This window comes from Chiloscyllium plagiosum, unplaced genomic scaffold (genome assembly GCF_037043375.1).
Source record: "Chiloscyllium plagiosum isolate Xiang-an unplaced genomic scaffold, Cpla_swu_hap1 HiC_scaffold_9, whole genome shotgun sequence".
Taxonomy (NCBI): Eukaryota; Metazoa; Chordata; class Chondrichthyes; order Orectolobiformes; family Hemiscylliidae; genus Chiloscyllium; species Chiloscyllium plagiosum.
The window spans coordinates 107072551-107649266 of record NW_028270147.1 but is presented as its reverse complement, the minus strand read 5'-3'; the positions used below and the strand labels follow the sequence as shown (position 1 = coordinate 107649266).

Below are 576716 nucleotides of genomic sequence, written 5' to 3'. Positions count from 1 at the left end.
CAGCCAGACATACTTCCCACTGTACAGTAATCGCCACGGCCCAACATACCTCCCACTGTACAGTAACCATCACAGCCCAACATACCTTCCACTGTACAGTAACCATCACGACCGGACGTACGTCCCACGGTACAGTTACCATCACGGCCCGACATACCTCCCACTGTACAGTAACCGTCACGGCTCGACATACCTCCCACTGTACAGTAGCCATCAAGAGCTCAGTGCTTAGCACTGCTGTCTCACAGCACTAAAGTCCCAGGTTCATTCCCTGCCTTGGGTGACTGGCTGCGTGGAGTTTGCACGGTCTCCCCGTGTCTGCGTGGGTTTCCTCCGGGTCCTCCGGTTTCTTCCCACAGTCCAAAGATGTGCAGGTCAGATGAATTGGTCATACTAAATTGACCATATTGTTAGGTGCATTAGTCAGGGTTAATTATAGTGCAGAGGAATGGGTCTGGGTGGGTTACTCTTCTGAGGGTTGGTATGGACTGGTTGGGCTGAAGGGCCTGTTTCCACACTGTAGGGAATCTAATCTAACCTCCAAGGTTCAATTCGGGAATATAATGGAATAATCACTTGTCTGAATGAGTGCAGCTCCAACAGTACTCTGGTATGGACTTACTAGCAACAGGCAACACAGTTGTGTGGGGAAGATCATATCTCACAAACTTGATTGATTATTTTGAGGAAGTGAGAAAATTTATTGATGAGGGCATGGGGCTGGATGTTGGCCAATTGGACCTTAGCAAGGCCTTTGATATGGGGTTCCTTATGGCAGGCTCATACAGAAGGTGAAGTGAAATGGGATCAGCGGTTAGTTAGATGGATAGAGAACTGCTTGGCCATAGAAGACAGAGTAGTGATGGAACAGTGTTTTTGTGACTGGAGATCTGTAACTAGATTGGCGGAGTTGCAGAGTGTGAGGATGATTGCCAGAGAATACAGCAGGATATAGGTCAGCTGCAGACCTGGACAGAGAAAACACAGATTTAACTTTATTTGGACAACTCTGACGTGATGTGTTTTAGAAGGTATACAGTAGATGGAAAAACTACTGGCCGCAACATCATCCGAAGGGATATAGGTGTATAGCTCCACAGTTCCCGGAAAATGACAACACGGGTGAATAGGGTGATCAAGAAGATTGATGGCAAACTTGCAGACATGCATCGGAGCATGCAGTATGAAAATTAGCCGGTCATATTGCAGCTGTAGAGAAGCTTAGTTCGGGCACATTTAGAATATCGTGTACAGTACTGGTTGCTACACCATTAGAACGATGTTGAAGTGTTGGAGAGGTATGGAAAAGTTTTACCAGGACGTTGCCTGGTTTGGAGGGTATTAGCCAGAAGGAGAAATTAAACAAACCTGATTTGTTTCCAACTGGGCATCATTGGCTGTGGAGCTACCTGATAAATATTTACACAATTATCAGAGGCATAGATAGAAATACAGTTAGAGGCTTTTTCCCAGAGGAAAAATATCAATTACTCAGGACCGTAGGTTTTAGGTAAAAGGGAGAAAGTTTAGGAGATTTGATAGGCAAATGTTTTGTTTTTGCTTTTCCAGACAGAATGTGCAAGTGCCAGGAATGCACTGATAGAGGAGAAGAAGCCAATATAGTAAGGTTTGAGAGGGACTTTGGCACAAATATGAGTAAGTAGGGAATAGAATGACATAGAGGGTGTCGGAGCAAAAACTTTCTTTTTAACTTTAGAACGGCATCATGTGTCAGTCTGGGCTTGCTGGGATGAAGGGCCTGTTCCTATGCTGGACTGCTCTTTAAAACAAGATTTGAGTGCAGGAGTGGCAAGATGTTGACTGAATGATTACTGATGATCAACAGCCACATTCAGCGGATCTCTCCTCAACAACTTGCAGTTTCATACCCTCCCTTCCACTGTGGGAAATATGGAGAATTGGACGTGAAAGTCCGAGCTGGTAACTGGTGATTCCATCTCGCCCCACGCTCCTACAGCCTTCTGTGTTGGACATAAACATCTCGGGGGACACTGCACAGACTGATGCTGCATGTACTCCACATCCTCCAATGATGGCATCTGTCACATGCCAGCCTCACCATGCCATCCCATCACATCTCCGACCCACTGACAGTACGCTTCTGTACTTCAATGCTGCAGCTCAGGGTGCACTGCCAACTCTCATTGCAATGCTGCTGCAAGGGCACTGTGCTCAGCAACACACACCCAGCTCATGGCCTGTCCCTCTGGGCTGCTCACTCCGTGTTTGTACACACCCAATGCTGCTGCAAGGACACTGTGCTCAGGCACACGCCCAGCTCATGGACTGTCCCTCTGGGCTGCTCACTCCGTGTTTGTAATCACTCAATGCTGCTGCAAGGACACGGTGCTCAGGGACACGAACCCAGCTCATTGGCTGTCCCTCTGGGCTGCTCACTCCGTGTTTGTACACACTCACTTTGAGCTGACTGCAATGCTGACAGAATTATTGCCTTGCTTTACCCTGCCTTTAGCAGTGTTACCCCTCAGTCAGAGATACCAGGCTTACCCGCCTGCTGTATTGTCTTGGTGTTTAGCACAGACACAAAAGCAGGAAGCTTGATATCATTGTTCACAGTCAGCCACGGTGCCCAGCACAGTGAGTCAAGGGGAGTCTCAGACCCCAATCCGGGAGCTTGGACACGGTCAGTCAGCCTCTCATCATTGTTCGGGTCAGGATCCTTCCCTGTGAGGGGGTGAGGAGCTGAATGTGAGGGAGACCCATGCCTCTCTTGGCTATTTCTCTAAGATTGTGGTATGGTTCCTTTCGAAATGTGAAAATAAACAAGTGGTATTAAGGGAGCTACAGCTGTTAGTGCTGGGACAGCTGGGGGAAAGGTGGCGAGGTGTCCTAAGTGAGTGAGTAGGCAGCACAGACACCAGGCAGAATTGGGCAGAGGGACAGAGAAGTGGTTAGAGAAAGACTAAGAGAAGGTGCTGTAATTAGTGAGAGTAGGAGAATATGAGCCTTGGTGAGAGGTGGGTGCAGTAACAGAGATAGAGTGAGGGTGAGCTCACAAAGTGCAGATGGTGGCACTTACCCTGGTGGAGTGGAGAAGGTCACTGACCTCCTTCCTACACTGCTGGACATTCACTCAGAAGGCTGGCACCTCACTGACCCCAGGGATCAGCCTCCGACCAAGCTGGCAGGGTCTGGTGCCATGGCCTCCCCTGCCAGTCCTGGAGGAAAATAATGTCACTCTCCCACACCATGTCATTCATCAGAATCTCAGGGGCTTGTCCACAAAGTGAAGCTCCAGTTTTACCCCCTCTGCTATCTCTTGGGCAGTTTTGGATTGACAATCTTAGAGTGTAATGACTTTTTACTAATGGCACCTGGAACAGGGAGGCCGGTGCATTCTGGGATATCCAGGCAGTAGGCAGTTGTTATGACGAAGGGGAAAATCATCGTGTTCATATCAGTTGAGAAGATAACCACGTGTGCAGGGAGGGTGGTTAATGAGGCAGATTGGGGATGGTATCATGAGAAAATGCACTTCACCTTGTGGAGAGAAACCCTCCATAAAACCTGACTAAAATGAGACTTGACCAAATCATATGATGGTTTAGGCCTCTGTCTGTCTGAATAGGGAATGCAGTGTGAAATATTGGGAGCAACAAACTTGGAGCAGAGAATTACAAAGGAGATTCACATCCTTAAAAAGGGGTAATACAATATTCCAGACTGTTAAATGGAGCAGGGGAAAATCCCCTGCTTTACAGTTACCTACATTATCCAATCCCCCCGGATGCAGGGTTAGTGCTGGAGGCCTGGAGAATGGCTAACACTGCAGCTTTGTTTAATGTGGAGCAAGGGACTGACTGAATAGGTCGTGGCTGGAATTCTGAGACAGTGGATAAACGGTCACTGAGGAAGTCCCTGGGACTCCAGGACAGTTGGTCTGGATTTGTTCAAGGAAGATCGTGTCTAATTCATCTTCCTGTCAGTTTGAGGCAGTAACTTGTAACTGTATGTGACTTACTTGGATTTGACAAGAGATCCCATGGCAGACTGTTTAAAAACAGAAACTATAGGATCCAGGTGAATGGAGCAAACAACCCAGAGAAGTGCAAGGCAAGGCAGTTGGGGACATCAACAACAGAGAGGAATGCACAGTAAATGAGAGTATGGTCAGTGTGGGCAGATAAATGAAGGAAGCTGGACATATCAATAATCTTGTTAATGGAGCAAATGGCATCATTTCCTTTATCAGCCAAAGTGCAGAATATCAGAACAGGAAGCTTATGCTGGAACTGCATAAATAATGAGTTCAGTCACAGCTTGGGGATGGTGTGCAGTTCTGGTCACCCCATCACATGGAAGAATGGAATTGGACTGGAGAGAGTACAGAGGAGATTCGTTACCCTGTGACGGTGGAAGTGCAGTTCTGAGGAAAGATAGGAATGGAGGATGCTGAGAGGAGATTTGATTGGGGTGCACATGCTGTCAGGGGCCTGGGTAGAGAGGGAAATAACATCTTGTTCCTGTTGGTAAACTGCTTTACCAGTGGTGAATATTTAATATAATTGGCTGAAATATCAGAAAAATGGTGAGGAAAGTTGTTATTTCCCCCAGAGTATGGTCGGGATTTGGGAGGCACACAGGGAAGCGGAGGAGAGGCAGAAACTCTCAAACCATTTTAAAAAGGTGCCGGGATCTGCAGTTGAAGTCCTATAGTGTCCGGGGAGACAGAACTAGGACTTTGAAAAACAAAGCTACATCTTGTCCAATGCAGACAGTGGACAGAGTGATCTTCTCTATACTGCTATTTTCTGAAATATCCAACGGTTACCAATATCTGATAGGATCAATACGCAGAGGTGAGGGGTGAGGGCAGGGAGGAGCAGTGTGTAAATTGATTAGCAACACAATAACACAATAACACAATAATCCTTTATACACAATGCTACTTCACTGGTTGGCCTATTTATCCTTCCTGTAGAAATGGGGAAAACCTTTAATTATCCAGTTCCCAGTCGTGGTCACACTGCAGCCCCATCTCCATAATCCCAGCTCAATCTCTCCTGGTTCACACTATTTAAAGCTACCTTTTCACTGGCCTCGTTGAAAGTTGCCCAGCTTCATTCTTGCCCTATTGAAGGCTGCTCCTAGGCAACTAATGTTTCTCACTCTCAATTGTTGCACATCATGCTCTACCATCATCTTGAACGTTACAATAAAATGATTGCTGTGCCCCAAAACATTCCCCTACTGACATTGGATCCACTTGCCCCATCTCTTTCCCAAGGACCAGGTCCAACAGTACATACTCTCTTGGGCTGGACACATACTCCTGAAGTGAGCTCTCCTCCATGTAATCCAGGGATACTGGCCCCTCATGACCCTGCACCACCAGTAACCCAGTCAATATCTGGATAAATTAAGTTTCTCAGTATAACTAATCTGTAGTAGTTATCTCTCTCAAATGACCCTGCATATTTATTCACTCCCCCCCTTTCCAATGGTTGCTGGCTGACAGACTGTAACTCACAGTGTAATTATATACTTTTTGCTCTGTAGCTCCAGCCAAATTCATTCTGTGCTTGGACGGATCCTCTTTCTCTTGGACTCCTTAACTAACGCTAATCTCAACCAATACTTCAACTTCATCCTTTCCCTTCCCTTCTATCATTATGGAATCCTTTATATCCAGCAGTATTTAACACCAAGGCCTGCCATTCCCTGAACCAGCTCTCGGTGATCGGTACACCAGATTTCCACACACCAATCTGCAGTTGGAAAACCCCAGACTCTGAATATTCACATCCATGCAGAGTACCTCAGATTAAGGCTTTCTTTCTTACTCCATCTTCCACTGATAAACTTGTTGTTGTAAGTTAGTACGAACTGTATCTCACAGTACTTTGAGAATCCTGGTAGTCTCCTCTACTATTCCTTTTTGTGTCTGAATCACACACCAAGTTATTTTCATTCCCTCCCAAACACCCCGTAAGAAATTCAGTCCCAGCTCTGTCGCGTTAGCCCATACAGCTGCCTTCCCCAGAACCAGTCCCAATGTCCCAGGAATCTGAAGCCCTTCCTGCTGCGCCATCGTTCCAGTCACACACTTATCTAATAAAAACTCCGAGTTCTGTTCTCACTTGGACACGGCACTGAGAGTATTCCAGGGATTGCTACATTTGAGTTCCCGCTTGCTAACCATCCACCGAGCTCCCTAAATTCTGATTCCCAGACCACTTCACCCTTCCTACCCAGGTCATTCCTACCAACATGGACATGACCTTTGACTGCTCACTGCCCCCAGACGAATGTCCTGCAGACACGGTAACATTCTTAACCCCACTATCCTGGAATTACAGAAACACTGACATCTTCTTCAATTTTCTGACTCTCCTGTGACTATTGATCCTCCTTCCTTCTCCCTCCCCTCCTGTATAGACAGGCTGCTTGTGGCACCACAGACATGGCTCCAACTGCACTCCCCTGAGTAGCCCGCAACTTCATCAGCTTCCGAACTGGGAAAATGAATTGGGAGGGAGACACTAGGATATTCTTGTATTCCCTGACTGTTTCTCTTAAATTGTCTAGTCCCCCATTCCCTTCATTCGTCCAGGCCATCATGTCTGCAGGGTGATCGGTTCTGTGTGTGTGCTATCCACCGAACTCTCAGCATCACAGATGTCCCATAGAGTCTCTAGTCCCTGTCTGAGCTCCAAGACCCCATGTTCATCTTGGACACGAGCAGGGGCTATGACTTCCCAATGTAACAGAACACATTTTCCATCTGATAAACATGTCTTGCCCTGTCGTGAAATGCAACATGTCTCGAGTAACTTAATTAATTATTAAGAATGAAGTTAACATCAGGGAAATCACAATATGGTTAAGTCCCTTATTCCAATGTGGCTTACTGAGGTTTATTGATTGTTTTGGCTCAGAATTTCACTTCTCCCTCTTATTTCTGAGTTCAACCCTTATTTCAGAAGTTCAAAAAATAAATTTGCTAACTTATAGCAATTAACTGACAGTCGCTAATAACGGTGTATTTATCAGACAATGAATTTACAGCTTTTTCTGTGATGGCTCTTGCACTTCTTTCAAACTCAGTGCAGGCAGGTCCCAACAGTAGAAAGTTAACTCCATGACTCCCAGATACGTGTAATCCTCCAGCTCCCACTGCACTCTGATCCCTCACAGGGTCACCGTCTCTGCGACTCCCAGGTACGTGTAATCCTCCAGCTCCCACTCCATTCTGATCCCTCACAGGGTCACCGTCTCTGCGACTCCCAGATATGTGTAATCCTCCAGCTCCCACTCCACTCTGCTCCCTCACAGTGTCACCGTCTCTGTGACTCCCAGGTATGACTAGGCCTCGGTCCTCAGTGCTGATTTATATCCTCCCACTTTGCTGCCTCTGTAACTCCCAGGTATGTAAGCCTCATGCTCCTGCTCCAAGTTGCTCCCTCACATGGTTACTCCCTCTGTGACTCGGGGCTGGTTTCGAGCCTCCAGATCTGCTTTTTCTCCAACTCCAAGTCCCAATCAGCCTCGATCCTCGCTACTGATTTATGTTCTCCCGCTCTGTGCTGATCTCTCTCATTTTCTCTGCCCTTGTGACTCCCAGGTAATGGTAGGCCTCAAGCCTCAGCTGAGATTTATAACATCCCATTCCGCACTGCTCTCTTACAGAATCACTGTTGTGCCTGGAAAACAGTGAAAAAGAGGAGGATTAGACAGAGCAGAGGGTGTTACAGTGATTGAGCGAGCTGTATGGGATGGAACAGGTTATCTGGGGAGCTAGGCAGACCTGCAGCAACTGAAGAAGTTTACTGGAAGATACAGCGAGAGTTGCAGACACTGAAGAAGGCAAAGGAAATAGAGAGATAGTGGCTTGTTCATGACGGAGCTTTGTAGAGTCTAAAGGGCTTTTTTCTGAGCTGCTTACAGAGATGTGTGGACTGCAACAAATGCACATTGGCAGCCAGCAAATGTCGTGTGGTACTGGAGACTGTTGGATGTTACAGAGTTAGAAGTCTTGCAGTAACAGGGGGGAATATAAACTTTTGGAGCACTGGTGATGTTCAAGGACCCTCAGGACGTGTGGAGGAGCAGAGAATAGGAACATTCCAAATATTGGGATTGTAGGGGCTGAAAGCCCTGAGATGTATAAGGAGGAAGAAAATTGCCAATTTAGCACACGCAACGATTGCAATTACAGAGATTTAGGAAGGAACGTGTGCTATCATTGATTACAGTTATATGAAGAGTTACAGAAGCTGAAGGGGTTACGCATTTTAAAAAAGGAGAGATTGTATGTGATCAGAAGTTTAAACAAGAATAAATAAATTTCAGTGATCTCTAGCACAGATGGGAATGGAGGAGGTGAGATATTGTGAGGAACTGTCAGATTTATATGGCGGGGACGATGTCAGATATGAAAGGGAGAGCTGCATTGTCTGTACGCAGTTACAGACATGAGGAGTGTTGTAGCGCCTGCTGGAGGGGACACAGATAACAACAGTTCCAACGGCTGCTGCAGTGGCTCAGGAAGGCAACTCACTACCACCTTCTCAAGGACAACTCCAATCACTAATAAATGCTGGCTCAACCAACAAAGCTCATGTTCAGGAATGAATGAAGGAATAAAAGATCTACAAGTAGCATTGTAGCAGGCCCTTTCAACAGCCCTTCATAAACCCGGAACCACTATTCCCTGGAAGGATGGAGCTCCAGGTGCACGGGAACACCAACATTTCCAAGGTGTCCTCCAAGCCACGCTCCATCCTCCCAGCACTTTGTCTGTCCCTACACCCAAAGGACTGCAATGGGTCAGGAAGGCAGCTCACCACCACCTTCTCCAGGGAATTTCAGATGGGAAGGAAATGGTGAAACTCTGCTGTTTACAGCCAGACAGAAAAATAAATCCAGCAGTGGGTGTGAAATAAAATTTCCGTTTCAGAACAACATGCTGAGCATGGATAGAGGATTTGTCTGATTGGCACAAGGCAGAGAGTGTGAAGAAAGGGGTCTTTTTCATGATGGGAACTAGTGATGGGGGGAGCTCCGCAGGGGTCAGGGTTGGGATGACACTCTACATGTTATACATTAAGAGTCTGGACAAAGGATGTGAACGGGTACGAGAAATGGGTTTCCAAGAACGATCCCAGGGATGAAATGCCTGTCCATATGAGGAGTAAGTGAAGTCTCTGGGTCTGCACTTGGCGAAGTTTAGGCGGCGGCGGCCGCAGAATCTCATTCAAACTTACAGAATACTGAGGGCTCTGGATGGTGTGGACTGGGGCAAGATGTTTCCACGAGCAGGAGAGACGAGGGGCCAAGGGAATAGCTTCAGAGTGATGGGACGGCCCTTCTGAATGGAGATGTGGAGGAATTTATTCAGCCAGAGGGTGATGGATCAGTGGAACTCACTGCATCATGGGGCTGTGGATGCTAAGTAATTCAATGTACCTAAGTCAGAGATAGCTAGATTCTTGATGAATAAGGAGATCAAGGGTTACACGGAGTAAATGAGAGATTGTGGTTGAGAAACAATTCAGCCATAATCAAATAGTGGAATAGACCCAATGGACCGAATGGTCTAATTCTGCCCCTATACATGATGGTCTTTCGGACTGCACTTTTTCCATATGTTTCCAAGTGTGCAGTTATCATTTCTGGCATATTGTTTACCATACATTCCACCACTTTCCTGATTATTGCTGTTACCTCTTGGTTTCAGATCAACTGCAGAAAGCTACATCACAGAGTAACTTGAGAATCATTGTGTATAAATCTCAGAAAGGTGGCATATAGTGTCAGCAGGTCATAAAGAAGGCAAAAGGAATGCTAGCATTGATTTCAAACGGAATGGAGAATAAAAAAAGGGGAAGGCTTGTAACAACTATAGAGGACTCCAGTCTGCCCACACTGAGAATACTGTAAACAGGTTTGGTGCCCTATCTGGAGGGAAAATGTCCTTGCATTGGAGGCAGCCCAGAGAAGGCTCACCAGGCTGATCTTCAAAATGGAGGGATATTGATGAGAAGAGGTAGAGAGGTTGACCTTGCAGTTGGTAAAATTTAGAAAATGAGGCAAATTTATTGATACACCTAAGATTCTTGTGTTCTTCCAGATTCGGTACTGAGACATTGTTTCCCTGAGCAAGGATATGTAACCGGAGATAAAGGGGAACACAGACACCAGAGAAGCCAACAGAGAAAAGCTGGGTTGTAGAGACTGGAGGATGTTACAGACTTCGGGTGGTTTGAGATCACTGTTGGTGGTTAGAGATCAGATAGATTGTCAGGCTGAAAGATGTCAAGGAGATTTAAAGGGTTATCAGTCCTAAAGGAGTTACAGCGATAGGGAGGAATATAGGGACTAGAGATTACACGTTGGAGCTTCAGGAGATACAGAGACTGGGAGGATTGTTGGGACAGGAGATTACACAGATATTGGTGGTAGTAAGAGCTACAGAAGTTTTAGGAGAAAGGGAGGATTGTAGGCACTGATATTAGACAGGTGGGATGGTAGTTGGATCTGTAGGAGTTTATAGAGACCAGGAGGATTGTTGGTGCTGGGAGTTACACTGACATGGCCAAAAGTTGGAGCTGCAGGAGAGAGTGAGATAGGGAGGGTTGAAGGGACTGGATCAGTTCACACAGCCAGGGAGAAGTGTAGGGATTGGAGGAGCCAGAGATGCTGAATGTTGTAGGGCTGCAGGTGCTCAGAGAGCTAGTGAGGACTGTGAAGGTAGGTTTGCAGCATTCCCATCAGTTACACCGAGATGTGGAGTGCTGTTCTGGGTGAGGTTACAGAAATCAACAGGGTTGCAGATACTGGAATATATTACAAAGACAGTGAGCTGTAGTACTGGAGGAGGTTACAGGGACAGGATGCACCGAGGAGTTGGAGGATGCTATGGATATTAAACATGCTGCAAGGGATCAATAACCTTACATCGATCGGGGGATTGGAAGCTCTGGAGATAAAGAATGAGAAATGCAGCAACTGAAGAATATCACAGAGATAGGGAGCAACATATGAGTTAGAGGAGTTATAACATGAGATGAGCTGTATTCAATGGAGTCAGGAAAGATACAGGGAGATCTGAAGAGACTACAGGTGATCAAAAGGACAGTGAGGCTTCTCAGTGTAGGATTGGGTTAGTTTACCAGACAGGGAGTATTTTACGGAATTGTGATATTTACAGAGATTAAGAGAGTTGTATAGAATTGAGGGACGAACAGAGATATTTAAGGCTGTAGCTAATGAAGACATTTGTTGATTTTGGATGCTGAGGTTCTGGAAATTATATGGACCAGAAAGCTGAACAATCTGTCAGAGCTTACAGAGACAGGAACAGCAATAGAGCCTGGAGACACTAACATAGGTAGGGAGCATTGCACATACTGGAGGAGGTTTCTGCTTTAGGGATGGTTGTAGGGGATTGTAAGGTTTACACAGATAGGGGTGTAAGAGCTGGAGAAGGTTATGGAGATAATTCGATTGGTGGGGATACTGGAGGGGTTTACATTGACAGGGCTGGTGATAACGACGGGAGAATGTTACATAGATAGTAAGTCTTGTAGAAACTGATCAAGAGAGTCACAAGCATTGGGGTTGGTTCCACAGATCAGGGGTGTTGCAGGGACCTGAGAGGATTACGCAGATAGGGAGGATTGTAGGATATTCACATTTTCAGTGTGTTTCAGGACTGGAAATGTTTACACATTTAATGAGGGATGTTGGAGCTGTGGGAGTTCACAGAGACTTGGAGGTTTGAAGGGTTTGGGGCTGTTTATGGGTAGAGGGATATATTTAGGGACAGTAATATGGAACGCAGAGGGAGAGTTTAGATTAGATTCCCTACAGCATGGGAACAGGTACTTCGGCCCAACAAGTCCACCCTGGCCCACTTCTCTCTGACAATGCATCTAACACTATGGGCAATTTAGATGGCCAATTCACCTGACCTGCACATCTTTGGACTGTGGGAGGAATCCGGAGCACCCAGAGGAAACCCACATAGACAATGGGAGAATGTGCAAACTCCACACAGACAGTCACCCAACGCTGGAATCGAACCTGGGTTCCCTGGCGCTGTGAGACACAATTGCTCACCACTGTGCCACCGTGCTGCCCCAAATTGCAGAATTACTCAAAGAGAGAATGTTTGAGGTGCAGGGAGGGATGTGCGCAGTGGAGGAGCAAACAGAGATGTGGAGTGCTGTTGTGGGTTGAAAAGGGTCTGGAGGTATTTATACAGATAAGGAGCTTGGTAGGGATGGGAGAAGGTTACTGAGGTTGTGTGGTGCTGTAGGCCAGGAGGCAGGAGTGTTATCGGGCCTGCAGAAGGTTCCAGTGATATCACGTTCTCCTGGGGTTTGAGGAAGATACACAGGTGGGTATCTTGGTCCAGGCTGGATGATGTTACAGAGACGGGGGCACTGTAAGCATTCAAGACTGGCACAAATGAGTTGAACCGAAAGGTATGTCTCCTTGCTGTATGACTCTATCACACAACAAGAGACAGTGTGAGAGGGGGAATATAGAACAGAAAGATCCCAGGTTTCAATGCCATCTCATTGGGGTAGGCCTGCTTTCCCCTCTGTTGTACTGATCCTCATCAAGACAGCACAGGCCTGGATTGATAACTGTCAACTTCCTATATTGACATAGGAAGGCTCAGTACAGCAGAAATCAAAGTAAACAAGAGGGTGGAGTTTGAGCCTGGGACCATCATGCTCTATGTTCGTGTTTCAATACTGTATCAATGTCATGTCTTCTGGACCAAAGTTTGATCCCTTAAATACACTCTTCTCTGTTCACTGTGAGTGATCTTACCTATCTGCAGGATTTACTGCAAGCTGCAGATCTCACACTCCATTTCTCTGGCTGACTAACTGTCTTCAGTGTGGTGATAAATGAAACAGGAATTGGGAATTCTGCTGAGACAGAAATATCCTGATTACCTACAGGAGACAGAGAAATGAACAGAATGGGAAATTAGACTGATGCAGGGAAGGTTACAAATGGAGAACGGCACAGTGTCCCACAGAGATCTGGAAAATCCCAGTCTCCATCACTGGCCTGTGCTGCTGCGTGTCTCTGGAGTGGACACGAGGCTTAGGATCTCGGGTAGCTGCAAAAGGTGCAATCACTGGCATCAATTAAACCCTCACAGTGACAGATACCACATAGAGAGATACTGAGTGATATCATCAGAGTGCAGGAAGGCATCACGATCAAACCACGCTCACGAAGAAGGTGCACTGGGATCAGTACTCAGGGTTGAGGGAGCTATCAGTGGGCCAGGCAATGGCCTCGTGTTACTCTCACTCGACTGTTAATATAGAATTTAATGCCAGTAGCAGGGATACCCATCTGACTACTTAATACCCTTTAAGTAAGGAAATCTCGTATAGGCTGCCGGTCTGGCCTACATATGAATCCAGACCCAGAGCAATGGGATTGACTCTCAAATGTTCTCTGAAATAGTCTGGCAAGCCACTCAGTTCTAGGGTTGATCAGGGTGGGCCTGAGATGCTGGTCGGCCAGAGACAGCAACATCCCATGATTGCATTGAAACCAACCGTGCTGGGAGCAGTGTCCTGGACAGTCATGTCTGTAGGTTTATGGACAGGGCTTTAAAATGACAGAGAAGATGCAGGGACAGGGTTCAGGTGAAAGGAGCTTTCCAAATCCAAAGAGAAAAGGTGAAGCATCAGAACAGCATGGGAATGTGGCTGAAGACAAGCAGAAAGGAAGAGGAAGAGACAGAGTTTAACTAAAACTGTACATCAGTGAATAGAATTGTGACAGGAGATTGTGGGAAAATGTAAATTGTAATGTTGTTGTTTTTTTGCAATGGACAAAGTATCTGCAATAAGGTGACTTGGGACACAGTGAAAAATGAGATTTGGTCAGCAGACAGACGTCATTACAGGGTGAACAAAAGGTGGAACATAAATATTCAACTGTAAACAACCTTACAGGATCTCAGGCAGAATGGAAAAGCAAGATGGGAACCCTGACACTAATGGACATCAAAGGTATTACAGAGAAATCATTTGGCCTCAGATTATGCAGCTGAATCAGCCTGAATGCCAATTCTGGGTCAAAAACAAAAGCAAGAGAATAGTTTTTAAGCTGCCTAGCAGTACTTTGTTACTCATCCCTGCATTAAACAGGAATTCATTGCACTTTGTAACAAAGGTGGTGTGATAATTTTGGGAAACTTCAATCTTTGTATAATCTGGGACAGACACATTGGCAAGAGTGATATTATCTGAGATCCTCCTTGAATGTTTTAGTCAGTGTTTCTTTGAATACCACATTGTGCAACTGGCTGGGGATGTAACTATCTCAGATCGACCGTTGGGTGATGAAGCTGAGTGAATGAGTAATATTGCACTGAGATCCTCCAAGATATTATACAGGAATTCAAAGAGATTATGATATTTTAAAGTGACCATAACGCACACCCGAGCATCAGTAACAAAGCCAATTACATGATTTTGAAGGAGAACTGACCAAGGTAAACAGGGTAAACAGATGGAAATGTCAGGCTGTAAATGAACAGTGGGAAACATTTAGAGCCAGAGTCCTAGAGATGTACTGCACATAAATGGACCCTTCGGTCCAACTCATCCACGCCACCCAGATATCCTTTCCTAATCTCGTCCCATCTGCCAGCACTTGGCCCATATCCCACTAAACCCTTTTTATTCATGTACCAATCCAGGTGCCTTTTGAATGCTGCAAATATACCAGCCTCCACAACTTCCTCTGGCAGTGCATTCCATACTTAACCACACTCTGAGTGAAAACGTTGCCCCTTAGGTCCCTTTTAAATCTTCATCTCTCACCCTAAACCTATGCCCTATAGCTCTGGTCTCCACCAACCCAGGGAAAAGACCTTGTCTGTTTATCCTTTCCATGCTCCTCATGATTTTATAAACCTCAAGAATGTCACCCCTCAGCCTCTGACGCTCCAGGGAAAACAGTCCCAGTCATTTCAACCTCTCCCAATAGCTCAAATCCTCCAACCATGGCAACATCCTTGTAAATCTTTTCTGAACACTTTCAAGTTTCACAACATCTTTCCAATTGGAAGGAGACCAGAACTGTACGCAATATTCCAAAAGTGTCCTAACCAGTGTGCTGTACAGCCGCAACATGACCTCCAAACTCCGATACTCAATGATCTGACCAATAAAGGAAAGTATACCAAATACCTTCTTCATTATCCTCTTACCTGCGACTCTACTTCCAAGGAGCTATGAACTCCAAGGTCTCTTTGTTCAGCAGTACTCCCTAGAACCTTCCCATTAAGTGTATTAGTCCTGCTCAGATGTGCTTTCCCAAAATGCAGCACCTCACATTTATCTGAATTAAACTCCATCTATCACTCCTCAGCCCATTTGCCCATCTGATCCAGATCCCGTTATATTCTCAGGCAACCTTCTTCACTGTCCACTATATCTCAAATTTTGGTGCGATCTGCAAACTTATTAACTGTACCTCCTACATTCACGTCCAAATTATTTATATAATAACGAAAGGTAATGGGCCCAGCACCGATCTTTGTGGCGCACTATCGGCCTCCAGTGTGAAAAGCAAGCCTCAGCCACCACCTTCTATCTTCTACCCTTGAGCCAGTTCTCTATCCAAACAGATAGTTCTCCCTGTATTCCATGAGATCTAACCTTGCTAACCAATCTTCCACAAGGAACATTTCGAACACCTCACTGAAGTCCATATAGATCACATCCAATGATCAGCCCTCATCAATCCTTTTTGTTACTTCTTCAAAAAACACAATCAATTTCTTGAGACATGATTTCCCACACACAAAGCCATGCCGACTATCCCTAGTCACTCCTTGCCTTTCTTCGTACATGTAAATCCTATGTCACAGGATTCCCTTCAACAATTTACCCACTACTGATGTCGGGCTCACTGGTCTATAGCTCCCTAGCTTTCCCTTACCACCTTTCTTAAATGTTGGCACCATGTTAGCCAACCTCCAAATTTGCAGCACCTCACCTGTGATGATCGATGATACAAATGTCTCAGCGAGGAGCCCATCAATCACTTCCCTAGCTTCCCACAGAGTTCCAAGGTACACCTGATCAGATCCTGGGGATTTATCGGCTTTTATGCGTTTCAGGACACCCATCACCACCTCCTCTTTAATATGGACGTTTTTCAAGATGTCACCATCTATTTCCGCACATTCTATATCTTCCATTTACTTTGCCAGAGCAATCACTGAAGCAAAACAGTTGTTTAGTATCGCCGCCATCTCCTGCGGCTGCACAAAAAGGCTGACTTGCTGATCTTTGAGGGGCCCTATTTTCTTGCTACTTTCCTTCTTGCCCTTTATGTATTTAGAAAAACCCTTTGGATTTTCCTTAACCCTATTTGCCAAAGCTATTTCATGTCCCCTTTTTACATTACTGATTTCCCTCTTAAATATACGCCTCCTACCTTTATAGGCTGAGGATTCACTTGATTTCTCGTGTCTTTCCCTGACAAATGTTCCTTATTTTTCTTCACCAAACCTTAGTTCTCTAGTCATCCAGCATTCCCTACACCCACCAGTATTTCCTTCCACCCTAACAGGAATACTGTACACTGTCTCTGGAAATCTCATTTTGGAAAGCTTCCCATCTTCCAATGGTAAAGGATTCATTCTCTCAAAATGGAATCTCCCCTGCATCTCACAAAACTACCAATTGAAAATAATGAAATAATAAAACACATTCGAAAGGAAGGCTTTGATGAGGTGAGCTCTGGTCGGTCATGTAGATCTAGAGATCACCAGATGCATAGAGAGTGCTCCCTGTCAGAGCAGCACCAGTTCAGTATCAGGCACATAGACAGAATGAGCAAATAAATTCACATCTGAACGTTTATCTCCCAGCCTGGGAACCTGAAGTTGTGCACAGCCATTCTGGGAAGCATCTCCAAAATTAGGTCATTAAGATCGGCCCAATAGTCTAATCAAAATCAAATCAGTCATTGAGACTAAAACATCCTTCAGATTCCACAACCTATTCTCGGTACCATCCTGCAGGTTCTATGAATCCCGCTACCTCTAACCTCCTGCAGGATCCCCATCCCTTCCTACATTTGTACCATCCTCCATGTTCTGCAGTCCTTCCTACCTCTGTAAAATGGGACAGACTCTACAGCTATTCCTTCCTCTGCAATGTTGCCCAGAAGGGCACTGGAGGATCGTGGGGGTTACAGAGTTAGGGAGGGATATCAGGATTGGAGGATTTTGCAATTATTAGTAATCTTGAAGTGGCTAAAATTGGCTTTGGTAATTTTGAGGGTTCATGCCAATAAAGGAGGTTACAGAACTAAGGAGGATTGTCGGGGCTAGAAGACATTTCACAGTTTCAGAGTTTTGTGGGGACTAGAGGAAGGTACCAAAATAGGGAGGGTTTAAGCTTGAAGGATTCTGCAGAAAACCTTTACTGGGTTAAAGGCAGGATACTTGGTAGTGTGGAGTGACAGAAGAATCTTGGGGTCCACTTCCATAGATCCTTCAAAGTTGCCAGCCGAGTTGACAGGGGTGTTAAGAAGGCGTGTGATGCGTTAGCTTTCATTAGCTGGGGGATTGAGTTTAAGACCTGTGAGGTTATGCTGCAGCTCCATACAGCCCTGGTTGGTCCACTCTTGGAATATTGTGTTATGTTCTGGTCGCCTCATTATTGGAAAAATGTGGAAGCTTTGGAGAAGGTGCAGAAGAGATTTATCAGGTTGATTTCTGGATTGGAGGGCAGGTCTAATGAATAAATCTTGAGTAAGCCAGGGCTTTTCTCATTGGTATGAAAAAGGATGAAAGCTGACTTGATTGAGGTGTACAAGATGATGAGAGGTGTACCAGATGATGAGAGGCATACATAAAGTGGGTGGCCCGAGAATGTTCCCATTGTGAAAATGGCTATAACAGTGGGGCATAATTTTAAGGTAATTGGAGGAAGGTTTATGGGAGATGTCAGAGGTAGGTTCGTTACACAGAGAGTGGTGGGTGTGTGGAATGCACAATCAGCGTTGATGGTAGAGAGAGATACATTAGTGTTATTTAATTAACTTTTGGATACGCAAAATGAATGTAAAATGAATTTCTCAAAATGTGGACCTGTGCCCTGTGGTGTTCCACGAGGATCCGTGCTGGGTCCACTGTTGTTTGTGATATACATAAATGATTTGGAGGAAGGTATCAGTTGCCTGATTAGCAAGTTTGCAGATGACCCTAAGATTGGTGGAGTAGCAGATAGTGATGGGGACAGTCAGGGAATACAGCAGTGTATAGATCGATTGGAGAGATGGGCAGAGAAATGGCAGATGGGGAGTTCAATCCACGCAAATGCGAGGTGATGCATTTCAGAATATGCAATTCAATAGCAAACTAAATGGAAAAATCCTGGGGAAAATTGACATACAGAGAGATCTGGGTATTCAGGCCCATTGTTCCATGAAGATGGCAACGCAGGTCAGTAAAGTGGTTAAGGCGGCATACAGCATGCTTTCCTTCACTGGACGGGCTATAGAGTAAAAGAGTTGGCAGGTCATGTTACAGTTGTATTGGACTTTAGTTCGACCACATTTGGAATATTACATACAGTTCTGATCACCACATTACCAAAAGGATGTGGATGCTTTGGAGAGGGTGCAGAGATGGTTCACCCAGATGTTGTCTGGTATGGAAGGGGCTAGCTATAAAGAGAGGTTGAATAAATTCAGATTAATTTTATTGGAAAGACAAAGGTTGACTGGGGACCTGATTGATGTCTACAAATTCATGAAATGTGTAGACAGGGTGGATAGCAAGAATTTTTTTCCCCAGAGTACGGAACGCAGTTACTGGGGGACACAAGCTCAAAGTGAGAGGGGAAAGGTTTAGGGCAGATAAACGTGGAATGTTCTTTATGCAGAGGGTGGTGGGGGCCTGGAACACGTTGCCAGCGGAGGTGGTAGAGGCGGGAAGGATAACGCCATTTAAGATGTATCTAGACAGATGCATGAATGTACAGTGAGCAAAAGGATACAGATCCTTAGAAAATAGGCAGCAGGTTTAGACAGAGGACCTGGATCAGCACAGGCGTGGAGGGCCGAAGGGCCTGTTCCTGTGCTGAAATTTTCTTTGTTCTTTTCTTCTTTGAATGGTCTGCAGGTTGGTTTGATCTAAGAGTAGGATAAAAGATCGGCACATTATCAAGGACTGAAGGGCCTGTACTGTGCTGTACTGTTCAGTGTTCTAAATAGGGAGGGTCACAATGGCAGGAAGGTGTTTCGGGAGGCTGGAGAGGATGGGATCTGAATGAATTGATACAATTAGGAAGGTTTGCTCGGAGTGCCAGAGGTAGCAGAGACACCAATGGCCTGATCTGGAACAGATGACCCAGACTGGGAGGGTTGTGGGGACGGAGGTGTTTCACAGGGAATGAGGACCATAGAGCCACGGGGTGTTACAGAAATGTGGAGAGATGTAGGGCCTGCAGGAGGTCATGGAGATGGGGAGGTTGGGAGGGATGGAACAGTTTACACAGATAAGGATGTTGGTAGGATGGAGTGGTTTACACAGACAGGAGTGCTTTAGGTGAATGGAGACGTTTAGAGAGAAAGTGGGTTGTATAGACTGGAGGACCAAACAGTGATATGGGGGGTTGTCATGGATGATGTTTATAGATACAGGAAGGTTTAGATTCTGCAGATTAGTTAGATACGGAGGGTGTGGAGTCTGACAGATTTTCCAGAAAGGCAGTAATTTTGGTTGGAGACCGTTTCACAGATAAGGGAGCCTGAGTAACCTCCTCCAGAATGGTAAAAGTAGGAAGGGTTGTCGGGGATGGTGGCATTTACACAGATAGAGATGTAAGTGCTGGAGAAGGTTATGGAGATGAGTAGTGGATGGAGAGACTGGAGGAGATTACATTAATAGTGGGGTGCTAGTGATGGGAGGATGTTACACAGATAGTGAGTCTTATAGGAACTGAAAGTCACATGATTTGGGGTGGATTCTACAGGTTGGGAGTGCTGCAGGGACCTGAGAGGCCTTTTGGGTCTCCCAGATTGATTGTGTCTTTAGGACTGTAAGAAGTTACATAGATACAGAAACATTAAAGACAATGTGTGCCTTCCTCTTTTTCCTGAACAGAGTGACGACACCTCTCATCGGCCAGGGATTCCTAAACCTGTTAGCTATTCCCTTCATCCAAACAGGGACATACTGGATGCTTGAGATCACACTTTTAAAAGCCTCCCATTTGCCCGTCATTCCTTTTCATTCAAACAGACTGACCCAATCGATTTCAGTCATGGTTTGGACGTGCCGGTGTTGGACTGGGTTGGGCAAAGTTAAGAATCACATAACACCAGGTTATAGTCCAGCAGGTTTATTTGTAAGCACTAGCTTTCGAAGCACTGCTTCTTCAACAGGTGGATGTGGAGCACAATCCTAAACCACCAAATTTATAGCAACAGGAATGCAGTGCCATGCAATGAAATATTAAACAAGCTTAGATTAAGTCTTTCATCTTTTAGAATGATCACCAGCGCTTGCAAATCTAGCGCTTTCAAATGCAGAGGGACCTCGATTATCCAAATATCAATTAACCCTATATCAGATTATCCAAAGGAGATCTTGACGTCCCGATAAAAACATTACATCAACGAGCTGTTTCAAACCTGATTGTGTTTTTTTTTGTTTACACTGATTAAAACCGATCCCGGCTGACTGAAATGCTGCGGAGAACAGTCCCGAACATTGAGCCCAGGTACCATCTCCAAATGACTGACCTCCCGCCCTCTCTCCCTCTCCCCACACTTCCCTTGGAGGTATATATAAGGGTGAATCCTAAAACCCCCTTCCCCAGATATTCTCTCGAACATTGTCCTGTGCAGGGCAGAGGTGGAACTTCTCGAAATGTTGCAATAATATATTGTGTGTGGGTCTCTGAGCATGTGTGTGCATGTGCATGTGCACTATTTGGAGACATATCCACTCCAGCTGCCCAGAAGAGGGAGGGGATGATGGGGGCAGGGGGGCCGGGGGCACGGGCATGGACATGGATTGGACGGTGGGTGTGGTGGGCGGGGGACGGTGTTGGACAGGTTTGGGGACAGGCTGAGGGTGATGTCGAACGTGTTTGGGAAGTGGGGACAGGCGGCGGGTGGAGGGTGGTTTCGGACAATTTTGCGGGCAGGGGTTGCTGTTGAGGAGGTTTGGGGCAGGTGGGAGAAGCGACGTTGAGGGGCGGATCGGGCGATTTTGGATGGATTTGGAGGCGAGCGGGGTGTTTGGGGTCTGGCAGGACGTGGGGCCTCGCTCGTGGCTTGCTGCTGCCGAGTCATCTGAACAGGGAGCGGACTGGACTGAAAACTCCGAGCCCCAGAGGAAAGGCAGTGAATCGATTAACCGAATAATCAATTATCCGAACAAAATAGTGCCCGCCCATCTCCTTCAGATAATCGAGGTTCCTCTGTAAACCATCTGGACTATAGCCTGATGTTGTGTGATTTTACCTTCACCCAATCAACCCCTGCTCAATCCTGCTGAATGGCCCCAGTATTGGCCCAATTCCAGTTTAAGACCTAAATCTGTCAACCTGTCTGATCTTTTTCCACAACTATGTTAAAACAAAGACAGTTGTGGTCACTGGACGCAATGTGCTCTCCGACTGATACTTCAGTCACTTGCCTGACCTCGTTTTCTGAGGAGAGGTCTCGTGTTGCATCCGCCTGCGTAGCATAGAGCCCTCTACGTCTTGATTTAGGAAACTTTCTTGGACACATTTCACAAATTCCACCCAGTATGGGCCTTTTACACTGTGGGTGACCCATTCAATCCAGGGGAAGTTAAAATCTCCAACCAATACTACTCTATTATTTTTATAGGTGCCTGCAAACTCACTACACATTTGCTCCTCTCATACACGCTGGCTATTTGAGGGTCTAGAACATGATCCCAGCAGACTGACCATCCAATTTTTGTTCCTAACTTTTAAATATATGTCCTCATTTGATGACTGCTTAACAGTATTGTCTCAAAGCACTGTTGTTATGTCCTTCCTAATCGAAAGGACAACTCCCCCTCCTCACTTACTTGTCCTTCTGTCACGCCTGTAGTTTCTGTATCCTGGACCACTGAGCTGCCAGTCCTGGCCTTCTCTCAGCCATGTTTCTGTTATGGCTATAATATCCCAGTCCCCAGAGCTAATCCATGTTCTGAGCTCGTCTGCCTTACCAGTCAGGCCTCGTGTGTTGAAATGAATGCCCTTTAAACCAGACGTCTTTTCCCTCCCTTGACTGTGCCCCTGGATATCCTGAATAGGAAACTTGCTCTTGATGGCTGATGAATTTTCCCTGACTTTTCGATGGTCCCTCTCTCACTCAGAATCTCAACTCCCTGCCAAACTAGTTTAAATCCTCCTAGGTAATACTAGCAAATCTCCTCCCTGGGATACTGGTGCCCCTCTGCTTCAAGTGCAAACCATCCCCTTTGTACAGGTCACCTTGACACCAGAAGAGATCCCAATGACCCAAGAACTGAAAACCCTGCCCGCTATATCAGCTCCTCAGCCATACATCCATCTGGCCTATCTTGCTATTTCTATCCTCACTGGCACGTGGCACTGGGAGTAACATGGAGACCATTAACCTCAATACCCTGTTTGTTTAACTTCTTATCTAACTCCCTATACTCATTTCACAGGACCCCATCCCTTTGTCTACCTCTGTCATATGGACCGATGTGCACAATGACCTCTGGCTGTTCCCACTCCCCTTCAGAATGTTCAGTAACATCCTTGACCCTGGCACCCGGGAGGCAGCACACCATCCTTGGGTCTCATCTGCAGCCACACAGTCTCCTGTCAATCTCCCTCACAACTGAGTCTCCTATCAGTATCACTATCAATAGAGAGACAGCGAGGAACTACCTGCAGTTGGGTCCACATTAGGAAAGTGGAGTATTTTAAAGTGATGCAGTGAGAACGCAGGGCCAGTGTGCTCCTTGAAGGAATGAATAGTAAAGGCAGCAAGTCCAGGGAATACTGATCAAGTAATAATGTGAGTTTGATAAAGAAAATACAATGCAATAAAATCAGGTGAAGCCCTTCACAAGTATAGAGAGTGCAAGGGGATTGTGGAAAATGTGGGACAAACAATGGTCATGAAATATATTTGGCAGATACGATTGCGGAAAAGCCACAGGTATTTTATCAGCATCGTGAGAGTAAGAGGATTCCCAGCGAAAGAGGGAGGCCTGTGAGAAACCAAAAGGACAATCTGTGCATGGAGCCAGAGAAAGAAGGTGAGGTCTTCAATGAATACTTCCTATCTGTATTCACCCAGGAGAAAGGCATTGTAGCCTGGGATTTCAGTTGGGATGGTGAGGTTCGAGAACATGTTAAGATCAATAAGGAGGTATTAAATATTTTCACAGGCATGAAGGTAGAGAAACAACCAGTGCCCAATGAAATATATCCCAGGCTGCTATGGGAGGTAAGGGAGGAGATTGCTGGGGCTCTGGTGGATACAATTAATACTTTGCTGGTCACAGGTGAAGTGGCGAATGACTGGAGGATCGCTAATGTGGTTCCTTTATTCAAGAAGGGTAGCAGGGTTATGCCAGGAAATTACAGAGCAGATAGTCTGACAGCAGTGGGAGGGTAATTGGGAACAATTCTGAGGGACAGGTTGAATCAATAACTGGAAAGGCAGGGATCAATTAGTAATAGTCAGCATGGATTTGGAAGAGGAAGATAATGTCTGATGATATCAGCTGACATTTCTTTGAAATTACGATTGAAGATATTGATAAGGGCAGTGCAGATGATGTGGTTTACATGGAATTCATTAAGACTTTTGACAAGGTCCCACGTGGAAGGCTGGTCCAAAAGTGAAGAGACCATGGCATCAAAGGCAAGTTGGCAAGTTGGATCCAAAATTGTTGGAGGGTTGGTTTTGTGATTGAAAGCTTTTGCCCAGTGGGTGTACCACAGGGATCTGTGCAGAAACCATCGCTGTTTATGATGTACATTAATGAGTTGGATGTGAAAGCAGAAGGTATCATTAGTAGGTTTGCAGATGACATGAAAGGTGAGGGTGTTGTCCACAGTGAGGGGGATGGTCTCAGGCTGCAGTCTGAAGATTGAGGCTGGGACAGAATTTCAAGAGAGTCATTTCAATCGATAAGCCAGGCAAGAGCACAGCAGGCAATAAGGTAAAACTGATCAATGAAGCTGCATTTACTTTGATATAAAAGGCCTAATAAGTCATACAGATGAACACATGGCATGGATGGCAGCATGGGACAGGGATATCACAGGAATTACAGAAACACAGCTGAGGGAGGGGCAGGACAGGCAGCTCAATGTTCCCGGGACAGATGCTACAGGAAGGATAGAAGGGGAGGCAAGAGAAGAGGGGGATTGGTGTTTTGATCAGTGAAAACATCATTGCAGCGCTAAGAGAGGAATTCCTGGGGATCGCCCAGTGAAGCTGTGTTAGTAGAACTGAGAAGTACGGCTGGATGATCAGTTTGATATGACGCAGTAGTTAGCTGGAAGTTGAGCAGCAAATACGTCGGAGATCTCAGATATCTGTAAGAATGATAGGGTTGTCATGGTCGGGGATTTTAACTTTCTAAACCTAGACTGGAACTGCCATAATGTTCACAGCTGAGATGGGAGGAATTTGTTCAGTGTGTTCAAGAAAACTGTCTCAGCCAGTATGTAACTGGTCCGACTGGAGAAAGGAATGAAACCTTACCTCCCTTCAGGAAACAAGGAAGAGAAAGGGGCTGAAGTGGCAAAGTCACCACAATTCTATTAGTTTGAAAATAGCGATGGAAAAGGACAGGCCTGGTCCACAAGTTAAAGATCAAAACTGGCCTTGCCCCAGACCAGAAGGTATTAGGCAAGACTGTCCAAAAGTTGATTTGTAGAGGCTATTTGAAATTAAAGGGATGCCGGGCAAGTGGAATTCTTTCAAAAGAGAGATAAATTAAGATTTCTGGGCCAGCATAGTCCTGTTAGTGTGAAGCACAATGCTGACACAAGTGGGAAATACTGGATGACTGGGGAGATTGAGGTTCTGGTAAAGACAAAAGGGGGCACATGTCATATACAGCCAGCTGGATTAAGTCAATCACTTGAAGAACATTGTGGGTGTAGTAATACTCTTAAGAGTGAAACCGTGAGGACCTAAAGGGGAACTGACAGAGCATTGGCAGAGAAGGTTCAAGAAAATCCAGGGAGATTCTACAAGTATATTAACAATAGAAGATTAACTCGAGACAGAATGTGACCTCCTAAAGATTAATGAAGCCATCCGTGTGGGAACCCACAGGAAATGGATGAGATCCGAAACAAAAATTTCAAGTCAGAACTTACTGTGGAAAAAAAACACTGGGGAAGCAGGGAAATAAACAAAAATGTATTCAAAAGAGTCCACATTGGAGAACAGGCGGTGCTGAAGGTTTCAAAACGCATTAAAATTAGACAACTCCCTGGGAACTAATCAAGTACATCCCAGGACATTGGGGTAAATTAGGGAAGAAACTTAAAAAGAAATTTCTATCACTGACAGCTACGGGTGGTGAGCTGGGAGCCTGGAGGGTGGCTAATGTTGTGCCAGTATTTAGGAAAGGCTGCGAGGGAAAGCCAGGGATATAAACACCAATTAGCTTGATGTTAGTGGTGCGAATGTTGTTGGAAGCGATTCAGCGGGACAGGGGGTACATGCATTTGGAAAGGCAACGATTGATTAGGGATAGTTAGCACCACTTTGTGCATACAAAGGAGTGTCTCTCAAACTTGATAGAGTTTGTTGAAGAGGTGACCAAGGAGATGGATGCAGGCAGAGCGGTAGATTTTGTCTATCCTGACTTCAGCAAGGCCTTAGGCAGGGTTTAGCGTGGTGCACTGGTTAGTAAGGTTAGATCACATGGGATCAGGGAGAGAAAGCCAAGCAAACACAAAATGGGCTTGACAGTAGGAGACAGAGGATGGTGGTAGAGGGTTGTTGTGCAGACTGGGGGCCTCTGGCCAGCAGTGTGCCATCAGGATCGGTGCAGGATCCACACATTTGCATTATTGACATAAACGAGAATATATGAATTATTGCTTGTAAGTTTGTGGATAGTAAAATACATGTTACAGTTGGCAGTGAATACAGTTATCAAAGGTGATCTTAATCAACTGAGCCAGTGGGTCAAGAAATGAAAGATGGGAGTTGAATTCAGGTGTTGGGTTTTGTTAAGATAAACCAGGGAGGACTAACACAGTTAATGGTTGGGCTCTGGACAGTGTTGTCTAACAGAGAGAGACCAAGTGGTGCAGTTACATTGTTCCTTGGAAGTGGCATCACAGGTGGACAGGATGGGGAAAGCAGATTAGGCACACTTGCCCTCATGGGTCAGAGCATTGAGTACCTGAGTTGGTACATCATGATACGGCTGTACAAGACATTGCTGGGTCTCCCGTTGGAGTACTGTGTAGAATTTTGATCCTCCTGCTTCAAGAAGCATTTTCCGAAACTGCAAATGGAGCAAAGATTGACGAAGATGTTACTGATACTGGAGGGTTTGACAGAAACAGACAGGCTGGATAAGCAGGAAAGCAACATGGGGGGAATGAGATAGAGTTGGCAGATAAGGTTAAGGAGAATCCACACAAGTACAAAAATGCTACTAGAGAGACAATAGAGCCCCTCAAAGATCAATATGGCCATCCATGCCTGGAACCACAGGAAATGGGCGTGACCCGAAATGAATATTTCATGTTAGAACGTACTGTGGACAAAGACTAGGAAACCAAGGAAAGAAACAGTGATGTCTTGAAAAGAGTCCCCATTACAAAAGAAGTGGTGCTGGAGGTCTTAGAATACAAAGATAGGGAAAGCCCTAGGTCCTGAACAAGTGTATCCCAGAGCATTGTGGCAATGTCGCAGTGGGGACCGTGGCAGAGATATTTTTATCATTGTCCTTCATACTTCCATTGGGTGTAGGTGGCTGAGGGGTGACCTTATAAAGGTTTATAAAACATGAGGGCTATACGTAGGATGAATAGTGAAGGTCTCTTCCCCAGGGTAGGGGAATCCATAACTAGAGGGCATACATATGAGATGGGAGAGGAAATACTTAAAAGCGACCAGAGGAGAATATTTCCACACAGAGAATGGTGCACATAATGAATGAGCTGTGCTGAAGCGGTAGAGAAAAGTAAAATTACATCATGGAAAAGACATTTGGGCAGATACAAGGAGAGGAGGTTTGACGGGATATGGGCCAAACGCAGGTGAATGCGACTCATTCAGGAACCATGGTCAGCATGGATTAGTTGGATTGAAGGAACTGTTTCTGTTCTGCATGGCTCTTTCTCCAGTTATTGGAGACTCCTAAGATAAGGCATGCTGTAGGCACTGAAGTAAGTTACAGCGACAGGGATGGCAGTCTGGAATGCAATATATTTCAAATCTGTGGCGGGACTAAAAGGAAGGGAGGAGGTTACAGGGACAGGAACTGTTATAGGAGTTAAAAATTATTGAAGACACTGGTCCACGAGACATGGTATATGAACAGTGTTGGAGGGGGAACACAGAACAGGCAGCATTCCCAAACATTCACGGGAAGCCTGCTTTCCCCTCTGTTATATTGATGTTCACTAAGACATTACAAGCCTGGATTGATAACGTGAAACTCCGAATGCCATCTCAGTACAACAAAACTTACAGTAGAGGTGGTGATTGACCTGGGGTGTGTCTGTACTGTGCTCTCCCTCCAGCACTGTATCTGTGTCATGTCTTGTTAGCCGATGTTTGGAGCCCTCTCATTGCTCTCTGCTCCGTGTACTGTGAGTGATCTTACCTCACTGCAGGATTTATTGAAGGCTCCAGATCTCCTTGACCTTTGTCTCTCTGGCTGAACAACCATCTTCAATGAGGTGATGGACGTGACACCCAGCAGTTGGGAAGTCAATTGAGTCAGGAACTTCCTGGGTACCTACAGGCGACAGAGAAATGGACAGAATGGGAAATTAGACTGATGCAGTGAAGGTTATACATGCAGATTGGTCCTCACTATCACAGAGATATGGGAAATACCAGTGTCCATCCCTGGCCTGTGCGGCCTCGTCTGTCTGGAGTAGAGAATTCTGCTGTCTCAGGATCTGGATTAGCTGCAAGAGTGAGAGACGTTAAGAGATGCAGCAATTAGAACCTCACAGTGATGGATACCACATGGAGAGATACTGAGTTATATCACGAGAGTGCAGGAAGGTAACAGGATCAAACAATCATGAAGGACAAACAGGGTTAGCTTCATGATACATTGGTATCAGTGCTCAGGTATGAGCACCCTGTGAGCAGGCGAAGTGATGGCCTCGTGGTATTATTGCTAGAGCATGTATCGAACACCTCAGCTAATGTTCAAGGGAGGCAGGTTTGAACCCCATCAGCGGAAATGGTGGAATTTGAAGTAAATTATTTTGAAAATAATAATTGACAATCCATAAATACCATGACTAATGTACAATAGATCCAAACACTTCTCTTTTCGAGATGGACATCTGCCCATCCTCACGTGGTCTGCAGGTCGTACACACAGCAAAGTGTTTGCCTCTCAATTACTCTTTGAAATGGCCGAGAAAGTTACTCAGCTCAAGGGCAGCTAGGGCTGGGCAAGAAAGGCTGGTCAGTCAGAGACACCCACATCCCATACCTGATTTATAAAAATAATCCATTAGGATGGGCCCACTGGTACACTGCTGGGACCAGTGTCCTGGCCAGTCATGCCGGTAGGTTCATGGGCTGGGCTTTAAACTGACAGAGAGGATGGAGGGTCAGGGTTCAGGTGAAAGGAGCTTTCCAAATCCAAATAGAAAAGGTGACGCATTGGAACAGCATAGGAATGCGGCTAAAAGCAGAAAGGACCAGGAAGGGACAGAGATTAACTAAAACTGTACATCAGTGAATAGGTTTGTGACAGGAGATTTTGGGAAAGAGTAAATGATGTCTTTTATTGGAATGGACATATTGTCTGCGATAAGGTAGACTGATTTGTGACACAGAGATTTAGATACCAGGGAGACGTAGTTACAGGGCGAACAAAAGTTGTAACATAAGTATTCAATCGTTCACAAGCTTGCGGAGACTCAGTCAAAATGGGTAACGCTAACAATAAGGGATAACAAAGGCATTACAGAGAAAGCATTTGGTCTCAGATCATGAAGTAGAGTCGGTCTGTACGTAATTCTGGCTACTACTTGCCAAGGCCACAAGCAGCAGGGAGTTTTAGCCACCGAACAGCATTTCATTGTTCATCACTGCATTAAACAGGAACTCATCGGAATTTTTAATAAAGGCATTGTGATAATTTAGTGCAACTTCAATATTCATGTAATCTTGACAATCACACTGACAAGAATGAGATTCGAAGAAGAAGTTGTAGAATTTTTTTCAGTGTTTCTTTGAATTACACATTGTGTAACTGGTTAGGGACGTAACTACCTCAGAATGACCGTTATGTCATGAAACTTAGTGAATGAGTAATGTCACCTGGAGAGATCCTCAGGGAAATTTTGATAATGTGCAGTTTAAAGAAATATAAAGTTTTAAAGTGAATCACAAATAGGACAAGTTACAACTAGAAACAAAAACAGCCAATTACATGAGTTTGAGAGGAGAAGTAACCAAGGTAAACAGGCTAAACAGACTGAAATATTTGCCTATACATGAACAGTGGAAAACATTTGAAGGAACACTGTAAAACACTCAACAAAAGGGCATCCCATTGAAACAGAAAATCCTCAGCAAGAAATTCCCACCAGTTCCTCACTCAGGACAAAATGGGTCATAGTAGATGATGAGGCTGAGAAGATCACCACAAAGTACTTAAAATCCTGAAATGAGAGAGAGTTTAACCAGTAAGTGTTAAAGGTATTGCAAAGGGTCTGCTAGCAGGAGGAGAGCAGTGGGAAGGGTAATCATTGTCAGGAGTTAATGACACGATAGGAACAGGGAGAAATGAAGGTGCTGGAGGTGGTAAGAGTGTTACAGAGAGTGGTCAGGGCCTGAACGGTGTTACAAAGCCAGTACGGATTGCTGTCCTGGAGGTGTTTGCAGACGTAGTGAGGGGCATATGTAGTTTTGTTTATTTATTCATGGGATGAGGGTGTCACTGATTGGACCAGCATTCTTTGCCCCACAGCTAATTGTCCAGAGGGCAGTTAAGAGGCAGCCATTTGCTGTGGACTGGATGCACATGTCAGTCAGACCAGGTTAGAATGTCAGATGTCCTTCCCTCAAGGAGGTAAGTGAACAAGGTGAGTTTTTCAGACTGATCTACACAGCTTTTATAGTAGCCTCACCAATGTCTTGTACAGCAACAACATGACATCCCAACTCCTACTCTCAATGCTCTGCCCAGTCAAGGTAACCACCCCAAAGGCCTGCTTCACCAACCTGTCTATCTGTGACACTACTTTCAAAGAACTGTGTACCTGCATCCCTGGGTATCTGACTGACAACACTCCCCAGGGCCCAAACAATAACTGTACAAGTACCACCCTGGTTTGTTTCACCAAAATGGAACACCTCACAGATATCTAATTAAACTCCATCTGCTATTCTTCAGCTCACTATCACAGCAGTACTGTACATCCTGTTCAACCACAGACAACCTTCTTCACTGTCCACTTTACCACCAATTTCAGTATCACCCAAAAAACTTACCAGGAAACCAATATCCCATCCAAACCATTTTTTCAAATGACAACAACTCTGGAGCCACTACACCGCTGGTCACATGCCTCCAGTCAGAAAAACACCACCTTCTACCTCCTACCATCAAGCCAATTTTGTATGCAGTTGTCTAGCTCCTCCTGAATGCCATATCCTTTTACATTAATCTGAGCTTATTACTTAGTTTACTATACAGAACGTAGAACACAGAACAGTACAGCACAAGACCCCTAAGCCATGATGCCATGCCAACTTTCAATCGACTGTAAGATCAAACTAACCTGCATACCTTTCATTTTACTGCCATCCATGTGTCTATCCAAGATTGTATTAAATGTCCTGAATGTATCTGACTCCCCTTCCACTGCTGTCAGTGCGTTCCACCCACCTAACAGCCTTTGTGTAAAGAACCTCTCTATCCTTAACCATCCATCAATCACCTTAAAATTATGCCCACTCATAATAGCCATTTATGCTATGGTATAAAGAAGTGTCACCCTATTCACTCTCTCTGTGCCTCACATCATGTTGTTTACCTCTACCAAGTCGCCCCTCACCCTTCTTCACTCCAATGAGAAAAGCCTTACGTCCCTCAAACTTTCTTCCTAAGACATGCCCTCCAGCACAGGCAGCATCCTGGTAAATCTTCAATTTACCCTCCCTAAAGCTTCCATTGCCTTCCTGTAATGAGGGGACCAGAACTGAACACAAAATCCCAAATGGGGTCAAACCAGGGCTCTATAGATCTGCAGCTTAACTCACAGCTTTAAAAACTCAATCCCCCAGCTAATGAAAGCCAACATAACATATTCCTTCTGAACAACCCTATACAATTTGGTGGCAACTATGAGGCATCGATAGACGTGGAACCCAAGATCCCTCTGTTCCACAACACTACCAATTATTCTGTATTTAACTCATTCAAGTTTGACCTTCCACAACGCATGATTTTACACTTTTCCAGATTGAACTCCATCTGCCAAATCTCAGCCCAGCTCTGCATCCTGTCAATATCCTGCTGCAACCAACAACGGCCCTCCACATTATCCACCACTCCACCAACCTTCAGGTCATCAGCAAAATTACTAACCCACTCTTCAACATCCACATCCACATCCAAGTCATTCATAAAAAAAAAATCACAAAGAGCACAGGTCCTGGAACCGATCCCTGCAGAATACCACTGGTCACCGAGCGCCAGGCTGAATGCTTCCCATCTATCATCACCCTCTGTCTTCTATGAGCCAGGAATTTTGTATCCAGACAGACAGGTTTCCCTGCATCCCATGCCTCTGTACTTTCTGAATGAGCCATAAATGTGTTTTATCACATTCTCAAAGGATTTAATAAGATTTGTGAGGCATGATCTGGCCCTACCAAAGCCATGCTGACTGTCTCTTATCAAACTATGGTTTTCCAAGGAGTCATAAATCCTGTTCCTCACAGTCCTCTCCAATAATCTGCACACGATAGACATAGGAACATGATGTCTGTAATTCCTAGGAGCATTCCTATTCCCTTTCTTGAACAAGGGAGTAACATGTGCCACCCTCCAATCATCTGGAACGAGTCCAGTGGACAGTGAGGGTGCAAAGGTCATTGCCAAAGGAGCAGCAATCCCTTCCCTCGATTTGTGCAGTAACTTTGGGTACATCCCGTCTGGTCCAACAGACTTACCTATCCTTATGTTTACAAAATACTCAGCACATCCTCCTTCTTAATATCGACCTGTTCACATATATCAGTCCTTTTCACGCTGTCCTTACAAATGACAAGGCCCCTCTCAGTCGTGAATACTGAAGCACAGTATGCATTAAAGAAATCCCCTACCTCCTGTGACTCCAGGCACAAGTTCTCTCCACTATCCCTGACTGGCCCTACCCCTACTCTTGCCATCCTCTTGTTCCTCACATAAGTGAGGAATGCCTTACGGTTTTCCTTAATCCTTGCCAACAATGCTTTTTCATGCCCCCTTCTAGTTGCCCTAAATCAATTCCTCAGTTCCTTCCTGGTATCTTCAGAGAGTCCCTACAGTGTGGAAACAGGCCATTTGGCCCAACACCTCCATACCAACCCTCCAAACAGTATCCAACGCAGCCCCATTCCCCCACCCTATTACTCTCCATTTGCCCTGACTAATGCGCCAAACTTACATATCCCTGAACACTATGGGTAATTTAGCATGGTTGAGTCACCTAATCTGCACATCTTTGGGCTGTTTGGGGAAACTGGAGTGCCTGGAGAAAACCCACGCAGACACGGGGAGAATGCGCAAAATCCCCACAGACAGTCGCCTGAGGCTGGAATCGAAATGGAGTCCGTGATACTATGAGGTAGCAGTGCTAATCACTAAGACACTGTGCCACCCAATATAACTCTCTGGCGCTCTGTCTGACCCTTGCTTCCTCAACCTTAGGTAAGCTTCCTTCTCCCTCTTGACTAGATGCTAAAGTCCACGTGGACAACGTTGCCTGCTCTGCTTTCATCTATCTTTGGCCACCTCCTCGAAGAGTCAATCCGGTTTGTGAAACACGGTTTTCCACTCACAAAGCCATCTCTAATCAGCCCGTGCCTTTCCAAATATACGTAGCTCCTTTCTCTCAGAATCTCCTCCAACAACTTCCCCATCACTGGGCTCACTCTGCTGTAATTTCCTGGCTTTTCCCTGCAGCCCTTAAGCGATGAAACAGCATTAGCCGCCCTCCAGTTTTCAACATCTCACTGTGTCTGTTGATAAAATGAATATCTCTGTTAGGGACACTGCAATCTCTTCCCAGCTTCCCACAATATTCTAGGATCGACCTAATGAGCTACTGAAGACTGATCTACCTTTATTTGTTTTAATATTCCAGCACTTTCTCTTCGCAGTTGAGGATTCTTTCCACAACATCACTACTTATTTCCCCAAGTTCCCGAGCTTCCATGTCTTTCGCCACAGTAAATACTGACAAGACTATTTTGTCGAATATCTCACCCATCTCCTCTGGTTCCACACATAGGTGACCTTATTCATCTTTAAGGGGCCCTATTCTCTACCAAGTTACTCTTTAGCCTTTATTGAAACTTGTGAAAAGGTTTCTGATAATTCACCATATCCCCTATACCACTACACCCCTCCTATACCCTTACAATTCTGCCATTTATATTCATACCAACAAATTAAATTCAACAGGCTCAAAAACAAATTCTCTTTTATCAAATGTGTTTCTAAATGGCCAGTTATTGTATATTGACATATCCTTTCTAACAATTGCAGTATGCTCCCGACTTACTGTCAGGCTAACAATATTTGGTTTCAGACTGACAGCAGAAAGGTTTGAGGGAGTTCTTGTTTATCAATCTGAAAAAAGGTAGCTTACACGGTCAGCAGGTAATAGAGAAGGCAAAGCAAATGCTGGCATTTATTACAGAGGGAATGGAGTCTAAAAATAGGCAGGTCCAGCTAAAACGATGCATGGTACAAGTCAGACCACACCTCGAATATTATGAATAGTGTGAGTGCCCGAAGGAAAGATATTGTCGTATTGGAGGCAGTCCAGAGAAGGTTCACTCGGCTGATCCTGGGAATGGAGGGATTTTCTAATGAGAAGAGGTGGAGTAGGTTGAGGTTGAACCCATTCAAGTTTAGATAATGAGAGAGAAATGGAATGATACATCCAAGATTCTGAGGGGCTCTGAAGGGGCAGATGCTGGGAAGTTAGAAAATAGAACAGTGGAGCACAGCAACAGGCCCTTTGGCCCACCACGTCTATGTTGTCCAAGATACTATTCTAACTCATACCATCTGCCTGCACATGGTCCATATCCCTCTATTCTATGCCTGTTCATGTTTCTGTCTAAATCCCACTTCAAAACTTTACTCACATTTCTGCTTCTAACACCTTCCTCAGTAACATCCACTCTATGTAAAAAAACACTTGCCCCACACATCTCATTTAAACTTCCTCTTTCTCACCTTAAACCTATGCGCTCTAGTATTTGAAACTTACACATTGGAAAATAGATTCTGACTATCTACATTATCTATCCCTGTCCTAACATTATATTCCTGTACCTAGTTGCCTGTCAGCCTCTGATACTCTCACAAAACAATCCAACTTTGTTTAATTTCCTCTTACACCTAACACACCCTTAAAAACCCTAACACAGGCAACGTGCTGATAAACCCCTTTTGCAACCTCTCCAAAGCCTCCACATCCTTCCTGCTGTGTGGAGATGAGACCTGCACACAATACTCCAAATGTGGCCAAACAAACGTTTTATACAATCACAGCATCAGATGCAAACCACTATACCCAACGTTGTGACCGATGAAGGCTAGTGTTCCATTTGCTTTCTTTCCCAATCTGAAACACTTCTGTTGCCATTTTCTGGGAGTTACTGACTTTTACCAAGATCCTTCTGTATATTAATATCCCTCAGTATGCTAACGTTCTTATTGAATTTGACATCATCTCACACTTGTCCAGATTAAACTCAATTTGCCATTTCTGTCTATCTCTCCAACTGTTCTGTAACCTCCTGCAGATTTTAATGAATCAGGAAAACAAGGGTATTGTGGAAAAGGCAGGAAAGTAGAGTTGAACAGTATCAGATCAGCCATGATCTGATTGAAAGACAGAGCATCCTCAATGGACCAAATTACCTCATTCCCCTCCTACATCTCATGCTCTGAGCACAAACTCAATATGTCCTGTATAATATTATGGGTCTCTGCTCACAAAACTCCTTTATAATGGGATCATTGGATATTTACTAGTATACAGTTTTTGATCTACAAATATGATATCGTGTTATAGAAAATCATCCCACATACAATCCAGGATTCTATCCATTACAGCACTGATACTCATTGCTGTATCAGTCGGGATGGAGACCACTGTCACACACAGTTACTGTACTGCCCTTGCCATAAGTACATTCAGTGTCCTGACTTTAACCATATTGACATTCCCATCGCTGGTTGGTGCCGAAAAAGAATTCCTGCTAACAGTTCCTGCTGCTTGCTTATTGTCAGCTCCACTTTTCAAATTCAGATTCACATGACTGTCTCATTAATACATTAACCTCATCCTTCCTTCACAACTTCTTGTTTTTTTGTCTAGTCTGCCTATTGGGACTAAATTGGGTTGGGATTTCTGCTCAGCATGAATGGGTTGGACCGAAGGGTCGGTTTCCATGCTGTACATCTCTCTGACTCTATGACTCTATCCCAACAACCCTTCAGTATTCACTTCCCAGCGATGATCATTCTGCAGCTAAATCTCCAGAAAGACAGTTCGACCATATCTGTTCACTGTCATTCCATCTGCCTTATGGTGAATACAGGGAGTCATTCCTCAGTAGTGGGGGGTTGAACAGATGTATAGAGGTTACAGAGATAGGGTGGCTTACAGGGCCTCGAGGATGTTAGAGTTAAACAGACTTACATCTGGTTAAGAATGCCAGTGGGACAAAAGGTTTGGGGATTGGAGGAATTTACAGAGATAGAGGGAGCTTGATTAGATTCTGGAGATAGGAATAAGGATGGAGAAAGGAAGAGGTAGGCAGACTGAGAGGCACAGACAGGGGGGCTGTTTAATCCAGAAGAGTATTTTGTATACTAACAGAGATGTGGAAAGTTGTCGTGACTGAAGACGTTTACAGATATAAGACGGCTTCTAGACTCTGGAGGCTACATTGATAGGAAGGCAATGGAGAATGCCAGGTTGCTGGGTTGGAGACAGTTACACAAATGGGGAGGGTTGCACAAACTGAAAGAGGTTCCTGTGGTCGCGAAGAGTATGGTGTCGGGAATGAGTGTGAAATTTAACAAGATAAAGATCAAAGAATTGGAGAAGGATAAGAAGATTACAATTTTTTCACAGCTAAGGAAGGGATCCTTGAGCTGGAGAAGAATACATAGGTAGGGACCGATGGAGAGGTTAAAGACAAATACATTGACGTGGAAGGTGGTATTGGTGGGAGGAGCGTACAGGGATAGACAGAACTTTCAGGGTTTACATGGATGAAGGAATTTAGCATCTACTGAAGAATTTTAGGAATTAGTGTCTTAGGGACTGGAGAACCTGACAGAGACAGAGACAGAGAGAATGGTGTGGACTAGAGGAGATTCCAAACAGAGGAAGGACTATCGGGACAGGAGGATATGACAGAGATCACAAAGGTAGCATGGGCCAGGATTGATGCCTGTGATCCCCTGTGCTGTCGCATTGAGGACCAGTACAGCAGAGGTGAAAGCAGGACCCTCACAAGACGGTGGGAATGAAGCCTAGAATGTTGCTGTTCATTGCCCAGCTCTGTATCTATGCCCTGACTTCTAGATCTGAAAATAGAAGTCTGCTACCTCCATCCTGTGCTGTTTACTGTGAGTGATCTTCCCGGCTGCAGGATTGACTGAAGGCTCCAGATCTCCCTCTCCATCTCTCTCTGGCTGACCAACTAGCTTCAATGAGGTGATGGATGAGACAGGAGTTAAGAACATCCTGATTACCTGCATGAGAAAGAAATAGACAGAATGGGAAATTAGACTGATGCAATGAGGATAATTCATGCAGAGTGGCACTGAGTCCAGCAGAGATCTCGAAAATCCCAGTCTCCATCCCTTGCCTGTGCTGCTGCGTCTCTCTGGAGTGGACAATTCTGTTGACTCAGGATCTAAGAGGGAGAAATGCTGACAGAGGCAGCAAATAGACCATCACAGCGAGGGATACCACATGGAGAGATATTGAGTTATATCACATTATTAGACATTGCATTAACAGGGAATTGTTTGAATTTGTAACAAAGGCACTGGGATAATTGTGAGGGGATTCAACCTTCCTATCTCATCATCTCATTGGCGGTGGGTCGCAGACGAGGCTTACTCTCTCTCACTCTCGGGGGTGGGGTCTCTAGTTGGCTGTACAGACCGATGTGGCCTTCCACAGACTCTGTTACACTTGGGGCAGAAGGTGGACATGGAAAGGGGGTGGGTGGGGCATTGGTGTGACAGCACGCTCCTTGTGCTGTTTTCTCCTGGATTCCCATTTTTCCCACAGCAAGTCTCGAGGTGCTCAACACCTTCCCAATGCTCCTTCCCCACTTGGCCCAGGACTCAACAGATTTGATTAAGAGATGAAAAAAAAACGATCAATTTTGAAAAAGCCAACCTTTAGAAATGTGGACACATTTGTTAAAGAGATCGCTTGGGATTCTCCTAGCAGGACTGCAGTAGGAAGAGGAAACATTGTCAGCGTTTAATCAGATGATCGGAACAGGGAGAATTGAAGGTGCTGGAGGTGATGAGAGTGTTACAGAGACAGACAAGGGACTGAACAATGTTACAAAGCTAGTACGGATTGCTGCAGCTAGAGCTGTTTGCAAAGGTAGGGATGGACATATGTATTTTCATTGATTCATTCATGGCCTGAGGATGTCACTGGTTGGACCAGCATACATTGCCCTCCTGCTAATTGGCCAGAGGCAGCTCAGAGTCAGCCATATTGCTGTGGAACTGGAGTCACATGTGAGCCAGACCAGGTAAGAATGTCAGGTGTCCCTCCCTAAACGACATATGTGAACAAGTTGATTTTTTTCCAGATAATCAACAATGCTTATATGGCTGCCTCACTAATGTTCTGTACAGATATACCATGACATCCCAACTCCTACTCTCAATGCTCTGTCCAATGAAGAGTAACCATCCCAAACGCCTGCTTCATCAGCCTGTCTACTCATGACGCTACTTTCAAAAAACTGTGTACCTGCGTCCCTGGGTCACTGATTGACAACACGACCCAGGGCCCGAACATTTACTGTACAAGTCCAGCCTGGTCTGCTTTACCACAATACAACATCTTGCATTTCTCGACCTGTTATTCCTAACCTCACTGGTCCAGCAGTACTGTTGATTCCATTGTACTCTTCGATAACCCTCTTCACTGTCCACTTTATCACCAATTTCAGTCTCACTCATAAACTTGCTAACCATGAATCCTGTATTATCATCCAAACTGTTTATATAAATGATGCACAACAGTGACCCAGCACCGAACCCCATGGCACACCGTTGGTAACAGGCCTGCAGTTTGAGCAGCAACCCTCTATGAATATGCTCTGTCTCCTACCGTCAATCCTGTTTTGTATCCAGTTAGTGAGCGCTCCCTGGTTATGCGTGATCTAAACTTACTAACCAGTCTGCCATGCAGAACCTTGTCAAAGGCCTTGCTAAAGTCATGTGGACATCGTGTACTGTTCTGCTTTGATCTGTCACTTGTCTACCTCCACACTCAGGTTTGAGGCATGATTTCCCATGCACAAAGCCATGCTGATGATCATTAATCTGTCCTTACCTTTCCAAAAGCATGATGATCGTTTCTCTCAGAATCTCCTCCAACATCTTACCACTCCTGCCATCAGTCTCACTGGTCTGTAGTGGCTGTCGATGATACAAATATCTCTGGGAGGATCCCTGCAATTTCCTCCCTTGCTTCTCACAAGGCGCTAGGATACATCTGATCATGTCCCAAGGTTTTATCGAACGTTTTGCATTTTAAGACATTCAGCACCTCCTGTTCTCCAATGTGTACTCTTTTCAAGACATCACTACATATTTTCCCAAGTTCCCGAGCTTCCATGTCTTTCTCCACAGTCAATCCTAATGCAAAATATTTGTTCAGTATCTCACCCATCAACAGTGACTCCACACAGATAGCCTCATTGACCCTTCAGGGGCTCTATACTCTCCCAAGCTAATTTTTAGCTCTTGTTGAAAATGCTTCTGAAATTTCAAATATCCCTCTACCGCAACTAGCCTCCCCCACCCTTATCTATTCTGCCATTTATGGTCACAGCAAAATATAGAATCCAACAGATCTAAAAATATTCCCCTTTTATGAAATCGTGCATCCCCCATTGTTTCTAAGCATCCAGTTATCATTTTCTTGTCATATCCTTTATAACACATTCCAGCACGTTCCCGACTTACTGTCAGGCTAACACCGTTTGCTTTCAGACTGACTGCACAAAGGCTTTTGGGAATCCTTGTGGATAAGACTGAAAAAGGTAGCTTACAGGATCAGCAGGTAATAGAGAAGGCAAATCAAATGCTGCCATTTATTACAAAGAGAATGGAGTCTAAAAATAGGGAGGTCTTGCTAAAACGATGCAAGGCACAAGTCAGACCACACCTAGATTATAATGAACAGTATGCGTGCCCTAAGGAAAGACATTCTTTTATTGGATGTAGGCCAGGGAAGGTTCACTCGGCTGATAATGGAGATGGCAGGATTTTCCAATGAGAGGAGGTGGAGTAGATTGACCTTGAATCCATTGGGATTTTGGAGAATGGGAGGGAAACTGAATGAAACATCCAGGATTCTAAGGGGCTTTGACAGGGTAGATGCAGTGAAGTTAGAAAATAGAACAGTACAGCACAGTATTAGGCCATTTGGCCCACCATGGCTGTGCTGACCATGATGCTATTCTAAACTAATCCCATCTGCCTGCACATGGGCGATATCCCTCTATTCTCTGCCAGTTCATGGTTCTGTCCAAATGCTACTTCAAAACTTTGCTCTCATTGCCATCTCTCCCACCTCCCGAGCAGCTTCGACCCTCACGGTTAAGAAAACTGGCCCCATTCATCTCAATTAAAACTTCTCACTCTCACCTTAAACCGAGGCGCCTTAGTATTTGATATTTCTACATTGGAAGAAGGATTCCAACTATCCACACTATTCACGCCTCTCCTAATGCTATATACCTGTACCTGGTCACCCCTCAGTCTCTGATATTCTTGCAAAACAATCCAACTGCGTCCAACCTCCTTAGAGTAAACACATTCTCATTCAGGCAAAATTCTGCCAACCTTCTGTTGCAACCTCCCCAAAGCCTCCACATCCTTCCTTTAGTGTGATGATGGGAATGACACGCAACATTCCAAACATGGCGAAATGAAGTTTTATTCAGTCACAACATGACATGCAAACGTCTGTACTCAATACTGTGAACAATGAAGGTAAGCATACCATACTCCTCCTTTACCACCACATCCTACTGTGTTGTTACTTTGAGGGAACTACGGATTTGCATCCAAGGTCATCTGTTTATCAATGTTTCCAATTAGTCAATTAGTGCACTTCTCTCTTCCATTTGACTTCATAAATGCATCATTTCACACTTGTCCTGATGAAATTCGATTTGCGATTTCTCTGCACAGCATTCCAGCTGATCTACACAGTGCTGCAACCTTTAACACTCTTCCTCACTATCCACAATTCCCCTAACTATCCCTAATCATTACATGCCTTTCCAAAGGTGGTCTGCAAAATACTAATCAAACTGCTGACCTTTTCATCTGAATCACAGATATAAATTACATACAGACATCGCAGCACTGATCCTTGTGAAACAGCAATGGCTACAGACGGCCAATTAGAAATTGACCACTCCACATGCCTCTGTCTAATATCACCAAGAAAATATTGCATCCAACTTAACAACAAGCATGGATTGTGATTTGATCTTCCAGATCCCCCTTACTATTTGGAAGCTGTCTATTCAAAATGACTCTATATTTTGATTCCCAGATTAAATTGGCTGTCTCACTAATGCACTGACTGCATTCTTTCTTCACAACAAAACGGGACCTTGTTTGGTTTTTTGCTGATCCTGCCTAAATCCCTACAACCCCTCAATAATCACATTGCTGTCATGATCATTCTGAAGTCACTCCTCCACAATAACAATTCGATCATATCTGTTCTCTTCAGTTAATGCTGTCATTCCATCTGCCTTGTTGCAAATGCATGGCACGTGTCACCGAGAGAGGACCTTTGAGGGATGGATAGAGGTCACAGAGTGGGAGAGATGTTTAGGGGCGTAACAATGTTGCAGGGTTAAACATAGTTACAGTTGCTAAAGAATGTTCTCAGGAGAAAACATTTTATTGTTTGGAGGAAGTTAGAGAGATAAAGCGTCTTTGATTTGACTTCAGAGATAGGGATGTATGTAGGGTAGTGGATCGTTACATGGTCTATGCTGATCAGGGTGTAGAAACATTCGCATGATTCCAGGATGTCGTACATTTAACAACGGTTGTGGGATCTGAGAATATCACAGTGATAGGGAGGATGGTATGGACTGGAGAATATTACAGGGAAAGGGAGGGAGACTGGAGAATGTTGCAAACACATGGAAGATGATATAGACTGGAGAATTATGCACGGATACGGAGGAAGTTGTAGACTGGATAAAATTAGAAGAAGAGATGATTTTATGCACTGGACGGTATGTCAGAAAGAGTGAGTGGTGTGCATGCTGCAATATACGACAGGGATAGGGAAGCTTGTAGAGACTGGAGGAGAGAGTCGTAGAGAGGCTTGTGAGAGATCAGGTTCACTTATGAGCATAAGATGTGCTACAGTAAGCAGAGCCATTTGCAGATATAATCAAGGATGCAATGGCCACAAAGCAGTCACACCTATACATAGGTATATTGGAACTGAAGGAATTGAAGAGATTACACAGACTTGGAGTGTTGTATGCAGTGGAGTAGATTAAACTAATATGGATGGTTTTAGAGACTCAACAACGTTAGGAAATAATGGGCGTTGCAATGCTGAGAGCGGGTTTCAGCAAGGTGGAGGATATAGACCTGAAGGAGCTTTCACAGATAGCGATGGCTTTTGGGTCTGGTGGGTGCTGCATAGTACAGGGAATTGTAGTGGCTCGAGGCATTTACACAGATAGGTAGAGTATTAGTGGTCAGCAGAATTCACAAAAACGGGTCTGCAGGACACAACAGAAATCAGAAGGGTTGCATCAACTTGATGGTGCACACAGGCAGGAAAGGTTATGGGGATTGGAGCAGCTCACCATGACAGAGAGACGCATGGAGACTGGAGATGTTGCAGAAAGATTACTATCTTTAATTGTATAGAACTCCACATAAGTCTGTCCTGGTTCTTTCTTTATGTTTCTGAACCGCTGATGATAAGCTTCATAAGCACTAATCCATAAGCACTTAAAATAGTCTGTTTGACATGTGCATAATCTCTTGACCACTCATGAGACAGCGCTGCAAATACCTCACTGGCTCTGCCTAACAGCTTAAACTGAACTAGCTTTACCCACAAGACCTCAGGCCACTCCATCTGTCTATCCAATTTTTCGAATGAAGTACAGAGGTCCTTGAAAGTAGAGTCACAGGTCGATAGGATAGCAAAGAAGGCACTTGGTATACATTCTTTTATTGTTCAGAGCATTGAGTACAAGAGTTGGGAGGTCATGTTGGGGCTGTACAGCACATTGGTATGGCAGTTTTGGAATACTGTGTGCAATTCTGGTCTCCTTCCTATCGGAAGGATGTTGTGAAACTTGAAGGGTTCAGAAATTACTTACAAGGATGTTGCCAAAGTTGGAGGATTTGATTTATAGGGAGAGGCTGAACAGGCTGGGGCTGTTTTCCCTGGAGCGTCGGAGGCTGAAGGGACACCTTATAAAGGTTTACAAAATTATGAGGGGCATGGATAGGATAAATAGACAAAGTCTTTTCCCTGGGGACAGTGAGTCCAGAACGATAGGGCATAGGTTTAGGGTGAGAGGGGAAATATATAAAAGAGAGCTCAGGGATAATTATTTCACACAGAGGGTGGTACGCATTTGGAATGAGCTGCCAGAGGAAGTGGAGGAGACTGGGACAATTGCAACAGTTGAAAGGTATCTGGATGGGTATATGAATAGGAGGGGTTTAAAGGGAGATGGGCCAGGTGCTGATTGGTGCGACTGTATTGGCATGGACAAGTTGGACTGAAGAGTCTTTTTCCATGCTGTACATCTCTATGATTCTCTGACTCTAATTGCCGAAGTTTCAAATCACTGCAGGCAGTCAGTGATCGAGATAGAATTGTAAGAGCTTTTGGGGGTTACACAGTTCGGGAGGACTGCAGGGACTTGATGATGTTGTATATCGAAGTAGGATTGTGGTTACAAAGGTGGGAACAGAAATAGAGAGAACCACAGGGAATTACAGAGATCTGGAGGCTCGTGGTCTCTGGTGGAATTACCACGTAGAGGGATGTTTTGTGGAACTGCAGGACATTGGAGAGATAGGCAGATTTGAAGGGGTTGGAGGGGTTTACAGATGCTTGGAGAAATTTAGTGACTGGAGCATACAGAGATGGTGAGGGCTGTAGGAGATGCAATAATTTAGAAGGACTGTAGAAGCTGGAAGGGTTCACATGACAAGGAGGATTGTACGATTGTGAGGAGTTTACAGAGGTAGGGAGGTTGGAGCATTCTCAGTAATTAGTGGTTTGGAGCACTGTCCAGACTGGGGAAGGTTTCAGAATGAGGGAGGGGTCGAGCAAAAGGAAGCAGTTGCAGAAAATCGAGGAACATAGTCATGTCACTTCGGTGCTGTGCCACTGACGGTCATCAAGAGGACAGTTGTCCTCATTAAAATGTACAGATCCTCATGGGAATGGACAGGGTGGATGCTGAAAGGATGGTTCTTTCCACTTATGGGCGAGACACAAAAATGTAGACTCTGTTTGACAAAGGTGGAGAATGGGGAGTTGTCTTTTTTCTTCCAATGGCGCAAACCTACTTCAGGTTTGTTCCCACACAGCTCAAAGGAATGCAATGCGATAACATTGGTCATTTAGAATTGCAGGAAATACGAGACCAAGGCCAGGTTGGAAGGGCTGGAGGGAATGAGAGAGAAGGGAGATGTTCAACAGCTGGAAGGTTGACAGGGAGTGGACACTGTCAGGACTGGAGAACATTACACGCTCACTCATGAGAGGGAGATAACGATATGGCACAAGGTCAAACACAGCAGGAGGATCCCAAGCTCCATATCTGTCATTTACTCAGGGAGCTGCTCTCACCCAATCTATTGCGAAGCCCCACATACAAACAGAGTCTAGATTAGAGGGGTGCTGGAAAATCACAGCAGGTCAGGCAGCATCTGAGGAGCGGGAACATCGACATCAGGCAAAACGTCGATTTTCCTGCTCCTCGGAAGCTGCCTGACCTGCTGTGCTTTCCAACACCACTCGAATCGAGACTCTGATCTCCAGCATCTACAATTCTAACTTTTGCCACATACAATCAGCATGAGGTTTCCCAGTTCCTGTTGCTCAAGGCCCAGTGCACTCACCCCTGAACCAGTCGGTGAGGTATTTGCACAGTTATATATTCTCCAGAAACACTGTGTCTTAGCTGACATAAACTGGTAAATTGACACTCTACCAAGCAAAGACCATCTGCACTCAGATTACCTGGTGATACAATCCTCTGAGTGATAGTCTGCAGAGAACAACAGAATCCATGAATCCCCATTGCATGGGTCAGGGTCAATGATAAAAGTTTCATTCTTTCAAAAATGACAACTCCTCAATTCCTGCATCTCACAAAACTACCATTTAAAAATATTAAAATAAAGAAAATTCTAAACGAAGGTTTTGATGAGGTGAGCTGTGGTCAGTATCTAGATCTGGATGTTACCAGATGCACAGAGAGAGCTTTATACCAGAGCAGCACCAGGTCAGATTCAGGCACACAGACTGAATGGACAAATAGATGCACATCTGAATTCACAACTCCCAGCCTGGGAATCTGAAGCTGTGCTCACGCATTCCGGTAAAGATCTCTAGAAACAGGACATCAGAGCCAGAAGACTGGAGGTTGTCTATCGAGTTGCTACTATTTAAGGAAGGTAGTAAGGAAAAGCCAGGGAATGAAAGAACAGTGAACCTAACATCAGTGGGCAAGTTGTTGGAGGGAATCCTGAGGGACAGAATGTACACGTATTTGGAAAGGCAAGGACTGATTAGGGATAGTCAACATTGTTTTGTGAGTGGGAAATCATGTCTCAAAAACTTGATTGAGTTTTTTGAAGAAGTAACAGAGAGGATTGATGAGGCAGAGCGGTGGATGTGATCTATGTGGACTTCAGTAAGGTGTTCAGTAAGGTTCCCCATGAGAGACTGGTTAGCAAGGTTAGATCTCACGGAATACAGGGAGAATTAGCCAATTGGTACAGAATTGGCTCGAAGATAGAAGACAAAGGGTGATGGTGGAGGGTTGGTTTTCAAACTGGAGGCCTGTGACCAGTGCTGAGTCCAATATTTTGCATTGTTTACATAAATGATATGGATGTGAGCATAAGAGCTATAGTTAGTAAGGTTGCAGATGACAACAAACTTGGAGTTGTAGTGGTCAGCAAAAGAGGTTACTTCCAATTACAATGGAATCTTGATCTGATGGGCCAATGGGCTGAGAAGTGGCAGATGGAGATTAATTCAGATGTATGCGAGGTGCTGCATTTTGCAAAAGCAAATCTTTGCTGGACTTATATACTTAATGGTAAGGTCTGACAGAGTGTTGCTGAACATAGAGATATTGGAGTGTAGGTTCATAGCTCCTTGAAAACAGAGTTGCAAGTAGGTAGGATAGTGAAGAAGGCATTTGGTATGCTTTCCTTTTTTGGTCAAAGTACTAAGTACAGCAGTTGGGAGGTCATGTTGTGGCTGTAGAGGACATTGGTTAGGTCACTTTTGGAATATTGTGTGTAAATCTAGTCACCTTGCTATTGGAAGGATGTTGTGAAACTTGGAAGGGTTCAGAAATGATTTACAAGGATGTTGCCAGGATTGGAGGGTTTGAGCTATGGAGAGAGATTGAATCGGCTGGGGCTGTTTTCCCTGGAGCATCGCAGGCTGAGGGGTGACCTTACAGAGGTTTATAAAATCATTAGGGGTGACCTTACAGAGGTTTATAAAATCATGAGGGGCATGGAGAGGCTAAAGAGACAAAGTCTTTACTCTCAGGTGTGGGAGTCCAGAACTGGAGGACATAGGTTTATGGTTAGAGGGGAAAGATATAAAAGAGACTTAAGGGGCAATTTGTTTCATGCAGAGGGTGGTACATGTATGGAATGCGCTGCCAGAGGAAGTGGTGGAGGCTGATACAAAGACATCTGGATTGTTATATGAATAGGAAGGGTTTGCAAGAATATGGGCCAGATGCTGGTAGGTGGGACTAGATTGGGTTGGAATATCTGGTCGGCATGGACGGGTTGGACCGAAGGGTCTGTTTCCATGCTGTACATCTCTTTGACTCTAAGATCGGCTGAATGGTCCAATCAAAAATGATCTGTGGTTCAAATCGTAACATCCTTCAGCTTCCACAACCCATTCTTGGTCCCATCCTGCAGGTTCTATGAGTCCCATTCCCTCTAAACGCCTGTAGGTCCCACTTCCCTTTCTACATTAGTACCATCCTCCAGGTTCTGCACCCCTTCCTACCTGTGTAACATGGCCCAGTCTCTACAACTCTTACTTCCTCTGCAATGTTCCCCAGAAAGGCACTGATGGCCGGTGGCATTTACAGAGTTAAAGAGGGATATCGGGACTGGAGGATTTTGCATTAGGAATATAGAGACTTGAGGAGTTTTCACAGTTTATGAGCGTTGTAGGGACTGTAGGAAGTTACAAAGCTAGGGATAGTTTCAGATTTGAGGATTCTGTATTAATACTTTACAAGGTTAAAGGCAGGATTCTTAGCAGTGTGCACGAACAGAAGGATCCTGTGTCCCTGAAGTTACCACCTAAGTTGAGAGGGTGTTAAGAAGGCATATGGTGTGTTGGCTTTCATTAGCAGATATGGCTAAGAACCTGAACAAATTTTTCACTCCAGAACTTACTGTGGATAAAGACTGGGGCACTCACAGAACAAGAGTAATACGTTAGACCACAATTGGAGTACTCTGCAATTCTCGTCTCCCTGCTGTAAGAAGGATGTTGTGAAACTTGAAAGTGCTCAGAAAATATTTACAAGATGTTGCCAGGGTTGTTGCTGAATAAGCTGGAGCTATTTTCCCTGGAGCATCAGAGGCTGAGGGGTGACCTTCCAGAGATTTATAAAACCACGAGGGGTATGGATTGGGTAAACATTCAAGGTCTTTTCCCAGGGGCTGGGAAGTCCAAAACTGGAGGGCATAGGTTTAAGGTTAGGGGGGAAAGGTTTAAAAAGGGACCGAAGGGACAGCTTTTTCATGCACATGGTGATGGGTGCATGGAATGAGCTGAGAGGGAAAGTAATTGAGACTGATACTATGACAACATGTAAAAGGTATCTGGATGGGTAAATGGATAGTAAGGATTTAGAGATACACGGGCCAAATGCTGGTAAATGGGATGGATTTATTTAGATCTTCTAGTCAGCATGGATGATTTGGACCGAAGGGTCTGTTTCCATGCTGTACATCTGTATGACTTGAAAAGAGTGCATGTTATAGAAGAGGTGGTGCTGGTGGTTTTAAAACAAAGGTATGAAAAACCCCAGGAATTGATTAAGTGCATCACAGGATATTGTGGGATGCTAGTGAATACATTGTAGAGCTACTAGCAAGGGTATTTGTACCATTGACAGCCATGTGTGATCGGCTAGAAGGCTGGAGGGTGGCATAGTGGACAGTGAAGGAGGATTTCTAAGATTACAAAGGGATTTTGATGAAATGGGTGAATGGGCCGAAAAATTGCAGATGGAATTCAATCTGAATAAACGCTAGGTAATGCATTTGGTAAAACAAACAAGGGTAGAGCTTATACAATTAATGTTAGGGCCTCGGTTAGTGTTTTAGAGCAGAGGGACCTTCAGGTTCAGGTACATGATTCTTGAAGTATGCATCACAGGATGGATAAGACAATGCTTGGCATGCCTGACTATTGCTCAGTCCACTGAATATAGGATTTGGGACGTCATTATGATATTGTACGGACATTGGTGAGGCCTCTTCTGCAATACTCTGTCCAGTCCTGGTCGCCCAGTTATAGGGAGGATATTATTAATCTGAATGATGTTCAGAAGAGATTTACCAAGACGTTGCCGTGTATGAAATGCTTGAGTTCTGAAAAATGGCTGGATATGCAGAGTCTTTTTTTCGCTGGAGCCTGGAGGTTGAGAGGTGACCTTACAGAAGTTTAAGAAAAATAATTGGGACATAGATAGAGTTAATGGTCATTGCCTTTTCCTTCGGATGAGGGAGTTTCAAGTGGAGGGGCCTCATTTTTCAGGTTAGAAGATAGAGATGTTAAAAAAAAGATATAAGCGGCAAATTGTTACACAGAGGTGGTTTGGGTATGGAATGAACTTCCTGAGGTGGTTGTGGGTACAGTTACAACATTTAAAAGACATTTAGTTAAGTTCGTGGATAGGAAAGGGTTGGAGGGATATGGGCCAGCAACAGGCAGCCGGGATGAGTTTAGTTTGAGATTATGGTTGGTATCAACTGAAGGGTCATTTTCCATGCTGTACAGCTCTGACAACAATATGGTTTTGTTCCATTATTTAAGAAAGGCTGCGATGGAAAGCCAGGGAACTAAAGACCAATTAGCCCAATGTCAGAGGTGGGTAAGTTGTCAAACTGATTCTGCCAGACAGGAGTTACATGCATTAGGAAAGGCAAGGATTGATGACAGATGGTCAGCATGGCTTTGTGCGTACAAAGTCAGGTCTCACTAACTTGATTGTTTTTGTTGAAGTGGTGACCGTACATTGTCTACACTACCGTCAACAACACCTTTGACAGGACTTGGCATGATATACTGGTTGGTAAGATTAGATCACATGGGATCAAGGAGAGCTAGTCAACTGGATACAAAATTGGCTTGTCAGTAGGAGACAGAGGATGGTGGGAGAGAGTTGTTGTTCAGAATGAAAGCCTGTGACCAGAAGTGTGCTATAAGGTTCAGTTCTGGGTCTACTGATGTGCATCATCTACATAAACAATTCGGTTGAGAATATCGGAGTCAGTGTTAGTAATTTTGTGGATGATCAAATTAATGGTGTAGTGGGCAGTGAATACGGTTATCAAAGGGGATCTCGACCAACTGGGCCAGTGGACCAAGGCATGAAAGATGGATTTTAATTCAGTTATTGAGTTTTGGACTAACACAGCTAATTTTACAGCCCTGGCCAGTGTTGTCGAACAGAGACAGACCAAGGGGTGCAGTTACATTGTTCTTTGAAAGTGGCATCACAGGTGGACAGGGTGGTGAAAGGGACCTTTGGCACATTTGCTGTCATTGGGCAACACTTTGATATATGAGTTGGAGATATTTGTAACATTGTCTACAATATTTCCCTTGGACAGAGGAGGCTTATAAGGGGTGACTTTATGAAGGTTTATAAAACCATGCGGGGAGTAAGAATAGTGAATAGCAAAGGGTAAGTGAGTCCAAAACTAGAGAGTATAAATGTGAGGTGAGAGAGAAAAGATTTAAAGTGGGAGCTGAGGGGCAACATTATCCACAGAGGATAGTGCATTGACTGAACAAACTGCCAGGGGCACATGGGAGAAACAAGAACAATTACTACATGGAAACGAAATTTAGGCAGGTACATGGAGAGGGGAAGGTTTGAAGGGATATGGGCCAAACACAGGCAAATGCAGTTCGTTCAATTTTGGAAAACTGGTCAGCATTGATGACTTGGACTGAAGGTTCTGTAGACACTGAAGCAAGCTATAGTCATAGGGATGGTAGTCTGGAATGCGGTACGTTTTAAATATGTGGAGGGCCTATATGGAAAGAAGGAGGTTACAGAGGACTGTAATAGCAGTTAAAAATTATTGAAGACACTGATCCACAAGACATATAATAGCTACAGTGTTGGATAGGAAACATGGAACAGAAAGATCCCAGGCAGCATTCCCACCCTCTCGTGGGAGGCCTGCTTTCCCCCCTGTTGTACCGATGCTCACTAAGAAAGCACAGGCCTGGATTGATAACTGTGAACTCTCTATGCTGTCTCAGTACAATGCAAGTTAAGATAGGGGTGGTGATTGAGCCAGGGCTGTGTCCGTACTGTGCATCCCCCTCCCGCATTGTATCTATGTCATGTCTTGTTAGCTGATGTTTGAAGCCCTATCCGTACTGTCTGGTCTGTGCACTGTGAGTGATCTTACCTCACTGCAGGATTTATTGAAGGCTCCAGATCTCCCTGCCCTTTGTCTCTCTGGCTGACCAACTCTCTTCAATGAGGTTATGGACGAGACACCCAGCAGTTGGGAAGTCAATTGAGTCAGGACCTTCCTGATTACCTACAGGAGACAGAGAAATAGACAGGATGGGAAATTATACTGATGCAATGAGGATTACACATGAAGAATGGCACTGAGTCCCACAGAGATCTGGAAGATCCCTGTGTCCATCCCTGGCCTGTGCTATTGCATCTCTCTGGAGTGGAGAATTCTGTTAGCTCAGGATCTGGAGTAGCTGCAAGAGTGAGAGATGCTGACAGAGGCAGCAATTAGACCCACACAGTGAGGGATACCACATGGAGAAGGACTAAGTGATATCACCAGAGTGCAGGAAGGTGTCAGGATCAAACAATTGTGACAGAAGACTAGGTTTACCTTCATGATGCACTGGTATAACTGGTTAGGAATGACAACCTGTGAGCAGGCTAAGTGATGGCCCAGTATATTATTGCTGCAGCATGTATCCAAAACCTCAGCTAATGTTCAGGGGAAACAGGTTTGAATCCCACCGTCTGAAATGGTGGAATTGGAAATCAATAAATTCTAATATTATAATTAACAATCCATAAATATGGAAGAGACCCTTGCTGATGTACAAAAAACCCATACACTTGTCCATCTGCCCATCTGCCCATCCTCACGTGGTCTGCACGACATACCCACAGCAAAGTGTTTTCCAAATCCAAATAGAAAAGGTGACGCATCGGAACAACATGGGACAAGCAGAGAGGAACAGGATGGGATAAGGTTTAACTGCACATAAGCGAATTGGTTTGTGATAGGAAATTGTGGAAAAAAGTACAGAACTTTTTATCCCACATCGACAAAGTCTCTTCAATAAGGTAGCTGGATTTGTGATACAGAGATGAAAAAGATTAAGACACCTGAGAGATGTGGTTACAGGGTGAACAAAAGGTGGAACGTAAATATTTGAATGGTTCACAACATTGTGTAAACTCAGGCAAAATGGGTAACGCTAACAATAATGGGTAACACAGTCATTAGATAGAAAGCGGGGGGGGGGGATTGTTTCTTAAAAAGGAATGGGCAAACAATGGTCACAAAATATCCTTAGCAGATAATCTTAAGGAAAAGCCATACGGTATTTAATAAGTAGTTAGAGTAAGAGGATCCCCAACTAATCAGTGGGGCCTGTTAGAAACCAAAGGGATAATCAGTGCATGGAGCCAGAAGAAGTAGGTGAGGTCTTCAATGAATGCTTCCCATCTGTATTCACACAGGAGAAAGGCATTGTAGTCAGGGATTTCAGTTGGGATGCTGAGGTTCTGGAACATATTAAGATCAATGAGAAGGAGGGGTTAAATGTATTCACAGGGAAAAAGATGGAGAAATTCCCAGTAAAAATAAAATATATCCCAAGCTGCTATGGGAGCTAAGGTAGCAGATTGCTGGGGCCCTGGTGGATATATTTAATACTTTGCTAGCCACAGGTGAAGTGCTGAATGACTGGAGGATAGCTAATGTGGTTCCTTTGTTCAAGAGCAGCAGGATAGGCCAAGTAATTACAGAGCAGATAGTCTGACAGCAGGGGGAGGAAAATCATTGGAAACAAATCTGAGGGACACGATGAATCAACATTCGAAAGGATAGGATACATTAGGAATTGTCTGTATGGATTTGGTAGATGACTGTCCTCTGATATTGATGAGGGTAGTGCAGATGATGTGGTTTACATGAGGTTTATTAAAGTCTTTGACAAGGTCCCACATGGAAGGCTGGTCCAAAAGGAAAGAACCCCTGGGATCCAAGGCAAGTTGGCAAATTGGATCCACAAGTGTTGGAGATTGTGTTTCTCATGATTGGAAGCCTTTGCACAGCGGATGTACCACAGGGATCTGTACAGAAATCATTGCTAGTTATTATGTACATTAATATCTTGCATGTGAAAGCAGAAGGTATCATTAGTAGGTTTGCAGATGACATGAAAGGTGAGGATGTTGTCCACAGTGAGGAGAATGGTCTCAGGCTGTAGTCTGATATCGATCAGATGATAAACTGAGCAGAGTAATGGCAGATGGAGTTTACTTCTGATCACTGTGAGGTAATGTACTGTGGGATGTCTCAAAGTGAACAATATACATTATGAATGGTAGGTCCTCCTGGAGTACTGAGGAACACAGGACCCTGGTGGACAAGTCCCTGGATGTCTGAAAGTGTCAGCACAGGGAGACAGGGTGGGGGAGACTCCTGAACTGGGAGCAGGAGGGGAACCCATATCTTGGTTGGGAGAGCTGCTGGAGCTGCTCAAGAGGATTTAAACTCATCTGGCAGGGGTGTGGGATCCCAAACAGTCGTAAGGCCAGAAGGAAGTTTGAGGCTGGTACAGATGGTCAAGAGAGCAAAATAAATAGACAAGGCAGGCAAGAACATAGCAGGCAATGAGGGAAAACTGGTGGATTACACTGCATTTATTTCAATGCAAAGGGCCGGACAGATAAGGCAGATGAACCCAGAGCATGGAAGGGAACATGGGACTGGGATACCATAAGTATTACAGAAACACAGCTAAGGGAGGGACAGGACTGGGAGCTCAATGTTCCAGGGGACAGATGCTACTTGAAGGATAGAACAGGAGTCAAAACAGGAGGAGAGCTGGTGGTTTTGATTGGAGGAAACATCACAGCAGCACCTAGAGAGAGTATTCATGCAGGATCGCCCAGTTAAGCGATATTGATGGAACTGAGAAATAAAAATTGGTCATCAGTTTGCTCCATTGTACTACAGCGATAGGCAATGGGAGATGGAGGAGCAAATATGTCAGGAGATCTCAGATACCTGTTAGAATAATAGGGTTGTAATGGTAGGTGATTTTAACCTTTCCAAACCTGGATTAGGATTGTTACTGTGCTAAGCATGTGGATGGAAGGAATTTGTTAAGTCTGTTTCTGAAACTCCCAGTCATTATGTAAGTGGCCCAATTGGAGAATAGGGCTAAACCTGGCCTCCCCTTGGGAAACAAGGTAGGGAACGGGACTGAGGTGTTAGTGGGGGAGGACTTTGGAAAGTTATCACAACTGTATTAGATTGAAAATAGCGAAGGAAAAGGAAAGGCCTGGTCCACAAGCTCAAGTTATACAATCGAGCAAGATAGTATTAGACAGGAATGTTTAAAGTAGATCTGGGGAGGCTATTTTCAGGTAAAGGGAAGACTGGCAAGTAAGAATATCTCAAAACCGAGATAAAATGAGCATTCAGCACCAGCATATTCCTGTTCGTGTGCAGCTCAATGCTGACAGAATTAAGTAACACTGGCTGAGTTTCGAGGCTCTGGTCAAGAAATAAGTGGGCACGTGTCAGATATACCTGGCTGACTCAAGTGAATGCCTTCAGAGGATCAGGGCTGTAGACATACACTTTGGATGGAACATGAGATAGCTTTGGCAGAGAAAATTAAGGAGAATCCAGAGTGTATTAAGTGTATTATGAGCAAAAGGAGAGCTAGGGACAAAAACAGTATCCTGAGCCATCAATGAAGCCAACGATGTGTGAAATTACAAGATCCAAAACAAATATTTCACTTTGGAACTTACTGTGGATAAAGACTGGGGTGCTCAGGGGACTAAACATTGTTTGGCCTGACTACTATTGGAATACTGTGTGCAATTCTGGTCTCAATGCCATCGGATAAATGTTGTGGAACATGAAAGGTTTAGAAGAAATGAACAAGGATGCTGTCAGGGTTGGAGGGTTTGCTCTTCAGGGAAAAGCCTGAATAAGCTGGCTGTTTTCACTTGAACATGGGAGGCTGTGGAGTTACCTGATAAAGGTGTTTAAAATAATGATGGTCATCGATAGGGTCAATAGAAAAGGTCTTTTCCCAAGGGTTGGGGGATTACAAACCAACAGCACATAGCTATAAATTGCGAGGGGGACTATTCAAAGGGAGCTAAAGGACAACTGATTCCAGCAGAGTGCATGGAATAAGGTGCCAGAGGAAATAGTGAAGGCTGATAGAAATACATTTAAAAGGCATGAGGATGGGTGTATGAATAAGAAGGGTTTAGAGGGATATTAGCAAAGTTCTGGCAAATGTGACTAGATACGTTGTGCAGGAGTTGGTCTGAAGGATCTGTTTCCAAACTATAGATTTCTATGACTCAATGTCTTGAAATGAGTCCACATTATCGAAGAGGTTGTGCTGGATGTTTTAAAACACAAATTTGGATAACTGGGGTTCTTTCTGGGGAAGGTGGGACCTCTATAAACAGGATGGTCTGCACCTGAACCGGAGGGGCACCAGTATCCTTGGTGGGAGGTTTGCTAGTGCTCTTGGGGGGGGGTTTAAACTAACTCTGCAGGGGCATGGGAACCCAGACTGTAGCTTTAGGGTGCAGGACCTGGAGTGTAAGGAGGTTAGGAACATGGCATCATTTTCAAAGGAGGGTGCCTGTAAACAGGGAAGTGGCTTGAAGTGTGTATACTTCAATGCAAGAAGTATACGAAATAAGGTAGGTGAACTTGCAGCGTGGGTTGGTACCTGGGACTTCGATGTTGTGGCTATTACGGAGACATGGGTAGAACAGGGACAGGATTGGCTGTTGCAAGTTCCAGGGTTTAAATGTTTTAGTAAGGTCAGAGGTGGGGGCAAAAGAGGGGGAGGTGTGGCATTGCTTGTCAAAGATAGTATTACAGCTGTGGAAAGTACGATGGATGAAGACTCGCCATCAGAGGTAGTTTGGGCTGAGGTTAGGAATAGGAAAGGTGAGGTCACCCTGTTAGAAGTTTTTTACAGGCCTCCTAATAGTCCTAGAAATGTAGAAGAAAGGATTGCGAGGATGATTCAAGAGAAGAGTGAAAGTAATAGGGTGGTTGTTTTGGGGGACTTTAACTTTCCTGATATTGATTGGGAAAGCTATAGCTCAAGTTCGTTAGATGGGTCAGTGTTTGTCCAATGTGTGCAGGAGGGTTTCCTGACACAATATGTAGATAGGCCAACAAGAAGTGAGGCCATACTGGATTTGGTTCTGGGTAATGAACCAGGCCAGGTGTTAGAATTAGAGGTAGGTGAGCACTTTGGGGACAGTGACCACAATTCGGTGACTTTTACTCTAGTGATGGAGAGGGATAAGAGTGCACTACAGGGCAAGAGTTATAGCTGGGGGCAGGGAAATGATGATGCGGTGAGGCATGACTTAGGATGTGTGGTCTGGAAAAGTAAGCTTCAAGGCAAGGGTGTAATTGATAAGTGGAGCTTGTTCAAGGAGCAACTATTGAGTGTCCTTGATAAGTATGTACCCGTCAGGCAGGGAGGAAAGGGTCGTGTGAGGGCGCCGTGGTTTTATAAGGAATTGGAATCCCTTGTTAAATGGAAGAGGGCGGCCTATGTAAAGATGAGGCGTGAAGGTTCAATTGGGGCAATTGAGAGTTATAAGGTAGCCAGGAAGGACCTGAAGAGAGAGCTAAGAGCAGCAAGGAGGGGACATGAAAGGTCCTTAGTTGGTAGGATTAGGGAAAACCCTAAGGCTTTCTATTGGTATGTCAGGAATAAAAGAATGACTAGGGTAGGAATAGGTCCAGTCAAGGATAGTAGTGGGAAGTTGCGTGTGGAGGCTGAAGAGATTGGGGAGACACTGAATGAATACTTTTCGTCAGTATTCACTCAGGAACAGGACATTGTTGTCAATGTGAGTACCGAGTCACAATTAAGTAGAATGGATGGCTTTGAGGTATGTAGAGAAGAGGTGTTGGAAATCCTGGAAAGGGTGAAAATAGATAAGTCCCCTGGGCCTGAAGGCATTTATCCTAGGATTCTCTGGGAAGCAAGGGAGGAGATTGCAGAGCCATTGGCCTTGATTTTTATGTCCTCGTTGTCTACAGGAGTAGTGCCAGAAGATTGGAGGCTAGCAAATGTGGTTCCCTTGTTTAAGAAGGGGAGTAGGGATAACCCTAGTAACTATAGGCCGGTGAGTCTCACTTCTGTTGTGGGTAAAATCTTAGAGAGAATTGTAAGGGATAAGATTTATGAACATCTGGATAGGAATAATGTGATCAAGGATAGTCAGCATGGTTTTGTGAAGGGCAGGTCGTGCCTCACAAACCTTATTGAATTCTTTGAGAAGGTGACTAAGGAGGTGGACGAGGGGAAAGCAGTAGATGTGGTGTATATGGATTTTAGTAAGGCGTTTGATAAGGTTCCCCATGGTAGACTACTGCAAAAAATACGGAGGTCTGGCATTGAGGGTGAGTTGGAGGTTTGGATTAGGAGTTGGCTGGCTGGAAGAAGACAGAGGGTAGTAGTTGATGGCAAAGGTTCATCTTGGAGTGCTGTCACTAGCGGTGTTCCGCAAGGATCTGTTTTGGGACCATTGCTGTTTGTCATTTTTATAAATGGCCTGGAGGAGGGGTTAGAATGTTGGGTGAGCAAGTTTGCGGATGATACGAAAGTCGGAGGAGTGGTAGACAGTGAGGAAGGATGTGGCAGGTTACAGCGGGATATTGATAAGCTGCAGAACTGGGCAGAAAGGTGGCAAATGGAGTTCAATGTAGCTAAGTGTGAGGTGATTCATTTTGGTAAGAGTAATAAAAAGATGGTACTGGGCTAACGGTCGGATACTTGGTAGTGTGGATGAGCAGAAAGATCTTGGTGTCCATGTACACAAATCTTTGAAAGTTGCCACTCAGGTAAATAGTGCGGTGAAGAAGGCATATGGTGTACTGGCTTTTATTGGTAGAGGAATTGAGTTCCGGAGTACTGAGGTAATGTTGCAGTTGTATAAGATTCTGGTGCGGCCGCATCTGGAGTATTGTGTGCAGTTTTGGTCCCCATACTATAGGAAGGATGTGGAGGCACTGGAACGGGTGCAGAGGAGGTTTACCAGGATGTTGCCTGGTATGGTAGGAAGATCGTATGAGGAAAGGCTGAGGCACTTGGGGCTGTTTTCATTGGAGAAAAGAAGGTTTAGGGGTGACTTGATAGAGGTGTACAAGATGATTAGGGGTTTAGATAGGGTCGACAGTGAGAATCTTTTTCCACGTATGGAGTCAGCTATTACAAGGGGGCATAGCTTTAAATTAAGGGGGGGGGGGGGGGGGGGGTAGGTATAGGACAGATGTTAGGGGTAGATTCTTTACTCAGCGAGTCGTGAGTTCATGGAATGCCCTGCCAGTAGCAGTGGTGGACTCTCCTTCATTATGGCATTTAAACGTGCATTGGATAGGCATATGGAGGATAGTGGGCTAGTATAGGTTAGGTGGGCTTGGATCGGCGCAACATCGAGGGCCGAAGGGCCTGTACTGTGCTGTATTCTTCTATGTTCTATGTTCTAAATCCCCAGGCCCTGATCAAATGTATCTCAGGACACTGTGGGAAGCTGGTGAAGAAATTGTAGGGCCCCTCGCCGAGACACTTCTATCATAGAGAGCTATGTGTGATAGGCTGGTAGACTGGAGGGTGGCATTGTGGACAGTGCAGAAGGTGCTCTAAGATTACAAAGGGATCCTGATGAAATGCATGAATGGCTGAAAAACTGTAGATGAAGTTCAATCTGAATAAATGCGAGGTAATGCATCTGGTACAACAAACCCGGGCAGGGCTTATATAATTAATGGTAGTGGTGTAGACCAGAGGGACCTCGGGGTTCAGGTACATAATTCTTTGAAGTTTGCAACATGGAGAGACAGGATGGTTAAAACAACTTGCTTGCCATACTTGCTATCATTGCTCAATCCTTTGGATTTAGGAGTGGGGAAGTCGCATTGAGATTATACAGGCCATTGGTGAATCGTCTTCTGGAATACTGTGTCCAGTTCTGGTCGCCCAGTTATAAGAAGGATATTATTAAGCTGGCGAGGGTTCAGATGAGATTTACTGCGATGTGGCTGGGTATGGAAGGATTCAGTTATAAAGAAAGGCTGGATAGTTATTTTTTCATTGAACCCTAAATGTTGTCAGATGACCTTACAGAAGTTTATAAAATCATGAGAGGGATAATAGAGTTAATGGGAGTTGTCTTTTCCCATGGACAGGGGAGTTTCAAGATAAAGCACTACATTTTTAAATTTAAGAGGACAGACATTTAAAGAAAAGATCTGAGGGGCACATTGTTACACAGAGAGTGGGTTGTGTGTGGAATGAACCTCCCAAGGAAGGGGTGAATGTGGGGACAATTACAACTTGAAAAGACATTTAGATAGGAATGGTTTGAAGGATATGATACAGAAACAGGCAGGTGGGACGAAATCAGTTTTAGAGTATGGTTCGCGTTAACCAAACAGAGCTGTATGACTCTCTGACCATGATTATAATGTTGTGTCATTAATTAAGGAAGGTTGCAAGAGAAAGTCAGGGAACTACAGACTGATGAGACAGACATCAGGGTGGGTCAGTTGTTGGAGGTCATTCTGAGAGGTAGGACTTACATGCTTTTGGAAAGACAAGGACTGATTACGGACAGCCAGCGTGGCTTTACGCATGGGAAAACATGTATCACAAACTTGACTGGAGTTCGTTCAAGATGTGACTAAGAAGATAGACGAAGGCAGAGCAACAGACGTTGTTTCTGTCTTCAGCAAACCCTTGGTCAGGGTGTAGCATGATACACTGGTTAGTAACGGTAGATCACAAGGAATCAGGGAGAGCTAGCCAACTGGATACGAAATGGGATGACAGTGGGAGACAGAGGGTGGTGGGAGAGGGTTGTTGTTCAGACTGGAGGCCTCTGACCACAAGTGTGCTTTCAGGATTGGTGCTGGGACCACTATTGTGCACCATTTACATAAACGATGTGAGTGAAAATATAGGAGTCCCTGTTATTATGTTTGTGGATACCAAGATTAATGGAAGAGTGGGCAGGGAATATAGTTATCGAAGGGGATGATAATCAACTGGGCCAGTGGACCAAGGAATGAAAGATGGAATTTAATTCAGGTGTTAGATTTAGTTAAGACAAACCAGAGAGGACTAATACAGTTAATGGTCAGGCCCTGGGTAGCGTTGTTGAACAGAGAGAGACCAAGGGGTGCAGTTACATTGTTCCTTGGAAAGGCATCACTGGGGGACAGAGTGGGGAAAGCAGCATTTGGCACATATGTCTTCATTGGTCAGAGCACTGAGTACATGAGTTGGAGATATTTGTAACATTGTCCCCAATGTTTCTCCTGGGCAGAGAAAGCCACGGGGTGACCTTACAAAGGCTTATGAAACCATGTAGGGCCTAAGTAATTGTGAATAGCCAAGGGTAGGTGAGTCCAAAGCTAGAGGCATAAATGTGAGGTGACAGAGCAAGGATTTAAAGAGGGGGCTGAGGGGCAACATTTTCCACGGAGGATGGTGCATAGATGGAATGGACTACCAGAGGAAATGGTAAAAACAAGTACAATTACAACATGGAAACGACACTTTGGGCAGGTACATGGAGAGGAGAAGATTTGAAGGGGTATGGGCCAAATTTAAGAAACCTTGGTCAAAGAGTCATGCAGCACAGAAACAGACCCTATATCTCCAGTTGTTGGAGGAGGAGACTATTGAGACAAGGCATGTTGCAGAGACTGAAGCAAGTTACAGTGATATGGATGATCATCTGGACTGGAGGTTTCAAATATGTGAAGTAATTGGTGAGACGGGAGGAGATGATAGAGATAGGAACTGTTATAGGATTTAGAATGATTGAAGACACTGGTCCACAAGACAAGCCATCGATACAGTATTGGAGAGGGAATAGGGAAGAGAACAATCCCAGGCAGCATAACCACCATCTAGTTGGAGGCCTCCTTCCCCCTCAGTTGTCCTGATGCTCACTAAGACAGCACACACCTGGATTGAAAACGGGAACTCCCGACGCTGTCTCAGTTCAACAAAATTTAATGTAGGGGTGGTGATTGAGCCTGAGGTGTGTCTGTACTGCGCTCCCCCTCCAACACTATATCTATGTCATGTCCTGTTAGCTGATGTTTGGAGCCCTCTCATTGCTCTCTGCTTTGTGCACTGTGAGTGATCTTACCTGGCGGCAGGATTTATTGAAGGCTCCCAACCTCCCTGACCTTTGTCTCTCTCGCTGACCAATCATCTTCCCAACCAGCAGTTGGCAAGTCTATTAAGTCAGGAACTCCCTGAGTACTTGTAGAAAACACAGAAATAGGCAGAATAGGAAATTATCGAGGAGAAGAAGGGCTCATGCTCGAAACATCGATTCTCCAGCTCCATGGATGCTGTCTGACCTGCTACGCTTTTCCAGCAACACATTTTCAGAATGGGAAATTAGACTGATACTGTGAGAGTTACACATGTAGAATGACACTGAGCCCCACAGAGATCTGGAAAATCCCAGTCTCAATTCCTGGCCTGTGCTGCCTCATCTCTCCGGAGTGGAGAATTCTGTTGGCCCAGGATCTGGAGTAGCTGCAAGTGTGAGAGACGCTGACAGAGGCAGCTATTAGACCCACACAGTGAGGAATACCACATGGAGAGAGATTGAGTGATATCACCAGACTGCAAGATCAAACAATTGTGCAGGAAGGAAGGGTTATGATTCATATCATTTAGCATTCATTAGCAGAGGGATTGAATTCAAGAGTCGTGAAGTGGTGTTGCAGCTGTACAGGACCTTGGTTAGGCCACATTTGGAGTACTGTGTGCAGTTCTGGTCGCCTCACTTTAGGAAAGATGTGGAAGCTTTGGAGAGGGTGCAGAGAAGATTTACCAGGATGTTGCCTGGAATGGAGAATAGGTCGTACGAGGATAGGTTGAGAGTGCTAGGCCTTTTCTCATTGGAACGGCGAAGGATGAGGGGTGACTTGATAGAGGTTTATAAGATGATCAAAGGAATAGATAAAGTAGACAGTCAGAAACTTTTTCCCCGGGTACAACAGAGTGTTACAAAGGGACATAAATTTAAGGTGAAGGGTGGAAGGTATAGGGGAGATGTCAGGGGTAGGTTCTTTATCCAGAGAGTGGTGGGGGCATGGAATGCGCTGCCTTTGGGAGTGGCAGAGTCAGAATCATTGATGACCTTTAAGCGGCAATTGGATAGGTACATGGGTGGGTGCTTAAGCTAGGACAAATGTTCGGCACAACATCGTGGGCCGAAGGGCCTGTTCTGTGCTGTATTGTTCTATGTTATATGTTGCACTAGGATGCACAACTTGTGAGCTGGCAAAGTGATGGCCTAGTGGCATTATTGTGAGACATTTTATCCAGAAACTCAGCAAATATTCTCTGAACACAGGTTCAAATCCCATCATTGCAAATGATTGAATATGAATTAAATACTTCAAAAAAAGATTTAATTAAAAAACTGTAAGTGAGTATTAAACAATTGCTGATGTTAAGAAAAATCCATCGGGTGCATTCATGTCTTTAGTGAAGTAATCTAAGATGGGACTGGGATATCACAGTTATTACAGAAACACAGCTGAGGGAGGGACAGGACAGGCAGCTCAATGTTCCAGGAGGGAGATGCTGTAGGAAGGACAGAAGGGGAGCTGAAAGAGGTTGAGAGCTGCTGGTTCTGATGGTGAAACATCACAGCAGGACTGAGAGAGGATATTCCTGCGGAATCGCCCAGTGAAGCTGAGTTCGTGGAATTAATCAATAACAATGGGTCTTCCCTTTCCTCTGATTGTTCTATAGACCCCGATAGTTGAAACTTTATTGCTGGAACAGCACAGCAGGTCAGGCAGCATCCAGGGAACAGGAGATTCGACGTTTCGGGCACAGGCCCTTCTTCAGGAATGAGCAGAGAGTGTTCAGCAGGAGAAGATAAAAGGTAGGGAGGAGGGACTTGGAGGAGGGGAGTTGGAAATGTGATAGGTGGAAAGAGGTCAAGGTGAGGGTGATAGGTCGGAGTAGGGTGGAGGCGGAGAGGTCAAGAAGAAGACTGCTGGTCAGGAAGGCGGTGCCGGGCTGGAAGGATCCGGCTGAGACAAGGTGGGGGGAGGGGGGATGAAGAAACTGGTGAAGTCCAAGTTCATCCCCTGCGGTTGGAGGGTTCCCAGTCGGAAGATAAGACGCTCCTCCTCCGACCGTCGGGTTGTTGTGGTTTGGCGGTGGATGAGTCCAATGACCTGCATATCCTCGGTGGAGTGGGAGGGGGAGTTGAAATGCTGTGCCACAGGTTGGTTGGGTTGGTTCGTCCGGGTGGCCCAGAGGTGCTCCCTGAATCGCTCCGCAAGTAGGCGGCCTGTCTCCCCAATATAGAGGAGGCCACACCGGCTGCAGCGGATGCAGTAGATGATGTGGGTGGAGGTGCAGGTGAATCTGTGGCGGATATGGAAGTTTCCCTTGGGGCCTTGGAGAGAAGTGAGGGGGGAGGTGTGGGCGCAAGTGTTGCACCTCCTGCGGTTGCAAGGGAAGGTGCCGGGAGTGGTGGTTGGGTCGGTGGGGGGTGTGGATCTGACAAGGGAGTCGCGGAGGGAGTGGTCTCTACGGAAAGCTGATAGGGGAGGGAAATATATCCTTGGTGCTGGGGTCTGTTTGGAGGTGGCGGAAGTGACGGCGGATGATGCGCTGTACATGGAGATTGGTGGGGTGGCCCGCCCTCCTGCACCTTGACCTTCTCAACATGGCGGCCCACGCTCCCTCTTCCCTCAAACAAATGGCGGCCGTGACCCTGGAGCGCTTCCCTGATCAGAGACCGCCACCATCTTTCCAGGACCTGGAGGGTCTTTTTCGGGGTTTTTAACCTTTATTCCGGACTTGTGAATTTTCTCCGCTCCTTTCTCACAGCGAGGCTTCCTCACACCGGCCCTGAGCGCCACTCTCTGAAACCGATCGCAGCCGCTGCCAGAGAAAGCAGCTCCATGTCTATGTCCTGACCAATGTGACACTGCGCATGCCTCACATAGAAAGCAAACTGCGCGTGCGTCTAAGGTTATCGGCGAGTTTATAGAGAATATTCATATCTGCACAGAATCATGGGGGAAATATTAGTCATTAACAATTGCGCTGTCGCGTTACAGACATGGCGATGTCTAGCATGCAAATAGACTGTTTGTTCCAATTTAACCATACCGGCCAGGTATGTAAATTACCAATCGTTCTGGGAGTTTGAAAAGAGCTTTCTTACTCGAGTTATGCAAATCGATTGGAAATATATACATTATCAGAATTACCTCTCAACTATTTGTTAAAATTTCACATAGATTTATGAGAGAGGTTTAATGCTCCACTATGTTAATAAGAATGATCAATCCTGCAAAACAGTTTGCCTTCTGACCAATCTGAAGCGTTCACTCCCCGAGAATGCTTTGGCCTCGCTCCTCACTCACTCTGGTTGGAGGACCGGCCGCTGCTCGGTCATCTAGTTCCGCCCCTTCCTCCCAATTGCAGAGTTCATTCAGGCGTGACTCAGCAGGCTAAGTACAAGAAACACTAAGGGACAAGGAAAGTTACAGTCGATGTCTTCTGATATGGTGAAAATATTCTAAATCTTGGACCGAGAGGCTTGAGTTCAATTCACAGCTGGTCAGGTGTGTGTAATAACAACTTTGAACAGGTTCATTAGGAAAAACAAGGGAAGTCAGGAACAGTGGAAAAATATAGAAAATACATACAATGTGGTGGGGCTCTCAATGCTCAGAAGATTTCAGTTTTTACCAAGTGTTTCAGGGTCCCAGTACAGATTGTTGCATTCCTCCTTGTGCACAGCCGGATACCACGATTGTGGAGCAAAGTGTTGTGCTGGGGTATGAAGGTGCTTTTCTAGATCTCCCTAGGTTTTGGAGGTGAAAATATGTGAGAAGGTGTAGGGTTTTGTATGGAATTACCTATTCCTGTCATGTTGTAGCATTTTATTATTGCTCTGACTCTACCTCATACATTTTTGGCAGAGATCACTGACATTTTGTAAGCCCACAATACAAGATCTGTCACCCTCTTTAAGATAGTGGAAATCTCTTGTTGCACTATAGTCATAGAACGATACAGCATAGAACAGGCCCTTCGGCCCTTGATGTTGCGTCGACCTGTGAACTCAGCTTGACCCCTACAATATCCAAAAATCACCCATGTGTTTTCTAAAGGGTTCTTTAAATTTCCCTAATGTGGCTGAGTTAACTACATTAGCAGGTAGTGCATTCCACGCTCTAACCACTCTCTGAGTAAATACCCTGCCTCTGATATCTATTTAAATCTATAACCCCTCAATTTATAGTTATAGCCCCCATACATGCTGACATCATCATCCTAGGAAAAAGGCTTTCACTGTCTACCCTATCTAACCCTCTGATCATCTTGTAAGTCTCTATCAAATCCCCTCTTAGTCGCTTCTTGCCAAAGAGAACAGGCTCAAGTCTCTCAACTTTTCCTCGTAAGATCTTCCATCCAGACCAGGCAACATCCTGACAAATCTCCTCTGCACCTTTTCCAACGCTTCTACATCTTTCCCGAAATATTGGCACCAGAACTGCACACAATATTCCAAGTATGGCCGCACCAGCATTTTGTTTAGTTGCAGCATGATATTGCAGCTCCGGAACTCAATCCCTCTACGAATGAAACTTACCACACTGTATGCTGCCTTAACAGTACTATCCACCTGGATGGCAACTTTGAGGCATCTATGTACATGGACTCCAACATCCTTCTGCACACCCACACAACCAAGAATCTTTACATTAACCCAGTACTCTGCCTTCCTGTTATTCTTCCCAACGTGCATCACCTCACATTAAACTGCATTTAACTCCATTTGCCACCTCTCAGCGCAATTCTGCAGTTTATCCAAGTCCCCCTGCAACATTCTTGCACACTGTCCACTACTCCCACCGACTTTAGTGTCGTCTGCAAATTTACCACCTATGCCTGCGTCTAAGTCATTTATAAAAATGACAAACAGCAGTGGTGCCAAAACAGATCCTTGTGGCACACCACTACTAACGGGACTCCAGGCTGAATATTTTCCATCAACCACCACTCGCCGCCTTCTTTTGGAAAGCCAGTTTCGAATCCAAACTGCTAAATCACTCAATTTCATGTCTCTGCATTTTCTCCAACAGCCTACCATGTGGAACCTTATCAAAGGCTTTACTGAAGTCCATGTATACCATGTCAACTGCCCTACACTCATCTACATGCTTGGTCACCTTCTCAAAAAGCTCAGAGTTTTGTGAGACATGACCTGCCCTTGACGAAACCATGTTGACTATCTGAAGTCAAATTGGTGTTTGCTCGTTGATTATAAATCTTATATCTTATAATCCTTTCCAAAACCTTTCCTAAAACAGAAGTAAGGTTCACTGCCCTTCTTGATCAAGGTCACAATATTTGCAATCCTCTAGTACCAAACCTGTAGACAATGATGACTCAAATATCAAAGCCAAAGGCTCTGCTATCTCCTCCCTAGCTTCCCAGAGAACCCTCGGATAAATCCCCCAGCCCAGGGGACTTGTCTACTTTCTGGAATTGATAACTCCTGTTCATAACTAATCTCGATCCTTTCTAATCTAATATCTTGTACCTCATTCTTCTCCTCTATAATATTCTCCTTTTCCTGAGTGAAAACTGATGAGAAATGTTCGTTTAGCACCTCTCCAATCTCCACACGGTCCACACTGAACTTCTCACTTCTGTGTTTGACTGGCCATATTCCTACCCTATGCTTTTGTTCCTCACATACCTATAGAAAGCTTTAGGGTTCTCCTTCATTCTATTCGCTAAAGACTACTCGTGTCCCCTCTTTGCGCTTCTTAACTCTCTTTAAATTTTTCCTAGCTGATCTGTAAATCTCCATTGCCTCATCTGTACCATCTTGCCTCATCAACACATAAGCCGTCTTCTTCTTAACAAGAGCTGCAATTTCTGTAATAAACCACGGTTCCCTTACCTTATCACTTCCTCCCTGCCTGACAGGGACATACCTATCAAGGACACACAATATCTGTTCCTTAAACCAGCTCCACATTTCAATAGTCTGCATCCCCTGCATTTTGCTACCGCATTCTATGCATCCTAATTTTTGCTGAATCGCATTATAGTTGCCCCGCCCCATCGATAAGATGGAGGTTAATTAGGTTGATTCCGGAGTTGAGGGGATTGACTTAACAGTGTAAGAAATGGGAAAGTGTTGTTTTTCAAGGGAGTGTAAGCAAGTATTAGGGAAATGGATCTTTACTTTTAATGCATAAATTGTGATTAAAAGTACTAACTTTAAGATAGAATTATTAAAGAAAATAATTCCTTTTATCATAGTGTTTAAAACAACAGTTTCAACAAAAAGCTAAGAATACTGAAAGAAAGAAGTGAGGCATTAAAAGATACATAAAAGCGAGGCATTAAACTGTGTAATAGTTTGAATAATCATTACTTCAATTGCTTTCTGCAATTGGAGTCCTTTCTTGCAAGATCATAGAATAAATTCTCTTGTTTCCAGCTTTGGTGGTCTTGTCTAAATTTTATTGAATTTTGTTTTTAACAACAGTAGATTGGGATTATATTCACTGGAATTCAGAAGAATGGAAACATATAAAATAATGAATGGAATGGATAAAATAGAAGTAGAGAGGATGTTTCCACTGGCAGGTGAAGCTAGGACAAGAGGGCATCAACTCAAAATTAGAAGCAACAAATTTAGGACTGAATTGAGAAGGAACTTCTTGACCTCTATGGAATTCATTGCCCAGGGAAGTAGTTGATGCTAGTTCAGTAAACGTTTTTAAAGCTAAGGTAGATTTTTTTAAAAAGAAATAATTAATTAAGGGATACGGTGAGAACGTGATTAAATGGTTCTGCGTCCCCGAAATGATCAGCCTTGACCTTATCGAATGGCAGAGCAGGCTCAAAGGGCAGGCCGGCCTTCTCCTGTTCCAAGATCTTTTGTAATGTTATGCATTTCTCCCTCACTCGACTTGGAGGTGATCGTGTTGGATTATGATGGACAAATTTTAAGTTCACAGAAACCAGGTTATAGACCAACAGGTTTATTTGGAAGCATTAGTTTTGCTGCTGCTTTATCAGGTGGTTGTGTGATTTTTAACTTTGTCCCGCACTCTCGTAACTGATAAACAGCAACAAAAGCCATGAAGCAGTGCGCATGCTCCAGCTAACAATGGGCCCCAGTGATTGATGTCAGCAACGGACCAATGGAAAGACAGGGGCAGAGGTGAAACACCTGGAGGGGCAGTTGGTCCTCCGACCAATCAGAGGGGCGGGACTAGACTATCTCACGTGATCATCCTCTTCGGGACGTGCGAGCAGAGAGCTGTTGGTAAGGAAAGAAATAAGCAGCAGCAAGCAGGAGGGAAATGGTGTTGGTATGGGGTGAGAGGTTTTACAAACCGAAAAACACATCGAAAAACACAAATTTGAAACTTCCAGTCCCGTTTTTGCAGCAAACGGGAAAATGCCTCATCGAGTGATCGGGCTGAGTAAGCGCCGCAATCTTCATTCGGGGCAACGATTCACTGGACACGTGCGCGGCCGCCAGCTTTGTAGGGGGCAAAGTAGGGGTGTATGTGCAGCTCTCCCTGGTATAGAGTCATGGGGCAAGATTTACACAGAGCACATTCAAACCCAGAGAAATGGATTTTTTTCGAATAGAGGCGGTACAGTTAGTAAGTTTGCAGGTGACACCAAAATTGAAAGTATTGTGAACAGTGAAAAAGGTGATATTGCTCAGATTGGCCACTGGACTGAGGAGTGGCAGAGAGGGTTTAATTTAGATAAATGTGAGGTGCTGCGTTTTAGAAAATCAAATCAGTGCAGCACTCGTATTCTGAATGGTAAGGCCTCCCAGCCCTCTGTCTTTGCCTCTCCAGGCCTCCCAGCCCTCTGTTTTGGCCTCGCCAGGCCTCCCAGCCCTCTGTTTTGGCCTCGCCAGGCCTCCCAGCCCTCTGTTTTGGCCTCGCCAGGCCTCCCAGCCCTCTGTTTTGGCCTCGCCAGGCCTCCCAGCCCTCTGTTTTGGCCTCGCCAGGCCTCCCAGCCCTCTGTTTTGGCCTCGCCAGGCCTCCCAGCCCTCTGTTTTGGCCTCGCCAGGCCTCCCAGCCCTCTGTTTTGGCCTCGCCAGGCCTCCCAGCCCTCTGTTTTGGCCTCGCCAGGCCTCCCAGCCCTCTGTTTTGGCCTCGCCAGGCCTCCCAGCCCTCTGTTTTGGCCTCGCCAGGCCTCCCAGCCCTCTGTTTTGGCCTCGCCAGGCCTCCCAGCCCTCTGTTTTGGCCTCGCCAGGCCTCCCAGCCCTCTGTTTTGGCCTCGCCAGGCCTCCCAGCCCTCTGTTTTGGCCTCGCCAGGCCTCCCAGCCCTCTGTTTTGGCCTCGCCAGGCCTCCCAGCCCTCTGTTTTGGCCTCGCCAGGCCTCCCAGCCCTCTGTTTTGGCCTCGCCAGGCCTCCCAGCCCTCTGTTTTGGCCTCGCCAGGCCTCCCAGCCCTCTGTTTTGGCCTCGCCAGGCCTCCCAGCCCTCTGTTTTGGCCTCGCCAGGCCTCCCAGCCCTCTGTTTTGGCCTCGCCAGGCCTCCCAGCCCTCTGTTTTGGCCTCGCCAGGCCTCCCAGCCCTCTGTTTTGGCCTCGCCAGGCCTCCCAGCCCTCTGTTTTGGCCTCGCCAGGCCTCCCAGCCCTCTGTTTTGGCCTCGCCAGGCCTCCCAGCCCTCTGTTTTGGCCTCGCCAGGCCTCCCAGCCCTCTGTGTTTTCGCCGAGAAAGTGAGGTCTGCAGATGCTGGAGATCAAAGTTGAAACTTTATTGCTAGAACAGCACAGCAGGTCAGGCAGCATCCAGGGAACAGGAGATTCGACGTTTCGGGCCAGGCCCTTCTTCAGGAATGATTCCTGAAGAAGGGCCTGTGCCCGAAACGTCAAATCTCCTGTTCCCTGGATGCTGCCTGACCTGCTGTGCTGTTCCAGCAATAAAGTTTCAACTCTGTGTTTTCCCCTCCAGGCCCTCTGTGTTTTCCCCTCCAGGCCCTCTGTGTTTTCCCCTCCAGGCCCTCTGTGTTTTCCCCTCCAGGCCCTCTGTGTTTTCCCCTCCAGACGTCCCCAACAGTACCCTTCCATCGACACTCTCATTCGTTTGGCCGAACTGGTCTCACTCTTAACAATTTCTCCTTTGAATCCTCCCACTTTCTCCAGACCAAAGGGGTATCCATGGGCACACGTATGGGCCCCAGCTATGCCTGTCTCTTTGTTGGCTACGTAGAGCAGTTGATCTTCCATAATTACACCGGCACCACTCCCCACCTCTTCCTTCGCTCCATTGATGACTGCATTGGCGCCACCTCGTGCTCCCGTGAGGAGGTTGAGCAATTCATCAACTTCACCAACACATTCCACCCTGACCTTAAATTTACCTGGACCATCTCTGACACCTCCCTCCCCTTCCTGGACCTCTCCATCTCCATTAATGATGACCGACTTGACACTGACATTTTTTTTACAAACCCACCGTCTCCCATAGCTACCTGGATTACACCTCTTCCCACCCTACCTCTTGCAAAAATGCCATCCCGTATTCCCAATTCCGCTGTCTCCGCCGGATCTACTCCCAGGAGGACTAGTTCCACCACAGAACACACCAGATGGCCTCCGTCTTTAGAGATCTCAATTTCCCTTCCTACATGGTTAAAGATGCCCTCCAACGCATCTCGTCTACATCCCGCACCTCCGCCCTCAGACTCCACCCCTCCAACCGTAACAAGGACAGAACGCCCCTGGTGCTCACCTTCCACCCTACCAACCTTCGCATAAACCAAATCATCCGCTGACATTTCCACCACCTCCAAACAGACCCCACCACCAGAGATATATTTTCCTCCCCACCCCTTTCCGCCTTCCGCAAAGACCGTGCCCTCCATGACTACCTGGTCAGGTCCACACCCCCCTACAACCCACCCTCCCATCGTGGCACTTTCCCCTGCCACCGCAGGAACTGTAAAACCTGCACCCACACCTCCTCCCTCACCTCTATCCAAGGCTCTAAAGGAGCCTTCCACATCCATCGAAGTTTTACTTGCACATCCACTAATATCATTTATTGTATCCTTTGCTCCCGATGCGGTCTCCTCTACATTGGGGAGACTGGGCACCTCCTAGCAGATCGCTTTAGTGAACATCTCCGGGACACCTGCACCAATCAACCACACCGCCCCGTGGCCCAACATTTCAACTCCCCTCCTACTCTGCCGAGGACATGGAGGTCCTGGGCCTCCTTCACCGCCGCTCCCTCACCACCAGACGCCTGGAGGAAGAATGCCTTATCTTCCGCCTCGGAGCACTTCAACCCTAGGGTATCAATGTGGACTTCAACAGTTTCCTCATTTCCCCTTGCCCCACCTCACCCTAGTTCTAAACGTCCAGCTCAGCACTGTCCCCATGACTTGTCCTACCTGCCTATCTCCTTTTCCACCTATCCACTCCAGCCTCTCCTCTCTGACCTATCACCTTCATCCCCTCCGCACTCACCCATTGTACTCTATGCTACTTTCTCCCCATCCCCACCCTCCTCTAGCTTGTCTCTCCACGTTTCAGGCTCACTGCCTTTATTCCTGATGAAGGGCTTTTGCCCGAAACATTGATTTCGAAGCTTCCTGGATGCTGCCTGAACGGCTGTGCTCTTACAGCACCACTAATCCAGATATTGGAGAGTCTTGCTGACAAAATGACCTTGGAGTGCAGGTTCAGAGTTCATTGAAAGTAGAGTCACAGGTAGATAGAATTATTTTTTATTTCAAAAATATACTTTATTCATATATATTTAATCTATACAATTGGACATGTCATCATTCTGTAAACATTCCATTTCTTTGCATATCGAAACAGGGTAATCATTCCTATTCACAGGTTGGTGCGATTACATTGAGCTGAGGCGCCAGCGGAGCCCAAATGACTGCGTGGGCCCCCTGTTCTTCTTAGGCAGGCAGATGTTACACAGTGGTCTTTCCCCACCGCGCCTTGGCGGCAGCTGCCCCAAGTTCAGCGCGTCCCTCAACACGTAGTCCTGGACCTTGGAATGTGCCAGTCTGCAACACTCAGTCGGGGTCAACTCCTTCAGCTGGAAGATCAACAGGTTTCGACCACCCAGAGAGCGTCCTTCACCGAGTTGATGATCCTCCAGGCACAGTTGATGTTCGTCTCGGTGTGCGTCCCGGGGAACAGGCCGGAGAGCACGGAGTCCCGCGTCACGGCGCTGCTCGGGACGAACCTCGACAAATACCACTGCATTCCTCTCCAGACTTCCTCTGCATAGGCACATTCCAGAAGGAGGTGTGTGACAGTCCCGTGTCTTCCCCCCCCCCCCCCCGTAGGCGCTTCGAGAGCAGCGTGCGGTGCGGCAGAGAGTCCGGGCATGCATAAATGATCTCACAGGCAGAGCCCTTCTCACCACCAGCCAAGCCATGTCTTGGTGCTTGTTGGAAAGTTCTGGCGATGAGGCATTCTGCCAAATGGCTTTGACAGTCTGCTCAGGTACCGCTCGACAGGATCTGCCCTCTCCTTTTCCCGAAGGGTCCCAAGGACACTACGTGTTGACCACTTCCTGATGGACTTGTGGTCAAAGGTGTTTTTCTTCATAAATTTCTCCACGAAGGACAGATGGTACGGAACAGTCCAACTACTCGGAGCGTTCCGCGGCAGCGAGGCCAGGCCCATCCTTCGCAACACTGGGGACAAGTAGAACCTCAGTACGTAGTGACACTTGGTGTTTGGCATCCACCCTCAGGGTTACCTTGACCTGTCGTTTGCTGGTCCAGATCCCGAAAGGGTCAACCACATCGGTGCTTTGACTCTCAACCTGCACATATCTTCCCAGGAACGTCAGGACATCAGTTGCTGGCACGTAGGGGTTGTACATGTAGATTGTAACAACCCGGCTCCTCTGTGCAGGAAGCACACCCAACGGGACCGCCGACAAGATGGAGAACAGCGGCTCCCTTTCCTTCTCTTTGAAGACCTTCAGGAGCTGCTCACATTGCTTCACGCTCCTGAAGGTGACATCGAAGTAGCCTGCCCCAGGGAAATCCTGCAGGCAGTACACGTCTGCTGCGGCGAATCCACAGCACTCGAACAACACCTTCTTGACGAACACCGTCCGATCGACTGGTGTACGCTCCTCCACCTTCTTAACAGACACCCGGACAGTGTTTCGAACCCCCTGCCCAGGGCTGCGCGCAGCTGTTGAGGCCATAGCTCTGAGGTTGACTGGTCCCTGAATTGGCGTTAGGCCGAAGCCAGCATGAAGATCCACCAATAGCAGGTCAGCAAAACCAAACGATCCTCCAACGTCCAATCACGATCCAGCGATGATCTCCACTAGCTCTGATGACTCGCAACTCGACCCCTGTCCTGATAAGAACAGACACTTGATCTTAGCCAAAAGGCCGAGAAGTGATCATTTCCCAGGACATATGTCACAACAAGAAAGTAGGGAACACATACTTTCTGTCCCCTGTCTTTCGGGAGCGTCGCTTTTCCTGTCCCACCTCTGTCTGTGGGGTACCATTTCTATCATTTCTGTCTGAGAATATTACTGTTCCTGTCCCCACTATCTTAGGGAGAGTTTGGGGGTGTCACATCCACCCATTTTGTTAGTTCCATTTACTCTCATGAAATGGGTAATCCCTGCTTCACTGTGTGTGTAAGCCACGTGTGAAAGCCCAGCACAGCTCACCCTTCATCTCAATCAGAACACAGCATTGGTCAGTACTGTCTGGACCCAGAACAATAACACTGACTAACTGGAGACAACTCAGATCAAGTCCCAATGAGACTGCTATTGACCTTCACCCTCAAAGCCCACTGAGGAGGTGGTCATTAATCCCAGTGTTGTCACAGAGTAAGTTCTCCCAGAGATTCATGATTCATTCTAGATTTTACACAAGTCTGTGATGTTGTTAGGAGACAGGTGGGAAAGCATAGAGATAAAATATAAAAGGAGAGAGAATTATATTTTTGTTATACCATCCTTGAACTTGAGATGTTCGAAAATATTTTACAGCCAATGGAATGCTTCCAAAAACCAGACATTATTGTGATGTGGGAACTGTAACAGCCTGGGCAATGCAGATCTTTTGGTAGCACCACCCAGAGACTGGAGGCTGCTACTGCAGGCAGGCTACAAACCGGCTTTGCTGTGAGGGAGGGACACTGGGGCACGTAAGGACATGGGAAATAGGAGTTGGAAGAAGACTCCAACGGCTGTCCATCCTTTCCTAAATACAGAGACCAAAATTGCACACAATACCCCAGATGCAGCCTCACTAACACCCTGTACAGTTTTAACAAGACTTCTCTACTTCGAAATTCCAACCCCCAGCAAGAAAGGTGAAAATTCCATTCCCCTTCTCGATTACTTGCTGTACCTGCACTAACTTTGTGTTTCATGCACAATACTACCCAGATCACTCTGTACTGCACTTTGTTGGAATCTCTCACTATTTAATTAATAGTCGGCCTTTAGATTATTCTGACCCAAGTGCATGGTCTCACACTTTCTGACATTAAATTCCATCCACTGTGTATTAGTGTTTCTTTTCCAGTTTGGTCTTCTCTCTTTGATTGACTGTCTCAATGCATCTATCTGTAGCATGCCCCATTCCCATATTTTTGTGAGCCTGACCCTTGATTGTCTAACCCTTTCCTGCTGGTTCCATTCAATGACAGGCAGGAGGCTGGAAGAACACAGCAAGTCAGGCAGCATCAGGCGGTGGAGAAGCTGATGTTTTGGGTGTAACCCTTCTTCAGGAATGAGGGTGGGTGTTAGGGGGAGCTGCAGGTAAAGGTGGCGTGGGACAGAATGATGAAGTGGGGATAGGTGATGACAGGTGGAGGGTATGACCTGGTTGGTCAATGGGAGGAATGAATCTGGTAGGTGTAAGGGAGTAGTGGAAGGGAGGGAGAGGTGCTGGGAAAGGAGTCAGGGGATGGGAAGGGAGTTTATTTGAAATTGGAGAACTCAATGTTGAGTCATCTGGGCTGTATGCTGCCAGAAGGAAGATGAGATGTTGTTCCTCCATTTTGTGGTTTGGTTCATTGTGGCAATGGAGGAGACCGATGATGGTCATGTCAAAAATGGAGTGGGAAGGGGAATTAAAATGGGTGAAGACTGGTAGGACTGCCCGGCCCCTGCGGGTCCGGCTGAGATGTTCGGTGAAATGTTCCTCACTTTACGTTTGCTCTTCCCAATGTAGAGAAGACCACATGGGGAACACCTGATACAGTAATCTAGGTTGGAGGAGAAGCAGGTGAACCTCTGTCTCACCTGGAAGGACTGTTTGGGGCCCTGGATGGAGGGGAGGGGTTGATGTACCAGCAGGTTTTGCATGTTTTCAGGTTCCAGGGGAAGGTACCGAGGGGTTCGGGATGGTTGCAGTGCGAGTAGCACAGATCAAGAATTATCGAAGGGAATGGTCCTTGTGGAAGGCAGCCAGGGGTGGGGAGAGGAAGATGTATTTGGTGGTGTGGTCTCGTTAGAGTTGATGGAAGTGTTTAAGAATGATGCGTTGGATTCAGAGATTGGTGGGGTGATGGGTGACGACAATAGGGACTCTGCCTTTATTGTATTTAGAGGGGGGTGGGTTTAGAGCAGTGAAACAGGAAATAGATGTGGTGCAGTGGATGGCAGAAGGAGGAAAAGCACATTGTTCGTAACAGTTGGACATATGTGATCAGTGGAATATCTCCTCATCCAAGCAGATGAAGCAGATGGGGCAGAGGAATTGGAAGAATGAGATGGAGTTCTCACAGGATACCGTGTGGGAGGAGGTGTAGTCCAGTTAGATATGGGAGTCTGTGGGTTTGTAGTAAATGTCTGTCTGTAGATTATCACCAGAATTGGAAATGGAGAGGTCAAAAAAGGGGAGGGAGGTGTCCGAGATGGACCAAGGGAATTTGAGGACGGGGTGGAAGTTGTGGGCAAAGCCGATGAGCTGCTCCAGTTCAGCCTGGGTGCAGGTCACTGCACTGATGCAGTCATTGATGTAATGGCGGAAGAGTTGGGGCACAGTGCCTGTGTAGATACTGAAGAGGGACTGTACAACATAGTCGATAAAGAAGCAGGCGTAGCTGGGGCCCAGCTGGGTGCCCATGGCCACCCCCTGGATTTGGAGGAAATGGGAGGAGTTAAAGTAAACATTTTTGAGGGTGAGGACTAGTTCAGTAAGGCGGAGGAGGGTATTGGTGGAGGGGGACTGGATAGGTCTGTTTCAGAGGAAAAGGTGGAGGGCCTGGAGGCCATCCTTAATGGGTATGGATGTATATATATAAGGACTGCACATCCATCGTGGAGATAAAGCACTCAGGGCTGGGGATCTGGACGTTACTGAAGAGATGGAGGGTGTGGTTGGTGTAGTGGATGTAGGTGGGAAGTACCTGAACGAAGGAGGAGAGGATGGAGTTGAGGTAGGATGAGAGGAATTCGGTGGAACAGGAGCATGCTGAGACAATGGGTCAGCTGGGGTAGTTGGACTTGTGGATCTTGAGGAGCAGATAGAACTGGGCATTGTGTGGCTGGGGGACTATGAGTTTGGAGGCAATGGAGGGGAGATCACTGGAGGCAATGAGGGCACTGATAGTGCAAGTGATTTTAGCCAGATGGGTCACCGCGGGGTCATGGGCAAGGGAGAAGTAGGGCATGGAGTCGGAGAATTGGCGTTCGGCCTCTGTGACATTTAGGTCTGTTCTCCAGACTACCACCACCCCATCTTTGTCAGTGGCTTTGATAGTGAACCAGGAGTTGGTGCAGAGAGAGTGGAGCTCTCAATCAGAAGGGAGGTGGTTGGAGAGGTTGACGGGGGTGGGGGGGGCGGGAGGTGGAGAAATTGAGGTGGCTGATGTCACTTCAGTGGTCAGCATTGAAGAGGTCTAGGATGTGTACACAGCTGGTGGTGGGGGATGGGGGGGTGTGACCAAAAGGAGGAGGAAGGTTGGAGGTGGGAGGAGGGGTCCTCAGAAGAAGACACGGAGGTCGAGGCGGCGGAAGAAGAGCTTCGCGTCATGGTTGGTGCGGGTTTCGTTTGAGGTGGGGTTGGGTGGGAATGACTGTGAGCCCTTTCCTGAGGATGGACCTTTTGGCCTCAGAGAGTTCGAGGTCGGGGGGCAGGGGGGAATAGTAAATATGGGCAAGGCTCGGGCGTGAGGTTTTTGGGGAAGGCCCAAGGTGGCTGAAGAAGAGGAGGGGGAAGGGTGATGACATGTGGTGGGTGAGGGTTGATTGTGATCTAGCATGGGGGAATAGGTGTGGGAGAGAAAGGAGATTGGGGCGGAGGTGGATTGTGGAGTGAGGTGGGGGAGTGGGAAGGTGGGGATGAGGTGAAGAGGGAGAAGTGGAGGGATAGGGTGCACTCTGGGGATGTATGGGTGAGGAGGGAGAGTGAGTGTGCTGGATGGCTGCAGATAGGCAGTTGGACTCAGGGGACTCTGGGAAATGTAGTCGGAGTCTGGGTTGCAGAGTGGGTAGGGCCAGAGGTGGATGCAAAAGCTGGAGCGAAGTCAAGGCCGGTCCAAATGTTTTGACCTGGGTTCGATTCCAGCCTCAGGCAACTGTCTGTGTGGAGTTTGCACATTCTCCAAGTGTTTGCGTAGGTTTCCTCTGGTGCTCTGGTTTCCTCCCACAATCAGGTTAGGTGAATTGGCTGTGCTAAATTGCCCAGAGTGATCAGGGATGTGTAGGTTAGGTTCATTAGTCAGGGGAAAAGTAGAGTAATGGGATAGGGGATTGGGTCTTGGGTTGGTTACTCTTCCAAGGATCAGTGTGGACTTGTTGGGCCAAATGGCCCGTTTCTCACAGTAGGGATTCTATGACAGTCCATTCCAGATTCCCACCACCCGCTGAGTGAAAAAGTTCTTCACCAAATCTCATTTGCGGTGTTCATAATGAAACCTTTCAAACCATTCATTTTGTCTAGTGCCATTTAGCTCTTGAGATCCTTATTCAATAAATGTTTTATTCTTTTATATATAATGAGTTCCCTGACAGGGACAGTTAACCTTGTCCAATCAGGGAGTCCTGGTTGACAGATGAAAAGGGGACTGTCAAACGGCGGTGCTCGGACCCGACGTCGTGCACCAGTTGGAGGACGCTCAGGTGTGCGGTGGGATCCCGTCCGCGCTCACCCCAGCCCGGACGGAATTTCAAATTGGCCCCAAGGTCCCGTACTTCCCGCGGGAGCCTGTGCCCCACAACCTGAGCCGCCTCCGAAATTTTAACTTTGTTTCGTTTAGGGAGGTGGAGAGAAAGGCCCTGTATCGACTGCTGCTGCACACCGTCCACCTCTTCTCCCTCATCCACCGTCCGGACACGCCTTGGCGTGCCCATTTGCCACCGGGCGGTGGGGATCCCCAGTGGAGGGCTCTCTACGCGGGAGTCCTCCCCCTTTCTCTCGGGGATCTGGGGTGGAGGGTGCTGCACGCAGCAGTCCCCTGCAACCGCAGATTGCGGTGGTTCACGGACTCCCAGCCCAACTGCTTGTTCTGTGGCGCTGTGGAGTCCGTGGACCACGTGTATATTGGGTGTGGGCGTTTGCACTCCCTTTTTGATTTTCTGAAAAACCTTCTCCTCTGTTTTTGGCTGCACTTCAGTCCCACGCTCCTGATCTTTGGGCACCCGGTACGGAGGAAGGAGGGCAGGTCTGAAGACCTCCTCGTGGGTCTGCTCCTGGGCCTGGCCAAACTGGCCATCAACAGGTCCAGGCAGCGGGCCGTGGAGGGGGTCGTTAGGGCCGACTGCCTGCCCCTCTTCCGCGGTTACGTTAGAGCCCGGGTGTCCTTGGAGAAGGAGCACGCGGCGTCGACCAACACCCTGGAGTTGTTCAGGGAGAGGTGGGCGCCGCAGGGAGTGGAGTGCATCATTTCTCCCTCCAATTCTATTTTGATTTAGTCCCTACCCTCCCCTTCACTGTTTTGATCACACAGCACTGTCCTTTGATGTGAAGGGCAGTGTTTGTCACTGGCCACCCGGGTGTTTTCCTGTCTTCCTGGTGGTGGAAACTGAATAAAGATTCGTGCACTTTGTGTCTTTCACAGTGTCTTACACCTGCACACACACACCATGGGTGCTGGGGAAAAAATAAGCACTACCGCACTTAGGTGGTAGTGTGTGGGTTAAAGGGGGGAAAAAAAAAAAAAAAAAAAAAAAGAAAAAAAAAAAATGAAAAGGGGACTGTCAAACGGCGGTGCTCGGACCCGACGTCGTGCACCAGTTGGAGGACGCTCAGGTGTGCGGTGGGATCCCGTCCGCGCTCACCCCAGCCCGGACGGAATTTCAAATTGGCCCCAAGGTCCCGTACTTCCCGCGGGAGCCTGTGCCCCACAACCTGAGCCGCCTCCGAAATTTTAACTTTGTTTCGTTTAGGGAGGTGGAGAGAAAGGCCCTGTATCGACTGCTGCTGCACACCATCCACCTCTTCTCCCTCATCCACCGTCCGGACACGCCTTGGCGTGCCCATTTGCCACCGGGCGGTGGGGATCCCCACTGGAGGGCTCTCTACGCGGGAGTCCTCCCCCTTTCTCTCGGGGATCTGGGGTGGAGGGTGCTGCACGCAGCAGTCCCCTGCAACCGCAGATTGCGGTGGTTCACGGACTCCCAGCCCAACTGCTTGTTCCGTGGCGCTGTGGAGTCCGTGGACCATGTATATATTGGGTGTGGGCGTTTGCACTCCCTTTTTGATTTCCTGAAAAACCTTCTCCTCTGTTTTTGGCTGCACTTCAGTCCCACGCTCCTGATCTTTGGGCACCCGGTACGGAGGAAGGAGGGCAGGTCTGAAGACCTCCTCGTGGGTCTGCTCCTGGGCCTGGCCAAACTGGCCATCAACAGGTCCAGGCAGCGGGCCGTGGAGGGGGTCGTTAGGGCCGACTGCCTGCCCCTCTTCCGCGGTTACGTTAGAGCCCGGGTGTCCTTGGAGAAGGAGCACGCGGTGTCCACCAACACCCTGGAGTTGTTCAGGGAGAGGTGGGCGCCGCAGGGAGTGGAGTGCATCATTTCTCCCTCCAATTCTATTTTGATTTAGTCCCTACCCTCCCCTTCACTGTTTTGATCACACAGCACTGCCCTTTGATGTGAGGGGCAGTGCTTGTCACTGGCCACCCGGGTGTTTTCCTATCTTCCTGGTGGTGGAAATTGAATAAAGATTGGTGCACTTTGTGTCTTTCACTGTGTCTCACACCTGCACACACACACCATGGGTGCTGGGGATAAAAAAAAAAGAAAAAAAGAAAAAAAAAAGGAAAAAAAAAAGAAAAAGAAAAAAACGAAAAGGGGACTGTCAAACGGCGGTGCTCGGACCCGACGTCGTGCACCAGTTGGAGGACGCTCAGGTGTGCGGTGGGATCCCGTCCGCGCTCACCCCAGCCCGGACGGAATTTCACATTGGCCCCAAGGTCCCGTACTTCCCGCGGGAGCCTGTGCCCCACAACCTGAGCCGCCTCCGAAATTTTAACTTTGTTTCGTTTAGGGAGGTGGAGAGAAAGGCCCTGTACCGACTGCTGCTGCACACCATCCACCTCTTCTCCCTCATCCACCGTCCGGACACGCCTTGGCGTGCCCATTTGCCACCGGGCGGTGGGGATCCCCAGTGGAGGGCTCTCTACGCGGGAGTCCTCCCCCTTTCTCTCGGGGATCTGGGGTGGAGGGTGCTGCACGCAGCAGTCCCCTGCAACCGCAGATTGCGGTGGTTCACGGACTCCCAGCCCAACTGCTTGTTCTGTGGCGCTGTGGAGTCCGTGGACCATGTATATATTGGGTGTGGGCGTTTGCACTCCCTTTTTGATTTCCTTAAAAACCTTCTCCTCTGTTTTTGGCTGCACTTCAGTCCCACGCTCCTGATCTTTGGGCACACGGTACGGAGGAAGGAGGGCAGGTCTGAAGACCTCCTCGTGGGTCTGCTCCTGGGCCTGGCCAAGCTGGCCATCAACAGGTCCAGGCAGCGGGCCGTGGAGGGGGTCGTTAGGGCCGACTGCCTGCCCCTCTTCCGCGGTTATGTTAGAGCCCGGGTGTCCTTGGAGAAGGAGCACGCGGTGTCCACCAACACCCTGGAGTTGTTCAGGGAGAGGTGGGCGCCGCAGGGAGTGGAGTGCATCATTTCTCCCTCCAACTCTATTTTGATTTAGTCCCTACCCACCCCTTCACTGTTTTGATCACACAGCACTACCCTTTGATGCGAAGGGCAGTGTTTGTCACTGGCCACCCGGGTGTTTTCCTATCTTCCTGGTGGTGGAAATTGAATAAAAGATTGGTGCACTTTGTGTCTTTCACTGTGTCTCACACCTGCACACACACACCATGGGTGCTGGGGATAAAATAAGCACTACCGCACTTAGGTGGTAGTGTGGGGGTAAAATAAAAAAAAAAAATAGAAAAAAAAAGATAAACAGGAGTGCTTGTTTTCCTATCTTCCTGGTGGAAAAAAAAAGAAAAGGGGACTGTCAAACGGCGGTGCTCGGACCCGACGTCGTGCACCAGTTGGAGGACGCTCAGGTGTGCGGTGGGATCCCGTCCGCGCTCACCCCAGCCCGGACGGAATTTCACATTGGCCCCAAGGTCCCGTACTTCCCGCGGGAGCCTGTGCCCCACAACCTGAGCCGCCTCCGAAATTTTAACTTTGTTTCGTTTAGGGAGGTGGAGAGAAAGGCCCTGTACCGACTGCTGCTGCACACCATCCACCTCTTCTCCCTCATCCACCGTCCGGACACGCCTTGGCGTGCCCATTTGCCACCGGGCGGTGGGGATCCCCAGTGGAGGGCTCTCTACGCGGGAGTCCTCCCCCTTTCTCTCGGGGATCTGGGGTGGAGGGTGCTGCACGCAGCAGTCCCCTGCAACCGCAGATTGCGGTGGTTCACGGACTCCCAGCCCAACTGCTTGTTCTGTGGCGCTGTGGAGTCCGTGGACCATGTATATATTGGGTGTGGGCGTTTGCACTCCCTTTTTGATTTCCTTAAAAACCTTCTCCTCTGTTTTTGGCTGCACTTCAGTCCCACGCTCCTGATCTTTGGGCACACGGTACGGAGGAAGGAGGGCAGGTCTGAAGACCTCCTCGTGGGTCTGCTCCTGGGCCTGGCCAAGCTGGCCATCAACAGGTCCAGGCAGCGGGCCGTGGAGGGGGTCGTTAGGGCCGACTGCCTGCCCCTCTTCCGCGGTTATGTTAGAGCCCGGGTGTCCTTGGAGAAGGAGCACGCGGTGTCCACCAACACCCTGGAGTTGTTCAGGGAGAGGTGGGCGCCGCAGGGAGTGGAGTGCATCATTTCTCCCTCCAACTCTATTTTGATTTAGTCCCTACCCACCCCTTCACTGTTTTGATCACACAGCACTACCCTTTGATGCGAAGGGCAGTGTTTGTCACTGGCCACCCGGGTGTTTTCCTATCTTCCTGGTGGTGGAAATTGAATAAAAGATTGGTGCACTTTGTGTCTTTCACTGTGTCTCACACCTGCACACACACACCATGGGTGCTGGGGATAAAATAAGCACTACCGCACTTAGGTGGTAGTGTGGGGGTAAAATAAAAAAAAAAAATAGAAAAAAAAAGATAAACAGGAGTGCTTGTTTTCCTATCTTCCTGGTGGAAAAAAAAAGAAAAGGGGACTGTCAAACGGCGGTGCTCGGACCCGACGTCGTGCACCAGTTGGAGGACGCTCAGGTGTGCGGTGGGATCCCGTCCGCGCTCACCCCAGCCCGGACGGAATTTCACATTGGCCCCAAGGTCCCGTACTGCCCGCGGGAGCCTGTGCCCCACAACCTGAGCCGCCTCCGAAATTTTAACTTTGTTTCGTTTAGGGAGGTGGAGAGAAAGGCCCTGTATCGACTGCTGCTGCACACCATCCACCTCTTCTCCCTCATCCACCGTCCGGACACGCCTTGGCGTGCCCATTTGCCACCGGGCGGTGGGGATCCCCAGTGGAGGGCTCTCTACGCGGGAGTCCTCCCCCTTTCTCTCGGGGATCTGGGGTGGAGGGTGCTGCATGCAGCAGTCCCCTGCAACCGCAGATTGCGGTGGTTCACGGACTCCCAGCCCAACTGCTTGTTCTGTGGCGCTGTGGAGTCCGTGGACCATGTATATATTGGGTGTGGGCGTTTGCACTCCCTTTTTGATTTCCTTAAAAACCTTCTCCTCTGTTTTTGGCTGCACTTCAGTCCCATGCTCCTGATCTTTGGGCACCCGGTACGGAGGAAGGAGGGCAGGTCTGAAGACCTCCTCGTGGGTCTGCTCCTGGGCCTGGCCAAACTGGCCATAAACAGGTCCAGGCAGCGGGCCATGGAGGGGGTCGTTAAGGCCGACTGCCTGCCCCTCTTCCGCGGTTACGTTAGAGCCCGGGTGTCCTTGGAGAAGGAGCACGCGGTGTCCACCAACACCCTGGAGTTGTTCAGGGAGAGGTGGGCGCCGCAGGGAGTGGAGTGCATCATTTCTCCCTCCAATTCTATTTTGATTTAGTCCCTCCCCTCCCCTTCACTGTTTTGATCACACAGCACTGTCCCTTGATGTGAAGGGCAGTGCTTGTCACTGGCCACCCGGGTGTTTTCCTATCTTCCTGGTGGTGGAAATTGAATAAAAGATTGGTGCACTTTGTGTCTTTCACTGTGTCTCACACCTGCACACACACACCATGGGTGCTGGGGATAAAATAAGCACTACCGCACTTAGGTGGTAGTGTGGGGGTAAAATAAAAAAAAAAAATAGAAAAAAAAAGATAAACAGGAGTGCTTGTTTTCCTATCTTCCTGGTGGAAAAAAAAAGAAAAGGGGACTGTCAAACGGCGGTGCTCGGACCCGACGTCGTGCACCAGTTGGAGGACGCTCAGGTGTGCGGTGGGATCCCGTCCGCGCTCACCCCAGCCCGGACGGAATTTCACATTGGCCCCAAGGTCCCGTACTGCCCGCGGGAGCCTGTGCCCCACAACCTGAGCCGCCTCCGAAATTTTAACTTTGTTTCGTTTAGGGAGGTGGAGAGAAAGGCCCTGTATCGACTGCTGCTGCACACCATCCACCTCTTCTCCCTCATCCACCGTCCGGACACGCCTTGGCGTGCCCATTTGCCACCGGGCGGTGGGGATCCCCAGTGGAGGGCTCTCTACGCGGGAGTCCTCCCCCTTTCTCTCGGGGATCTGGGGTGGAGGGTGCTGCATGCAGCAGTCCCCTGCAACCGCAGATTGCGGTGGTTCACGGACTCCCAGCCCAACTGCTTGTTCTGTGGCGCTGTGGAGTCCGTGGACCATGTATATATTGGGTGTGGGCGTTTGCACTCCCTTTTTGATTTCCTTAAAAACCTTCTCCTCTGTTTTTGGCTGCACTTCAGTCCCACGCTCCTGATCTTTGGGCACCCGGTACGGAGGAAGGAGGGCAGGTCTGAAGACCTCCTCGTGGGTCTGCTCCTGGGCCTGGCCAAACTGGCCATAAACAGGTCCAGGCAGCGGGCCATGGAGGGGGTCGTTAAGGCCGACTGCCTGCCCCTCTTCCGCGGTTACGTTAGAGCCCGGGTGTCCTTGGAGAAGGAGCACGCGGTGTCCACCAACACCCTGGAGTTGTTCAGGGAGAGGTGGGCGCCGCAGGGAGTGGAGTGCATCATTTCTCCCTCCAATTCTATTTTGATTTAGTCCCTCCCCTCCCCTTCACTGTTTTGATCACACAGCACTGTCCCTTGATGTGAAGGGCAGTGCTTGTCACTGGCCACCCGGGTGTTTTCCTATCTCTCTGGTGGTGGAATTTGAATAAAGATTGGTGCACTTTGTGTCTTTCACTGTGTCTCCCACCTGCACACACACACAGAAAAAAATAAATAAATAAATACATAAATAAATAAATGGGGGAAGCACTACCGCACTTAGGTGGTAAAAAAAAAAACAGGAAAGAAAAAAAAAGAAAAGAAATAAAAAAAAAAAAAATAAACAGGAGGGTCAGAGGTTCTGTTCAAAAAAAAAAAAGAAAAGGGGACTGTCAAACGGCGGTGCTCGGACCCGACGTCGTGCACCAGTTGGAGGACGCTCAGGTGTGCGGTGGGATCCCGTCCGCGCTCACCCCAGCCCGGACGGAATTTCACATTGGCCCCAAGGTCCCGTACTTCCCGCGGGAGCCTGTGCCCCACAACCTGAGCCGCCTCCGAAATTTTAACTTTGTTTCGTTTAGGGAGGTGGAGAGAAAGGCCCTGTATCGACTGCTGCTGCACACCATCCACCTCTTCTCCCTCATCCACCGTCCGGACACGCCTTGGCGTGCCCATTTGCCACCGGGCGGTGGGGATCCCCACTGGAGGGCTCTCTACGCGGGAGTCCTCCCCCTTTCTCTCGGGGATCTGGGGTGGAGGGTGCTGCACGCAGCAGTCCCCTGCAACCGCAGATTGCGGTGGTTCACGGACTCCCAGCCCAACTGCTTGTTCTGTGGCGCTGTGGAGTCCGTGGACCACGTGTATATTGGGTGTGGGCGTTTGCACTCCCTTTTTGATTTCCTTAAAAACCTTCTCCTCTGTTTTTGGCTGCACTTCAGTCCCACGCTCCTGATCTTTGGGCACCCGGTACGGAGGAAGGAGGGCAGGTCTGAAGACCTCCTCGTGGGTCTGCTCCTGGGCCTGGCCAAGCTGGCCATCAACAGGTCCAGGCAGCGGGCCGTGGAGGGGGTCGTTAGGGCCGACTGCCTGCCCCTCTTCCGCGGTTATGTTAGAGCCCGGGTGTCCTTGGAGAAGGAGCACGCGGTGTCCACCAACACCCTGGAGTTGTTCAGGGAGAGGTGGGCGCCGCAGGGAGTGGAGTGCATCATTTCTCCCTCCAATTCTATTTTGATTTAGTCCCTACCCTCCCTTTCACTGTTTTGATCACACAGCACTGTCCCTTGATGTGAAGGGCAGTGTTTGTCACTGGCCACCCGGGTGTTTTCCTATCTTCCTGGTGGTGGAAATTGAATAAAGATTGGTGCACTTTGTGTCTTTCACTGTCTCTCACACCTGCACACACACACCATGGGTGCTGGGGATAAAATAAGCACTACCGCATTTAGGTGGTAGTGTGGGGATTAAATAAGAAAAAAAAAAATAGGGGTTCACACAGCATTAAAAAAAAAGAAAAGAAAAAAAAAAAAAAGAAAAGGGGACTGTCAAACGGCGGTGCTCGGACCCGACGTCGTGCACCAGTTGGAGGATGCTCAGGTGTGCGGTGGGATCCCGTCCGCGCTCACCCCAGCCCGGACGGAATTTCACATTGGCCCCAAGGTCCCGTACTTCCCGCGGGAGCCTGTGCCCCACAACCTGAGCCGCCTCCGAAATTTTAACTTTGTTTCGTTTAGGGAGGTGGAGAGAAAGGCCCTGTATCGATTGCTGCTGCACACCATCCACCTCTTCTCCCTCATCCACCGTCCGGACACGCCTTGGCGTGCCCATTTGCCACCGGGCGGTGGGGATCCCCAGTGGAGGGCTCTCTACGCGGGAGTCCTCCCCCTTTCTCTCGGGGATCTGGGGTGGAGGGTGCTGCACGCAGCAGTCCCCTGCAACCGCAGATTGCGGTGGTTCACGGACTCCCAGCCCAACTGCTTGTTCTGTGGCGCTGTGGAGTCCGTGGACCACGTGTATATTGGGTGTGGGCGTTTGCACTCCCTTTTTGATTTCCTGAAAAACCTTCTCCTCTGTTTTTGGCTGCACTTCAGTCCCACGCTCCTGATCTTTGGGCACCCGGTACGGAGGAAGGAGGGCAGGTCTGAAGACCTCCTCCTGGGTCTGCTCCTGGGCCTGGCCAAACTGGCCATCAACAGGTCCAGGCAGCGGGCCGTGGAGGGGGTCGTTAGGGCCGACTGCCTGCCCCTCTTCCGCGGTTACGTTAGAGCCCGGGTGTCCTTGGAGAAGGAGCACGCGGTGTCCACCAACACCCTGGAGTTGTTCAGGGAGAGGTGGGCGCCGCAGGGAGTGGAGTGCATCATTTCTCCCTCCAACTCTATTTTGATTTAGTCCCTACCCACCCCTTCACTGTTTTGATCACACAGCACTGCCCTTTGATGTGAAGGGCAGTGCTTGTCACTGGCCACCCGGGTGTTTTCCTATCTTCCTGGTGGTGGAAATTGAATAAAGATTGGTGCACTTTGTGTCTTTCACTGTGTCTCACACCTGCACACACACACCATGGGTGCTGAGGAAAAAATAAGCACTACCGCACTTAGGTGGTAGTGTGGGGGTTAAAATAAATAAATAAAAAAAAGGAAAAAAAAAATAATAATAATAATAAGAAGAAAAAAATAAAAAAGAAAAAAAAATGAAAAAAAAAGAAAAGGGGACTGTCAAACGGCGGTGCTCGGACCCGACGTCGTGCACCAGTTGGAGGACGCTCAGGTGTGCGGTGGGATCTCGTCCGCGCTCACCCCAGCCCGGACGGAATTTCACATTGGCCCCAAGGTCCCGTATCTCCCGCGGGAGCCTGTTCCCACAACCTGAGCCGCCTCCGGAATTTTAATTTTGTCCCTTTTAAGGATGTAAAAAGGCTAGCCCTGTATCTGCTGCTGCACACCGTCCACCTCTTCTCCCTCATCCACTGTCCGGACACGCCTTGGCGTGCCCATTTGCCACCGGGCGGTGGGGATCCCCAGTGGAGGGCTCTCTATGTGGGAGTCCTCCCCCTTTCTCTTGGGGATCTGGGGTGGAGGGTGCTGTGCATAGCGGTCCCCTGCAACCGCAGATTGCAGTGGTTCATGGACTCCCAGCCCAACTGCTTGTTCTGTGGTACTGTGGAGGCCGTGGACCATGTATTTGTTGCGGGTGAGCGTTTGCACTCCCTTTTTGATTTTCTTAAAAACCTTCTCCTCTGCTTTCGGTTCCACTTCAGTCCCATGCTCCTGATCTTCGGGCACCCTCATGGCTCTGCTCCTGGGCCTGGCCATAAACAGGTCCAGGCAGCGGGCCGTGGAAGGGGTCGTTAGGGCCGACTGCCTGCCCCTCTTCCATGGTTACGTTAGAGCCCGGGTGTCCTTGGAGAAGGAGCACGTGGTCTCCACCAACACCCTTGAGTTGTTCAGGGAGAGGTGGGTGCCACAGGGAGTGGAGTGCATTATCTCCCCCTCCAACTCTATTTTGATTTAATCCCTGCCCTCCCCTTCACTGTTTGATCACACAGCATTGCCCTTTGATGCGAAGGGCACTGCTTGTCACAGGCCACTCGGGTGTTTTCTTTCTTCCTGGTGGTGGAAACTGAATAAAGATTCGTACACCTTGTGTCTCTCACTGTGTCTCACACCTGCACACACACATACCATGGGTGCTGGGGATAAAAAAACACTACTGCAGTTAGGCAGTAGTGTGGATATAGTAGAAAGAAAAATAAACAGGAATGTCAGAGGTTCTAAAAAAAACGAAAAGGGGAGTGTCAGAGGGATTGATACCCTGGGACCTGACTCTGAATAACAACCTGCCAACCAACCCCCTCCTTCTGTCACCCTCAATCTCCCCATGCTTACTCTTGTTTCCCCTTCGATCCAGCTTGTGTTGCCTATGGGAGAGGCTGATCTTCCCTCCCTACCTCACCCAGGAACATAGTCACCATCCTAAAGGAGCACAGTCACGTTTTTAACCTGAGGGGCATCACAGCTGGGACAGGAGGAGAGAACTTAGCACCTTCATGGTGGTCATACCTGTCATTAATCCACTGCAACCTCTCTTGGGGCTGCAAGAATTTAACCTCCCTCCCTCAGACAGCTCCCCTCCCTGGAAGGTAATATTGCTGCTCCTAATTTCAGGCTAATTGACATCTGAAATACAACTATGGTTAGCCAGCATTGGCTGGGCAGGCAGTTACTACTTCTCTGAACCTGTATCCAGAAAATCCCCTTGTAATTGTGCAACACATTGGGGAGCACAATGCCCACTGCCTCTGAAATCCCTCCCTTACCGAGAATACACTCTCAGCTGCCATCTGAATTTACTATAAATTCTGTGTCCTCTCATACTGCCCCTGCAGCTACCTGATGAAGGAACAGCGCACCGAGTACTTCTTCTTCCAAATAAACCTGTTTGATTCAAACCTGATATTGTGTGATTTTTAACTTTGGCAATCTGAACTGCCTCTCAGACTGAATCAGCTGAACTGTTTTTCATTCATGATTTGAGAAGATTAAAGCCTCATCTTCAATCCCCAGCACAAAGCCCATTCTCAATCCATCGCTCAGAGACATAGACCTCAGAGACACCTACAGACAGCACAGAGTAACACACTCTCACTGAGAGAGACACCAACAGGTTGCACTAAGTAACACACGCACTCTGAGAGACAGGCAGCACTGAGTAACATGGTCACACTCCATGCTGCCTGCAGGTGTCTCTCTGAGTAACACTGAGAGAGACACCTACAGGCAGCATAAAGTAAAACACTCACACTCACACTGTGAGAGACGCAGCCAGCAATGTCTGTGAATGGCTGAAGATTGTTTCAGGGGCTACCCAACATGCCGCATAGATTGTACAGTGCATTCCCATCAGCTGGGCCTGGAGGGAATGCGTCAGATTGTACTTATTGAGTCCTAACAACTTTCAGTTTCTGTTCTTTTTTGGAATCTTGTAACCTGCATAAATTCCTGACCAAAGGGATCATTTGAAAATGATTAACGAATGATGATTGTAATTGATTGACAGGCCAAGCAACCAATTGTGACGATGACCTGCTGAAATGCAGCCAATCAACTGGGGGGGAGGGGTAGTGGAGGTCATCTATTTCCAAAGTAGACAGAGACTGAATCTTCATCTTTTTTCCCTTTTTCAGATTGACACTGACAGAAAAAAACTGCAATTAACAGCCCAGACAGAGAAAGCTGCTCAAAATCACAGCCACAATGGAGCTTACGGAAAACACTTGTGGAGATTTGCCCAATAACATGAGAATTCTGTCCCTTTAAACAGTGACAAACCCTTAAATTGGAACTGACAGCTAAGCAGGAAGAAGATTAGATTACTTACAGTGTGGAAGCAGGCCCTTCGGCCCAACAAGTCCACACCGACCCGCCGAAGCGCACCCACCCAGACCCATTCCCCTACAGGCAATTTAGCGTGGCCAATTCACCTAAGCTGCACATTTTTGGACTGTAGGAGGAAACTAGAGCAACTGGAGGAAACCCACGCAGACACGGGGAGAATGTGCAAACTCCACACAGTCAGTTGCCTGAGGCAGGAATTGAACCCGGGTCTCTGGCGCTGGGAGGCAGCAGTGCTAACCACTGTGTCACTGTGCCGCCCAAAAGGTCTGGTTTACTGAAGCAGAGACTTCTGAGGGTCACATTGTTTTGTACAACTGACAGTCTTCAGCAACTTCAAGAGATTTTACTCGGCATACAGTCAACACTTCCCCATCAAACACTCCCCGGACAAGGACAGCATGAGGTTTGACATAGCGTAAAGTCTCTCGACATTGTCGCAGTGACCTACTTCAACATCCAAACCTCAGAAGTATCTCTGAGCAGTCCTTAGAAGGAAGAGAGTTTAAATTCAGTGCTAACAATGACCTTTGTCATGCCAGCTCAGCCCTGTTCTAAGTAAAGTTGTGTCTCATCTGTGGACTGTCTCAAACACTCTACACACATTCTGATCTCCTGATGCTCTTTCTGAGGGAGACGGGAGGGTCACATGCGTGAGGGCACAGGAGAAGCGAGCGTTGGACTCCCAGTCAGACCCAGAGAGGGTCAGCAGGCTGCTGACACTGTAGGTGCTGTCCGGAGCTCGCAGGTAGTTGCTGGTCTGAACCCCGTCCGAAATGACTGCACCATCCTTCTTCCACTGTACCTCCAGCTCATCGGGATAGAAGTGATTGGCAAGGCACACCAGGGTGGCAGTGCCCTTGGCATTGACCTGCTCTGGGGAGGGGGGCAGCAGGGTCAGCTTGGGCTGAGAGTTTTCACGGCCTGGAAGACAAGAGAAACAATTTTAATCCCTGCCAAACAAATGGATTTTGACTCTCAGTATATTCACTGGCAATACAATCTTATTGAACATTTGTAGTCAATACAGAATAAACCCCGACAAAAGAACAGGTATTGTTTAAATTGCTTCTTGGGATATGAGAGTCACTGCCAGGTCCAGCATTCATTGCCCCTTCCTAATTACTGACTGAGAGGGTGATGGTGAAAGAGAAGGGACAGTTTTGGTCCATTGTTTATGGAATGAATATGGGCAGCTGGAAGGGCTATCAATGGGGGAGCATTTCAGTGACAGTGATCAGAACTCAGTGAGATTGAGAGGAGGGATGGAAATGGAGAACAATGGAGCAAGTGTAAAAAATTTCATTTGGGAATGAAATATTTTACTGAACTGTGCAGTGATTTAGCAAAAGTGGACTGAAACCAAGTACATGATGGAAAATCAGGGTCAGGGCAGTGGGAGGCCTCGAAGGATGAGACAGAGATTGTTCAGAATCTTTTCCCACAATGAGTATGTGTGGGACTCCCAGATATAGACTCTCAGCCTGGGATGTCAAAAGGCAGCAGAGTAGGGAAGACTAAACAGGGAAGGTGATGTTGGTTATCTGGAGATCAAACCTGCAGAAAGCTGAGAGGAGGATAGAAAATGCAGGGGTGACATTGAACAGGACCTGAGGAAAGCAAAGATCTGACAGGATGAAATATTTTCAACTGAATCAGGGAAATCCCAACGAACAAGAGGATTGGGGGTCATGTACTAACATGGATTGGGAACTGGTTGGCAGGACAGACACAACAAGTCTTTTTCTGAATGGCAGGTAGTTACCAATTGTCATACTACAGGGGTCAGTCCTTGGTACCCAGTTATTCATAATATACAATCATAGAATCATAGAGACCCAAAAGGTCCATCAGCCCATTGTGTCCATACTGGTCAAAAAACAACAACACAATACTTCTCATCCATTTTTCCAGCATGAGGGAATTAGATGTGGTATGTGTTCAAGAAGGAATTAGATATTGTTCTTAGGATTAAAGGGATCAAAGAATGTGGGGAGAAAGCAGGAACAGGGGATTGTGTTGGATGATCAGCCATGATCATATTGAATGGTGGAGCATTCGAGGTGTGTAAAATGATGAAGGCCCTGGACAGAGTGGGTAGGAAGGACTGATTTCCATCAGCAGAGGAGCAATAGCCATGGGGAGAGATTGAAATGAATTGGGATAGGGTTTGAGGGGAGTTGAGGAGTAACTGTTTCCACCCAGAGGCTGGTGAGATCTGGGACTCACTGACTGAAAGGGTGGGAGAGGCCAAAACCATCATCACATTGAAAAAACACTTGGATATTCAATTGAAACAGCGAAACCTCCAGAGCTATGGAGCAAAAGCTGGAAAGTGGGATGGAGCGCAATACATCTTTAACAAACCTGCTATCACCCACAGATCAGGAGAACTTTATCCGCGAACATTGGAGCAGACTTGGATCCACACACTTCATTGGGTGTCCATGTGGAAGGTTCTAGATTACATTTCAAACCTTGCTGCACACCAATGGGCTGAGGTCAAGGGTGAGGCTACAAAGAGTCTCACTGCCCCAGGGTCAGCCAAGATCACTTCTCCTAATGACTCAATGACCCCTGGAAGGTGAGAGTGCACGGACAATGGGTGAGGGTCAGGATCAGGAAGCTCCAACCTTAAAGAAAGACTTGAATTTGTGTAGCACCTGTCCCCAACTCAGGATGCCCCAATGGCTCTTTCCAGCAGTATGTGTACAGTAAGATCCCAAATACATTATGATAATTAGCAGGGAAATAGATTTTTATTGATTTTGATTGGGGTATAAGTATTGACCAGGGCCCGGGGGGGGGGGGGGGCAGGGACTGCCTGCTCTTCCTCCAACGGTGACATGGAATGGCATCTTTCACAACTGAAGGATTCCCAGTTCATCCAAAAAAAAGTATAGTTCCTTCAAAGTGTAGTTGCAGGTCGATAGTGTGGTGAAGATGTTGCTCGGTATGCTTTCCTTTATTGGGCAGTGCATTGAGTATTGGAGTTGGGAGCTGTTGCGGCTGTACAGCCCATTGGTGAGGGCACTTTTGGAATACTGTGTGGAATTGTGGTCTCCCTGCTATAGGAAAAATGTTGTGAATCTTAAAATGCTTCAGAAAAGATTTACAACGATGTTGCCAGGGCTGGAGGGTTTGAGCTATCTGGAGAGGCTGAATCGGCTGGGGCTATTTTCTCTGCAACTTTGGAGGCTGAGGGGTGACAATGTAGTGGTTCATAAAATCATGAGGGGCATAGACAGGGTGAATAGAGAAGATCTTTTCTCCAGAGTGGGGCAGTTGAAAACTAGAAGGCATAGGTTGAAGGTGACAGGGGAAAGATTTGAAAGGGACCTAAAGGTCAACGTTTTCATGCGGAGGGTGGTACATGTATGGAATGAGCTGCCAGAGGAAGTGGTGGAGGCTGGTAGAATTACAGCATTTAAAAGGCATCTGGATGGGTATATGAATAGGAAGAGTTCAGAGGGATGTGGGCTAAATGCTGGCAAAGGGGACTAGAATCATTTTGGATATCTGGTCAGCATTGATGAGTTGGATTGAAGGGTTGGTTTCCGTGCTGTACAAATCTCTGACTCGAACTGAAGTTCAATTGAACCCTTAACACCTCAGGCTCTCCCAAAGACATTTATAGACAGTTTTGTTTGAAAACCAGTCACTGTTACAATGTCGGGAAAGTGGCAGCCAGTTTCTACTCAGCAAGATCCCATGAAAAGCAATGAGGTCAAAGACCACTGTTAATGATGCTGGTTCAAAGATAAATATTGTCCTGAACTCAACCCAAAGACCCAATAATTGGGTTCAGTTGGATGGAAAATGAGGAAATGGAGTGGAAAAGAGCAGGTAGGGATTCTATGACAGCCCATTCCAGATTCCCACCACCCTCTGAGTGAAAGAAGTTCTTTCCCAAATCTCATTTGCGATGTTTATAAAGAAATCTTTCAAACCATTCATATTGTTCAGTGTCCTTTAGCTCTTGCGCTCCTTGTTCGATAAGTGTTTATTTTTTTCTGATAAAATATGAGTTCCCTGATGGGGTTTAACCTTGCCCAATCAGGGATCCCTGGCTGACAGAAAAAAAGGGGAGTGTCAGAAGTACTGATACTCTGGTACCTGACTCTGAATAACAACCTGCCAACCAACCCCCTCCTTCTGTCACCCTCAATCTCTCCATGCTTACTCTTGATGCCCCTTCAATCCAGCTTGTGCTGCCTTTGGGAGAGGTTGACCTTCCCTCCATCACCCAGGAACATGGTCATCATCCCTGCTAGCACTGCTGCCTCACAGCACCAGGTTCCCAGGTTCGATTCCAGCCTCGGGTGAATGTCTGTGTGGAGTTTGCACATTCTCCCTGTGTCTGCCTGGGTTTCCTCTGGGGGCTCTGGTTTCCTCCCACAGACCAAAGATGTGCAAATCAGGTGAATTGGTCATGCTAAATTGCCCATAGTGTATTAGTGCATTAGTCAGAGGGAAATGGGTCGGGTGGGTTTCTCTTTGGTGGGTCGGTGTGGATTGGTTGAGCCGAAAGTCCTGATGTAGGTAATCTAATCTAATCTAATCCCAGAGGAGCATTGTCTCACTCGCTCATTAGTGACAGAGCCAAATGGTGGTGAGTTTAATCCAAGCGTCACTACAGCTGAGGCGGGGGAGAGAAGGTGGCACCTTCATGTTGGTAGTGCCCTTCATTAATCCACTGCAACCCCCCTTGGGGTTGCAAGAATTCAACCACCCTCGTTCAGACAGCTCCCCTCTCTGTAAGGTAATATTACTGCACCTAGTTTAGAGCTAATTGACCATTGAAATATGACTATGGGTAGTCAGCACTGGCTGGGCAGGCAGCTACAACTGCAATTACCCTGGATACAGAAAATCCCCTTGTAATCAGGCAACACATTAGGGAGCACAGTGCCCACTGCCTCTGAAATCCCTCCCTTACTGCGAACACACTCTCAATATTCACCTTTCTCAGTTGCCATCTCAATTTCACTGTAAATTCTGTGAACTATGATCCTGCCCGACGAGCTGCCTGATGAAGGAGCAGTGCTCTGAAAGTGGATACTTCCAAAGAAACCTGTTGGACTATAACCAGGTGTTGTGCGATTTTTAACTTTGGCCATCTCACTGAGGTGCCATTTCAGACTGAAGTGTATTTCATTCATGATTTGATAAGATTAAAGCCAAATCTTCAATTCCCATCACAAAGCCCATTCTCTATCCATCACTCAGAGACAAATACCTCAGAGACACCTACAGGCAGCACAGAGTAACACATTCACACTCAATGAGATACTGACAGGGAGTACAGAATAACACATACACTCAGAGAGATATCTACAGGCACACACCCAGAGTGCCAGGCAGCACTGAGTAACAAGGCAAAAGTGAGGACTGCAGATGCTGGAGCTTAGAGTCGAGAGTGTGGTACTGGAAAAGCACAGCAGGTCAGGCAGCATCTGAGCGGCAGCAAAATCAACGCTTTGGACATCCTGATAAAGGAATTTTACTGATGAAGGCATTGATTCTCCTGCTCCTCGGATGTTGCCTGACCTGCTATGCTTTTCCACCACCACACCCTCTGAGCACTGAGTAACATGCTCACAGTCCATGCTGCCTGGAGGTGTCTCTCTGAGTGTGAACATGTTACTCAGTGCTGCATGTCAGTGTCTCTGAATAACACACCCACACTCACAGTGACACCTCAGGCAGCATTATGTAATACATACACACTCACACTCACACTCAGAGAGACACACAGCCTCCATTCTCAGTGACTAGCCTAAGAACATTACAGCTACTATCCAGCATGCAGCAGAGAGCGCACAGTACTATCCCAGCAACTCTGCCTGGATCAAAAGAGTTAAGGCGAATGCCTCAGATTGTAATTACAGAGTCCCAACAGCTTTCAGTTTCTGTCCTGTTTGGAAACTTGTAACCTCCACAGTTTCCAGATCAAAGGGATCATTTGAAAATGATTGATAATTGGCCGTCAGTCCATACTACAACGAAAGTCTTACTGATTGACAGACCAAACAGCTAATTGTGACAATGCTATTCTGAAATGCATCCAATCAGCTGAAGGGAGTGGTCCATTTCCAAAGCACACAGAAACAGAGACTGAATCTTCTTCAACTTTAATCTGTTTTGATTGACTTTGGGAGAATAAACACTAAAATTAACAGCTCAGACAGCGGAAGCTGCTCAAATTCACAGCCACAGTGATGCTTGAGGAAAACACTTGTGGAGGTTTTCTCAGTAACATGCGAATCCTGTCCCTTTAAACAGTGATAAAAATCTTAAATTGGAACTGGCGGCTGAGCAGGAAGAAGATCTGGTTTACTGAAGCAGAGACTTCTGAGGTTCACATTGTTTTGTACAGCTGACAGTTTTCAGCATCTTCAAGAGATTTTACTTAACATCACAAGTCAACCCTGACCTGTAAAACACTCCCAGGACAAGGACAGTGTGAGGTTTTACATAGGATAAAGCTCTCTCTACGCTGTCCCAATGAACTGCCTTAACTCCTGAACCTCAGAAGTGTCCCCATAGCCAGTCCTGAGAAGGAGGAGTGTTGAAATTCAGTGCTGACAATGACCTTTGTCCTGCCAGCTCAGCCCTGTTCTATTTAAAGTTGTGTCTCCTCTGTGGACTGTCTTGAACACTCTACACACATTCTGATCTCCTGATGCTCTTGCTGAGGGGAGAGGGGAGGGTCACATGGGTGAGGGCACAGGAGAAGTGAGCATTGGACTCCCAGTCAGACCCAGAGAGGGTCAGCAGGCTGCTGACACTGTAGGTGCTGTCCAAAGCTCTCAGGTAGTTACGGGTCTGAACCCCACCCGAAATGACTGCACCGTCCTTCTTCCACTGCACCTCCAGCTCATCAGGTAGAAGTGATTGGCAAGGCACACCAGGGTGGCAGTGCCCTTGGCATTGACCTGCTCCGGGGAGGGGGGCAGCAGGGTCAGCTTGGGCTGAGAGTTCTCACGGCCTAAAAGACAAAAGAAACAATTTTAATCCCTGCCATTTGAAGAAACTTCAACTCTCATAACATTCACTGGTAAAATGTTTGAACATTTGTATCCAATACCTAACAAACCCGACAAAAAAACAGCTACTGTTTAAATTGCTTCTTGGAAGTGAGTGACACTAGCAGGGCCTGCATTTATTTCTCATCCCTAATTACCCTGAGAAGTGATGGGGAAAGACAAGGAACAGTTTTGGACTCTTGATAAGGGAATGAATATGGGCAGCTGGAAGTGCTCTCAATGGGGGAGTAGTTTAATGACAGTGATCAGAACTCAGTGAGATTGAGAGTAGGGATGGAAATGGAGAACCATGCAGCAAGTGTTAAAGTTTTCACTTGGGAATGAACTATTTTACTAAACTGTGCGATGATTTAATAAAAGTGGACTGGAACCAACGATATGATGGGAAATCAGTGTCAGGGCAGTGGAATCCCTCAAAAGAAAAGACAGCGATTGTTCAGAATCTGTTCCCACAAGGAGTAAGGGGGGACTCCCAAATCTAGACTCTCAGCCTGGGATGTCAAAAGGCAGCCAGTGTAGGGAAGACCAAACAGGAAGGTGATGTTGGTTATCTGGAGTTCAAACCTGCAGAAAACCCAGAGGAGAATCGAAAATGCAGGGGTAACATTGAACAGGATGAAGTATGTCCAACTGAATCAAAGAAATCCCAACAAAGAAGAGGATTGAGTGTCATGTACTGACATGGATTGAGAACTGGTTGGCAGACAGGACAGGAAGAACGAGTCTTTTTTTCTGAATGGCAGATATTTACCAGTTGGGGTACCACAGGGATCAGTCCTTGGAACCCAGTTATTCATAATATATAATAATAGAGTCAGAGTCAGAGAGACCCAGAAGGCCCAACGGATCATTGTATCAAAAACAACTCAATAATTCTCATCAATTTACCAGCATGAGGGAATTAGATGCGGTATGTGTTCAAGAAGGAATTAGATACAGTTCTTAAGATTCAAGGGATCAAAGAACAAGGGGAGAAAGCAGGAACAGGGGACAATGTTGAATGATCGGCCATGATCATATTGAATGGTGGAGAAGGCTTGAGGGGCCGAATGGCCTACTGCTGCTCCTGAGTTTGATGTTTCTGTCCATTTCGCAGATAATGAAGGAATGTCTCTCGTCAGCTTGGGGTTGGAAGTTACATGTGTGTGGAGGTGGAAGATGTGGCCATGGTGATTAATGAATGCAGGTCAGTAAGGTGGTTAAGAAGACACATGGGATAAACTGTTTTTCTATTTCCCTTGATGGAATGAGGGCATTGCTGGATCAGCAACATTTATTGCCCATCCCTAATCCCCAGAGGGCATTTTAGAGTCAACGATTGTTGTGGGTCTGGTGTCACATGGGAAGGATGGCAGTTTCCTTCCCTAAAGGACATTAGGGAATCAGACGGCTTTTTCCTGACAATCAACAATGGTTTCATGGTCATCATTAGGCTCTTAATTCCATTTTTTTAAATTGAATTCAAATGCCACCATCTGCTGTGGCAGGAATCTAACCCTGGTCCCCAGAACATTAATCTGGATCTGTGGATTAACAGTTCAGCAATAATACCATTAGACTATCACCTCCCTCATCTCATTTTTGGTTGAGAGTGAAAGCAAGAAATTTGTTTATTCTGGAACTGTATAAAACCCCAGTTAGAGCACAGTGAGAGAACAGTGTACAGTTCTGGTCACCACATTACAGGAAGGATATGATCCTCCTAGTGATGGGGACAGTGGAGGATTTTATCAGGAATTGGGAGTTTTAGTTTTGAGGAATGCTTAGTTTGGCTGGGACTGTATTCTTTGGCACAGAGAAGGCTGAGGGGAGATTTGATCAAGGCGTGTAAAATGATGAGGGCCGAGATAGAATTGGTAGGAAGGGCTGATTTCCATCAGCAGAGAGGGCAATAACCATGGGGAGAGATTGAAATGAATTGGGAACAGGGTTCGAGGGGAATTGAGGAGTAATTGTTTTCACCCAGAGGCTGATGGGATCTGGGACTCATTGTCTGAAATAGTGGGAGAGGCAGAAACCCTCATCACATTGAAAAAACACTTGGATATTCACTTGGAACAGCGAAACCTCCAGAGCTATGGAGCAAGAGCTGGAAAGTGGGATGGAGCTCGATCCCTCTTTAACAAACCTCCGATTACCCACAGATGAGGAGAACTTTATCCGAGAACATTGGAGCAGACCTGGATCCAAATATTTCAGGAAGGAGTCACATTGGGGTGTCTGTTTAGAATGTTCCAGATTACATTTCAAACCTTGCTGCACACCACTGGGCTGAGATCAAGGGTGAGGCTGCAAAGAGTCTCAGTATCCTGGGATCAGACAGGGTCACTGCTCCTAATGACCCCATGACCCCTGGAAGGTGAGAGTGCGCAGACAATGGTGAGGTTCAGGATCAGGAGACTCCAACCTGAAAGAAAGACCTGCATTTGTGTAGCACCTGTCCCCAACTCAGGGTGTCCCAATGGCTCTTTCCAGCAGACTTTGCACAGTGAGATCCCAAACACAGTATGATAATTAGCAGAGAAATAGATTTTTAGTGATTTTTATTGGGGCATAAATATTGACCAGGACACCAGAGGGAACTGCCTGCTCTTCATCCAACAGTGCCATGGAATAGCACCTTTCACAACTGAAAGACTCCCAGTTCAACCAAAAAAAAGTTCATTGAAAGTGGAGTTGCAGGTAGATAGGGGAGTGACGAAGTAATTTGGTATCGTTTCCTTTATTGGGCAGTGCATTCAGTATTGGAGTTGGGAGCTGTTGTGGTTGTGCCAGACATTGGTTAGGTCACTTTTGGAATACGGTGTGTTATTCTGGTCGCTCTGCTGTAGGAAAAATATTGTGAACCTTAAAATGCTTCAGAAAAGTTTTATAAGCGTGTTGCCAAGGTTGGAGAGTTTGAGCTATCGGAGGAAGCTGAATAGACTGAGACTATTTTCCCTGGATTGTTGGAGGCTGAGGGGTGACCAAACAGAGGTTTTTAAAATCATGAGGGGTATAGATACGGTGAATAGAGAAGATCTTTTCTTCAGAGTTGGTGAGTCCAGAACTAGAGGGCTGAACGTGACAGAAGAAAGATTTAAAAGGGACCTAAGGTGTGACGTTTTCATGCAGAGGGTGGTACATTTTTGGAATGAGCTGCCAGAGGAAGTGGTGGAGGCTGGTATGATTACAATATTTAAAAAGCCATCTGGATGGGTATATGAATAGGAAGGGTTGAGAGCGACATGGGCCTGATGCTGGCAAATGGGACTAGATTAATTTAGGGTATCTGGTCAGGATGGATGACTTGGACTGAAGGGTCTGTTTCTGTGCTGTACATCTCCATAACTGTAATTGTATTTCAATCGAGCCCCTAACATCTCAGGCTCTTCCAAAGACATTTACAATTTGTTTGAAAACCAGTCACTTTTGCAATTTCAGGAATGGGGCAGCCAATTTCTACACAGCAAGATCCCACTAGAAGCAATGAGATCAAAGAGCATTCTTCATGATTTTGGTTCAAGGATAAATATTGTCCTGAACTCAACCCAAAGAGAAAATAATTTGGTTCAGTTGGATGTAAAATGAGAAAATGGAAGGTAAAGGAGAAGATAGGATTGCTGGTTAGTGATGGGATTGATTGATACCAGAAGATAAAAGGAAGGGAAAGAATTTTTGAATATTAACGGAACCATAAAAGTGCAGGGAAAATCAATAATAGAACAAACTTAAAGGGTTTGTATCTAAATGCACAAAGCATTCCGAGTAAGGTAGACAAAGTGATGCCATAAATCGAGGTAAATTGAATGTCCAAGGAATTTAAACGAGTTAAAGTGGAGGAGGGCTCAGGAGAGGTTATTCAAGTTTCTAGAAGACGTACGAGGACAGAGAGTGTGGAAAGGAACAAGAGTCGAACATCAAGCACAGCAGATAAGTGGATAATGATGAGAAGGAGGGCAGTCAATGCAGGACTGAGAGTGTTGTACTTAAATACACACAGTATACACAATGAGCTTGTAGTGCAGATTGAAACTGGCAGGTACGATGTTGTGGGTATCACAGAGACATGGCTGTAATGGGATCCGGGCTGGGAACTAAATATCCAAGGATACATGTCCTATCAAAAGGACAGGTAGATGGGCAGAGGGACAAGAGTTGCCTTGTTAGTATGAAATGAAATTAAATCAAAGCAAGAAGTGATATAGAGTCAGAAGGTGTAGAATGTGTGTGGGTAGAGTTGAGGAACCGCAAGAAATAAAGAATCTGATGCACGTTATGTCCAGGTCTCCAAGCAGTAATTAGGGTGTGGGGAAGGAAATCAATCAGGAGACAGAAAAGCCGCATACAAAATGTCAGGGTAGGCCTCAATGGATAGGTGGACTGGGTAGCCCGTCTCAAGAAAAGGATTTCATGGATGTCTACGAGATGGTTTTTGAAACAGCTTGTGGTTGAGCCATTATGGAACAGGCAGTTCTGGATTCAGTGAAGTGTAATGAGGCAAACTTGATCAATGAGCTGAAGGTGAAAGTATCCCTGTGGATAAGTGACCATAATATGATAGAGTTCCCCCTGTAGTTTGAGAGGGAGAAGCTGCAATCAGATGGAACAGTATTTCAGTTGAGTAAAGGTAACGATAAAGACATGAGGAAGGAGCTGGCTAGAGTTGATTGTAAGGGGAGCCGAGCAGGTAAAATGGTGGGGCAGCAAACAGCAGAGTTTCTGGGCGTAATTCAGGAAGCAGAGTAGGAACTCATCCCAAAAAAGAAGAAACACACTAAGGGGAGGACAAGGTAACCATGGCTGATGAGGGAAGTCACGGACAGCATAAAAGCAAAAGAAAACAAACGCACAATGTGGTCGGGAAAAGTGGGAAGCCAGAGGGTTAGGAAGCCTTTAAAAACCCGGAGAGGATAAATAAAAAAAACATTAAAGGTGGAGAAGGGGGAATGTGGGGGTAAGTTAGCCGGTAATACTTAAGAAGAATGCACGAGTTTTATCAGATGTATAAAAAGGAAGTGGAAGGCAAAAATATACATTGGATCGCTGGAAAATGAGGCTGGAGAAAGAATTATAGGAAGTGAAGAAATTGCAGAGGAATTGAATCGAAGCTGAAAGGTCTGAATATGGATAACTCACCCAGACTAGATGAACTACATGAGTGTGTTCGGAAGGAGACCACTGAGGAAATTATGGAGGTATTGGAGATGATCTTTCAGGAATCAATGGAGTCAGGGTATGACAGTGTGGTGGGGAGGGATTTGATGGGGGCAAGGGACTTGAAAGTGGCTCACATAACAGCCCTGATTAAGAAGGGAGGGAGGGAGGGAGGGAGAAGATGGGAAATTATAGGCCAGTTAGCCTGGACTCAGTTGTTGGTAATGTTTTAGACTTCCTTCGAATATGGGTGTAGAGGATGAAATTGTAGAGGACTTGGAGGTGTAATTGTAAACTAGGGCTGAGTCAACACGGCTTCATCACGGGGAGGTCATGCCTGCAAATCTGTTAGAATTCTTTAAGGAGGCAATGAGCCAGTCAGACAAAGGAGAGTCCAAGGAAGTAATGTATTTGGATTTCTAAAAGGCCTTTGACATAAGATAAAAGCCTACAGTGTGAGGGCCGAGGTACTGGCATGGACTGAGGACTGGCAGGTTGGCATAAAGCAGAGAGTGAGGAAAAATGGCAGTTGGTGACTGGTAGAGTCCTGTAGGTGTCAATGTTGGGACCTTAACTATTCACATTATACATTAACAATCTGGATGAAGGAAGTGAAGACATTGTTGCTAAGTTTGCAGATGACATGAGATAGGTGGAGGGACAGGTAGTGTTGAGGAAGTGGGAAGGCTGTAAAAGGTCCTGGATAGGCTGGGAGAGTGGACAAAGAATTGGCAGATAGAATACAATGTGTTACAGTGTGAGGTTATGCACTTTGGTGGGAAGAAGAGATGCAAAGACTGTTTTCTAAATAAGGAAAGCTTTTGGAAATCTAAAGCACAAACCTCATTCAGGTTTCTCTTCAGGTGAACAGACAGGTCCAGTTTGTGCTTGGGAAGGCAAATGAAATGCAAGCATCCATTTCAATAGGGCCAGAATACAAGAGCAGAGATGTAGTGCTGAGGCTGTGTAAGGCTCTGGTCAGACTGCATTTGGAATATTGTGAGCAGGTTTGGGACCCATGTTCGAAGAAACGATGTGCTGGCATTGGAGGGGTTTACACGAATGATCCTGGGGATGAAGGGCTTGTCATATGAGGTGCGGTTGAGGACTCTGGGTCTGTACTCGATGGAGTTTAAAAGGATGAGGAGGGATCTTATTTAAATTTGCTGAATACTGATCAACCTGGATAGAGTGGTTGTGGAAAAGATGTTTCCAAAAACAGGAGAGACTCGGTAACCAAGGCACAGCCTCAGAATGAAGGGCCGACCCTTTAGAGCTGAGATGAGGAGGAATTTCTTCAGCCAGAGGGTGGTGAATCTGTGGAACTTATTGCTACAGAGGGAAGTGGAGGCCAAGTCACTGAGTGTATTTAAGACAAAGATAGATAGGTTCGTGATAGTTAAGGGGATCGAACGTTCCTGTGGAGTAGGCAGAAGAATGGGGTTGAGAAGCATTTCTGCCAAGATCAAATGGCAGAGCAGATTCCATGGGCTGAATGGCTGATTTCTGCCCCTATTTCTTAAAATCTTCTGGAGAGTTTCCCCAAAACCCTGGAACACTGAACCCACAGGACTGTGAGCCCTGCTGTAACTGTTTGTCATCAGAACTTTGCCAAGAGATGACCAAAGGGTGAAGAGAGTGTGCATTTAGGTGGGAACTTCAGAATGCTTCTTAGCTCTTGGAATATCATGAGCACAGGAAGTGTGGTCAGTGACAGCAGTTGGAGCTCCGGGTTCCGGAGCTTGAGCAGCAGCTGGTGTCAGTGCGGAGCATCTGTGAGGCTGAGAGCTGCGTGGAGAGCACGTTTCTAGATGTGGTCACTCTGCAGTTGCAGAGTATGCAGGGAGAGAGGGAATGGGGGAGCAGCAGACAGTCCAAAAGGACCAGGTAGCTAGTAGAGGAATCCCCTGAGTGCATCCCATTCTCCAACCGGGATTCAGTTCAGAATCCTGATGAGAATGATGGTTCATCTCTGAAGTGCAGCCAGAGCCAAGTCCCTGGCACCAAGGTGGAGGGTTCAGCTGTACAGGGGGGCACAAGTAAGACTGGAAGAGGGATAGTGAGAGGAGATTCGAGAGTGAGAGCAATCGATAGATGTTTCTGCAGTTGCAGATGGGAATCCAGGATGGTGTGTTGTCTCCCTGGTGTCAGGGTCAAGGATGTCTCTGAGCGGCTGCAGAGCACCCTGAGGGGAGAAGGGGAACAGTCAGCAGTCATGGTCCACATCAATCCCAGTGACAGAGGGAGAAAAGGGATGTGGTCCTGCAGTCAGAATTTAGGGGGCTCTGGAGGGAATTAGCACTGGGAGCTCAACAGTAAGAATCTCCGGATTGCTCCCAGTGCCCCACCCAAGTGAGAATAGGAACAGGAGGGTAACACAGGTGAATGTGAAGCTGGAAAGAGGATCCAGTGGGAGGGCTTTAGATTCTTGGGCATTGGGAGTGGGTCTGGGGGAGATGAGACCTGGACAGACCAGACAGCGTTGTTCCTGAACTGAGCTGGGACTGAGTTCTTTTGGGATGATTTACTAGTGCTGTTGGAGAGGGTTTAAACTAACTTGGCTGGGCTGTGGGAGCCAGGGGGGATAATCAGTGAGGAACACCAAGGACCACAGAATCCTCAGAGCAGTCAATAAGTCAGCACCCAGTGGGAAGGATGCAGAGGAATACAAATGCAAGTAATTACAGATACCTGCAAACGTGATAGAGTCATTATAAATGGCTCTTTAATTTTTGAATATAGACTGGGTAGTAGCAGTTTAACAGGCAGGGAGGGGCCAGAGTTGTGAGAGTCTGTTCAGATGAATTTTCAGGTGGCATTGTGTCCAGTGAAGAAGGCTGTCCAAGAGTACAATGGGAACTTGACCAACTGGGCCAGTGGGCTGAGGAATAGCAGATGGAGTTTAATTCAGATAAATGTGAGTGCTGTACTTTGCAAAGCCAAACCATGGCAGGACTTTTACGGTTAATGGTAGGGCCCTGTGGAGATTTGCTGAACAAATAGACCGAGGGGTGAAGGTGCAGGTGCAGGTGCATTATTCCTTGACAGTGGAGTCACAGGTAGACAGGGAGATGAAGAAGGTGTTAGGTATGCTTGCTTTTCTTGGTCACTGCATTGAGTATAGGAGTTGGGACATCATTTTGCAGTTGTACAGCAGGTGGTGAGGTCACTTTGGGAATAATGTGAACAATTCTGATCATCCTGAGATAGGAAGGATGTTGTTAAACTTAAAAGACAGCGGAAAAGATTTACAAGGATATGGCCAGGAATTGGAGGGTTTCAGCTGTCGGGAGAGGCTGAAGAAATGGGCCTATTTTCCCTGCAGCATCTAAGGCCTCGGGGTGACCTTATAGATGTGCATAAAATCATGAGGGACATGGACAGGGTGTATATCCATGGTCTTTTCCTTGGTAAGGGGAGTCCAAAACAAGATGACATAGGTTTAAGGTGAGAGACAAAAGAGTCAAAAGGGACCCGAGCGGTAACTTGTCACGCAGAGGGTGGCGTGTGTCTGGATCGAGCTGCCAGAGAAAGTGTGGGAGGCGGATAAAATTATAACATTTAAAACACATTGGGATGGGAACATGGATAGGAAGGGTTTAGAGGGATGGACGCCAAATGCTGGCAAATGGGATGAGGTCAATTTAGGATATCTGGTTAACACGGGCAAGTTGGACTGAAATGTCTGTTTCCACGCTGTATGACTCCATGAATATGAGCAGCTGGAAAAGCTGAGACTTTTTTCCCCTGAAGTGAAAGAGTCTGAGGAGTGACAACATAGAGGTTTATAAAATCATGAGGGACATAGATAATATGAATCATTCAGAAAGCAGGTGAAATTTTGTAGAAATGGCAAAAAATATTCCCAAAGATCATTCCAGGGATGAGGAATATCAGTTATGAAGATAGTTTGGAGAATTTGGGACTGTCTTCTTTGGAGAAGGCTGAGAGGAGATTTGTTCGAGGAATTAAAATCAGGAGGGGCCTAGATACAGTAAATAGGGAGAAAATATTCCCAATTGAGAAAGGATTGAGACTGAAAGACCACAGATTGAAAGTAATAGGGAAAAGTAACAAAAGTGAGATGGGGAACAACATTTTTGGCCAGCAAGTGGTTAAGATCTGGAATGCACTGCCTGAGAGTGTGGTGGAGGCAGCTTCAATTGAAACATTCCAAAGGGAATGAGACTGTTATTTGAAAAGGAACAATGTGCACAGTGACAGGGAGAAGGCAGGAGAATGACACTCAGTGAATTGCTCATTCGGAGAGCCAGTACAGACAGGATAGACAGAATGGCCTCCTTGTGCACTGTAACAATTCTGTGATTGTGTGATTGAGCAGAGTTAAAGCTGGGGGAGGTGGGAGCTCGGTGTCTCACTGTGCTGCTGCTGCTGCTGCTGCTGCTGCTGCTGAGGTCAGTGAGATCAGAAACTGGGACAGGGAGCCAGAGCTCACATCAAACTCTGCCCATGTCCGTCACACTGAGACTGGCAGGATGCTACTCACTGATTTCATTCCATGCTGCAGGAATGGGACCACAGGCTGCAAATGGACAGAGCTCCTCCACATGGTGAGTAAAACTGACTGACTTATATCTTGCTTTTTAACGGGGTTATAGGACTACAGAAATACAGGTGTACACCGTATGGGACGCGGTGTTCCTCAATAAAATATTTCCTTCACTGCAACACTTCAACAATTCAGTATTTGTGTTTTATAAATTGTGGTTAGAGATTGAACGGGTTAATAATGGATGATTGAGGTTTGCTTACTCAGTCTGAGCTTGGTTCCTTTACAGAACGTACGCCATAGTAAGAGCTCCCAGTGCAGAGGCTGGACAAAAACTTCTGCTCTCTGCTTCCCTCCCTCACTCTCAACCTCTCCCTGTCTCTCTGTCTCTTACTCAGTCTCACCCTCTCCCTGCCCTCCCTCTGTCTCTTTGGGTTGTGTCCAGCTGGGCTTGTGCAGTTTGTGAACTTTATTTTTCGATGTTAAATCTTGCAGCTGCTCTTCATGTGTGGCCATGGAGTGTAAGAGGGAAACGTGAGGCCTTCAGTGAGCAGTGGACACCACAAGGACTGGAGTGTGGCGTGTACAGTGACAATCCTGGTATGGGGTAATTTGTTCAATTTCATTTACATATAACTGTGGATGTGTCAGTGCAGGAGGTGGGACTGTGTGTATGTCACAAAAATGTGGAATGTGTCAGTACAGGTGGTGGTGCTGTGCACATTGAGGTTTTTGTACGGCTCTGTATCACCGTGAAGGCCAGCTGTAACGTTGCTGACAGTAATAGTCAGCGCCATCCTCATTCTGAACGTTGCCGATTCTCAAGGTGAAACTGGTCCTGATCCACTGCCGGTGAATTGCTCGGAGACTCCTGTGAATCGAGTTGTGCACTGTAGATCAGGAGAGAGGGTTTCTGACCTTCTCGCTGCTGGTACCAAGCAAGGTAGTTGGTACTGCTTTGACTGGTCGTACAGGTGATGGTTGCTGTCTGGCCCAGTCCCACTGACAACACCCGGGATAGACTGGGTCATGATGATGTCCCCACTGATACCTGAGGGGTCAGAGAGGAGCACAGTGAACTTTCACAGAAAGAGCCTGTCAAATGAGAGATTGTCGGAGACACTGAGCTTTCCTCTGGTTTCAGCATTTTCCCTTCAATCACAAGTCAGTGGAATTGGAGTGAAATGGAGAGCAGCTAAAGATTCAAGGTGGAAGGAGAGAGATTTGTACCTGCGACACAGAATGCCAGGGGCCAGATCAGCTGGATGTGTGAAATCATGGTGTGTGCTCCTGTCCCTGTGCCTGGTTCCTGATAAACTCTCCCTTCACTGGGCTCTGCTTTATAAAGCTGCAGCCTGTGAGAGTCTGACTGGGTGTTCCTCAGTATGTAAATGGCATCAGGCAGAGAGAACCACATAGCGCCTCACACTTCGTCTTCTCTCTCTCTCTCTCTCTCTATCTCAGAGAGTCATTGATGTGAACAGCACTGAATGAGGCCATTTGGCCCATTGTGACTGTACTGTTAAACAAAGATCTGATGACACTAATCCCATCCTCCAGCTCTTGGCCCATTACCCTGGAGGCTGCAGCAACACAAGGGAATATCTAAATACTGCTCCAATGTCACGAGAGTTTGTGACTCAACCAGCCTTTCAGGCAGTGAGTTCCAGACTCCCACCACCCTCTGGGTGAAAACATTCCTCCTCAACTCTCCTCTCACTCTCCAACTCGATTGGGCTTGGACTCAGAAGGATAAGAGAGGATCTGATTGAAATGTATAATATTCTAACAGGGCTGGGCAGGGAGGAGGTTTCCCCTGGTTGGGGAGTCTGGAACCGGGTGGACAGTCTCAGAGGGATACGGGGTAGACCATTTCAGACTGAGATGAGGAAACATTTCATCACTCAGAGGATGGTCGATCTGTAGAATTATCTTCCACTGAAGGCTATGGAGGACAAGGAACTGAATATATTCAAGAGAAAGAGAGAGAGATATTTGTTTTGCATTTGAACAGCATGAAGAGAATGGGGAGAAAGTAGGAAGGTGACTTCAAGAGAGAGGATCAGCCATGATCATACTGAATGACAGAGCAGTCTCAAAGGGCCGAATCGTCTACTCCTGCAGCAGTTTCTATGTGTCCATGTCTGTTTTTCCTTCAATCTCTGTCCCAGGTTATTGAGTCCTTGACTCATGTAAAAAGTGCCTTCCTACTCACCCTATCACTGCTCTGAATAATCTTATCCCCCTCTATCAGGTCCCCTCTGAACCTTGACTGCTGCAAGGAAAACACCCCAACCTTTCCAATCTTTCCTCACAGCTGACCCTCCGTCCCAGGCAGCATCCTGGTAAACCTCTGCACCCTCTCAAGTACAATTACATCCTTCCCAGAATGTGGTGAACAGGACCTGTCCCTCTGTCTCTCTCTTTCTCTCTCACTCTGTCTCAAAGCCACTCTCTCCAACTTACACTTCCTTACTCTGTCTCATAATCTCTATTTCTGCATCTTTCTCTCTCACTGTCACTCGCTACATTGCTCGCTTCAATTGAAAGCCTCCAAATGTTAATTACCCCTCTCTATTCCTCTCTCTGTCTCTTCCTCCCTCTCTGCATCCCAATCTACAGTCTCTCTCCTCCATCTCTGTCATTCTGTCTCTTACCATACTCATGTCTCTCTCTCTCTCTCTCTCTCTCTCACACACACACTCAAACCTACCCACTCTCTCTTGATTCCCTTCACTCTTGGTATCACACCCATCCTATCTCTTTCTCTATATCCATCCCTATCAGTCACATCTTGTTTCTCTCTCTCCCTATCCCTCAACCACACCACTTCTACCTCCCTCTACCTCTCTCAGTCCCTGCACATATCTCACACTGTCTCAGATGCCCCTCCCTCTATCGCTCGATCACACACACAATTTGCCTCGACCTCTCTCTTTGTCTCGCTTCTCTCTCTTTCTCACAATGTCCCAGGTGGTGACAGTTGAATTCAGGATAAATCTCCCTCTGCTCTGCCCCACTAATGGATGTTAACCCTTGACCCAGAAGCATGTTTTTTCCTGGATTAACTCCCCATTTCTCACATTGACCAGGGTTTGACCTTGTTCAGGAAGAGGGACAGATTATTGTCAAATGAAAGGCAGTTCTGTTCTGTTGGCCTATTCTCACTGGGGACTGGTTTGGACACAAACCTCATTCCATGAAGGCTCCGCAGAGAGAGGAGATCCTTAGGCCATCAGTGTGAGCTGAAGGGACAGGACAGGCTCTGACCCACTGACCCAGCCTGTCCATCCACAACATGCTCCAATCCTTTTCCCTTTCCTTCCCCTTCCATGATCAGTCTCTGAATCAGGCTGTTTGACTGGGATGAGGGCTGGATCATCACACAGTTACAACAGAAAGGAACTGACCCCACACCCACCAGGTGTTCATGACGCACTGGACTCTCCAACAGAGTCCACTAAACATGGAATTCAGTTCACAGGGCTGCTCGATAGAGAGACATGGGCCTCCTTCCCACAGAAGTTCCCAGAAGAGACCAGTAAACATGGGCTCCTTCCTGCTGGAACCTCCAAGAAAGACCAGTAAACATGGGCCTCCTATTCATTGGACTTTCTGATTCAGACAAGTAGATGATTGAGTTTTTGAAGAAGTAATCACGAAGATAGATAAAGGTAGAGCAGTACAATCTGTCTACTTGGACTTTAGCAAGGCCTTAGACAAGGTTCCTCATGGTAGACTGCTCAGTAAGATTATGTCACATAGGATCCAAGGAGAGCGAACCAATTAGATATAAAATTGGCCTGATGATAGGAGGCAGAGGCTGGTGAGAGACGGTTGTTCTTCAGACGGGAGGCCAGTGACTAGCCGTCTGCCACAAGAATCGATCCTGGATCTACTGTTGTTCATCATTTATATGAACAATTTGGAGAGAAAATAGCAAGAACGGTCAGTAAGTTTGTGGCTGACATTAAAATTGTTGGCATCGTGGACAGGGAAGAAGGTTATCCAAGAGTGCAATGTCATCTTGATCAACTGGGCCAGTGGGTCAACAAATCCAGATGGAAATTTTGATAAATGCAAGGAGTTACATTTTGGTAAGACAAACCAGGGCAGGAATCACACGATTAATGGTAGAGCCATGGGGAGTGTTGTTGAACAGAGAGACCAAGGGGTACAGGTACATAGTTCCTTGAAAATGGTGTCACAGGTAGACAGGGTGATGAAGAAGGTATTTGGCACGCTCACCTTCACTGGTCAAAGCAGGGAGTACAGGAGCTGGGGCATCATGTTACAGCTGCACAAGGCATTGGGAAGGCCACATTTGGTCACTGTGTACATTTCTGCTCACCCTGCTATAGGAAGGAAGTTATTACACTGGTTTGGATAAAAGAAAGATTAACAGGGATGTTATCAAGATTGGAGGGCTTGAATTATAAGGCGAGGATGGATATGCAAAGATGTTTTTCCAGGGAATGCAGGAGATTGAGGGGTGACCTTATAGAGGTTTATAGAATCATGAGGGTCATAGATAAGGTGAATAGACAAAGTGTTTTCCCCCAGCGTAGGAGAGTCCAGTACTAGAAGGAATAGGTTTAAGTTGAGGGGGGAAAGAATTAGAAGGGACCTGAGAGGCAACCTTTTCACACAAAGGTTGGTGTGTATGTGTAATAAGCTGCCAGAGGAAGTGGTAGAGGGGAGTACAGTTACTACATTTCAAGGAGGTTTTTACAGCAACATGGATAGGAAGGATTTAGAGAGGATTGGGCCAAACACAGGCAAATGGGACTAGTTCAGTTTTGGAAACTTGGTCAGTATGGATGAGTTGAGCTGAAGGGCCTTATGCCATGCTGTAAACCTCTATGACTCTATGATGATGTATACATGGGCCACCTTCCCACAAGACCAGTAAACATAGACCTCCTTCCCACGGGAACCTCCAATAGACACCAATAAACATAGACCTCCTCCTCACTGGATGCTTCAGGAGAGACCAGTAAACATGGGCCTCCTTCCCACTGGACTGTCCAGTACTTGAGCTGCAAACCCCACATCCTCTCCATCATGAAGGTCTCTTATTTCAACCTCTACAACACTGTCTGTCTCTGCACGACTTCAGTCCCCTGGCCACAGAAACCCCAATTCCTGTTTGTCCCACCTCCTAACTATTGATTCCAATGTCCTCTCCCAGCTTTCTGAAGGCACATTCCATAAACCCCAACTTGTCTGATATGGAGTGGTCCCTTCCTTGTCTGACATCTGAAGTCGTTCAAGAATGGCCCCCGAACTCACTGCCAGCCAATTGCCTCCATGGCCTCCCTCCTCCCTCACTCTGTGTCCTGCTGCAGACTCACATTCCCTCCCTCCCCCTTCCACCTTCTGTCTCTGGTCTCCTGCCCATTGATGCTTCCTCCATCCCACCATTGACAGCAGAGCCTTCAGGCCCCTACAGCGTGCTCTCTGACCTCCTGCCCTTCATCCCTCCTCCTCTCAATTGTTGTGCTATTGAATATATTGTTCAGTCTCATTGCTTTTGGTTTACTGTTCCCTTGTCATTGATTTGCTGACTTATTCTAGTAAATCTAGTCTGGCCTGTTCCCTGAGTTGGTTCAAGAGTGTTTGAGAAAGCATTCTTCTGTAAACTGGGTTGTCTGTTTCTCCCAGTCTTTGTGTAAAGGTAAGACTAAGTGGGTGTAAGTTCTTATACAGCACAGACAAAGGTCATTGGGCCTATAGTGACTCTTAGTCAAATGAGTCCAATGAGTCCCATTTACCCAGCCCTTCCTGTCTTACCCTGCAATTGTTTCCTTTTCAGCTATTTCTCCAAATGCCCTTTTGAAAGTTGCTGTTGAATCCACTTCCACTCACCTTGCAGACAGTCATCATGAACTCGCTGGATAAAAATGTTCCTATCTTCTCTCTTGTTCTTTAGACTCTTTCTGAAAATTATGCCCTCTGTTTACTGACCCTCCTGCCTGGAGAAACAATTTGTCCTGTATTTACTGCATCCAAACTCTCTAATTGTGAACCCCTCATTGAGTGAGACCTATTTCCAGCACAGGGGGAGAACATTCAGCCTGTCAGGTAAATGCTGTCATTTCATGGAGCAATCCAGTCAGTCCCATCCCCTCCCCTGCTCGACCCCCAGGGCCTTGCAGGTTTATTTCCATCAAGAGCCCATCCAATCTGCCATTGCAATAACTGAGTGTCTTCACCTGCCTCACCTGAATGGGCACTAATTTCCACGTCATTACCAATTGCTGCTAAAAACAAAGTTCTTCCTGACACCCCATATCTCTTGACCAACAAAATGTAAGGTAACTTAAATGTGAAGATAGGATTTTGTCTCCACACGGACTGTGCTGTGGTTACTCTTACTGATACTGTCATGGACAGATACACCAGCAGCAGGCAGATTGGTGAGGGTGATAGTGAGTATGTTTTTCCCTCTTGTTGGTTCCCTCACCACCTGCCCCAGGTCCAGTCTAGCAGCTGAATCAGGTGGAACCTGACCAGCTTGCTCAGTAGTGATGCTTCTGAGCAGCTCTTGATAGTGGACTTTGAAGTCCCTTACTCAGGGTATATCTGCATCCTTCCCACCCTCAGTGCTCCCTCCAAGTGTTGTTAAACATGGAAGAGGACTGACTGCTCAGTTGAGGTTGGAGGGGAGGGCGGTGCTATGTGGTAATCAGCAGTAGGTTTCCTTCCCCATGTTTGACCTGCTGTCATGAGACTTCATGGGTTCCATAGTTAATGGTGAGGACTCACAGGGCAACTCCCTTCTGACTGTACACACCACTGTGTTGCCTCCCCTGCTTGGTCTATCCTGCCAGTTATAAACTGAATGAGGGAACAATTTTGTTTAGGTTTCACAGCTTGGAGACAGAGCTGCTGTTTGATTCTGTTTCTGATCTCCAAGTGCAAGCCTGTGTGTTTGTGAGAGATTGACTGACACATTTTCCATCACTGTGCTGTTTCTGCAAAAATTAAATCCCAGAACTAGCCTCCTGTGCTGTCAGATTCCAGGGAGTGCAGACAGTTCACAGTTTTCTCCCGTCTCAGTAACAAACGTCCAGCTGCTCTGAGCTCCTTCTTTCACTTCCTCTTTTGGTGAAGTTTCAACTTTGCGGTCTGACAGTCGTTGTAGTTATTTTTTACACTGGGGCTTTCTGCTGTGGTCAGAATCTCTAATAATAAATGTTCAATCAGTGACAATCACAGCAGCTAAGAACAGTCAGGACTGAGGAGCCTGGACTCACTGTGAAACATATTGGGAAGATCAAAGCCATCCTTTTCATCTCCTGGTACAAACTCCATCTCTCTCCCTGGGAGTCTGCTGCACAACCAGACACTTTACAAATGTGGCCACATCTCTGAGAATGATCTGAGCTCGATATCCTCCATATTAAACAGACCAGCCGCTGAAAATCTCAGTCATGCCGGTGGGACTCCAAACATGACCATTCCAATGTTGTTTTGGCACACATCACAGCAATCACCCTCCATAAACTTCAGTTCATCCCAAATTCTGATGTCTGTATCCAAACTTGCATCAAGTCCTGTTCCCCCAACCCCCGCACCCTGTGTCTACATTGGCTCCTGGTCCAGCAACATCTTGATTTTCAAGTTCTCATCCTTGTTCGCAAATCCCTCTCTGCCCTTCACCGTCCCTATCTCTGTAACCTCCTCCAAGCTGCCTCAGTTAGTGTGATCAGCAATCCTGGACGTATGGCTCTCTGTTTCTTCATCGAAGTCATTGCGAAATATCATAAAAAGCTGAAATAGTGAAACAGAGAGATCTTGGAGTTCAGGTACACGGTTCTCTGGAAGTTGAGTCACAGTTCGAAAGGGCAGTGAGGAAGGCTTTTGACACACTGGCCTTCATCAGTCAGGGCATTGAGTATAGAAGTTGAGAAGTTATGTTACAATTGTACAGAACGTTGGTGAGGTCGCACTTGGAGTATTTGGTCACCTTGTTATAGGATGGACATTATTTAACTGGAACGAGTTCAGAGGAAATGTACAAGCATGTTGCCAGGACTCGACAATCTGAGTTTTTGTGAGAGGTTGGACAAGCTAGGACTTTTTTCTGAGAGTGTAGGAGACTGAGGGGTTTTTTTTAGAAGTGTATAAGACCTTGAGAGACATGGATAGGGTGAATGCACTCAGTCTCTTTCCCAGGGTTGGGGAATTGAGGATGAGAGAGCATCAGTTTTAGGTTAGAGGGGAAAGAATAAAATGGAACCTGAGGGGCAACTTGTTTATACAGAGGGTGGCATGCATATGGAATGAGCTGTCAGTGGAAGTGATTAAGGCAGGTATATTAACAACTTTTAAAATGGCATTTGGACAAATACATGGATAGGAAAAGCTCTGAAGGATATGGGCCAAGTGCAGGGAAATGGGGTTAGCATGGATGGACATTTTGGTTAGCACGGACCAGTGTGGACCAAAACGCCTGTCTCTGTGCTGCAGGACTCGATGACTCTTTGACTCTATAATGCCATATGTTTTCCATGTTTATGGACAGTCACTCAAACACAGAAACAAAGGAACTAGGAGCAGGAGGAGGCCATTCAGCCCTTCGAGTGGGCTCTGCCATTCAATATGATCATGGCTGATCATTCAACTTAGTCCCTGTTCCCACTTTTTCCCCAGAACCTTAATCCCTTTAGTCCTAAGTCCCTTTAGACCTATCTCCTTCTTGAAAACGTTTAATGTTTTGGTCTCAACCGCATTCTGTGATAGAATATTCCACGAGCTTCCCACTCTCTGGCTAAAGAAATGTCTCCTCATCTCCGTCTGATATAACCTGAAATTCCCTTTTCTTTAAACTGTAATTCCTGGTTCTGGATTCTCCAATGATCAGGAACATACTTCCTGTGTTTTTCCGGTCTTTTCCTGTTAGGATTTTAAAGGTTCCAATGTGATTCCTCTCAATCTTCTAAACTCCAGTGAACATAGTCCTAACTGATCCAGTTTCTCATCAGACATAAGTGCTGTCATCCCAGAAATCAGTCTGGTAAACCTTCGCTGTCTTCCCTCCACAGCCAGAATATCCTTCATCAGATAAGGATACCAAAACTGCACACAATACCGTCATAAAATCACACAGTACAGAACAGGCCCTTCAGCCTATTAACTGTGTACCAGCCAAACGACACTAAACCTACACCAATTCCACTTTCCAACATGAGGCCCATAGGTAGAATGTTATGACATTTCAACTGCTCACCCAAGTACTTTTTAAAGTTTGTGAGGTTTCCCATGTCAACTACCTTCCCACGCTGTGCGTTCCAGACCCCCACCACACTCTCTGGGTAAAAAACATTTTCCTCAAAACATCTTGAAACTTCCTATCTTTCAGATTGAATGTAAACCAACTTGTTATTGACCCTCCCATGAAGGAGAACAGCTGCTTTCTCTCCTCCCTGTCCATTCCCCTCATTACCTTATACACCTGTATCAGGTCCCCCCCTCCACCTTCTCAGCTCTGAAGAAAACAACCCGAGCTGATCCAATTTCTCTTCATCACTGAAAGGTTCCATCCCACACAACATCCTGGTGATTCTCCTCTGTACCCAATCCAGTGCAATCACATCCTTCCTATGGTGTGGTGACCTGAACTGCACACAGTACTCCAGCTGTGGCCTAACAAATGTTCTGCTTAACTGCAGCATATCCTCCTGCTTTTATAGCCAATACCTGAAATGACCAAGGCAAGTGTCCCCTGTGCCTCATAACTGATCTGTTAACCTGTCTTGGCACATTCAGGGATCAGTGGACAAGTACCCCAAGATCACTCTGTTCCTTTGAGCTTTCTCAGGTCAAAGAACAAGGGACAAAGAAAATTACAAAACAGGAACAGGCCCTTCGGCCCTCCAAGCCTGCACTGATCCATAGCTTCTATCTAGACCTATCATCAATTTTCCAAGGATCTGTATCCCTCTGCTCCCTGCCCATTCATGCATCTATCTCGATACATCTTTAATGATGCTATCATGCCCGCCTCTACCACTTCCGCTGGCAACGTGTTCCAGGTACCAACCCCTCTCTGCGTAAAGAACTTTCCATGCATATCTCCCTTAAACATTTCTCTTCTCACCTTGAACCCATGGTCCCTCGTAATTGAGCCCCTCACTCTGGGAACAATCTTCTTGCGATCCACCCTGTTTATAGCTCTCATGATTTTGTAGACCTCTCGAAGATCCTCCCTTAATCTTCAACTTTCTATTGAAAATAATGCTAATCTACTCAACCTCTCTTCATAGCTCACACCCTCCATATGAGACAATCCTGGTTAACCTCCTCTGCACCCTGTCCAAATTATCCACATCCTTCTGGTAATGTGGCGACCAGAACTGTTTGCAGTATTCCAAATGTGGCTAAGCCAAATTCCGATACAATTCTAACATGACCTGCCTACTCTTGTACCCCAACCGATGAAGGAAAGCATGCCATCTGCCTTCTTGACCACTCTATCAACCTGCATTACCACCTTCAGTGTACAATGGACCCGAACATCCAAATCTCTCTGTGCATCAATTTTCCCCCGGGCTTTCCATTCATCACATCGTTTATCCAGAATTGGATCTTCCAAAATTCATCAGATCACATTTGCCCAGATTGAATTCCATCTGTCCGTTTCTCTGTCCAGCTTTCCAATCTATCTATATTCTGCTGCATTCTCTGATAGTCCCCTGCTACTACACCAATCTTAGTGTCATCTGCAAACTTGTTAATCAGAACACCTATACCTTCTTCCAGATATATATCAATCATATACAAGAGTGGTCTCAGCACGGATTCCTGTTCTCCATTTTGAGAAACTCCCTTCCACTACTACTCTCTGTCTCCTGTTGCCCACCCTGTTCTCTATCCATCTAGCTAGTACACCCTGGACCCCATGCGACTTTAATTTCTCCATCAGGCTACATGGGAATGTTATCAAACACCTCACTGAAGTCCATGTGTATGACATCTACAGCTCTTCCCTAATCTATCAACTATGTCACTTCTTCAAAGAATTCTATAAAGTAGGTAAGACATGACATTCCCTGCACAAAATCATGCTGCCTATCACTGATACATCCATTTTCTTCCAAATCAGTATCTGCTTCAGCAGCTTCCCTTCCACTGACGTCAGGCTCACCGCTTGATAATTACCTGGATTATCCTTTCTACTCTTCTTATACAAGGGGACAACATTAGTTATTCTCCAGTCCTCTGTGACCTCACCCATGTTCAAGATTGCTACTAAGATATCTCTTCAGGCCCCAGCTATCTCTTCTCTTGCTTCCCACAGTTCCTGGGGATAGATTCCATCCTGACCTGGGGACTTGTCCACATTAATGCCTTTTAGAATACTCAACACTTTCTCCCTCCTTGAACCAACTTGACCAAGAGTAATCAAACATCTATCCCCAACTTCAACGTTCATTTTTTCCCTCTCCTTGGTGAGTACCAAAACAAACCACTCATTAAGAATCTCTCCCATTTTCCCTGACTCCATACATAACTTTCCTCTGTCCTTGAGTGGGCCAACCCTTTCTCTAGTCACCCCCTTGCTCCTTATATATCAATAAAAGGCTTTGGGATTTTCTTTAACCCATTTTGCTAATGATGTTTTGTGACACCTTTTAGTCCTTTTAATTCCTCATTTCAGATCAGTCCTAGTTTCCCAATATTCTTCCAAAGCTTTGCCTGTTGTCAGCCACCTAGACCTTATGTATGCATCCTTTTTCCTCTTAGCTAGTCTCACAATTTCACCTGCCATCCAGGGTACTCTAATCTTGCCATTTCAATCCCTCATTTTCACAGGGACATGTCTGTCCTGCATTCTAATCAACCTCTCTTTAATAGCCTCCCACATATCAAATTTGGATTTAATCTCAAACAGCTGCTCCCAATCCACATTCTCCAGCTTTTGCCGAATTTTGCTATAGTTGGCCTTCCCCCAGTTTAGAACTCTTCCTTTTGGACCACTCTCGTCTTTGTCCATTAGCATTCTAAAAGCTTACGAAATTGTGATCACTGTTCCCAAAGTAATCCCCGACTGAGATTTCAACCACCTGGCTAGGCTCATTCTCCAACACCAGGTCCAGTATGGCCCCTTCCTGAGTTGAACTATTTACGTACTATATAAAATCCTCCTGGGTGCTCCTTACAAATTCTGCTCTGTCTAAACCTGTAACTTTAAGTGAATCCCCGTCAATGTTGAGAAAATTAAAATCTCCACCACCCTGTTGCTCCTACATCTTCCATAATCTGTTTACATATTTGACCACTATCTCGCGCTTGCTGTTGGGAGGACTGTAGTACAGCTCTAGCATTGTTACTGTACCCTTCCTGAGTCTGAGGTCTGCCCAAATTGCCCTTCTTCTCAAGTCCTCCATAGTGACTTCCTTCAGCACAGCTGTGATATCCTCTCTGACCAGTATTGCCACTCCTCTACCCCTTTTACCTCCCTCTCGAACCCATCTGATACATCTGTATCCTGGGATATTTAGTTGCCAATCTTGCCTTTCCCTCAACCAAGTCTCAGTAATAGCAATAACATCATACTACCAGGTACAAATTCAAGCCCTGAATTCCTCTGCCTTACCTACTACACTTTTTGCATTAAAACAAATGCATCTCAGACCATCTGTCCCTTTGCGTTCATCGTCTGCCTATTCTTATCCTTAGTCACGCTGGTTTCATTACCTAGTTCTTTACAGGCTTTAGTTACTCCCTCCTTATTGCCCACTAACCTCCTCATTTGGTTCCCATCCCTCTGCTACACTATTTTCAACCCTCCCCAAGAACGTGAGCAAAAGTAGCCCAGGGGACATTGGTTCCAGTCCTGCCCAGGTGCAGGCTGTCTGATTTGTAATAGTCCCACCTCCCCCAGAACCAGTCCCAATGTCCCAAAAATCTGAACCCCCCCTACTGCGCCATCTCTCAAGCCACTCGTTCATCCTGCCTATTCTTCCATGTCTATTCTGACTAGTACGCGGCACTGGTTGCAATCCTGAGATTACTACCTCTGAGGTCCTTATTTTTAATGTTTTTCCTAACTCCCTAAATTCTGCATGTTGGACCTCATCCAGTTTATTAGTATATCGTTGCGGCCTACATACACCATCATAGCTAGCTGTTCACCCTCCCCCTTCAGAGCTATTCGGGAGTCTCTTTTTTGACCACAGAACCACCTATCTATTCCCCTTACGAAGTCCAAATAAACCACATCCGCTGGCTCCCCCTTATCAAATCCACTCACTACATCCTCAAACAAGTCCAGTCGATTTGTTAAGCATGATTTTTCTTTTGACAATCCATGCTGACTCTGTCCAATTCTGTCACTGTTTTCTCAGTGCTAAGCTATAAAATATTTTACAATGTATTTGGATTTTTCTCCACTGCTGATGTCCGACTAATTGGTCTAAAATTCCCTAAAGTTAATGCTCAATGTTTCCCTTCATGGGAGAGTAAGGGCTACACAGAAAACCACTGAGTGACCACTAGAACAGGATCCAGAACACAGGAGGATCAGAAAGCTGAACTGTATCGATTTTAATGTAAGGAGCTTGATCAGTAATGTGGTTGAACTGAGAGCATTGAACAGCACTTGGGAATATAGAGTCATCGAGACACAGAGATGTACAGCATGGAAACAAACCTTTTGGTCCAACCTGTCCATGCCGACCAGATATCCCAACCCAATCTAGTCCCACCTGCCAGCACACAGCCCACATCCCTCCAAACCCTTCCTATTCATATGTCTATCCAAATGCCTTTTAAATGTTGCTATTGTACCAGCCTCCATCACTTCCTCTGGCAGCTCATTCCATATACGTACCACCCTTTGCATGAAAAAGTTGCCCCTTACGTCTCTTTTATATCTTTCCCCTCTCATCCTAAACCTATGCCATCTAGTTCTGGACTCCCCGACCCCAGGGAAAAGACTTTATCTATTTATCCTATCTAATGCCCCTCATAATTTTGTAAACCTCTATAAGGTCACCCTCAGCCTCCGCCGCTCCAGGGAAAACAGCCCCAGCCTTTTCAGCCTCTCCCTTTAGCTCAAATCCTCCAACCCTGGCAACATCCTAGTAAATCTTTTTTGAACACTTTCATCTTTCTGATAGGAAGGAGACCAGAATATTTCAACAGTGGCCTAACCAATGTCATTTACAACCGCAACATGACCTCCCAACTCCTGTACTCGATACTCTGACCAATAAAGGAAAGCATAGCAAACACCTTCTTCACTATCCTATCTACCTGTGACTCCACTTTCAAGGAGCTATGAACCTGCACTCCAAGGTCTCTTTGTTCAGCAACACTCTTTAGGACCTTACCATTTAGTGTATAAGTCCTGCTAACGTTTGCTTTCCCAAAATGTAGCACCTCGCATTTATCTGAATTAAACTCCATCTGCCACTTCTCAGCCCATTGGCCCATCTGATCAAGATCCTGTTGTAATCTGAGGTAACCTTCTTTGCTTAAAATAAATCCCTGAAGAAGGGCTTATACCCGAAACGTCGATTCTCCTGCTCCTTTGATGCTGCCTGACTTACTGCGCTTTTCCAGCAACACATTTTTAAGCTCTGATCTCCAGCATCTGCAGTCCTCACTTTCTCCTAACCTTCTTTGCTGTCCACTACACCTACAATTTTGGTGCCATCTGCAAACTTACTAACCATACCTCTTATGCTATTTCATTTGTTGTTGCATTGTCTTTTTGGAATATCATATTGTTGCAATTGCTGAGACATGATTGAACAAAGATAGGACTGGCAGCTCAACATTCCAGGGTAGACAAGTCTCAGGTGGGATAGACAGGGTGCAAGAGAGGTGGTTGTGTTGCATTATTGATAAAAGAAACCATGACTGCAGTGTTGCTACTGAAGGAGTATTTCTTGGAAGGGTCTTCAAATGACGCCGTCTGGGTAGAGCTAGTCAAAAGGACAATCACTTTGCTGGGATTATTCTACAGGCTCCCCAATAGTCAGATGGAGAGAGAGGAGCAGATATGTCGTCAAATCACTGAGAGGCGTGAGAGGAATAGGGTTATATTAGCAAGGAATTTCAACTTCTTTAACATGAACTTTATGTTTGACTTCATGTGAATGGAATTTTTAAAGTCCATCCAGGAGAGCTTTTGATGCCAGTATGTAGATAGTCCCATAGACATGGGCAGTGCTGGGCTCCATCCGAGTAATGTCAAATTGTTGAAGAGTCAATGGGTGAGCATTTTGGAGATAGTGAACATAACTCCGTACATTTCCTAGTTATTATGGAAAGGAATCAGGGTAGTGCAGAAGTTAAGTGTCTAAAGTGAGGCAAGGCCAATTTCAATGTAATTAGACAGGATCTGGCAAATACAGACTGGGAGCAGTTACTTGGAGGTCAGTCTACATTTGGAAAGTGGGGATCTTTTTAATGTAGTTCAGGGCCAGCTCAGAAAGAAAGGCAAAGACAGCAGCTCCTGGGATCCTGGATGTCAAAGGATATGGATAGTTTGAGAAAGAAAAAGGAATAAGCATATGCCAAGTGCAGAGCATCAAAAAGAGGGGAGGCCCTTCAGGAGGAGAGAAAGTGTGGGGAGGTGCTTAAAAAATAGGAGGACAAAGAGGAACCAGAAAATATCTTTGGCAGCCTGAGCCCCTCACCCCAGAATACTTGGGAAAGTGGCATTAGAAAGTATAGATGCACTCGTCGTCATCTTTCAGAATTCTAGACTCAGGACCAGTTCCTAACATAACCCCACTATTTAAGAAGGGAGACAGAGAGAACACAGTGGTTTTTGTAGACCGGTTAGCTTGACATCAGTAGTGGGAGAAATACTGGAGTCCATTATAAAAGATGTGCAGCAAATTTTGTTGTAACCTGTACATTATGAACCGGCACTCTTGACAAGCCGGCAAAAGTTATATTCCTCAAATGCTGCAAAGTTTAATTTATCATTCTGTCCAATTATTATGCATTTATAATTTATTAACTTCAGTGTAAATATACTTGTTTTTCAATTGAATGGCCACATGAAATACCAACAGTTGATTCATTTTCGAGTCAATTTCTCCTCAAACACGGCAAGCTGCTGCGATGCCTGGGTAATCAGTTGAGAGTGTGAGTGAGAAGGATATGGGGAGAAAGTGGGCTATTCTAGATACAAAGCATTGCTGACCACAATCATCATCCAGTGGCCTGCTGGGTGTAGCTTGTCAGGAGCTGAACAAGAAAGAAAGATTCATTAAGCTGAACAAGAAAGTTTGCAATTAAAGATGCCGAAGTTAAGTTCATAAGTCACATACTGAGAGCAAAAGGATTTGCCTGGATTCTGGAAAGGTAAGAGCGGTAGCAGTGATGTGGTGACTGACAGATGTGAAAACAGTGTAAGGGTTTGTTGGATTCATCAAATATGAAGTGCCAATTTCTAATTAGAGTAACAATCATGATGTTAGCCAACTATTCCCATCCCAACTGCTGGTATTATTGGACAACACATATCTCAGACTGAAACAAACCCAAAAACTGCTGAAGAAATGCAGTTGGTCTGCAGAATCTGTAGAGCATAAGTACGCAATGCTGATGATTTATATTGAATAATAAGACCTCAGTGCACAAAAGAAATGAAGATAAAATAAAAAATACGGACAGAAAACACAATTTCAAAAGATTTCAAAACACGGCAAAATAAAATCCTTTCTATTCTAACATTATTGCTTTATTGTACTTAAATAACAGGGAGAAGGGGTTCATTTCTCTATCACACCTTTAGGTTTAACTTAACTGTAGTTTTCATTTCATTGTCTTGAAAGTTTGATTGCATTTCCCTTGATTAATACTTCGCTGGCCACAGGTGAGGTGCCAGATTGGAGGATTGTCAATGTGGTTCCTTTGTTCAAGAAAGGCAGCAGGGATAGGCCAGGCAATTCCAGACCAGTTAGTCTGATGTCAGTGTGAGGGAAATTATTAGAAAGAAATCCTGAAGTACAGGATTAAGCAATACTTGGAGAGGTAGGGATGCCAGTATTGATTTGTTTGACAAAGGCCCCACATGGAAGGCTAGTCCAGATGGTCAGAGCCCATGGGATCAAAGGCAAGTTGACAAGTTGATGGTGAAGGGTTGTCTTAGTAATTGGAAGCCTTTGACCAGTGGTGTATGACAGGTATTGGGCTGCGCCCTTTCTGTTTGTAATGTACCTTAATGAATTGACTGCGATTGTATAATTAGAAAGTTTGCAGATGCCACGTAAATTGGTGGTGTTGTTGATAATGGTTTTATTTTATTTTATTGTTACATAGACTCAAGCACTAAAGTATTGGAGTACAGTGAAAAGTATGTGATGTCACCTTGGAAGGAGCCATCTTAGGTACAAGGACCAAAGTACAGAATCTTAAGAGCAAGGTATAAAGAAAGAATAAATTTAAAAGTTACACCTTACAGACTTCTTGACCTTTTTAGTTTTAAGAAGAAAATAAAGAAATAAATCTAGAAGTTCAATCATTACAGTCTTTCTTAAGCACTTAGCTACAGTGCAATCATACTTTGAGTCATCACTTCGAGACCAGAAGGCAAGCTGAGGCTGTGCTGGGCCGAAAGACCACCTTATACAGCAAAAGACCACCCTGTGGGCCGAGAGACAACCATGCTGGGCCATTGAGAGATTGCAATGATAGGCCAAGAGTCCATCACGCTGGAGTGACAGTCGAGCATTCTGAGCCGAGAGGCCACCACATTTAACTGAGAGGCCAACACATCAGACCGAGAGTCTGCCTAACTGAGCTGGGAGGTCTCTCTGCCAGGTCAGGACTCTGCCACACCAAAGTCAAGAGGTCGCAACACTGGGTCTGCACTGGTCAGAGGCCTGGTGAGTGAGGCTGGGAGTCCGTGGCTGGGAGAGAAAAGAAGAGAGAACGACAAAAGAAAAACACAAAAGAAAATAAAAACCAGTGGAAGATAAAGCAGGAAAGGAAACAGACGGAGCAGATAAACTTGGTCTGAAGAGTCCTACTCTTCTGCCATCTTGGATTACTGGGTCTAGGGCTACAGTCTGATATTGATCAGCTGGTAATTGGGCAGATCAATGGCAGATGGAATTTAATGCTGACAAGTGTCAGGTGATCCAATTTGGGAGGTCTAATAAGGGAAGGATATACCCAATGAAAGGTATGTGCCTTGGGTGTCCTTGTGCATGAATCACAGAGGGTTGGTCTGCAGGTACAACAAGCAATTCGAAAGGCAAATGCAATTTTGTCCTTCATTGCTAAAGGGATTGAGTTTAAAAAGCAGAGAGGTTATGTTGCAGCTGTACAGGGTGCTGGTGAGGCCACACCTGGAGTACGTTGTGCAGTTTTGGCATCCTTACTTGAGAAAAGATGTATTGGCACTAGAAGGGGTGCAGAGAAGGTTGATTCAAGGGTTGAGGGAGTTGGCTTATGAGGAGAGACTGAGTAGACTGGGATATATTCATTGGAACTTAGAAGAATGAGGGGGATCATACAGAAACATATAAAATTATGAAGAGAATAGATAAGACAGAAGGAGAGAGAATATTTCCACTGGCGGTGAAACTTGCACAAGAGGGCATCGCCTCAAAATTAAGGGGAGCAGATTTAGGATTGAATTGAGAAGGAACTTCTTCACCCAGAGGGTCGTACATCTATGAAATCCATTGCCCAGTGAGTAGTTGATACAACTTCAGTAAACATTTTTAGAGCTCAGATTTTTTTTTGAAAAATAAAGGAATTAAGAGATAAGATGAGAGCGCAGGTAAGTGGAGTTGAGTCCAGGAAAAGATCAGCCACGATTTTATTGCACAGTGGAGCAGGCTCGAAGGGCCAGACGGCCTACTCCTGCTCCTAGTTCTTATGTTCTTATGTGCCTTGGGAGTAGTGAGGAACAAAGGGACCTTGGTGTACAACTCCATCAATCCCGGAAGGTATCAGCACAGCTAGACAGAGTGGTGAATAAGGCATATGGGATGCTTTCCATCATTAGCCAGGGTGTAGAATATAGGAGTAAGGAAGTCTCGTTGTTAATTGACAGAGCATTGGTTCGGCCATATCTGGAACACTGTGTACAGTTCTGGTCATGACACTGTTGGAAGAACATGATTGGACTGGAGAGGGTGTAGAGGAGATTCACCAGGATGTTGGTTGGGATGGAAATTGTTAATTATGAGGAGAGAGACTGGATCAACTGGGTTTGTTTCCTGTGGCGCAGAGGAAGCATAGGGGATGGGGGTGGGGGCGTGGTGGAAGGGGGTGGTGAATCTGATTAAGGTATATAAAATTCTGAGAGACATAAACAAAGTCAATGCGATCATCTTTTCCCTATGGCAGACATGTCTATGACCGGAGGGAATAAGCTTAATGTGATGAAAAGGTGGTTTAAAGGGGAATTGAGGATGGTTTCTTTTCCCCAGAGGGTCATAGAAATATGGAATGTGCTGCTTGAGAAGGTGATGGAGGCAGCTCCTCTCACAACATTTAAGACATATCCAGATGAGCACATAAAATGCCAGGGAATGGAAGGCTATGGACCAAGTGCAGGTAAATGTGATTAGTGCAGTTTGGTGTTTACTGATCAGCATCAACATGGTGGGCAGAAGGGCCTGTTTGTTTGCTGTATGACTCTATAACTCTATGAAGAGAAGGACTTGGAGGCATTTTTGATGTCTTTTGAGAAGATATTTAAACAAGTGAGGCGAGGAAAAACAATGGAGCTTGCCCATACAAAATGAACTTGGGAAGCACAAGAAGTTTCTATATCCCTGCCAGAGGAAAATTCTCAGGATCATGAGGAAGTTAAAAGGTGAAAAGCACATATGCATTGATCCCAGAAACATACAGACAGATGTTTCAGAACTTACAGAAACAGCCTCCATGAACTTCTACTGAGTTTGAGAGAGTTCAACAAAATAATGTTTACAGGTGGATAAGAACAATAAAGGCTGAGAATACTTACAATGCTGTCAGAGAAATTATTCTTTGAGAAGGATTTAAAACTTCCTTCCGTTCTCGAATCAGAATTCATGTAGAAGACTGAAGGGGAACAACAGTAAGGCAAGCAGCTAGAATGGCTAATGATTATAGACTTCATTAAAGCCAAAACCCTGCAGATGCTGGAATCCAAAGCAGACAAACAGGAGGCTGGAAGATCACAACAAGCCAAGCAGCATCAGGAGGTGGAGAAATCACCGGATGAGAGTCTGATCCAGAAACCTTTTTCCCATCAGTCCTAGAAATGGGAGAAAAATAAAAATTGGGAGAATGTAAGGAAGGCAGGGAGCCAGGGGAGAGAATGTACACCAGGGAAAAGCCCGAGAACTCCTCCTCAGACTAACGAAGAAATTGCTGAGGGTGGAAGAGATGCTCAGACACTGAAATGTTTCTCTGGGAATAAGGTGGGCCATGTGTGTATGGAATGTTGAAAGCTGTGAGGTAGACCCAGGGGATTTATGGGAGTTAATAAAAATGAGTCAGAGAAGGGAACACAAACAGATAATCCCACAGAGCAGGTTGTAGCTGTAACTATAACAAAAAGGCTGGAGGTGAATTCTGGCATTAGTAAAGGAAGTTAAAAGGAAGATGAGAGGTAGATAGGAGTTTTATTAAAAAGAGTGGTGACTCCTTTCTTTTCAGCTAAACCCAGAACCAAACTGAGAGATACAGGGGCAACACAGTCACTTTTACTGGAGAAAGAATTGATTTTCCCTCCAGAGAGCTCGATGGGAGCTAAGGTATTAATCAATGGGATTGGTGGGGAATATATTCCACTTCAATTGTATAAAGTGCAACTGGAATGTGATTTGTTATCAGGAGAAGTAATTGTCGGAGTGGGGAAAACATTCCCTGTTGAGGGAGTCGATTTCCTTCTGGGGAATGATTTGTCAGGACTAAAGGCAGTAGCTTCCCCGATAATTACAGAATGTCCAAAGAAGGGCCAAGAAACAGAACAATGACAGGGACAGGTTCCTGGCCTCTCTCCTTCGTGTGAGGTAACCAGGGCAATGGTTAAACAAAATCCATCAATAAGGTGTGATGTGACACCACAGCAAGCGAAAGGATCGCTGAAACTTTCCGAAAGGGTGAAGATAATCCAGGTGGCATGTTTGGTATGATGTCCCTAATTACAGCAGATGCGAAAAGCAGATCCTGAGTGAAATAAATGAGCACAGTCAGCTCATACTGAGGTCGAGGCTGGAGGGGTTTCAGAGTGTTATTACCTGGAGCGCTGATGAGGAAGTGGAGATGCCACCTCCACCCCCCCCCCCCTCCCCCTCACCATGGACCCCCAGATGAAGAATGGTCGGTTAGACATTGGCTGGTGGTACCATCCAGCTATCATAAGGAGATATTGTGAGGAGCACATCAGAGTTCCATGACAGGACCATAGGGATTTGGAAAACACGGGCATCCAGAATCAGGTGTTTTATTGAGCCAAAATTATATAAAGATGTGGTGCAGTTTTATAAATGTATCATACTTGAACTCATCTTTACCAATCTGCCAGCTGCAGATGCATCTGTCCGTGACAGTATCAGTAAGAGTGACCACCGCACAGTCCTTGTGAAGACCAACACCCACCTTCACATTGAGAATAGCCTCCATCGTGTTGTGTGGCACTATCACTGTGCTAACTGGGACAGACTTACAACCGGTCTCACAACTCATGACTGGGCTTCTATGAGGCACTGTGGGCATCAACAGCAGCAGAATTGTGCGCCAGCCCCGACTCAACCATTATCATCAAACCAGGGGATCAACACTGGTTCAATGGAGAATTCAGGAAGGCCTACCAGGAGGAGCACCAGTCATTCATCAAGATGAGGTATTTACCTGGTGAAGCCACCAAACAGGACTACTTGCATGCCAAGCAGCACAAGCAGCAAGTGACAGACAGTATTAGACAACCCACAACTAATGGACCAGGTCTAAGCTCTGCAGTCCTGTCACGTCCAGTCATGAGTGCTGGTGGATGATTAAACATCTCACTGGATGAGCGGGCTCCACAAATATCCCCATCCTCAATGATGGAAGATTCGAACACATCTGGGAAAAAGATAAGGCTGAAGCTTTTGCAGAAATCTTCAGCCAGAAGTTCTGAGTGGATGATCCATCTTGGCCTCCTCCAGTGGTCCTCAGCATTAACGATAACCATCTTCAGTCAATTCGATTCACTCCACGTGTTATCAAGAAATGGGTGGAGGCACTGGGTACTGCAACGGCTATGTGCCCTGACAACATTCTGGTAATAGTACTGAAGAGTTGTGCTCCAGAACTTGCCACTTCCCTAGCCAAGCTATTCCAGGAAAGCTATAAACACTGGCATCTGCCCAACAATTTGGAAAATTGACCAACTATGTCCTGTACATAAAAAAGCAGGACAAATCCAAGCCAGCCAGTTACCGCCCCATCAGTCTCCTCTCGATCATCAGGAAAGTGATGGAATGTGTCATCAACAGTGCTATCAATCAACACCTGCTCAGCAATAACCTTCTTCGTGATGCCCAGTTTGGGTTCCACCAGGGTCACTCAGCTCCTGGCTTCATTACAGATTGGTTCAAACATGGACAAAAGAGTTGAACTAGGGATGAGCAATAAATGCTGGCCTTGGGCAATTGGGGATAAGCAACAAATGCTGGACAACCAGTGATGCTCACATTACACAAAATGAATAATTTTTTAAAAACTTGTCAAGTTATAGGTAAACCTCAACATGTGATTGAACCAGCATCCTTAATTCTTCACCCAGTTTTTGAGGAACCATTCAGTCGTGTACAGGTGTGTCAAGTAGTGAGTATAATGGAGGAGGGGATGAGAAAAACTGTGAGAGCCAAAGAAAATTGGACAATTTCCAAAGTGAACTTCCTCCTATGAGGTGAACAAATTCAGAGATATGAGAGAATTCAGACACTGTATTTTTGTATCTGGAAGAAGATCAACAGAAGGACAGAGGGAGATTGCTCAGAGAATACAAAGAGGTTTGTGTGAGGAGTGGTTGGGGCCTGTATTCGGTCTGTACTCAATGGAGTTTGGAAGGATGAGGGGGAATCTCAGTGAAACATACAGTATACTGAGAGGCCTAGAGTAGACATGGAGAAGATGATTCCACTTGGCAGAGAGACTGAGGGCACAGCCTCAGAGTGAAGGGACCATCCTTTGGAACTGAGATGAGGAGGAGTTTTTTCATCCAGAGGGTGGTTAATCTGTGGATTAATCATTGCCGCAGAATGCTGTGGAGGCCAAGTCATTGAGTGTATTTAAGACAGGGATAGATGGATTCTTGATTGGTAAAGGGATCAAGAGTAATGGAGAGAAGGCAGGAGAATAGGGTTGACAAACAAATCAACTATGATCGAATGGCAGAGCAGACTTGATGGGCCGAATGGCCTAACTCTGCACTGATACATGGTCTTTAAAAGATACACTTAGGTGTCCTAGATTAATTGAACATGATGTGGATGTAGGTTATTCGGACCTAATAAAACAAAATTCATTTTGTTAAAACCAGAGAAACAAGCCAAAGTAACAAATGAAGCTCTATATTTGTTTGAGAATCAATTGATTGAATGGTCAGAGTAATTGGAGTTCTTTTGTGGAGGATTGAGCAAAAGTCACTATCACTAGTGGGCGGCACGGTGGCACAGTGGTTAGCACTGCTGCCTCACAGCGCCAGAGACCCGGGTTCAATTCCTGCCTCAGGCGACTGACTGTGTGGAGTTTGCACGTTCTCCCTGTGTCTGCGTGGGTTTCCTCCGGGTGCTCTGGTTTCCTCCCACAGTCACAAAGATGTGCAGGTCAGGTGAACTGGCCATGCTAAATTGCCCGTAGTGTTAGGTAAGGGGTAAATGTAGGAGTATGGGTGGGTTGCGCTTCGGCGGGTCGGTGTGGGCTTGTTGGGCCGAAGGGCCTGTTTCCACATTGTAATGTAATGTAATCTAATCTAATCTCAAACCCTGGATTTTTTTTTAAAATGGCTGCATGGAACTAATGTTCTGCCTGGAATTCCAGTTCACACCTCAACTCTGAAAGGGACACCAACCAGACCACATTCTCTTGGCTGAAACTAACTTTTACAACCTCAGACTATGAACACACACGACCTACAAGCAGCTTTAGAACCAAGAACCACAGAGGCCGAACAGAGAAGCTGCATCCAGAAACCAAACCAAGAGCATCATCGCAACAAAGGACACCCGAGAGCAGGAACACCAACCAAACGCGATCTGAACAAGAGCTTCCAGACGCAGACCTGTTCTGAGCCAAGAGAACCGCCGGTGAGAACCTAAGCAACAGGACCCACAAGGGGATGGTGGGCGGTGACAGTGCATTCGGACCCCAAGGGTAGGAAGCCTGATTAAAGTTTCTGTGAATAAAACTGTTTCACTTGTAATTGTAGAAAGTGAAGACTGCATATGCTGGAGATTAGAGTTGGAAAGTGTGGCACTGGAAAAGCACAGCAGGTCCGAGAAACAGGAGAAATGACGTTTTGGGCATCAGCCCTTCATCAGGAATGTAGTGAGGGGGACAGTGGAGGACACACAGAATGTTTCAGAGAACGTCTCTGGGACACACGCACTAAATAACCCCACTGCCCTGTGACCGGCCACTTCAACTCCCACTCTCACTCTGCCAAAGACATGCAAAGACATGCTGGAGCTCCTCCACTGCCAAATCGAAGCTATCCAATGATTGGAGGAAGAATGACTTATGTTTTGCCTTGGGACCCTCTCATCACATGGCATCAACATCGACCTCACCAGTCTCCTCATCTCACCTTCCTCCACCTCAACCCACATCCAACCTCCAATCAGCCTTCCCACCTACCCACTCCAGCCTCCCCTCCACTCTATCGCTATCACCTCTCACCTGTATCTGCCTATCGCCTTCCAAGCTGCCTTCCATCCACCCCGACCCCCACCCTCCTATTTGTCTCTCTGCCCCCTTTCCACAGCCTCAACATTCCTGATGAAGAGCACATGCCCAAAACATCAATTCTCATTTTCCTCAAATGCTGCCTGACCTGCTGTGCTTTTCCAGCACCACACTTTTTGATTCAAACTTCTAACAGTGTTTAACCAGTGTTTAATTTTATTCTGTATTTAATTACCATCCTGTATATAAATTAGTAACACTTCTACAAGTGTTTACTTTGACAGTGTATTTCATTATTGTCTTCTGTATAATTGATAGTGTTAATTTCACTGTTTATTACATTTGCATTTGTTCTTGTATTATACTTACCTTTTGTATTGAATAAACACAGAGATTCTTTTGCCCTGAACCTGTCTACTGCCTTCTTTATTTCACATTTTAAATAAGCCCATTTGCAGAACCAGGGATCTGGGGATGATTCAAACCACCTAAAAATCAGCAATTACTGATCACAAACGAGAGAGGGTCCCCTGATTGAACTGTAAGAGTAATTGGAGTTCTCTTGTTTGGTTCCTCAGCCAGATGTTTCATTTAGATTCTGTGTACACTATAGGAAAGTGAATGTAGTCAGAAAGATGGATTTGTATCCAATTCCCAGGTCAGAAGATTGCATTGAAATGGTGGGTAGTGCGTCTCCTATCGAAAATTGATTTGATGAAAGTATATTGACAAGTACCGCTGACAAGAGCCAAGGAAATTTCTGCCTTTGCTGCATTCTGGATCTTTGTACACAATGGAAAACTCCAATAGATTCGAAACTTGTTGGGACGACAGGGTATAGACTGAGAGCAGAACTGAAGAAAATAAGTTTTATTCGGGAAATGATTTGGAAAATTTGGAAAATTATTGGATTAATGTTTGATAAATCCGCAGGGACCAATAACCTACATTTCAGATTACTTCAGGAATTGCCCAAAAAGTTTGAAAACATTGGTGTTCAAGATTATATAGATTCTGGAACAGTTCCCAGTGACTGGAGAGTTGCGAATATGACATCACTATTTAAAATGGGAGGGAGAGAGAAAACTGGGCATCTTAGACCAGTCAGCCTGACGTTGGTATTGGGGAAAATACTGAAGTCCGTTGTGAAAGATTTAATCACTGAGCACGTGGAAGACAGTGACAGGATTAGACAGAGTCAGCATGGTTTGTGAAGGGGAAATCATGCTTGACAAATTGACTGGAATTGTTCGAGGCTGTAATGAGCGGATTTGACAAGGGGGAGCCAATGGATGTGGTTTATCTGGAACATTCAGAAGGTTTTATTAAGTCCCACAGTAGAAATTAGCATATGAAAGTAAGACTTATGGGACTGGGGGCAGTGTACTGACATAGATAGAGAACTGGTTGGCAGGCAAGAAACAAAGAGTAAAAGAAAAACAGGCTTTTTTCTGAAAGGTTACCACAGGCCTGGACGCAGCTATTCACATATTTGTTCATGGTTTAGATGAAGGAACTTAAGAGTAATATCTCCAAGTTTGCAGATGACACAAAGCTGGGTGGGAGGGGGAGCTGTGAGGAGGATGCAGAGCTGCCTGTGTCCATGTACACCAGTCACTGAAAGTCAGCGTGCAGGTGCATCAGGCAGTGCAGAAGGTAACTGATATGTTACCTTTATAGTGAGAGGATTTGAGTACAGGAACAGGGATATCTTGCTGTAATTGTGTGGGCCTTAGTAAGTCCACACCTGAAATATTCAAACCAAAACTGGTTCAGTGACAGAAGACAGTGGGTGGAGGCAGAAAGCTGTTTGCGTGACTGGGCCCAGTGTGCAGTGGGATACCACAGAGATCAGTGCTGGGTCCCTTATTGTTCAGGATATATGAAACAATGAAGATGAGAATGTGAGAGGTGAGGGGTGGGGGTGAGTGGATGGTGACTGAGTTTGTAGATGACATGAGATTTGGCAGATGGTTTGCAGTGAGAAAGAAGGTCTTAGGTTACAGGAGGATCTAACTGGATTGGTCAGATGGGCAGATCAGAGTCAGATGGAACTTACCCCTGATAAATGTAACAGGTAAATAAAGTATTTACGAAGGTAGACAGAACACTTGCCTATATCATTTCAGGTACAGATGAGAAGACCAGGTAAGATATGCTAGAGCTGTACAGAACTTTAGTTAGGCCACAGCTGGGGTACTGTGTGCAGTTCTGGTCACCACGCGATCAGAAGGATGGGATTGTACTGGAGGGAATGCAGAGGGTATTCACCAGGATGTTGCTTGGGATGAAGCATTTCAGCGATGAAGAGAGGCTGGATAAGCTCGAGTTGTTTTCTTTGAAGTTGAGATGGTTGAGGGGGACCTGATAGAGGTATGAGGGGAATGGACAGAATGAATAGAAAGCAGTTATTCCCCTTACTCAGAGTTGGCACACATTCAATGTGAAAGACAGGAGCTTCAGAGGGGATTTGAAGAGCAGGTTTTCACCCAGAAGGTGATGGGGGTCTGGATTGCATTGTCTGGGATGGTAGTTGAGGTGACCTTTAAAAAGTACTTGGATTAGCCCTTGAAATATCATAACATTTAAAGCTATGGCCCTTGTGTTGGAAAGTTGGATGATTGCAGGTTTAGTGTGGTTTGACTGGTACACGTACAATGGGCCGAAGGGCCTCTTCTGTACTGTGTGATTTTATGATTGTATTGTGTGCAGTTTTGGTTTCCTTATCCGAGGGAGGATGTTCTGGCTGTGGAGGGAGGGCAGTGAAGGTTTACCAGACTGATTCCTGCGATGACAGCACTTAGATCTGATGAGAAACTGGATCGGTTAGGATTATATTCACGGGAGGTTAGAAGATTGAGGGGAGTCACACTGAAAACTCGAAAATTGTAACAGGACAAGGCAGGATGTTCCTGATGACTGGGGAATCCAGAACCAAGGAATATAATTTAAGGATACGGGAAAGGGCATTTAGGGCTGAGATGGAGAGAAATGTTTTCATTCAGTGAGTGGGAAGCCTGTAGAAGTTTCTGTCACTGAAAGAAGTTCAGCTCAAACCACTGAATGTTTTCCAGAAAGGGCACAATATAGTTCTTAGAATGAAAGGGATCAAAGGTTATGGGGAGGAAGCAAGAACAGGCAACTGAGTTGGTTGATCAGCCATGATCATATTGAATGGCAGAACAGGCTCGAAGGGCTGAATGGCCTACTCCTGCTCCGAGTTTCGCTGTTTGAGAGACTGTTCATCAATGTGGAAACATATTGAATTAGAGAAAAACATTTGCCTTGGGTTAGGAATTAGTTTGGAGATAGGAGGCAGAGTGGGGGAATAATGTGTGTGTCCTCCAATGAGCAAGAGGTGAATAGTGGAGTGCCCAGGGATCCATCCTGGGACTTTAGCATTTCACAATATTTCTCAATGACTTGGATGAAGGAATAGAGAGCCATATATCCAAGATTGCTGGCCACACTGAGTTAGGCAGCTCGGAGAAGGTTACAGAGATGGGGAGGGTGGATGGACAAGGAGGGAGTTTAGAACAAGGGCGAGAATTTGAAAATCGAGGTGTTGTTGGACCGAGAGCCAATGTAGATCAGTGAGGACAGTGGGGGATGGGGATGGGAGTTGTTGCGAATTCGGTTACGAGCAGCAGAGTTTGGGATGAGCTGAAGTTTACAGAGGGCAGTGGCTGTGATGTGGCCCAGGACAACATTAGAATGATCACGTTTGGAGTCCCAAAGAAATGACTGAGATTTTCAGTGAGTGATCTCTGTAATGTAGAGGATTTGGGGCTCAGATCAGCCTCAAAGATGAGGCCAAGATTGTAAGGAATCTGGTACTAAATAAAAGCTGAAAAAGCTGCAGATGCTGCAAATGAGGAACAAAAACAGAAATTGCAGGAAAAGCTCAGCAGGTCTGGCACCATCTGTGGAGAGAAAACAGAGTTAACATTTTGGGACAAGTGAATCTTCTCAGAACTGTTCTGAAGAAGGGTCATTTGACCCAAAAGGTTAACTCTGATTTCTTACCCCAGATGCGACCAGACCTGCTAAGGTATTCTGTTTTTGTAAAGCGTCTGGTTGAACAGCAGGCAGTGCTCAGGGTGAGGGATGAAGCTTGTACCGGGAACTGAAAAGGATGGTTTTGATCTTCCCAATATGTTTCCCATTGAGCCTGGCCCCTCAGTCCTGACTGCTCTTAGCTGCTGTGATTGTCACTGATTGGACACTTATTATTAGAGATTCTGACCACAGCAGAAAGCCCCAGTGTAAAAAATAACCACAAAGGCTGACAGGTCATGAGGTTAAAACTTCACCAAGAGAGGAAGTGAAAGAAGGAGCTCGGAGCAGCTGGACATTTGTTACTGAGACGGGAGAAAACTGTGAACCGTCTGCACTCTCTGGAATCTGACAGCACATATGAACATCAAAACTAGGAGCAGGAGCAGGCTATCTGGCCTCTCGGGCCGCTCCGCCATTCAGTAAGATCATGGCTGATCTTTTCATGGCCTCAGCTCCCCCTACCCACCTTTTCACCAAAACCCTTGATTCATTACTGTTCAAAAAATTACCTGCCTTAGCTTGAAAAACGTTTACTGAGGAAACCTCAACGACTTCGCTGGGCAGGGAATTCCATAGATTCACAACCCTCTGGGTGAAGAAGTTCCTTCTCTATTCAGTCCTAAATCTGCTCCCCGTCACACACGAGGAGGCCATTCAGCCCATCATGTCTATGAGTGATCCAATTAGTCCCACTGCCCCCCTCTCTCCCCATAACCTAGCAAATCTTTTCTTTTCAGCTCGATCTCCAGCTGCCTCTTATAGACCTAGGTCCACAGCAGAAACTGCCCCTAACCTGGGCTCCAAATTGGCACCTCATTCATTCATTAGGAGGCAAACTGCCTGGGCTGGGAAATGGAACTCAGGACCCTGAACATTCCCTCTCCCTTTCTGAGGGACACTTGATGCTGAGGTTTAGTTCTGTGGAGCTGTACAATATATTACTACCATACACACTTCAGTCTGTGTGTAAAAAGCTGGAGCCTGCCAGCAGGATATTCAACCGCAGGAGCCATCATCAATTTGACCAATTCTGACCACACCCACTCTCCATAACCTTTCAACTAATATCAAATCTGTCCATCTCCTCCTTGGTGTGAGACAGGGAAGGGGCCACTCCATTTCAGACATTTTGGAATTTATGGAGCACAGATGGAGTAAGTTGAGAGAGGACATCAGAATGGTGGAGTTTGGAGGTGGGATGAGCAGGAATAAGAGTTTCTGTGGTCAAGGGGCTGATGTAGAGCAGAGAAGGACAATGTTGTGGAGTTTGAAATAAGAGACCCATGTGATGGAGAGGATGTGGGGTTTGAAGCTCCAATACTGAAGGGTCCAGTGGGAAAGAGGCCCAGGCTTATTGATGTCCATTGGACATTCCAGTGGGATGGAGGCCCATGTTTACTGATGTCTGTTGGAGGTTCCAATTGAGTCCCATGGAATTGGAATGTTGGCATTTCTTGCAGCAATTGGAATCTTGGTATTTATTATAAAAGGACTGGATTACAGAAATAAAGAAATATTGTTACAATTCTGTGAGGCATTGGTGAGACCACATCTGAAGCATTGTGTCCAGTTGTCGTCTCCTTCCTTGGTGAAGGATATGATGGCACTGGATGCAGTTCAGAGGGTGTTCACCAGACTGATTCCTGGGATGGAAGGGCTGTTATATGAGGAATGGTTGAATAGCTAGTTTTTGTACTCACTGGAATTCAGTCGTATGAAGGGAGAATCTGAGTAAAGTATATAAGATGCTAAAGGGGATTGATAGGGCAGGCATGGGACAGATGTTCCCTCTTGTGGGCCAGTCTTGAACAATAGGTGATAGATATAGAGTGAGAGGAGGTATGTTTAAAACTGAGATGAGGAGAAACTACAGGTGGCACAGTCGTGCAGTGATGAGCACTGCTGCCTCACAGTGCCAGGTGCACATTCTCCCCCTGTCTGTGTGAGTTTCATCTATGTGCTCCGATTTCCTCCCACAGTCTAATGATGTACACATTCGGAGGATTGGCCATGCTAATTTAGCCATAGTGTCCAGGAAAGTGTAGGTTAGATTCATTAGTCATGGGAAATGTAGGGTTACAGGGAATGGGTTCAGGAATGGCTCTGGGTGGAATGCTCTTTGAAGGTTCGGTATGGACTTGTTGGGTTGAATGGCCTGATTCGATACTGTATGGAATCTGTCCCATTCCAACTACTTCTCTCAGAGGGTTGCGAATCTGTAGAAGTCAGTGCGCAACACACCCACCCACCCCCTCCCCACTACCCCCGTTTCCTCAAGCACAGTGGAGGCAGAATCAATCAACAGATTCAAGAAAGAAACAGATATTGTTCTGATGAAAAGCAGGATAGAGGGCAATTGGTAGCAGTCTGGAAAGTGGAGAGGAGGTTAAGATCAGTCATGATCATGTTAAATAGCAAACGGACTTGAAGTGCTGAATTACCTATTCCTGCTCCGCATTCCGAAGTTCAATCTTGCTAAGGCAATGAGATCTTTGTTTACTGGTCTGTATTGGAGGATCCAGTCACAAAGAATCACATGCTTACTGGTCTGCATTGGAGGGTCCTATTTGAAGCTGATCCATTTTAATGGTCTGTACTGGAGAGTTCAAAGAAATGGAGGCCTTTCTCTCCTGGTTTCTATTGGAGAGCGCAGCAGGAATAAGGTCTATGTTAACTAGTCTCTGCTGGAGTATTTTTACTGGTCTCCATTGGAGGCTCCAGTGGCAAAGAGGCCTATGTTTAATGGTCTCTACTGGAGAGTTCAGTGGGAATAAATTCCACGCTTACTGGTCTCCACTGGACAGTCCAGTGGGACATGAATACCGTAGTGAGTGTGGGGCCCATTTCCTTTCTGTAGTAACTGTGCGATAGTCCAATCCTCATACCAGTAAAACTGGAGCTTGAACATGGAAGGGGAAGGTGAGGGGAAAGGATTAGAATATGTTGTGAATGGACAGGATGGGTCAATGGGTCAGATCCTGTCCTATCCCTCCAGCTCACACTGATGGCCTGAGGATCTCCTCTCTCTGCTGGGCTTTCATGGAATGAGGTTTGTGTCCAAACCAGTCCCCAGTAAGAATAGGCCAACAGCACAGAATTGCCCTTCATTTGACAAGAATCTGACCGTCTTCCTGAGAGAGGCCAAACCCTGGTCAATGTGGGAAATGGGGCTTTATTCCAGGAGTAGACATACTCCTGGTGTCAAGGGTTAACATCCATTAGTGGGGTCGATTTGGAGGAGATTTGACCTGTATTTAACTTTTACCACTTGGGACATTGTTGGAAAGAGGGAGAGAGAGAGTGAGTGAGAGAGAGAGAGAGAGAGACAGAGAGAGAGAGAGAGAGAGAGAGACTGTTGACGAGAGAGACATAGAAGGACAGGGTGTGAAAGTGAGAGAGAGCGGGATAAAGAGTCTCAGGCAGTGTAAGATGAGTAAAAGGGGGAGAGAGAGAGTTAGAGAGAGGCAGAGATGGTGGGGTTGAAGAATAGAGATAGAGAGAGATAGAGTATGAGACAGTGTGACTGAGAGAGAGGTGTCAGAGAGAGAGAGAGACAGAGTAGGTGTGAGACAAAGAGTAAAGGCAATCCAGTGAAAGAGAGAGACAGACATGCAGACAGGTTCTGGTCACCGCATTATGAGAAGGATATGACTGTACTCGAGAGGGTGCAAAGATTTCCCAGGAGGTGTGAGCTATGAGGAAGGATTGGAAAGGCCGGGATTGTTTTTCTTGGAGCAGTGAAAGTTGAGAGGGAACCTGCTAAAAGGCAAAAATATTATGATGGGCAGGGATAGAGTGGACAGGAAGGCAACTTTTTCCATGAATAGAGGGATCAATATCCAGGGGCAGAGATTAGAGATTACACAGACATACACAGATAGAAACAGAGAGCAGGAGTAGGGTTAGGGTTAGGGTTAGGGTCAGGGTTAGGGTTAGGGATTGGCCCTGTGAGCCTGTTCTGTCATTCAATATGACCATGGCTGATCCTCTCCCTCAATGCCAGGCTGGGATTGATGTTGCTCGATCATTGATGACCAGTACAGACTTATTAAATGCTGTTCATGTCATTGAACTTCTGATTGAGAGAGACACAGAAGACACACACAGACAGACAGAGAGAGCAAGTGTACATTGTGAGATTGAGTGAGAGAGGCCGAGGCATTTAATTGCTGCCCCAGGACTCACTGTTCCAATGTCCTGGAATAATGCCTTCTAGAGAGTGATTGGAGGGAGGGAGACAGACAAAGAGAGAGTGAGGCAGTTAGAGATTGAGGGTATAAGGAGAGAATGAGTGAGGAATTAGGTAGTAATATAAGTGAAGGAGAAGAATGAATGATAAGAAAGAGAGAGAGGGAGAGAGATCAACCAACACAGAAGGAAAGGGAGATAAACAGAGTGTCAAACATACATGGAAAAAGGGAAAGATATAAATGGTTATATAATTGGGAGAGGACAGAGTCGGAGACGGAAATAGAAAAAGAGGAAGAAAGTCAACGAATAACAGGAATATATACAAGAGAAAGGTAGAAAGAGAAAAAAGGGAAAAGGGAGGGAGGAAGTATGAAAAGGAAGGACAAGAGAGAGAGAAGAGGAAGTGTGAGGGGCTGACGTGGCTCTCTCTGCCTGATGCCATTTACATACTGAGGAACACCCAGTCAGACTCTCACAGACTGCAGCTTTATAAAGCAGAGCCCAGTGAAGGGAGAGTTTATCAGGAACCAGGCACAGGGACAGGAGCACACACCATGATTTCACACATCCAGCTGTTCTGGCCCCTGGCATTCTGTGTCGCAGGTACAAAACTCTCTCCTTATACTTGAATCTTTAGCTGCTCTCCATTTCACTCCAATTCCACTGACTTGTGAATGAAGGGAAAATGTTGAAACCAGAGGAATGCTCAGTGTCTCCGACAATCTCTCATTTGACAGGCTCTTTCTGTGACAGTTCAGACTTCACTGTGTTTCTCTCTGACCCCTCAGGTATCAGTGGGGACATCACCATGACCCAGTCTCCCCCGGTGCTGTCAGTGGGACTGGGCCAGACCGCAACCATCACCTGTACGGCCAGTCAAAGCATTAGCAGCTACCTGAGTTGGTACCAGCAGCGAGAAGGTCAGAAACCATCTCTCCTGATCTACTATGCAACATCTCGATACACAGGAGTCTCCGACCGATTCACCGGCAGTGGATCAGGGACCAGTTACACCCTGAAAATCAATAACGTTCAGAATGAGGATGTCGCTGACTATTATTGTCAGAACAACTTGTATAGCAGCTCCGCTCTACACTGTGATACAGAGCCATACAAAAACCTCAAGACACACAGCACCACCTTGTACACTGACACATTAATCAGTTATATAAAATGTATAATAATGGACACAGTCCCACAGCCTGAACTGACACATCCACAATTAGATACAAATGAAACTGAACAAATTACCCCATGCTGGGAATGTCACGGTCCACTACACACTCCAGTCCCTGTGGTGTCCACCACTCACTTGAAGGCCTCAAGTTTCCCTGTTACACTCCATGGCCAGCGTGAAGAACAGCTGCAAGATTTAATATCGAAAACTAAATTTCACAAAGCTCCTAAGCCCAGCTGGACACAGAGAGAGACAGAGACAGAAAGACATATGAATGAGGGAGACAGAGAGGGGCAGAAAGACGTGAACAAGAGATTTGGATACAGGGAGAGGTTGAGAGTGACGGGGGGAAGCAAGAGCAGAGGTTTTTGTACAGCCTCTGCACTGGGAGCTCTCACTGTGTCTTACATTCGGTAAAGGAACCAAGCTCAGACTGAGTAAGTAAACCTCAATCCTCCGTTATTAACCCTGTTAATACTGAAATACACTTTCTAAAATACAGTTGCTGAATTGTTGAAGGTGTTAGTGGGGAGCTGCAGTGAACGAAATGGTTGATTAAGGAGCACAGTTGTCCAGCCGTACCTCTTTAGTTCCATTGCCCCCTTTAAGTAGCAAGATATAAGTCAGTAAGTTTTACTCACTGTGTGGAGGAGCTCTGTCCATTTGCAGCCTGTGGTCCCATTCCTGCAGCATGGAATGAAATCAGTGAGTAGCCTCCTGCCAGTCTCAGTGTGACGGATACGGGCAGAGTTTGATGTGAGCTCTGGCTCCCTGTCCCAGTCTCTGATCTCACTGACTTCAGCAGCAGCAGCAGCAGCAGCAGCAGCAGCAGCAGCACAGTGAGACACCGAGCTCCCACCTCCCCCAGGTTTAACTCTGCCCAATCACACAATCACAGAATTGTTACAGTGCACAAGGACGCCATTCCACCCATCCTGTCGGTACTGGTTCTCTGAAAGAGCAATTCACTGAGTGTCATTCTCCTGCCTTCTCCCTGTCACCCTGCACATTGTTCCTTTTCAAATAACAGTCTCATTCCCTTCGGAATGTTTCAATTGAAGCTGCCTCCACCACACTCTCAGGCAGTGCATTCCACACCTTAACCACTCGCTGGCCGAAAATGTTGTTCCCCATCTCACTTTTGTTACTTTTACTAATTACTTTCAATCTGTCATCTCTCAGTCTCAATCCTTTCTCAATTGGGAACATTTTCTCCCTATTTACTCTGTCCAGGCCCCTCCTGGTTTTAATTCCTCAAACAAATCTCCTCTCAGCCTTCTCCAAAGAAGACAGTCCCAAATTCTCCAATCAATCTGTATAACTGATGTTCCTCGTCCCTGGAATGATCTTCAGGAATATTTTTTGCCATTTCTACAAAACTTCACCTCCTTCCTGAATTATTCACATTTTCTATGACCCTCATGATTTTATAAACATCTATAAGGTCACTTCTCAGACTCTTATGCGTCAGAATAAAAAGTCTCAGCTTTTCCAGCCTCTCATAGTCATGGAGTTATACAGCATGGAAACAGACCTTTCAGTTCAACACTTGTCCATGCTAACCAGATATCCTAAACTGACCTCATCCCATTTGCCAGCATTTGGCTTACATCCCTCAAAACTCTTCCTATCCATGTACCCATTCCAATGTGTTTTAAATGCTGTTATAGTATCTGTCTCCAATACTTTCTCTGGCAGCTCGATCCATACACATGCCACCCTCTGTGTGACAAGTTACCCCTCAGGTCCCTTTTGAATCTTTTGCCTCTCACCTTAAACCTATGCCATCTTGTTTTGGACTCCCTTTCCTAAGGAAAAGGCCTTGGATATGCACCCTGTCCATGCCCCTCATGATTGTATAAACATCTATAAGGGCACCCCGAAGCCTTAGATGCTGCAGGAAAAATAGACCCAGTTTCTTCAGCCTTTCCCTATAGCTCAAACCCTCCAATTCCTGGCCATGTCCATGTAAATCTTTTGTGCAACTTTTTAAGTTTAACAGAATCCTTACTATTGCGAGGTGATCAGGATTGTTCACATTATTCCCAAAGTGGCCTCACTAATCTCCCGTACAGCTGCAACATGATGTCCCAACTCCTGTACTCAATGCAGTGACCAATAAAGGCAAGTGTACCCAACACCTTCTTCATCAACTTGTCTCCCTGTGACCCCACTTTCAAGGAATAATGCACCTGCATCTTCACCCCTAGGTCTCTTTGCTCAGCAACAGTCCACAGGGCCCTACCACTGTATAAGTCCTGCCCTGGGTTGCCTTTCCAAAATGCAACATCTCACAGTTATCTAAACTGAACTCCATTTGCCACACCTCTGCCCATTGCCCCATGATCAAGGTCCCACTGTACCCTGAGATGAATTTCTTTGCTATCCACTGTCCCACCAATTTTGATGTCATCTACAAACTTACTGTAACTCCTATATTCACATCCAAATCATTTCTTTAAATGACAAAAGTAGTGAACACAGCACCAATGTTAGTGGCACACAGCTATTCACAGATCTCCAGTCTGAAAAGCAACCTTTTACCACCACTCTCTGTCTCCTATCGTCAATCCAATTTTTTTTATCCCAATGGCTCACTCCCCCTGGATCTCATGTGGTCTAACCTTACTAACAGTCTATCATGTGGAAACTTGTCAAAAACTTTACTGAAGTCCATATAGACAATGTTTACTGTTCTGTCTTCATCAATCTTCTTTGTCACCTCCTCAATCAAATTCAGGAGACATGAATTCCTTTGCATAAAACCACATTGATTATCCAAAGAATGTAATTCATATCCCACAGAATCAACTCCAACATCTTACCCAGCACTGACATCAGGCTCACTGGTCTATAGTTCCCTGGCTTTTCCTTATAGTCTTTCTTAAATAATGGCATAACATTAGCCAACCTCTCTGGTTCTCCAGCACATTACCCATGGTTGTCAGTGATACACATTTCTCAGCAAGGGGCCCAGCAATCTCTTTCCTAGTTTCCCACAATGTTCTGGGATACACATGATCAGGTCCTAGGGCTTATCTACTACCTTTATGTGTTTTCAGATCTTGAGCGTCTTCTCATTTGTGTGTGATCTCTTTTCAAGACATCACTATTTTTCCAAATTCCCTAGCTTTCTTCACAATAAATACTGACCTATATTTTGTTTGGGATCTCACCCATCTCTTGTGTCTTACCAAAATACAGCACTCACATTTATCTGAATTAAACTCCATCTGCCATTCCTCAGCCCACTGGCCCAGTTGCTCAAGATTCCATTGTATTCTTAGACAGCCTTCTTCACTGCCAACGATTAGATTAGAGTCTCTACAGTGTGGAAACAGGCCCTTCGGCCCAACAAGTCCACACCGATCCTCCAAAGAGTAACCCACCCAGACTCATTTCCCTCTCAGTAATGCATCTAACACTATGGGCAATTTGGCATGGCCAATTCACCTGACCTGTACATCTTTGGACCATGGGAGGAAACCAGAACACCCGAAGGAAACCCACGCAGACACAGGGAGAATGTGCAAACTCCACACAGACAGTCATCCAAGGCTGGATTTGAACCTGTGACCCTAGAACTGTGAGGCTGCAGTACTAACCACTGAGCCACCGTGCTGCCCCACCTGAGCCACCACTGAGCCACTGATGCCACCTGAAAAATCACCTGAACACACTCTCACAACTCTGGGCCCTCCCTGCCCATTACACTGCTGCTATCCCAGTCTATATTTCGAAACTAAAGACCCCCCCACCCTTTTATAACAACTCTGTCACATTTGCAGGTCTCTGTAAATTCATGCATTTGTATTCCTCCACATCCTTCCCACTGGGAGGTGACTTATTGACTGCACTGAGGATTCTATGTTCCTTGGTGTTCCTCTTTGATATTCCCTCCTGGCTCCCACAGCCCTGCCAAGTTAGTTTAAACCCTGTCTAACAGCACTAGTAAATCACCTCACAAGAAGCTCATGCCCTCCCTCATGGATCCTCTTTTCAGCCCTGCAGTCACCTGTATTCACCTCTTGATTCTTTCTTACCTGCGTGCGGCACTGGGAGTAATCCAGAGATTCCTACTTTTGAGTTCCTGCTGCTAATTCCCTCCAGAGCTCCCGAACTTCTGACTGCAGGACCACTTTCCTTTTTCTCCATCCATCATTGGGACCGATGTGGACTACAACTGCTGCGTGTTCCCCCTCTCCCCTCAGGGTGCTCTGCAGCCACTCAGTGATATCCTTGACCTTGGCACCAGGGAGATAACACACCATCCTGGATTCCCATCTGCAGCTGCAGAAACACCTATCGATTGTCCTCACTCTCGAATATCCTCTCACTATCGCTCTTCCAGTCTTCATTGTGCCCCCTCTGTACTCCCCAGATGAACCATCATTCTCATCAGGATTTTGAACTAAATCCTAGCTGGAGAGTGGGAGGCACTCAGGGGATTTCTGTACTAGCTGCCTGGTCCTTTTAGACTGTCTGCTGCTCCCCCATTCCCTCTCTCCCAGCATAATCTGAAGCTTCAGAGTGACCACGTCTAGAAACGTGCTCTCCACAGAGCTCTCAGCCTCACGGACTCTCCACACTGACACGAGCTGCTGCTCAAGCTCCAGAACCCGGAGCTCCAACTGCTGCCACTGACCACACTTCCTGCTCTCATGGTATTCCAGGAGCTGGGAAGCATTCTGAAGTTCTCACCTAAATGCACACTCTTTCCACTCTTTGGTTATCTGTTGACAATGTTCAGATGATAAACAGCTACAGCAGGGCTCACAGTCCAGTGGGTTCAGTATTCCAGGGTTTTGGGGAAACTCTCCAGAAGACTTTAAGAAATAGGAGCAGAAATCAGCCATTCAGCCCATTGAATCTACTCTGCCATTTGATCTTGGCAGATATGCTTCTCAACCCCATTCTCCTGCTGACACCATAGGAACGTTCGATCCCCTTAACTATCACGAACCTATCCATATCTGTCTTAAATACACTCAATGAGTTGGCCTCCACTGCCCTCTGTAGCAATGAGTTCCCCAGATTCACCACCCTCTGGCTGAAGAAATTCCTCCTCATCTCAACTCTAAAGGGTCGGCCCTTCATTCTGAGGCTGTGCCCTGGTTACCGAGTCTCTCCTGCTTTTGGAAACATCTTCTCTGCATCCACTCTATCCAGGCCTGTCAGTATTCTGTAAATTTCAATAAGATCCCTCCTCATCCTTCTAAACTCCACTGAGTCCAGACCCAGAGTCCTCAAGCACACCTCATATGACAAGTCCTTCATCCCCAGGATCATTCTTGTAAACCCCTCCAATGCCATCACATGGTTTCTTAATATATGGGTCCCAAAACTGCCCAGAATATTCCAAATGCAGTTTGACCAGAACCTTACACAGCTTCAGTAGTACATCTCTGCTCTTGTACTCTAGCCATATTGAAATGAATGCTAACATTTCCTTCACCTTCCCAAGCACAAACTGGACCTGCCTGTTAACCTTCAGAGAAACCTGAATGAGGTTTGTGCTTTAGATTTTCAAAGGCTTTCCTCATGTAGCAAGCTGTCTTTGCATTTCTTCTTGTATTCTATCTGCCACTTCTTTGCCCACTCTCCGAGCCTATCCAGGACCTTTTGCAGCCTTCCCACTTCCTCAACACTACCTGTCCGTCCAACTATCTCAAGTCATCTGCAAACTTAGCAACAATGTCTTCACTTCCTTCATCCAGATTGTTAATGTATAACGTGAATAGTTATGGTCCCAACATTGATGCCTGCAGAACTCTACCAGTCACCAGCTGCCATCTTTCCTCACTCTCTGCTTTATGCCAACCTGCCAGTCCCAGTCCTCAGTCCATGCCAGTACATTGCCCCTAACACTATGGGTGCTTATCTTACGTGAAATACCCTCTGGGAATCCAAATACATTACTTCCTCGGACTCTCCTTTGTCTGACTGGCTCATTGCCTTCTCAAAGAATTCTAACAGATTTGCCAGGCATGACCTCCCCTTGATGAAACCGTGTTGACTCAACCCTATTTTACCATTGCACTTCCAAGTCCTCTGCAATTTCATCCCTAAATTGAAGTCTAAAATCTTACCAACAACTGGTCCAGGCTAACTGGCCTATAATGTCCCATCTTCTACCTCCCTCCCTTCTTAAACAGGGTTGGTATGTGAGCCATTTTCCTATTCCTTACCCCCACCAAATCTCCATCTCCACACCCTGACTCCATTGATTCCTGAAAGACCATCACCAATGTCCCCACAATATTCTCAGCGATCTCCTTCAGAACACAATGGTATAGTTCATCCAGTCTGGGTGAGTTATCCGCATTCAGACCTTCCCCAGTACCTCCTCCTTAGTGATGGACACTACACTCCTCTCTGAGCTCTGACAGTCTTGAAGTACTAGTATGCTGCAGGTGTTTTTCATGGTGCAGACTGATGCAAAGTATCAATTCAATTCCTCGGCTATTCCTTCATTTCGTATTATTCTTTCTCCAGCCTCATTTTCCAGTGATCCAATGTCTATGTTTGCCTCCCTCTTCCTTTCTATATATCTGATAAAGCTCTTGCAATCTTCTTTTATATTACTGACTAGATAACTCCCACATTTCACCTTCTCCACCCTTAATGCTTTTTTAGTTATCCTCTGTAGGTTTTAAAAGACTTCCTAATTCTCTGACTTCCCAGTATTCTCCACCACATTGGATGCCTTTTCTTTTGCTTTTATGCTGTCCTTGACCTCCATCATCAGCCATGGTTGCCTTGTTCTGCCCTTAGTATGTTTTTTTTTTCTTTTTTGGGATGAATTCCTACTCTACTTTCTGAATTACCCCCAGAAACTCTGCTGTTTGCTGTCCCACCATCTTATCTGCTCAGCTCCCCTTCCAATCAACTCTGGCCAGATCCTTCCTCATGTCTTTGTAGTTACCTTTAGTCAATTGAAATACAGTTCCATCTGATTGTAGCTTCTCCCTCTCAAACTACAGAGGGAATTCCATCATATTATAGTCCATTATCCACAGGGCTACTTTCACCTTAAACTCACTAATCAAGTTTGCCTCATTACACATCACTGAATCCAAACCTGTCTGTTCCATAATGGCTCAATCACAAGCTGCTCCAAAAACCATCTCGTAGACATTCCTTGAAATCCTTTTCTTTAGACGCACTACCCAGTCCACCTATCCATTGAGGTCTACCCTGACATTTAGTTTATGCCTTTTCTGTCTCCTGAGTGATTTTATTCCCCACATCCTGATTACTGCTTGGAGACCTGGACATAACCTGCATCAGATTCTTTATTGCGGTTCCTCAACTCTACCCACACAGATTCTACACCTTCTGACTGGATATCACTTCTTGCTATTGATTGAATTTTATTTCACACTAACAAGGCAACTCTTGCCCCTCTGCCCACCTGCCAGTCCTTTTGATAGGATATGTATTCTTGGATATTTAGTTGCCAGCCCGGATCCCCTTACAGCCATGTCTCTGTGATACCCACAACATTGTACCTGCCAGTTTCAATCTGCACTACAAGCTCATTGTGTATACTGTGTGTATTAAAGTACAACACTCTCAGTCTTGCATTGACTGCTCTCATTCCTATCATTGTCCTCTTATCTGCTGTGCTTGATGTTCAACTCTTGTTCCTTTCTGTACTCTCTGTCCTAGTATGTCTTCTAGAAACATGAATAACCTCTCCTGAGCCCTCCTCCACTTTAACTAGTTTAAACTCCTTGGACACTCAATTTACCTTGATTTATGGCATCACTTTGTCTACCTTATTCGGAATGCTTTGTGCATTTAGTTACAAACACTTTAAGTTTGTTCCATTATTAATTTTCCCAGCACTTCTTTAGTTCCTTTGATATTCAAAAATTCCGTCCCTATCTTTTATTTTCTGGTAACAATCAATCCCATCGCTAACCAGCAATCGTACCTTCTCCTTCACCTTCTGTTTTCTCATTTTCCATCCAACTGAACCAAATTACTTTCTCTTTGGGTTGACTTCAGGCATGGTGGCTCAGTGGTTAGCACTGCTACCTCACAGCACCAAGGACCCGGGTTAAATTTCTGCCTTGGGAAGCTGTCTGTGTGGTGTTTGCACATTCTTCCTGTGTCTGTGTGGGTTTCCCCCAGGTGCTCTGGTTTACTCCCATTGTCCAAAGATGTGCAGGTCAGGTCAATTGGCCGTTCTAAATTGCCTGTAATGTTAGGTGAAATAGTCAGGAGTAAATGTAGGGAAGGTTCCTCATTGGGCTGCTCTTCGGAGAGTTGGTGTGGACTTGTCAGACTGAACTGCCTGTTTCCACACTGTAGGGAATCTAATCAGGCCAATATTTATCATTAATCCAACATCCATTATTGCTCTTTGATTTCATTGCTTCTACTTGGATCTTGCTGTGTAGAAATTGGCTGCCACGTTCCTGACATTGCAACAGTGACTGCTTGTCAAACAAAACTGTCTAAATGTTTTTGGAAGAGCCTGAAATGTTAAGAGCTGGATTTATGCCCATATCCCTCTAAACTCTTCCTATTTACATATCCATGCCTTGTAAATGTTGTAATTGTACCAGCCTTCACCACTCCTTCTGGCAGCTCATTTCATACATTTAACACCCTCTGAATGAAAACATTGTCCCTTAGGTCCCTTTAAAATCTTTCCCCCGTCACATTCAACCTATGCCCTCCAGTTCTGGACTCCCCCACTCTGGAGAAAAGATCTTCTCTATTCACCTTATCTATGCCGCTCATGATTTTATAAACCTCTATATGGTCACTCATCAACCTGTAATGATCCAGGGAAAATAGCCTCAGCCTATTCAGCCTCTCCCGATAGCTCAAACCCTCCAACCTTGGCAACGTCATTGTAAATCTTTTCTGAACCATTTTAAGGTTCACAACATTTTTCCTGTAGCAGGGAGACCAGAATTGCACACAGTATTCCAAAAATGGCCGAACCAATGTCCTGTACAGCCGCAACAGCTCCCAACTCCAATACTCAATGCACTGACCAATAAAAGAAAGCAAACCAAATGACTTCGTCTCCCCCGTTCCTACCTGCAACTTCACTTTCAGTGAACTATTCTTTTTTTTGGATGAACTGGGAGTCTTTCAGTTGTGAAAGATGCCATTCCATGGCACTGTTGAATGAAGAGCGGCAGTTTCCCCTGGTGTCCCTGGGCGGCACGGTGGCACAGTGGTTAGCACTGCTGCCTCACAGCGCCTGAGAACCGGGTTCAATTCCCGCCTCAGGCGACTGACTGTGTGGAGTTTGCACGTTCTCCCCGTGTCTGCGTGGGTTTCCTCCGGGTGCTCCGGTTTCCTCCCACAGTCCAAAAAGATGTGCAGGGTCAGGTGAATTGGCCATGCTAAATTGCCCGTAGTGTTAGGTAAGGGGTAAATGTAGGGGTATGGGTGGGTTTCGCTTCGGCGGGTCGGTGTGGACTTGTTGGGCCGAAGGGCCTGTTTCTACACTGTAATGTAATCTAATCTAATCTAACATTTATCCCCAAATCAAAATCACTAAAAATCAATTTCTCTATTTATTATACTGTGTTTGGGATCTCGCTGCGCACAGTCTGCAGGAAAGAGCCATTGGGACATTCTGAGTTGTTGACAGGTGCTACGCAAATGCAAGTCTTTCTTTAAGGTTGAAGTCTCCTGATCCTGACATTCACCTATTGTCTGTGCACTCTCACCTTCCGGGGGCATGAGGTCATTAGGAGCAGTGACCCAAAGGACACTGAGACTCTTTGCAGCCTCACCCTTGACCTCAGCCCAGCAGTGTGCAGCAAGGTTTGAAATGTAATCTAGAACCTTCTACACAGACACCCCAATGTGACTCTTTCCCGAAGTGTGTGATTAGATTACTTACAGTGTGGAAACAGGCCCTTCGGCCCAACAAGTCCACACCGACCCGCCGAAGCGTAACCCACCCATACCCCTACATTTACCCCTTTACCTAACACTACAGACAATTTAGCATGGCCAATTCACCTGACTTGCACATCTTTGGACTGTGGGAGGAAACCGGAGCCCCCGGAGGAAACCCACGCAGACACGGGGAGAACGTGCAAACTCCACACAGTCAGTCGCCTGAGTCGGGAATTGAACCCGGGTCTCTGGCGCTGCGAGGCAGCAGTGCTAACCACTGTGCCACCGTGCCGCCCATTGGAGTCTGCTCCAATGTTCTCGAATAAATTTCTCCTGATCTGTGGCTGATTGGAGGTTTGTTAAAGAGGTATCAAGATCCATCCCACTTTCCAGCTCTCGCTCCATAGCTCTGGAGGTTTCGCTGTTTGAAGTGAATACCCAAGTGTATTTTCAATGTGATGAGGGTTTCTGCCTCTCCCACCCTTTCAGACAGTGAGTCCCACATCCCAGCCTCTGGGTGAAAACAAATACCCTCAACTCCACTCTAACCCTGCCGCCAACTGATTTCAATCTCTCCCCATGGTTATTGCTCTTTGTGCTGGTGGAAATCAGTCCTTCCTACCCACTCTGTCCAGGCCCCTCATCATTTTACACACCACCATCAAATCTCCCCTCAGCCACCTGTGTTCCAAAGGAAACACTCCCAGCCAAACCAATCATTCCTCACAGCTCAAAGTCCCCATTCCAGACAAACTCCTCCTCTGTCCCCGTCTCTAATGGAATCACATCCTTCCTATGATGTGGTGACCAGAACCGTACACAGTTCTCTCACTGTGCTCTAACTGGTGTTTTATACAGTTCCAGAATAAACAAACTCCTTGCTTTCACTGTCAACCAAAAATGAGATAAGGGAGGTGATGGTCTAATGGTATTATTGCTGACCTGTTAATCCAAAGATCCAGATAATGTCTGGGGACCAGGGTTAGAATCCAGCAGGTGGTGGCATTCAAATTCAAACAAAAAAAAAATCTGTAATTAAGACTCTAATGTCGATCATGAAACTATCGTTGATTGTGAGGAAAAAGCCATCTGATTCCCTAATGTCCTTTCGGAAAATAAACTGCCATCCGTATCATGTGACCCCAGACCCACAGCAATGCGGTTGACTCTAAACTGCCCTCTGGGTGATTAGGGATGGGTAATAAATGCTGCTGATCCAGCAATTGCCCTCATTCCATCAAGGGGAAAAAAAAAACAGTTTATCACATGTGTCTTCTTACCACCTTACTGACCTGCATTAATCACCATAGCCATATCTTCCACCTCCACAAACATTTGACTTCCAGCTTCAAATTGACAAGAGACATTCCTTCATTATCTGAGAAACAGATAGAAACATCCAAACTACGAGCAGCAGTAGGTGATTCGGCCCCTCAGGCCTGCTCCACCATTCAATATGATCATGGCTGATCATCCAACACTGTCCCCTGTTCCTGCTTTCTCCCCACATTCTTTTATCCCTTTAATCCGAAGAACTATATCTAATTCTTTATTGAACACATACTGCATCTAATTCCCTCAGGCTGGTAAAATGGATGAGAATTATTAGGTTGTTGTTTTTTGACCAATATGTACACAATGGGCTGATGGGCCTTTTGGGTCTCTCTGACTCGATGATTCTATTATTATACTTTATGAATAACTGAGTACCAAGGACTGACCGCTGTGGCACCCTAAGTTGTAACTACCTGCCATTCAGAAAAAGACTCGTTCTTTCTGTCCTGTCTGCCAACCAGTTCACAATCCATGTCAGTACATGACTCCCAATCCTCTTGTTCATTTAGTCTAGATCTGGAAGTCCCACTCTTACTCTTTGTGGGAACAGATTCTGAACGATCTCTGTCTCATCCTTCGAGGGCTCCCATTGTCTTGACATTGATTTCCCATCATGCTGCTTGTTCCGATCCACTTTTACCAAAACACCACACAGTTGAGTAAAATGAAAACTTTTACACTTGCTCCATATTTCTCCATTTTCATCTCTACTCTCAATCTCACTGAGTTCTGATCACTGTCACGAAAATGCTCCCCCATTGACAGCCCTTCCAGCTGCCCACATTCATTTTATAAACAATGGTCCAAAACTGTCTCTTCTCTCTCTGCTGCTTCACCATCACCTTCTCAGGAGCAATTAGGAATGGGTGATAAATGCTGGCTCTCACATCCCAAGAAGCAATTTGAATAATGCCTAGTCGTTTGTTGAGTTTATTCTGTATTGACGACAAATGTTCAAAAATATTGTATGGCCAGATTATGGTTGAATTCCCTTCCAGTGGCAGGAATTAAAATTGTTTCTCTTGTCTTTCAGGCCGTGAGAACTCTCAGCCCAAGCTGACCCTGCTGCCCCCTTCCCCGGAGCAGGTCAATGCCAAGGGCACTGCCACCCTGGTGTGCCTTGCCAATCACTTCTATCCCGATGAGCTGGAGGTGCAGTGGAAGAAGGACGGTGCAGTCATTTCGGACGGGGTTCAGACCAGCAACTACCTGCGAGCTTCGGACAGCACTTACAGTGTCAGCAGCCTGCTGACCCTCTCTGGGTCTGACTGGGAGTCCAACGCTCGCTTCTCCTGTGCCCTCACCCACGTGACCCTCCCCTCTCCCCTCAGCAAGAGCATCAGGAGATCAGAATGTGTGTAGAGTTTTGAGACAGTCCACAGAGGAGACACAACTTTAAATAGAACAGGGCTGAGCTGGCAGGACAAAGGTCATTGTCAGCACTGAATTTCAACTCTCTTCCTTCTCAGGATTGCTCAGAGAAACTTCTGAGGTTTGGATGTTAAAGCAGGTCATTGGGATAGCGGCAAGAGAGCTTTACACTGTGTCAAACCTCACACTGTCCTTGTCCTGGGAGTGTTTGGTAGGGACAGGATTGACTTGTGATGTCAGCTGTACAAACCAATGTGAACCTTAGAAGTCTCTGCTTCAGTAAACCAGATCTCCTTCCTGCTCAGCTGCCAGTTCCAATTTAAGGTTTTATCACTGATTTAAGGGACAGGATTCTCATGTTATTGAGAAAATCTCTCCAAGTGTTTTCCTCAAGCTCCATTGTGGCTGTGAATTTGAGCAGCTTCCTCTGTCTGGGCTGTTAATTGCAGTTGCTTTTTTCTGTCAATGTGAATGTGGAAAAGGGAATAAAGGTGAAGATTCAGTCTCTGTCTCTGTGTGCTTTGGAAATAGACGACCTCCACCCCCCACCTCAGTTGATTGGCTGAATTTCAGCAAGTCATTATCACAGTTACTTGGCCTGTCAATCAATTTCAATCATCAATAATTTTCAAATGATCCCTTTAATCAGGAATTTATGTAGATTCCAAAAAGAACAGAAACTGAAAATTGTTAGGACTCAATAAGTACAATCTGATGTATTCCCTCTTCACTTTGTTGGTCCATGCCCAACTGATGGGATCGAACTGTGCAATCTCTGCTGCATGTCGGTTCGCCCCTGAAATAATCTTCGACCAATCACAGACAGTGTTGGCTGAGTGCCTCGATGAGTGTGAGCGTTTAACTTAATACTGCCTGTAGGTGTCTCTCTGAGTGTGGGAATGTTATTCAGAGAGACACCTACAGGCAGCGCTCAGTAACGCACCCACATTCGGAGAGACCTGCAGGCAGCATGGAGTGTGACCATGTTACTCAGTGCTGCCTATTTCTCAGAGTGCATGTGTTACTTAGTGCTGCCTGTAGGTATCTCTTTCAGTGCGTATGTGTTACTCTGTGCTGTCTGGAGGTGTCTCTCTGAGGTATGTGTCTCCGAGCGATGGATTGAGAACGGGCTTTGTGCTGGGGGTTGAAGATTAGGCTTTAATCTTCTCAAATCATGAATGAAAAACGGTTCATCTGATTCAGTCTGAGATGGCAGCTCATTCAGATGGCCAAAGTTAAAAATCACACAACACCAGGTTATAGTCAAAAAGGTTTATTTGGAAGTGGAAGCTTATGGAGCGCTGTTCCTTCATCAGGTAGCTGGAGGGCAGGATTATTGGACACAGAATTTATAGTAAGTTGAGATGACAGCTGAAAAAGGTGAATACTGAGAGTGTAGTCTCGGTAAGTGAGGGATTTCAGAGGCAGTGGGCACTGTGCTCCCGAATGTGTTGATAAATTCCGAAGAGATTTTCTGAATCCAAGGTCAGAGCAGTCGTGGTTGCCTGCCCAGCCAATGCTGGCTCCTCACAGTCATATTTCAATGGTTAATTAACTCAAAACTAGGTGCAGCAATATTACCTTCCAGGGAGGGGAGCTGTCTGAGTGAGGGAGGTTGAATTCTTGCAGCCCCAAGAGAGGTTGCAGTGGATTAATGACAGGTATGACCACCATGAAGGTGCCACTTTCTCTCCCCCTGCCTCAGCTGTGATGACCCTCAAGTTAAAAGTGCGATTGCTCTGGGATGATGGCCACGTTCCTGGGTGATGGAGGGAAGGTCAACTTCGCCCAAAGGCAGCACAGGCTGGATCGAAGGGGCCACAAGAGTAAGCATGGGGAGATTGAGGGTGACAGAAGGAGGGGGATGGTTAGCAGGTTGTTATTCAGAGTCAGGTACCAGAGTATCAGTCCTTCTGACACTCCTCTTTTTTTCTCCTTTTTTTATTTTCTTTTTTTTTCTTTTTTTCTTACTTACATGTGGAGAGTTATATACACTGATCTAGCTCCTCAGAGCCAGCTCTCAGAATGATCAGAACCCCTGACACGTCTGTTTTTTTCACCCCCACACTACCGCCTAACTGCAGTAGTGCTTATTCTTCCCCAGCACCCATGTTGTGTGTGTGTGTGCAGGTGTGAGACACAGTGAGAGATGCAAGGTGCACGAATCTTTATTCAATTTCCACCACTAGGAAGAAAGGAAAACACCCGAGTGACCAGTGACAAGCAGTGCCCTTCACATCAAAGGGCAATGCTGTGTGATCAAACAGTGAAGGGGAGGGCAGGGATTAAGACACTCCTCTTTTTTTTCTTCTTTTTGTGGGTCAGCTGGTCCAGGGACAGTCCCCTTCCTCTCAGACCCCTTCAAGGAGGAGAGTCCTTGCACGTGCACTCACACACTCACACTGATCCATCTCTCAAAAGGAAAACACCCGAGTGGCCAGTGACAAGCAGTGCCCTTCACATCAAAGGGCAAATCTGTGTGATAATTCCCTGTTTACTTTTTTTTTGTTTTTCCCCCACACTACCACCAAACTGCGGTGTGCTAATTATTTTTTTCCCCAGCACCCATGGTGTGTGTATGCAAGTGTGAGACACAGTGAGAGACACAAGGTGTATGAATCTTTATTCGATTTCCACCACCAGGAAGATAGGAAAACACCCGGGTGGCCAGTGACAAGCAGTGCCCTTCACCTCAAAGGGCAATGCTGTGCGATCAAACAGTGAAGGGGAGGGTAGGGATTAAGACACTCCTCTTTTTATCTGTCAGCCAGGACTCCCTGACTGGACAAAGTTAACTGTCCCTGTCAGGGAACTCATATTTTATCAAAAAAGAATAAAACATTTATTGAACAAGGAGCTCAAGAGCTAAATGGCACTAGACAAAATGAATGGTTTGAACGATTTCATCATGGACACCGCAAATAAGATTTGGGGAAGACTGTTTTCACTCAGCGGGTGGTGGGAATCTGGAATGGACTGTCATAAAATCCCTACTGTGAGGATACAGGCCATTTGGCCCAACAAGTCCACACTGACCCTTGGAAGAGTAACCCACCCAAGACCCAATCCCCTATCCCATTACTCTACTTTTGCCCTGACTAATGAACCTAATCTACACATCCCTGATCCCTATGGGCAACTTAGCACAGCCAATTCACCTAACTCGCACCACTTTAGATTGTGGGACGAAACTAGAGCATCCAGAGGAAACCTGTGCAGACAATTGGAGAATGTGCAAACTCCACACAGACAGTTGCTTGAGGCTGGAATTGAACCCGGGACAAAACACTCGGGCCGGCCTTGACTTCGCTCCAGCCTCTGCCTCCACCTCTGGCCCCACCCACTCTGCAACCAAGACTCAGACTGCATTTCCCTGAGTCACCCTGAGTCCAACTGCCCAACTGCAGCCAGCCAGCACATTCGCTCTCCCTCCTCACACATCCACCCCCACAGTGCACCCTATCCCTCCACTTCTCCCTCTTCACCTCATCCCCATCTTCCCACTCCCCCACCTCACTCCACAACCCACCTCCGTCCCAATCTCCTTTCTCTCCCACACCCATTCCCCTGTGCTACACCACAACCAACCCTCACCCACCACATGCCATCACCCTTCCCCCCTCCCCTCCTTCAGCCAACTTGGTCCCCCTCAAAAACCTCACCCCTGAGCCTTGCCCCATATTTACTATACCCCCGACCTCGAACTCTCTGAGGCCAAAAGGTCCATCCTCAGGAAAGGGCTCACAGTCATTCCCGCCCAACCCCATCTCAACAAAATCCACACTCACCATGACACAGAGCTCTTGTTCCACCACCTCGACTTCCATGTCTTCTTCTTTAACAAAAACTCCCAAATTCCCTTTGAGGACCCCTTCTCCCACCTCCAACCTTCCTCCTCCATTTGGTCACCACCCACCCCCACCACCAGCTGTTTATACATTCGAGACCTCATCATTGTTGACTGTTGATGTGCCATCAGCCGCCTCAATTTCTCCCCTCACCCACTCCAACCACACCCCCTCCGATCGAGCACTCTACTCTCTCTGTGTCAACCCCTGGTTCACCAACAAACCCGCTGACAAATGTGGGGTGGTGTTAGTCTGGAGAACAGACCTAAATGTCACAGAGGCCAAACCCCAACTCTCAGACACCATGTCCTACTTCCCCCTTGCCCATAACCCCACCGTGACCCATCAGGCTAAAATCACTCGCACTGTCAATGCCCCAATTGCCTCCAGGGATCTCCCCTCCACTGTCTCTCATAGTCCCCCAGCCCTGCATTGCCCAGTTCTACCTGCTCCGCAAAATCCACAAGCCCAACTACCCGGCTGACCCATCGTCTCAGCATGCCCCTGCCCCACCGATCTCCTCTCATCCTACCTCAACTCTCCTCCTTGGTTCAGGCACTGCCCACCTACATCCGCTACACCAACCATGCCCTCCACCTCTTCAGTAACCTCCAGTTCCCCAGCCCTAAGTGCTTTATCTCTATTATGGATGTATGTTATATATGTTCATACCCCACAAGGATGGCCTCCAGGCCCAACACCTTTTTCTCTGCAACAAACCCATCCAGTCCCCCTCCACCAATACCCTCCTCCGCCTTGCCAAACTGGTCCAGGGGTGGTCATGGGCACCCGGTTGAGCTATGTCGACCAGTCCCTCTTCAGTGACTATACAGGCACTGTGTCCCAATTCTTCTGCCATTACATTAGTGACTACATCAGTGCAGCATCCTGCAGCCAGGCTGAACTGAAGCAGTTCATTGACTTTCCCCACAACTTCCACCCTGTCCTCAAATTCACCTTCATCCATCTCAGACACCTCCCTGCCCTTTCTTCACCTCTCTATTTCCAATTTTGACGATAATCCTCAAACAGGCATTTACTACAAACCCACAGACTCCCATTACTACCTGGACAACACCTCCTCCCAACCAGTATCCTGCAAGAACTCCATCCCATTCTCCCAATTCCTCTGCTTCCACTCTATCTACTCGGATGAGGAGACGTTTCGTTGATCACAAATGTCCACCTCTTATGAACAACATGCTTTTCCTCCTTCTGATCCTTCTGTCATCCACTGCACCACCTCCATTTCACGTTCCATTGCTCTAAACCCACCCCCCTCCAAACACAATAAAGTCAGAGTCCACATTGTCCTCAACTATTACCAATCCCTGTACCAATTAACGCATCATCCTTAAACACTTCCACCAACTCCAACTAGACCACACCACCAAGAACATCGTTGTCTCCCCACCCTTGGCTGCCTTCCTCAAGGACAGTTCCCTTTGACAATTCTTGGTTTGTGCCACTTGCCCTCCTACCCTCCCAAACCCCCAGGAACCTTCCCCTGCAACACCAAAAGATGAAAAGCCTGCTGGTTCACCAATCCCTCCCCTCCATCCAGGGCCCCAAACAGTCCTTCCAGGTGAGACAGAGGTTCACCTGCCTCTCCTCCAACCTCGTTCACTGCATCAGATGTCCCCGATGTGGTCTTCTCTACATTGGGAAGACCAACTATAAACTTAGGGAATGTTTCACCGAGCATCTCAGCCAGGCCTGCAGGGGCCAACCAGACCTCTCAGTCACTGCCCATTTCAATTCCTCTTCCCATTCCCTTTCCGGCATGACCATCATCAGCCTCCTCCACTGCCACAATGAACAAAACCACATATTGGAGGAACAATACCTCATCTCCGTCTGGCAGCCTAGAGCCCAGGTAACTTAACATTAAGTTCTCCAATTTCAAATAACCACACTTCTCTTCCCCCTACTCCCTTCCCAACTCCTCTCCCTCCCTTCCACTCCTCCCTGCCACCTAACAGATTTATTCCTCCCATTGACCAACCAAGTTGTACCATCTACCTGTCATCACCAATCCCCACTTCATCATCCTGTCCCTACTATCCCCTTTATCTGCAGCTTCCTCTACACCTAACCCCATTCCTGAAGAAGGGTTACACCCAAAACATCAACTTCTCCACCACCTGATGCTGCCTGACTTGCTGTGTTCTTCCAGCCTCCTGCCTGTCATTGAATGGAACCAGCAGGAAAGGGTTAGATCATCAAGTGTCAGGGCCATCAACAAATGGGAATGGGGCATGCTACAGACAGATGCATTGAGACAGTCAATCACAAAGAGAAGACCAAACTGGAAATGAAACACTAATACACAGTGGATGGAATTTAATGTCAGAAAGTGTGAGACCATGAACTTGGGTCGGAATAATCTAAAGGCTGACTATTATTTAAAGACTGAGAGATTCCAACAAAGTGCAGTACAGAGTGATCTAGGTAGTTTTGTGCATGAAACACAGAAAGTTAGTGCAGGAGCAGCAGGTAATCGAGAAGGCGAATGGAATTTTCACCTTTATTGCTGGGGGTTGGAATTTTAAAGTAGAGAAATCCTGTTAAAACTATTGAGGGTGTTAGTGAGCCTGCATTTGGAGTATTGTGTGCAATCTTGGTCCCTATATTTAAGAAAGGATGGACAGCAAGTGGAGGCTTTCTCCTGCTCCTATTTCCCATGTCCTTGTGTGCTTCAGTGTCCTTCCCTCACAGCAGAGCTGCCTCCAGTCTCTGGGTGGTGCTGCCAAATGATGTGCCTTGCCCAGGCTGTACCAGTTCCCACATCACAACAATGTCTGGACTTTGGAAGTATTTCATTTACTGTAAAACATTTCCAAACATCCTAAGTTCAAGAAACATATAGCATAAATATAATTCTCTCTGCTTTTATATTTTTATCTCCATGTCTTCCCAGCTGTCACCTGACAACATCACACACTTGTGCTAAATCTAGAATGAATCATGAATCTCTGGGAGAACTTAATCTTTGACAACACTGGGATTAATGACCACCTCCTCAGTAGGCTTTGAGGGTGAAGGTCAACAGCAGTCTCATTGGGATTTGATTTGTGTTATCTTGATCGTGATCCAGTCAGTCAGTGTTTTTGTCTGGGTCCAGATAGTACAGACCAAACTCAGACCCTGTGATCTGATTGAAGTGAAGCGTTAGCTGTGCAGGGCTTTCACACATGGCTCACACACATAGTTAAGCAGGGATTACACATTTCATGAGAGTAAATGGAATGAACAATCTGTTTGGGTGTGACATCCCCAACCTGTCCCCAAGAGAGTGGGGACAGGAACAGTAGTATTCTCAGACAGAAAGGATGGTAAAAATGATATCCCACAAAGAGAGCGGAGACAGGAAAAGCGACGCTCCCCAGAGACAGGCGAACAGTAGCTGTCTGCTCCCCACTTTCTTGTTGTGACATATGTCCTTGGGAAATGGATTTGGTTTATATTTTCTCAATTGTATTTAGGTTTGACCAGGTGATTCGGGAACAAGGATTCCAATTCCATATTTTGTGTAGCAGCAGATCTACTAAAGGTCATGCTTTCATTTGGAGTTTGCCCAGGGGATTCTGTCCAGGCTGATACAGCATGATCTACCAGGGCTGCTCCTATTGGGCTAAACCATCACACACCAGGGAATCTGACCGACACTTTCTCTTTGTGCTGGCAAAGGGAGAGATTTGTTTTTACTGCAATGGCGGCCAAAGAAATGAGTCAATGGATGTTGTTCCAGCTGAATATAATGTTCTGATGTTCATGTTGGGATTAACCTTGACAGTTCCCACTTGCCTTTACACCGACAGTGGAACAGGAAGTCACCACGCAGTGGTCTCCTGGCTCACACTGAGAAACCAAGTTGATGGTATAACTGCAGAGAGCAAGACAATGGCTTGGACTCATCGAACAACCAGAGGCTTCAGCCAACAACTGGGTCACAGGCAAATGGAGGGTTGTGTAAACTCTTAGTATCTCAGGGAACAAACACAACTACTGAGCTACAAAACCGAAAAGAATATTTTTATGACAAATTGGCATTCCAAAAATAAAATAAAAACACAATATACATAAAACCTGAGTACAATCTAATTTCAGAGAGTACAGCATTTTATTTGAAAGCTGGATGATAATGAGATAAGAATTCAAACAGCCACCCACTCCGTCAAATGGTGTTGAAGTTGCATTGTCCTCACCATAACACATTTGCAAGCTTCTTAATAACACGAAAGGGGAGAGAAATATTGCAAACTGTATCACCACGAGTCAGGATCCATTAAAAACAAGGACCATGATGTTAAATGCTCCCAGCCAGACGCAACACTGATGCATTCACATCATTGGAATGTTAAATGATGTTAAAAAGTCTGCCAACCACTTTCATGAAGACAGAGTATTTTAAATCTCAAGAGGCATTGATGATTTTTTTTCAGTACCATCGCAAGGAAGCAGCAGCTGACATATGAACTCCAACAAACTAATGATAACAGGCACTGAATACAGAGCAGGTTCCTGAGAGAAAAAAAACAAAGCAGAGATCTGTCCAGTGCTGGGAATATTTTAGACAAGACACCTTGTTGCCAGCAAGTTACTGCAACTTGAAAATTCCAGTACGATCAGAAAGAGAAAAAGGACACTATGCAAATTGTTGTACAGGCCCCTACACCTGGGCCTGAGGCAGGAGCCCAAGCTCCAACACACTGGCCTCACTTCACACCAACCTTCACACAGTGCGGGGTCATGAACTCCGGCCATCAATTCCTCTGGGATCGGGATGGAGTGAGGGAACAGGGGCAATTGTAGAAGAGTCAATAAGGAGTAAAGCAAGATTGAGAGGGTGTGTTGGAAAGGGGCTAGAGGAGAAAACATACTTTGTGTCACTCAGTACTGACATTGTCTATGTGTATCACAGAATGAACAAAACAGCACATTGTGAAGACAAACAAATGTCAGATCAAAGTACTTTTCTTATCACACGGGACATTTTCATTGTGGTCCTTCTGAAGCTGTGCTCTCTCTCTATGGGTGTCTACAGATTGAGTCGGTTAGCTCCAAGCAGGGCCCCAGTTTATGTTTTACTGATCAGGGACAATGAAGCAGCTGCCCTCTAGTGGCGAGAGAGCGCTTGCCCTGCTGCAGAGGATTATGGGTAAAGTCCCCTTCCATTCGCGCCCACACAAACCTGCAGCCACTTCAGCTGCTTTATTGAAAACCACAAGCTTTCAAGGCGCTGATCCTTCAACGGTGGAACTAGCCACATGGTCAAATGAATTAGGGGCAGATGAAGGAGATTCATCCTCTTGAGCTTGTTCCCCATGGCTGACTTGATTATTCCACATTCTTGCCTAACTCCGATAGATTCTTGATAAGCAATGGCTATCTACTTCTTCACTACAAACATTCAGAGATTTCATTTCTATGTTTGAAGAAGAGTTCCAAAGCCCTATGACCTTATGCAAGAAAAAAAACCCTGCTTTTCTCGGTCTTCAATGAGGGAACTTATTTTAGTTTTATATTCTCCTTGAAAAGGAAGCATTCTTTTCATATCCACGCTGTATTCTAGGCTCATGTTGATATGGCATCTGCTTTTAATCAGCTGCTCTCTCATCAGAACGCTACCTATCCCGCCATCTTCAGTGACTGATGCACAATTGCATCCATGTCCTACTGCCCCTCCACCTACCCATACTTGTACCCTTTAGTTTGTTTGTCTCTCCACGTTTTCCTTCCAAAATGATTCAATGACATCTCTTTCCATTAAATTGTATCTGCAAACATCTACTCATTCCATTAACTTGCCTACATGCTTTTTGAAGTTCGACACTATCTTCTTCATCAGCCGTAATACATCCAAGTTTCATACCATCAGCAAATTTTCAAATTATGCCTTGTGCATTCAGGTTAACATATATTTAACTATTTTAAATATTTTTTTTAAATAAACAATTTTATAATCTATTTTAAATCAAGCCTAAAATGTATTGCCTATCTCTAATTGCTCGGACTGAGTTCTGAGCCAGATCATGGGGCCGAGACTAATGAATCATGTCACTGTGGGACTGGAGTCACAGACCGGGTGATGACTGGATTCCCTTGTCCAAACTACATTCATGAGCATGACATTGAGTTTCATGGGTTTTTTTTGTTCAGATCCCAGCGCCTTCCTTCCCAGATATTACATGGCTCACCACCGCCCTCTCCAGGACAATTAGGGAAGGGCAACAAATAGCAGCCAAGTTTGTGCCCGCCCATCCCAGGAGAAATCCAAATAAATGAGATACATAGAACATAGAACATAGAAGAATACAGCGCAGTACAGGCCCTTTGGCCCTCGATGTTGCGCCGATCCAAGCCCACCTAACCTATACTAACCCACTATCCTCCATATACCTATCCAATGCCCGCTTAAATGCCCATAAAGAGGGAGAGTCCACCACTGCTACTGGCAGGGCATTCCATGAACTTACGACTCGCTGAGTGAAGAACCTACCCCTAACTTCAGTCCTATATCTAACCCCCCTTAATTTAAAGCTATGCCCCCTTGTAATACCCGACTCCATACGCAGGAAAAGGTTCACACTGTCAACCCTATCTAACCCCCTAATTATCTTGTACACCTCAATCAAGTCACCCCTAAACCTTCTTTTCTCTAATGAAAACAGCCCCAAGTGTCTCAGTCTTTCCTCATACGATCTTCCTTCCATACCAGGCAACATCCTGGTAAACCTCCTCTGCACCCGTTCCAGTGCCTCCACATCCTTCCTATAGTATGGCGACCAAAACTGCACACAATATTCCAGATGCGGCCGCACCAGAGTCTTATACAACTGCATCATGACCTCAGGACTCCGGAACTCAATTCCTCTACCAATAAAAGCCAGTACGCCATATGCCTTCCTCACCGCACTATTTACCTGGGTGGCAACTTTCAGAGATCTGTGTACATGGACACCAAGATCCCTCTGCTCATCCACACTACCAAGTATCCGACCATTAGCCCAGTACCCCATCTTTTTGTTATTCTTCCCAAAGTGAATCACCTCACACTTAGCTACATTGAATTCCATTTGCCACCTTTCTGCCCAGCTCTGCAGCTTCTCTATATCCTGCTGTAACCTGCCACATCCTTCCTCACTGTCAACAACTCCTCCGACTTTCGTATCATCCGCAAACTTGCTCACCCAACCTTCTAACCCCTCTTCCAGGTCATTTATAAAAATGACAAACAGCAATGGTCCCAAAACAGATCCTTGCGGAACACCGCTAGTGACGGCACTCCATGAAGAAACTTTGCCATCAACTACTACCCTCTGTCTTCTTCCATACACTTCAAATGATCAAACTGGTGAGGCTTGAATTCATCCCTCTGAAAAACTGGAGCCTAGGCTAGAAGCAGAGCCATGACATGCGTGAACCTGGTTTGTCAGATTGAAAGGTGGAGTGTCCTTCAGATTCTTACTGGGACCAGGCACAAAATTAATTACACTCAAAGACTGAACAAACGGCTATCAAACAGCAGAGAACAGTAATTTATCTAGGGGAACTCAACAGACATCAGTGGGTATAAGAGCATTAGGCAGGCAAGTGTCAGATATTGTTGAATACACCAGAAACACAGTCACACATTAAGAGAAGCTTTTGGCATAGAGCAGGGAAACGGGAATAATTGAAATCTCTGCTGAGAGCTGGAAGGGGTTTTCTCGGTTGTAACGCCTCTGAGAAGGATAAAGCTTGAAGGGCCGTTTATATGATAAACAACATTGCAGCGCGGTGAATTGCTGCCTTCCTGAACCTGCTGCAGCCATGTGCTGTAGGTAGATCCAGAATGCCCTGATTTTAACCCAGTGATAGTGAAGGAACAGGGATATATTTCTAAGTCAGGATGATGAATGGTTTGGGGAAAATCTTGCAGATGGAAGTGTTCCCATGTGTGTACTATGTTAAAAGGGGTTTAATAACCTGAAAAAGAGAAATAATAAAGGGAAAGTAATGCTAGAAAGCATTTGCCTGGATGTTAATGGATTAATTATTGCAGTGACGTTTTGGGCAGAGTTGGCTGTTCTTGTCCAGCAGCAACATTCTCCATGGTAACGCTTCATTGCATTCCAAAAGAACATGTTTAAACCTCAAAACTCTGACCTTACACAAAGGCAGTGCTAATTATTGACAGATTTTATGTCATTAAATCAGGATAGATTCAGGAATTTAGAGGTCAATTGGCTCCTCAATCTTGTTGATATCATCTGATGGTGGCTGGGAATTTCAGTTCACTACTTCTGTCCCGATATTCACAGAGAGAAATTTTAGCTGCAATTGGGGATATTGAAATGGGCTACTTGAGTGATTAAATGTGTCTGGAGTCATGTTTCCAACTGTATTAAATCTAGCTCAAAGCATAAACATCAAACCTGATGTTTCATTTGCAAAACTGAGAGAAGATGTGCAGGTTAGGTGGTTGGCTGTGCTAAATTACTCATTATGTGCTGATGTGTGCAAGACAGAATCTTTGACAAAATGTCAATTTTTTTCAGCAATGCTCAAATTCAGATCAGTTTGGAGAGAAATCAGGGCCATGAAAACATCTTTCCCTGCAGGGAGGGAGGGAGCGTGTGTGGAATCTCCCATGGGCAGGGCTCTCCTGGCTGCCACCACATCAGGAAGGCTGAAGCTTGATGATCGAGCTGAATGGACAGGGCTCATTCTCACAGTCCTCAGGGCCATGGAGCCTCTTGTGATGGGAGCATCTGCTTGGTATTGGGCAAACAATGATGTTGCAATGGGTTTGGAAATGGTGCAATTCGACCCTGGATGCTGCACAATGGCTGCACTGACTCTTCCTCTCTGCCTGGTCCCTTCAGGAGTGAACGTGGATGTAGAGAATGGACACCTTGATTATTGAAGAAGGCATGTGCAATGGATCATTGTTCTCCAGCTGACACTCACCAGCTTGGTGCTGGAAAAGGGTCCTTTATCCATTGAGCTGAGAGCGTTGCTCCTGACCCAGCAGATTGGTGTTGAGTGGAGTTTCAGGAGATAAAGAGAGGCTGAGAAGGGAGTGAATGAGCAAGTGAGTAAATCTGCTTCTCAAATCTCCCAGCAACATTGACAGCTCAGGGTTAAGACACAAAGGAGGAAGGATAAAGAGTTGAAGAAATCTTTCACACAGACAGTATGCATGAGTGGGTACAGAGAAAAAAAATGTAATTGTTTTGAACTTACAAAATCATAGGGTGAATTAGGCCATTCAATCCTTCAAGACTTCTCCACCAATCAATAGGACTATGGCTGATGTGATTTTGCTTCCAATGCCACATTCCCATCCATCACACCTCCCTGATGTGTCACCATTTTTTTCAACTCAGTCTCCAATCCAAACACCCTAAGTGGGAATTGTTGTAGTTTCATGCATTCACTACAGATGTATTTACACTGAATCACTTAACTTTAATAAAGAAATATAGATCCCGCCTACAAACAAATTACATCCATTCCTTAATGATACCAGTAATTGCCTTCAGCATCTGAATTAAAGTTTTTGTGCTTTCCATTTATTGGCCTTCCCGAATTGGGGTGTCCTGAAGCAGTACAAGACGACATGAGGATTTAGACAGGCTGGGAGGGTCAGATCAGTAACAAGTGGAATTCATTCCGATAAGCGTGAGTCAGTGGACTGAGCTCTCCCTGACCATGCGAGTGAGGTGAGGGCAGAGTGACAGCACTTGACATCAAGGCCTCTTTGATGGTGTGTGGCATCAAGGAGCCCGAGAAATGCAGCAGCTTTTCACCTGCTGTTCCAGGGAAGAGATCAACATCTGGATCCCTCCAAGCAACTCCTGGGAGTTCTGTCATCCCAAAGGGACAAGTCCTCCTCCTCAGTTCCCACAAACCGCAGCAAGTCAGCCACACACTGTCCAAACTGTTTGGGGGAGCTGAACTAAACTCTCACAGCCCTGTGCCATGCTCTGCTGGAAGATGGAGGGACTATTGGGAAACCCTTGGGCAAGAGAGCTCCATCAATATTCTTGGTCTTTAAACGTGAAGGTGAACTTGTTCTGGTCCTCAGCCCTCCCTGACCCGATACGGACCAGGGCACATTCGAAATGACCAATTGTGTAAAGACCTATTGCCAGTCTGTCTGCAATGATCCAATCTGTTCTGAACACTCCCTGAGTGAGCTCACTCCATTACACTGCCATTGAGTGCCCAGAGTGCCCACCCTTACACTCCAGGGTTTTGATAGCCCTCCCATTACAGAGTCCCACCGTGAACTCCTTCATTTCGTTCTCCACTGGAGGGGCTGATGCCAGTGGTTTTGATGGATGCATCTGTGTGTGAGATATAATGATATATACATATATATTTATATATATATATAACTCAATATGTTCCCTGTTCCCCATCCACATATGTATGGACACAAGCACTTCTCCATTCATCGTACACCATCAGATACAGGTATTCAGGATGGGTACTGCACCTTCAGAGCACCACCATGGTGGATGGTGGGTTATGGAGTGAAAGGTATCATCCCCACTCTGGGTTTTGACATTCCCCATCTACAATCTGAGTTCAGCTTACTCTCAGCATCATTCTTCAATCTTTCTGAAATCCTACATACGTTCCTTCTTTTCCCCATTTATTGGGGATGATTTTCTCAGGGCCCTGCGTTCTTGCTGAAAGTGCCCCATTTGACCCTAACTGTAGTATTGCCCTCCTGCTCCTGAGACCCCATTGCCCTCTCTATTCTCCCCCTCGTGTTCCGTGCCTTGAGGGTGGAGGTTAACACTTCACACACCCTTTCCCTGAGGCTTCAGCGCGGGCCATTTCCAAAGCACACACGAGACAGAGACTGAATCATCTTCATCTTTATTCCCTTTTCCAGATTGACATTGACAGGAAACAGACTGCAATTAACAGCCCAGACAGAGGAAGCTGCACAAATTCACATCTACAATGGAGCTTGAGGAAAACATTTGTGGAGATTTTCTGAATAACCTGAGAATCCCGTCCCTATAAACAATGACAAAACCTTAAATTGGAACTGGTGGCTGAGCAGGAAGGAGATCTGGTTTACTGAAGCAGAGACTTCTGAGGTTCACATTGTTTTTATACAGCTGACAGTTTTCAATATCTTTGAAAGGCTATGCTTACTATCGCAAGTCAACACTGTCCCCAACAAACAGTCTCCTGGACAGGGATAGAATAGGGTTAGATACAGAGTAAAGCTCTTTCTGTACTGTTCCCACCAAAGACACCCAGGACAGGGACAGGATAAGAAATAGAATAAAGCTGTCTCCACACTGTCCTTGTCAAACACTCCCAGGAAAAGGACAGCACTGGTTGGGAACAGAGTGAAGCTCTCTCTACAGTGTCACAGTAACCTGCCTTAACCCCTGAACCTCAGAGTCTCCCAGTCTCAAGAAGGAAGGGAGTTGAAATTCAGTGCTGACAATGACCTTTGTCCTGCCAGCTCAGCCCTGTTCTATTTAAAGTTGTGTCTCCTCTGTGGACTGTCTCAAACACTCGACACACATTCTGATCTCCTGATGCTCTAGCTGAGGGGAGAGGGGAGGGTCACGTGGATGAGGGCTCAGGAGAAGTGAGCGTTGGACTGGCAGAAGTATCAGTTTGAATATTTGTATCGAATACCTAACAAACCCGAAGTTTTTTAAATTCCTTTTTGATTGTGGACATTGAAGCCGCCCACCCAGAGTACATTCTGTGCCCTCACTACCCTCAGAGCTTCCGCCAAGTGCTGTTCAACATGAAGGAGAGACTGACTCATCAGCCGAGGGCGGACAGAACATGGTCAACAGCCAGAAGTTTCACAGAATCAGAGAATCATACAGTGTGGAAGAGGTCCCTCATCTGATCATGTCTGTCCCACCAAGGCAAAACTAAATCTACTCACCATTCACTTTCCAGAACTGGGCCCAAAGCATTGAATGTTCAGATATTTCAGGTGCCCATCCGGGTATTTTTTAAAAGGTATATTTGTTAAATATTGACCAGGACACCATGGGGATCTGCTCTGCTCTTCTAATAGTGTCATGGCATCTTCTACTGCCCCCTGAGAGGGCAAACATCAGAACATCCCATCTGAAAGATATTCCCTGAGCACTGAGCAGTGTTGCACTCCCTCAGTATTGATACACCAGCATTGCAGCACTCTCACGGCATTGACTTACTGACAGTGCGGCATTTCCTCAGTACGAACCCTCTGACGGTGTGGCACTGTCTCAGTACTGACCTTCTGACAGTGCAGCACTCCCTCAGTACTCAACCTCTGACAGTACTGCACTCCCTCAGTACTGACCCTCTGACAGTACTGCACTCCCTCAGTACTGACCCATTAGTGCAACACTCCCTCAGTACTGACCCTCCAATAGTGTGGCACTCCCTCAGTACTGTCCTTCTGACAGTGCTGCATTCCCTCAGTACTGACCCTCTGACAGTGCTGCACTCCCTCAGCGCTGAGGGGGGAGGGGGGCTTGGGCACTCTCAGCCTGGATAATTTGCTTCGGTGATAAAATCATGTTAGGATGGAATCTGTACAATGTTGAAGCAGGCCATTCACTCCAATGAGTTCACACCAATCCTCCGAACAGCATCCCACCCAGATCCAAACCACTGCACTATCCCTGTAACCCTGCATTTCCCAATGTCTCATCCACCCAGTTTGCAACATTGTGAGTGTGAGGGGAGAGTGCTCACCACTGAGACCAGGCTGACACCTTCCGGTCCAATAGCCTGCCTTGCTTCCAATCTCAGCCCACACTTGGAGGAATGAGGCCACCTGGGGAGGCTCGAGATGTTTCCCAGCCAGAGATAGTGCCTTCAGGAGAGAGATGGAGAGCAGATGATAGGGGCAGGGGGCAGTGGGCAGTGGGGTCTGTTGTCTTGAGATGGGATGTAGGATACATTGAAGCAGGTGATGGCAGGTGCTGAACCCTTTCCCCGGAAGGAGTTTGTAAGTTGATGGGTGAAAGTGGGAGTGGCACTAGAGTAAATCCTTTGTTGCTGCTGAAACACTTGCTCCCTGCTCAGTCACGTCTGAGAGACAGACAGACACATCAGACACACAGGAGGCAGCTTTCTGTGGATGTTCTCCTGGGGCAGGCCTCATCAACATGGAGCTATGGTCAGTAACAGTGTAAGCTGTGCAGCCCTAAAAGCCTGAGTCTGCAACTCAGCTCAGAAGGACATCTGATCATTCGACAGAACTGGTTCTGCCCATCTGCAGCCTAGCCGGACTGCTTGTGCCTTTTCACCACTCCCAGGTTTTCCCTTGTGCCACAGCTCATTCTCCTGAGGGACAGCTGTACTCAGGCCCAACACATGATCTTGTCACTCTGTCAGATCCTCTTTAAGAAACTCATGGCTAACCATCACCCTCTCCAGGATAGTTAGGGAAGGGCAATAAATAGCAGACATGCTCTCCCCATCCCAGGAGTAAACAACATAACTGATGGACAATTCAAACAATCAAACTGGTGGAAGGTGGTTAAATCATTCCAGTGATTAAACTTCACCTGATAATTCCTGTATTAAGTTCAAGGTGAAACTATCCTGGTCTCTGCTGAATTTAGATCAATTTTAATTGTTAACTTAATACATTTACATGTTCACTCTTTCTCTCCAAACTGATCCTAATTTGAATGTTGCTGAAAAACAAAACATTTTGTTGAAGCTTTTTGTCTTGCATGCATCAGGACAATTTACAAGAAATGCCACAGCAAAGGAAAACAATATTTAAACTGGCGTGTTCATAGTGACAACACCGCAACCGATCAGCACTTTCCTCATATGCAATGTAAATGTCATCTTTTTCCCCTTTGATTGGTACTTTTACAATTATCCTGATGAGGGCAAAATTAAAAGCTTCCAAACACTGGGCATTTTTCAGGCCAGTTCAATAATCTCAAATGACTATTTGATCCTAATTTGCTCTTTTGCTTCAGACCTGTTCAAATTCCAAGAAGTAATTCTGTCCCATTTTGAATGGAGGACACAATTTACCAGCACTTACTAAATTCCAATCTCTGCGTCAAAATATTTTCCTGATCTCCTTCCTGTCCCTGGTGTATGACCAGAGAATGTGTTGTTTTCTTTCTGTTTGTCAGTATTGACAGTAAATCTACATTTACTGTGTCAATTTCATAATGAAGTTTTGTTATCAGAATACCCTCCCTCCCCCCTCAAGATCCTGTTCTGGCGTTTCCTTGTAACCTAGATCCGCTATCTCTGGACCATTCTGCATTGCCCCTCAATGAAGCGCCTAACTGTACACCATGTTCCAGATGTGACCTAACCATTCTTCAGTACAGCTGTCCTGGCCACTCTCCCCTCCATCTCCTCACTCTCAATATTCATTCCAAAATCTCATTGGCTTTTCCCGTTTCTTTTTTCCGATTTTCTTTCCCAATTTTAAGCATTTATGTTGCCCAACATCCTTTCTTGCCCACTGCATTACATTGTTTACAATATGAGCTACACTTTATCCTTTAACGTTCTGAGTCATTACAACCAGGAAAGCTGTCAATAGAAAAATTCAGTTAATCCCATTTCCCTGCTCTATCCCCACAGCTTCACTGTATTTATGGTGCATTCAATGACATCTGACACTCGTCTGTCTTACCTTCTTACACACACTAATGGCTTTCTCTTGAGTTCTTTCTGACAAATTGCTGTTTATTACAGTTTGGTGACACACTTTGGTAGCAGTTTGTTCGGGCTTTGAGTGTAATTCATTTTGTGGCCTGATCCGTAGGCGACTCCACCCTGCAATTTAAAAATGCAGGTTAACCCATGTCATGGCCAAGGCTCTAGTCTTTCAAAGAGATTAACTTAAGCCTCACCAGTTTAATCATTTGAATTGTACGCCATTTATTTTGATTTCTCCTGGGATGGGGCAAGCTTTGATTTGACTGCTATTTGTTGTCCTTCCCTAATTGTCCTAGAGAGGGCGGTGGTGAGCAATGTCATATCTGGAACATAAAACATTACAACGCAGTACAGGCCCTTTAACCCTCGATGTTGCGCCGATCTGTGGAACCATTCTGAAGCCCATCTATCCTACACTATTCCATTTTCATCCATATGTTTATCCTGTGACCATTTAAATGCCCTTAGTGTTGGTGAGTCTGCTACTGTTGCAGGCTGGTGCATTCCATGCCCCTACTAGTCTCTGAGTAAAGAAACTACTTTTGACATCTCTCCTATATCTATCACCCCTCAATTAAACCCACGTCCCCTCAGCATCTGAGGAAAAAGGCTCTCACTGTCCACCCTATCTAACCTTGTGATTATCTTAGTATGTCTCAACCTTCTTCTTTCTAATGAAAACAGCAACAAGTCCCTTATCCTTTCCTCATAAGGCCTTCCCTCCATGCCAGGCAACATCCTAGTATATTTCCTCTGAACCCTTAAGTTCCCACATCCTTGTTTTAATGCGGTGACCACAACTGTATGCAATACTCCAATTGCGGCCAAACCAGAGTTTTGTACAGCTGCAGCATGACCTCATGAATCCTAAACCCAATCTCTCTACCAATAAAAGCTAACCCACCATAAGCCTTCTTAACCACCCTATCAAACTGGATGGCACCTTTCAAGGATCTGTGTACATGAATACCGAGATCTCTCTGCTCATCTCCACTACTAAGCACCTTACCATTAGCCCAGTGCTCTTTATTCCTATTGCTCCTTCCAAAATGAATCACCACACACTTTTCTGCATTAAACTCTGCATTTGCCACCTCCCAGCCCAGCTCTGCAGCTTATCCATGTCCCTGTGTAATCTGCAATATCATTCAGCACTATCCACAACTTCACAAACTTCAGTGTCATCCGCAAATTTACGAAGTCATCCTTCTATGCCCTCATTCTGGTCATTTATAAAAGTGGCAAACAGCAGTGGCCCCAAAAGAGATGCTTGCATTACACCACTAGTAACTGAACTCCAGGATGAATATTATCCATCAACAACCACCCTCTGTCTTCTTTCAGCTAGCCAACTTCTGATCCAAACCGCTAAATCACCCTCAATCCTATGACTCCATATTTTGTGCAATAGTCTATTGTGAGGAACTTTATCAAATGCCTTACTGAAGTGCATATGCACCACATCAACCCCTTTACAGTCATGCACCTGTTTGGTCACCTTCTCAAAGAACTCAATAAGGTTTGTGAGGCCCTATCTACCGTGTTGACTATCCCTAATCAACTTATTCCCTTCTAGATGATTATAAATCCTATATCTTCTAACCTTTTCCAACACTTTATCCACAACCAAAGTAAGGCTCACTGGTCTATAATTACCAGGGTTGTCTCTACTCCCCTTCTTAAACAAGGGGACAACATTTGCTGTCGTCCATTCTTCTGGCACTGTTCCTATAGACAATGACAACATAAAGATCAAAGGTAAAGTCTCTGTAATCTCCTGACTTCCCAGAGAATCCCAGGACAAATCCCATCCGGCCCAGGGAATTTATCTATTTTCACACTTTCCAGAATTGCTAACACCTCCTCCTTGTGAATGTCAATCCTGTCAGTCTAGTAGCCTGGACCTCAGTATTGTACTTGGCTGTACCTCAGTTGTCTTTTTCCAGTGTGAATACTGAGGAAAAATATTCATTAGCACTTCCCCATCTCTTTGGACTCCACATACAACTTTCTACTACTCTCTTTGATTGGCTCTCATCTTTCCCTAGTCATTCTTTTATTCCTGATATACCTATACAAAGCTTTTGGATTATCCTTAATCCTATCCACCAACAACATCTCATGTCCCCTCCTGGCTGTTCCTAGCTCTCTCTTTCCTGGCTAACTTGTAACTTGCCTTAACTGAGCCTTAAGGTCTTATCCTAACATAGCCTCCTTCTTCCTCTTGACAAAAGTTTCAACTTCTTTAGTAAACCACAGCTCCCTCGCTCGACCACTTGCTCTCTGCCTGGCAGATACACACTTATCAAGAACATGCAGTAGCTGTTCCTTGAATAAGGTCCACATTTCAGTTGTGCCCATCCTCTGCAGTTTCCTTCCCCCATCCTATTCATCCTAAATCTTGCCTAATCACATCATAGTAGCCTTTCCTCCACCAATAACCTTTGTCCTGCAGTATATATCTATCTCTTTCCATTGCTCAAGTAAACAAAACCAAATTGTGGTCACTTTCATCAAAGTGCTCACCTACCTCCGAATCTAACAGCAGGCAAGTTTCATTACCCAGCACCAAACCCAATGTGGCCTTCCCACTCTGGGAAGGAATGTGCTGGGATGGGTACAAACAAAAACCATGAAACTCAATGTCATGTTCACAAATGTTCTTTAGGCAAGGGATCCCAATCATCACCCAGTCTGACACCAGTCCCACAGTGACATGATTCATTCTTAAAAGCCCCATGAACTCCCTCAGCAAAGAACTCAGTCCGAGCAGCTGGAGATGGCAATAAATATGAGGCTTGTCAATGACATCAATGCCCCGAGAAGGAATAGTGCAGCTCTTTGCTGTCTGTCTTTGAGCCTCTGGTCCACCACACTATCGCTGTTATGGGTCTCTAATCCTCTCACATTAATTCATTAGATGATGGCAATATGTGAAGTGTTTTTATTTTGAACTGTCAGGTCTCTTTTCCCATGCCTCTCTCCTCTCCACCTCCCTCCAAGCCTTTCACCAGATGTTTCCTGTGACAGCCTTGCTGTGCAGAGTGAAATCTCTCTGTGTTCTCTGAGGCCTCGCTCTGTCTTGTGTCTGTCTCCTCTCCAACGTAACGCAAAACACATGTTTCTAAAATCCTGTTGAGATGAAAAGAGAGCTGAGAAAACAACAGCAACCATAATTGACTTGGTCTTGTTAAAGAAAATAATGTTTGTTTTGAAATTATATTTCTGTCAGTGAGTGACAAAGGAAAGATGGGGGTCCAGGATTGCTGCAGCCTCTGCCAGAACATAGGACCCAGGAGCAGGAGCAGGCCTTTTGGAGCTGCTGTGCCAATGAAGAAGATCACTGCTCATTGGTTGACTTCCATGTCAGCCATGGCCTGATTGACTGACTGGGGAACAAGGCAGAAACAATCGATAACTCATTCCCACTGGAATCCATTGGAATGGCTGCTGTTTCATTCAGATGCTCATGGCATGGGATTTGACGCTTGGTTCTCAGCAGCGGTAACAGCACTCTATAGTCACTAGAGGGCAGCTGTTTCACTGTCCCTGAACAGAACAAATGAACTTGGGCCCTGCTCAGATCTAACCGTTTCAATCTAGAAATGTGGAGAGAGGGAGAGAACAGCTTTCGAACCAAGATACTTATCACACCGCAGCGGAAATGTCCCCTGGGATATGATTGTCTTCACAGTGTGCTGTTTTGTTCATTCTGTGATACATGTAGACAATGTCAGTATTGAGTGACACAAAGTATATTTCCACCTCTAATCCTTTCCAAAACACCCTCTCCATCTTGCTTTACTCCTTATTGACTCTTCTATAATTGTCTCCGTTCCCTCACTCCGTCCCGGTCCCAGAGGAATTGATGGCCGGAGTTCATGACCCCGCACTGTGTGAAGGTTGGTGTGAAGTGAGGCCAGTGTGTTGGAGCTTGGGCTCCTGCCTCAGGCCCAGGTGTAGGGGCCTGTTCAACAATCTGCACTACTTTTTCTGATCACAGACTTTATAATATTGTTTAACAAACTAATGATGTGAATACATCAGTGTTGTTTACAGCTGGGAGTATTAACAGCATGGTCCTAGTTTTTAATGGATGCTAACTCGGGATAATACAGTTTTCAATGTTTCTCTCCCCTTATGTGTTACAAAGAGCTTTGAAAACATGATTTGATGAGGGCAGTGCATCTTCAACACCATGTGATGGACTGGGTGGTTGTATGAATTTTCGTTCCACTATGTCCAGCTTTCAAGGAAAACTACCTCCACTGACTCATAAATTTGGTTGCCATTGCAGTGAAAGCAAATCTCTCCCTTTGCCAGCACAAAGAGAAAGTGCCTTCAGATTCCCTCATGTGTGATGGTTTAGCCCAATAGGAGCAGCACTGGTAGATCATGCTGTATCAGCCTGGACAGAAACCTGGGCAACCTCCAAATGAAAGGATGACCTTCAGTGGATCTGCTGCTACAGGAAATGTAGAATTGGAATACTTATTATTGAATCAACTCATCAATCCCAAATACAACTGAGAAAATATAAACCAAACCAATTTCCCAGGACATACGTCACAACACAGGAAGAAAGTCGGGAACAGACAGTTACTGTTCGCCTGTCTCTGGGGAGTGTCATTGTAACTGTCCTCTCTCTCTCAGGGGAGGGTAACTGTTCCTGTCCCCCTCCTCTTTGAAGCCATACCATTTTGAGCATCCTTTCTGTCTGAGGATGTTACTGTTCCTGTCCCCTCCCCCACACACACCTCTCTCGGTGTCAGTGTGGGAGTGTCACATCCACCCAGTTTAATCGTTCAATTTAGTCTTTTGTGAAATGGGTAATCCCTGCTTCACTACACTGACCCGTGTGTTAATACCCGGCACTGCTCACCCTTCATCTCAATCAGATCACAGGGTCTAAGGTTGGTCAGTTCTATCTGGCCCCAGAACAATAACACTGACTGACTGGAGACAACCCAGATCAAGTCCCAGTGAGAGTGTTATTGACCTTCACACTCAAAGCCCACTGAGAAGGTGGTCGTTAGTCTCAAATGCTGCCACAGGGTAGGTACTCCCAGAGATTCATAATTCATTCTGGATTTTAAACAAGGGAGGGATGTTGTGAGGAGACAGATGGGAAGCCATGGAGAGGAAACAAAATGGAGAGAGAATTGCACTTCTGTTACATCATTCATGAGCTGAGGATATTTAACAATGTTTGACAGACAGTGGAATATTTTCAACATCTAGACATGGTTGTAATGTGGGAACTGTGAGAGCTCATTTACTCTCAGCAGGCTCCCACAATAACAGCGAGCTATTGTCCAGGATATCGTGGGATAGGAAAATGAAATCCAAGTATCCAGTAAGGCCTGATTATTGGGCTGGGTGGGAGGGAGAGGCCAAAGCAAAGGGGCTTCTTAAAATTCTTTCATGGTATGTGGGGGTCACTGGCTGGGCCAGAATTTATTACCTGTCACTTGTTGCCGTGGTGAAGTTGGTGGTGAGCTGGCTTCTTGAACCGCTGCAATCCATGTGCTGCAGGCCACCCCACAATATCGTAAGGGAGGGAATTCCAGAATTTTGACCCAGTGACAGTGAAGGAGCTGCGATATATTTCCAAGTCAGGATGGGGAGTGGCCTGGAGGGACAGTTGCAGAGAATAGTGTTCCCATTTTTCTGCTGCCCTTGTCCATCCAGATGGAAGTATTGGTGGTTTTGGAAGTAATATCTTAAAAAAGCTTGGTGAGTTGGTAGTGGTGGTACAGCTGGTAGTGTGGTACAGTTGGTAGTGGTAGTACGGCAGGTAGTGGTGGTACAGCTAGTGGTGGTGGTACAGCGGGTAGTGGTGGTACAGCTGGTGGCAGTGGTACAGCGGGTAGTGGTGGTACAGCTGGTGGTGGTGGTACAGCGGGTAGTGGTGGTACAGTTGGTAGTTTGTGGAAGACCTGGTAGTGGTGGTACAGTTGGCTGAAAATGATCATCTCTCCATAGCCAGGGGTCATTCCCTTTCCTTTTATATCAGTGAAATCTGTCAATAAATAACTCCTGCTCAATAATAGCAACAACAACAACAACTTGCATTGATATAGCATCTTTAATGTAGTAACCATCCAAAAGGTGAGCTCGTACAGTGTTTGGATTGATGACCAAAACGAGACAAAGAGCTCGTTCTAAGAAGTGAGAGGGTTTGTGGAGGAAATTCCCGTGCTGAGGGCCTGGGCGGCTGAAGGCACAGCTGCCAGTCATGAGGGGGTAGGCCAGGTTGGAGAGTTTGGGAGATGGGGGAGGGATTGAGGATAACCGAGTGGTCCATTGTATCGCCTCCTCCACCTGCTGCAGCAGGAGACTGGGGAGAGGAATCGGGAGGCTGGGCAAGGCACCACCCAGAGGCTGGAAGCTGTTACTGCAGGCAGTCTCCAAACCAGTTCTGCTGTGAGGGAATGACACTGGAGCACACAAGAACATGGGAAATAGGAGCAGGACTCCAACACCAGTACATCCTTTCATAAATACAGGGACCAAAACTACACAGTACTGCACGTGCAGACTCACTGACACCCTGTACAATTATAACAAGGTTTCTCTACTTTAACATTCCAACTCCCAGCAATAAAGGCTCCAATTCCATTCACCTTCTCAATGACTTGCTGCACCTGCACTAACTTTTTGTGTTTCATACACAAGAATACCCAGATCCCTCTGCACTGCACTCTGTTGGAATCTCTCTCCATTTAAACAATAACCTGCTGTTTGATTATTCCGACCAAAGTGCATGTCCTTACACTTTCTGACATTAAACTCCATCTGCTGTGTATTAGTGTCTCATTTCTAGTTTGGTCTTCTCTGTGTGATTGTCTGTCTCTGTGTATCTGCCTGTACCATGTCCCATTCCTATTTGCCTAGGGGTCAGAGACTTGGTTGTCCAGCCCTTTCCTGCTGGTTCCATTCAATATTGAACAGCTTCCTCGAGACAACATAGCCCAGCATGTCATCCCCTCTTTCAATCGGGATTTTACTTGCTGTCTTGTGATGGCACATTCGAGGCTCAGAGAGTTACTTCATGACTCGCTTCCAGACTCTGTGACAGGGGAAGTGGGTGGGAACAGAGGGAGATCCAGGCTCCGTGACTGGGGAGTGAGGGGGAGACCCAGGGCTCAGGCTCCATGACTGGGGAGTGAGGGGGAGACCCAGGCCCAGGCTCCATGACTGGGGAGTGAAGGGGGAGACCCAGACCCAGGTTCCGTGACTGGGGAGTGAAGGGGGAGACCCAGGCCCAGGCTCTGTGACTGGGGAGTGAGGGGGAGACCCAGGCCCAGGCTCCATGACTGGGGAGTGAAGGGGGAGACCCAGACCCAGGTTCCGTGACTGGGGAGTGAAGGGGGAGACCCAGACCCAGGTTCCGTGACTGGGGAGTGAGGGGGAGACCCGGGCCCAGGCTCCATGACTGGGGAGTGAGGGGGAGACCCAGGCACAAGTTTGGAGGGAATCCTCTGCTCGGTCCCTCACACTGTGTCCATCTTGTCCACTCAGGTTGAAGACAAGGCTGATGTCGTCAACAAAGAGCTCCTCCAACCCAAACAGAGGCTGGTGGAGACTGAAGATTGGAAAAGGAAACAGGAGGAGGAGGAGTCAGTGCAGGGACTGAGAGGGCAGGGAGAGAAGGGAAGGGAGGGGTTGGTGCGGAGGGAGACCCTGACCCGGGGGGTAGAGGCCTCGTCCGTGTGGTTATTGTTTGATGCTGATTGAGCCTCTCGTTCTGATCTTTGCTTTCCCACTGTTGCAGATTAAGGAGGTTTCTCACAGGGAGTTAGAGAAAGCTGAATGTGAAGTCCAGAGAACAAGTGCCATCATTTTGGAACATGGACAGGTACAGACACCATGACCTGCTGCCTATTTCCTGGGAGATGGAAACTGAGCAGATTGGGTTGAACCGAATGGTGCATCGGGTGGCTGGGTGTTTCAGGGTCTGAGTGTGGGGTTTGTCTCTCATTCCTTTCTTAATGTCAGTGGGTGACCATCCTAGAGCAGCTGCACCCTGCTGGGGCCCAGCTTCCCGGTTTCCTTTCACTGATGACAAACTCTGAGGTTTCATCTTCAGTCTCATATTCAGGTGATACTTTTGTAGCTTTGAGACATTCGAGTTGAACATTCCCAGTCTGCCTTAGCTGCTGTGAGCACAGTACCTGCTGACTGCTCTCTGCTCAATGCAGTTTCTGAGCAAAAACATTTTCCTGTCTCTTCTTCTTGAGGCCTGTACCTATTCCTGCATTTTCACAGCGCAAATCCTTCACTTACCACAACCACCTGTTGATTTGTAATGCACTGGAAACTGCTTTCTCCTGACTTTCTCTCCCAGCAAGAGCTCCCTCTAGTAAGTGATCTCTTGTCAAGTCCTAACCCCTGACCAGGACAAAACAAGCATTTTATTTTTATCCCATTTCTACAGGCAGGCACAGAGGGATCTGGGGGTCCTGAGACATGAACCACAAAGTTCGCACACAGCGTCAGCAAAAGATGAGGAAGGTCATAGATCATAGAATCCCTACAGTTTGGAAGAAGGCTATTTGGCCCATCAGGTCCACACTGACCCTCTGAAGAGCATCCCACTGAGACCCTCCCCATTCCTGCAATCCTACATTTCCCAAGCCTAACCCACCTAGCCTGCACACCCCGAACACGATGAACAATTTGCAATGACCAATCCACATAACTTGCACATCTTTAGATTTGGGGAAAAAACTGGAGCACCCGGAGGAAACCCACGCAGACACAGGTCAATGCTCAAATCTCTTTCACAAAATCACCTCACAGTGGAATTGAACCCAGGTCCCTGGCACTGTGAGGAAGCGGTGCTAACCACTGAGTCACCATGCTGCCCAGAGCCAGATTGCTGCACAGGCACAGGAGATGGATTGTTGGTGTTTAATACAACGTCCTGTGGATGAGGCCTCATCTGGGAAGGTGTTTATAGTTCGGGTCTCATTAAGAACGGACATCAAGTGTTGTAGGAAATGAAAGTAAAATGGAGTTGAAGATGATCAGATTAGCCGTAATCTCATTGAATTGTAGAGTAGACTTGATGGGCTGAATGGTCTCTTTCAGCTGCTGCATCTAACGATATAATTGTGTCAGAGACAGTTCAGAGACAGTTTGTTCAACTCATTCCTGGGAATGAGGGGGTTATGCTTTGGGAAAAGGATAGACACACTGTACACATTGGAGAACGAGAGGGGATCCCTATGAAAGAGTTAGGATCCTTGGGGATAAAATCAAGATACTATGATGCTGGAAATCTGAACCAAAAATTAGGGAATGTTGGAGAAACTCAGTAAGTCTGACAGCATCTAAGGAGAGAGAAAAACAGAGTTAAGGTTCCTGAAGAAGTCATGCCAGACTCAAAACACAAACTTTGTTTCCCACCATAGACCCTGCTGAACGAACTGAGGCCCTGAGGGGACTTAACAGATGGATACCAAGAGGATGTTTCCTCTTGTTGAGGTATCCAGAAGTAAGGCCATAGTTTAAGGAGACAGGTTACTTTGAAACAGCTTAAGGACTTGATTTGAATGATGTACAAATAACTAATAATTTGTCCTGTTCTTTAATTTCAGGCCGGTTCAATGTTCAATGTCGTTAATATTTGGGAAAATTTTGTGCTTACCTTGCAGCAACTTGTTGTCCCAGTGAACAGGTCAATTTTGACTGTATTAGGCAAGAACTTTCAAAGGTTGGTTGAGGGCTGATGATCGCAGGTAAACGACGGTTGGAAAATGCGAAACCTTCAAAAATGAGATAATGAGAGTCCAGGGACAGCATGTTCTTGTTCGGGTGAAAGGCAAGGCTGGTAGGTGTAGGGAATGCTGGATGACCAGAGAAATTGAGGTTTTGGTCAGGAAAAAGAAGAAAACATATGTCAGGTGTAGACAGCAGAGATTGAGAAAATCCTTAGAAGAGTGTACATAGATCACAGAACATTACAACGCAGTCCAGGCCCTTCGGCCCTCCAAGTTGCGCGACCTGTGGAACCAATCTGAAGCCGATCTATCCTACACTATTCCATTTTCATCAGTATGTTTATCCAATGACTATTTAAATACCCGTAAAGTTGTCAAGTCTATTACTGTAATAGACAATGTGTTCCACACCCAACTACTCTCTGAGTAAAGAAACTGTCTCTGTTATCTGTCCTATATCTATCAGCCCTCAATTTAAAGCTACGTCCCTCATGCTAGCCATCACCATTTGAGGAAAAATGCTCACTATCCACTCAATCTAATCCTCTGATTATCTTATGTGTCTCAATTAAGTTATCTCTCAACCTTCTTCTCTCTAACAAAAACAGCCTCAACTTCCTCTGCCTTTCCTCAGAAGACCTTTCCTCCATACAAGGCAACATCCTAGTAAATCTCCTCTGAACCCTTTCCAACGCTTCCACAGCCTTCGCATAGTGCGGTGGCCAGAACAGTGCGCAATACTCCAAGTGCGGCTGCGCCAGAGATTTGTACAGCTGTAATGTGACCTTGGCTCTGAAACACAACCCATCCACAAATAAAAGCTAACATACCGTATGCATGCTAAACAATCCTGCCAACCTGGGTGGCAACTTACATGGACACCGAGATCTCTCTGCTCATCTATATTGCCAAGAATCTTACAATTAGCCCAACACTATTTATTCCTTTGCTCCTTCCAGAGTGAACCACCTCACACTTTTCTGCATTAAACTCCATTTGCCACCTCTTAGCCCAGCTCTGCAGCTGATTTATGTCTCTCTGTAACCTGCAACATTATTCGACACTATCCACAACTCCACTGACCTTCGTGTCATCCGTACATTTACTCGGTGAAAGTGAGTACTGCAGATGCTGTGTTTTTTTTTGAAGATGCAAATTTACTAACCCATCCTTCTATGCCCTCATTCAGGTCATTTATAAAAATGGCAAACAGCAGTGACCCGAAAACCGATCCTTGTGGTACACCAATAGTAATCCAGGATGACGTTTCCTATCAACCACCACATTCTGTCTTCTTTCAGCTAGCCAATTTCTGATCCAAACCACTAAATTATGCTCAATGCCATATCTTGTGCAATAGCCTATTGTGGGGAACTTTATCAAATGTCTTACTGAGATCCATATGCACCACATCAACTGCTTTACCCTCATCCAAATGTTCGGTCAGATTCTCAAAGAACCCAATGAGGTTTGTGAGGCATGGACTACCCTTCACAAAACAATGTTGACTATCCCTAATCAACTTAGTCCTTTCTAGATGATTATAAATCGCATCTCTTGTAACCTTTTTCTACACTTTACCCACAACCGAAGTAAGGCGCACTGGTATATAATTACCAGGACTGTCTCTACTCCCCTTCTTGAACAAGGGGACTACATTTGCTATCATCCAGATGGCATAAAGATCAAAGCCAAAGGCACTGCTCTCTCCTCTCTGGCTTTCCAGAGAATCCTTGGATAAATCCCATCAGGCTCAGGGGACTTATCTATTTTCACAAATTCAAGAATTGCTAACTCCTCCCAGTTAAGAGGGAAATAAGGATGGCAAAAAGGGAACATTATATAGCTTTGCTTAATAGGGCTAAGGAGAATCCAAATGGATTTTATAAATGCATTAAGGACTAAAGAATAATAAAGGACAGAATAGGACCTCTCAAAAATCAGCAAAGCAGCCTATGTGTGGAACTTCAGGAGATCGGGGAGATACTAAACAAGTATTTTGCATCAGTGTTTACTGTGGAGAAAGACAGGGAAGATAAATGGTGACATCTTGAAAAAAGTCCATATTATGGAGGAGGAAGTGCACTTTGTCTTAAAACGCATAAAAGTAGATAAATCCCCACGACCTAATCAGGTGCACTCCAGAACCCTGTTGGAAGCTAGGGAAGTGATTGCTGGGCCACTTGCTGAAATATGTACATCATCGATGGTCACAGGTGAGGTGCTGGAAGACTGGAATTTGGCTAACGTGGTAAGGAAATGCCAGGGAACTATAGTCTGGTAAAAAAAAAACTGGATAAAAGCAAATTACTGCGGATGCTGGAAGCTGAGACCAAAAAAGAGAAAATGCGGGAAAATCTCAGCAATGACAAAGGGTCAGTTAGACTCGAAACGTCAGCTCTTTTCTCTCCTTACAGATGCTGCCAGACTTGCTGAGATTTTCCAGCATTTTCTCTTTTTTGGTTATAGTCTGGTGAGCCTGATATAGTTGGTGGGAAAATTATTGGAGGGAATCCTGAAGGACAGGATTTACATATATTTGGAAAGAGTGTTGGAGGGATTCATGAAGAAGGGCTCATGCCCGCAACATCGATTCTCTTGACCTTTGGATGCTGCCTGACCTGCTGTGCTTTTCCAGCAACACATTTTTTAGCTCTGATCTCCAGCATCTGCAGTCCTCACTTTCTCCTATATATTTGGAAAGACAAGAACTGATTCAAGATAGTCAACACGGCATTGTGTCTGGGAAATCATGACTCACTAACCTGACTGAGTTTTTTGAAGAAGTAACAAAGACAATTGATGATGTCAGAGCAATGGGCATGATCTATATGGACTTCAGTGAGGCATTAACAAGTTTCCTTACGGTAAATTGGTTTGCAATGTTAGATCTCATGGAATACAGCGAGAACTAAGTATTTGGATACAGAACTGGCTTGAAGGTAGAAGACAGAGACTGCTGGTGGAGGGTTGCTTTTCAGACTGGAGGCCTGTGATCAGTGGTGTGCCACAGGATCAGTGCTGGGTCCACTGCTTTTTGTCATTGACATAATGATTTGGATGTGAACATAGGAGGTATAGTTAGTAAGTTTGCAGATAACACCAAATTGGAGATGTAGTGCGCAGTGAAGAAAATTACAGCAGAACACAATGGACCAATGAGTGGCAGATGGAGTTTAATTTAGATAAATGTGAGGAGCTGTATTTTGGAAAGTCAAATCAGGCCAGGATTTGGATGCTTAATCATGGAATTCCTACAGTATGGAAACAGGTCATTTGGCCCAACAAATCCACACTGACCCTCTGAAGAGTAACCCATCCAGACCCATACCCCTACCTGTTCCTCTACATTTAACCCTGACTAATGAACCTAAAGTACATATGCCTGAACTTTGAACAATTTAGCATGGCCAATTCACCTAACCTGCACATCTTTAGACTATGGGAGGTAACCCATGCAGACACGTGGAAAATGTGCAAAATTCCATATGGACAGTCATCCGAGGCTGGAACTGAACCAGGGCTCTGGCACTGTGAGGCAACAGTGTTAACCACTGAGCCACCGTGCAACCCCTTAATAGTAAGGTACGAGCGAGTGTTGCTGAACAAAAAGACCTTGGAGTGCAGGTTCATAGTTCCTTGAAATTGGAGTCACAGGTCAAAATGATAGTGAGTAAGGCATTTTGGTATGCTTTCTACTCTCAGTCAGAGTATTGAATACAAGAGTTGGGAGGTCATGTTGTGGCTGTACAGGACATTGGCTAGGTCACTTTTGGAATGTTGTGTGTAAATCTGGTCTCCCTCTTATCGGAAAGAAGCTGTGAATCTTGAAAGGGATCAGAAAAGATTTATAAGAATGTTACCAGGGTTGTTGGGTTTTATTTTAGTAATGGGGTGAGGCTGAACAGGCTGGGCTGTTTTCCCTGGAGTGTCAGAGGCTGAGGGGTGACCTTATAGAGGTTTATAAATCATGAGTGGCACGGATAGAGTAAATGGACAAGGCATTTTCCCTGGGGTGGGGGAGTCCAGAACTAGGTTTAGGGTGAGAAGGGAAAGATTTGAAAGGGACCTGAGGGGAAACCTGAGTGTGGTTTACACATGGAATGAACTGCCAGAGGAAGTGTTGCAGGTTGGTACAATTACAACATTGGAAGGAAATTTGGATGAGTATATGAATAGGAAGGATTTACAGAGATATGGGCCAAGTGCTGGCAAATGGGACTAGATTAGTTTAGTATATCTGGTCGATATGGATGAGTTGGACCAAAGGGTTTGTTTCTGTGCTGTCCATCTCTATGATTGTGAGACTCTATGAAATGCAGCAAAGCTGAGACACACATCTACAGACATTACTGGGTAACAGTCACATCCACACTCAGAGACACGCACCTACCGACAGTACTGGGTAACAGTCACACCCACACCGGGTCATGTATGCTGTGAGATACTGACTGATCCTCTCTCAGAACGAAGACCTCACTCAGTTCAGTTTTGAGCTGTCACTGAGTAACAGGCTAAGGTGGGACAAATGAATATAATACCTGGAGCCTCCAGTGTCTGTGATTGGCCACAGCTCATTTCAAATGTTACCCAGCATCAGCAGAGAAGGCACAGTGCGATCCCACCAGCTGGGTCTGGACAGAGTGAAGAGGGAATGCCTCAGATTGGAATAATTGAGTCCCAGCAGCTTTCAGTTTCTGGTCTGTTTAAAATCTTGCAAACTTGACAGATTCCAGATCGAAGGGATCATTTGAAAGTGATTGATGATTGGCTCCCAATGTGTTATTGATTGACCATCCAAGGGCTCATGCCCGAAACGTCGATTCTCCTGTTCCTTGGATGCTCCCTGACCTGCTGCGCTTTTCCAGCAACACATTTTCAGCTCTGATCTCCAGCATCTGCAGCCCTCACTTTCTCCTGACCATCCAATCAGCCAATCAGGACCACCATTTGCTGAAACATAGCCAATCAACTGAGACTGAGGCAGTCTATCGCGAAAGCAAACACGAGACAGAGACTGAATCTTCTTCATCTTTATTCCCTTTTCCAGATTGACATGAACAGAAAACAGACTGCAATTAACAGCATTACAGAGAAAGCTGCTCGAATTCACAGCCACAATGGAGCTTGAGGAAAACACTTGTGGAGATTTTCTCAAAAAAAAAGAGAATCCTGTCCCTTTAAATAGTGACAGAACCTTAAATTGGAACTAGCGGCTGAGCAGGAAGGAGATCCGATTTACTGAAGCAGAGACTTCTGAGGTTCACATTGTTTTTGTACAGCTGACAGTCTTCAGTATCGAAGAGTTTTAATTGACATCACAAGTCAACACTATCCCCAACAAACACTCCCAGAACAGAGGCAGCACAGGGTCAGATACAAATTAAATCTCCTTTAAATTGCCCCAATGATCTGCCTTAACCCCTGAACCTCAGACGTATCTCTGAGCCAATCCCAAGAAGGAAGAGAGTTGAAATTCAGTGCTGACAATGACCTATGTCTTGCCAACCCAGCCCTGTTCTATTTAAAGTTGTGTCTCCTCTGTGGACTTTCTCAAACACTCTACACACATTCTGATCTCCTGATGCACTTGCTGAGGAGAGAGGGGAGGGTCACATGGGTGAGGGCACAGGAGAAGCGAGCATTGGACTCCCAGTCAGACCCAGAGAGGGCCAGCAGGCTGCTGGCACTGTAGTTGCTGGTCTGAACACCATCCAAAATGACTACACCATCCTTCTTCCACTGCACTCCAGTTCATCGGGATAGAAGTGATTGGCAAGGCACACCAGGGTGGCAGTGCCCTTGGCATTGACCTGCTCTGGGGAAGGGGGCAGCAGGGGCAGCTTGAGCTGGGAGTTCTCACGGCCTGAAAGACAAGAGAAACAATTTTAATCCCTGCCATTTGAAGGGAATTCAATTCACAGAACATTCACTGGTAAAATGTTTGAACATTTGTATCCAATCCTGACAAAATAATTTAACTGTTTAAGTTGCTTCTTGGGACGTGAGTGTCACTGGCAGGGCCAGCATTTATTGCCCCTGTGAGGGTGATGGTGAAAGAGAAGGGACAGTTGCCTGCTCCTCGGATCCTGCCTGAACTGCTGTGCTCTTCCAGCACCACTAATCCAGAATCTGATTTCCAGCATCTGCAGTCATTGTTTTTAACCTAGTTTTAACCATCGTTTAGGGAATGAATGTAGGCAGCTGGAAGGGCTATCAATGGGGGAGCATTTCAGTGACAGAGATCAGAACACAGTGCAAAAGAGAGTCTGGATGGAAATGGAGAACTATTTTACTAAACTGTGTAGTGATTTAGTTAAAGTAGACTGGAACCAGTGACATGATGGGAAATCAGTGTCAGGGCAGTGGGAGGCTTCCAAGGACGAGACAGAGATCGGTCAGAATCTGTTCCCACAAAGAGTAAGGGTGGGACTTTCAAATCTAGACTCTCAGCCTGGGATGTCAAAAGGCAGTTAGAGTAGAGCAGACCAAACAGGGAAGCTGATGTTGGTTATCTGGAGTTCAAACCTGCAGAAAGCTGAGAGGAGGCTAGAAAATGCAGGAGTGAAATTGAACAGGACCTGAGGAAAGCAACAGGACCTGACAGGATGAAATGGAATAATCGAATTTTCAGTACTGAAAGAGGCTATTCAACCCATCATGTCTGTGCTGTCTCTAGAAAGAGCTATCCAGCTAGTCCCACTCTCCAGTCCAATTTCTGTTGTCCTCTAACTTCATCAATTTTAAAAATACATGTTGAAACCTCTGATAGATACCCCCTCAACCATTGTGTCAGGCAGCCTGTTCCAAATCCTAACAACTCTTTTAGTAAAGACATTCCTCCTCATCTCACTCCTAGCCGTCTTGCTGACAATCTTGAAATTGTTATCCATAGTTACAGACATACCAACTCATGGAAACAGAATATCCTCCTTAACCCTGTCAAAAATTGTTCAAAAGAGTGAACAACTCTATAAGATCACCTCTTAATCTTCTCTGCTCTGAGGGAAATAAGCCCAATCTCTCTCAGCTTTCCTTTATATTTAAAATCCTTCATTCCTGGTATAATTTCAATAAAACTCCTTTGAACTCTCTCCAGGGTTTTAATATTATTCTTTAAATAAGATGCGCAGAACTGAACACAATCCTCCAAATCTGGTCTGATCAGTGATCTGTAGAGGTATAGCATCACTTCCTTGCTTTTGTACTCTGTGCTGTACTTTAAAACCCAAGGATCCTGTAAGCTTATAACTAAAAATGCAATAAGGGGTTAGAAGATGAAATATGAGGATCAGCCAGCCAATAATATAAAAGAAGACTGCAAGACTTTTTTTTGTAGAAATATAAAAGAGGAAGGCAAGACTGGATGTTGGACTGCTAGAAAATGAGGCTGGAGAAGTACTAATGGGGAACAAAGAAATGGCAGAGGATCTGATTAGAGACTTTACATCAGTCTTCATGGTGGAAGACACCAGTAGTATACCAGAACTTAAAGAGATTCAGGGGCAGAGATGAGAGCAATGGTTATCACTGAGGAGAAGGTGCTGGAGTAGCTGAAAGTTTTGAGATGGATAAATCAACCGGACTGGATAGACTACACCCCAGAGTTTGAAGGAGATAGCTGAGCAGATTGTGGAAGCATTGGTGGTAATCTTTCAGGAATCACTGGAGTCAGGGAGAGTCCAAGAGGACTGTAAAATGGCTAATGTAACGCCCCTGTTTAAGAAAGGAGGGAGGCAGAAGATGGGAAATTATAGGCTGGTTAGTCTGACCTCAGTCTTTAGTAAGATCGTAGACTTCAGTTTAAGGATGAGATTGCAGGGGATTTGGAAGTGTATGGTCAAGTCGGGCTGTGTCAGCATGGCTTCATCAAGGGGAGGCCTGACAAATCTGTTCGAATTCTTTGTGGAAGGAATGAACAAGTTAGATAAAGGAGAGTCAATGGATGTGATCTATTTGGATTTATAGACAGCCTTAGACAATGTGCTGTGCAGAAGGCTACTAAAGAAGAGAAGAGCCCATGGTGTTAGGGACAAGGTCCTGGCATGGATAGAAGGTTGGCCGCCTGGCAGAAGGCAGAGAGTGGGACAAAAGGATCTTTTTCAGGATGGCAACCGGTGATTAGTGTGGTTCTGCAAAGGTCCGTGCTGGGACTACAGCTATTCACCAAAAATGAATGATCCATTAATGATCTGGATGAAGGATCTGAGGACATTGTTGCTCAATCTGCAGGTAACCCAAAGATAAGTGGAGGGACAGTTTGTGTTGAGGAAGTGGAGAAGCTGAAGAAGGAGTTGATCAGGCTCAGAGAGTGGACAAAGAAGTGGCAGATGGAATACAGTGTGGGAAAGTATGAGCTTATGCACTTTAGTAAGAAGGATAAAGGCATAGACTGTTTTTTAAATGGGGAAAGGATTCACAAATCTGAATCACAAAGGGACTAAGGAGTCATAATCAGGTTTTTCTTATCATTACCCTGTAGGTTCAGTTGGCAGTTAGGAGCACAAATGCAATGTCAGCATTCATTTCAAAAAGGCTAGAACATCTGGCACGGTAGCTCAGTGGTTAGCACTGCTGCCTCATAGCACCAGGGACCCGGGTTCAATTCCTATCTCCGGCAACTGTCTGTGTGGAGTTTGCACATTCTCCCCGTGTCTGCGTGGGTTTCCTCCGGGTGCTCCGGTTTCCTCCCACAGTCCAAAGATGTGCAGGTTTGGTGAATTGGCCATGCTAAATTGCCTGTAGTGCTAGGTGCATTAGTCAGGGATAAACACAAAGGAATGGGTCTGGATGGGTTGCTCTTCGGAGTGTTGGAGTGGATTTGTTGGGCTGAAAGGCCTGTTTCCATACTGTAGGAAATCTAATCACAAGAAAAGAAATGTACTGCTGAAGCTGTATAAGGCTCTGGTCAGAACACAATTCATGTATTGTGAGCAGTTTTGGGCCCTGTATATCAGGAAGAATGTGCAGGCAATGGAGGGTGTACAGAAAGGTTTTACAAGAATGATCGAGGGGATGAAGGATTTACCATATGAGAAACACTTGAGGACTCGATGGAGTTTAAAAGGATGAAGGGAATTTCACTGAAACTTACAGAATACTGAGGGACCTGTCTCGAGTGGATATGGAGAAGATGTTTCCAACAGGTGAAGAGACCAGGACAGACACGACGGCACAGCCTCAGAGTGAAGGGAAAACTCTTTTGAAATGAGACAAGGAGGAATTCCGTCCGCCATAGGGTTGTGAATCTGTGGAACTCACTGCTGCAGAAGGCTGTGGAGGCCATGTCATTGAGTGTACTTCATACAGAGATAGCTGGGTTCTGAATGGTTCCCACGATGAGAGCAGATCAGTAACAGCAGTTGCAGCTCCGGGTTTCGGAGCTAAAGCAGCAGCTGGTGTCAGTGTGGAGTGTCCGTGAGGCTGAGAGCTCCAGGGAAAGCACGTTTCTGAATGTGGTCACTCTGCAGCTTCAGAGTATGCAGGGAGAGAGGGAATGCGGGAGTAGCAGACAGTCCAAAAGGACCAGGAAGCTCGTACAGGAATATTCTGAGTGCATCTCACTGTCCAACGAGGATTCAGTTTGGAATCCTAATGAGAATGATGGTTCATCTAGGGAGTGCAACCACAGCCAAGTCCATGACACCAAGGTGGCGGGAGGGGGGGGGGGGGGGAAGCAGCTGTATGGGGAGAGGGGGCGGGCACCAAAAAGACTGGAAGAGCGATAGTGAGAGGAGATTCGAGATTAAGTGCAATCGATAGGTGTTTCTGCAGCTGCAGATGGGAATCTAGGATGGTGTGTTGCCTCCCTGGTGCCAGGGTCAAGGATGTCACTGAGCAGCTGCAGAGCACCCTGGGGGGAGAGGGGGAACAGGCAGCAGTGGTGGTCCACATCGGTCCAAGTGACTGAGGAGGAAAGGGATGGGCTCCTGCAGTCAGAATTTAGGGAGCTCGGGAGGGACTTAGCAGCAGGAACTAAAATGTAGGAATCTCCGGATTGCTCCCAGTGCCCCATGCAAGTGAGAAGAGGAACGGGAGGGTAACACAGGAAAGACGATCCAAGAGGGAGGGCTTCAGATTCTTGGGACATTGGGAGTGAGTCTGGGGGAGATGGGTCCTGGACAAACTAGACAGTGTTGCTCCTGAACAGAGCTGGGACTGAGTTCCTTTGGGGTGATTTACTAGTGCTGTTGGAGAGGGTTTAAACTAACTTGGCAGGGCAGTGGGAGCCAGGGGGGAATATCAGAGAGGAACACCAAGGTCCACAGAATCCTCAGTGCAGTCAATAAGTCGCCTCCCAGTGGGAAGGATGTGGAGGAATACAAATGCAAGGAATTTACAGAGACCTGAAAGTGTGATAGAGTCATAATAATGTGGGGGGAGGATGGGATTTAATTTTTGAATATAGACTGGGGTAGTAGCAGTATAACGGGCAGAGAGAGGCCAGAGTTGTGAGAGTGTGTTCAGGTGAAGTTTCAGGTGGCATCGTGGACAGTGAAGAAGGCTGTGTAAGAGTACAATGGGATCTTGACCAACTGGGCCAGTGGGCTGAGGAATGGCAGATGGAGTTTAATTCAGATAAACATGAGTGCTGTATTTTGGTAAGACACAGGAGATGGGCAAGATCCTAAACAAATATTTCAGGTCAGTATTTATTGTGGATAAGGACATGAAAGCTCAGGATTTTCGAAAAAATAGTGATGTCTTGAAAAGAGTCCACAATACAAATGAGGAGATGCTAAAGGTCTTAAGACATACAAAGGTAGATAAATCCCGAGGACCTGATTAGGTGTATCCCAGAACATTGTGGGAAATGAGGGAAGAGTTTATTGAGCCCCTTGCTGAGATACTTTCATCATCGACAACCATGGGTAAGGTGCTGGAGAAACAGAGACATTGGCTAGTGTTATGCCATTATTTCAGAACGTCTGTAAGGAAAAGCCAGGAAACTATAGACCAAACAGCCTGATGTCAGTGCTGGGTAAGATGTTGGAGTGAATTCTGAGGGACAGGATTTACATCCATTTGGATAATCAGTGTGGTTTTGTGCATGGAAAATTATGTCTCCCTAATTTGATTGAGGATTTGACAAAGATCGAGGAAGGCAGAACAGTAGACATTTGTCAATATGGACTTCAGTAGAGTGTTTGACAAGGTTCCATATGATAGATTAGTTTGTAAGATTAGACCACATAGGATCCAGGGGGAGCTAGCCATTTGAGTAAAATATTGGCTTGAAGATAGGAAACAGAGAGAGGTGGTATAGGGTTGCTTTTCAGACTGGATAGAAAGATAGGTAGAACAATACAGCGCAGAACAAGCCCTTCGGCCCTCGATGTTGCGCCAACCTATGAATCAATCTAAGCTCATCCTCTACGCTATCCCATCATCATCCATATACTTATCCAAGGATTGTTTAAATCTCCATAATGTGGTTGAGTTAACTACATTGGCAGGCTGGACATTCCATGCCCTTACTACTGTTTGAGTAAAGAACCTGCCTCTGACATTTGTCTTAAATCTATCATCCCTCAATTTGTAGTTATGCCTCCTCCTACAAGCTGACATCATCATCTGAGGAAAAGGACTTCACTGTCTCCCCTATCTCATCCTCTGATCATCTTGTATGTCTCTATCAAATTTTCTCTTAGCCTTCTTCTTTCCAATGAGAACAGACCCAAGTCTCTCAGCCTTTTCTCATAAGACCTTAACTCCAGATCAGGCAACATCCTGGTAAATCTCCTCTGCACCTTTTCCAATGCTTCCACATCCTTCCTGTAATGAGGTGACCAGAACTGTACACAGTATTCCAAGTGCGGCTGCACTAATGTTTTGTATAGTTGTAGCATGACACTGTGGCTCCGGAACTCAATCCCTCTACCAATAAAACTTAACACACACTCTGCCTTCTTAATACCACTATCAACCTGGGCGGCAACTTTCAGGGATCGATGTAAATGGACTTCAAGATTCCTGGATACATCCACACTACCAAGAATCTTTCCATTGACCCAGTCCTCTGCCTTCCTGTTATTCTTCCTAAAATGAATCACCTCACATTTTGCTGCACTGAACTCCATTTGCCACCTCTCAGCCCAATTTTGCAGTTTATCCAAGACCCCCTGCAACATGCAACATTCTTCCACAATGTCCACCACTCCACCGACTTTAGTGTCATCTGCAAATTTACTAATCTATCCACCTGAGTCTGCGTCCAAGTCATTTATAAAGATGACAAACAGCAGTGGTCCCAAAATAGATCCTTGTGGCACACCACTCGTAATCAGACTCCAGGTTGAATATTTTCCATCAACCACCACTCACTGCCTTCTTTCAGAAAGCCAGTTTCTAATCCAAACTGCTCAATCACCCTCAATCCCAAGCCTCTGCATTTTCTCCAACAGCCTACCATGTGGAACCTTATCAAAGGCTTTACTGAAGTCCAGGTACACCACGATAACTGCTCTACCCTTGTTTGGTCACCTTCTCAAAAACCTCAATGAGGTTTCTGACATGACCTGCACTTGACAAAACCATGTTGAATATCTGAAATCAACTTGTTGCTTGCTAGATGATTATAAATCCTATCTCTTATAATGCTTTCCAAAACTTTTCCTACAATAGATGTAAGGCTCTCTGGTCTATAATTACCTGGGTCATCTCTGCTGCCCTTCTTGAACAAGGGCACGACATTTGTTATCCTCCAGTCCTCTGGTACTAAACCTGTAGACAATGATGATTCAAAGATCAAAGCCAAAGACTCCGCAATCTCCTCCTTAGCTTGCCAGAGAATCCTCGGATAAATCCCACCTGGCCCAGGGGACTTGTTTACTTTCATTCCATCTAGAATAGGTAACACCTCTTCCCTACTCACCTTGATAATTTCTAGTCTAATATTTGGCATCACTTTCTTCTCCTCTACAATATTCTCCTTTCCCTGAGTGATAACCAATGAGAAATATTCAGTTAACACCTCTCTGACCTCCACAGGATCCATACACAACTTCCCACTTCTGTCTTTGACTGGCCCTATTCCTACCCTAGTTATCTTTTTATTCCTCACATACCTATTAAAAGCTTTAGGATTCTCCTTTATTCTACCTGCTGAAGACTGCTCATGTCTTCTCTTTGCTCTTCTTAACTCTCTCTTTAAATCCTTCCTAGCTAATCTGCTAATCTCCATCACCTCACCCGAACCATCTTGTCTCATTGTCACAGAAGCCTCTTTCTTCTGCTTAACAAGAGATGCAATTTCTATAGTAAACCACAGTTCCTTTACCTTATCACTTCCTCCCTGCCTGACAGGGACATGCCTATCAAGGACATGCAATGTCTTCCTGAAGCCAGCTCCACACTTTGATTGGCCCCATCCCCTGCATTTTGCTCCCCCATTCTATGCATCCTAAATCTTGCCTAATCACTTTATAATTGCCCTTGCCCCATCAATAACTCTTGCCCTATGGCATGTATCTATCCCTTTCCATGGCTAAACTAAGTGTAACTGAATTATGGTCACTCTCTCCAAAGTGCTCACCAACAACTAAATCAAACACCTGACCTGGTTCATTGCCAGGCACCCGTCCAGTGTGGCCTCTCCTCTTGTCAGCCCTTCAACATACTGTGTCAGGAAACCCTCCTGCACACATTGGACAAAAACTGATCCATCCGACGTACTAGAGTTTTAGCATTTCCAGTCAATGTTGGGGAAGTTAAAGTCCCCTATAATGACCTTCCCGCCCTGTTCCTTTCACTCCTAGCCAGAATCATATTGTCAATCCTCTCCTCCACCTCCCTGGAACTCTGTGGAGGGCAATAAAAAACTCTCAGCAGTGTGACCTCTTCTGTGCCTGTTTCTAACCTCAGCCCATACTACCTCAGTAGACAAGTCCTCGACAAAAGTTCTTTCAACCACCGTTATATTGTCCTTGACTAACAAAGCCACACCTCCCCCTCTTTTACCATTTGCCTGTTCTGAATGAAAGATCTAAAGCCTGGAACTTGCCATATTCCTGACCCTGTTCTATCTATGTCTCTGAAATGGCCACAACATCGAAATCCCAGGTACCTATCCATGCTGCAAGCTCACCTAACTTATTTTGGATACATCTGGCGTTGAAATCGACACACTTCAAACCAGCTTGCTCTCTGTCAGCACATTCCTGTGACCGTGAAATCCTGTCCATGCCCTCCCTACTCTCATCCTCCTGTGCTGTGGAACGACACCTCAGGTTCCCATCCCTCTGCTGTGCTGGTTTAAACCCACCCAAATAGTACCAGCAAATTTCCCAGCCAGGATATTAGTGCCCCTCTGGTTCAAGTGATGACCGTCCTGTTTGTAGAGGTCCCACCTTCCTCAGAATGAGCCCCAATTGTCCAAGTACCTGAAACCCTCCCTCCTGCACCATCCCTGCAGTCATGTGTTCAACTGATATCTCTCCCTATTCCTTGCCTCACTATCACGTGGCCCGGGCAACAAACCAGAGAAAACAACTGTGTTTGGTTTAACTCTCAGCTTCCACCCAAGCTCCCTGAAATCCTGCCTTACATTCCTGTCCCTCTTTCTACCTATGTTGTTGGTACCTACAGAAGCATGACGTGGGGCTGGGCACCCTCTCCCTTCAGGACCCCAAAGATCCCAAAGACACGATCCAAGATATCACGGTCCCTGGCACTTGGGAGGCAAAACACTAACCGTGAGTCTCGTTCTCAGTGAAGATCTGTGATTAGCTGTGTGCCACAAGAATTGGTGCTTTGTCCATTGCTTTTCATCATTTAAGTAAATGGTTTGGATGTGAACATAGGAGTAATGTTAAGTTTGTAAATGACACCAAAACTGGTGGGACAGTGGATAGTGAAGAAGATGATCTCAGGGTACAGCGGGATTTTGATCACATGGGCAATGGGCACAAGAGTGGCATATGGAGTTCAATTTAGATAAATGTGAGATGTTGCATTTTGGAAAGGCAAACCAGGGCAGGAGTTATACAGTTAATGGTAGGGCCCTGTGGGGTGTTGCTGAAAAAAAGAGACCTCGAGGTGTAGGTGGACGGGCAGGGGCAGGGGCAGGGGCAGGTGCAGGGGCAGGGGCAGGGGCAGGTGCATTATTCCTTGACAGTGGAGTCTCAGGGAGACAGGGTAATGAAGAAGGTGTTGAGTACACTTGCCTTTATTGGTCATTGCACTAAGTATCAGAGTTGGGGTATCATGTTGCAGCTGTACAGAAGATTGGTGAGGCCACTTTGGGAATAATGTGAACAATTCCTCATCCTGCGAAAGGAAGGATATCGTTAAACTTAAAAACCTGAGGAAAAGATTTATCAGGACATGACCAGGAACTGGAGGGTTTGAGCTCTCGGGAGAGGCTGAATAGACTGGGGCTATTTTCCCTGTAGCATCTAAGGCCGAGGTGTGAACTTACAGATGTTTATAAAATAATGAGGAGCATGGACAGGGTGTATATCCAAGGTATTTTCCTTGGAAAGGAGAGTCCAAAACAAGAGGGCATCGGTTTAAGGTGAGAGGTAAAAGATTCAAACGGGACCTGAGGGGTAACTTGTCATGCAGAGGGTGATATGTGTATGGATCGAGCTGCCAGAGAAAGTGTTGGAGGCAGATAAAGTTACAGCATTTCAAACACATTGGGTTGGGTACATGAATAAGAAGGGTTTAGAGGGATGTAAGCCAAATGCTGGCAAATGAGAAGAGGTCAGTTTAGGATATCTGGTTAGCATGGACAAGTTGAACCGAAAGGTCTGTTTCCACGCTGTATGACTCCATGACTATGAGAGGCTGGAAAAGCTGAGACTTCTTACCCTGAAGCAGAAGGTTCTGAGGAGTGACCTTACAGAGGTTTAGAAGTGCTTCTTTAGTGGGCGGCACGGTGGCACAGTGGTTAGCAATGCTGCCTCACAGCGCCAGAGACCCGGGTTCAATTCCTGCCTCAGGCGACTGACTGTGTGGAGTTTGCACATCCTCCCCGTGTCTGCGTGGGTTTCCTCCGGGTGCTCCGGTTTCCTCCCACAGTCCAAAGATGTGCATGCTAAATTTAGCCATGCTAAATTGTCCGTAGTGTTAGGTAAGGGGTAAATGTAGGGGTATGGGTGGGTTGCGCTTCGGCGGGTCGGTGTGGACTTGTTGGGCCGAAGGGCCTGTTTCCACACTGTAAGTAATCTAATCTAATCTAAAAAATAATGAGGTACATAGATAATGTGAAGAATTCTGGAAGGAGGCGAATGTTTTGTAGCGATGGGAAAATTTGTTCCCAAAGATCATTCCAGGGATGAGGAAACTCAGTTATGAAGTTTGTTAAGAGGATTTGGGATTGTCTTCTTTGGAGAAGACTGAGAGGAGATTTGTTCGAAGAATTCAAAATCAGGAAGGGACTGGACAGAGTAAATAGGGAGAAAATGTTCCCAATTGAGAAAGGATTCAGACCGAGAGACCACAGATTGAAAGTAATTGGGAAAAGTAACAAAAGTGAAATGAGGAACAACATTTTCAGCCAGTGAGTGGTTAAGGTGTGGAATGCACTGCCTGAGAGTGTGGTGGAGGCAGCTTCAATTGAAACATTCCGAAGGGAATGAGACTGTTATTTGAAAAGGAACAATGTGCAGGGTGACAGGGAGAAGGCAGGAGAATGACACTCAGTGAATTGCTCATTCAGAGAGCCAGTACAGACAGGATGGACAGAATGGCCTCCGTGTGCACTGTAACATCTCTGTGATTGTGTGATTGAGCAGAGTTAAAGCTGGGGGAGGTGGGAGCTCGGTGTCTCACTGTGCCGCTGCTGCTGCTGAGGTCAGTGAGATCAGAGACTGGGACAGGGAGCCAGAGCTCACATCAAATTCTACCCGTGTCCGTCGCACTGAGACTGGCAGGAGGCTACTCACTGATTTCACTCCATGCTGCAGGAATGGGACCACAGACTGCAAATGGACAGAGCTCCTCCACACGGTGAGTAAAACTGATTGACTTATATCTTGCTGCTTAAAGGGGCAATGAAACTAAAGAAAGACAGCTGGACATGCTGTTGGACACAGTGCTCCTCAATCAACCATTTCATTCACTGCAGGTCCCCACTAACAACTTCAACAATTCAGCATGTGTGGTTTAGAAAGTGTATTTCAGTATTGACAGGTTAATAACGGACGATTGAGGTTTACTTACTCAGTCTGAGCTTGGTTCCTTTACCGAATGTAAGCCACAGTGAGAGCTCCCAGTGCAGAGGCTGTACAAAAACCTCTAATCTCTGCTTCCCCCTGTCACTCTCAACCTCTCCCTGTCTCTCTCTGTCTCTGTCTCTTCTTAGTCAATCTCTTCCACTCCCTGCCCCTCTCTGTCTCTCCCTCATTCATGTGTCTTTCTCTCTCTGTCTCCCTGGGTTGTGTCCACCTACTCTCGGGGGTTTGTGAAATATATTTATCGATGTTAAATCTTGTAGCTGCTCTTCACATGTGGCCATGGTGTGTCAGAGGGAAACTTGAGGCCTTCAGTGAGCAGTGGACACCACAGGGACTGGAGTGTGTAGTGGACAGTGACAATCCCAGCATGGGGTAATTTGTTCAGTTTACTTTATATATAACTGTCGGAAATGTCAGTGATGAAGGTGGGACTGTGTGTACATTACTATACATTTTATATAACTACAGATTGTGTCAGTACAGGAGGTCGTGTTGTGTGTTTTGAGGTTTTTGTATGGCTCTGTAACACTGTGTCAAGGGTTGCTGTAATTCTGCATACAGTAATAGTCAGCGACATCCTCATTCTGAGCGTTGCTGATTGTCAGGGTGAAACCGGTCCCTGATCCACTGCCGGTGAATCGATCGGAGACTCCTGTGAATCGAGTTGCTGCATTGTAGATCAGGAGAGAGGGTTTCTGACCTTCTCGCTGCTGGTACCAAGCAAGGTAGCTGTTAATGCTCTGACTGGCCGTACAGGTGATGGTTTCAGTCTGGCCCAATCCCACTGACAGCACCGGGGGAGACTGGGTCATGATGATGTCCCCACTGATACCTGAGGGGTCAGAGAGAAACACAGTGAAGTCAGAACTGTCTCAGAAAGAGCCTGTCAAATGAGAGATTGTTGGAGACACTGAGCATTCCTCTGGTTTCAGCATTTTCCCTTCAATCACAAGTCAGTGGAATTGGAGTGAATGGAGAGCAGCTAAAGATTCAAGGTGGAAGGAGAGAGATTTGTACCTGCGACACAGAATGCCAGGGTCCAGATCAGCTGGATGTGTGAAATCATGGTGTGTATTCCTGTCCCTGAGCCTGGTTCCTGATAATCTCTCCCTTCACTGGGCTCTGCTTTATAAAGCTGCAGCCTGTGAGAGTCTGAGTGGGTGTTCCTCAGTATGTAAATGGCATCAGGCAGAGAGAGCCACGTCAGCCCCTCACACTTCCTCTTCTCTCTCTCCCCCTCATTGTCTCTCTGTCTGTCTCAGAGAGTCATTGATGTGAACAGCACTGAATGAGGCCATTTGGCCCATTGTGTCTGTACTGGTAAACAGTGATCTGATGACACTAATCCCGTCCTCCAGCTCTTGGCCCATTACCCTGGAGGTTACAGCAACACAAGGGAATATCTAAACACTGCTCCAATGTCACGAGAGTTTCTGACTCAACCAGCCTTTCAGGCAGTGAGTTCCAGACTCCCACCACCCTCTGGGTGAAAACATTTCTCCTCAACTCTCCTCTCTCTCTCTAATTTGACTGGGCCTGGGCTCACTCGAGTTCAGAAGGATGAGAGAGGATCTGATTGAAATGTATAAAATTCTAACAGAGTTGGGCAGGGAGGAGGTTTCCCCAGGTTGGGGAGTCTGGAACCAAGGGACCCAGTCTCAGTGGGATAGGGGGTTGACCATTTAGGGCTGAGATGAGGAAACATTTCTTCACTCGAAGAGTAGGACAGCTGTGGAACCCAAGGAACTGAATAAATTCAAGAAAAAGAGAGAGATAATTGTTTTGCATGTGAACAGCATGAAGGGAATGGGGAGAAAGCAGGAATATGGTTTTGAGATGGAGGGTCAGCCATGATCATACTGAATGATAGAGCAGACTCAAAGGGCTGAATGGCCTGCTCCAGCTCCGAGTTTCTATGTGTCCATGTCTGTGTTACCTTCAATCTCTGTCCCAGGTTATTGAGTCCTTTACTGATGTCTAAAGTCCCTTCCTACCCACCCTATCACTGCTCCAAATAATCTTATCCCCCTCTATCATGTCCCCTCTCAGCCTTCACTGCTCCAAGGAAAACAACCCCAACCTTTCCAAGATTTCCTCACAGCTGACCCTCCATCCCAGACAGCATCCTGGGAAATCTCTGCACTCTCTCAAGTACAATCACATCCTTCCCAGAATGTGATGACCAGGACCTGTCCCTCTCTCTCTATCTCACAACTGCCACTTCTTTCTCTCCACTCCTCTCTCTCCTACTGTTAATCTCTTTCATGTTCTCTCTCTCTCTCACTCTGTCTCATAGCCACTCTCTCCAACTCACTCATACTTTCTCACTCCATCTCATAATCTCTATTTCTCCATCTCTCACTGTCTCCATCACTCACTCCCTCTCTCACTTCAATTTAACGCCTCTGTTATCTCTCCTCTCTCTACCTCCCTCTGTCTTTCTACCTCCCTCTCTGTTTTCCCAATCTACAGTCGCACTCCCTCCGTCTCTGTCATTCTGTCTCTAATCATACTCATATCTCTCACTTTCTCTCTCTCTCTCACAAGCACACACACAAACATGTACAGACACTCGCCCTCTGTCTCTGTCTCACTTCTGTCTCTTTCTCACAGTGTCTCAGGTAGTGGCAGTTGAATGCAGGATAAACCTCCGTCTACTCTGCCCCACTCATGGATGTTAGCCTCTGACCCCAGAAGCATGTCTTCTCCTGGAGTAAGGCCCAATTTTCCACATTGGCCTGGGTTTGGCCTCTCTCAGAAAGATGGCTAGATTCTTGTCAAATGAAGGGCAGTTCTATGCTGTTGGCCTGTTCTCACTGGGGACTGATTTGGACACAAAGCTCATTTCATAAAGGCTCAGCAGAAAGAGGAGACCCTCAAGCCACCAGTGTGAGCTGGAGGGACAGGACAGGCTCTGACCCACTGACCCAGCCTGTCCATTCACAACATTTTTCAATCCCTTCCCCTCTCCTACCCCTTTCCTTCCCTTTCCATTGTCAGTCTCTGAGTCAGGGTGTTTTACTGGGATGTGGGTTGAACCATCACACAGTTACAACAGAAAGGAACTGAACCCCATACCCACTATGGCGTCCACAATGCACTGGACTCTCCAACAGAGTCCAGTAAACATGGAATTCAGTTCATGGGGCTGCCTGATGGAGAGACATAGGCCTCCTTCCCACCGAACCTACCATCAGAGACCATTAAACATGGGCCTCCTTCCTGCAGGAGCCTCCACTAGAGACCCGTAAACATTACGTAAAAGCAATGACTGCAGATGTTGGAAACCAAATTCTGGATTAGTGGTGCTGGAAGAGCACAGCAGTTCAGGCAGCATCCGAGGAGCAGTAAAATCGACATTTCGGGTAAAAGCCCTTCATCAGGAATACAAGAATACATTGGTCTCCTTTTGACTGGACTCTCCAAAGGAGACGAGTAAACATGGACCTCCTTCCTGCTGGAACCTCCAATACAGACCAGTAAACATGGATCTCCTTCTGACTGGATCCTTCAAGACAGACCAGTAAATATGGACCTCCTATTCACTGGAACTTCCAATGGAGATGAGTAGATGGTTGAATTTTTGAAGGAGTAAGCAAGAAGATAGGTAATGGTAGAGTAGAACACTCTGGCTACATGGAGTTAAGCAAGGCCTGATACAAGGTTCCCCATGGTAGACTGCTTAATAAGATTAGATCACATAGATTCCAGGGAGAGCTTGCCAATTGGATATAAAATTGGCCTGATGATAGGAGGCTGAGGCTGGTGAGAGAGGGTTGTTCTTCAGACTGGAGGCCAGTGACCAGCCGTCTGCCACAAGAATCGATCCTGGATCCACTGTTGTTCATCATTGAAACGAACAATTTGGATGAGAAAATACCAGGAACGGTCAGTAAGTTTGTGGCTGACATTAAATTTGTTGGCATCGTGGACAGGGAAGAAGGTTATCCAAGAGTGCAATGTCATCTTGATCAACTGGGCCAGTGGGTCAACAAATCCAGATGGAGTTTAATTTTGATAAATGGAAGGAGTTGTATTTTGGTAAGACAAACCAGGGCAGGAATTACACAATTAATGGTAGAGCCATGGGGTGTGTTGTTGAACAGAGAAACCAAGTGTATAGGTACATAGCTTCTTGGAAGTGGTGTCACAGATAGACAGGGTGGTGAAGAGGGTATTTGACATGCTCACCTTCACTGGTCAAAGCAGGGAGTACAGGAGTTGGGAGATCATGTTACAGCTGTACAAGGCATTGGTAAGGCCACATTTAGACTCTGTGCGCATATTTGCTCATCCTGATATAGGAACCAAGTTATTACACTGGTTTGAATAAAAGAAAGATTAACAGGGATGTTATCAAGATTGGAGGGTTTGAATTACAAGACGAGGCTGGATTAGCCGAGATGTTTTTCCAGGGAATGCAGGAGATTGAGGGGTGACCTTATAGAGGTTTATAGAATCATGGGGGTCATAGATAAGGTGAATAGCCAAAGTCTTTTCCCCAGGGTAGGAGAGTACTAGAAGGAATAGGTTTAAGTTGAGAGGGGAAAGAATTAGAAGGGATCCGAGAGGCAACCTTTTCAAACAAAGGTTGGTATGTATGTTTAATGAGCTGCCAGAGGAAGTCGTAGAGGCGAGTACAATTACTACATTTCAAGGACATTTTTACAGGAACATGGATAGGAAGGATTTAGAGAGGATTGGGCCAAACACAGGCAAATGGGACTAGTTCAGTTTTTGGAAACTTGGTCAGCATGAATGAGTTGAGCCGAAGGGCCTGATGCCATGCTGTCAACCTCCATGACTCTATGATGATGTCTACATGGGCCACCTTCCCATAGGACCAAAAAACACGGACCTCTTTCCACTGGAACCTCCAATAGACACCAATAAACATGGACCTCCTTCCCACTGGTTGCTCCAGAAGAGACCAGTAAACATGGTCCTCCTTCCCTCAGGACTGTCCAGCACCTGAGCTGCAAACCCCACATCCTCTCCATCAGGTATGCCTCTTACATCAATCTCAACAACATTGTCTATCTCTGCACTACCTCAGCCCCTTGACAACAGAAACCCTAATTCCTGCTTGTCCTGCCTCCTAACTCTATGCTTCCAATGTCCTCTCCGAGCTTCCTAAAGCCATATTCCATAAACTCCAACTTGTCTGATATGGAATGGGCCCTTCCCTGTCTTACCCATATGTCATTCCAGAATGATCCCCGACCTCACTGCAAGCTAATTGCCTCCATGGCCTCCCACCTCCCTCACTCTGTGTCCTGCTGCAGACTCACATTTCCTCCCTCCCCTTCCATCTTCTGTCTCTGGTCTCCAATCCATTGCTGCTTCCTCCATCTCACCAATGACAGCCGAGCCTTCAGACCCCGACAGCATGCTCTCTGACCTCCTGCCCTTCATCCCTTCCCCACTCGATGGTTGTGCTATGAAATATATTGTTCAGTGCCATTACTTTTGGTTCACTGTTCCATTGCCATTGATTTGCTGAATAATTCCTCATCAGTAAATCTAGTCTGGCCTGTTCCCTGAGTTACTTCAAGACCGTTTTGCTTGAGAAAACACTCTTCTGTAAACTGTGTTGTCTGTTTCTCCAAGTCTTTGTATAAAGGTGAGAATAAGTGTGTGTAATTTAACTAACCGTCACAATCGGCCCAATGACCACACAGACAGAGGTCACTGGGCCGATTGTGACTGTTAGTTAAATGAGTCCAATGAGTCCCATATATCCAGCCCTTCCTGTATAACCCTGCAATTGTTTCCTTTTCAGCTATTTCTCCAAATGCCCTTTTGAAAGTTGCTGTTGAATCCACTTCCACTCACCTTGCAGACAGTCATCATGAACTCACTGGATAAAAATGTTCCTATCTTCTCTCTTGTTCTTTAGACACATTCTGAAATATGTGCCCTCTGGTTACTGATCCTCCGGCTGTAGAAACAATTTGTCCTGTATTTACTGCGTCCAAACTCGCTAATTGTGAACCCCTCATTGAGTGAGACCTACTTCCAGCACTGGGGGAGAACATTCAGCCTGTCAGGTAAATGCTGTCATTTCATGGAGCAATCCAGTCAGTCCCACCCCCTCCCCTACTCACCCCCAAAGCCTTGCAGGTTTATTTCCATCAAGAGCCCATCCAATCTGCCATTGCAATCACTGAGTGTCTTCACCTGCCTCACCTGAATTGGCACTAATTTCCAAGTCATTACCAATTGCTGCGAAACAAAGTTCTTCCTGACATCCCCTATCCCTTGCCCAACAAACTCCAAGGTAATCTCAATGTGAAGATGGGATTTTGTCTCCACACGGACTTTGTGGTGGTCACTCTTACTGATACTGTCATGGACAGATGCACCAGCAGCAGGCAGATTGGTGAGGTTGATAGTGAGTATGTTTTTCCCTCTTGTTGGTTCCCTCACCACCTGCCCCAGGTCCAGTCTAGCAGCTGAATCAGGTGGAATGTGACCACCTTGCTCAGTAGTGATGCTTCTGAGCAGCTCTTGATGGTGGACTTTGAAGTCCCTTACTCAGGGTATATCCTGCATCCTTCCCACCCTCTGTGCTCCCTCCAAGTGTTGTTCAACATTGAGGAGGACTGACTGCTCAGTTGAGGTTGGAGGGGTGGGCGGTGCTATGTGGCAATCAGCAGGAGGTCGCCTTCCCCATGTTTGACCTGCTGTCATGAGATTTCATGGGTTCCATAATTAATGGTGAGGACTCCCAGGGCAACTCCCTTCCGACTGTACACACCACTGTATTGCCTCCCCTGCTTGGTCTATCCTCCCGGTTGTAAACTAATGAGGGAACAATTCTGTGCAGGTTTCACAGCTTGGAGATAGAGCTGGGAGCATTGGGATATTTTTCACTCCCTACCCCATCCAGTTTCCACAAAGACCATTCCCTCCATGACTACCTAGTCAAGTCCACGCCCTCCAATGACCCACACTCCCCTCCTGGCACCTTCCTCTGCCATCACAAGAATTGTAAAACTTGCGCCCACACACCCCCACCTCTGCCCACTGCCCCAAAGAAGCCTTCCACATTCATCAAAGATTCACCTGCACTTCCACACATGCCATTTATTGCATCCGTTGCTCCCGATGCAGCTTCCTCTATAGTGGGGCCACCAGACACCTTCTCGCAGAGCGCTTCAGAGAACATCTCCAGGACACCGGCAACAATTAACCCCAATGCCCCGTGACCGAACACTTCAACTCCCCCCGCCACTCTACCGAGGACATGCAGGTCTTGTGCCTCCTCCACCGCCACTCCCTCACCACCCGATGCCTAGAGGAAGAACGTCTCATCTTCTGCCTCATGACACTTAACCCCATGGCATCAATGTGGATTTCACCAAGTTCCTCATTTCCCCTCACCTCCCACCTTATCCTAGTTCCATCCTTCCAGCTTGGCACCGTCCTACTGACCTGTCCCACCTGTCTATCTTCCTTCCTACCTATCCACTCCAATTTCTTCTCCGAACTAACACTCTTATCCTCACCTCCATCCACCTATTGCTGTCTCAGCTAAATTCTCCCAAACCCCACCCCACCCATTTATCTCCCCAACCTCGAGGCTCCAAGCCTTATTCCTGATGAAGGCCTTTTGTCATTTTTTTTTGTCTGCAACTCGGATGCTGCCTGACCTGCTGTGCTTCTTCAGCACCACTCAACTCTTGATTCTGATCTCCAGCATCTACAGTACGACTCCCGTCCAACTGATTCCCCTGTCCATTGATCTTCAGCGATCATGAATGTCCACTCCAAGATCTCTTTGTCTGTCTACACTACACAGAATACTCATTGATATTGTTTCTTCTCCCCCAATTTCGTTAACACTCATTGGTCTGAATTCAATGCAATTCACCATTTTTTTTTCCATCTCATTGATACATCCCTGCAGTCTCTGACATTCTTTGTCATAGTCAACTACACGACCAATTGTTGAATCATCAGCAAACCTGTGAAACATGGCTCCTACAACTAACTCTAAATCGTTGGTCTACATAAAAAAACCATGGAACTCCACTGGAAACACTCATACAAACATGGTTCATTGATGGTTGGGATTAACAGCTGCGAAAACAGCAGAATCGAACTCCTGCTGTCATTTGTAAACTTGCTGTTCAATCTGTCAGGACAGGGGTCGAGTTGCGATTATCAGAGCTAGTAGAGATCATCGCTGGATCGTGATTGGACGTTGGAGGATCGTTTGGTTGTGCTGACCTGCTATTGGTGGATCTTCATGCTGGCTTCGGCCTAACGCCAATTCAGGGACCAGCCAACCTCAGAGCTATGGCCTCAACAGCTGCCCGCAGCCCTAGGCAGGGGGTTCGAAACACCATCCGGGTGTCTGTCAAGAAGGTGGAAGAGCGTACACCAGTCAATCGGACGGTGTTCATCAAGAAGGTGTTGTTCGACTGCTGTGGATTCGCCGCAGCAGACGTGTACTGCCTGCAGGATTTCCCTGGGGCAGGCTACTTCGACGTCACCTTCAGGAGCGTGAAGCAATGTGAGCAGCTCCTGAAGGTCTTCAAGGAAAAGGAAGGGGAGCTGCTGTTCTCCATCTTGTCGGCAGTCCCGTTGAGTGTGCTTCCTGCACAGAGGAGCCGGGTTGTTACAATCCACATGTACAACCCCTACGTGCCAGCAACTGATGTCCTGACGTTCCTGGGAAGATATGTGCAGGTTGAGAGTCAAAGCACCGATGTGGTTGACCCTTTCGGGATCTGGACCAGCAAACGACAGGTCAAGGTAACCCTGAGGGTGGATGCCAGCGGGAATATCCTCCACCCACCCTCCAGCTTTGCTATCGGATGGAGCAGAGGGTACCTGACTTATGCAGGGCAGCCGAAAGTGTGCCGAACCTGTGGGAGGTCAGGCCACATGGCGGCGGACTGCAAGGTCACGATCTGTCGGAATTGCAAGAAGGAGGGCCACCCGACCAAAGAGTGCAAGGAGGAAAAGAACTGCAATCTGTGCGGGGAGGCGGGCCACGTGTACAGGGCCTGCCCAAGACAAGGGGCCGCCACCTACGCGCAGATGGCCGGAGGAGGGCCACAAAAGGACAGCAAGGCACTGCAAACCGGCAAGGGAATGGTGTCTGGGGGCACGCAACAGGAAGGACAGGCCGGAGCAGAGCAGATGACAGTTACCGGAGAGGTACAGCTGCCGAGCGAAGCTCCGACAGGACAGGAGGAGGAGGCGGAGAAGGGAAAGGAGGCAGAGGAATGGACCATGGTGCAAAACAGGAAGAGAAAAACCCACCCGGTCACCAAGACCTCCCAGAAAAAGGGGAAAAGGCAGCTGCAGGTGAAAGACATGGACAGCTCTTCGGAGGGTGAGGACGGACGTAAGAAGGTTCGTCACCAAAAGAAGAGGCAGAGCGCTGCGAGGAGAAAGGAGAGCAGCAACTGCCAACCAAGGGACGAACCTCCTGAGGAAATGGGAAACCACCACCCCCTACCAGGTGAAAGCCAGGAGGGCCCCACCGCCACACAGCTCCAGGTCACTGGGAGCCGCAACCCTCTGACAGCCCCGCTGTCAGATATAGAAACAGACAGCGTGGACCCTGGTCTCGGCCCGATGACACCGAAGCGGGCAAATGGGCCGAGTGAGGAACTGGACAGCTACCTCAGCCCTGCGAGGGTCCAGCAGTTTGCGTGCTGCATGGGATTAAGACAGCTACCCCAGAGGGGCAGGACCAGCAACAATCGGACATGGGTAACCTTACAACCTGTTAACAAAATGGGGTTTAAAATTGCAACTATCAATGTGCACAGCATAAAATCTGCTGCGCGATGTGTTTCAACACTGGCCTTCCTGGCCAACGTGAAAGCCGATGTCCTGTTTCTGGAGGAGTGTGGGATACCGCACCTCAGCAGTTACAGGAGATGGTCGAGCTTGTGGGCCCATGGGCCGTCAGTGTGGTCGGGGGGTAACGATAACCGCTCCTCGGGCCTGGGTATTCTGTTACGGGGAGGCAACTTCACCATCTCCGAGGTTAAGGAGGTGGTGGGCGGGCGCCTCCTTGTCGCTGATGTTACATACAGAAACGCTCCCGTGAGACTAATTAATGTGTACGCCCCAGTGGGTAAGAGTGAACGGTTGGCCGTCCTGCAGCAGCTTCCACTGTTGCTGGCTACGTCCAGGCCGGTCATTCTGGCCGGAGACTTCAACTGTATCATCGATGCAGATGGACGATCCGGCGGGGGGGGGACAGTAAACTGGACACCACGTCCAGAGCCCTGATGGACACGGTCAAAGACGCCAAGCTGCACGACGTCTTCAGCACCCCTGCAGACGGAGCGCAGCGTAGATACACCTGGTCACGGGCAGATGGGTCTATCCGCTCAAGGATAGATTACCTGTTTGTGTCCTGAACGCTCTCGGTCAGATCCACCGACGTCAAGCCGGTGTTCTTCTCTGACCACTGCCTCCTGCTGGCCGACTGTCACCTACAGGACGAGCAGCGGGCTGGTAAGGGAACATGGAAACTGAACACCAAGCTGTTGACCCCGGGAAACATCGAGGAGCTCAAGACGGACTACGCAGGTTGGAGAACCGTGAAGCCCCTCTTTGAGTCTCCAGCGGACTGGTGGGAAACAGTAAAAGGGAACATCAAGAGGTTCTTCATCCTCAAAGGTGTTCAGGAGACGAGAGAGAGGCGGGGAAAACTGTCCCAGTTCCAGGAAAGTATGCTGAACCTGCTCCTGCTGCAGACGTTGGGGGTCGATGTCACGGAGGACCTCAAGGAGGTGAAGGGCCAGCAAGCCTCGCTCTTTGCCTCGGAGGCCTCCAAGATAATCTTCCGGTCCAGGGTCCGCTCGGTGGAGCAGGACGAGACGTGCTCACGTTTCTTCTTCCAGAAGGTGCACCAAGAGAGCTCCGTGCTCAGCAGCCTGAAGGAAGAAGATGGCTCGGTAACGTCATCTCAGGCTGACGTCATGAGGATCAGCAAATCCTTCTATGCCAGTCTGTATGACTCGAAGCCGACCGACAGCGCGGCCTCCAAGTCGTTCCTGTCCTCTATCACGGAGGTCCTAGACGACGGAACACGAGAGAGGCTGGACCAGCCGCTATCTCTGGATGAGCTGACCAAGGCCTTCGAGTCCTTCGAAAAGAATAAAACCCCCGGAAGCGACGGCTTACCGGTCGAGCTCTATTCCGCTCTTTGGGACTTGATTGGTCAGGACCTGCTGGAGGTGTATGTCAGTATGCTTTGGGCAGGTACCATGAGTGAATCCATGGGGAAAGGCATCATCACCCTCATCTACAAGCAGAAGGGGGAGAGGGAAGAAATTAGAAATTGGAGACCGATCTCACTGTTAAACACAGACTACAAAATCTTGTCAAAGGTCATCGCCAACCGAGTCAGGTCTGCTCTGGGGTCGGTGATTCACCCTGACCAAACCTGTGCTGTGCCGGGCAGGAGGATCGCTGAGAGTCTCGCACTCCTCAGAGATACGATCGCCTACGTGCAGGACAGGGGGGTGGACACCTGCCTGATCAGCCTGGACCAGGAGAAAGCCTTTGACAGGATATCGCATACATACATGAGGGATGTCCTCTCCAAAATGGGCTTCGGGGTGGGAATCGCTAATTGGATCAGACTGCTCTACCCCAACATTGTCAGTGCAGTCTCAATCAATGGGTGGGAATCAGATAGCTTCCCAGTCAGATGTGGAGTCAGGCAGGGCTGCCCTCTCTCTCCTGCCTTGTTTGTGTGTTGCATAGAGCCATTTGCCGAGTCCATCAGGAAGGATGCGAGCCTGAGAGGGGTGACTATTCCTGGCAGCGGGAGTCTGCAGGTTAAGGCCTCCCTGAACATATATGACGTCGGCGTTTTCTGCTCGGATCCGCTGTCCGTGCACAGACTCATGTGCATCTGTGACCAGTTCGAACAGGCCTCGGGGGCCAAGGTAAACCGAGGCAAGAGCGAAGCCATGCTCTTCGGGAACTGGGCCGACCAATCCTCTATCCCCTTCACCGTCAGGACTGACCACCTGAAGGTGCTGGGTATTTGGTTCGGGGGGGCTGGGGCGTGCGCCAAGACCTGGGAGGAGCGGATAAGGAAGGTGAGACAGAAACTGGGCAGATGGGAGCAACGGTCGCTCTCCATCGCGGGAAAAAACCTGGTCATCAGGTGTGAGGTACTCTCAGTATTGTTATATGTGGCACAGGTCTGGCCTATCCCCAGAACCTGTGCCGCCGCAGTCACCCGGGCCATCTTCCACTTCGTGTGGAGATCAAAGATGGACCGGGTCCGAAGAGATGTAATGTACAAAGACCGGTGCAATGGGGGAAAAAACACACCCAATGCAACCCTCACCCTGATGGCCACCTTTGTGTGTGGCTGCATCAAGCTGTGCGTGGATCCCCGGTACGCAAACACCAAGTGTCACTACGTACTGAGGTTCTACCTGTCCCCGGTGTTGCGAAGGATGGGCCTGGCCTCGCTGCCGCGGAACGCTCCGAGTAGTTGGACCGTTCCGTACCACCTGTCCTTCATGGAGAAATTTATCAAGAAAAACACCTTTGACCACAAGTCCATCAGGAAGTGGTCAGCACGTAGTGTCCTTGAGATCCTTCGGGAAAAGGAGAGGGCGCATCCTGTCGAGCGGTTCCCTGAGCAGACTGTCAAAGCCATTTGGCAGAATGCCTCATCGCCAGAACTTTCCAACAAGCACCAAGACATGGCTTGGCTGGTGGTGAGAATGGCTCTGCCTGTGAGATCCTTTATGCACGCCCGGACTCTCAGCCGCACCGCACACTGCCCTCGAAGCAGCTGCGGGGGGGACGAGACTGTCACACACCTCCTTCTGGAATGTGCCTATGCAGAGGAAGTCTGGAGAGGAATGCAGTGGTGTTTGTCGAGGTTCGTCCCGAGCAGCGCCGTGATGCGGGACTCCGTGCTCTACGGCCTGTTCCCCGGGATGCACACCGAGACGAACATCAACTGTGCCTGGAGGATCATCACCTCGGTGAAGGACGCTCTCTGGGTGGTCCGAAACCTGTTGATCTTCCAGCTGAAGGAGTTGACCCCAACTGAGTGTTGCAGACTGGCACATTCCAAGGTCCAGGACTACGTGTTGAGGGACGCGCTGAAGCTTGGGGCAGCTGCCGCCAAGGCGCAGTAGGGAAAGACCACCGTCTAACATCTGCCTGCCTAAGAAGAACAGGGGGCCCACGCAGTCATTTGGGCTCCACTGGCATCTCAGCTCAATGTAATCGCACCAACCTGTGAATAGGAATGATTACCCTGTTTCGATACGCAAAGAAATGGAATGTTCACAGAATGATGACATGTCCAATTGTATAGATTAACTATATATGAATAAAGTATATTTTTGAAATAAAAAAAAATCTACAGGCAGCATTATGTAGTACACTCGCACTCAGAGAGACACAGCCTGCAGTGACAGCGATTGGACTAAGATCATTTCAGATACTATCCAGCATGAAGCAGAGAGTGCACAGTGCAATCCCAGCAACTGGGCCTGGACCAACAGAGTGAAGGGGAATGCCTTAGATTGTAACCATTGAGTCCCAACAGATTTCAGTTTCTGTTCTGTTTGGAATCTTGTAACCTCCACAGATTCCATATCGAAGAGATCATTTGAAAGTGATTGATGATTGGCTGTCAGTCTATACAAGAACAGATATCTTATTGATTGACAGGCCAAGCAGCCAATTGTGACAACGTCATGCTGAAATGCAGCCAATCAGCTGAACGGAGTGGTCCATTTCCAAAGCACACAGAGACAGAGACTGAATCTTCTTCATCTTTATTCCCTTTTCCAGATTGGCATTGACAGAAAACAGACTGCAATTAACAGCCCAGACAGAGGAAGCTGCTCAAATTCACAACCACAATGGAGCTTGAGGAAAACACTTGTGGAGATTTTCTCAATAACATGAGAATCTTGTCCCTTTAAACAGTGATAAAAACCTTAAAATGGAGCTGGTGGCTGAGCAGGAAGGAGATCTGGTTTACTGAAGCAGAAACTTCTGAGGTTCACATTGTTTTGTACAGCTGGCAATCTTCAGCAACTTGTAGAGATTTTACTTGGCATCACAAATCACCCCTGTTCCCATCAAACACTCACAGGACAAGGACAGCATGAGATTTGACACACTGTAAAGCTCTCTCTACACTGTCCCAATGACCTGCCTGAACTCCTGAACCTCAGAAATGCCTCTGAGGTGTTCTGAGAAGGAAGAGAATTGAAATTTAATGCTCACAATGATCTTTGTCCTGCCAGCTCAACCCTGTCCTATTTAACGTTGTGTAGACTGTCTCAAACATTCTACACACATTCTGATCTCCTGATGCTCTTGCTGAGGGGAGAGGGGAGGGTCACGTGGGTGAGGGCACAGGAGAAACGAGCGTTGGACACCCAGTCAGACCCAGAGAGAGTCAGCAGACTGCTGACACTGTAGGTGCTGTCCGAAGCTCGCAGGTAGTTGCTGGTCTGAACCCCGTCCGAAATGACTGCACCGTCCTTCTTCCACTGCACCTCCAGCTCATTGGGATAGAAGTGATTGGCAAGGCACACCAGGGTGGCAGTGCCCTTGGCATTGACCTGCTCCAGGGAGGGGTGCAGCAGGGTCAGCTTGGGCTGAGAGTTCTCACGGCCTGAAAGACAAGAGAAACAATTTTAATCCCTGCCAGTTTCAACTTTCAGAATATTCACTGGGAAAATGTTTGAACATTTGTAGCCAATACCTAACAAACCCGATGAAGGAACAGGCATTGTTTAAATTGCTTCTTGGGATGTGAGTGTCACTGGCAGGGCCAGCATTTATTGCCCATTCCTAATTGCCCCTGAGAAGGTGATGGTGAAAGAGAAGGGACAGTTTTGGGCCATAATTTAGGAAATGAATATGGGCAGCTGGAAGGGCGATCAATGGGGGAGCATTTCAGTGACAGGGATCAGAACTCAGTGAGATTGAGAATAGGGATAGAAATGGAGAACCATGGAGCAAGTGTAAAAGTTTTCATTTGGGAGTGAAAATGCAGGAGTGACATTGAACAGGACCTGAGCAAAGCAAAGAGCTGACAGGATGAAATGGAATAATAGAATTTACAGTACAGAAGGAAGCTATTCAACCCATCATGTCTGTGCTGGCTCTAGAAAGAGCTATCCAGCTAGTCCCACTCTCCAGTCCGATCTCTTGCTCTCTAACTTCATTCATTTGCAATATGCACGTTGAAACCTCCAACAGAATCCACCTCCACCATCCTGTCAGGCAGCATGTTCCAAATCCTAACAACTCCCTCATCTCACTCCAAACTGTCTTGTTGACCATCTTGAAATTGTTGCCTCTCGTTACAGACGTACCAACTCATGGAAACAAAATATCCTCCTTAACCCTGTCAAAAATTGTTCAAAACAGTGAACAACTCTATAAGATCACCTCTTAATCTTCTCTGCTCAGAGGGGAATAAGCCCAATCTCTCTAAACTTTCCTTGTATCTAAAATCACTCATTCCTGGTATCATTTCGATAAAACTCCTTTGACCTGTCTCCAGGGTTTTAATATGGCTCTTTAAATAAGGTGTTCATAACTGAACACAATCTTCCAAATCTGGTCTGATCAGTGATCTGTAGAGGTGTAGCATTGCTTCCTTGCTTTTTTACTCTGTGCTGTATTTTAAAACCCAAGGATTCTGTAAGTTTATTACTAAAAATGCAATAAGGGGTTAGAAGATGAAATATTAAAGTTCGCTAGCCAATAATATAAAAGACGATTGCAAGACTGTTTGTTTTGTCGAAATATAAAAGCTAAGAGGAAGGCAAGACTGGATGTTGGACTGCTGGAAAATGAGGCTGGAGAAGTAGTAATGGGGAACAAGGAAATGGCAGAGGATCTGAATAGTGACTTTACATCAGTCTTCACAGTAGGAGACACCAAGTAGTATACCAGAACTTAAAGAGATTCAGGGGCAGAGATGAGAGTAATGGTGATCACTGAGGAGAAGGTGCTGGAGAAGCTGAAAGTTCTGAGATGGATAAATCAGCCGGACTGGATAGACTACACCCCAGAGTTTGAAGGAGATACAGAGCAGATTGTGAAAGCATTGGTGGTGATCTTTCAGGAATCACTGGAGTCAGGGAGAGTCCAAGAGGACTGTAAAATGGCTAATGTAACGCCCCTGTTTCAGAAAGGAGGGAGGCAGAAGATAGGAAATTATAGGCTGGTTAGTCTGACCTCAGTCTTTAGTCAGATTGTAGACTTCAGTTTAAGGATGAGATTGCAGGGGAGTTGGAAGTGCATGGTCAAGTCGGGCTGTGTCAGCATGGCTTCATCAAGGGGTGGCCTGACAAATCTGTTCGAATTCTTGGAGGAAGGAATGAACAAGTTAGATAAAGGAGAGCCAGTGGACGTGATCTATTTGGATTTACAGACAGAATTTGACAATGTGCCATACAGGAGGCTACTAAAGAAGAGAAAAGCCCGTGGTGTTAGGGACAAGGTTGGCCGCCTGGCAGAAGGCAGAGAGTGGGATAAAAGGATCTTTTTCAGGATGGCAACCGGTGACTAGTGTGGTTCTGCAAAGGTCCGTGCTGGGACTACAGCTGTTCACCAAAAATGAATGATTCATTAATGATCTGGATGAAGGATCTGAGAACATTGTTGCTCAATCTGCAGGTAACCCAAAGATAAGTGGAGGGACAGGTCGTGTTGAGGAAGTGGAGAAGCTGAAGAAAGAGTTCATCAGGCTCAGAGAGTGGACAAAGTAGTGGCAGATGGAAAACAGTGTGGGAAAGTGTGAGCTTATGCACTTTAGTAAGAAGGATAAAGGCATAGACTGTTTTTTAAATGAGGAAAGGATTCACAAATCTGAATCACAAAAGTACTGAGGAGTCATAATCAGGTTTTTCTTAACGTTACCATGTAGGTTCAGTTGGCAGTTAGGAGCACAAATGCAATGTCAGCATTCATTTCCAGAAGGCTAGAACATGTGGCATGGTGGCTCAGTGGTTAGCACTGCTGCCTCACAGCGCCAGGGACCCGGGTTCAATTCCTGTCTCGGGCAACTGTCTGTGTGGAGTTTGCACATTCTCCTCGTGTCTGCGTGGGTTTCCTCCGGACGCTCCGGTTTCCTCCCACAGTCCAAAGATGTGCAGGTGAGGTGAATTGGCCATGCTAAATTGCCCATCGTGCTAGGTGCGTTAGTCAGGGATAAATATAGGGGAAAGGGTCTGGGTTGGTTGCTCTTCAGAGGGTCGGTGTAGACTTATTGGGCTGAAGGGCCTGTTTCCATACTTGAGGGAATCTAATCACAAGAAAAGAGGTGTACCGCTGAAGCTGTATAAGGCTCTGGTCAGAACACAATTCATGTATTGTGAGCAGTTTTGGGCCCTGTCTCTAAGGAAGAATGTGCAGGCATTGAAGGGTGTACAGAAGGGTTTTACAAGAATGATCTTGGGGATGAAGGGCTATCATATGAGGAACAGTTGAGGACTCGATGGAGTTTAGAAGGATGCAGGGAATCTCATGAAAACTTACAGAATAGTGAGAGACCTGTCTCGAGTGGATGTGGAGAAGATGTTTCCAACAGGGGCAGAGACCGGGACCTGACGGCACAGCCTCAGAGTGAAGGGAAGACCCTTTTGAACTGAGATAAGGAGCAATTCCATCCGCCATAGGGTTGTGAATCTGTGGAACTCACTGCAGAAGGCTAGGGAGGCCATGTCATTGAGTGTACTTCACACAGAGGTAGCTAGGATCTGAATGCTTCCCACCATGAGTGGAGGAAGTGTGGTCAGTGACAGCAGTTGGAGATCCAGGTTTCGGAGCTTGACCAGCAGCTGGTGTCAGTGCGGAGCGTCCGTGAGGGTGAGAGCTCCGTGGAGAAACGTTTCAAGATGTGGTCACTCTGCAGCTTCAGAGTATGCAGGGAGAGAGGGAATGGGGGAGCAGCAGGCAGTCCAAAAGGACCAGGCAGCTAGTACAGGAATCCCCTGAGCGCATCCCACTCTCCACCAGGATTCAGTTTGGAATTTTGATGAGAATGATGGTACATCTGGGGAGTGCAGCCAGAGACAAGTCCACGGCACCACGGGATTTCAGCTGTTCAGGGGGACACAAGGGAGACTGGAAGAGCGATAGTGAGAAGAGATTTGAGAGCGAGGGCAATCGATAGGTGTTTCTGCAGCTGCAGATGGAAATCCAGGATGGTGTGCTGTCTCCCTGGTGCCAGGGTCAAGGATGTCACTGAGCAGCTGCAGAGCACCCTGAGGGGATAGGGGGAACAGGCAGCAGTCGTGGTCCACATCGGTCCCAGTGACAGAGGCAGAAAAGGGATGGTCCTGCAGTCAGAATTTAAGAAGCTCAGTAGGGAATTAGCAGCAGGAACTATAATGTAGGAATCTCCGGATTACTCCCAGTGCCCCACACAAGTGAGAAGAGGAACGGGACGGTAACACAGGTGAATGTGGGGCTTGAAAGAGGATCCAGGAGGGAGGGCTTCAGATTCTTGGGACATTGGGACTGGGTCTTGGGGAGATGGGACCTGGACAGACCAGACAGTGTTGCTCCTGAACAGAGCTGGCACTGAGCTCCTTTGAAATGATTTACTAGTGCTGTTGGAGAGAATTTAAACTAACTTGGCAGGACTGTGGGAGCCAGGGGGAATATCAGAGAGGAACACCAAGGTCCACAGAATCCTCAGTGCAGTCAATAAGTCACCACCCTGTGGGAAGGATGTGGAGGAATACAAATGCAAGAAATTTATAGAGACCTGAAAGTGTGATAGAGTCGTTTTAATGTGGGGGAAAGGGGGGATTTAATTTCTGAATATAGATTGGGATAGTAGCAGTGTAACAGGCAGAGAGGGGCCAGAGTTGTGAGAGTGTGTTCAGGTGAAGTTTCAGGTGGCATCGTGGACAGTGAAGAAGGCTGTGTAAGAGTACAATGGGATCTTGACCAACTGGGCCAGTGGGCTGAGGAATGGCAGATGGAGTTTAATTCAGATAAATGTGAGTGCTGTATTTTGGTATGACACAGGAGATGGGTGAGATCCTAAACCAATATTTCAGGTCAGTATTTATTGTGGAGAAGGGCATGAAAGCGAGGGAATATCGAAAAATAATGATGTCTTGAAAAGAGTCCACATAGAAATGAGGAGATGCTAAAGGTCATATAAAGGTCAATAAATCCCAAGGACCTGATCAGGTGTATCCCAGAACATTTTGGGAAATGAGGGAAAATATTGTTGAGCCCCTGACTGAGATATTTTCATCATTAACAAGCATAGGTAAGCTGCTGGAGAACCAGAGAGGTTGGCTAATGTTATGCCATTATTGAAGAAAGGCTGTAAGGAAAAGCCAGGGAACTATAGACCAATGAGCCTGATGTCAGTGCTGGGTAAGATATTGGAGTGGATTCTGAGGGACAGGATTTATATCCATTTGGATAATCAGTGTGGTCTTGTGCATGGAAAATTATGTCTCCCTAATTTGATTGAGGAGGTGACAAGGAAGATTGATGAAGGCAGAACAGTAGACATTGTCGATATGGACTTCAGTAAAGTGTTTGACAAAGTTCCACATGATAGACTGGTTTGTAAGGTTAGACCACATGGGATCCAGGGGGAGCGAGCCACTTGAGTAAAAAATTGGCTTGAAGATAAGAAACAGAGAGTGGTGGTAAAGTGTTGCTTTTCAGACTGGATAGAGAGATAGGTAGAACAATACAGCGCAGAACGGGCTCTTCGGCCCTCGATGTTGCACCGACCTATGAACCAATCTAAGCTCATCCTCTACGCTATCCCATCATCATCCATGTACTTATCCAAGGATTGTTTAAATCTCCCTAATGTGGGTGAGATAACTACATCAACAGGCAGGGCATTCCATGCCCTTACTACTGTCTGAGTAAAGAACCTGCCTCTGACATTTGACTTAACTCTATCATCCCTCAATTTGTAGTTATGCCCCCTCATACAAGCTGACATCATCATCATCTGAGGGAAAGGACTTCACTGTCTACCCTATCTAATCCTCTGATCATCTTGTATGTCTCTATCAAATCCCCTCTTAGCCTTCTTCTTTCAAATGAGAACAGACCCAAGTCTCTCAGCCTTTCCTCATAAGACCTTCCCTCCAGACCAGGCAACGTCCTGGTAAATCTCCTCTGCACCTTTTCCAATGCTTCCACATCCTTCCTGTAATGAGGCGACCAGAACTGTACACAGTATTCCAAGTGCGGCTGCACTAACGTTTTGTATAGTTGCAGCATGACATTATGGCTCTGGAACTCAATCCCTCTACCAATAAAACTTAACACACACTCTGCCTTCTTAATAGCACTATCAACCTGGGCAGCAACTTTCAGGGATCTATGTAAATGGACTTCAAGATTCCGCGATACATCCACACTACCAAGAATCTTTCCGTTGACCCAGTACTCTGCCTTCCTGTTATTCTTCCTAAAATGAATCACCTCATATTTAGCTGCATTGAACTCCATTTGCCAACTCTCAGTCCAATTTTGCAGTTTATCCAAGACCCCCTGCAACATGCAACATTCTTCCACAATGTCCATCACTCCACCAACTTTAGTGTCATCTGCAAATTTCCTCATCTATCCACCTGTGCCTGTGTCCAAGTCATTTATAAAAATGACAAACAGCAGTGGTCCAAAAACAGATCCTTGTGGCACACCACTCGTAACCGGACTCCAGACTAAATATTTTCCATCAACCATCACTCGCTGCCTTCTTTCAGAAAGCCAGTTTCTAATCCAAACTGCTGAATCACCCTCAATCCCAAGCATCTGCATTTTCTCCAACAGCCTACCATGTGGAACCTTATCAAAGGCTTTACTGAAGTCTAGATACACCATGTCAACTGCTCTACCCTTGTTAACATGCTTGGTCACCTTCTCAAAAACCTCAATGAGGTTTATGACATGACCTGCACTTGACAAAATCATGTTGACTATCTGAAATCAAATTGTTGCTTGCTAGATGATTATAAATCCTATCTCTTTTAATCCTTTCCAAATCTTTTCCTACAATAGATGTAAGGCTATCTGGTCTATAATTACCTGGGTCATCTCTGCTGCCCTTCTTCAACAAGGACACAACATTTGTAATCCTCCAGTCCTTTGGTACTAAACATGTAGACAATGATGATTCAAAGATCAAAGCCAAAGGCTCCTCCATCTCCTCCATAACTTGCCAGAGAATCCTCAGATAAATCCCATCTGGCCCAAGGGACTTGTCGACTTTCACTCCATCTAGAATAGGTAACACCTCTTCCCTACTCACCTTGATCCTTTCTAGTCTAATATCTCGTATCTCATTCTTTTCTTCTACAATATTCTTCTTTCCCTGAGTGAAAACCAATGAGAAATATTTATTTAGCACCTCTCTGACCTCCACAGGGTACATACACAACTTCCCAATTCTGTCTTTGACTGGCCCTATTCCTACCCTAGTCAACCTTTTAATCATCACGTACCTATAGAAAGCTTAAGGGTCCTACCTGCTAAAGACTGCTCTTGGTAGTGTGGATGTATCGCGGAATCTTGAAGTCCATTTACATAGATCCCTGAAAGTTGCTGCCCAGGTTGATAGTGCTATTAAGAAGGCAGAGTGTGTGTTAAGTTTTATTGGTAGAGGGATTGAGTTCCAGAGCCATAATGTCTTGCTAAAGACTGTCTTCTCTTTGCTCTTCTTAACTCTTTCTTTAAATCCTTCCTAATTAGCTAATCTGCTAATCTCTATCATTTCGTCTGAACGCCATCTTGTCTCATTGTCACAGAAGCCTCTTTCCTTCTGCTTAACAAGAGATGCAATTTCTATAGTAAACCACAGTTCCTTTACCTTATCACTTCCTCCCTGCTTGACAGAGACATACCTATCAAGGACATGCAATATCTGTTCCTGAAGCCAGCTCCACACTTTGATTGGCCCCATCCCCTGCATTTTTCTCCCTCTTTCTCTGTATCCTAAGTCTTGCCTAATCACATTATAATTGCTCTTGCCCCATCAATAACTCTTGCCCTATGGCATGTATCTATCCTTTCCATCGATAAACTAAATGTAACTGAATTTTGGTCACTCTCTCCAAAGTTCTCACCTACAACTAAATCAAACACCTGACCTGGTTCATTACCAAGCACCAGATCCACTGTGGCCTCCCATCTTGTCAGCCCTTCGACATACTGTGTCAGGAAACCCTCCTGCACAAATTCGACAAAACCTGATCCATCCGATGTACTAGATCAGATTACTCAGTATGGAAACAGGCCCTCCAGCCCAACAAGTCCACACCGACCCTCCGAAGAGCAACCCACCCAGACCCACTCCCCTACATTTACCCCTTCACCTAACATTACGGGCTATCCAGCATGGCCAACTCACCTAACCTGCACATTTTTTGGATTGTGGGAGGAAACCTGAGCACCCGGACGAAACCGATGCAGACACGGGGAGAATGTGCAAACTCCACACAGACAGTTGCCCGAGGCGGGAACTGAACCCGGGTCTCTGGCGCTGTGAGGCAGCAGTGCTAACCACTGTGCCACCATGCCGCTCAGAGCCGAGTTATAGCATTTCCAGTCAATGTTGGAGAAGATCAAGTCCCCATAATGACCACCCTGTTCCTTTCACTCCTAGCCAGAATCATTTTGTCAATCCTCTCCTCCACCTCCATGAAACTCTGCAGAGGCCAATAAAAAACTCCCAGGAGTGTGACCTCTTCTGTACCTGTTTCTAACCTCAGCCCATACTATCTCATCAAAACTTCTTTCAGCCACCATTATGCTGTCCTTGACTAACAAAGCCACACCTCCCCCTCTTTTACCATCTTGCCTGTTCTTAACGAAAGATCTAAACCTTGGTACTTGTAATATTCCAGACCCTGTTCTATCCATGTCTCTGAAATGGCCACAACATCAAAGCACCAGGTACCTATCCATGCTGCAAGCTCACCTAACTTATTTTGGATACTTCTGGCGTTGAAGTAGACACACATCAAACCAGCTTGCTATCTACCAGCACATTCCTGTGACCGTGAAATTCTGTCCATGCCCTCCCTACTCTCATCCTCCTGTGCACTGGAACGACACCTCAGGTTCCCATCCCCCTGCTGCGCTGGTTTAAACCCACCTAAATAGCACCAGCAAATTTCCCAGCCAGGATATTAGTACCCCTCTGGTTCAAGTAATGACCGTCCTGTTTGTAGAGGTCCCACCTTCCTCAGAATGAGCCCCAAGGGAGGGAGTACTTGAAACCCTCCCTCCTGCACCATCCCTGCAGTCACGTGTTCAACTGATATCTCTCTCTATTCCTTTGCCTTGCTATCATGTGGCCCGGGCAACAAACCAGAGAAAGCAACTGTGTTTGTTTTAACTCTCAGCTTCCACCCTCGCCCCCTGAAATCCTGCCTTACATCCCTATCCCTCTTTCTGCCTATGTTGTTGGTACCAATGCAAAGTATGACTTGGGGCTGGGCACGCTCTCCCTTTAGGACCCCAAAAACAGGATCCGAGATATCACGGACCCTGGCGCTTGGGAGGCAACGCACCAACCGTGAGTCTCGTTCTCAGTAGAGATCTGTGAAATGAGGAAGCTGGAGAAATCTACATTCATCCCGTGTGGCTGGAGGATTCTTAGATGGAAGATGAGGCGCTCTTCCTCCTGGTTGGAGGGTTCCTAGGCGGAAGTTGAGATGCTGGAGGCAGAGCGCCTCATCTTCTGCCTAGGAACCCTCCAACCCTCCAAGGGTGGCATGGTGGCACAGTGGTTAGCACTGCTGCCTCACAGTGCCAGAGACCCAGGTCCAATTCCCGCCTCAGGCGACTGACTGTGTGGAGTTTGCACGTTCTCCCCGTGTCTGCGTGGGTTTCCTCCGGGTGCTCCGGTTTCCTCCCACAATTCAAAGATGTGCAGATCAGGTGAATTGGCCATGCTAAATTGCCCGTAGTGTTAGGTAAGGGGTAAATGTAGGGGTATGGGTGGGTTGCGCTTCGGCGGGGCGGTGTGGACTTGTTAGGCCGAAGGGCATGTTTCCACACTGTAATCTAATCTAATCTAATCTAATCTAATCTAATCTAATCTAATCTAATCTAATCTAACCAGGAGGAAGAGCGCCTCATCTTCCGCCTAGGAACCCTCCAACCACAAGGGATGAATGTAGATTTCTCCAGCTTCCTCATTTCCCCTCCCCCCACATTATCTCAGTCCCAACCCCTGGATTCAGCACTGCCCTCTTGACCTGCAATCCTCTTCCCGACCTCTCTGCCCTCACCCCTTCTCCGGCCTATCACCCTCACCTTCACCTCCTTCCACCTATCGTATTCCCGGCGCCCCTCTCCCAAATTCCCTCCCCCCTGCCATTAATCTCAGCCTGCTTGGCACACCAGCCTAATTCCTGAAGAAGGGCTTATGCCCGAAACGTCGATTCTCCTGCTCCTCGGATGCTGCCTGGTCTGCTGCGCTTTTCCAGCACCACACTTTTCAACAAGAATTGGTGCTTCGTCCATTGCTTTTCATAATTTAAGTAAATGATTTGGGTGTGAACATAGAAGTAATGTTAAGTTTGTAAATGACACCAAAACTGGTGCAACAGTGGATAGTGACGAAGATGATCTCAGGGTACAGCGGGACCTTGATCACATGGGGCAATGGGCAGAGGTGTGGCAAATGGAGTTCAGTTTAGATAAATGTGAGATGTTGCATTTTGGAAAGGCAAACCAGGGCAGGAGTTATACAGGTATGTCGGGCTGTGATGGTTCCTGTACAATGGGAGGTATGTCGGGCTGTGATGGTTACTGTACAGTGGGAGGTATGTCGGGCTGTGATAGTCACTGTACAGTTGGCGGGTATGTCGGTCCGTGACAGTTTCTGTACATTGGGAGGTATGTCAGACAGTGATGGTTACTGTACACTGGGAGGTATGTCCATCTCCTCCTTGATGTGAGACAGGGAAGGAACCACTCCATTTCAGACAGTTGGGATTTATGGAGTATGGATGGGGGAAGCTGGGAGAGGACATCGGAAGCATGGAGTGGGAAAAACAGGAATGAAGGTTTCTGTGTTCAAGGGCTGATGTAATGCAGAGGCGGACAATGTTGTGGGAATGGAAATCAGAGGCCTATTTGGGGTTTAATGCTGAGATACTGGAAAGTCTAATGGGAAGAAGGCCCATGTTTATTGATCTCAGTTGGAGCTTCCCGTGGGAATGAGACACATATCTAGTGGTCTCTATTGGAAGGTACAGGGGGAAGGAGGCCCATGGTTCCTGTTATCTGTTGGAACGTCCAGTAGGAAGGAGGCTCGTGTTTACTGGTCTCTACTGGACATTCCAGTGGAAAGGAGGCCCATGTTTACTGGTATCAATTGGCTGATCCAATAGTATGGATGTCCATGTTTACTGGTCTCCATTGGACTGTGCATTGGGAAGGAAGTCCCAGTTTGCTGGCTTCTATTGGAGGGTCCAGTGGGAAGGATGCCCATGTTTAATAGTGTCTATTGCAGGGTGGTCCACATTTATTAGCAGACTGTCCAGTGGAAGGAGTTCCATGTTTACTGGTCCCTTTTGGAGAGTCCAGTGGGTCATGGACACCATGGTGGGTATGGGGCTGAGTTCCATTCTGTTGTAACTATGTGATTATCCAGCTCTCATCGCAGTGGAACACCCTGACCTGGAGACTGATCATGGAAAGGGAAGGAGAGGGGTAGGAGAGGGGAAGAGATTGGAACATGCTGTGATTGTCAGGCTGGGTCAGTTGGTCAGAGCCTGTCCTGTCCCTCCAGCTCACACTGATGGCCTGAGGATCTCCTCTCTCTGCTGGGCCTTCATGGAATGAGGTTTGTGTCCAAACCAGTCCCCAGTGAGAATAGGCCAACAGCACAGAACTGCCCTTCATTTGACAAGAATCGGTCCATCTTCCTGAGAGAGGCTAAAGCCTGCTCAGTGTGGGGAATGGAGCCTTACTCCAGGAGAAGACATGCCTCTGGGGTCAATGGTTAACATCCACTCATGAGGCAAAGCAGAGGGGGATTCGCCCTGCATTTAAATATTGCCACCTGGCAGACTGTGGAAAAGAGAGAGAAGAGAGTCAGTGAGAGAGATAGAGGGAGACGGTATGCGTGAGAGGGTGAGAGATAGAGAATGAGAAGTGTCTGGGACAGTGTGAGATATATGAAGCGAGTGAGTGAGAGGTAGAGGGAGGTAGAGATGGTGAGGTTAAGGGATAGAGAGAGAGAAATAAGGTGTTACTGAGAGGGATGGAGAAAGAGAAAGTGAGAAACAGACAGAGAAAGAGAAAGAGAGTGTGAGACTGCGAGTGAAGGGAATCAGGATAGAAGGGTTGGGTTATGAGTGAGAGAGAGAGACAAGAGTTGGATTTGAGACAGAGTGCTGGAGAGAGAAAGAGAGGGAGACTGTAGAGACAAAAGAGAGGGAGGAAGAGTAAAAGAGGAAGGAATAGAGAGCGGCAGATCACAATTGGAGGGAGTGAGGGGGTGAATGAGGGAAACAGTGAGAGGTGAAGAAATGGAGATTGTGAGACAGAGTGAAGAAGCAAAAGAGAGTTAGAGAGAGTGGCTATGAGACAGAGTGGGAGAGATAGAATATGAGAGCGATTAAGAGTGGGAGAGAGATGTAGAGAGAAAGACATGGCAGATGTGAGACAGAGAGACAGTGATAGAGAGAGCGAGACACGTTCTGGACACCACATTCTGGGAAGGATGTGATTGTACTAGAGAGGGTACAGAGGAGATTTACCAGGACGCTGCCTGGCCTGGAGGGGCTGAGCGATGAGGAAAGATTAGAAAGACTGGAGTTGTTTTCCTTGGAGCAGTGAAGGTTGAGAGGGGACCTGACAGAGGGCTGTAAGATTATGAGATGCAGAGATAGGGTGGGTAGGAAGGCACCTTTTCCATGAGTAGAGGGAACAAGACCAAGGGGCAGAGATTGAAGGTAACACCAACATAGAGACATAGAAACTCAGAGTAGGAATAGGCCATTCGGCCCTTTGAGTATCTCTGTCATCCAATATGACCATGGATGTTCCTCTGTCTTAATGCCATATTCCTACCATCTTCCCATACCCCTTGATGTTGTTAAAATGCAAAACAATTACCTCTGTCTTTTTCTTGAACATATTCAGTCCTTTGTCCTCAACAACTTGAACAGAATTACACAGGTTGACCATCCTCTGAGTGAAGAAATGTTTCCTCATCTCAGTCCGAAACGTCTACTCTGTATCCCCCGAGACTGTGTCCCCTGGTTCCAGACTCCCCAACCAGGGGAAACCTCCTTCCAGCATCAAATCTGTCCAGCCCTGTTAGAATGTTATACATTTCAGTCAGATCTCCTCTCATCCTTCTCAACTCAAGTGAGTTCAGGTTCAGTTGAGGTAGACCCTGAGAAGAGAATTGAGAAATGTTTTCGCTCAGAGGGTGGTGGGAGTCTGGAACTCACTGCCTGAAAGGCTGGTTGAGTCACAAACTCTCATGACAATCGAGCAGTGTTCAGATATATTTGTCGATCAATACAGACACAATGGGCCAAATGGCCTCATTCAGTGTTGTTCACATCAATGATTCTCTGTGACAGAGAGAGAGAGAGAAGAGGAAGTGTGAGGGGCTGACGTGGCTCTCTCTGTCTGACACCATTTTCATACTGAGGAACACCCAGTCAGACTCTCACAGGCTGCAGGTTTATAAAGCAGAGCCCAGTGAAGGGAGAGTTTATCAGGAACCAGGCACAGGGACAGGAGCACACACCATGATTTCACACATCCAGCTGTTCTGGCCCCTGGAATTCTGCGTCGCAGGTACAAATCTCTCTCCTTCCACCTTTAGCTGCTCTCCATTTCACTCCAATTCCACTGACTTGTGATTGAAGGGACAATGCTGAAACCAGAGGAAAGCTCAGTGTCTCCAACAATCTCTCATTTGACAGGCTCTTTCTGTGACAGTTCTGACTTTACTGTGTTTCTCTCTGACCCCTCAGGTATCAGTGGGGACATCATCATGAGCCGGTCTCCCCCGCTGCTGTCAGTGGGACTGGGTCAGACCGCCAGCAGCGAGAAGGACAGAAACCCTCTCTCCTGATCGATGAAGCAACAACTCGAAACACAGGAGTCTCCGAGTGATTCACTGGCAGTGGATCAGGGACCAGTTTCACCCTGACAATCAGCAACGTTCAGAATGAGGATGTTGCTGACTATTACTGTATGTAGTACAACAGCTACTCTTATGTTCGGTAAAGGAACCAAGCTCAGGCTGAGTAAGTCAACCTCAATCCTCCTTTATTAACCCTTTCAATTTCTAAACACAATTTCTAAAACACAAATACTGAATTGTTGAAGGTGTTAGAGGGGAGCTGCAGTGAATGAAATGGTTGATTGAGGAGCACTGTGTCTAACAGTGTGTCCAGCTGTATTTCTTTAGTTCCATTGCCCCCTTTAAGCAGCAAGATATAAGTCAGTCAGTGTTACTCACCGTGTGGAGGAGCTCTGTCCATTTGCAGCCTGTGGTCCCATTCCTGCAGCATGGAGTGAAATCAGTGAGTAGCCTCCTGCCAGTCTCAGTGTGATGGACACGGGCAGAGTTTGATGTGAGCTCTGGCTCCCTGTCCCAGTCTCTGATCTCACTGACCTCAGCAGCAGCAGCAGCAGCAGCACAGTGAGACACCGAGCTCCCACCTCCCCCAGCTTTAACTCTGCTCAATCACACAATCACAGAATTGTTGCAGTGCACACGGAGGCCATTCTGCTCATCCTGTCTGTACTGGCTCTCTGAATGAGCAATTCACTGAGTGTCATTCTCCTGCCTTCTCCCTGTCACCCTGCACATTGTTCCTTTTCAAATAACAGTCTCATTCTCTTCGGAATGTTTCAATTGAAGCTGCCTCCATCACACTCTCAGGCAGTGCATTCCACACTTTAACCACTCACTGGCTGAACATATTGTTCCCCATCTCACTTTTGTTACTTTTCCCAATCACTTTCAATCTGTGGTCTCTCGGTCTCAATCCTTTCTCAATTGGGAACATTTTCTCCCTATTTACTATGTCCAGGCCCCTCCTGGTTTTGAATTCCTCGAACAAATCTCCTCTCAGCCTTCTCCAAAGAAGACAGTCTCAAATTCTCCAATTAATCTTCATAACTGATGTTTCTCATCCCTGAATGATCTTTGGGAATATTTTTTGCCATCGCGACAAAACATTCACCTCCTTCTTGAATTCTTCACATCATCTATGTCTCTCATGATTTTCTAAACCTCTGTAAGGTCACTCCTCAGAACCTCCTGCTTCAGGGTAAAAAGTCTCAGCTTTTCCAGCCTCTCATAGTCCTGGAGTCATACAGCGTGGAAACAGACCTTTCGGTTCAACTTGTCCATACTAACCAGATATCCTAAACTGACCTCATCCCATTTGCCAGCATTTGGCTTACATCCCTCGAAACCCTTCCTATCCATGTACCCATCCCAATGTGTTTTAAATGCTGTAATTGTATCTGCCTCCAACACTTTCTCTGGCAGCTCGATCCATACACGTGCCACCCTCTGTGTGACAAGTTACCCCTCAGGTCCCTTTTGAATCTTTTGCTTCTCACTTTAAACCCATACCGTCTTGTTTTGGACTCTCTTACTGAAGGAAAATACCTTGGATTTACACCCTGTCCATGCCCCTCATTATTTTATAAACATGTATAAGGTCAATCCTCAGCCTCCAATGCTCCAGGGAAAATAGCCCCAGTCTATTCAGCCTTTTCCTGTAGCTCAAACCCTCCAGTTCCTGGTCATGTCCTGGTAAATCTTTTCCACAGCTTTTTAAATTTAACAACATCCTTCCTATCGCAGGATGAGGAATTGTTCACATTGTTCCCAAAGTGGCCTCACCAGTCTCCTGTCCAGCTGCAACCTGATGTCCCAACTCTGATACTTAGTGCAATGACCAATAAAGGCAAATGTACCCAACACCTTCTTCCTCACCCTGTCTCCCTGAGACTCCACTTTCAAGGAATAATGCACCTGCACCTTGAGGTCTTTATGTTCAGCAACATTCCACAGGGCCCTACCATTAACTGTATAACTCTTGCCCTGGTTTGTCTTTCCAAAATGCAACATCTCACATTTATCTAAACTGAACTCCATTTGCCACTCCTCTGCCCATTGCCCCATGTGATCAAGGTCCCGCTGTACCCTGAGATCATCTTCGTCACTATCCACTGTTGCACCAGTTTTGGTGTCATTTACAAACTTAACATTACTCCTATGTTCACACCCAAACCATTTACTTAAATGACGAAAAGCAATGGACGAAGCACCAATTCTTGTTGAAAAGTGTGGTGCTGGAAAAGCGCAGCAGACCAGGCAGCATCCGAGGAGCAGGAGAATCGACGTTTCGGGCATAAGCCCTTCTTCAGTAATTAGGCTGGTGTGCCAAGCAGGCTGAGATTTAAGGTAGGGGGGAGGGAATTTGGGGGAGGGGCGTCGGGAATACGATAGATGGAAGGAGGTGAAGGTGAGGGTGATAGGCCGGAGAGGGGGTGGATGCAGAGAGGTCGGGAAGAGGATTGCAGGTCAAGAGTGCAGTGCTGAATTCAGGGGTTGGGACTGAGATAATGTGGGGGGAGGGGAAATGAGGAAGCTGGAGAAATCTACATTCATCCCGTGTGGTTGGAGGGTTCCTAGGCGGAAGATGAGGCGCTCTTCCTCCTGGTTAGATTAGATTAGATTAGATTACATTACAGTGTGGAAACATGCCCTTCGGCCCAACAAGTCCACACTGCCCCGCCGAAGTGCAACCCACCCATACTCCTACATTTACCCCTTACCTAACACTATGGGCAATTTAGCATGGCCAATTCACCTGACCTGCACATCTTTGAATTGTGGGAGGAAACCGGAGCACCCGGAGGAAACCCACGCAGACACGGGGAGAACGTGCAAACTCCACACTGTCAGTCGCCTGAGGCGGGAATTGAACCCGGGTCTCTGGCACTGTGAGGCAGCAGTGCTAACCACTGTGCCACCGTGCCACCCTTGGAGGGTTGGAGGATTCCTAGGCAGAAGATGAGGCGCTCTGCCTCCAGCATCTCAACTTCCGCCTTGGAACCCTCCAACCATGAGGAAGAGCGCCTCATCTTCCATCTAAGAACCCTCCAGCCACACGGGATGAATGTAGATTTCTCCAGCTTCCTCATTTCACAGATCTCTACTGAGAACGAGACTCACGGTTGGTGCGTTGCCTCCCAAGTGCCAGGATATCTCGGATCCTGTTTTTGGGGTCCTAAAGGAAGAGGGTGCCTAGCCTCAAGTCATGCTTCACATAGGTACCAACGACATAGGCAGAAAGAGGGATAGGGATGTAAGGCAGGATTTCAGGGGGCTAGGGTGGAAGCTGAGAGTTAAAACAAACACAGTTGTTTTCTCTGGTTTGTTGCCCGGGCCACATGATAGCAAGGCAAGGAATAGAGAGAGATATCAGTTGAACATGTGGCTGCAGGGATGGTGTAGGAGGGAGGGTTTCAAGTCCTCCCTCCCTTGGGGCTCATTCTGAGGAAAGTGGGACCTCTACAAACAGGATGGTCATCACTTGAACCAGAGGGGTACTAATATCCTGGCTGGGAAATTTGCTGGTGCTTTTGGGTGGGTTTAAACCAGTGCAGCAGGGGGATGGGAACCTGAGGTGTCGTTCCAGTGCACAGGAGGATGAGAGTAGGGAGGGCATGGACAGAATTTCACAGTCACAGGAATGTGCTGGTAGAAAGCAAGCTGGTTTGGTGTGTGTCTACTTCAACGCCAGAAGTATCCAAAATAAGTTAGGTGAGCTTGCAGCATGGATAGGTATCTGGTGCTTTGATGTTGTGGCCATTTCAGAGACATGGATAGAACAGGGTCAGGAATATTGCAAGTACCAGGGTTTAGATCTTTCGTTAAGAACAGGCAAGATGGTAAAAGAGGAGGTGTGTGGCTTTGTTAGTCAAGGACAGCATAATGGTGGCTGAAAGAAGTTTTGATGAGGTAGTATGGGCTGAGGTTAGAAACAGGTACAGAAGAGGTCACACTCCTGGGAGTTTTTTATTGGCCTCTGCAGAGTTTCATGGAGGTGGAGGAGAGGATTGACAAAATGATTCTGGCTAGGAGTGAAAGGAACAGGGTGGTCATTATGGAGACTTTTCTCCAACATTGACTGGAAATGCTATAACTCGGCTCTGGGCGGCATGGTGGCACAATGATTAGCACTGCAGCCTCACAGCGCCAGAGACCGGGGTTCAGTTCCCGCCTCGGGCAACTGTCTGTGTGGAGTTTGCACATTCTCCCCGTGTCTGCATAGGTTTCGTCCGGGTGCTCAGGTTTCCTCCCACAATCCAAAAAATGTGCAGGTTAGGTGAGTTGGCCATGCTGGATAGCCTGTAATGTTAGGTGAAGGGGTAAATGTAGGGGAGTGGGTCTGGGTGGGTTGCTCTTCGGAGGGTCGGTGTGGATTGTTGGGCTGGAGGGCCTGTTTCCATACTGAGTAATCTGATCAAGTATGTCGGATGGATCAGGTTTTGTCGAATGTGTGCAGGAGGGTTTCCTGACACAGTATGTCGAAGGGCTGACAAGATGGGAGGCCACAGTGGATCTGGTGCTTGGTAATGAACCAGGTCAGGTGTTTGATTTAGTTGTAGGTGAGCACTTTGGAGAGAGTGACCAAAATTCAGTTACATTTAGTTTATCGATGGAAAGGGATAGATACATGCCATAGGGCAAGAGTTATCGATGGGGCAAGGGCAATTATAATGTGATCAGGCAAGACTTAGGATACATAGAATGGGGGAGAAAAATGCAGGGGATGGGGCCAATCAAAGTGTGGAGCTGGCTTCAGGAACAGATATTGCATGTCCTTGATAGGTATGTCCCTGTCAGGCAGGGAGGAAGTGATAAGGTAAAGGAACTGTGGTTTACTATAGAAATTGCATCTCTTGTTAAGCAGAAGGAAAGAGGCTTCTGTGACAATGAGACAAGATGGTTCAGACGAAGTGATAGAGATTAGCAGATTAGCTAATTAGGAAGGATTTAAAGAAAGAGTTAAGAAGAGCAAAGAGAAGACATGAGCAGTCCTTAGCAGGTAGGACCCTTAAGCTTTCTATAGGTACGTGATGAATAAAAGGTTGACTAGGGTAGGAATAGGGCCAGTCAAAGACAGAATTGGGAAGTTGTGTATGTACCCTGTGGAGGTCAGAGAGGTGCTAAATGAATATTTCTCATTGGTTTTCACTCAGGGAAAGGAGAATATTGTAGAGGAAAAGAATGAGATACGAGATATTAGACGAGAAAGGATCAAGGTGAGTAGGGAAGAGGTGTTACCTATTCTAGATGGAGTGAAAGTCGACAAGCCCCTTGGGCCCCATGGGATTTATCCGAGGATTCTCTGGCAAGTTGTGGAGGAGATGGAGGAGCCTTTGGCTTTGATCTTTGAATCATCATTGTCTACATGTTTAGTACCAGAGGACTGGAGGATTACGAATGTTGTGCCCTTTTTGAAGAAGGGCAGCAGAGATGACCCAGGTAATTATAGACCAGTGAGCCTTACATCCATTGTAGGAAAAGATTTGGAAAGGATTATAAGAGATAGGATTTATAACCATCTAGCAAGCACAACTTGATTTCAGATAGTCAACATGATTTTGTCAAGTGCAGGTCATGTCATAAACCTCATTGAGGTTTTTGAGAAGGTGACCAAGCATGTTAACAAGGGTAGAGCAGTTGACATGGTGTATCTGGACTTCAGTAAAGCCTTTGATAAGGTTCCACATGGTAGGCTTTTGGAGAAAATGCAGAGGCTTGGGATTGAGGGTGATTTAGCAGTTTGGATTAGAAACTGGCTTTCTGAAAGAAGGCAACGATTGATGGTTGATGGAAAATATTTAGTCTGGAGTCCGGTTACGAGTGGTGTGCCACAAGGATCTGTTTTGGGACCACTGCTGTTTGTCATTTTTATAAATGACTTGGACACAGGCACAGGTGGATAGATTAGTAAATTTGCAGATGACACTAAAGTTGGTGGAGTGGTGGACATTGTGGAAGAATGTTGCATGTTGCTGGGGGTTTTGGATGAGCTGCAAAATTGGGCTGAGAGGTGGCAAATGGAGTTCAATGCAGCTAAATATGCGGTGATTAATTTTAGGAAGAATAACAGGAAGGCAGAGGACTGGGTCAACGGAAAGATTCTTGGTAGTGTGGATGTATCGCGGAATCTTGAAGTCCATTTACATCAATCCGTGAAAGTTGTTGCCCAGGTTGATAGTGCTATTAAGAAGGCAGAGTGTGTGTTAAGTTTTATTGGTAGAGGGATTGAGTTCCAGAGCCATAATGTCATGCTGCAACTATACAAAACGTTAGTGCAGCCGCACTTGGAATACTGTGTACAGTTCTGGTCGCCTCATTACAGGAAGGATGTGGAAGCATTGGAAAAGGTGCAGAGGAGATTTACCAGGACGTTGCCTGGTCTGGAGGGAAGGTTTTATGAGGAAAGGCTGAGAGACTTGGGTCTGTTCTCACTGGAAAGAAGAAGGCTAAGAGGGGATTTGATAGAGACATACAAGATGATCAGAGGATTAGATAGGGTAGACAGTGAAGTCCTTTCCCTCAGATGATGATGTCAGCTTGTACGAGGGGGCATAACTACAAATTGAGGGATGATAGATTTAAGACAAATATCAGAGGCAGTTTCTTTACTCAGACAGTAGTAAGGGCATGGAATGCCCTGCCTGTTGATGTAGTTATCTCACCCACATCAGGGAGATTTAAACAATCCTTGGATAAGTACATGGATGATGATGGGATAGCGTAGAGGATGAGCTTAGATTGGTTCATAGGTCGGTGCAACATCGAGGGCCGAAGAGCCCGTTCTGCGCTGTATTGTTCTACCTATCTCTCTATCCAGTCTGAAAAGCAACACTTTACCACCACTCTCTGTTTCCTATCTTCAAGCCAATTTTTTACTCAAATGGCTAGGTCCCCCTGGATCCCATGTGGTCGAACTTTACAAACCAGTCTATCATGTGGAACCTGTCAAACACTTTACTGAAGTCCATATAGACAATGTCTACTGTTCTGCCTTCATCAATCTTCCTTGTCACCTCCTCAATCAAATTAGGGAGACATAATTTCCATGCACAAGACCACACTGATTATCTAAATGGATATAAATCATGTCCCTCAGAATCCACTCCAACATCTTACCCAGCACTGACATCAGGCTCACTGGTCTATAGGTCCCTGGCTTTTCCTTACAGCCTTTCTTCAATAATGGCATAACATTAGCCAACCTCTCTGGTTCTCCAGCACCTTACCTATGCTTGTTAATGATGAAAATATCTCAGTCAGGGGCTCAACAATCTTTTCCCTCATTTCCCAAAACGTTCTGGGATACACCTGATCAGGTCGTTGGGATTTATTGACCTTTATATGACCTTTAGCATCTCCTCATTTGTATGTGGACTCTTTTCAAGACATCACTATTTTTCGAAAATCCTGAGCTTTCATGCCCTTCTCCACAATAAATACTGACCTGAAATATGTGTTTAGGATCTCACCCATCTCCTGTGTCTTACCAAAATACAGCACTCACATTTATCTGAATTAAACTCCATCTGCCATTCCTCAGCCCACTGGCCCAGTTGGTCAAGATCCCATTGTACTCTTACACAGCCTTCTTTACTGTCCACGATGCCACCTGAAACTTCACCTGAACACACTCTCACAACTCTGGCCCCTCTCTGCCTGTTACACTGCTACTCCCCCAATCTATATTCAGAAATTAAATCCCCCCTTTCCCCCATATTAAAACGACTCTATCACACTCTCAGGTCTCTGTAAATTTCTTGCATTTGTATTCCTCCACATCCTTCCCACTGGGTGGTGACTTATTGACTGCACTGAGAATTCTGTGGACCTTGGTGTTCCTCTCTGATATTCCCCCTGGCTCCCACAGTCCTGCCAAGTTAATTTAAATTCTCTCCAACAGCACTAGTAAATCATTCCAAAGGAGCTCAGTGCCAGCTCTGTTCAGGAGCAACACTGTCTGGTCTGTCCAGGTCCCATCTCCCCAAGACCCAGTCCCAATGTCCCAAGAATATGAAGCCCGCCTTCCTGGATCCTCTTTCAAGCCCCACATTCACCTGTGTTACCCTCCCGTTCCTCTTCTCACTTGTGTGGGGCACTGGGAGTAATCCGGAGATTCCTACATTATAGTTCCTGCTGCTAATTCCCTCCCAAGCTCCTTAAATTCTGATTGCAGGACCACATCCCTTTTCTCCCTCTGTCACTGGGACCGATGTGGACCACCACTGCTGCCTATTCCCCCTCTCCCCTCAGGGTGCTCTGCAGCTGCTCAGTGACATCCTTGACCCTGGCCCCAGGGAGACAATACACCATCCTGGATTCCCATCTGCAACTGCAGAAACACCTATCGATTGCCCTCGCTCTCGAATCTCCTCTCACTATCGCTCTTCAGAGTCTTCTTTGTGTCCCCCTGAACAGCTGAAATCTCCGTGGTGCCGTGGACTTATCTCTGGCTGCACTCCCCAGATGTACCATCATTCTCATCAGGATTCCAAACTGAATCCTGGTTGGAGAGTGGGATGCACTCAGGGGATTCCTGTACTATCTGCCTGGTCCTTTTGGACTGTCTGCTGCTCCCCTATTCCCTCTCTCCCTGCATACTCTGAAGCTGCAGAGTGACCACATCTAGAAACGTTTCTCCACGGAGCTCTCAGCCTCACGGACGCTCCGCACTGACACCAGCTGCTGGTCAAGCTCCGAAACCTGGATCTCCAACTGCTGTCACTGACCACACTTCCTCCACTCATGGTGGGAAGCATTCAGATCCTAGCTACCTCTGTTTGAAGTACACTCAATGACATGGCCTCCCTAGCCTTCTGCAGCAGTGAGATTCACAACCCTATGGCGGAAGCAATTCCTCCTTATCTCAGTTCAAAAGGGTCTTCCCTTCACTCTGAGGCTGTGCCGTCGGGTCCCAGTCTCTTCCCCTGTTGGAAACATCTTCTCCACATCCACTCGAGACAGGTCTCTCTGTATTCTGTAAGTTTTAATGAGATTCCCTTCATCCTTCTAAACTCCATCGAGTCCTCAATTGTTCCTCATATGATAGCCCTTCATCCCCAAGATCATTCTTGTAAAACCCTTCTGTACACCCTCCAATGCCTGCACATTCTTCCTTATATATAGGGCCCAAAACTGCTCACAATAAATGAATTGTGTTCTGACCTTATACAGCTTCAGCGGTACACCTCTTTTCTTGTGATTAGATTCCCTACAGTATGGAAACAGGCCCTTCAGCCCAATAAGTCTACACCGACCCTCTGAAGAGCAACCAACCCAGACCCTTTCCCCTATATTTATCCCTGACTAACGCACATAGCACGACGGGCAATTTAGCATGGCCAATTCACCTAACCTGCACATCTTTGGACTGTGGGAGGAAACCGGAGCACCCGGAGGAAACCCACGCAGACACGAGGAGAATGTGCAAACTCGACACAGACAGTTGCCCGAGACAGGAATCGAACCCGGGTCCCTGGCGCTGTGAGGCAGCAGTGCTAACCACTGAGCCACCGTGCCGCATGTTCTAGCCTTTGGAAATGAATGCTGACATTGCATTTGTGCTCCTAACTGCCAACTGAACCTACATGGTAATGTTAAGAAAAACCTGATTATGACTCCTCAGTACCTTTGTGATTCAGATTTGTGAATCCTTTCCTCATTTAAAAAACAGTCTATGCCTTTACCCTTCTTACTAAAGTGCATAAGCTCACACTTTCCCACACTGTATTCCATCTGCCACTTCTTTGTCCACTCTCTGAGCCTGATCAACTCCTTCTTCAGCTTCTCCACTTCCTCAACACGACCTGTCCCTCCACTTATCTTTGGGTTACCTGCAGAATGAGCAACAATGTCCTCAGATCCTTCATCCAGATCATAAATGAATCATTCATTTTTGGTGAATAGCTGTAGTCCCAGCACGGACCTTTGCAGAACCACACTAATCACCGGTTACCATCCTGAAAAAGATCCTTTTATCCCACTCTCTGCCTTCTGCCAGGCGGCCAACCTTCTATCCATGCCAAGACCTTGCCCCTAACACCATGGGGTCTTCTCTTCTTTAGTAGCCTCCTGTATGGCACATTGTCAAATGCTGTCTGTAAATCCAAATAGATCACGTCCACAGGCTCTCCTTTATCTAACTTGTTCATTCCTTCCTCCAAGAATTCGAACAGATTTGTCAGGCCACCCCTTGATGAAGCCATGCTGACACAGCCCGACTTGATCATGCACTTCCAACTCCCCTGCAATCTCATCCTTAAACTGAAGTCTACAATCTGACTAAAGACTGAGGTCAGACTGACCAGCCTATAATTTCCCATCTTCTGCCTCCCTCCTTTCTGAAACAGGGGCGTTACATTAGCCATTTTACAGTCCTCTTGAACTCTCCCTGACTCCAGTGATTCCTGAAAGATCACCACCAATGCTTCCACAATCTGCTCAGCTATCTCCTTCAAACTCTGGGATGTAGTCTATCCAGTCCAGCTGATTTATCCATCTTAGAACTTTCAGCTTCCCCAACACCTTCTCCTCAGTGATCACCATTACTCTCATCTCTGCCCCTGAATCTCTTTAAGTTCTAGTATACTACTGGTGTCTTCTACTGTGAAGACTAATGTAAAGTCACTATTCAGATCCTCTGCCATTTCCTTGTTCCCCATTAGTACTTCTCCAGCCTCATTTTCCAGCAGTCCAATATCCAGTCTTGCCTTCCTCTTAGCTTTTATATTTCGACAAAAAAAAAACAGTCTTGCAATCTTCTTTTATATTACTGGCTGGCAAACCTTCATATTTCATCTTCTAACCCCTTATTGTATTTTTAGTTATAAACTTACAGAATCCTTGGGTTTTAAAATACAGCACAGAGTAAAAAAGCAAGGAAGCAATGCTACACCTCTACAGATCACTGATCAGACCAGATTTGGAAGATTGTGTTCAGTTATGAACACCTTATTTAAAGAGCCATATTAAAACCCTGGAGACAGGTCAAAGGAGTTTTATCGAAATGATACCAGGAATGAGTGATTTTAGATACAAGGAAAGTTTAGAGAGATTGGGCTTATTCCCCTCTGAGCAGAGAAGATTAAGAGGTGATCTTATAGAGTTGTTCACTGTTTTGAACAATTTTTGACAGGGTTAAGGAGGATATTTTGTTTCCATGAGTTGGTATGTCTGTAACTAGAGGCAACAATTTCAAGATGGTCAACAAGACAGCTTGGAGTGAGATGAGGGAGTTGTTAGGATTTGGAACATGCTGCCTGACAGGATGGTGGAGGTGGATTCTGTTGGAGGTTTCAACGTGCATATTGCAAATGAATGAAGTTAGAGAGCAACAGAGATCGGACTGGAGAGTGTCACTAGCTGGATAGCTCTTTCCAGAGCCAGCACAGACATGATGGGTTGAATAGCCTCCTTCTGTACTGTAAATTCTATTATTTGATTTCATCCTGTCAGCTCTTTGCTTTCCTCAGGTCCTGTTCAATGTCACTCCTGCATTTTCTATCCTCCTCTCAGCTTTCTGCAGGTTTGAACTCCAGATAACCAACATCACCTTCCCTGTTTGGTCTGCCCTACTCTGGCTGCCTTTTGACATCCCAGGCTGAGAGTCTAGATTTGGGAGTCTCCACCCTTACTCATTATGGGAACAGATTCTGAATGATCTCTGTCTCCTCCTTTGAGGGATCCTATGCCCTGACACTGATTTCCAATGATGCCGCTGATTCCAGTCCACTTTTACCAAAGCACCGCACAGTTTAGTAAAATATTTCACTCCCAAATGAAAACTTTTACACTTTCTCCATTGTTCTCCATTTCCATCCCTCCTCTCAATCTCACTGAGTTCTGATCCCTGTCACTGAAATGCTCCCCCATTGATCGCCCTTCCAGCTGCCCACATTCATTTCCTAAATTATGGTCCAAAACTGTCCCTTCTCTTTCACCATCACCTTCTCAGGGGCAATTAGGGATGGACAATAAATGCTGGCCCTGCCAGTGACACCCACATCCCAAGAAGCAATTTAAACAATTACTGTTCTTTCGTCGGGTTTGTTAGGTATTGGCTACAAATGTTCAAACGTTTTCCCAGTGAATATTTTGAAAGTTGAAACTGGCAGGGATTAAAATTGTTTCTCTTGTCTTTCAGGCCGTGAGAACTCTCAGCCCAAGCTGACCCTGCTGCCCCCCTCCCCGGAGCAGGTCAATGCCAAGGGCACTGCCACCCTGGTGTGCCTTGCCAATCACTTCTATCCCGATGAGCTGGAGGTTCAGTGGAAGAAGGATGGTGCAGTCATTTCGGACGGGGTTCAGACCAGCAATTACCTGCGAGCTTCAGACAGCACCTACAGTGTCAGCAGTCTGCTGACCCTCTCTGGGTCTGACTGGGAGTCCAACGCTCGCTTCTCCTGTGCCCTCACCCATGTGACCCTCCCCTCTCCCCTCAGCAAGAGCATCAGGAGATCAGAATGTGTGTAGAATGTTTGAGACAGTCCACAGAGGAGACACAACGTTAAATAGAACAGGGTTGCGCTGGCAGGACAAAGATCATTGTGAGCATTAAATTTCAATTCTTTTCCTTCTCAGAACTCCTCGGAGACATTACTGAGGTTCAGGAGTTCAGGCAGGTCATTGGGACAGTGTAGAGAGAGCTTTACAATGTGTCAAATCTCATGCTGTCCTTGTCCTGTGAGTGTTTGATGGGAACAGGGGTGATTTGTGATGACAAGTAAAATCTCTACAAGTTGTTAAAGATTGTCAGCTGTACAAAACAATGTGAACCTCAGACGTTTCTGCTTCAGTCAACCAGATCTCCTTCCTGCTCAGCCACCAGCTCCAATTTAAGGTTTTTATCACTGTTTAAAGGGACAAGATTCTCATGTTATTGAGAAAATCTCCACAAGTGTTTTCCTCAAGCGCCATTATGGCTGTGAATTTGAGCAGCTTCCTCTGTCTGGGCTGTTAATTGCAGTCTGTTTTCTGTCAATGTCAGACTGGAAAAGGGAATAAAGATGAAGAAGATTCAGTCTCTGTCTCTGTGTGCTTTGGGAATGGACCACTCCGTTCAGCTGATTGGCTGCATTTCAGCATGACGTTGTCACAATTGGCTGCTTGGCCTGTCAATCAATAAGATATCTGTTGTGTATAGACTGCCAGATAATCATCAATCACTTTCAAATGATCTCTTCCATCTGGAATCTGTGGAGGTTACAAGATTCCAAACAGAACAGAAACTGAAATCTGTTGGGACTCAATGATTATAATCTAAGGCATTCCCCTTCACTCTGTTGGTCCAGGCCCAGTTGCTGGGATTGCACTGTCCACTCTCTGCTGCATGCTGGATAGTACCTGAAATGATCTTAGGCCAATCGCTGACACTGCAGGCTGTGTCTCTCTGAATGCGAGTGTACTACATAATGCTGCCTGTAGATGTCACTCTGTGTGTGGGTGTATTATTCAGAGAGACACCTCCAGGCAGCATGGAGTGTGAGCATGTTACTCAGTGCTGCCTGTCTCTCTGAGTGTGTATGTTTCTCAGTGTTGCCTGTAAGTGGCTCTGAGTGTGTGCGTGCTATTCTGTACTGCCTGTAGGTATCGCACTGAGTGTGTGTGTCACTCTGTGCTGCCTGTAGGTGTTGCTAAGGCATTTGTCTCTGAGTGATGGACAGAGAATGGGCTTTGTGATGGGGATTGAAGATGAGGCTTTAATCTTCCGAAATCTCGGATGAAAAACAATTCAGTCTTTATTAAACTTCACACAACACCAGGTTAGAGTCAAACAGGCTTCTTTGGAAGTACAAGCTTTCGGAGCGCTGCTCCTTCATCAGGTAGCTAGTGGGGCTGGATCGTTGGACACAGAATTTATAGTAAATTGAGATGGTAGCTGAGAAAGGTGAATGCTGAGAGTGTATTCTCAGTAAGGGAGGGATTTCAGAGGCAGTGCACACTGTGTTCCCTAATGTGTTGCCCGATTACAAGGGGATATTCTGGAGCTGGGGTCATTGCAATAGTGGCTGCCTGCCCAGCCAATGCTGACTAGCCATAGTCGTATTTCAATGGTCAATTAGCCCTAAACTAGATGCATCAATATTACGTTACAAGTAGGGGAGTTGTCTGAACAAGAGAGGCTGAATTCTTGAATTCCAAGAGGGTTGAAGTGGATTAATGAAGGGCGCTACCACCATGAAGGTGCCACCTTCTCTCCCCCTGCCTCAGCTGTAGTGACCCTCAGGTTAATCACACCATCAGTCATCTCTGTCTGTAATGAGTGCGACTATGTTTCTCTGGGATGATGACCACCTTCCTGGGTGATGGACGAAAGGCCAACCTCTCCCAAAGGCAGCACAAGCTGGATTGAAGGGGCCTCAAGAGTAAGCATGGGGAGATTGAGGGTGACAGAAGGAGGGGGTTGGTTAGCAGGTTGTTATTCAGAGTCAGGTACCAGAGTATCAGTACTTCTGACACTCCCCTTTTTAATCTGTCAGCTAGGGCTCCCTGATTGGACAAGGTTAACAGCCCCTGTCTGGGAATTCATATTTTATCAAAAGGAATAAAACATTTATTGAACAAGCAGCTCAAGAGGTAAACAACACTAGACAAAATGAATGGTTTGGAGGAATTCACTATAAACATCACAAATGAGATTTGGGAAATAATGTTTTCATTCAGCGGGTGGTGGGAATCTGGAATGGACTGTCACAGAATCCCAACAGTGTGGAAACAGGCCATTTGGCCCAACAAGTCCACAACAACCCTCCAAAGAGAGACTCACCTAGACCCATTCCCCAAACTAAGGCACCTAACCGACATATTCCTGAATACTATGGCAATTGTAACATGGTCAATTCAGCCTAACCTGCACATCTTTGCATTGTGGGAGGAAACTGGAGCACACCGAGCAAACCCACACCAACACAGAGAGAATGTGCAAACTCCACACAACAGTCACCTGGGGCTGGAATTGAACCTGGTGCCTGATGCTGTGAGACAGCAGTGCTAACCACTGAGCCACCACGCGACCCATACAAAAGACCCAAAGAGTTGAGCTTTTGTTAAGTTCCGTGAGCCTGATGTGATATAAGCTATAAACACACAACCCTCTGTCAGGGAAGGTAGTGGATGCTGGAAACCTTACAACCTTTAAATATCATAACATTCAAGGATTTGGGATAAGTGCAGGAAATTGGGATTGGAATGCCTTTAGCGGTAGTTATGTCTGTGCAGGCTCAATGGGCCAAAGGGCCTTTTCTGCGCTGAATCAATCTACTCTCCATGCTGAGAGGGCAGTGCAGGTTAATGATGACTAGATGAGGCAGTCACAAGATAGCAAATACATGATCTAAGCTCAGAGGAAATGGCTCAAGTTTCAGTGAAGGCCCAAGTAGATGCTTGGAAGGAGGGTCAAGGCTAATGGAGACAAGGTCAATGGAGGACACAAGGTGCTAGCTGGCATCTCCAGAGGTTGTAGTGAGGCATGTGGGGACAAGAGGGGAGTGTGGAGGGAGGGAGTGCAGTTCCAGATGAAATGCGACCTTTGCCAGCAGCAGCATGACCTCCAGCACCAGGGCGTGTCCCTGACTGTGTCACTGGCTGCTCTCTTTGTGATTCCACACAGCCACTCTTCCGATCACCACACAAAGTCTTGCTCATGTCTACACTACCGTCTACACCACCATCTACACCCACTGTCTACACCACTGCATCCTCCATCCACACCGCCCATCTTTCTGCTGTTGTAAGATTGTATCCAATGATGCCATTGAGATTACTGCAACAGAAACCTGAATTTTAGAACTGGCAAAGATTGTCTTATAACCCTGATCTTCAAAGTCTGTCTTCCACAATGGGCTGATTAATATTAATTACTGAATGCCATTTGAGTTCTGTGATGGCAGGCCTGACGTATAAGGAGAGGTTGAGTTGGTGAGGATTGTGTTCACTGGAGTTTAGGAGAATGAAGGAAGGGAATCTTGGAGAAAGCTGTAAAATTGGAAGAGGACGAGACAAATTAGATGGAGGAAGGATGTTCCCAATGCTGGAGAAGTCCAGAACCAGGCTCATAGTTTAAGGTTAAGGGGTAAACCCTATAGGACAGAGATGAGGAAAAATGTTTTCACCCAGAGAGTGGTGAGCCTGTGGAATTCTCTGTCACAGAAAGTGGTTGAGGCCAAAACATTACGTTTTCAAGAAGGAGGTAGAGATAGCTCTTGTGGCTAAAGATTCAAGCCATATGGGCTAGGGAGGGATTACAGTACAGTGCTCAATGATCAGCCATGACCATAGATAGATTCTTGATGACTGAAGGGATGAAACATTATCAGAGAATGTAGAGTTGAAGCTAAAATCAGATCAACCATAATCTTATTAAATGAGGGAGCGGGTTCAAAGGGCCGAGTGGTCTACTTTTGTTCCTTGCCCATTTCTTGCCTCATACACTTTCACACTATCAGACAATGTAGTTTATATTTTCAACCTGCAGATTAAGCTGCTTGTACAATATGCTTCATCTGCGCAGTGTTTTCTCCTGCTTTTCACCAGGACATGTTAAAGATAATGGTCCCATAATCAATCCATTAACTCTGTGAGTTTATTTATTTAAAACAATAAAACATGTTACAAGTCATGAAGCAGACGTTACAGCAAGCAATAATGTTCAGCATGTTGGCTCAGTGGTTAGCACTGCTGTCTCACAGCACCAGGGACCTGGGTTCAATACCAGCCTCAGGCGATTGTCTGTGTGGAGTTTGCACATTCTCCCTGTGACAGTGTGGGTTTCCTCCGGGTGCTCTGGTTTCTTGCTATGGTGCAAAGATGTGTAGGTTGGGAGAATTGGCCAAGCTAAATTACCCATGGTGTTCAGGGATGTGTGGGTTAGGTGCAGTAGTCAGGGAAAATGTAAAGTAATGGGGTGAGGGAGTGGGATGCACTTGGAAGATTCGATCTGGACTTGTTGGGCCAGGTGGCCTGTTTCCACACTGTAGGGATTCTGTAAATTGATCTCGGTGTGTGCAGCTTGCAGGCTCACAGATGGCTAACTGGTAGGTAGAGTGCAACACTGTACATACACAAGGGTGGACTTTCTTAAAGGCAATGTATGCACACATCACACAGCCACTGAACATCAAGGGGAGATTGTTACATTTTCTCTTGTTGGACACAGTCATTGCCTGGCAGTTGTGTGGCACAAATGTAACCTTATTCATGTTTCAAGCCCTCAGCTCTGGTAGTAAAATGCTTTGGAACATCCTCAGGTGACAAAAGGTGCTATACTTTTGGGGTGGTACGATGGCTCAGTGGTTAGCACTGCTGCCTCACAGAGCCAGGGACCCACCTCAGGCAGGTCAGTGTGGAGTCTGCACATTCTCAATGAGTCTGTGTGGGTTTCTGTCAGGTGGTCTGGTTTCCTCCCACAGTCCAAAGATCTGCAGGCTGGATAAATTGGCCATGCTAAATTGCCCATAGTGTCCAGAGATATGCAGGCTAGGTGGATTAACCATTGGAAAATACAGGGATAGAATAGGTGGCTGGGTAGAATGCCCTTCGGAGGGGCAGTATGGACTTGATGGGTTGAATGGCCTACTTCCACACTATAGGGATTCTATGATACAAATTTAAGTTCCTGCTTTCCATTCTAGCCCTGAAGCATGCATGTGGTTCTGTCTCATATCCACTCAAGGGATGGAAACCCTTTGAAGACAGGAGCAGCCTCTATTCTTTTGGAAAGTACTTCCACTCTGTGTCCTTCACAGTCCTGCAGACAGCAACAATGAGATCGGGAATTAACATAAAGCTATAATCTTCTGGACTCTTCATTAAACTGTGGAACCTGAAAAGTACAATTAATGTCCAAGTCAATGAAGATATTTCTCAGCAATCCCTAAATGCTGAGTTTTAGTACTCAGCAGGCCCCAGGAGTCAAACCAACTGAGTAGATCATTGCTCTGAATTGCTTACAAATGTCACCTTCACATTTCTGGAGGCTTTGATCAAAAAGATTGCTTACTTCTCTCCAATATACTGCTTAAAATCAGCTCAAACTCCCAACCATCCAGCTGAGAGCAGAGCCCTGTGCAAACTGGAACCTGGTCAGTGGGAGCACTGTCACCTCTGTCTCAGAAGCTTTGTCTATTTAAACCAGAGACTTAGTCAGAGAGTCATTCGGCATGGAATCAGACCCTTTGGTTCAACTCATCCATGTCAATCAGATATCCGAAATTAATCTAGTCCCATTTGCCAGGAATTGGCCCATATCCCTCTAATCCCTTCCGATTCATATACACATCCAGGTGCCTTTTAAATGTTGTAATTGTACCAGCCTCCACCACTACCTCTGGCAGCTCATTCCATACACGTACCACCCTCTGCATGAAAAAGTTGCTCCTTACATCCATATGCCCTCTAGTTTGTGGGCGGCACGGTGGCACAGTGGTTAGCACTGCTGCCTCACAGCGCCAGAGACCCGGGTTCAATTCCCGCCTCAGGCGACTGACTGTTTGGAGTTTGCACGTTCTCCCCGTGTCTGTGTGGGTTTCCTCCGGGTGCTCCGGTTTCCTCCCACAGTCACAAAGATGTGCAGGGCCAGGTGAATTGGCCATACTAAATTGCCCGTAGTGTTAGGTAAGGGGTAAATGTAGGGGTATGGGTGGGTTTCTCTTCGGCGGGTCGGTGTGGACTTGTTGGGCCGAAGGGCCTGTTTCCACACTGTAATTTAATCTAATCCCTACCAAATCCTTCCTCTCTCACCTATGCCCTCTGGTTTTGGACTCACATACCCCGGGCAAAAGATCTTGGCTATCCACCTTATCTATGTCACTCATGATTTTATAAACCTCTATAAAGTCACCCCTCAGCCTCCAATGCTCCAGGGAAAATAGCCCCCGTCTATTCAGCCTCTTCCTGTAGCTCAAAACCTCCAACCCTGGCAACATCCTTGCAAGGTCATGAGAGGGCACCAGCAATCAAGGTGTTGGTTTGAAATGTGTGTACTTCAATGCCAGGAGCATCCGGAATAAGGTGGGTGAACTTGTAGCATGGGTTGGTATCTGGGATTTCGATGTTGCGGCCATTTCAGAGATATGGTTAGAGGACTTTGTTGCAGGTTCCGGGGTTGAGATGTTTCAGCAAGAACAGAGAAGATGGTAACAGAGGGAGGGGTGTGGCATTGTTAATTAAGGGTAGTATTTCAGCAGCTGAGATAACGTGTGAGGACACATCCACTGAGGTAGTTTGGGCTGAGATTAGAAACAGGAAAGGAGAGGTCACCCTGTTTGGAACTTTCTGTAGGCCTCCGAATTGATCCAGGGATATAGAGGAAAGGATGGCAAAGATGATTCTCGATAGGAGTGAGTGTAACAGGGTAATTGTTATGAGGGACTTTAACTTCCCTAATATTGACTGGGAGTACTATAGTTCAAGTAGTTTAGATGGGTCAGTTTTTGTTCAATGTGTGGAGGAGGGTTTTCTGACACAGTATGTAGACAGACCAACAAAGGGCAATGCCATATTGGCCAGGTGTTAGATTTGGAGGGAGGTGAACATTTTGGCAATAGTGACCACAATTTGGTTATGTTTACAATAGCATTGGGCAGTGATAGGTATATACTGCAGGGAAAGATGTATAACTGGGGTAAAGGCAATTATGATGTGATTAGGCAAGATTTAGGATGCAACAGATGGGGAAGGGAACTGCAGGGGGTGGAGCTTTTTCAAGGAACAGCTATTGTGGGTCCTTGATAAGTATATACTTATCAGGGAGGGAGGTAGTTGTTGAGAGGGGGAGCCATAGTTTTCTAAAGAAGTTGAAGCTCTTGTCAAGAGGAAGAAGGCGGTTTATGTGAGGATGAGGCATGAAGGCTCAGTTAGGGGGCTTGAGAGTTATAAGTTAGCCAGAAAAGATTGAAAGAGAGGGCTAAGATGAGCCAGGGAGAAACATGAGAAATTGTTAGTGGATAGGTTCAAGGAAAACCCTAAGGCCTTCTATAGGTACATCAGGAATAAAAAAAAATGACTAGATTAGGGCCAATCAAAGATAGGAGTGGAAAGTTATGTGAGGAATCTGAGGATATGAGGAAGTGCTTAATGAATACTTTTTGTCAGTATTCTCATTGGAAAAGGGCAATGCTAGTGAGAATACTGAGTTATAGGCTACTAGATTAGACGGGATTGTGGTTGATAACGAGGTGGTTTTAGCAATTTGAAAACAGATAAGACCCTTGGGCCTGATGGAATTTATCCTTGGATTCTCTGGGAAGTCAGGAGGAGATTACAGAGCCTTTGTCTTTGGTCTTTATGTCATCATTGTCGAAAGGAATAATGCCAGAATTTTGGAAGATAACAAATGTTGTTCCCTTGTTTAAGAAGGGGAGTCGAGACAACTCTGGCAATTATAGCCAGTGAACCTTACTTTGGTTGTAGGTAAGGTGTTGGAAAAGATTATGAGAGATAGGATTCATAATCATCTGGAAAGGAATAATTTGATTAGAGATAGTCAACACGGTTTTGTGAAGGGTAGCTCCTGCCTAACTAATCTTATTGAGCTCTTCGACAAGGTGACAAAAATGGTGAACCAAGGTAAAGTGGTTGATGTGGTGTATATGGACTTCAGTAAGGCATTTGATAAAGTTCCACATGGTAGGCTATTGCACAAAATACAGAACTTCGGGATTGAAGGTGATTTTGTGAATTGGATCAGGAATTAGCTAGCTGAAAGAAGACAGAGGGTGTGGTTGATGGGAAATGTTCATTCTGGAGCTCAGTTACCAGTGGTGTGCTGCAAGGATCTGTTTTGGGGCTACTGGTGTTTTGTCATTTTTATAAATGATGTGGACATGGACGTAGAAGGATGGGTTAGTAAATTTGTGGATGACACTAAGGTAGGCAGAGTTGTAGATAGTGCCGAAGGATGTTATGGGTTGCAGAGGGACATAGATAAGATGCAGAGCTGGGCTGAGAAGTGGCAAATGAGTTTAATGCAGAAAAGTGTGAGATAGTTCACTTTGGAAGAAATAACAGGAATGTAGAGTACTGGGCTCATGGTAAAATTCTTGGCAGTATATATAAACATATCTCGGTGTCCAGGTGCATAAATCCCTGAAGTTGCCAGCCAGGTTGAAGGCATATGGTGTGTTGGTGTTTATTGGGAGGGGGATTGAATTTCGGAGCCACAAGATCATGCTTCAGCTGTACAATATATTGGTACGGCCACACCTGGAGTATTGCGTACAGTTCTGCTCACCGCATAATAGGAAGGATGTGGAAGCTTTGGAAAGGGTTCAGAGGAGATTTACTAGGATGTTGCTTGGTATGGAAGGAAGGTCTTACAAGGAAGGGCTGAGGGAACTGAGGCTGTTTTCATTGGAAAGAAGAAGGCTAATTTGCCGTCCCAAAATGCAAAGCCTGTCATTTATCTAAATAAACTCCATCTCTCACTCCTCGTCTATTGGCCCAACTGATCAAGCATTGATCATATATTATAAACCTGGGCATTGGTAAGGCATTGGTGCGACCACACCTGGGCATTGTCTCTCCTTATTTGAGGAAAGATGTGGTGGCACTGGAGGCTGTTCAGAGGATGTTCCCCAGACTGATTCCAGGGATGAAAGGGCTGTCCTACTATGGAGCAGTTAAATAGCTTGGGCTTGTACTCGCTGGAGTTCAAAAGAATGAAGGAGGGGTCTGATTGAGGGATAGAAAATGGGAAAGGGGATTGAGAAGGTGGATGTTGAATAGATGCTCCCCCTTGCGGGACAGTCTGGAACAAGAGGTCATCGATATAGAGTGAGAGGAGGTCGGTTCAAAACTGAGCTGAGGAGAAACTACATCTCCCAGAGGGTAGTGAATCTGTGAAACTCAATGCCCCAGAGTGCAGTGGAGGCAGAATCAATCAACAGGTTCAAGAAAGATGTGTTTCTGATGGAAAGTGAGATAAAGAGCTATGGGGAGCAGGCAGGAGAGTGGAGTTGAGACCAGGATAAGATCAGCCACAGTCATGTTAAATGGCAGAGCGGGCTCGAAGGGCTGAATTGCCTCCTCCCTCTCCTAATTCCTATGTTGAACACACAGTCAAAACTGACACTGCAAAACTGAGGGAGCTGTTGTCTTTCAGGTGAGATACAAAACAGGGGTCCTGCCACAATATATCCAACTGTACTATGTCCCCCAGTGACAAGTGCTGGCATTTGAATTCAAATCACAAAGCAAGCGTCATTAATGGTGATCACAATAATGATTCCTGATTGCTGTCCAGCCTCAGCCTTACCCAGTCTGGACTTCATGTGACTCCACAGCAAGGCTACAGCAAGGCCAGCAGTTCAAGGACAATTAGTCTTGGGTAACAAATGCTGATCTATGCTAGTGACACCCACCTCCCAGAAAACAGAACGCAACAGAGATTGATGTCAGCCAAAATTGTCAGATCAGACTCTCAATGAGATGGGGAGATGGTTAAAGACGAATTCAGCTCAGTATGGAACAGGTCCCCACTTGTTAGCACATCGTCACTGATAAAATAAGTGGAAGAACACAAAAAAACTAAAGACGAGAACACTCGAATGTGGGAATATCAGTGAGAATTCAGGAAACCGAAGGAAGATATGAAGAACTGCAAAGGAAGACAAAAAGGAACCAAGAGTTACAAAAAAGTGATTGAGAGAGAGATCTGCAAGGGGTCACAAGAATAACACAAAGAGGCGGCTCCAGTGTAATCTGAACCCTTTAAAACAAACTGGGAATTCCACGAATGAAACTAAGGGACGAGCCGATATGTACAATAATTAGTTGTGTCAGTCTTCACAGTCAAGGAACGGGATAATGCAGCTTCCATTCCAGGGAGGTTAATAATGAATGGAAGACTGGAATTCACAAAACTTGATACGTGCCAGAAAACAGCATTGGAGAGTGAGCAGCTCTAAAGGCTGACAGATCTTCAGGACCTCAGGGGTTTAAAGGAGGGGGGTGGGGGGGGGGGGGGGGAGGGGGGCGCGGTAGAAGTGTCAGAAGCTTTTCCCATCAGGTTCCAAAGCAGCAACCATTTCTTTAGTTTGAAAAATATCTTGCTGTAACTCCATGAGTTCGGGAAAGATGAGAGAGGGAACCAAGGAAATTATATCCTGGTCAATCTAACATCTCTTTTGAAGGTTTCATTGCAATCTATAATTAACAGTCAAGAGAATGAACATGTAGAGAACTGGAAATAGCCCACATAAATTTGTGATGGGTTGATTCTAACTAACAAACCAAATGCATGAACTAAAATAGTTGATGCATATAGACTTATCAACTTTCAGAATTGATGATAATTTTCACAAAACAGTCTGCTGACCAAAGTTAAAACCCACGGAATTGAAGATGAATGTTTGACTTGGTTCGGAGGCTGGTTTAGTGACAGACAACAGAGAAAGAAAGTGATGAGTGGTGTTCCACAAGGATTCTGTGGTGAGGCCTTAACTAATTACTGTATGTATTAATGAGAATCATAGTTGCACATTGACACAAAGACTGATGGAATAGTAAGCAGTGCAGATGGTCTTTTTGTTTAAAACTCACTCCGAGCACAAGGGTGTTGCTATCTTGGCCAGCATTTATTACACACTCTGAGTTTCCCTTGAGAATCATGGAATCATTATACAGGGTGGAAGCAGGCCACTCAGCCCATCAAGTTCACACCAACCCACCAAAGAGCATCCCATCTGGACTGACCCCATCCCTGTAATGCTACATTTCCCTTGGCTAACCCACCCAGCCTGCACATCCCTCGACACTCTGTGCAATTTAGCATGGCTGATCCATCTAACCGACACATGTGTGGACTGTGTGGAGGAAACCCACACAGACATGGGGAAAATGTGCAAACTTCACACAGACAGTTATCCCAGGGTGGAATTGAACCCAAGTCCCTGACGCTGTGACATAGCAGCACTATCCACTGAGCCACAATCCGGCCCTTTGCAAGGTGGTGGTGAGCTGCCTTCTTGAACTGCTGCCGTCCATGTGCCGTAGATAAACCTATAATGCCCAGAGGAAGGGAAGTCCAGGATTTTGTCCCAGCAACACTGAAGGAACAGTAATATATTTTCAGATCAGGATGCATATGGATTGGAGGGGAACCTGTAAGTGGTGGTGCTCTGTGTGTCTGCTGCTCTTGTCCTTCTAGATGGAAATGGTTGTGGGTTTCGAAGGTGCTGTCTCAGGAGATTTGGTGGATTTCTGCAGCCCAACTTGTAGATGGTGCACACGGCTGTTACTGAACATCAGTGGTGGAGGGAGTCGATGTTTGTCGATGTGGTGCCAATCAAACAGGCTGCTTTGTACTGGATGATATCAAGCTCTTGACTCTTTTTGGAGCTGCACCCTCCAGGCATGTGGGGAGTAACCCATCACAGTCCTATCCAAATTTGACTGATCGTTTCTTCATTCATTTACAAGATTGGGCATCACTTGCTATGTCAGCATGTATTGCTCAGAATCAAATGGGGAGGCACTGTGGCTGGCACTGCTGCTTCACAGCACAGGGACCTGGATTTGATTCCACCCTCGAGCAACTGACTGTGTGGCGTTTGCACATTCTCCCTGTGTCTGCCTGGGTTCCCTCCAGGTGATCTGGTTTCGTCCCACTGTTCAAAAATGTGCAGGTCGGGTGGAATGGCCATGGGAAATGCAAGGTTATAGGGGAGTGAGTTTGGGTGGGATGTTCTTTGGAGAGGCGGTACGGGCTGAATGGCCTGTTTCCACATTGTAGGGATTCTATGAATTTCTTCACTCAGAGGGTTTTGAATCTTTGGGATACTCATCCCCAGACAGTTGTCGATACTTAGGCATTTGAATAAATTCAAGATGGAGATCATCCACATGTGGGGAGGCAATGGCCTTGTGGTAACATCACGAGACTCTTAATCCAGAGAGCCCAGTAATGTTCTGAGGGACCTGGGTTCAAATCCTGGCAAGGCACAGAGTGGAAATTAAATTGAAAAGAAAACTCTGGAATTCAGAGTCTAATGATGACCATTGTTGGAGGAGAACCCCATCGGGCCCACTAACGTACTTTAGATTGTTGTCCTTGCCCATACTAACCAACATATCACTCCAGACCCACAGCAACGTAGAATCATTGAATCCCTACTGTGTGGAAGAAGGCCATTCAGCCCATCAAGTCCAAGCAGCATCTCACCCAGAAACACCCCCCTCTCCTATTCTTGTAACCCTACACTTCCCATGGCTAATCCACCTAACCTGTGGATCTTTGGACTGAGAGCAAACTGCGGCACTCAGAGGAAACCCACGCAGACACAGGGAGAATATGCAAACTCCACAACGATAGCCGCCTGAGAGTGGAATCGAACCCAGGTCCCTCGTGCTGTAAAGCAATGGTGCTAGCCACTGTGCCACCCATTCCTCATCGCGGAGATAAATATCAATCCCTTATTCCCAGACTGTGACTCTGCTTTAGAATCCCCAGGTTGGGGCACATCCTTCCAAAATCTCCCCTGTCAGGGCCCTGGATAATTTGAAATGTTTCAGTGAAATCTCCTTCCAACCTTCTAAATTCCAGGGATGAGATCTGCAATCTCCTCCTGGCTTCCCAGAAGGTCCAAGGATAAATCCCATTCCTGACCCAGTCCCCTCTCTCTATCATTAGACAATCCCCTCAACCCATCACATGAACTGTTGCTGGGTTTGATCATCTCAGTAAGAGTTTCAAGACGTGAAGGAGAAAGAAAGACTCTTTCCGCTTTGAATCGATGCTAAAAACTGAAAAAGCAGGAAACTGCATTTCAGGAAGTCACTGGTGGTGTCTTTATATTCTTTACTCTTGCCTTGTCTCTTGTTCATGTCATTGAGAACGGAGTTAACCTCAAAGGAAATGAACAGCAGAGTTTGTTTTCTCTGTTGATTAAATTCACCTTGCTTGCTCCTCTGAGAATCTGAAGAAGGGGCGAGGCTCTGAAAGCTTGTGTTTTCTAATAAACGTGTTGGACTATTACCTGGTGTCGTATGATTTTTGACCTTGTCCTCTGATCACATTCAGGTTATTCCCACGAGCACTGCATGTTCTTGCTTCTCCAGGTCAGGAGGTGGCGATCTTGACAATGGATCTGACAATGGTCTCAATCAGAGAGGACCCACAAACCAGGGACAGCGATAAGAGATTACAGGCTCCCCCTGGTGTCCCTGGTACTGGTTGTTGCATCACTGGCCCTGTACATAATGCAAATGGTGTGACTGATCCTTCTGATTTTTCCCAACCTCACCAGGTCTCTACAGTCACTGACAAAGCCTTTGGCTACCTTTGCCAGTTAGGGACCTTGATTGATGGGAAACAGACTGAAATGGGTCAATAAGATTTGGGAGTTACAGACACAGATTGCGAAGTGGAAATCTGATGTATGGCTCTGACAGAGACAGTGCGGGACTGGGTATTCCTGGATACAATGTGTTCAGTAAAGATAGGAGAGGGGGACATTTGTAAGAAGTGGTACGATTGGTTAAGAAGATCAGTGCAGAGCTGGAGGAAGAGGGTGCCTCTGAGGGGTCAAGGACAGAATCAATTTGGCTTGAGATAAGGAACAAAAATGGTGCAATCAGATTGTTCAGAGCAGACTACAGGTCACCAACCAGTGGGAAGGATGGATAGGAACAAACTTACAAGGAACTTACAGAGAGATCCAAATAAGTCATTAGAAGGGGAAACTTAAATTATCTGAATATAGACTGAGATAGTAGCAATGAAGGACAGACGGGGCAAGTCTGATCTTAGAGTAGGATAAAAGGCCAGCACAACATCGCGAGCCAAAGGGCCTGTACCGTGCTGTACTGTTTGATTTTCTATTTTCATTCCAAGATTGTATTGAGGGCATGCAGGACAAGAGTTTGTGCTCGGCCTGGATCTTGGTAATGAGTTAGGCCAAGTAGATCAAGTGTCATGGGAAGTATTTTCAGAACAGTGATCATTGTATTGTAATATTTAGATTAATTACTTACAGTGTGGAAACAGGCCCTTCGGCCCAACAAGTCCACACCGACCCGCCGAAGCGTACCCACCCAGACCCATTCCCCTACATTTACCACTGCACCTAACACTACAGGCAATTTAGCGTGGCCAATTCACCTAACCTGCACATTTTTGGACTGTGGGAGGAAACCGGAGCACCTGGAGGAAACCCACGCAGACACGGGGAGAATGTGCAAACTCCACACAGTCGGTTGCCTGAGGCGGGAATTGAACCCGGGTCTCTGGCGCTGTAAGGCAGCAGTGCTAACCACTGTGCCACCGTGCCGCCCATTTAGGAAAATGATTTTTTAAAAAAAGAACAAAGCACAGTCCAGAGTAAGAATAATTAACTGAGAGAGAGCTGAGATCAACAGGGCAAAAGCAGAGCTGGATTGAATAGACTGGATCCGAAGACTGGCAAGAAAACCAGCAGCTGAGCAATGGGTTACCTTCAAAGCACAGATGGGTAGGGGGACAGTTGAGGTACATTCCCTTAAAAAGAGAAGGTAGGGAAAACAAATTCAGTGCTCCTAGGATGCAAAAGGACATAGACATTACGGGTATCATCTATAAATGTACTAACAATGCCCTCAGTTCCTTCATCCAGATCATTAATGTATAGCATGAATAGTTGTGGTCCCAACACTGACTCCTGCGGTACTCTGCTCGTCTGCCTTCCTGTAAAAGACCCCTTTATCCCCACTCTCTGCCTTCTTCCGACCAGCCAATCCTCTACCCTTGCCAGTATCTTGCCCCTTACACTGTGGGATTTATCTTGTGTCGCAGTGCCCTGTGCGGCACCTTGTCAAAGACGTTCTGCAAATCCAAATAGATAACATCCACTGGCTCTCCTTTGTCGAACTTGCTTCTTACCTCATCAAAGAACACTAACAGGTTTGTCAGACATGACTTCCCCTTGATGAAGCCATGCTGACTCAGCCCTATTTTACCATGCTCTTCCAAGCACCCTGCAATCTCATCCTGAACTTTAAGTCTCAAATCTGACCAATGATTGAGGTCAAGTTAACCGATTATAATTTCCTGTCTTCTGCCTCCCTCCCTTATTTCTTAAACAAGGGCGTTATCTAAGCCATTTTCCAATCCTTTGGAACCCTGCAACCATCTACCCCCCTTAGCAACCTCCTCCCCCCGCCCCGACTGCAGTGATTCCTGAAAGATCACCAAACCATCACAATCTCCTCAGCAATCTCCTTCAGAAGAATCACATGTTTATGGCAGGCCCCAGGAAGGAAATACAAATGAGAGCCAAGCTGAAAGCAGAAGGTTCGGATGGGAGGTGAAAACACAAAGTAAGAGCAGCCAAGAGAGGTTAAGAATGAAGACTGGCAGCTCATACAAAGGGGAATCCTCATGTCTTTGATAGAACACATAAACAGCAAAAAATGGAAGAGTGGGGCCAATTAGAGACAGCCAATAAGATTTACACATGGAGGCAGGGAACATGACTGAAATGTTAAATGAATATTTTTGATCCGACTTTCCTCAGGAAGGAAATGCTGCCCAGGCTGTAGTGACTGAAGAGGAAACTCAGTCCTTAGAAAGGTTTAAAATTGATAAGGAGGGGCATTAGATAGACCATGCTACTTAAAGGTGATAGGGCACTGGAACCAAATGATCGGAGAATATTGAAGGAAGTGAGAGTGGAAATTGCAGAGGAACTGGATGCTTGCTTCCAGTCTTCCTCAGACTCGGGAAAGTAACAGAGAACTGGAGAATTGCAAACACTGTGCCTTTGTTTAGGTTGTAAGGATAATCCCAGCAGTTACAGACCGATCAGTTTAACTTCAGTGAAGGGCAACTTCTTGAAACAAATCTTCAATATAGAATGAATCTAGCTTCATTGAAAAATGTAGGTTAATCCCAAAGAGTTGGCATTGGTTTTTTAAGAGAATGTTCATTAAAGACAGAGAGATGATGAGAGTAATGTTGTGGATGTGGTGTATAGGGATTTCTGAAAGAATTGATGCGTTGCAACACAACAGATATGACAGGAAAGTGATATCTCATGGAATCAGCAAGACAGTAGCACCATGGGTACAAATTGTTGTAGTGAAAAAAAGACTCGCGGGCATTTTTCAGGCTGAATGGTTCCCCAGTTTCTTTTAATATTCAGCCATGGGTCATGGGGGTTTACTGGTTGGCCAGTATTTGTTGCCTATCCCTAGTTGCCCTTGAGAAGGTGGTTTGGGTGGGGTTCAGTGTGGTGTTACTTGCCACTTATCAGCTAAAAACTGGATATTGTCCTGATCTTGTTGCATTTGAACATGGACTGCTTCAGTACCTGAGGAGTCGCAACTGGTGGCTGAACACTGTGCAACCATTGGCAAACATCATCACATCAGTGTCAGATAGATCAGAGAGGTTGCCACTGCTCCCCTCAGAAGAAGAAGGCTGAGAGGAGATTTGATAGAAGGTTTCAAAGTCATGAGGGCAGGATAAAATAGATTGGGAGGAACTGTTACCCCTTATAAAAGGATGGAGAACCTGGGGGAAGGGATATAAGGTCATTTGCAAAAGAAGGAAACGTGACTTGCAAAAAAAAAACTTCTCTCACACAGCAGAGTCTGGAATGCGCTGCCTGGAAATGTGACGGAGGTAGGTTCAATGAGGCAGGCAAGAAGCATCAGATGGTTATTTAAATGGAAATAATGTGTAAGGGCACAGGGAAAAAACAGAGGGGAATGGCACTGAGTCATGATGCTCATTCAGAGAGATGTGCATACTGGATGGACTGAACAGCCTCCTTCTGCCCCAGAACCATTCTGCGATTTCTTGAAACACTCAATACTGATGAAGAAAGATTAAGTGAATTTTTCTCTTTTTCCCCCACTTATGCTGCATCGAAAGCCGCCCCAGAGCTCCTCTGTGTTTAGCACACTTCATTGTGGAGATACAGGAGAATGCTGAATTTATATTTACACAATTTGGAGATGCCAGTGTTGGACTGTGACGTACAAAGTTAAAAATCACACAACACCAGGTTATAGTCCAACTGGTTTAATTGGAAGCACTAGCTTTCGGAGTGTTGCTCCTTCATCAGATGGTTGTAGAGTACATGATTGTAACACACAGAATTTATAGAAAAAGTTTACAGTGTGATGTAACTGAAGTTATACATTGAAAAATACCTTGATTGTTTGTTAAGTCTCTCGTCTGTTAGAATGACCATGTTAGTTTCACTTCTTTCATTTGTAAATTGCAAAACCTTTTTTAAACGTTACATTCTCAAGTGAATTTAACAATTGGTGTCAGCTCAGATAATGTATTGAATGTGTTAGCTCCCTGTGTGCTGCTATCTGTGCCATAATATTTAGACTGATTCTAAACATTATGAAAAATGAATTAACAGAATCTTACATGGATTCATGCAGGTTTTGAGCAAAGTACGATGTAACTTTGCAAGTACAAATTCACCTCACAAATGTACATGTGTATGTGTGCATGTGGGTTTGTGTGTGTGTGTGTGGGTGGGTGGGGGGCCTTGTGAGTGTCTGTGAGAGAACGTGCAGATGTGTGTGTGCATATAGTGCAATGGTGATCACCTGCAGTGTGACATGAGTCCATGGTCCCGGTTGAGGCCATCCCTACAGGTACCGAACTTAGCTATCAGCCTCTGCTTGGCCACTTATCGCTGCTGCCTGGCCCAAAGTCCGCCTTGGAGGATGGTTTCCCGAAGGTCCAAAGTCGAATGCCTCGAACCGCTGAAGTGTTCTCCAACTGGAAGGGCACTCTCCTATCTGTTGATTGTTGTGCAGTGCCCATTCATCCAATGCCATAGCCTCTGCTCGGTTTCACCAGTGTACCATGCCTCAGGGCATCCTTGCTTGCAGCGTATGAGATAGACAATGTTGGCTGAGTCACACGAGTACCTGCCATGTACATGGTGGGAGGTGTCCCCACGTGTAATGATGGTATCCATGTCCACACTCTGATACCTCTTGCAGCGTCTACCGTGACAGTGTCGTATGGAATTGTCCTGAAAGCCGGGCAGCTTGCTACGAACAATGATTTGTTTGAGGTTTGGGGATTGTTTAAAGGCGAGCAGGACAACTCCATCCAACTCCCTCCAATTTTGGCATCATCCTTGTAAATCTTTTATGAACCCTTTCAAGTTTCACAACATCCTTTCGATAGGAAGGCGACTAGAATTGCATGCAATATTTCAAAAGTGACCTAAGTAATATCCTGTAAAACCGCAACATGAACTCCCAACTCCTATACTCAATTCTCTGACCAATAAAGGAAACCATACCAAACACCTTCTTCACTATCCTATCTGCCAGTGACTCTACTTTCAAGGAGCTATGAACCTGCACTTCAAGCTCTATTTGTTCAGGAACACTCTCGAGGACCTTACCATTAAGTGTTTAGGTCATGCTCTGACTTGCTTTTCCAAAATGCAGCAGCTCACATTTATCTAAATTAAACTCCATCTGCCATTTCTCAGCCCATTGGCCCATCTGATTAAGATCCCATTGTAATCTGATGTAAACTTCTTTGCTGTCCACTACACCTCCAATTTTGGTGTCATCTTCAAACTTATTAACTACACCTTCCACATTCACTTCCAAATCATTTGGATAAATGATGAAAAGCTGTTGACCCAGGACTGATCCTTGTGGCACTCCACTGGTCCCAGCCCTCTAAGTCTGAAAAGCAACTCTCCACCACCACCCTCTATCTTCTCCCTTCTATATCCAAATGTCTAGTCCTCCCTGTATTCCATGAGATCTAAACTTGCTACAAGTCTCCCATGGGCAACCTTGTCGTATGCCTTACTAAAGTCCATATAGATCATATCCATCACTCTGCCCTCACCAATCCTTTTGTTACTTCTCCCTCCACTGATTGTAATTTTCTTGAGTTCCTTTCTGTGTGTAGGTTTGCTCGCTGAGCTGGAAGTTTCATTTTCAGACATTTCATCACCATACTAGGTAACATCATCAGTGAGCCTCTAGATGAAGTACTGGTGTCATGGTCCGCTTTCTATTTTTGTGCTTGGGTTGGTGATGTCATTTCTTGTTCTTTTCTCAGGGGGTGGTAAATGGGATCCAAGTCAATGCCTTTGTTGGTAGAGTTCCAGTTGGAATGCTTAGAAGCATGGCATTCCAACTGGACCTCTAACAACAACGACATTGACTTGGATCCCATTTACCACCCCCTGAGAAAAAAGAACAGGAAATTATGCCACCAACCCAAGGAAACCTAACACATAAATAGAAAGCAGGCCATGCCCCCAGTGTTTCATCCGGAGGCTCACTGATGACGTTACCTAGTATGGCAGAAAACGAATCTTCCAGCTCAGTGAGCAAATCTACATCCAGAACCTCAACCTGAGCTACAAATCTTCTCAAAACTCGCTGAGTTCCTTTGACCCAACTTTTCCTGACCTATATCTTACTTGAAGCTGCTACAGCAGGCTTCACTATCATATGAGCCATCAGGCCATTGTACAAGATACAGGCAAATGTGACTGCAAGGTTTCGCTTTTGTACGATTTTCCAATTCACAATTTCTATTCGATGATTGCTGCTAATGGATTCCTCTCCGGTTTATTGCCCCTTCACCTTAGCTAGCCTAATTCTCATACCCTCATAACTGTCTTAACTAGGTTGCAGATGTTAGCGCGGATGAAATGATATCAGTCCGAGCCCAGAGTGCGGTTCAACAATCGGTAACGTTTATTACTGCAGTAACGCCGGCGGAGACCAACCGAGGTTCGAATCTCGGCTGCTCTGCTGTTCCCGCACGCAGCTTCATATTATATACTTTTAGTTGTCAGGATGTGTGGGATTTGAGGATGAATGGGATGATAGTTCCCCATCATCACTGGAGTAGGTGCGAATAGGCTGTTTCCTGCCATCCCAGGAGATTTGCAGGGCACGCACAATAGGGTGCTAATTGGTTTATGTAAAATGGGTCCGGGTATGATCTACTTGTCTCTCTCTGTGAGGGCAGGGGCTAGCACCCCCCTTTGTTCCCTTGGGGTGTTGGTGTGTCTTGGTCTGTCCGTACCTGTCTAGTGGATGCCTGTCCTTTGTGTCAGAATGGCTCCGTATCGATGGGTATGTGTGTGTGTTTCAGTCAGTCTCTTGATGTGATTAGGAGATGGGTTTCCATATTTAATTAATTCTGGAGTTTTGGCCCATGAGTCATGGGTAATGTTGGTCTAGTGTGGATTCTATCTGTTCTCTGTCTCCTATCTCCCAGTCACGTGGGCAGACCAGCAGCTGCTGAGTTTTTGTGGGTTTTAAAGCTACGACTGCTGTTTAAAACATAAAAATGAATTCTTATCATTTCCTGATGTAGGCATAGTCCCGTGGCAAATGCGGGGCGGCTCTGATGCCCGCTTGCACAGACACGAGTCACTTTTCACTCCTCAAACTGAAAGTAGAATTTAATCATATTATGGTCACTACTTCCCAGGGAAGAGTTCATTGATTCATCAGCGCTGCTGGAGGTGGGGCCACTGACTTCATGTCGCCCATCACGTGTCTTTACTCACGTGGTCAGAGCCCCGCCCCTCCTGGTCTTGCCCCTCAAAATGGCTGCAATGAGACCGTGGCTTGGTACTTTAGGTTAGATTCCCTACAGAGTGAAAACAGGCCCGTCGGCCCAATAAATCCATACCGACCCTCTGAGGAGTAACCCATCCCCCTCTGACTTTACTGCTGCACCGCTTATTCGGTAAAAAAAAGTTCAACAGACTGAAGTGAAACCGCGTCTTCAAGTTGTACTTTTATTTAAAATTTATAATAATTGGAGTGCGACCAATTCCGTTGCCTTGCACGAATTCCCCCTTTTACCTCAGTAGGGGAGGGTTTTCCATACTCTCGCGTTTTTTTCGTGTGGGTGTCGGATTTACCGGTTGGGGGGTTTGGGTGGTGAACCCGCCGATGCCGGCTCCGGTGTTGACCCCGACAGCGGGGATTACGTTTGAGAGAAAGCTGTGGGTTTGCCGCTCGGTACAACCGGCGGTGGTGTCACTGCGCAGGCGTGGGATGATCGGCCTGTTGTCGTTGCGCAGGCGCGGTAGGGCCGGACGCGGTGTAATCGCGCAGATGTGGGATTACCGGCGTGTTGTCGATGCGCAGGCGCGGTATGGCCGGACGCGGTATCATCGCGCTGCCGTGGGATTACCGGCCTGGGGTCGTGCGCAGGCGCGCCGCAGCTGGACAATGTATCGTTGCGCAGGCGCGGCATGACCGGCAACGGTGCACGAGTCTTTGGATCGCGGGCAATTCAAAATGGAACGGCTCAGTCTCAGAGAGAACAGCCCTGTGAGGCTCGGAGCTCCTCTCAGAGTCAAATCTGACACCAAGATTGTCCAGACTGGCTTCACCTGCTATTGCAATGGAGACTGGATTCAAAGCAATTACTTTAATCCCTGCTCATCTGTGATTACGGAAAACAAAAATGTAGGGGATGTGGGTGTCGCTGCTGGGCCAGCATTATTGTTCATACCTAGTTACCTTTGAATAGGTGGTAGTGGGCTGCCTTCTTGAACCACTGCAGTGTGTGTGCTGTAGGTTGACCCTCAGTGCCCTTGGGTAGAGTTCCTGGATTTTGAACCAGTGATAGTTAAGGAGTGTCAGTATATTTCTAAGTGAGGATGATGAGTGGCTTGAAGGGTGTGGGATATAGGTAAAGCAGTGTTACTTTGGCAATCATAATTGCTTATGTAAGGTAAATGAACTCACATTAAGTGTATAATTGTTCAGCCAAGAGCTGAGTTAACAAGAATGAAAACTATGTAAAGGAAATATATAATTGCTTTTGCATTAGCTAAAATGTGCATACAAGAATGAAATATGCCTGCAAACAATGGTAGATGTTACAGACAAATAGATAAGGTGCTGTGAGGGGAGTGGGTGCAGGTTAAGCTGGATATGCTTGTACACACAGTTACAAGCATGTTTCCTGCTTCTGTAAAAACACAAACAAGAGGTCAACAGGCTCAGTATGGGCAAAGTATGGAAGGAAATGTTGCTTTAGCAGCAAAGAAGCAGATGACATTGGAGGAGGATATATAACGGTGGACCACAGCAGGATGTAATGAAATGGCCAAGCAAAACTTGTAATTTGTTATGCCCAAGGCCGGATGAGGCAAACAGCTGGGTTTAGAGTAGTGGGAGATGTAAACAGGGGAGGAACAATGGGAGGAGGGAAAGAGAAATGAATTGTATATAAGTTGTGTACTCGTTAAACTCGATGTGCCTACCTTATAGGTACCACTCTTGCAAGAGTATAATAAACGATACTGCTGCTTTAGATCTTGTCTCGGACTGAAATGATTGAAGTGAGTCGGTTCTATTTCCCACGAGGGGAATTTGCAGGTAGTAGTGTTCCCATATATCTGCCTTTGTTCTTTTAGATGGAAGGTTTTTTTTGAAGGAGCTGTATAATAACTGTGATAGTTGAGGAGGGAAGGAGGAGGAGGGAATAAAGGTTAAATTCATTGGCTTCTTTGGTCTACAAACACATCCGTAGAATTAGGACTACATGAGAACAGCCCCTGAGCTCCAGCTGGATACCAGTGGAGAGGTATTTTAGGAAAATTGTGTGGTAGACGGAGATGTGTGTAGATTGAAACGGAGAAAAAAACCAATTTACTTCTGTCATCATGTTGGATGTGACTTGGATAAGAGTCATTTAAAAAATGTGGCAAATCGCAAACTTGATTGGAAGGATTCACGTAGAATTTGGGAAAGATGAGCACAGATTTGAGGCAACAAGATGTTATGAAAATTAGCAGGCACTGATGTTAAAGTTCAGATTTGAGATGGTCCAGGGAGTCCCTTGTGGGCTCAGACCTGTCAGCCTCTCTTCGTTTGTCCCGGCAATTGTACTCTTTTGAGTCTGGAATAAAAACCTCTTCCAGACAGTTTAGTTTAATTTTAGTCTTCCCCTTTATTTACCAATAGCATCACTGTTACAACATAACACTGGTACCTATTAGCCAGGCTAGCTAAGGTTCTAAAACCTTAGGAGAGTAGCGACCAGCTCTGCCTTGAAGAGCCCTCGCAGGTTACTGTCACCAACAGGGTTCCTTTATACAAACTTTTACAAAAACACTGCATTTAATTAGATTTAAGCACTTAATTAGACAGACAACATTGGAAAGGCAATAATTCGTAAGGAAGAAAAGTTAATTGACAGGTTTGTGTGTGCCTAATTGATCACTCCTACAGGCCTGGAGCCATTCATCAGGTGGGAAAAACAGATTCAGCCGAGTCAGGTGCCTGTTGGTGAGACAAGTCCCTACTATAAGGAGGCACCAGTCTAAGCGGGAGAAGTTGTAAGGTAACCTTGCATTGCTCGCATGTCAGGTATCATGTTTTACAAAATGGCTTCTTAGCGAGGAGGGCAAACTTTGACTGTAAAAAATGGCTTCCTCATAGTTTGTGTCAGAATCTCTTCAATGTTAGGGTGAGAATAATTTTTAAGCTAGGAGCAGACTTTTGCTTTTTATCTTAAGAAAAGAATAATTCTGAACCTGAGGCTGAATTGTTACTGTAAGGTTGTATTTTAAATGATTCATTTGTTTTGAATTAGATACTTTTTCTTTTCAGAGTTGTGATTCAAATTCAAATAGGACATAAGATCCGACTCATTAGAATTGACAGTGGGGCAGTCCTGGTCTGTAAGAAGAGCAAGTAAGTTAAAGCTTCATCAATGTTACCTTTTACAAAGTTTGCATTTCATAATCAGCGATGGTTACTCAAAATAATCATAAAGCCCCAAAATGCAATTAAATTTAAAACAAGGGTTATGGGGATAAAACCGGAACAGGTTACTGATTGTGGATAATCAGCCATGGCCGTAATAAATCGTGGTGCTAGCTCGAAGGGCCGAATAGCCTATTCCTGCACCTATTCTCTGTATTGAAACCACAGCAAGTAAGCGTGCATTTGAACCAAACCACAAAGAGTTAATTTTTTATTGGCTTTGGCAATCTCAGCATTAAAATGTTCTTCACTCATTCTCTCTCTAGTGTCTTTTTGAACACCCAGGTTAGGGACTATAACAGAATAATGTTTTTCCCTTTCTGTTTGCCTGTCTTGCAAGGGTAATAAGAATCCAGTATAATTGATATGACCTGACCATTAATTACAAGGCTTTTGACATGCTTGCAGGATGATACCAAGTCGAAGATCACAATCAAACACTGTCATTAATTTCACAAGTGAACACCCGTGAATGTTATCACTCTGTGTCCTGTTTACACAGATTCATTGCTGTTAAGGCAAATGTTCTTAATTGCCTTGGTGCATCCTGTTACCACTTGGTGAGAACAGATGTTTTTATCTTCTGCACATCCTGGGTTCCCCCTTTTGTGGCCTGGCGCCTCCCTGGCTGTCTGTTTATTTTCTACTGTGCAACAAATGTGTTCTATAATTCAACATTACATTTAGTCAAAATGTTTAAGGACAAGTTTTAAGGCTATAAACTTTCTCATTCCCTCCTTTTATCATTTCATGGCAACTACACAGCTTATACAAGTACAATTAATCCATTCAGTCGATTTGTATTCTCAATAATTTGAGTGCTTCCTCTTGCGAGTCATTGTCCAGAGGATCAGAGTCAGAAAGGTACTGGATTTCAGCATAGACATTCGAACGTGGAGCTACAGGGATAGACAAGGGTCGATTAACAAGATTCCTCTTTGGCTTAGGCGAAAAGCAATGTACGGTCCATTCCATGCATAAGTGGACGACACTGTATATTCCGAGGATGAGACTGGGGACTATCAGTACGTTCCACACAGCGACCAAAGCTCGCAAGTAATACTCCATCCATATGGATCGGACGATGGTGCAGCAGGTGTCTTCCCTACATCTTTACCCGTTTTGTTGATAACATCTAAGTTGTCCAAAATGTCTTCAGAGCAATCATTGATATAGGCGCAACATTGCGGGCCAATAACAGAACAAGCGCCTCCTTTAGCAAGGGGGAAATCTAGCACGAGCCAATTCTGAAGTGTTACCATCTGGGTCTCCTGTAACTCTTTGTTCACCAGCTTCAAAGCGTGGGCAGTTGAGTTGGCAAGTTTTTCGATGTCGTATGCAAGGTCACTTATCTGATCTCGGGCCATCTCAACATCCCAGCCAGGAATAAGTCCTTCCAGCAACTTGGGTCACCAGGTTTGTTGATGGAAGAAGTTGTCTAAGTCCCATTTGTTTTTCCTCTCCTTTTTGTTCCATACTGCTTCACATGTTGGTAGGCATTCTATTCATCATCTACCTCAGGTACTTCATGGTGGAGGGTAAAAAGTGGTAAATTTTGTACGGGGGCACAACATTCGTACCAGTCATTGGGTAAATATGGGTAGCCTTTGTTTACACATCACCAATGAAGGCTAAAAGGAGTTCCAAAGGCGCACTTCTGTGAGTGAATGATGAATCCACTCAGGGCTAGAGCTGAATCTTGTAAACAGCGGGTGCTATCAAACGTTTGGTTGTCCAAGTGTATTAGTGGATAAAGAGCAGGAGTATGACTAGTGTCTTTGATAACCTTTTTACACAGTGCTGGCTTCACTTTCCCCATGTCGTGGGTACCGGAAGTTCTTTCAACGCACCATTCTAACAGTGGAACAGCGTTAACGTTGAATCCTTGACGTTTGTCAGTGCACTTCACCCAGCGATGTGCTACTTCTACCGAATGGGTTTTGCCATCATAAGTGAGGGGTTGCATAAGTGTGTGAGTCCCATTTATACACTGGACATCAGAATGATGGAAGAGTGAGCAAATAACACATGGATCGAGGGTTTAGCTTGAATAAAGAACCCATTGGTAACAGATGGGAGATTGGGAGTACATAGTATTTTTGGTCTTTGTTCGTCTTTCCAGCTTGTCGTCTTAATTACAGTAGCTACTGAATATAGGAACAGAGGAACCTCAGTTATCCGAACGAGATGGGCAGGCGCTATTTCATTCGGATAATTGATTATTCGGTAAAGTGATTTCCTCTGGAGTGCGGAGTTTTCTGTAAAGTCTGTTCCCCATTCAGCAGACTCAGCAAAAGCACATTGTACGTGGGAACCTGCCTGCCCAACCCCAGCCCAGTCTTCCACCCAACTCCAACCCCGTCCGATCCCACCCAGCAGCCCCATTGCCACCCCCAACCTTGTCCGCGCCCCACCGCCCGGCCCCAATCCCACTCCCTGAACCCTGCACTTCCGTCGATCCCTACCTACCGTCCGAACCCCTGAGCACGCCCCACCCACTCCCCCACTGTGGAGCAGCTGGATTGTACACCAACAGGAAGACTGCTGCTGCCTTTGTGGGATAAGTCTCCAAATAGCGCACAACCTTTTGATAGGTTCCGCCTCTGCCCTGTACAGGGCAATGTTGGAGCGATAATCTGGGGATGGAGGGTTTGGGGTTCACCCCTGTGTAGAACTCCAGGGAGAGTGTTGCGGGGGGAGAGAGAGGGCAGGAGGTCAGTCATTTGAAGATGGTGCCTGGACTGTTCAGGACTGTCCTCGGCAGCATTTCAGTGAGCCGGGTTTGCTTTTAATCATTGTACCTGTAAACAGAAGACGTGATCAGGGTTGAAACCGCTCTTTGATGTAATGTTTCTATCGGGACCTTAAGATCAGCTTCAGATAATCTGATTATCGGATAATTGAAGAACCTGTGTGAAGGTATTTCTGTCAGTGGTGTAGGTCGGATAGGAGAAGATGCCATCGAGAAGGCATAAGTTGTCTGTCTCATGGGAATAGGTGGCTGAGGGTTTGGTGATTTCGGTACTATCTGCTCAATATTGCAATCTGTACGGTTCATTTTGAGAGGGGAACAGACAAACATTTCAAAGTAACAGTTTTCGGTTGATGGAGTGGCTGAGGTTATGGAATTGTGCCATCCCATGATGGCTGGCATGGAAGTGTTGCGAGGATGACAATAAGGTCAAGAGTGATGTTTGGATACAAAATGTGAGCAGTTGAACTGAGCTTCAGCTGGGCAGCTGCATTCATAACTTCCAATGGTATTAGTACAGGTTTCATTTATACAGTTACATTGGGGTTTAGCCAGTCTGAGATATCACAGATGGGTTACATCTGGACGTATGTACTTGGGTTCGTTTTTTGTTGGATACCTGTATCAGTACTAACACAGGACTGTGAGGGGATACACGCTTGCAATGTCCTTTGTCGACCCATGTTGAACATCCTTCTATTTTTACTGCAGTTTCAGTTGTCAGAAAAGCTTGATAAGGACCTTTCCAGCAAGGGCCCAATTTTTGATGATTAAAGTCTCTCAATCATACGTAGTCACCAGGGTTGACGTTTTTAAATGTTGGAACTCTTTCTTCCTTCCCTAGTACTCACTAGGCTGCTTTGACCTGTTGATGATACGACTGCAATGCTGTGGTCAGCTTAATCAGGTACATGTGCATTTCTTCTGCCATGACATGCCCATCAACAGGGTGTTGGGGAGTTAATGGTGCAGACCAGGGAGTCCTCAGGGGCTTTCCATATATCAGTTCAGTCGCCGAGAATCCCGTCTTTTTCTATGTCATGGCTTTCTCATATTAAAAAGTGCGTTTGGGAGTACTTGCAGCCAATGAAGGCCAATTTCTTCTACCAACTTGCTTAGCTGACCTTTTAAATTACATTTGGCTCTTTCTACAATTCTCGCTGCTTGGGGATGGTTGGCACAATGGAATTTCTGACTCGTATTCAAACTCTTACATAGTGGCTTGGTTAGCTCCGCACAGAAGTGGGAGCCGTTATCGGAAAACACCGTTAATGGTATTCCAAATCTGGGTATGATTTCCCTTAACAGAATTTTACAAGTAGTTGTTGCTGTCAGTCAGTACAGGGATAAACTCCAACCCTTTATTAAATACATTAATTACCACTCAGCAATACCGATAACAATGGCATCTAGGGGACTGTCTAAAATCTCACTGGATAGTGTCAGAAGGTGCACTTGGCAAGGGCATTTCACCTGGGGACACTTCACTCCTTTCCCGAGATTAATGTTTTGACAAATTTGGCAATTTGAAGCTGCTTGTTTTGCTTTTTCTTGCAGGTGGGGATTCCACCAAGTTTGGAGAATTCTGTCCACCATTCCCTCCTTCTCCACATGTGTATGTGTATGAACATAATCAACTAGAATAGGCAGAAGTGAATCGGGCAGACATGTCTATTCTACCAGCGCAACCCAAAGCTTATTGTAGCTATTTACATAACAACCGTGCTTCATCCATTTTTGTTTTCCCTCATCAGAGGCATCCCCCAATGGATCAGAATTTTTTCTTGGTCAGGCATTTTTCTCGGTGTCAGAAGAGGAAATAGAGAGACTCCCTTTGGTTTCCGATTCGTCAGTTGAGTAACCATGTCTTTGCTCAAAAACTGGTTTCTCAGCAGCTGTGTCAGCGGCATTGTTGCTTTTAGTGACATTGGCAGCATCAGAGGAGTGAGCCGAACATTTGATGATTGCCAATTGAAAGGGAAGTTGACTAGCACTGAGGAGATTAGCAACATAGGCAGCATTGAGGATCGGGGTCCCTGATGAGGTAAGGAAGCTGTGCTGCTGCCAGAGTTCATCATGGGCACATCCAAAGGGAATCAGTATAGATATGAGCTGACTTTCCTTCAGCAAGTATGCAGGCACAAGTGAGAACAAGGAGTTCAGCTTGCTGGGCGGAGCAGGGTGGATCGACAGAATAAGCTTCTGTTGTATGGGACAAAGTGACAATTGCATACCCTGACATGTGTTTGCCCTCTGGAGATATAGAAGAAGAACCATCGAATGTAGTGTGGTTAATGTTACAGCAGTATTTAAAGGGGAGAAGTGGATTCTGAAGTAATGAAATCTCATAGCAACTTAGATGAGCCGCAGTTAGGTGTTGAGTATGTTTAGAAGTAAGCAAGGATACCACGGAATGCGAGGTACAGACTTCTACATTTTGATGTAAAGTTATATTAGAGGCAGCCAATACCATAGGATGGATAGTGGGGAGAATCTGGGTGCAGGAAGGCATACCCTGAGCAAACAGGGTCAATCTTAGTGGAGTAATAGGCAACAGGGCACCAAGAGGAGTCATGTTGCTAGATAAGAACCGCTGTAGCACAGGTGTCAAGGATAGAAAAGGGTTTGTGCAATAAAAGGGCAAACCTGCTGAGGTCCCTGGGGAGGGTGGCCAAGAGGTTGCCAGCTGCTTCCACTCCAGCGATCAACCGGGAGCTGCTTTGGGAAAGGGCAGTTCTTGGACCAATGTCCAGGTTGATTACGGTTGAAACAAATGTGTGATTGTTGGGGAACTCGAGGGGCTGGGGGAGGCAGAGAAGACTAGTGAGAGGATGCATAGGGAGTAAAGGACATTGTGGACTGTTGGGGAGGATACAGAGGAGGACCCCAACATCCATTGGGATGTTGTGAATCCACGGTACCAGTAGAATGCCACAGACTGTCTGTAATTACTAATTAGGAGGCAGGGTTGGAATTGCCAGCCTGTACGTTGGCCTAATCCTTCTCATCGGAATTTTAAATTGTATTAGTTTGAATTCACCTTGCACTTCTGGTTGTTTTAAAGTTGAACTGAAATACTTTTTTTGAAAAACTAGCAAGGTTTCGGTTCTTTCAGCAGGGCATCAATTCCTTTCACCATCTGGTTTAAAAGCAGCAGTTAGATTTGATCAAAATCAGTGGCCATAGTTCACTTATCAGTGCAATTGTAGCACTCCTAACGCACAGGGACAAATGATTCATTGGGGGACGTGTATGGCCCTTGGCACGTTGATCCTCAGAGTGGGGTGGGGAGTTCAGGCAATGTTTTGTTTTATGCAGTGTGTTCGCCTTGGCCATACTGTGGGTGAGTTTTGAAGGGGGACCCGGAGGAAGTCGGCTGACAGGACGGGAGGTGTAAAATATTTCCTCCTCAGAATCAGTGTCCCATTCCTCATCCACAGAGGGATCAGGATTCTTTAGTAATGGGTCTTTGGGAGAGGTGAGGTATAAGGAACTGTCTTTGTTGTCAGTCTGGTCCTGCGCGGCTACAGTTGCAGTCTGTTGTTTATTCACCGGTTTCCCTTTTCTTTGGGGCCCCTGACATTTCAGCAAGGGTTCTGAATCTTTACTTTGTTTTATTTTCTCCCGAGCCAATTCCAGTTCTTCTTCTAAATCATGTGCTTCACATTTGCATTTTAGTTCTGTCCAATCTAGTTCAGATCCTTCCTCAGTTAATGGACTAATTCCCCTTTTAATACAGTTTTGTCTCCATGATGATTGCATGGCTTTTTCCCATTTTTCCCTATCTACCTTTTTCCACGCTGATATGGCTTCTTTCTGTTTACTTCCCTTTTTTCCCCAAATCCCTTGTTCACTTTTAATGTGCACCCATATTTATCCTATTTATTTTAAATCTTCACAGAATTACTGATCTACAGGGTCTCCAATCCCACAAAACACGAGGGCCTCTAACCCCACAAGATTCGGTTTTTAATACCTATTTAAACGATCTCATTTGGGGTTCCGTCCGGGTCCCGTGAGAATGAAATGGGGGAAGCAGCACACAAAGGTGCAGACCGAGAGCAATCGAGGTATAATCTTACCTCGTGGACCCATTGGTCTCGAGTCCGACCCTTAGGTGAAGCTCCTCTTTTCCAGTTTCATTCAAACGTATCCCTTGTTGGAACCCTGCTTGCAGTGCCAAATTGGTAAAGTACAGATTTGAGATTGCCCAGGGAATCCCTTGTGAACTAAACCTGTAACCCTCTCGGTTCATCCTGGAGATCGTACTTTTGGAAGTCTGGAATAAAACAAAAACCTCTTCCAGACAGTTTAGTTTAATTTTAGTCATTCCCTTAATTTACTAATAGCATCACTGTTACAACATAACACTGACACCTTTAAGCCAGGCTGACTGGATTCTAAAATCCCAGGAGAGTAGGATATTGCTCTTCCTTCAAGAGCCCTGGCTGGTTACTCTGTTGTACTATCACAAACAGGCTACCGTTATACGAACGTTTACATACACTGTACTGTCAAGAATATGCTTTCTTTAGACAAAAAGTTAACAAAAGCACTGCTTGTTCTGAATGAGACAGATAACAGTGAAGGACAATAATTCGGGAGAGAAGTTAATTGATACCAAGTTATTAATTTCACAAAGGGACAGCTGTGAATGTTATCACTTGGTGTCCTCTTCATGCAGATTCTCTGATGCTCAGGAAAATGTTCTTAATTGCCTTACCCTCCTGCTTCTCTATTTTCTGGTGGACAGCAAATGTGTTCTATAATTCAACATTACATTTTAGTCTAAAAGTTTCAGGACAAGTTTTAAGGCTATAGACTTTCTCAAACAAAACTTAAGAGAGCTTGCCCAAGTCTGGTAAGGAGAACCGATTTGCAAACGTGAATAAAGACAAGAATGAAGAAAGCATTTCCGGACTGATGTGTTCAGAGAGAAGGCATCCAAGGCAGCACTGGAGACAGACACCAATATTAACGCTGATGTGTCTGTGTGTTCTTCCAGTACACAAAGGGAGGATTTTCACTAAATATCCTCAAGAACTCTTCAACTCCTCTGTTGGATTTACTGAACAGGGAAAAGGACCAACTCAAGGCTCAATTTAAAGCACCATTCCTCGAGCCTCAATCTGAAGAAATCCATGAGGATCACATGGACATTAAAGCAGAGGAACCCAAGGACAATCGTGAGGATAGTGAAGACTTTAAAGGAGATGATCTGAAGAGCAGTGATTCAAAGGCCAATTCTTTGGTTGATATGATACTATCTTCCTTTGTCAAGGACGCTGTTGAACAATTGCAAGAAATCACAAAGTCTGTAGCTGAGAAGGTTTGGCTTACGAATCAATGATTACAGTTCAAATTGGATGTTGAATCCTGGCCCAGGTCACCTTCCAAGGATCGAGAGGAGGAACACAAGACTGATATCCCATTGGACATATTTGAAAGAGATGATAGTGATGATGATAAGGAAGAAGTATTATCTTCAGATCTTTGTCCTCGATCTGTAAGTACCATGTTTTAACATACTTATAGGATTATCATTATTTCCCACACAATATGTCAAAATACAACTCCACTTTTTTCAGGTTGCACATGTTGCAGGTCATCATGTTTAGAAATTATCCTGAGTGTTCCCCTTTACCGAGGACCCTTTACCAAAAGACTGTTGTGAGGAATATCTTGATAAATTGTTAAATATTCTGATGACTGTATTGAATTCAGTTTACCATTTTGCCCCTTCCCTAAAAGTCCAAACCACTTTATCCTCCACTGTTTGTACTCTCCCATTATTAATTTATCATCATCATCATCATCATCCTGTTATTCATTAAATCCCATCTGTCACAACTTTGCCCACTCTGAGAATCTATATTTTCTGTTTCTATTTACATAATATATGGTGTCTCTTCCAGTCACTAATTTTTTTGAATTCTTCTGTATCATCTCTGTCTTTCCATTGGTTGATAATACATGATATGATTATTAATCATCTTCTTATAACTCTCCAGAATCTTATCTTCCACAGGTCACTCCATAATTTTCAGATGAAGAAAGCCTTAAAGGTTGCACTTTTCAGTCTGAATTTGTAATGTGTTGAGGTTCCCAAAATTGACCAAAATATTCTAAGATCTTATGCAACTTAATGTGGCTTAAATTGTTTGTGTGCAGTTGGAAGAGCCAGGTTTCTTTTAATGGCCATATCTGTCACTTTAAATGGCCTGTATGTTTGAATACTTTGTAGCATTTTTCTCTGACCTGATTAGGATCTTAGAATTTCGGGTGTAATTCCTTTTCTTATCCACTCAATGTGTTACTTCATCTCACTCTTAACTTCAGTTCCTGAAGTTAAGATGAACTCATCTGTTAAACTGAGAATGATTTGACCTTTCTGAAATGCTGGGACCACTGTATGAATCCACGTCAGTCCCAATGTTTATGGTGAGACTTCCCACAGCGCTGATCTTGAGTTATCTACCTACAGTTTATTATAAAGGCGGAACATTTTTGGAATTTGCCTGAGCAGAGACCTCTTAGAAGATGCTGTTGGCAAAGTGCTGAACCATGTAATGCAGTGAATCATTAAGTGAATAATTAATCATTTCTCAGTCTAGGTCTGAGGCAAAGTAAAATGTCAAACCTTCTCACAGTCTGGGAGTATTGCATATTCCCTTAAAGTTGTTTTGAATATGCTTTTGGATCTCACTGATATTGTTCGCTTCAATTATAATTACATTTTCAAGCATTCCGAAGATTTTTGTTGAATAGAACATGCTTTGCGTTTCATCCAATTTTACATCATTCAGAATGGGGGAAAGAGTTCAAAGGCCCAAGAGTCAAAGGCTTCACTGAGCAGTTTTGGGCAAGGATAATGGATTGTGGGTTGTTTTGTCTGTGTATTTAGGGTGTGTGCAACAACTGCCATTTCTCCTGTGCTTTTATCCACAGATCTTCATTTCTAATGAGGTTATGAAGTTGTTTAGATTCTACAAAGAGCAATATCAGAAAACAGGCTGGCAGAAGATGAAGACATTTGACAGGAGAAAACGTGATCGGGTGGACCATATTTTGGTAAGTGCTTCAGTTTAGCAACTGTTCAGTTTTATATTGTACCACTGCATCACGATTATGAGCACTGCGTCCTACATCTGAATTTTCTATTATTTCAAATGACAAAGGCTTTATTTTCAACTTTCTGGTTGAATTGAAAACTTGTCCTCACTGCAGTAATTTGCTGAAAATCAAGGCCTACTATTTCTTAGTTGCCACAAAAGTTTTAAAAAATTCAGAAGTACATTGATTTCAGTGCAGTTGTCAAAATAGTGTCATGTGTACTTTTTTAAATCCCAATGTTTGATTTCACTTTCTCTTCATGTTTCTTTCAGTTGTGTGGTGAATTTGTGAAGAAGACCGAAGCTGAACTCAGAAAGGTCTTGGTGTTGCCAGCTCAACCTCCACCAAACCGCCGATTAAAACTCTGTACTCCACTGCTACTGAGAAGCTGAAGATTAAACTGCTGTCTCAGCGGAAGTAATTTCAGTAATGGATATTAATTGTGTGACCTTACGAAGGGATGCCTCTTGTATTTCTCTTTTATACCTGAGTGGGACCCCTTTTGTCCAAATTATTTGTTGATTAAATGGTTCTTTAGTGAAGGAGAGCAGTACATTTGCAGAGAGTTTACAGCAGGGAAAGGTGCCTTTTGGCCCAACAGACTTCATCAAATCTAAATGATGTTTTGTCCTTCAACTGATCTCATGACTTAAATGGGGAATGGTGTCTCTTCAGTTAGGTGATTCAAATCAACCAAACCAATTGTCACATAAGCACTCCTTCCATACCCAAAGGATATGTGGGTCAAATAGTAACATGTCTTGCACTGATTTATTTCAAGATTCCTTTATTCAGTCATATGCTTAAGCTATTCAATCCAATTTTCTTGTGTTTCCCTTGGATCTGTGGTTATGCATAAGGAAACTTCCTCATGTCCCCTTAAACAATGTGTGCTTCAACATAACAGTTGTGTTGAATCAATAATTGTAACCCAACTCTGCTCCTTGAGCAGATAACTAATCCAAGGATTCTAGCTTCACCTTTAACTTCATGTTCAAGTTCTAAATCTTTCAGTGAGCAATGGAAAATAACAAAGAATAACAAAATAACAATGTAAATCATTTATTGTCTCTCCAGGCTCTGCTTCTGTTGCCACTGAGTACTCCCTTAAGTTTGATGAGTCAGTGACTGAAGATGAGATTGAAGAGAAATCCTTCCATCTCCTTCAGCCATCAGAGAGCCATCGCTGCTTTAATATGAGGAAGAAACGCAGCCAGCTGGATGATTCCGATGAGGACATACTGCAGGATCAATTGGCTTCAATAGCTGTAAAAGTGAGTTCTCCCATGGGTTAGCCAAGGGTGAGTGGTGGTGCCAGTTAGTGGAATCTCAGTGCTTGGAATAGTTGCTCCTCTGCATGTTCTAGGTATCTTGCCATGAGATTCAGATGTAGAGGATGAGGAGCAGATGGGGCAATGAGTGTAAGGCAAGTGTTGGTCAGGGGCTGTTTTTTTAAAAAAGATAAGTACCACTCACTAACAATGTTACCAGAGTTTATAAATCTTGAAGAGGAATAAATCTTTTGCATTGTTAATCTTTGTGATCAAGTTACCATGTAGTGAAGACAGAGATTAATATTTACTGGTATTCCTTGCTCACCTCGTCAGGTAAACACAAGCTAAATTTGACTGCAAAGTATGTCCCTGAATTTACAACTTTCTACTGTCCATTTAAGGTGGGGGGTAATAAGATGTAAAAGACAAGTGGAGCTTGCAGAGGAATTTGATTTGAACAAGAGACATTTGTGCAGATAATAAGAGATATTCTAATTGGAAGGATATGGTTAGAGATAACCTGCACGAATCTATGTTGGTGCCCTATCTATTCACTATTCATAATGAAAGGAAAGCCACATTCAAAATTTGGGGCCTCTCTACAGATTAGCAGCGATCTCGAGTGTCGGTAGATGGAAGCATAAAATCAGAAAGCAAACTTGATAGATTAAGTAAATGAAAAATCTACAGATGAGTTTGTGTCAGCAAGTGAGAGGTTGGATCAAAATAGGATATTTCTTGATTGTGAAAATCGAGAGACAGTGGAGTTCAAAGAAACTTGATGGGGGTGATCCAGCTGCATACAGTTCATGAAAATGTCACAAACCGGCTCAGAAAAGTGATCAAGGGGCCAGTGGAATGTTGACATTTATGTCCAAAGAAGACTCGAAAACAAAGGATTAGAAGTCATGCTTCAGCAGTTCAAAACCTAGTCAGTCCAAGCCGTCAGGGCTGGGCACCATGGCTTAAGAAGAGTATCACTCTTGGTGGAAATGCAATGTAGACTTACTGAAGTGATACTTGGGCTCCGAGGCTTAATTTAAGAAGAGAGATTGAATAGATAAAATGTGAGTCAGAACATTGAGGTGTGATATTGTGGAACACTTTTGCACATGGAAATGGATGAAGTTTGAAACTCACTTCCACAAACAGTGGTTGATGTGAAATCAGTTACAAATTTTAAATCTGAGATTGGTAGATTTTTAACCAAAATGCTGAAGGATTATGGGACAAAGGCAGGGATTTGTCATGATGTTGAAGATTACCATGATTTGGGTGAATGATGGAATAGGCTCAAGAAGCTAAATAGCCTCCTCCTGGTTAATGTTGATGTAACCATGACACCCTTATTCTCTGTATGTGCAACTCCTATTCTGTTTTTGGTTTTTTTTTATCGGCAGCAATTTGGTAACTGGAGTCCTGACCAGAAAATTATCAGTATGAGGGACTTTGCCAGTCTTAATGTGTTTTACAGATGATGAAATAAGACAGTCAGCATTTACTTATCCTGATAAATATTGGGATAGTTTGATGGGATCACTTGTGATGCAGCATGATTGGCATGTCTGATGATACTCCAACTACTTTTAATTGTTGTTGTCTGCACTCAGTCCTGAGTTTTTGTGGATTATGGAGCAAGTTTTGCTTGGGTCAGGGGAAGCAGATCACCTCACTCTGTACTGTTTGTTCTCCTGTCTTTCGCTATTCAATATGATTTGAGCATGCCCTTTTCAGGAGATCAAGACAGTTTCTCTCAATTCATCATGGTGCGACAATACATGGAGGAGGAGGAGATGCGTGCACAGCACCAGGTGTACTCCTCAAGCTGAGAGGACAAGCCTTGAAGGAAAAGACCAAAGCACAGCTGGCCTGGTTGGAGCACCAGAAAAAGTGAGTAGCTGACCTATGCAGTGATGTTAAGCTGAATAGCCTTTCAAAAATGCAATGTAAGAATGTGCAGATACTTCTAGTAATCCTTTCCGGAGAAGGGAGAAAGCTGTTGTCTTTTCTCATTGCAGTGAGGCTGTTGTGCAGAAGCTAGGTATTCACATCATCTTTCCCCTTATCACTGTTTGGAATGAGTAGAATGAATGTAATTTTGACTTTTTTTTTCGAATTTTTAAGTTTGTTCTTTGAATTTGGGATATTTCCGGTAATGCTGTATTTATTTACTATCCCTCATTCTCGAAATGGTCATGGTGGTGAGCTCCCTTGAGCTACTGCAGTCTGCTTGGTCAATATAAACATATCAACTCGCAAGTGCTGTTAGGTTTGGAGTTCAGGGCTCTGGAACAGATTGATGCAAGACTGTTGTCCTAACCCACGGGTCAGGATTTTAAACAAATTACTTCAATGGATTTTTTCGCTGCTGTTAAGGTCAGTATTGTTGTCCATCCTTCATTGCACTTGGGAAGGTGATAGTGAGCCATTTCCTCAAACATCTGCAGTTCACCTGCTACAGGTACAACCACAATGCTGACAGGAAAGGAGGACCTGGAATTTTGATCCTATAGCAGTAAAGGAATGGTATATTGCTAAGTCAGGATGTTGTATGGCTTGGAGAGGAATTTACAAGTAATGGTGTTACCATGCTATCTACTGTCTGTGTCCTCTTAGGTGGTAGAGGTCAGAGGCTTTGAAGATGCTGTTGAAGGAATTGAGTGAGTTCCTGCAGTGCATCATATAGTGCACATAGCTCTCACTGTTTATTGGTGAAGGACGTGAATGTATAGATTGGTGAATGTGATGCTGATCAAGCAGGTTGCTACATTCTAATTGATGTTATGCTTCTAGGGCATGTACTGGGGAGACAGGAAGTGAGTTACTTAGTGAAGAATTTTCAGCTTCTGACCTGGTTTTGTTGACACAGTATTGTTTAGCTGATCCAGTTCAGTTTCAGGTCGAGGGTAACTCTAATGTGTTAATTGTGAGGGAAGCAGTGATGATAATACCACTTCATATCAAAAGGATTGCAAGAGATGGTCAATGTTTGTTAGGTATGGTGTGCATGCCATCCATGCTGCCGTAACACTGTAGTCACATATGTCATACTAGCTGTGGGCAGAAGATTTCCTTCTTCAAAGTCCCTCCATGAATTAGTTGGGTTTTTATGGCTGCTCAACATCTTTGTGGACACTTTTACTGACACCAACCTTTTATTTCCAGAGTAACTTTTAAAATACCCTTTTTAATTTTGTGAGCATAAACAATATCTTGTGGAGATAAATTTTCTCCAAATCGAGTATGACGAGCATGGAGGGCAGAAAAGTTATAAAATATTAAGAAGAATTTGCTGTTTAACAAAATCTTAAACCCTGATCAGTCTCTTTCTGGTTCAGTTGCTAATTCCGCAGTGGTGAAACTGTGTGATCTACTTGGGCAGATTTATCCAAGTTTGTCTGTAAATTCCAGCATCATTATACTATGTGTCAGAAGCTGTGGTTTACTAAAGAAGTTGAATCTCTTGTCAAGAGGAAGAAAAGGCTCATGTTGAGACGTGAAGCTCAGTTCGGGAGCTTGAGAGATACAAGTTAGTGAGGAAAGACCTAAAGAGAGAGCTACAAGAGCCAGGAGGAAACATGAAAAATCACTGGCAGATAGGATCAAGGAAAACCATTCAGCTTTCTATCAGTATATCAGGAAGAAAAGAATGACGAGAAAGATCAGGGCCAATCAAGGATAGTTGTGGGATGTTGTGCATGGAGTCCGAGGAGATGGGGAAGCACCAAATGAATATTGTTAGTATTCACACCGGAAAAAGATAGTGTTGTCGAGGAGAATATTGCGATGCAGGCTATTAGACTAGACGGGATTGAGGTTCATAAGGAGGTGTTAGCAATTTGGAAAAGTGTGAAAATGGATAAGGCCTCTAGGCTGGATGGGATTAATCTGAGGATTCTCTGGGAAGCCAGGGAGGAGATTGCAGAACCTTGAGATTTGATCTTTATGTTGTCATTGTCTACAGGAATAGTGCCAGAACACTGGAGGATAACAAATGTCGTCCCCTTGTTCAAGAAGGGGAGTAAAATCAACTCTGGTATTATAAACGACTGAGCCTTATTCAGTTGTTTTAAAACAAGTTGCTTTTCAAAGTTCAATTCTTAACTTCAGCTCACAGTTCCAAACCAAAACTGAGAAAAATATAGTGATGGTCTCAACAAGTTGCTGATTTTTGTTGGCAGAGGTTTTACCAATCACGCAGTGTCAGGCAGTGTCATGCAGACTTGGAATGTTACGTTATTTGCTGTTGGACCCACTACAGATTTGCCAGATTCTGTATTCACTCAACCCAGGCAGACTTTCCAACTTTATTCCTGGTGAAGGGCTTTTGCCCGAAACGTCGATTTCGAAGCTCCTTGGATGCTGCCTGAACTGCTGTGCTCTTCCAGCACCACTAATCCAGAAACACTTTCCAACTTGCCCAGCATCAAGAGCTAATGTGCAATTCTCGAAAGCGGAAATCTGCCTATTCATCATCTTTCTCTTCTGCAAAGTACTTGGCTGCTGATGACAGTTTTTCAGGTTTGAGAACTCAGGTTAACTCACCACAGACCAGGAAGCAACCTCCTGAAATAAAATCAGAAATGCTCACTCAAAGTTAGGCATCAGTTGTCGAAAAAGAATGTGAGTAACTCTTTCATGATGATTTTCCACCTGGAGTACTTGACTGTTTGAGTTTGCGTTGACAATACATTTTGTCGAAGAAAAACACAAAGTTTTCATCAAGAACAAGCATTATAAGTTGTAAACGTTGCACAGTGCCACCTGGAAACTGTGGAACTTAGAACTTAATGGGTTATGGAGTTGTGTGCCCTGACTTCATTTTTGTCTGTACTCTGTCGTCAAAATAAATTTGTTGACGATGTAAAGACGGGTTTGGTTGGTCTCTAACATGGTAATACATTGCATCCAATTTCATCACAGGCTGAAATCAGGCATCTTCAAGAGGCCAACAAGGCTGCTCACAGGGAGAGGTAGCTGATTCTGAAACAGCAGGAGGAGATTCAACATATGCTCCAGACCACCATCAAAATTCAGGAGAAACACAAATCCGCTGGGGAGAGCAAGTTGGTTAGTATCCCACCATTTGCAAACTCCTGAACTGTTCAATGCAAGGTTACTATTAAAGTAAGGAATTACTTACTCAGCAGCATAAATGATGGGTGATCACTTTCAATCCAAGCTTGCTATCAGCCAGGTTTCTGGTCTATATTATCATTACAATATAAATAAAACTTTTAACATTTTACAGAAAAGATGTAAGAATGGTTTGTCTGCCACTGAGAAACATCAACTTAAGCCTCGGTACTTTTATTAAGTTGATCATATGTTCCCATGTTCCCTTATGTAGAGTCCAAATCTCTGCAACCTAAAGCTGTATATGCAGGAATACCTGCTGCTGCCGAGAATACCATCCTCTGTATTCATCGCTATCGAGTTTTGTTCTGCATTCGGTAGAAGTGACAACACAAGAAATGGAGCTTTCAGCCCAATGTATCTGTGCTTCTGTTCTTTCACTCCCTGCAATCTGGCTCCTACCTGTTATCAGCATATCCTACAAAGGTGTCAAAACATTTTTGCACTTGATCATGTGCATAGGAATGGGACTAGGTTGTTGAACCACTCATCTGTTTACACTTACTTCTATTATAATTGATCTACATCTCCCTCCCTTAATCGGTTTCTCTGAATAAACGTTCCCAAGAAACAAAAAAATCAGTCTCACTTTTGAAATTTTCAATTAATTAAAGCTCAATTAATTCAAAACTAATGAAACGCTCTGCCTGCCTGAAAGGAAATGGTGTTGCTTAGTTGCAGAAACCAGTCTTTGAATCTCATCTGTGTTTCACTGCAACTAATTCTGGAGCTGTTTCCTTTTAGGAACAAACTTAACTTTCCATGCGTCCATCTTGGTATCTTCTCAGGTTCCAACTCGACAGGACCAGCGGAATGCATAACAACCAGGAGTGGAGAATGTTTCCAAAGTGAGCCCCACTTCCAGTCCCCTGCAAACAGATACAGAGACGTGGAGTCCCTCCCCTGTTTCGATTTCAGGCAGTGAGACCAGCAGCATCATGCAAAAACTGAAGAAGATGCACAGTCGTATGGATGAAAAGTAATATCTCTTATGGCTCCTTATAAGGCATATTGCTGTGAAAGGCTGGCAAGCCAACCAGCTCATTTGTCAGCTGGTGATGTCATAGAGAGGATGAGAAAGAGAGAGACAGAGTGGCTCTGAGCAGAGATAAATAGATGAAGTCCATTTAACTGTGGTTTTTCAAAGACAGTGTGTTTGCTGCATGTGGTGTTTCTAATTATCCCCCCTGAGGTGTTGTCATGTTTGACCCTGCGAGTGGGGCAGCAAAACATCAATATGGCCTCACTGCTACTGCTCTCCAAGTAGTGGAGCTTTTTTCTTACCCTCATCTTCTTTATTTACACCCATTGCCCTGGTGTAACAGTCTCAGAATGGGATTGCAATGTGAAAACTTTCACTGGTGCAACGCTTGCTTTGCCTTTCAGTGGAGTGTGTTGGGAAACTGGAGGTACATGCAAATGTTGCAGGAATTGTTTTTCCTGGTGGAATTATCAGCTTGACATCATTGTGTAAGCTTTTTCATCCTATGAAGGCAATTGCGTACACTACAGAGGATGTCAACAGGTCTTATTGGGGCAGTTCCATGGCTCAATGGCGAGCCTGCTGCCTCACAATGCCAGGAACCCGGGTTCGATTCTACCTTCAGGCGACTGTGTGGAGTTTGCACATTCTCCCAATGTCTGCATGGGTTTCCTCCCGCGGTCCACAAATATACATGTCAGGTGGATTGGCCATGCTAAATTGCCCATAGTGCCTAGCAATATACAGGCTAGGTGAATTAGCCATGGGAAATGCAGAGTTACACTGATAGCGTAGGGGAGTGAGTCTGAGTAGGATGCTGTTCGAAGGGTCATTATGGACTCAATGGGCTAAATGGCCTGTTTCCACACTGAGGGATTCTATGATTTGTTCCAATCAGTTCACATCAGTGTTACTGCTCCACTTGAGACTCCTGTCACCTTTGCTCATCTATTACACTGACCCTCTATTCCTTTCTCCCTCTAATCTTGTCTATCTTCCCCTTAAACACCCGCATGATATTTGATTCAGCCACTCCCTGTGCAGTCTTCATTGCTGTAATCCAATTCTGCAGAACTTCCGTATCTCCCTGATGGATTTCTTGGTGACTACTTTGTGGCCTCAAGGTATGCTCTTCCCTGTGAAAGGAAACATTCTGTCTGTATCCAGTCTGCTGAACCCTCTCAACATTTTAAAGACCTCTATTATGTCCCTGTTTGGCCTTCTTTCAGAGAAAAGAGACGTAGCCTGTCAACTCTTTCCTGTGACCAACCTTGTCAATCTTGTCTGTGTACTCACTTCAGTTTCTCCTTTTTCTATTTATAGTATGATGATAAGCCTGCACACAGTATCCAAGTGTTGTTTAAGCAAGGTTTGATTCAGGTTTAGCATATTTAATAAATAATTAGATTGGGATGATGTGCTAAACGACTGGTGTTTTTTTCTGATCTAATTAATTTAAATAAATGTGAGGTACTGCATTTTGGTAAGGCAAATCAGGGCAGGACTTAATGGGAAGGTCCTGGGTCCTGGGCAGAGACCTTGGGGTGCAGGTTCCTAGTTCCTTGAAGACGGAGTTTCAGTCAGACAGGGTTGTGAAGAAACCGTTTGGTGTGCTTGCCTTTATTGGTCAGTGCATTGAGTATAAGAGTTGGGATGTCATGTTATGGTTGTACAGGACATTGGTGAGGCCACTTTTGGAATAATGCATTCAGTGCTGGTGTGTTGTGAAACTTGAAAGGATTCAGAAAAGATTTACAAGGATGTTGCTCGGGTTGAAGGTTTGAGCTATCGGGAGAGGCTGAAGGGTAACCTTAAAAGTTTATAAAATCATGCGGGGCATGGATAGGGTGAATAGCCGTGATCTTTTTCCCAGGTTAGCGGAGTCGAAAACTAGAGAGCATAAGTAAGAAAGGAAAAATTTAAAAGTTACCTCAGGGGCAATTTTTTCACACGTATGGAATGAGCTGCCAGAGTTGGTGGCAGAGCAATAATGAAAACATTAAACAAGCATCAGATGGGTTTGTAAGCTGTGGATGGACTGTTGGGAAGGCAGTGCTTGAGATTCTCCCACTAAGTCAGAAAGAGAAATGGAGCTGGGGTTGGCTTTGATGAGCTCTGTTACCATTTGAAGTTAATGAATCCGAGCAGAAGGGGTTGTGTTGAGGCAGAGGTGTAGGGAGGTTGGCTACAAATGTTTTGATGGAATATTTGTAATTTCTCCTTAATAATGTGAGGTTATCTTGAGTATCTAAAGATAAAGCAATTTTGGGGTGATACTCAGCTGTTTTGTTTTTCTTGTTTTGCTCCTTTTCTTGTAAACATTGCTCTCCCGTCATCACTACTTCTCTGTCTTTACGTCTCATCACTGGGCTTCTCTGTGTCTGTTTTCTCAACGTACATCCCAAATTCCAGCTGTACATCTACAACCAGCTGGTCAGGTACTGTGCAACTTCTGCTTCTCACTGATCGAGCATGCTCTGTTTCATCACATGCATGTGGATGATGTGGGGGATGGTGGAGGGCCAAGGGAAAGGAATTGTGTAGAGAAATGTGCATCCCTTTGGCTTAGTTGTGGCTTCACATAGATGCAGAAAGCTGCTAGTTGGCAATATACTACAGACTTTATAATTAATCTGGAACGTGCTTTTAAAGGGGTGTTACTGTGAAAGCAACAAGTTGAAGTTACACAAACAATCTTGAGCTGCTCATGCGAATAGGATGCAACAAAGATTGACCTTTTTAACGTTGAGTTGGACTTTCGCAAAATAGTTTGGCAGAGTTAACAGCCCACTAATCTTGATAAATGTAGCTTTAAGAAATCTGAAATTTGAGTTGCAAGGTTGAATTTTCAGATAGCAGTGCATCTTTAAGACTGCAAATGTGTCTTTGGTGAACATTTGAGGTATTCTTATGGATGTGAAAACTTAATTTGTATGTAACCGTCAGAGTAGTATCTCCAACTACATGCAGCTACTTTTGTTAAAACGCCTGTCAGTTTAATAGTGCTGTCAGATCTCAAATCTTTGTTTAAAATTGAAAGTACCAGTAAGAAATAATATTCAGTGCTCAGTGCTGCATTTAGTAGCAACTGGACAAACTCAGGAGCATTTTGGATGAGTTTAGCAGTGGCAGGAATTCTGTATTGATTTCGAATTTGAATTTAATCTTGCTTCAGAGCTACTTGATTTCCCCTTTTTATTTTGTTTTAAACTGCATTCACAATTAAGTTTGTTACTTTAATACTTTTCTGCAGCTCCTTCGTAGACTCCCACAGAAAAGACAATCACATGTCCCTCTTTTTACTTTGTTTGTGCAAGTTGACTGTTGGTATTTCTACCGTATAGGATCTGTTGTGGGGTTAATCTACCATCTTCCTCCTGTTCACTTTTCAAGCGAAAAGGACTTGGCGTTGATGGCAGGGTAACTTACCTGGCATTTTAACCAGATCAGCCACATAAATACTCTGGCTGCAAGAGCAGCCCAGCAGCTGGGTGTTCTACAAAGAATAACTGACCAAAGCCTGAGAGGCACTTTTTGGGAGTGTGATGGAATACTCTCCATGTGCTTGCATGAGTACTGCTCCAACAGCAAGGAAAATGCTTGACATTGTCCTGAGCAAAGCAGCTCACTTGGTTGACACCCCACCCATTGATTTCCTCCTCAATGGCACACATTTGCAGCAGTGTGTACCAGATATGAGATGCACTACAGCAACTAACCAAGGCTGTTTTCACAGCACCTTCCAAACCCATGATCTGTGCCATCTAAAGACAATGGGAGCTACTGCTCCCTTACTAATGCTACCACCTCCCAAATCCCTTCTAAGCTGCATAACATTTTTGAATTGGAATTATATCGCGAAACCTGGAACACATCCTGACAGCACTGTGGGTATACCTTCAAGAGGGCAGCATACCACCACTTAAGGGCAATTGGGAATGAGCAACAAATTCTGGTTTCATTGGCACCACTCTTATTCCTTGAAACCATCTTCAAGGAAAGCAAGTAACACAAATATACCCCTTGGTACAGTGCAGCTGTGTACACAATCTCCAGAGACTGTGCTATAAACTTTATCTGTTCTAAATAGTATTTTCGTTAGAACGCTGCATCTAACTGAATATTTATTCATTAATTAGCCATGAGAGAGGAAAAAGCTTTGTCATTTTGCAGCAATGGAATAGTATTTTGTGATAATCCAGTTTAATTGAATATCTCTTTGTCTTGTCCAATGTGATGTGAACGTTTAGATAACATGTAGGCTGTACTACATTTCTGAAAGAAATTCACCCAGAATTAGTGAAATCATTGAAAAATATTGCAGAATTTGAAGTGTGAATTATGTTTGTTGTGTGACTGTTGTAATATTGGAAAGCTAATAGAAACTAGCACGTTCTCCCAGGGTGAATTAAATACCACTGGAACTTTGTAATAATTATGCTTGTGTAAACCTTCAAAGTGGCTGTAAAAAAGAATAAGCATTTTCTTTTGTGATCCAGGTAAGCAATTAACATGTTTTAGAAGTATTTGTACATTTTTCCTGTTTGTAACATGAAAAGCAAGAGTAATAGTAAGCCCCTTGAGCCTGCTCTGTTATTCAGTATGACCATGACTGATCATCCAACTCCATACCCTGGTCCCACTTTCTCCCCATACCATTTGATCTCTTTCACCCTAAGAACTATATCTAACCCTTGAAAATATTCAATGTTTTGTCCTGAAATACATTTTGTGGCAGAGAATTTTGTTGGTTCAACACTATCTGGATGAAGAAATTTCTCCTCCTCTCAGTTCTGAATAGCCTAACCTATATCCATTAGGCTCTGACCACTGGTTCTGGCCTACCCCACCATGAAGGCCAACATACCATTTGCCTGCTGCACCTGCATGCTTACTCTCAGTAACTGGTGTACAAAGACGCCCTTTGTTGTAATTCTCCCTTTCCTAATCTAGTCAGATAATCTCGCTGTCTCTTTTTGCAACCAAAAATCTCACATTTATCAAAATTATCTTTCATCTACCATGCATTTTCCCAAACACTTAACTTAAGTAAATCACACTTGAAGCATCTCTGTATCCTCCTCACTGTTTATCCTTCCACCCAGCTTTGTGTCACCCGCAAACTGAGAAATAGGAATAGTTCCCTCATCGAAATCATTCATATATATTGTATATATTGTGAATAACTGGGTTTGAACCACTGATCCCTGTAGTACCTCACTGGTCACTGGCTGCCACTCAGAAAATGGCCTGTTTATTCCAGCTCTTTGTTTCCTGTCTGCCAACTAGTTCTCTGTCCATGCAAATACACCCCCTCCCTCCCATTCTCACACATTATATGCTAATTTCTTATGTGGGGCCTGATCAAAAGCATTCTGAAGTCAAAGTAACATCCACTGGTTGCCCCTTATCAATTCTACTAGTTAGGTCCTCAAAATTTCAGTAGATTTGCTAAGTATGAATCCCCTCTTTCAAATCTATGCCGACTCTGTCCAATCCTGTCACTGTTCAGTAAGGAACTTGACTGTATGCCAATATAGCTTGTAAATGTATCTGCTCCCAGAATTTGGAAAGCGGGCACACTGCCCTCCAAAGAAAAATCTGCTGTCGCAGGCTTCACTCTTATTGCATACATTTATTGTCCACTTCTTTCATGTGATCATTGATTTTACAAACAATTTCCAAAATTCTTTAAATTCTGAAGAAATGTGATGCCAGCCCTTTGTAGAAGTGAAGGGAAAGTGTGATGCTTGCTTGACCTTTGCCTCTATGGATCAGACCAAACCGAACCTTGAGCAAAATGTGGGATGTGTCCCACAAACATTTTTTAAAAAGCAAAGATTTTTCTCTGAGATTTAAGTGTTCAATTAAGTATGATCAAAAAACCTCGTAAAAATTGAGAGTTTGTTTTCAGCTCCTTCAAAGAGACATGCTCTCGGCCGACAATTTTGTGACATGTGATCATTCTTTGATAAAGGTGGCTGTGTCCAACACAGCAGGATGTTGTGCTGAAGTGCCTAATTGGGTGGTGAGCTTTATTACTAGTGTAACTTGGCTCATTTTGAGATGGAATTAAAGTTAAATCTGAGTTAAATCTTGTTTTTAAACTGAGGTGTCCTTGTGTAACTCAAGTGTGGAAACTACGCTCAAGTTTACGCTTTTGTTTCACTTTTACAGATTAGTATTTTTCTGATCTGTTTTATAAATAAAGTTCAATATGGAAAATGCAGTGCTGACGAAACTCAGGTCCAGCAGCATCAGTGAAGTGAAAAAGACGTTATATGTTTCAAGTCCAGTGACCTGTTGTCCGTTCAGATGAAGAGTTAGTGAACTTAACCTTTCTTTCTCTTCACAGATGCTGTCAGACCTGCTGAGTTTCTCCAGCACTTTGTTTCTTTGGTTCAGATGTTCAGCATCTGCAGTTCTTTGTTTTGTTACAGATGCTAATAATTTGACTTGGGGAGCGAGAGGCAGCAACTGTGATAAACTAGGAAAAAAATCCCCCACCATGGCAAAAAAACACATAATTCTTTACACTTTGCAAAACACTGTACTGTAAATAGGAAATGCAATTGAGCTGAATGCAAGAAGGCATAGCATCTGACTTGTCTCAAACCTCTTACTAAACTTGTGAGGACCAGGCTATCAGAATTTTGTTTGGTCGCTTCCTTTGAGATCACAGTTCACTAATGTCCCAGTACCAATCCCTGGGCCGGGCCAGGTTACCAATTGCAGTGGGGTGGGGAAATCTAGGACAGATTGAAGTTTTTTTTGAAGAGCAGCATTGCAAATTGAAGTTGATGGTTTTGACTAATATTGCGTCAGCAAACTTGGAGGAAACCCTTTTGAATATGTTGATTAATTGCACTGAGCCTATTTACATACAGTAGTGCTGCAATGTTCTAGGATGCATGAATTGTACAAAGAGACCTTGCCCTGAATTTTGTTTGTGTTGTGAAATTATAACCCAAACAGTGTTGAATTTAAAAAGTAAGAATTATACATTTTGAGCTGCAGGTTAATTTCCGATTTTAGAAATGAATATCAGCAGCTAGCTGACACTTTCTTTCTCTCTCCCCCGTCCTGCTTGCATGTCCATCAGGTTCCTCACTAAACGGGAGCAGAAACTGATGCATCGGCGACGACATGCAGAGGAGCTGCTGGAGTGGAAGCGGCGGCTTGATGCTGAGGAACCGGTGATCCGGCAAATGGAAAAACAGGCTCTGGCTGCTTGGGACAGGGAGCTCAAACCAAACATGGCAAAGAGAGAGTCTAGGAAGAAGATTCCCGAATCGAAAGGTAATGTTAGCCTCTGTTTCTTGTTTGTTTGTTTTCTCTTCGAGACAGTAATGCATTTACTGTGGTTCTGACTGCTTTCAAGTGCACTTTGGTATCGCTGATTGTCATGGCACGTGTGAGGTGATGTATTGATGTGTGAATGTCATCAGTCTGGATTAATGCAGAAGAAGCAAGGTGTAAACCTGGCCTTTTATTTTGCCTGTCTCATTCATTTAAGGAATTCACATTTCCCAAGCAACTGCTGTCATCCATTTATTCAGCATAGGTCAGATGTTGGAATTATCATCTTTCTCAATGGTACCTTGACACAATAGCCCAGTGTAGTTTCCCACTCACCCTCTCGAGGGAGGTTGAAGTTTCAGATTTTAATTCCTTTCACTGCTGGTGGTTGCATATCACTTGCAGAGTTGAGAAGCACAAAAGTTGTAATCAGTGAGAGAGCTTGGATGTTGTTTACACAAGGCTATGTGGCCACTTTGTTTACATGGAAAAATCTAATTTTCTTTGCAATATTGATAATTAATTTCATTCCTCACCATTAGCAGCAGCATGAAACAGTAACTGCAGTACTGCGCAGAATGTTGTATCGGAGTATTTTGACGATTAGCAGATTTGTCTGATAGAATCTGAATTAGCTCAAGGCGCTTTTCATCAGTGACCTGTGCAAACTTAACTTTCTCTGGTTAACTGTTTCTCACCTACTCTCCTTATGATATTATTACATGTATCTGAAATAAAGAATACATTGAAAGGAGGACGGACATGTTAGCCAGACATACTGAATTATGCATCTCACTTTAGGCACTGTTAATCCATTGCAGTATAAATGTTCTCAGTATTGTTATTTTCTCTAGACACAGGCAGTGAGGAAGAATGTCCTGCACCACCTTGCTCCCAGCTCCACCGTGACAGTTGAATTCCTGAGGAGATTAGATGTTCACCTGCTCAGACTCTGGAATCACCATCAGCAGCCCTTCGGATGACCACCAGTCCTGACCATCGTATTTTCATAGATGATGTTTATTCCCAGGATTTTGTCGCAGCACACAGGAAAATGGTAAAAGATGTTTTGCATTGTTTTTTCTACAAAAACTGTTTCGAATGAGTAAAGAATATCATATAAGGCTGCAGAGAATAGAAAATCATTGGCTTCGCTCAAAATCAGTCCCAGGGAAACAGGAAGTGGAGAGAATGGGAAACAGTATGGAGAGGTGGGTGGGAGATCTGAGGGAATGGAGTTCTGAGAATGAATGGAAAATATAGGTGTTGGGAGAAAGGGAATTCTGAGGGGAATGGGAAACAGGAGTGGCAGAGAATGGGAATTCTGAGGGGGAATGAGAAATGTAATGTGGGAAAGAATAGGAATTTTGTGAAGGCATGTGAAATATGTGCGGGTTCGGTGAATCAGCAATGGGAAATCCAGCTGGAGGGGAGGGGGCTCTGGGTGGGCTGGTCCTCGGAGGGTTGATGTGGACTTAAAAGGCCAAATGACCTGCTTCGGCACTTTATGGAATCTCCGATTATCTGTCTCTGCCCCACCTCCGTTCTTCCACTGCAGGAGCCTCATCAATGTCTGTCTTACTTCCAGACTTGATGATTGTATTATACTACTTGTTCTATTCCAGAATGCCGGTTGGTGAAGGATAATACCAGAACCAGTCTTTGCATCATTTAAATTAATTTACATGATTATACATTGCAGATAAGCTATTTGTATTCCTTTAATTAAATCTTTGAGAATTTCAATTTTAATTGCTCCATTAATGGAAAAGCCTTCAGTTACTAAGACAGTGACCTCTTTAATTCTCTCCCTGAACTTTACTTCTTTCTATGTCACTTTCCTCCTTCAAGGCACTTGAACTGTATGACAGATTTCACATCTGCCCTTGGATCTCTTTGAGGCTCAGTATCATGTTTTATTCTATTTCTGTGAAGCTACTTGGTTTGTTTTATCATATGAAAGATTTGTTATAAATGCAAGTTTTTAAAGATAAAGTAGGAAGAAAACAGGTAACTGTGAAATAAAGCGTCAGAGCAGATTTCAAAAGTGATGACTATGCTTAAAAACCTCAACTTTCAGATGTGGAGATATGATGGGTGTCATGCATAAGATTAATTGGCAAGGAATTAAGGCAGGGGTAGCAAACGGGATTTAAACAGATAGAAGGGTGGAAATATAGAAAAGGATTTGGGGAAGTTCCAGAGTGGTTCAAGAAAGTCGTGGTTTCTGGGTTTGCTTGTGGGGGCACTTTTATTTTCGGTATTCATTTAATAATTTGATTATGTACCAAGAGCATGTGGTGTTGAAAATCAGAATATTGTAGAATAAGAAGAATGATGAGTGTTTTGGAAAAATTAAGGAAACTGTGAGGAGGTTTGATAAGAAGCAGAAATGGTTTAAAGATGACAGGTAGAATTGTGTTGGCGGGTATGTGTATGGCAGTGTATTTTTTTAATTTTAGATTAAGCGTACCAGCAGCAATTGTAATTTGTGTGGGAGCAGGCCTGGTACTATGAAGGATGGTGATTTGTAAAAGCAGGTTCAAAGGGCAATAAAGGCTTTACCTTAAAAGCTGTGCAATTAATTATGGAGCAAGTAGAATTCTAGAACTTGGGAAGAGAGATTGTTCAATCTTCCCATAATTCTAGATGGCCTCGTGGTGGTGTCACTAATCCACCTAACCGCACGTCTTTGGACTGTGGAAGGAAACTGGAACGAGAGGAAACCCATGCAGACACAGGGAAAATGTGCAAACTCCACACAAACAGTTGCTCAAGAGAGGAATTTGTCCCCAGATACATAGTGCTCAGAGGTAGCAGTGCTAACCACTGAGACATCGTGACACCCAGAGGGAGGCTGACAATCAATCTCCTGGCTTATGCCACCTTCTTCCTTTTTCATAAACTTGGAAAATAATGTCAGACTGGAACTAATGTTTGCTTTCTTCTCTGGTTTTTCAGTCTCCTTCCTCAAAAGTGACTGAGAATACATCGAAGCAAGATGGCCAGAAAATCAGCTCCAGCATCCGTGTGCATGACAGACCTATTCTAAAATCCCACCAAGCATCTGGCAGCTGGTCTGATGAAACTGTTTCTGAGACACAGTCAGGTAGGAAATTTCAAACATGACCAAGCTTCACAGAGGTTCTTCAAATTATTTGATGTGCTTCGAAACTCAAACACGATGTGTATTAATTTTTGTTTAAAAATGTTGCTTGGCTGAGAGTATAGCACAACACCGAGGGATGGTGATTCTTGAGACTTTGTCTTGTGTGAAAGTGAAAATAACACCTGAAATGGCCTTGCTGTAGGATTGTGGGATGTGGGCATTGCTGGGTGGCCAGTATTTATTGCCCATCCATGATTGTCCGTAGAACAGTTAAGAGTTAACCACATTGCTGTGGGTCTGGAGTCACATGGAGACCAGACCATGTAAAGATGGCACTTTCCTTCCCGAAAGAACATTAATGAATCAGATGGGATTTTTCTGACAATCGACAATGAATTTATGGTTATCATTTGAATCTTAATTCCAGACTTTTTATTTTATTGAATTCAAGTTCCACCATCTTGCATGGTGGGATGATGACATGAGTTCTGTCACAGGAGGTTTTCCCTCTAGTTTTGCTTATTACTGTATTGTCACTGTAATTGAGGCCGACAGCCCAGAGTTAAGTCAGCATCGGTGTGGTAGATTGTCTGTTAACATCTCTTTCTGTCAGTTTCCTTTGGAATCTCTGAAGTTGAACAGTAAGAGCTGAATGCCTCTGCAAGTTTGATTTCATTGGTCTGTAACTTCAGTCATGTTACACCTGTCTAAATTGGAGAAAGAATGTCACCAGCCTTTCAGAAAGAATTGCACACCACTGAAGTATTCAACAAAGAAAAGTCAACTCCAACAGGTTTGCCTGTTTCTGACTCTCCAGCTGTGTCCCTTTGCCACTCCAGCCTCTCATTTGCTATCCCCAGCTGGTCCACACCCTTTATATCTCAGTAGCATGTTCCAGCGTTGAGTAAACCCAGCATTTACTAATCACAAACCTGTCTCTGTAAAGTTACATGCCTCCTGCCTCATCATCCACAACTCTCACCCAGAGACTTGACCATTCCATCCTCTTCTGGTCAGATTTCTGAATACTCCATGAATGTGAGCACTTCCAAAAGTCTGGAAAGAGCGCTTATCTGAAAATTATCATACTGTCCTTTATTGAACTTTGCATCCCAATTTTTCAACATCTCCAATCTAATTTTCACAGTTTCGAAAGCCCTTCACGATGAATCCCTGTCACTCTTTGTGACTTTTAGTCTAACATCATCCTTCAACCTCTTGTGGTCTTAATTTCTCTGACTGTTGCATCCCTTCCAGAGTTAACTTAAATAATGGCCATGTATAGTAGCCCAATTGCAGAATTCATTTCCAAAGCCCATTCCTCTCCTGTCTTTCAAATGCACATCTTTTGCAAGCTTTTAGTCTCCAGCTTCTCATTTTGGCTTTTTCCTCAATATGGTTCTAACCATGCTCACCGTTACTGACTGCCCACATAGTCCTGCTATGTGATCGGCTGGTGTGTACGGTGATACTGTAGGTCTGAGGAGTTGATGTGTTTGGTGACACTGTGGCTCCCAAGTGGTCAGCGTGTCCATTTCACGAGGCTTTGTCAGTGGTTCAGCAGGTTTGATTAAAGTTGTTGAACAGGTTGTGAGAAGTGTCACCAAGAGTTATGCAGGTTTGCATATATCTCTTATCCGCTAATGTTAGTGTCCAAGTTGAATTTGATTGTAAGGAGACCTGTTAACATCCATTGGGTGGATCTTCAACAGAAACTACGTCAGACCAGAGTGATATTGAGGTCAGGATCCATGCACTGAAGGACGAACTTAAGAAGCGCAAGTCCATTGTGGACAAGCTGAAGAAAGAGCAGGAGGAACGTCAACAGGAGCGGTTGAAAGCACAAGAGGCCAGCCTCACCAAACAGCTAGAGGTGAGATTGAACCCTCCACTGCCCTGCAGGTTTCAGCTGGGGATGGTTGGAACATGTGACCTTGCAGAGGTTGAGTTCAGAGCATTTCACATGTTGCATACTGTGTTCTCAAAACCAAATCAGCATCCATTTCCTTGAACTAAAAATGTTGGGGGCTGTCGACTTTTATTCTTGCCATCTTAAGGAAAAGTGGTTGAGCAGGGTTGCTTTTTCTGTTTGATTTTTTTCTCTGCCATTAATAAGAGTTTTTATATTCTTCCAAACATTCATTCAAACCTTTTATCCCAATTTTCTCTTCATATCCTCATCTCATCCGACTTTCAAGAGCTTCCTTTTTCCAATGGTGTCTTGGGTATTCTGTCCTTATACTTCTTCCTGAGCAATGTCCCAGTGTTCTTTATTAAAACAGCTTTGGGGCCTATTACTTGTTAAGTGCTGCATAAATAGGTTGTTGTAATGTTGAATGGTGTGTGCAGTGGCTTGAGAGGAATAAATAAACTTGTTTTGATCGCATTCAACCAACTGGGCTTCTTGGTCTCCCTGTTAATCTTTCTAAATTTTGTGGTTAGCTTGTTTTACAGATTGCTAAAATTAGATTTGTTCATTCAAAAAAGATTTTGTTTTATGCAGTTACCAAAGTAGTGTCATGTGTACTTCTTATCATCCCAATGTTTGATTTCACCTTCTCTCCATGTTTCTTTCAGTTCTATGATGAGTTTATTGCAAAGGCCCAAGCTGAACTCAGTGGAGATCTTGATGTTGGCAGCTCAAACTCCACCAAACCACAAAATAAAACTCTGTGCGCCACTGAAACTGAGAAGGCAAAGGTTAAACCATGCTCTCTGCAGAGGTACTTTCAGTAATGGATGTTAATTGCATAACCTTATGAAGGGATGCCTCTTGTATTTGTCTTTTATACCCTAGAGGAACCCCTTTTGTCCAAATTAGTTGGTGATTAAATTGTTCTTTTGTTAAGGAGACCAGTACATTTTGCAGTGACTTTACATCAGAGAAATGTGCCTTTTGGCCCAACAGATTTGTGCAGTTATTTCGTCTCCATGCAAGTCTACTCCCACTTTGTTTCATTCCATCAGTGGGTCCTTCTGTATGTTTCCCCCTGAGGTACTTATCCAATTGGATAAGTACCTCAGGGGGATAGGGTGAAGAGCTGAGATCTTTTTCCCAGGTTTTGGGAGTCCAAAACTAGAGGGCATAGGTTTAAGGTGAGAGGGGAAGATCTAAAAAGGGCCTGAGGATTAACATTTTCAGGCTGAGCGTGCTGCATACATGGAATGAGCTGCCTGGGTGGTAGAGAGGGGTACAATTACAACTTTTAACTTATAAAAGGCTTTGAGTTGGATATATGAATAGGAAGGGTTGAGACGGATATGGGCTAAATGCTGGCAACTTGGGATATTAGAGAAGAGAAGAGCTGAGAAGATCCAGTTTACTAATCAAGGATTAAAGTTCAAATTGGATGTTGAATCCTCACCCAGGTCACCTTCCAAGGATCTTGAGGAGGAACAGAAGACTGTCATCCAATTGGAGACATCTGAAAGAGATGACAGTATTGATGATAAAGAGGAAGTACTATCTCAAGATCCTTGTCCTCGACCTGTAAGTATTAATTTTGAGCCAGTTTTGGGATGGATTTTAATTTTAAGAATTGGAGATGTGTTATTTGTCTTGAAGCATTGATGTGATTGTTTGATGAATAATCCCAGAGCATATTAAATTCCCATATTTTAACATAAATGTCGGATTGTGATTGTTTCCGTCACAAATGTCAAAATACAACTCCACTTTATTTGGGCACATTTTGCACGTTAACATTTTCAGAAATTACCCTGAGTGTTCCCCTTTACCAAGGACACTTTCCCAAAAGACTGTTGTGAGGAATATCTTGATAAATTGTTAATATATTTGTGGGTGATAAAAATCAAGCTGTGGGGGATATTCTTAGAATTTCTGGTGTCTCAGTATCAATTCTCAAAATAAGTGTAAGTACGCCTGATTATTTCTCAAGGATTTAGTGACTATTTCCACTGTGTAATGACTGAGTTTAGAACTGAAGGATTGCTATTGAAATTCAAACCTTTTCCTCCGCACTTTTCTGTCCTTCCCTAAAAGGGAGGCAGTGTTTTTAAAGAGGATCTTTTAAACTAAGTTTTGAATCATCTCTGGCTTTTTCAGTTCGCACGCAATTTTTCCAGCGTAGTGTTCTGAAGCAAAGTCCTGAGACTGAATGATCATCTGATTAGAAGAACAGAAGGGTTTATGGTTTGCACATATTAACATTGATTGGACAAGCAGCTCTTTCATAAAAGTGCTTGACAAGTTCTCATGCTATCCATTCCTTTCAATATCGGAAATCACTGAAATAGGTGCTTGGGTCACTTTAATTTGACACAGCAACATCCTGACTAAACTGACACGTGCTCTTCTGATTTGTCAGTATTTGTGTTTCCTTATAAAGCGCAGGAATAAAAAGGGGTGCAGCAGTCAACTGAAGGTTGGATTTTGGAAAGCTGAAGCTTAGAACGTTCAGTCTGAAATCGTTCATTCCCCGAAGTACACAACAGTTAGAAGATAAAGAGATTCTCCATACTTATACTGTGAGTCAGGAAAGATTTGAACAGTCTATATCAGTTTCTTAAAATGACCATTACTTTCTCTATGGTTACTTGTAACAAACCATACGTTTTTGATTGCATAGTTTGAAGAATATTCATTGTTTTCATCACAATGTATCTGATCCTGAACTGTCCAAAAGTATTCTTTTCAGTTCAATAACTGTATTCTTCTCATCCTCCACACTCCATGATAGTCCATGATATCTCCCTTTGTGAGCCGAGTGGAATATTGATTCCACCTAATGGATAAGTGTGACATGTTCTTTTCATACTAAGTTTATATTTCAAGCTCAGGGAAACAACTTCTGATACTTTGAAATTTTGTAAAGATGATTATTTTCACCACCTTGATTAAGGCCAAAAACTTTTAAAACTTAAAAAAGGAGTATAAAGCATTTGTTCTGACTCCATCAAGTAAATTTTGTATTGAGTTTGAGTACTCAGTCTAATAAAATATACTATTTAATGTTCTGGATCTCACTCCATGTGGAAACCTTGACTTTCATTACATGGCTGAGAATAAATTGGAAATGAATTCCAGCCTGTGTCTGACACGTCAGACATACTCTGAGATATAAAAAGATGATTCTCGTTTGTTTGTCTCCCGTTTTCATGCTTTGATTTCACAGTTTATTATAACCATGTACATTAATGTTTTGAAATGAATTCCATCATTTTTGTTCCTGACCTTCAGTATCTAGATTGACCAACAGTTTGTGTACTTTGCAACAGGGCAGCCCAGTGCAGGAGCCCCAGTCTCTAAAAGATGTGCCCCGAAACATCCAAGGGGAAAATAACTTTGCTTTCGCTCAAGATGCTGTTGAGATTGAGACATTGGTTCATGCAGCAGCTGAGGAGCTGTGCAAATGGCAGGAACTTGGCCATGATCTGGGGGATTTGCAAATACCCCCAGACTTTGGGAATTATAAATGGAAGAATGATGAGAGTGTGAGCAGAAGAGCTTATTGTGAGGTGAGACCCAGATTTTGCATTTGAAAATAAAATTATTTTTTCTTAGTTTAGCAAGAAAGGTATGGGTGAATAGTGCTCCACAGCAGCTCTGATTGATGATATGTATAACAGAGCATGTTAAAAACATTATCTTGATCCTGATGACTGCATTAAATTCAATTTACCATTTTGCCCCATCCCTAAAAATCCAAAGCCCCTTTCTCCTCCACTGTTTGTACTCTGCCATTATTAATTTATCATCCTCATCATCATCCATACTGTTATGCGTTAAATCCCATCTGTCATAACTTTGCCCAGTCTGAGAATCTATACATTCTGTTTCTATTTACATAATATATGGTGTTCCTTCCAGCCACTCAGTATTTTTTTCAAACTCTTCTCCATCGTTTCTGACTTTCTATTGCTGTTTCCATTGGTTGATAATACAATATTTGATTATTATTCACCTTAATAATTGGAGCCATGATGTCCCACAGATGTCATTCATTTTGTTTCAAAGATTTGCCTCCTTTTATGTTGTGGTGCCTTCCTCAGTTTTATGCAGGAAATCTTGTCTAATATATCTGCACCTACCCTTGGTAGTTCTGCAATCCTTTTAGACCCCTTCTCTAATCTCTCTTTTGCCTTGTCTCCTGCAATCAATGAAATTTGAAATGTAGCCTTGGTTCAGATTGTGGAGCAAACAGTTGTTATTTTATATATTTTGAACAGGATTCCCTTTTGTTTTCAGTGTAATGATCTCATAAGCTTTTTGCTGAGTGGAGAGGACGCATCTAATATAATCTTTTCTCTGTTAATCTTTTACTTCTTCCAGCTTGTCCTTAATGTAACAAGAGAAATTTTTGTTGACATCTTTTCTGACGACCTCAGTGCCAGCCCAGCCCTGTGGATGAAGCCAAGCCGAATTAGCTCTTCATTCTTCAAACGAGTGAGGAACTCACAGAATTTAAATGAAGTAAAGGTAATAACTCCACGTAATCCTTTTTTCCTACTTGTCAGTAATAATGTTGCAAACGTGATGCTGGTTGGAGTTAAAATATGTAGATTAAGTAAGTGAGTGACTCAACTTGTAAACAGTGGCCATTATCCTGACTTGGAAATCTGCCACTGCATCTTGGAAGTCCCTTGCTAATGAGATTGTGGGTCCAGCTCAGCACCATCTTCTCAAGGACAACTAGGAAGGGGCAATAAGTGCTGGCCAGCCAGTGACGCCCACATTTCATGAATGAACAAAAAAATTTCCTCTATGCCCATTGAGTACCAAGGAACCCCATTTTAACTCTAAACTCCTCAATGAACATTTTTTAAATGACTCAGTGTCTGGGCATCGCCGGCTGGCCAGCATTTATTCACTCGGTGGATTTGCTATGGGGAATCAGGAGGTGAGTTATACACCACAGTATTCCAAGCCTCTGACCTGCCCTTGTAGCCCACAGTGTTTATATAATGAGTCCAGATGAGTTTCTGGTCCATGGTAACCCCGATGATGTTCATTCTGGAAGATTCAGTGATGGTAACACCATTGAATGTCAAGGGCCATTGGTTAAATTGTCTCTTAGAGTCGTAGAGGTGTACAGCTCCGAAACAGACCCTTCTGTTCTACTTGTCCATACAGACCAGTTATCCTAGATAAAATCTAGTCCCATTTGCCAGCATTTGGTCCATTTCCCTCTTAAACCCTTCCTATTCATATACGCAGCCAGATGCCTTTTAAATATCGTCATTATGCCAGCCGCCTCCACTTCTGCTGGCAGCTCATTCCATGTACACACCACCCTCTGCATGAATCAGTTACCCGTTACGTACCTTTTAAAGGTTTCCCCTCTCACCTATGCCCTCTAGTTTTGGATTTGCCTTCACCAGGGAAAAGACTTGTCTATTTACCCTATCTATACCACTCATAATTTTATAAATCTTTTCACAGTTGCCTCAGCCTCTGATGCTCCAGGGAAAGTAACCCCAACCAATTCATCATCTTCCTATACCAGAAACCCCCCACCCTGGCAACACCCTTGTAAATCTTTGCATAATCCTTTCAAGATTCACAACATCTTTCCAAGAGCAGGGAGTCCAGAATTGCACAGAGTATTCTAAAAGATGCCGAATCAGTGTCCTATTCAGCCGCAACATGACCTTCCAACTCCTATACTCAATACTCTGACCAATAAAGTCAAACATACCAAACACCACCTTCACAATCCTGCTTACTTGTCACTCCGCTTTCAAGGAACTATGAACCTGCACTCCAAGGTCTCTTTGCTCAGCAACACACCCCAGTGCTTTACTATTGAGTGTATAAGTCCTGACCTGATTTGCCTTTCCAAAATGCAGCACCTCACATTTATCTGAATTAAACTTCATCTGCCACTCCTCAGCCCATCTGTTCGAGATCCTGTTGTATTCTGAACCTTCATCACTGTCCACTGCACCTCCAATTTTGGCGTCATTTGCAAACTTACTAACCATGCTATGTTCCATGTTCACATCCAAATCATTTACGTAAATGACGAAAAGCAGTGAACCCAACACCGATCCTTATGGGCCACCACTGGTCACAGGCCTCCTACTGGAGATGGTCATTAATTGGCAGTTTTGATGCGAAGATTACTTGCCTCTTACCAGTCCAAATCTGCATATCGTCGAGATCCTGTTGCCTTTGAACATAACTCCTCAGATACTGAAGCAGTCTATGAATGGTATTGAAAATTGTGCAACCATCCACACTTCTGACCTTATGATAGAAGTAATGTCAGGAACTGAGGAGCCCCATTTTACTCTGATCTCCCCAGTGATCCTCGAGGAACCTCATTTTACTCCCAACTGGAGACACAATGTAATAGCTCTGAGTGTTAGCCATGGCTCAGTGGCACTCTTCCTCAGTCAGCAGAGGGGATTAAGCAAACGCTGAAGTGAAATCCTGGATGACGGTCCTGGTGCAGTACTGAAGTATTGTTTTCAAAATGAGGCCCCATTTTCCCCCTTGGGTGAATTTTTTAAAAGAGTTTTGGTGTGACATTGAAGAGGAGTGGAGTTCTTCCTCATGGTGCTGGTCAGTCTACTACATGAGTCAGTCTGGCTCAACGTTTACTGAACCATTTCTCTAATTTGTGGGAACTTGCTGTGTGAAAGTTTGTTGCAGCTTTTGACGATATTATAATTAGTGGCTATACTTCAAAGGCTGAGAACAACATGCTACAAGTGTGAAAAGTTATATATATTGCAAGTTTTTTGGCAATTTGAGGTTAAGGTGGATGACTTGAGCATTGGTTACAAAGTATTGTCCAGCACGAAGACCAAGTTCTTTACTATTGCAACAATGCAACTTCTATTTTACTGTGGCACTGACATTGAAGTGTACACTGGATCACTCCTTCCAGTAACTCAGACTTGCAACACTGCAATGTGAACTTTTTACCACGGTCTAAAGTCAACATCAAGCAACTCATTGTCTAGCCTGACTTCCCTTTGAGCACAGTTTGTGAAGTGTTGCACTTTGCCAGGGACTGAGAATGGGCATGTGTAAATCAGCTTTTCATTCCCTGTTCATTTCCTTTGCTTTGTCTTTATAACTCGACTGTAATGTGTCTTCAGTCTGATCTGCACTATTTCCCACATCAACATTTCTGGGCATGTTACTTGCCTTTGACGGTGTTAGCCGAGAAACCTATCAAAATCTTCCCGCCTGGAGCCATGTGAGGCAGTGGTCAGTGGCTAGGTCATATAGCTTTGATGAACTCATCTGTTAAACTGAGAACGATTTGACCTTCCTGAAATGCTGAGATCACTGTATGAATCCACGTCAGCCCCAATATTTATTGTGAGACCTCCCACAGCACTGATCTTCAGTTGTCTGCCAACAGTCTATTAAAGGCAGAACATTTTTGGAATTTGACAGAGCAGAGGCCAGCACTTGTTGGCAAAGTGCTGAACCACGTAATGCAGTGAATTGATAAGTGAATAATTACTCATTTCTCAGTCTCGGTCTTCGGCAAGGGAAAATGTCAAACCCAGAGGGGAGGCCATATTGGATTTGGTACTCGGTAATGAACCGGGACAAGTGACGGGATTGTTAGTGGGTGAACATTTTGGTGATGGTGACCACAATTCTGTGACTTTCACCTTGGTTATGGAGAGAGATAGGTGCGTGCAACAGGGTAGGTTTTACAATTGGGGGAAGGGTAATAACGATGCTGTAAGACAGGATCTGAGGAGCATAAGTTGGGAGCATAGGCTGTCAGGGAAGGATGTCGTGGAAATGTGGAACGTTTTCAAGGAACAGATACGACGTGTCCTTGATATGTATGTACCGGTCAGGCAGGAAAGAAATGGTCGTGAGAGGGAACCTTGGTTGACGAGGGAGGTTGAATGTCTTGTAAAGAGGAAGAAGGAGGCTTACATAAGGTTGAGGAAACAGGGTTCAGATAGATCAGTGGAGGGATACAGGATAGCCAGAAGGGACCTGAAGAAAGGGATTAGGAGAGCTAAGAGAGGGCATGAAAAATGTTTGGCGGATAGGATCAAGGATAACCCAAAGGCATGTTATGCATATGTGAGAAACACGAGAATGACAAGATCGAGGGTAGGTCCGATCAAGGACAGTAGTGGGAGACTGTGTATTGAGTCGGAAGAGATAGGAGAGGTCTTGAATGAGTACTTTTCTTTAGTATTTACGAGCGAGAGGGACCGTATTGTTGAAGAGGAGAGTGTGAAACGGACTGGTAAGCTAGAGGAGATACTTGTTAGGAAGGAAGATGTGTTGGACATTTTGAACAACTTGAGGATAGACAAGTCCCCCGGGCCTGACGGGATATATCCTAGGATTATGTGGGAAGCAAGAGAGGAAATTGCAGTACCGTTGGCAATGATCTTTTCGTCTTCACTGTCAACGGGGGTGGTACCAGGGGACTGGAGAGTGGCGAATGTTGTGCCCCTGTTCAAAAAAGGGAATAGGGATAACCCCGGGAATTACAGGCCAGTTAGTCTTACTTCGGTGGTAGGTAAAGTAATGGAAAGGGTACTGAGGGATAGGATTTATGAGTATCTGGAAAGACACTGCTTGATTAGGGACAGCCAGCACGGAATTGTGAGGGGTAGGTCTTGCCTTACAAGTCTTATTGAATTCTTTGAGGAGGTGACCAAGCATGTGGATGAGGGTAAATCAGTGGATGTAGTATACATGGATTTTAGTAAGGCATTTGATAAGGTTCCCCATGGTAGGCTTATGCAGAAAGTCAGGAGGCATGGGATAGAGGGAAATTTGGCCAATTGGATAGAAAACTGGCTAACTGGTCGAAGTCAGAGAGTGTGGTAGATGGCAAATATTCAGCCTGGAGCCCAGTTACAAGTGGAGTTCCACAGGGATCAGTTCTGGGTCCTCTGCTGTTTGTAATTTTTATTAATGACTTGGATGAGGGATTCGAAGGGTGGATCAGTAAATTTGCAGATGATACGAAGATTGGTGGAGTTGTGGATAGTGAGGAGGGCTGTTGTTGGCTGCAAAGAGACTTAGATATGATGCAGAGCTGGGCTGAGGAGTGGCAGATGGAGTTCAACCCTGCCAAGTGTGAGGTTGTCCATTTTGGAAAGACAAATAAGAATGAGGAATGCAGGGTTAACGGTAGGGCTCTTAGTGAGGTGGAGGAACAGAGGGATCTTGGGATCTATATTCATAGATCTTTGAAAGTTGCCACTCAGGTGGATAGAGCTTGTAAGAAGGCCTATGATGTATTAGCATTCATTAGCAGAGGGATTGAATTCAAGAGTCGTGAAGTGATGTTGCAACTGTACAGGACTTTGGTTAGGCCACATTTGGAGTACAGTGTGCAGTTCTGGTCACCTCACTTTAGGAAAGATGTGGAAGCTTTGGAGAGGGTGCAGAGGAGATTTACCAGGATGTTGCCTGGAATGGAGAATAGGTCGTACGAGGATAGGTTGAGAGTGCTAGGCCTTTTCTCGTTGGAACAGCGAAGGATGAGGGGTGACTTGATAGAGGTTTATAAGATGATCAGCGGAATAGATAGAGTAGACAGTCAGAAACTTTTTCCCCGGGTGCAACAGAGTGTTACAAGGGGACATAAATTTAAGGTGAAGGGTGGAAGGTATAGGGGAGATGTCAGGGGTGGGTTCTTTACCCAGAGAGTTTTGGCGGCATGGAATGGGCTGCATGTGGGAGTGGTAGAGTCAGAATCTTTGGTGACCTTTAAGCGGCAATTGGATAGGTACATGGATAGGTGCTTAAGCTAGAACAAATGTTCTGTGCTGTATGTTCTATGTCCTATGGGTTGATGGTGTCTTGGATGGTTCTGTGAGGTGGATTGAGATTGTGGAATATTTAACCATTTCAGCTGATCTGGCAATGCCGTTAGTTCCCATTCCTGTGATTGGACCATCAGTCTCTCACCCCATTAATGTTACAGAGAGCCCAGGCAGTACATCATGTTGGTGGGGTGGATAGGGGGGAAAGGTGATGGACAGGTCAAGGAATTCCCCGGAACGTTCTGTCACCGACATTCTATAACTGACATTCCCCGTAACGTTCTATCCCTGACATTGTTTGTGAACGTCAGTGAATTGAATAAACTATAAGATCCCGAGGGAAGAGATCCTGTTCCCAGGAGAAGGAGACACTGTTTCGAAAGCCCCTCGGGCAGTTAAAGGGGTGAATACGTTTCCCATGCGTTTACATTTCTTCACGACACAGGATCGACCACAATTTAGACCAAAATACAGAAATTCCCAAACTCCGTTTGTCTTCAGGAAACTGAGAGAGAATTCTTCAGGACAGCAACGTTTTCACCCTTCGTATTAGGAATTGGGAAGGAGTGACCTGTGTCTGCTCTCGAGTGATCGAGTGTGTGGGAATGTTCTAGAAACCATCTGTCCTTATGGATGTGTCTCTCTGTGTTTGGGGAGGGAGGGTTTCTTGTGTTTTTTGTCAAATTTTTGTCAGTAATTCCGACCTTCCCATTTGTTATTCCAGCTCTAATTATTTTAATAAATCCCAGAATACAGGGACACATTTGAAAATCCCACTGGGTCCCCAATCAAATGGGTCCCTTTGCCTCCAGGCTGATGGATAATGGGTTTGTTTTCCTTCCTCACAGTTAACGTCGTGACCATCTACGTCCTGCTTTATAAAGATTGTAGGTTGTCTCCATGTGTCAGACGTTACCTGGGGGCCATGGCAGCGGCGGATCTCCTGGTCATTATCCTCGACCTGATACTGAGACACATTCCCAATGTTTATCGGGAACAGTTTTATTTCCTGGTGTCCGTCCCCGTGTGTAACATCCACGCCGTCCTGCTTTATGCAACCACTGACTGCTCTGTCTGGTTCACCGTCACTTTCACCTTTGATCGGTTTGTGGCCATTTATTGCCAGAAGTTCAAAAGTAAATATTGCAGTGAGAAAACGGCGGCTTGGTTTTGGGAGCAGTGACTGTGCTGAGCTGTTTAAAGAACGTTTCCTGGTATTTTATGTTCACAGCTCGATATTGGCTGGTGAACTGCCCCTGGTTTTGTGATGTAACAGACGCTGTTTTATTCTCCAGTGCCTGGGTCACAATCGAGTTCCTCCACCACATTCTAACCCCGTGTGTCCCATTTCTCCAGATTCTGCTGCTCAATGTTCTCACCATCAGACACATTTTGGTGACCAACAGAGCCCGCAGGAATTCTTCCGCACTCACAACAATGGGGACGCTCAACCTGACACTGAAATGAGAAACCGAAAATATCCATCATTTTACTGTTTGTGATCTTGACCAATTTCATCCTGTTATGGTCAACGTTAATGCTGTATTCTATATGGGCCCGGATGTTGTATATTGGGTATCGGTCTGTGATTCTCCATTGCTTTGTGAGGGAATTGGGTTTCATGCTGCAGCTCCTCAGTTGCTGCACATACACCGCGATTTATGCCGTGACCCAGACTAAGTTCAGGCAGCAGCTGAAGAATGTGCTGAAATATCCCTTCACCCAGATCCATCCACCAATCAAATTCCCTCATTAATCAAGCCGGGATTTTCTCATTTCAGTTCAGTGTTTCAGCGATGGAGCAGCCTATCACTGTGGTAACAGACTGAGGGTAGAGCTGGTTTGTCCATCCTTATCCCACAGGGGGGTTATAGGGAAATATTTCAATGTTTCTCATAACTCAGGGGCCAGTGAGAAAAGGCACCATCCCACTGACTGTGCCCATCACTTCCATTTTTAAACAATAAAAATGTCAATTAAAACATGCCGAGCAGCAGAGTGAACGATGTTTTTGTCTGTCTTTGTGTTGGAGAAGCTGAACTGGAGAGAGACAGACACAGCCCCAAGTCCTGGTCCTCAGGGAAGTGGGGTGCACCGCACCCTGAGCTCAGGAGCTGGGTTTAACTCCCTCTGCCCCCCCACTCCAACCTGGCCTCCCCATTTCCTCTCCCCGACTCTTACTCCACATTTCTCTCCCTCTCTCTCTTCCACCACCCCTCCCTTTCACTCTCCATCATCCCCCTTTCTATCGCGCACACCCCCAACCCCGGTTTATCCACTTACCTCCACTCTTCCCTCTCCCCCTCCCCTCACTCTCTCTCTCTCCTGCCGTCTCTGTCTCCCTCCTGCAATTCCGTCTCTACCCCATTTTCCCCCTTCTCCCACATCTCACCCCAACCCACCCCACCCACGCAAACACACAAGCAGCCTCACCCACAAACCACCCCCAGTCTCTGGGTCAGAGGGAGAGGGAAGGATCAGGGAGACAGAGTGTGTCAGAGTGAGGGAGGGAGGGACAGGAGGGAGACAGATACAGTCAAAGAGAAACGGAAGGAGGTGGAGAAGGAGAGACACAGAGGGAGAGGGATCGAGAGTGAGAGAACGGGGAGAGAGAATGAAGGAGCAGGGAGAAAGAAGGGGCAAGAGAGAGATAGGGAGGGTGAGGGAGAGAGAGAGACGGGAGGAGATAATGAGAGGGGCAAGAGAAAGCGTGAATCAGAGAGGAGCGAGAGAGGTGACGAGAAAGAAAGAGACAGAGAGAGCAGGGAGAGAGACAGCAAGAGCAAGAAAGGGGGCAAGACCTAGAGAGAGAGAGGAGTGAGAAAGGAGGGCAACAGGGAGGAAAGAGGAAGGAGAGAGAGATAGAGAGAGAAAGAGAGAGGGCAAAGAGAGAAATAGAGGCGGGAGAAGAGAGAGGGACGATAGGGATAGGGGGCAAGAGAGAGAGTGAGACAGAGCGAGAGAAGGGACGAGAGACAGGAAGGACAAGAAGGAGAGAAGAGTGTGTGAGAGGGTCGAGAGAGAGGGTAGCGGGAGAGAGAGAGTGAGAGTGTGAGAGCGAGTGTGAGCGCGAGGGGGCAGAAGAGGACAAGACAGAGAAAGAGAGGGAGAGAGACAGAGCAAGAGGAAGCGAGTGAGGGAGAAAAGGCGTGAGAGAGAGGGAGAGCGTGGGCAAGAGAAAGATAGAGGAGAGAGAGAGGGAGGGGAGGGAGAGAGGGGAGGGAGAGAGAAGGAAGGGTGAGTGAGGGAAGGATGAGAGAGGGGAGGACAAAAGAGGGGGTGGGCGAGAGAGGGGAGGGTGAGAGTGGGAAGGGGAGACAGGATGGCAAGAGAGAGAGGGGAAGGTGAGAAATGGGGAGGGTGAGAGAGAGGGGAGGAAGAAAGAGAGGAGGGAGAGAGAAGTGCGGGCGAGAGAGGGAAGGGTGAGAGAGAGGAGAGAGGGGAGGGTGAGAGAGAGGGGAGGAAGAAAGAGAGGAGGGTGAGAGAAGTGCAGGCGAGACAGGGGAGGGAGAGACAGGGGATGGCGAGAGAGACAGGGGAAGGCAAGAGGAGGTGGGCGAGAGAGGGAGGGCGAGAGCGCGGAGGGAGAGAGGGGTGGGCAGGAGCAGGGAGGGTGAGAGAGGAAAGAGCGAGAGATGTGATGGCGAGAGACAGAGGAGGGCGAGAGAGCGGATGGCGAGAGACAGCGGAGGGCGAGAGAGCGGGGAAGGCGAGAGAGCGGGGAAGGCGAGAGAGCGGGGAAGGCGAGAGAGCGGGGAAGGCGAGAGATGGGATGGCGAGAGAGGGGGGGAAGGCGAGAGAGGGAAGGGCGAGAGACAGGGGAGGGCGAGAGAGCGGAGGGAGAGAGATGGTAGGGTGAGAGGTGTGAGGGCGGGAGAGGAATAGGGCAAGAAGAAGGGGAGGGAGAGAGAGAATGGAGGAAGAGAGAGGGGAGGGGAGAGAGGCAGGGGGAGAGGGGAGTGGGCAAGAGAGGGGAGGAAGAGAGAGAGGGGAGGGCAGGAGCGGGGAGGGTGAGAGGGAAGGGCGAGAGAGGGGAGGGAAGAAAGGGGAGGGGAGAGAGGTGTGAGGGCGGGAGAGGGGTAGGGCGAGAGAGCGGCGAGGGAGAGAGAGTGGAGGAAGAGAGAGTGGAGGAAGAGAGAGTGGAGAAAGAGAGAGAGGAGGGTGAGAGAGTGGGCAGGGCAAGAGAGATGGGATGGTGAGTGGGAGGAGGGAGAGAGAGGGGTGGGCAAGAGAGAGGCATGGGCGACAGAAGGGCGAGGGAGAGAGAGGGACGAGCGAAAGAGGGGTGGGCGAGAGAGGGGATGGCAGGAGAGAGGAGGGCGAGAGAGATGGGTGGGCGGGATAGAGGGGAGGGCGGGCGAGAGAGGGGGAGGGCAAGAGAAGGGGATGAAGAGAGAGGAGAAAGGGAGAGAGGGCAGGAGAGGTGTGGGCGAGAGAGTGGAGGGCGAGAGAGAGGGGGAGTGAGAGAGAGGGGGAAGGCGAGAGAGGGCATGGCGAGAGAAAGAGGGGAGGGTGAGAAAGGGGAGTGCGGGAGAGGGGAGGGCGAGAGATGAGAAGGTGAGAGAGGGGAGTGAGAGAGAGGGGAGTGAGAGAGAGGGGAGTGAGAGAGAGGGGAGTGAGAGAGGGGGGAGGGCGAGAGGGGGGAGGGCGAGAGGGGGGAGGGCGAGAGGGGGGAGGGCGAGAGATGAGAAGGTGAGAGAGGGGAGAGGGAAGGAGCGGGGAGGGTGAGAGAGGAGGGAGAGAGAGGAGGGCGAGAGAGGGGAGGGCGAGAGTGGGGGTACGGCGAGAGAGGGGCGGGCGAGAGAGGGGAGGGCGAGAGAGTGGGAGGGTGGGAGAGGGGAGAGCGAGAGACGGGAGGGCGAGAGAGAGGTGTGGGATAGAGAGACGTGAGGGTGAGAGAGTGTTGGGCGAGAGAGGTGAGGACGTGAAAGGGGAGGGCGAGAGAGGGGAGGGCGAGAGTGAGGGGATGGATAGAGAGCGTGGAGGGCAAGAAAGAGCGGAGGGCAAGAGAGGGGAGGGTGAGAGATGGGTGGGCGAGGGAGGGGAGGGCGAGAGAATGGAGGGCAAGAGATGGAGAGTGAGAGAGGAGGAGGGCGAGAGAGGGGAGAGTGGGAGAGGGAAGGGCGAGTGAAAGGGGTGGGGAGAGTGGCGGAGGGAGAGAGAGGGTAGGGAGAGAGAGCGGGAGGACGAGATAGGGGATGGAGAGAGGGGAGGGCGAGAGAGAGGAGGGGGTAAGAGAGAGAGAAGGGGAGAGAGGGGTGGGCAGAGTGGAGGGGCAGGGTGAGAAAGTGGAGGAAGAGAGGGGCGAGAGAGAGGCGGGCGAGATGTGGGAGGGCGAGAGAGAGGTAAGGGCAAGAGAGGGGAGGACAAGAGGGGGAGGGCAAGATAGGGGAGAATGATAGAGGGTAGGGAGAGAGAGGGGAGGGCTTGTGACGGAAGGGTGAGATTGAGGGTAAGGCGAGAAAGGGGAGGGCGAGAGAGGGGAGGGCGAGAGTGAGGGGAAAGCGAGAGAGGGGATGGTGATACGAGGGAGGAGGAGAGAGGGGTGGCAACGAGAGGGGAGGAAAGAGGGTGGGTTAGAGAGGGGAGGGTGAGATGTGGGAGGGCGAGAGAGAGGTAAGGGCAAGAGAGGGGAGGACAAGAGGGGGAGGGCAAGATAGGGGAGAATGATAGAGTGTAGGGAGAGAGAGGGGAGGGCTTGTGACGGAAGGGTGAGATTGAGGGTAAGGCGAGAAAGGGGAGGGTGAGAGAGGGGAGGGCGAGAGTGAGGGGAAAGCGAGAGAGGGGACGGTGATACGAGGGAGGAGGAGAGAGGGGTGGCAACGAGAGGGGAGGAAAGAGGGTGGGTTAGAGAGGGGAGGGTGAGATGTGGGAGGGCGAGAGAGGGGTAAGGGCAAGAGAGGGGAGGGAGGGAGGGAGGGGAGTGGGAGAAAGAGGGGAGGGGGAGAGAGATGGGCGAGGGAGGGGAGGGCGAGAGAATGGAGGGCAAGAGATGGAGAGTGAGAGAGGAGGAGGGCGAGAGAGGGGAGAGTGGGAGAGGGAAGGGCGAGTGAAAGGGGTGGGGAGAGTGGCGGAGGGAGAGAGAGGGTAGGGGAGGGAGAGAGAGCGGGAGGACGAGAGAGAGGAGGGGGTAAGAGAGAGAGAAGGGGAGAGAGGGGTGGGCAGAGTGGAGGGGCAGGGTGAGAAAGTGGAGGAAGAGAGGGGCGAGAGAGAGGCGGGCGAGAGAGGGGAGGGCGAGATGTGGGAGGGCGAGAGAGAGGTAAGGGCAAGAGAGGGGAGGACAAGAGGGGGAGGGCAAGATAGGGGAGAATGATAGAGGGTAGGGAGAGAGAGGGGAGGGCTTGTGACGGAAGGGTGAGATTGAGGGTAAGGCGAGAAAGGGGAGGGCGAGAGAGGGGAGGGCGAGAGTGAGGGGAAAGCGAGAGAGGGGACGGTGATACGAGAGAGGAGGAGAGAGGGGAGGAAAGAGGGTGGGTTAGAGAGGGGAGGGTGAGAGAGGTGAGGGTGAGAGAGGGGAGAGCGAGAGAGGGGAGGGAGGGAGGGGAGTGGGAGAAAGAGGGGAGGGGGAGAGAGATGGGCATGGGAGGGAGGTGAGGTATAGAGGGGAGGGTGAGAGAGAAGGCAGGGGGAGAGACGGGAGGGGGAGAGAGGGGTGGGTTAGAGAGGGGAGGGCGAGAGAGGGAAGATCGAGAGAGGGGAGTGGGATTGATGGGAGGGTGGGAGAGTGAAGGTCGAGAGAGGAGGGAGCGAGAGATGAGGGCGAGAGAGGGGAGAGATAGAGATGGGAGGGATAGAGAGTGGAGGGAGATAGACAGGGAGGGCGAGACAGAGGGGTGGGAGAGAGAGAGAGAGGAGAGAGAGAGAGAAGTGAGAGACATGACAGGGCGAGCAAGTCAATGCCATGTGAGGAGCGGGCAGGAGATGGGAGGCCAGAGTGAGGGAAGGGCAAGATAGGGGTGGGCTGGAGAGGTGAGGGCGAGAGAGGGGAGAGAGAGAGAGAGGGGAGGGTGAGAAAGGTGGAGGGCGAGAGAGGGGGAAGGGCAGGGCGAGAGGGAGTTGTGGGGAGAGGGGAGGGAAAGAAAGGGTACAGGGGAGAGGGGAGGGAGAGAGAGGGGTGGGCAAGAGCGGGGAGTGCGAGAAAGAGGCAGAGCGAGAGAGGGGGAGAGAGGAGAGGGCGGGAGAGGGAAAGGTGAGAGTGCGGGGTGGGGAGAATGGGGAGGGAGAGAAAGGGTAAAGGAGAGAGGGGAGGGAGAGAGAGGGGTGGGCAAGATAGGGTAGGGCGAGAGACGGGAGGACTAGAGACGAGAGGGCGAGAGAGAGTAGAGAGTGCGAGGAGGGATAGAGAGGGTAGGGCGAGAGAAGCGAGGGGCAGAGATGTTTGGGTGAGAGAGGGGAGGGCGAGAGAGGGGAGGGCGAGAGAGAGGGGCAGGCGAGAGAGAGGGGAGGGCGAGAGAGAGGGGAGTGCGAGAGACGGAAAGGGGAGAGAGAGGAGGGAATGAGTGGGGAGGGGAGAGATGGGAGGTGGAGACGGGGAGGGCGAGAGGGGGAGGGAGAGAGGGGATGGCAAGAGAGGGGAGGGAGAGAGGGGAGTTGGAGAGAGTGGTGAGGGGGAGAGAGATGGGCGTGGATAGGGTGGTGAGGGATAGAAGGGAGGTGAGAGAGAGGTGGGGGGAGAGCCGGAAGGGGGAGAGAGGGGCGGGCGAGAGAGGGGAGGGTGAGAGAGGGGAGGGTGGGGGGAGGGAAGGGAGGGAGAGAGGGGAGGGAGAGAGGGGAGTGCAGACAGGGGAGGGAGAGAGGGGAGTGGAGACAGGGGAGGGAGAGAGGGGAGTGGAGACAGGAGGGGAGTGGAGACAGGAGGGGAGAGAGGGGGAGGGAGAGAGGGGAGTGGAGACAGGAGGGGAGAGAGGGGAGTGGAGACAGGAGGGGAGAGAGGGGAGTGGAGACAGGAGGGGAGAGAGGGGAGTGGAGACAGGAGGGGAGAGAGGGGAGTGGAGACAGGAGGGGAGAGAGGGGAGTGGAGACAGGAGGGGAGAGAGGGGAGTGGAGACAGGAGGGGAGAGAGGGGAGTGGAGACAGGAGGGGAGAGAGGGGAGTGGAGACAGGAGGGGAGAGAGGGGAGTGGAGACAGGAGGGGAGAGAGGGGAGTGGAGACAGGAGGGGAGAGAGGGGAGTGGAGACAGGAGGGGAGAGAGGGGAGTGGAGACAGGGGGGGAGAGAGGGGAGTGGAGACAGGGGGGGAGAGAGGGGAGTGGAGACAGGGGGGGAGAGAGGGGAGTGGAGACAGGGGGGGAGAGAGGGGAGTGGAGACAGGGGGGGAGAGAGGGGAGTGGAGACAGGGGGGGAGAGAGGGGAGTGGAGACAGGGGGGGAGAGAGGGGAGTGGAGACAGGGGGGGAGAGAGGGGAGTGGAGACAGGGGGGGAGAGAGGGGAGTGGAGACAGGGGGGGAGAGAGGGGAGTGGAGACAGGGGGGGAGAGAGGGGAGTGGAGACAGGGGGGTGGAGACAGGAGGGGAGTGGAGACAGGGGAGTGGAGACAGGAGGGGAGTGGAGACAGGGGAGTGGAGACAGGAGGGGAGTGGAGACAGGGGAGTGGAGACAGGAGGGGAGAGGGGGGAGGGAGAGAGGGGAGTGGAGACAGGAGGGGAGGGGGGGAGGGAGAGAGGGGAGTGGAGACAGGGAGGGGAGGGAGGGTGAGAGAGAGAGGGGAGTGGAGACAGGGAGGGGAGGGAGGGTGAGAGAGAGAGGGGAGTGGAGACAGGAGGGGAGAGAGGGGGAGGGAGAGAGGGGAGTGGAGACAGGAGGGGAGGGAGAGAGGGGAGTGGAGACGGGAGGGGAGAGAGGGGGAGGGAGAGAGGGGAGTGGAGACGGGAGGGGAGAGAGGGGGAGGGAGAGAGGGGAGTGGAGACGGGAGGGGAGAGAGGGGGAGGGAGAGAGGGGAGTGGAGACGGGAGGGGAGAGAGGGGGAGGGAGAGAGGGGAGTGGAGACGGGAGGGGAGAGAGGGGGAGGGAGAGAGGGGAGTGGAGACGGGAGGGGAGAGAGGGGGAGGGAGAGAGGGGAGTGGAGACGGGAGGGGAGAGAGGGGGAGGGAGAGAGGGGAGTGGAGACGGGAGGGGAGAGAGGGGGAGGGAGAGAGGGGAGTGGAGACGGGAGGGGAGAGAGGGGGAGGGAGAGAGGGGAGTGGAGACGGGAGGGGAGAGAGGGGGAGGGAGAGAGGGGAGTGGAGACGGGAGGGGAGAGAGGGGGAGGGAGAGAGGGGAGTGGAGACGGGAGGGGAGAGAGGGGGAGGGAGAGAGGGGAGTGGAGACGGGAGGGGAGAGAGGGGGAGGGAGAGAGGGGAGTGGAGACGGGAGGGGAGAGAGGGGGAGGGAGAGAGGGGAGTGGAGACGGGAGGGGAGAGAGGGGGAGGGAGAGAGGGGAGTGGAGACGGGAGGGGAGAGAGGGGGAGGGAGAGAGGGGAGTGGAGACGGGAGGGGAGGGAGAGAGGGGAGTGGAGACAGGAGGGGAGGGAGAGAGGGGAGTGGAGACAGGAGGGGAGAGAGGGGGTGAGAGAGAGAGGGGAGTGGAGACAGGAGGGGAGAGAGGGGGTGAGAGAGAGAGGGGAGTGGAGACAGGAGGGGAGAGAGGGGGAGGGAGAGAGGGGAGTGGAGACAGGGGGTGAGGGAGAGAGGGGAGTGGAGACAGGGGGTGAGGGAGAGAGGGGAGTGGAGACAGGAGGGGAGAGAGAGAGGGGAGTGGAGACAGGAGGGGAGAGAGGGGGAGTGGAGACAGGAGGGGAGAGAGGGGGAGGGAGAGAGGGGAGTGGAGACAGGAGGGGAGGGAGAGAGGGGAGTGGAGACGGGAGGGGAGAGATGGGGAGAGAGGGGAGTGGACACAGGAGGGGAGAGGGGGGAGGGAGGGGAGTGGACACAGGAGGGGAGAGGGGGGAGGGAGGGGAGGGCGAGAGGGGAGGGCGAGAGAGGAGGGAGAGAGGGGAGGGCGAGAGAGAGGAGGGAGAGAGAGGGGGAGGGTGAGAGAGGGGAAGAGTGGAGAGGGCGAAAGAGAGGGGAAGGGGAGAGAGGGGTGGGCGAGAAAGGGTTGTGGAGAGAGGGGAGGGAAAGAGAGGTGGGAGGGTGAGAGAGAGTGGAGGGCGAGAGAGGGGAGAGCAAGAGAGGGGAAGGCAAGAAAGAGGAAGGAATGAGAGGGGAAGGGAGAGAGGGGAGGAGGAGACGGGGAGGGCGAGAGAGGGGAGGGAGAGAGAGGAGAGGGCAAGATAAGGTAGGGCGAGAGACGGGAGGGCTAGAGAGAAGAGGGCGAGAGAGTGGGGCGAGAGAGAGGAGGGATAGAGAGGGGAGGGATAGAGAGGGGAGGGATATAGAGGGGAGGGCATGAGAGGGGAGGGATATAGAGGGGAGGGCATGAGAGAGGAGTGGAGGGCGAGAGAGAGGGGAGAGCGAGAGGAGGGATAGAGAGAGGGGAGGGCAAGAGAGGTGAGGGCGAGAGAGGGGATCTTGAGACTGCGGAGGGTGAGAGAGAGGGTAGGGCGAGAGAAGGGAGGGCAGAGATAGGGGAGGGCGAGGGAAGGGAGAGCGAGAGTAGGGAGTGTGAGGGAGAGGGAAGGCGAGAGAGGGGAGGCCGGGATAGTGGGGAGGTGAGAGAGGGAAGGGTGTGAAAGGGAGGGCATGAGGGGGGTGCAAGAGAGGTGAGGGCGAAAGAGGGGAGGGCGAGAGAGATGGGAGGGCGATAGAGGGGAATGATAGAGAGAGAGAGGGCGAGAGCTACAGGAGCGCAAGAGTGGGGAGGGAGAGAGGGGATGGCGAGAGAGGTGAGGAGAGAGGTGAGGGCGAGAGAGAGAGGGAGGGATAGAGAGGGGAGGAAGAGAGAGGGGTGGGTGAGAGAAAGTGGAGGGTGAGAGTGGGAGGGTGAGACAGAGGAGAGGTCAAGAAAGGGAGTGGGAGAGAGAGGGGAGGGCGAGAGAGAGGGGGAGGGCGAGAGAGGAGGGATAGAGAGAGCGAAGGGCAAGAGAGGAGAGGACGAGAGAGAGGGGGGGGCTAGAGAGTGGAGGAAAAGAGAGGGGAAGGCAAGAAAGAGGAAGGAGAGAGAGGGGAGGAGGGCGAGAGAGGGTAGGGAGAGAGGGGAGGGCAAGAGAGGGGAGGGAGAGAGAGGAGTGGGCAAGATAAGGTAGGGCGAGAGACGGGAGGGTTAGAGAAGAGGGCGAGAGAGAGAGGAGGGATAGAGAGGGGAGGGATATAGAGGGGAGGGCATGAGAGAGGAGTGGAGAGCGAGAAAGGGGCGAGCGAGAGAGAGGGGAGGGCAAGAGAGGTGAGGGCGAGAGAGGGGATCTTGAGACTGCGGAGGGTGAGAGAGAGGGTGAGAGGAGGGAGAGAGTGGGGATGGCGAGAGAGGTCAGTGTGAGAGAGAGGGGAGGGATAGAGGGGGTGGGCAAGGGGAGGGAAAGAGTGAGAGTGTGAGCAGGGCGAGAGAGGGGAGAGCGAGCGAGGGGAGGGCAAGAGAGGGGAAAGCGAGAGAGGGGAGGGCAAGAGAGGTGTGGGCGAGAGAGGGGAGGGTGAGAGTGCGGAGGATGAGAGAGAGGGAGGTCGAGAGTGGGGAGGGTGAGAGAGAGGGAAGGCGAGGGGGGGAGCAAGAGAGTGAGGAGGGTGAGAGAGGGGAGGGCAAGAAAGTAGAGGGAGAGATGGGAGGGAGAGAGAGAGGGGAGGGATAGAAGGGGTGGGCGAGAGAAAGGGGAGGGAAAAAGTGGGCGGGTGAGAGAGTGGGGAGGGCGAGAGAGGACTGTGCGAGAGAGGGGAGGGCAACAGAGAGGAGTGCGACAGAGAGAGGATAGTGAGGGGGTGAGATAGGGGAGGGAGAGAGAGGGGAGTTTGAGAGAGGGGAGGGAGAGAGAGGGGAGTTTGAGAGAGGGGAGGGAGAGAGAGGTGAGGGCGAGAGATGGGACAGTGAGAGTGCGGAGAGCGAGAGAGAGGGAGGGCGAGAGTGGGGAGGGCAGAGACCGGGGAAAGCGTTACAAGAGAGGGTGATAATGGGGAGCGCGCGAGAGAGGGAAGGCGAGAGAGTGGGGATGGTGAGAGAGGGGAGGGCGAGAGAGAGGGGAGGGCAAGAAAGTAGAGGGAGAGATGGGAGGGAGAGAGAGGGGAGGGCGGGAGAGAGGGAAGCGCGAGAGAGAGGGAAGCGCGAGAGAGAGGAGGCAGAGAGGGGATGGCAAGAGAGGTCAGTGTGAGAGAGAGGGAAGGATAGAGGGGGTGGGCGAGAGTAAGGGGAGGGAAAGAGTGGGAGGGTGAGAGTGTGAGCAGGGCGAGAGAGGGGAGAGCGAGAGAGGGGAGGGCAAGAGAGGTGTGGGCGAGAGAGGGGAGGGTGAGAGTGCGGAGGATGAGAGAGAGGGAGGGCGAGAGTGGGGAGGGTGGGAGAGAGGGAACGGTGAGAGAGGGGAGGGCAGAGAAAGGGGAGGGTGAGAGAGTGTAGGGCGAGAGTGGGGAGCGTGAGAGAGGGAAGGCGAGAGAGGAGGGCGGGAGTGGTGAGAGCGAGAGAGAGGAGGGAGAGAGAGGGGTGCGAGAGAGAGGGGAGGGATAGAGGGAGGTGGGCGAGTGAAAGGGGAGGGAAAGAGTGGGAAGGTGAGCGAGAGAGGGGAGAGCGAGAGAGGGGTGGGCAAGAGAGGGGAGGGATAGAGAGGAGAGGGCAAGAGAGGTGAGGGCGAGTGAGGGGATGGGGAGAGAGGGGTGGGACGGAGTGCAGAGGGCGAGAGAGGTCACGGTGAGGGGGCAAGATAGGGGAGCGAGAGAGGTGATGGCAAGATAGGGGAGGGCAATAGAGGGAAGGGCAATAGAGGGGAGGGCGAGAGTGAGAGGGAGGCGAGAGAGGGGAGGGCAAGAGAGGGGGAGAAAGAGAGGGGAGGCGGGGGGGAGGGGGAGGGGTGTAGGGAGGAGGTGAGAGGGATGGGCGTGAGAGGGGAGGGCGAGAGATGGGAGGGTGGGGGCGGCAAGGGCGAGAGAGGGGAGAGCGAGGGAGAGTGGAGGATGAAAGAGCAGAAGGCGAGAGAGGGGAGGGTGAGAGAGAGGGGAGGGTGAGAGAGAGGGGAGGGATACACACAGCGGAGGGCGAGAGAGTGGGGAGGGTGAGAGAGGGGAGGGCGAGAGAGGGGAGGTCGAGAGAGTGGGGAGGGTGAGAGAGGGGAGGGCGAGAGAGAGAGAAAGAGTGGTGAGAGTGGGGAGTGCGAGAGAGGAGTGGGCGAGGCAGCGGGAAGGAGAGAGGGGGGAGAGGAAAGGGTGTAAAGAGGGTGAGGGCGAGAGAGAGGAGGATGTGAGAATGGAGGGCGAGAGAGGTAAGAGAAAGAGAGGAGTGCACAAAAGATGGGGAGGGCGAAAGAGGGGAGGGATAGAGAGTGGAGGGCGTGAGAGGGGAGAGTGAGAGTGGGGAGGGCGTGAGAGGGGAGCGCAAGTGAGGGGAGGGCAAGAGAGAGGGGATGGAGCGAGAGGGGTGGGTGAGAGAGGTGAGGGATAGAGAAGGGAGGGCGTGTGCAGGGCAGGGTGAGAGAGGGGAGGGTGAGAGGGGGAGGGCGAATGAGGGGAGGGCGAGAGAGGGGAGGGCAAGAGAGTGTAGAGCAGAGAGGGGCGATGGTGAGAAGGGGAGTGGAGAGGGGAAGGGCGAGAGAGAGGAGAGAGTGGAGGAAGACGAGAGAGGGGAGGGGAGAGAGTGGAGGGCGAGAGAGGGGAGTGCGAGAGAAAGGAGGGCAAGAGAGGAAGGGGCGAGAGAGGAAGGGGCGAGAGAGGAGGGGTCTAGAGAGAGGGGAGGGGGAGAGAGGGGAGTGCGAGAGAGGGGGGAGAGATTGTGGAGAGCAGAGATGGGATGGGAGTGGGGCCTGCGAGAGAGGGGAGGGCAAGAGTGGAGGGGGCTAGAGAGAGGGCAGTGAGGGGATGAGATAGGGGTGAGAGAGAGAGGGGAGGGATAGAGAGGGGTGGGCGAGAGAGGGGAGGGGGAGAGATGCGAGTGAGAGACAGGGCAGGGTGAGAGAGGGGCGGGCTTGAGAGGGGAGGGCGAGAAAGGGGGAGGGCGAGAGAGGAGAGGGCGGGAGAGGAAAGGGCTAGAGTGAGGGTGGGGAGAGTGGGGGAGGGAGAGAAAGGTTAGGGGAGGGATAGAGAGGGGTGGGCAAGATAGGGTAGGGCGAGAGACGGGAGGGCTAGAGAGAAGAGAGCGTGAGAGCGGACAGAGAGAGAGAAGGGATAGGATAGGGTGAGAGAAGGGAGGGGGAGAGATGGGTTGTCGACAGACGGGAGAGCAAGAGAAGGGAGGACGCGAGAGGGGAGGGCAAGAGAGGGGAGGGTGAGAGAGGGGAGGGAGAGAGTGTGGACGGCAAGAGTGGTGAGGGCAAGAGAGGGGAGGTCGAGAGTGGCGAGGGTGAGAGAGGGGAGGGAGAGAGAGGGGTGGGCAAGATAGGGTAGGGCGAGAGATGGGAGGGCTAGAGAGAAGAGGGCGTGAGAGCGGACAGAGAGAGAAGGGATAGAGAGGGTAGAGCGAGAGAAGGGAGGGGGAATGGGTGGGTGAGACAGGGGATGGCGAAAGACTGGGGAGGGCGAGAGAGGGGAGGGCGAGAGAGGGGAGGGTGAGAGAGAGAGAGGGCGACAGTGGGGAGGGTGAGAGAGTGGGGAGGGCGAGAGAGGGGAGGGCAAGAGAGCGGAGGAATAGAGAGGGGTGGGTGGAAGATAGGAGAGTGAGAGAGGGAGGGCGAGAGAGAAGGGAGGGTGAGAGAAGGGAGGGTGAGAGAAGGGAGGGCTACAGAGGGGAGGGCGAGACAGTGGAGGACGATAGAGTGGAGGTGGAGAGATGGGTTGGCGACAGAGGGGAGTGACAGAGAGGGAAGGGAGTGCGAGAGATGGGAGGGATAGAGATGAGAGTGTGAGGGGGAGGGCGAGAGAGGAGGGGGCGAGGCAGGGGGAGGGAGAGAGGGGGGAGAGGAAAGGGTGTAAAGAGGGTGAGGGCGAGAGAGAGGAGGACGTGAGAATGGAGGGCGAGAGAGGTAAGAGCAAGAGAGGAGTGCACAAAAGATGGGGAGGGCGAAAGAGGGGAGGGATTGAGAGTGGAGGGCGTGAGAGTGGGGAGTGCGTGAGAGGGGAGCGCAAGAGAGGGGAGGGCAAGAGAGAGGGGATGGAGCGAGAGGGGTGGGTGAGAGAGGTGAGGGATAGAGAAGGGAGGGCGTGTGCAGGGCAGGGTGAGAGAGGGGAGGGTGAGAGAGGGGAGGGCGAGGGAGAAGGGCGGGCGAGAGAGGGGAGGGCGAGATAAGTGAGTAATTGTGAAAGTGGAGGACGAGAGAGGGGAGGGCGAGAGAGGGAAGTGCGAGAGACAGGGGAGGGCGAGAGAGGGGAGGGATAGAGAGAGGGGAGGGCGAGAGTGTGGGGAGGGTGAGAGAGGGGAGGGCGAGAATGGGAGGGCGTGACAGGGGAGGATGAGAGAGAGGGGAGGGCGAGAGAGGGGAGGGAGAGAGGGGAGGGAGAGAGAGGGGAGGGCGAGAGAGGTTAGGCCAAGAGAGAGAGAAGGGAAAGACAAGGGTGGGTGAAAGAAAGGGGAGGGCGAGAGTGAGGAGAGCGAGGGAGAGAGGGAGCTAGAGTGTGGGGAGGGAGAGAGCTGAGGGCAAGAGAGGGGAGGGTGAGAGAGAGCAGATAGGGGGAGGGCGAGAGAGGGGAGGGCGAGAGAGGGAGGGATAGAGAGGGGTGGGTGGAAAATAGGAGAGTGAGAAAGGGGAGGGCGAGATATTGTAGGGTGAGAGAGTGGGGAGAGAAGGGAGGAAAAGAGAGGGGTGGATGGAAAATAGGAGAGTGAGAAAGGGGAGGGCGAGAGAAGGGAGGGCGAGAGAGGGCAGGGATAGAGAGGGGAGGGAGTGAGAAGGGAGGGCGAGAGTGGAGGGTGAGAGAAAGGAGGGAGAGATGGGTTGTCGACAGATGGGAGGGAAAGAGAGGGGAGGACGAGAGAGGGGAGGGGTAGAGAGGGGAGGGCGTGAGAGGAGAGTGCGAGAGATGGGAGGGATAGAGATAGGAGTGTGAGAGAGGGGAGGAGTGGGCGAGAGAGGGGTGGGCGAGAGAGGGGACGCTTAGGGGGCAAGATGGGGAGGGAGAGAGAGGGGAGGGATAGAGAGGGGCAGTTGAGTGAGGGAAGAGAGTGAGGGGAGGGGGAGAGATGGGAGGGCGGGAGAGTGTAGGGCGAGAGAAGAGGGAGAGAGAGAGGGATGGTGAGAGAGGAGGGAGTGAGAGAGAGGAGTGCGAGACAGGGAGGGCAATAAAGGGGAAGCGAGAAAGGGAGAGGGCGAGAGGGGGAGAGCGAGAGAAAGGAGGGAGATAGAGGGGAGAACTTGAAAGGGAAAGGTGGAAGAGTGGGGCGAGAGAGAGGAGGGAGAGAGTGAGGGGAAGGCGAGAGAGGGGAGGGCGAGAGAGGGGGAAGGAGAGAGAGAGGGGAGGGGTTGGGGTGTAGGGTGAGTGAGGATGAGAGTGGAGAGGGTGAAATAATTGAGGGCGAAAGAGGAAAGAGCAAGAGAGGGGTGGGCGAGAGATGGGAGGGTGGCACCGGGAAGGGTGAGAGATGTGGGGGATCGATAGGGAAGGGTGAGACAGGGGAGGGTGCGAGATGGGAATGAAGGAGAGGGAAGGGTGATGGAGGAGGGTGCAAGAGAGGAGATAGTGAGAGAGGGGAGGGATAGAGAGGGGTGGGCATGAGTGAGGAGACGGTGAGAGGGGGATGGCATGAGAGGGGAGGGCATGAGAGGGGATGGCGAGAGAAGGGAGGGCGAGAGAGAGGGGAGGACAAGAGAGGGGATGGAAAGACAGAGGGGAGAATGAGAGAGTGGAGGGATAGAGAGAGGGGAGGGCGAGAGAGTGGTGGGAGAGAGAGGTGAGGGTGTTAGCAGAGTGGGCAAGAGAGGGGAGGGCGAGAGAGGGGAGGGCGAGAGAGGCGAGGGGAGACAGGGGAGTGGGAGAGAGGGGGGAGAGAGAGGAGGAAGAGAGGGGCGGGCGAGAGAGACGTGTGTTGGAGAGAGGGGAGGGGGCAAGAGGGATGAGCGAGAGAGAGGGACGGCGAGAGAGAAGGGAGGACGAGAGTGGGGTGGGCGACAGTGGGGTGGGCGAGAGAGGGAGGGCGAGAGAGGGGAGGGCAAGAGAGGAGAGGGCGACAGAGAGGAGGGCGACAGATGGGGCGGCGAGATTGAGGATAGCGAGGTGAGGGCGAGAGAGGGGACGGTGAGATTGAGGATAGCGAGGTGAGGGCGAGAGAGGGGACGGTGAGATTGCGGAGGGTGAGAGAGAGGGAGGGCGAGAGTGGGGAGGGTGAGAGAGAGGGTAGGGCGAGAGAAGGGAGGGCAGAGACAGGGGAGGGCGATGGAAGGGAGAGCGAGAGTAGGGAGTGTGAGAGAGAGGGAAGGCGAGAGAGGGGAGGGCGGGATAGTAGGGAGGGTGAGAGAGGGGAGGGCGTGAAGGGGAGGGCATGGGGGGAGCGAGAGAGGGGAGGGCGAGAGAGGGGAGCACAAGAGAGGGGTGGGTGAGAGAAAGTGGAGGGTGAGAGTGGGAGAGTGAGAGATAGGGGAGGACAAGAGAAGGGAGTGGGAGAGAGCGAGGGGGAGAGAGAGGAGCGGGCGAGAGAGAGGGGAGGTGGAGAGAGACGGGAGCGCAAGAGAGGTGAAGGAGAGAGAGGGGAAGGAGAGAGAGGGGATGGCGAGAGAGGTGAGGGCGAGAGAGAGAGGGAGGGATAGAGAGGGGTGGGGGAGAGAAAGGGGAGGGCGGGAATGGGGAGAGCGAGAGAGGGCGGCGAGAGAGTGGGGAGGGCAAGAGAGGAGAGGGCGAGAGAGGGGAGAGTGAGAAAGGGGAGGGAGAGAGAGGGGGCGAGAGACTGTGGAGGGGGAGAGAGAGGGAAGGGCGAGAGTGGGGAGGGGTAGAGAGTGGTGGGTGGGAGAGGGAGGACAGCGAGAAAAGGGAGGGCGAGAGAGGGGAGGGCAAGAGAGGAGAGGGTGAGATAGAGGGGAGGTCGAGAGAGGGGAGGGATAGAGAGAAGGGAGGGCGAGCGACAGTAGGGAGAGGGGAGGGCATGAGTGCGGAGGGCGAGAGACGGGAGGACGAGAGACAGGAGGGCGAGAGAGGGGAGGGATAGAGAGGGGAGGGCATGAGACAGAAGAGGAGAGCGAGAGAGAAGGGAGGGCGATAGAGGGGAATGATAGAGAGAGGGGAGGGCGAGAGTGGGGAGGGCGATAGAGGGGAGGGCGAGAGAGGGAGAGGGGATGGTGAGAGAGGTGAGGGCGAGAGAGAGAGGGAGGGATAGAGAGGGGTGGGGGAGAGAAAGGGGAGGGCAGGAATGGGGAGAGCGAGAGAGGGTCGAGAGAGAGGGAGGCGAGAGAGTGGGGAAGGAGAGAGGGGAGGGCAAGAGAGGAGAGGGCGAGAGAGGGGACAGTGAGAGAGGGAAGGAAGAGAGGGGGGCGAGAGAGGGGGGGGATAGAGAGGGGTGGGTGTGAGAGGGAGGAGAGCAAGAAAGGAGAGGGCGAGATAGAGGGGAGGGCGAGAGAGGGGAGGGATAGAGAGAATGGAGGGCGAGCGAGGGGAGGGATAGGCAGAGGGGAGGGCGTGAGTGCGAAGGGCAAGAGAGGGGAGGGCATGAGAGAAGAGAGGAGAGCGAGAGGGGGTAAGCGAGAGAGACGGGAGGACGAGAGGGGGGAGGGCGAGAGAGAAGGGAGGGTGAGAGAGGGGAGGGATAGAGAGAGGGGAGGCCGAGAGAGGGGTGGCCGAGAGGTGGAGGGCGAGAGAGAGGGGAGGGTGAGAGAGGGGAGGGATAGAGAGAGGGGAGGGTGAGAGATGGGAGGGATAGAGAGAGGGGTGGGCAAGAGAGTGGTGGGTGAGAGAGGGGAGGGCGTGAACAGGAAGGGCGAGAGACGGGAGGGCAAGAGAATGGAGGGCAAGAGTGGATGTGCAAGAGAGGGGAGGGCGTGAGAGTGGAGGGTGAGAGAGGGTGGGATGAGAGAGGGAAGAGTGAGGAAGGAGGGTGCGAGAGAGGGGAGGGCGACAGAGAGGAGGGCGACAGAGAGCTGATAGTGAGGGGGTGAGATAGGGGAGGGAGAGAGATGGGAGGGAGAGAGAGAGGGAGGTTGAGAGAGGGGAGGGCAAGAGAGGTGAGGGCGAGAGATGGGACAGTGAGAGAGGGAGGGCGAGAGTGGGGAAGGTGAGAGAGAGGTGAGGGCGAGAGGGCAGAGACAGGGGAGAGCGTTAGAAGAGATGGCGAGAGTGGAGTGCGTGAGAGAGGGGAGGGCGAGGGAGTCGGGAGGGTGAGAGAGGGGAGGGCACATAGGGGGTGGGCGTGAGAGTGGAGCGCGAGAGAGGGGAGGGCGAGAGAGAGTGGAGGGCAAGAGAGTGGAGGGAGAGAAGGGAGAGAGAGAGAGGGGGGAGGTCGAGAGAGAGGCGAGCGCGAGAGTGAGGAGGGAGAGAAGGGGGATGGCGAGAGAGGTCAGTGTGAGAGAGAGGGAAGGGATAGAGGGGCATGGGTGAGAGAAAGGGGGGGGAAAGAGTGGGAGGGTGTGAGAGAGTGGAGGGCGAGAGAGGGGAGAGCGAGAGAGGGGAGGGCAAGAGAGGTGAGGGCGAGAGTGGGGAGGGTTGGACAGAGGGAACGGTGAGAGGGGAAATGCAGAGAAAGGGGAGGGCGAGAGAGTGGGGAGGGCGAGAGAGTGGGGAGGGCGAGAGAGTGGGGAGGGCGAGAGAGTGGGGAGGGCGAGAGAGTGGGGAGGGCGAGAGAGTGGGAGGGCAGAGTGGAGGGGCGAGGGGGGCAGGGTGAGAGAGGGGAGGGTGAGAGAGACATGGGAGAGAGGGGAGGGAGAGAGAGGCGCGGAGAGTGTGAGGGCAGTGGGAGAGAGTGTGGAGGGAGGAGGGGAGGGCGAGAGAGGGGAGGGCGAGAAAGGGTGAGGGCGAGAGAGGCAGATGGCGAGAGATGGGAGGGAGAAAGAGAAGGGAGGTCTTGAGAGGGAAGTGCAGGAGAGGAGGGGGCGAGAGAGGGGAGGGGGAGATTGCGGGGAAGGCGAGAGAGGGGAGGGCGACTGGGGGGAGGGAGAGAGAGGGGAGGGGTTGGGGTGTAGGGAGGGTGAGAGAGGGGAGGGTGTGAGAATGGATGGCGAGAGAGGGAAGAGCAAGAGAGGGGTGGACGAGAGATGGGTCTGTGGGAGCGGGATGGTCAAGAGAGGTGGGCGCGCGAGAGGGAATGGCAATAGAGGGGAGGGCGTGAGATGGGAGGGTTGGAGAGGGAAGGGCGATAGAGGAGAGAGTGAGAAAGGGGAGGGATAGAGGGGGTGGGCATGAGAGAGGAGAGAAAGAGAGGGATGGACAAGAGAGAGGGGAGCGCAAGAGAGTGGAGGGCGGGAGAGGTGGGAGCACAAGAGAGGGGAGGGAGAGAGGGGATGGCAAGAGAGTTGAGGGCGAGAGAGGGAGGGAGGGATAGAGAGGGGTGGGGGAGAGAAAAGGGAGGGAAGGAATGGGGAGAGCGAGAAAAGGGAGGGCGAGAGAGGGGAGGGATAGAGAGAAGGGAGGGCGAGAGAGGGGAGGGATAGAGAGAAGGGAGGGCGAGCGATGGGAGGGATAGGGAGAGGGGAGGGCGTGAGTGGGGAGGGCGAGAGAGGGGAGGGATAGAGAGGGGAGGGCATGAGACAGAAGAGGACAGCGAGAGAGGGTTGAGCGAGAGGGGGAGGGCGAGAGAGATGGGAGGGCGATAGAGGGGAATGATAGAGAGAGGGAGGGCGAGAGCTACAGGAGCGCAAGAGTGGGGAGGGAGAGAGGGGATGGCGAGAGAGGTGAGGGCGAGAGAGAGAGGGAGGGATAGAGAGGGGTGGGGGAGTGAGAAAAGGGAGGGCAGGAATGGGGAGAGCGAGAGAGGGGGGCGAGAGAGTGGGGAAGGAGAGAGGGGAGGGCAAGAGAGGAGAGGGCGAGAGAGGGGAGAGAGAGAGGGAAGGAAGAGAGGGGGGCGAGAGAGGGGAGGGATAGAGAGGGGTGGGTGTGAGAGGGAGGAGGGCGAGAGCGGGGAGGGCGAGAGAGGGGAGGGATAGAGAGAAGGGAGGGCGAGCGGGGGGAGGGATAGGCAGAGGGGAGGGCGTGAGTGCGAAGGGTGAGAGACAGGAGGGCGAGAGAGGGGAGGGCATGAGAGAAGAGAGGAGAGCGAGTGAGGGGTGAGCGAGAGAGACGGGAGGACGAGAGAGGGGAGGACGAGAGAGAGGGGAGGGATAGAGAGAGGGGAGGGTGAGAGAGGGGAGGGATAGAGAGAGGGGAGGGTTAGAGAGAGAGGGGTGGGCAAGAGAGTGGTGGGTGAGAGACGGGAGGGCGAGAGTGGGGAGGGCGAGAGAGAGGGGCGGGCAAGAGAATGGAGGGAAAGAGTGGGATGTGCAAGAGAGGGGACGGCGTGAGAGTGGAGGGTGAGAGAGGGTGGGATGAGAGAGGGAAGAACGAGGGAGGAGGGTGCGAGAGCGGGGAGGGCGACAGAGGAGGGCGAAAGAGAGCGGATAGTGAGGGGGTGAGATAGGGGAGGGAGAGAGAGGGGAGTTTGAGAGAGGGGAGGGAGAGCGAGAGGGAGGTTGAGAGAAGGGAGGGCAAGAGAGATGAGGGCGAGAGATGGGACAGTGAGAGTGCGGAGGGTGAGAGAGAGGGAGGGCGAGAGTGGGGAGGGTGAGAGAGAGGGGAGGGCGAGAGGGCAGAGACAGGGGAGAGCGTTAGAAGAGATGGCGAGAGTGGGGTGCGTGAGAGAGGGGAGGGCGAGGGAGTCGGTATGGTGAGAGAGGGGAGGGCACATAGGGGGTGGGCGTGATAGTGGAGTGCGAGAGAGAGGAGGGCCGCCCACAGACCGTCACTCACTGCCATCGATGCATTGCCCCCAGCTTGATCCTCACCGCCATCCACACACCACCTCCAAGCTGAACGTCCTCGCTGTCCAGCACCACTCCCAGCCTGAAACGCAGCGCCGTGCACTCTCCACACCGAGCCAGCCCCTCACCGCCATTCACAGAATGTCCCAAGCTTGACCCTCACTGCCATCCACACACTTTGCCCAACCTGACCCTCACCGCTATTCACACACCGCTCCCAGACTGACCCCCACTGCCATTCACACACCGCTCCCAGACTGACCCCCACTGCCGCCTACACACTGCCCCCAGTCTGAAACACACTGGCATCTACACACTGCCCCCAGTCTGAAACACACTGGCATCTACACACCGCACCCAGGCAGACCCACACTGCTGTCCACACACCGTCACCAACCTGACCATCAATGCTGCCCACACACTAGCCCCAGCCTAACCCTCACCTCCATCCACGCACCCCGCCCTCAGGCCGATCCTCACCGCCATCCAAACATGGCCCCTAACCTGAACCTCACTGCCATCCAACATGGCCCCCAGCCTGACCTCACTGCCATCCACACACCGCCGTCCACACACCACCCTCAGACTGACCCCCACTGCTGTCCACACACTGCCCCCAGCCTGAACCCCACCACCGTCCATACACTGACCCTGCCAGACACTCACTGCCATCCACACACCGCCTCCAGCCTGACCCTCACCGCCATCAACACACCGCCCCAGCCTGACACGCACCGCCGTCCACCCACCGCCCCCAACCTGAGCTCACTGCCGTCCACACGCCACCCCCAGCCTTATCCCCACTGCTGCCCACACACCGCCCACAGCCTAATGCTCACCACCGTCCACACTCCGTCCCCAGCGTGATCCTCACTGCCATCTGCACACTGCTCCCAGCCTGACCCTCTCTGCAGTCCACACACCGTCCCTAGCCTGAAACCCACCGCCATCCACACACTGTCCCGAGCCTGACCCTCACCAGTCTCCAACCCTGCCCCAAGCCTGACCCTCATAGTCATCCACACACCGCCCACAGCCTGAACTCCACTGCCGCCCACACACTGCCACCAGCCAAACCCTCACCGCCATCCATTACCGGCCCCACCCTGACAGTCACCGCCAGCCACACACCACCACCAGCCTGACCCTCACCACCATTCACAGACCTCCCCTAGCCTGATCCTCACCACCGTCCACACCCCGCCCCCAGCCTGACCCTCACCACCGTCCACACCCCGCCCCCAGCCTGACCCTCGCTGCCGTCCACACACTGCCCTCAGCTTGAACCCCACTGCCGTCCACACACCAACCGCAGCCAGACCCTCACTGCCGTCCGCACACCGAACCCAACCTGACCCACAACGCTGCCCAATCACCGCCCCCAGCACGACCCTCACCACCGTCCACACTCCACTCCCAGCCTGATCCTCACTGCTGCCTGCACACTGCCCCCAGCCTGACACTCACCGCCGTCCAACAAAGCCTGCAGCCTGATTCTCACCGCCAGCCACACACTGCCTCCAGACTGACCCCCACTGCCATCCACACACTGCCCCCAGCCTGACACCGCAGTCCAACAAATCCTGCAGCCTGATTCTCACTGCCAGCCACACACCGCCCCCAGACTGACCCCCAATGCCATCCACACACCACCCCCAGCCTGACCCCCACTGCCGTACACATGCCGCCCACAGACTGTCACTCACTGCCGTCAGCTCCCTGCCCCCAGCCTGATCCTCACCGCCCTCTACACACCACACCCAGCCGGACCCTCACCACTGTTCACAGAATACCCCAAGCCTGACTCTCACTGCCATCCACACACCGCCCCCAGACTGACCCCCACTGCCACCTACAAACTGCCCCCAGCCTGAACGACACCGTCATCCACACACCACCCCCAGGCAGACCCACACCGCCGTCCACACACCAACCCCAGCCTTATTCCCACTCCGCCCCCACACACTCCACCCCCAGCCTGACCCTCACTGCAGTCCACACACCGCCCCCAGCCTGAAACCCATTGCCATCCACAACTGCCCCGAGCCTGACCCTCACCAGTCTCCAACCTTGCTCCAAGGCTGACCCTCACAGCCGTCCACACATCGCCCCCAGCCTGAATCTCACCATCATATAACACTGCCTCCAGGCTGACCCTCACTGCCATCCACACACCACCCCCAGACTGACCCCCACCGCTGCCTCCACACCGTCCCTAGCATGAACAACACCGTCATCCACACACCGCCCCCAGGCAGACCCTTACTGCCGTCTACACAGCACCCACAAGCTGACCATCAACGCTGCCCACACACCACCCCCAGCCTGACCCTCACTGCCATCCACACACCGCCCCCAGCTCGACCCTCACCACCATGCAAACATCGCCCCCAGCCTCAACCTCACTGCCATCCAACACAGGCCCCTGCCTGACTTCACTGCCGTCCACACACCGCCGTCCACACAGCATCCCAGACTCACCCCAACACGGTCCACACAATGCCCCCAGCCTGAAGCCCACCACTGTCCATACACTGACCTTGCCAGACCCTCTCTGCCATCCACACACCACCCCAGCCTTACCCTCACCGCCGTCCACACACCACCCCCAGCCTGACCCTCACCACCGTCCACATTCCACACCCAGCCTTATCCCCACTGCTGTCTGCACATCCCCACTGCTGTCTGCACATCACCCTGACTCTCAATGCCGTCCACACTCCGCCCCCAGCCTGATCCTCACCACCATCTGCACATCGCCCCCAGCCTGACCCTCACCACAGTCCACACACTGCCCCCAGCCTGAAACCCACTGCCATCCACACACTACCCCAAGCCTGACCCTCACCGCTATCCAAACCTGCCCCAAGCCAGACCCTCACCGCTGTCCACACACCACCCCCAGCCTTATCCCCACTGCTGTCCACATACTGCCCACAAACTGACTCTCACCTCCATCCACACTCTGCCCCCAGCCTGATCCTCACTGCTATCTGTACACCACCCCCAGCCCGACCCTCACAGCCGTCCACACACCCACCCCGCCTGACCCTCACTGCCGTCCAACACCAGCCCCAGCCAGACTCTCACTGCCATCCACACACTGCCCCCAGACTGACCCTCACCACTGTCCAAAACCGCCCCCAGCCTGAACCCCACCACCATCCACAGAACACACTCAGCCTGACCCTCACAACCGCCCACACTCTGCACCAAGCCTGACTCCCACCGCTGTCCACACACCACCCCCAGACTGTAACTCACCACCGTCCACTCACCGTCCCCAGCCCGACTCTCACCGCCGGACACACACTGCCCCCAGCCTGACACTCACGGCCGTCCAACAGCATCCCCAGCCTGATACTCACTCCGTGCACACACTGCCCCAGCCGGACCCTCACCACCGGCCAGCACCACCCCAAGTCTGATCCTCACTGCTGTCAAAACACCACAACCAGCCTGACCATCACCGCCGTCCACACACCACCCCCAGCGAGACCCTCACCGGAGGCCACACACCGAACACTACCTGACCCACAATGCTGCCCACACACCACCCACAGCATGACCCTCGCCACCAGCCGCACACTGCCCCCAGCCTGACCCTCACCGTCGACCAACACCATCCCCAGCCTGACCCTCACTGCCGGCCACACACAGCCCCATACTGACCCCCGCCACCGTCCACACACTGCCCCCAGCCTGAAACCCACTGCTATCCACACACTGCCACCAGCCAAACCCTCACTGCCATCCAACAATGCCCCCAGCCTGACCCTCATTGCTGGCCAAACAATGCCCCCAGACTGACCCCGACCGCCCTCCGCACACCACACCCCGCCGGACCTCCACCACAGTCCACACACCGCCCCCAGCCTGACTCTCACCACCGTACAACACTGCCCGCAGCCTGACCCTCACCACTGTCCACACACCAAACTCATCCTGACACACAATGCTGCCCACACACCACCCCCAGCACGACCCTCACTGCCAACCGCACACCGCCCCCAGCCTGACCCTCACTGCCGTCCACACACCATCCCCAGCCTGAAACTCACTGTCAATCAACTCCGCCCCCAGCCTGATCCTCACTGTCATCCACACACTGCCATCCAGATGCCGCCCCCAGATTGACCCCCACTGCTGTCCACACACTGCCCCCAGACTGACCCCCACCGCCGTACACACACCGCCCTCAGCCTGAACTCCACCACCGTCCACAAACCACTCCCAGCACGACCCTCACCGCCTTCCACATACCGCCACCAGCCTGACCCTTACCACCGTCCACACACTGCCCCCAGCCTGACCCTCGCCACCATACAACACTGCCCGCAGCCTGACCCTCACCACTGTCCACACACCGAACTCATCCTGACACACAATGCTGCCCACACACCACCCCCAGCACGACCCTCACTGCCAACCGCACACCGCCCCCAGCCTGACCCTCACCGCCGTCCACACACCATCCCCTGCCTGACCCTCACCACCGTCCACACACTGCCCCCAGACGGTAACTCACCACCATCCACTCACCACCCACAGCCTGATCTTCACCGTCGTCCACACACTGCCTCCAGCCTGACCCTCACCACCATCCTGCACCTCCACCAGCCTGACACTCAATGCCATGCACACACCACCCAAAGTCAGACCCTCACCACCGTCCACAGAACGCCCAAAGCCTGACCCTCACTGATATCCACGCACCGCCCGCTGACTGACCCTCACCACCATACAACGCTGCCCACACCTGACCCTCACTGCGTCCACAACCTGCTCCCAGCCTGAACACCACCGCCATCAACACACCACCCTCAGGCAGACCCTCAGCGCCATCCACAAACCACCCCCATCTTGACCCTCACCACCATCCAACACCGCCCCCAGCCTGACCCTCACTGCTGTCCACACACTGCCATCCACACACCGCCCCCAGCCTGAAACTCACTGTCAACCAACTCCGCCCCCAGCCTGACCCTCACTGTCATCCACACACCGCCGTCCAGACGCCGCCCCCAGATTGACCCCCACTGCTGTCCACACACTGCCCTCAGACTGACCCCCACCGCCATACAAACACCAACCTCTGCCTGAACTCCACCACCGTCCACGAACCACCCCCAGCACGACCCTCACCGCCTTCCACATACCGCCACCAACCTGACCCTCACCACCGTCCACACACTGCCCCCAGCCTGACCCTCACCGCCGTCCACACAACGCCCCCAGACTGAACACCACCGCCGTGCACACACCACACCCAAACAGACCCTCATAGCTATCCACACACCACCCCAGCCTGACCCTCACCACCATCCAACACTGCTCCCAGCCAGACCCTCAGTGCCATCCACCCACTGGCCACAGCCTGAACCCCACCACTGTCCACACACTGCACACAGCCAGACCCACACTGCTGTCCACACACCGCCCCCAGCCCGACCCTCACCGCCGTCCACACATTGCCCCCAGCCTGACCCTCACTGCTGACCAGCACGGCCCCAAGCCTGACGCTCACCACTGTCCACATACTGCCCCCAGCCTGACCCTCACCGCCGTCCAACACCGCCCCCAGCCTGACCCTCACTGCCGGCCACACACTGCCCCCAGACTGACCTCCACTGCCGTCCACACACTGACCTCAGTCTGACCCCCACTGCCGTCCACACACTGCTTCCAGCCAGAACTCCACCGCAGTCCACACGCTTCACTCAGCCTGACCCTCACTGCCACCCACACACCACCCCCAGACTGACCCTCACCACGTACAATGCTGCCTGCAGCCTGACCCTCACTGCGTCCACAACCTGCCCCCAGCCTAAACACCACCGCCATCCACAAACCACCCTCAGACAGACCCTCAGCGCCGTCCACAAACCACCCCCATCCTGACCATCACCGCCATCCAAACACCGCCCCCAGCCTGGAACTCACTGCCATCCAACACCGCCCCCGTCTGACCCTCACTGCCGTCCAAACACCGCCATCCACACACCGCCCCTAGATTGACCCCCACTGCTGTCCACACACCTCCCCCAGACTGAGCCCCACCGCCGTACACACACCGCCCCCAGCCTGAACACCACCACCGTCCACAAACTACCCCCAGCACGACCCTCACCGCCTTCCACATACCGCCACCAGCGTGACCCTCACCACCGTCCACACACTGCCCCCAGCCTGACCCTCACTGCCGTCCACACAACGCCCCCAGACTGAACACCACCGCCGTGCACACACCACACCCAAACAGACCCTCATAGCTATCCAGCCTGACCCTCACCACCATCCAACACTGCTCCCAGCCAGACCTTCAGTGCCATCCACCCACTGCCCCCAGCTTGAACTCCACAACTGTCCACACACTGCACACAGCCAGATCCACATCGCTGTCCACACACCGTCCCCAGCCCGAGCCTCACCTCCGTCCTGCACCGTCCCCAGACTGACGCTCACCGCTGTCCACATACTGCCCCCAGCCTGATGCTCACCGCCATCCAGCACCACCCTCAGCCAGACCCACACCGCCGTCCTCACACTGCCCCAGCCTGATGCTTACCACCATTCACACACCATTCATCCTGACCCTCACCATTGTCCACACACTGTCCCCAGCCTAACCCTCACCGCCATCCACAGAATCCCCCAAGCCTGACCCTCACCCCTCTCCACACACCGCCCCAGCCTGATCCTCACCACCGTACAACACTGCCCGCAGCCTGACCCTCACCACTGTCCACACACTGAACTCATCCTGACCCACAATGCTGCCCACACACCACCCCCAGCACGACCCTCACTGCCAACCGTACACAGCCTCTAGCCTGACCTTCACCGCCATCCAACACCACCCACAGCCTGACCCTCACTGCCAGCCACAAACCACCCCAGACTGACACCCACCACCGTCCACACACTGCTCCCAGCCTGACCCTCACATCGTCCACATACCATACCCAGCCTTATCCCCACTGCAGTCTGCACACCGCCCACAGCCTGACTCTCAACGTCGCCCACACACTGCCCCCAGCCTGAAACCCACTGCCATCCACACACTGCCCCAAGCCTGACCCTCACTGCTGTCCAAACCTGCCCCAAGCCTGACCCTCACCGCTGTACACACACCACCCCCAGCCTTATCCCCACTGCTGTCCACATACTGCCCATAGCCTGACTCTCACCTCCGTCCACACGCTGCCCCTAGCCTGATCCTCACTGCTGTCGGTACACCACACCAAGCCCGACCCTCACAGACGTGCACACACCGCCCCCGCCTGACCCTCACTGCCGTCCAATACCAGCCCCAGCCAGACCCTTACTGCCATCCACACACTGCCACCAGACTGACCCTCACCACTATCCAAAACCGCCCCCAGCCTGAACCCCACCACTGTTCACATACACAGCCCCCAGCCTGCCATTTATGGCCGTCCAGCACCGTCTCCAGCCTGACATTCACCACCGTCCACACACTGCCCCCAGCCTGACCCTCACCACCATCCAGCAAAGCCTCCAGTTTGACGCTCACCACCGTCCAAACACCGCACCCATCCTGATTCTCACTGTCATCCACACACCGCCCCCAGCCTGACCGTCACCGCCGTCCACACACTGCCCCCAACCTGACCCTCACTGCCGTCCACACACCGCCCCCAGTCTGACCCTCAGCACTATCCAAACACCACACCCAGCCTGATCCTCACCGTCATCCACACCCCGACCCCAGCCTGACCCTCACTACCGTCCAAACACTGCCGCAGCCTGACCCTCACCGCCGTCCACACACCGAAATCAACCTGACCCACAATGCTACCCATACACCGCCCCCAGCACGACACTCACTGCCAACCACACACCGCCCTCCCCGCCGTCCAACACCGCACCCAACCTGACCATTACTGCCGGCCATACACCGCCTCCTGCCTGAACCCCACTGCAGTCCACACACCGCCAACAGCCAAACCCTCACTGCCGTCCAACACCGCCACAGCATGAACCGCACCGCCGGCCACACACCGCCCACAGCCTGGCCCCACTGCAGTCCACACACCACCCACAGACTGTAACTCACCACTGTCCACTCACCACCCCCAGCCCGACCCTCACCACCGTGCACGCACTGACCCAGCCTGGCATTAACGGCCTTCCAGCACGGTCCCCAGCCTGACCCTCACCGCTGTCCACCACCGCCCCCAGTCTGACCCTCACCACTATCCAAACACCACACCCAGCCTGATCCTCACCGTCATCCACACCCCGCCCCCAGCCTGACCCTCACCACCGTCCACACACCGCCTCCAGCCTGAACCCCCACCATCCACACCACCCCCAGCCAGATGCTCACGCTGTCCACACACCGAACCCAACCTGACCCACAATGCTGCCCTCACACCAACCCCAGCATGACCCTCACCAACAACCAAACTCTGCCCCCAGCCTGACCCTCACCACTGTCCACACACCGAATTCATCCTGACCCACAATGCTGCCCACACACCACCCCCAGCACGACCCTCACTGCCAACCGCTCAACACCCCCACCCTGACCCTCACCACTGTCCAACAGCATCCCCAGCCTGACCCTCACTGCCGGCCACACACCACCCCAGACTGACCCCCACCACCGTCCACACACTGCACCCAGCCTGAACCCCACTGCCGTCCACATACCACGACCAGGCAAACCCTCACTGCCATCTAACACCGCCCCCAGCCAGACCCTCACCACTGGCCACTCACTGCCCCCAGACTGATCCCCACCGCGTCCACACACTGCGCCCAGCCGGAACTCCACCGCAGTCCACACACTGCCCCCAGCCTGACCCTCACTACCGTCCACACACCGCCCCCAGCCTGACCCTCACCACCGTCCACACACTGCCCCCAGACTGTAACTCACCACCATCCACTCACCACCCCCAGTCTGATCTTCACTGTCGTCCACACACTGCCTCCAGCCTGACCCTCACCTCCACCAGCCTGACACTCAGCGCAATGCACACACCACTCCCAGTCAGACTCTCACCACAATCCACAGAACGCACAAAGCCTTACCCTCACTGCCATCCACACCCTGCCCCCAGACTGACCCTCACCACCGTACAATGCTTCCCGCAGCCTGACCCTCACTGCGTCCACACACTGCCCCCAGTCTAAACACCACCGCCATCCACACAACACCCTCAGGCAGACCCTCAGCGCCGTCCACAAACCACCCCCATCCTGACCCTCATCGCCATCCAAACACCGCCCCCAGCCTGAACCTCACTGCCATCCAACACTCCCCCCAGCCTGACCCTCACTGCCGTCCACACACCACCATCCACACACCGCCCCCAGCCTGAACCTCACTGTCAACCAACACCACCCCAGCCTGACCCTCACTGCCGTCCACACACCTCCATCCAGACACTGCCCCCAGATTGATCCCCACTGCTGTCCACACACCGCCCCCAGCCTGAACTCCACCACCGTCCACAAACCACCTCCAGCACGACCCTCACCGCCTTCCACATACTGCCACCAGCCTGACCCTCAGTGCCATCCACCCACTGCCCCAGACTGAACCCCACCACTATCCACACACTGCACACAGCCAGACCCACACTGCTGTCCACACACCGTCCCCAGCCCGACCCTCACCACCGTCCACACATTGCCCCCAGCCTGACCTTCACTGCCATCCAGCACCACCCTCAGCCTGACCTCATCGCCGTCCAACACGGACCCCTTCCTCACACTCACCGCCATCCACACACTGCCCCCAGCCTAAACCTAACTGCATTCCACACACTGCCCCAGCCAGACCCACACCACCATCCTCACACCGCCCCCAGCCTGATGCTCACCACCATCCACACACCGCCCCCATCCCGACCCTCACCATCGTCCACACACTGTCCCCAGCCTAACCCTCACCACCGTCCACACACCGCCCCCAGCCTGACCCTCACACCATTCAAATACCACCCCCAGCCTTATCCCCACTGCTGTCCGCACACTGCCCACAACCTGACTCTCAAGGCCGTCCAAACTCCGCCCCCAGCCTGATCCTCACCACCATCTGCACACCACTCCCAGCCTGACCCTCACCACAGTCCACACACCGCCCCCAGCCTGACCCTCACCACCGTCCACACACTGCCCCCAGACTGTAACTCACCACCATCCACTCACCACCCCCAGTCTGATCTTCACTGTCGTCCACACACTGCCTCCAGCCTGACCCTCACCTCCCAGCCTGAAACCCACTGCCAACCACACACTGCCCCAAGCCTGACCCTCACCGCTGTCCACACACCACCCCCAGCCTTATCCCACTGCTGTCCACACACTGCCCACAGACTGACTCTCACCTCCGTCCACACTCTGCCCCCAGCCTGATCCTCACTGCTGTCTGTACACCACACCAAGTCCGACCCTCACAGCCGTCCACACACCGCCCCCGCCTGACCCTCACTGCCGTCCAACACCAGCCCCAGCCAGACCCTCACTGCCATCCACACACTGCCCCAGACTGACCCTCACCACTGTCCAAAACCGCCCCCATCCTGAACCCCACCTCCGTCCACACGCACTGCCACCAGCCTGCTACTCATGGCCGTCCAGCACCGTCCCCAGCATGACGCTCACCACCGTCCACACACTGCCCCAAGCCTGACCCTCGCCGCCATCCAAACAGCGCACCAATCCTGATCCTCACTGTCATCCACACACCACCCCCAGCCTGACCCTCACCGCCGTCCACACACTGCCCCAGTCTGACCCTCACCGCCTTCCACACACCGAACCCAACCTGACCACCAATGCTGCCCACACACCGCCCCCAGCACGACACTCACCACCAACCACACACCGCCCCAAGCTTAAACCTCCCCGCCGTCCAACACTGCCCCCAGATTGACCCCCACTGCTGTCCACACACAGCCCCTAGACTGACCCCCACCACCGGCCACACACCACGCCCAGCCTGACCCCCACTGCTGTCCACACACCACCCCATACTGCAACTCACCACCGTCCACTCACCACCCCCAGCCCAACTCTCACCGCCGTCCACACACTGCCCCCAGCCTGACAATCACGGCCGTCCAGCACCGTCCCCAGCCTGACACTCACCACCATCCACACACTTCCCCAGCCAGACTCTCACCGCCGGCCAGCACCGCCCCTAGTCTGATCCTCACCGCCGTCGAAACACCACACCCAGCCTGACCCTCACCGCCGTCCACACACCGCCCCAGTCTGAACCCCACTGCCATCCACACACCACCCCCACACAGACCCTCACCGGTGGACACACACCCAACCCAACCTGACCCACAATACTACCCACACACCAGTCTCAGCATGACCCTCACCGCCAACCACACACTGCCCCCAACCTGAACCGCACTGCCGGCCACACACCGCCCCCAGGCTGACTCCCACTGCTGTCCACACAATGCCCCAATCCGGAACCCCACCACCATCCACACAACGCACTCAGCCTGACCCTCACAACCGCCCACACACTGCACCCAGCCTGACCCCCACCACTGCCCATGCACCGCCCCCAGACTGGAACTCACCATCGCCTACTCACTGCCCCCAGCCCGACTCTCACCGCCTTCCACACACTGCCCCCAGCCTGACACTCATGGCCGTCCAACACCGTCCCCAGCCTGACGCTCACACCGTACACACACTGCCGCAGCTGGACCCTCACCGCCGGCCAGCACCGCCCCACTCTGATCCTCACTGCTGTCGAAACATCACACCCAGCCTGACCCTCACCACCATCCACACACCGCCCCCTGCCTGAAACCCACTGCCGTCCACACACCACCCCCACCCAGACCCTCACCGACGGCCACACACCCAACCCAACCTGACCCACAATGCTGCCCACACGCCACTCTCAGCATGACCCACACCGCCAACCATACACTGCCCCCAACCTGAATCGCACAGCCGGCCATACACTGCCCCCAGACTGACCCCTACTGCTGTCCACACAACGTCCCCATCTGGAACCCCACCACCACCCACACAACGCACTCAGCCTGACCCTCAAAACCGCCCACACACTGCACCCAGCCTGATCCCCACCGCTTTCCACACATTGCCCCCAGCTTGACCCTCACTTCTGTCCAGCACCGCCCCCAGCCTGACGCTCACCGCTGTCCACATACTGCCCCCAGCCTGACCCTCACTGCCATCCAGCATCACCCTCAGCCTGACCTCACTGCCATCCAACACGGACCCGTTCCTCACCCTCACCGCCATCCACACATTGCCCCAGCCTGAACCCAACTGCATTCCACACACCGCCCCAGCCAGACCCACACTGCCGTCCTCATACTGCCCCCAGCCTGATGCTCACCACCATCCACACACCGCCCCCATCCCGACTCTCACCATCGTCCACACACTGGCCCCAGCCTAACCCACACCACCGTCCACACACCGCCCGCAGCCTGACCCTCAATGCCATCCAGCACCATCCCCAGGCTGACACTCACCGCCATCCACACACCACCCCCAGCCTGACCCCCACCCCCATCCCCACACCGCCCCCAGCCTGTCTCTCCCCATTGTCCAACACGGATCCCAACCTACCGCACTCAGCATCACACCCTACATCCAAACCCATGCCCGCTGCTCCCACTCAACACTGCTCCCCCACCATGAAACAACTCCCGAACCCTGTCCAGCACTTCCCCCTCCCATAACACCATCCAACACTGCCCCCACCCCATCCCTGTCCAACTCCGCCCCCTCCCCAACCCTGACCAGCACCGCCCCCTCACCCCAAACCCATCTAACACTGCCCCCTCCCCAACCCTGTCCAAATCCGCCCCCTCCAACCCCGTCCAACACCGCCCCTCCCCAACCCCATCCAATACCGCCCCCTGCCCCCAACTCCGTCCAACACCATCCCCTCCCCAACCCCGTCCAACACCGCCCCCTCCCCAACCCCGTCCAATACCGACTCTTCCCCAAACCCATCCAAAACCGTCCCCTCCCCAACCCTGTCCAACACTGCCCCCTCCCCAACCCTGTCCAACATTGCCCCCTCTCCTAACCCTGTTCAACACCGACCCCTCCCAAATCCCATCAAACACCACCCCGTCCCTCAACCCTGTCCAGCACCGCTCCCTCCACCAACCCCGTCCAACACCGACACCCTTCCCACTCTTGTCCAATACCGCCCCCTCCCAAACCCCATCCAACAGCGCTCCATCCCCAACCCCATCCAACACCGCCCCCAGCCTCAACCCCTTCTCTCCCACTCCGTCTCCCCTCTCGCCTCCTCCTCTTTCCCCTCTCTCTCCTTTCTCTCTCCCTTCTCTCTCTTCCCCACTCTCTCTCCCCCTCTCTCTCTCGCACCATCGCTCGCCCCCCTCGCTCTCTCACCCCGTCTCGCTCTCGCCCCCCTCGCTCTCTCACCCCGTCTCGCTCTCGCCCCCCACCCTCGCCCCCCTCTGTCGCCCCCACTCTCTCTTGCCCCATCTGTCTCTCGCCACCCGCTCTCTCCCCCCTCTCTCTCAACCCCCTCTCTCTCTCGCCCCCTCTGCCTCCCCTCGCTCATTTCAACACCCTGTCTCTTGCCCCCACTGTCTCTCTCTCTCTCTCGCCCCCTCTCCTTCGCCCACTCCCTGTTTCGCCCCCTCTCTTTCGCCCCCTCTCTTTCGCCCCCTCTCTTTCGCCCCCTCTCTTTCGCCCCCTCTCTTTTGCCCCCTCTCTTTTGCCCCCTCTCTTTTGCCCCCTCTCTTTTGCCCCCTCTCTTTTGCCCCCTCTCTTTAGCCCCAGTCTTTCACCCCCTCTCACTCACCCCCTCTCTTTTGCACCCACCTCACTCCCCTCTCTTGCCCTCCCTCTCACCCCCCTCTCTTTTGCACCCCCCTCGGCCCCCCTCTCTCACCCCCTCTCTTGCCCCCTCTCTTTCTCGCCCCCCCCTCGCACCCTCTCTCTCACCCCCTCTCTCTCTCGTCCCCCCTCTGCCTCGCCCACCTCCCTCCCGCCCAACTCTCTCTCTCACCCAACTCTCTCTCTGGCGTCCCCCTCTCTCCCGCCCACCCTATCTCGCCCTGCTCATTCACTCTCCCTGCACATACTCTCTCTCTCTCGCCCACTCTTGCTCTGCCGCTCTCTCCCCACCATTTCGTTCCTCTGTCTGTCTGTCTGTCTCTCTCTCTCTCTCTGGGCACATCCCCCCCCACTTGCTCATTCTCTCTCTTTCGCTCAAGTCACTATTGTCTCGTCTCCCTCTCTCTCTACCCATTCTCTTCTCGTTCTCACCCCTGTCTCTCTCACTCTTGCCCCCTCTCTCGACTCCATCCCTCTCTACTCTCTCACTGTTTTGCTCAGCTCCTCTCTTTCTCTCGCTCAGCCTCTCTCTCTCTCAATCTCTCTCTCCCCCACCCACTCTTTCTCACCCTCTCTCTCACTCTCTCTCTCATCCTTTCTCTCTGTCTCTCTCTCTACTGCTCACTCTCTGTCTGTCCTTCTCTCTCTCTCCTTTTATGTCTCCCTCTCTCGCTATCTCCCTCTCTCACCCCCTATCTCTTGCCCCACTCTTTCGATCCCTCGCTCTCATACTCTCTCTTCCGCTGCCCCCCTCGTCACCTCTCTCTCGACAATCCTCTCGCACCCTCCTCTCATTCTCACCCTTCCTCTCTCTTTCCTCTCTCTCACCATCTCTCCATCTCTCTCTCTCTCTCTCTCTCTCTCACTCGCCCTGTCTCTCTCTCTCTCTCTCTCGCCCTGTCTCTCTCTCTCTCTCTTCCCCTGTCTCTCTCTTTCACACACGCACGGCACTTCTGAATCTCTCTCTCTTTCTCTACTTTGCTCTCGCCGACTCTCTTCTGTCCCCTTATTCTCTCTCTCGTTCCTTTTCTCCCTCCCTCCCTCTCGCTCTGTCTCTGTCTCTCTTTCTGTCTCGCCCTCTCTTGCCCCTGCGCTCTCGCTGTCACACTTTCTCTCTCCCACCCCCTCTCTGTCAACACCCTCTCACGGAGCCCTCTCTCCTTCTTGACCATCCTCTCTCTCTCTCTCTCTCGTCCGCTCTCTCTCTCGCCCTCGCTCTCTTTCTTGCCCTCGCACTCTCTCTCTCTTCGCAACTCTATCTCTTGTCCCCTTTCTCTCTCCTTCACCCCCTCTCTTTCGACCCCTCTCTCTCACCCCCTCGATCTCTCTTTTGCCTCCCCCTCTCTCTCTCGAACCCTGTTTCTCTCTCTTGCTCCTTTTGTCTCTCTTGCTCCCTCTCTCCCTCTCTCTCCCGCACGCTCTCTCTCTTGTCACCCCCTCAATCTCACTTGCCCACCTCTCCTTTTTGCTCTCTTAACGCCTCCCTCTCTCGCTTCTTCTTTCTCTCATCCCCTCTCTCCTTGGCCCTCCTTCTCTCTCTGTTGCCCTCCTCCTCTCTCTTGCCCTCCTCTCTCTCACTCCCGCTCTCTCACCTCTATGTCTCTCTCGTCCCATCTTTCTCTCTCTCACTCACCTTATCACTCTCTCACCCACTCTAACTCTCTCACCCACTCTCTCTCGACCTCACACAATCTCTCTCACTCCCTCTCTCGCCCTCTTCCTTGCCCCTCTCTCTTTTGACCCCCTCTCTCTCTCACTCTCGACCCCACAACTCTCTCTCGACACTCTCTCTCTTGCTGCCTCTATTTCTCTCTTGACATCCCGCTTTTTTGCCCCTCCTTCTATCTCTCACCCCTGCCTCTCTCTCTCTCCCTCACTCTCTCACCTCCTCATTCTCTCTGTCTCCCCTCTCTCCTCTTCTCTGTCTCTCTCTCTCTCTCGCCTCCCCATCTCTCTCGTCCACTTTCGCTCTCCTTGTCCCTCTCTCTAAGACTTGCCCATTTCTCTCGCACCCCTCCCTTGCACCTCTCTCTCGCCTCTGTCTCTCATTATCTCCTCACCTGTCTCTCTCTCTCTCCCTTCCTCACCCTCTCTCTCTCTCTTGTCCCCTGCTCTCTCTCCCAGCTCTTTCACTCTCTCTCCCTGTTCTCTCACTCCCGATCCCCCTCCCTCGGTGTCTCTCTCTCTCCACCCCCCTCCGTTTCTCTCTGACTGGATCTCTCTCGCTCCTGTCCCGCCCTCCCTCTCTATCTGACACACTCTGTCTCCCTGGTCCTTCCCTCTTTCTCTGACCCAGAGACTTGGGGTTGGTGGTGAGGCTGCGTGTCAGGGGTGGGGGTGAGATGATAGAGAGTTGTGGAAAGTGGGAGGAGGGGAAATTAGGGTAGAGACGGAATTGTGGGAGGGAGACAGAGACCGCAGGAGAGCGCGGGGGAGGGGGAGGGAGAAAGAATAGTGGAGGCAGGTGGAGAAACCGGGGTTGGAGTGTGTCTGAGAGAGGACGGGAGAGTGTGAAAGGAAAAGGAGGTGAGAAAGAGACAGTGTGCAGAAAGAGAGAGACAGGGAGAGAAGTGATGAGAAAGAGTAGGGGAGAGGAAATGGGGAGGCCAGGCTGCAGTGGGGGTGACATAGGGAGTAAATCCCAGCTCCTGAGCTCAGGGCGCAGTGCCATCCCCTTCCCTGAGGACCAGGACTTGGGGCTGAGTCTGTCTCTCTCCAGCTCAGCTTCTCCAGCACAAAGACACACAACAATATCGGTCACTCTGCTGCTCGGCATGCTTTAAAAAAACATTTTTATTGTTTACAAATGGAAGTGATGGATACAGTCAGTAGGTTGGTGCCTTTTCTCACTGGCCCCTGAGTTGTGAGAAACATTGAAATGTTTCCCTGTAACTCCCCTGTGGGATAAGGATGGAAAAACCAGCGCTACTCTCAGTCTGTTACCATACCGACAGGCTGCTCCATTGCAGAAACACTGAACTGAAATGAGAAAATCCCGAATGGATTGATTATTGAGGGAATTTGATTAATGGATGGATTTGGGAGAAGGGATATATCAGCACATTCTTCAGCTGCTGCCTGAACTTAGTCTGGGTCACGGCATAAATCGCGGTGTTTGTGCAGCAACTACTGAGCTGCAGCATGAAGCCCAACTCCAGCACAAAGCCATGGAGCATCACAGACCGATACCCAATATACAACATCCGTCTCCATAGAGAATACAGCATTAAAGCTGGCCATAATAGGATGAAATTGGCTGAGATCACAAACAGTAAAGTGATGGATTTTTTTCGGTTTCTCATTTCTCTGTCAGACTGAGCGTCCCCATTGGTGTGAGCGCGGAGTCTCCTGCAGGCTCTGCTGGTCACTAAAATGTGTCTGATGGTGAGAACATTGAGCAGCAGAATCAGGAGAAATGGGACACACGGGGTTAGAATGTGGTGGAGGAACTCGATTGAGACCCAGACAATAGAGAATCGAACAGCGTCTGTTACATCACAAAACCAGGGGCTGTTCACCAGCCAATACCGAGCCGTGAACATAAAATACCAGGAAACGTTCTTTAAACAGCTCAGCACAGTCACTGCTCCCAGAACCACAGCCGCCGTTTTCTCACTGCAATATTTACTTTTCAGCTTCTGGCAACAAATGGCCACAAACCGATCAAAGGTGAAAGTGACGGTGAACCAGACAGAGCAGTCAGTGGCTGCATAAAGCAGGACGGCGTGGATATTACACACGGGGACAGAGTCCTTTAGGAAATAAAACTGTTCCTCATAAACAATGGGAATGTGTCTCAGTATCAGGTCGAGGATAATGACCAGGAGATCCGCCGCTGCCATGGCCCCCAGGTAACGTCTGACACATGGAGACAATCCACAATCTTTATAAAGCAGGACGTAGATGGTCACTACGCTAACTGTGAGGAAGGAAAACAAATCCATCATCCAAAAGCCTGGAGGCAAAGGGACCCGTTTGATTGGGGACCCAGTGCGATTTTCAAATGTGTTCCTGTATTCAGGGATTTATTAAAATAATTGGAGCTGGATTAACAACTGGGAAGGTCTGAATTCCTGACAAAAATGTGACATAAACCACAAGAAACCCTCCCTCTCCAAACACACAGAGACACATTCATAAGTACAGATGGTTTCTAGGACATTCCCACACAATTGATCACTCAAGAGCAGACACGGGTCACTCCTTCCCAGTTCCTAATACGGAGGGTGGAAATGATGCTGTCCTGAAGGATTCTCTCCCAGTAACCTGAAGACAAACGAAGTTCGGAAATTTCTGTATTTTGGTCTAAATTGTGTTCGATCCTGTGTCGTGAAGAAATGTAAGCGCACGGAAAACGTATTCACCCCTTTAACTACCTGAGGGGACTTCGGAACAGTGTCTCCTTCTCCTGGAACGAGATCTCTTCCCTTCGGATCTTATTGTTTGTTTAATTCACTGACGTTCGGCAGTTCACAAACAATGATGGAAATGTGTTGCTGGAGAAGCGCAGCAGGTCAGGCAGCATCTAGGGAACAGGAGAATCGACGTTTCGGGCATTAGCCCTTCTTCAGGCATTGAGAAGGCTAATGCCCGAAACGTCGATTCTCCTGTTCCCTAGATGCTGCCTGACCTGCTGCGCTTCTCCAGCAACACATTTCCATCTCTGATCTCCAGCATCTGCAGACCTCATTTTCTCTTCAAAGAGTTCACAAACAATGTCAGGGCAGAACGCTCCAGGGCATGGAAGTTATAGAATGTTGAGGACAGAACGTTCCGGGGAAATCCTTTACCTGTCCATCACCTTTCCCCCCTACCCACCCCACCAACATGATGTACTGTGCCTGCGCACACTGTAATATTAATGCGGTGAGAGACGGAGGGTCCAATCACAGGAATGGGAAAGAAAGGCATTGCCAGATCAGCTGAAATTCTCAATCCACCTCACAGAACCAGCCCAGAGATCATCAACCCAGAGGAGATATCTGTTCACCGTGGAACACTGTGTACACCAGGCCAGTGTACTGCTCACTACAACCCAGCAATCTGTCCAGATTCATCCATTGCACTGGTCAATACAACGCAGCAATCTGTCCAGAGTGGAACACTGCACAGATCAGATCAAGTCCTTGGTCTATAAACCCAGACGATATATCTGTCCAGCGCGGTGAGCTGTGCAGTCCACCCGTGCATCGATCTATAAACCCGGACTAGATATCTGCCCATCACCAGGAGCTATGCAGACCACAGCAGTGCATTGATCCATAAACCCAGATTAGATATCTGTCCAGCACCGGGAGCTGTGGAGACCACAGCAGGGCACTGACGTGGAAACCTGAAACAAATATCCATCCAGCATAAGGAGCTACACAAACCACATCATTGCATTATCTATAAACCTCAACCAGATAGTCTGACCAACACAGCGACCTGTGCAGTGATCACGCGTGAATTAATTTGTAAACCCTTCCTCACAGTTACCCTCCCAGCATGTGGGACTGTGTGCCCCACCCCAGTGCATTGATCTGTAAACCAGGAGCAGTTGCCCTCCCAGCTTATAGGACTGTGTATCACATCCCAGTACATTGTTCAGTAACACTGTATTGCAGCCCATGCTGGAAATGACAGGAGGTGCAGCTCCCATCCATTTCTAGCTCCATATCTACACTGTGCCATGATGAGGGGGTGTTGTGGGTGTGAACATCACTGCCAGAGAGAGATGGCAGGGGAATCAGTTTAAATATCACCACGTGGGAGGGGATTGGGGTATAGACAGAGAGGGGGATATTGAGAGACAGTGTCATGGAAGGATGTGTTCCCAGGTTACAGAATGCTGAAATGTAGACACTTGGATAGCTTCCTGTAACATGAGCCAGTCTTCCCAGGAAAGATGGGAAAAAGGGATATTGGAATGAGGTCAGATGGTGGAGAATTTTAGATGAGCATTTGTTCTACAGCTTTGTAAATGGGACTGCTTTCAACAGAATCTATGTCTCATTGGGCAGATTCTAACAAGCATTTGTCTCAGTGGTATTTTCAATGACTGTGACAGAGGGAGGGTCTGCATAAGGTTGAACTAATTTCCTGGTGCTATCTTATCGGACTCACCTCATTAACTACCCACTCCACCCCATGGTGTTCCTCTCCTTCAATTCTAGCCAGATTCTCCCACCCGTCATAGCTGGAGGTACACACCATCACCCGGGTACCCCTGGATATTCTGTGATCCCTGGCACTGGTGACATCTTTAAAAGGCCAATGGGCACACAGTTGAGCTCTCTCTGTTCGGAGCTGCCCTGCGCAGTTTACCCCGAGCATGGGGGATAAGGGGCAATTCCACCACGGTTTGTCGACCGGGGCACGGAGGTCCTGGTGAAAGGGCTAGTACAGAGGGGGACCATTCTCTTCCCAGAGTGAGCCACATCACCAGACTCACTGAGCGTGGTCTGAGCTCACAACCCAGCTCAGTGCAGTATCTACGGTCTGAAGAAATGCCCAGCAATTCAGGACAAGCATCAACAACCTTCCCCGCTCTGTCAGGATAAGAGTCACCGTATTCTCTCTGCTCCCTCATACTCACTGTATATCTGTGATAGCACCGACCCCCGAATGTGCTCCACCACTCTCACTACTGCATGCAGCACCTTCCGCTTTCTCTCTCTCTCTCACTACATACCCCACACTAATAACACTGTATGGATACAACACTGTCGACTGACTCCTCCTGGACACCTCACCATGTCCCTGACCCACCTACACCAGCACTAACAACAGGGCCACCCACTACCTCCCTCTCTTTCTCCCATTCCAGGAGAAACAGTTTAGGACAGAAAAGACCAAACCGGTGGTGGAGTGCCTGATATCCGTTCCCTCACCCCTTCCCACTGCCATGTGGGGAGGACCCTGGTACGAGCCGGAGAGGATCGGGACGCCTCGTGTGGAGATTCTGAAACATCCACGTCCCATCGACCGAGTAAGGAGCCATGTTCAGTGAAGGGCAATTCTCACTTTCAACCCTCTGGCAGCTCCGCTCCCACCCCCCAGCACAACATAGAAGCCGTGGCCCTGATGCCATCTCCCTTTTGTGTCGAGCTGGTACAAATGGAATCCCCACGGTCTCGGTGGGCAGGAGGGTGGGCTCACAACACATCGTCACCACCACCTCCCAGGAAGGGAGCACCGAGACTCCCTCCTACACCTCCTCCCGTGAACAGCTCAGATACTGAAACTAATCTGTGATAGTTACTGTTTTCCCCACCTGTCCTGACATCTTCAACAATCTGTGCTCATATACACTTCGCAACCCTTTGCTCCTGCACCCCCTTTATAATGGTACAGCTTGTTTTAAAATGTCTTTCAATGTTCTTCCAACCAAAGTGCATCACCTCACACTGCTCTGCATTGATCCCCACCTACCTTAAGCTTGAACACTACACCAACGTGTGATTGTCCTGATAGAGGTCTACACTGTCCTCCATAGACTTCAGAGTTCTTCCAGGTTCAGTGCCATCTACAAACATTGAGATTTTCATAGCATCACAATCCCCATGAAACAACTGAAATCCTGTCATACTCACGAGTGTGAGCAAGTGAAATACTGCTATATTCCCACGGAGTGAGTCGAATAATGAGATGTTGTCAAGAGAGAAACAAAAATCCAGAAACACACCAAATGGAGTCAATGAAATATTGACAAACCACAGATCAAGAGAAATCCGAATAGGCTCCACTTATCTATATTGACATTATGGTAGTAATGTGATGAATTGAAAGTGTGTACTGTACCTTTAAGAGCGAATGAATGGTGTTCTGAACTGAGGGCTTCCAAGCACCTGTGTATATGAGAGGATGGCTGACGCAGCATATCAAGAACAACAGAAAATACGTCACATTTGGCTGTGAAATAAATCCCTGAGATGGTTGCTCTTTGGAGAACAATTCAAATTTTACCAATCAGTTTAATTTTTGCTCCAGGATACTAAAACCAAATAAAGTTTGAAAACCAAACCAACGAGATGATCCGATGTTGTGGATATCTAAAATGCAGGCATTTTTGAATATTGCTGACAGAGCAAATGCGATCAACACATATGCAAGAATTGTAAAACACTCTCTGTCAAAGGTACCTTTTCATATGAAACATATCCAGAGTAAACAGAAAGAAGATAACCCAGGGAGATCTACAGACGGAAGAAGACACAAAGCCAACAGCTGCTGTGTGGTTTTGAAATTAAGTTTATGTAATTTTAATAAGTGTCTTATTGAAAGCGTTTCTCGCTACAGAGCTGGAGTCGGATAATAAGCAGTTAAGAGAAAGGGGTCATTCGATTAGATTAGATTACATTACAGTGTGGAAACAGGCCCTTCAGCCCAACAAGTCCACACCAACCCGCCAAAGTGCAACCCACCCATACCCCTACATTTACCCTTTACCTAACACTACGGGCAATTTAGCATGGCCAATCTCAGAGTTCAGAATGCTTGATGTAAAATGTTCACTTTCAGAGTTAAAAAATAAATTGATATTATTATTTAAACAGTGGAATCCGGGAGTTCGCTGTCACTCATATTTTAACAATTTACGAGGTGAATTGAGCATTTCTTTATGTTTTTTTTAAATTACCAGATGAGCTTCACGCCGTGCCCTAACAATTCCCATGTGTGTATCTTCTGTGTCTCTGTGTGGGGCAGGTCTGGCAGGCTCTGTGGTGTTTAAAGGGATGCAATGCCACCCTCTGCTGGCCTCCCCATGCCACTGCACAGGCATTGGCAGAGCGTGAAAACCAACGGATTCATTCAGAGAGGGGAAGGGAGAGGGCAGCTGCTCACAGCACCATCCAAACTGATGTCTTATCCATGTACTGATCTAAATGTCCTTTAAACGTTGTAACTGCCCCTGCTTTCACCACTTCCTCTGGAAGTTCATTCCACACCCAAGCCAGATTCTGTCTAAAATAATTACCTCTCATGACTTTTGTCAATCTTTTTCCTCGCACCTGAAAATATCCCTCAGTTTTGAATCCCTAACTCTAGGAATAATACATCAGCCCTTCAGCTTATCTGTACCCTTCATGATTTTATAAACCTCTGTAAAGTTACCCCTTAATCTCATTCTGTCCAGTGAAAAGAACCCCAGACTATCCAGCCTCTCCTTATAGCTCACTCCCTCCATTCCTCCATCCCTCCATTCCCAACAACATCCAAGTTAATGTCTGCTCAATCCTCTACAGCTTAATAATATCAAGGTCAGTAATATCAAAGTGAATAGTCAAGGTATTTTCTAAGAGTAGGGTAGACCAAAACTTAACGGAACAGGTTTAAGGTGAGAGGGGAAAAATTTACAAGTGACCTAAGGGACAGCTTTTTCATCCAGATGGTGGTGTGCCTATGGAATGAGCGGGCAGGTTGACCAGGCTAGACACAGTATTCCAGAAGGGGCCTCACCAATGTCCTGTAAAACCTCAACATGACATCCCAATTCCGATACTCAAAGGTCTGACCAATGAAGGCAAGTGTGTTAAACACCTTCTTAACCAAACTATCTATATGAGATGCAAATTTTAAAGAATTATACCTGACGGCCTTGGTCTCTGTTCTACAACACTGCCAAATGCCCTGCTTTTAATTGCATAGGTCCCACTCTTGTTTGACTTACCAAATCCAATACCTCGCATTAATCTAAACTAAACTCCATCTGCCACCGCTCAGCCCAGTGTGTGATATTGCCACCTCCTCACTCTCCCCCTTTAAAATATCCTCCCCGTCTCAGGAAGGCCTGCACACTCTGCCCTTGACTTTTACAAAGACTCTGAGCTTGGTTTGCCTTGTGTGGTTAGGGTGAAGAGGGACAGATTGCAGACACAGTCAGTGAGCAGGAGATTTTGGACAGTAATCAGCGGCCTGGTATCATTTCTTGATTTTAGGAAGAGGGCAGTCACACGTGAGAGTTGGGTAATACTGATCAGTGTTTTGGGGCCAGAAATTATGCTTTTTCTTCGTCTGTGGTGTTCAGTGATAAAAATCTATTCGAGACCCTTCCTTGGGCAGAGTGTGTCTGCAGGATTTCTTTCCCCAATATTGCAGACTACAGATAATAGCGATTAAAGACGTTCATAGTTAATTTCGGTGGCGCAGCATGTGCACTCAACATCCTACAGTTGAGACAAATATTTTGTATTTGTTTAACAATACAAAATGTTTTGTGTAGCTCAGAAATAATAACCTGATTATAATAAATCCACACCAATCTGAAAGCTGGCACTTAAAATATGACCCAATGTCTGGGTATGGTAGTGTAGTGGGTAGTGTCCCTGCTTCTGAGCCAGAGCTCCCGATTTGATTCCAATTCCTGAACTTGTGTGGTCGTGTTCCTAGCTCTGGACTGGTAGGACTGGATTCTAATCCTACCTGTTGCAGAGGTATGTCACAGCATGTCAGAACAGGCTGTTGAGCAAACACACAGGAGAATAATGTTACAGCTTTATGGGTATTGCCCAGTGATGCTAGTGTCCCTACCTTCGGCCACAAAGGTCTCGGTGTAAATCCCACAGAGGTGTCTCATGATACATCTGAACAAACTGATTAATATGGATTTAGAATTGTGACTTGATGGAGAAGGAAGAGGTTTCAGTATTGAATGTCAGAATTTAGGCCCGGGGTGACTGAAAGTGTAGCTATTCGTGTTGATTGAAGTCACATTTCGTAGCAGTAGAGGTTTATAAAATCAGAATGGTCATGGATAGGGTGAGTAGTCAGGGTTTTTTCCCCAGGTTAGAGGCGTTAAAAATTGGAGGGCATTGGTTGAAAGTGAGAGTGGAAAGATTTTGATGAGGCCGAAAGGGCACCTTTTCGCACAGAGGTTAGTGTGCATATGGAATGAGCTGCCAGAGGAGGTGGTAGAGGCTGGTACAACTACAGCATGTAAAAGGCATCTGGATGCGACAGACCTGCCGAGTTCTTCCAGCAATTTCTGTATTTCTTTAAAAATGCATTCAGTTTTACACAGGTATTCTGAATAAATTAAACATTTTTATTTTTTAATGACGCAGGAACATGTAAACTTATTTCAAATCGACTGAGATCATTTTCTGCTAAGGCTATGGCTCTGTGCAAGACAACAACAATGGTGCACCTACATTGAACAGGTAATGTGATGGAGACATAGTTTGGACAATGTACAACCTCACATGGTCCAATTTGGGGTAAGATGACATTACTGTGTGATTCAGCTCAGAGAGGGAGAAAACGTAATCTGCCCGAGAAGGAATGGCCTATTGCACTCTCTCTCCTTTATTGTTCCTCATCACCAGTAATATGTGCGAGCTAAAAAAAATTCTACTGTCATCGTTGCCATTCTTATTTTTATAGAATCACTGCAGTAGTTGAAACAGGCCGTGCGGCCCAACAAGTCCATACCAACATTCCCAACCCATTCCCCTATATTTACCCCTGAATAATTTACCTAACAGAGAAATCCAGGAACACTACAGATAATTTAGCATGATCAATCCACCTAATTGAGCTGTGGTAGGAAATTAGGTCAACCATTTAGAAGCTCATACAGAAAAGTGGAGAACATGCAAACTCCACACAGACAGTCACCCAAGGCTGGTATCGAACCCAAGTCTCTGGTCCTGCGAGGCAGTCGTGATAACCAGCATACTACTCTTTGGGCGATCCATGAACAGAATCCATTGGAATCTACTCATTGCCTAAAGCAAAGGGAATTCGGCCAAATCCAACTCTCCCAGGATGAAATCCCATTGCTAGCAGCTGTGTGTGTACAATATCGTCAGAAGAAGAATAACGTTTTGGACAATCTTGCAATTTTTCTTTTTGTCATGAGTTACAATAATATCTGGACAGTTAATTTGCAGAGATTTTGTTTATCGGTGCATGTGTGTGTGTGTGTGTGCATGTGCGTGTGTGTGTCAGCGTTTTTAGAAAGGGAAATATTGATATATATATTTGCAATACCCAAACAGTTTGCCATTCATCTTTCCATCATAGTTTGAATAACACTGCTCTTGATCATAAACGTGTTGTTTTAGCAGATAAAAGAAACTAGCCTGACTTGTTCCTAAAGCTGACCCAGACCCAGTCTGAAACAGATATCTCCGGCCATATCACAAACCTGGTTACATTTAACATTTGTTGGGAGCAGTGGAGGAATGGGACTAGAAAAGGAAACAGTGACCCCAAAAGCCGGGGAACTATAGATCGGTGAGCCTGATGTCAGTGGTGGGTAAATTGTTGGAGGGGATTCTGAGGGATAGCATTTACTTACATTTGGGAAGGTAAGGGCTGATCGGGGTAGACAACGTGACTTTCTGCATGGGAAATCATGTCTCATTAAATTTTTTGAAGAGGTAACAAAGAAGATTGATGAAGGCAGTTTGGTAGATGTTGTCTGTGTGGACTTCAGCAAGATGTTCATTTAAAGAACTAAGAGCAAAGAAAATTTACAGCCCAGGAACAGGCCCTTCGGCCTCAAGCCTGAGCCGACCAAATGTACTGTCAAAATCTGTCGGTCAATTCCCAGGCATCTGTATCCCTATGCTCTCCACATACTCATGCATCTGTCCAGACGCATGTTAAATGAATCTGCCGTGTTTGTCTCTACCACCTCTGCTGCAACGCGTTCCAAATGCCCACCACCCTCTGTGTGAAGTACTTACCGCGTGTATCCCCCTTAAACATCCCACCTCTCACCTTCAAAGCATGACCTCTCGTTATTGAATCCTTCACCCTGGGAAAAAGCTTGTCTCTATCCACCCTGTCTGTACCCTTCATGATTTTACAAACGTCAATCATGTCCCCCCTCAATCCTCTTTTTTTCTAGTGAAAATAAACCTAACCTACTCAGCCTGTCTTCATAGCTAGTATTTCATTCAGATTGGTAGACAGATTAGTAAGTTTCAGTCACATGGGATACAGGGGAGGCTCGTCGCAACTGGCTTGAAGAAAGAGGGATATTTTTCAGACTGGAGGCTTGTGAGCAGCAGTGTGCTGTAAGAATCAGTACTGAGTCACTGCATTTCATCATTTATGTAAAGGATTTAGACTTGAATATTGGGGCCATAGTTAATAAATTTATAGATTACATTAGAAATGTGGTGTAGTCGATTATCTCAGAGTACAACAAGACCACAATTAGATGGGACAAAGGGGCAAGGAGTGACAGATGAAGTTTAATTTAGATAAATATGAGGTTTTGCATTTTGGGAAGGCAAATCAGGGCAGAAATTATACACTTAATGGTAAGGTCCTGGGGAATGTTGTGAAACAAAGGGACATAGAGCTGCAGGTGCATTGTTGCTTGAAAGTGGAGTTGCAGGTAGACAGATTGGTGCTGAACACATTTGGCACATTTGCCTTAATCAGTCAGAGCATTGAGTATAGGAGTTGTGGTGGCATGTTGCATCTGTACAGGATGTTGGTGACGCCACTTTAACTGCGTTCAACTAGGTTTTCTGCAGAAATGACTTACACGTATGTTCCAGGACTGGAGGTTTGAGCTGTAGGGAGAAGCTGATTACGTTGAGCTGTTTCCCCCTGGAGTGTCAGAGGTTGAGGGGTAACATTATAGAGTTTATTAAATCATCAGGGGCGTGGATATTCTGAACAGCCATGTTCTGCTCCCCAAAATAAGGGAGTCTAGAACAAGATGGCATAGGCTGAAGGGGAGAGGGTGAATTATTTAGAAGGGACCTGAAGGTAAATGTTTCACACAGAGAGTGGTGTGTGTACAGAAAGTGCTGTCAGAGGAAGTGCTGAAGATGGTTACAATCGCATATTTAAAATGTATCTGAAACAGGAGGGATATTGGCCAAATGCTGGCAAATGGGACTGGATCAGATTTGATATCTGATCAGAGTGAACAGATTGGACTAACGGGTCTGTTTCCGATCTGCATGACTCTCTGATTCTATAAGAGAGATGACGAAAATTTCTGAACGGACATTTTAAGTCGGAATTCTCTTCACTGGAAGTTTATCGTGCCTCTATGTCCACATTGATTGAAAGCAAGTGAGTCATGCATAATTGGATGCAGACAGGAAAGTGGGGATGAGAACCCAACCTGATCAGCCACAATCTTAGTGCCTGGTGGAGAAGGGTCAAAGTGTCTAATGACCCACTCCTGCTCCTCAGTCCCATATTTCTGTGTTCCATTCAGCCCCTCAAACCTGCTAGACAGGAACAGTTGGAGGCTACTTACTCCTATAACCTGTTGCACAGAAACAGAGGAGACCATTCGGCCCTTCAAGACTGTCCCACACGCTTTGAGGTGATTTGGGAAATGTAATTGGAAAGCCCAGGCTGGATATGAAAGAGGCCCCTCATCTCTCTTTACACAGCTTCCCCGCTCTGCAACATGTGCTTCGTTTGTTGGTCATTTTGTAGACCCAAATTCACTGTGAATACAGCTCCCATACCTCACCCAGGGATGGCTCACACAATCCTCTGGTCTCACTGACTGCAACATTCAATAACATAACATTCATGAAAATAACACCCACTAACTTTCCAATAACAGAATGGAGAACATCAGAACAGGGCAGGTCGTTCACTCTCCAAGCCTGCCTTGCCCTTCACTAAGATCATGATTGATCTACTCTTGGTTTCAAATCCTCTTTCATACCCAATTCTTCAAAGCCCTCAACTCTCTCACAGGTGAATATTCATCGACCTCCTCTTCAAATACTTTCAGTCACCTTGCTCCCCAAAACTCTCGAGAAGAGAAATCCTGACATTCAATACCACCTGTTTGAAGAAAACACTTGCTGCTCCTATATCACGGCCTATTGATATGAACAAAAGAGGTGTTGACACAAGGGTTCTGGTAAAAATGACTGGTCTTGATATCAAGGCAGTGGTTGTCTTCTGTTGACATCAAGGAGCTTAACAAAACTGGACTTAATGGGAATCAGAGTAACAGTCCAGTGATTGGAATCAAACATGGCACAAAGGAAGATGTTCATCATCTCAGTTCTGGGTCACCTATGTGGGAGATCCTCAGGGTAGCTTTCTATTCACAAACATCTTCAGCTGCTTCATCAATGTCTCCCCGACCCACCCTACTCACCATAAGATCAGAGGTGGGGATCGTCACTGAAAATTCCACAATTTTCAGAACATTCCACCCCTCCACCCCCACCCACCCCTCAGCTCCTGAATTGGTTTCCATGTGCAGCAAGACCCAAACTCCATTCTGGCTTCTGCTGTTAAAGGGTACATAACATTCATGCCTGGCACTGCACATTGCCACAGTAAAACAAGAGTTCATTCAGCCACTAACGCTGGTTTCACAACAATATGAGGAAACCATTCACCCCATTGACACTATTGGAGAAGAACAGGGACAGCCCATTCAGTGCCTCCAGCCTATTACTCAGGAAGAGAGGGAGTCTAGTGTGATGAACCACACTAGAGCCCCTCGAAAATATTTGGAAGGCAGTAGCCTAAACTCTAATGTTTTCTTATTTCAAAGGAAATGTAAAGTGTCTGTTCCAGATGCAATGTGACTGGTCAAACTACTCTGTGGTAAGCAAAACACCATTTATTTCAACACGAATGATGAAACAAAACCAAAGAAAGAGAAACTTAGAATAGCGTAATTCTATTGGACAGCTTAACAGAATAATAGAATTAGGAGCTGTTACTAATGAACTATTCCAACATAGGAAACTCCCATAAACACAGCCCTTGGCAAAAAAGGAAAATTCAGACACAGAATGTCACAAATATTTCTCCAATCCAGGAATTGAAACAAGCATCAAGAGAAAATTCAAAGAGTGTAGCAGCCAGAAGACATTCATTGAAGCTTCCAACTCTGTGGAGACCCCAGTAGTTTCTGATGTTACTGAGAAACCAAAACCCAATCATCCTAATCTGTGAGAGCTGGCCACACCCATTCAGGCTACATTAAAATAAACCCAAGGCCTCCCTCGCTGTTTACTCAAGTGGTCTTAACTAGCCAGCTTGGTAACAATCGTTCAATCTCTCTTAAAATAGACCAGGACAAAATAACCTCTTACAGCTGCAGCATCATCACACTTGTCAGCACATCGAGCTGTCAAATAGGAATGAGGGGTAACCAGTCAGGCCCTTGGCCCTGTCCAATCGGACAAGGGAGAAACCAGTCAGTCCATTGAGTCACTTATACAGGAACAGTAGGAGGCCATTCCCATCTCAATACACTTACACGGGGGCAGAATGAATTAATTTATGCTGATTCATGATGAATGACTTATGCCCAAAAAGTCAATTCTCCTGCTTCGAGGATGCTGCCTGATCTGCTGTGCTTTTCCAGCAATCGACTCTCTTCTCTGATCTACAGCATCGGCAGTCCTCACTGTCTCCTAATTGATGCTCTAACATGATGAACAAGTGGAGCCGAGGCTGCACAGACAGACTGCTCCACGTTGTTCCTCTTGGCTCCATTGCTTATGATACATATGTGGGTCTTTAACGTGGTTTTCTAGTGGTGAGCAGATAAGCCATATGTCTTGTGTGAAGTCTCAAGAAGGCATCTTTCATCTCTGAGAAGACAACCTGATGTTCTCTATGTAGGACAGAAGCTGATGGGAAAAGCTACCTGTTTCAGATGGAAGGTATTGTGTCTGCTGTTGGGGATTGTGAACAACCTGACATTCAGTACGAGTTCACACGCCGACTGCCCAATAATGTGGGGAGAGTAAATGTAGGCATTTAAGCTGTTAGGAAAGTTATGTTAGACTGATGAATGGACTCTCTAAGTTCAAATAATGCTGATCTTGTTCATGTTGATCTTGTCTAGTGCACATCCTGTTCAGTGTAACCTGTATGCCTTACTCTGTCCAAGTCTATTTCCACCCTATGATCTGTCTGGCTATGCTTACTATGACCTTCCTCCACTGCTCATAAATAAAGTGTATCCCTGTACTGAGGTACACGTGGCAATAAATCAAACCAATCAATCCTGGGTAAAGTATGGAATTTCTCATCCTTTCAATGTCTCTTTTGAAAATAAGTGATTGCTGCCACTCCTCGTATTTCAGCATCACCATTTCTTCGTCTCTCACAGCTCTATAGATTAAACAGTCAGCTTATTCACTCTATCCTCATGTTGCCATCATCCGTGTCTGTGTTAAGGAGATCATTCCTTACAAAGGAGATCAAATCTGTACAGAGTGCCCCTTATGCTCTCTCAGCAAGGCTCTACAACAGCAGGAAGATGGCTTTACTTATGTACTTGAATCATCATACAATAAAGGACAGCATAACATTGTCTGCACATATTACTTACACAGGGTTTGATTTGGAGCAGTCAGCATAGACTTGTGAGTGGGAGATCATGCCTCCCAAATTTGTTAGAGTTCTTTAATGAAGTGACCAAGAAGGTTGACAAGGGCAGAGCGGTAAACGTAGTCTCGATGGATTTCAGTAAGGTCTTTGAGAAGTTTCCACATGGCAGGATGCTCTGTAAAATTACATCGCGTGGATTGCTGGGGAACCCGGCCAATTGGATACACAGTTGGTTTGATGGTAGGAAGCAGAGGATTTTGTGGAAGGATGCTTGTCAGACTGGAGGCTGGGTCCATAGCTGTTTGTTATATATGATTTGGTTGAGAATGTACAAGACATGATTAGTAAGTTTGCAGATGACACTAAAATAAGTGGTAGCGTGATCAGTGAGGAAGTTTATCAGAAATTGCAGCAGGACCTTAATCAGGTGGGGAAGTGGGCCGAGAAATGGCAAATGGAATTTAATATAGATGTTTGAGGTCTTGCATTTTGGAAACTCAAATCAAGTTAGGAGTTTCATGGTGAATGGCAGTGCCTTACGGGGTGTAGTGGGCAGAGAGATCTTGGCATTCAGGTGCACGGTTCTCTGAGAGTGGAGTCACAGGTAGACAGGGCAATGCAAAAGGCATTTGGCATACTGGCCTTCATCAGGCAGGACATTGAGTTTAGAAGTTGGACATTTTTGTTGCAGTTACACAGGACTTTGGTAAGGTCGCATTTGGAGTATTGTGTTCAGTTTTATCACCGTTGTTAGAGGGAGGATGTTATTAACTTAGAAAGAGTGCAGAAGAAATTTACGAGGACGTTGCCAGGGCGCAATGGTCTGAGATATAGGGAGAGGTTGGACAAGCTAGGACCTTTTCTTTACAGTTTAGGAAACTGAGGGGGGAGCTTATAGAGCTGTATACGATCATGAGGGATATGGATAGGGTGAATGCTCTCAGTCTTTTCCCAAGGTTTAGAGAATAGAGGCAATCATTTTAAGGTTAAAGGGGAAGGAATAAAAGGGAACCTGAGGGGCCACTTCTTTACACAGAGGGCTGGTACGTGGATGAGCTGCCAGCAGATGTGGTTGAGGGGGGTTAGCGTGGATGGACATTTACAAGACAGAGTCGAACCTCTCTGTTAATTAAAACCAAACACCCAGAAAACCTCGCCTCACCTCATAATCTGTAAAAATATGAGTGACACAGATCTCCTACATTCCACTATTAAGAAAAATTAACAAGTTTATTTCTTAATTTTAATAGTGAACACTAAACAACAATTATTCCCAAATACAAGACCTTCTTTTCTGAACTGCTTACTATCTGACTCCAACTCTATAAATTTATGCTATTCCAACAACCCACATATTAAACATTACAATCTCAAGACCACACAGTCCCTATCTTCCACGCTGTGTTCCAGTTGTCCAAACGATAATATCGATTTCCGTTGGCTTCTGGTGTGCTAAGCGTTATTTAAACTCTTTGGTTGTATTTGAATTGTTGTCAAAACAGCAACCAAAACTCAGGTATCCATTTCCCAGCTAATGGTGTATTTAGAACAGTCTCACCTTTAGCTGGCATCAGTGGTTGTACTTTCTATTCAGCAAAACCCCTTTCTGCTTAAAGTGACTAGACATGCTTTCGGCTTCTTAACACCTCCCTTCTTCAGAAATAAAATGAACCATCAGAATGAAAATATGGCTTAATTTCTTTTCCTTTAATTCTTAATCCCATTATTATGAAATACAAAAGTATTTATCTCAGTTATACCGTTCATATTAATTCTGCACACATATATAACACTGGAATAAGTCAAATTGTATCCACACATTTTCCTTTAAATCTGTGAAAACACATCTGCTATCACATTTATACGACCCACAGAATGTACATGTTGTAAGCTTAAAGTCTGTAACATAAGACCACATATTCTGGTCTTTAAACATTTAAAAAATGCGAGAGGATTGTCGTTGTTTTCCACATCCATCTCCGACAATTTGCCGTATAAACATTAAAATATTGTCAGGTTAGTACGAAACTTAAACTTGTATGAAACTCAATATTCCTTGTTCAATAATGGAGATTTTGCATTTTTTTTCTGGTGGATATTGAGTTTTTTCAACAAGTAGCCAATTGGCCATTCAATTCCATCATCATCTTTCTGTATCAGTACATTTCCGACCCCTATATCCCTCGCATCAAACACAATTTTCAAAGGGTTTCAAAATATTTGGTGCAGTTAACACTAGTGCGGTGACTAATCCTGCTTTAAAATTGTCAAATGCCTCCCTGCATTGTTCTGTCCACCACAATTCTGTGTTCTCGTTAGTAAATCCATCAGGGTGCCAATATGCTGTTGAAGTTTGGAACAAACTTCCGATAGAGACCACTCAGTTCCAAAAATCAAACCACTTCTTTCTTCGAGGATGATTGTGGAAATTCCTTGTGTTCCATGGGGTCAACTTTCCATGGCCAATGTAATGTCCCAGGAACGGCCCCTCTGCCTTCGTGAATTCTGTTTTCTTAAATTTATTACCAAGTTTGCTTCTTATAATCGTTCAACATGCTCTGCCAAAAGTAACATGTGAGCTTTCAAACACTTTCTAAAGATCACTACGTCATACAGATAAACTGCAAAATTTGTTCATTTGGCCATAACTCTGTTCCTGAGTCTTAAATGTGTCTGGAGCATTATGCATTCACATGACATACTCTAACGTCATATCCGCTATCTTTACCAGATAATTTAACTGACTCAACATTTTTTTTAATTTGAAAGGGGCCAATAAACCTGGCTTTGAAGGGATTTCCTATCACTGGGAACAGTACTAATACGTCATCCTCACGGGAAGCCGTTATAGTTTCAGCGTTTTTATCTGCCACCTGCTTCACTCTATGCTGTGCCCTCTTCAGGTGCTGTTTAACAAACTCACCTACTCCATCTAATTTCTCCCTCATCTCAGATACATAATCCAAGTGTGAGATTTCCGACTTCTGTCCTGTCAATTTATATTTAATTAATTTCGAAAAACCTCTCACTTCATGTACGAATAATTACTCAAAGGAAGTAAACTAAGTAGATTTATTTGGGGCATCTCTAATGGCAAACAATATAATGAGACGCCTTTATTCCAATCATTCGGATAATTCTGACAGTACGCTGTTAATGTTGTCTTCAGTGTCTAATGCCAACTTTCCAAGCTTCCCTGTAATTTGGTATGGGACGCACTTGATTTAAACTGCTGTATGCTGAAGCTATCCATGGCTTCCTTAAACAGCTGAGCGGTAAAATGAGACCCTTGGTCTGACTAAATCACACTGTGTAGCCCACAGCGAGTAAAAAAAGCTACCTCCCCTTTTGCCTTAACACTCGATAATGGAATTATCCCTGGAAATCTGGTAGACACGTCCATTATGGTCAGCAGATATTGGTTTCCACTTTTATTTTAGAAAGGGGAGCTCCACAATTAATCATAACCCACGTGAAGGGTTCGTCGAATACAGAAGTTGGCAACAAAGGTGCTGGTTTTAATAGTGCCGGTGACGTACCTACCATTTGGCATGTATGGCATGTACAACAAAAATTAACCACGGCTGTGTGCATTCCAGGCCACTAGAAATGCTTCTGTACCTTAGCCTGAGTCTGTACACCTAGGTGACCTCCTGCAGATAGTTTATGTGCTACTCGTAACACTGTATGCTACCGGTAACGCAATTTGGTGCACCTCAATCCATTTCCCTTCTGCACTAATCTGTCGTGGTCTCCATTTAAATTTTAGGTTTCTATCTTTAATAACGTTTGGCAACATATTCTGATTCCTTTTGTGTGTGTGTGTGTACAATACATACAATATTTCCTGCATCGTTACATCAAACAGGGTGTGAGTTCACTGAACATCAACTCCTTTGTTTTTTTTTTTCCTTTCGTTTTTCCTTCCTGCTGTAACTTATGACAGTGGGATCTTGTTACTACGCAGTCTGGAAAAATCCCTGGGTATTTTTATTTTAATTCCCCAGTTCCCTAGTATTCCTTTGATTTCTCCACTGCAAGGGGTGCCTCTCCCATCTTGGATCCTGCTAAAACGTTCCCCAGAACAAACTGTATTCATGGAACTGACACCCTGTCACTCACTCTCACCGTTACTTCCCCAACCTTGACTTGGCACTCCAACCTGATGTTACACAAGGGAATGCTTAGTTTCTGCCCCAATTCCACAAATTATCACGCTCTTGAGTAACATGTCAGAAAGAGTGAAAATACTTCCATCTCTTACTATTAGAGGCCGAGGGAAAGTGAGGACTGCAGATGCTGGAGATGCGAGTTGGAAAGTGTGGGGCTGGAAAAGCACAGCAGGTTGGCCACATCTGAGGGGCTGGAGAGTTGATGTTTTAGGCATAAATCCTTCATCAGGAAAGTGGGGCTAAGTGAGGGGGAAGGGGGTTTTAATTAAATAGGAGGGTGTAGATGGAGCTGGGTGAAAGGGAGTTTGGAAGGCGATAAGTAGATGCAGATGGGGGCTGATGTTGATAGATCGGAGAGGAGGGTGAAGTGGATAGATGGTAGGACAGCTGGAACCCTCAAACTATACAGCATCAAAATCAACTTCACCAATTTTCAAACCTCCCCTCCCCAACCTCATCCCAGATCCAACCACTCCAATTAACACCGTCTTCTTGAACTGTCTTAATTGTCCATCTTCCTTCCTACCTACCCACTCCACCCTCCCCTCCAACATATCACTGTGACTCCCACCTACATCTTCTTATCACCTTCCCAGTGACCCTCCTGCCATCACAGCTCCTACCCTCCTATTTATCTTTCAGCCACCTTGTTCCCCTCCACCCCCCCGCCACATTCCTGATGATGGGTTTGTGCCTGATATGTTGATTGTCCTGCTCTTTGGATGCTGACTGATCAGTTGTGCCTTTCTGGATCCTCACTTCTCAACTATTAGATACCGAACAGATCCCGTAACTCACAAAATTATAACTTCTTGTCCTCCTCCTCCCACCATATTCTTTTCTTAGAACTTTATCCAAAGAGGCGAATTCTTTATGGAGATCAGGCATTGACTCCATACCCAAACACTGTCTCGACTGTGCACTCTCCTGCAGCTCCTCAGCCCCACTTGGGGTCTCCTTTTCCAGGTTCACAAATACCACTGGCTTAACATCTTTTACCACATTTTTTCCCAAAGTGTCTTCCTTCAATGCCCAGCATGGTGTTTCCCAGCTTACTGCAGTGAAAACACCTTTTCCCAGTGCCCTTCTTAAACCATCAGCACTGTAATTTTATGTGTTCCACTCCATTATAGTGAGAACACCTGAGGCTTTTCACCACCTTTCAACCCCCTTAGACTTGTTTTTCACCCGTGGTAAAATATTGCCAGTGTGCTTTGCTCTATGTTTTGTAGTGTAGGATCTCTCCTTCTCCCAATTTCTATCCCTCACAGGATGGAAATCCTCCCAGAAGCTAAATTTCTTCTTATGCGCCAATGCATATTTATCTGCCATTTCTGCCGTGCTTCTCATTTCTTGAACTTTCTATTCATTCACATGAATTCTTACCATCTCTGGAAGTGTGTCTTTAAACTCCTCCAGCAGAATAATCTCCCTTCCGGCCTCACAGGTCTTGTCCATTTTTAAGGCCTACACCATTTCTCAAAATGACTGTGGTTACTTCTTTCAAACTCAACATCAGCCTGACCTGGTTCCGTCTAATATTTCTGAACAGCTGTCTATATGGTTCTAATACCAAATCATAAGCACTCAAAGTAGCCTGTCTGACATTAGCATAATCTCTTGCTCCCTCATGCGACAGCACTGCACATACCTCTCAAGCTGTGCCCACCAGCTTCGTCTGAACTAGCATTACCCACAAGTTCACTAGACACGCCATCTGCCAAGCCAATTTTGCAAATATAATAATAAAAGATTTTGACATTTTCCTCGCAAAATATAGCAATATATTAACATAGTTGTATACATGCGTATAATTATATGTACACATCTCCCTTCATCTTCATCCTGCTAATTTAAATTTCTTACCTAATTCCAAACTTCTGAATTTCAAATTCTCCCTCTCCTTTTCCTCTCTTTCTCTTATTTCTCTCTCATTCTGTCTCTTTCTTCATCTTCTAACTCTTGTTGCCACATGTGCAATTTAAGTTTTTCTAACTCGCCTGCAGTTGCCTATTTCTCTGATACACCAAAGTGCTAGACCAACTCTATTACAATTTCAGCTTTACTTTTGTCCCTGGTGAAACCCAATTCTAATCTACTTGTTAATTCTAAAAGTCTGCCCTTCCTTTGTCTTTTCTTTTCTTGTTAAATTTGGGAATCGTCTTCAAACCCCAGAACCTCTTTCATAATGTTAAAAGCCATTTGTTTTAATTTAACCAACCACAAGGAAACAAAATTAAATGAATGATCTCACCTGTTTTATTTGAAGGTCCTGGTCACTAACTGCCAAGTGATGTAATCTGCTGGGTCCTTTTGTACCCCAAATCTGTTCAAATCTGTCCAAATTGCATACGACGAGCCCTGAAGCCATTATGACATCAATGTCGAACCCCTCTGTTAATTAAGAACACGCACCCAGAAAAGCTAACCTCGCCTCATACTCTGTTAAAACATGAGAGAGAAAGTAGTCCCAAATTCCACTATTAAAAGAAAAGTAACAATTTATAAATATGTAAGTTAACTCGCTGAGCTGGAAGGTTTGTTTTCAGATGTTTCGTCACCATGACTAGGTAACATCATCAGTAAGAGTTTGGTTTCTTAAGTTGGGTGATGTCATTTCCAGTTCTGTTTTTTCAAGGGAAGGTAGATAGGATCTAACTTGATGTGTTTATTAATGTACTTCTGGTTAGAAGGCCATACCTTTACGAACTTTCGTGCGTGTCTTTGTTTCGCCTTTCCTTGGATGTATATATAGTCTCAGTCAAGGTGGTGTTTTTCCTTGTCTATATGTATGGAAACTAGTGATAGTGGGTCATGTCTTTTTGTGGCCAGTTGATGTTCATGTATCCTGGTGGCACTACAACAGGACATTTGAAATGGAGGAAACACGATTTTATATACGCTGTTTAATCAATGTGTGTTCAGATAAGGAAGATTGTTCGTATGTGTACAACACATTCCGAATGAACAACGGAGACACAGTTAACAAAAAATGGTGCACATGATGTATAACATTTTTAAAGCATTAACACGTTATTTGATCCTCATCTGAAGTGATATGTTCCCCTTCTCTCAAAGTTCCCTCTTTTCTGGGATTCCCTACTCTTGTCTCACATTCTTTTCAGAATGTGTGTTATAAATCTTGGTTATGGTGTCCCAACTTATTTCAGGTAATCCCCTTTCAACCAGGAATTGAATATATTGGCCTGCTGGGTTCTTTACAAAGCTAGTGTCTGTCATGTTATTAGAGAGAAAAATTCTGGTAACAGACTCAGCATTTGAACATATTACTCTGTTGTATATGCGCTGTACAAAGGACCAGAGCACACAGGAATTGCCAAAACGTTGAGGGATGTACATCTACTTCTATCGATAATTTAGCTTTCTCATTTTTCTTATCTCCACATCTACATTCTGTCTCTCATTCTCTTGTTTTATCTAGTTAAGAAATCCTTCAATTATTCTTCTTGTCCTATATCTCAAAACTCCTTCTTTTGGTTTATCTCTATTTCTCTCTTCTCAATGTAATGTGATTATAATTGAGTAACGTAAGTACAAAGCCATGTGGGAGGAGCTGGCCAGAGTTAATTGGAAAGGGAGCCGAACAGGGGATACCATGGACCAGCAGTGGCAGGAGTTTCTGGGGATAATTTGGAGGATATCAGAAATTTATCTCGAAGGAGATGCAACATTATCAAGGGAGGACAAGGCAGCCATGAGCGATAAGGTATCAAACCAAAGAGGCAACATACAATGTGGTGAATATTATTGGGAATCCACAGAATTCATTGGCTCTGAAAATGCATAAGGCTGGCATCACTGACACTACAGAACTCTTAATCATGGTCAGGGCGAGAAACAGAGGGAAAGCCATTCACCTCAAACACAGAAGATGGTATTACTGAAGGAAAACTGCAGATGAATTAAATAATTGAATTAAAATCAGTTAAATGCTTTTGCGGAATGTGTCAGATTGAAAGCTTGACCCTGGGAGAGACCCTCAGCAGAATGACGATTTGAAAATGCAAGTATTAACATATCAGAAACCAGAGTAGGTCACTGAGTAGAGGACTGATGGGTGACTGGGTCTCGATGTGAACTAGGGGACAGACAGCAGAATTGCATTGCAGATATTGCAGCTCAAAACTGCGTATTTATGTAGTGCTATAGAACACACAGCAGGAGAAGCAGAACAGCATTAACCACAACCTGTAACATTTTGCCTGGGATAATCCTTCAGTGTGCCATTACCATCAACACGATCTATGGTTCAGTGACGAGTGTGGGTGAACGTGTCAGGTTCAGAACCACGTGAACCTAAACCTCATGCTAACCCATTAAAGCTACCACACTTGACCAATAGATCTGATTGAAACTCTGCTGTCCTGCCATATTCAGTCATAAATGGTGATGGGTGATGAAACAAATAACGGAGGAAAGGGCTGCAGAAACATCTCCATCCTAAAAAATGGAACAGTCCTGCATATCAGTGTAAAAGACAAGGATGCAGTACCTACACCATCCTCAGCCAGAAGTGTTGAATCAATGATCCATCTCACTCTCGTCATGATGCCCACAGTATCACAGATGCCACCCTTCAAACAATTTGATTCACTGCACGTGACATGAAGAAACAGCTGAACACAGTAGATTACGACAAAGGCAATGGGCCTTGAAACCATTCCTGCAATAGGACGGAAGAGTTGTGCTGCACAGTAAGCCGCATCCCTGGGGAAGCTGTTTTGTTCCAGCTCTATCTCCGTGGAAAATTACTCAGCTATGTCCAGTCCCCTAAGAGGAGTATAATTACAATCTGACCAATTACCTCCCCCTCAGTCCCAGCAACAGTCAAATTGGTGGGAGTTCTTTTTAACAGAGCTGTCAAGCAGCACAGAAATGACCTGCGCAGTGTGGTTTCAGATAGGTCCCTATGTAGATATGGTGCTGCTGTGGAAATGTGATTGGATTACTAATCCAGACCAGGCTAATGCTCTGGCAGCTTGTGTAATTTAAAAACAATTAATAAAATATCGAGATTTAAAATCTGGTACCAGTAATAGTTACCCTGAAGCCAATGTTGATTGTAAACAGCTGTTTGCTTCCCCAATGTACTTTCAGGAAGTGAATCTCCCGTGGTTTCCTGGTCAGGCCTAAAAGTGACTCCAGATGTTCAGACATATGATAAACTGTTCAATGGTCTCTGAAATGTCTCCAAAATTATCATCCCTGCTTCTAATCTGTCTCGCCCTGTCAGAGGTTTATACATGCCACTGAGATCACCACTCGTTTTCCTAGAACCCATGGAATACAGGCCCAGTTGCCCCAAACTCTGCTTCCACAACAAGCCTGTCATCCCAGAGACCAGTCTGGTTATCTTTCGCTGCTCTCCCTCAATGTCAAGTTTGTCTTTTATTAGGTAAGGAGGCCAAAACTACACACAATACTGAACAATGTTCGAGATGGGGTCTCACCAAGGCCCTATACAAGTGCAGAAAAACACCCTTACTCCTGGACTCAAATCCCCCTGAAATGAAGGTGAACACAGCATTTACCTTCCTAACTGCTTTCTGTTCCTGCAAAAAAATACTTTCAGTGTCTAGTGTACAGGGAGACCCAGATCCTTTTCAATGTTACAGCTACCCAATTGGTGGATCTATGTACAGGGCTAAGTGTAGAAATGCCATTCCCAGTATTTTCTTTGGGCTTCAGAACTCACTGCCCTGTATGGACGGCAGAGGTCGGTGAAGAATGAAACAAAGAGAAGCATAAGTCCCTTTATAGAGTAACATTTTTCAACCTTTTCAAATGGTGGGCTGCTGTTATCTTTTTCCCATCAAAGGGCACAACACATCACATGTACTCACATTGCCCTTCATTGCCCCGTATTTTCACAGACACTCTACTTGCCTCAGTCACCTTGGAGCTTTTGTACATCCTCCTCACCCACTCACAATCCGACATTTGATTAGTGCCGTCAGCAGGATTGGAAACATTGCATTTGATTCCCTCTAACAAATGTTTGGTTTGTATTTGAAATAGCTCGGGCCCAAACACTGAATCCTGCTATACCCCCGAGGCCTCTGCTCTAAACAAACATTGATTAATTCCTACTCACTGTTTCCTATTAGCTCTCCCATTCTAAAACCATGCCCTTCTGTTAGCCCCAGTCTCATCGAATTCGAATTTGCATAGTAGGCTTAGGGCTTTATCAAATATCTTTCTGAAAATTCAATCATATTGCATTGATTGCTTCTCCACAGTTTTGCTAAAAGTCAGTTTCTCAAATATGATTCCCATTTGATACATCTCTGTTGCCTTTGTCTGAGCCCATTACTTTCAATTAAAATACTTTCTCCATAACGTTTATTTGCTAAATTTATTCTATTCCCTTTTTCTCTCTCACCAGATTAAACTTTCCTAGTATTGCTGGGACGATTGTTTTTTTTTCTTTTGTGTTTTGTTTTCTTCTGTGAAGACATAACTGAAATATTTGCTGCATAGTTCTGCCATTTCCCTCTTCTCCATTCTCTGGTAACGAAGCTGCACTTTTTTCCCCTTACATTTGCCATTGACGTACTTCTTGAAGCGATTACAAGTTCACTCTTATTACCCTTGTGCATATAGAGTGTTCTGAAACCCATCGATTCCTGCCTTAAGTTTCTTAATTATTGACCTTGCACAACCATGCACTCATAGAAGCATAGAATTTTCACCGTCATAAATACAGCACGGTATACATTAGTCCTACTTTTCTACGTGAGCCCCATAGCTGGAAATGTTATGACACTTCAAGAGGTCGTCCAAGTATTTTGTAACAGTGTGAGGTTACTCATGTTAACTCCCTCGCCGGTAGTGCATTCCAGACCCCAAAACCCTCTGGGTAAAAAGTGATCCTCAAACTCCTTTCCAAATCTCAAAGCCTTCACTTTAAGAGTGTTCTCCCCCTTGTTCTCCCTCTGTCTTAAAGGAACAGCTGCTGTCCATCCACACTGTCCAAGTCCCTCATAATCTTATCCTTCTGAATCACATCCTCCTCAGCCTTCTCTGCTCCAAACTAAACAACCCGAGTTTACCCAGTCTCTCTCCATAGCTGATATGCTCCATCTCAGGGAACAGCCTGGTTAATCTCCTCTGCAACCCCTCCAGTGCAATCACATCCTTCCTGGAATGTGGTTCCCAGAACTACACAAAGTATTCCATCTCGGCCTCACCAATGCTCTGCACAGCTCTTATAATCTGTGCCTCGATGAATAAAGGTTTGCTTACGCTCCCCTTTGCTTTCTCAACTTGTTTATTAACCTGTCTCATCACATTCAGGGAAGTGTGGAGAAGCTCCCTCTGAGCTCCCTAGTGTGCTGCCATTCACTGAGTACTCCGCTGTCTGCTTCCTTCTTCCAAAGTGCATTACCTCATATTTATCCGGGTTGCATTCCATCTGCCATTGATCTGTCCTTCTGATCATTCCATCTGTATCTTCCTGTAACATAAGACCTTCCTCCTCACTGCCAACAACCCGGTCATTCGTTGTATCAAACACAAACTTCGTTATCACACTCTCCCCACCCCTTGCCTATATTAACAGATACACCATTTACGAATACCACAAATAATAAGGTTAAAGATCACACAACACCAGGTTTACCCAGGCCCAACTGGTTTATTCGGAGGCACTAGCTTTCGAAGCGTTGCGTTTTCATCAGGTGGTTGTGCGCTTTGAAAGTTCGTGTCTCCGAATAAACCTGGTGTTTTGTGATTTTTAACTTTGGCCACTCCAGTCCACCACTGGCACCTCTGAATTACAAATAATAAGGGACACAACACTGGTCCCCGTTGTACACCATTGGACACCGGCCTCCAGTCGCACAAATAGGCTTCTACCACTACCCTATGACTCCTACCACTAAAGTTGATTTAGATGCAGCTTGGCAAGTCACTAATGACTCCTACCTATTGCTTGGTTATTCTGTTCCACTTGACACACATGCTGAACACCTGGGGATTCTCCCTAAACTTGCCTGCCAGCAGATTTCCATGCCCCTGTATTAGTCAGTCCTCTCCGAGTGAAGTATTTCCTCCTTGTTGAGGTCTTAAATGGCCTGTCCCTTATCCTGCCATTATTTGCCTTAAATGTAGAGTAGACAGCCAGAGAAACATTCTGTTTATTTCCACATTGTCACGTGTTTAGCGAATTTTCTAAATTTCACTGCGATCACCTCTCATTCTTTGAAATCCTAGAGAACACAGGCCGAGTTTCTGCATCAGAAAATCTCGCCATCTGAGGGTTGAGTCTGGAGAATGTCCATTGCACTTCCTCTGTGGTTAGTATATTCTTTCTCAGATTAGGTCACCAAAACTGTACACAATACTCCAGGTACAGTCTCACCAACCCTGTACACAATCGTCAAGGTACAGTCTCACCAATACACTATGAAACTACTTCAGCAGTTTGTTGCATCGATATTGTGACGCCTTTAATTGAAGGTGAACCCAATTTTTAACTTTCCACTTACATATATTCTTCCAAATGCCCTTCAAAAAATTCCGAAGTTATCAAGTATGACTTCCTTTCAAAAATTCAAACTGATTCTCTCCAGTGTTGCTGTTATTTTCGAAATAACCAATATCACATCCTGTCTAATAGATTCCAAAAGTTTCTCTACAGATGTCAAATTAATTGGTCTGCATTTCTTCATACTATCACTTTTCCCCTTTCTAGATGCCTGGATCCATTCCATTCATCTACCTACCATGCTTGGGTCACGTTTATTACCTTCCATTTATCGACAATGGCTTTCCACCCTCTTGGAATATACAGGAAAATAGAACATAGTCATCAGCAGTGTAATTAATACTTCTATTGCTGATTTTGCTCTGACATTTTGAAATGAATTACATCTGTTTTGTTAGACATGGCAATGCGCCATCCAGCTACATGTTCAAGTGCTACCTTGTTACTGATATAAATTGACTTTATGTCTTTAGTTCCACAAGCCTTTCTGATCACTTGGTATTTCTGGGTGATTTTCTGGGTCTTACTCCATGAAGGCAGATGCAAAGTAACTGGTTCTCAGCCATTTCCCTGTTCTCCACAATAAGCAATCCTCTTCCAATTATAAATTTCCACATTTGACCATGCTTTTATTTTGTTTCCATTGAAATATACATCGTAGGTTTATGCAGTCTTTGTGTTCCTGTTTGTTAGCATGCATGTTCGCTTTTTGACTTCCTTATCAGTTTCATGGCCCTTCTTTTCTGGATTGTAAATTTCTGACATTTCTCAGGTTTCCACATTGCCTGGATTTCTTCTGAAATCACTTCTTATGATTAATATAATTTTTAATTTGTTACGTTAACCATCATTAAGTCAGTTCCTCACTCTTGGGTGTTTTTTACCTTAAAGGAATAGACTTTTGTTTCAGACATTGCAGTATTCCGATAAACCAGATATATCCAAGACCATTGCAAGAGGACAGAGAAGAGATTGTGGGGGGGCTGGCTGATATTTTTTCATCATCACTGGCCATGGGTGAGGTCCCAGATGACTGGAGGACAGGGAATTCTGTGCCCTTATTAAGAAGGGCTACAAAGAAAATCCTGGAAATTATAGACCAGTAAACTGGGCATCTGTAGTAGGTAAGGTACTTGAGAAAATTCTGAGAGATAAGATAAACATACATTTGGAAAGGCAGTATGTGATTAGGAGCAGTCAGCACGGCTTTGTATATGGGAGATCATGGCTGACAAATTTATTAGAGTTCTTTGATGAAAAATGACCAGCAACGTTGATGAGGGCAGGGTGATTTACGTAGTCCCATTGATTTTAGTAAGTCCTTCAATAAGGGTTCACATGGTACGCTGCTCTGGAATGTTAGTTTGCATGGAATTGAGTGGGAACAGGACAAATTAGATACAAAATTGTCTTGATGGTAGAAAGCAGAGAGTAATAATGGAAGGATGCTTGTCGGACTGGAGGCCTGTCACGAGTGGAGTGCCTCAGTGGTCGGGGCTGGGACCATTACTGTTTGTTTTATGTATCATGATTTAGTTCAGAATGTACAAGGGCATGATTATTAATACTGTAGATAACAATAAATAATGTGGTATCGTGGACAGTGAGGAAGGTTGTCAGACATTGCAACAGGACCTTGATCAGCTGGGGAAATGGGCCAAGAAATGGACAATGGAGTTGAATGTGGATAAATGTGAGTTCTTGCATTTTGCAAAGTCAATTCAAGGTCGGAGTTTAATGGTGAATGTTTGGGCCTTAAGGGTTGTAGTGGAACAGACGGACACTGGAATTCAGGGGCACGGCTCTCTGAAAGTTGATTCAGAGATAGACAGGACAATGAACAAGGCTTTTTGTACACTGACCTTCATCAGTCAGGAAATGGAATATCGAAGTTGGGGATTTATGTTGCAGTTATTCAGCATGTTGGTGAGGCCATACTTGTAGCATTATGTCCAGTTTTGTTGACTTTGTTAAGGGAAGGATGTTATTAAACTGGAAAGAATGCAAAGGAAATTTACAAGGATGTTGCCAAGAATTTGGTATTTCTGGGTTTTAAGGAGAGGTTCGACAAACTAGGACATTTTACTTTAGACTTTATGAGACATGGGGGATCTGATGGAAGTGTATAAGATCATGGGAGGCATGGATAGAGTGAATGCACTCTGTCTTTTCTCTCCAGGGTTGGGCAATCCCGGACTCGAGGGCAGGAGTTTAAGTTCAGTGGAGAAAGAATAAAAGGGAATCTGAGGGGCATTTTTTTTTTACACAGAGTGTAGTATACATAGAGAATAAGCTGCCAGTGGAAATGGTTGAGGTGGGTACGTTAACAAACTTTGACAGGCATTTGGACAAAACTTGGATAGGAAAGGCTTAGATGGATATCAGGCAATAGCAGGAAAATTGTGTTAGGGTGAATGGACATTTTGTTCGGAATGGACCACTTTTGGCTGAAGGCCCTGTCTCTCTGCTGTAGGTCTCTGTGACTCGAAAAAAGCATTGCTTGTCTCCCACTGAATGTTATATTGTACTTTTCCAATTCACTGGAGCTAACTTGACCCTCCAGCCTCCAGACTTCCATTATGTTTGACTATAATGATCAAAATTTCTATATTGCATGCAGACATAGAGCATAGAACATAGAAGCGCAGTACAGACCCTTCGGCCCTCGATAGTGCACCGCCCTGTCATACTAACCTGAAGCACATCCCACCTACACTATTCCATGTACGTCCGTATGCCTGTCCAATGACGACTTAAATGCACTTAAACTTGGCGAATCTACTACTGTTGCAGGCAAAGCATTCCATAACCTTACTACTCTCTGAGTAAAGAACGGTATGTAAAATGCAACAAATTAATGTCACAATTCCTCAAAGCTGCTTCAGAGCAAGGTTAGCAATTAGTCTTTCTGACCACACGACACCAAATCCGAAATAACCTGTTCTCTATTTGGTTACACAACATACTCTTTAACCTACCTGACACACACAAATGGAAATTATTTGTCACAACATTAGCAGTCACTTAATTAACGCATGCAACTTTATGCCATCTAATATTACTGCAGCACCTACGATTATTTGTTACTCATTCACAGAATGAGGGCGTTGCTGGATAACCAGCATTTATTGCCCATGCCAGAGGACAGTTAAAAGTCAACAGAATTGCCTTGGGTCTGGAGTCACATGCAGGCCAGACCTGGTAAGGACAGCAGTTTCCTTCCCTAAAGAAAATCAGTGAACCAGATGAGTTTTTCCAACAATCAATTCCTGGTCATCATAAACCTTTGATTCCAGATACTTATTGAGTTATCTGCCATGACAGAATTCAAACTTGGGTACTCAGAACATTCCCTGGGTCTCTGGGTTAAGAGCCTAGCGATAATACCACGAGGCCATTGCTTCCCCTTGCATATACTTGCATATCCAATTTCCAGGGCATATGATGCAAAATATTTGCGCGACAGTTTTGGTCTCGATATATAACGCACCAAAGTTTGCTTCTCCTTGCTATTTGTAAGATCCATCCAAACTGATTCTGTGGAATCTGAGGGACAGGGTCAGTGGCGTTCTTAGTGATAGACTTGGACAAGACATACAGGGAGACTCGCCTCGACGCTGAGATGATCTGAAGAATTGGTCAGCAATACAGGACAAGGATCAACATCCCCCCCACTCTGTCAGTATAAGTGTTACTATATTCTCTCTGCTCCCTCACACTCACTGTATATCTGTCATGCACCTACCCCCGAACAACAATCACACTGTCTCTACAAATAAGGCTCAAGCATGACCACTCTCACTATTGAATTCAGCACCTTCCTTCCCCCACTTTTTCTGTCACTGACACAATAGCCCTGCACTCTAACAACACGGCGTGGATACAACACTATGGACAGACCCCCTCCGAACACCTCAACCTTCCTCCCTCCACCTACACCAGCACTAACAGCAGGGCCACCCACTCCCACCCTCACTCCTTCCGTCCCCTTCTCCGATTCCAGGGAAAACAGCCTGTAATATGTCAGAAAGGGCAAAGCCAAGTGGCGGGGTGCCTGACATCCGTTCCCTCATCCCCCTACCTCGACATGTGGAGAGGAACCTGGTAGGAGCCGGAAACGATCAGGAGGCCTTGTGTGGAGATTCTGAAACATCCTCGTCCCACCAACCGAGTAAGGATCAATATTCAGTAAAGAGCAAAACTCAATGTAAACCCACTGGCAGTTCCAACCTCATCTCTCTCACTCACAAAAGAACAGATACCCCATTGCACAGAGATGCAGGCATTGAAATACACAGAAGTATTGGTACGCACCCTAATATACTAACCATCACAATGCATACATGGAGATATGCTTACACACACATAGAAGCACACAGAGACAGATACAGTCACACACAAATAAACAGAAACACAGATAGAATCACACAGGCTGATACACAGACAGACAGACGTAGTCACAAAAATACACAGATAACAAGCACATGGACACATATACATACACACAAAGACACAGACACTAGTGTCATTAAGACACAAATAAATAAGTTTTTGATTTATAAGGAGATCAAGAATTCTAGGAAGAAGTTAGGAGAACAATGTAGAGGAACATATAAGAAATGATTGAATTGCATGTCAGACTCGGGCCGAATGGCTTAATTCTGTTCCTTTATTTAATGCTTGTGTGGTGCAATGCTATCAGGTATTCTCTTCCTGAGACAGCAGCAGAGGCTGGGTTTGATACATATTTGATTGGAAAGAGTCAGTGGTAATGTGGGACAGAGTTGGAGGGCGGAATGGTTTATGTCTATTCCTAGTTATTGTACCCTTATATCCAAAAACGGGCAGTCATTTGATGTGAGGTTAAGGCAGATTTAAAATAATGGGTCCCACAGTGAAATCAGGATGTGCCCTCCCCTTCAGTGTTGTGCTACTTGTGGTGTCCTCATACTCAGGGAGCAATGAAGACTGGGTTATTGAAGATATTCTAGGCTGAGCGCGACTGATCTTTGCTGGACAGGAGAATCAATGTTTATTTGAAACAGACAGGAGATGGATGGTTAGACACATTCGGATCAGCCATGAGCATTCTGAATGGTACAGCCGAATGGCAAACTGCCGCCCCTACCCCATGTGTTGTTCCCTCAATTCAGCTTTCGAAAACGTCATAGAGATGTACTGCTGGCCCTACCCTAGGTGTTGTTCCCTCAATCCACCCCTCGAGTCTGTTACAGGATAGGGGACCACCCCATTCAGCCACACAGGATCGTTACAATGGGATGGGAGGAGACTATTCTGCCCCTCAAAGGAGTTACACAGGAATATAGACTGAAGTAATTCAGCTCGTTGTGTACATTATACAGCCCAGGAGGAGGCCATTCAACTCACTTGAACTGCTGCACAGGAACAGGGATGCTGTCGCTAACAGGAAATAGACAGTAGAGATAAATGAATATTTTTAGCAAACTGTAACTAGTTTTGCCTCAGAGATCACAGTGGGACCATCAATGATCAATAATCTATGTGAAATATCTGGATGAAGACACTGAATGGATAAAACTGAATTACCTTGTACACCAAGATTATCATTCGAGATATCTTCAAATGGAGGTAGTGAATCTGCATTGTGATATAGTCAGGGAACGTTGGTGAGCAAACCGTCAGCAGAAATAATATAACGTGAGTTGTCTATTGCGGTAGAGAGGATAGAACAGCAGGAAACAATTTAAATGGAGAGAGATCGCAGAACTCTGTGATGCAGATATTTTTCATATTCCTGGTACATTAATAATATGAAGTCTGTCTGCAGATGCGACAAGTGACTTGGATGGTAAGTGAAATGATGCTGTTTGTGGCAACGGGTATTGGGTTTAATCAGGAATGTTTTACTGCATCTGTACAGGGCATTGCTGAAACCGCATCAGATACACTGGGTGCAATTTTGATCCTCTAAACTAAAAAACGGATATAATTCCTTTCGAAGATTTTCAAAGATGCTTCCCTTTACTCATTCTTGAAATGAAAACCTTTTGTTATCGGGGGTTATCTGTTTAGGTCTTAGATGAGAAATCTTATTGAACCACGGTTTTCAGAAAAGTGGATCAGCTGGATACATATTTTCTCTTGTTAAGGAGGCTCGAGCTAGAGAATATTTTTGATGAATGAGATGTTTTGATATTAACACAAATATAATGAAGATATCAACCCATTTTTAAAAAAAATACGCAGACACATGCAAACTTGTCATCAAATTATAAAGCGGGCACTTTCTTTTGCTAATGAAAGGCACTGTACATAACAACCGCAATGATCCACGTGCATATAGCTCATTATCATCCATTCCAGAGAATGTTCATGGAGAGTGCGCATGGCCCAGTTTGGTGTTCAGTTGACATTATTGTATTTTTCCACACAGGGAGGGAGAAAAATATTACCTGCCTCAGAAGCAGCAGCCAATTGGTCTCTCTATTTTACTGTGTTCTGTCTGAAAACAAGGTGTAAGAACAGAAAATCCCTGAGTCATCTTTACCTCTCGTGGAGGATTCCTAATGAGGATTCATAGGAATCTCTCCACTGCCTGAAGCAAAGGGAATTTAGCCAAAAACAACTGTTCTGGTAAGAAATCCCATTACCAGACATTTGTGTGAGCAGAAAAACGTCAATAGCAGAAAAAAACTATTTGGGACATCTATCATTTTACCATTTGTTCAGAGGTCAACTTTGTGTGTCTCACACTTTTCTAAAAAATTACTCAGTCTGAGACCTATATCACTGGCCACATGACTAAACCGGTTACATTTGCAATTTATTTTCACCAGTCGAAGTTTGGGAAAAGACATTAGTGACTCTCGAACATTGGTCACAACATGAACAAGAAATTCTCAAATGGCTGTTAAAGTGTGAATTCTCTTTCCCAGAAATTTGTGATGCCTGGATATTTCGATGTATTCAAAGTTGTGTATGTTAAACATTTGACAGAAATGAATGTATAAAAATGGTACACAGACAGAAAACTGCAGCTGAGACGATAATCAGAACATAGTGCATGGTGGAGCAATGACAAAGTGCCTCATGACCAACTCCTGCTCCTCAGTCCTATGTTCCTATGTTCCATTCAGCCCCTCACAGCTCCTGCAAGGAGCAGATGGGGGCCACTTGCTCCAAATACCTGGTCAACTGTAACTCAGGATCTCACTCAATTCCTCACAACTGTCACACACAGATTGGTACGGATTGGAAAATGTTATTTGGAAACCCAGGCTGGGTTCGAAAGATGTCTCTGATCTCTTTAAAACTTGAGCTTCATTTGTTGGTCATGGGCTAGATCAAGGTTCATCATGAATAAAGCCCCCATACCTCACTCAGAGATTACTCAAAAAATGCTTTGCTCTCTCTGGTTGCAACATTCAATAACAGAAGGTCCAGGAAATTTTCAACCATTTACTTTGCAATTAATGAAAATGAGAACATAAGGAACAGGATCCGGTAATTCGGACAGTCAAGCCATTGTATGCAATATTGGCTAATCTGCTATTAACATTAACTCCACTTTAATGCCCAATTCTTCACACCCCTCAGCTCTCTGACAGGTCAACTATCCATATACCTCCTCTTTAAATAGTTTCAGTGATGTCGCTCCCTTAACTCTCTAGCCAACACAATTCCTGACAGTGATTACCCTCTGTGAGCGAACAACGCTCCCTGCAAATACGCTGTCCCCTATTGATATGAACAGGAGGTGAACACAGGGGCTTAGGAATGAGTGAAGGGCCTTGATATCAAGACAGTATTTGACTGAGTATATCATTCGGACCACCTACTTATTTGAGCTGAATGGGAATCAGGTGTAACCTCCCCACTGGTTGGGGTCTTTCAGAGCACAAAGGAAGATGTTTGTGGGCGGTGGCTGACAATCCTCACAGTCCCGGGACATCTCTTCAGGAGATCCTCAGATTAACTTACTGAGCACAAACATCTTCAGCTCCCTTGTCGACATCGACGCAACCGCACCACCGGCACCCCCCATCCACCATGAGATCAGAGGCCAGGTGATCACTGAAGATCACACAATGTTCAGAACATTTTGTCACCCCTCAGCTCCTGAACCAGTCTCTGCATCCATGTACAGCAAGACCTGGACGCAGTCAAGTTTGTGCTGTTAAAGTGTCTGTAACATTCAAGTAACTGCACGGCCAGACTATGCACATTTCCACAGTTAAAAGAGGAGTTCATTCAGCACCTCAAGCTGGTTACACACAAATATTTGGAAGCTATTCAGCCCATTGAAACGACTGAGCAAGAAGAGGGACAGCCCATTCAATCCTGCTGCCTGTTCCCCAGGAAGGGAAGTGGTCTGGTCAGTACAATAAATGTTAAAGAGGAACAGGCAGAGCCCAATCAGACCTTTGAACCTGTTCTGTGGAACGAGGAGGCTAATCACCTTAAGACACTTATATAGGAACAGTAGGGTGTCATTGATGCTCCAACCTGAATAACCAATTGAGCAGAGACTGCACTCATAGACGGCTCACGATGTTCCTCGTGGCTCCATTGCCTGTGAGACACATGATATTTTAACGTGGTTTGCCGGCAGTGAGGAAGGAAGCCAAATATTTTGTGCCAAGTCTCAACGAGACATCTTCCATCACCGAGAAGACAGACCCATGTTCTCCATGGAGGTCAGAAGCTGATGGGAATAATTAACTGTTTTAGCATGAAGGTATTGTGGCTCCTGTCGGGATTGTGCATAATATGACGTTCATAATGTGGGGGCAAGTTTGTCAAAGACTGGCACTCGGTCTCTCTCCCTCTCTCTCAGTCAAAATGGGGACTGACGTGGGGTGAGAGGGACGTTCCCAGAGGCTTTTAAATGTTCGAGAATCATGTACATAAGTAATAAAAAGGCAATGGAGTTTATCAGCGTATCAGTGATAAATTCCAATAATGTGTGACTATCCATCCTCTTAAGGTTCAATGCAATCACCTCTTATTCCCTCAAAGTGCTTCAGATTAATCCTCATGCACACCCGATGGTACAATCATCCCAACAATTAGTCTGATGAAACTCCTTTACACTCTTTGTGCCAAGAGGATTATTCCTTATAAATAGAGAAAATCTGTCCACAATACCCCAAATACTATCTCAACAACACTCTCAGGGTTGATTGCAATAATTCGGTTCCCTCACTTAGCTGCCTCAGCTTCTTTCCTGTGACATAAAAAGCCATTACTTCTCTCTACACTGCGAATGATGTGGAATTTAGAAGTTCCTTACATCTGTACATCAGCATGAATAAAGCCATCACCAGAGGTGCCGATGGAGATGAATATCACTCTCGGAGGGAGACTCAATGAGAAAGATGGTCACCTACCTGAATGGAAATGACTTGCAGGAACATGGAAATCAGGCAGAGGAAGGGTCCTACCTTTTCTTTTGTACTTCCCTCACAGAATGTGTGCAGCGCTGGTCAGACCAGCATGTTATTCCAATCTTGAACTGATTGGCTGGTTCAGCTGTTCCACAGGACAATACAGAGTAAAACACATTGCTGTGAGTTTGCAGTCACACAGAGACCTGACCAGGGAAGGATGATCCATTGCCTTCACTAAAGGACATGAGGCAAACGGATAGGCTTCTGTTTAAAACAAGTGGTGATGATTTCATTTGCATTCCATCAACTTCCTTCTTGAGACACCAAAAGATTATTGTTGAGGAAGTTGTGAATAGTAATTTGCTAGTTATAATTTGTAAGGAATAATTTTTTTGACTGGATCTGAAAATGATGACATCCAAATTCTAAAATTTGAATGTGAACAGCAATTCAGTTCAACTCAGTTTAATTGTCAGATGGAATGACTTACCAGGAACACCAACTATAGCGAGGATGGGATAGTAACCACTTTGAATAATCCGAAGGTTATCTTCGATCCATGAGGCTAATGATATCCAATACTAAGAAAGGTAGCAAAGACCCAAGGATAAACTCCTGACAGTTATTGTAATATTCCAGTCTTATGATCATAGATTCTGATCCATTGTCAGCACATTCCAGTCTAATATTCTCATATTCTGATCCATTGTTGGAACATTCCATTCTAATGTCCTCAGATTCTGATCGACTGTTGGAAAATTCCAATCTAATGTTCTCAGATTCTGGTCTCTCTTCCCCCTGTCTCTCGTGCTGCTGATCCCTGTTTGTCCAATCGGTGAAGCTCCCGCCCATACTGGGATCACACATTGAACCGAGTCCCTAATTAACAGAAGAGGCAAACCCGCCAGTGACATATTAACGATCCACGGAGACTGACATCAATCTTAGTCACTGAACAAATAGCACCAGCCAACGCCTTTCAATTCAATACTGTTTAATTAAATTTCAAAACTATGATTCAAACTTTTGCATTCTGGTTGGGATATGTGAGGGTGACTGATGGAATAAATCTTGAGGCTGATAGATCAACTAAGTGTGACAATTCAATCTGCCTTGGAAATGGGAATAATGTCATAAGTTTATCAGAATGTAAACATGCTTCTCTGTTTATAAATGGAAACATGCATTCTGGAACTAGTGATCAAGCATTATAATTTCAATACAACATTGAAACAATTTTTATAGTTAATGTTCTGAGGGGAATGTGTGTCTGAGAAATGTGGGGTTATAAAAGACAAATGGCATGGACATGTTAACAGAGAATTGTACGTGACAAATGCAATTCAGGTTGTTATTCCAGTATCAGAGAGGACAGATGAGGGCTGTGCTATTGAGATTATCGATGTTAATGAACTGTGACCAGGTGTCATTTACTGGACTTCAATTACAGTGTGATTATGGCATTGTGGAGGAGACAGAAAACAGAGAGCATTGGAGGACATGGCAGTTCAGACTGGAGGGAGGGACAATAATATTCCCAGTCATCAGGATTGGAATGTTACTCTTTATAACTCATATGAAGAACAGATTCAAGGATACATCTAAAGTGAGGAATGAGGACTGAAATTTGTTTATTGAACACAAAATATAGGGACAAAATGATTTTCGCCCCATACTAAGCTATGGAAAGTACAAAGAGATAAGATACACTCATGATATTGATCTACATAAATTGAAATGTATATTACAAAACCACGGGAGTGATCTGCAATCTTTATCAATCATTATTTGGCCCACAGCTGAGATACTGATTTCCCCTCTGTCAGTGATCCATCTCATTCAGGTTCTGTGGCGCAGTGTCTCAGTATGGAGGGGGGTTCTCAGTTCCTGCTGCTGTTCACCCAGTCTATTTAAATTAAACCATCTTCTCATTGCAAAAACAAAAATCACTTGGCCTTTTGGACTCTGCTTAACTGTCAGCAACTTAGCTCTGTGATATTATTGAAGATAAATGATCTGGGACCACAGCCAGTATCAGCACAGTGCTCACAGGGTGTGGCACCAGTTAAAGGCCTTTCAGTCCTTGAGAATTTCTAAATAAAACTTCAATTTTCTGTCTGTTCCTGTCTATCTCCCCTCATGCTGTCTTCTGATCTCTCCAACTCACACTCGTTTGACATCCCTTCAATCACTCCTTGTTTCCAAATTGTGCCGTTGTACAGCTTGATGTTGTGGCCATTTTGGAGAAATGGATAGAGCAGGGACAGGAATGATTGTTGTAGGTTCCGAGGTTTAGATGCTTCATTAAGAGCAAGGAACGTACTAAAAGGGGGGAGGGTGGAATTGTTAATCAAAGGCAGTATTACGGTGGCAGAAAGGATGTTTGATGAGTCCTCGTCTACTGAGATAGTATGGGAAGAGGTTAGAAACAGGAAAGGAGAGGTCACACCGTTAACAGTTCTCTATAGCCCTCTGAAAGTTTCCAGAGATGTTGAGGAAAGCATTAAAAAGATGATACTGGATAGGAGCGAAATTAACAGAGTTGTTGTTATGGAGGACTTTAACTTTTCATATATTGACCGGAAATGCTACAGTTCAATTACTTTATATGGGTTAGTGTGTGCAATGTGTGCAGGATGGTTTCCTGACACAGTATGTAGATTGGCCAACAAGGGACGAGGCCAAATTGGATTTGTTACTCGGTAATGAACCAGACCAGGTGTTAGATTTGGAGGTAGGTGAACACTTTGGTGATAGTGACCACAATTAAGTATGTTTACCTTAACGATGGAAAGGGACAGTTGTATACTGCAGGGCAAGAGTTATAGCTGGGGGAAAGGGAATTATGATGCGATTAGGAAAGGTTTTGGGATGCATAGGATAGGGAACGAAACTGCAGGGGACGGGCACAATTCAAATGTGGATCTTTTTCAACATCTATTGTGTTTCCTTGATGTGTTTTGTATCTGTCAGGAAAGGAGGAATTGATCGAGTGAGGGTGCTGTGTTTCACTGAAGAATTTGAATCTCTTGTCAAGAGGAAGAAGGAGGCTTATGTAAAGATGAAACGTGAAGGCTTTTTTCGAATTCTTGAGAGTTACAAGTTAGCCTGGAAGTAATTAACGAAAGATCTAAGAAGAGCCAGGAGAGAGCATGAGAAGTCTTTGGCAGGTAGGATCCAGGAAAACCCTCAAGCTTTCTATTGGTATGTCACGAATAAAAGAGTGATCAAATGAAGATTAGGGTCAATCAAGGATAGTAGTGTGAAGTTGTGTGTGGAGTCTAAGGAGAAAGGATGGGCTCTAAGTAAATATTTGAATCAGTATTCACAATGGAATAAGACAATACTGTCAAGGCCAATACTGAGATACAGGCTGTTAGACTAGACGGGATTGAAGTTCGTAAGGTGGAGATGTTAGCAATTCTGGAGAGTGTGAAAATAGATTAAGTCCCCTGGGCCAGGTGCGATTTATCCTTGCTGCATCAGCATGCCGACGTTACGTTTCATGCAGAGGAACACTCCAATCCCTTTGTACTGCTCCTCTTTTTGGGAGTCCTTTCCATTAAATAACAGCCTGCATTTATGTTCTCAGTGTCATCTACAAACTCGGATGTATATTGTACTCAGCTCCCGCCGTCAGCCTGTCAGTATAGATTTTAAATAACTGAGGCCATCGGACTGATATTTTTGGTAATCCAGCAGATACACCTTTATTGTAAGATCCATTAATCCTGACTCTCCGATTTCTATATGTTAACTAACCGTCATCCCATGCTAATATGTTATCCATCATACTAAAAGCCTCCGTCTTGTGTCAGAACGTTTATTTTGTGATACCTTGTGAAAAATCTCTGGAAAGCCTCATGTTGATCACTTCCCTTTATCAAGTCTGCTTGTCACTTTCTTAGGAGTTTCTGATGAAGGGCTTCTGCCCGAAACATTGATTTTCCTGCTCCTTGGATGCTGCCTGACCTGTTCTGCTTTTCCAGCATGACTCTAATCTTGACATTCTCAGGGATCTCCAGAAAAAAAAGTGTATTATTTTACAGAACAAACATAGTTTCCCTTTCACAAAACCATGCCAACTCTGCATTTAACTTTTCTAACTGCCCTGCAATTCCTTCCTTAATAACAGACTCGAGTAGATTCCCAGCAATAATGGTAAAGCGAAATGGTTCCTGCTTTCTGTCTCATTCCTTTCTTGAAAACACGCACCACATTGGAGGTTCTCCAGTTTCGCTGGAACACTCCTGTAATCCATTGAGTTATGGAATATTTCACACATTGCCACTAGTCACTCTGTGACAACGTCTTTTAAAATTAACTATGAATTACTGCTGACCTGTCTATCCTTATTCTTACCTGTTAGTTAAATACCTTGTTACTTTTGTTACAGACAATTCAAGAAATTCCCTCCTATTACCATTTTGTTTATACCATTCAAATGCTTACAGTACTTTCCACATGAGGAACGATTTAAAATACTGGTGTAAGTTATCTGCCTGTTCCCTGTGGCCGGTGCCCCAGTCACGCACTCCATATGGCTTCAACATACTTTCCTGACTGCACTTCTGCCTCAGCTCACACACATTTTTAAGCGTTTGTTTATATAGACGGAAAAGCTCGTGATGCTTGTTTTTATATTTCTTGCAAATTTATTACATCATATCTTTTCATACATCTTCCTCGCTTTCTAGAGTCATAGTCATATCGTGCACAAACATTCCATATGGTCCAACTTGTCAATGCTGGCCAGATTTTCTAAACTAAACTAGTCTCATTTGCTTGCACTTGGCCCATATGCCTCTAAACGTTTCCCATTCATATGTTTGTCCAAATGTCTTTGAAATATTGTAGCTGTACTTGCATATACCACTGTTCCTCTGGCAGCTCATTCCATACTTACATCACCCTCTGTGTCAATATACTTGCCCCTTTGTGTCAATATACTTGCCCCTTTGTCCCTTTCAATTTTTCCCTCTTTTACCTTAAAGCTATGAATCTTTGTTTGAACTCCCCGATCCTGCAGAAAAGACTTTGGCTATTCACCCTATCCCTGCCTCCCATGACATTATAAACTTCTAGAATGTCACCCCTCTACTTCCTACATTCCATCTGATACTAACTGCAAGATCAAATGTTTAACAATAAGCACTGCAAATTTGAAGTTAAAACTCACACAACACCAGGTTATAGTCCAAGCACACTAACTTTCGGAGCGACGCTCCTTCATTAGATGATAGTGGAGGGCTCAATCGTAACACAGAATTTATCGCAAAAATATCGATTGTCTGTTAAGCCTTTCATCTGTTCGAATACAGTGATAGTTTCACTCCTTTCATGTGTAAATCACAAAACCTTTTTTTTAAAAATGTTGCATTCTTGGGTTAGCTGTTAACAATGGTGATTGCTAGACAATATGTTAAAGGTGTTGCCCTCCTGTGTTCTCTGTCTATGACATGATGCTTAGGTTGATTTTAATCTAAAAAGTGAGATAACGGAGTTTTAAATAAATTGTGCAGTACTTCCCAGGAGCTGAAAAATTACGCCATGTTTTTCCCCACACCTCCACTACTTGCCTTTAAACAACCGCCAAACAGATCGTTGTTCGTAGCAAGCTGCCCGGCTCTCAGGACAACTCCATATAACCCTATCACGGTAGACGCTGCAAGACGTGTCAGAGTGTGGACATAGATACCACCATTACGTGTGGGGACACCTCCTACCTTGTACATGGCAGATACTCAAGTGACTCAGCCAACGTTGTCTATCTTATACGTTGCAGGCAAGGATGCCCGGAAGCATGGTACATTGGAGAAACCGAGCAAAGGCTACGACAACAGATGAATGGGCATCACACAACAATCAACAGACAGGGAACACTTCAGTGGTCCAAGATATTCAGCCTCGGACCTTCGGGTGACCATTCTCCAAGGTGGACTTCGGGACAGGCATCACCATTGCACTATATACACACACACAGATACTCCTATACACACACTCTCTCTCACACATAGACACTCCTATACACACATACACACGGACACACATATACACAGACGCGCACACAGATACCCCCACACACCTCTACAGACACACACACTCCCACACTCACACATGCACCCACTCAAAGACTTCAGACACTCTGCACTTACTACACACACACATACATTTTCTCACACTCACAACCCCCAACCCAGACAGACATACACACACACACAAAGACCTACATGCATTCATATATTTTGTGGTGTGAATTTGTACTTGCAGAGTAAAATTGTACTTTGCATTCATGTAGAACTCTGAGTTCAAAAACTGCATGAATTTATGTGAAACTCCGCACAACAGGTCAGGCAGCAGCGGAGGGGCGGGAGAATCGATGTAGCTGTCTGGGATAGAGAGGCCCCAACAGTCATTACTCTCTGAGAGAAGGAAACACTCCCCAAACATATACCCTAACCTATTGAAATGAACAAATGATATGAACGCAGCGTCAGAGTGACTTTGACCTGACATCACGGCAGGATTTGAATGGTCAAGATGTTCAGGCGCCTGAACAAAATTGAACTTAATGGGAATCAGGTCTAAACTCCCCACTGGTTGGGTCATTCAAAATACAATGTGGCAGGTGGACATCAATTCTCTCAGTCCCTGGATATCTCTGTGGGGAATCCTCAGGGAAACTTTCTCGACACAAAACAACTTCAGCTCCTTCATCAATTTATTTCCCTTCATCATATGATCAGAATGGGGATGTTCAGTGAAGATCACACAATGTTCAGAACAATGTGTCGCCTCCTCAGGTGCGAAAGTATCAAACCTAGACAACATTTAAGCTTCAGCTGTTAAAGTGTCAGCAAAATTCACGTAATAGTGCGACCAGACCCTGCACATTTCTGTGGTTAAAAAGAAAGAAGCTCATGCAGCATCTCAAGCTAGTTTCACAGGAATGTGAGAAAGCCATTTGGCCATCAAAACTATTGGATAAGAAGAGACACAGCCCATTCACTTTCTCTGGCCTACTACACAGGAACGGATTTTGAAAACAAATCTGCAAATGTTGGAATCCAATGTAGACAGGCAGGAGGCTAAAGGTCACAACAAGCCAGGCAGCATCAGCAGGTGGAGAAGACAATGCCTTGGGTATAACTCTTCTTCAGGACTGCGGGTAGCGGTAATGGAGCGACAGATAAATATGTAGGGCGGGAAAGGAGGAGGCAAGGCGGTGAGGTCGGGATAGGTGAACACAGGTGAAGGGGTGCCACTGGGTTGGACAATGGGAAGACTACATCCGGCTGGTAGATGGAAGAAATGTTGATCGGAGGAATGGAAGCGAGGGGGAGGGGCTGGGAAGGGAGATGGCGGATTGGAAGGGAGGTTATTTGAAATTGGAGAACTCAATGTTGCCTGGCTTGCTGTGTTCTTCCAGCCGCCTGCCTGTCTACTAATACACAGGATGATAACAAATCCAGTCAGTACATCATGCTGGTAAGCAGGAACCAAGGGTCACCCAATAATGTTAATGAACCTTTACGCTGGGACCCGGAGGAGGACATTCAGCCCCTTGAAACACTAATGCATGAAGAGAAACAACCATTCAGCCCCTCCAGACTTTAACACAAAGGAGGATGTCATTGATTCTCCAACATGACAAATCAATGAAGCATAGAATGCACAGACCGGCTGCTCCATGTTGCTCCTCCTGGCTCCATTGCTAAGGATACACACGTGTTGCGTTAACGATACCATGGTTTGCTGACAGTGAGGAGGGACAGCGGGTGGTTTGTGCCAGGTCAAAAGGAGGCATCTCCCATCTCTGAGAAGACAGGACAGTGTTCTCTATAGAGGTCAGAGGGTGGTGGGAATGCCGAAATCTTTCAGAGTGTTGCTGCTTACAGATTTCTGAACAACATGACGTTCAGTACAGGATCACACACCAGCTGCACATTGAGGCAGTGACAGTTCATTCAGAGCTTGAAGATCTCTCTCAACTAACACGAGGCTCCACTCAGGTAAGTATGTTATCATAGAGTCATAGAGTCCTACAGAACGGAGGCAGGCCGTTCAGCCCAAACTTGTCCATGCTGGCCAAAATGTCCATCCATGCTAACCTCATTTCCCTGCACTTTTCCCATATCCTTCTAATTGTTTCCTTTCTATATATTTGCCTATATATTGCAGAAAAACACATGTTTTAGATAACACTATAAATGTTCTGGTTTGAAAATAATAAGTGTTGGTCCATAGCCCTCAAGTTGTAATACAATCATCTTTGTCTTTGTAGTGATACTGATTATTTCCTTCACTGTTTCCTCATGAAACTATCACAACACGGATTAATCAGGAGAAATTCCTTTACATTAGCTCTCTGTGGCAGGAGAGATAATCTGAACAACACTCAGGCACTGCAGGAAGGTGTCTTCACTCCTATACTTGAATCATTTTGCAATAAAGGACAGTATCAAATCTACTGTGATGATTATTTGCTGCCTGATATGAATTCTGTTAGTGACTCATGACCAAAGACACCCAGCTCATTTTCGCAAAGGGCTCTTCCGATTCACTAAAGTTCTAAAAAAATGCAAAATTAAGAAGGATGGAGAGTTTTGCAAACTCATTCCTTAGCCTCGCGAACTCCTGTGCTTCAAACACAGCCACACCCACAGCAATGCCACTATTGCCAGTGCCGATGGTTGGAGATGCTGGGAAGGCAATGTCTCCGTGGTATTATTTCCAGTTTATTAATCCATGGACCCAGGTGCTGATCCCCACCGGGAATCGAATCCCACCACTGCAAATGGTGGAATTGAATTCAATAAAATCAAATGAAGCTATGAAACCATTGTCAATTGTCAAAAAATCCTACCTGCTAATCTAATGTCCTCCAGAGAATAAAATTTACCACCTTCCGCTGGTCGGGCTTACATGTGACTCCAGTGATGCATTTGACTCTCAATTGCCTTTGAAATGGCCAAGCCAGCCGCCCAGTTATATCACTCACTACAAACTCTCAAAGAAATGAAACCATACGGAACTAAGCACTGACTCCTGACAGCTCACGGAAGGCAGTGGGTCAGGAAGGAATATCAACAACACCTTCTCAAGGAGAATGAGGAATGGGAATCAAATACTGTCTTAGCATCCATTAATGAATAAAGGAAGATGATCACACTCAGTGAAGAGAGACGAAGAGACATAACCCACTTTAAACAGGGACTTTGATGTATACCCTAAATGGGCAGGATTTTCAGTAATATGGGAACAGGAGAAAAATAAATAAGATTAATCTCATTTATATTTTCATTCCAGCTGATCATCGACAGTCCTGTTGTCTGCTTCATTCTTTCTATCTCTCTCTTTCTACATCTATTCAACTCACTCCTTCTCTCCTTCACAACAGACATCCCTGTTACCAACATCAATTACGCTATTTCCCAGCGACGTTCAGTTCTGATGTATGGTCATGAGAATCGAAGTGCCAATTCTGTTTTTCTCTCGACCCGAAGCTGCCAATGCTGCTCAGTTGTCTGGCAATTTCTCGTTATTTTTGTTTCTGAACTCTGGCATCATTCTTTGTTTTATTTAACCTTTCATGTTGTTATTACATGGCATGTCTGCATCACTGGCAAGGGCAGCATTTGTTGACCATCACCAAGTGTATTTTACTGTGAGGTAATTCTTTCAGGCAGTATCGAGCCAAGCAGATTGCTGTGGGTCTGAGTCAGACCACGTTATAATGCTAGACTTGTTTACCAAAGAACATCAGTGAAATAGATAAAATGCTGGTGATGTTATGGTTGTTATTAAAGAAACTCGCTTTTATTCCCAAATCCAGCATTTGAATATATGTTCTGACATCATCTGTGGTAGGATGTGAAACAGTGCCTTTATGTGTAATAACCTGTGCCTCTGAATTACATTTCTTGCGACATTACTACTCAGAGTGTCCCTGTCGTGAAGTTACGTTACAGACAAGAACAAGGTTGTTATCGGAATATTTGCAACTGAAAGAGTGCTTCCAGGAGAGTTGGAACCATAAAGTCAGAATTTTACCAAGGCATAGATAATGGTTTATTAAACACCAGCATTGACGCCAAGGTGGTGACTGGGGGTATAATTGAGGTGGTCGTGGATAGGTTTAGTGATGGACAGAATACTGCGACATAAATGAATTCAGGGCAAAAAGGTACATCGGGATTGTGAATAGTCTTGTTCTCAGATGTTTGTGAGGCTGGAGGTGTGGGTGGTTCTAAAATTTGTGGGTAATGAATAGAATTTGCATTTGAAACTGAAGACAATAGTTTTTGTCTTTGCTAAATATAGATAACAGAAATAGCAATGAGTTTCACCATGGCTTATGGGCTGAATAAATGGATAGAGATGGGGAGACTTACCAGGAACACCAACAATAGCGAGAAAGGGATAGTAACCTGCCTGGATAATCAACAGTGCACCGAATATCCGATATGGTAATGTCCAAGACGAGGAAAGATACAAAAAACCAGCGGAGAAACGCCTGTCCATTTTTGCAGCATTCCAGTCAATTGTTCTCAGATTCTGATCCATTAAGGGAACATTCCAGGCTATTCTGAGATGTTTATTTCTCCTCTTCCTGTCTCTGTAGCTGTTGTTCCCTGTTAATATGGAGATGATGCATCTGCTGCTGCAACGGGACAACGCATTGAAGAAGACCCTTACTAATAGGAGAGGGAAACCATCCAGTGACACAATTAGGATCCATGGAGACTGTAATCAATTACAGTCACTAAACAAACAGATCAAGTTAACTCCTTTCAGTATGGTACCTTCAGATCACAATAACAACTGGCCTGGATTGAATGTTGGTATCGTTGGCTATTGGTCACATCTCCCATTACCAATTGCTTTAGTGAAGTTAGTTGTGAGGGAGAATGATGGATGTTTTATTATCGCAGGCAAGATGATTCTGCTGTATTGTCTGTTTGCAATGTTGTAACCGCCTGAACCTCCCACCACCATCACCCCCAAAAACCACAATCTAGATGTAGTTACCGTGCTGATCCATCCGCGACTAGAACAGGTGCCAACCAGCAGATTTACAGTGGACATATTTGACCTGACCATACACAGGAAATATGCATCTGTCTAGGCATTCTTCTCATTGCTCTAATAAGGCTATTTTGTAAATTCAACACAGAATGTGCTTCAGCACTGTTTTATACAAACTCACAAACACTAATACACTTTGGTTTCAAAGAAATAAGACTAGCATATTTTTTTAATTCAGTCCAAAGTGAAACGTGGCATGTTGTCACAAAGCCGGTCCCTTTGTTGTCAGAGAGGGTCTAAACGATCAAAGATTCCAATATGTCTGAATTTTGAAATGTTTTTGGATCCCTTTTATTAATACATAGCAGGTAATGTCTCAGGCAGTAGGTTTTCAAGTCTTAAAAAACCCTTGTATAATCAAGCGGCTGAGGTCACCTCTCTCGCTGGGCAGGTTGGTTCGGTTTGGGGGTTAGTTGACTCAGGGTCACTGTTGAAACTGGATGCTCTCCCCCTTCTTCTGCTCTTCTGACCTCATAACCTCTAAGTTTTTTTTGCGTCAGATTTACTCCTTGTGATAAGGGACTTGTTTATTGGGATTTTGCAAGAATTTGTAACAACATCCTTAAGTCGGGATACGCTGTCGAGTTTGGATAGGATAAGTTATTCAGATATTCCATTTTTGGTTCCTTGTGTTTCATTCAGTAATTTGTTAAATAAATTCTGTTTGTTTAAAACTCGGCATTCTGAACAGTTAATTCACTCTAGGAATATCGCTGATACAGTAACCTTCAATAAATAGCAAAGTTACTGTTTGGGCTACCTGCTTAAAAATGTTTTGGGGGGGCCGGGCTCAACAGATTGGGGACTATTTGTGGGATTTAGTCGGCGAATGGCAGTGTTAGTTTCACTTACTTCGGGTGCTGATTTGGTCGAGTAAACAGACCTTCGGATAGCAATGGCTCTTGCAGGTATCAAATATGTTTTGAAAGTGGAAAAATTAACTTTGGGTTCTTTTACAAAATGCACATGAAATCCAAGGTGTGAGAATTAGTGGACGAGGTGGAGTTGAAGCTAACTCCTAATGTGAGGAAAGATGAGATGCTTGCAGCAGTAGCTCACCATTCCAATTTGCTGGAAACTCCATCAGGATCTGTAAAGATGACTCAACTTCAATCGCAAATGAATCAGTTTGCGTAATGACTAAAATCAGAAGAGAAAGAAAGAGAATGACTAGGTTTAGCAGAGGAAAGAGAAAAAATAACAAATAGCTTTAGCAGGAGAGAAAGAAAAAGAGGCAGCATTTGTGTTTCAGAGATGGACACTTAGAATGAAAAGTCAGCTTAAAAGGTTCGAGATGAAGGCTGAAGGTAAGCTGAGTGAGGAACAGCATGAGGATGAGCAAACCCATGGTAGTCCAAAGCCTGGTCAGAAACGTTTTAGGTATATTCACGAAAAAGCACCACTGGAGACAGAGCAGGATATACAAAATACAGGATATACGCGGTATATTCATGGAAACCATTTTCAGCTCATTTGAAAAATTAGCTAAACAATTGCAGCGGCCAGTGAGCATGTGGGTTCTATTGATCCAAAACAAAACCTGTGGGTAGGGCTAGTAAGGTATTCGTAACACTGTCAGAGGAGAGATATGAGGCCTAAGAGGAGGGGGAAAAGTACATATGAGCTTTTTTTCCAAAAGCCGACACACAATGTTTCAGGAATCTAAGGCCGAGTCTGGTCAAACTCATATTGAGTTTGAAAGTATCAAAAAAGTAATTTTGATAGATGGATAAGAGCTTTAAAAAGAGAGCACATTTATGATGCTCTTCGAGAGACAACTAATTTGGAGGACTTCAAAACTTCACTGCCTGACATAATGCAAACTCATTTGGAAGAGCAGAGGTTAAAATGGCAAGGCATGTATATGAAGTTGCTTATGAATGTGAGTATGTCTAGTGATTAATGATTGTAAAAACTTGGTTTGGCTTCCAGAATCAATTTCAGTCAATGAGGGATAGAAATTGGGGCAAAGAGAAATTTTCACGTGGAAAGGGAAAGGTATATCTTGGTGAAGATCATAATGATAACTTATCACAAGGTAAAAAGGAAATACTTGAAGGAGACAAAGAAGATTAAAAGCTCTGGTGTTTTCACTGCAACAAATTAGGTCATATGAAATCAGTGTTGGTGGGTTCCGAAAAAACAAAGTTGCAGGAGAAGAGGATAAGCCTGGGAGTTTTGTAGCAGAAAGCACAGTGGAAGCGAGAACAGTGCATTAGAGTGTACAAGCTGATTGGAGGTTTGTTGAGGAGGAAGTGCTAGATCTGCTTAGAAAATATACCTGCAGAGGGGAAGTTTATTCACATAGCAAGGAAAAGAGGATGCAATATTAAGGGTCACATGATCCTCTCAGACTTTGATGCTGAGGGATAAGGAGAGATGTACTCCTGAAGGACTATTTCCAGAAAAGGTATTGCTAAAGTAAATTCACCGAGAGACAAAATGTGCAAAATTATGTAAAGCGAAGATAGAGTGCCCAGAAAGGTGTGGAGAAATTGTGGTAGGAAAAGTGGACAAACTCTCAGCTCCAGGAATACAATTTGTCCTTGTGAAAAATATAGCTGATTCACCAGTATAAGTGTACGGGGTTGAAAAGCCAGTGGAGACACAGGCAACTGGAGCAATGCAGGAGTCTTATCGTGGAAGCGTTCCTGATTCTGGCGAAACAGGTCCCAATGCCACCAGTTCAAACAGGAGAGATCAAAAATGTAAAGATAAGGAAGCTTAAGTGGCATTAACAGAGACTTTGTTCCATCAAATAGTTGAGACAAAACAGGAGCAAACAAGTGATCATGCAAATATTTGAGCTCAGCTAAACTAATTGATTTACAGCAAAAAGATAAAATTTTAAAGCAGTTGTATCAAAAACATATACCTTAGGAAGTTTGAATATATTCCTGAGTGTTATTACCTTGAAAATTATGTCCGAATGGGGAAATGGAGACGATCACACATTCAAGGAGATGATAATTGGGAAGAGATTCATCAAATGGTCTTGCCAATGGGGTACAGAAAGGAGGTGAAGCGAATGGGATATGAACTACTACCTAGTGGTCGCCCAGGATGGAGGAAAACACAGGCTGAAATACATTGTACTGGTCTCGACTGCAACAGGATGTGGTTGACTTTTGCCAGATGTGTCATCCCTGTCAGGTAATTGGAAAAACCCTGCACCTTTCTTAACTATTACAATATTTGAGGAACCTTTCACAAGAATCTTAATTGATTGGCTAGGTCCCCGAACTCAAACAAAAAAGTGGACACCAGTATTTTTCAACAATAATGGATGCATCGACTACGTTTCCAGAGGCCATTCCAAGATGCAATATCGCAGCTAAAATAATTGCAGAGGAATTAATATTTTTTTAAAAATAGATACGGACTACCAATAGAGATACAGTGAGATCAAGGTTCAAACTTCACATCCAAATTATTCACTATAATGTCACAGGAATTAAGCAATACAAATCTACTGCGTACCATCCAAAGTTGCGGGGAGCGCTAGAGAGGTGATATTAAACGTTAAAGATCATGTTGAGGGTTTATGCTCAGGGTTATCCTGATGATTCGGGTAAGCAAATCCCATTTGTGCGTTATGTGATCACGAATGCACCAAATTAGCCCAGAGCAAATTCCATCAATTTAAATTAGTTTCTGGGCATTAAATGAGAGGACCATGAAAATTGATTAAGGAGAAAATAGTAAATCATAATTCAAAGGCCACACATTTGGACTAGGTCTCAAATTTTAGGGAACGATTAATAGCGCTGAGGAGTTGGCTAGACAACATTTAAACATATTGCAGCATGCAATAAAGCAGGAAATCAAAAACTTGCAATTATGCTATCGGGGATCAGGTATTACTGTTACTTCGAGTGATAGGTGAACCTTGAAAAGCAAGGCTTAGTGGACCTTATCAAATACAAAGGATATTGAGTGAGTGTTAACTACTTGATAGGGACTCCAGACAGAAAGAAATCTCACAGTGTATGTCATGTGAAAATGCTCAAATTGTACTTTGATAGGGAAGGAAAGCCAGAGGAGAAGGAGTTAATGATTACGGCACAGAAGGAAAAAACAAGTTCAGAGGATTCTGAATCAAACATTCCTCAAAGTAAAGTGGAAAATGAGGTAGTTGTCTAAAACTGGGATAAATTATTGAGTTACCTTCCTGAGCCACTTTATTAGACATAGATAACCGGTGCAATGAGATGTAAACATTTAGATAATTGGGGAATTTACCGTACTGTCGACAACAGTATCAGTTCCTGGGACTGAGTGGATTTTATCGAATGTTTGTGCCTCATTTTCGCAGTGTGACTGCTCCAGTCACTGAATTGTTAAAGAAAGGGAAGAAGTTTCAGTGGACAGAGGACTATCAAAAGGCATTTGACGGCATGAACTAGGTGTTAGCCACTGCCCCATGATCAGACACACCTGATTATGTAAAATCTTTCAAGGTGGCTTTAACTGTGAGTGATGTGGGTATCGGTGCTGGGCTCTTGCAGGAAGATGATGACAAGACAGAAAGACCTATTGGGTAATTCTCCAAGAATTTCAACGTTCATTGGCAGAAATATTCAACAGTTGAGAAAGAGACTGTGAGCTTTGTGCTGGCACTACAATACTTCAGTGTTTATATTACCAGCAACGTATCTGAGGCAACCATATACACTGACCATAACCCATTGAAGTTTTTTTGGGGAAATTTAAGGACACAAATGCTGGACTGTTAAGCTGGAGCCTGTAGTTACTGCCATTCAATTAGAAAACTGTGCACGGGGCAGGTCTTGAAAACATGATTGCCAATGCATTGGTGAGACTTGAGTGACAAACGGAGGCACTCAATGATAGAAGTACCACACACTGAATCGTGTTGTAGTTGTGCACATTTGCATGTTTATAGTAAACGAATGTACATGCGCATTTTAAAGAATGAACCACTTTTTTGGGACTTTTGAAAACCGAAGCCATCTTTGGATATTGATGATTCAATTATATATCGGGGAACTGTCACCCAGCCAGTTTCTTTACAAGGTTATGTTGTCCTTGAATTGTTCTCAGAGAGGTTCTAAAAGACCAAAGAATCCAACATGTCTCAATTTTGAATGCTGCATTGGGGTGCATTTCTTTTTTACCTAACAGATAATGCCTCGGGAAGAAGGTTTTCAAGTCATTTAAAAAAAAACTGGTGTAATCAAGGAGATGAGGCCAGATCTCCACCTGCACAGGACAGTTCAGTTCGATGGTTAGTTGAGTCAGGGTCACTGTTGAAACTGGATGCTCTCCGCCTCCTTCAGACATTGAAGAGACAAGTTTAGACATAAAACGCACAATGTCATAATTCATAAACTATTCCTAGACATAAAACGCACAATGTCATAATTCATAAACTATTCCTATTTTTACTTCAAGTGTAGTTGTCTCTAAAAGTCCTTTTAAATCAACATCACTTTGATGAGATCTACGCATTTATTTTCAGAACTTAAAGAAGAAACAGATTCCAGTGTAATACATGCATCACTGGCCCAAGTGATGGGAACAGGAATGGAGCATATTGTCCAAATATAACCGGGGTCAACATTCAGACCAATCAAGAAAAAGCAAAATATTAGAGATAGTGGAAATCTGAAATACAAATGCAAACTGATGGAGAAATGCAACAGAAGGCGCAGGATCTGGGCAGAGAAACAGAGTTAACATATCGAGTCTTATATGAATTTGTTCTGAACAAATTATGTTGAACGCAAAAAGACTTAATTCCATTTTTCTCTGATCCAATACTGCCTGAACTGCTGGGTTTCTCTCCAATACTTTCAATTGTTGCAATGTCAGGAAATAGAGAGTAACAGTTGGCAGTTGCTTTTTTGACTGGATGCTTGTGCCCAGCAGTGTTCCACAGAGGTTGGTTCTGGGTTTTCATTGTTTGTCATTGATATAAATGATTTGTGTGAGACTATCGAAGGCATGGTCCGTAAGTTTGCAGATGATACCAAAACTGGTGACATAGTGGACAGTGAAGAAGGGTTTCTAAGAATACAAAATGACGTTGTGACAAATAGCAGATCGAGTTCAAGCTGGATGAATGTGAGGGGCAAGCAATAATGTGTGTTTACTGCTGTCTGATGCACTAGGAATGGGATGATTATATTCCTCATCTCCTGGGTTCAAAACATCGATATCCTTCATGATCTTTGAGAGGCCTTACCCTCTCTGTGGTTACACTCTTGCTGTTAATGTTGTTGCATAATATCTTTGGATTATCCTTAACCTTATCTGCCCATATTATCTCATATCTCCTTTTTGCTTTCCTGATTTCTCTCAAAATGATGCCCCACACCTTTTATATTGACTAAAAGATTAAATTGAATAAAGTTGTCTATATCTAAACTAAGGTTTTCGTTGATTCTTGAATAAAAGCTCAATAACTGTAGTTGTCCATTGTTTCTTAACCTTACCAGCATTATCCTTCACTCTAAAGAAACATAATGCCTCTCAACTCCAGTCGTCACACTGTTGAACGCCTCCCACTTGTCAGAAATCGTTTTACCTGCGAACAGTCTACTCCAATCAAAATTTTTAAGTCCGTGTCCCATGCCATTGAAACTTATGGTACTCCAATTAAAAAAAAAACATTAATGAAAGGCTTATTCTTTTCTATAACCATTATGAAACTAATAGAGTTGTGATAGAATACTCAAAATATTCTCTCACGTTTACTTCAGTCACTTGCCCTGTCTATTGCACAAAAGAAGGCCTAGTTTAGCTCCTTCTCTATTGGAATCATCTGCATATTGATGAAGCAAATTTTCGTGAACATATTTGACAAATTGTTCACCATCCAATCCTTTAACACTGTGGTAGTCCCAATCAATTTTTAAAAACTTAAAATCTCCCATTATTGCAACCTTATTAAGCTTACATGTATCTCCTAACATGTTTGTTTTTCAATTTCTTTCTTACTGTTAGAGAGCATATGGTACAATACAATCAACGTGCTCTTTTCTTCCTTATTTTTAATTTTGACCAATATATTTTATACGGACGATTTGTCACAAATGAGCATTTGGTGCAATCTGTTCAAAGTGAAATTTATTTTCTTAGTTTTAATACTATCTGCATATTTTAACTGGATAAATTTTCAGAAATATCTTCCCAAGTTAAAGCAATAATTTATTCCTTAATCAAAAAGGGCAGACCGCCTCCTCCCTGCCCTCCACATGTCATTTTTCCATCCTTTCCATCTCACTTAAGACGGGAACATTGAATTGCCAGCCTTGACCATCTCTCAGGCGAAAGTTAGGACTGCAGATACGGGAGATTGGAGTCGAGAGTTTGGTGCTGGAAAAGCACAGCAGGTCAGGCAGCATCCGAAGAGCAGGCAAATCAACGCTTTGGGCAAAAGCTACTCATCAGGAATGGGCTGAAGGGCTTTTGCCCAAAACATTGATTTTCCTGCTCCTCGGATGCTGCCTGACCTGCTGTGCTTTCCCAGCACTACACTCTCGACTTGAAAATCTCTCAACCAATTTTCTGTAATACATATGATGTCCCAATCCCATGTACTTAAATATGTCCAGAGTTCATCAGCGTTCCCTGTAAGACCCCTTACATTGAAATAAGTGCAATTTCGTGCTTCAGAATTACTGTATACTCTTGATTCTCTCGTTTCTCTTTTCTAATCGACGTGCTGTCCTCACATTCATAAACTTCTCCATCCATCCGAACATTTGTATTACTTCTTGGAATATCCCCCTTGCCATCTCTATCAACATAAAGTCTCCCTACAGAGAAGAAGTAAATCTCCATGCTAAGATATTCTTTACTTCCCAGTTTCGATTAGACCAATCCTTTCTGAACCGGTCATTTCTATTCTAAAATAGTTTCCAATTTCCCAAAAATCTAAATACCTCAACAACACAGTAACTCTTCAGCCATTGATTTTTCTCCTTTAACACTTTGTTCCTTCCCAGTTAAGTTTGGCATTGGGAGTAAACCAGAAAGTATTGATTTAAAGGTTTTATTTTCAATACTCTACCTCACCTCTTAAATTCACTCTGTACTACTTTAATCTTTCCCTAAAAATGTCATTCCTGCCAATATCTACAATAATGTTTGGCTACTTAATCTCACCTTTAACAACGTGCTTGAAATGTTTTAGACATTCCTAATCGTAGCACAGGGAAAGCAACAAGCCATCCTAAATTAACAGTCACTGCCACAGAATCTCCTGTTGATGCCCTGATAGAAAAGTCCACTCAAGCAATGATTCACTAAATCTTCTCAAACGCTGCTGAACATAAGAATCATTCCAAGAGTCCAATAATTGATTGCTCTTCCATTTTCCTCAGAGAGACAATCCCCTTCAGCTGTTCGAAAAGCTGAAAATCATTTTGATAGCCACTGGAGAATTTTGAACTACCTTTTTATCTTTCCTGACAGCCACACATCTATATGACTGAGTTGCTGAATAATATATATTTTTCTAAATCTTCCAGCCATCCTTTCTGTCCCTTATACGTGACCTTAATAATGTTATGCATAAAAGCAGGACTTTTTAATGACACCTTCTGTTAACTTTCATTACCTACAGACAATAATGTTAAAATTGAAAAATATATACATATATGTATCAAACATCGAAACATTAAATAAAATCAACCATTTAGCTAATTAAATGAATAAAAATATTCCTCTTGAATAAATTGTGAGAAGGAAACATTCTTCTCCAGAGCTGAAAATATGTAGGACTCTCCAGAAGGAAAGTACAACTCCTTATTTTTAAAAAAAGAAACTGATTAATTCTACAAAACCAAAAAAACGAATTTACAGTGTAATAAAATAAACGTTTTAAAACATAAACAGACTTTTTCCTTTTTTTGTAAACCACCTTTTAAAAGCCCTTTTAAAAATTGTTCGTTTGAAAGAAAATCGTGAGTTTTTTTTGCTTTCTTTTGTTTGTTTTTGAATGTTAATAAAACAATATAGGAAAACAATGTTAAATTAATAAACTATAATATCAACTGCAAAAATGACTACATCAAATATTTAGCAGCCTGCTATCCCAGGACCAGCTCTAAGATCCATGCTTTTATAAGAACATTTTTTTGCAACTGTTTTTACAATATGAAGAAAAGTGGGCGTATGTTTTAATAATTTGTTTCCAATTCAAGGTGGACTTGACCATTTGATCTCCTGCTGTGAGTCTATATGTAGAATTTAGTTGAATATCATCACTCCAGTTCTTTCAAACAAAATTATAAATCTGTGTCTATCGTATAGCAGAATGTTTATTCAGTTCTAACTATTGCAGGGAACGATACAAAGCAAATTATCCAGGTCCACGTAGAACACAAATGTTGCTGTGAAAGCCACCTAAACATAATCCAATACTAATTACGTACAAGCTTAATTAATAAAACATACAGAGCCGCATAGTATAAAAGGAGAATTCAGCTCCATGTCCAAAATAAAATTTGTGGTTCCCTCGTAAAATAAAACTCAACTGCATCACGCTGTAAATTCATCAAAATAGGTAAAACAAGAGAATGGAATTGTCAATGCTTACCCTGTGAACAACATCTGAAGAACAGGAGAAAATCAAGGCTCAGTTGTGAACTTCATAAACGATGATGATGAGAATGGGAGGGATGGAGATTGGGGTAATGATAAATAATTTTGTGGATGACACAAAGATGATCTGGTGGTTCACAATGAGTAGGAATGTGTGTGGGTACAGGAGGGTATAAAATGGTTGTTCAGGTGGACAGATCAATCGCTGATTAAATTTAACACTGATAAATGTGAATCCTTTCAGAAGTAACAAGACAAGAGTGTATTCAAACTGAAGAAAGCATAGATTTTCTTGATTTTATTTTAAACAAAGAAGGTTGAGAGGTGCTCCTGATGGAGGTGTTTAACAGCATGGGGGGTATGCATAGGGTGAACACAGAGCAGCTCTTCCCCTTACTCGAAGGCTCAGTAATAAGGAGACACACTTGTAAAGTGAAAGAGGTCTCACCGTTAATCTATAAATTGTAGAAAAACTTTCCTTTTGAAAATGTATTTGGTTTTAATATATTTCAAGATTTACATTACCTCCTGAAAAATGTGATGCTGAAGCAGAGGTTTTGTTTTGTGACCCAGGTTTCCTGTTCCTCGTGCCTCAGTTTGGTAATCTGTGCATTGAACTAATACACTGTATTTCCATTCAAATCGCCACTGTGCTCAAAACACAGACACATTTTCCCAATGATGATCCAAAGACCAATATTTGCCCATTCCCTTGAAATGCATGGATCTATTTAAAGACTTATATCCACTTCACATCTTCCTTTTCTAACTTTTTCAATGTTTGTATTCTCCCACAATACATTCGAAACATTTTTCATAAGATATGGATTATGGACACTTTCTAACAGAATTGATAATGTAATATTTTTACTCAATATCTAAGCTATAAAGTTGCAACAATGCTGATGTGTTTTGTTGTCCCATCACTCAGTTCCAGGCTCCAGTTGCAGCAAATAGTCATTCAATCTCAAACGAATTGCCAAGTCTTTACTTCTGATCTAAATGGTCATTTGTCCCTTTATTATGAAATGGGCATGTTAATTACGTTGTCTGACTGCAACGTTTTGATGTGGTTTACTCCAGGCAATTAAACATCAGGGGGTAAGAACAGAGATAGGCCATCTGGTTGGCAGGCCTGCTGTCATAATCAACAAGGCCTGACTGCGGTATTTTCTCCATACTGATGTCATGTTCCCTACACAAAGAGCAACCTGCATCTCCCTCAACAAAATCCCTCGACCCCTGTTACCTCAGCCACCAATGGTGAATAAAATCCAAAGAACTGTACATGGACCAAACAAGAAAATAGAAATTAGGAGCGGCGGTAGGAAATTCAACTGTGCAGTTATCCACATGAAACACCGTCCGCCAGATACAGCAATCTACCCCATTTTCTAAGCCTATCAGTATTCATCTGTAAACGTTTTAGCTCCTCATTACAGCCTGTTTGAAAACCCAGTTGAATACCATCTATGAATGTAGTTACTACGCTCTGTCTCTCCTTCCAGGTCATTTGGGCAGATTGCAAACCATTGAGGTTTGAGAACTGAATCCTCACTAGTTTCTGTTCGCCAGAGAAAGACCATTTATCCTAATGCTCTGCTTTCTGTTATTCAGCCAATCCTCCATCCAATTGAATACTCTACCCTTAACCCTCAGATCTAACCTGCTAGATCTGTCCTTTACCCAGCACCTTGTCAAATGCCTTCTGAAGTTTAGATGTACAGCATTTGCTGCATTCCCATTAACCAGCTTGTTGGTTACATTCTCAAAGCACTCCAGCAGGTATGTCAAGCCTGCCCACCAAGAAACCGTGCTGACATGGTGAATTCATCCTTGTGTTTCCAAGTGTTCAGTTATTTCCTACTTTATGGTTGACTGAAGAAACTTCCCCACTACAGAGGTTAAACTCACTGGTCTATAGTTTGTTATTTTTTGCCTATCTGCACATTGTTACTTTTCCAATACTTCATACCGTTCCAGAATCTCTTCTGTTACCTCCTTTAATAAGGGTCCGACCTGCCTATAATCCCATCAATATATTTAATATCTTCTTCCTTGTCATCGTACTTCCATCATGATCCTTTGCAGTTGTTTTAAGTTTTGGGAAGAAATCATCTTGCACTGTGAAAACAGCAAGTGTTGGTTTTACCTCTGCCATTTCTGAGTTTCCCATTATTACCTCGCCATTTTCATCCCCTCAAAGGCCAACATTTACTTTCAGCAGTCTGTTACTCGTTTTCAACTCGGAGAAGTATTCTTTATTATTTCTTAAGTTTTCTACTCTTTTTCCTTCGTAGCAATTTTGATTTTGTTTTTAGTCACCATTTGCTGACAAGTAAAGTATTTGTCTTTAATTCATTAAAGAATGAGGGTGTCGCTGGTTAGACAGCACTCATTTTTCTGTCCCTAATTGCCCAGAGGGCAGTTAAGCGTCAACCAAAGTCACATATAGGTCAGACCAGGTAGGAAGGTGGCTTCCGTCCCTAAAGAACATTCATGAAACGCAAGGGTGCTTCCAACAATGAGCAATGGATTCATTATTATCAATAGACTCTTAATTGCAGATTCATATTGGATTTAAATTCCACCATTTGCCATGGCGGCATTTGAATCCGAGTCCACAGAACATTATTTGAATTAGCAGTCAGCAATAATACCACCAGGCAAGGACCTTCATGTTATTGTTGACTTCCTTGTTAAGACATGGATCACTTTTACAATTCCTCTTCCACTTGGGATTACATTTTATTTGAGGGGTTTTGACCATCTCCTTAAGTAGTTGTCACTGTTCTTCAAATGTCTTGCACTTTAATCTTTATGACATGTCCACTCGGGCCAAGCACTTCCTCAGGCCAGTAAAATTATCATTCTGCAACACTAAACCTCTCCTATGTGACTCTGTCTTCTCTGTTACAGTCTGAATGTGAAACTCCAGCATGTTGTGGTCACACTTTCTAAGATGATACTGTGCTACAATATGATTTATCACTCCTTTCTCATTACGTAATACCAACGCCAGTTCTCAGGTTGGTTCCATTACATGTCGATCAAAGAAATAATCCGTCATATATTCGATGAATCGTTCTTTGAGGCTCCCCTTGCCAAATTGATTAATCCAGTCAATATGCATGCTCAAATTCCCATAATCACTCTTGCGCCCTTGTCTCAAGCCACATTTATTACCTTGTTCATGCTATTCCTTACACTGAAAGTAATTTGTGAGGGGTGGGAGTGGTTTGTGGGCTGGAAAAGCTCATACCAATGGGTCTCTTTTCATGTATTTTATTTCAAACCAGACTGATTCATCAGTTTTGTTCCACGTGCTAATATCATTTCTCAATACAGCCTTGACATAATTCTTAACCAATACAGGCACTCCACCTGCTGTTCCTTCTTGTCTGAATACTGAGTAGCCTTGGACATTTAACACCTCAGTCCTGACGTCCATGTAACTACACTTCAGTCATGCCAACCATGCCATAAAATTTTATCTGTTTGCGCTATCAGCTCATTCATTTTATTCCAAATAATGCACATTTAGTTAAAAACATAGATTTATCTTTCTCTTTTAATACTTGTGTTCAGCTATAATTTTGAGAGATGCAGGATTTAGCCAGTTTCTAATAGTAAAAGATGAACAAATTTGCTATCTTTCTGAGCTGTTACCCGAGAGTGTCGTAATTTGTGGGATAGATGAACAGAAGTTTAGCTTTCCTCTCCATAAGATCAGGTTGGAGTGCCTACTCAAGTCTGGGGAAGTAACCGCGGGAATGACTGACAGAGTGTCAGTTCCAGGAATCCAGTTTGTTCTCGGGAATGATTTAGCAGGGTCCAAATTGGGAGCAATATCCCTTGTTGTGGAGATGCCCAGGAAAGACCAAGAAACTGAGGAGTTAAAACAGAAATATCCTAGTATTTTCCCAGAATGTTCAGTAACCAGATCCCACTATCATAAGTCACAGCATGAAGCAGAAACTAAAGTCAAAGATGAAGGAGTTAAGGTTCTGTTAGCTGACACTGTGTTTGACGTAATGACACAGAGAAAACCTGAACAGGCAGAGGGTCTGACAGAGGTGTTTAGTCCTGAAAGGCTAAGGAATTTGCAAAAGACAGGCAAGATGATAAAAGATAAATATATGAATGCGTACTCTGAAAAAGAGACAGAGGCATTCCTGAGGGTTATTATCAGAAATATAGTATCCTAATATGGAAATGGAGACTACTGCAGGTTCGTGCAGAGGAGTAATGTGCTGAAATGCACCAGATTGTGTTGCCGGTAGCATAGATACAAGAAGTGTTATGGGTAGCACGTGAACTACCTGTGGGCGGTCACCCAGGGGTACGAAAGACTCAGGCTAAGGGACAAAATCATTTTTATTGACCTGGAATGCACAAAGATGTGGTTAAATTTTGGCATACCTGTCATACATACCAAATAGTAGATAGGCCACAGGCAGTAATGAAAGTAGCACCTCTGTTGCTAATTCCCACAATTGAAGACCCATTTATGTGGGTTATAAATGAGTGTGCCATCATGAAAAGTAGAGGAGAGAAAGAATTGGAGAAACAGGTGTTAGTTACTGCCCTACAGAGTGAGGAATCATTTCCAAATGTTGTGGATTTTGATGTGCCTCAAAATATGTTAAAAATGTAGAAGTCCTTGAGCAGTGGAATAGGTTAGTAAACTATCTGTCTCGGGAGCATAGAACGCAGTTGAAAAGTTTGTTATTGCAATATGAGGACAGATGTAAGAATCATATGGGGAGAACTAATGTCATTGTACCTGAATTAGACGTATGGAATACTGTTCAGATAAAACAACACTTCTATAGGCTTAATCCTCTCAAAGCTAGATAGGTCCAGAAGGACTTGGAGGCCATGCTCAATGCGGACATCATCGAACCAAGCCAGAGCGAGTGGAGCTCGCCAATCATCTTAGTTCCCAAACCGGATGGGACTCAAAGATTTTGCTTGGATTATTGGAAGATCAACACTGTTACAAAATCAGGCTTATATCTAATACCGACAGTGGGGGACCGTATCGAGAAAGTTGGACAAGTCACTTACATCACCAAGTTGGATTTAATGCGTGGTTACTAGCAGGTACCCTGATCAGAGACAATGAAATAAGTTTCTGAATTGTAATGCCAAATGGACTGTATCAATTCAAAGTGATGCCCTTTGGAATGAAGAACACACTCAACATATTCCAAAGACTCATGAACAGAGTTCTGACCTGGTTCATAAACTGTGCAGTCCATTTGGACAATGTAGTGGTCTTTAGTAAGTCATGGAAAGATCACTTGGTACAGTTGGCAGACCTCTTTGAATGAATACCAGAAACAAAACTGGTGATAAAATTAAACAAAACTGAATTCGCAAAAGCAGACGTGATTTTCTTCGGACAAAATATTGGTCATGGAAGGTTGACCCCATGGAAAGCAAAGACAAAAGCTTCCGAGGAATTTCCATTATCAACCTCGAAGAAAAAGGTGCTTTGCTTCTTAAGAGTCAGCAGATTCTATCGGAAGTTTGTTCCAAACCTCAGCAGTGTAGTGGCACCATTAACTGATTTCCTGAAAAATAACACAAAGTTTTGATGGACAGAACAATGCCAGGAGGCATTCAACCATTAAAAAGAAATATTGACCACCAAACCATTTTCAGCTACACCAACCGTTTAGAAAGCTTTCAAAGTTGCCATCGACGCTAGTGACATAGGAATTGGAGCCGCAGGACAATGAGTTGGGATTGTACTTTTTAAAGAAACTCAACATCCACACCAGAGAAAATATTCCACGATTGAGAAAAAATCTATTGAGTTTGGTACTAGCCTTACGACATTTTAATGTGTATTCACAAACAGCGTGTTGGAGATAGTTGTGTATGCGGATCCCAATCTGCTTACATTCTTTGAATGCTTTAAAGACTATTACATTGGAGTCTTATGTTCCAGACTTTTAATTTAAAAATTGTACATGTAACATGTCATAAGAATGTAATCACAGATGGGTTCTCACATATTTAACTGATAAAGTTTAGACGAGATTTGTATTTATCCAATGTTAAATATAGGTATATGGGAAGAAGTTAAGGTGAACTTAGATTTATGTTATCTGTATGTTATGGAGGTGTGTTTAAAGAGTAGAAAAACAAATGAGACCGCGTTCTCATTTTGATCATTCTTTTTGAGAGGGTAGGTGTTATGAACGTGTAAAGGGTACATTACCTATAAGAGAGTTGAATGATTTACAAACACAATGAGTTCTGAAAAATTTACAATATAACATTTGGTTCAGGAGCTGGCAGTACCTGGGTTGCTATGAGACAAAAATAAAATCAAATTCGATCAATCAGTTTAAATTATGTCCCAAGAAACTAAACTACACTCGAGTTTAAAATTTGCATTTTGACAATATTAAAAAGAATGAAATGACTCGTTGCTTTGGGGTATAAAGCCAAAAAAAATTGAGAAGTTGAGTGAGAACAGCCACGCCACCAATATCTGCAGACTGTCCGGAGAATAGCTCTCCGAAATGTACTTTTTTTTTTAAATCAATGACCTGTGAAACAGAAAGTCTAAGGAGAAGAAAAGAAGACAGAGGAAGACACAAAGAGAACATTCGACAGCTGGATGGTTCTGAAATTTGAACGTTTTGGTCAATCTTAATTGGGGTGTTTTTTATCGGACCAGTATTGTAGAAGAGAAAGTAAAAGATAGGTCAGAGAAAGAAGTTGCAAATAGATGTTAGTTAATCATTCTCTCATAGAATAAAAAAAAAAATAAAGTTGTTAATTGTAATGTTAAATAGTGACCTTTAGGATGGTTCTTGGACTTCCGAATTTTCTCTTCTATAATACTGGTCCTTACGTGGTATAGTCTAGTCCCGCCCGTCATTCACTGTGATTGGTTGGAGGACCAACTGTCCCGCCAGGTGCTTCAGCTCTGCCCCTGCCTTTCCATTGGTCTGTTGTTGACATCAATCACTGGGGCCCAATGTCAGCTGGAGCATGCGCACTGCTTCGTGGCTTTTGTTGCTTTTTTTTAAGTTACAAGAGTGAGAGACAAAGTCAAAAATCACACAACCACCTGATGAAGCAGCAGCAAAGGTAATACTTCCAAATAAACCTGTTGGACAATAACCTGGTGTTCTGTGAGTATTAATTTTGTCCATCCTAATCCAACACCAGCACCTCCAAGTCACGAGTGAGGGAGGAATGCATAAGAACAAAAGAACTAGGAACAGGAGAAGTCCTTCGAGCTTGCTCTGCCATTCAATACGATCATGGCTGATCATTTCGTGGACGCAGAACGATTTACCCACGTTCTCACCATATTCCTCAATTAATTGTTTCTTTTTTAATAAAACTACCTTAGCTTCAAAAATGTTTATTGAACAATGAATTCCATAGAGGTTAAATAGTTCCTTCTCAATTCAGTCCTAAATTTGCTGCCTCTAATCTGGAGGTGATGCCGTCTTGTCCTAGCTTCACCTGCCAGTGGAAACATCCTCTCTACTTCTATTTTAACCATTCCATTCATTATTTTATATGTTTCCATTCTTCTGAATTCCAATGAATATAATCCCAATCTACTCAGTCTCTGTTAAGCCAACCCCCTCAACTCCCGAATCAACCTAGTTAATCTCCTCTGCACCCCTTGTAGTGCCAGTACATCCTTTCAACTAAGGAGATAAAAACCACATGCAGCACTCCAGGTCTGGCCTCACCAGCACCCAATACAGCTGGAACCTAACCTCTGCTTTTAAACACGATCCCTTCAGCAATGAAGGACAAAATTTCATTTGCCTTCTGAATTGATTGTTGTACCTGGTGACCAACCTTCATGCACAAGGATACTCAAGTGCCTCTGCATAGCAAATGATGCAACGTTTTAAAATTCAAGTAATAACTTTTTTAAAACATGTTACTCCAACCAAACAGTATGACTTTACATTTTTGAACATTCTATTCCATTTGCCAGATCATTGCCCACTCAATCAATGTATCTATGTTCCTCAGCACACTTTGTTCTGCTACTCATCTTAGTGTCATATGCAAACTTTGACACCCTACATGTGGTCCCCAACTCTAAATCATCTGTATCAATTCTAAATAATCGCAGTCCCAGCACTGATCCCTGAGGCACACTACTAGTCATTGATTGCCAGTCAGGATAATACTCATTTATCCCCACACTTTGCTTCCTGTTAGTCAACCAATCTCCTACCCATGCTAATACTCTACCCTGAACGCCATGCACCCTTATGTTATGCAACAGCCTCTTGCACAACACCTTGTTGAAGGCCTTTTGGAAATCTAGGTACACTGTATCCACTGGGTTCCCGTTGTCGACCTTGCTGGAAATGTCTTCATAGAATTTCAAAAGATTTGTCAAGCATGACCTGCCATTCATGAACCCATGCTGTGTCTGTCCAATGAGACAATTTCTATTAAGATTCCCTGCTATTCCTTCCTTGATAATAGACCCAATCATCTTTTCCACTACAAAGAATAAGCTAACTGGTATATAATTCCCCACCTTTTGTCCACCTCCTTTTTAAAATAAGTGGCGTCACTTTTGCTGCTTTCCAATTTGCTGGGACCGCCACAGAGTCCAGGGAATTTTGGAAAATTACTACCAGTGTATTTACTATATCTCCTGGCATCTCTTTTCGTAACCTGGGATGCATTCCGTCAGGGTCAGGAGACTTTTCTATCATTAGCTCAAATACCTACAACAGTCCATCACTAGCTGTTCTGTAATAATGATAGTTTACAAATCCTCACCTGGATCTGTCTCTTTGCTAATTATAGGCATGATTTTAGTATCCCCCACTGTGATATCCCATAACTAAATGCTCCTTCTCATTTTCCAAAGGACCAACGTTTACTGTACCCCCTTTTCTCATATATATATATATATATATATATATATATATATATATATTTATATAAACTTTTGCTATCTGTCTTTATAGTCTGTGCTAGTTTAATTTTCTCATGTTCTATCTTACTTTTCTTTATAGCTCTTCTGTGGCTTTCTGCTGACCTTTAAAGTTTTCCCTGTTCTAGTTTCATGCTGTTTTTGGCCACTTTGTATGTCTTTCAATTTGATCACTTTCCTTAGATACCCAATGCAGAGTATGCCTTTTCTTACAGTCCTTCCTTTTCACTGGAATATACCTTTGCGGATGCACTTTGTAAAATGTCTTTTAAAATCTTCCACTGCCCATCAACTGTCCCACCATAAAATCTTTGTTTCCAGTCCACTTTATCCAGGTTCTCCCTCATTCTATTGTAGTTCCCTGTGTTCAAGCACAGGACTCAGGTATTAGATTTTATCTTCACACTCTCCATATGTATTCTAAATCCTCAATACAGTGATCACTTCTTCCAAGAGGATCCCTAACTCTGAGGTCATTAATTATTCTCATTTCACAGGGGCCACATCTTGGATAGCTTGCTCCTTGTTGGTACCATTTCATACTATTCAAGAAAACTATCGTGGATACACATAATGAACTCGTCAAGGCGACCCTGAGTGAGCTGTTTCGACCAATCTAAATGCAGATTAAAATCACCCGTGATAATAGCCATACCATTTTTACAGGCATTAGTTATTTATTTGTCTATTGCCCATCCCAATGTGATGTTATTATTTAGCCTACACACTATGCCTATCAGTGACTCTCTTGTTAGAATTTTGAATGCATCATTCCTGTTTCTCCTAATGCATGGCCATAACAACAACTACTTGCATTGTATTGAATCTTGCACAATGACAAATCTTCTGAGGTGCTTTATGGACAATCAAGACATTGATTAAAGAGAATGATTTAAAAATACATCTTAAAGGAGGATAGAGAAGGTTAGGGAGGCTATTCCACAGACGCCTGGCCTTGACAGCTCCACTTGTGGAGTGATGCAGGTGGGGTGGGTTGGAAAGGGAACGTGCAAAGGGAAAATGGAGGAGCGCAGGCAGCAATAAGGTCTAAAGGATAGATGGAGATGCCAGACTGGGTCTGACTGTCAGAGAGTATGGCTGCCTCGTGGAGTTTGAAACACTGCAACAGGTCCATGATTGTCATGTTAGTCAAGGATAGTATAACGGTGGCTGTAAGAACTTTTGATGAGGATTCGTCTACTGAGGTAGTGTGGGCTGTGGTTAGAAACAGGAGAGGAGAGGTCACAGTACTTGGAGTTTTTTTTAACAGGCCTCCGCAGAGTTCCAGGGAGGTGGAAGAGAGGATTAGCAAAATTATTCTGGGTAGGAGTGAAAGGAACAGGGTGGTCATTATGGGGAACTTTAACTTCCCCAACATTGACTGGAAATGCTATAACTCTAGTAAGCTGGATGGATCAGTTTTTATCCGATGTGTACAGGAGGATTTCCTGACACTCTATCTCAAAGAGCCAACAAGAGTGGAGGCCACATTGGATCTGGTCCTTGGTGATGAACCAGGCCAGGTGTTTGATTTAGCTGTAGGTGAGCACTTTGGAGAGAGTGGCCATAATTCAGTTACGTTTAGTTTAGCGATGGAAATGGATAAGTATATGCCACAAATCAAGAATTATCAATGGGGCAAGGGCAATTGTAATAAGATTAGGCAGGAATTAGGATGCGTAGGATGGGGTAGCAAAATGCAGGGGATGCAGACAATGGAAATGTGTAGCTGGTTTAAGGAACAGATATTGCGTGTCCTTGATATGTATGTCCCTGTCAGACCGGGATGAAGAGATAAGGTAAGGGAATTGTGGTTTACAGCAGAAACTGCATCCCTTGTTACGAAGAAGAAGGAGGCTTAAGTGTTGATGAGGGCAAGATGGTATAGATGAGGCGATGGAGAGTTACAGATGAGCTGGGAAGGATTTAAAGAGATAGATAAGAAGAGCAAAGAGAGGATACAAGCAGTCTTTAGCAAATAGAATAAAGCAGAACCCTAAAGTTTACTATAGCTATGTGTGGAATAAAAGGATGATTAGGGTAGAAATAGGGCTAATCAAAGACAGAAGTGGGAAGTTGATTGTGGACACTTTGGAAATTGTAGAGGTACTAAATAAACAGTTCTAATCGGTTTTCACTCAGGAAAAGGAGAATATTGTAGAGGAGAAGAAAGATACAAGATATTTGACTAGAAAGGATCGAGGTTAGTTATGAACAGGAGTTCTCGAAGGAGTGAAAGTTGATAAGTCCCCTGGGACGGATGGGATTTATCCGAATATTCTCTGAGAAGCTAGGGAGGAGATAGCAGAGCCTTTGGCTTTGATATTTGAGTTGTCATTGTCTCCAAGTTTGGTACCAAAGGACTGGAGGATTACACGTGTTGTTTCCTTGTTCAAGAAGGGAAGTAGAGGTGGCTCAGGTAATTATAGACCAGTGAGCATCACTTCTGTTGTAGGAAAGGTTTTGGAAAGGATTGTAAGCGATCAGATTTATAATCATCTAGCAAACAACAATTTAATTTGAGATTGTCAACATGGTTTCGTCAAGGGCAGGTCGTGTCTCACAAACATCATTGAGATTTTTGAGAAGGTGACCAAGCATGTAAACCAAGCATTTAGGGTATTTGACATGGTATACATGGACTTCAGTAAAGCCTCTGATAAGGTTCCACATGGTAGGCTGTTGGAAAAAATGCAGAGGCATGGAAATGAGGGTGATTTAGCAGTTTGGATTAGAAACCGGCTTTCTAAAAGAAGGCAGCGAGTGGTGGTTGATGGAAAATATTCAGCCTGGAGTCTGGTTACTCGTGGTGCGCCACAAGGGTCTGTTTTGGGATCACTGCTGTTTGTCATTTTTATAAATGACTTAGTTGCAGGCATAGGTGGATGGATTAGTAAATTTGCAGACGACACTAAAGTCAGTGGAGTAGTGTACAGTGCGGAAAAATGTTGCAGGGGGACATGGATAAACTGCAGAATTGTGCTGAGAGGTGGCAAATGGTGTTCAATGCAGATAAATGTGAGGGGATGCACTTTAGGAAGAATAACAGGATGGCAGGGTACTGGGTTAATGGAAAGATTCTTGGTATTGTGGGTGTGCAGAGGGAACTTGGAGTCCATGTGCATAGATCCCTGATAGTTGCCATCCAGGTTGTTAGTGCTGACAAGAAGGCGTATGGTGTATTAGGTTTCATTCGTAGAGGGATTGAGTTCTGAAGCCGCAATATCATGCTGCAACTATACAAAACGCTCATGCGGCCACACTTAGAATATTGTGTACAGTTCTGGTGCCCATATTTTGGGAATTATGAGGAAGCATTGGAAAAGGTGCAGAGGAGATTTACCAGGATGTTGCCTGGTCTGGAGGGAAGGTCATATGAGGAAAGGCTGAGAGACTTGAACCTCTTTTCATTGGCAGGAAGAAGGCTAGAGGGGATTTGATAGAGACATACAAGATGATCAGAGGATTAGATAGGGTAGACAGTGAAAGTCTTTGTCCTAGGATGATAACGTCAGCGTGTACAAGAGGGCATAACTACAATTTGAGGAGTGGTAGATTTAAGAGAGGTGTCAGAGGCAGGTTGTTTACTCAGAGAGTGGTAAGGGCGTAGAATGAACTACCTGCTTATGTAGTCAATACAGCCACATTAGGGAGATTTAAAGAATCCTTAGATAAGCACATGGGTGATTTGGGGATAGTGTAGGGGGATGAGCTGAGAACAGTTCACAGGTTGGCGCAACATCAAGGGCCGAATGGCCTGTTCTGCGCTGTATTGCTCCATGACTATAGTGCTGCAAGGGATTTCTGCTGTCTTAAACAGAGTGATTGATCTTGTATTGTGGGGTTACGAAATGTCACTGATCACTACCAAACATGTACGAGGTAGACTCGGCAAAAGTGAGGACTGCAGATGCTGGAAAACAAACTTTAGATCAGTGGTGCTGGAAAAGCACAGCAGGACAGGCAGCATTCGAGGAGCATGAAAAGGTAGAGTCAGGGCAATAATGAGATGCTGCAACAGGAGGGGAAAAGATAACTCGAAACAAAACTCTTCTCCTTCTTACATATTTTCACCTACAAAACAGAGGGAATTCCAGAAAAGTGCCTCTATATCCCACCACAACAGTTTGCCTCACAATCGTGGTTTCTGGCTGTGCACTATTAGAATGGAAAAGTCTGTACTGGGACCCACTGAGGCCCTGAAACACTTGGTAAAGACTAAAATCATCTGAGCATTGAGAGCCCCGCCACATTGCATACATTTTCTATTGTTTTGACTCAGTTCCTGACTTCCTTTGTTTTTTCTAATGAACCTGTTTAAAGTTGTTATTACACACACCTGCACACGCTGTGAATTGTACACAGGCCTCTCGGTCCAAAATTCGGCATATTTTCACCGCATCACAAGGCATCGACTCTAACTACCCTTGTCCCTTAATGTTTCTTGTGCTTCGCGACTGTGTAGCGCCTGAATCAACTCTGCAGGAGGAAGGGGCAGAGCAGGAGGACCGAGCAGCGGCCGGGCATAAACTTATGCCCGAAACGTCGATTCTCCTGCTCCTTGGATGCTGCCTGACCTGCTGCGCCTTTCCAGCAACACATTTCTCAGCTCTTACCTCTAACATCTGCAGTCTTCACTTTCTCCTAGACCAATTGTTAATGTCTAATATTTCACCCATGATTCTGTGCAAATATGAATATTCTCTATAAACTCACCGGTCACCTCATACGCACGCGCAGTTTGGTTTCTATGCAGAGCATGCGCAGTGTCACATTGGTCAGCGCGGGAAGAGCGAGAGAGACATTGAGATGCTTTCCCCGGCTGCGGTCGGTTTCAGAGAGCGGCGCTCAGAACCGGTGTGAGGGAGCCTCGCTCGGAGAAAGGAGCGGAAAGAATTCACAAGTCCCGAAAAAAGGTAAAAGGAACGAAAAAGACCCTCCAGGCCCGGGTAAAAAGGTGGCGGTCTCTGATCAGGGAAGCGGCCTTGGGTCACGGCCGCCATTTGTTTGAGGGAAGAGAGAGAGTGGGCCCCAGGGCCGCCATCTTGAGAAGGTCAATGCGCCGGAGGGCGGGGCTATCGGGGTCTGTAGAACAATCAGAGGAAAGGGAAGACCCATTGTTATTGATTAATTCCTCGAACATCGCTTCACTGGGCGATCCTGCAGGAATATCCTCTCTCAGTCCTGCTGTGATGTTTCACCCAGTCCGAACCACCAGCTCTCCTCCTCTCTCAGCTCCCGTTTTGTCATTCCTGCTGCATCTGTCCCCTGGAACATTGAGCTGCCTGTCCTGTCCTGTGCCTCCCTCAGCGGTTGTTCTGTAATACCTGTGATGTCCCAGTCCCATCTTAGATTATAAAGTCTTGAATGCACTCTATGGATATTTATTTACATCAGCAATTGTTTAATACTCACTTACAGGATTTTAATTACATCTTTTTTTAAGCATTTAATTCACATCCAAACAGTTGCAATGGTGGGATTTGAACCTGTGTCCACAGAACATTTGTTGAGTTTCTGGATAAATTGTCTCACAATAATGCCACTAGGCCATCACTTCACCTGCTCACAGGCTGCGCATTCCAGTGCAACATGAATCAAAACCCTTTCATCGTGCACAATTGTTTGATCCTGCACTCTGGTGATATCACTCAGTATCTCTGCATGTGGTATCCCTCACTGTGTGGTTCTAATTGCTGCTTCTGTCAGAGTCTCTCACTCTTGCAGCTACTCCAGATCCTGAGCCAACAGAATTCTCCACTCCAGAGAGATGAGGCAGCACAGGCCAGGATTAGAGACTGGGATTTTCCTGTGGGGGTCAGTGCCATTCTACATGTATAACCCTCACAGCATCAGTCTCATTTGCCGTTCTGCCTATTTCTGTGTCTTCTACAGGTACCCAGGGAGTTCCTGACTCAGTATACTTGCCAACTGCTGGTTGGGAAGATGGTTGGTCAATCAGAGAGACAAAGGTCAGGGAGGTCGGGAGCTTTTAATACATTCTGCCGCCAGGTAAGATCATTCCAATGCACAGAGCAGAGAGCAATGAGAGGGCTCCAAACATCAGCTAACAAGACATGAAATAGATATAGATATGGAGGGCGAGTACAGTACAGATGTACTCCAGGCTCAGTCAACACTTTCACTTTAAGTTTTGTTTTGTAATGAGACAGCATCAAGAGTTCACAGTTTGCTCTCCGGGTGTGTGCTGTATTGGTGAGCATCAGGACAACAGAGGGGAAAGCAGGCCTCCCACGAGAGGGTGGTAATGCTTCCTGGGATCTTTCTGTTCCATATTCCCTCTCCAACACTGCTTCTATGGCTTGTCTTGTGGACCAGTGTCTTCAATCATTCTAACTCCTATAACAGTTCCTATATCTATCTTCTCCTCCCCCTCACCAATTATTTCACATATTTGAAACCTCCAGTCCAGTTGACCATTCATATCGCTGTAACTTGCTTCAGTCTCTCCAATATCCCTTGTCTCGATAGTCTCCTCCTCCAACAACTGGAGACACTGGGCCTGTTTCTGTGCTGCATGACTCTTTGGCCGAGGTTTCCGAAATGGAATGAGTCGCATTTGCCTCTGTTGGCCCATATCCCTTCAAATCTTCTCCTCTCCATGCACCTGTCCAAGTATAGTTTCCATGTTGTAATTGTACTTGTTTTTGCCATTTCCTCTGGTAGTCCATTCCATCTATGCATGATCCTCAGTGGAAAATGTTGCCCCTCAGCTCCCTCTTTAAATACTTGCTCTGTCACCTCACTTTTTTGCCTATAGCTTTGGACTCACCTACCCTTGGCTATTCACCTTACTTAGGCCCTACATGGTTTCATAAACCTTTATAAGGTCACCCCGTGGCCTCCTCTGCCCAGGAGAAATATTGACGACAATGTTACAAATATCTCCAACTCATGTACTCAATGCTCTGACCAATGAAGACAAATGTGCCAAATGCTGCTTTCCCAACTCTGTCCACTTGTGATGCCACTTCCAACTACCACTGTAACTGCACTCCTTGGTCTCTCTTTGTTTGACAACACTGTCCAAGGGCCGAACATTAACTGTGTTAGTCCTCCCTGGTTTTTCTTAACTAAATCCAACACCTGAATTAAATTCCATCTTTCATTCCTTGGCCCGCTGGCCCAGTTGATTAACATCACCTTCGTTAACTATATTCCCTGCCCACTTATCCACTAATCTTGGTATCCGCAAATATACTAACAGGGACAGCTATATTTTCACTCAGATTGCTTATGTAAATGGTGCACCAATCCTGAAAACATACTGCTGGTCAGAGGCCTCCAGTCTGAACAGCAATCCTCTCCCACCACCCTCTGTCTCCCACTGTCATCCCATTGTGTATACAGTTGGTGAACTCTACCCTTACTGACCAATGTATCATGCTACACCCTGACCAAGGGTTTGCTAAAGCCAGAAACAACTTCTGTTGCTCTGCCTTCGTCTATCTTCTTAGTCACATCTTGAACAAACTCCATTTAAGTTTGTGAAGCATGTTTTCCCACGCGCAAAGCCATGCTGGCTGTCTGTGATCAGTCCTTATCTTTCCCATTACATGTAAGTCATACCTCTCAGAATGACCTCCAACTGACCCACCCTGATGTCTGGCTCATCAGTCTGTGCACCCCTGGCTTTCTCTTGCATCCTTCCTTAATTAATGAAACAACTATATAATCATAGTCAGACAGTCATACCGCACTGTTTGGTTAGTGCTAAACATACTCTAAAACTGATCTCATCCCACCTGCCTGTTCCTGGATCATATCCCTTCAAACCTTTCCTATGGTACAAATATCTCTGCGAGGGGCCCTACAATTTCTTCAGCAGCTTCCCACAGTGTCCAGAGATACATTTGATTAGGTCTTGGGGATTTATCTACCTTTGTGTATTAAAACCTCCAGCACCTCCTCTTCTATAATGTGGACTAATTTCAAGACATTGAGTCATTGAGATGTATGGCACCGAAACAGATCCTTCGGAACAACTCCTGCATGACGTATCTAGTCACATTTGCCAGAATTTTGCCAATATTCCTCTAAATTATTCCTATTCATATATATATATATATCCACATGTATTTCTATCACCCTCCACTATTTCCTCTGGCAGTTTATTCCATACACTCTGCAGGAACCCGTTGTCTTTTAGATCCCTTTAAAAAGTTTCCCTCGCACTTTAAAGCTATGCCCTGTCTTTTGGGAATCCCAAGCCTGGGGAAAAGACCTTGTCTATTGACTCTATCGATGACATTATGATTTTAAACACCTTTTTATCAGTTAACTCCTCAGCCTCCCATATTCAAGTGAAAACAGCCCCAGCCTATTCAGCTTTTCCCTGTAGCGCAAACCTTCCAACCCTGGCAACATCCTTGTTCATTTTTTTTTAACCCTTTCATGTTCCACAGTAGTCTTCCTGTGGCATTGAGACCAGAATTGCACACAGTATTCCAATAGTAGTCAGGCCAAGCGCTGTTTAGGGTCCCAGTCTTTCTCCACAGTAAGTTCCAAAGTGAAATATTTGTTTCGGATCTTGTAGTTTCACACTTCATTGGCTTCATTAATCATTAAGGGTACCGGTTTTGTCCCTAGCTCTTCTTTTATTCTTAATACACTTGCAGAATCTCTTTGGATTCTCCTTAACGTTCTCTGCCAAAGCTATCTGATGTCCCCTTTTTACATTCCTGTTTTTCATTCTCAGTGTATTTCGACAACCCGATCCTCCTGAAGGGATTCACTCAAGTCAGCCAGTTATGTGCCCCTTTTTTCTTGACCAGAGCCAGTGTTTCCTAATGCTGTCAGCATTGAGCTGCACACAACAGGAACATACTGGTGCTGAACGCTCCTTTTATCTTGGTTTTCATATATTCCTACTTTCCAGACTTCCCTTTACCTGCAAATAGCCTCCCCATATCTACTTTAAAAATACCTGTCTAATACTATCTTGCTCCATTGTATAACTTGAACTTGTGGACCAGGCCTGTCCTTTTTCATCGCTATTTTCACACTGATACAAATGTGGTGACTTTCCACAGTGCCCCCCCAGTAACACCTCAGTCCCATTCCCGACCTTGTTTCCAAGGGGAGGTCAGGTTTAGTCCCATTCTCCATTGGGACTTTTACATATGACTGGGAGTTTCTGGAACTCACTTAACAAATTCCTTCCATCCAAATGCCTAACACTGTAGCAATCCCAGTCCAGGTTTGGAAAGGTTAAAACCCCCTACCATTACAACCCTATTACTCTAACAGATATCTGAGATCTCCTGACATATTTGCTCCTCCATTTCCCATTGCCTATCGCTGTAGCAAACTGATGACCAATTTTTATTTCCAGTTCCACTAATATCGCTTAACTGGGCGATCCTGCATGAATACTCTCTCTAGGTACTACTGAGATGTTTCCCCCAATGAAAAATACCAGCTCTCCTCCCGTTTTGCCCCCTGTTCTATCCTTCCTGTAGCATCTGTCCGCTGGAACATTGAGCTGACAGTCCTGAACCCTCCCTCAGCTGTGTTTCTGTAATACCTATGGTATCCCAGTCCCATGTTACCTCCATGTTCTGGATTCATCTGCCTTATCTATCCGGCCCTTTGCATTTAAACAATTGCAGTCTAATTCATCAATTTTCCCTCATTGTCTTCTGTATTCTTGTCTGCAGTGTCTACTTATATTTCTTTCTTGAACATCTGCACCAGCCTCAAACTTCTTTCTGGCCTTCCGACTGTTTGGGGTCACACCCCTGCCAGACGAGTTTAAATCCTCTCGAGCAGCTCCAGCAACTCTTCCCACCAGGATATGGGTCCCCCTTCCGCTCCCAGTTCAGGTGTCTTCTCCACCCTGTCTCTCTGTGTTGACACCTTCAGACATCCAGGAACTTGTCCACCAAAGTCCCTGTGTTCCTCAGTACTCCAGGAGTACCTAGCATTCATGATATATATCGTTCCCTTATTAGACTTCCCACAGTGCATTATTTCACAGTGATCAGAAGTAAACTCCATCTGCCATTACTCTTCTCAGTTTATCATCTGATCGATATCAGACTGCAGCCTGAGACCATCCTCCTCACTGTGGACAACACCCCCCCCCCCTTTCATGTCATCTGCAAACCTACTAATGATACCTTTATCTTTCACATCCGAGATATTAATGTACATAATAACCAGCAATGATTCCTGCACAGATCCCTGTGGAACACACGCTGGGTAAAGGTTTCCAATCACAAAAACAACCCTCCACCAATTGTGGATCCAATTTATCTACTTGCCTTGTATCCCATGGGCTTTTCCATTTTGGACCAGCCTTCCATGAGGGACCTTGTCAAAGACATTCATGAACTCCATGTAAACCACATCATCTGCACTGGCCCCACAATTTCAGAGGACAAACCTCTACCAAATCCATACAGCCAATCCCTTATGTATTCCTGTCCTTTCGAATGTTGATTCATCGTGTCCCTCAGAATTGTTCCCAATAATTTCCCTCCCCCTGATGTCAGACTACCTGCTCTGTAATTACATGGCCTATCCCTGCTGCCATTCTTGAACAAAGGAACCACATTACCTGTCTTCCAGTCATTCGGCCCTTCACCTGTGGCCAGCAAAGTATTAAATATATCCACCATGTCCCCAGCAATCTCCTCCCTTACCTCCCATAGCAGTCTGGGATATATTTTATTGTTACTGGGAATTTCTCCACCTTTTTTGCCTGCTCCATTTAACGTATCTTCCTCATTGATCTTAATATGTTCTAGAACCTCACCATCCCCGAGTACAATGCCTTGCTCATGTGGAAATACAGATGGGAAGTATTCATTGAAGACCTTAACTTCTTTCTCTGGTCCCATGCACATATTGTCCCTTTGCTTTCTAACAGGCCCCACTGCTTAGTTGGGAATCCTCTTTGTCTAACTGTATTTATTAAATACCTTGTGGCTTTTCTTTAACATTATCTGCTAAGGATATTTTGTGACCGTTGTTTGGCTCTTCAGTTTTAAGCCCCCCCACCCCTCCCGCACTCTGTATATTTTTGAAACTTTTCATCTCTTTTTATTTCACTGTATTTTCTTTCTCAAACTCACAATATCGCTTGATCAGGATTCGCTAGATGTGCTGCCTTAGCTGTTCACTCCTCGCAAAACACATTGGCTCTGACATCTTAATGCATCATATTCTACATCTCCCATGTTCCATATAGAGACTCTAATAAGTGTAGTTCCTTGCAGTCTGTACTTGCCAGTCTAATGATAATAACGTCGAGTGACAGTGATAATCTAATGATAAATAGCCTCCCCAAGTTTAGATAATTAGCTTCTGCAAAATCCTTATCTGTTTTCCATAATGTCTTTGAAGCTAACAGTTATAGTTTCTGTGCTCAAAAAAGCTCCATAAATCCTTATCTCTATCATCTTGTCCAGAACCTACAGCCCACCCTGTCTTTAACATTCTTCAGTCCTTACCAACTTCGCCATCTGTGTACCTCCCTCCAGCCTCAACAACACATGATATCACAGTAACCTACTCCAGTCCCCACAGCACACATGCATTCACCTATTTACAATGATCGGTTTTGACCATTGGCTGAGATTCTGGATATATAGCACAGTGATAATACAACCAGGCCATCACGTCTCCTTCTCATAGGCTTCGAATCCCTCAGCACAGACACCAGCGGCACCATGAATCAAAACCCTTCCTCCTACACAATGGTTTGATCCTGAAATCTTCCTGCACACTGCTGATATCACTCAGTATCTCCCCATGTGGCATACCTCACTGTGAGGGTCTAATTGCTGCCTCTGTAAGCGTCTCACTCTTGCAGCTGCTCCAGATCCTGAGGCAATAGAATCCTCCAGTCCAGAGAGATGCAGCAGCACAGGCCAGGGGTGTTGACTGTGGTTTTCCAGGTCAATATGGCAATTATTACCATCCTGCACGTGTTTCCATCATCCTAATTTCAGAGTCTGTCTATTTCTCTGTCTCCTGTAGATATTTAGGAAGTTCCTGACTCAATAGACTTCCCAACACCGCTGAATCCATCTGACAGGATCTCCCTCTACCTAATTTGTAATGCCTATCCGTAATCAATTACTGTCTTTTCGAATGTTGATCCATCCTGTCCCTCAGAATTGTTCCAATAATTTCCTTCCCCCTACTGTCAGACTATCTGCTCTGTAATTACCTGGCCTATCCCTGCTGCCCTTCTTGATCAAAGGAACCACATTAGCGATCCTCCAGTCATTCGGCACTTCACCCGTGGCCAGCAAAGCATTAAATACATCCTCCAGGGCCCAGCAATTTCCCCTCTTGCCCCTCATGGCAGCCTGGGATACATTTCATTGGCACTGGGGATTTCTTCACATTTATGCCTGTGAAAACATTAATACCTCCTCCTTATTGATCTTAACATGTTCTCGCACTTTAGCATCCTAACTGAAATCCCTGGCTACGATGTCTTTCTTCTGTGTGAATGTAGATGGGAAATATTCATTGAAGACCTCACCTACTTCCTCTGGCTCCATGCACTGATTATCCGTTTGATTTCTAACAGGCCCCACTGCTTATTTGGGAATCCTCTTACTCTGACTATTGTCATAAAACACCTTGTGGCTTTTCGGATTCTGTGAGAAGCTAGGGAAGAGATTGCAGGACGCTTTGCAGAGATATTTGTGTCATCAACAGCCATGGTGAAGTGAAGTGCTGAAAGACCGGAGAGTGGCTAATGCTGTTCCATCAGTTCAGGGCTGCAACGAAAAGCCAGAAGTCTACAGACCACTGAGACAGACATCAATGGTATGTGAATTGTTGGAATAGATTTGAAAATCTTCATGTATTTTAAAAAGCAATGGTGGATTATGGATAGTCAGAATGGGTTTATGTGTGAGAAATGAAATCCCACAAACTTGATTGAGTTTTTGAGGAAGTGGACAGGAGGAAGTGTGGTAGATGTTGTCTCTAACAATGTCTTTGACAATGTTCTGCATGGTCGACTGGTTAATAAAGTGGGATCCAGGGAGAGCTGCACTAATGGATACAAACTTGGCTTGATAGTAGGAGACAGAGAGTGGTGGTAGGGATTTGTTGTTCTGAATGGAGCTTGTGACCAGTAGTGCGTGGCAATGATTGGTGCTGGATCGACTGTTTTCCTACATTTATATAAACGATTTAGAGGAGAATATAGGAGGCATAGTTAGTACATTTACGGGTGACTCTAAAATTGGTGACAGATTGTACAGTGAAGAAGATTGTCTCGGATTACCATGGGATGTTGATCAGATGGGTCAGTGAGCTGAGGAGCAGCAGATGGAGTTCAACTTAGTTAAATGCAAGGAGTTGCATTTTAGTCAGGGGAAATGGAGTATGTTGTAAACAGTTAATTGTGGAGCCCTGTGTAGTATTTTCAAAGAGAGACAGATGGGTACAGGAGCACCGTTGCTTGAATGTGGTATCACAGGTAGACAGGGTGGGGAAGAAGGCATGTGGCTCCATTTACCTTCATTGGTCAGAGCTTGGGGGAAAGAGATGGGACACCATATAGTGACTGCACAGGACATTGGTGAGACCATTTATTACCATTTAATGATGACCATAAAAGCATTGATGATCATCAGGAAAACTTCATCTGGTCCACTTGTACACTGAAGGGAAGGACATCTGACATTCTAACTCTGTTTGGCTGAGATGTGTTTCCAAACCAACAGCAACATTGTGACTCTGAGCTGCCCTCTTGCAATTAGCAATGGGTAATGAAAGCTGGTGCAGCCATTGACACCCAAATGCCATGAATGCATCAATAAAAGGACATATTTCCCTCCCTACTTCACAACTTGACACCAGCGTGGAGCTGATTTTTATCCTGCAGATTGTGAATGTTTGTGTGTATGTGTGATGGTATGAGTGTTCTGTGTGTATGCGTTGGCATGTCTTCCTCAAGCAGAAGAACCCTCCGTTATTGCTGTATCTTTCTCCAATCCCTAAAGCATTCCTAATGTCTGTAACTGTCTTTCGGCCCAGATGTCCTGCTGTTCCTCAAGCTTATGCCAATATAGAACCTCCTGTATCCCCTCCTGCCCTGTTAATGTCGAGTCGAACCCCAGTGACACTTTTTCTATCTCTATAAACTGTTTTGTGTTCTACAACTTGCTCTGTATTTGAAATTATTTCCCTGTCCCATAACCTTCCATATCTCTTGAACCAACTCCAGCACATATTTATCTTCCTAACTCTGTGAACCCCTCCTGCCACAATAATCCATATCGGCTTTTTATTGTTATTGAGGCACGGATCACACTTCAGGTGTCTGCCAGCACTTCCAGTACATTCAAGTCTCCATTATTATCTCATTAAAGCCCAACAATGTTTCCCCTTCCTACAACATACCTCTTACTAGGATAACCCTTGCTCTCCCTTTAACACTGCCTCAACATTTTGAAATATCTTTTGTCAGTTTCTGAGACACTCTGCCTTCAGAATTGTTAGCTTTTATTGACTGTCTTTGAAGCCTGTTTTATTCTAATATAATCCTTAAAGACCTGAGGTATTGGTCGTTGATTGGTCTTTCTTGCCAAAGTTTGTCCGTGCCAATGGAATGTCCTTTTACATGGAACATTACAGCGGCTCTCGATGTTGCGCCGACCTGTCATACCAATCTGAAGCCCATCTAACTCTCACTACTCCATGTACGTCCATATGCTCGTCCAATGACGACTTAAATGTACTTAAAATTCGCGAATCTACTACTGTTGCAGGCAAAACATTCCATACCCTTACTACTCTCTGAGTAAAGAAACTACCTCTGACATTTGTCCTATATCTATCATCCCTCAATTTAAAGCTATGCCCCCTCGTGCTCACCGTCACCATACTTGGAAAAAGGCTCTCCCTGTCCACCTCATCTAACCCTCTGATTATCTTATATGTGTCGAATAAGTCACCTCTCAACCTTCTTCTCTCTAACGAAAACAGCCTCAAGTCCCTCAGCCTTTCCTCATAAGATCTTCCCTCCATACCAAGCAACATCCTAGTAAATCTCCTCTGCACCCTTTCCAAAGCTTCCACATCCTCTTTATAATGCGGTGACCAGAAAGGCCGCACCAGAGTTTTGTACAGCTGCAGCATGACCTCATGGTTCCGGAACTCGATCCCTCAGTTAATAAAAGCTAAAACACTGCATGCCTTCTTCACAACCCTGTCAACCTTGGTGGCAACTTTCACAGATCTATGTACCTGGACACCGAGATCTCTCTGCTCATCTACACTACCAAGAATCTTACCATTAACCAAGTACTTTGCATTCCGGTTCCTCCGATCAAAGTGAATCATCTCACGCTTGTCTGCATTAAACTCAATTTGCCACCTCTCAGCCCAACTCTGCAGCTTATCTATGTCTCTCTTTAACCTACAACATCCTTCGTCACTATCCACAACTCCACCGACTTTAATGTCGTCTTCAAATTTACTAAACCACCCTTCTATGCCCTCATCCAGGTCGTTTATAAAAATGACGAACAGCAGTGGACCCAACACTGACCCTTGCGATACACCTTTGGCAACTGCACTCCAGGATGAACATTTCCCATCAACCACCATCTTCTGTCTTCTTTCAGCAAGCCAATTACTGATCCAAATTGCTATATCTCCCGAAATCCCATTCCTCCGCATTTTGTACAATAGCCTACTTTGGGGAACCTTATCGAATGCCTTGCTGAAAATTATATACACCACATCAACCAGTTTACTCTCATCTACCTGTTTAGTCACCTTCTCAAAGAACTCAATAAGGTTTATGAGGCAAGACCTATCCTTCACAAAACTGTGCTGACTATCCCTAATCAATTTATTCTTTTCTAGATGATGATAAGTCCTATCTCTTGGAACCTGTTCCAACACTTTACCAACAACTGAAGTAAGGCTCACTGGTCTATAATTACCAGAGTTGTCTCTACTCCCCTTCTTGAACAGGAGAACCACATTTGCTATCCTCTGGTCTTCTGGCACTATTCCTTTAGACAATAACGATTTAATGATCAATGCAAAAGGCTCGGCAATCTCCTCCCTGACTTCCCAGATGATCCTAGGATAAATCCCATCCGGCCCAGGAGACTTGTCCATTTTCACACACTGCAGGATTTCTAATACCTCTTCCTTGTGAACCTCAATCCCACCTAGTCTAGTAGCCAGTATCTCAGTATTCTCCTCGACAACATTGTCGTTTTCTAGAGTGAATACTGTTGAAAAATATTCATTTAGTGCTTCCCCTGTCCCCTCTGACTACACACAACTTCCCACTACAATTCTTGATTGGCCCTAATCTTGCTCTCGTCATTCTTTTATTCCTTAAATACCTATAGAAAGCCTTCGGGTTTACTCTGATCCTATCCGCCAACAACTTCTCATGTCTCCTCCTGGCTCTTCTGAGCTCTCTCTTTAGGTATTTCCTGGCTACCTTGTCACCCTCAAGCGCCCTAACTGAGCCTTCACATCTCATCCTAACATAAGCCTTCTTCTTCCTCTTTACCTGAGATTCCACTTCCTTCATAAACCACGGCTCCCGCGCTCTACAGCTTCCTCCCTGCCTGACAGGTACATACTTATCTCGGACACACAGGAGTTTTTCCTTAAATAAGCTCCACATTTCTAATGTGCCCATCCCCTGCAGTTTCCTTCCCCATTCTATGCTTCCTAACTGTTGCCTAATCGAATCATAATTGCCTTTCCCCCAGCTGTAACTCTTGCCCAGTGGTATGCACCTATCCCTTTCTATCATTAAAGTAAATATAACATAATTGTGATCCCTGTCACCAAAGTGCTCACGTACTTCCAAGTCTAACACCTGGCTGAGTTCATTACCCAGTACCAAATCTAATGTGGCTTCGCCCCTTGTTGGCCTGTCTACAAACTGAGTCAGGAAGCCCTCCTGCACACACTGGACAAAAACAGTCCCATCTATAGTACTCGTACTATAGTGTTCCTAGTTAATATTTGGAAAGTTGAAGTCCATATGACAACTATCCTGTCTCTCTCATTCATATCGAGAATCATCTCTGCTATCCTTTCCGCTACATTTCTGCAACTATTCGGAGGCCTGTAGAAAACTCCCAACAGGGTGACCTCTCCTTTCCTGTTTCTAAACTCAGACTATACTACCTCGGTTGACGAGTCCCCAAATATTCTTTCTGCAAAATATTTTCTTGCTATTGATCTGTTTTCCCTGTTCTCCTCTCATTCCCATGTAACTTGCTTTGTTTCAATTTCAGACTGTTGGGTAGACTTGGAGTGGTCACTGTGAAACTTCATAATCCATTTGAATTCCACCTTATCACCCAAAACCCCCAGGCCCCACCCCACTGCTGGCCAAGGATGGAGTGACTCTGATCAAAGACAAAGAAACAATTAATCTACGCTGGGGGAGCACTTCAGAGGCTTCCTCAAACAGGACTCTGTCATCGATCCGAGCGTCCTTGAAAGTATCCCACAGCATACTATACACCACAGGCTCAGCAATGCCCAGCCCCACACGAAGTTGAGAAGGCTGACCGCCAGCTCAAGAACAACAAGGCTGCTGGAGCAGACGGTCTCCCTGCTGACGCATTGAAGTGCGGAGGCACAGAGCTCTTGCAGCTACTCCAGATCCTGAGCCAACATAACTCTCCATTCCAGAGAGACAAGGCAGCACAGGCCAGGGATGGAGCTTGGGATTTTCCAGATCTTTGTGGGACTCAGTGCCATTCTCCATATGTAAGGCTCACTGCATCAGTCTAATTTCCCATTCTGTCTATTTCTCCGTCTCCTACAGGTACGCAGGAATTTCCCCACTCAGTAGACTTCCCAACTGCTGGGTGTCTCGTCCATCACCACATTGCAGATGGTTGGTCAGCCAGAGAGACAATGGGTAGGGAGATCTGGAGCCTTCAATAAATCCTGCAGTGAGGTAAGATCACTCACAGTGCACAGAGCAGAGAGCAATAAGAGGGCTCCACAAATCGGCCAACAAGACATGACATAGGTACAGTGCTGGAGGGGGAGCACACTACAGACACACCCCAGACTCAATCACCACATCTAATTTAACTTACTTTGTACTGAGACAACATCAGTAGTTCCCAGTTATCAATCAGGCCTGTGCTGTCTTAGTGAACATCTGTACGACAGAGGGAAAAGTGGGCCTCTCAGGAGAGGGTGGGAATGCTGCCTGGGATCTTTCTGTTCTGTGTTCCCTCTCCAACACTGTATCTATGGCATGTATCATGGATCAGTGCCTTCAATAATTTGTAACTCGTATAACAATTCCCGCCCTGTAACCTCCTCCCTTCCTAATAGTCCCTCCACATATTTGAAATGCACTGTATTCCAGACCAACATCCCTATAGCTCTATATGCTTCAGTGTTTATCTTAGGACAATCATATCAGAGTGATGACCCATTCTTATTTCATAATTCCTCTAACATAGCTTCACTAGGTGACCTCACAGGAATATATTCTCTAAGTACTGCTGTGATCATTCATGCAATCAAAACCCAACACCAGGCATCCTCTCTCGCCTCCCCTTCGATGTGTCAAGGTAGATGCTACAGCAAGCAATCAGCTGCCAGTCCAGCCCCTCCCTAAGCTTTGTATCTGTAATAGCTATAATATCCCAGTCACATGTTCCGATCCATGCCTTGAGTTCATCTTCCTTACATTGAAATAAATGCAGTCTAATCATCAGTTTTCCCCATTCCCTTCTCTATTCTTGCCTGTCTTGTCTGTTCAAATTGCTCTCTTTAACTTGTGTACCAGCCTCAATCTTCTTTCTAACCGTACGACTGTTTAAGGTGCAACACACTGCCAGAGTAGTTTGTATCCTCTCGAGCAGCTCCAGCAACTCTCCCCACCAGGATATGGGTTCCCCCTCCTTTCCCAGTTCAGGTGTCTTCCCCACCCTGTCTCCCTGTGCTGACACCTTCAGGGATCTATGGACTTGTCAACCAAGTTCCCTGTGTTCCTCAATACTCTGCAATGACCAATTATTCATTGTGTCTGTCCTTCACTTATCATTCCCACAACGTATTACTTCACATTCCCTGTCATCTGTAAACCTATTAATGATACATTCTGCGTTCACATCGGAGTTATTATTTGACAGAATAACCAGCAATGGTTCCTGCACAGATCCCTGTGGTACACCCGCTGATGAAAGAATTTCAAACACGCAGAAGTCTATCCAACAATTTTGTATCCAATTTATCAACTTGCTTTAGATAGTAATGGCTCTTCCCTTTTGGACCAGCCTTCCATGTGGGACCTTGTCAAAGGCCTTAATGAACTCCATGTAAACCACATCACCTGCACTGCCCTCATCAATATTTTTAGACACCATTTTTAGACACTGCCCTCATCAATATTTTTAGACACCAATATTTTTAGACACCAAAGTGAATTCCTCAGACATCTTCCTGTAACAAATCTGTGATGACTAAGCCGAGTTGATCCCTACCTTTTCAAGTGTTGATTCATCCTCCGAATTGTTCCCAATAATTTCCCTCCCCCTGCTGTCGGACTATCTGCTCTGTAATTACCTGGCCTATCCCTGCTGCTCTTCTTGAACAAAGGAACCACATTAGCTATCCTCCAGTCATTTGGCACTTTATCTGTGGCCAGCAAAGTATTAAAAATATCCACCAGAGACGCAGCAATTTCCTCCCTTACCTCCCATAGCAGCCTTGGATACATTTCATTGGGCACTGGGGATTTCTCCACCTTTATGCCTGTGAAGACATTTAATATCTCCTCCTTATTGATCTTGACATGCTCTCAAACATCACCATCCCGACTGAAATCCCCGGCTACAATGCCTTTCTCCTGTGTCAGTACAGATGGGACGTATTCATTGAAGACCTCAGCTACTTTCTCTGGCTCCAAGCACAGAATGTCCCTTTGGTTTTCAACGGGCCACACTCTTTACTTTCGAATCCTCTTTGTCTAACTACACTCAAAAAATACTTTGTGGCCTTTCCTTAACAGTATCTGCCAAGGTTATTTCATGACAATTCTTTGCCCGTCATTTTTAAGGACTCCCTTGCACACTCTATACTTTTGAAGGGCTTCAACTGTTTTCATTGCACTGTATTTCTTTATCAAGCTCCCGATATTGCTTGACCAGTATTTGCTGGAGTTACTGCCTTTGACATTCACTCTTCAGGGAACACATGAGACTTGAATTCTCACCGCATCACTTCAACATACTTCCTCTTTCCGAATATGAACGCAATTGCATATAGTTCCTCCTAGACTGTGTTTGCCAGATCCTGTCTCATGATAGTGATAATGACCAATGTTAGTGATATTCTAACAATTAGGGCGTCTCCCGAAATTTGGCCTCGTCACTTCTGCACTATCCTTATCTTTTCCCGAAATGAATTTTAAAATTAGTGTTGAAACCACTATCCCCCAAACTCTACAAAAATCCTCATGTCTTGTCCAGAACCTGCAGCCCACTCTGTCTGTAACATCCAGCCCTTACCGACCTCCCCATTTGTGTACCTTCCTCCAGCCTCTCCAGCACATGATGTCACTGAAATCTTCTCCAGTCCTGACAGCACTCCTCCATCCTGTCCTACAGCACCTGATTACCTCTAACCTTCCACCATTCATTTCACCTCCCTGTCTGTCCAGAGTCCTCCCGTTCCTACAGCCTTTCCTGCCAACCCTCCCTATGTGTAACGTTCTAAAGCCACTTGAACCCTCCCAAGATCTGTAACCTTGCCTTCTCTCTACTGTCTTCTCTGTCTCGGTGACCTCTTCCCATTACTACAATGTTCTTTACCGCTGAACAACTCCAGTCACTACGAGTATTCCTCGCTCTCGAACATCCTGCAGCCACTAAAACCATCCATTTGTCTGAAACGTCCTCTCAATTGTTGTAACAACTTTCATTTCCTTCAACTGCCTCTGTCTATAATCTCAGCCAGTCCATAGAATCCTTGCTAACTCGGTAACCTCATCCAGTGTGTACAACTCTGAGTATTGCGAACTTCATCCAGTCTCCCCAACCATCCCTACCTCTGTAATTATCTCCACAACCCTCCCTATTGCTGTAACCTCCTCCAGTCCCTTTCATGGATATCATCTATGCAACTTTCTCATGTTCCTGACTATATTCTCCTTTTGTTCAAATAACCTTCTCATGTTTCTGACAATATTTTCCTCCTGTTCCAATATCCCCTGAAAACTTTGTGACCTGGTCTAATCTCTGCAGTACTCTGTATAATCAGATACTGGGATGGCACGGTTCGCTCAGTGAGCAGTGCATGCTTACAGTGTCAGTGAATTGGATTCGATTCCAGCCTTGGGCGACTGTGTGTGTGGACTTTGCATTTTCTCCCCCTGAATGTGTGGATTTCTTCCAGGTGCTCTGGTTTCCTCCCACAGTCCGACATTTGCACGGTCGATCAATTGGCCCGCATAAATTGACTGTTGTATTCAGGAATGCATGGTTTAGGTGAGTTAACCATGAGAAATACAGATTTTAACGGATAAGTAAAGGGATGTGCCTGGGTTGGATGCTCTTCAGAGGATTGCTGTTTATTTGTTGGGCCGAATGGCCTGTTGGCACTCTGCGGAGACTATATTCAGATCTTTGTCCAGTCCAGTCAACCATCCCTGTCTCTTCAACCTTGCCTCATCCCTCATAATCTCCTTACCTCGGTGATCTACTACAGTCTCTAAAACTCTCCTTGCCTATAAGCTTCTCCAGTCTTTACAACGATCAATATGACTGTCACCTCTTCCTGCTCTTTGAAACCTCCCTATAATTATTGCCATTCGTTACAGCACGCCCAATCACTGTTCCCTTCTGAAACTCATATAAACATTTATATCTCTGTAAACCCATCTGGACACTCTCAACTTCCCTTTGACAATTACGTGCTGAGACCTACTCTACATCAATAACGTAATTAAGTCTTAGCAACCCTCATTATTATAACCTCCGTCCAGCCTTACAGCACTGACGATCTGTCGAAGCTTTTTTCAACCAGACAGTCATCTCTGTGTCTGTAATCTCCTCCACTCCCCATAATACATTCTCTCTGAGCTCCTCTGTCGTCCATTAAACACTCCCTAACACTGTCTGTATCAGTGTAACCTTCTCCAAAAACACAACCTTCCCTATCTGTGTAAATCCCTACACCAGTCCCTATCCCTCTTAGCTGTGTCTAATGATACAACCCTCCATGTCTGTGTATTTACCTTTCTGCCTTTTTCCCGTGACCCTTGTTTCCCTGACTGAGTTAAAACTGAGCATCTCAGCTGTAAATACCCTAAATGACCCAGTTTCGACAACCCTCCAGGATGGAATTGCAGAAGGATGAGATTTCTGTTTTGCAGCACCAGCAGCACGAAAGATGGGAGCTTGGTTGAGGGGCCTGTCGAGTGCAGAGTGTCACTGATTTGAGTCTTTACATCTGACATCAGAGAGCAGAGTTTTCTGAGAAATGAGGGATTATTCTTATTTCCCTCCAGCTATATGTGAGTTTGGTTTTCAGAAACTGAGACCGACCTTTGTAGGGCCTCCCACCCAACAACCTCCTCTATCCTTAAACACCAGGGACACATCAGGTAAGCTTCTCTTTTCTTTTACATTCTGATAAGGGGCCGAGCAGGGATGGCAGTGCAAGGAGAGGACTGTTCCTCCTGCATGATGTTTGCTGTGAGGGGCACCATTAGTGTCCCATTCAAATACATCTGCAGGAAGGGCGTCCAACTCTCCCTCCTCCAAGACCACGTTAGGGAACTGGAGGAGCTGAATGAGCTTCAGATCATTCAGGAGGCAGAGCCTGTGATAGATAAGAGTTACAGGGATGCAGCTAATCCGAGGATGAAGAAAGCTGGGTAACTGTTCGAAAGGGCTAAAACAATCAGTGGAGGGATGCCCTGCAGTCGTTCTCTGAAAAACAAGCAGACCATTTTGAATACTATTGAGGGGGACGACTTACTAGGGGTATGCAATGGGGTGGTCTCTTGCACAGAGTCTGCCCCTATTGCACAGAAGGGAATTTAAAGAAAGTAGGAGAGTATTAGTCATTGGGGACTCATTAGTTAGAGGCTCACATGGAAGGTGTGTTGGGAATGAACGAGACTCATAGTTGGTGTGTTACCGCCCAGGTGTCAGGGTCCGTGATGTCTCAGATCGTTTCTTTGGGGTCCTGAGGGGACAGGGTGACCAGCCCTATGTCGTGGTCCACGTAGTAATCAACAACATCGGTAGAAAGTGGGATAGGGATGGAAGGCAGGATTTCAGGGAGCTGGAATGGAAGCTGACAGCTAAAACAAACAGTTGTTACCTCTAGCTTGTTACCCGTGCCACGTGAGAGTGAGGCAAGGAATAGGGAGTGATATCAGTTGAACATATGGCTGCAGGGATGGTGCAGGAGGGAGGGTTTCAGGTACTTGGATAATTGGGGCTCATTTTGGGGAAGGTGAGTCCTCTACAAACAGGACGGTCTTCACTTGAACCAGAGAGGTACTAACATCGTGGGTGGGAAATTTGCTGGTGCTATTTGAGTGGGTTTAAACTAGCTCAGCGAGGGATGGGAGCCTGGGGTGTAGTTCCAGTGTACAGGAAGATAAGAGTATGGAGGACATGGACAGGATGTCACGCTTCCAGTAATGTGCTGGCAGATCGCAAGCTGGTTTGAAGTGTGTCTACTTCAACTCCAGAAGTATCTGAAATAAGGTAGGTGAGCTTCCAGCATAGGTAAGTACCTGGGACTTCGATGTTGCGGCCATTTCGGAGACATGGATAGACCAGTGTCAGGAATGGATGTTGCAGGTTCCAGGGTTTAGATCTTTCATTAAGAACAGGCAAGGCAATAAAAGAGGGGGTGACATTGACTCGTTAGTCAAGGATAGAATAACGGTGGCTGAAAGAACTTTTGACGAGGACACGTCTACTGAGTTAGTACAGGCTGACGTTAGGAACAGACGAGGAGAGGTCACACTGCTGCGAATGTTTTATCGACCTCCGCAGAGTTCCAGGGAGGTGGAGGAGAGGATTATCAAAATGATTCTGTCTATGAGTGAAAGGAACAGGGTGGTCATTATGGGGGACTTAAACTTGCCTTACATTGACTGGAAAAGCTATAACTCTTGTACGTCGGATGGATCAGTTTTTTGTCCAATGTGTGAAAGAGGGTTTTCTGACTCAGTATGTCGAAGGGCCAACAAGACAGGAGGACAACTTGATCTGGTTCTTGGTAATGAAGCAGGCTAGGTGTTTGATTTAGTTGTAGGTGAGAACTTTGGAGAGACTAACCATAATTCATTTAGTTTCGCGATGGAAAGGGATAGTACCTGCCAAAGGGCAAGAATTATCGATTGGACAATGGCAATTATAATGCGATTAGGCAAGACTTAGGATACATAGATCGGTGTAGGGGAGTGGGACAATTGAAATGTGGAGCTGGTTAAAGGAACAGACATTGCATATCCTTGACAGGTATGTCGCTGTCAGGCAGGGAGGTAATGATAAGCTCAGGGAACCGTGGTTTACTGCAGAAATTGCACCTCTTGTTGTGGTTCTGTTCGCCGAGCTGGAAGTTTTTGTTGCAAACGTTTCGTCCCCTGGCTAGGCGCCATCATCAGTGCTTGGGAGCCTCCTGCGAAGCACTTCTTTGATGTTTCCTCCGGTGTTTATCGTGGTCTGTCCCTGCCGCTTCCGGTTGACAACTATAAACTATAAACACCGGAGGAAACATCAAAGAAGCGCTTCGCAGGAGGCTCCCAAGCACTGATGATGTCGCCTAGCCAGGGGACGAAACGTTTGCAACAAAAACTTCCAGCTCAGCGAACAGAACCACAACAACGAGCACCCGAGCTACAAATCTTCGCACAAACATTGCACCTCTTGTTAAGCGGAAGAAGGAGGGATATGTGACGATGAGCCATGATGGTTCAGATGAGGCGATGGAGCGTTACACATTAGAGAGGAAGGTTGAAAGAAAGACTCAAGAAGAGCAAAGAGCAGACATGATCAGTCTTTAGCAGGTAGTATAAAGGAGAACCCGAAAGCCTTGTACAGGTATGTGTGCAATAAAAGGATGATTAGGGTAGGAACAAGGCCAGTCAAAGACTGAAGTGGGAAGTTGCATGTGGACTCTGTTGAGATAGAAAAGGTGTTAAATTCATATTTCTCAATGGCTTTCACTCAGCAAAAGGAGAATATTGTCGTATAGAAGATGAGATCTGTGATATTAGACCAGAAGAGATCGAGATTAGTAAGGAAAATGTGTTATCAATTCTAGAAGGAGTGAAAGTGGACAAGGCCCTTGCGACGAATTGTATTTATCCGAGGATTCTCTCGGAAGCTATGGAGGAGGTGGTGGAGCCTTTGTATTTGATCTTTGAGTCGAGATTGTCTACAGATTTAGTAGCAGAGGAGTGGAGGTTTGCATATGGTGTGCCATTTGCCCTGTTCAAGAAGGGCAGTAGAGATGACCCAGGTAATTATAGACCAGTGAGCCAAAGGTCTATTGTCAGAAAAAGTTTGGAAAGGATTATAAGAGATAGGATTATAAGAGATAGGATTTATAATTATCTAGAAAGCAACGGTTTGATTTCGGATATTCAGCATGATTTCGTCAAGGGAAGGTCATGGGTCACAAACCTCACTTCTTATTTAACAACCTGCTGTCAGTGCCTTGACAAAGGCCTTCTGGAAATGAAAATAGATCATGTCCACTGAACCTCCGGTGTCTAACTTGCTTATTACATGCTGACTCTGCCCAATTTTGCCATGAACTGCCAAGTAAGGTATCAACTCATTCATAATAAGCGACTCTCAAACCTACCAACTACTGAGATCAGGATACCCTCTCTATAGTTTCCAGCTTCTGCCTCCTTCCTCTTTAAACACTCTATGACCCCTGTAATTTCTGATGGATCAACATCAATGCCTCGCCAATCTCCTCAGATACTTCATTAAGAACTCTGGGGTGTAGTCTCACCAGTCTGGGCGATTTATCCCACTTCGACCTTTCAACTCCTTAGCAACTTCTGCTTAGTAATGGCCAGTGCCCTCATCCGTGCCTGATGTCTCTCTTAACATTCTGTTTTGCTGCTGATTTCTTCTGATGTGAGAATTGATTCAAAGCATCTATTTAGTCACTCCACCGTTTCTTTGTTCACCATTACTACTTCGGCAGCGCATTTTCCTGTGGTCCACTCTTGCCTCTCTGTAACCTTTCAGATATCTTTTAAAAAGCTCTTGCATTCTTGTTTTATATTACTAGCTAGCTTATTGTAACATATCATCTCATTCCCTCTTATTGCTTTTTCAGTCCTCCTCTGTCGTATTTTTTGAAGACTTCAAAATCGTCTGGCTTCCAGTAACCTTCACTGCACTCCATGATATTCCTTTTGCTTTTCTGCTCTCCCTGATGCCTCTTGTTGCCTCATGGTTGCCTCATCCTGCCTCTGGTATGTTTCTTGTTCCTTGAGATGAATTTCTGCCGTTGCTCCTGAATTACCCCAGAAACTCCTGTGGTTGCTACTCCACTGACGTCTTTGCAAGGCTCCCCCTTCCAACCAACTCGGATCATCACTTCCCTCATGTCTCTGTTGTTATATTTACTCAACTGTAATACATTTCCATCTGATACAATCTTCCCTCCCTCAAACTGCACAGTGAACACTGTTATATTATGATCACTGTCCCCTCGGGGCTCCTATACCTTGAGCTCCCTAATGAAAACTATCTCCTTACATATCGCTAGATCGAGAATTCCCTGTTTGTTAGTAATTCTCCACCAGTCAGCTCTAAACAAATCTCAGAGACTTTCCACCAATTCCTTTTCCTGAGATCCACTTTCAAGCTAATTTTCCCAGCCCACCGGCATATTGAAGTCCCCAAGAATATTGCAATAGTGCATTTCTGATATGCCTTTGCTATCTCCTGATTTATTTTCTTCCACACATCCTGATGACTGAGAGGAGGCTTCTACACAAGTTTCATCTTTCGTCCCTTCCTGTCCATCTGCTTCTTTTTCATACAATGTGTATCCTTGGATGTTTTGGTCCCAGCTCTGACCCACTTGCAGCCACATCTCTGTGATTCCCACAATAACGTTCCTGTCAATTCCAATCTGTACTACAAGCTAATTTCCCTTGGTTCATATCATGCATGTATTTAAATAAAGCACCCTCAGTCCTGTGTTGATTGCCCCCTTCTCATTTCTGCTCTGCCTGAAGTTAGATTCATGATCCTGTCCACAATTTCTGCCCTATTACGTATTGTGGAAACTTTAAACTCTGCTGAGCCCCACGCCACCACCCCCAGTTTAACTATTTCCCATAACGTTCCACACAGCTGCAACCAACACCAACGATTTATTTTAAAGCCCGATCCACAGACCTGAGTTGTATGATTCACAAGGGCTCTGGTCCCGGCCGGATTCAGGTGGTCCCATTGGAACAGCTACATCCTTCCTGAGTGCTGCCGCTAACATTCAATGACTTTGAACACATTACACCCACACCAATCTTTGAGCCTCATATTTATGTCTTTAATCTTGTGACGCTGTACCAATATTCTTGTGGATCAGGTAGAAATCCAGTGATTAATACCTTTTTGTTTCTGCTCTTTAATTTAGTGCCAGGATACTCATATTCCTGCAGCAGAGCCTCTTCCCTTTTTCCACCTGTATCAACAACTGGATCATTCCTCTTACAGTCCAAGTTCCTCTGCAGTCCAGATGAGAAATCCTAACCAGGGGCATCAGACAGGCAACACAGCCTTCGGAACTCTTGATTCTGTCAAAATGGATAGGTGGCTATCCCCTTGACTACACTATGACTGTTTACACCTGCATTTTTTTCTCACTTCGCTCATCGTCTCTTGAATGGCTCTCTCTCCCACAGTGCTACGTCAGTTCGCTCATTCTCCCTACAGCCTCTACTCTCACCCACACAGGGAACAAGAGTCTCAAACCTGTTTGACAAGCTGAATGGCTGAGGCTTGTTCAGCACTACCCTCTGGTTCCCTCTACCTGCTTAACTCCTAGTCACACCCTTCTGTCCCTGACCACTGACCACATTCGAGGTAGTTAATCTAAGGAGTGTGACTGCTCTTTAAACAGAGCATCCGGGTAACTCTTCCCCCTCCCTCATGTGCGTCAGTGTTCAGAGATCAGACTCCAGCTCATCAATCTGAGCCAGAGTTCCTCAAGAACCCAAAACTTGCTGTGGATGATGTCACTATGAACCACAACAGAGTACACCAGCTCCCATATAATGCAGTAAAAACACAGCACCTGGCCTGGTATCTCTACTTTCATTTCTTACTGCTTACTTTGATTTTCTTTTTAAAGAATTTCATAGTGAAAAAACATCCTTTGTTGGTGGGGAAATTAACTGACCGCACACTCAAGAGGCTGCACTTGGGCTTGAACAGATATCTTGAGAGATTGTCGGCTGGCAGATATTACAGAGATCGGAATGATCGCTATCATGGAGGGATTCAAAAACACAGGCAATAATTGTGTTTTTTCTGAACTGGCAAGCTCTTCAGGTTAGTGAGCTGACGGTGAGGATAACATGATTAAATGTGAGTGCGCACACGGGCAACGGGGTGTTGGATGAGTTCATGATTACAGGGAGGTCAGAAGTGGGAGGTGGACCAGGAATGTGTTAGGGTCATTCAGTCTTGAGATTACAAAGGACTGTATTGGATTTTCGACACATGCAGCTGAGACTGCGCTGGAGTTAGGCCGTGTGCATGAAATGGAAATGGAACTTGAAAGTGAGATGATGCTGGTTCGGACAGTTACTAGAGCCAGTGATACATTTGAAGTTAGGAATTTTGTGACAGGGACTGAAGTCAGTAGCTATCAGTGAACAAAGGATCAGGCGTATCCATTCAGCTCCTTGAGCTTGTCCCATCATTGAATGAAATTACGACTGGTCTGTGACCTAAATCCATATTGCTGCATTTGCCACTTAACCCTGAATACCTTCGCTGAACAAATGTTTGTCAGTCTCAGATTTAATACTACTAAATGATTAATGGAGCATCAAGTGCTGTTTATAGAAGAATGTTCCAAACCTCTGCCACCTGCTGTGTAGCATTGCTACCTTATACCTCTCCTGCTCGGTGTAGCCCTAATTCTCAGACTATGCTCCTGAGCTCTAGACTGAATTGGAGGAAATTTCTATGTATCCGGTACTGAATATTAGAACTTTTGTGAATGGGAGGAAGCATGGACGTGGTGATGCTGACATACACATGCTCCCCGGGTCCTTCATGGTGGTGGAAGCGGCTGGTTTGGGAAATTTTGCTAAAGTTCCGTTTGAGCCATTGGTCAATATAACCATTCTCATCCACCAGCTCCTACTTCCAGCACCCTCTATTCCCAACTGACACCCCACTTCCCACAATCCCATGGAGGGCAGAGTCTCTCTGAGCACACCGGATGGAAGGTTCCCTCCCTGCATGACATTAATGAACCAGTTGGCTTTTCAGGAGCTTTCACAGTCACATTTTCTGAGTGCCCAACCCCACAAACTACCAAGTTAATGCAGCTCACTTTTCACAACCTACTCTGTCATTGGGAAAATGGTATATTGCATTATTAACGGTGGACTAACAAAGCATCTTGAAATAAATGATACAGTCAAGCAGAGCCAGCATGGTTTGTGAAGGCGAAATCATAGATAACAAGTTTATTAAGACTTCTTCAAGATATATAAGGGGGAAGCCAACAGAAATATATTTGGATTTCCTGAAAGCATTCAGTACAGTTTTGAGCATGAGACTACTTCCTAAGATAAGAACCCATGAAACAACCATGTGAATTGATTGAAGCTTGGCTGATGTGCACAAGGCAGAGAGTTAAGATACAGACATAATTTGCATGGTGACAAGTTGTTATTGTGGAGTCCCACAGGACCGCAGCTATTTATGGCCTACTGGTATACAAAGGATGTGGATGACAGAAGTGAAGGTACTATCGCCAAGTCTGTAGAGGAGACAAAATAAAGGAGGAGTCAAGTAGTGAGGATAACGCATGATACTACAGGGAGAAAGTGAGGACTGCAGATGGGGGAAATCAGAGTCAAAGATTGTGGTACTGGAAAAGCACAGCTCGTCAGGCAGAACCCGAAGGGCAGAAGAGTCGAAGATTCGAAAATAAGCTCTTCTTCAGAATGTGGGGGGGACGTGGGTGCAAGGGAACTTGAGAGTAAAATGGGAATGGGGGGGAGGGGGGGGTTAGGGCTAGGGACAAGGTGGATGAAGGTTAGGGGTGCTGGTGATAGGTCGGAGATGAGGGTGGAGAAGATAGGTGGAAATGAAGATGGACAGTTAGAGAATTTCAAGAGGGCGGAGCCATGTTGGAGGGTTGGAGCAGGCATGGGGTGGGGGAGAGGAAATGAAGAAACAGACAAAATTGATCTCATGTGGTTGGAGGATCCCAAAGCGAAAAATTAGATGTTTTTCCTTGAAATGCCAGATGGCTAGAATTTGGCGCTGGAGGAGGCCCAGAACTTGTGTGTCTTTGACAGAGTGGGAGTGGGAGTAGGAGTGTTTTCCCACAGGTGGTGGGTGGGTTTAGTGCGTGTGTCCCAGAGATGTTCTCTGAAACGTTCCACGAATTGGCTTCCTCTCTCCCCAATGTCGAGGAGATCACATTGAGAACAGTATACTGTAAATGACGTGTGTGGATATGCAGGAGAATCTCTGTTGCATGCGAAATTATTCTTTAGGGCCTTGGATGGAGGTGATTAGGAGGTATGGGCCTCGGTTTTACACCTCCTGCAGTGGCAAGGGAAGCTGCTGGGAGTGGAGGATGGTTGGTTGGGGGTCTGGATCTAACAAGGAAGTTGCGAAGGGGTTGGAGGGAACTATCTCTCTGGTGCTGGAGTCAGACAGTAGGTGGCGGAAATGGCAGAGGATGATGCGTTGAATCCGGATGTTCCCATTGGCTCAACAAAGACCTCCAGCACATCTCCTCAGCTTCCCACACTCCTGCCCTTGAACCCCACTCCTCCACCCACAGCAACGATGTAACCCCCTTGATCATCACCTTCTACCCCACTAATCTCCGGATATAATGCATCATCCTCTGCCATTTCTGCCACCTTAGTCAGACCCCACCACTAGAGATAGATTTCTCTCCCCAAACTTTCCATCTTCACTTGAAATTTTGGTGAATGATTTGCCTCCAAGATGAGCTTGCAAATACATATCCACACTACCATTGCAAGATTGTCATTACATCTCAGGAACAGGACCTGACTCTACCTCACCTCAGAAGAAAGTGAGGACTGCAGATACGAGAGATCATTTTCAAAAAGTGTGGTGCTGGAAAAGCACAGCCGGTCAGGCAACATCTGAGGAGAGTCGGCGTTTCTAGTATTCCTGGTGAACAGCTTATGCCTGAAATGACGACTCCCAAGCTCCTCAGATGCTGACTGTCAGGCTGTCCTTTTCCAGTGCCACACTCTTTAACTCTATTCAACCTCAGCTCATCTGCTTCGGAAAATTATATGATGCACAACTCAGTTTGATTCTGCTGTCACATTCTCGACAGCCTGCAACATTCTATTCATCAGAAATCTCAGATCATCCAGATCACGAAACCTTACAAAAAAAACTGCAGATGATCGAAATCTGAAACAAGAGCAATAATTACTGGAGAATCTCAGCATTAAACTGGGAGCCAGAAAAGAGAAAGCATCAGTTTAATAATTGCTATATTATGTTTCTCTTAAACAAATTAGTTTTATGAAGTGTCGTGTTTCGATCAGGCAATTCCCTCTCACCTTCTCAAGTGCTGATAGGAATTGGGAATAAATACTGGATCAGTCACTGCTGAACAAATGAAAAACTAATTATTTTGTCTTTCTAAACATTTGCTGCCCCTGTAGACTAAGTCAATGTGATTCATATCCCACTGTATTTCAGAGTACTGCAATATCGCATTAAATTAAAGGATCTTTACTGATTTTTCCTGACAAACATCGCGCACTCCACTTTATGCTCCATTGGACAATATTTTATCCACACACTGACCACCTGTACATTACTCAATTTGAATACCCATTACGTTCCATTCCCAATTTACCTTCCAAACTATTTTTTACCAAAGATAATGCTCAATTTTTAAATCAAAGACTGACCAGAACTGATGCCTGTTGGAAATCCAAATATATTTTCTGTCATTCTCTGCCCCTTGATCAGTTTGGGTCAGTGTCTGTCAACTTAAACCTATTTCCTCTAGTTCAGGACTCCCCAATCTCAGGGAAAAGACATGGGCTAGTCCAAGCCTCTCATGCTTTTATAAACTACGAGAAGGTCATTCTCAGCCTCGAACAGTCCTGGAAGAAAAACAATAACCTGCCGAATCAGTCTCCCAGTATAATTCAAGCCCTCTAGTCGCAGCAATATCCTTGCAAATCTTTTTCTCATCCTTTCCAGTTTCACAACATCCTTCTTGTAGAAGGTGACCAGAGTTGTAAGCAGTCTTCTGAACATGGTCTCATCAGTGTTCTGTTCAGCTACAACATGATATCTCAACTCCAGTAATCGATATTCTGACTAATGAAGGCAAGAGTGCCAAATGCTTTCTTCACCACCTTGTCTACCCGAGACACCACTTTTCCTGCTTTTATCATTTTTGCCTTAACTTATAAAGTTGTGTCTGTCTTCTTAACCATTATATTATGCTTCCTTCACAGATCTGTGGACCGGCAAGCAAGGTTGCTCTGTTCCTCTGGGTCCTGCCATTCATTGAGATCTCCCTTGACGTGTTACTTCAAAAGAGCATCAACTTATGCTTTCCATGGTTAATTTCAACTCCCGCTATCTGTCCATTTAACAACTGCATCTCGAAACTCCTGGAACATAAGACCGCCTTCCTCACTGTTAACCGATTTGCCAAACGTTGTATCATCCGCAAATTTACTTTACATTTCCCCCACATTTTTAATGATGTTTATACGCAAATCACAAATAAGAAAGGACCCAGCATAAATCCTTGTGGCACAGCTTCCTGTCACAGAAACAGCCTTCTATCACCATCCTTCGTTTCTTACCACCAAATTAAGTTTGGATCCAACTTGCTACGTGTCATAGATTTTATTAATAGAGGGATCGAGTTCTGGAACCATGAGGTTATGCTACAGCTGTACAAAACTCTAGTGCGGCCGCACTTGAAGTATTGTGTATAGTTCTGGTCATCACATTATAAGGAGGATGTGGAAGCTTTGAAAGCCACCTCAGAAATGAGAGCACAGAATCCAGGCTGAGACTGTGGTGCACTGCTGAAAGCTGCACAGTCTCTGGCACCATCATTTGAGGCTCCACCACCACCACACCCCCACTCCCACCTTCCGTGGCTTGACAAGATCCCCATTCTGAAGAGATTCCCTCAGGTATCCTGCTCAAAGGTGTTTGGTATGCTTTTTTTTATTGGTTAGAGTATTGAGTACAAGAGTTGGGAGGTCATTTTGCAGTTGTACAGGCCATTGGGTAGGCCACTGTTGGAATATTGCGTGCAATTCTCGTCTCTTCCTATCGGAAAGATGTTGTGAAACTTGAAAGGGTTCAGGAAAGATTTACAAGGATGTTGCCAAGGGTTGGAGGATTTGATCTACAGGGAGAGGCTGGACGGGCTGGGGCTGTTTTCCCTGACGCGTCGGAGGCTGAGTGGTGACCTTATAGAGGTTATACTAAATTATGAGGGGCATGGATAGGGTAAATAGACAAAGTCTTTTCCCTGAGGTCAGGGAATCCAGAACGAGTGGGCATAGGTTTAGGGTGAGAGGGGAAAGATATAAAAGAGACCTAAGGGGCAACTCTTTCACACAGAGGGTGGTACATGTATGCAATGAGCTGCCAGAGGAAGTAGTGGAGGCTGGTACAATTGCAACATTTAAGAGGCATTTGGGTGGGTATATGAATAGGAAGGGTTTGGAGGGATATGGACTGGGTGCTGGCAGGTGGGATTGATTGGGTTTTGGGATATCTGGTTGGACTGAAGGGTCTGTGTCCGTGCTGTACATCTCTATGACTCTATGAATAGATTTATCTCGTAATTTGTTTCCTGTCTGTGGGACCTCACCAACTTGTCCGGAGATGTTCATTGTGAGTAAGGTACCTCGGGCTAGAGAGTCCCCTAACACAGTCGATCGTTTGGAACCCGATGTAACTCTCATTACATTAGAGCCAGTGTCAATACCAGAAACTTGGCTGCTCATGCTAAGTACCCCTGAGTTTCCATCATCCCCTATATTTTCCAAAACAGCATACTTGTTTGAAATGGGGATAGCCACAGAAGACTCCTGCACTACTTGCCTATCTCTCTTGCCTTTCCTGGAGTTATGGTAAGAGCCCATGGGATCCAAGGCATTTTGGCAAATTGGATCCAAATATGAGGCAAAGAGTGATGGTGGCAGGTTGTCTTTGTGATTGGAAGCTTGTGACCAGTGGTGTAAGACAGGGATTGGGGCTGGGATCCTTGCTGTTTGTAATGTGCATCAACAAATTGACTGTGATTGTATAATTAGAAAGTTTTCAGAGGCCACATAAATTGGTGGTGTTATTGATATTGATTTGATATTTATTTTAGTTTATTGTCACGTGTACTCGAGTACAAAAGTATTGGAGTACAGTGAAAAGAATGTAACGTCACCTCACAAGGTGCCATCTTAGGTACAAGGACCTCAGTACAGAATCGTAAGAACAAGGTAGAAAGAAAGAATAAAGTTCAAAGTTACACGTTGCAGATCTTTTTAGTTTTAAGTAGAAAATGAAGAAATAAAGCTGAAAGTTCAAGCATTACAGCATTTCTTAAGAACTTAGCTACCATGGGATCACACTTTAAGTCATCATCTCGAGACCGGAAGTCCACACTGAGGCCTTCCCGGGTGGAGAGACCACCATATACAGAAAGGACCACTATGTGAGCTGAGAGACAACCACGCTGGGACACTCAGAGATCGCCACACTAGGCCGAGTGACCATCACGCTGGGCTGACAGTCGAGCATGCTGGCCCGAGAGGCCACCATATCGAATTGAGAGGCCATCATGTTGGACCAAGAGTCTGCCTTGTCAGGCTGGAAAGTCTCCCTGCCAGGCCAGGACACTGCCACACCAAGCCAAGAGGCCACATCATTAGGTCTGCACTGGGTCAGAGACCTGGCGACTGAGGCTGGGAGTCCGTGCCCGGGAGAAGAAATAAGGGAGAAGGACAAAAGAAAAACACAAAAGAAAAGGAAAAGAGAAGTGGAATAGAAAGAAGAAAAGGAAACAGACGGAGCAGATGAACTCGGGCTGAAGCATCCTACTCTGCTGCCATCTTGGATTACTGGGTCTCAGGCTACAGTCTGATATTGATCAGCTGGTAAATTGGGCAGAGCAATGGCAGATGTCATTTAATCCTGATACCTCTGAGGTGATCCAACTTGGGAGGTCTAATAAGGGAAGATTATACACAATGAAAGGCATGTGCCTTGAGTGTCCTTATGCATGAATCACAGAGGGTTGGCCTACAGTACAACAAGCAATTAGGAAGGCAAATGGAATTTTGTCCTTCATTGCTAAAGGGATTGAGTTTAAAAAGCAGGAAGGTTATGTTGCAGCTGTACAGGGTGCTGATGAGACCACACCTGGAGTACTGCGTGCAGTAATGGTCTCCTTACTTGAAAAAGGCTATACTGGCACTAGAGGGGTGCAGAGAAAGTTCACTAGGATGATTTTGGGGTTGAGGGGGTTGGCTTATGAAGGGAGACTGCGTAGACTGGGATATATTCATTGGAACTTAGAAGAATGAGGGGAATATTATAGAAACAAATAAAATTATAAAGATAATAGATAAGACAGATGTAGAGAGGATGTTTCCACTGGCAGGTGAAACTAAAACAAGAGGGTTTAGCCTCAAAATTAGGGGGAGCAGATTTAGGACTGAATTGAGAAGGAATATCTTCATCCAGAGGGTCATAAATCTATGAAATTCCTAACTCAATGAAGAAACTGATGCTACTTCAGTAAATGTTTTAAAGTTCAGACAGATTTTTTTTAACAATAAAGGAATTAAGAGATACAGTGAGAGCAAATGCCAGGTCTTGCATTTTAGAAAAAATAATACAGGCATGATCTATTTTCTAACCGGTGAGAAAATTCAGAAAGCCAAAGTACAAAGGGATCTAGGAATGCTAGTCCCGGATTCTCTAAAGGTTGACTTGCAGGTTGAGTCTGTGGTTAAGAAAGCAAATGTAATGTTGCCATTTATCTCAAGACGATTGGAATGTAAAATGAGATGTGCTACTGAGACGTTATAAAGCTCTGGTTAGGCCCCATTTAAAACTCTGTGTCTAGTTTTAGGCCCCACACCTCAGAATGGACATACTGGCACTGGACCGTGTCCAGTGGAGATTCACACGGATGAGCCCTGGAATGGTAAGTCTAATATATGATGAACGGCCGAGGATCCTGGGATTGTATTCATTCGAGTTTAGAAGGTTGAGGGGACGTCTAATAGAAACCTACAAGATAATGTATGGCTTAGAAAGGTTGGATACTGGGAACTTGTTTCCGTTAGGTAGAGATACTAGCATCCGTGGGCACATCCTTAGAGTTAGAGGGGGTCAGTGTAAAATGGAACTGAGGAGACATTTCTTCAGCTAGAGAGTTATGGGCCTTTGGAATTCATTGCCACAGAGCGCAGTGGTGGCCGAGATATTAAATGTCTTCAAGGCAGAGATTGATAAATTCTTAATCTTGCAATGAATTAAGGGCTACAGGGAGAGTGCGGGTAACTGTCCTTAAATGCCCATCACCCATGATTGAATAGCAGAGTGGACTCGATGGGCCAAATGGTCTTCCTTCCACTCCTATGTCTTTAGGTCTTATGTGGAGCTGAGTCCATGAAGAGGTCAACCATGATCTTATTGAATGGCAGAGCTGGGTTGAAGGGCCAGACGGCCTACTCTTGCTCCTAGTTCTTATGTTCCTTGGAAGTACTGAGGAACGAAGGGACCTTGGTGTACAACTCCATCGATCCCGGAAGGCATCAACTCGACAGGGTGGTGAATAGACAATAGACAATAGGAGCAGGAGTAGGCCATTCTGCCCTTCGAGCCTGCACCACAATTCAATATGATCATGGCTGATCATCCTAAATCAGTATCCTGTTCCTGCCTTATCTCCATAACCCTTGATTCCACAATCCTTGGGAGCTCTATCCAACTCTTTCTTAAATGAATCCAGAGACTGGGCCTCCACTGCCCTCTGGGGCAGAGCATTCCACACAGCCACCACTCTCTGGGTGAAGAAATTTCTCCTCATCTCTGTCCTAAATGGTCTACCCCGTATTTTTAAGCTGTGTCCTCTGGTTCGGCACTCACCCATCAGCAGAAACATGTTTCCTGCCTCCAGAGTGTAGGAAACATGTTTCCGCTGATGGGTGAGTGCCGAACCAGAAGAAAGCATATAGGATGCTTGTCATCATTAGCCAGGGTGTAGAATATAGAAAGGAAGAATTCTTGTTGTTACCTGATAGAGCATTGGTTAGGTCATGTCTGGAATACTGTGCACATTTCTGGTCATGACACTGTTGGAAGAACGTGATTGGACTGGAGAGGATGCAGAGGAGATTAATCAGAATGTTCCCTGGGATGGAAAGTGTTAGTTCTGTGGAGAGACTGGATAGACTGGGTTTGTTTTCTCTGGGGGGAATCTGATTGAGGTGTACAAAAATATGAAAGGCACAGACAAAGTCAATTGTGAGAATCTTTTCCCCATGTCAGACATGTCTATGACCAGAGGGAATAAGCTCACCGTGTGAAAAAGTGGTTTAGAGGGGTTTTGAGGACTTTTTTTCCCCAGAGGGTGGTATAAATATGGAATGTGCTGTTTGAGAAGGTGGTGGAGGCAGCTCCTCTCACAACATTTAAGAAACATCCAGACGAGCACATAAAATGCCAGGGCATGGAAAGCTACGGACCAAGTGCAGGTAAATGGAGTTTGGTGATTACTGATTGGCATTGACAAACAGAAGGGCCTGTTTGTTTGCTGTATGACTCTATAACAATGAAGAGAAGGATGTGGAAGCATTTTTCATATCGTTAGTGAAGATAGCAACACAAGCGAGGTGGGAAAAACAGGTTGGACCTTGCCTGTGCAAAAATGAACTTGGGAAGCACAAGAGGTTTCTACATCCCTGTCAGAGGAATGTTCTCAGGATCATGAGGAGGTGAAAATGGCTATTTTAAGCACGAATGAGTTGGCCCCAGAAACATACAGACAGATGTTTCAGAACATACACTTACAGCCTGGACAAACCTGTACTGAGTTTAAGAGAGTTCAACAAAATAATGTTGACAGGCGGATAAGAGCATTAACAGCTGAGAATACTTACAATGCTCTCAAAGAAGTTATCCTTCGAGAAGAATTTAAGATTTCCTTCCCTTCTAGAATCCTTCATGTAGAAGAACCAAGGGGAATGACAGTAAGACAAGCAGCTAGAATGGCTAATGATTATAGACTTCATTAAAGCCAAAACCCTGCAGATGCTGGAATCCAAAGTAGATAAACAGGAGGCTGGAAGAGCACAACAAGCCAAGCAGCATCAGGAGGTGGAGAAGTCACCTGATGGGAGATCAATCCAGAAACCTTATTCCCATCAGGCCCAGAAATGGGAGAAAAAAAAAAATTGGGAGAGTGTAAGGAAGGCAAGGAGCCAGGGGAGAGAATGGATAGTAGGGAACAGCCCGAGAACTCCTCCTCAGATTAAGAAGGAAATTGCTGAGGGTGGAAGTGATGGTCAGAAACTGCAATGTTTCTCTTGGAAGAAGGCGGGCCATGTGTGTTTGGAATGTTGAAAATTGTGAGGTAAACTCATGGGATTTATAGGAGTTAGTAAAAATGAGTCAGAGAAGGGAACACAAACTGACAATCCCACAGAGCAGGTTGTAGCTGTAACTATAACAAAAAGACTGGAGGTGAATTCTGTCACTAGTGGGCGGCACGGTGGCACAGTGGTTAGCACTACTGCCTTACAGCGCCAGAGACCCGGGTTCAATTCCTGCCTCAGGCCACTGACTGTGTGGAGTTTGCAAGTTCTCCCCGTGTCTGCGTGGGTTTGCTCCGGGTGCTCCGGTTTCCTCCCACAGTCCAAAAGATGTGCAGGTCAGGTGAATTGGCCATGCTAAATTGCCCGTAGTGTTAGGTAAGGGGTAAATGTAGGGGTATGGGTGGGTTACGCTTCGGCGGGTCGGTGTGGACTTGTTGGGCCGGAGGGCCTGTTTCCACACTCTAATCATGTAAGAGGTTGGAAGGTAGATGAGAGGTGGACAGGATTTTTATTAAAAGGAATGGTGACTCCTTTTTCTTCAGCTAAACCCAGAACCAAACCGAGAGATACAGGCGCAACTGGAGAAAGAATTGATTTTCCCTCCACAGAGCTCAATGGGAGCTAAGGTATTGATCAATGGGATTGGTGGAGAATATATTCCACTGCCATTCTAAAAGGTACAACTGGAATGTGATTTGTTATCAGGAGAAGTAATTGTCGGAGTGGGGAAAACATTCCCTGTTGAGGGAGTCGATTTCCTTCTGGGGAATGATTTGTCAGGACTAAAGGCAGTAGCTTCCCCGATAATTACAGAATGTCCAAAGGAGGGCCAAGAAACAGAACAATGACAGGAACAGGTTCCTGGTCTCTCTCCTTCGTGTGAGGTAACCAGGGCAATGGTTAAACAAAATCCATCAATAAGGGCTGATGTGACACCACAGGCAAGTGAAAGGATCACTGAAACTTTCCGAAAGGGTGAAGATAATCCAGGTGGAGTGTTTGCTATGATGTCCCTAATTACAGCAAATCCAAAAAGCAGATCCTGAATGAAATAAATGAGCTCAGTCAGCTCATACTGAGGTCGAGGCTGGAGGGGTTTCATAGTGTTATTACCTTCAGAGTGGAGGCTGATGAGGAAGTGGAGACCCCCCCACCCCCATGGACCCCCAGATGAAGAATGATCGGTTAGATATTGACTAGTGGTACCACCCAGCTATCATAAGGAGATAGTACAAGAGAGTCCCATGGCAGGCCACATGGAGATTCGGAAAACACAGGCATCCAGAAACAGGTATTTTACTGAGCCAAAATTGGATAAAGATGCGGTGCAGTTTTATAAAATGTGTCCTACTTGTCAAGTTGTAGGTAAACCTCAACATAAAACCAGCATCCTTATTTCCTCTCCCAGTTTTTGAGGAACCATTCAGTCATGTACAGGTTTTCAAGTAGTTAGTATAATGGAGCAGGGGATCAGAAAAAGCTTGAGATCAAAAAAGAACTGGACAATTCCCAAAGTAAACTTCCTGTTATTAGATGAACAAATTCAGAGGTATTAGAGAATTCAGACACTGTAATCTGGAAAAAGATCAACAGGTAGATTTAGTGAGGTTGCTCAGAAAATACAAAGATGTTTGTATGAGGAGTCATTGAGGACTTTGGTTCTGTACTTGATGGAGTTTAGAAGGATAAGAGGGAATGTCATTGAAACTTACAGAATACAGAGAGGCCTGGATCAAGTGGACATGGAGAAGATGTTTCCAATAAGAGGAGAGTTGAAGACCCAAGAGCACAGCCTCAGAGTGAAGGGACAATCTTCTGTTCTTGCCAAAAATTGATTTGTTAAAAGAATGTTGACAAGAGCTCACTGATAACTAGAACTAAGCGAGTTTCTGTATTTATCACACCTAATAAATTATACCCAATGGCAAGTTTTGCTATTTGGACTTAGCAACGTTCCAGTCACATTTGAATGGTTGTTGTGAAAGTGAACAAGGTCACACTTCCCACATTACACTCCAACTGCCCAATATTTCTCCAAAGCCCAGCTGTATCCAATATTCAGCAGGATGGACCTTCACTGGGAAAGAGTCATTTGTAACTAGAACAATGACACATCTCTGAGAATCACATTAATAACTATTCTTATTGAAGCTTTCATTGGTTCTGTGTTGATTGACACAATGCTCTGGTTTGGGCTTTGCTGTCTGTACAAACCATCTGTAATGTCTTTGCTGCAATGGTTCACATTTCCATCATCAAACTCACACTCCAAATATCCCGTCATTATTATCCATGGGATTCACTGGAATTGGCTCAGATCAGAGTCCCAGCAGCTCAAATGGAGAGAGGGGTGGGGCTCAGAGAGAGAGAGAGCGAGAGATGGAGTTCAAAGAGAGAGAGAGAGAGAGCCGGAGAACTGAGAGAGTGGGGGATAGAGCTTGGAGAGAGAAAGAAGGGTGGAATTCAAAGTGAGATCTGTGCAGCTGAGGCGGAGGGGGGTTGGGTGGGTGGGGGGGGGGTAGGGGATGGGGGAGTGGGTGGTTGGGGGCGGAGAGGGGAGAGAGAGTAAGACAGAGAGATGGAGGTCAAGGAGTTGTCTATCAAAGATAAATTATACTCTGTTAAAGACTGCACCGGATGAATGCTGTATGACTCTCTGACTCTATTGACACTACCTACAATGCTGCCTAACTTTGTGTCATTAGAAAACTAGAGTATCTGACTTTCTATGTCATTATCTAATTCATTAATAAATATTGTAAATAACTGAGGCATAAACACACATTCCTATTGGACACCACTGGTTACATCCTGCCAATTTCAGCACTTACCCCTTATCCCTATTTTTGATGACCTGTCACTCAACCAATTTCCAAGTGTGTCAGTATTTTAGCCTCAATTCTGTGGATTTCTATCTCAGTTGACGGTTTCTTACATGGGACTTTATCAAATGCCTCTGGAAGTCCCTGTAAGCAACATCCATAGACATTACTGTGTCCAGGACTTTCGTATCCTCTTCAAAAAAGTTCAATGAGATTTTTTCAGCGTGACCAACTTGTTATGAATCCATGCTGACTCTCCCTGATTAACTGACCATTTTCAAGGTCTTCAGTTACCCCCATCCTTGATTATAGATCCCAACCACAAATTTCCACACCACAAATATTGGCTTAGTGACCTGTAATTTCCTGTTTTTTCTCTCACATCCTTGTTAAATGTGAAGTGACATTTGCAATTTTCCAATCCAGAGGTATGACTACTGTATCCAGGGAACTCTGAAAAATTATAGCTGAAAATGTGTTGCTGGAAAAGCGCAGCAGATCGGGCAACATCCAAGGAGCAGGAGAATCGACGTTTCGGGCATGAGCCCTTCTTCAGGAATCATTCTGAAAGATTATAGTCAGGGTGTCTACACTGTGATCTGTTACTACCTTTATCACCCTCAGATGGAAATCCAGGTTCTGTGAATTTGTCACTCTTTAGTTCCATTAATTTCCTCATTACGGATATTTTACTGACATTAAAGTTTTATTCAGTCCATGTCCCTGATCCTCTGTTAATTCCTTTGGGACTTCAGGCAAATCCTTTTCCTTTTCTACTGCAAATCTTGAGGTAAAGTATTTATTTAACATGGCTGTCATCTCCCCATTGTCACTGACAAGATCCCTCACTTTCAGTCTTTAATGACCAACATTGCTCCTGACCTCCCAGCTTCCCTTTTATGGAACTGTAACATTTCTCCTTATTGATTTTGATTTCCCTTACACGTTCCCTTTCAGAATCCCTTTTGGTGGCTCTTAGAAGCTGCTTTGTGGCCCTTTGTATCTTTCCCATTCAGCAGAACCTGTTATTTTATTTGCTTTATTGTAAGCCCTTGTTTTTAGTTTTATTCTTTTCCTTATCTCTTTAATTGTCCATTGTTGCTTGTTCGAAGAAGTGGAGCTTTTCCCTCTCAGGTATAAACTGGTTTTGTTTCTGGTTGAATATTTCTTTAAACATTCCCCACTGCTCTTCAGTTGTTTTACCCATGAGCAGATTTTCTGTCTCATCTTGTTAAAGTCGGCCCTTACCTTAATCTCAAACTCTAGCAGCTGATTCATGCTTTTCACTTTCAAATGTGACATTGAACTCGATTGTGTTATGATCACTATTTGATAAATGTTCATGCACAAATAGTTGCTAACTAAATCTGGCTCATTATTCATTACTAATTCCAATATTGCTTGTCCCCTTGTTGTATCCAGGACCTATTGCTGTTGGAAACTATTCTGGACACACAGCAGCAATTCACTACCTTTCTGACAGAGCGCTTGCCTCTCTCCCAATCTAAGTCAAAGTTAAACTTCCCCATTAATAATACACTGGCTTGGCTACACACTTGTCTAATTTCTATATATATACAATCCAGCACCTCAGAGCTGCTGCTGGCAGTGTGTGTGTGTGTGTGTGTGTGTGTGGGGTGGGGGGGGGGGGGGGTGGGGGGAAAGGGGCGGGGGTGTGCATACAATATCTATTACAGTTTTAGATCCTTTTCTGCTCCTCAGTTGCACTGAATGCTTTCCCCTCATTATAACCTCGCTCACTATTGAAGCCTTTGTGTTTCTAATCAATAAAGCTGCTTCACCTCTTCTGTCATTTCCCCATGTCCATCCTGTGAACCTTCTAACCGGATATATTTAGTTCCCAATCCTAATGATTCTGCAGATATGTCTCAGTAATTGATCCTATAGCAAAATCTTAAATTTGAATTTGTGCGTGCAGATTATTGAATTTATTCCTTACACTCAGTGCATTCGTATATTTCGAACTCTTATTTGGTCCATTCACTGGAATCTGTTCCTCAGCACTGATGCTGTATTCACCTCTTTCTTATTTCTCTCTTCTGATAGCTTTCCTGATATTTTTGCCTATTTTTACTGAGGTTGTTGGTCCCAACACGCACAACAACTGGATCCTCCCCCATTTCCCCCACCCCTGCACTCCATTATACTTTCAAGCCGGTTCGAGATGCCCCTTATCTTGGCACCAGGCAGGCAACACACCATGCAGAACTCTCAATCCTGCTTATAAATGATGCAATCAGTCCTCCTCATTATCAAATCCCCCTCTTTTCTTTGTGCTCCCCCAGCCTGAATGGCCTCCTGGCCCACGGTGCAGTGGCTTTCCTTCATTCATTCATAGGATGTGGGCATCTCTGGCCAAGCCAGCATTTCCTGCTCATAGGGCAGTTAACAGACAACCACATGGAATCATAGAATCATAGGTTCCATACAGTGTGAAACAGGCCATTCAACCCCATGAGTCCACACCAACATTCTGAGGAGCATCCCACTCAGATCTATCTCCTTATCCCTGCATCTCCCATGGTTAATGCACCTAATCTACACATCGCTGAACACTATGCGTAATTTAGCATGGCCAATCCATCTAGCTTGCACATCTTTGAATTGTGGGAGGAAACCAGAGCACCTGACAGAAACTCATGTAGACATCTGGTGAACGTGCAAACTCCACACAGACGGTTGCCCAAGAGTGAATCAAACTCGGGACCCTGGCACTGAGAGGCAGCAGTGCTAACCACTGAGTCACAATACCACCCATTGCTGTGTGTCTGGAGTCACATGTAAGGCTGGGTAATGATGACAGATTTTCTCCTCTAAAGGTTATTAGTGAACTGAATGAGTTTTCTCCACAATCAACAATGGATTAACACTCACCATTAGACTCTTAATTCCAGAACCATTCTTGAATTCAAATTCCACTGTCTGCCATGGTCCCCAGAACATTAGCTGAGTTTCTGGATTAATAGTCCAGTGATAATACCAATGGCCATTATCTCCCCCTGTGTTAACCTAGCTAATGGTGTCAAAATTGGCCTTCCCCCTATTTTGACACTTAATTTCTGCTCTATCATTATCTCTTTACTTACTATAAGTAAAGGGTGGCACAGTGGCTCAGTGGTTAGCACTGCTGCCTCACAGCACCAGGGTCCCAGGTTCTATTCCGGCCTTGGGCAACTGTCTGTGTGGAGTTTGCACATTCTCCCTGTGTCTGTGTGGATTTCCTCTGGGTACTCGGGTCTCCTTCCACATTCCAAAGATGTACAGATCAGGTGAATAGTCCATGTTAGATTGTCCATGGTTGTTAGGTGCATTAGTCAGACGAGGGTGGGTTACTCTTTGGAGGATTGGTGTGGACTTGTTGGGCTGAAGGGCCTGTTTCCACACTGTAGGGAATCTAATCTAATCTTAATGACTTTGAACTTGATAGAATTATGGTCACTGTCGCCAAAAAGCTCCAAACCACGCTTGCCCATTCTGCAGTGTATCCGCAATAGTTTCCAAAAGCAATCCTTTTCCTCATTGACACAGGAAGCAAGTTCCTCATTCCTCGTGGACAAGGAGCTGAGGCTCCTACAATACTAAATTCAGGCTGCATCAACCTGCTCACTTATAGTCACACCCTCCTGTCCCAGAGCACTGGCCATAATTTGAAGTATTTAACCTACAAGGTGTGACTGCCTCCTCAAACACAGTGTCCAGGTAACTATCCCCCTCCCTGATGTGTCACAGTGTTTGAAGCTCAGATTCCAGATCATCAACTCTGAGCTGGAGTGCCTTGAGCAACCAACACTTGCTGCAGATGTGGTCACTCTGAGCTACAATGGGCTCCACCAGCTTCCCCATCGTGCAATTGCTCCACATCGCCTGGCCCTGTATGTGGAAATTGTTTGAGGCGGTTATAATTTGTATTTTTAAATTTCTTGTTGGTCTTTATTTTTTAATCTGTAAAATATTTCTGTCAAGGAGACAGAGAAGGCTCCAGCACAGGAGGAGGCTGTTCAGCCCGTCATGTCAGTGCTAGCTGTTTACTAACCTCATTCACAATGAACATCTCCATTGAATGTTTGTTGTCAGGAATTGATTGAATCTGTTTTTAGTGACAGGATGACTAACAAATGACTAACTAACATGAACTATTCCGAGAGAGTCAGCATGGATTTACAAAGGTTCAGACATCTTTAACTAGCCTGGTTACACCTTGTTAGGAGCTCACTAATGTGGGATATAAGGGAATGTCGATGGCTATTGTCCATTGGGAATTCCACAAAACATTTAAAAAGAGACAAGGAATCAGATGGAATTTGAGAATTGCATTTACCTTGGGTCAGGAATGGGTCCGGAGCTAGGAGACAGAGAGGAGGGATAATGTGCATGTCCTCCAATGAGCAAGATGTGAATAGTGGTGTCCCCAGGGATCTGTGCTGGGACCTCAGCTTCACACAATATTTCTCAATGACTTGGATGAAGAAATAGAGAGCCATATATCCAAGATTGTTGATCACACTGAGTGAGGTGGTTTGGAGGGTGAGATAGGGAGGGTGGAAGGACAGGGAGAGGTCTGAGAACAAGGATGAGAACTTGCAAATCAAGATGTTGCTGAACTGGGAGCCAATGTAGGTCAGTGAGCACAGGGGGAGGGAATGGGGGAATGGGACTTGGTGTGAGTTCGGATACTGGCAGCAGAGTTTGGGATGAGCTGATGTTTACCGAAGATGGTGGCTGTGATGTGGGCCAGGACAACATTGGAATGGTCATGTTTGGAGTCCCCATCATAGAGCTGAGATTTTCAGTGTCTGATCTTTGTCATGTGGAGGATGTGGGGCTCAGATCAGCCTCAAAAATGAGTCTAAGGTCGTAAAGAATCTGGTTGAGCAGCAGACAGTTCTCAGGGAGAGGGATGGAGTTTGTACTGGGAGCTGAAGAGGATGGCTTTGATCTTTTCAATGTGAGCCTGGCTCCTCAGTCCTGACTGCCCTTAGCTGCTGTGATTGCCACTGATTGGACACTTATTATTAGAGATCCTGACCACAGCAGGAAACCCCAGTGTAAAAAATAACTGCAAGGACTGTCAGAGCACAAGGTCGAAACTTCACCAAGAGAGGAAGTGAAACTTCACCAAGAGAGGAGCTCGGAGCAGCTGGATGTTTGTTACTGAGACAGGAGAAAACTGAACCATCTGCACTCCCTGGATTCTGACAGCACAAGAGGAGGCCATTCAGCCCATTGTGTCTGTGAGTGACCCAAGTAGTCCTACTGCTCCTCTCTCTCCCCATAATCCAGCAAATCTTTCCTTTTCAGCTCGATCTTAATTCTCTCTTGTAGACCTGGGTATACAGCACAAGGCTGCCCCTAAACTGGGCTCCAAATTGGTATTTCATTCATTCATTGGGAGACAAACTGCCTGGGCTGGGAAATGGAGCTCAGGACCCCGAACATTCCCTCTCCCCACCTGAGGGACACTTCATTCGGTTTTGCATATTCACTCGTGGGAAGTGGGCTTCACCGGCTGGCCCAGCATTTTTTATGCTGTCCCTAGTTACCCTGGAGAAGGCAGTGGGAAGCTGCTTCTTGAATCGCGAAAGTCCACAAGCTATAAGTTGACCCACAATGCTCTTCGGGAGGGAATGCCGGCATTTTAACCCAGCAAGGCTGAGGGAACAGCAATATATTTCCAAGTCAGGATGCCAAGCTTTTCCGAGGGGAAATTTCAGCTCATAGTGTTCCCATGTGTCTGCAGCTCTTGTTCTTCGAAATAGAAGTGGACGTTGGTTTGGAAGGAAACCAAAAGAAATGCGGATGCTGTAAATCCGAGACAAAGATCGAAATTGCTGGAAAAGCTTGGCAGGTCTGGCAGCATCTGTGAAGAGAGATTGGGTCAAGCACGAAGCGTTAACTCTGATTTCTCTCCTCAGATGCTGCCAGTCCTGCTGAGCTTTTCCAGCGATTTCTATTTATGTTCATGGGTTTGGAAGGTGCTATCCAAGGACCTTTGGTGAATTTCTGCAGTGCATCTTATCAATAATACACACTGCTGCCACTGAGCATCGGGAATGGTGAGAGTGGATGCTTTGAGAATATGATGCCAATCAAGCAGGTTGCTTGGCTCTGGATGGTATCACGTTTTTTGAGTGGATAAGAAAGACATAGACAGGAATGGATTAGAGGGATATGGGCCATATGCAGGCAAATGAGACTCGTTCACTTCAGAAAACCTGGTCAGCATATAAAAGTTTGGCTTAAGGGTTTGTTTCTACGCTGTATGACTCTGTGACACGACCAATCTATGAATGTTGTTGGAGTTGCACCCATCCAGGTAAGTGGGGAGTATTCAATCACACTCCTGACTTGGTTGACAGGCTTTGGGGAATCAGGAGGTGAATTTCTCGATACAGTATTCCTAGTCTCTAACCTGCTCTTGTAACCACTGTGCTTCTGTGGTGAGTCCAGTTGTGTTTCTGGTCAATGATACCTCAAGAATGTTGACAGTGGGCGTTCAGTGATGGTAATAGCATTGACTGTCAAGGGGCGATGGTTAGATTGTCTCTTATTAGTGATGGTCATTGGCTGGCATTTACATGACACCGATGGGAAATACTGCTTCTGAGATGAAACCTGGATATTATCCAGATATTGTTGCATTTGAACATGGACTGCTTCAGTACCTGAGGAGGTGAGAATGGTGCTGAACATTGTGCAATCTTTGGCAATCATCCCCACTTATGAGCTTGCCTTCAGTTGCAATATCTGTTCAAAGTCTGTCCTATTTACCATGGTGATAGTACCACACAACACAATGGAGGGGATTCTCAATGTGAAGGTCAAACTTTGTTTCTACAAGGACTGTGTGATGGTCACTGTTACCAATACTGTTAAGGACAGATGTATCTACAGCCACAAGATTGGTGAGAATGGGGTCAAGCATTTTTTTCCATCTTTTTGGTTCCTTCACCACCAGCTGCAGAGCCAGTCCCTCAGCTACGTCCATTAGGAACCAACCAGCTCGATCAGAAATGCTGCTGCCGAGCCACTCTCAGTGATGGACATTGAAATCCCACAACCAGAGTACACTCTCTGCTGTCACCACCCTCAGTGCTTCCTCCAAATGCTGTTCAACATGGAGGAGAGACTGATTCATCAGCCGAGGGAGCAAGATATCTTGTAATCAACAGAAGGTTTCCTCGCCCATGTTTAACTTGGTGTCATGAGTCTTCACGGGGTCCTGAGCCAACTTTGAGACTTCCCAGGGTAACTCCCTCCTGGCTGTAGACCACTGTGTCATCAGCTCTGCTGGGTCTGCCTTTCTGGTGGGACAGGACACATGCAGGGACAGTGATGGCGGTGTCTGGAACATTGTCTGTATGATTCTGTGAGTATGACTGTGTCAGGCTGTTGCTTGACTAGTCTGTGAGACAGCTCTCCTGAATTTGGCACTAACCCCCTGATGTCAGTAAGGAGGTTGGAGCAGGGTAGACAGGGCTGTTCCTGTCATTGTCTTTTCCGTGTCTAGATCGATGCCTGTGGTCCGTCCAGTCTAATTTCTTTGTTGAAACATTGTCATAATTGATACAACTGAGAGCCTTGCTCAGCCATTTCAGAGGGCAGTTAAGGGTCAACCACATTGCTGGGGGACAGTTCCATGGACCCTGCAGTACATTCTGTCCTCCCCCACTTCCCCATTCAGTATGTGGAAGGCTGGAGGTTGCCAGCAGGATATTCAACTGCAGGAGCTATCACAGCCCCCTGCAAAATTCTGTCCCCACATTAAATCCACACAAATCTTGAATTCACATAGCACCTTCAATGTTCAAAACGGTCCAAGATGGTTCACAAAGTTGCAGTAAGAGGAATGGGGGTGGAGGAACATAAGAACTAGGAGCAGGAGCAGGCAATTCAGCCCCTCGAGCCCGCTCCACCATTTAATACAATCATGGCTGATCCCATCTCAGCCTCAACTCCACTTTCCTGCCCACTCTCCATCATCCTTTAACCCATTGCCCATTAAATATCTGTCCATCTCCTCCTTGGTGTGAGACAGGGAAGGGACCACTCCATTTCAGAAAAGACTGACTGTGGAAGGGGAAGGAGAGGGGAAGAGATTGGAACATGTTGTGATTGTCAGGATGGGTCAGTGGGTCAGAGCCTGTCCTATCCCTCCAGCTCACACTGATGGCCTGAGGATCTCCTCTCTCTGCTGGGCTTTCATGAAATGAGGTTTGTGTCCAAACCAGTCCCCAGTGAGAAGAGGCCAACAGCACAGAACTGTCCTTCATTTCACAAGAATCATCCGTCTTCCTGAGACAGGCCAAACCCTGGTCAATGTGGGAAATGGGGCTTTACTCCAGGAGAAGACAGGGGTCAAGGGTTAACATCCATTAGTGAGGCAGAGCAGAGGGAGATTTATGCAGCATTCAACTGTCACCACCTGGGACACAGTCAGAAAGAGAGAGAAGCGAGACAGAGAGAGATACATCGAGAGTGTCTGTGTGTGTGTGTGAGTGTGTGTGTGAGAGAGAGAGAGAGAGGGAGGAACATCTGAGACTGTGTGATATATGTGAGGGAACCAAGAGAGAGGTAGAGGGAGGTAGAAATTGTGAAGTTGAGAGATAGAGAGAGAGAAACAAGATGTGAGACAGTGTGACTGAGAGCGTTGGAGAGAGACAAAGGGACAGGAAAAAGAAAGGGATAGGATGGGTGTGAGACCAAGCATGAAGAGAATTGACAGAGAGGGTAGGGTTGAGTGTGAGAGAGAGAGAGAGACATGAGTATGGGTAGATGCAGAATGACAGAGAGCGAGGGAGAGAGACTGTAGTTTGGGATACAGAGAGGGAGGGAGAGAGACAGAGGGAGGAATATAGAGGGAAAGATAACAGTTGGAGGCTCTTAATTGAAGTGAGAGAGGGAGCGAGTGACAGAGACAGAGAGATGGAGAAACAGAGATTATGAGATGGAGTGAGAAATCATCAGTGAGTTGGAGGGAGTGACTATGAGACAGAGTGTGATAAAGAGATAGAGAAAACATGAGAGATTAACAGTGGTGGGGGGGGAGAGGTAGAGAGAAAGATGTGGCAGATGTGAGACAGAGAGAGAGGGACAAGTCCTGGTCACCACATTCTGGGAAGGATGTGATTGTACCTGAGAGGGTACAGGGGAGATTTCCCAGAATGCTGCCTGAATCTGAGCTTTGAGAAAAGATTGGAAAGGTTGGGGTTGTTTTCCTTGGAGCAGATAAGATTATTCGGAGCAGTGATAGGGTGGGTAGGAAGGCACTTTTTGCATGAGACAAGGACTCAATAACCTGGGACAGAGATTGAAGGTAACACAGGCATGGACACATAGAAACTGTTGCAGGAGTTGGCCATTCTGCCCTTTGAGCCTGCTCTGTCATTCAGTATGATCATGGCTGATCCTCTATCTCAAAGCCATATTCCTGCTTTCTCCCTATTCCCTTCATGCTGTTAAAATGCAAACAATTATCTCTCTCTCTTTTTTCAATATATTCAGTTCCTTATCCTCCACAGCCTTCAGTGAAGAGAATTCCACAGGTTGACCACCCTCTAAGTGAAGAAATGTTTCCTCATCTCAGTCCAAAATGGACTACCCCATATCCCCCTGAGACTGTGTCCCCTGGTTCTAGACTTCCCAACCAGGGGAAACCTCCTCCCTGCCCAGCCCTGTTAGAATTTTATACATCCATCTGAATTCGAGTGAATCCAGGCCCAATCGAGTTCGAGAGAGAGAGGAGAGTTGAGGAGAACTGTTTTCACCCAGAGAGTGGTGGGAGTCTGGAACTCACTGCCTGAAAGGCTGGTTGACTCACAAACTCTCATGACAGTGGAGCAGTGTTTAGATATTCCCTTGTGTTGCTGTAGCCTCCAGGGTAATAGGCCAAGAGCTGGAGGATGGGATTAGTGTCATCAGATCGCTGTTTAACAGCACAGATACAATGGGCCAAATGGCCTCATTCACTGCTGTTCACATCAATGACTCTGAGACAGAGAGAGAGAGAAGAGGAAGTGTGAGGGACTGATGTGGCTCTCTCTGCCTGATGCCATTTACATACTGAGGAACACCCAGTCAGACTCTCACAGGCTGCAGCTTTATAAAGCAGAGCCCAGTGAAGGGAGAGTTTATCAGGGACCAGGCACAGGGACAGGAGCACACACCATGATTTCACACATCCAGCTGATCTGGCCCCTGGCATTCTGTGGCGCAGGTACAAATCTCTCTCCTTCCACCTTGAATCTTTAGCGGCTCTCCATTTCACTCCAATTCCACTGACTTGTGATTGAAGGAAAAATGCTGAAACCAGAGGAATGCTCAGTGTCGCCAACAATCTCTCATTTGACAGGCTCTTTCTGTAACAGTTCTGACTTTACTGTGTTTCTCTCTGACCCCTCAGGTATCAGTGGGGACATCATCATGACCCAGTCTCCCCCGGTGCTGTCAGTGGGACTGGGCCAGACCACAACCATCACCTGTATGGCCAGTCAATCTGTTAGCAAGTGGGTTAGCTGGTTCCAGCAGCAAGAAGATCATAAACCCTCTCCCCTGATCTATCAAGCAAAAACTCGATTCACAGGAGTCTCCGATCGATTCACCGGCAGTGGATCAGGGACCAGTTTCACCCTGACAATCAGCAACGTTCAGAATGAGGATGTCACTGACTATTACTGCCGGCAGTATAACAGCTATCCCTATGTTATTAACCCTGTCAATACTGAAACACACTTTCTAAAATACAGTTGCTGAATTGTTGAAGTTGTTAGTGGGGAGCTGCAGTGAATGAAATGGTTGATTGAGGAGCACTGTGTCTAACAGCGTGTCCAGCTGTATTTCTTTAGTTCCATTGCCCCGCGTTAAGCAGCAAGATATAAGTCAGTCAGTTTTACTCACTGTGTGGAGGAGCTCTGTCCATTTGCAGCCTGTGGTCCCATTCCTGCAGCATGGAGTGAAATCAGTGAGTAGCCTCCTGCCAGTCTCAGTGTGACGGACATGGGCAGAGTTTGATGTGAGCTCTGGCTCCCTGTCCCAGTCTCTGATCTCACTGACCTCAGCAGCAGCAGCAGCAGCACAGTGAGACACCGAGCCCCCACCTCCCCCAGCTTTAACTCTGCTCAATCACACAATCACAGAATTGTTACAGTGCACAAGGAGGCCATTCTGTCCATCCTGTCTGTACTGGCTCTCTGAATGAGCAATTCACTGAGTGTCATTCTCCTGTCTTCTCCCTGTCACCCTGCACATTGTTCCTTTTCAAATAATAGTTTCATTCCCTTCGGAATGTTTCAATTGAAGCTGCCTCCACCACACTCTCAGGCAGTGCATTCCACACCTTAACCACTCATTGGCTGAACATGTTGTTCCCCATCTCACTTTTGTTACTTTTCCCAATTACTTTCAATCTGCGGTCTCTCAGTCTCAATCCTTTCTCAATTGGGAACATTTTCTCCCTATTTACTCTGTCCAGGCCCCTCCTTGTTTTAATTCCTCGAACAAATCTCCTCTCAGCCTTCTCCAAAGAAACAGTCCCAAATTCTCCAATCAAACTTCATAACTTCGTGGGCGGCATGGTGGCACAGTGGTTAGCACTGCTGCCTCGCAGCGCCAGAGACCCGGGTTCAATTCCCGACTCAGGCGACTGACTGTGTGGAGTTTGCACGTTCTCCCCGTGTCTGCGTGGGTTTCCTCCGGGTGCTCCGGTTTCCTCCCACAGTCCAAAGATGTGCAGGTTAGGTGAATTGGCCATACTAAATTGCCCGTAGTGTTAGGTAAGGGGTAAATGTAGGGGTATGGGTGGGTTTCGCTTCGGCGGGTCGGTGTGGACTTGTTGGGCCGAAGGGCCTGTTTCCACACTGTAATCTAATCTAATCTAATCTAATAACTGATGTTTCTCATCCCTGAATGATCTTTGGGAATATTTTTTGCCATTTCTACAAAACGTCACCTCCTTCCTGAATTATTCACATTTTCTATGTCCCTCATGATTTTATAAACCTCTACAAGGTCAATCCTCAGACTCTTACACATCAGAGTAAAAAGTCTCAGCTTTTCCGGCCTCTCATTGTCATGGAGTCATACAGCGTGGAAACAGACCTTTCAGTTCAACTTGTCCATACTAACCAGATATCCTAAACTGACCTCATCCCATTTGCCAGCATTTGGCTTACATCCCTCTAAACCCTTCCTATCCATGTACCCATCCCAATGTGTTGTAAATGCTGTAATTGTATCTGCCTCCAACACTTTCTCTGGCAGCTCGATCCATACACATACCACCCTCTGTGTGACAAGTTACCCCTCAGGTCCCTTTTGAATCTTTTGCCTCTCACCTTAAACCTACGCCATCTTGTTTTGGACTCCCTTTCCCAAGGAAAAGACCTTGGATATGCACCCTGTCCATGCTCCTCATGATTTTATACACATCTATAAGGCCATCCCTCAGCCTTGAATGCTGCAGGGGAAATAGCCCCAGTTTCTTCAGCCTTTCCCTTGAGCTCAAACCTTCCAATTCCTGGCCATGTCCTTGTAAATTATTTCTGCAGCTTTTTAAGTTTAACAACATCCTTCCTATCACAGAATGATCAGAATTGTTCACATTATTCCCAAAGTGGCCTCACCAATCTCCCATACAGCTGCACCATGATGTCCCAACTCCTGTACTCAATGCAGTGACCAATAAAGGCAAGTGTACCCAACACCTTCTTCATCAACCTGTCTCCCTGTGACCCCACTTTCAAGGAATAATGCACCTGCATCTTCACCCCCTAGGTCTCTGTGTTCAGCAACACTCCACAGGGCCCTCCCATGAACTGTGTAACTCCTGCCCTGGTTTGCCTTTCCAAAATGCAACATCTCACATTTATCTAAACTGAACTCCATTTGCCACACCTCTGCCCATTGCCCCATCTGATCAAGGTCCCACTGTACCCTGAAATGATTTTCTTCACTATCCACTGTTCCGCCAATTTTGATGTCATCTACAAACTTACTGAAACTCCTATATTCACATCCAAATCATTTCTTTAAATGACAAAAGCAGTGAACCCAGCACCAATGCTTGTGACACACAGCTATTCACAGATCTCCAGTCTGAAAAACAACCCTTTACCACCACTCTCTGTCTCCTATATTCAATCCAATTTTTTTACCCCAATGGCTCACTCCCTCTGGATCCCATGTGGTCTAACCTTACTAACCAGTCTATCATGTGGAACCTTGTCAAACACTTTACTAAAGTCCATATAGACAATGTTTACTGTTCTGTCTTCATCAATCTTCTTTGTCACCTCCTCAATCAAATTCAGGAGACATGAATTTCTATGCATAGAACCACATTGATTATCCAAAGAATGTAAATCCTATCCCACAGAATCCACTCCAACATGTTACCCAGCACTGACATCAGGCTCACTGGTCTATAGTTCCCTGGCTTTTCCTTACAGTCTTTCTCAAATAATGGCATGACATTAGCCAACCTATCTGGTTCTCCAGCACCTTACCCATAGCTGTCAGTGATGCATATATCTCAGCAATGGGCCCAGCAATCTCTTCCCTAGCTTCCCACAATGTTCTGGGATACACATGATCAGGTCCTAAGGTTTATCTATCTTTTTGTGTTTTAAGATCTTTTGCGTCTCCTCATTTGTGTGTGGTCTCTTTTCAAGTCATCACTATTTTTCCAAATCCCTAGTTTCTCCACAATAAATACTGACCTGAAATATTTGTTTGGGATCTCACCCATCTCTTGTGTCTTACCAAAATACAGCACTCACATTTATCTGAATTAAACTCCATCTGCCATTCCTCAACCCACTGGCCCAGTTGGTTAAGATTCCATTGTATTCTTAGACAGCCTTCTTCACTGCCAATAATTAGATTAGATTCTCTCCAGTGTGGAAACAGACCCTTCAGCCCAACAAGTCCACACCGATCCTCCGAACAGTAACCCACCCAGACCCATTTCCCTCTCTGTAATGTATCTAACACGATGGACAATTTGGCATGGACAATTCACCTGACCTGCACATCTTTGGACCATGGGAGGAAACCACAGCACCCGGAGGAAACCCATGCAGACATAGGGAGATTGTGCAAACTCCACTCACCCAAGGCTGGAATCGAACCTGGGACCCTGGTACTGTGAGGATGCAGTGCTAACCACTGAGCCACCGTGCTGCCCCACCGGAGCCACCACTGAGCCACCGATGCCTCCTGAAAATTCACCTGAACACATTCTCGCAACTCTGGCCCCTCTCTGCCCATTACACTGCTGCTACTCCAAACTATATTCAGAAACTAAAGACCCCCATTCTCATCATTCTCATCAGAATTCTGAAGTGAATCCTGGTTGGAGAGTGGGATGCACTCAGGGGATTTCTGTACTAGCTGCCTAGTCCTTTTGGACTGTCTGCTGCTCCCCCATTCCCTCTCTCCCTGCATACTCTGAAGCTGCAGAGTGACCACATCTCAAAACGTGCTCTCCATGGAGCTCTCAGCCTCACGGATGCTCCGCACTGACACCAGCTGCTGCTCAAACTCCGAAACCTGGAGCTCCAACTGCTGTCACTGACCACACTTCCTGTACTCATGGTATTCCAGGAGCGGGGATACATTCTGATGTTCCCACATGGATGCACACTCTTTCCACTTTTGGATTATCTCTTTGCAGATTTCTGATGACAAACAGTTACAGCAGGGCTCACAGTCCAGTGGGTTCAGTGTTCCATGGGTTTGGGGAAACTCTCCAGAAGGCTTTAAGAAACAGGAGCAGAAATCAGCCATTCAGCCCATGGAATCTACTCTGCCATTTGATCTTGGCAGATATGCTTCTCACCCTCATTCTCCTGCCTGCTCCACAGGAACCTTCCATCCCCTTAACAATCATGAACCTATCTATCTATGTCTTAAATACGCTCAGTGATTTGGGCTCCACTGCCCTCTGTAACAATGAGTTCCACAGATTCACCACCCTCTGGCTGAAGAAATTCCTCCTCATCCCAGCTCTAAAGGGTCGGCCCTTCATTCTGAGGCTGTGCCTTGGGTACCGAGTCTCTCCTGTATTTGGAGACATCTTCTCTGCATCCACTCTATCCAGGCCTATCAGTATTCTGTAAATTTCAATAAGATCCCTCCTCATCCTTCTAAACTCCATCGAGTACAGACCCAGAGTCCTCAACCACGCCTCATATGACAAGCCCTTCATCCCCAGGATCATTCTTGTAAACACCTTCAATGCCAGCACATAATTTCTTAGAATATGGGTCCCAAAACTGCTCACAATCTTCCAAATTCAGTCTGACCAGAGCCTTACACAGCCTCAGCAGTACATCTCTGCTCTTGTATTCTAGCCATATTGAAATGAATGCTAACATTTCATTTGCCTTCCCAAGCACAAACTGGACCTGCCTGTTAACCTTAAGAGAAACCTGAATGAGGTTTGTGCTTTAGATCTCCAAAGGCTTTCCTTATTTAGAAAATACCTCCACACCCTGACTCCATTGATTCCTGGAAGATCATCACCAATGTCCCCACAATCTCCTCAGTGATCTCCTTCAGAACACAATGGTGTAGTTCATCCAGTTCGAATGAGTTATCCACATTCAGACCTTCCAGCTTCCCCAGTACCTCCTCCTTAGTGATGGCCATTACACTCCCCTCTGCTAACTGACAGTCTTGAAGTACTGGGACATTGCTGGTGTTTTCCATGGTGCAGACTGATGTAATATATGGATTCAATTCCTTTTTCTTCATTTTCATATTATTCTTTTTCCAATGTCTATTTCTGCCTCCCTTTTCATTTTTATATATCTGATGAAACTCTTGCAATCTTCTTTTATATTATTGGTTCGCTTTCCCTCCACATTTCACCTTCTGTACCCTGAATGTTTTTTTTTAGTTATCCTCCACAGGTTTTTAAAGACTTCCTAATCCTCTGGCTTCCCACTATTCTCCACCACATTGTATGCCTTTTCCTTTTGCTTTTATGCTGTCCTTGACCTCCCTCATCAGCCATGGTTGCCTTGTCCTCCCCTTAGTCTGTTTCTTCTTTTTCAGGAGGAATTCCTACTCTGCTTCTTGAATTACACCCAGAAACTCTGCTGTTTGCTGCCCCACCATCTTACCTGCTTGGCTCCGCTTCCAATCAACTCTGATCAACTCCTTCCTCATGTCTTTGTACTTACCTTTACTCAATTGAAATACAGTTCCATTTGATTGCAGCTTTTCCCTCTCAAACTACAGTGGGATTTCTATCATATTATGGTCACTTATCCAGAGGGATACTTTCATCTTCAGCTCACTAATCAAATTGGCCTCATTACACATCACTGAATCCAAAACTGCCTGTTCCAAATGATCAACCACAAGCTGTTTCAAAAACCATCTTGTCGACATTCCATGAAATCCTTTTGTTGAGATGCGCTACCCAGTCCACCTATCCATTGAAGTTTGCCATAACATTTTGTATTTGGCTTTTCTGTCTTCAGTTCCAAACTTCCAGCTCAGCACTGTCTCCATAACTTGCCCAACCTGCCTATCTTCTTTTCCACCTATCCACTCCATCCTCCCACCCCTATTGTACTCACCTATTGTACTCTATGCTACTTTCTCTCCACCCCCACCCTCCTCTCAATTTTCTCTCCACCCTTCAGGCTGTCTGCCTGTATTCCTGAAGGGCTTTTGCCCAAAACGTTGATTTTACTGCTCCTCAGATGCTACCTGAACTGCTGTGCTTTTCCAGCACCACTCTAATCTAGAATCTGGTTTCCAGCATCTGCAGTCATTGTTTTTACCCTTTTCTGTCTCCTGATTGATTTCCTTCCCCACACCCTGATTACTGCTTGGAGACCTGAACATAACTTGCATCAGATTCTTTATTTCTTGGGTTCCTCAACTCTACCCATACAGATTCTACACCTTCTGACTGTATCACTTCTTGCTATTGATTTAAAGTCATTTCTTACGAACAAGGCAACTCTTGCCCCTCTGCCCATCTGCCTGTCCTTTTGATAGGACACGTATCCTTGGATATTTAGTTCCCAGCCTGGATCCCCTTACAGCCATGTCTCTGTGATACCCACAACATCGTACCTGCCAGTTTCAATCTGCACTACAAGCCCATTGTGTATATTGTGTGCTTTTAAGTGCAACTCCCTCAGTCCTGCATTGACTGCCCTCCTTCCCATCATTGTCCCCTTATCTGCTGTGCTTTACGTTCGATACCTGATCCTTTCCACACTCTCTGTCCCATTATGTCTTCTGGAAATTTGAATAACCTCTCCTGAGCCCTCCTTCACTTTAATTAGTTTTTATTCCTTGGAAACTCAATTGACCTTGATTAGTGGCATCATTTTGTCTCCCTTACTCAGAATGCTTCTTGCATTTAGATACAAACTCTTTAAGTTTGTTCTACTATTGATTTCCCTGCACTTTTAAGTTTCTTTTGATATTCAAAAATTCCGTCCCTTCCTTTTATTTTCTGGTCACAATCAATCCCATCACTAACCAGCAATCCTCCCTTCTCCTTTACCTTCCATTTTCTCATTTTCCATCCAACTGAACCAAATTACTTTCTCTTTGGGTTGAGTTCAGGACAATATTTATCCTTGAACCAAAATCATGAATAATGCTCTTTGATCTCATTGCTTCCAGTGGGATCTTGTTGTGTAGAAATTGTCTGCCCCTTTCCTGAAATTGCAACAGTGACTGGTTTTCAAGCAAAGTGTAACTGTCTTTGGGAGAGTCTGAGGTAGTGAGGGCTTGATTGAAACACAATTAGAGTCACAGCGATGTACAGCATGGAAACAGACTCTTCGATCTGACTCATCCATGCCAACCACAGAGACATAGAGTCATAGTGTCAGAGAGATGTACAGCACAGAAATAGATCCTTCTGTGTAACTTGTTCATGCTGACCAGATTACCTAAATTAATCTAGTCCCATTTGTCAGCATTTGGCCCATATCCTTCTAAACCCTTCCTATTCATATACCCATCCAAATGCCTTTTAAATGTTATCATACCAGCCTCCACCACTTCCTCTGGCAGCTCATTCCAAAAATGTACCACCCTCTGCAGGAAAAAGTTATGCCTTAGTTCCCGTTTAAATTGTTCTCCTGATACTTTTCACCTGTGCTGTCTAGTTCTGGACTCCTTCACTCTGACCAAAATATATTCTCTATTCACTTGATCAATGCCCCCGATGATGTTAGAAACTCAGCCTCCAGCGATACAGGGAAAATAGCCTCAGCCTGTTCAGCCTCTCCCGATCGCTCAAACCCTCCAACTTGGCAACATCCTTGGAAATCTTTTCTGAATCTTTTTAAGATTCCCAACATTTTTCCTACAGCAGGGAGGCCAGAATTCCACACAGTATTCCAAAAGGGGCCAAACTAATGTCCTTTACAGGTGCAACAGCTCCTAACTCCAATACTCAATGCACTGCCCAATAAAGGAAAGCATGCCAAATGGCTTTGACACCCCCCCTACCTACCTGCAACTCCACTTTCAAGGAATTAATCTTTTTAGGGATGAACTGGGAGCCTTTCAGTTGTGCTTTTCCTAATCACCCTGTTCAGAAACAAACTTCTTGCTTTCACGCTCAACTAAAAATAAGATAAAGGAGGTGATGATTTAATGGTACTATTGCTAAGCTGTTCATCCAGAAATCCAGATTAATGTTCTGGGGACCAGGGTTAGAATCCTGCCACAGCAGATGGTGGAATGTGAATTCAATAAAAAAAATCTGCAATTAAGAGTCTAATGATGATCATGAAACAATTGTTGATTGTCAGGAAAAAGCCATCTGATTCCTTAATGTCCTTTAGGGAAGGAAACTGCCATCCTTACCATGTGACTCCAGACCCACAGCAATGTGGTTGACTCTAAACTGCCCTCTGGGTGATTAGGGATGTGCAATAAATGCTGATCCTGCCAGTGACACTCACATCCCAAGAAGCAATTTAAACAATGCCTGTATATTTATGGGGTTTGTTAGGTATTGGCTACAAATGTTCAAACATTTTGTCAGTGAATATTCTGAGAGTTGAAATCCTTCAAATGGCAGAGATTAAAATTGTTTTTCTTGTCTTTCAGGCCATGACAACTCTCAGCCCAAGCTGACCCTGCTGCCCCCTCCCCGGACCAGGTCAATGCCAAGAGCACTGCCACCCTGGTGTGCCTTGCCAATCACTTCTATCCCGATGAGCTGGAAGTGCAGTGGAAGAAGGATGGTGCAGTCATTGTGGACGGGGGTTCAGACCAGCAGCTACCTGCGAGCTTTGGACAGCACCTACAGTGTCAGCAGCCTGCTGACCCTCTCTGGGTCTGACTGGGAGTCCAACGCTCGCTTCTCCTGTGCCCTCACCTACGTGACTCTCTCCTCTCCCCTTAGCAAGAGCATCAGGAGATCAGAATGTGTGTAGAGTGTTGGAGACAGTCCACAGAGGAGACACAACTTTAAATAGAACAGGGCTGAGCTGGCAGGACAAAGATCATTGTCAGCACTGAAATTCAACTCTCTTCCTTCTCAGGACTGGCTCAGAGACATTTCTGAGGTTCAGGGGTTAAGGCAGTTCATTGGGACACAGAGCTTTACGCTGTGTCAAACCTCATGCTGTCCCTATTCTGGGAGTGTTTGATTGGGACAGGGTTGATTTGTGATGCCAAGTAAAATCTCTTGAAGTTGCTGGAGACTGTCAGCTGTACAAAACAATGTGAACCTCAGAAGTCTCCACTTCAGTAAACCAGATCTCCTTCCTGCTCAGCCACCAGTTCCAATTTAAGGTTTTGTCACTGTGTAAATGGACAGGATTCTCATGTTATTGAGAAAATCTCCACAAGTGTTTTCCTCAAGCTTCATTGTGACTGTGAATTTGTGCAGCTTCCTCTGTCTGGGCTGTTAATTGCAGTCTGTTTTCTGTCAATGTCAATCTGGAAAAGGGAATAAAGATGAAGAAGATTCAGTCTCTGTCTCTGTCTGCTTTGGAGATTGACCACTCCATTCAGCCGATTGGCTGCATTTCAGCATGACATTGCCACAATTGGCTATTCGCCTGTCAATCAATGTCACATCTGTTGTAGAGGATACTGACAGCCAATCATCAATCACTTTCAAACGATCCCTTTGATCTGGAATCATTGGAGGTTACAAGATTCCAAACAGATCTCCATTAATGACCACCTGGACCATCTCTGACACCTCACTCCCCTTCCTGGACCGCTCCATCTCCATGAATGATGACCGACCTGACACTGACATTTTTTACAAACCCACCGACACCGAGCATTCCACCTCTTCCCAACCTACCTCTTGCAAAAATGCCATCCCGTATTCCCAATTCCTCAGCCTCTGCCATATTTGCTCCCAGAAGGACCAGTTCCACCACAGAACACACCAGATGGCCTTTTCTTTAGAGACTGCAATTTCCCTTCCATGTGGTCAAAGATGTGCTCCAACGCATCTCGTCCACATCCCATCCCTCTGCCCTAAATCCCCACCCCTCCAACCGTAACAAGGACAGAACCCTCCTAGTGCTCACCTTCCACCCTACCAACCTTCGCATAAATCACATCATCCAACAACATTTCTGCCACCTCCAAACGGACTCCACCACCAGGGATATATTGCCCTCCCGACCCATTCCTGCTTTCTGCAAAGACCGTTCCCTCCGTGACTACCTGGTCAGGTCCACATCCCCCAATAACCCACCCTCCCTTCCTGGCACCCTCCCCTTCTACCGCAGGAATTGCAAAACCTGCACCCACACCTCCTCCCTCACCTCTATCTAAGGCCCCAAAGGAGCCTTACACATCCACCAATGTCATGTATTGTATCCGTTGCTCCCGATGCAGTCTCCTCTACACTGGGGAGACTGGACGCCTCCTCGCAGAGCGCTTTAGGGGACATCTCCGGGACAACCACACCAATTAACCCCACTGCCCTGTGGCCCAACATTTCAACTCCCCCTCCCACTCTGCCAAGGACATGCAGGTCCTGGGCCTCCTCCACTGTTGGTCCCTCATCACCCGACGCCTGGAGGAAGAACGCCTCATCTTCCACCTCGGAACACTTCAATTCCATGGCATCAATGTGGATTTCATCGGTTTCCTCATTTCCCCTCCCCCCACCTCACCCCACCTCCAACCTTCCAGCTCAGCACCATCCTCATGACCTGTCCTACCTACTTATCTTTCTTTCCACCTATCCACTCCACCCTTCTCTCTGACCTATCAACTCCATCCCCAACCCCATTCACCTATTGTACTCTATGCTACTTTCTCTCCACCCCCTCTCATTTATCTCTCCACTCTGCAGGCATCCTGCCTCTATTCCTGATGAAGCGCTTTTGCCCAAAACGTTGATTTTCCTGCTCCTTGGATGCTGCCTAACCTGCTGTGCTTTTCCAGCACCACTCTGATCTAGACTCTGGTTTCCAGCATCTGCAGTCCTTGTTTTTACCGAGAAACAGAAAGTTGTGAGGACTCCATAATTACAATCTTAGGCATTCCCTCTTCACTCTGTGGTCCAGGCTCAGGTGCTGGGATTGCACTCTGCACTCTTTGCTGCATGCTGTGTTGTTCCTGAAGTGATCTTAGGTCAATCACTGACACTGCAGGCTGCGTGTCCCTCTGAGTGCAGGTGTATTACATAATGCTGCCTGTAGGTGTCGCTCTGAGTGTGGGAGTGTTATTCAGAGAGACACCTACAGGCAGCATGGAGTGTGAGCATGTTACTCAGTGCTGCCTGACTCTCTGAGTGTGTGTTTCTCAGTGTTGCCTGTAGGTGTCTGTGTGTGTGTGTGTGTTATTCTGCAATGGCTGTAGGCAGTGCAATGATTTGGAGATGCCGGTGTTGGACTGGGGTGTACAAAGTTAAAAATCTCACAGCACCAGGTTATAGTCTAACAGGTTTAATTGGAAGCACACTAGCTTTCGGAGCGCCGCTCCTTCATCAAGAGGGTGCCCTCCCAACCACCTGATGAAGGAATGGCGCTCTGAAAGCTAGTGTACTTCCAATTAAACCTGTGAGACGATAACCAGGTGTTGTGTGATTTTTAACTTTGTATCTCAATGAATGAGAATGGGCCAAAGGGCCTTTTCTGTGCTGTATCAATCTACGCTCCACGCTGAGAGGGCAGTGCAGGCTCATGGTGACTAGGTTAGACAGTTCCAAGATGGCAAACTCATCATCAAGGGTCAGAGGAATTGGCTCAAGCTTCAGTGAAGTCCCACGTAAGTGCTTGGGAGGAGGGTCAAGGCTAATGGAGGCAAAGTCAATGGAGACTGAGTGAGGGCGCAGGGTGCTGACTGGAATCTCAAGGGGTTGCAGTGAGGCATGTGGGCACAAGAGGGGAGTGTGTAGGGAGGGAGTGCAGTTCCAGTTGAAATGCGACCTTTGCCAGCAACAGCATGACCTTCAGCACCAGGGGGTGTCCCTGACTGTGTCAGGCTCACTGGCTGCTCTCTGTGTGATTCCACACAGCCACCCATGTAGTCACCATGCAAGGTCTTGATCTTGGCTACACTACTGTCTACACCACCATCTGCAATTACTGTCTGGACCTTCTGTCTACAACACCATCTGCTCCCACCATCTGGACCCTCGGTCTGCACCACCGTCTGTACCCACTGTCTGCACCCAGTGTCCACAGCCACTGTCTAGTCCCTCTGTTTGCACCCACCATCTACACCCACTGTCTACACCGCTGTCTGCACCCTCTATCTACACCTCCCATCTTTCTGCTGTTGTGAGATTGTATCCAATGGTTCCATTGAGATTACAGCACCCGAAGCCTGAATTTTAGAACCGGCAATGATTGTCTTCTAACCCTGACCTACAAAGTCTGTGTTCCATGTAATGGAAAATTAACAAAATTAACATTTACTCTGAAATCTGAAAGACAGTGCTTGACTTAAATCAAAACTTTCTGACACTTTGCTGGAGTCTGCTGTCGAGGGACAGCTTGTCTCTGCGCAACTTTGTAAACATTCAACAAGAGAAAAATATAAGAACAGTATGTCCACAACAAGGGAATGAAAAGAATAACAACTCAAATCTTCACAGTCTTTGTCCTTGAGAGTGTGATAAGAAACAGTATAAGGTGAATATCTGAATTACGCTCATGGCCATTGCACAAGGCATTTTTGTCAAGTGCATGTGGGTCCCTCCGCAATACCGAGGTTAAAAAAAAATAAAGCTCTTTTTGGTTGCTCTTGCTAATAGTTGAGTCGAGTCAATTTAATTTCCACAACATTCCACAATGGGCTGATTAATATTAATTACTGAATGCCATTTGATTTCTGTGATGGCAGGCCTGACATATAAGGAGAGGTTGAGTTGGTGAGGATTGTGTTCACTGGAGTTTAGAAGAATGAAGAAAGGGAATCTTGTGGAAAGCTATAAAATTGGAACAGGATGAGACAAATTAGATGGAGGAAGGATGTTTCCAATCGTGGGGGAGTCCAGAACCAGGGCTCATAGTTTAAGGTTAAGGGGAAAACTCTATAGGATAGAGATGAGAAAAAATGTTTTCACTCAGAGAGTGGTGAGCCTGTGGAATTCTGACACAGAAAGTGGTTGAGGCCAAAACATTATGTTTTCAAGAAGGAGGTCGAGATAGCTCTTGTGGCTAAAGAATCAAGGGATATGGGAGTAGAGAGGGATTACAGTATATTGCTCATTGATCAGCCACAATCATTTTAAATGGCATAGCAGGCTGGAGGGGCCAAATGGCCTACTCCTGCTCCTATCCTCTATGATTCTATGTAGCGTCTAATAGATTGCCAGGTGGAGGTCACTCTGTCAGATGGGTAAGTATCCATTCACAGATTCCCCCCACACCACTCCCCTTCCATTTTAATTGAGTCCACTCCTCCTGTTCTTATGTCTTTGCTATCTGACCAGTGGCCACACCTCCCCTTCACCACCCCGGCAGGGAGCTGTGCTTATAACCCATCTTTCCTTATGATTTGCTAACTGGGTGATGTGGTGGTGGGGTTTTCAAAAACAGGAAGAGCTGAATGCTTATCACCTCTTGTGCTTATTTTGTTGTGTGCCTCTCTCAATATGGGCGACACAGCACTGCTGCTTCACAGAGCCAGGGACCGAGGTTCGAGAGTCATACAGCACAGAAATAGACCCGACGGCCCACCACGTCAATGTCGACCACCACACACTAAACTACACTAATCCCATTTACCCACAGTTGTCTGGAGCCTATTATACCCTGGCATTATAAGTGCTCATCCAAATGTTTTTTTAAAGTTTGTGAGATTTTCAGCCTGCACCACCCTCTCAGGCAGCATGTTCCATATATCTACCATACGCTGGGTCAAAAAATACTTCCACCTTAATCTTCTGACCCCTGGTCTTAAACAGATCTGGATGAGGAGCGGAGGCTGCAGAACAGTGTGAGAGGTCAGGAGTGGAGAGAGGGAGAACAGTGTGAGGGTGAGGAATGGAGGCTGGAGCAGGAAGACGCTTGTGTTCTGGAAAGCAGCACAAATAGAGAAGAGATCCAAGAGCTGGTAGGAATAGTCTCCATGCTTCTTAACAGTAGCTTTATGGTGGGAAAGAGAATAAATCAGGAGATAATGATGGCCTGTAACTAAGGCTGCTTATTAATTACAAATGACTTTAATCCTCATGTTGATTATTTATAGTCAGATTTTTCTTTTTCATTCATTCACGGGATGAGAACGTCACTGACTCACACAGCATTTATTGCCCACCCCTAATTGCCCCAGAGGGCAGTTAACAGTCAACCACATTGCTGTGGGATTTGATTCCCATGTAGGCCAGACCAGGGAAGGATGGCAGTTCCCTTCCCTAAAGGACATTAATGAACCTGATGGATTTTCCTGACAATCGACATAGGTTCGTGGTCATCATTAGACTCTTAATTGCAGATTTTAAAAAACTGAATTCAAATTCCATCATCTGCCATGATGGGATTTTTGTTTGTGTCCCCAGAACCATATCTGGGTCTCTGTGCATTAATCACAGAAGGTTAGTGTGTAGGTACAGCAAGTCATCAGGAAAGCTCATAGAATGACTCTGTTGTGAGGGGAAACTGAATGCAAGACTTCATTGAAACATGCAAGATCCTGAGGGGACTTGACCGGGTGGATGTGGAAAGCCTCTTGTGGGAGAATCCAGAACTAGGGATCACTGTTTAAAATGAAGGGAGAGTCTATTCAAAACAGAGATTGGGAAACATGTTTTTACTCTCAGAGGTTGTCAGTCTTTGGAATTCCCTTCCTTAAAAGGCAGTGGATGCAGAATTCAGAATCTCTCCAGTGTGGAAACAGGACCATCAGCCCAACAAGTCGACACAAACTAATCCAGACCCATTCCCCTACCCTATATTTACCCTAGGAAGAGGTAGATAGATTCTTGATGACTGAAGGGATTGAACATTGTCGTAGAATGTAGAGTTGATGTTAAAATCAGATCAACCATGATCTTATTGAATGGGTGAGCAGGGTCAAAGGGCCAAGTGGCCTACTTTTGTTCCCTGCCCATATGTTGCCTCATACACCTTCGCATGAACAAAGACTGTGCCTCGTATTTTCTACCTGCAGATTAAGCTGCTTATGCAATCGGCCTCATCTGCACAGTGTTTCCTCCAGCCTTTCACCAGGACAGGTTAAAGATAATGGTCCCATAATCAATTCATTAACTTTGTAAGTTGGTTTATTTAAAACAATAAAACACATTACAAGTCATGAAGCAGACATGACAGCAAGCAAAAATAGGCAGCACGGAGGCTCAGTGGTTAGCACTGTTGCCTCACCGTGCCAGTGACCTGGGTTCAATTCCAGCCTTCGGCGACTGTCTGCATGGAGTTTGCAAATTCTTCCTGTGTCTGTATGGGTTTCCTCCGGGTGCTCTGGTTTGTCCCACAGTCCAAAGCTGTGCAGGTTAGGTGAATTGGTCATGCCAAATTGCCCATGGTGTTCAGAGATGTGTCGGTTAGGTGCAGTTGTCAGGGAAAATGTAGAGTGGGTGAGTGGGATTCCACAATATTGTGATTCTGTGATACAAATGTAAGTTCCTGCTTTCCATTCTAGCCCTGAAGCATGTGGTTCTGTCGCATATCCACTCAAGAGATGGCAACCCTTTGAAGACAGGAGCAGCCTCTATTCTTTTGGAAAGTACTTCTTCCACTCTGTGTCCTTCACAGCCTTGTAGACAGCAACACTGAGATCGGGAAATAACCCAAAGCTATAATCTTCTGGACTCTTCATTAAACTGTGGAACCTGAAAAATACAATTAATGTCCAAGTCAATGAAGATATTTCTCAGCAATCCCTAAATGCTGAGTTTTAGTACTCAGCAGGCCCCAGGAGTCAAAATAACTGAGTAGATCATTGCTCTGAATTGCTCATAAATTTCACTTTCACATTTCTGGAGGCTTTGATCAAAAAGGTTGCTTACCCCTCTCCAATATACAGCTTAAAATCAGCTCCAACTCCCAACCATCCAACTGAGAGCAGAGCCCTGTACAAACTGGAACCTGGTCAGTGGGAGCACTGTCACCTCTGTCTCAGAAGCTTTGTCTATTTAAACCAGAGAGTTAGTCAGAGAGTTATTCGGCACAGAACAGACCCTTCAGTTCAACTCATCCATGCCAAACAGATATCCTAAATTAATCTCATCCCATTTGCCAGGATTTGGCCCATATCCCTCAAAACCCTTCCTATTCATTTACCCATCCAGATGCCTTTTAAATGTTGTAATTGTACCAGCCTCCACCACTTTCTCTGGCAGTTCACGCCATGCCTGCACTATCCTCTGTATGAAAACGTTGCCCCTGAGATCCCTTACAGATCCTTCCCCCTCACGTTAAACCTATGCCATCTAGTTTTGGACTCACATGCCCTGGGAAAAGATTTTGGCTATCGATGCCCCTCATGATTTTATAAACCTCTATTAGGTCACCCCTCAGCCTCCACCGCTCCAGGGAAAATAGTCCCAGTCTATTCAGCCTCTCCCTACAGCTCAAACCCTCCAACCCCGGCTACATTGTTGCAAATCTTTTTGCCCCCTTTCAAGTTGAACAACATTGTTCCTGTAGCAGGAAGACCAGAACGGAGCCCTGTATTCTCAAGGTGTCCTCACCAATGGCCACTCTGGGGGGCAGCCAGAACATGGCAGCCAGAACTCTCTCATTTTGTTGGAACGAAAGAGACTCACGATTGGTGTGTCACCTCCCAAGTACCAGGGTACGTGATGTCTCTGATCATGTTTTTGGGATTCTTGAGGGGGAGGTGGTGCAGCCGCAATTCATGGTCCACACAGGCACCAGCGACATAGGTAGGAAGAAAGGTGTGGATTTAATACAGGAATTCAGGGAACTTGGGTGGAAGCTTAGAGCTGGAACAAACAGAGTTGTTATCTCTGGTTTGTTGCCCGTGCTAAATGCTAGTGAAGCAAGGAACAGGGAGAGAGCGGAGCTGAACACATGGCTGCAGGGATGATGCAGGAGGGAGTGTTTTGGATTCTTGGATAATTTGAGCTCTTTCTGGGGAAAGTGGGACCTCTACAAACAGGATGGTCTACACCTGAACCAGAGGGGTACCAATATCCTGGGTGGGAAAGTTTGATAATGGTCTTCGCGGGGGAGTTTAAACTAATGCAGCAGGGGGATGGGAACCTGAATTGTAGTCCCAGTGTACAGGAGGTTGAGGGTAGTGAGGTCAGGAATAGGTTTACAAGGTCGCACGATGGCACCGGAAATCAGAGTTTTGGTTTGAAATGTGTGTACTTCAATGCCAGGAGCATCCGGAAGAACAGAGAAGATGGTAAAAGAGGGAGGGGTGTGTTAATTAAGGGTAGTATTTCAGCAGCTGAGATAACATGTGAGGACTCATCCACTGAGGTAGTTTTGGCTGAGGTTAGAAACAGGAAAGGAAAGGTCACCCTGTTGGGAGTTTTCTCTAGGCCTCCAAATTGTTCCAGGGAAAGGATGGCAAAGATGATTCTCGATAGGAGTGAGTGTAACAGGGTAGTTGTTATGGGGGACTTTAACTTCCCCAATATTGACTGGAAGTACTATAGTTCAAGTAATTTAGATGGGTCAGTTTTGTTCAATGTGTGGAGGAGGGTTTCCTGACACAGTATGTAGACAGGCCAACAAGCGGGGTGATGCCATATTGGATTTGATACTAGGGAATGAACTTGGCCAGGTGTTAGATTTGGACTTCAGTGAACATTTCGGCGATAGTGACCACAATTCGGTTATGTTTGCAATAGCAGTGGACAGTGATAGGTATATACTGCAGGGAAAGAGGTATAACTGGGGGAAAGTCAATTATGATGCGATTAGGCAAGATTTAGGATGCATCAGGTGGGGAAGGAAACTGCAGTGGATGGATACACTTGAAATGTGGAGCTTATTCAACAAACAGCTACTGTGGGTCCTTGATAAGTATATACTTATCAGGCAGGGAGGTAGTTGTTGAGAGACGGAGCCGTGGTTTACTAAAGCAGTTGAAGCTCTTGTCAAGAGGAAGAAGGCGGTTTATGCAAGGATGAGGCGTGAAGGCTCAGTTTGGGGGCTTTAGAGTTATAAATTAGCCAAAAGAGATCAAAAGAGAGGGCTAAGAAGAGCCAAGAGGAGACATGAGAAATTATTGGTGGACAGGATTAAGGAAAACCCTAAGGCCTTCCATAGGTATATCAGGAATTATAGAATGACTGGAGTAAGATTAGGGCCAATCTAAAGATAGTTGTGGGAAGTTGTATGTGGAATCTGAGGAGATAGGGGAAACACTTAATGAATACTTTTCATCAGCATTTCCACTGGAAAAGGACAATGTTAGTGAGAATATGGAGACACAGGCTACGAGATTAGACGGGATTGTGGTTGACAACGAGATCATTTGAGCAATTTTGAAAGATCTGAAAACAGATAAGACAACTGGGCTGGATGGGATTTATCCTCAGATTCTCTGGGAAGCCAGGAGGAGATTGCAGAGCCTTTGGCTTTGATCTTTATGTCATCATTGTCCATAGGAGCAGTGCCAGAGGCCTGGAGAATAGCAAATGGTGTTCCCTTGTTTAAGAAGGGGAGTCGAGACAACCCTGGTCATTATAGGCCAGTGAGTCTTACTTCGGTTGTGGGTAAGGTGTTGGAAAAGATTATAAGAGATAGGAATCATAATCATCTGGAAAGGAATAATTTGATTGGAGATAGTTAACATGGTTTTGTGAAGGGCAGATCATGCCTAACTAACCTTATTGAGTTCTTCGAGAAGGTGATAAAAAGGTGGATGAAGTTAAAGTGGTTGATGTAGTATATATGGATTTCAGTAAGGTGTTTGATAAGGTTCCACATGGTAGACTATTGCACAAAATACAGAGCTTTGTGTTTGAAGGTGATTTAATGAATTTGATCAGAAATTGGTGAGCTGAAAGAAGACAGAGGGTGGTGGTTGATGGAAAATTATCATCCTGGAGCTCAGTTTCAGTGGTGTGCTGCAAGAATCTGTATTGAGGCCACTGCTGTTTGTCATGTTTATAAATGATCTGGATGTTGTTGCAGAAGGATGGGTTAGTAAATTTGCAGATGTCATTAATGTAGGCAGAGTTGTAGATTGTGCTGAAGGATGTTGTGGGTTACAGAGGGACAGAGATAAGATGCAAAGCTGGGCTGAGAAGTGGCAAATGGAGTTTAATGCGGAAAAGTGTGAGGTAATTCACTTCGGGAGAGATAACAGGAATACAGACTACTGGGCTAATGATAAAGTTAGAAAATCAAGGGGGCTCCAGTGCAATGTGAGCCCTTTAAAAACAAACTGGGAATTCCATGAATGAGACTAAGGGAATGGCTGATATGTACAATAATTAGTTGTGTCAGTCTTCACAGTCAAGGAATGGGATAATGCAGCTTCCATTCCAGGGAGGTTAGTAATGAATTGAAGACTGGAATTCACAAAAGTTGATACATACCAGAAAACAGCATTGGAAAGCGTGCAGCTCTAAAGGCTGACAGATCTCCAGGACCTCAGGGGTTTAAAGGAAGGGGGGAGTGAAGAAGTTTCAGAAGCTTTTCCCATCAGGTTGCAAAGCAGCAACCATTCCTTTAGTTTGGAAAATGTCTTGCTGTAACTCCACGAGTTCAAGAAAGATGAGAGAGGGAACCAAGGAAATTATATCCTGGTCAATCTAACATCTCTTTTGGGGGTTTCATTGGAATCTATAATTAACAGCCGAGAGAATGAACATGTGGAGAATTGGAAATGGCCCACATAGATTTGTGATGGGTAGGTTCTAACTGATGAACCAAATGCATGAACTAAAATAGTCGATAGGACGTATAGTCTTATCAACTTTCTGAAGTACTTAATTATTTCCCACAAAACAGTCTGCTGACCAAAGTTAAAACCCATGGGATTGAAGATGAATGTTTGACTTGGTTCGGAGGCTGGTTTAGTGACAGACAACAGAGAAAGAAAGTGACGAGTGGTGTTCCACAAGAATTCTGTGCTGAGGTCTTAACTACTTACTGTATGTATTAATGAGAATCATAGTTCCACATTGACACAAAGACTGATGGAATAGTAAGCAGTGAAGATGGTGTTTTTGTTTTAAACTCACACTGAGGACATGAGTATTGCTGTGTGGGCCAGCATTTATTACACATTTCTAGTTGCTGTTGAGAATCATAGAATCATTAAACAGTGTGGTAAAAGGCCATTCAGCCCATCAAGTTCACACTAACCCACCAAAGAGCATCCCATCTGGAACAACCGCATCCCTCTAATGTTGCATTTCCCATGGCTAACCCACCAAGCCTGCACATCCCTAGACACTACATTTAATTTAGCATGGCTAATCTACTTAACCTACACATCTATTGACTGTGTGGACGAAACTCACTCAGACATGGGGAAAATGTGCAAACACACACAGACAGTCTTCCCAAGGTGGAATTGAACCCAGGTGCCTGATGCTGTGATATAGCAACACTAACCACTGAGCCACAATCCTGCCCTTTGCAAGGTGGTGCTGAGCTGTCTTCTTGAACCACTGCCGTCCATGTGCTGTAGACAAACCCACAATGCCCTTCGGGAGGGAATTCCAGGATCTTGACCCAGCAACACTGAAGGAACAGTAATATATTTTCAATCAGGATGCAATGTAGATTGGAAGGGAACTTGTAAGTGGTAGTGTTCTGTGTATCTGCTGCTCTTGTCCTTCTAGACGGAAATGGTTGTGGGTTGGGAAGGTGCTGTCTCAGGAGATTTGGTGAATATCTACAGTGCATCTTCTAGATGGTGCACACGGCTGCTACTGAGTATCAGTGGTGGAGGGAGTGGATGTGTGTGGATGTAGTGCCAATCAAGCAGGCTGTTTTGAACTGGATGATTTCAAGCTTCTTGACTGTTTTTGGAGCTGCGCCCATCCAGGCATGTGGGGAGTAACCCATCACACTCCTATCTAAATCTTGACTGATCTTTTCTTAAATAATTTCAAGGATTGGGCATCACTTGGTACACCAGCATTTATTGCTCAGAATCAAATGGGTTGGCACAGTGGCTCACGCTGCTACCCCACAGCACAGGGACCGGGGTTTGATTCCACCCTCTGGCTATGTGGAGTATGCACATTCTCCCTGTGTCTGCCTGGGTTCTGTCCAGGTGATCTGATTTCCTCCCACAGTCCAAATATGTGAGTTAGGTGGATTAGCCATGGGAAATGCAAGGTTATAGGGGATTGGGTTTGGGTGGGATGCTCTTTGGAGAGGCAGTATATGCTGAATGGCCTGTTTCCACATTGTTGGGGGTTCGATGAATTTCTTCACTCAGAGGGTTTTGAGTCTTTCCCAGAGAGTTGTTGATACTTAGTCATTTGTATAAATTCAAGATGGAGATCATCCACATGTCGGGAGGCAATGGCCTAGTGGTATCGTCACGAGATTGTTAATCCAGAGAGCCAAGTCATGTTCTGGGGGACCTGGGTTCAAATTCTGGCAAGGCATTTAAATTCAAAAAAAACTCTGAAATTAAGAGTCTATTAATGGCCATTGTTAGGGGCAAACCGCATTGGTCCCCACAATGTCCATTAGATTGCTGTCCTTGCCCGTACCGACTGACACATGACTGCAGACCCGCAGCAATATTGAATCATAGAATTCCTACTGTGTGGAAGAAGACCATCAAGTCTAAGTAGCATTCCCCTCTCCTATTGCTGCAGCCCTACACTACTCACAGCCAATTCACCTAAGCTGCACATCTTTGGACTGAGAATGGAAAACTGGAGCACCTGGAGGAAACCCACTCAGACATGGGGAGAATAAGCAAACTCCACACAATCACCTGAGGGTGGACTTGAACCCAGGTCCATAGCACTGTAAGGCAGACGTGCTAGCCACTGTGTCACCCATTCCTCATCTCTGATCTAAATGTCTAATCCCTTATTCCCAGACTGGGATTCTGCTTTAGAATCCCCATGTAAGGGCACATCCTTCCAAAATCTACCCTGTCAGGGCCCTGGAGAATTTAAAATGTTTCAGTGAAATCTCATCCCAACCTGCTAAATTCCGGGGAATCCTGACCCAGTCCCCTCTCTCAAACATTAGACAATTCCCTCAACCCGTCACATGAACTGTTGCTGGGTTTGATCATCTCAGTAAGAGTTTCATGGAGGGAAGGAGAAAGAAAGACTCTTTCTGCTTTGAATCGATGCTAAAAATTTAATAAGCAGAAAAATATTGCCACCAAGTTTTGTTCACATACTCTTTCTTTTCATCAAAGTGCTGGGTGAGGTTTCTTATGAATTTCAGGAGGTCACTGGTGGTGTCCTTATATTCTTTATTCTTGCCTTGTCTTTTGTTCATGTCATTTAGGATAATGGAGTCAACCGAGAAGGAAATGAACAGCAGAATTTGTTTTCTCTGTTGATTAAATTCACCTTGCTTGCTCCTCTGAGCACCTGAAGAAGGGGCGATGCTCCAAAAGATTGTGTTTTCTAATAAACCTGTTAGACTATAATCTGGTGTCGTATGATTTTTGGCCTTGTGCTCTGATCACATTCGGGGTATTCCCATGAGCACTGAATGTTCTTGCATCTCCAGGCCAGGAGGTGGCGATCTTGACAATGGATTTCACAATGGTCTCCATCAGAAATGACTCAAATCAGGGACAGCGACCAGAGATTACAGGCCCAGCTCTTGCTCCTCACTCCCAGATCTGAACGCGATGGGCCCCCTGGGGTCCCAGGTACCGGTTGTTGTGTCTCGGGCCCTGCAAATGGTGTGACTGATCCTTCTGATTGTTCCCAACCTCACCAGGTCCCCACAGTCATTGAGATTATTTAAATACAGCCTTTGCCATATTGAGACCCTGATTGATGTGAGACAGGCTTAAATGGGTCAATAAGATTGAGGAGTTATAGACATAGATTGCCAAGTGGAAATCTAATGTTATGGCTCCAACAGAGACTGGGCGGGACTGCGGATTCCTGGGTACAAAGTAAAGATAGGAAAGAGGGAAAACTGCTAGAAGTGGTGGGATTGTTCTGGAACCAGACTGTGCTGACCAACCTTAGGCCCTGAGATATGATGCAAATGAAATTTGAACTGTGCCGGGCTTTAACTCACTGTTACCAGAGTAAAACAGGGATTACCCATTTCACAAGAGAGTAAATGGAACTAACAAACCAGGTGCATGTGAAACACTGTCCCCGTCCCTGAGAGAGGGGGGACAAGAACAGGGACATTCTCAGACAGAAAGGATGCTAAAAATGGTATCACCCCGAGAGTGAAGGGTGGGGTGGAGACAGTGACAGCGACACCCTCCCAGAGAGTGGGGAAAGTAACACTGACACATTTAAAACTGTATTATCAAAAGTGAGAATTCAAACATACACCCACTCCACCAAACGGTGTTGATGATGCACTGTCCTCATCAAAACACATTTGCAAACCTCTTCGTAACACATAAGGGGAGAGAAACATTGTAAAATGTATTACCATGAGTGAGGGTCCGTTAAAACAAGGACCATGATGTTAAATTTTCCCAGCCATAAACAAACTGGTGTATTTACATCTTTGTCTTATTAAACAATATTAAAACCTCGGCCAAACATTTTCCTGCAGACAGTGTATTTAAAATATCATGAGTCTTCCCACATTGTTGGTTTGATCAGTGACGTAGCAAGGAAGCAGCAGCTGCCCCATGAACTCCAACAAGAGAATGAGAACAGGCTCTTCATACGGAGCTGGCTCCCGAGAATCCAATTCAACAGCAGGGATCAAAGAACAAGGAACAATACAGGAACAGGCCCTTCGGCCCTCCAAGCCTGTGCTGACACATTTTGCCCTTCCATACAGAAACTGTCTTCACCTGCAGGATTCATATCCCTCTATTCCCTTCCTATTCATGCATTAGTGCAGGTCTTTCTTGAATACTTCTATTGTGTCTGCTTCCACCCCCTCCTCTGGCAGTGTATTCCAGGTATTCAACTCGCTTTGTGCAAAATACTTGCCTCACACATCTCTTTTAAATTCCCCCGCCCCACCCCGCACCTTGAACCTCTGTTCTCCAGTAATTGACCCCTCCACCTGGGGAAAAGCCTAATATTTTCCACCCTACCTATCGCATTCACAACTTAATAAACTTCTATCAGGTCACACCTCATTTTCCCGCATTGCAGTGAAAACAAACCCAGTTTATCCAACCTTTCTTCAGAACTACAATCCCCCCCATACCAGACAATGTCCTGGTAAACATTTTCTGCACCGTCTTCAAAACATCCACATCCTTCTGGTAGTGTGGTGACTGGAAATGTATGCAATATTCCAAGTGTGGCCGAACTAAAGTTCGATAAAGCTGCAGCATAACGTGTCTATCCTTCTACTCAATGCCCCTTCCAATGAAGGCAAGCATGCCATAAGCCTTTTTCACAACCTTACCGCCCTGTGCTGGCACCTTCAGAGATCTGTGAACATGCACACCAAGAATGTTTTTTATTTCAAAAATATACTTTATTCATAAAATATTTTGATGATCTGTACAATTGTACAGTCCATAAACATTCCATTTCTTTGCATACAGGGGCAGGGTACAGGTCTGTACGATTACTATCCACATATTTAGCTGGGGGTCAGCGGAGCCCCCTTACTGCATCAGCCCCCTGTGCTTAGGCAGGCAGACGTTACACAGTGGTCTTTCCTCACCGCACCTTGACGGCAGCTGCCCCAAGTTTCAGCACATCCCTCAACACGTAGTCCTTGACCTTGGAATGTGCCAGTCTGCAACACTCAGTCGGAGTCGACTCCTTCAGCTGGAAGATCAACAGTTTTTGGACCGCCCAGAAAGCGTACTTCACCGAGTTGATGATCCTCCAGGCACAGTTGATGTTTGTCTCGGTGTGCGTCCCAGGGAACAGGCCGTAGAGCACGGAGTCCCGCGTCACGGTGCTGCTTGGGACGAACCTCGACAAACACCACTGCATTCCTCTCCAGACATCTTCTGCATAGGCACATTCCAGAAGGAGATGTGTGACAGTCTCGTCCCCCCTACCCCCCCCCCCGCAGCCGCTTTAAGGGCAGCGTGCGGTGCGGCTGAGAGTCCGGGCGTGCATAAAGGATCTCACAGACAGAGCCCTTCTCACCACCAGCCAAGCCATGTCTTGATGCTTGTTGCACACCCAGATCCCTCTGCATATCAATACTCCAAAGGATCCTGCCATTCACTGTATTATTCCCACCTGCACATCACCTTTCAAAATGCATCACCTTACATTTGTCAGGATTAAACGACCTCTGCCATTTTTCTGTCCAAGCATCCAACTGATCTGTATCCTGCCATATCGTCTGACAATCCTTCTCTTTATCTGCAACTCTACCAATCTTTGTATCAACCGTAAACTTACTAATTGGACCAGCTACGCTTTGCTCCAAATCATTTATGGAGATTATGAACAGCAGAGCTCTCACCACTGATCCCTGTGGAACATCACTATTCACAGCCCTCCATCCTCCTATCACTGCCATCTGTCTCCTCTGACTCAGCCAGTTCTGTATCCAATGCTGGGAACATTTTAGACAAGACACCTTGTTGCCAGATCGTTACTGCAACTTGATCCAGTACGGTCAGAAAGAGAAAAAGGACAATGTGCAGATTGTTGAACAGGCCCCTGCACCTGGGCCTGAGGCAGGAGCCCAAGCTCCAACACACTGGCCTCACTTCACACCAACCTTCACACTGTGCGGGGTCATGAACTCCGGCCATCAATTCCTCTGGGACCGGGACGGAGTGAAGGAGCAGTGACAATTGTCGAAGAGTCAATAAGGAGTAAAGCAAGATGGAGAGGGTGTGTTGGAAAGTGTATAATGGAGGAAACAAACTTTGTGATACCCAATATTGACATAGTTTACATGTATCACAGAATGAACAAAACAGCACACTGTGAAAGACAATCAAAAATCACACCAAAGTACTTCTTTTTTGATATATCATAGTGTGCAGGGCATTTTCATTGTGGTGCCATAAGCATCCTGGTCCAAGAGCTGTAATGTCTCTCTCTCTCTCTCCTCGTTTCTACAGATGGAGCCAATTGGATTCTCTCAGAGCCTCAGTTTATTTTTACTGTTCAGTAATGTGGGGATACCGATGGGGGACTGGGGTACACCTGATGAAGAAGCAGCCTTTCGAAAGCTTCTGATTTCAAATGAACTTGTTGGGCTAGAACCTGGTGTTATGTGACTTCTGACTTTGATTAGATTACTTACAGTGTGGAAACAGGCCCCGCGGCCCAACAAGTAGACACCGACCCGCCGAAGCGCACCCACCCAGATACATTCCCCTACACCTAACACTATGGGCAATTTAGCATGGCCAATTCACCTAACCTGCACATTGTTGGATTGTGGGAGGAAACCGGAGCACCTGGAGAAAACCCACGCAGACACAGGGAGAATGTGCAAACTCCACACAGTCAGTCGCCTGAGGCGGGAATTGAACCCAGGTCTCTGGCGCTGTGAGGCAGCAGTGCTAACCACTGTGCTACCGTGCTGCCTTCTAGCAACTATAGAGTACTTGCAATGCAACTGAGGATTATGGGTAATGACTCCATCCATTAGCCATGAATAAATCTGCAGTCACTCTAGTGGATTTCAGTGGGAATGACCTGTTATTTGCTTCCAGGTAACAGGTTCACCACCGCCCTCTCCAGGACAATTAGGAAACGACAACAAATAACCGACACGTCAACGCCTGCCCCATCCCAGGAGAAATCAAAATAAATGGCACACAATTCAAATGATCAAACTGGTGAGGCTTGAATTCATCTATTTGAAGAACTGGAGCCTTGGCCAGAAACAGAGCCATGACATGGGTGACCCTGGTTTGTCAGACTGCAAGGTGCAGTGCCCTGCGGATTGACACTGGGATCAGCAACAAATGAATTATACTGAAAGATCTAGCAAACGACTGTTAAGGTGTGACCCCAAACTGCAGAGAACAGGCCTCGAGTCTTTGCATCCTCATCTCCATCCTTGGCTGTTGCCCTTCCCTAATTGTCCTGGAGAGTATGATGGTGAGTCATGAGATTCTCGAAGAGGATCTGACAGAGGGACGAGGTCATGCCCTTGGCCTGAGCACAACTGCCTGACCTGCTGTGCTTTTCCAGCGCTTCACTTCTTGACTCCGAGCACAACTATCCTTCAGGAGAATGAGCTGTGGCACAAGAGGAAACGCGGGAGTGTTGGAAAATGGGGATATTTTGAGAAAGGTAGAGAATATGACCTAGTTGGTCGATGGGAGGGATGAATCCGGATTCATTTTTCTCATTGACCAATCAGGTCGCACCCTCTACCTATCTTCATCCCCCACTCCCTTGATCTGCAGCTCCCTAAACAACTCCCCTCCCAACTTCCTGAAGAAGGGTTACAGCCAAAACGTTGACTTCTCCACCTCCTGATGCTGCCTGGCTTGCTGTGTTCTCCCAGCCTCCTGCTTGTCATCCTTGGATTCCAGCTTTTTTGTCTCTAGTCTCTTCAGGGGCCAGGATGAGTGTGAGGAGTTTGGGCTTTGGAACTACCCACAGACTGAAGTCAAAAGAAGCAAAGCAAGAAAGACAAGTGGATCGAACACAAGAGAGCAAATTGCAAAGGAGAGAGGGACAACATTGAATTGCTTCTGATGTCATCCTCTGTGCCCAAACATTTCACAGAGCCAGCTCCACATCCTTCCATTGGCTTTGACATTGAGAGTCAACAGTTCCCTTCCCACAGCCCATTTTATAATGTCCTGTTCCAGGGAATCTCTGAGACAGAGGATATTTCACCTTTTCTGGGAAAGGTGGAGAAATGAAGGATGTCAAGGAATTGCTTCTCAGATTTCAGGGTCTGACAGAAGAATGTGTATAGTCTGAGGATTCAGGAGACAGATCACTGAGATATTATTCCTCACTCCCATCAACATCAGTCTTTATTCTGACATCAGTTTCTATTCTTCATTATAAAGTACCCACCAGTTTCAGACTGGACATTTCACACCCAGCCCCCATTTCCCCACATTGGAATCAAGAACCAAATTTGCCCCTTCTCAGGATTGTCCTCTGAATGTGGTGACAGTGTGCTAATGCTGTGTTTGAATGAAAGAGCCACGGTGAGATCTGGGACTGAATCCAAGGGGTTTCTGAGCCAGCAGCAGCCTCCCCACTGTGTGAGGGTCTGTTTGGATAAGATTTCAGCGTTGAAACTTTATTGCTGGAACAGCACAGCAGGTCAGGCAGCATCCAGGGAACAGGAGATTCGACGTTTCGGGCACAGGCCCTTCTTCAGATTTCAGCCCCATGGGTTCCCACTGATACTATAGCCAGGGAGTGAGATTGCTGGAGCTACGTGTGGACTGAGGAACACAACAGTCAGGACAATGAGCTGCTCTGGAATCCACCCTGAGCCCTGGATGATCCTCACTGAGATGGCCCAGGGGCTACGGAATATGACAGCAGAAAATGGAACCAGTTTATCATTGACTGTCCTCCCCAGTGGTGACTCACAGACTGAACATTCTCAATCTGACTCCAGGGACATACGGGGAAATTCCATCTCAATTGAAGAGTAAAGAAAATCCAGGTCTAATTTATGGAATATTTATTTCCCAAACCCTGTGGAATTGTTATTCTGAGTAACAAGACCCTGCTGGTCATATTCATCAATACATGATTCCCGGTGACACTGGCTCCCAAACGTTTGAGTAACTTTTCTTGACCTGGGATCTTGCTGTGCCTAAAAGATGGGTGAGTGAATTCCCATCAGATTATTGTGTTCCCCAGTGTCCCCTCCTGCCTTCCTTCTTTTCCCCATTTATTAGGGATGATTTTCTCAGGGCCCTGCATTCCTGCTGAAACTGCCCCTTCTGGCCCTAACTGTAGTATTGCCCTCCTGCTCTCGGGACCCCATTGCCCTCTCTATTCTCCCCGTCGTGTTCCGGGCCTTGAGGGTGGAGGGTTTCACTTCATACACCCTTTCCCTGAGGCTTCAGCTTGGGCCAAAAAGGAGAGAATCACAGGGTAAAGAGATCTTATCGTTCAACAGAAAAGCTCTTTGCATATTACCATAATCCAGGTAATTAATGGGAGAGGATTAGAGACCCACAACAATGAAAGCACGGTGACTTAGAGGCTAAAAGGCAGACAGCAAAGAGCTGCATTATTCCTCCCAGGATGTGATTGCCTTTGGCAAGCCTCATATTTATTGCCCATCTCCAGCTGCTCGGACCGAATTCTTTGCTGAGCCAGATCATGGGATCGTTAAGAATGAATCCCGTCACTGTGGGACTGGAGTCACAGACCGGGTGATGACTGAGTTCCCTTGCCCAAAGAACATTCATGAACATGACATGGAGTTTCATAGTTTTTTTTGTTCAGATCCAAGCGCCTTCCTTCCCAGATATTACATGGCTCACCACCGCCCTCTCCAGGACAATTAAGGAAGGGCCACCAAGAGCAGACACGGTCAGTGCCTGGCCCATCCCATGAGAAATCAAAATAAATGATGAGCAACTCAAATGATCAAACTGGTGAGGCCTTAAAGACTGGAGCCTAGGCTAGAAATAGAGCCATGACATGGGTGAACCTGGTTTGTCAGACTGAAAGGTGGAGTGTCCTTCGGATTGACACTGGGATCAGGCGCAAAATGAATTACACTCAAAGATCGAACACACAGCTATCAAAGCGGGTCACCAAAGAGCAGCAATTTATCCTGGAGAGCTCAACAGGTATCAGTGGGTGTAAGAGCACTAGGTAGGCAAGTATCAGATGCAGTTGAATACACCAGAAATACAGTAACACATAAACGGAAGCTATTTGGATAGAACAGGACAATGAGATTAATTGAATTTTTCTACTGAGAGCAGGCACAAAGCCTTCTGGTTGTAATGGCTCAGAGAATGATTAAGGATGAAGTGCAGCTCATTTTGTAAACAAATCGCTGCGGCTAGGAAGAAAGGATGTTTAGTGACATCGATCCTTAAAATTAGGAGCCACTTCAGAAAAAGACATGGGAATGGCCAATGTGAATTTCGAAATTACTCTGGAAAGTGAGTAGATGGAGGGGAGAGCGACCATGGCAGCTGTACTGAAGAATGGCTAGGTCACTTTGAGAATATGGTACACAGTTATGTGCTTCTTTGAGGGGCAGTGCAGAATAGTACAGGGAGTGGGGATCTAGGTCACAAGGAAAAAGAAATAAGCACAGTAAATGTAGATTTACTGTTAATGTAGGCAAATAGAAAGACAAAGTGACACATTCTCCAGTCACACACCAGGTACAGAAAGGAAAAAAATATTTTGATGCAGTTATTGGAGTTTAGTGAGTGATAATAAACTGAGTCCTCCATTCAAAAAGGTACAGAATTACTTATTAGAATTTAAATGTATCTGAAGCAAAAGAGGAAATTATAATCAAATAGTCATTTGAGAATATAGAACATGACAGAGAAAATGTCCATTTTGTGGAAGCTTTTTGCTTTGCGCTTATCAGGGCAATTTGCAAGAATACAAATTTAAGCAGAAAAGAACTATATATTCTGGATGAGAGGACAATGCTGTTTGGTTGGCCAATGGGCCCTAATTGGACGAGGTGTTGCCACAATGAATACAATAGTATAAATGATGTTTTCCTTTGCTGTGGCATTTCTTGCAAATTCTCCTGATGTGCCCAAGACAAAAATCTTTGACAAAATGCCTCTTCTTTTCAGAAACACTCAAATTAGGATCAGTTGGGAGAGAAAGCGGGAACATGAAATCATGTTTTCCAAGAGGGAGGGGGAGAGTGTTTGTGGAATCTCCCATGGGCAGGGTTCTCCTGGCTGCCACCACATCAGGAAGGCTGGAGCTTGATGATCGAGCTGAATGGACAGGACTCACTCTCGCAGTCCTCAGGGCCATGGAGCCTCATGTGATGGGAACATCTGCTGGGTGTCGGGGGCAGACAATGACATTGTAATGGGTTTGAAAACTCAGCAAGTCAACACTAGCTCCACAAACTCTTCCTCTCTGCCTGATCCCTTCAGGAGTGAGTGAAGCTGCATGGAATGGCTGAACACTTTGGTTTTTGAAGCAGACATGAACAATGGAACATTGTTCTCCAGCTGACACTCACCTGTTTGGTGCTGGAAAAGGTTCCTTTATACATTGAACTGAAAGCCTTGCTCCTGACCCAGCAGATTGGTGTTGAGCGGAGTTTCGGGAGATAAAGAGAGGCTGACAAGGGAGTAAATGAGCAAGTGAATAAATGTGCTTCTCAAATTTCCCAGCAACACTGAGAGTGCAGGGTTAAGACATGAAGGAGGAAGCATGAAGAGTCGAATAATTTTTTTACACAGACATAGTACGAGTGAGTACAGAGAACAGAACATTCAATTGGTTTAAACTTACAAATTAGAAGCTGAATTAGGATACAGATAAGAAAGAACTGATACATATACATGCAAAATCAGTAAGAAATATGTAACTATATTACTGACATGTGTAGTTCATAATAGCGAAGTTAAGATTTAGAGAGCATAAAAAAAGCCATCTTTTCAATTTGATGGCTGTTTTTTTTAAGATGTCGAAAGTGTGTGCGGACCCTTTAGGAGAGTAGGGTGCTCACATGAATCTGTGACTAGCTGTCAGTGTCACAGAGAATACTGAGAATTGAAAGTACATAACAATTGGCGGTGAGGTTATTAACATTAGTTTGGGTTGGGTTGTTTTTGAAGTTAACCAGATTCGAATTTAAACAATTAATTTAAAATATGTCCACGACACAAAATCCAATTGGATTTAAATCTCCATCATTCAATAAGATCATGGCTGATCTGTTTGTGTTTCCAATTCCACATTCCACATTGAGTCTGTATCAGCCTCGAACCTTCTGAGTGACAAAAATCTGTTATTTCTACTTCAAAATATTCACTACCCCTACCTCCACCACCTACTGATACAGTTGTTGAACTTTCGAAACAGTGTACCCTGAAGGAAATATCCATTAGAAAACTGGGAGACGAGCAGAACCCAGAGTGTCCAGAAAGAAGCCGTTTTCAGATTGCCCGTATATGACGAGTGTGCCCCAAGTGTTAAGTGTTGGGCCCTCAACTGTTTCCAATCTCTCTCACTGTGGGGATTGAAGGCTTGGGGATTACATTCACAGATGACACAAAGATGGAGAAGAAAGTAGGTTGCGAAGATGACAGGACAGGGGCCAGACCAATAGAGATACGTTCTATGAGGAGACAGCAATCAGCAGATGGTGTATAATTTGGGAAAATGTGAAGTTGTTTGATTAGAAGTAACAAAATGCTGTGTATTATTGCAATGAGACTAATTGAGGAGTTAAAAAACAAAAGTGTGTGTGTGATGTTTCAGTTATTCCTGGCTACTGGTGAAATTGCATCTCAAAAACTGTGCACAGTTTTGGTCTCCTTATTGAAGGAAGAATATAAATGCATTGGAGGTGGTTCAGAGGAGATTTATTTTATTGATCCCTGGAATGTGTGGGCTGTGTGATGAAGAAAGATTGGAAAGGCTGACCTTGATCTCACTCGTGTTGAGAAGAGTAAGGGGTTTCCCTGTCCTACAGTATTCTCCAAACCCTTATCTGACCCCCTCATAGTCATACCCTCCTGCCCCTTACTACACCATGGAATTGGACTGCCTAGTCCTGAGGCTTATAACCTCCTTCTGGAACAAGGTCTCCAGGTATCTCCGCACCTCCCTGATGTGTCACCAATTATTTCAACTCAGCCTCCAATCCAAACACCCTGAGTGGGAGTTGCTGTAGTTTTATACATTCACTACAGATGTATTTACCCTGAATCACTTTAATTCAATAAAGAACTGCTTATTTCACTTAAAAATGAAAGGTATCCATTCCTTTATTAAACCAGAAATTGTCTTCAGGATTTGTATTAAAGTTTTAATGCTTTCCATTTATTGACCTTCCCTGACTGAGGTTACCTGAAGCAGGAGAAGATACAAAAGGATATAGATGGGCTGATCAGTAACAAGTGGAATTCATTCAGATAAATGTGAGTCAGTGGACTGAGCTCTCCCTGACCATGCGAGTGAGGTGAGGGCAGAGTGACAGCCCTTGACATCAAGGCCGCTTTGATGGTATGTGGCATCAAGGAGCCTGAGCAATGCAGCAGCTTTTCACCTGCTGTTCCAGGGAACACATCAATATTTGGATCCCTCCGAGCAGCTCCTGGGAATTCTGTCATCCCGAAGGGACAAGTCCTCCTCCTCAGTTCTGGATAACAGCAGCAAGTCAGCCATCCACTGTCCAAAGTGTTTGGGGGAGCTGAACTGAACTCTTGTAGCCCTTGTGCCATGCTCTGCTGGAAGGTTGGGAACCCTTGGGGTAGACAGACCCATCAATATTGTTGATTTTTAAACAGGAAGGTGAATATGTCCCGGTCATCAGCCCTTCCTGCCCCAATATGGAGCAGAACATGTTTGAAATGACCAACTGTGTAAAGAACTATTGCCAGTCCATCAACAAAGAGCCAATCTGCTCCAAACACTCCGTTAGTGATCTCTCTGTATTATGTTCAGATGCTTTCCCATTAAGTGCCCAGGGAGCCCACCCTTACACTCTTGGGTTTTGCTAGCTCTTCCATCGCCGATGTACCCGCCTGAACCCCTCCAATTGGTCCTGTACTGGGGAGAGCTGATCCCAGTGCTTTCGATGGATGAATCAGTGTGTCTACGAGATACATTCCCTGTTCTCCACCTGCGCACACGTGGGCACAGGATTTTCCCCATTCATCATACACCATTGGGCACATGTATTTGAGGTGGGTACTATCCCTTTAGAGCACCAAGGGTGGATCATTGAAGTAGAGAGGTGCCATCTCCATTCTGGGTTTGCACCTTCCCTGTCTACAATCTGAGTTCAGCTTCCTCTCAGCATCAGTCCCCTGCCTTTTGGAAATTGAACACATCTTCCCTCTTTTCCCCATTTATTGGGGAAGGTTTCCTTGGGGCCCTGAATTTCTGCTGTAAGAGCCCCTTCTGGCCACAATTGTAGCAGTGCCCTCCTGTTTCGGGGACCCCATCTTTTTGCCCCCCTCATGTTCCATGCCTTGATGATGCAACCTTTCACTTCACACACCCTTTCCCTAAGGCTTCAGCTCTGACCACTTTCAAAACAGACACGAGACAGAGACTGAATCTTCTTCATCTTTATTCCCTTTTCCAGATTGACATTGACAGAAAACTGACTGCAATTAACAGCCCAGACAGAGGAAGCTGCTCAAATTCACAGCCACAATGGAGCTTGAGGAAAACACTTGTGGAGATTTTTTCAATAACATGAGAAGCCTGTCCTTTTGAACAGTGACAAAACCGTAAATTGGAACTGGTGGCTGAGCAGGAAGGAGATCTGGTTTACTGAAGCAGAGACTTTGGAGGTTCACATTGTTTTGTACAGCTGACAGTCTTCAGCACCTTTGAGAGGTTTTTCTTGGCATCACAGGTTAACATCGTTGTCATCAAATATCACCAGTTCAGGGACAGAATGGGGTTAGATACAGAGTAAAGCTCTCCCCCTGCACTGTCCAACGATCTGTCTTAACTCCTGAACCTCAGAAGTGTCCCCGAGCTGTCCCAAGATGGAAGAGAGTTGAAATTCAGTGCTGACAATGACCTTTGTCCTGCCAGCTCAGCCCTGTTCTATTTAAAGTTGTGTCTTCTCTGTGGACTGTCTCAAACACTCTACACACATTCTGATCTCCTGATACTCTTGCTGAGGGGAGAGGGGAGGGTCACGTGGGTGAGGGCACAGGAGAAGCGAGCGTTGGACTCCCAGTCAGACCCAGAGAGGGTCAGCAGGCTGCTGACACTGTAGGTGCTGTCCGAAGCTCGCAGGTAGTTGCTGGTCTGAACCCCGTCCGAAATGACTGCACCGTCCTTCTTCCACTGCACCTCCAGCTCATCGGGATAGAAGTGATTGGCAAGGCACACCAGAGTGGCAGTGCCCTTGGCATTGACCTGCTCCGGGGAGGGAGGCAGCAGGGTCAGCTTGGGCTGAGAGTTCTCACGGCCTGAAAGACAAGAGAAACAATTTTAATCCCTGCCATTCGAAGGTATTTCAACTCCCAGAACGTTAATTGGCAAAACAATTCATTTGAACATTTGCAGACAATACTTACAAAGCCGACAAACGAATGCATATTTATTAAACGTTCTTTTTGATGTTGGGCATTGAAGTCCCCCACTCAGAGTTCATTTTGTGCCATCAACACCCTGAGTGCTTCCTCCAAGTGTTCAACGTGAAGGAGAGGTTGATGTATCAGACAAGAGAGGGCAGTATGTTTTAACAAGCAGGTAGTTCCATACAATCATACAGCACAGAAGAGGCCATTCACTCCATCAAGTCTTTACAACTAAGATACTGGAAATCTACTCTCCACCCACTTTCCAGAACTGGACCCATAACATTGAATATTATGACAATTCGGGTGCTTATCCAAGTACTGCTCAAGTTTGTGAGGTTTGCTGCCTCAACTACACTCCCAAGGCAATGTATCCAAGACCCCCATCCTCTGGGGGAAGGAACATTTCTTCACATCCCCTCTAAACCTTGCTCATTGAATGTGTGCCATCCTGTTATTGCCCCTCTGTCTGAGGGGAACAGTTATGATCTTCCTAACGTGTGCACTTCCCCCATACCCTGCACCTCTCTGTCAGATCCTCCCCCTCAACCTTCTCTGCTCCAAAGTAAACAATCCGAGTGTATCCAGCCTCTCACCACATCGTCTCAGATACTCCATCCCAGGCAACTTCCTAGTCAATCTCCTCTGCAACCCCTTCCAGCATAATCACATCCTTCCTACAGTGTGGTGACTGTAACTGCACACAGTCCTCCAGCTGAGGCCTAACCAAAGTTCTGCATCACTCGAACATATCCTTCCTGCTCTTATAATCTATACCTGAAATTACAAAGACAGCTATCCAATATGCCTTCATAACTGCTCTAATAACCTGCCCTGGCACTTTCAGGTATCAGTGGACAATCAATCCAAGATTATGTTCTCACACAGATTCCCAGTGTCCTGCCATTCATTGAGTACTCCATTGTCTTGTTAATTCCTCCAAAGTGTGACGTCTCACATTTAACAGATTTAAATTCCAGCTGCCTCTGATCTGCCCATCTGATCTATCCTGAATCCTAAGACCATCTTCCTCACTTTCAACCATCCAGCCAATCTTCATGTTGTCCACAAACTCAGTATCATCCCCTCCTGCATTCTCATTGACATTGCTTGTATATATTATAATCAGTGAGGGTCCCAGCACTTCTCCCTGTGGTATGCGGCTCCATACTGGATCCAGTCACATAAACAGCCTTTTCCCATCACTCTCTGTCACCTGTCCCAAAGCTAAGCTTGGATCCAACTTGCCAAGTTACCCTGAATCCCATTTGCTTTTACCTTCTTTTTCAGTCTCCCATGTGGGACCTTGTCAAAGGCTTTGCTGAAATACAAGCATACTATATCAACTTCACCACCCGCATCTACACACCTAGTGACCTCGACAAAATTCCACCAGATTTGTTGGCCCTGGTCTCCCTCTGACAAAGCCACACGGACTATCCCTGAAATGGAGATTCATTCTGTCTTCAAAACTTCCTCCATTCGTATCCCTACCACTGATGTGAGACAGACTGGTTTTCCTTGCCCATGCTTGACCTGATGCTATAAGACTTCACGGGGTCCAGAGTCAATGTTGAGCACTCCCAGAGTCACTCCTGGAATACCATGAGAGTAGGAAGTGTGGTCAGTGACAGTAGTTGGAGCTCCAGGTTTCGGAGCTTGAGCAGCAGCTGGTGTCAGTGTGGAGCATCCGTGAGGCTGAGAGCTCCATGGAGAGCACGTTTCTAGATGTGGTCACTCTGCAGCTTCAGAGTATGCAGAGAGAGAGGGAATGGGGGAGCAGCAGACCGTCCAAAAGGACCAGGCAGCTCGTACAGGAATCCCCTGAGTGTTTCCTACTCTCCAACCAGGATTCAGTTCAGACTCCTGATGAGAATGATGGTTCATCTGCGGAGTGCAGCCAGAGCCAAGTCCATGGCACCACGGGGGGCTCAGCTGTACAGGGGGGCACAAGGAAGACTGGAAGAGCGACAGTGAGAGGAGATTCGAGAGTGAGGGCAATCGATAGGTGTTTCTGCAGCTGCAGATGGGAATCCAGGATGGTGTGTTGTCTCCCTGGTGCCAGGGTCAAGGATGTCACTGAGCAGCTGCAGAGCATCCTGAGGGGAGAGGGGGAATAGTTAACAGTCGTTGTCCACACCGGTCCCAGTGATGGATGGAGAAAAAGGACGTGGTCCCGCAGTCAGAATTTAGGGAGTTCAGCAGGGAATTAGCAGCAGGAGCACGAAAGTAGAAATCTTTGGATTACTCCCAGTGGCCCATGCAAGTGAGAATAGGAACCAAAGGATAACTCATGTGAATGTGGAGCCGGAAAGAGGGTCCAGGAGGGAAGGCTTTAAATTCTATGGAGTTGGAGTTGGCTCCAGAAGAGGTATGGGACAGACTGGAGGGTTTGCTCCTGAACAGAATTGGGACTGAGTTTTTTGTAGGTGATTTGCTGGTACTTTTGGAGAGAGTTTAAACTAACTTTGCAAGCCTGTGGGAACCAGGAGATAATATTACAGAGGAACACCAAGGCCTACAGAATCCTGGGAAGATAGATAACACCAGAATAAGGAATAGTAACTGAGCAGGCAGAGTGAGGGAATGAGCAATAAATTCTAATTCTGGGTGACTGCATATATGAGCCTACACCAAGTATAGGGAATCAGACTAGGGAGTTACATACAAAGAGTGCCAAGTGGAAACCTGATGTTGTGGCTCGAACAGAGACCGGACTAAAAGAAGGGCAGGACTGTGTCTTCAATATTCCTGGATACAAGGTGTTCAGGAAAGAGAGAAAAGGGGGAAAAAGATGGTGACTGGTGGGAGTAGTTAAGGAGATCAGTGCAGAGCTGGAGAAAGAGGATGCCCCAGAAGGGTGAAGGACAGAATCGATTTGGCTCAAGATAAGGAACAAAAAAAGTGCAATTATATTGTTCAGTGCAGTCTGTAATTCACCGACTATTCAAGGGACAAATCTGCAAGAAATTTACGACGAGTTGCAAACATTATAGAGTCATTACAATGGAGACATTTAATTAAACAAAGTTCAACTGGGTTAGTAGCATTGTGAAGGGCAGAGAGGGGCCAGAGTTGTGAGAGTGTGTTCAGGTGAATTTTCTCTAGCCGTCTGTTTCCAGTCCAATGAGAAAGGCAGCTCTGCTAGACCTGGATCTTGGGAATGAGGAGGCCCAAGTAGATCAAGTGTCAGTGAGAGGACATTTAGGGAAGAAGGTCTGATATGGTTGACTGGATAATGAGGTTAGATCACATTGAATCGAGGGATGGCTACAGCTAGCCAGTTTGATGCAAAGTTGGCTTTACAGTAAGGCCAGAGTGTGTTGGTAGAAAGTATTGTTCAGACTGGAAGCATGTGACCAGCGGTATGCTGCCAGAATCACTTCTGACTTCACCATTATTCATCATATACATCAGCCATTTGGATGAGAATCCTGGAGGTATGATGAAACAACTACAAAGAGGCTGGTATCCTGTCACCAAGTCACCCTTTATTTACAGAATACACTGGCTGCAGCCAGCCAGCTTGGAGTCAGTCCCTGAACTCAGGAGACTCTCTGAATCCCCTGTTTATATCAGTCAGCCAGAGCTCCCTGATTGATCCAGGTTAACTACCCCAATCAAGGATCTCATAGTCAATAATATCCACCTGGTTCTAATCATTGTACATGGTTAGTAAGTTAGCCAATGAAATCAAGATTGGTGGCACAGTGAACAGTGAAGGGTACGATGTGATCTCGATTAACTGGGCCAGTGGGCTGAGGAATGGCTGGTGGAGTTTAATTCAGATAAATGCGAGATATTGCATTTTTTTAAGACAAACCAGGGCAGGATGTACACAGTTAATGATTGGGCTCTGTGGAGTGTTGTCGAAGACAGAGACCTAGGGGTGCAGGTATATAATTCCTTGAAAGTGGCACCACGGGTATAGATAGAGTGGGAAAGTAAGTATTTGGCACACGCCTTCATCAGTGAGAGCATTAAGGACAGGAGTTCAGATATCATATTATGGCTGTACAAGACATTGGTAAAGCTACACTTGGAGTACTGTATACAATTCTGGTCACTCTACTATAGGAAGGATGTTATTAAACTGGAAAGGCTTTAAAAAAATTCCAAGCATGTTTCTGAGACTGGAAGATTTGAGTTATGAGGAAGGCTGATTATTGCTTGCACTATTTTCCCTGGAGTGTAGGAGGCTGAGGGGTGACCATTTTGAAGTTTATAAAATCATAAGGAGCATAGATAGGGTGAATAGCCAAGGTCTGTTCCCCAGAGTAAGGGAGTCCAAAACTGAAGGGCATAGGTTTAAGGTGAGAGAGGAAAGATTTAAAAGGGAACTGAGGGGCAACTTTTTCACACAGGCAGTGGTGAATATATGGAATGTGTTGCCAGAGGAAGTGGTAGAGGTGAGTACAATTGCAACAGTTAAAAGTCCATTGGACAGGTACATGGTTAGGAAAGGTTTAAAGGGATATGGGCCTAACCCAGGCAAATAGGATGACGGGCATAGATAAAGTGAATAATTCAGGAAGGATGTGGATATTTTACAAAGAGAAGGCTGACAGGAGATTTGATCGAGAAATTCAAAATCCAGAGGGGTCTGCACAGAGTAAATTGGGAGAAAATGTTCCCACTTAGGAAAGGATTGAGAGGGGGAGGCCATAGACTGAGAGTAATTGGGTAAAGAAGCTAAAGTAAGATGGTGAAATCCTCTTCAGCCAGTGAGTGGTTAAGGTGTGGAATGCACTGTCTGAGAATGTGGTGGAGGCAGCTTCAAATGGAACATTCCGAAGGGAATGAAACTGTTATTTGAAAAGGAACAATGTGAGGGTGACAGGGAGAAGGCAGGAGAATGACACTCAGTGAATTACTCATTCAGAGAGCCGGTCTAGACAGGATGGGCGGAATGGTCTCTGTGTGCACTGTAACAGTTCTGAGATTGTGTGTTTGAGCAGAGTTAAAGCTGGGGGAGGTGGGAGCTCGGTGTCTCACTGTGCTGCTGCTGCTGCTGCTGAGGTCAGTGAGATCAGAGACTGGGACAGGGAGCCAGAGCTCACATCAAACTCTGCCCGTGTCCATCACACTGAGACTGGCAGGAGGCTACTCACTGATTTCACTCCATGCTGCAGGAATGGGACCACAGGCTGCAAATGGACAGAGCTCCTCCACACGGTGAGTAAAACTGACTGACTTAGATCTTGCTGCTTAAAGAGACAATGGAACTAAAGAAATACAGCTGGATACCCTGTTAGACACACTGCTCCTCAATTAACCATTTCATTCACTGCAGCTCCCCACGAACACCTTCAACAATTTAGCATTTGTGTTTTAGAAAGTTTCAGTATTGACAGGGATAATAGCAGAGGATTGAGGTTTAGTCACTCAGTCTGAGCTTGGTTCCTTTACCGAACGTAAGCCACAGGGAGAGCTCCCAGTGCAGAGGCTGTACAAAAACCTCAGCTGTTTCCCTCTGTCACTCTAAGCCTCTCTGTCTCTTACTGTCTGTCTGTCTCTCTCACTTTCACCCTCTCCCTGTCTCTCTGTATCTTTCACTCATTCTTGCCATTTCCCTGCCACTCTCCCTCACTTAGTCATGTCTTTCTCTCTTTCTGTCTCTCTCAGGCTGTTTCTCTCTCTATCTCTCTGTCTCTCTGGGTTGTGCCCAGCTGAGCTTGGGAGGTTTGTGAACTTTATTTTTCAATGTTAAATCTTGCAGCTGTTCTTCACATGTAGCGATGGAGTATAAGAGGGAAACTTGAGGCCTTCAGTGAGCGGTGGACACCACAGGGACTGGAGTGAGTAGTGCGCAGTGACAAACCCGGCATGAGGTAATTTGTTCAGTTTTATTTACACGTAACTGTGGGACATATCAGTAGAGGAGGTGGGATTGTGTGTCCATTATTATATATTATATATAATATATTATATATAACTGGGATGTGTCATTACAGGAGGTGGCGCTGTGTGGTTTGAAGTTTTTGTACTGCTCTGTATCACTGTGTAGAGGGTAGCTCTGATACTGCTGACAGTAATAGTCAGCGACATCCTCATTCTGAACGTTGCTGATTGTCAGGGTGAAACTGGTCCCTGATCCACTGCCGGTGAATCGGTTGGAGACTCCAGTGAATCGAGTTGCTGCATTGTAGATCAGGAGAGAGGGTTTCTGACCTTCTCGCTGCTGGCACCATGCAATATTATTGCTAATGCTTTGACTGGCCGTACAGGTGATGGTTGCGGTCTGGTCCAGTCCCACTGACAACACCGGGGGAGACTGGCTCATGGTGATGTCCCCACTGATACCTGAGGGATCAGAGAGAAACACAGTGAAGTCAGAACTGTCACAGAAAGAGCCTGTCAAATGAGCGATTGTTGGAGACACTGAGCATTCCTCTGGTTTCAGCATTTTCCCTTCGATCAAAAGTCAGTGGAATTGGAGTGAAATGGAGAGCAGCTAAAGATTCAAGGTGGAAGGAGAGAGATTTGTACCTGCGACACAGAATGCCAGGGGCCAGATCAGCTGGATGTGTGAAATCATGGTGTGTGCTCCTGTCCCTGTGCCTGGTTCCTGATAAACTCTCCCTTCACTGGGCTCTGCTTTATAAAGCTGCAGCCTGTGAGAGTCTGACTGGGTGTTCCTCAGTATGTAAATGGCATCAGGCAGAGAGAGCCACGTCAGCACCTCGCACTTCCTCTTCCCTCTCTTTCCATTTATATCTATGCCTGTCTTACACTGACTCATTGCTTCATTTTCTTTCTCCATTTCACTCTCTGTCCTCTCCCAGTTACATTGTCACTTCACATCTCTGTCTCTTTTTCTCCATGTCTTGATGCCACTCTCTCTCTCCTTCTCCCTCAATGTTGGTTGGTCACTGTCTGTCTGCCCCCCCCCTCTCTCTTTCTTAGCATCTTTTCCTATCCTTCCCCCTTTTCTTGATCTGTTTGCTCACTCCTTTTTTCCCTGTACTCTGAGTTTCCAGTTTCTCACTGTCTCAGTCTCTTTTTGTCTGCCTCCCTCTCTCCTTCTCTGTCACTATTGATCTGATCTCTATAGTACTGCAACACTGAGTCCTGAGATAGCAGTTAAATGCCTCCCTCTCTCACTATCTCAAACTCACAACATGCGCCCCTCTCTCTCTCTCTCTCTCTGTCTCAGACAATCATTGACCTGAACAACACTGATTGAGGCCATTTGGCCTATTGTGTCTGTGCTGGTCAACAAAGATCTGACAACAGTAATCCCATTCTCCAGCTCTTGGTTGATAGCCCTGGAGGCTATAGCAACACAAGTGAATATCTAAACACTGCTCCAATGTTCCAAGAGTTCGTGACTCAACCAGCCTTTCAGGCAGTGCGTTGCAGTCTCCTACATCCTCTGGATGAAAACATTTCTCCTCAACTCTCCTCTCAGCCTCTGACTCGACTGGGCCTGGACTCACTCGAGTTCAGAAGGATGAGAGGGGATCTGATTGAAACATATAAAATTATAACAGGGCTGGACCGGGAGGAAGTTTCCCCTGGTTGGGGAGTTTGGAACCAGGGACACAGGCTCAGAGAGATAGAGGGTAGAGCATTTCGGACTGAGATGAGGAAACATTTCTTCACTCAGGTGGACAACCTGTGGAATCCTCTAACACTGAAGGCTGTGGAGGACAAGATGATGAATATATTTAAGAAAAATAAAGAGGTAATATTTTTACATTTTGACAGATCAAGGAGGATGGGAGAAAGCAGAAATATGGCATTGAGAGAGGATCAGTCATGATCATATGTAATGATAGACACGTCTCAAAGGGCTGAATGGCCTACTCCTGCTCTGGGTTTCTATGTTTCTATGCCTATGTTGCCTTCAATCTCTGCACCTGGTGATTAACCCCGTTATTCATGGAAAATGTGCTTTCCTCCCCACTCTATCTCTGCCCTCATAACCTACACCCCTCTACCAGGTACACACTCAACCTTCACAGCTTCAATGAAAACAAACCCAGCCTTTCTAATCTTTCCTCATTGCTGAGAGCCTCCAGACCAGGCAGCATCCTGGTAGATCTTCTCTGTACCCTCTTGAGGACAATCACGACCTTCCCATAATGTAATCGATCTGATCTTTTCGTGGTGGGATCACTTAGCGCTGTCTACCACTTGCTGCTTCCATTGTTTGGCATGCAAGTAATCCTAACATCACCAGATTGAAATCTCATTTCTAAGTATTCAGTGCTACTTCAGGCATGCCTCTAGCACTCTTCATCAGACCAGGGTTGATTGCTCTGCAGTTAATGATCATCGTAGAGTGGGATATTCCAGGTGATCAACTCACAGTTTTTGGGTAAATACAATTCTGTTGCTGCACAGTGTACATTCTCACTTGTGCCTCCAGGTGGTGGTCAGCATGAAGGACTACTGATTCATCAGCCAAGAGAAGGCATTAGCTGGTAAACAACAAGGGGTTTCCTCGCTCTTCCCTCCCAACTGTATACTGCACTGCCAACATTCTGCTGTGTCTGTCCTGCCTTTGGAATAAAGCATGCCTGTGATAGCTAAGTATGATATGTGTATATCTGTCAGTAAGAGTAACAACTGTTGATGGTGGTGTCTGGGACATTTGTCTGCAAATTATGATTCTGAGAGGAAGGTACAGTCAGGTTGTTGCTTGACTTGTCTGTGAGGCAGCACTACGAATATTGATATAAGCACTCCAGATACTAGTGAGGACTTTGTAAGGTCGACAGGGTTGTGTTTGTTATTGTCATTTCTAGTGTCTTGATCAATGCCTACTATGCTGTCTAGTTTCATTTCTTTTCTTTGACTCATAGCAGTTTGCTGTAACTGAGTGACTTGCTCGACCATTTCAGAGCTCATTTAAGAGTCACCCACATTGCTATCAGTTGGGAGTCACTTGTAGGCCAGATTTCCATCAGGATGGCAGATTTCCCTCCCTGAAGGAGATTTGTGAACCAGACTTTTTTTTTTAAAATGATGACTGTTAACAATGATTTTTTTGTTGCCATTACATTAGCTTTTAAGTTGAGATTATTAATTTAGCTACCTGCCGTGGGAGGATGCAATCCCATGTCCCTAGAGGATTAACCTGGCAGGGTGGGGGGGGGGGGGGGGGGGGGGGGGGGGTCTCAATTACTAATTGTACCTCTGTCTCCCCTTGCTGATAGTTCCTATGTGGATTATGGAAACTGCATCTTCCCCCTCCTCTACCTTGCTCTCTCCAGCTGCAAGAAGCTTGTCATAACCTTAGCTATAAATACAGTGAACATTTCCCCATCTGTATTTCATCCCATGCTGACCACTGTACTATAGTTATTTTCCTCATCCACTTTGAAGATTTTATCCTCATCCAACAAGCAACATGAATCCTGTACCTTTCAGATAAAAGCAAAGGCTGTGGCACAGAAGTATGGACATTACCAATGCACCATAAGAGCCCTGATTCAAAATATATGACTGCCTTGTTAATGTCTGGTGGATCACACCATTAAAGTTACCCCTGCATTTATTTAAGCCTCAGAAGAAACAGGTTATGGCTATTAATTGAGCAAATGAAAATAGAAAGCATCTTTCATATCAGTGTGGGATCAGAGGGGAAAGGTTGAGGAAGTCAGTAAACTCCTTCCACAAAAGGAAATATGTTTTGATTTCAACCTCACCAACTGGCTGCTAATCTATTAAAATGCTGGATTCCAGTTCGGCAGCTTCATGTTAAAGTTTCTTGATTAATTAACTTATTGTATTTATAGCTAAGGTTATGTCATGGAATAATACACGATTGTGATGCTCTCTGCAAACTCACACATGCTGCCGTTATAAAATACCAACCTGCATTGCCACCCTCTGAACAATCCTGTTTTATTTATTTAATTGAATTAAAATTTAAGTTAAAATTCAGGGCTCCTTTTTAAGCTGGAATGATTCCTATGGTTACTCGTTCCTTTATTATTCAATTCCTATTTGTAAATTTTAAGTTTTAGAATCACAGAATCTGTACAGTGTAGAAACAAGCCATTCGACCTAACAAATGCCCTCTGAAGAGCAACCTCCCCAGACCCATTACCCTATTTTATTATACATTTACCCCTGATTAATGGACCTAACCTACACATCCCTGAACAGTATGGGCAATTTAGAATGTCCAATTCTCCTAACCTGGACTTTGGAATCCAGAGCACCCAGAGGAAACCCACACAGACAAAGGCAGAATGTGTAAACTACACACACAGTCACCCAAGTCTGGAATTGAACTGGGGTCCCTGGTGCTGTGAGATAATTTAATGTAAAATTGTGTCTCTTTAATGTTAGTATCCTATGTTCAGTTAATTTTAATTTTATTTTCTTTCGTGATTGAGTAATGTGATCAATTGAGCTCATTAGCTATTTGTCCTTGGCCTCTGGCACTGCTCTGACTTTACTTTTTCAGATTTAGCACTTTTTGCAGTGACTTCATGTGCTGGATCCATGGTAGACTTTTTAAAAAAAATTCTGGTGCTCAATTAAGTATTTTTATAAATTCCATTCATAGCAGTAATTGCAGCCTGAAAATGTCTTTTTTGGGAACATTGTAATCAATTCACAAACATTGTGACTTGCTCGAATATCATGCCATATTCTTCTTGGCTGTACAACCTGTACTATTTTATCATTTAAATTGCAGGAATAATTGCCTTGATACAGACATTTCTGTCTCGTGTCGTTTCTTCCCCAGAAAAGCAATTTGAAAGGGAAAAGAATTGTTTCAGTATTTTCGACCTTCTGTCATGATAAAGAAATTGAAGTGCACTCATGTTCCTGGTCTGAAGCGACTTTGGTCTCTTGGAACTGTATTTGTAACTTACACTTGCAGCTGCTCATATATGGTTGCAGATATTCATGCTCTTCCAGATAATTCAAGTTAAATTGACTCTACAACATTGTTTAAAAAAAGAATCAATCCTGGTCAATGTGAATATCGTGCTGATTTATCAGTTACATTGAGCTGTTTGATCAACACTCCTGCTAGAGAAGTGTATTGGAGGTTAATTCAGTGCTTCTTGAGGAATTAATTATTGATCTTTAAAATTAACTTTTCATTAAAAAGTTACATGAACTATGACCAAAATGGTGCATTCTTAAAAGAAAAGTAAAAAAAAGAATAAAATTGAATCCAAGTAAAGATGCAAAAGGTGAAAAGAGACCCTATTTAACAAGAAACTTAAACATCCAGGGACATGAGTGTTACTTGGAAGCTGGCAAATTGCTTTATGTTGCGGCTGGTTCATTTGTAAATGGAAATGCTGCACATTTAAATTACTCTTGCAACTGGACTTGAACTAGTAACTAAGGAAAGTTCTGAGGTTAAAAAATAGTTAGGAGAAAGGAGATTTTTAGCCTGGTTTGTTATTGTTCTGTTTATGAATACTTTGTTACTCAGGGAAGAAATTTAATAGCAATTTCTTTCTCTTCTGCTCTCCTGCCAATTTTGATTCCTGACCATCTTCCTCGTCCATGCCATGGTGGGAAGCTATTCAGAGTGGCATGGTGGCTCAGTGGTTATCACTGCTGCCTCACTGCACCAAGGACCCAGGTTTGATGCCAGCCTTGGGCAATTGTAGTGTAATGGACGGTGAAGAAGGTTACATCAGGGTATAATGGGATCTTGATCTGATGGGCCAATTGGCTGAGGAGTGGCAGATGGTGATTAATTTAGATAAATGTGAGGTGCTGCAGTTTGGTAAGACAAACCAGGGCAGGACTTATACACTTAATGGGAGGGACCCAGGGAGTATTGCCAAACAAAGAGATCTTGGGGTGCAGGTTCATAGTTCATTCAAAGCGGAGTCATGGATTGACAGGTTAGTGAAGAAGGTATTTGGGATACTGGCCTTTATTAGTCAGAGCATTGAGTATTGGAACAAAACTAGAAATTGCTGGAAAAGCTCAACACGTCTGGCAGCATCTGTGGACAGAAATCAGAGTTATTGTTTCAAGTCCAGTGACCCTTTTTTCAGAACTGAGGAAGGGTCATTGGACCCGAACTGTTAATTCTGATTCCTCTCCACAGATGCTGCTAGATCTACTGAGTTTTTCCAGCAAAGAACAAAGACAAAAAAACAAAGAAAATTTACAGCCCAGGAACAGGCCCTTCAGCCTTCCAAGCCTGAGCTGATTCAAATCCACAGTCTAAACCTGTCGCCCAATTCCTAAACATCTGTATCCCTTTGTTCCCCACCTACTCATGCATCTGTCAAGATGCACCTTAAATAATCTACCGTGCCTGCCTCTCCCACCTCTGCTGGCAACACGTTCCAGGCACCTACCACCCTCTGTGTGAAGTACTTGCTGTGTATATCACTCTTAAACTTTCCACCTCTCATCTTGAACATGGAACCTCTCATTATTGAATCCCTCACCCTGGGAAAAAGCTTATCTCTATGTACCGTCTCTATCCCTTTCATGATTTTGTAAACCTCAGTCAGACCCCCCCAATCTCCTTTTTTCTAATGAAAACAATCCTGGACTACTCAACCTCTCTTCATAGCTAGCACCTTCCATACCTCATAAACCTTCTCTGTACCCTCTCCTAAGCATCCACATCCTTTTGGTAATGTGGCGACCAGAACTGTACACAGTATTCTAAATGCGGCCGAACCAAAGTCTTGTACAATTTTAACATGACCTGCCAGCTCTTTTACTCTATACCCCATCCTATGAAGGCAAGCATACCATATGCCTTCTTGACCACTCCATCCACCTGTGCAGCTATCTTCAGAATATAATGGACCTGAACTCCCAAATCTCTCTGTTCATCAAATTTTCCCAAAGCTCTTCCGTTTACAGTACAGTTTATTCTAGAATTAGACTTCCCAAAATGCATTACATCACATTTGCTTGGATTGAACTCCATTTGCCACTTCTCTGCCCAACTCTCCAACCTATCTACATTCTCCTGTATTCTTTGAAAGTCTCCTATGCTTTCTGCTACTCCACCAATTTTCGTGTCGTTTGCAAACTTACTGATCAGACCAGCAATGCCCTCTTCCAGATCATGTATATATATCACAAACAACAGTGGCCCTAGCACTGATCACTGTGGAACACCACTGGTCACCTTTCTCCATTTTGAGAAATTCTCTGCAACCACGACTCTCTGTCTCCTGTTGCTCAACCAGTTCTTTATCCACCTCGCTAGAACACCCTGTACACCATGTGACTTCACTTTCTCCATTAGTTTACCATTGGGAACCTTATCAAATGCCTTACTAAAGTCCATGTATATGACATTGACAGCCCTTTCTTCATCTAACAACTTGGTTACTTCCTCAAATAACTCTATTAATTTGGTAAGGCATGATCTCCTCTGCACAAAACTATGTTGCCTATCACTGATAAGCCCATTCTTTTCCAAATATAAATAGATTTTATCCCTCAGTACCTTCTCCGGCAATTTTCCCACCACTGACATCAGGCTCACTGGTCTGTTGTTACCCGGAATGTCCATACTATACTTCCTGTACATGGGGACAACATGATCAACCCTCCAGTCCTCCAGCACCTCACCTGTGTTTCAGGATGCTACTAAGATATCTGTCAGGTCCCCAGCTATTTCCTCTCTCACCTCCTTTAACATCTGGTCCTGGGTAGGCTAATATCCTTTTGCCTACCCAACACATCTTCCCTCTTTATGTCAACATGATCCAGAATAAACAAACTTCTATCTCTAAGCTCAACATTCATCATTTCCCTCTCAGTGAACACTGATGCAAAGTAATCATTGAGAATCTCACCCATTTTCTCAGGTTCGACACAACTTTCCTTCCCTATCCTTTAGTGGGAAAAGCTTTTCTCTAGTTACCCTCTTGCTTCTTATATAAGAATGAAAGGCCTTGGGATTCTTCCTAATTATGCTCGCTAAAGTTATTTCATGATCCCTTTTATCCTGCTTGATTTCTCATTTAAAATTCCTACTCTCCTGATATTCCTCCAAGGCCCGTTCTGTTCTTAGCTGCTTGGACCTTATGTATGCTTTCATTTTCCTCTTGGCTAGTCGCACGATTTCTCCTGTCATTCACGACTCACAAATCTTGCCTTTTCTATCCCTTGTTTTCATAGGAACATGCCTATCTTGCACAATCTTGAACCTATCTTTGAAAGCCTCTCATATATCAAATGTGGACCTCCCTTCAAATAGCTGTGTCCAATCCACATTTCCCAGTACCTGCCCAATTTTGATATAATTGGCCTTGGCCCAGTTTAGTACTCTTCCCTTTGGACCAGTCTCATCTTTGTCTAGGAGTATTCTAAAACTTACAGAATTGTGGCCACTATTCCCAAAGAAATCCCCGACCGCAACTTCTACCAACTGGCCTGGCTCATTCCCCAACACCAGCTCTAATATGGCCCTCCCCTCATAAGAATATTGTTATACTGCTCTAGAAAACATTCCTGGATGCTCCTTACAAATTTTGCCCCATTCAGACCTCTGACACTAAGTGTATACCAGTCAATGTTGGGAAAATTAAAATCTGCCATCACCACCATCCTTTTGCCTCTATATCTTTCCATAATCTGTTTACCTATTTGTTCTTCTACCTCACCCTCACTGTTGGGAAGCCTGTAATACAGCCCCTTCTTTTTTCTCAGCTCCACCCATAATGCCTCACTGCTCAAACCCTCCATTGTGTCCTCATTTAGCATAGCTGTGATATCATCCTTGACCAGTAATGAAAGTCTTCCCCCCCCTTTACTTCCCTCCCTGTCCTGTCTGAAGCATCTATATCCTGGAAAATGTAGTTGCCAATCATGCCCTTTCTTCAATCAAGTCTCTGTGATTGCAATAATGTCATATGCCCAGGCACCAATCCAAGCCTTAAGTTCATCTGCCTTACCCACTACACTCCTTGCATTAAAGTATATGCACTTCAGGCTGCCAGTTCTTTTGCATTCATCTGCTCTCTGCCTACTCTTCCCCTTGGTAATGCTAACTTCATGATCCTTACAGTCTCCACTTTCCACCTCACCGTCTACTAGTCTTCTCTTCGGATTCCTAATCCCCTGCCACATTTGTTTAAAACCTCCCCAACAGCAGTAGCAAAAACTCCCCCAAGGACATTAGTTCCAGTCCGGTTCAGGTGTAGACCGTCCAACCTGTAATTGTCCCACCTTCCCCAGAACCGGTCCCAATGTCCCACAAATCTGAACCCCTCTCTCCTACACCATCCCTCAATAGCAATTTCTATTATTTTCCGATTTTCCAGCATCCAAAGTAATTTTGGACTTTATAGGAGTTGGGATGTCATGTTGTGGCTGTAGAGGATATTGGTTATACCACTTTTGGAATACATCATTAAATTCTGGTCTCCCTGCTACAGGAAAGATGTTGTTAAACTTGAAACTATTCAGAAAAGATTTACAAGGATGTTGCCAGGGTTTGGAGGAATTGAGCTTTAGGGAGAGGTTGAATAGGTTGGGGCTATTTTCCCTGGGGCATTGGAGGCTGAAGGGTGACTTTATAGAGGTGTAAAAACTCATGGGGCATGGATAGGGTCAATAGCATGGTTTGTTTATTCCATGGTAAGGGAGACCAAAACTAAAAGTAAGAGGAGAAAGATTTAAAAGGGACCTAAGGGGCAACTGTTTCACACAGAGGGTGATACCTGTATGGAATGAGATGCCAGAGGAAGTGGTGGAAGCTTGTAGAACTATAATATTTTAAAATACATCTTGGTGGATACATGAATAGGAAGGGTTGAGACGGATATGGGTCAAATGCTGGCAAATGAGACGAGATTAATTCCAGATACCTGGTCGGCATTGACGAGGTGGACTCTGTTTCTGATCTTCCATCTCTTTCTCTCCCTTTCTCTCAGTCTCTCTTTCATTCTCTCTCTCTCTCCCCGTCTCACACACTCTGTCCCATAGCTAGTCTCTCCAACTTCCTCACTCTCCCTCAGTCTGTCTCACAATCTCCATTTCTCCATAGCTTACCATCTCACTCCTCTTGTTCCTATTGAAAACTTCTACCTGGATATCAGTCCCTCTCTATTCCTCCCATTTTCTCTCTTCCTCCCTCTCTACCTGCCTTTGTTCATAACTTTCAATCTCTCTCCCTCGCTCATTCTGTCTTACACTTGCCATATCTCTTTTTCTCCTTCTCTAACACTTTCTGACTCTCTGTCCCTCTCAGTGACACTGTCTCACATCCTATTTCTCTCTCGCTTTATCCCTCAATCCCACAATCTCTACCTCTCTTTACCTCTCTCTTGCTCCTTCCATCCATCTCACACTTTCCAGACTCTCCTCCTCCACTCCCTCACACACTCTCCCTCCATCTCTCTCTCTCTCCCTCTCTCTTTCCCTGTGTCTCCCTTTCCCACAGTCTCCCAGCTGGTGACTGTAAATCTCCCTCTGCTCTGCCCCACTCATGGATGTTAACCCTTGACCCCAGAGGCATGTCTTCTCCTGGAGTAAGGCCCCATTTCCCACACTGAGCAGGCTTTGGCCTCTCTCAGGAAGATGAACAGATTCTTGTCAAATGAAGGGCAGTTCTGTGCTGTTGGCCTATTCTGACTGGGGACTGGTTTGGACACAAACGTCATTCTATGAAGGCACAGCAGAGTGAAGAGATCCTTAGGCCATCAGTGTAAGCTGGAGGGACAGGACAGGCTCTGACCCACTGACCCATTCTCTCCATTCACAACATGTTCTAATCCCTTCCCCTCTCCTTCCCCTTCCATGGTTAGACTCCGGGTCAGACTGTTTTACTGGGATGAGGGCTGGATCATCACACAAGTACACATAAACGAACTGAACACCACACCCATCATGGTGTCCACGTCGCACTAGACCCTCCAACAGAGACCAGTAAACATGGACCTGAGAACAGCAGAGGATAAGTTTGGAACCTTGAGCTCCATTTCCCAATTATATTTCTCTGTTTTAATAAATTCTTTAAATTCATTCACTGGATGAGTATATTGTTGGTTCTGCCAATCTTTATTCACCATCCCAAATTACCTTGGAGAAGATGGTGAAGAGCTGCCTTCTTGAACAGATGTAGTCCATGTGCAGTATGTATAACCACAATGCCTTTAGGGAGGGAATTCCAGGATTATGACCCAGCAGCAGTAAAGGAATGGTGACACATTTCCAAGTCAGGATGGTAAGTGACTTGGAGGGGAATTTTCAGGTAGTTCCCATTTATCTGATGTGTTTGAGCTTCTAAATGGATGTGGTTGTGGATTTAGAAGATCCTGTCTCATGAGCATTGATGAATTTCTGCAGTGCATCTTGTAGACTGTATGCACTGCTGTTACTGAGCATTGGTTTTGGAGGGAGTACTTATTTGTGAATGTGGTGCCAATCAAGAGGGCTGCTATATCCTGAGTGGTGTCAGGATTCTTGGATGTTAATGGAATGCACCCATCCAAGCAAATCGAGAATATTCCATCACACTCTGACTTGTGCCTTATAGATGGTGAACAAGCCTTGGGGAGTCAGGAGCTGAGTTACTTGCTGCAGGATTGTTAACCTCAGACCTTATGAAGCCATTCTAACTACTTGGTGAGGTCAGTCAGGTTTTTGTTTACAGCTGAGACATTGATGGTGAGGCACTCAGTGGTAGTAACGCCATTGAATTTCAAGAAACATCGGATACATTCTCTCTTGTTGGATTAGCCATTAGCTGGCATTTGTGTTGTGTGAATGTTACTTGGCACTTGTCCAGATCCTAACATTTTTGAACATGGACTGCTTCAGTATCTGAGCAATTATGAGTGATGTTGAACATTGTGCAATCAGTGGCGAATATTGCTACTCTGATCATATAATGGCGGAAAGGTCATTGACGAAGCAGCTGAAGATGATTCGGCCTGTGACACTATCCTGAGGAACGCCTGCAGAGATGACTGACCTCCAACAACCACATCTTCCTATGTACCAGGTAGGACTCTAACCAGTGATGAGTTTGTCCCCTGATATCCATTGATTCCAGTTTTTCCTGGGCTCCTTGATACCACATTCAATAAAATTTGATGTTGATGCCAAGGGCTGTCACTTTCACCATACCTTTGAAATTCAGTTCTTTTGTCCATGTTTGCACCAAGGCTGTAATGAGGTCAGGAGTTGAGTGGCCCTGGCAGAACCCAACTGAGAATCACTGTCCAGTTTATTGCTGAGCAGATGCTGTTTCATAGCACTGTTGAGAAACCTTCCATTGCTTTATTGATGACCGAACGTTGGCTGATGAGGTGGTAATTTGGATTTGTCCTACTCTTTACGTCCAGGACATATCTGGACAATTTTTCACATTGTTAGTTCGATACCAGTGTTCTAGCTGTCCTTGAATAGCTTGCGTAGGGGAGCAGCAAGTTCTGGAGCACAAGTCTTCAGTCTTATTTCCAGAATATTGTCAGGGCACATAGCCTTTGCAGTCTCCAACCATCTCCAATGGTTGCAGCCCCCAACAATCTCTTGATGTTGCGTGGAGTGTATCGAATTGGGTGAACACTGATGTATGTGATCCTGGGGATCACTGAACGAGGCCAAGATGGATCATCCACTGGGCAATTCTGGCTGAAGATTGCTGCGGTTTCTGAAGCCTTATCTTTTGCACTGATGTGTGAGGCTTTTCCATCATTGAGGATGGGGAGATTTGTGCCCCCTCCCCCTCCCCCCGCCTCCACTGAGTTCTTTAATTGTCCACAACCATCCATGAGTGCATGTGGCAGGACTACAGAGCAGAGATCTAGGCCACTGGGGAATCACTTAGCCTTTTCTATTGCAAATGAGTATTTTGCATCAGTGTTTACCATGGAGAAGGATATGGAACATCGGGAACTTGGGGAAATAAATTGTGACTTCTTGAAAAAATGTCCATTTTACAGAGCAGGATCTGCTGGAAATCTTAAACCTCATAAAGGTGGATACGTCCCTGGGACCTTAACAAGTGTGCACTAGAACACTGTGGGAAGCTAGGGATTGCTGGGCCGCTTGCCGAGATATTTGTATCTTCAATGGCCAAAGATGAGGTGCCGGAAGACTGAAGGTTGGCTAACGTGATGCCACTGTTTAAGAAAGTTGGGAAGGATAAGCCAGGGAACTATAAACTGGTAAGCCTGATCTTGGTGGTGGCCAAATTATTAGAGGGAATCCTGAGGGACAGGTTGCACATGTATTTGGAAAGGCAAGGACTGATCAGGGACAGTCAACATGGCTTTGTGCCTGGAAAATCATGTCTCATGAACTTGATTGTGCTTTTTGAAGAAGTAATAGGATTGATGAAGGCAGAGTGATGAACGTGGTCTATATAGTCTTCATTAAGGTGTTCGACATGGTTCCTCTTGATATTCTGCTGAGCAAGGTTATATCACATGGAATACAGGGACAAAAAGCCACATGGATAGAAAACTGGCTTGAAGGCAACAGAAGACTGGGTTGTGGTGGAGGGATGCTTTCTGAACTGGAGACCTGTGACCAGTGGTGTGCCAAAAGGATCAGTGAAGGATAAAGTGCTTTTTGTCATTTGTAGAACATCGAACACAGAACACAGAACAGTACAGCACAGTACAGTCCCTTTGGCCTTCGAGGTTGTGCCAACCTTTTATCCTATTCGAAGATCAATCTGTCCGAAAAACCTTTAATTTTATTATCATCCATGTGCCTATTCAAGAGTCGCTTAAATGTCCCTAATGTATCTGACTCTACTACAGCCTCTGGCAGTGCATTCCACGCAAACACCCACTGTCTGTGTAAAGAACTAAGCTCCAACATCCCCCCTAAACCTTCCTTCAATCACCTTAAATTGTGCCTCCTCATGATAGCCATTTCTGCCCTGGGAAAATTGTCTCTGGTGATTCACTCGATTTATGTTTCTCATTACCTTATACACCGCTATCAAATCACCTGTAATCCTTCTTTGTTCCAATGAGAAAGCCTTAGCTCCCTCAGTCTTTCTTCATAAGACATGCCCTCCAGTCCACGTAGCATCCTGGTAAATCTTCTCTGCATCCTCTCGAAAGCTTCAACATTCTTCCTATAATGAGGCGACCAGAACTGAACACAATATTCCAAGTGTCGTCTAATCACGGCTCTATAGAGCTGTAGCATAACCTCATGGCTCTTCAACTCAATCCCGCTGCTAATGAAAGCCAATACACCATATGCCTTCTTTACAACCCTATCAACTTCGGTGCCAACTTTTAGGGAACTATGGACATGGACCCCAAGATTCCTCTGTCCATCCACACTGCTAAGAATCCTGCCATCCACCCTGTATTCTGCAGTCAAATTCAACCTTCCAAGACAAATCTCTTCATACTTTTCCAGGTTTAAATCCATTTGCCACTTCTCAGCCCAGCTCTGCATCCTGTCAGTATCCCGTTGCAAACTCCAAAAGCCCTCCACACTATCCCCACTCCACAAACCTTCATGTCATCAGCTAACTTACCAACCCACTCTTCCACTTCCTCACTCAAGTCATTTATAAAAATCACAAACAGCAGAGATCCCAGAATAGATCCCTGCAGAACACCATTGGTGTCCAAGCTCCAGGTTGAATATTTTCCATCTACTACCCCACTCTCTGTCTTCTACGGGCCAGCCAATTCTATAATCAGACAGCCAGATTTCCGTGTAACCCATGCCACCTTATTTTTGGAATATGTTTGCCATAGAGAACCATATCAAATGCCTTGCTAAAATCCATGCACACAACATCCACTGCTCTACCTTCATCAATGTGTTTTGTCACATCCTCAAAGCATTCACTAAGGCTTGTCAGGCATGACCTAGCCCTCCCAAAGCCATGCTGACTAACTCCAATCAAACTATGGTATTCCAAGTCATCATAAATCCCTGTGTCTCAGAATTCCCTTCAATAATTTGTCCACCACAAATGTAAGACTGACTGGTCTATAATTCCCAGGATCATTGCTTTCTTGAACAAGGGAATAACATTTTCCACCCTCCAACCATCTGGCACTACTCCAGTAGACAGTGAGGATGCAAAGATCATCACCAACGGTGCAGCAATCCCTTCTCTCACTTCCGATAGTAATCTTGGCTATATCCCATCTGGGCTTAGGGGACTTATCTATCCTGATATTATTTTTCAAAATTTTCAGAACATCCTCCTTCTTATCATCAACGTATTTGAGCATATCAGCCTGTTTCACACTGTCCTCACAAAGGTCGAGGTCTATCTCAGTAGTGAGTACTGAAGCAACGTATTCATTAATGACCTCCGTAACCTCCTCCAACTCCGGGCACACGTTCCCTTCACGATCCCTGATTGGCCCTACCCTCACTCTGGCCATTCCGTTGTTCCTCACAGAAGTGTAGAACACATTGAGGTTTTCCTTAATCCTACACAATAAAGCATTTTCATGCCCCCTTCTAGCTCTGCTAAGTCCATTCTTCAATTCCTTCCTGGCTACGTTGTAACCCTCATGAGCCCTGTCTGATTCTTGCTTCGTCAACTTTAAGTAAGCTTCCTTCGTCCTCTTGACAAGATGCTCCACATCCCTTGTCACCCAAGGTTCCTTTATCCCATCATTGCTCTGTGGGATAAATCTATCCAGTATAATCAGCAAGTGCGACCTAAACAACCTCCACATTTCTGTCCTGCATTTCCCTGAGAACATCTGTTCCCAATTTAGGTGCCCTAGTTCCTGCCTAATAACATTGTAAGTCCCCCTTCCCCCATTAAATGCTTTTCTATACTGTCGGCTCCTATCCCTCTCCATGACGATAGTAAAGGTCAGGGAGTTGTGATCACTATCACCGAAATGTTTTCCCACCGAGAGATCTGACACGTGGCCGAGTTTGTTGCCAAGAACCAAATCCAATATGGCCTCCCCTCTAATCAGCCTAATTACATAATGAGTCAAGAATACTTCCTGGACACACCTGACAAAAACAGCTGCATCCAAACTATTTGAACTGAGGAGGTTCCAATCAATATTTGGAAGGTTAAAGTCACCCATGACAACAACCCTGTTAGTTCTGCACCGTTCCAAAATCTACTTCCCACTCTGCTCCTCTGTGTCTCTGTTGCAATTGGGGCGTTCTGTTAAAAACTCTGAATAAAATGACTACTCCTTTCCTGTTTCTGACCTCCACCCATACTAACTCTGTAGACAAGCCCTCCTTTCCAACCTCCTTTCTGCAGCTGTGATACTATCCCTGATTAGCAATGACACTTCCCCACCTCTTTTACCTCTCTCCCTATTCTTTTTGAAACATCTAAACCCTGGAACATCCAACAACCATTCTTGCCCTTGTGATATCTGACTCTCCATAATGGCCACAACTTCATAGTTCCAAGTACTGATCCTTGCTCAAAGTTCATCGCCCTTATTCCTGAAACTTCTTGCATTAAAATACCTGGTAGCCACACTTCAAACCATCACACTTACTGCAACTTTGCCTATCAACTGTCCATGATTTGGATGTCAACATAAGGAGGTATGGTCAGTAAATTTGCAGATGACATCAAAATTGGAGGCATCGTGGACAGCAAAGAATGTTACCTCAGAGTCCAACAGGATCTTGATCAGATGGACAAGTGGACTGAGTAACAGCAAATGAAATTTAATTTAGATAAAGATGAGGTGCTGCATTTTGGGAAAGTGAATCTGGGCAGGACTTAAATGCCGAATGGTAAAGTCCTGGGAAGTGTTGCTGAGTGAAGAGACCTTGAAGTGTCGGTTCATAGTTCCTTGAAAGTGGAGTAACAGGTAGAAAGGACAGTGAAGAAGGCAATTGGTATGCTTGCCTTTGTTAGTCAGCGTATGGAGTATAAGGGTTGGGAGGTTATGTTGCAGCTGTACAAGGCATTAATTAGGCCAATTTTTGAATATTGCATTCAGTTCTGGTCTCCTTGCTAGAGGAAGGATGTTGTGAAACTTGAAAGGGTCCAGAAAAGATTGACAAGGATGTTGCCAGAGTTGGAAGAATTGCGCTATAGGGAGGGGCTGAATAAACTGGGGTTATTTTCGCTGAAGCTGAGGGGTGACCTTACAGGGGTTTATCACACCATGAGAGGCATGGATAAGGTAAACAGGCAAGGTCTTTTCCCCGGGGTGGGGGAGTCCAAAATGAGAGAGCATTGGCTTAAGGTGAGAGGGGAAAGGTTTGAAATAGACCGAAAAACCATTTTTTCACACAGTGTATGTATGGATTGAGCTGCCAGAGGAAGTGGTGGAGGTTGGTAGAATTACAACATTTAAAAGGTATCTGGATGGTTATATGAATAGGAAGCTTTTAGAGAGATGTGGGACAAATGTTGGCAAATGGGACTAGGTGAAATTAAATGCTTGTTCAGCATGGATGATTTGGACCCAGTGCTGTATGACTCTATGATTTGCTGCTTATGCTGATTGGTATGGAGGTCATACTGTTTGGTAGCTTCACTAAATTAACACATTTTCAGGTTTGCCTCATGCTGCTCCTGCACTCTCCATTGAACCATGGTTTATGTAATGGTTGAGTGGAGGATACATTAGGAAATGAGGATGCAGATTTTGCTGGGGTACAATGCTGCTTCCATTGACCACCCACAGTGCCTCATTGATTGCAGTTTTTACTTGCCAGGTTTGTTCAAAGTCTATCTAAATTAGAGCAGTGGGACAGATTTGTATAAAGTAGAGATGGCTCTTGTAGTTGAATATCCTGCTGACAGGCTCCAGGCTTCCAGGCACAGAATGGGAAAGTGAGCAAGATAGGAATGCACTGTCAGGTCATGGAACTGTCCCCCAACATGAAGTGTCTTTCAGGCGACAAGAGAGAATGTTCAGAGTCCAAAGCTCCATTTCCCAAATCCATGCAGTTTGCTCCCAGTGAATGAATGAGATGCAAATTTAGAGCCCAGGTTAGGGACAGCCTCATGCCTTGGACCCAGATCTAAAAGGCGGAATTAGAAATCAAGCTGATAAGGAAAGATTTGCTGTGTTATGGAGAGAGAGAGTGACAGTGGGACTACTTGGGCCACTCAGAGGCACGATGGGGTGAATGGCCCCCTCCTGTCCTGTCAGATTCCACGGAGTGCTGTCAGTTCACAGTTTTCTCCCATCTCAGTAACAAACGTCCAGCTGCTCCGAACTCCTTCTTTCACTTCCTCTCTTGGTGAAGTTTCAACCTTGCGATCTGACAGTCTTTGCAGTTATTTTTTACACTGGGGCTTTCTACTGTGGTCAGAATCTCTAATGATAAGTGTCCAATCAGTGACAATCACAGCAGCTAAGAGCAGTCAGGACTGAGGAGCCAGGCTCTCAAACATAGAAACATAGAAACTAGAGGCAGGAGTTGAACATTCAGCCCTTCGTGCCTGGTCTGCCCTTCAGTATGATCATGGCCGTTTATTCAGCTCAGACCTGTGCTCACACACTATCAAATCATAAAATCATACAGGACAGAAGAGACTCTTCAGCCCATTGAATCTGTATCTGCCAAACTGCACTAAACCTGCACTAATCCCACATTCCAACATGAGTCCCATAGCCTTGAATGGCAGGGCATTTCAGGTGTTCAGCCAAGTACTTTTTAAAGATTTTGAGGTTTCCCGCATCAACTGCCCTCACAGGCAGTGTATTTCAGACCCCCACCCTCTGGTTGAAAAAACATTTCCTCAAATCCTCTGTAAAGTTCCTGCCTTTCATAGTGAATGTGAGCCAACTTGCTATTGACCCTTCAGCTTTCTATCCATCTGCTCCATGTCCCTCATAACCTTATACATCTCTATCAGGTCTCCACTCAACATTCTGCTCCAAGAAAATACCCAAGCTTCTCCGCCCTCTCTTCCATACTGAACTGCTCCATCCCAGGCAACTTACTGGTGAATATCCTCTTCACCTCTTCCAGTACAATCACATCCTTCCTATAGTGTGGTGACCAGAGCTGCACACACTACTCCAGCTGTGGCCTAACCAAAGTTCTGTTTAGCTCTAATACATCCTCTCTGCTCTTTTAATTTATGCTTCAACTGATGATGGCAGGTCTCCCACCTCTTTTCTTAATTGTCCCATTAACATGTCCAGCCATCGCAGGTTCCCTCTGTTGCTGTGAGCTTCCTCATGTCCTGCCATTCATTGAGTAATGCCTTATCTTGTTATCTTTTCCAAAATGCATCAACTGACATTTATCAGGGTTAAATTCCATCTGCTATGATGTGCCCATCTGACCAATCTGGTTATATCATCCTGGAACTTAAAACCACCTTCTTTCTTCCTTCGTACAACCGGCCAATCTTTGCATCATTTAGAAATTTACTGATTATTCCCCCCTCACATGCTCATCAACATTGTTTCCATATAATAAGGCACCCAGCACTGATCCCTATAGTATCACATTGCACACTGGAGCCAGTCACACAGACAGTTTTCTGCCTCCACCCTCTGCCTCCTGTCACCGAACTAATTTGGAATTGAATACTCCAGGCATGATATCACTAAAGCCCTGTATAACTGCAGCAAGACATCCCTGCTCCTGTACTTGAATCCTCTTGTGATGAATCCAATGTACCATTTGCCTTCTTCACCGCCTGCTGCTCCTGCACACTTACTTTCAGCGACCTATATACAAGGACACCCAGGTCTCATTGCACATCCCATTCCCAATCTGTCACCATTCAAATAATAATCTTCCTCACTGTTTTTGATACTAAACTGGTTAATGTCATATTAGCCACATTGTATTTTATCTGTCCCTCACTCAATTTGTCCAAATCACACTGAAGCATCTCTGCATCCTCCTTAAAGCTGACCCTCCCACACAGCTTTGTGACATCTGCAAACTTGGAGCTGTTATACTGAAGTTCCTTCATCTAAATCAGTAGGAGATATTGTGAATAGCTGGAGTCTAGGCATGCAGTATCCTTTCATAAAAAGGCCTCTTTATTTCTCCTCAACCAGTTTTCTATCTTTCTCAGTACATTGTATACGATTAATTTTACCTTAATTTTACACACTGGCATCTTATCAGGGATTTATGAAAAACTTTCTGAAAGTCCAGATAAACCATACCCACTGGCTCCCCCTTATCAAATCCACTAGTTATATCCTGAAACAATTCCAGTCAATTTGTTAAGCATGATTTCCCTTTCAACAATGCATGCTGACTGTGTCCAATTCTGTCAATGTTTTCCACATGCTCAGCTATTAAATCTTTACAATGGACTCGAGTATTTTCCCCAATATCAACGTCAGGCTGACTGGACTAAAATTCCCTGTTTTCTCTCTCCTTCGCATTTTAAATAGCGATGTTACATCATCAACTCTCCAATCTGTCAGGACTGTCCAGTACTTGGGCACTTACGCAGGTACTCTAAGAAGCAGCTTGTTGGTCCTGTGGATTTGTCAAAGTTTAATCCCATCAATTTTCCCAAAACCTTTTACCTAATAAAACTCATTTCCTGCAGTTCCTCCTTCACTCTAGACCCTGTGATTCCAACATGTTTGTGATATATTTGAGTCTTCCTTTGTGTACAAAGATCCGGAATATACATTTAATTATTCTGCCATCTTTTTGTTCCCATTATAACATTATCATTCTGGTGCCAAACTTGCTTGAATGTCTTCTGGAAGTTCATAGGAAAAGCATGCAACGACATTCCCTTGTCTCCCACATTGGTGACCTCATTTAAAAATGTAATTGAGTGAGTTAAATATGTCTGACCCCTTTTATATCCATACTGAATCTCTCGGTGTGGGCTGTGTGAAGATTTTCAGCAGTGACTAATGATTGCAGCTCCTTGGTCAGTCTGCTCCTCCCCCACCACTGATCAAACCATGTCACCTCCTGTCACACTGAGTAATATTGCAATCGATATCATAGTGTCAGTGCCAGCAAACAACAGCATCACAGTCTGACACACTGGGACAGGCGTCACTGCCTGACATCAAAGAAGAGAGTCTGAATCCCCATAAACATAGAACTCAGCAACAAAATAGAGAGACAGAGCATGGAGAGAGAGGGAGACAGCAAGGGAGTAATGGGGGAGAGAGAGGGGAGAGGGGCTAAATGGCCTCCTGCTGTCCTATTCCTTCTGTTCTGATGATGATGTCAGTGTCTGTTGATGAGAATGGGATTCCTCTGTTGAAACAGCTTCTGATTTAATGATGGAGCTGGAAGCCAGGAGAAGATGCAGAAGCTTCAGTTTCTAACCAGAAACTGCCCACTCATCCTCTTGGACATCATGAGCTGGTTTACTGTGCCCAGCACCGACACCCCTCCCTTCCTAACTAGTCTCTGTCTGACTGGATTCTCATTGTTACATTTTCCTGGATTCTCATTGTTACTTTTTCCAAAATGCATCAACTCACATTTATCAGGGTTAAATTCCATCTTCCATGATATGCCCATCTGACCAATTTGGTTACATCATCCTGGAACCTAAAACCACAATCTTCCTTCTTACATCCGGCCAGTCTTTGGCTCTCAGATCCAGACATCCCGGTCATTCCCAAAACCTGACCTGATTTTCCTTTTGACCCAGAGTGGACCTGTTCCGGGCCAATATCGAGTCCAATGATGACAATCCACTGGATCCCTTCCTGCAGGGAAAGAATCAGTCAGGGCCCAGTGATTGCTGTCAAGGCTCACTCATTCAGTACAGTCTCCAGCCAGAGCACCATTCATCCAGTGCAGAATCACATGATCTACTTTGTCTTTGCCTTTCATAATTTTGTGTACCTCAATCAGGTGCACCCCTTAGCCTCCCCTGCTCCAGGGAAAACAAACCCAGCTGATCCAGTTTTTCCTCATAACTGAGACTTTCCATCCCAGGCAACGTCCTGGTGTATCTCCTCTGCACCCTCTTCAGTGCAACCATGTCCTTCTGATAGTGTGGTGACCAGAACTGCACACAGTATTCCAGCTGTGGCCTGATCAGGGCTCTGTAAAGCATCACTAAACTTCCTTTTTCCTAACTTCTGCACCCTGGCTGATGAAGTCACGCATCCCGTATGCCTTCTTCCCCATCTACCTGTGCTGACACCTCTTAGTCCTCAGAATTTCCTTTTTAAGCACCCCACTATACTTCTGAAGAGTCTCCCCTGCTTTTAAAATTCTCTGTATGTGACAGATGCTTCTTTCTTATCCTTTCACACAAATGCAATCATATTTCACATAAAGGCGATCCCAGCTAATGTTCACAAAGTTGAAATTCTCTCCTAATATAACCCTATTCCTCTCACATCTCTCTGTGATTTGCCTGCATATCTGCTCTTCTATCTCCATCTGACTATTGGGGAGCCTGCAGTATAATCCCAGCAAAGTGATGGCACCTGTTTTATTTCTTAGTCAACCCAGATGGCCACATTTGAAGACGCTTCTAAGACATCCTCCCTCATTTCTGCAGTGATGGTTTCCTCTATGAATAATGCAATGCCCCCAACTCCCTGTTGCATCCCCCCATCCCACCTGAGACTTCTATACCCTGGAATGTTAAGCTGCCAGTCCTGTCCTTCCTCCAACTGTGTCACAGTGATTGCAACAATGTCATATTCCCATGTGCTGATCAATGTTATATGTTCATCTGCCTTACCAGTCAAGCTCCTTGTATTAAAATAGATACTATTTAGCTTTCAGGTCCTCACATGTTCTGTATCCTGCCTATGTCTCCCTGGTGGTTACCTAATGCTTTTCTGTCTGTGGAGACCTTCCCCTCCATGAGGGAAACATCCTCTTACTGTTTATCTTGTCAAGACCCTTAAGAATCCTATATGTTTCAATGAGATTGCGATTCATTTTCCTAAACTCCAGCTAGCAGATTTCAAACCTTTGACCTTTGCTCATAAGACAGCCCCCTCCACACTGAGGATCATCCCAGTGAACACTCTCTGATCTGCGAGGAGAAAGTGAGGTCTGCAGATGCTGGAGATCAGAGATGGAAATGTGTTGCTGGAAAAGCGCAGCAGGTCAGGCAGCATCTAGGGAACAGGAGAATCGACGTTTCGGACATTAGCCCTTCTTCAGCGCTTTTCCAGCAACACATTTCCAACTCTCTGATCTGCCTCCAGTGAAATAATATGTTTCATAAAAAAGGCAACCAAAGCTGTTCACACCACTCCAGCTGTGGTCTCACCAGCACCTTGTACATTGGCAGTAAGAATTCCCTACACTTCCCCTTGAAATCCCCTTGAAATAAGGGCCAACATCGCAATAGCTTTCCTGATTCCCTGCTGCTCCCGTGCGCTAACTTTCTGTGTTTCAGGCATGTTCATGTTGCACCTTTCTCAGTTTTTCTCCATTTAAATAATATTCTGTTGTTTTGGTCTCCCTTCCAAAAGGTACAACTTCACATTGTCCCACATGAAACTTCATCTGCCAACCTTTCCTCACTTACCTAACCAATAAATATCTGATAACTGTTGCATCACTCTTGCAACTTACCTTTCCCACCTCGGTTTGTGCCACCTGTAATTGTGGCTACAGTACATTCACTTGCTTCTTCCACGTCATTGATAAATATTGTAAATAGTTGTGGTCCCAGCACTGATCCCTGTGTAACATCACTGGTCACAGGTCACCAACCTGAAAAGGAACCCCCTTATTCCCACTCTCTGTTTCCTGTCCATTTGCCTGTTCTCTATCCATGTCAATACACAACCTCAAACTCCATGGGCTCTTATCATTTAACTTTCTGTTGGGCACCTTGCTGAACACCTTCTGGAAGTCCAATTACAACACATCTACTGGATCCCCTCTATCCACTCTGGTGGGTCTTTTATGATAAACTCAAAAAAATTAGTCAGCCTTAATATTTTTATTATTATTACTGTTCCCTTAATGATTAATTCCAATATTTTTCAAACAACAGATGTTCGTGTAATTAACCTATTTTTAATCCCAGTTTAGCCAATTTATGAAAAGAATGCATTCCTATCCACTCTCTCTCTGCCCCTCATAGTCTTGTAGCCCTCCATCAGGTCCCCTCTGAGCCTTCACTGCTCCAAGGAAAACAACCACAGCCTTTCAAATCTTTCCTCATAGCTCAGACCCTCCAGGCCAGGCTGCATCCTGGGAAATCCCCTCTGCCCCCTCTGGAGTACAACCACACCCTTCCATTAATATGGTGACCAGAACTACACACAATACTCCAGTTATGGCCTAACCAGTGTTTTATGGAGTTCTAGCATAACCCCCCACCACCAACCATCTCCCCCCCCCCCCCCCCAACCTTGCTCTTATATTCTAATAAAGGAAATTATCCCATTTGTCTTCTGAACCACCATATCACCCTGTCCTGCTACCTTCAGAGATTTTTGGATATACTCACTGAGGTCCCTCTGATCTTCAGTACAATGCTGAGTCCTCACCAACTGCCATAAACGTTCCCCTTTTTCCTTCTCCAATCCTGTCCATCCCTTGACATCTAAGGTTCTCTGGCCTTGGTCCCACTCTTCACCTTTACAGGAACATGTTGGCCCTGCACTCTCACTATTTCATTTGGAAAGACTCCCACTGCTCTGATGTAGATTTTCCTGCAAGGAGCTTCTCCTGCTTCATCATTGGCTCTGGTACCACATGGAGGCCAGACCAGATAAGAATGTCAGATTTCCTTCCCCAGAGCACATGAGTGAACCTGATGAGTTTTTATGACGTTTGTGATTGTTTCAGAGTCATCACTGGATTCATTGCATCTTACAGCTGGAAACGATCCTGTGGTCTATTATCAAGTTGTTGCTTCCACTTATCCCACAGTATGTGGAAGAGAGTGTGAGAGAATCTGGGAGAGTTTGTGTGTGTGTGTGTGTGTGCGCGCGCGTGTATATGTGTGAGAGGGAGAGACCCCTACATTCTCCACTTTGTTTGCACCATTATATTTGTCACCATCCTTTGCCTGCTCCACAATCACAAATGGCTTCATCGCCGACCCATTCCCCATTTGGACCAATGTCAGGCAGGGCTGCATTATCGCCCCGACACTATCCTCATTATATGTCGTTGCACTGATTCACCTCACCACCAGTAAACTCCTTGCTGGAATGGAGCTAACTTACAGAGAGTGTTGGAAATTATTCAACCTCTGTTGCCTTCAAGGCAAAACCTAAGTTACCTCAACCAGTGTCATCGAGCTGCAGTATGTAGATGATGCGTGTGTGTGTGTAATCTCAGAGAATGTACCCCAGACCCTTGTCAGGATCTTTAGTGAGTCACATGAGAGCATGGGTATCATCCTAAACATTCACAAGATGAAGGTCCTACACCAACCTGGCCTGGCATTGTGGAGCAAACTCCTGATCATCAAGGTCCATAAGGAAAATGTTCACCACTTCCAATACCAGAGAAATCTTCTGTTGGCCAAAGCAATTGTTGATGAAGAGATCCAACATCACCCCCAATGCGTTAGCGCAGGCTTCAGCTGCCTGAGAAAAAGGGTGTTCAAGGACAACAAAAACAGTTCTGACACCAAGCTTATGGTTTACAGAGCTGTGGTGGTTCCCACCCTCCAATATGGCTCTGAGACATGGACTGTCAGAGAAAGCCCCTCAAGGCACTGGAGTAGTATCACCAATGCTGCCTTCACAAGATCCTGTGAGTCAGCAGGGAAGACAGACACACAAATACCAGTTAATGCTCGACCAGGCCAACATCCCCAGCATTGAGGCACTGACCACCCTTGATTGGCCACAATGGGCTGGACATGTCGTCTGCATGACCGACACAAGCCTCTCCAAGCAGGTGCTCTACTCCCAGCTTTGAAACTGCAGGCAAGCCCCAGGTGGACAGAGGAAGTGGTTCAGGGATACCCTCAGGGCCTCATTGGCGAAGTGCAGCATTCCCACAGACACCTGGGATTCACTGGCCCAAAACTGTCTAAAGTGGAGGATGAGCATCGAGCACCTTGAGACTCGCCACTGGGAGAAACAATGGAAGCCAGACGAAAACAGGGAAAGGAACATTCTGCGACACCAATGCCCCATCTACCCCTTCCCGTGATTGCCACGTGCCCCACATATAGCAGAACCTGCTATTGCCACATCAGTCTGTCCAGCCACATATGGACTCACCCTGAGAGTCATCCTTATCTGCGAGGGGCCTCTGCTTGTGTGTGTGTGTGTGTGTGTGTGTAAACTATCTGAGTGATCCCAGGATTCAGATCTGGGAATATCTCTTGAAGTATGGGAATTTGAGTTCAGAACACATTCTACAGATCTCTGGAATAGGAGGAGGCCTTTCAGGACCCTCACTGGGTAAGAGTTGTTTGAAACGAGAATTATGACACATCTCTGAGAATCACATTAATAACCGTTTTTATTGAAGCTTTCATTAGTTCTGTGTTGATTGACACAATGCTCTGGTTTGGGCTTTGCTGTCTGTACAAACCATCTGTAATGTCTTTGCTGCAATGGTTCACATTTCCATCATCACACTTACACTCCAAATATCTCACATTATTTTCCATGGGATTCACTGGAATTCGCTCAGATCAGACCCTCAGCAGCTCAAATGGAGAGAGGGATGGAGCTCATAGAAAGAGAGAGAGAGAGTTGGGGGTGGGGGAGAGAGAGATAGAGAGAGAGAGAGATCCTTTCCCCACAGCAATTGTCATCATTCGACTTGATATTGGACAGGAACAGGTGCACTCCAAATCATATGAGATCTCGGGTCAGGTTTTGGGAGTGAGTGGAAATGGTGAATCTGAGAGGGGGAGTTTCCTCCAGAACCGGGAAAATGTAACAATGAGAATCCAATCAGACAGAGCCTTGTCAATGCTGGGCACAGCAAACCAGCTCATGGTGTCCAAGAGGCCGAGTGGGCAGTTTCTGGTTAGAAATTGAAGCTTCTGCAGTTTCTCCTGGTTTCCAGCTCCATCATTAAATCAGGAGCAGTTTCAACAGAGGAACCCTATTTCTCATTAACACACACTGACACCATCATCAGAACAGAAGAAATAGGGACAGTAGGAGGCCATTCCATCTCTCTCTCTCTCTTCTCCGCCCTACGCTCCCCTCCCCCCAGCCCTCCCTCTGTCTTGGTGCTGACTGGGGTTCTCTGGGAGTCAGTATTTAATAGAAGGGATTGGGTCTCATTATGTTTTTGATGCTGTACGGTTTATGATTGTGGTGGGGGAGGGGATACAGGCTTCGTTCTTTGACGTCAGGCAGTGATGCCTGTCCCAGTGGGTCAGACTGTGATGCTGTTGTTTGCTGGCACTGACACTATGATATTGATTGCAATGTCACTCAGTGTGACAGGAGGTTACATGGTTTGATCAGTGGTGGGGGAGGAGCAGACTGAACAACGAGCTGCAATCATTAATCACTGTTGAAACCCTTCACACAGCCATCACCGTCCGGAAACACCTTCACCAAAGATCCTTTCAGCTCCTTCATGATGGCTCTGGAGCTGAAAAGGGAGAAAGAGAAAGACGTCTTTTCGAGGGGCTCCTGAACACAATGTACACTGTGTATTCCCCACTAATGACACTCCATCCATTCACATTGAACTTATTGTTGAAGCTGCAGCCCAGCTCCTGTTCCTATTCTGAATGTTCCAGTCAAGGAGACAGAGAAGGATCCAGTACAGTAGGAGGCTGTTCACTCCCTTGTGTCAGTGCTAGCTGTTTACTAATTCATTCACAATGAATCTCTCCATTGAATGTCTCTTGTTGGGAAGTGATTGAATCTGTTTTTTAGAGATAGAATGTCTGACAAATATGAACTGATTCGAGAAAGTCAGCATGGAATTTCTCAGGGTTAAACACCTTGAACTAACCTGGCTACATTTTATTAAAGAGGTGAGATAAGGGAATGTCAATGGGTATTGTTCACATGAACTTCCAGAAGGCATTCAAGAAAGTTGTACACAAAATTTACAATGTTATAATGAGAACATAAAGATGGCAGTATAATTAAATACATATTCAGGACTTTTGTACACAAAGGAAGACTCTAAAACATCCCCAGATTGTTGTGTTCACAGGGTCTAGAGCAAGGGAGGAACTGGAGAAAATCAGTTTTTAAAAGGAAATGATTTTGGGAAAATTGATGGGATTAAAGTTTGATAATCGACATCCTAGGTATTCAGGAAATGGCTCAAACATTTTGGAAACATTGGTGGTCATCTTCCAAGATTCTATTGATCCTGGAACAGGTCATTCAGATTGGAGAGTTGCTGATGTAACCTCACACTTAAAATGGGAGGGAGAGAAAAAACATGGAATTTTAGACCAGTCAACCTGATATTGATATTGGGGAAAATACTTGAGTCCGTTATAAAAGATTTAATAGCTGAGCGAATGAAAAACAGTGACAGGATTGGATCGAGTCAGCATGGATTTTGGGAAAGGAAATCATATTTAACAAATCAACTGGAATTGTTTGATGATGTAAGGATTGGATTTAATAAGAGGAGATAGTGAATTCTTTTTTCTTTATTCATTCACGGGATGAAGGTGTCACTGGATCAGCAGCATTTATTGCCCATCTCTAATTGCCCAGAGAGCAGTTTAAAGTCAACCACATAGTTGTAGGTCTGGAGACACATGTACTTCACACCAGGTAAGGATGGCAGTTTCCTTCCCTAAAGGACATTAGTGAACCAGATGGGTTTTTCCAACAATCAACAGTGGATTCATAGTCATCATTAGATTCTTAATTCTGGATTAATGTGCTTCATTTGCACTTTCAAAAGGCTTCTGATAAATCCCACAAAAGTGGATCGTGTATAAAATTAAGGCTCATGGGATTGCGGGCATGTACTGACATAGATAGAAAACTGATTGCAGACAGAAAACAAAGTAATGGAGTCATAGAGTCCTACAGCACAGAGATAGGCCCTTCGGCCTAAACTGGCCCACACCGAGCAAAATGTCCGACCACACTAACCCAATTTCCATACACTTGGCCCATGTCTTTCTGAACCTTTCCTATCCATGTATTTGGCCAATTGCCTTTTAAACGTTGTCAATGCACCCACCTCAATCACTTCCATTGGCAGTTCATTCCACATGCATACCACCATCTGTATTAAAAAGAGCACCCCAGGTTCCCTTTTATTCCTTCCGCTCTAACTTTAAACTGATGCCCTCTAGTCCTCTATTTGCAAACTCTGGGAAAAGGATTGAGTGCATTCACCCTATCCATGCCATTCATGGTCTTACACACTGATAAAAGATCCCCTGTCAGTCTTCTATGCTCCAGAGAAAAAGGTCCTAGCTTATCCAACCTCTCTATATAACTCAGTCCCTTGAGTTCTGGCAACATCCTTGTAAATTTCTTCTGCACCCTTTCCAGCTGAATAATGTCCTTTGTATAACAAGGTGACCAAAACTGAACACAATAATCCAAGTGCAGCCTCACCAACATCCTTTGTAACTGTAACGTAACTTCCCAACTTCTATACTCAATGGTGAAGGCCAGTGTGGCAAAAACCTTCTTCACTGCCCTGACTGACAGTGACTCCAGTTTCAGAGAATCGTGCACCTGAACTCCAAGGTCCCTCTGCTCCACTACACTCCCTCACCATTCGCCATGAAACCCCTACCTTGATTTGACTTTCCAAAATGCAAGACCTCACCCTTGTCTATATTAAACCCTGTTAGCCATTTCTCTGCCTACTTCCCCAGGTCCTGCTGCACTTTCTGATAACCTGCCTCATTGTCCACGATACCGCCTATTTTGGTGTCATCCGGAAACTTACGAATCATGGCTTGTACATTCTCATCCAAATCATTGATACAGATGTAATGTAGGAATAAACGGGCCTTTTTCTGAAAGGGCTGGATGAGCTCAAGTCTGGACCACAAGCCTGGATACCAATGATTCACATATTAATGATTTAGATGATGGAATTAAGATTAATATCTCCAGGTTAGCAGATAACACAAAGCTGGTTAAGAGGGGGAGCTGTCAGGAGGATGCAGAGATGCTTCTGTGTGATTTGGATGAGTTGAGTAAGTCACAGATGAAGTATCATGTGGATAAATGTGAAGTTACCCTGTTTAGTATTAAAAACAGGAAGGCAGGTTATTATCTGAATGGGGATAGATTGGGAATGGGGAGGTATAATAAGACCTGGGTGTCTTTATAAACCAGTCGCTAAAAGTAAGCATTCCAGGAGCAGCAAGTAGTGAAGAAGGCCAATGGTATTGAGGTCTTCATAGCGACAGGATTCAAGTACAGGGGCAGGGATATCTTGCTGCAATTTTGCAGGGTGTCAGTAAGATCACACCTGGAGTATTCCATCAAAATTTCGCTCAGTGACAGGAGACAGAGGGTCGAGGCAGAAAGCTGTTTGTGTGACTGGATCCAGTGTGCAGTGGGATACCACAGGGATCACTGCTGGGTCCCTTATTGTTTGTGAAACTTAGAAACAATGTGGATGAGAATGTGATGGTGTGAGGAGTGGGGTTAGTGAATGATAACTAAGTTTGTGTGTGACATGAAAATTGAAGGATGGTTAACTGTGAGGAAGAAGGTGTTACAGGAGGATATAAGTGGATTGGTCAGATAGGCAGAGCAAAGGCAGGTGGAATTTAACCCTGCTAAATGTCAGGTGAAGCACTGTGGAAGACACAACAGGGCGGGAATGAAGACATATGGGACACTTAGCTTTCTCATTTCAGGGGTGGGTGATAAAAACAGGGAGGTTATGTTGGAGCTGTACAGAACTGACGGGAGGCGAGAGCTGAAGTACTGTGAGCAGTTCTGGCCACCACACTACAGGAAGGATGTGATTACACTGGACAGGGTGCTGATGAGATTAACAGAAAGTTGCCTGGGATGGAGCATTTCAATGATGAAGAGAGGTTAGATAAGCTCAGGTTGTTTTCTTTGTAGCAGAGGAGGTTGAGGGGGATCCCTGATAGAGATAAGGTTATGAGGGGAATGCATAGGGTGGATAGAAAGTTCTCCTTAGACAGAGAGGTAATAACATGGTGGCACACATTCAATGTGAAAGGCAGGAGCTTTAGAGGGGATTTTAGGAACATAATTTTCACCCAGAAGATGGTGAGGGTCTGAATGCATTGACTGGGAGGGTAGTTGAGATAGGAAACTTCATATCTTTTAAAATGTAATTGGGTGAACACTGAAATGTCATAACATTCAAAGCTGTGGGCCTAATATTGGAAAGCGGGACTCATGTAGGTTTAGTGTTGTTTGGCTGGTATGGGTTTAATGGGCTGAAGGGCCTCTTCTGTACTGTGTGATTTTATGATTCTATTCTGTGCAGTTTTGGTCCCCTGATCTGAGGAAGCATGATCTGGTTGTGCAGGGAAGGCAAGGAGGGGTTTGAGAACAAGGATGGGAATTTGAAAATTGACATGTTGCTAGACCGGGAGCCAATGTAGGTCAGTGAGCATTGGTGGGGGGGTGGAGGGATGGGTGGGGGATGAGGTTGGGACTTGGTGTGAGTTTGGATATGGGCGGCAGAGTTTGGGATGAGCTGACATTTACAGAGTGTGGTGGCTGTGATATGGGGCAGGACAACATTGGAATGGTCATACTTGGAGTCCCCATGACATGGCTAAGATTTTCAGTGACTGATCTTTGTGATGCGGAGGATGTGGGGCTCAAATCAGCCTCAAAGATGAGGCCAAGCTTATAAAGAGTTTGGTTGAGCAGCAGACAATGCTCAGGGAGAGGAATGGAGTTTGTACCAGGAGATGAAGAGGGTGGCTTTGATCTTCCCAAGATGTTTCACAGTGAGCCTGGCTCCTCAGTCCTGACTGCTCTTAGCTGCTGTGATTGTCACTGATTGGACACTTATTATTAGAGATTATGACCACAGCAGAAAGCCCCAGTGTAAAAAATAACTGCAAAGCCTGTCAGATCGCAAGGTTGAAACTTCACCAAGAGAGGAAGTGAAAGGAGAAAACTGTGAACCATTTGCACTCCCTGGAATCTGATAGCACAGGAGACTGGTTCTGGGATTTCTTTTTGCAGAAACAGCACAGTGATGGAAACACACACGCCTACACTCGGAGATCAGAAACAGAATCCAGCAGCAGCTCTCTCTCCAAGCTGTGAACCCTGCACAGAATTGTTCCCTCATTCAGTTTTTAACTGGCAGGATAGACCAAGCAGGGGAGGCAACACAGTGGTGTGTACAGTCGGAAGGTAGTTGCCCTGGGAGTCCTCACCATTAACTATGGAACCCACGAAGCCTCATGACAGCAGGTCAAACATGGGGAAGGAAACCTCCTGCTGATTATCACATAGCACCGCCTTCCCCTCCAACCTCAACTGAGCAGTCAGTCCTCCTCGATGTTGAACAACACTTGGAGGGATCACTGAGGGTGGGAAGGATCTAGGATATACTCTGAGTAAGGGACTTCAAAGTCCACCATCAAGAGCTGCTCAGAAGCATCGCTACTGAGCAAAGTGGTCACGTTCCACCTGATTCAGCTGCTAGACTGGACCTGGGGCAGGTGGTGAGGGAACCAACAAGAGGGAAAAACATACTCACTATCACCCTCACCAATCTGCCTGCTGCTGGTGTATCTGTCCATGACAGTATCAGTAAGAGTGACCACCGCACAGTCCGTGTGGAGACAAAATCCCATCTTCACATTGAGAATACCTTACATTTTGTTCGGTAGGAGATACAGGATGTCAGGAAGAACTTTGTTTTTAGCAGCAATTGGTAATGACGTGGAAATTAGTGCCCATTCAGGTGAGGCAGGTGAAGACACTCAGTTATTGCAATGGCAGATTGGATGGGCTCTTGATGGAAATAAACCTGCAAGGCTCTGGGAGTCGAGTAGGGGAGGGGGTGGGACTGATTGGATTGCTCCATGAAATGACAGCATTTACCTGACAGGCTGAATGTTCTCTCCCTGTGCTGGAAATAGGTCTCACTCAATGAGGGGTTCACAATTCGAGAGTTTGGATGCAGTAAATACAGGACAAATTGTGTCTCCAGGCAGGAAGGGCTGGGTAAATGGGACTCATTGGACTCATTTGACTAACAGTCATAATAGGCCCAGTGACCTCTGTCTGTGCTGTATAAGAGCTTACACACACTTAGACTCACCTTTACACAATGACTGGGAGAAACAGACAACCTTGTTTACAGAAGAGTGTTTTCTCAAACAAAACAGTTTTGAACCAACTCAGGGAATAGGCCAGATTAGATTTACTGGAATAAATCAGCAAATCCATGGCAAGTGAACCGTGAAACAAAAGTGAAGGAACTGAACAATATCTTCAACAGCACAACCATTGAGAAGGGCAGGAGGTCAGAGAGCATGCTCTAGGGGTCTGAAGGCTCTGCTGTCAATGGTGGGATGGAGGAAGCAGCAATGGGCAGGAGACCAAAGACAGGAGATGGAAGGGAAAAGGAGGGAACGTAAGTCTGCAGTAGAACACTGAGTGAGGGAGGAGGGAGGCCATGGAGGCAATTGGCTGGCGGTGAGGTCAGGGGTCATTCTGCAATGACATACAGGTAAGACAGTGAAGGGCCCACTCCATATCCTTCAGTCAAGGATAGTAGGGGGAAGTTGCGTGTGGAGGCGGAAGAGATTGGGGAGACAATGAATGAATACTTTTCTTCAGTATTCACTCAGGAACAGGGCATTGTTGTCGATGAGAATACTGAGGCACAAATAAGTAGAATGGATGGCTTTGAGGTATGTAGAGAAGAGGTGTTGGAAATCCTGGAAAAGGTGAAAATAGATAAGTCCCCTGGGCCTGATGGCATTTATCCTAGGATTCTCTGGGAAGCAAGGGAGGAGATTGCAGAGCCATTGGCCTTGATTTTTATGTCCTCTTTGTCTACAGGAGTAGTCCCAGAAGACTGGAGGATAGCAAATGTGGTTCCCTTGTTCAAAAAGGGGAGTAGGGATAGCCCTAGTAACTATAGGCCGGTGAGTCTCACTTCTGTTGTGGGCAAAGTCTTAGAGAGAATTGTAAGGGATAGGATTTATGCACATCTAGATAGGAATAATGTGATCAAGGATAGTCAGCATGGTTTTGTGAAGGGCAAGTCGTGCCTCACAAACCTTATTGAATTCTTTGAAAAGGTGACGAAGGAGGTTGATGAGGGGAAAGCGGTAGATGTGGTATATATGGATTTTAGTAAGGCGTTTGATAAGGTTCCCCATGGTAGGCTACTGCAGAAAATACGGAGATATGGCATTGAGGGTGAGTTGGAGGTTTGGATTAGGAATTGGCTGGATGGAAGAAGACAGAGGGTAATAGTTGATGGCAAAGTTTCTTCATGGAGTGCCGTCACTAGCGGTGTTCCGCAAGGATCTGTTTTGGGACCATTGCTGTTTGTCATTTTTATAAATGACCTGGAAGAGGGGTTAGAAGGATGGGTGAGCAAGTTTGCGGATGACACGAAAGTCGGAGGAGTTGTTGACAGTGAGGAAGCATGTGGCAGGTTACAGCAGGATATAGAGAAGCTGCAGAGCTGGGCAGAAAGGTGGCAGATGGAATTCAATGTAGCTAAGTGCGAGGTGATTCACTTTGGGAAGAATAACAAAAAGATGGGGTACTGGGCTAATGGTCGGATACTTGGTAGTGTGGATGAGCAGAGGGATCTTGGTGTCCATGTACACAGATCTCTGAAAGTTGCCACCCAGGTAAATAGTGCGGTGAGGAAGGCATATGGCGTACTGGCTTTTATTGGTAGAGGAATTGAGTTCCGGAGTCCTGAGGTCATGATGCAGTTGTATAAGACTCTGGTACGGCCGCATCTGGAATATTGTGTGCAGTTTTGGTCGCCATACTATAGGAAGGATGTGGAGGCATTGGAACGGGTGCAGAGGAGGTTTACCAGGATGTTGCCTGGTATGGAAGGAAAATCGTATGAGGAAAGACTGAGGCACTTGGGGCTGTTTTCACTAGAGAAAAGAAGGTTTAGGGGTGACTTGATTGAGGTGTACAAGATGATTAGAGGGTTAGATAGGGTCGACAGTATGAACCTTTTCCCGCGTATTGAGTCGGGTATTACAAGGGGGCATAGCTTTAAATTAAGGGGGGGTAGATATAGGACTGATGTTAGGGGTAGGTTCTTCACTCAGCGAGTCGTTAGTTCATGGAATGCCCTGCCAGTAACAGTGGTGGACTCTCCCTCTTTATGGGCATTTAAGAGGGCATTGGATAGGTATATGGAGGATAGTGGGTTAGTGTAGTTTAGGTGGGCTTGGATCGGCGCAACATCGAGGGCCCAAGGGCCTGTACTGCGCTGTATTCTTCTATGTTCTATGTTCTATGTTCTATATCAGACAAGTCAGAGTTTGTGGAATGTGGCTTTAGGAAGCTGGGAGAGGACATTGGAATCATATAGTTAGGAGGCGGGACAAGCAAGAATTAGGGTTTCTGTGGTCAAAGAGCTGAGGTAGTGGAGAGACAGACAATGTTGCTGAGAATGAAATAAGAGACCTACATGACGGAGAGGATGTGGGTTTGCAGCTCAGGTACTGGACAGTCCCATGGGAGAGAGGCTGTTGTTTACTGGAACATCTCGGCCTATCCACCTCCGCCTTATAATTCAAACCCTCCAATCTTGGTAACATCCCTGTTTGTCTTTCTTTTATTCAAATCAGTGTAATAACTTCCTTCCTATAGTAGGGTGAGCAGAAATGTACACAGTGTCCAAATGTGGCCTTCCCAATGCCTTGTACAGCTGTAACATGATGTCCCAGCTCCTGTACTCCCTGCTTTGACCAATAAAGGTGAGCGTGCCAAATACCTTCTTCACCACCCTGTCTATCTGTGACACCACTTCCAAGGAACTATGTACCTGTACCCCTCGGTCTCTCTGTTCAACAACACTCCCCATGGCTCTACCATTAATTGTGTAATTCCTGACCTGGTTTGTCTTATCAAAATGTAACTCCTTCCATTTATCGAAATTAAGCTCCATCTGGATTTGTTGACCCACTGGCCCAGTTGATCAAGATGACATTGCACTCTTGGATAACCTTCTTCCCTGTCCACGATGCCAACAATTTTAATATCAAACTTCCTGACCGTTCCTGCTATTTTCTCATCCAAATTTTCATATAAATGATGAACAACAGTGGATCCAGGATTGATTCTTGTGGCAGACGGCTGGTCACTGGCCTCCAGTCTGAAGACCAACCCTCTCACACCAGCCTCTGCCTCCCACCATCAGGCCAATTTTATATCCAATTGGCAAGCTCTCCCTGGATCCTATGTGATATAATCCTCCTAAGCAGTCTATCATGGGAAACCTTGTATAAGCCTTGCTAAAGCCCATGTAGACAGTGTACACTGCTCTACCTTAATCTATCTTCTTGGTTACTTAATCAAAAACTCAGTCATCTTCTCATCTCCACTGGAAGGTCCAGTGAATAGGAGGCCCATGTTTACTGGTTTCTATTGCAGGATCCAGTCAGAACGAGGCCCATGTTTACCGGAATCTGTTGGAGTGCTCAGTGTATCATGGACATCATGGTTGCTGTGTGGTTCACTTCCTTTCTGTTGTAACTCATCCCAGTGAAACACCCTGATTCAGAGACTGATCATGGAAGGGAAAGGAGAGGGGAACGGATTGGAAATGTTTTGAATGGACAGGATGAGTCAGTGGGTCAGAGCTTGTCCTGTCCGTCCAGCTCACACTGATAGCCTGAGGATCTCATCTCACTGCTGGGCCTTCATGGAATGAGCTTTGTGTCCAAACCAGTCCCCAGTGAGAACAGGCCAACAGCACAGAACTGTCCTTCACTTGACAAGAATCTGTCCACCTTCCTGAGACAGGCTAAACCTTGGTCACTGTGGGAAATGGGGCCGTACTCCAGGAGAAGACATGCTTCTGGGGTCAAGGGTTAACATCCATTAGTGGGGCAGAGCAGAGGGGGATTTATCCTGAATTCAACTGTCACCACCCGGGACACTGACACTGTGAGAAAGAGAGAGAAGCGAGACAGAGAGAGTTAGAGCGAGAGTGTCTGCGCGTGTGTGATCAAGGGATAGAGGGAGGAGCATCTGAGACAGTGTGAGAAATGTGAGGTGACCAAGAGAGAGGTCGAGAGAGGTAGAAATGGTGGTGTTGAGGGATAGAGGGTGAGAAATAAGATGTGCCTGAGAGGGATGGAGTGAGGGAAAGAGTGACAGAAAGAACAAGAGGAGTGAGACCAAGAATGAAGGGAATTGGGAGAGAGAGGGTAGGGTTGAGTGTGTGTGTGTGTGAGAGAGAGAGAGAGAGAGAGAGACAGACAAGAGTAGGGTTAGAGACAAAATGATGGAGAGGGAGGGAGAAAGACTGTAGATTGAGGTATGGAGAGACAGGGAGAGAGACAGAGGGAGGAATAGAAAGGGGCAGCTAACATTTGGAGGCTTTCAATTGAAGCGGGTGACGGAGACAGAGAGAGATGGAGAAATAGAGAATATCCGACGGAGTGAGTTGGAGAGAGTGGTTATGAGACAGAGTGAGAGAGAGAAAGAAAGAGAGAGAGAGAATATGAAAGAGATTAGCAGTGGGAGAAAGAGATAGTAGTAGAGAGAAATAAGTGGCAGATGTGAGTCAGAAAGGGAGATAGAGGGAGAGAGGTGGACAGGTCGTGGTCACCACATTCTGAGAAGGATGTGATCGTACTTGAGACGGTGCAGAGATTTCCCAGGATGCTGCCTGGGCTGGAGGGCCAGCTGTGAGGAAAGATTGGAAAGGTTGGGGTTGTTTTCCTTGGATCAGTGAAGGTTGAGAGGGGACATGACAGAGGGGTATAAGATTATTTGGGGCAGTGATAGGGTGGGTAGGAAGGGACATTTTACAAGAGTAAGGGACTCAATAACCAGGGACAGAGATCGAAGGTAACACAGACATGGACACATAGAAACTAGAGCAGGAGTAGGCCATTCAACCATTTGAGTCTGCTCTGTCATTCAGTATGATCATGGCTGACCCTCCATCTCAAGGCCATATTCCTGCTTTCTCCCCATTCCCTCCATGCTGTTAAAATGCAAAACAATTATCTCTCTCTTTTTATTGAATATATTCAGTTCCTTGTCCTTCACAGCCATCTGTGGTAGAAAATTCAATAGATTGACCACCCTTTGAGTGAAAAAAATGTTTCCTCATCTCAGCCCTAAATGATCTACCCTGTATCCCCCTGAGACTGGGTCCCCTGGTTCTAGACTCTTCAACCAGGGGAAACCTCCCCCTTGCCCAGCCCTGTTAGAATTTTATATGTTTCAATCTGATCCCCTCATCCTTCTAAACTCGAGTGAGTCCAGGCCCAGTCGAGTTGGAGAGTGAGAGGAGAGTTGAGAAGAATTGTTTTCACCCAGAGGGTGGTGGGAGTCTGGAACTCACTGCCTGAAAGGCTGGTTGTGTCACAAACCCTCGTAACATTGGAGCAGTGTTTAGATATTCCCTTGTGTTGCTGTAACCTCCAAGGTAATGGGCCAAGAGCTGGAGGATGGATTAGTGTCATCAGTTCGCTGTTGACCAGCACAGACACAATGGGCCAAATGGCCTCATTCAGTGCTGTTCACATCATTGACTCTCTGAGACAGACAGAGAGAGAATGAGGGGGAGAGAGAAAGAAGAGGAAGTGTGACGGGCTGACGTGGCTCTCTCTGCCTGATTCCATTTACATACTGAGGAACACCCAGTCAGACTCTCACAGGCTACAGCTTTATAAAGCAGAGCCCAGTGAAGGAGAGTTTATCAGGAACCAGGCACAGGGACAGGAGCACACACCATGATTTCACACATCCAGCTGATCTGGCCCCTGACATTCTGTGTCGCAGGTACAAATCTCTCTCCTTCCACCTCGATCTTTAGCTGCTCTCCATTTCACTCCAATTCCACTGACTTGTGATTGAAGGGAAAATGCTGAAACCAGAGGAATGCTCAGTGTCTCCAACAATCTCTCATTTGACAGGCTCTTTCTGTGACAGTTCTGACTTCACTGTGTTTCTCTCTGACCTCTCAGGTATCAGTGGGGACATCACCATGACCCAGTCTCCCCCGGTGCTGTCAGTGGGACTGGGCCAGACCACAACCATCATCTGTACGGCCAGTCAAAGTATTAGCAGTGCCCTTGCTTGGTACCAGCAGCGAGAAGGTCAGAAACCCTCTCCCCTGATCTATGATGCAACAAATCGATTCCCAGGAGTCTCTGATCGATTCACCGGCAGTGGATCTGGGACCAGTTTCCCCCTGAAAATCAGCAACATTCAGAATGAGGATATCGCTGACTATTACTGTCAGCTGGCCTTTACGTTTGGTAGAGGAACCAAGCTCAGACTGAGTAAATAAACCTCAATCCTCCGTTATTATCCCTGTCAATACTGAAACACAATTTCTAAAACACAAATGCTGAATTGTTGAAGGTGTTAGTGGGGAGCTGCACTGAACGAAATGGTTGATTGAGGAGCACTGTGTCTAACAGGGTGTCCAGCTGTATTTCTTTAGTTCCATGCCCCTTTTAAGCAACAAGATATAAGTCAGTCAGTTTTACTCACCGTGTGGAGGAGCTCTGTCCATTTGTAGCCTGTGGTCCCATTCCTGCAGCATGGAGTGAAATCAATGAGTAGCCTCCTGCCAGTCTCAGTGTGACGGACACGGGCAGAGTTTGATGTGAGCTCTGGCTCCCTGTCCCAGTCTCTGATCTCACTGACCTCAACAGCAGCAGCAGCAGCAGCACAGTGAGACACCAAGCTCCCACCTCCCCCAGCTTTAACTCTGCTCAATCACACAATCACAGAATTGTTACAGTGCACAAGGAGGCAATTCTGCCCATCCTGTCTGTACTGGCTCTTTGAGTGAGCAATTCACTGAGTGTCATTCTCCTGCCTTCTCCCTGTCACCCTGCACATTGTTCCTTTTCAAATAACATTCTCATTCCCTTCGGAACGTTTCAATTGAAGCTGCCTCCACCACACTCTCAGGCAACGAATTCCACACCTTAACCACTCACTGGCTGAACATGTTGTTCCCCATCTTATTTTGTTACTTTTGCCAATTACTTTCAATCTGTGGTCTCTCGGTCTCAACCTTTCTCATATGGGAACATTTTCTCCCTATTTACTGTATCCAGGCCCCTCCTGATTTTGAATTCCTCGAACATATCTCCTTTCAGCCTTCTTCAAAGAAGACAGTCCCAAATTCTCCAGTGGATATTCATAACTGATGTTCATCATCCCTGGAATGATCTTTAAGAATATAATTTGCCATCTCTACAAAACATTCACATGCTTCCTGAATTATCCATGTCCCTCATGGTTTTATAAATTTCTCAGCCTCCGATGCTGCAGGGAAAATTACCCCAATTTACCTCCACCTTCACCCTCACCCTCACCCTCACCCTTCACCTTCACCCTCACCCTTCAACTTCACCCTCACCTTCACCTTCACCTCCACCTTCACCTTCACCCTCACCCTCACCCTCACCCTTCACCTTCACCCTCACCTTCACCTTCACCTCCAACTTCACCCTCACCCTCACCCTTCACCTTCACCTCCACCCTCACCCTTCACCTTCACCCTCATCCTCACCCTTCACCTTCACCCTCACCTTCACCTTCACCTCCACTTTGACCCTCACCCTCAACCTCAACCTCACCCTTCACCTTCAACCTCACTCTCACCCTTCACCTTCACCTTCACCTCCACCCTCACCCTTCACCTTCACCCTCACCCTCACCCTCACCCTTCACCTTCACCTTCACCCTCACCTTCACCTTCACCTTCACTTCCACCTTCACCCTCACCCTCAACCTCACCCTTCACCTTCAACCTCACCCTCACCTTCACTTTCACCTTCACCTCCACCCTCACCCTTCACCTTCACCCTCACCCTCACCCTTCATCTTCACCCTCACCTTCACCTTCACCTCCACCTTCACCCTCACCCTCACCCTCACCCTTCACCTTCAACCTCACCCTTCACCTTCACCTTCACCCTCACCTTCACTTTCACCTTCACCTTCACCCTCACCCTCACCCTTCACCTTCAACCTCACCCTTCACCTTCACCTTCACCCTCACCTTCACTTTCACCTTCACCTTCACCCTCACCCTCACCCTTCACCTTCACCCTCACCTTCACCTTCACCTCCACCCTCACCCTCACCCTTCACCTTCACCTTCACCTCCACCCTCACCCTTCACCTTCAACCTCCCCCTTCACCTTCACCTTCACCTTCACCCTCACCTTCATCCTTCACCCTCACCCTCACCCTTCACCTTCACCCTCACCTTCACCTTCACCTCCACCCTCACCCTCACTCTTCACCTTCACCTTCACCTCCACCCTCGCCCTTCACCTTCACCCTCACCCTCACCGTTTACCTTCACCGTCACCTTCACCTTCACCTCCACCTTCACCCTCACCCTCACCCTCACCCTTCACCTTCACCCTCACCCTTCACCTCCACCTTCACCCTCACCCTCACCCTCACCCTTCACCTTCACCCTCACCCTTCACCCTTCACCTTCACCTTCACCTCCAACTTCACCTTCACCTTCACCTTCATCCTCACTCTCACCCTCACCCTCACCCTCACCTTCACCCTCACCCTCACCGTCACCCTCACCTTCACCTTCATCCTCACCCTCACCCTCACCTTCATCCTCACCCTCACCCTCACCTTCACCCTTCACCTTCATCCTCACCCTCACCTTCACCTTCACCCTCACCCTCACCTTCACCTTCACCCTCACCCTCACCCTCACCCTCACCTTAAACTTCATCCTCACCCTCACCTTCACCTTCACCCTCACCCTCACCCTCACCCTCACCTTAAACTTCATCCTCACCCTCACCTTCACCTTCACCTTCATACTCAACCTCACCTTCACCTTCACCCTCACCCTCACCCTCACCTTCACCTTCATCCTCTCCCTCACCCTCACCCTCACCTTCACCTTCACCCTCACCCTCACCCTCATCCTCACCCTCACCCTCACCTTCACCTTCATCCTCACCCTCACCCTCACCCTCACATTTACCTTCATCCTCACCCTCGCCCTCACCCTCACCTTCACTTTCACCCTCACCTTCACCTTCACCTTCACCCTCACCCTCACCTTCACCCGCACCTTCACCTTCACCCTCACCTTCATCTTCACCTTCACCCTCACCCTCACCCTCACCCTCACCCTCACCTTCACCTTCACCCTCACCCTCACCCTCACCTTCACCTTCACCCTCACCCGCACCCTTCACTTTCACCTTTACCTCACCCTTCACCCTCACCTTCACCTTCACCCTCACCTCACCCTCACCTTCACCTTCACGCTCACCCTCACCTTCACCCTCACCCTCACCTTCACCCTCACCTTCACCCTCACCCTCACCCTTCACTTTCACCTTTACCTCCACCTTCACCCTCACCCTCACCCTCACCCTCACCCTCACCCTCAACCTCACCTTCACCTTCACCTTCAACCTGACCTTCACCTTCACCTTCACCTTCACCCTCACCCTCACCCTCACCTTCACCCTCACCCTCACTCTCATGCTCACTCTCACCCTTCACCTTCACCCAACCCTCACCCTCACCCTCACCTTCACCCTCACCCTCACCTTCATCTTCACCTTCACCCTCACCCTCACCCTCACCTTCACCCTCACCCTCACCCTCACCCTCACCTTCACCTTCACCCTCACCCTTCACCTTCACCGTCACCTCCACATTCACCCTCACCCTCATCCTCACCTTCACCTTCACCTTCACCTTCACCCTCACCTTCACCTTCACCTTCACCCTCACCCTCACCCTCACCCTCAATCTCACCTTCACCCTCACCCTCACCCTCAACTTCACCTTCACCCTCACCTTCACCCGCACCCTCACCTTCATCTTCACCTTCACCCTCACCCTCACCCTCACCCTCACCTTCACCTTCACCCTCACCCTCACCCTTCACCTTCACCGTCACCTCCACCTTCACCCTCACCCTCACCCTCACCCTCACCTTCACCTTCACCTTCACCCTCATCTTCACCTTCACCCTCACCCTCACCCTCACCCTCACCCTCAATCTCACCTTCACCTTCACCTTCACCCTCACCCTCACCCTCACCCTCACCTTCACCCTCACCTTCACCTTCACCTTCACCCTCACACTCACCCTCACCCTCACCCTCACCTTCACCCTCACACTCACCCTCACCCTCACCCTCACCTTCACCTCTCAGTCTCAGTCTCCTATTTCAGCAATACTCCACAGGGCCCTACCATTACCTGTACAAGTCCTGCCCTGGTTTGCCTTTCCAAAATGCAACATCTCACATTTATCTAAATTAAACTCCATTTGCCACACCTCTGACCATTGCCCCATGTGATCAAGGTCCCACTGTACCCTGAGATAATCTTCTTCACTATTCACTGTCTCGCCAATTTTAGTGTCATTTACAAACTTATGTTAAGTCCTATATCCACAGAGAAATCATTTATTTAAATGACTAAAAGCAGTGAACCCAGCACCACTCCTTGCGGCACACAGCTATTCACAGATCTCCAATCTGAAAATCAACCCTTTACCACCACTCCCTCTCTCCTATCTTCAAGCTAATTTTTTTACCCAAACGGCTATCTCCCCCTGGATCCCATGTGGTCTAACCTTACTAACCAGTCTGTCATGTGGAACCTTGTCAAACATTTTACTGAAGTCCATAAAGACACTGTCTACTGTTTTGCCTTCATCAATCTTCTTTGTCACCTCCTCAATCAAGTCAGGTAGACACAATTTCCCATGCACAAAATCACATTGATTATCCAAATGGATGTAAATCCTGTCCCTCAGAATCCACTCCAATATCTTACCTAGCACTGACATCATGCTCACTAGTCTATAGTTCCCTGGCTTTTCCTTACAGCCTTTCTGAAATAATGATACAACATTAGCCAACCTCTCTGGTTCTCCAACACCTTACCTATAGCTGTTGATGATAAACATATCTCAGCAAGGGGCCCAGCAATCTCTTCCCTAGTTTCCCACAATGTTCTGGGATACACCTGATCAGGTCCTAGGGATTTATCTACCTTTATATGTTTTAAGACCTTTCACATCTCCTCGTTTGTATTGTGGACTTTTTCAAAACATCACTATTTTTCCAAATTCCCTCGCTTTCATGTCCTTCACCACAATAAATACTGACCTGAAATATTTGTTTAGGATCTCACCCATCTCCTGTGTCTTACCAAAATACAGCACTCACATTTATCTGAATTAAACTGCATCTGCCATACCTCAGCTTACTGGCCCAGTTGGTCAAGATTCCATCGTACTCTTATACAGCCTTCTTCACTGGCCACGATGCCATCTGAAAATTCACCTGAACACAGTCTCGCAATTCTGGCCCCTCTCTGCCTGTTACGTTGCTACTGCCCCAGTCTATATACAGAATTTAAAGACCCCGTCACCCCATTCTATCATATTTGCAAGTCTCTGTAAATTCCTTGAATTTGTATTCCTCCACATCCTTCCCGCTGGGTGGTGAGGATTCTGTGGACCTTGGTGTTCCTCTCTGATATTCCCTCCTGGCTCCCACAGCCCTGCCAAGTTCATTTAAACCCGCTCCAACAGCACCAGTAAATCACCCCAAAGGAACTCAGTCCCAGCTCTGTTCAGCAGCAACACTGTCTGGTCTGTCCAGGTCCCATCTCCCCCAGACCCACTCCTAATGTCCCAAGAATCTAAAGCCCTCCCTCTTGGACCCTCTCTCCAGCCCCACAGTCACCTGTATTATCCTCCTGTTCCTCTTCTCACTTGTGGGGGGCACTGGAAGTAATGTGCAGATTCCTTCTTTTTAGTTCCTGCTCCTAATTCCTTTCCACGCTCCCTAAATTCTGACTGCAGGACCACATCCTTTTTCTCCATCCATCACTGAGACCGATGTGGACCACGACTGCTGACTGTTCCCCCTGTCCCCTCAGGGTGCTCTGCAGCTGTTCAGTGACATCCTTGACCCTGGCACCAGGGAGACAACACACCATCCTGGATTCCCATCTGCAGCTGCAGAAACACCCATCAATTGCCCTCACTCTTGAATCTCCTCTCACTATCGCTCTTCCAGTGTTCCTTGTGCCCCCCTGTACAGCTGAGCCCCCCGTGGTGCCAGGGACTTGGCTCTGGCTGCACTCCCCAGATGAACCATCATTCTCATCAGGATTCTGAAATGAATCCTGGTTGGAGTGTGAGATGCACTCAGGGGATTTCTATACTAGCCGCCTGGTCCTTTTGGATGGTCTGCTGCTTCCCCATTCCCTCTCTCCCTGCATACTCTGAAGCTGCAGAGTGACCACATCGAGAAACGTGCTCTCCATGGAGCTCTCAGCCTCACGGACACTCCGCACTGACACCAGCTGCTGCTCAAGCTCCGAAACCTGGAGCTCCAACTGCTGTCACAGATCACACTTCCTGTACTCATGGTACTCCAGAAGCTGGGAAGCATTCTGAAATTCCCACATAGATGCACATTCTCTCCACTCTTTGGTTATCTCTTGGCAACATTCTGATGAGAAACAGCTACAGCAGGGCTCACAGTCCAGTGGGTTCAGTGTTCCAGGGGTTTGGGGAAACTCTCCAGAAGACTTTAAGAAACAGGAGCAGAAATCAGCCATTCCGCCCATGGAATCTGCTCTGCCATTTGATCTTGGCAGATATGCTTCTCACCGCCATTCTCCCGCCTACTCACAGGTACTTTCAATCCCCTTAACAATTACGAACCTATTTATCTCTGTCTTAAATACACTCGGTGACTTGGCCTCGACTTCCCTCTGTAGCAATGAGTACCACAGATTTCCCACCCTCTGGCTGAAGAAATTCCTCCTCATCTGAGCTCGAAAGGGTCGGCCCTTCATTCTGAGGCTGTGCCTTGGTTACCGAGTCTCTCCTGTTTTTGGAAACATCTTATCCCCATCCACTCTATCCGGGCCTATCAGTATTCTGTAAATTTCAATAAGATCTCTCCTCATCCCTCTAAACTCCATTGAGTACAGACCCAGAGTCCTCAACCATGCCTCATATGACAAGCTCTTCATCCCCAGGATCATTCTTGCAAACTCTTCCAATGCTAGCACATTGTTTCTTAAAATATGGGTCCCAAAACTGCTCACAATATTCCAAATGCAGTCTGACCAGAGCCTTACACTGCATCAGCAGTACATCTCTGCTCTTGTATTCTAGATCTATTGAAATGAATGCTATCATTTCATTTGCCTTCCCAAGCACAAACTGGACCTGCCTGTTAACCTGAAGAGAAACCTGAATGAGGTTTGTGCTTTAGATTTCCAAAGGCTTTCCTCATTTAGAAAACAGTCTTTGCATCTCTTCTTCCTGCCAAAGTGCATAACCTCACATTGTAACACATTGTATTCTATCTGCCCCTTCTTTGCCCACTCTCCGAGCCTATCTAGGACCTTTTACAGCCTCCCCACTTCCTCAACACTACCTGTCCCTCCACCTATCTCATGTCACCTGCAAACTTAGCAACAATGTCTTCACTTCCTTCATCCAGATTGTTCATGTATAACGTGAATAGTTATGGTCCCAACATTGACACATGCAGAACTCTACCGGTCACCAGCTGCCGTTGTTCCTCACTCTCTGCTTTATGCCAACCTGCCAGTCCTCAGTCCATGCCAGTACATTGCCCCTAAAACTATGGGCGCTTATTGTATGTCAAATGTTTTCTGGAAATCCAAGTAGATTACTTCCTCTGACTCTCCTTTGTCTGACTGGCTCATTGTCACCTCAACGAATTCTAGCAGATTTGCCAGGCATGACCTCCCCTTGATGAAGCTGTGTTGACTCAGCCCTATTTTACCATTGCACTTCCAAGTCCTCTACAATTTCATCCTTAAATTGAAGTCTAAAACTTTACCAACAACTTAGTCCAGGCTAACTGACCTATAGTTTCCCATTATCTACCTGCCTCCCTTCTTAAACAGTGGTATTGTGTGAGCCATTTTCCTGTCCCTTGCCCCCACTAAATCCCACGACACCCCACCTCCACACCCTGACTCCATTGATCCCTGAAAGATCATCACCAATGTCCTCACAACCTCCTCAGTGATCTCTTTCAGAACACACTGGTGTAGTTCTACCAGTCTGGGTGAGTTATCCACATTTAGACCTTTCAGCTTCCCCAGTACCTCCTCCTTAGTGATGGCCACTACACTCCCCTCTGCCCCCTGACAGTCTTGAAGTACTGGTATGCTGCTGGTGTTTTCCATGGTGCAGACTGATGTAAAGTATCGATTCAATTCCTCGGCTATTCCTTCATTTCCTATTCTTCGTTCTCCAGTCTCATTTTCCAGCGATCCAAAGTCTATTTTTGCCTCCCTCTTCCTTTTTATATATTTGACAAAACACTTGCAACCTTCTTTTATATTACTGGCTAGCTTACCCCCACATTTCACCTTCTCCTCCCTTAATGATTTTTCAGTTTCCTCTACAGGTTTTTAAAGGCTTCCCAATTCTCTGACTTCCCACTATTCTCCACCACATTGTGTGCTTTTTCTTTTGCTTTTATGCTGTCCTTGACCTCCCTCATCAGCCATGGTTGCCTTGTCCTCCCCTTATTATGTTTCTTCTTTTTTGGGATGAATTCCTACTCTGCTTCCTGAATTACCCCCAGAAACTCTGCTGTTTGCTGCCCCACCATCTTACCTGCTCGGCTCCCCTTACAGTCAACTCTGGCCAGCTCCTTCCTCATGTCTTTGTAGTTACCTTTACTCAATTGAAATCCTGTTCCATCTGATTGCAGCTTCTCCCTCTCAAACCACAGGGGGAATTCTATCGTATTATGGTCACGTATCCATAGGGATACTTTCACCTTAAACTCACTAATCAAGTTTGCCTCATTACACATCTCTGAATCCTGAACTGCCTGTTCCATAATGGCTCAACCACAAGCTGCTCCAAAAACCATCTCATAGACATTCCATGAAATCCTTTCCTTGAGATGCGCTACCCAGTCCACCTATCCATTGAAGTCTGCCCTGACATTTAGTTTATGGCTTTTCTGTCTCCTGATAGATTTCCTTCCCCACCCCCTGATTACTGCTTGGAGACCTGAACAAAACTTGCATCAGATTCTTTATTTCTTGCAGTTCCTCAACTCTACCCCCCAGATTCTACACCTTCTGACTCTCTATCACTTCTTGCTATTGATTTAATTTCATTTCTCACTAACAAGGCAACTCTTCCCCCCTCTGACCATCTACCTGTCCTTTTGATAGGACATGCATTCTTGTATATTTAGTTCCCAGCCCGGATCCCCTTACAGCCATGTCTCTGTGATACCCACAACATCGTACCTTCCAGTTTCAATCTGCACTACAAGCTCATTGTGTATACTGTGTGCTTTAAAGTACAACACCCTCAGTCCTGCATTGACTGCCCTCCTTCTCATCATTAGGAGAAAGTGAGGACTGCAGATGCCGGATGCTGCTTGACCTGCTGCATTTGTCCAGCAACACATTTTTAAGCTCCTTCTCATCATTGTCCTCTTATCTGCTGTGCTTGATATTTGATCTCTGATCCTTTCCATCCTCTCAAACTTATTACATCTTCTAAAAACTTGAATACCCTCTCCTGAGCCCTCCTCCACTTTAACTGGTTTAAATTCTTTGGAAACTTAATTTATCTCAATTTGTGGCATCACTTTGTTGACCTTACTCGGAATGCTTCGTGTGTTTAGATACAAACTCTTTAAGTTTGTTCTATTATTGATTTTCCCTGCACTTTTATGGTTCCTTTGATATCCAAAAATTCCGTCCCTTCCTTTTATTTTCTGGTAATAATCAATCCCATCACTAACCAGTAATCCTCCCTTCTCCTTTACCTTCCATTTTCTCATTTTCCATCCAACTGAAACAAATTACTTTCTCTTTGGGTTGAGTTCAGGACAATATTTATCGTTGAGCCAACATCATTATTGCTCTTTGATCTCATTGCTTCTAGTGGGATCGTGCTGTGTAGAAACTGGCTGCCACTTTACTGGCATTGCAACAGTGACTGCTTGTCAAACAAAACAGTCTGCAAAAATCTTTGGGCGAGCCTGAAGTATTAAGGGCTGGATTGAAATACAATTAGAGTCAGAGAGATAGACAGCACAGAAACAGACCTTTCGGTCCAACTTGTCCATGTTGACCAGATATCCTAAATTAATCTAGTCCTATTTGTCAGCATTTGACCCATATCCCTCTAAACTCTTCCTATTTATATACCCATGCCTTTTAAATGTTGTAATTGTACCAGCCTTCACCATTTCTTCTGGCAGCTCATTCCACACAATTAACACCCTCTGAATGAAAACATTGTCCCTTCGGTCCGTTTTAAATCTTTCCCCTGTCACCTTCAGCCTATGCCCTCCAGTTCTGGACTCCCCCACTCTGGAGAAAAGATCTTCTCTATTCACCCTATCTATACCCTACATGACTTTATAAACCTCTATACGGTCACCCATCAACCAGCAATGCTGCAGGGAAAATGGCCTCAGCTTGTTCAGCCTCTTCCTTTTGCTCAAACCCTCCAACCTTGGCAACATCCTTGTAAATCTTTTCTGAACCATTTTAAGATTCACAACATTTTTCCTACAGCAAGGCGACCAGAATTGCACACAGTATTCCAAAAGTGCCCGAACCAATGTCTTGTACACCCGCAACAGCTCCCAACTCCAATACTCAATGCACTGACCAATAAAGGAAAGCAAACCAAATTATTTATTTACCCCCCACCTACCTGCAACTCCACATTCAAGGAACTATTTTTTTTTTGTTTTTGGATGAACTGGGAGTCTTTCAGTTGTGAAAGATGCCATTCCATGACACTTTTGGATGAAGAGCAGGCAGTTCCCCCTGGTGTCCCTGGTCAATATTTATCCCACAGTCAAAATCACTAAAAATATATTCCTCTGTTAATTATCATACCGTGTTTGGGATCTTGCTATGCACAGTCTGCTGGAATGATCCATTGGGGCATCCTGAGATGGGGACAGGTCCTACACAAATGCAAGTCTGTCATTAAGGTTTGAGTCTCCTGATCCGGATCCTCACCCATTGTCTGCGCACTCTCACCTTCCAGGGTTCATTAGGAGCAGTGACCATATCTGACCCCAGGACACTGAGACTCTTTGCAGCCTCACCCTTGACGTCAGCCTAGTGGTGTGCAGCAAGGCTTGGAATGTAATCTACAACCTTCTACACAGACACCCAACGTGACTCTTTCCTGAATTGTGTAGATCCAAGTCTGCTCCAATGTTCTCGGATAAAGTTCTCCTGATCTGTGGGTGATCGGAGATTTGTTAAAGACGTATCGAGCTCCATCCCACTTTCCAGCTCTTGCTCCATAGCTCTGGAGGTTTCACTGTTCAAGTGAATATCCAAGTGTTTTTCAATGTGATGAGAGTTTCTGCCTCTCCCACCCCTTCAGACAGTCTCAGATCCCACCAGCCTCTGGTGGAAAACAATTACCGTCAACTCCCCTCAAACCCTGCCCCCAAATGATTTCAATCTCTCATCATGGTTATTGCCCTCTGTGCTGGTGGAAATCAGTCCTTCCTACACACCTTATCCAGGCCCCCCATTATTTACACACTACGATCAAATCTTCCCTCAGCCTCTTCTGTTCCAAAGAAAACAGTCCCAGCCAATCCAATCATTCCTCAAAGCTGAAACTCCCCATTTCTGACAAAATCCTCCTCTCTCCCCGTCTCTAATGGGATCACATCCTTCCTGTAATGTGGTGACCAGAACCGTACACTGTTCTCTCACTGTGCTCTAACTGGGGTTATATACAGTTCCAGAATAAACAAACTCCTTGCTTTCACTGTCAACCGAAAATGAGATAAGGGAGGCGATGGTCTAATGGTATTATTGCTGAGCTGTTAATCCAGAGATCCAGATAACGTTCTGGGGACCAGGGTTAGGATCCAGCAGACGGTGGCATTCAAATTCAATCAAACAAAATCTGTAATTAAGAGTCTAATGACAACCATGAAACCATTGTTGATTGTCAGAAAAATGCCATCTGATTCCTTAATGTCCTTTAGCAAAGGAAACGGCCATCCTTACTATGTGACTCCAGAACTACAGCAATGTGGTTGACTTTAAACTGCCCTCTGGGTGATTAGGGATGGGCAATAAATGCTACTGATCCAGCAATGTCCTCATTCCATTAAGGGTAAAAGAAAAACACTTTCTCCCATGTGTCTTCTTGATCACCTTACTGACCCGCATTAATCACCATGGCCACATCTTCCACCTCCACACTCATGTGACCTCCAGCTTCAAATTGATGAGAGACATTTCTTCATTGTGTGAGAAAAAGATAGAAACGTCCAAACTAGGAGCAGCAGTAAGACATTTGGCCCCTCAAGCCTGCTCCACTATTCAATATGATCATGGCTGATTATCCAACACGTTCCCCTTTTCCGGCTTTCTCCCCACATTCTTTGATCCCTTTAATCCGAAGAACTATATCTAATTCTTTATTGAACACATACTGCATCTAATTCCCTCTTGCTGGAAAAATGGATGACAATTATTGAGTTGTTGTTTTTTGACCAGTATGGACGCAATGGGCTGATGGGCCTTTTGGGTCTCTCTGACTCAATGACTCTATGATTATATATTATGCATAACTGGGTACCAAGGACTGACACATGTGGTACTCTAAGTTGTCATTCAGAAAAAGACTCCTTCTTTCTGTCCTGTCTGCCAACCAGTTCCCAATCCATGTCAGTGCATGACCCCTAATCCCTTTGTTCATTCGGTCGAGATTTGGGAGTCCCACCCTTACTCATTGTGGGAACAGGTTCTGAACGATCTCTGTCTCGTCCTTTGAGGGTTCCCACTGCCCTGACACTGATTTCCCATCATGTCACTGCTTCCGGTCCACTTTTACCAAAGCACCACACAGTTTAATAGAATGAAAACTTTTACACTTGCTCCATGGTTCTCCATTTCCATCCCTCCTCTCAATCTCACTGAGTTCTGATCACTGTCACTAAAATGATCCCCCATTGATAACCCTTCCAGCTGCCCTCTTTCATTCCATAAACGATGGTCTAAAACTGTCCCTTCTCTTTCATCATCACCCTCTCAGGAGCAATTAGGGATGGATAATAAATGCTGGCCCTGCCAGAGACACTCACATCCCAAGAAGCAATGTGAACAATGCCTGTTCTTTTGTCGTGTTTATTCTGTATTGACCAAAAATGTTCAAAAAGATTGTGTTGCCAGTGAATATTGTGAGGGTTGAATTCCCTTCAAATGGCAGGGATTAAAATTATTTCTCTTGTCTTTCAGGCCGTGACAACTCTCAGCCCAAACTGACCCTGCTGCCCCCCCCTCCCCGGAGAAGGTCAATGCCAAGGGCACTGCCACCCTGGTGTGCCTTGCCAATCACTTCTATCCCGATGAGCTGCAGGTGCAGTGGAAGAAGGACGGTGCAGTCATTTCGGACGGGATTCAGACCAGCAACTACCTGCGAGCTTCAGACAGCACCTACAGTGTCAGCAGCCTGCTGACCTTCTCTGGGTCTGACTGGGCGTCCAACGCTTGCTTCTCCTGTGCCCTCACCCACATGACCCTCTCCTCTCCCCTCAGCAAGAGCATCAGGAGATCAGAATGTGTGTAGAGTGTTCAAGACAGTCCACAGAGGCGACACAACTTTAAATAGAACAGGGCAGAGCTGGCAGGACAAAGGTCATTGTTAGTACTGAATTTCAACTCTCTTCCTTCTCGGGACTGACTTGGAGACACTCCTGAGGTTTGGATGTTAAAGCAGGTCTTTGGACAGTGTCGAGAGAGCTTAATGCTGTGTCAAACCTCATGCTGTCCTTGTCCTGGGAGTGTTTGATGGGGACAGGGTTGACTTGTGATGCTAAATAAAATTACTTGAAGTTGCTGAAGACTGTCAGCTGTACAAAGCAATGTGAACCTCAGAAATCTCTGCTTCAGTAGACCAGATCTTCTTCCTGCTCAGCCGCCAGTTCCAATTTAAGGTTTTATCACTGCTTAAAGGGACAGGATTCTCATGTTGTTGAGAAAATCTCCACAAGTGTTTTCTCAAGCTCCATTGTGGCTGTGAATTTGAGCAGCTTACTCTCTGGGCTATTAATTTCAGTTTTTTTTTCTGTCAATGTGAATGTGGAAAAGGGAACAAAGATGAAAATTCAGTCTTTGTCTCTGTGTGCTTTGAAAATTGACGACCTCCCCTCCCCCTATTGATTGGTTGCATTTCAGTAGGTCATTGTCACAATTGGTTGCTTGGCCTCTCCATCAATTATAATCATCAATCATCAATCCTTTTTAAATAATCCCTTTGATCAGGAATTTAAGTAGGTTATAAGATTCCAATACGAACATGATTTGGAGATGCCGGTGTTGGACTGGGGTGTACAAAGTTAAAAATCACACAACACCAGGTTATAGTGCAACAGGTTTAATTGGATGCACACTTGCTTTCGGAGCGACGCTCCTTCATCAGGTGAAAAGAACAAAAACTGAAAGCTGTTAGGACTTAATAAGTACAATCTGACACATTCCCTCTTCAATCAGTTGGTCCAGGCCCAGCTGAAGGGATTGCACTGTGCAATCCTTGCTGCATGTTGGGTAGCCCCTGAAAAAATCTCGACCATTCACAGAAATTGTCAGCTGTGTCTCTCTGAGTGAGTGTTTAACTTAATGCTGCCTGCAAGTGTCTCACTGAGTGTGGGTATGTTACTCAGAGAGACACCTACAGGTAGCACTGAGTAACACACCCACATTCAGAGAGACACCGACAGGCAGCACTGAGTAACACACCCACATTCAGAGAGACACCGACAGGCAGCACTGAGTAACACACCCACATTCAGAGAGACACCGACAGGCAGCACTGAGTTACATGCTCACACTCAGAGAGACACCTACAGGCAGCACTGAGTAACACACGCACATTCAGAGAGATCTATCCGCAGCATGGAGTGTCATCATGTTACTCAGTGCTGCCTATTTCTCAGAGTGCGTGTGATACTTAGTGTTGCCTGTAGGTGTCTCTCTCAGCGCGAGTGTGTTACTCTGTGCTGCATGTCGGTGTTTCTCTGAGGTATGTGTCTCGAGCCCTGGATTGAGAATGGGCCTTGTGCTGGGAATTGTAGATTAGGCTTTAATCTTCTCAAATCATGAATGAAAAACAGTTCAGCTGATTCAGTCTGAGATGGCAGCTCATTCAGATGGCCAAAATTAAAAAGCACAAAACACCAGGTTTTAGTCAAACAGGATTATTTGGAAGTAGAAGTGTTCAGAGCACTGCTCCTTCATCAGGTAGCTGGAGGGGCAGGATCATTGGACACAGAATTTCCAGTAAATTGAGATGGCAGCTGAGAGTATATTCTCGGTAAGTGAGGGATTTCAGAGGTCGTGGGCACTGTGCTCCCGAATGTGTTGTCCAATTCTGAGGGGATTTACTGAATCCAGGGTCAGAGCAGTCGTGGCTGCCTGCCCAGCCAATGCTGGCTCCCCATAGTCATATTTCAGTGGTTAATTAACCCAAAACTATGTGCAGCAATATTACCTTCCAGGGAGGGGAGCTGTCTGAGTGAGGGAGGTTGAACTCTTGCAGCCCCAAGAGAGGTTGCGGTAGATTAATAACAGCTATGACCACCATGACGGTGCCACTTTCTCTCCTCTTGCGGGGGGGACGAGACTGTCACACACCTCCTTCTGGAATGTGCCTATGCAGAGGAAGTCTGGAGAGGAATGCAGTGGTGTTTGTCGAGGTTCGTCCCGAGCAGCGCCGTGACGCGGGACTCCGTGCTCTACGGTCTGTTCCCCAGGACGCACACCGAGACGAACATCAACTGTGCCTGGAGGATCATCAACTCGGTGAAGGACACTCTCTGGGTGGTCCGAAACCTGCTGATCTTCCAGCTGAAGGAGTTGACCCTGACTGAGTGTTGCAGACTGGCACATTCCATGGTCCAGGACTACGTGTTGAGGGACGGGCTGAAGCTTGGGGCAGCTGCCGCCAAGGCGCGGTGTGGAAAGACCACTGTGTAACATCTGCCTGCCTAACGAAGAACAGGGGGCCCATGCAGTCATTTGGGCTCTGCTGACGCCTCAGCTAATGATATGGGCATATGATTGAAAAATGTACAGACCTGTATAAAAATGATAAATTCTGATCTCTGTATGTATATGTTTACATATGTATGGCATGACCAATCAAATTATTTATGAATAAAGTATATTTTTGAAATAAAAAAAATCACTATAGGCAATTTAGCACGGCCAATTCACCTAACCTGCATGTCTTTAGATTGTGGGAGGAAACCAGAGCACCCAGAGGTAACCCACACAGACACTTGGAGAATATGCAAACTCCACACAGACAGTTGCCTGAGGCTGGAATCAAACCCGGGTCAAAACACTCGGACCAGTCTTGACTTCGCTCCAGCCTCTGCCTCTAGTTCTGGCCCTGCCCACTCTGGAACTAAGACTCTGGCTGCATTTCCAAGGGTCACCCTGAGTCCTACCTACAGCTAGCCAGCACACTCACTCACCCTCCTCACCCATCCATCCCCACAGTGCACCCTATCCCTCCACTTCTCCCTCTTCACCTCATCCCCAACTTCCCACTCCTCCACCTCACCCCACAACCTACTTCCGTCCCAATCTCCTTTCTCTCCCACACCCATTCCCCCGTGCTGCATCACAACCAACCCTCACCCACCACATGCCATCACCCTTCCCCCCTCCCCTCCTTCAGCCAACTTGGGCCCCCCGAAAACCTCGCCCCCGAGCCTTGCCCCATATTTACTATCCCCCCTGACCTCGAACTCTCTGAGGTCAAAAGGTCTATCCTCAGGAAAGAGCTCACAGTCATTCCCGCCTGACCCCACCTCAATGAAACCTGAACCCGCCACCTCACGGAGCTCTTCTTCCACCGCCTCGACTTCCGTGTCTTCTTCTTTAACAAAAACTCCCAACATCCTTCTGAGGACTCCTTCTCCCACCTCCAACCTTCCTCCTCCACTTGGTCACCCCCTCCAGCTGTGTACACTTCCTAGACCACTTCATTGCTGACTGCTGATGTGACATCAGGTGCCTCAATTTCTCCCCTCACCCTCTCCAGCCACACCCTTCCCGAACATGCAGCACTCCACCCTCTCCGCTCCAACCCCTGGTTCACCATCAAACCTGCTGACAAAGGTGGGGCAGTGGTAGTCTGGAAGACTCACTGCTATGTCGCAGAGGCCAAACGCTAACTCTCCAACACCACATCCTACTTCCCACTTGCCCACGACCCATCAAGCCAAAATCACTCGCACTGTCAGTGCCCCCATTGCCTCCAGTGATCTCCCCTCCACTGCCTCTAATCTCATACTCCCCCAGCCCTGCAATGCCCAGTTTGTCTGCTCCCCAAGATCCACAAGCCCATATACCCTGGGTAACCCAACATCTCAGCATGCTCCTGCCCCACTGAACTCATCTCATCCTACCTCAATCCATCCTCTCCTTGGTTCAGACACTTCCCACCTACATCCGTGATACCAACCATGCCCTCCATCTCTTCAGTAACCTCCAGTTCCCCAGCCCTAAGTGCTTTACCTTCACTTATATATGTCCTTATATATGTCCACACCCAATAAGGATGGCCTCCAGCCCTCTGCTTCTTCCTCTCCAACAGACCCATCCAGTCTCCTCCACCAATACCCTCCTCCGCCTTGCTGAACTGGTCCTCACCCTCCACTACTTTTCCTTTAACTCCTCCCAATTCCTCTAAATCCAGGGGGTGGCTATGAGTACCTGGATGGGCCCCAGCTAACCCGCCCCTTTATTGGCTATGTTGAACAGTCCCTCTTTAGTGCCTACACAGGCACTGTGTCCCAGCTCTTCTGCCATTACATTGATGACTGCATCGGTGCAGCATCCTGCACCCAGACTGAACTGGAGCAGCTCATCGACTTCACCCACAACTTTCACCTTGGCCTCAAATTCACTTGGTCCACCTTGGACACCTCCCTCCCCATTAATGACCTCTCCATTCCCATCTCTGGTGACAATCTTCAGACTGACATTTACTTAGACTCCCATAACTAACTGGAGTAAACCTCCTCCCACTCAGTATCCTGCAAGAACTCCATCCCATTCTCCCAATTCCTCTGCCTCTGCCCCAACTGCTCGGATAAAGAGACATTCCACTGATCACAGATGTCCACCTATTATGAACAATGTGCTATTCCTCCTTCTGTCATGCACTGCACCACCCTCCATTTCCCATTCCACTGCTCTAAACCCCTCCAAACGTAATAAAGACAGAGCCCCCTTGTCCTCACCTACCACCCCACCAATCTCCGCATCCACCACATCATCCTTAAATACTTCCACCTACTCCAGCTAGACCACACCACCAAGAACATCTTCCTCTCCCTACCGCTGGCTGCCTTCCACAAGGACCATTCCCTTTGACAATTCTTGGTTTGTGCCACTCACCCACCAACCCTCCCGAACCCCCAGGAACCTTCCCTTGCAACCCAAAAAGATGCAAAGCCTGCTGGTACACCAATCCCTCACCTCCATCCAGAACCCCAAACAGTCCTTCCAGGTGAGACAGAGGTTCACCTACCTCTCCTCCAACCTATTTCACTGCATCAGGTGCTCCTGATGTGGTCATCTCTACATCGGGAAGACCAAACGTAAACTTAGGGAACGTTTTACCAAGCATTTCAGCCAGGCCCGGAGGGACTGAACGGTCCTCCCAGTCACCACCCATTTTAATTCCCCTTCCCACTCCCTTTCTGACATGACGATCACTGCCCTCCTCCATTGCCACAATGAACCAAACCACAATTCAAAAGAACAACATCTCATCTTCTGTCTGGGCAGCCTACAGCCCGGAGGACTCAACATTAAGTTTGCCAATTTCAAATAACCACCCTTCCCATCCCCAGACTCCCTTCCCAACTCCTCACCCTCCCTTCCACTCCTCCCTGCCACCAAACAGATTCATTCCTCCCATTAACCAACCAGGTAGTACCATCTACCTGTCATCACTGATCCCCACTTCATCATCCTGTCCCAGTCACCCCCTTTATCTGCAGCTCCCCCAACACCAACCACATTCCTGAAGAAGAGTTACACCCAAAACGTCAACTTCTTCACCACCTGATGCTGCCTAACTTGCTGTATTTTTCCAGCCTCCTGCCTGTCATTGAATGGAACCAGCAGGAAAGGGTTAGACAATCAAGTGTCAGGGCCATGAATAAATGGGAATGGGGCATGCTACAGACAGATGCATTGAGACAGTCAATCACAAAGATAAGACCAAACTGGAAATGAAACACGAATACACAGTGGATGGAATTTAATCTCAGAAAATGTGAGACCATGCACTTGGGTCAGAATAATCTAAAGGCCGACTATTAGTTAAATAGTGAGAGATTCCAACAAAGTGCAGTACAGAGCGATCTGGGTAGTATTGTGCATGAAACTCAGAAAGTTAGTGCAGGTACAGCAAGTAATCGAGAAGGCGAAAGGAATTTTCACCTTTATTGTTGGGGGTTGGAATTTAAAAGTAGAGAAGTCTTGTTAAAACTGTACAGGGTGTTAGTGAGCCTGCATTTGGCGTATTGTGTGCAATTGTGGTCCCTGTATTTAAGAAAGGATGGGCAGCTAGTGGAGGCTTCCTCCTGCTCCGATTTTCCCATGTCCTTGTGTGCTCCAATATCCTTCTCTCACAGCAGAGCTGGTTGGAGCCTGCTGCAGTAGCAGCCTCCAGTCTCTGGGTGGTGCTGCCAAATGATCTGCCTAGCCCAGGCTGTCACAATTCCCACATCACAACAATGTTTGGACTTTGGAAGTATTCCATTGGCTGTAAAACATTTCCAAACATCCTAAGTTCAAGGAACATATAACACATATATAATTCTCTCCCCTTTTATATCTTATCTCCATGTCTTCCCAGCTGTCGCCTGACAACATCACAGACTTGTGTAAAATCTAGAATGAATCATGAATCTCTGGGAGAACTTAATCTATGACAACACTGGGATTAATGACCACCTCCTCAGTGGGCTTTGAGGGTGAAAGTCAATAGCTGTCTCATGGGGACTTGATCTGAATTATCTCCAGTCAGTCGGTGTTTTTGTCTGGTCCAGACAGTACTGACCAACCTTAGACCCTGTGATCTGATTGAGATGAAGGGTTAGCTGTGCTGGGCTTTCACACATGGCTCACATACAGAGTGAAGCAGGGATTACCCATTTCACAAGAGTAAATGGAACTAACAAACTGGGTGATTGTGACAACCCCACCCTCTCCCCAAGACAGTGGGACAGGAACAGTAATATTCTCAGACAGAAAGGTTGGTAAAAATGGTAAGCCGCAGAGCGAGGGGGGATGGGAAACGTGACACTCCCCAGAGACAGGCAAACAGTAACTGTCTGTTCCCCACTTTCTTGTTGTGACATATATCCTTGGGAAATGGGTTTCGTTTATATTTTCTCAGTAACAAGGATTCCAATTCCATATTTCGTGTGGCAGCAGATCCACTGAAGGTCATGCTTTCATTTGGAGATTGCCCAGGTTTCTGTACAGGCTGATACAGCATGATCTACCAGTGCTGCTCCTATTAGGCTAAACCATCACACATGAGGGAATCTGACGGGCACTTTCTCTTTCTGCTGGCAAAGGGAGAGATTTGCTTTTACTGCAATGGCAGCCAATGAAATTGGTTAGTGGATGTATTTCCAGCTGAGCGGAATGTTCTGTTGCTCATCATGGGATTAACCTCGACAGTTCCCACTTGCCTTTACACCGACAGTGGGGCAGGAAGTCACCACGCAGTGGTCTCCTGGCTCACACTGAGAAACCAAGTTGATGGTATAACTGCAGAGAGCAAGACAATGGCTTGGACTCACCGAACAACCAGAGGCTTCAGCCAACAACTGGGTCACAGGCAAATGGAGGGTTGTGTAAACTCTCAGGATCTCAGGGAACAAACACAACTACTGAGCTACAAAACCGAACAGGATATTTTTATGACAAATTGGCATTCCAAAAATAAAATCCAAACACAATATGTATAAAAACTGAGTACAATCTCATTTCAAAGACTACAGCATTTTCTTTGAAAGCTGGATGATAATGAGATGGGAATCCAAACAATCACCCATTCCATCACACGGTGTTCTCATTATAACACATTTGAAAGCCTCTTAAAAACACGGAAGGAGAGAGAAACATTGCAAACTTATTACCACGAGTGAGGCTCCATTAAAAACTAGGATCATGATGTTAAATGCTCCCAGCCAGAAACAACACAGATGCATTCACATCATTAGAATGTTAAATGATGTTAAAAGGTCTGCCAACCACTTTCATAAAGACGGAGTATTTTAAATCTCAAGAGGCATTGATGATTTTTTTCCAGTATCAAAGCAAGGAAGCAGCAACTGACATATGAACTCTAACAAAATGATAACAGGCACTGAATACAGAGCAGGCTCCTGAGAGAAAACAGATCAACAGCAGAGATCTGTCCAGCGCTGGGATCATTTTAGACAAGACAGTTTGTTGCCAGCAAGTTACTGCAGCTTGAAAACTCCAGTACTGTCAGAAAGAGAAAAAGGACAATGTGCAGATTGTTGAACAGGCCCCTACACCTGGGCCTGAGGCAGGAGCCCAAGCTCCAACACACTGGCCTCACTTCACACCAACCTTCACACAGTGCGGGGTCATGAACTCCGGCCATCAATCCCTCTGGGACCGGGATGGAGTAAGGGAACAGGGATAATTGTAGAAGAGTCAATAAGGAGTAAAGCAAGATGGAGAGGGTGTTTTGGAAAGGGTTTAGAGGAGGAAATATACTTTGTGCCACTCAATACTGACATTGTCGACGTGTTTAACAGAATGAACAAAACAGCACGCTGTGAAGACAAACAAAAGTCACATCAAAGTACTTTCCTTATCACAGGGGACATTTTCATTGTGGTGTGACAAGTACCCTGCTTGTAAAGCTGAACACTCCATGTATCTTTACAGATTGAGCCAGTTAGCTCCAAGCAGGGCCCCAATTTATGTTTTACTGATCAGGGACAGTGAAGCAGCTGCCCTCTAGTGGCGAGAGAGCGTTTGCCCTGCTGCTGAGGATTATGGGTAAAGTCCCCTTCCATTCGCGCCCACACAAACCTGCAGCCACTTCAGCTGCTTTATTGAAAACCACAAGCTTTCAAGGCGCTGATCCTTCAATGGTGGAACTGACGCATGGTCATATGAATTAGGGACAAATGAAAGAGCTTCAACCTCTTGAGCCTGCTCCCCATAGCTGACCTGATTATTCCACATTCTTGCCTCACTCTGATAGATTTTTGATAAGCAATGACTGTCTACTTCCTCACCACAAGCATTCAGAGGTTTCATTTCTATGTTTGAAGAAGAGTTCCAAAAATCTACGACCTTAAGCAAGAAAAAAAATCCCTGCTTATCTCGGTCTTAAATGAGGGAACTTATTTTAGTTTATATTCTCCCTGAAAAGGAAGCATTCTTTTCACATCCACGCTGTATTCTATGGTCATGTTGATATGGCATCTGCTTTAGTCAGCTGCTCTCTCATGAGAACAGCTCCCTATCCTGCCACCTTCAGTGACTGATGCACAGAAACATCCAGGTCCTACTGCCCCTACACCCACCCAGACTTGTACCCTTTAGTTTGTTTTGTCTCTCCACATTTTCCCTCCGAAATGAATCAGTGACATCTCTTTCCATTAAATTCTATCTGCAACCATCTGCTCATTCCATTAATTTACCTATATCTTTTTTTGAAGTTAGACACTATCTTCTTCATGAGCCATAATACATTCAAGTTTCATACCATCAGCAAATTTTGAAATTATGCCTTGTACACTCAGGTTAACATAGATTTAACTATTTTAAATAGTTTTTAAAATGAACTATTTTATAAACTATTGTAAATTATACCTCAAATTTATTGCCCATCTCTAGTTACTCGGAGTCACAGTCTGGGTGATGACTGGGTTCCCTTGTCCAAACTACATTCGTGAACATGACATTGAGTTTCATGGGTTTTTTTGTTCAGATCCCAGCGCCTTCCTTCCCAGATATTATATGCCTCACCACCGCCCTCTCCAGGACAATTAGGGAAGGGCAGCAAATAGCAGCCACTTTTGTGCCCGCCAATCCCAGGAGAAATCAAAACAAATGAGATACACTTCAAATGATCAAACTGGTGAGGCTTGAATTCATCTCTTTGAAAGACTGGAGCCTAGGCTAGAAGTAGAGCCATGACATGGGTGACCCTGGTTTTTAGATTAGATTACTTACAGTGTGGAAACAGGCCCTTCGGCCCAACAAGTCCATACTGCCCCACCGAAGCGCAATCCACCCATACCCTTACATTTACCCCTTACCTAACACTACGGGCAATTTAGCATGGCCAATTCACCTAACCTGCACATCTTTGGACCGTGGGAGGAAACCAGAGCACCCGGAGGAAACCCACGCAGACACGGGGAGAACGTGCAAACTCCACACAGCCAGTCGATTGAACCCGGGTCTCTGGCGCTGTGAGGCAGCAGTGCTAACCACTGTGCCACTGTGCCGCCCACAAACCTGGTTTGTCAGACTGAAAGGTGGAGTGTCCTTCGGATTGACACTGGGATCAGGCACAAAATGAACTACACTCAAAAACCGAACAAACGGCTATCAAAGCGGGTCACCAAACTGCAAAGACCAGCAATTTATCTGGGAGAACTCAACAGGTATCAGTGGGTGTAAGAGCCTTAGGCAGGCAAGTGTCAGATATTGCTGAACACACCGGAAGCACAGTCACACATAAAGGGAAGCTATTGGGATCGAGCAGGGAAACGGGAATACCTGAATTTCTCCACTGAGAGCTGGAAGGGGTTTTCTCGGTTGTAACGCCTCTGAGAACGATAAAGGTTGAAGGGCCGTTTATATTATAAACAACACTGCCGCGCGCAACAATATCAGAAACAAAGGTCAATGTGGTTTTGGATTGAATATTGAGATAAGTAGATGGAGGGGAGAGTGACCATGGCAGCTGTCCTGAAGAATGGTTAGGTCATGGCTAGAATATGGTGCACAGTTAGGGGCTGCTTTGCGGGACAATACATAATGGGACAGGGATAGAGGATCTAGGTCACAAGTTTTATTTCGGGATGTAGATTTCTTTACACAGAAGGTGGTAAGAATTTGCAATTTTCTGCCACAGGCTGTTAAAACAAAACCTATCCATGTTTTATTCTCTGGTGGGACATGGGCACTGCTGGCTGAGGAGCTGCCTTCCTGAACCTGCTGCAGCCATGTGCTGTAGGTAGACCAAGAATGCCCTGAGGGAGAGAATTCCCCAATTTTAACCTAGTGACAGTGAAGGAACAGTGAGATATTTCTAAGTCAGGATGATGAATGGTTTGGGAGAAATCTTGTAGATGGCAATGTTCCCATATGTGCACTATTTTAAAGGGTATTTAATGACCTGAAAAAGAGGAATAATAAAGGGAAAGTAATGCTGAAAAGCATTCGACTGGATGGTGATGGATTAATTATTGGGCCACTTGAAAGATTAAATGTGCCTCGAGTTATGTTTCCAACTGTGTTACATCTAGCCCAAAGTGTAAAATTCAAAACTGATGTTTCATTTACAAAACTGAGAGAAAATGTGTAGGTTAGGTGGATTAGCCGTGCTAAATTACTCATTATGTCCAAGAGATGCACAGGCTAGCAAATGGAAAATGCCATGGAAAATGCAGGGTTACGGTGATAGGGTAGGGGAAGTGTGGGTCTGGGTGGGATGATCTTCAAAGGGTCGGTACGAGCTTGCTAGGCTGAATGGCCTCCTTCCACACTGAAGGAATTCCTCGATTCTATGATTCTATGAAGGTCAGACCAGGATCTCGACAGTGGAGGGAGGAAATTCTGATGTTCAAAAATTCTTAAACAAAGGAACGCAGTAAATGTAGATTTACCATCAGTGCAGACAAACTGAAAGGCAAAATAACATATTCTCCAGTCATATACCAGGTACAGAAAGGAGATCAGGAAAAATATTTTGATGCAGTTATTGGAACTTAATAATGAATGATGATAAACTGAGTGCTCCATTCACAAAAAGACAGAATTATTTTTTAGAATTTCAACAGGTCTGAAGCAAAAGAGGAAATCAGGAACAAATAGTCATTTGAGAATTTGGAACTAGAGTGAGAAAAAGTCCTTCTTATGAAAACATTTCATTTTGCCTTGCTTTCTCTCCACGGGTGCTGCCTGACCCTCTAGGATCTCCAGTCTACATGGTACTTGCCTTTGCTGTGCCATTTCTTGCAAATTGCACTGATGTGTGCAAGACAAAAGCTTCGACAAAACGTCTCTTTTTTCAGCAACACTCAAATTCGGATCAGTTTAGAGAGAAAGCAGGGTCAGGGAATCATCTTTCCCTGCAGGGAGGGAGGGAGTGTGTGTGGAATCTCCCATGGGCAGCGTTCTCCTGGCTGCCACCACATCAGGAAGGCTGGAGCTTGATGATCGAGCTGAATGGACAGGGCTCACTCTCACAGTCCTCAGGGCCATGGAGCCTCTTGTGATGGGAGCATCTGCTTGGTGTTGGCAGACAATGATGTTGCAATGGGTTTGGAGATGGGGCAACTCGACACTGGATGCTGCACAATAGCTGCACTGACTCTTCCTCTCTGCCTGGTCCCTCCAGGAGTGAACGTGGATGTACAGAATGGCTGGACACCTTGATTATTGCAATGGAACATTGTTCTCCAGCTGACACTCACCAGCTTGGTGCTGGAAAAGGTTCCTTTATCCATTGAGCTGAGAGCCTTGCTCCTGACCCAGCAGATTGGTGTTGAGTGGAGTTTCAGGAGATAAAGAGAGGCTGAGAAGGGAGTGAATGAGCAAGTGAATAAATCTACTTCTCAAATTTCCCAGCAACAATGAGAGCTCAGGGTTAAGACACGAAGGAGGAAGGGTGAAGAGTTGAAGAGAGACTGATTCATCAGCCGAGGGACGACAGTATGTGGTCATCAGCCAGAGGTTTCACAGAATCAGAGAATCATACAGTGTAGGAGAGGTCTCTCATCCAATCAAGTCTGTCCCACCAAGGCAAAACTAAATCTACTCTCCATCCACTTCCCAGAACTGGGCCCAAAGCATTGAATGTTCAGATATTTCAGGTGCTGATCCAGGTATTTTTTAAAAGGTATATTTTTAAAATATTGACCAGGACACCATGGGGATCTGCTCTGCTCTTCTAATAGTGTCATGGCATCTTCTACTGCCCCCTGAGAGGGCAGATATCAGAATATCCCATCTGAAAGATGGTCCCTGAGCACTGAACCTCTGACAGTGTTGCACTCCCTCAGTATTGACACACCAGCAGTGCAGCACTCCTGCAGCACTCCCACAATATTGACTTTCTGACGGTGCGGCATTCCCTCAGTACTCACCCCTGACAGTGCAGCACTTCCTCAGTACTGACCCACCATTAGTCCAACACTCCCTCAGTACTGACCATCCAATAGTGTGGCACTCCCTCAGTACTGTCCCTCTGACTGTGGCAGTCCCTCAGTACTGACCTTCTGACAGTATGGCACTCCCTGTGCATGGATAATTTGCTTCAGAGATAGAATCATATTATGATGAAATCTGTAGAATGTCGAAGCAGACCATTCACCCCAATGAGTTCACACTAATCCTCCAAAGAGCATCCCAACCAGATCCAAACCACTACACTGTGCCACTGTGTGGGCAGCACGGTGGCACAGTGGTTAGCACTGTTGCCTCACAGCGCCAGAGACCAGGGTTCAATTCCCACCTCAGGCGACTGACTGTGTGGAGTTTGCACATTCTCCCCGTGTCTGCGTGGGTTTCCTCCGGGTGCTCCGGTTTCCTCCCACAGTCCAAAGATGTGCAGGTCAGGTGAATTGGCCATGCTAAATTGCCCGTAGTGTTAGGTAAGGGGTAAATGTAGGGGTATGGGTGGGTGGCGGGTCGGTGTGGACTTGTTGGACCGAAGGGCCTGTTTCCACAATGTAATCTAATCTAATCCCTGTAACCCTGCATTTCCCAATGGCTCATCCACCCAATCTGCAACATGGTGAGTCTGAGGGGAGAGTGCTCCCCACTGAGGCCAGGCTGACATCTCCCGGTCCAATAGCCTGCCTTGCTTCCCCATCCCAGCCCACACTTGGGAGAATGAGACCACCTGGGGGAGCTAGAGATGTTTCCCAGCCAGAGATAGTGCCTTCAGGAGAGAGATGGAGAGCAGATGATGGGGGCAGGGGGCAGTGGGGTCTGTTGTCTCGAGGTTGGGTGTGAGACATTGGAGCAGCCGATAGCATGTGCTGAACCCTTTCCCCGGAAGGAGTTTGTAAGTCGATGGGTGAAAGTGGGAGGGGCACTAGAGTAACATCTTTGTTGCTGCTGAAACCCTTGCTCCCTGCTCAGTCATGTCTGAGAGACACACAGGCACATCAGACACACAGGAGGCAGCTTTCTGTGGATGTTCTCCTGGGTCAGGCCTCATCAACACGGAGCTATGGTCAGTAACAGTGTAAGCTGTGCGGCCCTGAAAGCCTCAGTCTGCAACTCAGCTCGGAAGGACCTCAGCTCATTCGTCAAAACTGGTTCTGCCCCTCTGCAGCCTAGCCAGGCTGCCTGTGCCTTTCCACCACACCCAGGCTTTCCCTTGTGCCACAGCTCATTCTCCTGAGGGACAGCTGTTCTCAGGCCCAGCACATGATCTTGTCCCTTTGTCAGATCCTCTTCGAGAAACTCATGGCTCACCACCGCCCTCTCCAGGATAAAGTTAAAAGGGTGACCATCCTCCAACGTGGACTTCGGGACAGGCAGCAGAGAAAAGTGGCCGAGCAGAGGCTGATAGCTAAGTTCGGTACCCATATGGAGGGCCTCAACTGGGACCTTGGGTTCATGTCACATTACAGGTGACGACCATTGCACTATACACACTCACAGATACTCCTGCACACACACACTCTCACACACACACAGGCACTCCTATGCACACATACATACAGACGTGCACACAGACACCCACACACACACCCTTACAGACACATACACTCCCACACTCACACATGCACCCCCTCACAGACTTAAGACACTCTGCACTCACTACACACACACATACACTTTCTCACACTCAACCCCCGACCCAGACAGACACACACACACAGACAGACAAAGACCCATATGCACACATATGTTTTGTGGGGTGAATTTGTACTTGAAGAGTTACATAGTACTTTGCATTCATGTAGAACTCTGAGCTCAAAAACTGCATGAATTTATGTAAAACTCCGTTATCTCACTTTTTAGATTAGAATCAATCTAAACATCATGGCATAGAAAGAGAATACAGGGGGCCAACACCTTCAATATATTGTCTAGCTATCACCATTGTTAACAGCTAACCCGAGAATGCAACTTTTTTTTAAAAAAAAGGTTTTGTGATTTACACATGAAAGAAGTGAAACTATCACTGTATTCTAACAGATGAAACAGGCAATCAATTTTTTAATGTATAATTTCAGTTACATCACACTGTAAATTCTTGCTATAAATTCTGTGTTATGATTGAGCCCTCCATTATCACCTGAAGAAGGAGCAGCGCTCTGAAAGCTAGTGTGCTTCCAATAAACCTGTTGGACTATAACCTGGTGTTGTGTGATTTTTAACTTTGCACACCCCAGTCCAACACCGGCATCTCCAAATCATGACTCTCCAGGATAGTTAGGGAAGGGCAATAAATAGCAGACACGTCAATGCTCTCCCCATCCCAGGAGTAATCAACGTAACTGATGGACAATTCAAACAATTAAACTGGTGGAAGATGATTAAGTAATTCCAGTGATTAAACTTCACCTGATAATTCCTGTATTAAGTTCAAGGTGAAGCTATCCTGAATTTAGACTAATTTTCATTGTTAACTTAATACATTTCCATGTTCATTCTTTCTCTCCAAACTGATCCTTATTTGAATGTTGCAAAAGACAAATCATTTTGTTGAAGGTTTTTGTCTTGCATGCATCAGGACAATTTACAAGAAATGCCATAGCAAAGGAAAACAATATTTAAACTGGCGTGTTCATAGTGACAACACCTCAACCGATCAGCACTTTCCTCATATGCAATAGAAATGTCATGTTTTTCCCCTTTGATTGGTACTTTTACAATTGTCCTGATGAGGGCAAAATGAAAAGCTGCCAAAAACCGAGCATTTTTCAGGCTAAGTCAATATTCTCAAATGACTATTTGATCCTAACTTGCTCTTTTGCTTCAGACTTGTTCAAATTCCAAGAAGTAATTCTGTCCCATTATGAATGGAGGACTCAGTTTACCAGCACTTACTAAATTCTAATCTCTACATCAAAATATTTTTCCTGATCTCCTTCCTGTACCTGCCTTTCAGTTTGCCAGCATTGACAGTAAATCTACATTTACTGTGTCGATTTCATTAAGATGTTTTGAATATCAGAATACCCTCCCTCCCTCCCTCCTCGAGATCCTGTTCTGGCGTTTCCTTGTAACCTAGGTCCCCAATCCCTGTCCCATTCTGCATTGCCCCTCAACGAAGCCCCTAACTGTCCACCATATTCCAGATGTGACCTAACCATTCTTCAGTACAGCTGTCCTGGCCACTCTCCCCTCCGTCTCCTCACTCTCAATATTCATTCCAAAATCCCATTGGCCTTTCCCATTTCTTTTATACAATTTTCTTTCCCAATTTTAAGCATTTATGTTGCTCAACATCCTTTCTTGCCCACTGCAGTACATTGTTTGCAATATGAGCTACACTTCATCTTTTAACGTTCTGAGTCATTACAACCAGGAAAGCTCTCAGTGGAGAAATTCAATTAATCCCATTTCCCTGCTCTATCCCAACAGCTTTAGTGTATTTATGGTGCATTCAATGACATCTGACACTTGTCTGTCTTACCTGCTTACACCCACTAATGGCTTTCTCTTGAGTTCTTCCTGACAAATTGCTGTTTATTGCAGTTTGGTGACATACTTTGGTAGCCGTTTGTTCCGTCTTTGAGTGCAATTCATTTTGTGCCTGATCCATCGGGCACTCCAATTGCAATCTGAAAAATGCAGGTTAACCCATGTCATGGCCGAGGCTCCAGTGTTTCAAAGAGATGAGTTCAAGCCTCACCAGTTTAATCATTTGAATTGTACGTCATTTATTTTGATTTCTCCTTGGGTGGGGCAAGTTTTAATTTGTCTGCTATTTGTTGTCCTTCCCTAATTGTCCTGGAGAGGGCGGTGATGAGCAACATCATATCTGGAACATAGAACATAGAACATGACAGCCCTCAGCCCTCGATGTTGCGCCAACCTATGCAACCAATCTCAACTCCATCTACCCTACACTATTCCATTTTCATCCATATGTTTATCCTGTGACCATTTAAATGCCCTTAGTGTTGGCGAGTCTGCTACTGTTGCAGGCTGTGCATTCCATGCCCATACTAGTCTCTGAGTAAAGATACTACTTCTGACACCTCTCCTATATCTATCACCCCTTAATTTAAACCTACGTCCCCTCAGCATCTGAGGAAAAAGGCTCTCACTGTCCACCCGATCTAACCTTGTGATTATCTTAGTACGTCTCAAATAAGACAACTCTCAACCTTGTTCTCTCTAACAAAAACAGCCATAAGTCCCTCATCCGTTCCTCATAAGGCCTTTCCTCCAAGCCAGGCAACATCCTAGTATATTTTCTCTGAACCCTTTAGTTCCCACATCCTTTTTTTAATGCGGTGACCACAACTGTTTGCAATACTCCAATTGCAGCCACACCAGAGATTTGTACAGCTGCAGCATGACCTCATGACTCCTAAACCCAATCTCTCTACCAATAAAAGCTAACCCACCATAAGCCTTCTTAACAATCCTATCAAACTGGATGGTACCTTTCAAGGATCTGTGGACATAGACACAGAGATCTCTCTGCTCATCTACACTACTAAGAATCTTACCATTAGCCCAGTGCTTTTTATTCCTGTTGCTCCTTCCAAAGTGAATCACCTCACACTTTTCTGCATTAAACTCTGCATTTGCCACCTCTCAGCCCAGCTCTGCGGCTTATCCATGTCCCTGTGTAACCTGCAATATCCTTCAGCACTATCCACTACTCCACAAACTTCAGTGTCATCTGCAAATTTACTAACCCATCCTTCTATGCCCTCATTCAGGTTGTTTATAAAAATGGCAAACAGCAGTGGCCCCAAAAGAGATGCTTGCAGTACACCTTTAGTAAATGAACTCCAGGATTAACATTATCTATCAACAACCACGCTCTGTCTTCTTTCAGCTAGCCAACTTCTGATCCAAACCGCTAAATCACCCTTAATCCTATGCCTCGGTATTTTGTGGAGAACCTTATCAAAGCCTTACTGAAGTGCATATCCATCACATCAACCGTTTTACCCTCATGCACCTGTTTGGTCACCTTCTCAATGAACTCAATAAGGTTTGCGAGGCCCGAGCTTCAGTGTTGACTATCCCCAATCAATTTATTCCTTTCTAGATGATTATAAACCCTATCTCTTCCAACCTTTTCCCACACTTTATCCACGACCGAAGTAAGGCTCACTGGCCTATAATTACTAGGGTTGTCGCTACTCCCCTTCTTAAACAAGGGGGCAACATTTGCTATCCTCCAGTCTTCTGGCACTATTCCTATAGACAATGACAACATTAAGATCAAAGGTAAAGTCTCTGTAATCTCCTCCTGGCTTCCCAGAGAATCCCAGGACAAATCCCATCCGGACCAGGGAACTTATCTATTTTCACACTTTCCAGAATTGCTACACCTCCTCCTTGTGAATGTCAATCCCATCAGTCTAGTAGCCTGGACCTCAGTATTCTCCTTGACAACATTGTCATTTTCCAGTGTGAATACTGAGGAAAAATATTCATTTGCACTTTACCATGTCTGCGGACTCCACACACAACTTTCTACTACTCTCTTTGATCGGCTCTCATCTTTCCCTAGACATTCTTTTATTCCTGATATACCTATACAAAGCTTTTGGATTATCCTTAATCCTATCCACCAACAACATCTCATGTCCCCTCCTGGCTGTTCTTAGCTCTCTCTTTTAGTCTTTCCTGGCTAACTTGTAACTCTCAAGCGCCCTAACTGAGCCTTCAGGTCTTATCCTAATGTAGCCTCCTTCTTCCTCTTGACAAAAGATTCAACTTCTTTAGTAAACCACAGCTCCCTCGCTCAACCACTTCCTCCCTGCCTGACAGGTACACACTTATAAAGGACGTGCAGTAGCTGTTCCTTGAATAAGCTCCACATTTCAGTTGTGCCCATCCCCTGCAGTTTCCTTCCCCCATCCTATTCATCCTAAATCTTGCCTAATCGCATCATAGTAGCCTTTCCTCCACCAATAACCTTTGCCCTGCAATATATACCTATCCCTTTCCATTACTCAAGTAAACAAAACCAAATTTTGTTCACTATCATCAAAGTGCTCACCTACCTCCGAATCTAACAGCTGGCCAGTTTCATTACCCAGCACCAAACCCAATGTGGCCTTCCCATTCTGGGAAGGAAGGTGCTGGGATGGGTACAAACAAAAACCATGAAACTCAATGTCATGTTCACAAATGTTCTTTAGGCAAGGGATCCCAGTCATCACCCGGACTGTGACTCCAGTCTCACAGTGACGTGATTCATTCTTTACGGCCCCATGATCTGGTGCAGCAAAGAACTCAGTCCGAGCAGCTGGAGATGGGCAATAACTATGAGGCTTGTCAATGACATTAATGCCCCGAGAAGGAATAATGCAGCTCTTTGCTGTCTGCCTTTGAGCCTCTGTTATGGGTCTCTAATCCTCTCACATTAATTCATTAAATGATGGCAATATGTGAAGTGTTTTTAGTTTGAACTGTCAGGTCTCTTTTCCCATGCCTCTCTCCTCTTCACCTCCTTCCAAACCTTTCACCAGATGTTTCCCGTGACAGCCTTGCTGTGCAGAGTGAAAGCTCTCTGTGTTCTCTGAGGCCTCACTCTGTCTGTGTCTGTCTCTTCTCCAATGTAATACAAAACACATGTTTCTAAAGCCCTGCTGAGATGTAAAGAGAGCTGAGAAAACGACAGCAACCATAACTGACTTGGTCTTGTTAAAGAAAATAATGTTTGTTTTGAAATTATATTTCTGTCAGTGAGTGACAAAGGAACGATGGGGGTCCAGGATTGCTGCAGCCTCTGCCAGAACATAGGACCCAAGAGCAGGCTTTTTGGGAGCTGCTGTGCCAATGAAGAAGATCACTGCTCATCTGGTTATGGTCTCAGCTGCATTTTCTGCCTCTCTCCCCCACCCATTATCCTCAACTGCCTTGTTCATCAAAAACCTGCCTATCTCAGCCATGACTAAACTCAATGACCCAACCTCCATTCCCATGTAGAGAAGAGAATTCCACAAACTGTCAACCCTCAGCAAGAAAACCCCTCCTTCCTTTCAAACGGGAGACTGCTTTGTCTTAAACCAGCCCTCCAGTTCTCACCTGCCCTGGAACAGGAACCATCCTCTCAGTATCCAGTCTGTCGTGTCACCTTCAGATCAGAAACTGTTAATTAGAGAGAACAAGTTGCAAAAGCGAGGCTGTTCCCTGGAAATGATTAACAGTGTTTATGTAAACTGTATTCTCCAATGCCAGAGTCCAAAACAAGAGGATGATTAAAATTAGAATTGGGAATGATTTCAGGAGGAATTCTTTCTGACAAAGAGTGGGGGAAATCTGGAACTTTCAATCTGAAAAAGCTACCAAGGAAGGGGATCAATGTTCATTCGCTCAGGATGGTCAGGGTTACAGAATTAAGGGGGAATGTGTTCTAGGTCAGCCATGGCCTGACTGACTGACTGGGGAACCAGGCCAGAACAACCGATAACTCATTCCCACTGGAATCCAACGGAATGGCTGCAGTTTCGTTCAGATGCTCATGGCCCGGGACTTGACGCGTGGTTCTCAGCAGCGGTACCAGCACTCTATAGTCACTAGAGGGCAGCTGTTTCACTGTCCCTGAACGGAACAGGGCTCTGCTCGGATCTAACTGGTTCAATCTGTAGAAATGCAGAGAGTGAGAGAGGGAGAGAGCGTGGGACAACAGCTTTTGAATCAGGATACTTATCACACCACAGTGAAAATGTCCTCTGTGATATGATTGTTTTCACAGTGTGTTTTTTATTAATTTTGCGACTCACGTAGACAATGTCAGTACTGAGTGGCACAAAGTATATTTCCTCCTCTAACCCCTTTCCAACACACTCTCTCCATCTTGCTTTACTCCTTATTGACTCTTCTACAATTGTCCCTGTTCCCTCACTCCGTCCCGGCCCCAGAGGGATTGATGACCGGAGTTCATGACCCCGCACTGTGTGAAGGTTGGTGTGAAGTGAGGCCAGTGTGTTGGAGCTTGGGCTCCTGCCTCAGGCCCAGGTGTAGGTGTCTGTTCAACAATTTCTTTGGCTGCCATTGTAGTAAGAACAAATCTCTCCCTTTGCCAGCACAAAGAGAAAGTGTGTGATGGTTTAGCTCAATAGGAGCAGCATTTGGTAGATCATGCTATATCAGCCTGGATAGAAACCTGGGCAAACTCCAAATGAAAGGATGACCTTCAGTGGATCTGCTGATACAGGAAATATAGGATTGGAATCCTTGTTACTGAATCAACTCATCAAACCCAAATACAACTGAGAAAATATAAACCAAACCAATTTCCCAGGACATACGTCAAACACAGCAAGAAAGTGAACACACAGTTGCTGTCCCCTCTCTCTACGGAGTGTCACTGTAACTGTCCCCTCTCTCTCAGGGGAGTGTAGCTGTTCCTGTCCCCTCCCTCTTTGGGGCTATGCCATTTTGAGCATCCTTTCTGTCTGAGGATGTTACTACTCATGTTCCCCGTCCCCCACCCCTCTCTGTCAGGTTGGGGGTGTCACAGCCACCTAGTTTGTTTGTTCAGCTTACTCTCTTGTGAAGTGGGTAATCCCTGCTTCACTACACTGACCCGTGTGTTAATACTCGGCACAGCTCACCCTTCATCTCAATCAGAACTGTCTGGTCCCAGAACAATAACACTGACTGACTGGAGACAACCCAGATCAAGTCCCAATGAGAGTGTTATTGACCTTCACACTCAAAGCCCACCGAGGTGGTTGTTGTTAGTCTCAATGTTGCCATAGGGTAAGTTCTCCCAAAGATTCATAATTCATTCGAGATTTTAAACAAGGGAGGGATGTTGTGAGGAGACAGATGGGAAGACATGGAGAGGAAACAAAACGGAGAGAGAATTCGATTTCTGTTACACTATTCATGAGCTGAGAATGTTCAAAGATGTTTTACAGATAATGGAATATCTTCAAAGTCTAGACATTGTTGTAATGTGGGAACTGTGAGAGCTCATTCACCCTCAGCAGGCTCCCACAACAACAGTGAGCTATTGACCAGGACATCGGGGGGTAGGACACTGGAGCGGAGAATGGGACAGGCTGGAAAATGAAACCCAACTGTCCAGTGAGGCCTGAGTCTAGTCCATGTAGTTATTGTTTGATGCTGATTGAGCCTCTCGTTCTGATCTTTGCTTTCCCGCTGTTGCAGATTAAGGAGGTTTCTCACAGGGAGTTAGTGAAAGCGGAATGTGAAGTCTGCAGAACAAGTGCCATCATTTTGGAACACAGACAGGTGCCGACACCATGACCTGCTGCCTATTTCCTGGGTAATGGACACTGAGCAGATTGGGTTGAACCGAATGGTGCATCGGGTGGCTGAATGTGGGGTTTCATTCCTTTCTTAATGTCAGTGGGTGACCATCCCAGAGCAGCTGCACCCTGCTGGGACCCGTCTTCCCGGTTTCCTTTCACTGGCGACAAACTCTGAGGTTTCATCTTCAGTCTCATATTCAGGTGATACTTTTGTAGCTTTGAGACATTCGAGTTGAACATTCCCAGTCTGCCTTAGCTGCTGTGAGCACAGTACCTGCTGACTGCTCTCTGCTCAAAGCAGTTTCTGAGCAAAGACATTTTCCTGTCTCTTCTTCTTGAGGCCTGTACCTATTCCTGCATTTTCATAGCGCAACTCCTTCACTTACCACAACCACCTGTTGATGAGTAACTCACTGGAAAGTACTGATTATTTTCTCCTAACCTCCTCTCCCAGCAAGAGCTCCCTTTAGCAAGTGTCCTCTTGTCAAACCTGAACCCCTGACCAGCACAAAGACCCTTTCTATAAGACAGCAAAGAGGGATCTACGTGTCCAGGGACATGAATCCCAAAGTCAGCTGTATCAAGTGATGAGGACGGTCATAGATCATAGAATCCCCATAGTATGGAAGAAGGCCATTTGGCCCATCGAGTCCACACTGACCCTCCAAAGAGTATCCCACCCAAATCAACCCCATCCCTGTAAGCATACATTTCCCATGCCTAATCCACATAGTGTTCACACTCTGGAAACTGTAGGCAATTTAACGTGGCCAATCTACATAACCTGCATGTCTATAGACTGTAGGAGGAAACTGGAGCACCAGGAAGAAACCCACACAGACAAGGACAAAATACGCAAACTACACACAGTCATTTACCTGAGAGTCAAATTCAGCCCGGGTCCCTGGTCCTGTGGGGCAGCAGTGCTGACCACTGAGCCACAGTGCTGCTCAGAGCCACTGTGCTGCACAGGCACGGGAGATGGAGAGTGTTGGTATTTATTGCAAAGGGTTTTAAGTTCATTTCAGGTGTTAGCGAGCAGCAGCAGAGAGGGCACAGTGTGATCCTACCAACTGGGTCTGGGCCAACAGAATGAAAAGTGAATCCTTACATTGTAATGATTGGCCCCCAGCAGCTTTCAGTTTCTGTTCTGATTTGAATTTTGTAAACTTGACGGATGCCAGATCGAAGGGATCACTTGGAAATGATTGACACTTCTCTCTCAGTCCAATCATCAGCACATGTGCCAGGCATTGACAGTCCGAGCAGCCAACCATGACACTCACTGCTGAAATGTAGCCAATCAGC

General features: G+C 46.1%; 2 long non-coding RNA genes and 2 gene segments (V, D, J or C); 3 read left to right on the top strand and 1 right to left on the bottom strand.

Moving 5' to 3' along the window:
* Positions 1-96295: 96295 nt before the first annotated feature.
* LOC148149232 (Ig kappa chain V region Mem5-like) lies at positions 96296-501351 on the bottom strand. The segment is given in 4 exon segments: positions 96296-96548; positions 500165-500198; positions 500787-501082; positions 501269-501351. Coding segments are annotated over 4 exon segments (558 nt in total).
* Positions 106187-131516, top strand: LOC148149235 (uncharacterized). Its single transcript, XR_015758236.1, has 4 exons — positions 106187-106313; positions 106748-106852; positions 123545-123647; positions 130259-131516. It is a non-coding gene; the product is annotated as an uncharacterized LOC148149235 (long non-coding RNA).
* On the top strand, positions 139864-153634 carry LOC148149234 (Ig kappa chain V region Mem5-like). The segment is given in 4 exon segments: positions 139864-139975; positions 140161-140465; positions 140956-140986; positions 152794-153634. Coding segments are annotated over 4 exon segments (714 nt in total).
* Positions 420072-442185, top strand: LOC148149233 (uncharacterized). Of its 2 annotated transcripts, XR_015758068.1 has the most exons (4): positions 420072-420247; positions 425250-425384; positions 435800-435999; positions 440166-442185. It is a non-coding gene; the product is annotated as an uncharacterized LOC148149233 (long non-coding RNA). The 2 variants fall into 2 exon arrangements; XR_015758069.1 differs by lacking the exon at positions 435800-435999.
* Positions 501352-576716: the final 75365 nt, after the last annotated feature.